This window comes from Phyllostomus hastatus, unplaced genomic scaffold (genome assembly GCF_019186645.2).
Source record: "Phyllostomus hastatus isolate PE091 unplaced genomic scaffold, TTU_PhHast_1.1 phas_scaffold_114, whole genome shotgun sequence".
NCBI classification, from domain to species: Eukaryota; Metazoa; Chordata; class Mammalia; order Chiroptera; family Phyllostomidae; genus Phyllostomus; species Phyllostomus hastatus.
This window is the reverse complement of record NW_025334006.1, coordinates 610,346-1,070,761: the sequence shown is the minus strand read 5'-3', so window position 1 is coordinate 1,070,761 and position 460,416 is coordinate 610,346. Positions and strand designations below refer to the sequence as shown.

Genomic DNA, 460,416 nt, shown 5'->3' with positions numbered 1-460,416 from the left:
TTCGTCCAGCGTTTCCGTGGCTTCGCTTCCCTCCTTTCCTCCCTTCGCCGTGCTGAGCCCGTTCTAGAACGTAGGGCCCAGGAGCAGGGTTGGCGTTCGAGCAGAAGTTGGAATCCTAGAGGGAGGACGGAGAAGCCCAAGCTACTTCTGTTATTTCTTTTGCAACGAACGTCTCTGTCATAAAAATCAGACTTGAAACCCCAAGGTTGAAACAGCCGAGTAGAATTTGGTAGAAATATATTTAGGAACAGCCAAGTTACAGAGTGATGCCTGTATCCTTTTCATGAAAGGATGTGGTCTGTTCAAGTTGGGTTTCAGGGGAAATATAAAAGTCCCCCCTCGCCATCGTTGAGGAATAAAATGTTTCAGAATATTTTCGTTTTCGTGGTTCATTCATTTAACAAATGTCAGTGAGGGGGCGCTTTCCATGTATGAGGACCTGCACAAAGCACAGAACATTCTAGAGGTTTGAAGCATCAAAACTTTGATCGTTTCTGTTTTGAAGAAAAGCATTCAAAATATTTTGAATACTTTTGCGCCTTTCATAAACAGAACATTCCAAGACATTCTCTGTGCAAAATATGCATGAAAACCATTAAGAAAGGAGAGGTAAAATCCTTTTGAGAGGCCCCAATGACGGAATGGAATTAAAGAAACCCGGGTTATTATTAAAAATACATTTTGTTTGAAAGGAAGGGAGGACTATTTCGGAGGAAGAAAACAATTTAAGGAAGGGAGAAAGAGGAGTGACAAACATAGTGGAGGTTACTGTGGGCTCCTAGACGGTAGGAATGCTCATCACCAAAGGAACCTGCACATCCAGTCACGAGAAGCCCTGAGTGGACTCTGCCTTTGTGTACTTCCATGAACGGGGACGTCACCAGCGACCTCCTTATTGTGCTGAGGACGATTCGAGAGACAGAAACCTGTCCAACTGGCCTCAGAGGCAGGATGTCTGCCTACTGATAGTCACCATGAGCCCAGGAGCTGACGCTTACTCCCGGGGTAAGTAGTTTGTGGGGACTGCTTAACTGATCAGCGTACTAATATCCCTCTACATGGAAATGTACAGAATACAACCTGTCGAGTGAGCATGGTATGCTTTGTTGGTATCATTGCACTTTCGTTTCCAAGAAGGAACGTCTCTTTGGGGAACTAAATGTAAATTAAAAGGCAGCTTGGGAAAGCAGGCTACATGAAGACGCTCGGAAGGGGTAATGTCACGGTCAGGCAGTAGTCTGAAGTGCCCCTCTTGACTGTACTTCTGAGCAGACTAAAGCAGCACCATCAGCCAGTCTCGGCGCCTTTCCCCCTCGAAGTCGTCAGAAATAGAACGGGCAGGTTTTAAAATCCTCTCACAGTCTTACTTCACTTTTTAAAATCACCCTCTGAAAATATGACATCATTGAAACACTGGCTCATAACGTTAAAAGTCCTGAGATGATTTTTTCATTGGTTACGTTTTAAAGTATAGCCTCCCTTTCCAGCAACAATCCGTAAATCATGCCTTACATGGTTATTTCTTCACAGAATGGCTGCTAACATTTATTTAATATTGCTTTTTCTTAGCTCCCATTTATTCAGCACTTTCTGACCTTGCCTTCAAATTCTGGGTATATTTTATTTGGTTTCCCTAGACGGTTCTAAAGCCCCACGGTATTCAGATAAGAAAATATAAAGAGAGCGCACAAACTTTAGAGTTCAAAGATCAGGATTTTAGTCAGCATGCCACAGTTTTGGCTATATAATCTCAAAGCAGGGAAGCTCAAATCCCTGTTCTTTGTTGTTTTAATCTCTAAAACGAGGGTGGTGGTGATACCAGTCCAGCCTACCTAAACGTATCATTGTGAGGATAAAACACGATGATAGTGTTGCCCTTTCCAAAATATAAAGTGACCCCCTCACTCAGAACTCAGTCAAGGCACAGAAGGGATGGCTTGTCCATGCTCCATGATGCCTGGGAGCTCTTCTAGGAAGACTCAATGCCCCGAGGCCGGGGAGGGGGGGGGTGTCTCAATAAATTGGCACAGCAGTCATCTGGAGGCATATTTCCACACATGTCTGGTGGTTGAAGCCGGGACCTCAGCTGGGACAGTCTGCCAGAAATACCGAAATAGGCTCTCTTCATGTGCCTTGAGCTTCCTCGTGGCGTGTTTGCCTCAGGGTGGTCAGACTTCTTGCAATTTGGCTGGGGCCTCCAAATGCTGGTATCCCTGTAAGCAAGGTAAAAACTGTATTTATTGCATTGAATGACCTGGCCTCCAAAGCCACACAGCATCACTTCTGCTGCATTTAAAGGGATACAGATTAAGTCACGAAGTCCAGCCCAAATTCAAGGAAGGGGAATTTAGATCCTACCTCTCAATGGAAGAAGTGTCCAAGAATTTATAGATATATTTAGTTTACAAACAGGTCGTGTTTAGAATCATGAACTGGCTACTTTGTAGAAATGGCTAGTTATTGTCACCTTCTCCAGAGGGGATTCCACACTCAAATTCTCCCCCTTTTATTACTGGAAATGACCGAGACATTCCAGCATGCTAATGAAGAAGCCTTTACCTTCTTTCTTTAGCTTCTGAAGCCTCACTGCATGCAGAAATAAATGCACATCCTTGACCACTGGACACACGCTAACTGCCTCCTTCTGGGCACTCCCCCTGCCCCAAGTCACAGTGCTGCTGCCTTAGGCAGGAGTGAGGTGCTGGAACCCTCGACACAAAGCAGTGGCACTGTGTTCTTGGGCCAAGCCAGTTTGTGTTCTGAGCAGAAAGAGAAAGAACACCTCCCTTTGTGTTGTAATATGTCATATGGGCACCAAAGCAGTGTTATCTTGCACTCTAAAGTCTAACAGGCATTTTAGTCACAGTTCTTTTACGTCTTGCTCACAATCCACTTTCCCCCCAAGGCATTCGTGTATTCACAGGAGGCTGGAAAACAAATCTAGGTGAGAAGCACCGTTCAGAACATTGCTCCAGCTGATGACTGAGACTCTTAAGAAGTCTTACTGGTATGTCTGCCCCAGGAGATGAGTATATTTCCAACTGGTGTTCCCATCTGGAATCCTGCATTCTAACAGACACTGGATAGTTCTACCCATCAGCCAGACTTACCCAGCCAGGTCTGATTCCCACATTAATTTGGTCAGTGACTAGAAAACAAGTAAACATGTAAGCAGACTCTGGGAAGTGTCTGCAGCTCCAACCATGTTCAATGGTGTATACCTAATAACAATTGAATATTTTATTTATGAATCAAGGTCATCACTGCAAATATCACATCCTATTTTACTTAATAGATGGCTACTCTCTCTCTTAAGAGATGGTCTACTCTTAATAGACGGCTCTTTAGGTGTGAATAGAAAATTAAATCATAGAGTTGATTCAGCACAACCTTCCTGCGGAGAGATGCTTGGAAACTCCTCCCTGGAATTCCACACTCTATCTAAATCCTTTAGTGATGGGAACTTCACTAATTCTGTACATTGAACTGTAATATTTTTTTCAGTTGAATTGAAGTCCTCTTCTTATGATATGTATATTCTGGTCTGAGTTTTGTCTTTTAGAGGAACATGGGAGGAGCTCATTCTATGTAATTGCTTTCAAATATTTGAAGGAAGTTCTGTATTCTTTAGTTCTCTCCTCAAAGCAGTTCCTCTTCTTTCTGTGTACTCTTCTCAATGTTCCTCTTAAAATGTGGCCCCATGAATTGAACACTGTTCCAGATTTGGTCCAACCAACAAAGAATAGACTCTCTGATTGCAGGGACCTAGGAACTGTGCTTTTGTTAGTATCAAAAACCATGTAGGCAACCCCACCTAATTATTGGTGCATATGAAACTTGCAGTCAACAAAAACCTTTGTTAACTTTTCAGATAAAATCCTATTACACCAAGTCTAGATTTTTAGTCTTTTCAGCATCATTGTCATCTCCTCTACTGAACTCAGTTTCCCATACTTTTTTTTTTAATCCTCACTGATGGACTCTTTTTTTCCCCATTGCTTTTAGAGTGAGAGGAAGGTAGAGAGAGAAACATCAATGCGAGAGGGAAGCATCAGTCCGTTGCCTCCTGTATGCGCCTGGACTGGGGATCATATGCATCCAGACCAGGGTTCACATGCAGCCGCACCTGCACCAGGTTTTTAACCTGCAACCTAGGTATGTGCCTCAGTCGGGAATCTAACCCACAACCTTTTGGTTATGGGATGATGATCCAACCAAGTGAGCCACACCGGCCAGGGTGTATTTCCCATACTTTTCAATTCTTGAAGGAAGACCTTGCTTTTAGATTTATGAAATTTGTTAGATATACCTCTAACATTTACCAAAAGATATTTACATCGGTATGTTATTTCTTGTAGCATCTTGCTTGTACTACCCTTGGGTGTGTTAATAAGATATAGAATTCTTTGAAATATGCTTTGTGGATTTAGCAATTTTGGGTATTAAATTTTTTTAACTTTACCTCTATTGCAAGGCGTAGTAGAATATACAGTATGCTACCTTTTTGTAAGAAACAGGGGAAACTAGTACCTGATGAAGGATGGGTAAGAATGAGGTGGAGGAGAAAAGGTAGGAGTGAGACTTTCTGAGTATATTTTTCAATATAGTTTGCTCCAGGAAACATGCAAAAAAGTAAAAAGGAAAATCTAATAAAATGAACTTAATTGCATATCAAATTGGTAACAACTACACAGAAAATAATTCATGTAGTTAATTATATAATAATGAATGTAGTTTGCTGACTACAGACTATCATAGATTTACACTGTGTCAAATTAGCTAAACGGGAACTGTTTCCCAGAATCCCCTTCCACAAGCGAAGACCTTACCCACTCCTTAAATACTTCCCCAGAGGGGGGCTAGAACAAACTCGCCACGTCTGTAAGGAATGCATTTGTGAGGGTAAGTGTTAGAGCAACAGCTCTCCTCTGTGTGCCAAAAATGACAATCACTGCTACCATTTTGATGGGATGCACGTCTAAGAGTGTGGCCTCTCCTGCAGGACCCCCAGCGTGCAGTGATGATGATGACAGCCTGGGGTAGTAAGAGTCTGACTTGAATTGCAGTCCCTTGTATCCCAGCTCCACCTTGTATCCCTGCTTGTCCCCTGTCACCTCCACCTTTTCTTCCTGACTCTCTGCCCTGAGGATGTTAGCTTCCAGCAGCAGACACCTGGCGTCACGTAGACTGCTTAACCAGCTCCACATTGCATAAGGTCAACTCCCTGTGATACATTCCTTAACATTTACATTTCCTAGTGCTTCTGATTCTGAGTAAGCACTGGCCAGAATATATTCTAACCACAAATGAAGTACAAACCAATCTCTAAATTTATTTAGAGAGCTTATGATTGGTAGTGATACTGGTTTTGTAATTCTGAAACAATTTGTATTTGTTGTGGGATAGAGCAGATGAGTATATATATTGATGTTGCAGATCAGGGTTCTCATGTGGAAAAAGTAAGAAATATGTATGGAAATCAGAAATTGAAGAAGAACCTTGTATGACATTGGATTTAAATTGGAAGTAGCAGTATTAACATTGGATTTAGGTGAAAAAAATTTTATACACACATACACATATTATATAATTTTTATAAAAATATATGCTAGTAAATATGTAGAGAAGCAGTGATAGAATTAGGAACATACAAGTAAACCAAATAAATACATGTATACATACATGTATATACACCATAGTATACATATTATATGAGGTCTGGCACAAACAACACCCCTCTTTTATTACAAAATCGTAAGCATATAATCCTGTAACATAATATCACACTCAAGCACACCATATGACATTTTAGATAAAATGTTCAAATTAAAACTAGAAATTATTCTATCCATATTATTATCCTACCAACCACATTCAAGCAGGCGTTACTTTTGCTGGATCCTGCATAGATGTGTTAAGAGAGAGTGTCTCAGATCTGCCTCGCTGAAAGGGGCGTGTAGGAGTAGAGTAAGTATACCTGATGGCTGGATTTTGATTTTGAAAATGCTCTTCTCCACTAAAAGTAACAAGGGCTCCTTTGAGAAATGGTTGATTCCAATCTGGGGCAGAAAACATATAAAATGTATAAATTGAGCTTGTACAGGATGCATCTTTGTATACTGAAGAGCAAGGACGAGACAGAATTAGAAAATCATCATTTTGCAACCACCAAGGTAATAATTGCTCCAGGTCAGGACCATTAATTGTTGCTAAAGTTATTACTGAGTAAAAGGACTGTTGGGGAGCAGGACAGACTTATGCTTTCATAATACCACCACACGGACTTCTTATTAATTACAAGTGTGGAAGGATTCATTTGCAATGGAGAGATCTGGCAGTCATTAAATTAATCAAATTGTTCCATTTAGCATCACCAGTGGGTGACAATTCAACGCTATGTAAGTCCTGGTGGCAGTGCATCATCTATGTAGTATTTGGGCCAAAACATGTTTAACCCGAATGTAACCATGAGGAGACAATCATACCAGAATGGAAGACATTACACAGGACAGTGAACTCTAACTCAAAAAGTTCCCTATGGTGAAGAACAAAGGTCAAGGGCAGAATGTCAAGGGGGCTATTCTCCATTAAAAGAAATTAAAAAGCAACCAGTGAAACACCTGAAACGTAACTGAATCCTGAATGAGAAAACAAACTATAAGGAACATTTTGGGGACAATTGGGGAAATTTAAATATGGGCTGTATATTAAGTGATAATAGAGAATTAATGTTAATTAGTTTAATATTCTTGTTTTTATAAGATGAATGGTGAAGTTTTGGGGGCTGAAATATGTCTGCAGCTTTAAAAAGTCATAAAATGGAGATAGAAAAAAGTGACAAAATATTAACAATTTAGGGATCTGGATGAAGGATTCATTTAGAAGTAATGTATTTATAACTATTCTTTTAACTTTTGTGTACATTTGAGATTTTTAAAAAATGTCGGAGGAAAATTTTCTTTAATTATATAAAAGTAATACATACTTATAGTAATAAAACATTATGATAAGTTTCCAAAGAAATGTTTTTTTTTTCAGGCAAGTAAAAACTTATTAGGCATCTATTACTATTAATATAGCATTAGTTTTTACCTTATGTTATCTGTCTAGGATCTATTCCTGATAAATCTTGTTTGATAATGCCTTTTGTTTTCTGATATTTTAGAATTAGATTATTTTTACATTATGATTTATAGATAATAGGAGCCCATGAGACAAGGTTTTTGCTGTGTCTCACTCAGGTTTCAGTAAGATCTTATATGGTATCTCTCTATGTATCAACTAGAAATTTTCTTGTATCTTAAATCCTTAGTATTATTCAAAGTATGTATTTTTTATTATAAACATTAGCTGCAAAAATCTTCCTGGTATTTTCTTGTTCCTAAGATATTTTATGATGTTTCATTTTTTCATTTCTTCATTCTTTCAACAGACATTTATTGCATACTCACTGAGTACCAGACACTGTGCTAGACTTTTATGTCATCTAAACAATAATGAGAGTCTTGGATTTTTTGTTTGTTTGTTTTAATGCCATTGCCCTGGGAGAGCCTTGATTACAGTAGACTGTGAAAGAGCAAATCTTTAACAGTACCCAACTGGAGCAGACATCAGAGCCTCTACTGCTGGATTTTGTGTGCAGTGTCTCTAATGCCTGTTTTCAAATCTGTGTTTTGCTTTTGTCTTTGATTCTTAGGTATGGAAGCCTCTCTGTGATCTTGCTTCCTACTTCACAGAGAAAGTAGAAGCTTTAAGATGTGAACACTCTTGCTTCCAGCTGTCCCAAGTACAAACCTCTGTGCATTTTTATTCATCCTTATTCTCCTTCCCTACCTCACAGTATGATGTGTCACTCCTCCTCACCTTGCATTTGATGCTCTCAGCTATTTTTCTCAAAAATGTCTCTTACCTTCGATTTCATGACTCCCCCACACTGCGGACTCTGCTCACGAAATGTCCATTCTTTTGGGGGTCAGTGGTCACCATTTGCAACGTAAGTGTCAATGAAACCCCAGGCTCTGTTCTTTGCCCATTATTTTTCTCACAGAACTTTTACCCTCTTACCCGTTCCTTTGGCTTTATTTACAATGAAAATGGCTAAATCTGCATACCTGGCCCCAACCTTGCATCTTCCCAACTACCCATTAGAAGTTTGCACCTGGGTCTGCCACAGACCCTGCAGATGCCAAAGTCCCAAACTGATCTCCGCAATCTCCACTTTCTGCTTCAACAGCTGCTCACACCTTTTCCTTCTTAAATTTCAATTGGCGGCACCACCTTTTGACCTTTTTATTTAAAGGTAAATACTAATTCCATATTCTCTGCTGCAGACATAACAAAAACCCAAAAACCTTCGAGTTAACTAATCCCTGTAATCTTTTTTTTTAATTAAACATTTTTCTTTGAGATCATTGCAGATTCACACATGGTTGTAAGAAATAACTCAGAGACATTCCATGTACCCCTCAACCAGTTTCCCTAACTGGGTACAAAACTGTAGTATGACATCACAAAGATGAAACTAACATTGATGCAATCCACTCGTGATTCAGATTTCACCACTTTTACACGTGTGTGTGTGTGTGTGTGTGTGTGTGCACACCTGTGTGTGTATTTAGTTCTATGAAATTTTATCACTTGTGTAGGGGCTGTAGGTCCAGAAATGCCCATTAGAGGTTTTGTCAGACTTGCCAAGCAAGTTATAAAGTCTGATGAAAATTGAAATGGTATATTTGGGATCAGGCTTGAGCAGGACCAGAAGGCAGGAATAGGTAGCCTGGACCCCCATGTCACCCACCACAGTTGCACAGGTACCCATACCTTCATACCTATGGCTGTGTTGTGGGGGAGGTCCAGTAGAACCAGCTAAAGGAGGAGGGAAAAGCTCAAACTTGGCTCATAGTTGTGTTAGCTAGGTACATGGGTGAAAATTGAATATGTGTATGGGTGAATTATATTCACATTTAGGGATGGCTTTGAACAATAGTGGGCAGGGGAAATCTTCCTAGTAGGCAGAGCAGTGAGTGGTACAACTGATTACACACTTGTGTGGAAGGAAAAATGGACCAAAATGAGAATACATGCAGATTCCTGGGCAGTGGTCAATGATCAGGGGTCTAGCAGGAGAAGGCTGGCAAATCAGATACAAGGAAGCCTAAGCAATTAGGCCTATTAATATCAGTCATCCTATGTCATAGGACATCCCAGGGCTGGCACAATGGGCACATGAGTGAATTGGCTCTGGTGACAGACGCTAAGGTTATGCACAGTCCCAACAGAATGGCCTCCGCCTTGCCAAGGCCTCTCTAGCTGCTGCTACCTACCTGCCAGCTACAGAGACCAACACTGAGCCCCTAATAGGACACCGTTTATTGAGAAGACCACTTGGTCACTTGGTGGCAAATTGACCTCATTGGGCATTTTGCTTTTTTCATGCGATGCCAAAAATACATGATAACCCCTCAAAGTCCACTGGTAGAGCTCTGCTTTATTTTTCTGCTATGAACAAAGCTGAAAAAGTATTTATTTATGTGCAATCCTCCCCCTTGATGCTCTTTACCCCTCTGGGATATAAAACAGGTGTGGCATTCCTTGGAGAGGTACAAGTAAGTGTAATTTGAATAGATATTGCCAATTGTTTTACACAAAGGCTCTGATACTTCCTATTTCCACCAACAGTATGTGAGAGTTTCCTTCTTCCCACGTTATTGCCAACAATAGACATTATCACCTTTTTAAATTTTTGACAAATAGGCTTAAAGTGGTATCTTATTATTACTTAATTTTTCATTTCCCTGTCTACTTGTGAATTTACTATAATATCATGTATTTATTGGTCATTAGGTACTTCTATGAATTGTCTGTTTATGTGTTTTGCCTACTTTTCTACTAGTTTTTATTCTCTTTTGCCTCAGTTTGTAAGAGTTCATTATATTATAATTATTGAATATTTATCTCTCCTTTGTATTATAAATACTGTCTCTGAATCTATTTGTCTGTTATTTAAATTATGATATATCTTCCACATGTATTAATACAAAAGTTTAAAACTTTTATAGAGTCATATGTATCTATTTTTTTTTTAATTTGTATGGTCTGGCTTTCCAATGTCCTCTACCTGTTGATTAAATATTTTCCTAAACTTTTCCTACCAAAGATTTTGTTTGTGTAATTGATTTTAAGTATTTCATCTATCCATAATTTTTTTAATATCTGGCACAAGATAGAGATCAAAGTTTATTTCTTTTAAATATATAGCTAGTTGTGCCAGCACCATTTATTAAATAATTTATCTTGCCCACAGTGATTTCAACTACACCTTTATCACATACTACTTTTTATAAATATCCTGAGACTTCTTTCTAGGTTCTTATCCCATTCCACTGATACGTCTGTCTAATCTTCTGGAGTTCTGTAATGATTTGGTAGCAGTGCCTTTTCAGTGTGTTCTAATATCTGCTACATTTCCCTTCACTCTTTATTTTACTAGTCATTTATTTTTCCATACACCTTTTAAATGTATTTTTCCAATTCTAATCTTTAACCATACCCTATTAGAATATTAATTAAAATTTTACTAAATCTATACATCATTTTGGGAAAATTGACTTTAATGTTAATGTTCTCATCCAAGAACATGAATGCTTTTCCTTTTGTTCAGAGCTTGCTTTATGATCTGAATAATTTCTTTATTTAAGTTCTGTGTTTTTCTTGTCAAATTTATCTCTAAGTAATTTAGATGTTATTCTTCTATAGTGAATGGTATATTTCACCTCATTTCCTTTTCTAAATGCTTATTATAAGAATAGGGAATAGCCATTAAATTCATATATTTATCTTCAGCCACCTTTCCAAATTCTCATTAATTCTGGTAGTATTTTTACTGGCATCTCTTGAGCTTTATCTCTTTTCCTCCTACTATGTATACCATTTTGTTCTGTCTTACTGAGTGTACTAACTGTCCAAGACAATGTTAAATATTAACAATAATGCTGATACAGCAATCCTGACTAGTTGTTGATGTAAATGAAATGGTTTTGGTATCTTGCTATTTAGAATATTTTCTGTCGGTTTTAGTAAATAGTCTATTATAGTAAGAGTTTCCTTTTATTGTAAGTAGAATTTTTATTAGAACTGGCTATTGTATTTTATCAAAAATCTTTTCAGCACCTATTGCTAAATTATATTGCATATAGCACTTGTTGGTATGATGGATTATATTGATAAAATTTCTATTATTGACCCATTTAAAAAAACTACTTGACTACATTGCTGGATTAAATGTACTTGTTTGGAATCATCTGTCTATAGTCATAAACTTGGACATGTATAGTCTTAGAAATGAGACTGGTCTATAGTTTCCTGTTTTTTTGTATTGCCTTCATTATATTTATATACAAAGTTGAGTGACTTTATAAAGTGAGTTAGTGGGCTTTCTATTTTTTTTAATTAATAGCCTGGAATAGTTTAAATCACATTGAAATTTTATGCTATTTAAAGAATAGATAAAAATTATCTAGGAATCCATCTAGCTGTGGTGCATTTTGCAATGTTATAGTTTAACACTTATCCAATTCCATCCACAGTGTTTGTTCTATTCATGTTTATCATCATCAGTTTTGGGTCAATTTCATTTATGTGGGAAATCATTCATTCACCCAAGTTTTCAAAGTTGCTGACATAAAAGTGTATTTAGGGACTGGTTGAATAGCTCAGCTGGTTCGAGTGTCATCCCAATACACCAAGGTTGCGGGTTTCATCTCTGGTCGGGGCACATACAGGAAGCAACCAATGAAAGTGTGAATTAGGTGGAACAACAAGTCTATGTTTCTGTCTGTCTGTTTCTCTCTCCTCCCCTCCTCCTTCCTTTCTCTAAGATCAGTACATTTTTTAAAAAGTATGTTTAATAGTATTCTCTTAGAATTCTTTTAATAACTCTATGTCTGGCATATCTCCTTTCTCATTCCTAATACTGTATTTTTTATCCCCTGTATGTCTCCATGATGAGACTCATGAAAGTATTAACATTATAGTCTTGACAAAGAACATGTGTTTTATGTTATTAAGAGAGAATAACTGAAGTTATAAGGCATCATACCTCTCTGAACTGTCTTTGATGATGAAGAGGGAGAGTGTATTTCCCCAGAAGAATAGCAAAGAAACTTTTTAAAAAAGATTTTATGTATTTGTTTACTTTTAGAGAGAGGGAAAAGGGAGGGAGAGAGGGAGAAACATCAATGTGTGGCTGCCCCTCATGCACCCCCACCAGGGACCTGGCCTGCAACCCAGGCATGTGCCCTGACTGGGAAACAAACCAGCAACCCTTTGGTTCTCAGACTGGCACTCAATCCACTGAGCCACACCAGCCACGGTTCAAAGAAATGTTTTTTAAAAGAAACCACAAAATAGGCAAAGCAGACAATTATATGGCAGACAGAAAATGGGAGAAAAATGAAAAATAAATATGAGTTAATTATAATCATTTTGTCATTATGAACTCAAAGTAAAAAACTTTAGCAAATGTGTGTATTCACTTAAGCATATGGGGCTTGCTAAGAGTGCTCTATTTGGTGGGAGAAGTGCAGTCAACTTAACCAAGAAAGAAAAGTTTCCTCAGTTATTGAGAGGTCTTGTCTCAGAGTATTGTGGGAGTAATGTTTGGTTCTTATTTTGTTGTCAAAAAGTGTTTTTAAATTAAAATCTTTATCATCATCACATAAGTAAATTGCATTTGTTAACACCATTGTCCTAATAAGGTTGAAAAAACATTTGTGACCAAAAAGGAGAAAGAATGTGGAGGAAATGGAAACCAGGAGTAATTCACATGTAGGCAATGGTTATTTGGTGTCTTCATTTTTTTTCATTTTCTTTGTTAATTTAAGAGTATTAAAAAGAGTTTTGCATGACAGTTCATAAAAATAATCATGTCCAGAATACTAATATTTAAAGTATCACTAATTAAAATAATGCCATTTCATTTAACTAGTTACATGACTCAGTTTTATTATAAATAATAACATAAGCTACTAGTCATTAAGGAATCTGTCAGTCTTCATTACTGCAATCTTATGAACCAGAGTTAAAAACATAAGAAAAAAGCACATACACATACAGTAAGGTAAAATTATATTTTTATGTAGAAAGCACTAATTTTATAGAGAAGGAACTAAGAGAACAGAGCTTCAAATTAATTAAATGTACCTTTTAATGTATTGCTATCACCATCCCAATTTTTGTTAATTCTGATCTTTTATTTTTCACATTATCAACAATGCAAAAAATATTATGATTAATAAGTATATTAATATAATAGATATTATAATATTATCTATTGGTTATATGATATATTATTATTAATTATTATTATAACTTATTAATGGATTACTATATGCCAGGCAGTAAAATAAATGATAATAATATAATTTAATCTTCCCAACAACCCCATATATGTGTATTATAAGTATCTTGCCCAACATCACTTTATGCCATTGGTCAGAATACTAGTGTTTCTCAGGTCCCTATAGATAAGTGGGGACATTTTGGTGTCCCTTTATATTCAAAATTATTTGTTTTTGAAAAGTAGCTTGACTATGCAACGTACCAGTGGGCTTCCCCAGTATCCCTGGTGCAGAAGAGTACATAATCCTTCCCACATATATATACATACCTGTACTACCTTCTCTAACTTTGATATATCCTCCTTGCCCCTCCCCTTTTTCTCTACTTCCTCCTCTCCTTACAACCCCAGAAGCCTTTCTCTCATCCTTGAAGTCACTTTTGTGTACCTTCTCAGTGTGAGAGTTATGTATCTTTTTTATCAACATGCAAGACACATCTAAGCACATTTCAACTTAATTATAACTATGATGACTGCTTCCATGGAGCTTGGGGTCTACGCCTGCTCTCTATGTGAATTCCCAGTAAACTCACCAAACCCCTCCAACTGGTTCCTCTCCTCTTCCAGTCTGACACATCTCAGCAAATGTAGGGTGTAATTGGGTAATCATCCATCCAGTTATTCAAGCTATAAACTTAGAAACCATACATGATTTCTCTGTTTCCCTCTCCACAGCACCACTAACCACTACCTCTATCTCCAAACCTTTATCCCCAAAACATATCCTGAAACTACTCCTCTTTGTCACTTTTACTACACTGTCTAAATGATTGTCATCTCTTACCTAGATATTAATAGCATTCTTTTTTTCAATTTCATGCTTTTACTTTTATCCTAGTCATAGCACCCAATGATTTCTGCCTCATACTATAATTATTTGTATACCAGTTATTAATAACATTCTAAAAGTCACCCTACTTTCATTCTTGCCACTTTATGCTCCAGAACTCACCTGGCAGCCAGATGATCTTCTAAAAATGTAAATTATTTTATCTCACTTTCCTCTTCAAAACTATGTAATGGCTTCCTAATGCATTTAGAATAAAAATTACATACCTTGGCCTAAAAGGTATAAATCAGACTTGCTTTTATCTCCAGTCTCATCTTTTCTTATCTTCCATCCTATTCTCTGGTGTACTTTCTCATAGTTTTTTTTCCCCATGCTTGCTTGTGCTAATATGAGTGTTAGCTTTATGATATTTGTATCACCTAATGGACCAAATCTATACATACTTCTTATTGGGGAGGAGTGAGGGGTGATGTGGAAACCAGAAGTTCTTCTTTGAACAGTTGGCCTATTAAAAGCTTAGGGGAAACCCATATATCTGTGGTCAATTGATTTTGGACAAAGGTATCAAGACTTTTCATTAGGGAAAGAATGATCTTTCCAACAAATGGTGCTGAGACAACTGGACATCTGCATCCGAAAGCATCAATGAGTACCCTACCTAACACCATATACACAAATTAACTCCAAGTGTTTCACAGACCTAAATGTAAGAACCAAAACTATAAATCTCTTAGAGTGAATCATAGGAGTAAATCTTTATGATCTTGGATTCTGCAGTAGTTTCTTAAGTATGACATCAAAAGCACAAAAAACAAAAGAAAAAAATAGATAATTGAACTTTATCAAAATTAAAAGCTTTCATATGTCAAAAGACACTACCAAAGAAGTGAAAGGATGCCCTGGCTGGCGTAGCTCAGTGGATTGAGTGCGGGCTGGGAACCAAAGTGTCCCAGGTTCGATTCCCAGCCAGGGTACATGCCTGGGTTGCAGGCCATAACCCCCAGCAACTGCACATTGATGTTTCTCTCTCTCTCTATCTCCCACCCTTCCCTCTCTAAAAAAAAAATAAATAAATAAATAAATAAAATATAAAAAAAAAGAAGTGAAAGGATAACTTAATGGGAGAAAATATTTGCAAATTATATAACTGGCAAGTGTCTAGTATACAGAGTATACAGGGTATAGTATATTTACAGTTCATATGGAAAATAATACAATAATAAATAATAATGCAAGGATAAACTGTGTTTCATGTACTCACAACTGTAAACCTACTTTCCCCCACCATGTATAAATAACTCATACAATTCAACAATAAAGGAAAAACAATCCTATTAAAAATGACTAAAGGATTTTAATAGATATTTTTCCAGAAAAGATAAACAAATGATCAATAAACATGAAAAGATGCCCAATATCTTAGCCATTAGGAGAGTACAAGTTAAAACAACAATAACATACTAAGTCATAACCACCAGGATGGCTATAATAAAAAAGAAAAGAAAAGAAAATGGTAAGAATGTAGAGAAAATGCAGCCCTCATACATTGCTGGTGGGAATGTGAAATGGTGTGGACTTTTGGGAAAACAATTTGGCCCTTCCTAAAATAGTTCAAAAGAGAGTTCCCATATGATCTAGCAATTCTACTCCTAGGTATATAGCCAAGAGAATTGAAAATATATTTTTACATGAAAATTTGTACATGAATGTTCCTAGCCATATTATTGATATTATAATAGCCAAAAGACAACACACACATTCATCAACTGATGAATAGATAAACAAAATGTTATATATTCATGCAATGGGATATTATTCAGCCATTAAAGGGAACAAGCTACTGACACATGTTACAACATGGATGGACCTAGAAAACGTTACATACACTAAGAGAGAGAAGTCCAACACAAAAGGCTACATATTGACTGATTTCACTTATGTAAAATGTCCAGAATAGACAAATACACAGAGACAGAGAGTAGATCAGTGGGTGCCAGGGATGGAGGGGAGAAGGGGATGACTGCTAACAGGCAGTATCTTTTGAGGGTGACAAAAATGTTCTGAAGTAAGGTAATGGTTATGATGGCATAACTTTCTGACAATTCTAAAAACCACTGAATTGTACATTTTAAAGTGGTCAATGTTATATTTTGTAAATTTTATTTAAAAACATTGAAAAATGTAAACGGCCTGGGGAAAATGTCAAGAATTTGTTACCTATACAAGTCCGGAGCTGAGGAAAGAGGTCACAGTAGAGATATAAATTTAACAGAGATCAGAATATTGATGGGCTCTGATCTCTTGGACGGCCTGCAAGATGGAACCAAAAGTCAAGAAGCCTAAGAAGACAACCCGGAAGTTTGGGTTGGACCTTACCCAGTAGAAGATGGAATTTCTGATTCCGCAAATTTTGAACAGTTTCTGCGGGAAAAGGTTAAAGTCAATGGAAAAACTGGAAATCTTGGGAATGTGGTTCACATTGTTGCTTCAAGAATTACATCACGGTTGTTTCTAAGAAACAGTTTTGTAAAAGATATTTGAAATATCTTACCAGGAAATACCTTAAGAAGAAGTCTTCGCAATTGGCTTCGCATGTTTGCATGGAAAAGGAGCCTTAAGAACTTCAATACTTCCAGATTAGTCAAGAGGAAGATGGATCTGAGTCTGAGGACTAGGGGGAGCCACCTTTTATACGGTTCTGCTTACTAACAAGACGTGAAATATTCAAGAGAAACATCTAGAACAACTGGACTTTTAGTTTTCTGTGAATAAAAAACAGAGCACTCTGTAAAAAGAAAAAAGAATATTGATGGGATGTTAGTGTTGAGTCTGTGTCTCTATTTACAGATAATATGATCAAATGTGAAAAATCCTATGGATTCCAGAAAGCAGCCATTAAAACTAGTAAGTGAATTTAGCATGGTGTCAGGATATAAAGTCATCTACAAAAAAAAACAATTGTATACTCATATATGACAGGAAATAGTTAGAAAATGAAATTTTTAAAAATATTCCACTTTAGCCCTGGCTGGTGTAGCTCAGTGGATTGAGCGCGGGCTGGGAACCAAAGTGTCCCAGGTTCAATTCCCAGCCAGGGTACATTCCTGGGTTGCAGGCCATAACCCCCAGCAACCGCACATTGATGTTTCTCTCTCTCTCTCTGTCTCCCTCCCTCCCTTCCCTCCCTAAAAATAAATAAATAAAATCTTTAAAAAAAATATTCCACTTTAACAATAATGTATAAAACCTCTATACTGAAAATTATAAAACATTGCTGAGAGAAATTGTATAAGATCCAAATAAATGATAAAACACACCATATTCATGGTTTGAAATAATAAGAAATATATACATGTCTTTGCCCTGGGATCCTGACAAAGGGCTCTTGAAACACTTGTAAATAGGAGTGCTAGAAGAATTTTTGTTCTAATATTTACTCTTTGACCCCAACTCCCAACAGAGCTCTTAAAACTCTTGTATTTCCCTAAGTGTTGAGAGCACTAGGAGCATGTTTGTTCTAGTAGTTGGTCTTTTGACCCTGGTTCCCCACAGGGCGCCTAAATCCCTTGGAATTTCCTGGGTGGTAGGCCTGTCTTTTGTCTTAATGAGTGACTCTGGGTGAACTCCTGGATGACTTCTGGATGGGGGCTGGTCACCAGAAGACCAAGCCCTGACAGAAGCTTGGATTTTCAGCCCCAACCCATTCTCTGGACAAAGAAGGGGACTGGAGATGGAGTTCATAGTTGATTGTACCTATGTGATGCAGCCTCCATAAAAATCCCAACAGTATGGGATTCAGAGAGCTTTTAGGTTGGTGAGCACAACCACATACTAGAAGGGTGATGCACCCCACCTCCAAGCTCCTGTGCCTGGGACTCTCTCAAACCTAACCCTAAGGTTTAATCTGGCTATTCATCTGTATCCTTTATCATATCCTTTATTATACAATAAACAGATGTATGTTTGTTTCCCCGAGTTCTGTGAGCTGTTCTAAGCAAATAATCAAACCTAACAGGGTGGAGGTCATGGGAACCTCTGATTATAGCCAAGTAATACAGAAGTTGTGGGTAACCTGAACACCTTCTACGACTGGTATCTGAGTTGGAGGGCAGGCTGATGGGACTGAACTCTTAACCTGTGGGATCTAATGTTGTCTGCTGGCAGATAGTGTCAGAATAGAGCTATCTAGCTGGTATAACAAAGAATTGCTTGGTGTGGGAAGAAACCCACCCATCTGGAGTCAGAACTGTTTTGAGTGTGGTAGTAGCATGAGAGTAAAGGAAAGACAACACAGATTGAGGACTGGGTTTTTGGTAAACACATGGATTGGCCAATTTAATATTATTAAGATATCAAATTTCCTCCAATTACATCTATAAAGTCAATGCGATCTCAATCATAATCCTACTAGGCTTTTGTTTCTTTTAATTGAATGTCTCATTTAAAAAATGCACAGAAGAAAAAGGGCTTAGAATATTTAAAGCAATTTTGTAAAAGAAAAAAAAAGTTGCAAGGCTAACATTACCTGACTTCAATATTTACTATAAATATGCAATATCCAAGGTGGCATAGTATGGGTAGAAGAATCAACAAATAAAAAACAGATAAATAGACCTGAAGAGAGATCTAGGAAACACACACACAGTTATATGATTATTTGATTTCTCGACACTGATGCCAAAGCAATCTGATGAGAAATGGAAAATCCTTTTAACAAATTATGCTAGAACAACTGAATATAAATGTGGATTTTTAAAAAATGAACCTTAACTATCTCATAAATAAAATGAACCCTTAAGAATTATTTCAACTATCTCACATTAAAAAATTTATGAACATGAAAAGATAGGAGACTATCTTTGTGACTTATTGAAAAACAAAGGTTCCTGGAATACAGGCCTATATAGTCATAAAATAATAGATCAGAAAAGGGGAGGTATTGATCAAAGAGTACAAACTTTTTTTTAAGTTTCATTTTAATCATTGTTCAAGTACAGTTTTCTCCCTTTTACTCCCATTCCAGCCCACCCACCCAACCCTCCCCACTTCCCTCCCATTACCACCCTCCCCCTAGCTTTTGTCCATGTGTCCTTTAAATTTGTTCCTGTAAACCCTTCCCATTCTCCCCTGAAATTCCCTCTTCTCTCCCCTGTGGTCACTGTCAGTCTGTCCCCTATTTCAGTGTTTTTGGTTATATTTTGCTTGTTTCTTTGTTTTGCTGTTTAGGTTCCTGTTAAAGGTGAGATCATATGGTATTTGTCTTTCACTGCTTGGCTTGTTTCGCTTAGCATAATGCTTTCCAGCTCCATCCATGCTATTGCAAAGGGTAGGAGCTCCTTCTTTCTTTCTGCTGCATACAATTCCATTGTGTAAATGTACCATAGTTTTTTGATCCATTAATTTACTGATGGGCATCTAGGTTGCTTCCAGCACCTAGCTATTGTAAATTGTGCTGCTATTAACATCGGGGTGCAAAGGTTCTTTTGTATTGGTGTTTTAGTGTTCTTAGGATATAGTCCCAGCAGTGGAATTGCAGGGTAAGGCAGATCCATTTTTAGTTTTCTGAGGAAGTTCCATACTGCTTTCCATAGTGGTTGTACCAGTCTGCAGTCCCACCAACAGTGCACTAGGGTCCCCTTTTCTCCACAACCTCTCCAACACTTGTTGTTTGTTGCTTTGTTTATGATGGCCATTCTGACTGGTGTGAAGTGGTATCTCATTGTGGTTTTAATTTGCATCTCTCTGATAGTTAGCGATATTGAACATTGTTTCATGTGAGAGTACAAACTTTTAGTTATACAATAAGATGAATGTTTGGGAGACCTAATATATAGCATGATGACTATAGTTAATAACAATGTGTTTTATACTTAAAATTCACTAAGAGAGATATCCGGTGTTCTCACCATCCACACACATGCACACACACACAAAAGTAATTATGTAAGGTGATGGATATGTTACTTAGTTTTTTGTGGTAATCATTTCACAATGTATATATATATATATATATGAAAACATCTTGTACACCATAAATATATATAATTTTTATTTGTCAGTCATATATCAATAAAGCTGGAAAAGAAAGAATAGATGGTAAATTACACTTCTCATAAAAAAAAACCTGTAAGAAAATGAATAAGCAAGCCACAGGCTGGGAGAATATGGTCACAAAATTATTTTTGGACAAAGGATTAGTACTTGGGAAATAAAGAACTATGACATCATAATAAAAAGACAATCTTCAATTACTTAAATGGGCAAAATATTTGAACAAACACTTAACAAGAATGTGATTAATAAGTATACAAAAAAAGTCTTCAAGACCTGGCTGGCGTAGCTCAGTGGATTGAGTGCAGGCTGCGAACCAAAGTGTCGCAGGTTCGATTCCCAGTAAGGGCACATGCCTGGGTTGCAGGCCACGGCCCCCAGCAACTGCACATTGATGTTTCTCCCTCTCTCTCTCTCTTTCTCCCTCCCTTCCCTCTCTAAAAATTAAAAAAAAAGTCTTCAACATCACTAGTCATCAGGGAAATGTAAATTAAGGCCACAGTGAGATACTACTATACTCCCACCAAAATTGCTTAAGTTAAAAAGAACAGCACCAACTCTCGGCAAAGATGTGAACAACCAGAACTTGAATTCTCACATGTTGTTGACTAGAGTGTAAAATGGAACAACCCTTTTGCAAAAGGGTCTGACAGTTTCTTGTAAAGTCTTGGATCTGTATGACTAAGAAGAGAGTGAAGATGGTTAAGACAAGAGAGTCAGTTTCTGAGACCTGGAGAACTTGAACTTTTAGAGGTCATGGAAATGAACAGGAGTCATGAAAGGCAGTGAGTGAGAGCAGGCAATAAAGCAGTAGAAAACTACAAGAGCATTGTGTCATGGAGGCCAAGAGAAGAAAGTCTTGTGAGACTCCTATCCTTAGTAATGCTTTTGAACTTCTATTCCTTAATATCTATTTCGTTTGATATTAACCTAGTTAGTAGTTCAGAAAAGTCACTAAACACCAAAAAACCCAATGAGCCCTTGGTAGGGGGCAGAATCTTAATTCCAGCGTTACCACATTTTATTATTTCAGTGTCCAGTTTCCAACAAGAAGTATGAGACATACAAAGAAACATGAAAGTGTGGCTCACACACAGTGAAAAGAGCACTTAAAAGAAACTCTCTCTGAGGAAGCCCAGATGTTGAACTTACTACATAAAGATTTTAAGTCAGCTAATTTAAATACGTTCAAATAACAAAAGAAAACCATGTCTAAATGCCTAAGAGAAAGAATAATGTCTCATAAAATACAGAATATCAATAAAGCAATAGAAATTATAAAAAAGAAATAGATGTGCTGAAGTTGAGAAGTATACTAACAGAAGTGAAAATTTCACTTGAAGAGCACAGCAGCCAGTTAAAACACACAGAAGAAAGAATTCGAGAAATTTAAAGATAGGCTCAGTTGAGATTAGCCAGTGTGCAAATGAGAAAGAAAAAGCAAAATGAACAGAGCGCCGGAGACCTGTAGGACATCATTAAGTATGCCAGCATATCCGTAACGGGAATTCCAGAAGGAGAAGAGTCAGAGAAAGGGCAGAAAGGTTATTCAGAAAAATAATGCCCAAAATCTTCTCATTTTATGGAGTACATGAATTCACACATCCTGGAAGCTCAAGATGCTCCAAGTGGGATAAAGTAAAAGAGAGTCAGACATAAACCCATCATAATGAAACTGTCAAAAGACAACAAAGACAATCTTGAAAGCAGCGAGAGAGAAGTGACTTAGCACATACAAGTGATCTTCAGTAAGATTATAATCTGATTTTTAATCAAAAGCCATGGAAACTAGAAGGCATTGAGATCATTTATTCAAAATGCTGAAAGGAAAACATTGTCACCCAAGAAAGTATAGAATATACGAAGTCTTTCTGGAAAAAGTCCAGCCATTGTTAATATAACAAGAATGGGTCACACAACATCAATGTAACCTGGCAGCCAAGGAGAGTGGACTGGAATGCACATATGTGAACAATGACAACTTCGCTGTACTAGTTAGTGGGCATGGTAGACACCACCGAGGGAGCTTGTGTACTGTGTGACCATCGCATTCAAAATGACTAAGTAAGTAGAGTAACAAATCTGCATCAGATTTTGCATTAAACTTGAACATTTCTTTGTGGAAACTATTTGGATGATTCAGAAGGCCACAGCTTTGGGCAATGGGTGATTGGAAGCTTCCTCGTGACACTGCACCTGTTCATGTGTCATGTCCTGTGCAGAGTTTTTTGGCAAAACATCAAATCACCCAGGTGTCTCAGCTTCCCCACAGCCCAGATTTGGCACCCTGCAACTTCTGGCTTTTCCCAAAACTAAAATCAAGCCCTGGCTGGCGTAGCTCAGTGGATTGCCCGTGGGCTGGGAACCAGTGTCGCAGGTTCGATTCCCAGCCTGGGTTGCAGGCCATGGCCCCCAGCAACCGCACATTGATGTCTCTCTCTCTCTCTTTCTCCATCCCTTCCCTCTCTAAAAAAAAAAAATAAACAAAGTCTTTTTTAAAAAAAGAAAGTATTAAAATAATAATTAAAAAAACTAAAATCACCTTTGAAAGGGAAGAGATTTCAGATTATCAGTGAAATTCAGGACAATATGATGAAGTAGCTGATGGTGGTTGGGAGAACAGTGTGAGGTCCCAAGGGGCCTACTTTGAAGGGGACAGAGGCATCATTGTCCTGTGTATAATGTTTCTTGTATCTTGTATCTTCAATAAATGTCTCTACTTTTCATATTACATGGCTGAATACATTATAGACAGACCTCATATATATATATTTTTCAAAGATGAAACAACACATCTTTAGATAAACAAAAATAGAATTTTTTGCTAGTTCACAACTGCCCCATAAGAAACACTAAAGGGAGTTCTTCAGGATGAAGTAAAAGGACATTAGACAGTAATTCAAATCCACATGAAGAAACAAAGTGCACTGGTATAGATAATTGTATAGATGAATATAAAAGACAATGTAAATGTATTTTTTGTTTGTAACTCTTTATTTCTATCTGATTTAAAAGATGGGCATAAAGCATTAATTAGAAGTGTGTTAATGCATGTATAATGTATTTTTTATACATGCATTATGACAGTGGTTCAAAGGAGCAGGAAGGGTATGGAGCTTATAAGAGCAAAGTTTTCTATTGAAATTAAGTAGGTACTAATCAAAACTAGATTGTTACAAATTAAGAAGCTAGTCATTATTAATTTTGTTGAATGAAGAATTGTATCTGAAAACTTCCCTTGGGCATGTTCATGCCTCAAGTACTTCGGGGCTCAAATAAGTTCAGCATCAAAAGGCCTTTCTTCTTTCTGATCAGGCAAATCACAGAAGGAGGCTGGGTTAATTAACTGGCAGGCAGGCAGTTGTTTGTAGCACTTAGGCAGCATTTGAAACCAATGATTGTTCTTTTCCCAATTGGTATGTTTCCATCTGATAACCTCTCTGTGCCTATTTTTCTTTTTGAGAATACCTTGCCCTTGTTCTAGTATTTGCCTTGAATATCTTTCTTTTCCTTTCTTTCTTTTTGAAACTGTGAAATACTACCAACACAGAGAAAATAATAAGTCACCAGGACATCCATGACCAAGCTTTATCAAATATTGCCATTTTACCTTTTTGTTTTCAATTTACACTGAAAAAAATAAAGGACGGGTAGAACCCACTAGTCTGTTACCCTTCCTCGTTTTTAGAGGTAATCATTATCTGGAATTCTATGTTTATTATTCTCACACATTTTTATGCTTGTATTTCATATATATAAATATCCATAACATTTATAGAATTATTTTGCAGTTTTAAAAATTTATATAAATAATATTATAATGTACTTGTTACTTTGTAACTTGCTTTTTAAGGTTAACGTTATTTTTGAGATTCACACAGGTTGATTTATGAAGCTCCAGTTTCTATATTTTAACTGTCATATGAATATAACAATATGTATCTATCCTTTTGTTGATAGGCATTTAAATGTCCCCTCTCCCTTTTTTCTTCTGTAATAAATATATTTGTCACATCTCCTTGTGCAGAAATGCAAGGGATTCTTGGAGTCCAAAGACGATACATTAAATAGAAAGGATCTAGGATTTATCATATTTTGTTGTGTATAATGCACACTTTTTTGCCCAAATTTTTGAGGGAAAAATAAGGATGTACATTATACATGGGTAGTCTCTGAAATACCTTGTATCTGTTCTTGCATTTTGTAATTATATTAACATAAAATTTCTTGTACCATAATATGTTAAAAAACAAATGTTAATATTCCTTTATAATACAAAAACAAATAAGTAATTATGAATAAATAAAAAATTGAATTAACCCTGGCTGGCATAGTTCAGTGGATTGAGCTCGGCCTGCGAACCAAAGTGTCGCAGGTTCAATTCCCAGCCAGGACACATGCCTGGGTTGCAGGCCATGGCCCCCAGCAACCGCACATTGATGTTTCTCTCTCTCTCTCTTTCTCCCTCCATTCCCTCTCTAAAAAAATTAATAAATAAAATATTTTTAAAAAATGAATTAAAATATTAAAATATTTTCTTCCTGAAAATTTGGGCCAAAAACATGGGCAGGCATTAAACATGAGCCTGCAATATACACAGCAAAATATGGGTATTTTAGAAAGAGAATTGTTATGTTTATCTTTAATTACACTAGTTTTTTCCAAGTTGCTCTCCAAAGTGGTTGTAACAATTTACCCATCATCAGCAATGTACAAACATTCTTGTATGTCCACTTCCTTGCCAATGCTTTGTATGGTCTGACATTAAAATTTCTGCCCCTCTGATGAGCATAAAAAGGTATCTCACTATTTTAATGTACATTTTCCTGGTTATTAGTGTGAAACATATAGATTTACTAAGTTTAAACATGTAGATTTATTGTTGTTGTGTTTTCATATAGCAAGTTCAAAGATAAATTATCCCGAGTGGGTACAGCTACTTAATAATGCCAATTAAGATGAAAGCTTAACTTGCCCTTTCTTTTATTTATTTATTTTTGTTTCCTTGTCTCCCTTCCTTCCCCATCTTTGCTAGCATGTTGGCTTTATATCCTTATCTTGTTGAATATGGTTGGGAGATGGCTACTCCACCTCCAGCTTCAGGTCTGGGTTCTGGTGGGGAAAAGAAAAGCAGGAAGCAGGTATCAAGAAGGTGTCCCACTAGAGTCCCCAGAATATGAAAGCAGAAAAGTTGGCATTTGTGCTGCCTGTCACTACCAGAACCGTTAAGTAGAGACAAGGATTGAATCTTTGTGGGTGCTTTATTTAGATGCTGGCAATATGAGAAGACAGCAGGTTATATACCCTCCAAAACCATCTTAGCATTTCATTTCAAGCCAACCTTTTTGTAGGGAGAGGAAAGCGTAGGTAAGGGGTCTGGTAAAAAGGTTAATCAGGATAAGAGCTGCAGTCCAGGGACGATTTTCCTAGTACTTCATCTCTTATCAACAGCTCAGATTCCATCCCCATGGCTCGCAGACCCCCTGGGCCACAAAGGTTGGATTGCTGGTCAACCTCCTGGAGTCACAGAGGTCATGCATTCCAGTTCCTGGAATAATAGCTTTCCGAATGCATTAGTCACTCAAACCTATCAACTAAGGCTAAAATCTTTAACTCTTGATTTCTCCTATCATTTTCTCAAGTTTCCAGCAGACTTCTATTATATTTCAGTCAAATCTCAGTTATACAGTGTAAGAGTTCAGAATATGTCACCCTAAATATGGCACTTGGGCATATTATTTTGAATGAAAGGTACTTGAGAAAGAGCTGGCACAAGAAGGACACTCTGACCCTTCTTTGTCTCCCTGAAACAGGAGATAAAGCTCTCACGTTAAAGTACCTTCCCTGTACCAAGAGGGTACAAGGCATCCTTATCACAGAGACAAGGCATTAGGGCCCAGAAGGTGGTATAAACGAACCTTGTTATTTTCTCACCTTTTAGTAACCCTATCTTCACCTCTTTGTTTTGTCAATTATTGACATTTTATTGTTTTTCTTTTCTAAAAGGTATAAAAGCTCTGGGCACTTCTTTGAGTCTTATAGTTGTGTGGGGCTGCCATACGTATATATAATTAAATTTACTTTTCTTGTGTTAAGCTTTTGTTGTTGTTGTTGTTGTTGTTGTTGTTGTTACAGGGAGGCTTCTAAGAGAGCCTAAAAGGATAGAGGGCAAATTATATTTCCTCCCCAACAATGGCCTCCCGTAGCATTAAGGAAGACCAGAAAGAGTTTTACAGCCTCCTTAGTACAGCAGGCAAGAGATAAGGGGGGTTAGATGTGAGAATGGGTCAGACCACCTCCCGCTGTCACCTCCCATCTTTCAGTGCACAACCTCCTTCCATTTACAGAGCGAGTCTGCCTTCCCTGAGGGAGACAGCCACAAGGTCTCATCCATGGATTGTGTCCAGTGTGACATCTTGAGCTCTAGCTGAGTACTACCCTCTCCACCAGGTTATGAACTTGGCTTCTCGTGGTCCTGCAACCCATAAGCTTAAAGACACATTTCTAGTGTCCAGGACAGCTAATATACAATGGTGGGGAAGACCAGCGTAACTGCAATAAAAATTCCCACTCAGAGAAAGTGGAGAATGGGAAATGACAGTGGTTATTGACCTTTAGAAATTATCCAGTCCTGCTAGACAATGACTGAATCCTCCTGGACAGAAACAGTGAGGGCTCCCTGCCTCCGCAGAAAATGTCCATCATAAGCCAATCCGGTTGGCCCAGAGATTGCTTCAGCATTCCATAGCCACAGGCTGTTACCATGCTTCGCAGTGTTTGTTTTTTGTTTTTGTTTTTTAGTCAATGCAGTTCTCTTTTAAACCTTGTCGTTTTTTGGATTATCAATTTAAATTGAAACAGAAATTACTTATTTTTAAATTACCATTAGTAGTTATTTAAATTTACCAACTTTAAATTAATTTTGATTCATTTCTGGGCTTTCCATTATTTATTGATTCTGTGGCTTCCCCCAAAAGTTTTCCCTTCTTTTGCTGAAGCACGCTTGTACTGATTTTTAAATTATCGTCTTTAACTCAAAGTCTGCCCTTTTCTTCTCTGCTCTGAGATGCTGGGCCCGAGACTTTGCAAACTACATTTCTCCTTTGTTAGCTGGCTCCCTGTTAGGCTTTGCCAACAAGTGACACTAGAAGTAGACTGGAAACCTGGAGACAAGAAGAGTGACTTGCCCTTTCTTCTTTGTGTGTTATTCCTGTTAGCATTGCCCCAGACTCTTCACACACTCCATTCATCCCTCGCATCTGAGGCCCAAAGAAACCACTTTTTGTTTAAAGGGATGAAGTTGGGAGGGTTGAGAGATGAAGACCTATAATCTTACTACCATGATAAAAAATTTTTTGTAAGCAGTTTTGAAAAAATAAAACAAAAGCTTTATTCAGATATGGTCCACATACCATAAAACTCACTGTTTAAAGTGTACAATTCAGTGGTTTTTTAATATATTCAGAGTCATGCAACCATCACCACAATCTAATTTTAGAACATTTTCATCACCTCCAAAAGAAACTCATACTCATTAGCATCCTGAGATAATCATTTTTAGTTTGATATTCCTTTTAGACCGTATCCAGGTATATACTTATTTTTATCCAATTATAATCGTGGTGGATCTAACATTTTGTTTAAGATGTTTTACTTTACATTGAAAGAATTGTCTGTCTCTCTAGTTTTAATCACTATTATTTAAACATTTTATGTAATATATCACTGTGTGTGCTACCATGATAACCAAGGAAGAACAATTATTTCCATCTAATGCAAGATTCCAGAATTCTGGCCCTGAACCTGGACTGAATATTTCCCTGTGGCCCTGGCTCATTTCTGGACAGTTGTATTGGTTGGTAGGCGAGCCAATGAAGACAATGCCAGACATTCCAGACCCTGTCGGTGTGCTCTCTGGCTTGGCAGTCACCCTCGGGCAGGCCACACACACGTGCTGTGGCAGCCTGTTTTCCAGGTGCTCGGGCGGACCCCGGGCAGGACGGGCGGGCCCTGCGCTGCCCAGAGAGCCTTCACAGGAGGAAGCCCAGTCCAGGTTCTTCATGTCAGGTAGAGTTTCTCACTCACAGGGCATGTAAGTTTTTTGTTGGGAAGATTAAGATCAAGAGGACTCTAAGATTATTCTCCTAAGAGACATATAAGCCTGTGTATTTCACCATGTTTTTAAAGACATGGGAAGCTTTTAAGACTTACTGATTATCCTTAAAATTAATCTAGGCAGAGCCACCGTCTTTGGCTGCAAAATTTCAGGGGCCACCATTCATAAAATCTACAGTGTGAAGGGCACAACAAGCTGGGGTGCAGAGGATAATCAGGACCAATGCCCTTAGCAGGCTGGGTCTTGGCCAGCAAATATATATAATGACAGGACAGGGGTGAAGAGGAGGATGACATTCTGTAGTGCTTTTCTGAATATAAAAGATTTAACTAGAGTGTTTCATTGAATCTATATGTTAAACCAGTGAAGTTACTGTGGCTCTCCTTCATGCTTTCCCCCCACCCCATATTTATTGAGGTATAATTGATGGATAAAAATTGTGTATATTTAAGGTTTATAGCTTGCTGATTTGATATATGTATACATTGTGAAATAATTATCATAGTCAAGCAATTAAGTTATCCATCACTTCACAGATATTCTCCTGTTCTGTTTTTGTTTTTGTGCTGAGAACTCTTAAGATTTCCCGTTTTAGCAAATTTCAAGTATACAATCCACTATTTTTAACTATATCACCTTGCTATACATTATGAGATCTCTATAACTTAGTCGTCTTTCATTACCCAAACTTTGTACCCTTGGCCCCCCATCTCCCCTTTCCCCCTCCATCTAGCCCCTGGCGACCATCATTGTATTCTCTGTTCCATGAGTTTGGCTATTTTAGATTCCGGTCTCTTCCATGCTTTTACATGGGCAGTTCCCGTTGCTGAGGCCACCTTTTCCTGCAGCTTCGCATGACCGAGCTCTGCTATTCCCACCCGACTTAGCTCAGCTGTCACCTTCCTGAGCTCCCTAGTTGGGGTGGTTGCTGTCCCTCTGGGCCCCATTGTGGTAACACCCTGCAGATGCCTCCACCCTGAGGCTTACTGATATGACAATTGGCTGTTTGCTTGTGCCTCCCCCAAAGATCTAATCGCGTCTTCTGAGCATATTCAACCATGGTCACTGAATGTATAGATGAGGTACTGAGGCGACCAGAGTGTTTTTCCCAAGATCACGTGTAGTGGAACCAGGAGAAACCTGGCCTTTGACCTCACATCTCAAGGTCTTCTCTGTTTACCGCCAATTAAGTTCCCAACTGCTGGGCATTTGTGTGTTTGTTTTGAAGCTGCTGTGTAGCATCATGTGACCAATACATTGAACAAGCAAATCTCATGGGAATGTAATCAGAGACTCAACTTTATTTTTGCCCTCACTCTCTCTCTCCTCCAGCTAAGACCATCTGGAAGGGAAAGTCTTCATCGTGTACTTCTCCCCCTCCCCTTGCTGCCAAGGCTTCTGGGTTCTCCAAGGTCGAAGGTGGTGAAAAAGGAGGAAAAGCAGAGCTGGAAAGCAGGACTGGCAGGAAGGCACTTGCCTCAGGTGCAAAGTTTAAAGGGGCTGAGTGATCAAGATAATCTTCATGCGATATTTTTAAAAGCCTCACGCAAAAACTCCAGGATGAGCAACGTGGCAAAAAATGTAAATAAAGACAGGCTGTTGTTTTTTGTTTGTTTTGTGACCTTCAGTTATTGTGCAATGGGAACAGTGTTTCTCATCAGCCTGTTCCAGGGCCACTGGGTCATCGTGTCCTTGGGTGGGTGTGTCCGTAAGGGTTTATAATGGTGTGAGAACAGATTGGGCAACCCAGGACTTCATCTGTAACCGTGTGTTTTGATTGCAGAGCCTTTATTAACTTTTCCACTTGGTCCAACACATGGGAGAATATTGTGAAAAGTATATTAGAGAGGCGTAGATTTTTCCTGTGACCTCAGGCTTCACTATGGCTGGGCATGGCACTACGGGAGTATTTTCATTTTACTGGTACAGTTGGAAGGTGGCTTTACAACTCTAGGTCTGGCAGCTGTTTAAAGCTGACTTTATTTCTCTCGGGACTCTTCTCGGGTTGTTTGGAGGTACCCGCTGGGAATGTTTGGCCACATTTCCTGTTACGTGGGAGAAGTGTTTCCCACAGCTCGGCCAGGTCTCTCCCTGGCTTCTCAGGGGTTTGCCCCACACAGACTCTGGTCTTCCGCTGTCCTTCACTCCTTCATGGGGTTCTTCCAGGGCAGGACTGAAAATGGTTTCAAGCTGGCTTTCTACTGAGAGCGCCAGAGCGGTGTTAAAAATGCCCCAGCATCTTTTGCTCTCATACACTCTGGGGCTCAGGCCCCAGGAGCAGCCGCCTCCCCTTCCCTCCCAGTCTCTCTATCTCTCTGCAGGATCTAATGCCGGTCCTGCTCTGCCTTTAGGGTTTTCCAGGTGGGGGAGCAGGCGCCAGGCCACCGTGTGTCTTCTCTCCTCACTCCATGTAAAGGGAGAAGGACCCCCACTACCCCCCCAAGGCAGCGGGAGGGAGAATTGCAGCACGGTTTTGTGCATGTAAATTTTGCCACAAATTCTTCTCTTTTTTCCAACAATTCACTCCCTTATACTCTCAATGTGGCAATGGTTTTTAAGAGCCATACTACCAGTTTTCAGATAGCTACTGAAAAATTCCTGTAGGAGGTTTATCTCAAAAGTCTTTCTTGTATCAGGTATCCATAGCCCTGGGGTCTCAGCGGACAATTCCACTGGAATGTTTTGCTGCTCTTATAATGAAGAAGGCGTCTTTTTTTTCCTTAAAGATCTGGACATGGTGAGAGAAAAGAAGTGGGGAGTTAAGATTTTCCAACTCTATTCTTAAAGGCAGGAGTCTGCATTAGGAAAAAAAACACATAATATTTAAAACTGGCACTTGTGGAATCCTTGCAAAAGGTGCAACAATAGAGTCCGTCCATACCTGGAACTACAGCTGAAGTGAGCCTTCTTATCTGAGTCATTCATGGCCAAGTCACTCATTTCAGATAGAACAGTGATTCATCAAACTTTGGTTTCTTTAAAACGTCCTACTGAGAATGGCTAAAAATCACAGGTGAAGGTCTCAAAGGTGGGTGGAAGTAACTAGTTTCATTATCAATTCAGATGTTATATGTGAAAAACCTCAAACTTGGAAGAGCTATTTAAGATGTTGTTGTATTATTAATTTTCTCTGGAAACTGAATTCTCTGTGGGCAGTATCAAGTTGCAGGTCCACCAAGTTTTTAAGGCTCAAAACTAGCAGAATTCAATTACTGCATGAGGTTTGACTGTGACCGTCTGCATGCTGCTGTGATAATATGCTATAGTATTGCTATGGAAGATTAGTAGCCAGTCTCAGGCCAGTTTATCTGTATTATCTTTCTGGTAGCATTTCTTATAAAAGTTAGCTTATTTAAGAAAACTGTAATCCTAGTATTTCTCCTTGAGTCCATTATATATTGAAGTAAAATAATGCTATAGAATAGAAAATCATTTACATGGTGTTAAATCGATCTGACATTCATCCATCAAGCTACATATTTCTTTAGAGAAGCCTTTGGAGTAGCCAGGTCCTTTAATGGAGTACCAGGTCCATGGGGGCAGAGGCCATGTGTCTCTTGCCCACTGCTGTGTCTCCACGACCTACCACAGTGCAAGCACAAAGCAGGTGCTCAGTAATCATCCCATCAGCGAATGGATTCATGTACTCAACAACATACGACAGGCCCAGTGTTTGGTATTAGAATATAAAGAGGAAAGATGGGGTCCCTGCCCTCATGGGGTGAGGCAGTTGTGAAAAGGCCAACTGGTGCTCATTCACTTCCCTCCTGGGGTTCCTTTAAAGACCCACAGCCCTATTTCCAAATAATGCTTCAGGCTGAACAGACTGTTTGCTCTGACCTGCTCTTCGCCATGCAGCCACTCCAGTCTGTCTCCCAGAGATCATATGATTGTCCTTGATGCCTGTCCTCCACCTGGCCAGGGCTCCTCGGCTCCCTTTCCCTCCTGCCCCTGCGTGAGTGTCAGCTCCTACTTGCTTGGCCGACAGTAACTGGCGTGTGGACCATCTCTGTGTCATCTCCCAGGATGTCTTCCCAGAACAGTGAGACTTCTTCACATCACTGGCGGTGATCCCCCTGTCCCCGCCCAGTGGAATTACTTGGTTGTTTTCATTTTCTTTTTTTGCATTCAAAGACAAGATCTTGATATTCATGTCTCAGTATTTTCCTTTGGGAAAAGCAACCAAGGATACCATGCTGCTTAGGCAGTGGGGCAATAACAGTGGAATCCCAGCTTGACAACCAGGTTCCAGTAAAACCAGTACCACTAATTAGCTGTATAGCCTTGGAAAAATGCTTTTCTCCTGTTTAAAACAATCACTGAACAAGTACTAGGTGCTTTCTAAGATATTGGGCAGAAACAGTATAAATTGCCTCTTTCTCTCTCTCTCTCTCCCTCACTCCCTCCCTCTCATGAGAACATTTCAGTTAAAGGAAATCGGCTTAAGAGAAACCCAGCAGTGGGTGTAAGGTTAGCATTCTCCATAAATGTTTTGATAATGGTACACTTGTAATTAAGTTCTGCTTGAGAAGATTGGTTCTCACGGTGCAGCTTGAGAACTTCCTTCATTGCTTATTCAACTCCAAAGCTGAGTGGGTCTCTCTGTTTTACTAACCACCAATTTAGTTTGCTATCCTCGGGCCCAAAGCACAAGGATACCACTCAGAAAAGGTCTCATCTACCTGACTTCTAACCAATATCTGGTGGCAATTAGTGATCTGTATTTTTTGAAGGGGGAAAAAAAGGTACAAAAATCTGTTGACATTCAGATTTCCAAGAATATCTTCTCATCGAAAGGAGAGCTAATTACACTGTTTTTTCTCCTAGGGGGTAGTTGGTTCTGAATTTCTAGTGTTGTATGTGCGTGCATATGTGCGTGTACCTGTCTCAAATAAAGTAACAATTCCAGTTAGGCAACCCCTTAATTGTGGGGTTGTTAAAAAGATTATTCTACAAGTTATTGCAGAGAGCCCAGCGCCATATAATGTCTTGTGGCAGGAACTAGGGATTTCTCAATTTACCACGTGAACACTGCAGTGAGCCCCTGTCTGGAAACATCAGCAGGGAGGACCGCCTGGAGGGTGGGTTTGTAGGGTCTTCTTAAGAAGTATTTGCTTTTGTTTTTGCAGGAGGGTGGGCAAATCACAGCTAGTTGGTTAATTCCTTACCTTTCTCTTTGGTTGGTCCCCTTCTTTTATTTCTCTCCTTTTTCTAATTGCATCCTGAGTGTAGAAAGTTTGTAAAATGCATAAAAGCATAAAGAAGTAAAAATAAAATGGATTAAAATTCCCACCTTCCAGGTACAACCCCTAAGACCTATAGAAGTGCTCCCATCCGGTCTTCTCACTCATGCATTCAGGATGTAGTTATCACCTGCTGTTCACGCTTGCAATTCTAGGACAGGCATTTTTCTTATTTGAAAAAATTATTTACAGACATCATTTTAAAAGGATACCTAGTGTTTTGTTTATGGAATTTGCCCAAACAGACCTCTATCATTAGATGTTAAGCCAAAGTCAGTTTTTCATGTGCATAAAAAAAAATGCCACATTGAGCATCTTGATATCAGAATATTTTGTGTGTATTTTGGAATATTTTGGATTACTACTTTAGTATAGGTTACTAAAAGTGGAATGACAGGGTCAGGAAATAGAGCATTTTAAAACCTCCTTAAAATGGTAAAATTGCTATTCAGAAAGGTTGCGTTAATTTTTATTTCTACCACCAGCAATACAGGAAAGAACCCATTTTACCACACTTTCATCAGTTGGGGCATTGACATGTCAATATATAGCTTTGCTAAATTGATAGGAAAGAAAAATATCATACACTTGTAGTTTTAGTTCTCAGTTATTTGGTTTCTGTGAAGTTGATCATTTTGCCAGATGTTTATCCAGTTGCATGTACATTCCCTGTTCATATTCTTTACCCATTGTCTGTGAGAACTTAGAGGGTATTTTTTTTTCATTCATTTGTATGAACTCATTTAATCCTTACTCCATAATGTTTGTTTTAGTATTTCCTTCAAATGATTGTGTTTCAAACCTGCATATATCTTTTTGATGTGTAGAAGCTGAAATATTTGATGCAGTTCAACGTTTCCATCCATTGTTTTCTTTTATTTTTAAAGCTAGAAAGTTATCTCCAGTCCAGAGATTTAATAATGTTTTTCTCTTCTCTTTTCTTTTATTGAATATGCATGGATTATTTTAAATGCAAAACACATACGCACCCCCCTCCCCACCCCCTCCCACAAGTCTGAGGATTTATTCATCAGCTCAAAGAAAGCAAGAGTAATGATTCATAAGAAGTTAAAGCTGGCCTTTATTAGGAACCAGTTGGACTGCAAACTTCAATAAGAGTATTTGAAAGGAACACCTGTGACTGCGTGAGCTGCTGCTGCTGAGCAGTGGGGGTGACTGGGGGGCTGCATTAGACGGTCCTTCTGACGGGAAAGACAGATCTTCACACTGACCTCGAGGCCTCAAGGTCTCCATTCTCTTCTTTCCCTGAGTTCCTGGAAGAAATTTGTAGCATCGCGAACTCAGGAATGATGGCTTAAGGCCTTTCCTAGGGTTAACAGATAGCTATGGGTTGCAAAATGCACAGTTCCTCATTCTCAGACGGAAATGAGAGAAACAAAAGAGTTAGAGAACTGGAGGAAAGCTGGCCCAGAGTTCTCAGGGGGGTCTCCCCATGCCTCCCCGTAAGACACAGAAGCAGGTAAATGTGAAACTGGAGTCTTAGTGCACCACAGGTGAGCCATGTGGAGATGGGAAGCACGTCAGAGGAAGTTGGAAGTTCCCCTTTTGAAAGAAATGAGGAATATCAGAGTTAGATTAGGCATTCATACAGTTTGAAATTCAGTGTGAGAAAGGCAGATGTTTGTCTTTGATAAAATTTTATCTATACTGTGGACCTGCTTATTTTTATTTCGCTATTGTGGATTATTTAAATTTTGCATTGGTTAGCAATTCAGCAGGCACATTTTTTTTTTTTAAGTTGAGATGATAATGTGTGTCCTCCTCATCATTCCCACTTGGAAAAAGCCCAAGTGACTGGTCTAACAGCTGCTAGCCAGAGTTTATTTTTTAACCTGTCTGAACTGCAAACATAGTGACTAAGAGGAACTACTTGATTTGTAAAGAACTGGCTTTGTCAACCCAGCCTTGTAAAGTGACCACAGATTTCACAAATCAACATCTGTGTCCTGTTTGAACACGTTCATCGAGCGTCCCTGTGTAACCTGGGATCTGGTTCTGTGTCTCTGAGGAACTGGGCACAACACCTGCCTCGCTTTGGACATGCCAGTTTCTTCAGCTGTAGTTTGGGGGCTCTGACTGAATCTTTACAGTTGCTCTTAGCTCTAAAACTTAGATTTTCTTTTTTAAAATCGTACAATTACGAGGAAACTAAAAGGATAGCTTTTCTTGGTGTTCTTCTTTAGCTATATGGAAAACACATTTCGGGAGAGGCATAGGAAGAAGCTTGGAACTTTCTAGCTGACTAGGAGTATTAGAGACACAAACCGACATTATTTTTAAAAGTAACTCGAATTGCCTAAGCAGTGTGACTAGGCTGTTTTTGACTTTTCTTAGTTTCTTTTTTTTTTAATTAAGTTTTTGTTTCCTTTTTAAAATTAATCTTGGTATATGTCATATCTACTATCTTAGTTAAGTTAAAGATCTTAATAAAGAATTAAAACATTGCACATAATAAAACCGTTATGTATCTCAACATACTAGAGCACCTTTCTGTTGCAAGATCCTTACTGGCCAAGTAAGTGGGCCATGACTGAGGCACTACCGTCACCTGGTGGTAGGTTGTCTAATTACAGGAAAAGTACCAAAAGAAAAGCCAGCTTTTTGAGTGGGTGAAATTTAAAAGTGACAATGAATGTTATAGGTTTTTTTTCTTTAATCTTCACCTAAGAAGATTTTAGAGACAGGGGAAGGGAGGGAGAGAGAGAGGGAAGGAACACTGATGTGAGAGAGAGACATCGATCAGTTGCCTTTCCTGCCCTCCCTGACTGGGAACCAAACCCACAACCTAGGCATGTTCCCTGACCGGGAATTGAACCTGCAGCCTTTCGGGTTATGGATGACACTCCAATCAACTGAGCCACACTGGCCACTGCAACAAATGTTACAGTTTTAAACAAGCCTCAGAACATTATATTTATGAAGGCAATCACTGCATAGGTGAAGATACTATAATCTAGGAGCCACCAGGTCAGCACCATCAAACCTAAAGTCACACAACACTGACTATTAAGTTCTGACCTCTGTGCCCTTGGGAAGGAAAAATTCACCTTTTCAAATTGCTCCAGTAGCATTTATTTATTTATTCTTTAAAAATTTTAAATTAAACTTACCATGGATGTTGATTTGTAGGAAAACTAGAAAACTCAGAGAAGAAAGAAGATCACAAAAGTCACTTAACAATGGCATCACTTGGGTATAAACACTGTTAACTTTTTGGCATATTTCCAAGATCTTACTTTTTACTACATCATTTTTATTGATGTGATAACACTATTAATAATAACAACTAAGCCCTGACTGGTGTGGCTTAGTGGATTGAGCACCGGCCTCTGAACCAAAATGTCGCTGGTTCGATTCCCAGTCAGAGCACATGCCGGGGTTGCAAGCCAGGTCCCCAGTAGGGGGCATGTGAGAAGCAGCCACACATTGATGTTTCTGTCCCTGTCTTTCTCCTTCCCCTCTGTCTAAAAATAAATAAATAAAATCCTAAAAAAAAATAATAACTAAAACATACATTGTACTTACTGTATGCCAGACACAGTAAGCCACAGTTCCAAGTGGCTTACACATATTAAATTTCATCTTCACAGCTGCCCAGCGAGGAAGGTACCCCTATTATCTTCATGTTATACACAGGAAACTGAGGCATGTAGAAGGGAAGGAAATTTCCCAATGCCCCATGTAATAATCAGTAGAGCTCGAGTTCACACCTAGGCTGCTTTCGTTCCTCAGTTTTGCTTTCTCTAAAATCAATAAACATATCCTAGGGTGAGGATTAAAGTAAATTAAAAGTTAAAACATTCAAGCAATGTAAACATGTATATGCTATAAAAGGGAAAGATTTCTTCTTTTAATTTTTTTCTCAGTGATAATCACAGTAAGCAGCAGTTGCTATGCACATACAAATGTACGTGTATGCATGTGACTGTGTGTGTGCTCCTACACACAATGTTTAAGTAGGTTTGTACTATAATAGAATGTCCTGCTGCTTGTTTTTTAATGCTGCATCATTGATATCTTTCCACGTTGGTACGTGTACATATATCTCTTCTTAAAAACTAGTTTATAACATCCAAGATATGGATGTAGTACAACTTACTTAATAACTTTTCTATTGATGGGCATGTCCTTGCTCTTGGGTCATCTGAAATTTCTTCATTTTCTGTAAAAACTGCAATGAGCCCTGGCTGGTGTGGCTCAGTGGATTTAGAGCTGGCCCACAAATCAAAGGGTCGCTGGTTCAATTCCTAGTCTAGGGCACATGCCTGGGTTGTAGGACAGGTCCCCAGTAGGGGGCACACAAGAGGCAACCACACATTGATATTTCTCTCCCTCTTTCTTCCTTCCTTCCCCTCTCTGAAAAAATAAGTAAATAAAAAAATCTTAAAAAACCTCTCCTGCAATGAACAGTTTTGTATCTGTATTTCTATGCTATGGACATATGGAATTCCTTAGTCAAAGGATATTCATATTTAACCTCTTAATAAATATTGCAAGGGCCACTTTAGAAAGCAGAAGTTCACCTAAATAGTGTCTTTCAATGATCACTGCCAGAGCCATACATTCGGAATAACTGTGAACAGTGGCTGAGACCGCTCTGTGGGCCATTTGCCTGGGTGTTATGGACCACGATTAGCGCAGAGCAGAGATAATGGCCTCTTGTATATTGCCCGTGAACATCTCAGGCTGTGTGTTATCTCATGCAGGCTGGTACATGACTACATGCAGTCTTTCAAGAGTTCATTGTTAACCTGAGAGCTTATGCCAGCTCTCTAAGTGCCCCATAATTAACTGCATGTTTTCTGGTGTGTTTGCCTTGAGAATACAGCTGTTAATTATTGTGACTCTTGGATCACACTTATCTTCTACTTTATTTTCCTCTCTACTGTTTTCTTGCCTTTTACTCTCAGTTGAATCAGTAATGTCAATGATGTATCTGTAAGAAAATATTAGAAGTATCAAAACAGGCTTAATACAAATGAATAAATACATTACTTCTTTTATTATATCACCTGCCATCTCCCCCTGGGAATATCTGCTCCACAAGCTGGCTTTTCATCAGCAACAGAAAAATAATATGTGCAAAGGAGAGGGGGAAGAAATAGTTATGTCAAAGAAATGAAGGTTTTGAGATTGTTTCCAGGCCAAGGGAAAGGTTTTTGAATCACTGCTGTAAATTAACATGTTAAAGATATAAGAATAGTTTTTATATCTTTCTATCTAAAGGATAGAAAGATACAATCCTAGGTGGCATAAGGTTTACTATTACCTGAGTCTAAAACAATGGAAGGAAAGATCAAAAGGTAGTTTTCAGCCCTGGCTGGCAAAGCTCAGTGGATTGAGCGCGGGCTGTGAACCAGACATCACAGGTTCGATTCCCAGTTAGGGCACATGCCTGGGTTGCAGGCCATGACCCCCAGCAATTGCACATTGATGTTTCTCTCCCTCCCTCCCTCTCTCTCTCTCTCTCTCTCTCTTTTTCTCTCCCTTCCCTCTCTAAAAATAAATAAATAAATCTTTTTTAAAAAAAGGTCGTTTTAGCCCTGGCTGGCATAGCTCAGTGGATTGAGCACGGGCTGGGAACCAAAGTGTCCCAGGTTCGATTCCCAGCCAGGGTACATTCCTGGGTTGCAGGCCATAACCCCCAGCAACCGCACATTGATGTGTCTCTCTCTTTCTCTCTCTCTCTATCTCCCTCCCTCCCTCCCTTCCCTCTCTAAAAATAAATAAATAAAATCTTTAAAAAAAAAAGGTAGTTTTCATGTAACATGTATAGATCTTTGTTCCAAGTCCTGGATGCTGGGGAACAAGATGAACAAGACATGCTTTTCGCCCTTCAACAATCCATATTCTTGTGGGGGACACAGACATATGAGTGTATATAAGAGAGCACGAAGACTATGATATTGGTATATACTGGATGCAGATCTAAAGTATCAAGGGAACACAGAAGAGGAAATGATTAGTTCTGACTCAGGGTATCAGGACAGTTTCAGTGGGGATGTGAACTCTGGGCTGGCCCCTGAAGGATGAATAGGAGTTCTCCAGGTTGCTCAGCCATGATGGAAAACATTTCCAGACAGAGAGAATAACGAATTGCACAAGGAAGGGCTGAATTTGGGTGCCTGGTACCACTAAGGACCCTGAAGGTTAACACAAATCTCAGCCTTTCCCCCCCGCCACTTTTACGTACATACAAACCATCTGGGATTCTTGTTAGCGTGCAGATCGGGTTCTAACACAGTAAACTGCTGTCCGCTTCAGCAGGGCCTGTGAGTTGGTGTAACCCAAGAGCAAGATGGAGAGCACAATGGTGTCTTTTGCTGTTGGCAAATTAGGAAAAGTATGAGAAGCCTCTCTTTTTGAGACTGGCATTTCAGAAAGAGATTCTGCCTTGTACCTGAACCAGCCAGGGGTGACAATTGAGGGTGACTCATCCTGGAGGTCACCTGTTCAGATGACAGGGGAGCAAGCCCAGCAGGAAAGGTGAGGGGAAGTTTTGGGCAGGCCCAATCAGTTCTGGTAGATCAGGGCCCCAGGTGGGGGTGAACTCAGTGAGGGTCTGTGGGGGAGGTGCAGAGGAGGAAATCGGAACATAGGAGACTTGCAGTTTTAAACTGACTGGGGCTTCTGCAGAATAACAACAGTTAGAAAACTGTAACCCAAATTACCATTTTGGGTTACTTTGATGGTGCTTCTCAGGTGTTTAATTTTTAGTAAGAAGGAGCTATATACACCAGTTGAGATGCTGTTTTGAATTCATGACAGTGCTCTTTCTAAAAAATAACTTAAAAAAAAATCACAGAAGTCACAGTTCTTTGCAAAATGTTGGACCATGCTTTTGTGGCCATAGTTGAGTGGATGATCTGGACTGATTTTTTTTTTCCTTCCTATTTTCCATACATCACCCAGTCGCCCTGCCCTCCTTGGGGAGCTGGCACGGGTGGGTGTCTTGGCGATGTGGAGACAGAACCGTGGAGGGGACCGCCTGTGGCACTAAAGACAGACTGTGATCTCCAAATGGGATCACGAGCTTTTCTACACTTTCATCTTCCCTGCTATTAATGCTGGTTGTGAAACGCGGTGGAGCGGCTTCCTAAGACTAATGAAGGAAGAGGAAAGATCAAGTGATTATTTTTCACCATGATTATTTTTCATAATCCTGATCCTGCCTTCCTTTCTGTGATGAAGCTTACACCCTGCACAGATGGTCTGGAGCAGACCACGTGGCTGGAGCTGAGTACCCAGGCAGGGGGATATCCTTACTACCTCTGCATCCTTGAATATGCCCCCACGGAGACCACCGCAGAGACGAGATCACGCTAGAATGATAAGCAATTTTTAATGCTAAGGACTCACTAAGAACAAAATCAGACAGACATCTAAGCTTTTGGGAGAGAATTATAAAATCAGAGGCCAAAGGAGATTGGTGATGATGACCTCACAATTAAAGTTGATTCAGGACACTTCAATATATTCCCAAGTGCAAGGTCATCTGGACACCTGCATTTTGTGGATCACTAAGTTTGTATCTTGGAGTCAGGGTTTATCTCTTTCAATTTTGCTTCCACCAGAATTGCTAAGATCTCATGTTTTTTTTTTTTTTAATTTTTAAAAAGATTTTATTTATTGACTTTTAGAGAGGGAAGGGAGAGAGAGAGAGAGAAACATCAATGTGTGCTTGCTGGGGGCCATGGCCTGCAACCCAGGCATGTGCCCTGACTGGGAATCGAACCTGTGATGCTTTGGTTCGCAGCCTGTGCTCAATCCACTGAGCTACGCCAGCCAGGGCTGATTCTGATGTTTTAGAGTGTATATTAATTACTGGGCAGGGGTGGGGATTGGGGGACATTTTGGGAATGCTAATGCCTGGGCAGCACCCCAGCCTGCTGCCTCCGGAAGCCCGGAGGGCTAAGCCCATCCTCCTAGTGGTACTGCCTGAATGGGTCACACTGATTGACAAGTGCTGGTCTTGTGCCACTGGCAAACAAAGTCTTGTTTTTCCTCCCTCTGGTCTCCCATGAAGAGCTAGAGGAAACAAAGGAAAGAGGTCCCCCCTGCCAAAAATATCCACAGAATCCACAAACCCCAAGTTTTGCATAGTAGATGTATTTCTAAAAGATTTTGTGTAAATCAAATTCGTGAGTTAATCTTGACTTTCCCTTTACTTAGACCTCAGTGTGTTATACCTACTTTTGATTTTCACGTGCTGGTGACTTTGCCACATTAACCATATTTTTTCAGCTCTACCCAGCCTTTCCAGCAGGAGTTTATCTGCTCGTGAACAGAATACGTGAGAGCACGGGAGGCCCCGGTTTGGCAGCTGCAGATCCCCAGTTCGCCTGGGGCTCCCTGCTCACACACACTGACAGCTGGTTCGGCTCCTATCCCTCAGGGTTCACATTGCTGCTGGTTTCCTGCCTCCATCTGTGAGATTTGCACTCTGTCCCCTCTAACTGGTCCCTAGCTGACCTGTCAAGTTGTGACTGGACACCCAGCGTGACCTGGCCTTTGCCTGCTCCTTCAGGATACGCCACCTGTCAGACCAGTTGCCCTGGTCCAGCTGGTCACCAGTCTGGCGTCATTGTGGGTCAGCACCACCTCCTGACCAGAGGAGCTAGGAGTTGGAGCTGAAGTTCGTGCTCATGCTTGGCAGCCAGCAATTCCTGCCCACATTTGCTACCAGAATAGGTAAAAGGTAGTCTCATACCCAAAAGACAGGAAATCGAAAAGCTTTTGTTCCCTGACAACGGTCTCTTCTGAGATGCGCAGTCTCTTCCTTGCACCCCTGCCCTCAACCCCCTCAAGTATGTCTGTTTTGTCCGTGCAGACCTCCCTGGATCTCATTCTCCAGTTTGTCACTCCACTGACACAAAATCCTGGAAGCAGTTTCCCAATTAACTAAATCATGTTGCCAATCCAAATGAACTATCATTCATTTATCTTTCTCTTCCTTTTTTTTTTACCTCCCTTCTTTTCTCTCTTTCTCTAGTTTTTTCCTTTTCTAATACAGTGACCAGCATGCACTTCACTGATTTTTCCAGTTCCAAGTGAATCAGGGTATCTAATTCAACAAAAATGCAGTGATGCTGACTACGAATTAGGTACTGATCGTACAGCAGTGAGTAAAATTCCTGTCCACACAAAGTTAGATCCGGGCAGGGGGGAGAGGGTCAATAATGAAACGCTAGCCTGCCAGGCAGTGAAAAATGCTATGCAGAAAAATAAAGCATCAAAGCGGGGGTGGCACCTTAGTGAACCACACTGGTAACTTTCAATAGGGTGGTCCGAGAAAGGCGAGAAGGTGACATGTGAACCAAGACCCCAGAAGTGAGTTCAAGTGTCAGGTGGGATGTCTGGGGAAAGCGGGTTCAGAGGCAAAGGCGCAGAGGCCCTGAGGCTGGAGTGTGCATCCCGTGCCGTGCAATCCTGTCCTGTGTATCCATTTCCTGCCTGTAGTTGCTCTCTCCTGCACTGCCCATTGTGTCATTTGCCCTTTTCTATTGTTACTTGATTTTTGTCTTCTAAAACAGCTCTCTCATAGGGCTTTTAAAACGATCCTGTTTATTTGTCTTGTTTGCCGTAATTATTTTTTTGATATCATTTTCTGAAGAACCTGTTTTAATCTGATTGCCTTTTTCCTTGGGACTTCTTTTATTACTTTGAAGTTAGAGAAGTAACCTTCTGTCCAAGTTTAGGCAATGATTTAGTTTTATTCTCTTACCGTTTCTACTTTAAAAAGTTTCCTCCTGATGTTTAATTACTGACCCATCCAAAGTTTATTCGATGTATGGTGTGATGACCCAAATTGCTGCCCCCAACTGCCAACTAATTGTCCCAACACCATTTATTAACTAATTCATGAAGCATCCATTATTATATATTAACTCTTATACATTATAGAAACTATTGCTGGGTTATCTCTTTTTTTTCCCCAGTGGTTTATTCTTGCACCAATATCAGTATTTTTTTCTCATTTTAATTTTTTAATTACTTTATTGCTGTTCAATTGCAGATGTCTGCATTTTCTCCCCCCTCACTCCCCTCCACCCAATATCAGTATTTTAAAAAACAATTTAAATAAGGTTTCAAAACCTGATATGGGCCCCCACATTATTGCTTTTCAGAATTTGTGTGTGCTATTTTTTTCTTCCTAGTGGATTTTGAACATTTGAATCATTTTGTCAAACTTAAAAAATATCTGTTGAAATTTTGATAGAAATTATACATTTTATAAATTATATGTAAACAATTAACATCTTAATAATATGTAATCTCCCCATTCATGTACATGGGATGTCTCTCCATTTGTTCAAACTTCTTTTATAATATTCAATAGTTTCATGATCTTTTTCATATTAACTAAAACTTTCTCCATATGCGTGATACCTTGTTTTTCTGCTGTCAGGTTCTAAAAATTTGCTCCTTCAGGGACAGCAAAAGGCTCCGGGGTGGCTGGGGAATTTCACTAGAGAGGTAGGGGCCATGATAATTTGCCAGCCCAAGTGACTTTAAACTAGTGGTTTTCAAAGTGTGGTTTCCAGACCAGCAGCATCGGCAACACATAGCCATTACTGCTACAAATACAAATTCCCGGGCTACACCAAGGCCTAGTGAGTAAGAGACTCTGGGGGTGGGGCCCGGCTGGTTATGCCCTTCAGGTAGTACTGCTGCGTACTAACTGAAGTTTGGGAAGTACTGCTTTAACACCACGATTCTTACCTTTGACTGCTCAGTAGAGCCACCTCGGGAGTTTTTCAAAACCACCAGTGCCTATGTTATTTCTCCTTTCTGCCCCAACTCTGGATTGCCCTCGAGTGGGACCCTGAACAGGGTCCTTCCCAAAGTGATTCTAATGCATAGCCAGAGCTGAGAACTGCAGCTCTAAACTGAAGGTCACATGTAAACTGAGGGGAATCATACCTCATAGGGCTGTTGCAGGAATTAAGTGTTACAGTTTACAGGAAAAGTTAAGTGTAGGGCCTAGCGAATGGGAAAGCATGAGACCGATGGTAGTTATTGTTGTAATCATCCTCAGACTTAGATCGGCGCTACATTGTCAGGTCACGAAAGGACACGGGGAACTCCAGGGGCCTGCATTGGTGCATTCCGGTTATGGCTCTGAGGTTGCCTGGCCGTGCCCATTACTACTGCCATGAAGTGGAGTTTCCGTTGGTGTTTGTACCTACTTGCACACGCACCTGCTCTTTGCTGTAACCCCTTCTCTCTGCTTGTGAGGACCCTTCCTGTAGCAGTGTGGTGACTGGCTGTACAGGCTTTGATGTCAGGTGACTTGCATTTAAACCTCAGTCTAGATGCTTAGAGCTCTGTGATCTTGGACAATCTAAGCCTCAGTTTCCTCATCTGTAAAATGGGGATACTTGTCATGCAAGGGTTACATAAGGCCTACAAAGCCCAATGTCCAGCATGTAGTGAGTGCTACAGAAACATTGACATTACTTACATTCATTGCTTTCACTGCCTGTGAAGTCATTTCAAACCACATCTGATGATTCAAACCACATTGATGTCTCCTATCTCTAACTCCTTAAGAATTTAACTTTTTTAGTGTTGAATGTGCTGGTCATTTCTCATACTAGATAAACTCAAGAGTTTTAGATTCAAACTGTGTCCTCTCTGAGAATTTCCATTTGTTTGGAATGCTGTTTTTACTTTAAATTTAATGGTTCAATTAGTAACTTTGTGGTTCTTTTGGTAAGATATTCTGTATTGAGCACCAATGTAGATTATCAGTGTGGAAGGGTCCCTATTTTCTACAGTACATACAGAGAGCTTTGCATAAATGAATCTATCTCTTGCCTCAGAAAATGTTTCCTTAAAGTAGAATGAAAATGGTTTTAGGATCTACACTGAACTCTAGTTTCTACTTCAATATGAACTTACTGCCAGACCTCCAATTAAGTTAGAAAATTGGGTGGTTTCTTCGGCCATTCCTCCCACTAGTTTCATGACCCCCCTGTTTTGACGCCTTTATTGTCATTTAAAAAAACATTTCCCTGTTTTTAAGCTCAGCCTAAAAGTTTTATTGGTTTTCCATTTATCTCAGTATCCAGGGTTTTACTGGTTGTTTGTTTTAGTTAAGTCTTCTGGAATACATTACTATTTGTTTTGCTAATTCTATGTCATTTAAAAAAATGCTTTCTTTGAACTCACACATGAGTAATTACGAAAAAGGGCCATGAAGACAGGCCTGGCAGGTTAAAAGAACTTTTTTTTCTCTGCTGCTCTTGAAGTTTGTTCCCACCTCTCAGTCTTTACAAGTGGGCACTTAGAAGGTTTTGGGGAAATGTGTGAAGGAAGAGGAAAAAGGTAAAAAGGGTGGAGCGTTAGATTTTGACTTACGCTTCCATGGGAGGTGCTTCATAAATAAGATTATTACACGTGTGGGTGTTGTACACACACGACCGCACAGGGGCACACCTCGTTTTATTGTGCTTCGCCTACTGCCCGTCACAGATGTGCTTTTACAGATTGAAGGCAAGACCTTTCACCAGCAGAAAGACTGACTTGCTTTATTATTATAATATATATTATAATATATATTACATATTTAATATAGTATATATTATAATAAATATAAGTAACCATATATTGCAGTGGTCTGGAATTGAACTCACAATATCTCTGAGGTATTTCTGGGTGTATACATGATGGTTTTTACTTATTAAAATTGGTTTGAAACATTGATTTCTTGTTCCACTTATTTATGCAGTCACTGGCTGTTTCCTGTTCGTGCTCTGACTGGGGATCAAACCTGGGACCTTGGTGTATGGGACAACGCTCTAATCAACTGAGATTCCTGGCCAGGACTGCATGGTGCTTTTAAAAAAATGAGTGCCTGGCACCCATGATTCTGTACATAATAAAATTAATCTCCCACCTGCTTCTTCCTGAACCTACCATGATGCATGTGAATGTAGAGAACTTTGTATTTTCAGCAGATATTTGTCAACACTGTATTGGAAAATCTGCTAGTAAGACACAGCCAATTTTTATAGTTATACAAATAACTATGTAAAAATATTGGATTAATCTCTTACAATTTAGTTTTTTTCACAAATATGTTAATATTTCATTAATCCAGAGAAGTGTATTACCATGATTTTTAAAATTTTTTTTTAAGATTTTATTTATTTATTTTTAGAGAGGGAAGGGAGGGAGAGAGCGAGAAACATCAGTGTGCGGTTGCTGGGGGTCATGGCCTGCAACCCAGGCATGTACCCTGACTGGGAATCGAACCTGCGACACTTTGGTTCGCAGCCCATGCTCAATCCACTGAGCTACACCAGCCAGGGCTATTACCATGATTTTACAGAGGCAAAAACAGGTTCAGAGAAGACAAGTGACATAGGGTCACATAGCCAGTAAGTAGAACTCTGTCACAAGTTCATGACTTTTGAATCCAAAGCCCAGCCTCTTTTTATTATGCCATTGAAATCAAGGGGAAAATCCTCCATGCACACAAAATACCACACACTAGAGGGAAAACAAATAGTTTTGGTCTTGACAAGAGAACTTCAATTAAATCTGACTAGCCTGCACCTGCAGCTAAAGGTTTTTCTCCTCCAATTGCAGTTAGTCCTCGTATTAACCCTGGGTCACTGGTCATTTGCTTCCACTGTGCCAGGAGTTAACCCTTCATTTTGTCTCCTACTCTTCACCTGCTGCAGGTTCAGTACCAGCTATACTGAGTCACACACAGTGTTTCCTCTATCAGTTGGTTTTAGGGCATAGCTCATGTGCATGTATTTTAGCTTTAGTTTCTGGCTCGTAGCAGGGTGAGTGGCACTCTGACCTACTGAGGAGCGGTCTATGAGCTTCCTGTGAAACCGCGCTCAGGCACTCTGCAGGCTCCGGCCCATCAGGGAACCACCCACCAATTCAGTTTTCTGACTCAGGTTAGCTATTGGTATCTAGTATAGTTACTCTCTTTAAAGTGACACGTTAATTCTCCTAAGTTCTGGTAATTTAGGCCTTCTCCAAAAGTTGGAGATGACGTCGACCAGAACACCCGCTGGGAGGTTCTGCACCAGCGGGCCTGTTTCTCAGCCCAGTGTCCTGGGGCAGGCATCCACCCACCGGGCTCAGATACGCTGGCCAAGAGAGCGCCTGCGCCTTCCCGAGCAGATCCCTGAGACCTTGTCAACATTTTACAACACGCACATGCTCATTCACACTATTTTACAAGAAAGTCTACTCAGCTGTGCCTTCCACAGCTAGCCTGTGAGGCACGTGGCAGGCGGTCAAGGAAGACTTACAGCGTCTCAGCCTTCTGTGGGAATTCATGTCTATCAGATACAAACCATCTAATTTTTGTAGTTTCTATTGACTATAATATAGACCCTGGCCATACCACCTGCATTATTTATCTTTCGAAAATATCATTTATCTAAACATATGTAGGGGGATTCTTATTGGTTCAGGAATTATTCACAGGAAAGTTACTGCCAATACTTCTCAAGTTGCAGGGAAGGAAACCGTAGCTGCTGTATATTCTCTTGCCTGTGCACTGTGCTTTCTTCTGAGAGGCAGAAACAGGGGTTAAATGGTTAAGATGGTAGATTTTTTTTTATCATACTTAAAAAAAGAAAAATTTACTAGAGATCTTCAGAGCAACTCTTGGGAAAACAATCAGAGAAGCTCTCACGGCCTCACCAGTTTCCTCGCTAGCACACAGTAAAACGAGCAGCCAGCTACTCAATGTACACAACGGCCATCTCGCAGAGAAGACATCTCACACACTCCGATCTCTGGGGAAGGCCAAGCTTTTTCGCAGAACTTGCAAAAGGCTCTTCATGATCTGGCCTCTATTTCCTTATGACCAACCAGTACTAGTCAGTGGTCTTTTTGCAATCCCTTGAACAGGACTTACCTTAGGTTCAAGGGTGTCCAAACTGTGGCCTGTGGGCTGCATGCAGCTCAGGATGGCTATGAATGCAGCCCAACACAAAATTGTAGATTTACTCAAAACATTATAAGGTTTTTTTTTTTCCTTTGTGATTATGTGTTGCAATGTATTTACTGTGTGGCCCAGACATCTCTTCTTCCAGGGGGGGCCCAGAGATGCCAAAACGCTGGACACACCTGCAGGTGTCTCGGTGCTTCACTTTTCCGGCCACTGTCTTCTGCCTCACTGTTATCATCATCCCACATCATCTCTTCAGGGAGGCCTTCCAACGCCCTACTGAGGTCTGGACCTCCTGTTCTCTCTCTGGGTCAATCCACCCACCCTCTCCTAGAAGTCTGGATCTCTCCTTTGTAGCACTTAATACAATGTGTTTATGTAATTAGCTGATATTAGTCTCTCCCACAGTACTGAAAGTCCTGCCAGGTAGGGACTGTCTCTCTTGCTAATCACAGTGTTAGCAGGGTCCCAGTACCTTGTGTACAGCAGATACTCAGTCCTCTCTTACCAGGTACAGCCTTTTAGCCCACATATCTTACTAGATATTCTCAAGGGAGTGGGTGGAGAGGCACATAAACTTTGTGAACTTGGTGGTGGAGACAAGTGGCTGAACAGCCAGAGATGAAAGACTTCAGGGTTATGGAGGGAAGCAAGAGGGAGCAATGAGACTACAGGGTGCTTGTTTAATGTTTCCCTTCCACTTCCCCACCATCCCACTCTCACCCCGGACAAGCAATTCAACAATAACTTATGCATTCTTTTCTTTAGAGGTAAACCTCGGATTACAAAACCAAAGCCAAAATAATTTTGCAGAATTAGAATGTGTTCAAGAAACCAGTCGCAATTTAACCAGGTCGGACTTCAGCATGGAGATGACTGTGTTCCTCCAAATACAAGCTTCCACTCCTCCCACGTGGGGGAAGACAATAAACACTTTTTCTCCTGCTCTTAGTCACCAAGGAGGAAGCTTCCTCTCTGCATTGCCCAACGCTACTTCTTTTTTGCTGTTCTTTTCCCTTCTCCTTTCTTTGGCTTCCCCTTTCCACGAAGCTTCTTCAGACGCAACTGCTCATCCTTGAAGTCCTGATGCTCATCTCTGAATGGAGAAAGAAAGAATAAGCCAGTATTTTTAAAGACTGCAAAACTACACCAATGCAGCAGTGTCTCCTACGGTGGTTCTGATAATTAATCCTTGGCTTCTACAAAGCATACACTCAGCTTGGTGAGCAGAAAGGACAGGGAGTCCCCAACATACAGTTGTACTGTGTTCCAAAGTGCATTTCTAAGTCACAGTTCTCCCTCACAGAAACAATGTCACAAATAGCAGTTAATTCCTAGGCCAGCCATGTAAACCTATGTAACTATGATACGACACTAATGATGACCCAAAATTTCCTTATAACACGAAGACAAAACTCTGAGAGGGGCAGAAACTGGGTAAAAACTTTAGTAGCTGCATGGAGACCCCCAAATCCCCAGGAAGAAGCAACTATGACAAGGGGGAACAGTGTGGCAGAAGCCTCCTTAATGGCAGCAGGTAATTCACACCAGAGAGCTGCAGGGGAAAGGCAGGTGGAAGCCAAATCAAAAGACGGGTACTCTGGGGACCAAGGCAGCCAGGACTACTGGACACTACTGGATGGGTGTAAGATGAAGCCCGCCTAGAGTGCATAAAAATGTCTGCATTCTAACATCAAATACCTAAAGAACAGTGTGGTATTTATTTCATTTTATTTTTTAAAGATTTTATTTATTTTTAGAGAGGGGAAGGGAGGGAGAAAGAGAGGGAGAGAAACATCAATGTGTGGTTGCCTGTCGAGCATCCCCTACTGGGGACCTGGGCTGCAACCCAGTCATGTGCCCTGACTGGGGATCGAACCGGTGACCCTTTGGTTTGCAGGCTGGCACTCAGTCCACTGAGCCACACCAGCCAGGGTTGATATTTAAATATGTAAGCTCTGGAACCCATTCGAACCTGGGTTCAAATCACAGCTCCACCATTTAGTAGCTGTGCGACCTTGGATAAGTGAACTTCCCTTTCTGAATCTTCATCTCTTCATCTGTAAAGTATGGACAATACTGGCATGTCCATTAAATGTGAGAGTGGGGTTTGCTGGCCAACTTTTAACTCCCTAGGCTGTTTTAAAAGAGTGGTTTTATAGGTATGCTGCTTCAGTCCACGGACATGATGGGTACAACAGACCTCGTTGGGATTAGCTATGATTGCCTCAAATAATCTGTTCTCAACAGAGTGACTAGAGTAACTCTTCCAAAATATAAGTCACATCATGTTACCCCTCTGTTGAGAACCCTACAAACGGCTCCCCATTTCACCCAGAGCAGAAGCCAGAGTCCGCCCGTGGTCCTCAGAGCCATTCATGTCTGCCCGGGGACCCACCACTGTGCTGCTCCTGGGTCACACTGGGTGTGCGTTGGCCTCAGGGCCTTTGCTGTGCTCTTGCCCCTGCCACGAAAGCTCTTCCTCAGGTCTCACTGGGCTCACTCACCACCTCAACTTCACAGTGAAGCGAGCCCTGACAGTCCTGTTTAACACTGTGACCCGTCCGCTCCCCGCCCACCAAGCGCCTGCCAGCATCCTTGATCCTGCCCAGCCTGCTCTGCTCTTTTTCTTCCCGTGGATATCCAGCTTTGTAACACACCATAAATAATTTACTTATTTACTGTGTTTCCCCCCCTCGAGCACCCTCTCTCCCTCATTTCCATCTACTTCCAGCCAGAAAGAAAGCTCCAAAGTCAGGGATCTTTGCCTCTGTTGACAAAATGGCCCAAGTACCTGCTGGACTAAATGGGCCACTGCTTTTGAGCGCCTGTGCTTCCTTCCCCTGGCAGGTCTTGGGGTAATTAATATTTTCTTCACTGGAGGTTGTCTAGTTTCATCCTGCCGGATGCCACAGCAGGCCTTGCTTTCAAGGGCCTGTTTGCCATAACCAAACACATGAAAATAATTGCTTTCCCACGGATCACTAAAGTGTTTTTTCCCCAGTCCCCAAAGATAATCATGGCTTTTTTCCCCCCAAACAAAAAGAAAGTGGCAGCAAACAGGTACATTAAAATAGCTGAATGTGATTTTGTCATGGGTTATAATTTCCTACTTAGGAGATCTGCTTTCCAGCGGTATTTTCTTTTGGGCCATAATACAGTTCATTTTTTATCTTCTGAGCCCAGACAAATGGCAAGGGAAACTGCCCCAAAAGCGATTCCAGAAACTGAAAATGTGTCATGGATTATAATCTCTAATAATATATTAACTAAGAAAACCTATTGTATGTTGTTCACTGCTGCTCCCCTGTGCCCATGTTAAGTGCCCACACATGGCAGCTACTTAAAAAATATTCGTTGGATAAATGAATGGGCAAATCTTTAGCTACCTGAGATGAACTAGTAATTTTATTATACCAGAGTGAACAGTCCCAAATTAATTTGTTTTGTTGCCCTAACAGAAGTCCAATTAAAAACATGTTAAACTTTAGAAGCAGGCACTTTAACTTTAAACAGTTATGCACTATTTGAATTCTTTTGTAATGTTCATGTATTAGATTGTTAGGCAAGACTTTTTTTTTAAAGAAAATGATCATATAACTCTTTGATCTGTTTTTTGTGCAGAGTTGTATATAGTCCTAAGCTCCTACTTCCTATACATACTCAAGCATACAATTGCAAGAGCCTACTATTCTTAGTATTACTTATTATTCTATTCTAGTATCTATTATACATTATTGTTAACAGTGAACTACAGCTTACTTAGGCCATGTCAGTATATCGAAAAGGGTACCAACTAAAAATCCAGGAGAGGGTGGAAGGCAGTAAGAATGCCAACGAAACTGCCCGCAGGAAAGAAAGGTGGCTTCCCCTTGCCGGCTGGGGGGCAAATGGGCGCCGGGCAGGGACTCTTTCCACCTGACTGTCAGGAACCTGCTCAGTGTTTAGACCGGTTTCCTCTGCGTCTGCCCAGAGTGCCCTCGCTGATTGGACATCTCTGTGCGGCTCAGTGTCTGGTCAATGGTAAGTCACATTACAGTCCTAGTTAACATGTGTCTTCCAATAACTGCATGCTTCCTTTTATCTTTGGTACGCTGATTATGGATACTCTGAAAGCTTTGACCCTCAAACTGTACCTTTTGAACTACCTGGGCACTATTAGAAGATCCACAAAACTATGAAGATAGAAAGGCTATTTTTTTTTCTTTTTCTGATCTACTACAAAGATCTCTTAAAGGTTGCTCTTTGGTTTTTTGTGGTTGTTGTTTTTTGTTTGTTTGTGTCATTACCTGTAGAGGCCATAAAAACGCAGTATCCCCATGAGTGCAAAGTAAGTGTTGTGATTTGGGTACCAGTCGTAGGTCTCCTTCCTCTTGGCCAAAGGCTGCTCACTGAACAGTTTCACCACTTTCATGGATTTGGAATCCGTAGGCCTGGCGACCTCCCCAAAGAGCCGGGCACTCAGACGAGACATGCGCAAGGCATATTCTGAGAGCGGTGACATTTCTGGGGCACCGAGGAGCAGGAGTCCCTACAGAAAAGGAGAAGACAACCAGGTTATTGTAAGAAACACCCAGGTTACCGAATGAGCACCTTAGAAAATCAAAATGCAGCAAGTTACGTGCGGACCAGTTCATGTTGCGGGCCGGATGTGCCTTGGGGTCGAGAAATATCCACAGTACAAGGGGCTGTTTCCCTTTGCATGTTTTACATTTGCAGTTTTTACATTTGGTGTGCACTATGGCTCCTTGGCTCTACTGCCCTTTCTACAATGAACTGTTCTGTGATTTCAATAGGTTATTTACTGATGGTCAGTTTACCTATTCGTAGGCTAGGTAAGGGTAGAGGAACAAGTTTTCCTACCCCAGCGTCATTATACCTTCAGAAAACACCCACCTAAGCAGTCTGCAGAATAAATATGCTGACTGCTTGCCATCTGAAGGTTTAATCACGGCAGAGAAATAATTATGCTGTTGTCTTTATTATCAGCCCTTTGAACACGGATCTCCTCAAGGGCTCCAGATGGCTGAGAACTGCTAATGAGTGATGAGGTCATTTAGCCTCTAGGTTGCTGGACTGAAATCTGCCTAGAGACTGAGAGCCATTTGGGAAAAACAAACAGAGACAGTAGTCTTATGGAAATAACATGAAGAGCTCAAAAGATTGGTCTTATTCCTGAATAGAGGGCACTTATGAATTGTGATGCTACTTGTCCTATCTTCCATCTCATATATTTTACTTTGATGCAAACTAGCTAAGATCTTATTAGCTGAAAACAGTAATTTTTCCTTCAGAGGTACAGAATGTTGAAATAGGTATACAAATGATATCTGTAATATACAGAAATTACAGCTACTATATATCAAAAACTATGTAGGTTATACATAAAAATCAAGAATGTTGTTGGTGGAATAACTATCTTATGTCATTCCAGTTAAAATGTAGGGGTAACTACTGGCAGAATATGCTAAGTTACGTGACATTTTTGTACACAGTGAGATGAGAATTTGCTAAGAGACCATCCTGGGGGGTAGTTCAGTTGAGATTAAAAAGGAGTGGATCTCCAAACAAAAAAAAGTCATAAACCTATCTTGGAAAACCAGTGGGAGAACTATACAAAAACCCCTCCTCAACAGGAATGATGCCAAGTAAATTTCAAAATAGCTCATGTAAGAAAAAAACAACAACAAATAATACATGAACTAGTGTCTTAATTAAGGAGTATTTCATGTCCATGGTAAGATGCACTCAAAGCGCAGAGGCTGGCCTCAAACCACCTTCTGAATTGTCAGTCTCAACCCACTTACCATTCTGAAACCAACCAAGCAAACTTGGGCTAATAGTGCCACCTGAAGGCCAGCAATGGGAGAAGTGTCAGATCCAAGGTCTCTGCCTTCCCCCTGCCCCCCAAACCTGGGTCTGTGCAAGTCTTGCTCTTTCTTTTTTCCTTCTCCTTTCAGTGAGCTGGGTTCCCAGATTCACTTCACTCCCAACACTTGCTCCATTATGTGGATGGGGATGGGGTACTATTTTTATCAATGAGGAACAAAGTCATTAATTGTTTAATGCAGTGATTTCCAACTGATAGGCTGCAAGAATTTTTAAAACATGCAATACTTGACTGTTTAGTCAGGGGCACTGACACATTTTCCTTTAGATTGTCAAAGAAAAAAATGACAACAGCCATCACAACAATAACCATGTGGTGTGAATGAATCAAAATTGTACCTATTTTTTGTCAGATTGGCAAAAATGTATTTTTTTTTAGTGTGCCACAGACCTTTAGTAATTAGTTTACGTGTACTGAGATAAAAAAGGTTGAAAATGGCTGGCTTAATGTATGAATAGAAAATACTTAACAAATCAGTGCTTTAAACCTCCAAAGGCCTTGCAAATGTCCAGTAGTTGCCTTCAGAGTTATAGTTTCTTTGCATGCTTTATCTTTTCTCTGCTTCCTCCCTTTAAAGCTATGCTTTTCCAAACATCAGAGGAAAAAAAAAGCTTTCTTAATCAACTTTGCTTTGCTTAATCACTGTTATGGCATCAGAATAGATTTCTGTTGCAATTGCATGCTCTTTTCACAATCAGTTCTTTGTAAGGTGGCCTAGGAACCATTAGTTAGGTTATCCTGAACCTGTTCTCTCCCAATCTGAGTTTCCTTTTAGGATAACAAAGCTCACAGGACTACTGTGAGAAATAAGGCAGTGGCACCCAGTAAATGGCATTCCTTAAAAAAAAAATCTAAATCTGTTGGTAAGTTGGTGCTTATGTTCTATCAGACAGATTTGTTTATTCCTGTCCTTAATTAATCATGCAAAAGAGAGAGAGAGACTCTATGAAGTTAGACCTGTACCTCTCTAGGATAATATCCTTACTTACAAAGACCAACAGCCAGAGGAATGGGGGAGGGGACCAGTAGCTTGGTAACATGACAGATAACAAGCAGGAAGGGACTTATTAAGACAGTGGTCACTGAAGCCATCACAGGATGCTAAGTTATGTCCATGCCCACTTTAGAATGAATGTAGCACATTACTGGGACACATAGCCTCATACATCATAAGGTCTCATTAGAACCCACTGGAACATGGTTATATCACAAAATCCAAGTCCTAAAACTTTTATGACGGAGAAAGGGAATGTAGTAGAAACAAAGAAGCACTTGATAAATAGAAGGAAACTGAAAATGCTTATAATTACCAGTTACTGCTCTGTAGTCTCCCTCCACACAGCACATGTCTGAATAAGAATGGCACAGGAGATTGATGTTCTGATGTTCTTTTTTTTTTCATACAGGCTAAAAAAGCTAATCAGTTCTGCTTTCCATAAATACTGGTTCTAAGACCGGCAAACTGCCACTTTTTTACTAACTTTAAATTTTAAAGAAAGTTCGAAAGCCTTACTTAGGACTTTTCAGGATCCTGGTAGGCCTCTTTACAGATTCTTTCAATGTTATCTTTAAAAAAAAATTATGAGGACTCTGTTAAAGGCATGAAAGTAAAAGGCAAATAATTTACATGTCAATTAGACACGTAAATTTTTTTCACATGAATCCATTCTAATGGGTAGAATTAAATCATTTTCTTTCAATGTGAACTAAAAAATCAGTATCATGAAAAAAAATGTACTGTAGTTGAAAATGCTAAGCAAAAACAAATTACTCAAACATATTAAGCACACACAAGAAAATTCCCACGTTTTGACCTTGGCATAAAAGGGCGAATTTCTTTTGATCTTTCTGATGGGTCTGAAGCACTTACAAGGTCAGGCTTACTGTTTATTTCAATATTGGCTTTAGATTAGGTTTGCTTTTTTCTTTGAAAAGTGCAAGCGTTCTTCACCTGGATATCCAGTGTGGTGAATCCCACGGAACGTTAAAAATGTACACTGAAATGTGAGTGTAGGTGTGTGTAAATCCTGCTGGGGAGAGAGCTTTCTCGGTTCTCCAAAACCAGTGGTCAGAGGGGCACACCAGCTTTGGTGCAGAAAATGTGTTTGGAATTTTGTCTCTGCTCTTTGATGGCCATGTGAGGTTTGTAGTAGTAGTAGTAGTAGTATTGTAGCCTTTGCCTTCGTTTTCTCATTTGTCCATGAGGACAGTTACACTACCTCCTGCATCTTGAGGCTGACGTGTAAAATGCCTGGCACAGTGCCTGCCCTAATAATCGCCAGGCCTCAAGGAACTCACGCACACTGTACACACGCGTTTCACAGGAAAGCAATCTAAACGCAAGGCTTGACTATTTTTAAAGCCCTGTACCGATTATTTTACCGGATGGTATAGAGGCACAAACGGCTCTGAATATAGATCTAAAGTTACTCAGTTCAACGAGAACACGCCAAACCCCTCAACTGACTGGATCGTGCCTGCCAGTGATGGAAGGATTAGGGTCAAGTCATCTGATAATGAATAGACAAGGTATTTAGATAATTTTATTTACGTTATCACTTTATTATATTTTTCTTAAACTGGAACAAAATTAATCTGCATGCCCCACACCAAGCTACGGTGCATAAAGCCCTCTGGTGAGCACAGAAACTGAGGCTTGAAAAGTTCCTAAACAGGAAGACAGTGACTGCGCGGGAGAGGGAACTACGCTACTGCCCCTCGTTTGGAAAATCCCCCAATTCACGCAGGAAAAGGTCCAGTTGATTGTATGATACCGGCGAAACCTCCAAGCTGCTTCCTAATGAAATGGACTCGTCCAGTTCTCGGCGACCCTACAAGGTCGTGCACGCCCGCAGGACATCTACGGCCACCGCCCACGCCATACCACAGACCCCCGCGAAAGACACGGACTGCCTTACCTAGTGGTGACCTCCTTCCCCCCACGCGCCCTTTTGCCGGAAGACCCGCCCCTAACCCGGCTCCAACTCACGCCTGTAACGGCGGCGGAGAGCAGTAGAGAAACGAACGCTTGGGGACTAGAGGGGCTCCCTGCTGGAAGACCCGGAAGTACTAGCGACCGCACAGTGAGGCTGGCGCCTCTGGGTGTGCGGAGGACTGAGAAGATGGTGGTTCAGGGGGAAAGACTCACTTTTGTATAAGATCCTGCAAGGTTCGCTGACTGTTATTTTGTTGGAAATGGATACACAGCTGCCCCGCAAACCTCTGAAGCAGTGGTTGTGTGTGCGTCTTGTGGAGGATAAAATGCCCTTTCTTGTTTTCTTTCTAACTCTTTCTGGGTGTTTTCTTTCTCCTTTTTATCCACCCGGGGCCTTGACGTATCCTAGGGCACTCCTAGATTCTAGGGGCTGAAGAGTGTTCTGAACCACGTTGGGTGGTTCCATACATCTTTCCTTCCGCCCATCTACATACTCATCCTCCAATAGGCGATTAGTATCATCTGCAGGAAGCCGTTCTTGATACCCCCTTGCTGGCTTAGGGGCACTGTTTGGAGCCCTACGTGTGTCCCTCTCCCCCGTCGGCCTGGATGCTTTTTCGGGAATAGGGATGGGATATTCATCTGACTCCTCAACAGTTCCCCAGCCCTAGTTGGCAGATAGTAGAAACTGGTTGAGTATTTCTTTCCATACTAAGTCTACTCTCAAGCAAGCCACCTCCGTAGACATTGTATGAAACATTTATTGAATGGGTGATAGTTTGAGGGCACTGCTTTTCTGAGTATTATTCAAGACCTTTCATAAATACTCTAAAAGGTACCCGAGAAATAAGGAAAATCGCAGTGAGCCGTATATATACGTAAAATGTATTCTATTGACACGCACTTCTCTTGTATAGAATGTTATGTTTTGACACCAATCTGTGCTATAGAATTTTCTTGAATCAAGTTAAGTTCTGACATGTTGTTATTCTATGGGGTACTATTAGCCACAGAAACTTGGGTCTGGTGTAAGAAGTTTACTACAGTTGTATTAGTACATGGTATAACGAATACCCCTCATCTTATTTTGCATTGCTCAGCCCCCAAAACTCTTCTGGGTAGAAATTTCACCTTCTCTTTTGTATTTCTGAGAGTTGGCTTGCTTTTATTTTAATGGCCACTGAATCATGTAAACAAGGAGGCTTCCTTTGTATATTGGCTGTTAGAAAGTTTAAAGCCAAATTTGCAGTGGACTCATGGCAACAACTATTATATGTATATTTGCATAAACTTTGTTGTGGGCTCTATTTTGTATATGTCTTCAGTTTTTCACCTAGTTATTATTTGTGTTAGTATGTTTGTGAATCTCTGTATACTACCATAGCACTTTTAAAAAAAGTTTTGTTTTTTTTTTAATCATAACTCTTTCTTGAAAAATAGCAAGGTATAAAGTTATAGGTGGCCATGTACTCTGGGCACTTTGCACTGTGACCTTCTTTAAGTCAAGTTAATTCGTTTTCTGAGCCTGCTGTAACCAAATACCACAAACTTTTTGGCTTGAAATAAGCTCTGGCTGGTGTGGCTTAGTGGATTCAGTGCTGGCCTGTGAACCAAAGGGTCGCCAGTTCGATTCCCAGTCAGGGCACATGCCTGGGTTGCCGGCATGGTTTCCAGTTCGGGGCCTGGGAAAGGCAACCACACATTGATGTTTCTCTCTTTTTCCCTCTCTTCCCCCTTACTAAAAATAAATAAAATCCTTTAAGGGAAGTAGCCCTGGGCCAAGGTGTTGCCAAGGTGTTGACAGGGCATGCTCCCTGCAGAGCCTCTAGGGCAGAATCAGTTGTCTGACTCCTCCAAGCTTCATTGACTTGGGGGTCACATCACTCCAATCTGGAAATTGGTCACTCACTGACCAATGGGAAAATTTGAATATTAGGGTGGGCAAAGTAACACAACAGAATAAAACTTAACGTCAACTTAATGTCCTGCGGATGTTGACTTCTAGTTGACTCCTAGACCTCAGTGGACTCACTTGCACCTCTAAGCTAAGGCTTTTCTTTCTTTCTTTTTCTTTTTTTTTTTAACCTCACCTGAGGACGTGCTCACCGATCCTAGAGAGAGGGGAAGGGAGGAAGAGAGAGAGGGAGAGAAACACTAATATGAGAGAGAATCATTGATTGGCTGCCTCTCCTACACACCCTGCTTGGGACTGAACCTGCAATCTAGGCATGTACCCTGACTGGAAATCAAACTCATGACCTTTTGGTTTACTGGGGGCCCTTCCAACCAACTGAGCCACACCAGTCAGGGCCAAGCTAAGGCTTTTTAAAGGACACTCCTTATAATTAGGGACTGCCTTACATTGTTCTATTTTCTACAGCTCATTGTTTTAAAATTGTGAGCTATGAATCATTAGTTGGTTGTGAAATGAACTTACTTGGTTGCGACCAGCATTCAAAGACATTAGAGTAGGGAATATCAGAGTGCATTACAAATAGTGAGGGTGATTACTGTTTCATGAGACTACGTATGTGTGTGTTGGACCATAATGTAAAATATACTTCTTACTTTAAGTTGCAGTAAAATAGAAAGCTTCCTCTGTAAGCAATTTCATTATTTATCATATTGTATGGCACATCCTCCTTACCATTAGATAGAGCAAGAACTGAAGCTTGCTTCAACTTCAAGTTCTTACTGTGTAGCATAGTCCAAGGGGCAAATGGATACTTACTCCTCTAAGTAAATTAATTTATGGATCCCCTGTAAGTACTCTTTCCTAGAATCAGGTAGGTTCTTGCCTTCTACATTGGCACTTACATTAATTCTTTTCTCATTTTACCAAAGAAAGGTGTATCCCTCATCCAGGGTGAAAAACAATGGGGCGGTTCAACGTGCTTCAGACTCACGGGAAGCTTCCTTAATCAGTCAAGGCACTATAAGCCCTTACACTTCCTGTCTTTTCCTGTCTTACATGCATTCCTGATAAGGGTGAAGTATGGCTGTGAGAAATGTAGTAATTGGCCCTGGCTGGCGTAGCTCAGTAGGTTGAGTGCAAGCCTGTGAATCAGAGGCTTGCAGGTTCAATTCCCAGTCTAGGGCACAAGGCTGGGTTGTGAGCCAGGTCCCCAGCATGGTGCACGTGAGAGGCAACCACACATTGATATTTTTTATCCCTCTCTTTCTCCTTCCCTTCCCCTCTCTCTAATCTTAAAAAAAAAAAAGAAAAAGAAATGCAGTAATTGGCTATTTGTTGTGATTTTCTGAAATCAGATGCACTGTGTGAGTGTGAGTGTGGGAAGAATAGTAAGTTACCTCTAATCATCACATGCCTTTCATCCTCTGTGGTTAAGAAGTGCATTGTCACTGGAGAGTCTGGTGAGAGCAGAGTAAAGCCAGCACTGAAGAAAATATTGATCCATCAATTTTTACTCATGTATTTAAATATAAGGGATTTTTTCAGCTATTTTCAAAACTTATCCATAGGATGTTTCATTGTTTGGAAAGAAAAGCAACTTTGAAGAGCTGAAGTAGTAGACGTTAGTGACAGTGATTATTTTTAATGAAAAGTGGATTAAGAGACATTTATATTTTTCACAATACAGTGGAATAATCTACAAAACAATCATGCATAGTTTTCTTTGATATGTTAGTAATAAAGGTTAAATACATATTGTGAAAATCATTGACATAACTGGCCAAATATTTTCCATTCCCCCTCTCCTGGTATAAGGTTGGAGTGCATTTTATGGCACTCTTGGGATTGGGGAAAGCCACAGGACTCTTTGGCCAGTGACTTACGAACAGAAGTGAAGTGTCATCTTCACCCACATGAAACTCTCCAGAGCTCTCTTTTCCCTCTCGCTAGGGGGCCGTTGTTCTATCGGCCTGGGCCCCTGTGTGATTATGAGGAGCAGTTTCTGTTCTGCCAGACACACAATGTGCATGGAGCTTAGGTTAGAAATGAGCCTTTGTTGTTTTAAGTCATGCAGTTTTGTTGTCTGTTATCCTGTCTGATTCTACGCCAATCAATTTTAATAACATACTTTTATTGTTCATTAAATATACAGGAAAAATTTTTATTATGATTTAAAAAAAACTGATTAAAACTATTACAGAATGTTCATGTGTTTTGTTGTTGTTTTTTTTTTTAATCCTCACCGGAGGATATTTTCATTGATTTTTAGAGAGAGAGGAAGGTGAGCAGGGAGAGAGAGAGAAACATCCATTGGTTGTCTCCCATATGCACCCTGACTTGGGATTGAACCCACAACCTTTTGGTGTACAGGACGACCCTCCAATCAGCTGAGCCACCTGGCTGGGGCTTTATATGTGATTCTTATTTAGTTATTCCTGAGAGCTGAAAACCAAACTTAAGTGCACACCTAGACATACTTAATGAAGGAACACTGTGCTTTTTATCATCCTCAAATTCATAAACAACACTTATTTAATATGTTTTGCTATTATGAATTAGGTAAGAAGAAAAATATATAGATTCATTCTTGGTTTTACAATATTATAAAAATGTATAAACTAATTCTGTTAGTTCCTGCATCATTTTAACTTGGTGGCTTTTAATAATTAAGCTTATGGGGTACATGATGTAGAAAATATACATCAAACTACAGTACATATATTAACATATTTTAAAGATATGTTTATTGATTATGCTATTACAGTTGTCCCCATTTTACCCCTTTGCCCCCCTCCACTCAGTACCCCTCTTCCCTCCAGCAATTCCTCCCATTTAGTCCATTTCCATGGGTCATGTATATAGGATCTTTGGCTTCTCTATTTCCTATACTACTCTTAACCTCCCCCTGTCTATTTTGTACCTACCAGTAATGCTTCTTATTCCCTGCACCTTTTTCCCCATTCTCCCCTCTCTTCCTCTCTGCTGATAACCCTCCAAATGATCTCCATATCTATGATCCTGTTCCTGTTCTGGTGGTTTGCTTAGTTTATTTTTGTTTTTTAGATTCAGTTTGTTGATAGTTGTGAATTTGTTGTTACTTTAATGTTCATAGTTTTGATATTTTTCTTAAGTCCCTTTAACATTTTGTGTAATAATAGCTTGGTGATGATGAACTCCTTTAGCTTTACCTTGTCTGGGAAGCCTTTTATCTGCTCTCCCATCCTAAATGACAGCCTTGCTGGGCAGAGTAATCTAGGTTGTAGGTCCTTGCTTTTCATCACTTTGAATACTTCTTGCCAGTCCCCTCTTGTCTGCAAAATTTCTTTTGAACAATCAGTTGATAGTCTTATGGGCATTCCTTTGTAGGTAACTCTCTGCCTTTCTCTTGCTGCTTTTAAGATTCTCTCTTTATCTTTAACCTTTGGCATTTTAATTATGATGTGTCTTGGTATGCTCCTCTTTGGGTCCAGCTTCTTTGGGACTCTCTGTGCTTCCTGGAGTTGTATGTCTATTTCCCTCACCATATTAGGGAAGTTTTTCTTCATTATTTTTTCAAATAAGTTTTCAATTTCTTGCTCTTCGTCTTTTCCTTCAGCGTCACTGTAATTAGGATGTTGGTACATTTGGAGGTGTCCCAGAGGCACGTAATACTATCCTCATTTTTTTGATTCTTGTTTCTTCTTGCTGTTCTGGTTGAATGTTTATTTCTTCCTAATGTTCCAAAATCGTTGATTTGAATCCTGGCTTCCTCCCCTTTACTATTGGCTCCCCGTAGATTTTTCTTTGTTTCACGTAGTGTATCTTTCATTTCTTCCTTTATGCTGTTGCTGTGCTCAGTGAGTTCTTTGAGCATCCTGATCACCAGTGTTTTGAATTCTGCCTCTGATAGGTTGGTTATCTCGGTTTTGTTTAGGTCTTTTTCTGGGGTTTTGTTCTGTTCTTTCAATTGGGCCATATTTCTTCATCTCCTCAATTTGGCAGCCTCCTTGTGTTTGTGACTGTTTATTAGGTAGAGCTGCTTTGACTCCCTGTCTTAGAAAAGACATCTTTATATTGTGTGGGGTTGAGCCTTAGGTAATTGCCAGGGCTGGGCAACCTCTTCACTGCTTTGTGGCTCTGTGTGGGGGAAGGGCTCAGAGAGGGGAAAGTGCCACTGCCTAGCTTCTGGAAGTTTGTTGGGTACTTGCCCCACTTCTAATCACTTCACCCACTCCCTGTGTGCGACTAATGCCCTTCCGGCTGTTGCCCTCGTGCTGAACCCCAGAGTGCATGGGTTTTCATACTTTCTAAGATCGTTTGGGTCCTTGAAGCGGAGTCTCCTGAAAATCCAGCAGTTTCTTTGCTGTCCCCGCCCCCACTGGTTTTTACAGTAAGAAGTAATGGAGATTTATACTCCAGGTGCTTGAACCCTGGGATGTGTGGTCTGGCCTGGGGATGGGATTGTTCATTCCCAGGGTATCCCTCTCGGATTTTTATCCACCACAGGTAAATGTGGGACCGCCCATCCCACCGCACCAGCCACTCCATGCCACACCGCGTCTCTTTGCCTCTCCACCCATCTCTGCATCTCCACCTCTCCTACCCGTCTGGATGAATGTGGCTTCTTTAAATCCTTGGTTGTCAGACTTCCAGACAGTTTGATTTTCTGACAGTTCTGGGCTTTGAGGTTTAGTTGTAATTCTTTCTATGGTTGCATGAGGAGGTGAAGCATGTCTAACTACACCTCGATCTTTCCTGAAAGTCCCCATATATTAACACATTTACTTGAAGTTGATAAATAAGGGAGAAATGAAACTTAGCAATGTAGGAAAAAACGATCTCTTTATCAAAACAATTTAAATACATTTGCCTTCAACATCAACACGTTTATATGTTATATCAAATTTCTGTGAAAGGGTTTAACAGTATGTAAGTTTCATGAAAATGCATTGACTAACATTTCTGCACATTCCTGTATCTTTTATTTTCTGTGTTTCCCCATCCCTTTCTTTTAGGCCTTAAACCATATAAATTTATTTACCCTCCACCATTTGTATTATAGTCGTCTAAGAATTACATCTACCTATGTTGAAAACCCCACCAGAGAATGTTGATTTTTTTCTCAACAGTCGCACATTTTTAAAAAATATTTTATTAATTTGTTTTCAGAGAGAGGCCGAGGGAGAGAGAGAAACATCAATGTGATTTGAAGAAACATCTATTGGATTGGGTTGGCTCTCACGTGCCCCCTACTGGGGATCTGGCCCGCAACCCAGGCATGTGCCCTGGACTGGGAATTGAATCAGCAACTTTTCAGTTCGTGGGTTGACACTCAATCCACTGAGCCACACCAGCCACGGCTTCATACATATTTTAAATAAATTATAGAAGAAAAAGAGTCTGTTATGTTTACCCAGATATTTATCATTTCTGTTGCTTTCTTCCTTCATTCCTGAAGTTCCAAGTGACTCTTTGGTATAATTGCCTTTCAGCCTGAAGACCTTTTATCACTCCTCTTTGTACAGGTCTTTTAGTGACAAATCCTTGTATTTTCCCTTCATGGGAGAACGTCTTTCTTCTACTGTCATTCCTGAAGGATATTTTCCCCAAATATGGAATTCTGGGTTGACAGTTTCTTTTTCTTTTAACTTTTATAGTTAAAAACAGACAGTGTGCTGTCTTCTGTTCTTCATGGTTTCTGAGGAGAAATCAGCAGTTATTCAAACAGTTGTTCCCCTTCATGTAACGTGTCATTTTTTTTCTGGCTGCTGTTAAGATTTAAGAGAAAGAGCTTTGGTGTTCTAACGTCTGATTTAGATGTGTCTGGCATGATTTTCTGGTAATGGATTTGAGTTTAGAATATATATTAGTTTTCTGACTTGAAAAATGGCAATAATAAGGGTATTTCACTCACAAAATCACTGTGAGCTCAAACTAGTTAATATACAAAATATGCTCAGAATAGTGTCTGTCAGATTAAATGTTCAATGAATGCTAGCTCTGTTAAAAAATGCTCATTCTTTATATTATAATGACTTGTTTACTTGTGTTCTGCACTTTAGACTCCTATAGGGTAGAGAGTGTGGGTATTCTGTTTGTTATTGTATCTTTAAGGTTGGTAGAGTCTGATCTGTAGTAAAATTTCAGCCAGAATTTACAGACTGAAGGAATATGAGTAATGAAGAAGGAATATGAGTATGAGTAATGATATTCTTGAAGCCAATCTGATTGAAAAACTGTTCTCTAGCTGTGTCTAATTTTATCAAGTGAAGTGCTCGTGTTTCTGGATCCTTAGCCAGCTTCTCTTTAGCACCACATGATCAGCATGTCACAGCTTCTTCCCAGTATTTGCTTGTTCAGTACTTTATCTTTTTTCCTTAAAATTCCACCAGTGGGGTAATTACCTCGGCTCTTTACAGTGTCCACAGTGAATCTAGTTTTCTGTCCGCTCACAGGAATTCTAGAAGCCTGTCATCGTCATGTTAATTAATCAGCATCAGCATCATCAGTCATCATGTTGTCATCATCACCATCGTCATCAGTCATCATGTTACATCAGCATCATCAGCATCATCAGCATCCTCATCCTTAAGCTATTTTTTGGAACCCCACTCGCTGCCCATCTATAACAGGAAGGCTGTCACATAGTTTAGCCTTAGCCAACCTCTTTTACTGTTCTAAAATAATCTCATTCCCAAGCTTGTGCCTTTTCTTATGTTACAGTATTTCTCATAGGGTGAGGTGGTATAGCAAAGTGGTTAAAAGCATAGGCTGTGAAGCCAGATTCCTTGGATTTAAATTTTGCCTCTACTGTTTACTAGCTGTGTGACCTTGGGCCAGTTACTTAACCTCTCTGTGCCTAAATCTCGGGAAAGTTATTTAACCTCTCTGTAACTTAATTTCCTCATCTGTCAAATTCATAGGATTGTTTTGAGAATTAAATGTAGTATTATATGTAAAGCACTTAGAATAGTGACTAACACATAAGTAGACTTAGAAAACACTGATTATTATTATTATACTGTTCCCTTTTTCTGGAATGTCCTGTTCTCTCCCTTTTATTTAACTGAACCTTCTATCTGGAAGGCTGGTATAGAAAAGTAGAATTGAGCCCTGGCTGGCATAGCTAAGTGGATTGAGTGTGGGCTGCGAACCAAAGTGTTGCAGGTTTGATTCCCAGTCAGGGTACATGCCTGGGTTGCAGGCCATGACCCCCAGCAACCACACATTGATGTTTCTTTCTCTCTCTCTCTTTCTCCCTCCCTTCCCTCTCTAAAAATAAATAAATAAAGTATTTTAAAATAAAAAAAAGTAGAATTGAATTTTACAATTTGACATTTTCCCAGTAATCCTGCTGAAATGAATACTTTTAATAATTATTTGTAGATTCTTTTGGATTTTTTGCATATGTAGTTACATTATTTGTAAATCACTTTGAATTTACATAATTTTAGTTTCTTTTTTCTAATCCTTACATTATTCTTTTCTTGCCTTACTCCACTTAGAACTCTAGCAAAATGATGAATAGAAGTGGTGTTAGTGGAATCCTCTTTTGTACCTGATCTTAAAGAGGAAACTTCCAACTTTTTACTATTGTGTATAATGCTTGCTGAGGTTTACTATACACATCATTTACAAGACTAAAGCTTTTCCCTTTTATTTCTACTAAGAGATTAAAAAAAATCTTGAGTCTATGTTGAAAGCTAGCAAATATTTTTATGCCTCTATTAATGTGATCATATTATTTTTTAGATCTTTATTCCCCCCATGAATGTGGTACATTACAGTGATTGATTTACTTTTCATTTGTGGAATAAATCCAACTTGGTTGTGATACACTCTCCTTTTTATATATCTCTATATTCAGTTTGCACAAATTTTTTTACAACTTTTGAATTTCTATTGATGAGTATGAATAGCCTATTATTTACTTTCTTTTGTATTTATCAGGTTTTGTTATCAAGGTTATGCTAGTGCATAAAACAACATAGGGGATGTTCCCTCCTCCTATGCCCTAGAAGAGTTTTGAGGTTGACCTTATTTTTTCCACAGATGTTTGGTAAAATTTTCTAGTGAAGTAATCTGTGCCTTGGGTCCTTTGTAGAAAAGTTTTAAATTACAGATCATCATTTTTTTTATCATCATTATTTTAAATTATTTTTTGAAATTTTACTCACTGCCCATATGAGACAAGAGTCTTTGCCTCTTTCTTTATTCTTATGTCAATTTTTGTAAGTTGTGTATTTTCTAGAAAGTTGTCCACGTAACCTAAATTTTACTCTTTATTGTCACGATAGACCATGGGTTATCAACTTTGAAAGAACCAATTTTTGGCTTAGATACTCTTCTCTATGGTGATTTGTCTTCTATTTTGTTTTCATCTCTCATCTTTATTATCTTCTTTCTATTTTATTTGGGCTAATTTGCTGAAAAAACTTTTTCTAACTTATTAACATGAATGCTTAGTATATTCATTTTTATCCTTTCTTCTTTTCTAACATGTGCTTTAAAGAAATGATGACTTTTGAGGAGGGCGCAAACCCTGTGGGTTGGAGTAACTAGAGAAAGAACCAGAGAGAAAATGGGATTTAAGTTTTCAGAAACAGAAAAGGAAGTGCATAGCAGACTGACAAAACATTATAAACACAAGCCTAGTAGCAAGAACACATTTAAAATATTTTTATTACAGAATATTTCAAACATGTACACAAGTAGAGAGAGTGATACAATGAACACGTAAGCACCCATCACCCTGTTCCAACCATCACCTTATCAGTTCATGATCCACCTTCTGTTTCTACAATATTATTTTGAAGCAGAAGTCATGAGTTGCAACTATCACCTGCAACTATTTCAGCATACATGTCTAAAAGACTGGAACTCTTTTTTTGTTTGTTTAAAATAAAACCAGCCTGTGGGGACCTTATAATGAGCTACTAATAAGCAGTGACATTATCATGGTCTTTTGACCTGATGATGACTCATAAATATCCAAATCTGGGCATCATGGTTTTCCTACCTCTAACCCTGAAATCAGATCTTGGAAGCTACAACTCCAAGAAAACAAAAAGTCACACTTGTCAACACCAGAAGGAGAGAATCCAAAGATGCTGATGTTATTAAAGGGGTCACTAAAAGGTGTGTCCCCATTGGTGTCCAGGAAACTTGTCATTTAGATCACGTGGGTAGGAGGCAGTGCTCCAGCAAATGGCCCAGCCCAGCTAGCCAAGGGGCCATTCAGAAGGGCTCTTGTGTAGGGGGCATGACTCCTTGTGTAAGGGACAGGCACGTACTCCTGTGTTAGCTTGGCCATCTCCTCTGCATCGACTGTATCCTTTTCTCACTCTGGCATGCAGTAGTTCACCTCTGTATCCCACAGCTGGCGTGGATTTTGAGATCCTGGGAGAGAAGCGCTCTTTTTCTGCTCTAGGGGGGCAGCGTGGTTTAAAAAAACACTTGTTTTTGGAATCAGGCAGAACTAGGTGTATATTCTATCTCCTACCAAAGAGACTTAGATATTCTTAGCTTTTCCCCTCATCCATAAAACAAATTGGTCACAACTGCTTAGTGAGGCAATTGTGAGAATTAATACAATATATGAACTACATGGTATTTGCTGCTAATCATTCCTTTCAGTTTTAGGTCAAACCTACTCATCTAGGCATTACTTGAACCTTAATGTCTCTGGGCTTGTTCAACAGAAATTCTATAAATTAAACTCCATTTTGGATATTTATTACCATTAAATCAGAGTCTTTGGGTTGTCTGCTCTTAAAATGTTTTTGTACTTCTTAATTTCTGAATCTGAAAGTTCTCTCAAACTTTCTAGTTTCCCCACTGTTCTGCCCTGGGTGGCAGGAGTTCTCCAAAATGTTAGAAATTCTCATTTAACCGAAATGTCTTTGATGCTGACAGTATTAGCATTCGTAGAACTCCACATTTATATTTTATCATGTCCTCTCTAACCCATTTTGAGTTCTTAATTGAACCATAATAATTTAGAGAGAATGTATTATTTTCTAATAGCATGATGGGGAATCAGAATTACGAGGATGAGAGGAAAGTGTTTGAAAGAGTTTGGAAACTCCAGAGGAAACACTAATTTGCTGCACAGATGAGCCTGCAGTGAGCTTTTCCAGCGACGAGACCGACGCTTCGTTGGGTCAGCAGCGTATCTCTTTAGTCCCTGTGGTTTCATTCTCTCATCTTCAAAGTGGTAGATAATAGTGTCAGTGGTTAGCATCCTCTGAATGGGTTCTGAATAAATAATCATGTGCTTTATTAATAGTAATAGCATCGTAATTCCTACCACACAGGGTCAGGGAGATAGGAGAGCATTGTGGTTAAATACAAGAGTTTTAGAGCCAATCAACCTGGGGTTGAAGCCCAGCTTTGCAACTTACTACCCATGTGACTTTGGGCAAGTTACTTAACTTAAAAAAAAGATTGTATTTATTTATTTTAGAGAGGGGGGAAGGGAGGGAGAAAGACAGGGGGAGAAATATCAGTGTGAGAGAGAAACATTTCGCACGCGCTCCCACCAGGGACCAAACCCGGAACTCAGGCATCTGCCCTGACTGGATGGTGCCCAACTGAGCCACATCAGCCAGGGCAAGTTACTTAATCTTTTAAATCTGTGCTTGCTTCATCTACAAAATGGCAATAGTAATAACAGCATCTGCTTCCTGCATTTAAGTGAAATTATTTCCCATATTTAAGTGTGCTATAAAAATCTTTTTAATGCTCATTCTCAAAAGTACTAATGGTGATGAAATTATTGAAATAAATACATGTGAAAGTCCTGGCACTCCAGGTGCTTAACATACGTGAAAATTTGATAATTATTTCTCTCTCTTTCATTGCTTCCTTCAATATCAGCTGAACAAAGATGAAAAGCAAATGGCAAAGAATTTAAGGCCAGACTCTGGAATCAGACTCTCAGGGCTCAAATCCTAAGCTTAATGATTACTAGCTGTGTAACCTGAGGCAAGTGGCTTAACTTCTCTGAGCCTCAGTGTCCTTATCTATAAAGTTAGGATAATATTGCTTCTCAGCCTTTTGGCTAAGATCAAGTGTAGTATCTGTTCTTTTTTTTTGTAATATCTGTTCTTATCAGTTTATAAAGTTAGGATAATAACAGAGCCTACCTCACAGAATTATTTATTTATTTGTGTATGTATTTATTTTTAGAGAGAGGGGAAGGGAGGGAGAAAGGTAGAGAAACATCAGTGTGTGCTTGCCTCTCCTGCACCCTGCACCGGGGTCCTGGCCTGCAACCTAGGTTATGTACCCTGACTGGGAATCTAACCAGTGACCCTTTGATTCACAGGCCAGCACTCAATCCACTGAGCCACACCAGCCAGGGCGAGTTATTATAGGGATTAAATAGATTGATATTAGTAAAGTATTTAATAACAGCTTCAACACACAGGGCTATGCACATGTGATTAAATAAAAGATATTCTATTTGTCAATTTTTAATCTTGAATTCCAGGTGCATAAGTCCTCATTATGTAAATATATATGAGGGGGCGATGATTGACATATTGAGGTTGGATGAACTGTGAATTAGCTATATTGCAGGAGTTTGAAAACCCAGGGGAGAAAACATGAAAACCAAGTATATACAGTTCTAATATTAATAATTATCCAGTACTTGCTACACATCTGCTACTGATGTAAATACTTGACATCAATTATCTTGTTTAATTCTCACACAGTTCTTTGATGTAGGAGCTGTGCTGTCTCTGTGCTAAGAATGAGAGAAATGAGGCACAGAGAGACTGTGTGACTTGCCTAAAGTCCCAGAGTAGAGCCAAGTTAACTCCAAGTCTGTGTCCATGACCCTGGCCTGTCACTTTCGCGCCCATGGCCTTCTAGGAGAGACAGGGAAACAGGTGCTCCACAGGTTTGGGCTTAGGCGGGTGGTTCTTCACACTCTGCATCATTGACCTCTTGGAGACACAAGCGGACTCGCAGGAGAAATGCACACGCCAGGGTGAGTTTTCCTGGTCGAGGCAGAGGTGCTTAAAGCACACTGTCAGTCTTCTCCATAGCCTTACAGTGCTGGTTCAAAAACGAAAAAAGATTCCCCCCTAAAATTTATTTGACTATTTATTCTAAGGTGTGTTCATAAAGCATGGGAGTGAACAGGTAATAAACCCAGGCATGCCGGGGTCTCAGTAGTAATACAAAAGGAACACTCCAGTGAATGAATGTGGAGGTGCTAAAGGATGGCCCAGTGCGGAATGTGGCTGTAGGTTCAGACACGGAATGTGGCCCGACAGCAGGGTTTCTCCGACAGTCACATTAACCATTAAATTTCTGAACAGAGAGGGGCAGTGGGCACAGAAGGAGGTAGGCTGTTTTCCTCGGGGCAGCCATGGGGCAGCCACACTTCCCCACAGTTCCTGGAACCCTAGCCTTGGCCAGAGCCCTCGGACCTCCCCTTGCTTTCCATTCGACGCTGAAACCAAAGTCGTTTAAGATCCAGCTCTCATACACAGAAGCCATAGGACACTTCATTTTTTTCTTAAACATCTGTTGGCAACTCTTACTGTTTTGGCTGCCCCTCCTACATTTGCTCCTCCTCTGGCTCAGAGCACCTGGTGCAGGTGGATTGTGGCTTGGGTGGGGCACCTTTCGTTCTCCAGAGGGGGGAACGTAGGGCCCAGACCTGACCAATCGGAAGCGGGCAGTGACCCAGGCTGGTTGAGTCAGTGCGAGTCTGAGGGCTCACGCAGGAGGTACTAGACAAGTCGCGCTCTCCTCTGCCGGAGCACAGCCTGGGAGGGCCCGCGCCCAGGTGGCTGCCAAGCGGAGAACGAGGACGACGAGGCCGACACCGAGAGGGCCAAGCCCACAGGGAGACAAACTGCGTCCCCTGTAGCGTCACTCCGGTCCCTGCGTCGGGGCAGTCCTGAATACCGTGCTGAGGCTTTTCAACAACAGACCACAGCCCTTTGCGGGTGCCAATTTCAGTTGAATTTCCATCCCTCGGAAATGGGAAGAGTCTTAACTGACAATGTATCTGACAGATTATAGAATTTTGCATTATCTGTGGTAGCTTCTTCCACTGTTTTTTAAAAATTTATTTACTTATCCTTAAAAAATCGATTTTTCTTGTTTTTAAAAATACAGTAAGGAGACTTTCACGAATCCCTAATTATTAATTATCATTGCTGCTAACAATTCCAAAACGCAGCACATTACATACGAGGGTGCACACCTCCAAGGCATCAGGGTAAGGACAGAAGAGGCTGCCGGGGAATCTGGACGCTGAGGTCAGGCGCCGGCCTCTTAGGGCATTGGATTCTGAAAATTAATGTTTTAGCAAAATTATCCGTTATTATATGATGTGGACTTTAGGATTATTGAAGAGTAGACTAAACCTTGAGTGCTAAATCACCAGTGCCAGAGGTGAACTACATTTCCCCGCTGTGTTAACTTGTCCAAATGCAGTGCATTTCCTTTCCCCCCCATTTTAGCAAGTCAGGTGTTCCCCTCCAAAAGCCTTCATGTCGAATCTATGCTCCTGAACGAATTCTGGGTCCGGGTAACATTTGGTAACCACTAGAGCAAAATGAAAATACTGGAAATGTTCCAACTCCTTCTTTATTTTAAAGCAAACATTTACTCTTTCCCTGAAGTCCACAGTTTATTGACCTTTACATTTGAGATTTTTCATACTTACTGATACAGGAAAATCAGAGACATTTAAATGAGTTTCACTTTAAGAGAAGTTGGTATTAAAGGAGGAAGATTTATGGAATGACTATTTGAGGAGGGATTATTTGTATTTTAAAAAAGGTTTTTCAGTTTAAACAAAGCTTCCTCTATGTTTTTTAAAAATTAACATTAACCCTAGTCTACTTGACTTAATATATACATTTTTACTTATAATTTCAGACTAGGAGGAAGAATGCTTGAAGATAATTTCACATTTGTAGAAGCCAAGGAAAGAGAGAAGTTAAATACTTTGCCCAGTCAGTGGTTGCTCAAATAATGGTAGTTGGGAATTTGTCACCAGCAGACCCTCCTTCTTAAAGAACTTCCTCAGAAACCCTGCCCATCCCCCCCAAAAAAAAGTTCTTTAGAGAAAAGAAAAATTATCTAGGTCAGAAAATCAGGTCTACCTAAAGAAAGGAAGATCACTAGAAAAGGAATAAATAAAGGTAAATTAAATGCTTTTCTTATTCTTAATCTAACAGATAATAGTTTGCTCAAAATAATAACAGAAATGGTATATTTGCTGATTATATCTTATAGATAAGTGAAATGAATGACAGTAATATTATAAAACAGGAGGGAGAAATGGGGGATTCTCTGTTACTATTTGCATTGCCCATGCAGCAGTATAGTGTTATTTGAAAGTGGACCTGGATTAATTGTAAATGTATATAGTAAACTCTAGGGTAACCACTAAAAAAAAGTTTAAAAAAGAAGTATAATTGATATGCTAAGAGAGTGGAGAAGGTGAAGTCATATAAAATGCTCAGTTAAAACTACAAAAGGCAGAGAAAGAGTGGAAGACTAAAAAGGAAACAAAGAATAAGAGCAATGAATAGAAAACCGTAACAAATATGTCAGTGTTGATCCAATTATATCAATAATCACTGTAAACACCACCAATTAAAAAACAGAGATTGACTGGGTGTATAACAAAGCAAGATCCAACTGTATGTTGTCCACAAGAAACCCACTTTATATGTAAGCTGGGTAGATTAAAAGTAAAGACGGACAGATTAAAAGTAGAGGGCTGGAAAAATATATACCGGATAACAGTCTAACCCCAATTAAATGAAAGCTGGTACAGGTGTATTAATTTCAGGCAAGGCAGACTTCAAAGCCAGGAAAATTATCAGGGATAAAGAGAGGCATTGTAAAATGATAAATCGGTCAATTCTCTAAGACAGCAATATTTAATGTGTATGCACCCAAAGACAGAGCATCAAAATATAAAGGCAAAAATTCATAGAACTTCAAAAAGTAACAGATGAATCCACTGCTATAGTTGGCGACTTCAACACCCCTCTATTAGTAATTGGCAGAAAATTAGTAAGCAGAAGAGTACCATCAATAAACTGGATATAGTTGACATTTATAGAAGGCTTCATCCAACCACAGCAATTCCCACTTTTTTTCTCTAGCTCACACGGGGCATTCACTAAGATAGATCACATTCTGGGTTACAGATCACATCTGAACAAATTTAAAAGAATAGACATCATATAATGTATGCTCTCAGTCCACAATGGAATTAAACTAGAAATCAATAACAGAAAGATAGCTGGAAAATCCTGAAATGCTTTGTGGTTAAACGACACACTTCTCAGTAACACATGGGTCAAAGAAAAAGCCTTCAGAGAAATTAAAACGTATTTTGAACTAAATGAAACTGAAAATATAACTTCTCAAAAAAGCAGGACTTAGGGAAATTTACAACATTGAATGCATACATTGTAAAAGAAAACTACTCTAAAATCAATAATCTAAACTTCCATTTTAGTCCCTGGCTGGTGTAGCTTAGTGAACTGAGTGTCAGCCTGTGAACCAAAGGGTTGCCAGTTCGATTCCCAGTCAGGGCACATGCCTGGGTTATAGGCCAGGTCCCCAGTTGCGGGGGTGGTGCACAAGAGGCAACTGCACATTGATATTTCTCTCCTTCCCTTTCTCCCTCCCTTCCCCTCTCTCTGGAAATAAATAAATAAAATCTTTAAAAAACCCTTCCATTTTAGGAAACTTGAAAAAATTAAGTCTAAAGTAACAGAAAAGAAATACTAAAAACTAGAGCAGAAATCAATAAAATTGACCCTGACTGGTGTGGCTCAGCGGACTGGGTGTCGTTCTGCAAAGTGAAAGGTCACCTGTTCAATTTCCACTCAGGGCACATGCCTGGGTTATGGGCCAGGTCTCCTGTTGGGGGCATGTGAGAGGCAACCGATCAATGTTTCTTTCACATGTTGATGTTTCTTTCCCTTTCTTTCTGCCTCCCTTCCCCTCTAAATATAAATTTTAAAGAAATCAATAAAATTGAAAACAGGAAATTAATAAAATCAAAAGATGGTTCTTTGAAAAGATCAATAAAATTGATAGACCTCTAGCCAAGAAAGAAAACAAAAATTACTAATATCAGAAATAAAAAAGGTGCTGATCCTATAGATATTAAGAGGAGAATAAAGGAATATTATGAACAATTCAGTCTCCATACATTTGTTAATCTTGATAAAATGGGCCATTTTTTTAAAGACACAATTTATCAAAACTCACAGGAGAAGAGATAATCTGATTTTGACTATATCTATTAAAGAAGCTGGATCATTAATTAATAACCTTGCAAAACAAAAAAGCACCAGATGGGTTCACTGGTGAATTCTACCAAACATTTCAGGAAGAACTTACACCAACTCTCTACACTTCCGGGAGGCGGGAGCAGAGGGAGCGCTTCCTAACTCATTTTATGTGGCCAGCGTTACCCTCATATCAAGACCAGACAAAGACTTACAAGAAAGGAAAACTACAGACCAATATGTCTCATAAACATTGATGCAAAAGTCCTCAACAAAATAATAACAAACTGAATCTGACAATGAATAAAATGAATTATACAGCACGGTCCAGTGGGATTTATTGTGGGTATGCATGACTGGACCAGCATTCAAAATCAATTAATGAAATTCTGCCCATCAAACAAACAGGCTAAAGAAGAAACATCATATAATCTTATCAAAAGATGCAGAGAAAGCATTTGACAAAATAGTCCATTGAGAATGATTTTTGTATACATCTATTTGTAAATATCCATTTTGGTAAATTTATCTGTCCTCTCTCTCCCATCCCCAGCGAAGTCTGTGCGACAAAATGCTGACAGACGAGTTTTATTTTCTTCTTATTGCTTCTCTGAATTTTCTAAGTTTTCTGTAAAATTTTCTAGAAAAAAGCACTAACCATGATTTAAAAAAACTTTTGTTAGTCTGACAAGGGTCCACGAACAGAAACACTTGTTAAAGGACCACGGTGAAAGGGAATAAGGAGGAGACACCAGTTTCTTTTTGAGATGGATCTCCATTAGCCTAAGCAAGTGAGTGCGTGCGAGTCAGCCACACACACGTACACACCCTTCACCACAATGCTGAAGGTTCAGAGTGCAGGTGTTTATAGTATTGACTCTGATCAATCTAGTCTTTTTCAGATTTAAAAACATGGCTATATGGTTTTGTTGAGGCCTAACTCAACTTTGTTTTCCTTTTTGTGGGCATGCCATTTATTACTTACATGACAGGGGAGTGCAGGGATGGGCGGCGAGAGAGACTGCACCCCCTCCACTATAAGGGGCCCCAGACAAAGGCAGCACGGGTCCAAGTGACACAGACCTATGTGTGGCCTGGAGCTACATTACATCAGTGTGTACGTGCAGGAGGAAAAGGTAAAAAGGCATTCACGGGACAAGAAGCCGCTCCCCAAAGGAGATGAGGAAATCACAATCCATTCCCCAAAAAGAGATAAGGAGGGAGTCACAATCCATTCCCCAAACAATACACATTTCTTCTGGCCCGGGGCCCCCCTGGCCAGCTCTCGTCACAGGTGGTGGGAGAGAGAGCCATGTACTGACCCCACACCCTCCCCCAGCGTTCCTCTTCCACCTCACATGCTTCTCATTAATGCTTCCTTAGGGGCCTGCGTGGTGACATGTTGGCACTTAGCGTCCATACATCACAGTTACCATAAAGGCTACACCCTAAGACTGAAAGTGCAATACAGAAGCCAGAGACCCAGGAGAAGGGAGCGCCACCAACAGTCTGTAGCAGTCAGGGCCATACTGTTCTTGCACAGGGCTGCTGGCATCCACCCCATGAGCTGCAGCTGCAGTCTCAGTCCCGTTTCTGTGTTCAATACGTGTGTGTACGAGCTGTCATACTGTCATGCCGTCATGCTGACAGCCACTCCACACTGTCCCAAACTGCGTGCGTGAGCTATGGCTTGGTAAAATTAGCCTTCTCTCTCATGAGGGGAAACACCTTCTCATGCGTCCGTTTGAAGAGGGGGTCAGAAGCCTTGCAGCCAGTCCCAGTGTGTCTGGGTCACAGGGTGGCCACCGTGGCAGGCCGGCAGAGGCCGGGAACTCTGTGCACACTCAACAGTCTGAGTAGTCGTGCTCAGGAGCCAGCATGACCGTCCGCTGGGGGAAGGTGGTGTTTCCGCAGAATCCAGCCAGATGACCCCCAAGAATCTGACAGAGAAACCAGGCGAACAAGGTCATAGTATGCATTTTCTCTCTTCCATTGAACAGTCTTTCATTTCCATGGGGAACCAACCCTCCTAGGCCTCCCAGCCCCGTTGCCGAGCCCTTTGGACTGCGCCTGTGCTCTCCACAGGCCACACTCGTCTGGGCAGTCCTCTTTGGCCCACACAGGTCTCCGTCCCCAGGCATTTGAGTTTTTGACCCGGTCTGGATCCCTCTCTCTGCCCCTGCCCCAGGCCTCCAAGGGATTTAATAAGTGGTCCTGTTCCCACCACTCCACCTGTCTCAGGCCTTCAGGACAAAGCCTGACCCTGGATTCCCTCAGCGCCTGACCTGCCCGTTCCCGCCGCCTCACCTCCCACTTTGTGGGAACCCTGAGTGCAAGCCAGTCTGGCCCTTTCCCTTTCCTAAGTGTCTTGAACCTCTAGCGAGCTCGCTCCACAGGAAGGGGCACACAGTCTTCCAGCACACACACCAGGTCAGATTCCTTCTTGTGTTCTCAGCACACCCTCAGTCCAGGACACTGAAATTCCTCTCCACCCCACCACCCCACAGCATCCCGCCAAACCCACCGAGGAGGCAGGACTCTCAGCTTCATTTTCCTCGCTGTTGCCCCCGCTCTGTGGTCTTGCGTTCTCAATTGACTGTTGACTTCCAATGGCCTCATCGTCATATTCTGCACAGAGGTGTCAGTCACCACATCTTTCCTCAGATTATTTTGTCATGAATAGTACAGCCACTTCTGACCCTAAGATCACCTTTCCTTCTGCGGTAGCAGAGTTGCAGTGCAAAGCACGGCATTTGGAAACAGATATTCTTTCCATAGAATACCTGATTCTAGAATCAGGTATGTCTAGATTTAAATCCTTGCCGCACTATTTACCGGCTGTATGAACTTGAGCCAGTCACTCTCTGAGGAGCTCCCTTCATCTGATAAAAGTGGATAATAACCAGTTTATAGAACTGGGACCGTTCAATGCGAAGCCCTCTCTGCACAATGCCCGGCGCAAAGCAGGCCACCAACAAATGGGGACTGGACGCTCCCAGCTCTTCTTCTGACCTGCCCTCCTTTCCAATGATCTGAGTTGATTCTAGAGGTTCTGGTTTTCCTTATGGAGTGAACTGTCCTTTGCTGGTCCAGAATCTTGCTTTTAGTCCACAGTTCCTGCTTCCTTTGCGGCTGTTTGTCCCCCTTCATTTTGTGGACGTTTTGGGTTCCCCTGGTCCTTTTCCCGTGTGTCTGGTCCTGGGTGGTGCGAGCCAGGGCTTGCTTGTTCAGGTTAGAGCTCCACCCCAATCAAGTCCCCCGAAGCCAGCCTTGTAACCTCGGCAAAATCATGCAAAGTCTTGTACCGTGCTGACGCTTCTTTAAAGCACGTGCTTGCCAGACCAGGACACAACAGGCCAGTTGAGAAAGGAGACAGCTTTTGCCTCACAAATGTCAGAAAAGGATGGAGATTTGAAGCGATGAGTAGAGACCCTGGGGAAACCATGACTTTTTTTTCTCTTGAAAAAAATCTTCACTGTTAAAAGTCTAAGGCAAAAATGCATCGTTCAGAGCACTCAGAGGCAGAATTATCTCTAAGTAGAGCACTTTTAGTTTTGGACATCAGTGACTCTTTTAGATTTTGTGCTTTCGGATGAATTTGTTTGGTTGGAATCTAGAGAAGCCTGGTGACACGGAGAATTAATCATACATGTAACAGTTTGAATATGAACACCTTTTATGTTAACATGGCTATTGTTTTTAGGCAATTAAGTAACCCATGCTCATTATATAAAATCTTTGAAATACAAAACTTTTACAGAGAAATCCAGAAATAAGCCAACATTTTAGTGTACTTCTTCGTCATTTATTTTCTTTATAAAATTTGGATCACATTTCATTCACAGTTTTATATCCTCCTCTTGAGTGTTTTTTCACATTCTTAAATATGCCTCCAAATCATTATTTTTAAGAGCTGCTTGTCATCCATTGATTGAATGTATTATAATTTATTCATATAAACCTCTTGGACATTTGTGAATCCTATTACAAATAAAACTTCAATGTAAATACTTGAACCTTCATTTTTTAATTCTTACTCAGTTATTCCCTTAAAACAGATTCATTCTGAGCACTTCACATGTCCAAGGTCCCCTGGCTGTTTGGGGAGCTCAGGCTGCTGTCCATGCCGAACCACTGAGATCAGCTGCAGTGGGGCTGAATGACCACAGATGTCCTAGGGGGAGGATCCTCTCTGGCAGGACAGTTTTTTTATTTTTTATTTTTTTATTTTTTATTTCTTTTTATTTTTAGAGAGGGAAGGGAGGGGGAGAGAGAGAGAGAGAGAGAGAGAGAGAAGCATCAATGTGCGGTTGCTGGGGGTCATGGCCTGCAACCCAGGAATGTGCCCTGACTGGGAATTGAACCTGCGACACTTTGGTTCGCAGCCCGCACTCAATCCACTGAGCTACACCAGCCAGGGCAGGACAGTTTTTTTTATTAAAGGCAGCTTGCCAGCTTGTTAGGAGTGCGTAGCTCTCTGTGCCCGTGTCCGCTCTTACAGGCCGTGGCCATGGGAGCACCCCGTGTGCAATGGCCTCGACACTACCTTCAAGTCTTGCACAGGCCTTTGCTGGCAAGTGATTTCTTCCCCTGGGTCGGGCGATGGCTAGTGAGGCCAGATCTGCAGGATGTGGTGGAGGCATGGACACTCTCACACTCAACGTAAGACTGGCCCCCACTGCCAAGCTGGAGTCGGTTTGGCTGGGTCAGCCCTGCACATGCTGTGGTTGGTGCATGTGTGAGAGGTAGGGAAATACGGCCTTCAGGCACTGACATTCTGTGGTATGCTCCAAAGAGTATACAAATTTTTCTCTTTTATGAGGTGATTCCTTTTTGTATTAGTCTGCTCAGGCTGCCGTAGTAAAACACCATAGACTGGTGGCTTAAACAACATAAATTTATTTTTTCATCGTTCTGGAGGCTGACAGTCCCAGATCAAGGTGTTGGTCAATTAGGTTTCCTGGTGAAGCCCTCTTCTGGCTTGTGGATGGCTGTAGTCTTTCTATGTCCTCAAATGACATTTCCTTTTTGTTGGAGAGGAGAAAGGAAGACAGGTAAGATAGGTAGGTAGGTAGATAGATAGATATTGATCTCTCCCGCTTCTTATAAGGCCACCAAGTCTTATTTAAACTTAGATATCTCCTAAAGACCCTGTCTGTAAACACAGTCGTACAGAGGGTTAGGGCTCCAATATACGAATTTGGGGGGACGCAAACATTCACAGCACCCTTCCACCCTGTTCTATTTTTCCCTATAGCATTTGTCATCTTTTAAAATATCAGATAATTTTTAACTAAATTGGTTATTACTTGTCTTTAACTACCAGAATATAAAAGCTCCATAAGGTCAGGGATCTTCCTTTGCTTTTCACTGATGTCTTTTCGAGAACCTAGAAGAGTGCTTGCACATGGCGATCGCAGAACAGATGAATGAAGGGAGAAAGAAGAGAGAGAGAGACTGAACACTGGTGACACACAGGAAATACTGATATCCAGAAAGGGAGATTAGGGCTTATCCTGTCCTAGAACTGGAGACACCTCGTCCAGCAACATGTAGATCACTTCACTTGACCAGGCATGATGTGGTGGAGACACTCCACATTGTGGTTCAAACTTGTGTCCCTTTGAGTTGTTATGGGGACTGTGGCGTCTTAGTCTGCTCCGGGTGCCCTAACGAAACATCATAGACGGGGTGGCTTAAACAACAGAAATTGATGTTCTCATAGTTCTGGAGATTGAAAGTCCAAGATCAGAGTGCCAGCCAGCGTGGTTGGGTTCTGATGAAAACTCTCTTCCTGACTTATAGACAGCTGTTTTCTCTCTGTGTCTTCATGTGTGTGTGTGTATGGGTGTGTGTGTGTGTTGGAGGAGAGATGGAGGGAGCAGGGGAGGGATAGAGTGGGGAGAGAGAGAGAGAGAGCGAGCACACTTTCTGGTCTAATTGTGTCCTGGGGGGCTTCCCCTTAAGACCTCATCTAAATGTTAATTATCTCCCAAAGGCCCCTTCTACAAATATCATCACATTGGGGGTTAGGGCTTCAAATTATGGATTTTTGGGTGACACAAACATTCATTCCATAGCAGATGATGTAGCAGGTAATCAAGGACTCACAGGATCCAGACCCATGAGATGTCAGGGCAGGGAATAGAACAGGAGGTCATACAGAGAGACCATGATTCCTCAGCCCAGGAGGTCAGTGCCTGGGAAACGTGAGGGCTGTGGTGAAGTGCCTCACAGGCTACCCTTACTTGTCAAAGCTTGTCTGGGAAGATGTTGTCCACTCATCATGTTTCCAGACCTTATGGAATTGTAGTCCCTAAGAAGTCTTAATTTCATGCAAATTGTGTGCTCCTTTGATTTTTAGCAAGTGATTTGATTAGGTTCCTCATTCTTTTTATTTATTAAAATTCTGGGATTTCTGGGGAGGGAATGTGAGGTCTGAGAAGTGGCTATCTCACTATTTTAAATAGTGTTGCTTTAAAAATACCTTAATGCTTATGACAGAGAAATTATTGCAAAATATCTTGAGTATTCCCACTAGTAAATTTTTAAATTAAATTAAATTAATTTTATTTTATCTCAAAAGGATGTCACAATGGTACAGGGCACTCACTTTGGTACAATCTTGTAAATGCTCAGATTGTTGGCCATCATTGTTTACACATTCTTTGTGGTCTGTTTGCTGTACTCAAGCACGCTTTGGCACAGAGTTCTTTATTGTCACCAGTAAACCTACTTTTGCCCACCCCTATATGTATAGCTATACAGATATAGCTATACATATTTTTCTTTTAAAAATTTTATTGTATATTTTTTTGCATTACCATTTAACCCCCAGAATCACCACATTGTCATCTATGTCCATGAATCCTTTTTCCTTTTTGCACATTCCCTCCACCCCTTACCCTCTGCCCCCCTACCCATAGCTGTCAGCCTACTCTCTGTCTATGAGTCTGTCTCTATTTTGCTTACTAGTTCAGTTTGTTCACTAGATTCTACATATGAGTGAAATCATGTGGTATTTGTCTTTCTCTGACTGGCTTATTTCACTCAGCATAATGGCCTCCAGGTCCATCTGTGCTGTTGCAAAGGGTGAAATTTTCTCCTTTTCTATGGCCAAGTAGTAGTATTCCATTGTATAAATATCCCATAGTTGTCTTATCTACTCATCTACTGATGAACACTTAGGCTGCTTTCATATCTTGGCTATTGTAAATAATGCTGCAATAAACATAGGGGTTCTTATGTTCTTTCAAATTAGTGTTTTGGGTTTCTTTAGATATATTCCCAGAAGTGGGATCACTGGGTTGAAAGCAGATCCATTTTTAATTTTTTGAGGTATCTCCATACTGCCTTCCACAGTGGCTGCACCAGTCTGCATTCCCATCAACAGTGCAGAAGGGTTCCCCCTTCTCCACATCCTCGACAGTGCTTGGTATTTGCTGATTATTGATGATGGCCATCCTGACAAGTGTGAGGTGTTATCTCATTGTGGTTTTGCATTTCTCTGATCATTAATGATGTTGAGCACCTTTTCATAAGTCTATTGGCTATCTGTGTGTCCTCTTTGGAGAAGTATCTGTTCAGGTTCTTTGCCCATATTTTAATTTGGTTGTTTGGTTTTTTGGTGTTGAGTTTTATGAGTTCTTTATAAAATTTGGATATTACGCCTTTACCAGATGTATCAGCAGATATGTTCCCCCATTCCATGTGTTGTCTTCTTTTTTTTTTTTTTAAGATTTTATTTATTTATTTTTAGGGAGGGAGAGAGAGAGAGAGAGAGAGAGACATCAATGTGCGGTTGCTGGGGGTTATGGCCTGCAACCCAGGCATGTGCCCTGGCTGGGAATCGAACCTGGGACACTTTGGTTCCCAGCCCGCGCTCAATCCACTGAGCTACGCCAGCCAGGGCGTGTTGTCTTCTTATTTTGTTGATGGTCTCCTTTCTCTGCAAACTACTAGTAGATTACTTTTTAGATGACCTTTAGAATTATTATCCAAGTTCTGATAAAACCTATTGAGATTTTGATTGAAACTGTATTAAACCTGTAAGTGATTATGTAAAATATGGACATTTTTATAATATTGAGGAGTTTTGTTCAGGAACATGGTAGTTTTCTCCATCTTTTTAGGTCATGTATGTCTTGATAAAATTTTACAGTTTTCTTCATATAAAGCCTTCACTTTCTTTGTACCTGTTATTCTTAAGTATATTATAGGGTTTTTGTTACTGTAAATGGGATAGATTTCCAGTATATTTTCTAGTAATTAATAGCTGTTATTTTGGAATATATTGATTCCTGTACATTGTTAAATATGAGGTCATCTTATTGAATTCTCTTATTACTATTAATAGTGTTTAGTTTATTCTTTTGAGTTTTTAAGAGGTATTATTCATGTATAGTAATAGTTTTTGCATTCTCATTTCCAATTATTGTAACTCTTATTTCTGTTGCCTGCCCTATGCTTGAGCCAAATATTAAACAGCATATTTGTCTTAATCCTAATTTTATGGTAATACCTCTAGAGTTCCACTGTGTGTCAGTCCATCCTAGCCTGTCTGCTCTCGGATTTGTTCCATCATTTTCCTTGCTCTGTTCTGCAGGGGGTTGACATTTGCATTCTGAGCCCAAGGCTCCCATGTCAGCTGGTGTCCATCTGGGTTCAGCCAATGGGAGGTCCTGGCAAGAGGTTGCTGAGCAGAGGAAAGGGAGAAGCAGGGTATTCCACCCCTATTCTCACCACAGGTAGCAAGTCCTGCAGCAGATGCCTCCATTTCACACTCCTGCTCTGGCCAGACAACTATCTCCATGGTTCCAGTTTTTGCTGGGCAAAATCTTGTACCTGGCCTCAGGTATGCTCTTTCCTCTTTTTGTTCCTCCAGCCTGAGTGCTCTTAGTCCCCAGCATAAAGGTCCCTGTCTGGACCTCATTTTTAGAGTCTTGTACCTCTCTCTCTCTCTCTCTCTCTCTCTCTCACACACACACACACACACACACATGCACACACACAGCTGCTGAATTAAAGAACTCATAGTTGTCTCTAATGTTTAGGGATCCCGCATCAGTATTGGCACAACATAGTCTGTCATTTGCTCTTTTGGTTAACACAGTGCAGACAGGAGGGAATGCTTCTCTACACCTCTTGTCCTGTGTCCTCAAAACACAAGACAATGGCATCTGAATGCCTTCAAGTTTTGCTGACATTGGAGATAGGTACCGCCTTGGAGTGCTGAGAGGATATGAGGATGGAAGCACTTGATAAAAGAAAAGATGGTATGATTAACTTGTCAAATCCTTCCTCCCAGGTAGAATGCATACAGTAGATTTTTGAACGAGGGAGTGTTTTATCCCAGTCGTGATGAGCATCCATTTTCTTGCTTCCCTTTGTGTTCCAATTCATGGTTCTGGAGTTACACATGAATTAGGGCGGTATTTTGAACAGTTGTACCCAGGAACTGAGGAATGTTTTGCAATATTATGTTCTTGCAATTCAAATTGCTCTTAAATTATATGTGTATGTCTCAACCTAACCTGAGTTTTGGACTAAAATCCAGGAGCATTCTTTATAACATGTACGGAATGTTGTTTGAATTTGTTACTAGTGATGTGGCCTCCACGGAGTCAATAATCAAGAAGTTCTTTGGAGAAATTAAAAGATTATGATATGTCTTGCATCTAGCCATAGATGAAACACATTACATTTGACCTTGTAGCTACCACTGAAGACACATGAAGGATATGTTGACTAAATGCTGTTAACGTCATTACATTTAATTTAGAAAGGTTATAAGATATTTTAGAATAGTCAAGTGAAATAATAAAAGATCTTTAAAGATAGCAAAATATCTTTTATAGAAAATGAAGTTAATTTTGGATTTGTGCTATCTACAATTTTTTGACATGAAGCATAGACAAAAGCAGATCTAAGTTTGGTAATTTCATAATTAAAAGGATTAAAATATTTTAAAAATATTTTATTTATGTATTTTTAGAGAGAGGGGAAGGGAGGGAGAAAGAGAGGGAGAAAAACATCAGTGGATGGTTGGTTGCCTCTTGCATGCCCCTTACTGGGGACCTGGCCTGCAACCCAGGCACGTGTCTTGACTGGAGAGAGATTTGAAGAAATTCAGCAATGTAGTACGATTTTTGGTTCTCTTCATTCTAGCATTGGAATATTTGAAAGAAGTTTTTAGCCCTGGCCAGGTAGCTCAGTTGGTTCGAGTGTCGTCCTGATATGTCAAGGTTACAGATTCTATCCCCATTCAGGGCATATACAAGAAACAATCAATGGGAGAATTCCAGTCAAGGTGGTGGCCAAAAACAACCAATCATAAAAAAAAAATCCCAAAACCCCAAAAAACCCTGCCCCTAGAGGTGTTGCAGATGTGGCTGCCGTGTGACAGTTGTGTCATTAAGTGGCAGAGAGGCCTGTCTATGCCCAGTGTTCTGGCGTGAGTGCCTGGATGATTGATGGTCTGACATTTGGTGATTAAAAAACAACCCCCACCACCACCACCAATCAGAACAGCAAGAAGAAAAAAGAATCCAAAAAACGAGGATCGTGTAAGGAGCCTGTGGGACAACTTCGAGTGTACCGACATTTGCATCCTAGGGGTGCCAGAAGGAAAATAGAAAGGCAAGAAATCGAAAACCTATTTGAAAATGTAATGAAAACTTCCCTAACGGGTGAAGGAAATAGGCACGTAAGGCCAGGAAGCACAGAGAGTCCCAAACAAGATGGACCCAAAGAAGTGCACTCTAAGACACATCGTAAGTAAATCACCAAGGTTAAATACAAGGAGAGAATCTTAAAAGCAGAAGAGAAAAGCAGTTAGTTACCTAACCCCCATAAGGCTATCAACTGGTTTATCAAAAGAAACTTAGCAGGCCAGAAGGGATTGGCAAGAAATATTCAAAGTCATGAAAAGCAGAGGCCTACAACCAAGATTACTCTATCCAGCAAAGCTATCATTTAGAATTGAAGGGCAGATAAAGAGCTTCCCAGACAAGAAGAAGCTAAAGGGGTTAATCATCACCAAATCAGTCTTATAAAATGTTAAAGGGTCTTTAAGAAGATCAAAAGTATGAACAATAAAATGGCAATACATACATATCTATCAGCAATTGAATCTAAAAAACAAAATGAACAAACAAATAGGACAGGAACAGAATCATAGATACAGAGAACGTTTTGATGGTTGCCAGATGGGAAAGGGTTAGGGGATGGGTGAAAAAGGTGAAGGGATTAAAAAGTACAAATTTGTAGTTACAGAATAGTCATGGGAATGCACAGCAAAAGGAATAGAGCAGCCAAAGAACGTACGTGCATGACCCACGGACATGGACAATGGTGTGGGGATTGCCTGAGGGATTGGGGGGGCTGGGTGGAGGCAGTCAAAGGGAAAAGTTGGGACAACTGTAATAGCATAAACAAGAAAATATAATAAAAATAAACAAATAGAAGGAAAAAACAACCAATGAATGCATAAATAAGTGGAACAACAGATGTCTCTCAAATCAATCAATAAAAAATAACTTTTAAATAAATAGTCTATAGATCTTGTGTAGATCATGATACTACTTTAAGAGATAGTAAAATCATGATATATGTGATAATCTTTTATATGATAAAGTAATATAATTTTTTGTATTAACAATAACTTGTCATATGTCATCATTACAGTGCTTAAATGTAACATGTAAAATTCCAAATGTAAGTATTGCTTTAGTAATTTTATTGATACTTCCACTGGAAGTGTTTCTGCCTCAGTAAAGTTCCTCCAAATTGAAATTAATAAGAAAAAACTATCTAAAAACCACAGTGAGTCAAAAACAGTTGTCAAAAACATTTGGCATGCCCATCAATAAAATATAAAGTTATGTGAAAATCTTGATTATAACAGTAGAATGATTTCTCTGAAATGAAAGTCAGGAAAAATAAGCCATATGAAATATGTATTGCAAGTTATGAATTAGGAATGTCTTTGTTTTCTTACTCATCTTCACATTGCTCATCAATACATGAGCAACAATACTGATTTTGCTTCTCTTCATTATTTTGACTTTTATTGGTACAAAAACAGAACTTTACACATATTTGAAAATTTTGTCATTATAAAGATATTTGTAAGGTAGAAGGATAGAATGTTTTTATTTAACAGTTTTTCACTTGACTTTTACCTTTTTTTTAAAAGATTTTATTTATTTATTTTTTTAGAGAGGGAAGGAAGGGAGAAAGAGAGAGAGAGAGAAACATCAATGTGTGGTTGCTGGGGGTTATGGCCTGCAACCCAGGCATGTGCCTCAACTGGGAATCGAACCTGCGATGCTTTGGTTCGCAGCCTGCACTCAATCCACTGAGCTACACCAGCCAGGGTGACTTTTACCTTTTAAACATTTAGATACATGATGTGTGGGCCTCCCTTTATACTCTTTCCCTAGACTCTTTGTTAGGGGTGAGCCTGCCTTTAGCTTCCAGGTGGTAGTGGCTTTCTGCAGTCAACATCTGGTCACTTGGCTTGGCTTCTTGGTTCTTGCGTGACCCTTTCATTATGCACAAATAAGCAGATACATGCCTATTTTTAAATGTACCTTCTTTTTAAATATAAAAGGTAGATTTATGGGTTGAATAGTGTCCCCCTCCAAAAGATATGTTTAAGTCTTAACCCTTATGACCTTAAAATGCAACCTCATTTAGAATCAATGTCACTGTACATGTGATTAGATAAAATGTGGTCGTGCTGGAGTGATGTGGGCTCCTAACTCAGTATGACTGTTGTCCTTATAAGGAGAGAGAAATCTGGAGACAGAGGGAGGCTGATGTGAGGAAAGATGGTCATGTGACGGTAGAGGCAGTGATCATAGGGAAGCATCTGTAAGCCAAGGAGTGTCAGGGAGTGCCAGCAGACACTGGCGGCCAGAGGAAGTAAGGAAGGATTCTTTCCTACCTGTTGCAGAGGGAGCACGGTCCTGCCAACACCGTGGTTTTGGACTTCTAGTGTCTAGAACGGTGCAAAAACACATTTTTGAAATTTTTAGACATGTAGTTCATGGTACCTTGTCCTAGAAGCTCTAGGAACTAATATGGGTAGCATGCTAAAGATACTCTTTGCCCTTTGTGTGTTTCTACAGGCTGGGGACTGAGAAGTACATCTTCTGGGTCATAACAAACATGTATTTTTCATCTTAACAGCTGCTCCCCATGGCCCCCCAGAGTGGCTGTCTCAGCTTGTGCTCCTATCAGCAGTGCATGAGAGTGTGTCTCCTCACGCCCAGGCCAACACTTGACATTAACACTTGACATTAACAGATAATTTTTTTCCCAGCTGATGGGTAAAAAGCAGTATTTAAAAAAAGAGATTGATTCCACGATTACTAGTGAGGTTGAGTTTTTTAATGTTAATTTTCCATTTGGATTTCTTCTGTCAATTTTTATAAACTTTGCCCATTTTTTCTGTTGTATTGTTTGTTTTCTTCCTATGAGTTTGAAATATTTCTTTATGCAGGTGATGATCTTACTCATTTTCAGCCACATTTAGTTTAGGAAGAACTGTTAAACATCAGGAATGTTTGTTGGGTTTGACTGGTTGTCTTTTCAGCTTCTAGTGAGATGATCAAAAGATATTCATTTGACCTATTGATATGAGGCACCTGTAACATAAGAACTTTAAAAAGCAGAGTAGCTAAATATTTTATGGGCGAGAGGAATGATGCCAATGTGGGGATTTTCAAAACATGTTGAGAAGACACACACAGGGTGTGTCTGAGGGCGTGTCATGGTCAGCCGTGGAAACAGGCTGAAGCCTTTGTGGGGCCTTGTGTGGGGGTAAAGGGCGGGAGCTTTACTGTACAGGCGAGATGAAACTGCTGCAGAGTTTTGAGTAAAAGGTAACTGTTGAATTTATTTATTTTAAAAAGTGATATTTATTTATTCTTAGAGAAAGGGGCAGGGAGGGAAAAAGAGAGGGAGAGAAATGTCCATTGTCTCTCACACACGCCCCAACTACAGACCAGTCCCACCATGCAGTCACGTGCCCTGACTCGGAATCAAACCCAGCAACCTTTTGCTTTGTGCAGTGATGCCCAACCAACTGAGCTATCCCAGTCAGGGCAGTAACTGTAGAATTTAATAAGATTAATATGATGATGTGGTAAAGGAGGAAGAAAATAAAAACAAAGAGAGGACTTAAGTACTCAGGGGTGAGAAGAAAATAGCCTTTTGTTTGTAACGACCCTAATAAGGAAGATAGGAAGGAAAGTAGCTCAACAAACCAATATGAATCTCTGATGAGTTGAGATTTGGAAAGAAGGGAACTTATTCAAGCATAAATACCAGTACACATGTCACAGACTGGGAGGACTGTGTCAGAGGCCTAAAGTGGAAGATGACTTTTGGGCTTCAAACAATGTCTAAGTTGTGCACAGTTCATTAGGAAAACGGGAATACAAGTACATGAGGGGTCTTTTCTCTGGGCAGGTGACGTACTGTTGACAGCCGGCAAAGAGAAAGCATCCCTCATCAGCTTTTACTTTGCTTCCAGTTCACAATGTCAAGGAGAGTGACTTTCAGATTGAAGGTGGGGTGTAGAGTAGAACAAACGTGATAGCGGGAGGCAGTTCACGATGGGCAAAAAATTATAGGAAAGCATCTATCTGCTCTGGGTGACCTGTACCCCAGGAAAATGAGAGAACTTTTAGTTACATTTCTGAACTCTACTGTTGACCTTAGAAAAAGCATGGAAAATGTAATCGTTGTTTTTCTTTAAAAAGGGTGTGTGTGTGTATGTTTGTGTGTGTGCAAAAGAAATTCCATATTTTAAAAATGCAAATTTCACAAACTGAAAATCCATGATTTTTTTTAAGATTTTATTTATTTATTTTTAGAGAGGGAAGGGAGACAGAGAGAGAGAGAGAAACATCAGTGTGCGGTTGCTAGGGGTTATAGCCTGCAACCCAGGCATGTGCCCTGGCTGGGAATCGAACCTGCGACACTTTGGTTCGCAGCCCGCGCTCAATCCACTGAGCTACACCAGCCAGGGCTGAAAATCCATGATCTTAATGTCATTTTGGGGGCAAGATCCTAGGATAGCGTTCAAAAGAGGTGACTTGTAGGCTCCTAGAAGAGAAAGTAAGGATCATTAGAACTCCATGTGGGTCTTATAAAAAAATGGCTGTCCACATGTCTTCATCGATTGGCAGGACTGTCAGATCAAGGAGCGCTGGTCAATATGAGCAAGCACCAGGAGGCAATGAGCAAGGGATGCTTAGCCCAGACAGAAGAAGGCTTAGAGGGACAATGGCTGACGTGGAGTATGAGAGGGACCATTACGGGGAAGAGGAGTCAGGTATCTGTGGGCTTCTCAAAGGCCGATGGCTAGGATTACTGGGACCTAGATTACGATTGAGTACAAGGCAGGGCTATCTGACCACTTAACAGAATCCGATAGTGGAACAGGGTGCTTGCCCAGAGAGTGATTTCCCGATCACTGCCAAGTGTGCAAGCAGAAACGGCTCACTTACTTTTTGGGAAATGTTCTAGGAGTGATTAATGCATCATTGTGTGGCCGACTCTAAAGTCCCTTCTGGTTTTGAGATTTTATGATCCTAGCACAGAGTAGGTGGAAATGGGAAGGAAAAGGTTGGCAATACAGAGATGGTGGAGCTCACAGGATGGAAGGAGCTGGAAGAAGACAGAAGAAAAGAAAGTCATGTAGTCCTATAGACTAGAAGAATTCACCATCCTTCTAGCCCCCCCACACCAGGATCATCCACAAATGGTGTAGGGCCTCACATCAACTTTCATGGGCTTTGGGGGAGGTCATCAAGGACAAAAATTTTTAATCAGAATTTTAATGATGATCAGAAAAGAGGACAGCGTGACGTTTGGGTCCTTACCCCAGCAGGGCCCCAATCACAGGACTGCTGAAGACCAGCAGCCCTGGCTGGCGTAGCTCAGTGGATTGAGCGCGGGCTGAGAACCAAAGTGTCGCAGGTTTGATTCCCAGTCAGGGTACATGCCTGGGTTGCAGGCCATGACCCCCAGCAACTGCACATTGATGTTTCTCTCTCTCTCTCTATCTCCTTCCCTCCCTCCCTTCCCTCTCTAAAAATAAATAAATAAAATCTTAAAAAAAAAAGAGCAGCACCAGGGGTGCAGGGGCAAGGCATGTGCTTGGAGGCAGGCCCAGGGCACAGGCCACAAGAACGAGAAAGGGGTGGAGTCATGTGAGAGGGAGGACAGGTACAGGAAAACTGAACAGGTATGTTGATCGCAAATGGGCAGCCGCCTGGGCTCCCAGGAGTCTCAGGGGCACCTCTTTCAGATGGTTCTCAGGGGGAGCAGAGAGTGGGGTATCAGGAGATTGAGGCTCTAAAGCTGGCTGTGCCCCAATTTCCAGAGTGACCTTGTAGATGCCATTTCACCTTTTGGCCTCCTCTCTCCTTACTGTCAAACGCGAACACCCTGTTAGCCTAAAAGCGCTCTGGCCTTCCCAGAAGAGAGCAGCTCCAGCACTGCATGGCGTGGCCTGCCTGTGCGCAGCGCGCTTGCTGCTGCTCATTTCCCTATTTTCACTGTTGCGGGGAGGGAGAACTGGTAAGAGAAGGGTAGAAAGAGGTGAGAAGACTTTGGGGCCAAAGTCCCTTGGCTCCGCCTCACCATCCTAGGGAGCTCAGGGGACCGGGACCTGGCGAAGGGCACAGGCCGACAGCCCCTCGCCCAGCAGGGCGCCCAAGATTGGAGCGGACATCCTCAGTTTCTGCTGTCCCTTCAACAAATCCCTTTTGCAGCAACGAGGGACGAAAAGCGAGGCACGCCCCTCCCCCACTAGATGGCACTGAAACGCCTCGTTGTCGGTTTTCAAAATGCTGGAAGGAGGAAAAAAAGACCAAAAAAAAAAAAAAAAAAAGAAGAGAGAAAGAAAGAAAGAAAGAAAAAAAATGGTGGAGGGGCGCTCATTTTGGCCCGCAGGCCCCATTGTGCAAAGCAGGGTGCCGGGCACTCCCCCCCCACGTACCGCCCCCCCCCCCTCCCCGGGCGCAGCTCTTTACGCGGCAGTGCGGCACCTCGACTTTGGAGTGAGGGTGAAAAGAGGGGGTGAGCGTTAGAGTGAAAGAATCTTGGGTTGCAACCTGGGAGGGAGGCTCCCAGCCTTTGCGGCGGCGCTGTCTCACGTGAGCGGGCCGGCGGGGGGAAGCGGCGCTCGCCTGCGGCCCACCCGCTCAAGGTCCCGGGTCCAGCCCTACCTCTCAGAGCCCCGGCAGGGCCTAAATTCAGCCGCCACCCAGAAGAGGGCAAATCCCGCACCCACGTTTCATTGACCCCCCCCCCCGCGAACCCCGCCCTCCTCAGAGCGCGAGGCCCCGAGCGTTTTCAAAAAAGCGGTTGAAGCAGCCCCCCTCCCCAGTTAAAATTCTCTTCCTCTTGTACTGAAAGGACCAGTTTTCTTTTTTTTTTCTTTTCCTCCTGAGGACCGAGCTGGAGGAGGGCGTGTGTCGGAGTGTCTGGCGCTGGCGCGGGGCTGCAGAAGGGCTGGCTGCGATAACCCCGCGGGCCGCGCAGCCCCGGGTGCAAACGCCTGTAGCTAGCAAGACAGCGCGGTGGCTTTCCGGGGAAAACAAACATCAGACACAACCCCAGACACCTGCGACCGAACGCGGGGACGCAGCGAACTTCCTCAGCCTCTAGGAACGCCGACTCTGCGATAAGCAGTCTTTTCTTTTAAAGAACCGAGGCCGGTTTTTACCACCACTGGTAAAAGAGAAACGGGAGATGGAGACAACATCCCTAAATGTATAATAATAATGCATGTAAACATGCTACATACCACATATATGTATATGTGCATAAATATGGATGTGGTCGGGCACATACCTATCTAGACACCATTGACTTGCCTGGTCAAAGAATAAGGCTTAGACATTCCGTGCCTGGGAAATGGTGCAGTTTATCTTTAAGGCGGCTAGAAAAATAAGAGATGAGGCTCACGTTGCACGGATGACATCACTAGCTTTTGGCCGCGCGCTCCGTGTTCTCGCCTGTGGGTTTTAGCCAAGGCTGCAGCGCCGGGCGCCCGAGAAGAGCGAGCGAGCGCGGCAGCGGCTTCCTCTGGTGCCCGCACCCGGGCCAGGCGATCTCCCGAGCCCTCCGGGCGGGCGCAGCCTCGGCTCTCGCTTCCCGGCACCGGCCGAGCCCGAAAGGCCCGGAGCCGCCGCCGCCAGAGGAGGAGGCGGGGAGGGGAAGTCGAGCCACCCAGCCTCCCTCCCCCACCCTCGCCCCATTCACCTCGGCGACCACTGCACGCCGGGAGCCTGATCGCGGGACACGGAGGCCGGGACGCGATTCTCTCCACGCGGCCGAGCGAGCCGGCATCTCGGCCCCGGGTGGGCAGCGAAGAAAATGGTGCAGACTGAGAGCGGCTGACCCCAGTCGGGCCGCGCGGACGCGGCGTTCGAGCGCCCGGGCTCTCGCGGCGGGGAAAGGGGGCGGGTTGTTTGGAAGGGCCAGGGCCAGCCGCTGTTTCACTCGGCGCCTGCAGTATTTTCTCTGCACCTGGGCAGCGCGTTCCCGGAGCTAGCCCGGAGCCACGTGAAGTGAGGCGGTGGCGTCGCGGGAGAGGCGGGTCTGGAGGAGGCCGGGTGGACACTCCAGGAAGAAGACCGCGCGGGGGAAAGCGGCATGACGACCCGGGGGCTGGCTGCCGGGCGGACGGCGCGCCGCGACCGTGCGACCTGTCCATGGTGTTGAAGGCGCCGCGCGCCCAGCTCCGCGAGCCCGGTGCAGCGCGCCCCGCCGGGTGCGCCAGCCTCGGCGCAGCCCGCTCCTTGCGCCCGCCAGCTGCCGCCCAGTTCCCGCAAAGCCCGGGCCAAGGCTCGTCCCGTACGCCGTCCGGGTGACCGCGCCGTGGGCCGGAGGGGAGGCTTGAATGGCGAGGCAAGAGTCAGACGAACCAGGAGCCCGCAGGGGAAGGTCGACTGAGACCGCGTGCCCACGGGGAGCCCGCCTCTGAGTGCGGAGTGCTGGCCAGACGGGACAAGGGACCTGCTGGTGGCCGTGCGTCGGAGATTTCTAAAAGACCCGACCCGGAGAAAAAGAACGTCTCTCTGCCTGCAGACCGGCAGAGGGAGAATTGTTGAGAGGGAGACCTAGGGCAGAGTCCGGGCAGCCGGCCCTGGCATCCAGAGGTCTCCTTCGCTGGCCGGCCGCATCGCGGGCGTTTCAGTCCGTTCCGTCATTGAGTGGTTCCTGCCGACAGCCCGTCCCCCACCCCAGGCAAGCCCTGCGTGCGGGTCCCGTCGTCACTCTGCACAGAGAAAGCCCAGCGGCCCCGCCGCAGCCTAGGGCACTCGGCGTCTAGCTCCCGGCGGGAGGGCAGCGGCGCCCGAAGCCCGGCTGTGTGCGGACTCGGCCGGTTCAGAGCAGTCGCTTCCCGCGGGGCAGCGAGGGGGCGGGAGGCGGCCTGGGTAGGCTCGCGGCCGCCGGAGGCTGCGCCTGCCCCGGAGGATGCCCAGGAGACCGCCGGAGTCTCTCCGGATCAGAACTTTGTAGGCTGTGCGCCCCACCCCCGCAGTCCCTGGGCCTTGCACCGGCAGGTGGGGGCCGAGGGGGCGCCGCTGCGAGTCTCCTCCTGTCCCCCCCCCCCCGCACCCACCTTGGCTCGGGCCCCCGTCGCTTTGTTCCGAGCGCGCGGAGGGAAGGCGAGGCTGCGGCGGATCATGCCCATGGTGTAGCCGCGAAGCGGAGGCATGGCTGCCGGAAGGTTACTGCTCTACACCGGTCTCTCGCTCGCGCTCTGCGCCCTGGGCATGCTGGCCGTGGCCATCTGCTCGGACCACTGGTACGAGACGGACGCCAGGAAGCACAGGGACAGGTGCAAGGCCTTCAACACCCGCCGGGTGGACCCCGGCTTCATTTACAACAACAACAACAACTTGCCCCTCCGCGCGAGCCGCTCGCGCCTGGACCGCTGGGAGGGCAAACTCCTCCGGGCCCGGAACCGCCGGCAGCTCTTCGCCATGAGCCCGGCTGACGAGTGCAGCCGGCAGTACAACTCCACCAACATGGGCCTTTGGAGGAAGTGCCACCGGCAGGGCTTCGACCCCGAGATCGCGGCCCTCATTCGAAAAGGTAAGCACAGCCCGTGAGGCGTGGCGCTGTGGCACGCCTGGCCCCAGCTAGGCCCGCAGCCCTCTCCTTCCTAAGCCCGGCCGAGGTCTATCAGGCCTCCCGGTTCCTGGAGGTCAGGTTACGCAGGCTCTCCAGAGCCTTGGAGCCTTGGAGAGCCTCGGAGTGGCCGAAACTTCGCCTCCCAGTAGCTGGTGACTGAGGCTTACCTCTCTCTGCCCCGCCTCTTGCCTCGCGTTTGTCTGAGATTCTCAGGGTTCAGGATTTTCATCCAGGATCCTACTTGGATCAGTCTCTGAAAGGGAAGGGGATAGAGGAAGCCCTTTAAGAGTGATGTGTTAGGTTAGATGGACTCCTAGTTTTGATTTTCATTTTGGATGTTGAACTGATTCATCAAGGCAAATTGGGGGAAACATCTCACACCAAAGTCCTTATTGGTGCCAGCAACGGTTGCTAGGTGCCTACTCTACCAGGCACGGTGCAGGCACTGGGCGTGTAAACGTCAGGAGGGCCCAGCTCCTGCCCCGTGGCAGCGCCAAGCCTGCTGACCAGTAGCGTCATACCGCAGTGCTTGATTTCTCCTTCTGAAAAAGTGGTTGACAAAAGTGACCTGTGTGTATGGCATCTTGGCAGGGTGTAACAAGCACAAAAAAGTAGTTCTTCAGATAACACCAAAGTGGGCACCGCAGAGAAAAAAAAATACTGTTTCCAGAAGACATATACAAAATACCCAGTGTAGCAAAATAGGAAAACATCTGTATTTGCTAATGATAAAAATTTACTTGATACTTTAGTATGAGCACACACATTTTTAAGTCTGCTAATATCGGATACAGTTTGTAAATCTTGTATGATATATACTTTGGGGACCCTCCTGTTCCATTAACCCACTGAAATATTGTTTGGATGTATATTGATATTGCTCTTCTGTGGTAGCTACATCCTGGTGCGAGCTTACATCTTGGTTTTCTCTCCACTATATTTCATTCTTTTCAACGATTAAGTGGTGATGGTAAGCTGAAATGACGCTGTTTATCAGCTGTCTTTGAGGCCAAGATATGAAACAGTTCCTAATGTCTCTTAATATCCACATGCGGGTTTGATGCTGTTTTAAAACATAATTTGTGAAAACAGGTGTTCTTTGATTTCTAAAAAATGTTGACGTGGATCAGAAAAAATGTTAATAAAAACGTCCGTTGTTTCCGAGTGACAAGCAGCAGGTATGGTCTTGGTGGCCATTCGGACTTGGGTGAGGTAGGTCCAGAGAGAGAGCCCGTCTTAACGCTCATTTTGTAGGTTCTGTAGAATGACTATGGATTTTTAGCTAGTGTAGTTGTGCACGTGTTAACATGGTACACATCACGTCTGCTTCACGGTTAGGCACTTACTAGAGCAGGGTGACCCAGCCGGAGCTCTGCAACTTTGTACGGGTGTGTGGGATCTTAGACAATGCCAGGTGAGAGCAACTCGGGTTTGGAGGTAGAAGTAGGGAAAGAAGAGCAGGCAGAATAGTGTTGGACCGTGTGTGACTTGATAGCGGTTTCCGGCTTCTCAGACTCATAGTGTTGCTTTATCCATCGTTTCCCGCTTTCATTGAAATGGGAATGGTAGGAAGTTAGCCGGAGTGTGAGGAAGAATTCACGTTAATAATGACTGATGCACGCTGGTAGGACTTACTGCAGGGCGTTCTTGCATTTCCTGCCTTGAGCATCTCCTGGAACAAGACAGGTACCCTTCCATCTGATATGGGTTAACCTCACTTAGAAAAAGGGGGCGGGAATTCATGGCTTCTGACAGATGTAATGAGTGCTTTGATTCCATGTTGCTCTGCTTGGCAATCTGGCTGGAAAGGTTGACTTGGTCTGTGCACCAGAGGGATTGGTTACCATGGCGACATGTTCTTCCGGTGAAGCTGGAAACACAGTGACAGGGAAAGGGATAGGGGAAGAATGTACAACATTTTGACTTTGTATTGACTAATTTTTAATTGCAGCAACAGAAAATGGACACGGCACAGCAGGGGGATTGAATGCACTGATACCTAGCGTTGGCAGGGCATTGTATTTCACTTCAACTAATGCGAATCCTGTTCCCCGTCACCCAAAATACAACAGTCACTGCCGGCTGCCGGCAACCCGCTCACCGTGGCTTCTTGTTTCTGCCCGTTTGACGTTCTTGTGAGGTATTATTGAGACAGATGCCACGCCAGCATTGCAAATCTTCAGAGACTTACGGTCACTATCTTCATTTTTAACCTCAAAACGTTTGGAAGCCAGATTTTCTTTTCTAAGCAGCAATAGACATATATTGGAAATAAGTGCATCTTCTGTTAATGGCATTCACAGGCCATTCCAATAACACACAGCATTGAATTTTTAGACTTAATCAGTATTCTTCCTAGATGGGCAGGTTTTAGAAGGTATTAAAAAAATAAAATTAATGTCCTTTTTTTCCAATTTCTAAACATATTTACTTGCATTTTTATATTGCATACTTTGAGATATTGAGTTTTATTCTAATTATTTATACTGGAATTATATGGGCCACAGGCAGCACTATCCCTATAATGAAAGGTTTAGTAATTTCAGATTCCTGATTAATTGCTTAGCATCTGATATAAATAAGAATGCTATCCATGAACCAGCAAAATCGTGGAGAGAATTGTTTGGAAGAAGCCTGGTTAATACAAGTTTCATCAATTTCAACTCCTAATAATTTAAACCAGCTTTTTTTCCTTACACAAAATAATTGAAACAATAATATTATAGAAAACTTAGCACTTTTGAAAAAACATGCTTTTTTCACACCCTTTCCTCCATCCTTAAGCAGTAAATCCCAGACGTTCCTCAGTACAAGCCCCTCAGGAATTGTGTGTCTGCAAATGTTATTTTGCACTTCTTTTTTTTTACGGCAGTTTTGCTGGGTAAAAATTTGAGGTTGATGGCTATTTTGTTGCAATATTTTAAAGATATTTTCCCACAGTCTTATCAATTCTGTAGTAGTTAGGAAGTATCTCCTGGTCCAGTTTAAAATCAATGCCCCTATATTTAGTTTGCAAGCTGCAACTCAGTCCTCTGAGCCACACCAGCCAGCGCCATTTGTTTGTCTTATTGAACTGTAAGTTCCTGGAGGGCAGGAAAGACAGTCATTTGTAAAATACAGCCGCCAGATGTATGCTACTTGGGAAATAGCTCACACAAATTACATTCGCAGAAATATATCCATCAAGTGCTGTGTCTAATTGTAGGGACACTTGTGTGGAAATCCAAATAAAGGATTAGTCAGAAGATTGTGATGAAAAAAAAACCCAAAACACTCCAGAGAACTAGTATGGCTCTCAGGGCAGGTTAATACTGTAACAGATTCTATATACTTTAACAAGGAAGAATTTTTTTTTGAGCAAAAGCTTTGTTAAGGAATAGGGGAACACAGTCCTTTTTTGGATAACCCATGTCACAGAACACACATAAATCACCCACAATCATTATTTTTCTCATTAGCTTAGGTTTCAGTTATTCCCCTGTTGGAGGCTGGGTTGGGCAGAGGGTGCACAAGGAGAGAGCGCCCTTGAATTCCCATGTGACTGGTCCATATCAGGTCCTCTGACTTCTTGCTTTTCAACCTCGTCCGGGTCTCCCTAGTAAGTCACTGCAAGCACTGAGGACAGGTCAATGACAGGATCAGTTTCTGAAATCCAAGAGACTGCCAGGCCTTCAGGAGCAGCTACAGGTAGGATTTTGTTCCAGGGAACATTGATATTCTTTGATTTGTGCTGAAATGCTATACTGACATGGACTGAAATAAGCAGACCTTCACCTGAGATTCTAAGAGTTTTAAAAACTGTTTGATAGCAGGCCTTATAAAAGAATCTGACCTATATAGTTTCCCTAATCACAGAGTGGTTATCAATAGCCTGAAACTTATTTTAACAAAACATTGCACATACCCACCAATTAATAATGTACTCAGCAAATATTTACTGTGCATGTACTATGTGAGGGGCACCCATCACTAGGATGAAGGGTTGAGTACAGCCCGGTATTTAAAATTCCCATAGCCTGTTGGCATCACAGGGAATAGTTGACAACTGCCGGATGGTGAGAGCGACAGCAAGAGACACAGAAAAACACAGAGGAGGCAGTGATAGATTGTGCCGGTGGCGGGACGGGGCAAGGCAGCAGGGGCGGGAGGCCGCTGGTCTTGGAGAAATGAAATCTGAACAAGGTTTTCCATGGAGTTTGGAGGTGGCTGGAGAGGAATGGCGTTTCAGGCAAAGAGGCCAGCCTGTGCACAGCTGTGGGTGCAGAACAGTAGTCTGGCCTTGTGAGTGTTAACTGCTGGGATGAGGGAGGCGGGTGGATTGGGAGCAGGAGGGCAGGCCGGAGCTGAGTCCAGGGGCCTGTGCACTCAAGTCCCCTGCAGCTATGCTGCCCCAGAGGGTAGCCGCCAGTCACATGTGGCTGTTTCAGTTTAAAATGATTGACATTAAATAAAATTAAAACATCATTTTCTTAGTCACATCGGCCACGTTATAAATGCTCCATAGCCACGTGCGGTCAGTGGCTCTCATATCGGACAGTGCAGATTAGAGAGCCCACCCGTCAGCACAGAAAGTTCTGTCGGACGGCGCTGCGCGGGCCCGTAGCCTCCACAAAGAACAAGCCCATACCTGGTTTCAGGTGAGGATAACTGAACGTGATAATTTGTGCTTGAATTTAAGAATACTATTCTACACTTGAAGAAACTTTGCTACTGGAATGTTTGGGGGGACAAGGTCTTCGATTTATGCTACTTCTATATTTTATTAATTTTCCATCGTTGACTCTGAGTATTTTCTCTTTTTCTGTCCTTTTCTTGTCCCAGCTTCATGACAAGTAACTTGCAAAGTTGACTTGGTGGGAAGGATTATTAATAATAATCATTGCCAATCTTGATGCCTGGTACTGTTCTGAGAATTTTACCTACATTAGTTAGTGTATTCTTCATAATAATGGTCTGAGTGGCTACTGTTATTTTTTAATCCCTATTCTATAACCGAGGGAGTGGAGGTACAGAAAGGTCAGTGAACTTTCCAGGCCTCAGGAAAAGGAAACGAAGGTGCCGGGGTGTGAATGTGGGCTGCAGGTTTGGGAACTCCCCCACTGTGTTCTACTGTCACCATAGTCTGTCGGGGCAGGAATGGGGTGCAGAACAGGCTGGCGTGTTGATCCCCCAAACTGAAATAGGAAGCAGTTTCAGAGTCCCACCAAGGCGAGACTTGCTTGAGATGTTCACCTTGGCACTGAGGGGGACACATTTTAAAGTGGCCCACTCCTTGCTTTGAGAGCTGCCGACCAAAGCTCATGCAATTTTTCTCCATGTGATTTTTGAGTATTTGCTTTGTCCTCTGAGGTAGATTTTGAGGTTACAGACGTGAAAGACATATTCACTCCACAAATATTTGAGGGCTTTGGGGTTGGGCATCGTGGAGAAGCTCGCCTTCCAGGGGGTAGAGCCAGACAGCACATAAATTTGTGTGGAATACAGATAATGTCTAATGAACCAGTCAGCCTGTAATGTAAGGTAAGGCCGTACGAGCCGTGAAGTGTCGTTGCCCTTAGGAAGCACAAAGAGCAAGTAAGCCCCAAATTAAATACTTTCACTAATTTTGCTTTATAACATAAAGAGGCATTGCCTGCCCACGGGTAAACTATATATGGACACTCACAGTCTTTTTTTACAAAATATTTAATTTATTTATTTTTAGAGAGAGGAAAGGGAGGGAGAAAGAGAGGGAGAGAAAAATCAATGTGTGGTTGCCTCTTGTGCGCCCCCACCTGGGGACCTGGCCTGCAACCCAGGCATGTGCCTTGACCTGGAGTTGAACCGGCGACCCTTTGGTTCTCAGGCCAGCATTCAGTGCACTGAGCCACACCCACCAGGGCTCACAGTCTTTATATATAGTGTGATCCCTGTGTTTACATGTTATATGCATGCCCAGATGTACAAGTCAATGCACTCTTAGTCCTTTCCCTCCTCCCCAGTCATGCTGCAAACATAACTCACCAGTGAGAGGTGACAGGTAGGGAAGGAGCCCTATGACTCCACAGACAAATGTGTGGGTGCAAGAGAGACAGGGCAGGGTAGAGAGATGTGTTTTGAGCACCTGCTTTGTGCCAAGTCCTCTGTTGGGTGTTGGAGAGGAAGAAAGAGGCATATTGTAGTTCTTGTCCTGAGGGAGCTTACCTCTAGCTCATGGTTCCCAAGTTCATTGTCAAGTGTGGTTGGAGCAGGCTCTTCCTTAGATAGGCTCTTCCATATCAACTGGATCAGGGATCAGCGTAGTCAGGCAACTCACAGGTGAGCTCTATTTATTGAGCCAACAAAGTCAAGAGCTTTATTTCTGTTTGAGAAGGTCAGCTAATTTATTCTTTTACTATGGGGCTGGTAGGGATCAATTTAGAGGATTGATTCTGTGTATATTCCACTTTGGATGGTCAGTTAAAGATATTTTCTCTTTCTCTGCTATTACTGGGTAATCCTAGCCCTTCAGGCAGAATCCTAAACACACTCTGGGTTAGTTTGACACTTTACACCGCACTCCCCCCCCACCCCCCGCACACACATACATCTAGACTTTACGCAGTAGTCACAGACGTTCGTTCAGATGCAGATACTTCTGGGACTACGCACCCCAAGCAGTGCGCACAGAGAGGGGGAACTGCACGACCTGCCGAAGGAGTAGACAGAACATTTGTTCTGACGCCCTGATTGGGCAGCTGCTGTTTTCGAGACAGTGCACACGTCCTTCTAAAGGACTTCGCGTCTTCCTGTGAGAAATGGCGGATTTGGAGGATATAATCTTCAAGCCCTTTCACGCTCTAACATTTGATGAGAGAGTCAAAGTTAAGCTACAGAAAGTAAGTAAGAAGTCAGTGGTTGAGAGACGGTGCAAAGAGAGGGAAGGGGAAGTGGGGGACGGGAGGGAGAGCCGGAGAGCCAGACGCAGAGACAGAGAAGGGAGATGTTTCTGGAGGGGGCGTCCCAGGGGCTGGGTTGTCACGGGAAGGGGTGGAGAAGAAAGCAGCTCATCCCGTAAAATATACAATCAGGTGACGAAAGCTCACCTTTTCTCTTCCCAGAGGGTTGTGGTGCCATGTTGCAGATTGCGGTTAAACACTTACAGACCGATGGGGAGAGGCGGTGACGTCTGTCCCATAGTGATGGCGGCATGAAGTGTTATGCCGCCAAACTGTACACTTGAAAATGGTTAAACCTTCATGTCATGCCTGTGTGACCACAATTCAGTAAATTAAAAAGAAAATTTAAGAACAACAGAGAAAAGAGCTGGAGTACTGGGCAGCATGTACACACTCTGTACCAAGGATCTTTATTCACTCAACACATTTATTAAGCACTTATTATGTGCTAGGCAGCAGCCCAAGTACGCTTGGGACAGAAGTCAATAAAACAGACAGAAGTCTTGCCCTCATAGGGCTTAGATTAAAACGGTGTTGAGAATTACATCTTTTTTGGTTTTTGTTTTAAAGATTTATTTATTTATTTTTAGAGAGGGATGGGAGGAAGAGAGAGAGAGAGAGAGAGAGAGAGAGAGAGAGAGAGAGAGAGAGAAACATCAATGTGTGGTTGCTGGGGGCCGTGGCCTGGAACCCAGGCATGTATGCACCCTGACTGGGAATCGAACCTGCGGCACTTTGGTTCGCAGCCCGCGCTCAATCCACTGAGCTACGCCAGCCAGGGCTGTTTGTTTTTTTATAAATGAAACTTTACAAGAATACATAAAACAAGAAATGAATACATGCCTTGGGTCTTTTGGAAATTATTATAGTGTGATGAAGAACACTTTACTGTGCTTATTGTGAAAATGTCTTTTGAACGCCAGCTGTGTTAGGCACATTACTGGGGGCTGAGGACCCTGGGTGAAATCCATAGTCCCTAGCCTCAAAAAGCTTTAAAAAAGAAAAGGAGGGAGGGTTAAAGATGACTAGCAAACACAAGCCCCAAGGTTGGTAAGTGGAGAGATTTGTGTACTGGGGGCCTGAGTAATTCTTGAGTTTTAGAGCAGTTAGGGGAGGCTTTGCAGAAACCTGGGGACATTCGCAGAGGTTACCTGGGGTTTGATAAGGTGCAAACTTAGCCTCATTTTAAATTTATTAATTAACTTTGATGAGGCAATACCTGCCCACCCGCCCTTGTCCCCCAGACTCTTAGTCCTTCTTCCACGAGGCAGGCCTCACTGCCCGATTTTTAGAGATCATATCAGAGACATTCCGTTCAGCAATATTTAAACATCACATCAAGCATAAATATAAGTCAGGCAATGAACAGGTGATTCAAGGATGAAAAACATTATTGTTTTGTGTAAATTTGTATACACAGAGATGGAGTTGAGAGGCCCGTTCCAGGAGTTTCTAGGAATCTTTTACACGCTGATGTTTCTTCTGAGTGGAAGCTGCTATTGGCTTTCAAAGAAGTTTCACAGATTTGCTGCTTTTATGAGAGACTGCAGTGGCTGAATTACTTCAATTGATTTTTTTTGGCGTCAAAGTATTTTGCCAAGAAAAGGCAATTGACTTGATATTAGGTCATCTTCATAAAATTCTATCATTTCCTGCGTTTTAAAATGCCCTGCTATTCCAGATGCCGACCTCGCCCTGCCGGACACTTTATTTGCTCTGGGGCCTCTCTCATTCAGTTGTGCCCTGAATCCCTCTTCATCTTTATAACAGTGGTTCCACTTAGGTAAACACAACTCTGATTCCCCACAGCCCTGGAGTCCTTCGCACGCCTGGGTGGAACAGGGTTGTTCTCACCTTAAAGGAGCCCTGGGCTCCTGTGCTGCTGTATGTCAGCCAACTCCACTCCGGGGTGCAGCCGGCTCCTGTGTCCTGGGGCTGGGGACAGGTGTCTCCTGCAGCCTGGAGCTTTTCCTCCTGGCCACATACACATGAAACACATCCAGGAATGTCCACGGCACCACCATGTCCACTAATAGGACACTAGGTCATGAAGTGTGGCGTATTCGTGCAATGGAAGCTCTTGCAGTGGATTTGAAATAAATATGAGAGGTCTACATGTTTCCAAAAGGAGAACCATAAAACTGGAATGAAAAAAGCAGGGTGCTGAATGAAATGGAGAATACGACGCCATTTGTACAAAGTTCAAGAACAGATTAAATATGCATCATATATTGTTTATGGAAACCTAGTTGCATTGTATTTATGAAAAGTAGGCACAGGACTGAGAAACACAAAATGAAGGGTGATGTGTACCTTTCTCAAGACAGGGGAAGACATAGAATTGAGGAGGTGCTTTAAAATCATCTGCACTATTTTATTTTCTAAAAAAAACCAAAGATCTGAAGCAAGTGGAGCATGCACATGCGTGCACACTCAAGCTGTGTGGAAGGTGGTTATAATTCTGACAAAAGAGTTAAAATGTAATTCAGACTGTACTGTTCATTGTATAGGAGACAGGTTCCTTAAGGGACTTTCTTGGAAAATTTTGTGACTGACTTTGTAAGTAGTAGCAAGAGGCATTTAGAGAAGAGGAGAGTCAGGTCACCCCTAACCATTGGTTTTCACTGACAGTGACTCATGGGAAGGGGTTAGAAGGAATAAAACTAAGTCTTATTCCCTTCTGAGATAGAAACAAGTGTACAAACCACACTCCCCCCCCCCTTTGCAAATTTCCTTGCAGCTTATGGAAAAACCAAGACTTCCAAGGGCCAGAAAATTAAACTAAAGCCATCCCTCCAATTAGCTTGATTAGATGTTGAATTTTAAATAGATAAAAGGCGAGGAGGCGGGGCGGGGGGGAGTGTGGGATGAACCAGAGGCTGAGCACAAACATCTGGGAAGGCATTTGGACCCAAGGGAAGAACTCGGGCGTGAACTAAGAAAGAAAAAGCTAAGAAGTACAAAGGAGGAGTCAGAATTGTACTTTACCTTTTCAGCAGTTTTCATATCACGTTTGAAACTGAGGAGAGAATGTTAGTCGGCAAACTTTGAGTAGTTTTATGATTGAAGAATGAGGTGAGGAGTCATTATTCTTAAAATTATGAGGGTGACTTCAGCCAAGAGCCCCACTCCTGCGATAGTGGTTATGTTCACTCTCCTCATACCAACTAGAGCTGGAGCAGAAAAGTCCCATCCGGATGTTGCACGGGTTCCATTTGCATCTCTTAATGCTTGAGGACACCCACACCGGACCCGAGGGGACTAGGGGGTCATGGAGGTCCCCAGGGATTTCAGGGCTACTCCGACAGAATAACTTCCAGGCTCATGTTCCTGAAACCACAGGGCTAATCGGATGCTCAGATGCGGCTCCTCCGGGCAGCCCTGCGTCCAAAGGTCCCAGGTGGATGAGCTGCTTTCTCTTCATCACGCTCTGCAGGGGGGCAGATTCACGTTTTTCCTGTAGGCGCAAGGCCTTCCACTTTGGGAAGGGCTGGCCTCCGTGTCTCCAGCCCTCCCTCCCCCTTCTCCCCCACTGTGTTAACACAAAGGAAGCAGAAGGTAATCTCACTTGGCCTGGGTTCTTCTCAGGTGTGGCCTTGCTTCTCTGCCTGGCCTTCACCTCCGGGTCACGTTCAGGCTACTGCCACTCACTGCCCTCCCCTGTCCCGGGGGCTGGGACTGCTCCTTCCCCTTCTCTAGCTTTGGGGGCGCCCTTCTCCCCCAGGGCTGCTCCTCCTTCATCCTTCCCCTTCTCTGTTCCTGCGCCTTTCTCAGTCCCTGGGTGTTCTCCCGGACCGGCTTCCTTCTCTCGCCCTTTGCGCTCCCCTTGATCAGTCTCGTTCGCAACTGTGACCATTTTCACCCCTCGAGGCTCACAACCCTCCATACAGAGACCCTCTTGCTCAGACCCCCACCCAAGCATCCCACCTCCTGGCTGTCATCTCCACTTGGCACCTCTTTTCTCTAACCGCTCCCCCGCCCCCAGAGTCCTCTGGCCTCCATGTTCCTCTGTCTGGGGTAAGGCCCCCCCCAGGCCTCTCTGCTTGCCCAGGCCAGAAACTCGAGCACCGTCCTCAGGGCCCTCTTCCCTCCTGCCCGACTCACGACTCACGCAAGCAGGGACCCAGTGGCTGTCGCTCCTGATACCCTTACGCGCCCTCCCCCGCGCCATTCGAATGCTGCTCTCTGGCCCCATCCCTTGCTCTCTCTGTTCCGTTTCTGCGTCCTCCAGGCTCCTCCCTCGTCAAAGCTTTCTCTTCAGAGTGGTTCTTTCTAAATGTAAATCTAGTCATGGTATCGCTTTACTCAAATTTGTCAGCAGCTCCCCACGCCCACGGGTCGGGAGAAGATCCGTCATCTTCCCCTTGGCACGCCAGTCCTCGCGGGTCCGGCAGCATTCCCCTCCGCGCCTGCATTCGCCAGTCTCACCCTTTGGCATGCTTTTCATTTTACCGGCACATTCTCCTCCAACTCCGATGAAGGACTTCGGGGGGGCCCCCAAGCAGGTTAAGCTGTCTTGTGCCTTGGGAGCCTTTACTTACGAAACTTCTTCCTTTGCCTGGAAGTGCCAGTTCCCACCCCCACCCCAAGTCTGCTCGGCCAGCACCTGCTTGTTCTTTAGGAATCAGCTCCAGGGCCTCCCCCAGCCTGCCTGGGGTTCTCTCACCCCCATCTCCGTCTCCCTGGGTGAGCTGCCTTCTTCCTCCTGAGCCCGCCGTACACCAAACACACCCCCTTCCTAGCACCGGTGACATTTTGTTTCTCCATATGTTCCCCCTCTTTCCAGACTATTTTTGAACGATTTCTTATTCATCTTTTCATCTGCAGTGTTTTGCATAATACATGGGCCATAATAGGTATTTAATACCTGTTTGTTGAATAAATGAAAGTTTACCTCAGTTAATGCAGTCAATCTAGAAATGTTATTTAACAAAGAACCGTAATTTCTTTGGACTAGGGAGACTCACTGTTAATAGAAAACCTGCTGTGAATTGTTCTGTAACACATGTGATAAACGTCAATTTATTCCTTTTGTTAGGGTTTGCATTTTCCGAAAGCACCCATGTTTCTGATTCACAAGAGGAGAATTTCGAGGGGAGACTGTCCCGTTTCTCCTGGACTGGGCCTCTTTGTTGTGCTCTTGCCCGCCCTCCCCGTCACGCCTCTCGTAGGACGGTCTTCCCACCCGTGGCCTCTTGGGTCGAGAGAAGGCTCCCTCCACTTCTTGTCCTATCGTGGACATGACCTTCCAGATGTATCTCTGGGTCTGGCATCTTTGGCCATTCCTTCAGATCTGTTTCCAGCGTCCTGATTTCTCTCGTCGGGGATGTCTCCGGGCTACCCCGGGGGAGCCTCCCTCATGACTCTGTTAAGGGCAACTTTCTCCGATCTCCTCTGGTGGTGATTTTGGTTATGACTTTCAAAAGGGGTGGCTCCATGATGATGATGCCAAAACATGGCAAGCATCTGTCTCCAGTTGTCTGGCCCATCTGGCCCCGCTGTGGCTGGGGGGCAGCACTGCCCACAGAAACATCCGTCCTCTCTAAGGGGGTGGGGGGTGGGAAGGTGTCGGGGTCAATCGACACATCTTTGCTTATGAAGACCCCCGAGTCCCAGGGCAAGAACGGACAGGAGAGATGTTCAGCCTTCGGGGTCTCACAGAGAAGTGACTTCTCTTCGAAAAGGACAGTGACTATGGCTCGGGCTGGGTCATCTCAAAGCGAAGGTTTTGGGGAATTTTCCTGTAGCCACAGGGTCTGCTAAGGGCAGAGCCTCCGGCCAGCTCATTCAATAAGCGGAGTAATTCTGTTGGTCCAGCAGACACATCCAGGCGCGGCTGCATGGCTCGGTTCTCTAAACTAGGCTGAATAAATGATTCATATCAAGGAAAGCTTTGCTACGACCGCCGTACCTCCGGGACATATATTAGTTAAGTCTATGCTCAGTTTAAGCTAGAAAACGGATTTTCGCCACCTCCTGCCCAAGTTGTATAAAGTTCTACAGATCAAAATTCAGCCTGCACGTTCAGTAGGAACCACTGGGTAGCCATCCCAACGAAACCGGCGCTTTAAAGGGCTGGCTTTTGTACAAGAAATTAGAAGAAGTACGGATGAGCTACCCAGGAATGTGAGTCTCCTGAAATGGGGGACAACCCTTGCCCTAGAAAACTGTCTCTTCTCACAGATGTTTATTTTAACGTCTGTAAGAACCCCGAGGTTTGTTTCAAACTGGAAGGTGGCATTTCATCTCTTTGGGGCAGCAGAGTTGCGCAGCGTTCAGAGAAGGACTTCTATGCCCCGGTGCCAGCGGCATGCCTGTATCAGCTTTTATTACACACATCCGTAGTGGTGCGGCGGCTGGCTGGGCGCGTGCAGATCAATAAGCTGCTAAAAAGGGAGATGCATCCGAGACCGTAATGGCTCCTGCACAGAAGACAGATCGTCTCCAGGTAGTGAAGTGCATTAGGAGCAACCGCGATGATATCCCTGCACGGAGACCCTTATTGTTTAGGAGGAAGGAGCGAGCGCTGTGTGAAGGCGGTGGTCCTACCGTGAGGACCTGAACGGGCTAAACATACACGCCAGGAGGCTTTGTGTCCTCTGTCAGAGCTGAATTCAAAACAAAAGCAGTTTGTTTTCGTGGAAGAATTCCCAGATGGAGCGATGCAGATTTAATTTCTCTGGCCTCAAACACTGCTGGATTTGTTCTTGGTTGTCCTATTAATTACAAAACAAATCTTTTCATCTGGACAATGATTTTTAAGAGACTGGGGTGGGCGGTGATCCAGCATCAGGGAGGAGCTGGGGGAGGGGGAGGTCCTGAGCACAGAGCGGTATGGGTGGGGCTGGAGGGTGGGAGAAGCTGGCAGGAGCAAGCACCAAGCTCCTCGGCTGGGGTCCTTGACCTGAAGGCTGTGGACACAGAGTCAGGGTTATCCCTGAACCGAGGGTGCTTACCCACAGGTGAGTTCCTAGGGATATCAGGGAGGGTGGTGACTTTTTCCAGTGGGGTGACAATTTCCACTCCGGGTTTCCCCTTCATGGTGCATGAGTAAATCACACAGATTGCATGTTCGTTGATTCAGCAAATATTGGGTGAATTCTTACACGTCAGGATTGGTGCCAGGGGCTGAGGGTGTAGTAGTGCATCAAATAGGCAAACCCCCCTGCCCTCGTGGAGTTTATATTCCAGTGAGACAACAGAAAGGTGAGTAAGTCAAATGTGTAACATACTAGACAGTGATCAGTGCTAAGGACAGAAGGAGTGGGGTGGGGGGATAGGAAATGTGGAGGCAGGGTTGAAATGACAAACTGGAGCGTCCAGGGAGGACCTCGCCGAGATGATGACATTGAATAAAGACCCAGTGGGCGTGGGGGAGCTGGCAATGGGGACATCTATGGAGAGAGGATTTCCAACAGCGGGAATAGCAAGGGTGGTGCCCCTGATGTGGGACAATGGCTAGCATGTTGGAGAAGTGACAGGGACAGCAGAATGGCTGGGGTGGGGAGCACATCAGGGGGCTTGTAGCAGGATATGATGTCAGAGGAGTGAAGAGCCACCTCACAGAGGGTAAGAAGGTCACAGGAAGGTGTGAGATGGGAAGCCGTCGTAGGGTTCTGAGGAGTGATCAGGTTTATGATTTAAAAGTCTCACTTGGGTTGCAGAGTGTAGTGATAGATTACAGTGGGGTGTGCATAGAAGCAGGGAGACCAGCCAGCACAGACAGTGTCTGGCAGTGGAGTGAGGGGAGAACTAGCAGCATTGGTTAATGGGTCACACGCAGGGTGGGTGAGAAAAAGATCAGTCAAAGATTGTGCCGAGGTTTTTAGCCTGTGGAGCTGGTAGATTTGCCATTAAACACAGTGGATAGGACTGCGGGAGGATCTTGATTTGGGAATCCATATTTTGGGTATGATGACCTTTGAGATGCCTTTTAAGTGCTCCAGTGGAAATGCCAATAGTTAGATATGTTGAACTGGATTCAGGGGAGACATCTCACTGGGGGTGTAAATTTAGAAATCATCAGATTATGGTATGGTATTTAAAGTCATGAGATTGCCCTGGCTGGTGTGGCTCAGTGGATTGAGCGCCAGCCTGTAAACCAAGGGTCACCAGTTCGATTCCCAGTCAGGACACATGCCTGGGTGTGGGCCAGGTCCCTGATTGGGGGCATGTGAGAGGCAACCAGTCAATGTATCTCCCACACATCGATGCTTCTCTCCCTCTCCTTCTCATCTATCCCTTCCCATCTCTCTCAAAATAAATAAATAAAATGTTTAAAAAAGAGAGAGAGGGAAAAATTGCTGGACCAATTTCTGGAGAGGATGAGGCAAAAAGGAAGATAGAGAAAAGAGTGGAGGGAAAGGAACGTGGCCCAGGAAGAAGCACATATTTTAGGTGAGCGATGAAGTAAGAATCCGAGACTTTCCTGATGCAAGTTATCAGTCATCCTGCTCCCACTGCAGGCTTGGGGGTAACCTGCGCCAAGAGCTGTAAGCTTCTTAGAGGAGAGTTTCTACAGCATGTCATCCATTGTCACTGAGCATTTAACAGGGGTTTCTCTGAAGAAAACAGGACTGGAGAGTGAACTACATTCTTCTTATGCCTTCTTCTGTTGGCTTTGCTCTCAGCTTTGAAAGAAGGAAGGAGTCAGAGTGGCCTAACTTTTCTGTGCACCAGGTGGGTAGTGTTTGGTTGGACATTCTGAGACATTTTGTCCTCAGGTGTGGGAGTGTGATATGTTGTGTCTTGAAGTATGGTGCTCTGGAAGTTTTTTAAAAAATTTATTTATTTTTAGAGAGAGGGGAAGGGAAGGAGAGAGAGATGGAGAGAAACATCGATGTATGGTTGCCCCTCGCATGCCCCCAACTGGGGACCTGGCCTGCAACTCAGGCATGTGCCCTGTCTGGGAATCGAACTGACGACCCTTTGGTTCGCAGGCTGACACTCAGTCTACTGAGCCACACCAGCTAGGGCTGAAATGTTTTTAAAAGGTTTCATTAAAAAAAATAGGACAGCCTATTCTCAAGCCTTTGTTACTAGCTGCTGTAGGGATCCTTTAACCAAGGGTTCCACAGTTTTGCATTTAATGACGTCACTCTCATCAGAATCTTAGGGTTCTCTGGCTCTGATACATTCGGGTCATTTTTGAGATAAAGCTGCTTTGTTTTCAGGCTGAATAGTCACATTTTTGCCTTGTCATCCTGAAAATGCTGCACTGTGTCTGTGTTTCAGAGCCAGTGATTAAAAGATGGAAGACCCACGGTGGTGCAGAATTAGTCTTCTTTGTTCACTAGGCTGTGAGTTTCTCTGGAAAACAAAGTCCAAGAGTTTCTGGTAACTTCTCAGGAACAAGTATTTTCTGTGTGTAGGAATTAAAGTCACCAAATCTTGCTCTCTTGGGGCAAAAAGAGTTTGGATATTGTGAAAAAATTATGAGCCACATTTATAGGCCATCACTTGTCTGCACTTTTTTTTTGAGAAGATGTGGAATTCATTAGCCTCTTTTATTTCTTCCTTGGGGATGTCAAGACTCAAAATGATAAGAAAAACTGTATAAGTTCTAGACACAAAGTAACAGGTGCAGATTAGTGGAGCAGATGATATATAATTTCACCTTTTCCTTCTACTCCAATTAAGGGGAAAGTGGTCCCAATTTGGAAATCATGTGGGAAATGTCATTTATTTGCTACTTTTAATTGCACCTAACTCTTGACTTTTTTTCTTTACCCTTCAGGTTTGTGGCTGGGAGTATGTCTAGTTCCATCTGTATTCAAATAGGTTCTATAATTTCCATAAAATGTCTTTTAAGGCGTGTGTCATGACCAATTTTATTTTTTACAAGCTCTTGGAAAATTTGTAGCTTAGGATTTTTTCCCTGCTAGGGTATTGCTACTCTCTTCCTCAACTATCACAGTGATAGGTTTATTCAACAGGTTGCTTCCCTCCCTCATTTTTCATCACTCTCTTGCTCTCTGTCTTCCAGCAGCTGTTATTCTCTCCTTCATATCCTTTCACTGGTACCTTTTTTCACCAGTTGAACTCTGAGCCACCTCATCCATAGGTGTGATCATTCCCATTCTGCATATGAGGCACCTGAGACTCCGGAAAGCTTGTCATCTCTTGCATGACTCGTAACTAGTGGAACCCTACCAGGGCTGTTGCCTTTTTCGGTGTTCTTTCAACCCCCCACGCTCCAGGATGCTGCTTCCTGGTGCTGGATGAATTGGGGATGTGCCTGTGCATCTTCCTGTGTTGTGTGCCTACCTCTCCTTCATCCTTGCACCCATGGGAATGACCAGATGGGAGAAGGGCAGTGCAAGTGCCGGGGGTGGCCCTGTATTTCTCCACTGCCACTGACAGCCTCAGACACAGTATCTAGAGGGGAGGAAACTCAAAACTCATTTCATACAACACGATTGGCCTCTTGGCACGATTTTTGCTCTGGCTTCTTATAATCAGCATTCTCCTGGGAGGGGGAAATGGTTTGATAGGGCAGTATTCTAGTTTAAATATTTTGTTGCACTCTGCTTTTAAAATGCATTAGGTTGAATGAATACCCAGTGAACAAAGGGTGGATCTCTGTGCACCAAGCTTATCTCTCTTTCTTTACGAGTGCACAGCCAGAATGTGTTCCCAGCATCCTCTGCAGCCAGGTGTGGCCATATGAGTGAGTTCTGACTAGTGATATGTGGATATGAGATGTATTTCACTTCCAGGTCTGTCCCATAAAATCCTTCTGTGTGATCCCCTACGTCCCCTCTTCTGTCTTCTGTGAGGATGTGACAGTCTGGGTGATGCTGGAAGCCAGGATTGAAGAGAGCGCAGCTGTGGAAGTCTGAGTTCCCGAATGGCTGGGAGCAGTGTTCTTCCCTGCCTTGAGGATCGATGGGACTTTAGTGAACAAAAAATAAATTTCTTAATCAAGCCATTGAGAATTTAGAGTTTATCTGGTAAAGTAGGTAGTGTTTCATTATTTAGTCATGTAAGCAATAGTTTATTTTAAAAATATTTATTGTATTTTTTCCATTACCATTTATCCCCCTTTTGCCTTCTTCCACCTCTACCCACCCATGTACTAATTTATTGCATCCCTTCCCAAGTCTGTCCCAAGTCTGACATGAAAACCGATGTTGGAGCTGCGATTAAGACACACGTAAACTGTTGACATCCAGGTTGACACGATAAATGCTAGGTCCTCCTACCAATACCAGCATTGCAATAGTGTTTCATTTATTTATATATTATCTATATGCATTTATAGTCACATTTGAAGAAATAAAGGATTATTAGTTTAGTATCTTTTCCTCCAATTTTTAAATATTGTCAAAGATTACTTAACTTGAGGGGTGGGTGGAGGTGGACAAGGGTTTGGGGGGATAAATGGTGATGAGAAAAGTGAAATAAAATTTAAAAACATCACTAATGTAACCCTGATTAATATTTCAAAATTGAAGTATCCCAACCTACCACAAGACTTTTTGGGCAATAGAGCTCCATGGGAATCTGTCCATGGTCCTGAAAATTTTTATCTTTTTTTTCCTTTTTTTTGAAATATAAGGAGTTTTAATTTTACATTACTCATCATTAATTTGACTTTATTTTTTCTGTTTTATTTTTAGTCTTTATTGTATTTTTTCCATTACCTTTTATCCCCTTATCCCCCTCTCCCCCCAGCAGTCACCACACTAGTGTCCATGTCCATGAGTCCTTTTGCTCAATCCCTCTACCCCCTCACCCCCCACTAGCTGTCATCCTGCTCTCCATCTGTGAGTCTGCCCCCATGTTCCTTGTTAGTTTAGTTTGTTCATTAGATTCCACATATGAGTGACATCATACGGTATTTGTCTTTCTCTGACTGGCTTATTTCACTTAGCATAATGTTTTCCAGGTCCATTGGTGCTATTGCGAAGGGTAAATTTCCTTCCTTTTTTATGGCCAAGTAGTATTTCATTGTTTAAATGCCCCATAGTTGTTTTATCCCCTCATCTACTGATGGATACTTGGGCTGCTTCCATATCTAGGTGATTGTAAATAATGCTGCAATGAACATAGGGGTGCTTGTGTTCTTTTGAATTAGTGTTTGGGGTTCTTTCGGATATATTCCCAGAAGTGTGACTGATGGGTCTTAAGGTAGTTCCATTTTTAATTTTTTGAGGTATCTCTGTACTGCTTTCCACAGTGGCTGCACCAGTCTGCATTCCCGCCAACAGTGCTCTTTCTTCTTTTTATTGTTTACGCTATTATAGTTGTCCCATTTTTTCCCTTTTGCCCCCCTCCACCCAGCCCATCCCTCTCTTGCTTGTTATTTCTTTTGGGCTGTATTTTCACCTTTCAGATAAAGTTTGATTTTTAAATAATCTGTCTTTGGCTCCCATCTTGCTCATCTGTATTTACAAAACCCAAACCACAACAAACAAAAAAGTTGTTATAAAATGCAAAACAAAACTTTTTGATTTTGCTAAAGCCAGCTTGACCATACAGTGCCATCTACAGCAGGGACATCTACTACTGGATCTAGGGGCATCTTGGAAGCTTGTCTTGGGAGATACCTGCCTCTCCTTTCAGAATCTTCTCCTCCTTTGGTAGAATCCCAGTTCACTTAATCGGAACATTTCCCCACCTTCCTTCTTATCATAGCCCTTCATCTCAGGAAAGTGTCTGAGCACGTCTTTTACTATCAGTTGTAAATGACCGATAAAGCTCAACACGTGGCCCTTCCTGGAGGAACTTGCTGCAGATATAGAGGCTAAGCTTTAAGCTAAAGGGATACATTTCTAAGGTGAAATTTTAGATATTAAGTGGGACGAGTATTTTGTGGTCACATTCTTTTCTAACATTATAATAAATAGTTACCCTTTTTTACTTTCTTACATGTCTGGCTCTGATTAAGGCCTTCCCCATTAATTCATTCTGAATTCAACTGTCAACTTGCTGAATGGAATGAAATATGGCTAGCCATTTATTGTCCAAGAACCATAAGCGGAGGCCTCTCAAAGAGGAATGCAGATCAGAATGGAGCTCCCACACTCAGTAATGGTCTGATTCTTTGGTTGGCCACAGAAGCTTGATTTGCACTGCTGTGGATCCATAGCAAAATCATAATTTCGTAGGTACCAACTGTATAAATGTGCTGTGGCCCTTATTGCAGCTACTGGTGACATTTGACTGAAAGATCACTGTGCCAGGTTGAGCCAAAGCATTGACTCCTACTTCCAGCTTTGTCACTTACCTGGGGCTACTGCTCTTTTGTTTTACAGCTTTTCTCTGCAAAATAAACATGGTGTCTCTTAATTCAAGCTGCACTTGTAATATTCTGGGCAGCTTAACAATATGCTGATTCTCAGACCCTCAAGCCTGTAACTTTTAACACAGTATGTTTGGTGGGCCAGGGGTTCTGTGGTAGGGCCAGATTGGGAATTACTGGATGGGCTCATTTTTAAGGTCCTTCAGATCTTTTGATTGAGTGATCATTCTTTCTCTGAAGGCTCTCACTTGGGCCTCTGTATAAGTGCAAACACTGATACACATTCCTTCGTCTTGTACAGTGTGGGAGATGCTAGAACTTTCTAGAACCAGCTTGGATTAGAGAGCAGGCTGGATCTGTGGGCAGTGGAGAAGGACTGGTCAGCCCCCCGATACTACCCACTCAGTCTGGTTCCCGGATCATCACGGGGCTGTTACTTTAGTTGCCATAAATTTACAGAAGTTCCAAAACACCTATATTCTAACATAAGCCTGCAAAAGCCTGCTCAACCAAATAGAAATTATTCTTAGACTGTTTACTCTGTGGTTCTTCTGTAGATATAACGAAGGTCGACTGTGTTTGCATGCGTGCATATATATGTATGGTAAACTGACTTTACCATGACAATAAACTGATTTTCCTGAGTGCCCCATAAACTTATTCTAAAAATTATCCCAAAAGAAGCATTCCAGAAGTGTTTTTGAGCAATGGAATAATTATGTAGACCTCAGAGGTAAGACATTAAAGTGTTTTAAGACACAGTCAACTGAATGTATACATTTTGGTATTTGTTTAAGCAAACAAATGACTTTAAATAGCCTGGCTATTTTGTAAGTAGGTAGATTCTGACTTAGGTGCCCTCAAAGCTCTTACTCCATTCCGTGGATCTTTTGAAAGGAGAAAAAAATTAATTCCCCAGGCTTGATTTGAATACTTTTCTAAGTTATTGAAATAATCCTTTTAGGTACCTTCTTGGGAATATTAAATAAGTCACCAAATTCTAAGTCCATGACCCGCAAGTCTGGGAAAAATATTTTGGCTCTTTTGAATCTAATTTGGGTTTGGCAAAAGTTACCCCAAATCTGTTGCCTGTTGTGTAACTCTTGATTAATTAACTAATGAACCACAATAAAATGTTTTGTGCAGTCTTTCTGTTTTTTTTTTCCCTCTAACCTTTGAAAACTGAAATAATAGATTTGCCCCTTTCTTTTTGTGTTTTTGCTTGTGTTCATGTGGTGGACATTGGTTTCTTCAGCTGCAGACCCCACGGCTCTTTGAAGGGTCTTCGTGGAAATGGCTGAAGTGATGAACTTGTGTTTTTCTCTGGTACAGGTGGAGGCGGGTGCCCTTGGAGGTTGGGTCACTGGGTGGATAGCTTATCCCAGATGGTCCTCGTGGCTTGGAAGCTACTGTAGCAGTAACAGGCCTGAAACAAGCTTATCTCATTATGTCTTAGCGCTTCCTTCTGCTTTGTTCGGTGACAGCAGCTGGAGAGACTGGTAACTGACAGGGAGCTACACAGAAATAAAAATATATGTGGCATATTCTGCTACAACTGACTCAATTAGTCATTAAATATTTCTGTTGTGATAGAGTTTAACTTTAATGACCATATCACTAAACATCACATTCACAGTTGCGCAGAGAGCTGAAACCCTGCCCTTCCTGAATTAGCCAGTGCAAAGGAGTCTTGTGAACATGAGGGTCTCTCCTATGACCCTGTTCTTTACCTCTATTTTCCTTCTTCTAGTTTCTGGGTAATGGATGTGGGAAGGTGTGTATTAGTGTTCGCTTACGTATATGTTTGAGTGAATTTCAGTTTTTAGTGGGTTTGGTTGGGGTTTGTGAGGTGAGAATCAGTGAAAAAGAGGGAGGGCCATTGATGAGTAATTGCTGCTGGATGGCAGGGCTAAGGCACTGTGAAGAGGTTAGCAACCCCTTTTTATTGCCTGCAATGCAGAGATTTTGTAATTAGCAGTTTCATTAGAGAGTGTGAATGACTATTAAATGGTTCAGCCAAACAAAGCATTCATTGTATCGGAAAATGTACTGTAATCAGATAGAAAAAGTACCATTTTTCGTGAATCATCTGTCAGGTTGTGGAAATAGTTTCACCATTGGGAACTCTTATTAAAAAGGGGTTTTACCCACAGGCTTTGAAACATATAGGTCAGCGTCGAGTCTGCTCGGGCTGCCACAACGATAGTGTGGTCTGGGTGGCTTACACAACAAACCTTTATTTCTCATAGGTCTGGAGGCTGGGAGGTCCAAGACCAAGGTGCCAGCGGATTCGATGGCGAGTGAGGTCCTTGAACCCCCTCCCTGGTTGGCTCCCAGTTTGTCTGATAGCGCAGGGTATATTTTATTCCACCCATAGGGGTCGCTGTGCAGCATATTCCCCGGGAGCACGGACGGTTGGGTGTGATGGTGGTGTTGCCTGTTGCAGAGGCTGTTTCGCGAGCTCTCCCACATCGCTGCTATAAGGCCAACAGAACGTGCTAGTTTCTGAGCATATGCAGGTTTCCTGGCATAGAACATGCTTATGGGGTTTGCCCACACACCAACTGTCTCTGTTTGGGAGTAGCTGTCCCTATTTTTTAACTACATTCACACTTTGTCGATCCAGAGGGGTACAGTGTATTTTAATCGGGCCCCATGGCAGCTTTGTGGCTAGGTTAATTATAACCCTCTGTTATATCTGTACAGTGTTTTTCAGGCTTAAGAGTTATCACAGCTCCTTTGGTTTTCCAAGCTCCCTGTGAGGTGGGCAGGGTGGATGATGGTATGCCCCCATTTTACAGGTGACAAAGTTGAAGCCGATGAAGTTCAATAAAATGTGTCCAGTTAAGTGGCTAGGGTTGAGGTGGGGGCAGGACTCTGGAGCCACCACCCGGAACTCTCTCCAGCATAGCCCACCGGCCTCAGCTCTCGCGAGGCCTAGGCCCCAAGGGGCATTAAATCCAGGAGCCCAAAGGTATTCAGATTAGACCGTTATTCCCTTTGTGGGTTTTCTTGACTGCTATACCCATCATTTTCCAGCTACCTAGTTTCCTTTCAATGTGGAGAGAGAAAAAAAGCTATTGCTCCCCAGATGGTACCAACTCATCTTTTCCGAGGACTTCGGAAGGCAGAGCCCAGTCTAGACTTGCTGAATCGCAGCTGTGACGTGGACTGTGAGGGCAGGAATGAGCGGCAGTTGGCATGGATGTAGACCGTCAGACTGAGTAGAGATTGCAGAGCATTAAAACCAGTGCACCCACGGGCTCACCTCTCTGATCAGAAGCTAAAATTCAAGTGCCCCCAGAATCCCGCATACGAACATCACTGTTTTCATTTCCATCTCGTCTTTCTCTCCGCCTGTAGTGTGACCTGTGCCATACTGCACTGTGATCTGTCGATTTGTCTACCTTACCTGATAATGAGTGCTTTGCAGACAGGGACTGTATCTCATTTGTCTGTTTCCATTTCCGTTGCCCTGGCCGGCACATAGTAGGTGTGCTCTAAATGCTGATTATATGATCGAGTGGATTTTTAACACTGGGCTGGAAGGAATGGAGGACTAGTGCTATGATAGAGCGCTCACAGACAAAATTTGACCTGGAAGAAACCTGAATTTGTACAGTAATGAGGTGTGTTGTTAGAATTTGTACCATGCAATATGTTGTTCCGTTTATTTAATAACAGCGTTGCTGACAGATTTTCTTCGAAGATTTATTGGCAGATTTTACTAAGACTGTATTAATGCTGGCATTATGAGTTTTTCCCTGGTAACTCCTAACCATTGCAAGAAAAGCGGGGCTGATTGGATTCAGGATCCCTTAGGGAAGCAATTCCTCTGCATAATCTTTGTTGAGAGAAAAGAGTTGTCTTCACTCAGGGCGGCTCGGTACCAAAACAGAAACTGTTTTCTTTCTTTTGCCCCCACCCACCCCTGGCACACATAACCGAGAATACACTCATGCCTTTTCAAGCTCTTGCTGCCAGTATGTCAGCCGAATCTGAATGAGGTCAGAGATGTCACCAGTTTCGAACGTACAACAAACGAGGTGCAGGAACTGTCTCTTGGGCAGTCGGCAAAGCCTCCGCCGTCCTGAAGGCTCCTAGGGAGTGGGCTGTCCTGGCTCCTGCTGTCAGGGCGAAGGGGCCTCCTTTCTCATCCCTTTTATTTCATGCACACTGACCTGTGGAAAGCTGATCTAGGCCTCCTGTGAAGCTCTGGAAAGCCTTTCCTTGCCAGCAGAAGAGGCAAACTTCCTGTCCGGGTGCAAGGATGTGCCATGGATGCAAGAGACGAACCACTGTATGGCAAGGCCAGGAGCTTTCTAGGTCTGAAACCATAATCAGGTTTCTGGAATCTTACCCTCGCCGTACCTCCTGCTCCACTTCTGCCACCCAGGCACCCTCCTCAACAACCTCCACTCTTCCTACCCTGGCGAGTTGCATCTGCTCTTTACAGAGATAGTTTGCTAGGGCTGCTGTAGCAAAGTTGCACAGGCTAGGTGTGTTTTCTCACGATTCTGGAGGCCTGAAGGCCAAGATCAAGGTGCTGGTAGAGCTGGTTTCTTCTGAGGCCTCTCTCTTTTGCTTGTAGACGGCTGTCTTCTCCTGTGGCTTCACCGGGTCTCCTCAGTGTGTGTGTGTCTGTGTCCTCATCCCCTCTTCTCATCAGGACACCAGTCAGATTGGATTCGGGCCCACTTTAATGGCCTCATTTTGAACTTATTGCCTCTGTAAAGACTCTGTCCAAATGCAGTCACATTCTGAGGTTCCACGGGTTAGGACTTCATACAAGAGAATTTTCAGGGGAACACGATTCAGCCCATAACACCACCGGCTGCAAGTGGGAAGTCTTCTTGGAGTTTCAGGACTGTTGCATCAAAAGAGAGTCAGAGTCCATCACAGCAAAGTGTTACGCCCAAGCCCAATGGGGCCCTTTGTCCAGACATTAAAGCACAAACAGAGCAGAGGGAGAAGGAAGGAGGGAAGAGAGGGGGTGGAGGGGAGGGCTCCGTGTGGGGGAAGGCATGGGCCAGCTGGCTACACCGCAGTGTCTGAGCTCGACCTCCTCCACCCCAGGAGTTGATCTAAGAGATGCAACATTTTATTTCTTTTGCTTTATTTAGCCACAGATGGATATCACTTTCATTAAAAATACTCTCAATGTCTTCCATCAGTTGTAATGAATGACTTCTTCCAAGTTAGAGCTGCCAGAGGATGTTAAAGGAAGAGCAGAACATGGGATGCACAGCTGCTCTGTAGCTCTAGGACAAAGTGTTTGGTCGTCAGAAGACTGCGAAAGCAAAGCCAGGAACGTACACAGAGTTTGTTTAATAGGACCTTAAAAAGGGGTCAGTTAGGGTCAGCCAAGGCAAAGTCGTGAAATAGGCCGGTTTGTATTTGTGCTTCCATCAGAGTTTGCATTGCTCTCGTCATTGTTCTGTAGTTCCAGAGCGTCCTGTGGTTCTCAGAGTGGGGTTCCTCTGCTCCCTGGAAACGTGTGATGTGATGTGATGCCCAGAGCCAACGTGGCCCTTCTTTGTGGTCTGTGAATTCTACTTCAAGACGATTGGGGAGATCAAGTAATTAAACTATTAGATAATTTAACTTTTTAAATATTAAAACAAATGAATGTATTACAGAGAGGAATGCAAAATGTGTATGACTTTTAAAGCTAAACCATGACACTTCAAAGAAATTGACTGTTTTGGGTGGTCCATGCCCACCCAAGCAAGAGTGGTTGATGGGTTGTAGGAATGTTCTAGAAATACTTCAACTCTCTTAAAACTGCCAGGTATCTGGAGCCCTCTTTCAGCCTCAGGCCACTTTCCAAAGTAACAACCAGGTAATCTGATAAACACATTAGTGTAAATGTGCTAATAAATGCTAACCCGTTAATGGGAGCACAGGGGTCCTTCCTGCTCACCGCCGCCTTTGCTCCTTCGGATAAACTAATTGTGGCCCAATTAGCGATGATGTCTACGCCTCTTATTTAATGTGTTCACTCAGTACATATTTATTGGGTGCTTACAGTGTTCCAGCCACTGTTCTAGGCACCTCAGATACATGAGTTAAAAATAAGCAAAATCCCTGCCCTGGCTGTGCCTACATACCTGCTAGGAGACAGTAATCAGAATAAGTAAATTATATAATGTGTTCGTAACGGATGGATATTTTGGGAAAAAAATGGAACAGGGTAAAGGGCATGGGGATTGTGGAGCAGGGGCCCTAGTTTGCAATTTCAAGTAGGCAGAACAGGGAGGGACTGAGCAGGGAGGTGACATTGAACGGTTGAGACATAGAGATTTCTGGGGAAAGCCAGGGTCGTGGAGGAAATAGCCTGTGTAAAACCTCTAAGGCTGGAGTATATCTGGCTTGTTTGAAAACAGCCAGGAGGCCAGTGGAGCGGAGTGGAGTGAGTGAGTGAGTGGCAGAGCAGGAGGTGGTGTGTTCATGCAGGCCCGTTGTAGGGTCTTTGGCTTTTACTATGAGCTGGGAAGCCAATAGGACCATTCTGGCTGCTGTATCGACAGCAAGCAGACTGTAAGGGGACGTGGCAAAACCCGGGAGATCAGTTAGAAGGTCATTTCCACAATGTAGACGAGATAATGGTGGGTTGGGCCAGCACGTTGGCAGTGGAGGTGGTGAAAAGTGGTTGGAATTCCGGAGATATTTTGAAGGTAGAGTGAAGAGGATGTACTGATGGATGGGGTGTAAGGGATAAGAAAGAGGATGTGGGGAAGCCTCCACGGTTGTTGCTCGTCCAAGGATGGAGTTGCCCTCAACCAAGTAGGGGACCACGGTGGGTAGAGCAGACTTTGGGGACTGGGGCTTTAGTTTGGGGCACATTGAGTTGCAGCTGTCTGTTAGGCATTGCAGAGCAGGCACTTGGATACATGCACCTGGAGTTCGGCAATGCAACCTTGACCGGAGACGGAAGTTCCAGAGTTGTCAGCATGGCTGGTTTTTAGAGCTATAGTTCAAGGACATCTCAAGGGAGTGGGTGAGAGAAGATGGCAGCCCCAAGGACTGAGGCTGGGGGCGCTGCCACACACAGAGGGCTAGGAGAGAGGGGACTGCGACGTGGCCAGTGATGTCTTGGAGTTTGTGGTGTTCTGGAAGCCAAGTAAAGAAAACGTTTCCAGGAGGAGAAAGTGGTCTGTGCCAAATATTGCTGGTTGGCCAAATGAAATGAGAAGTGGGTTTGGCAGTTTGGAGGTTATTGGTGGTTATGGTTGGTGAGAGAGCAGCAAAAGCCAGACTGGGCAGGCTCATGAGAGGATAGCAGGAGAGGTGTTGGAGGGAGGGAGTAATATATAAAGGTGGTAGAGAAAGGCAGAACGAGCTGGCGTGAGACGAGGGTCTAGGAGAGGGATTTTTACAGGTGGGAGAAATAACAGTATACTGAATGGTAATAGGAATGGTCCAGTGGAGAAGGGAAATTTGCCGATGCGGGAGGGGGAGACACCCTTACAGTGACCTCATTGAAAAGGCGCACAAGGAGGGGATCTAGTGCACAAGTCTGCATTAGGCAGGTGCATGAGCATTTCATCTACAGCAACGGGAGGTAAGGCAGCGCGTGTGGTAATTACCCACATGCTGCTAGGTAGACAGATGTGGTGGTGGGAGTTAGCGGAGACTGTCCGTGGCCTCAGTTCTCGGTGTTGCAAGATGCAAGATCATCATCTGAGAGTGAGGATGGGTAAGCAGGTGATGGGGAGGTGAAGAGGGGGAACGATGTGAAGCAACCGTTAGGTGCACAGGTGAGTGAGAGGACTTAGAAGTCTGGTATCCTTGCAGGCAGCGTTAAGGGATCACTTGAGGCTTGTGGTCATACATTTAACGTGAGACTAGTGTACATGGTCATGTGTTTGTCTCTAGCAGTGTTCTGCCGCATGGGCAGAAGCATGGAGAAGGCAGAGTTAGAGTTAACCAGGAGTTCTCTAGGATAGAGTATGAAGAAGAGAGAGGGGCACGGGGTCGGGAGGTCAAGGTGAAGGAGTGATACAATGACTGGCTTCAGCATCTAAGCTGGGTTGTGGGGAAAGGATAGGAGGGGTTGAGGGACAGTGGAAAGAGGTTGGGATCGATGGATTGTAAATCTTGGTGGGATCAAAGGGTTGCTAGAGGTGGGTCACTAGAGGGCATAAAAGCTGGACTCTCAAGAAGTGATGGACAAAGAATGTGACACCCGAGATTGTGATTATGGAGGAGCTGTTGTTATTGGCAATGGCAAGATACTTGAATTCTTACATAATCTCCGTTTTCAAAGGCCTGAGCTCCTTTTTTTAGTACACTTAATTCACTTAGCAATTATGCACTTATTAGTGTGATTGTTTCCTTTGCTCGAGTGTAAGCATCATAAGGGCAGGGACTGTGTCTGTTTTTTTCCACCATTATATCCCCCTGAGTCTAGGACAGTGTGCCTGGTCAGTTGTCGGAGCTTTGTCAATAACTGCTGAATGAAGTGCAAGATGCATGCCGATGGCAGTGTGTGGCCTGAGATGGGGAAGACGCTATCCACTTGGGCACTGTGGTTTTTGATGATGCCAACACAAGAATTAAACATGGACTTGTAAGCAAAAATCAAATAGGGTTTGACGTAATTTCTGATCTGTTGACTAAAAGACGGATTAAGTTTCTATGCCATTTTTGAAAGCTAATTTGTAGGAGAAAGGAGGCACGTGGCAGGAAAGATAATGTTTGGGTTTCAGGAGCTCATTTTTTAAAAACGATTTAAAAACAAGGCAAGGGCTTACAGACTCAATAACTGATTGAAGAAAGAAATTTTTTGATAAATAAGTAGTTGAAGTTCGAGAATACAATTTGGGCCCTGGCTGAGGTGGCTCAGTGGATTGAGTACCGGCCTGCGAACCAAAGGGTGGCAGATTCAGTTCCCAGTCAGGGCACGTGCCAGGGTTGCGGGCCAGGTCCCCAGCATGGGGTGTGCAAGAGGCAACCGCACATTGATGTTTCTCTCCCTCCCTCCCCTTTCTAAAAGTAAATAAGTAAAATCTTAAAAAAAAGAATACAATTTGGAATATATTTTCATCAAAACTCAGGAAGAACACATAGTCATTTCAATTGTGCTGCATCCATCCAAGGCATCCTACGTAATGTGTAGAAGCAGCATTTTGAGGGTCAGTAAACTCACTTTCAGGGGGTGTCCAACCTGTGGCCCGTGGGCCTCACTCAGCCCACGATGGCTATGAATGTGGCCCAACACAAAATCATAAATTTACTTAAAACAGCATGAGATTTTTTTGTGATTATGTGAAGTAATGTATTTAATGTGTGGCCCGAGACAACCCTTCCCCTTCCAGTGTGGCCCAGAGACACCAAAAGGTTGGACACCCCTGCGAGGTTAATATACAAAATTAAAGTTACGAAGAAGAGAGGCAGTCACTGCTAGGACATGAATGCTTGTTCGTGCTCCCCCTTCTTCCAAACACGTCTCCTTTTCCCTTTCACATCAAGAAAATTCCTGGAGCTGAATGAATATTGACTGAGTGAATAATGTACCCTAGTCCCAGAAAATAATACATTTCTCCATAGGTATTGTTATGAACTGAATGTATGTACTTTCTCCCTCCCGAAAAGTTCTATATTGAAACCTGAACCCCCAGTGTGGAGTAAGGAGATAATTATGGTTAAATGAGGTCATTGGGGTGGGGCCCTGATCCGAAGGGATGGGACTCCATGTAAGAAGAGACAAGCTCTGGCTGGTGTGACCCAGAGGATTGAGCGCTGGCCTTCAAACCAAAGAGAGACAGCAGCGGGGCTGGGTGAAAAGGTGAAGGGACTAAGCAGGGAAAAATCTCATAGACGCAGACACAGTATGGTGATAACCAGAGTGAAAGTGGTGTGGAGGGAGGTAGCAGAGGGTAAAGGAGGGGTAAATGGTGATGGAAGGAGACTTGACTTGGGGCGGTGAACACGCAATGCAATATAAAGATGATCTATTATTGAACTGTACACCTGAAACTTCTATAATTTTGTTAACCAATGTCGCCCCAATAAATTCAATAAAAATTACAAAAAAAAGAAGAAGAGACAGCAGAGAGTTCCCTCACCCCGTCCATGCCCACACACTGAGGAAAAGCTGCGTGAGGACACAGTGAGAAGCTGGCTATCTGCAAGCAGGAAGAGAGCTCTCACTAGAAACTGAACCCTGCCGGAACCTTGATCTCGGACTTCCCACCCTCCAGAACTGTGAGAAAATAAATCTCTGGTGTTGAGGCCTTCCAGCCGGTGGCATTTCGCTAGAGCTGAGTAAGAGAGCCACGTGAAACCTTTGCCTACAACTTGAAGAACATGGCATCTGCTAACCTCTATCTAGTATGTTAATTGTCCATTTCTGTTAAACAGGATTGCTTCAAAAATGGTATGTTTCCTGACAATTTTTTGGCCTGGAGGATGTCTCTTAAATCTAGCTTCCTGCCTGAGCTGTGGAGAAGCTGGCTAGCGCAGTCAGAGAAGACAAATGTTAGAAGGTTGAGGGGATTTGTTGATGTTGGTTCTGGGTTAAAAGAATAAAGAGCAGGAGGAAGGCTCAGACTGAAAGACTTTCAACCATTTCCTCGGACAGAACCCTTCCCCCTGAATCCCCCAGGGGAAAGTGCGGGGCCCACGGGTGCTGTCACAGACTGCGTTTCTCCTTACTTCTCCATTGCCAGAAAGGAGGGTTTACATGAATAGTTTCATTCTGAGTATATCCTTCAATAAATTCAAGTATGGGTACTAGTTTGTAGAAGTAGGTGAAGCTAACAATTGTGGCATTTCATGACAAAGCCAGAAACATTAATCTCTAGATTAGAAGTATTAAGGATGCATAATTTACAAAATCAATAATTAATTTTTCCTGCTCTTTACTGATACTCGATTTTTAGTTTTTTCCCCAACGTATATAAACCTAGTAGTAGGCAGCCAGGAAGAATGAACTCTCCCTCGACATTTTCATAGGCTTTTGGGTTAATTCTACTCTTATTCATTCATCTCAAAGCAGTTAATTGTCAGAAATCGCCTCACTAACTCTGTTTAATCACTGGATTCAAATGAAAATATCTACTAATAGTTGCAGGCCAAAGTATCACTAATTTCTCCCCTACCCGCTTTGCGCTCTCTACACATTTTTAGCAAGGACATCTCCCCCACAGCCCAGCCATGTGATTCTAGGGAATTTTGGGAAGGAAGCTGTGGCCAGTATCATCAAAGGTCTCTCGTTCATCAGGGAGGAGAGAACTCACCAGGACGCTCCTCAAAACCATGTGTTCAGTTCTGCAAATAGCCACTCACCCACTTGGCCAGAGTGATAAATGGCTTTTGCTGGGTGCGTAGCCAAGAAGCATGTCTCATTTATCTAACTGCTCCAGCCCCTCCTGTGGGGAAGAGGAGTAAAAGGAGGTGAAATATATTGTGACTTGGGGATTTGCTTTGCATTTTAGCCAGAGGCAGGCCATTGGCTACCAGCAAATGCTCCATCAAATATTAAGTAGATTCCCCCCGAGCTGTCTAACCATTATGAGATCTCAGGAATAGTCGTAGACCTTTTGAGAGCCACTGAAAGACGAGGGCAAGGAAACCGAGGCCCAGTGAAGGTCAGAGGCCTGTGATGTGGCCATCTGGTCTACTACCAGTTAGGTCTCTAACTTCTATACTGATGTGTTCAACTCCAAGAGTGGTTTTTACTTTTTAGGTGCATGTTTAGCAGTGGAGTTTGTTTTGTTCTAATTCAGCTACTCTGGTTGAAGTGGGAGGGAGGACCCTCAGAGCCCTGTGCTCTGTCCCATCTGTCCCATTGCTATCCATCTGTTCCCTGAGTTCCGGGGAGTCCACATGACACAGCCTGAAAACCACTGGGACAGAAAGGAGTGGGGTGGCTCAGGCGAGGGCATTGCCCAGCCACACAAGACTGCCAGGACCTTCTTTTCTTCTTCCTGTTCTCATGCCTCTTTCTGGAGCATCCTTCCAGATGGAATGACCAGGAGGAGTCCACTCCTTCAGGACGCCATTCCCAAGGTCCCCAGCAGAATGGGCGCCCCTTCCCTCTGAAGTTTTTCAGTGCATTTGTTTCTCTGGGGTTCCTCGTGTTGTCTACTCGGGTGGTGAGCTAGCTGGGCCCTCCTGGCCTGAGGGTAAGCTGCTCGAGGTCAGGGACCATGGCATGCTTTTCACATCTCTTTGGTATCTATAACAGCATGCTGCATGTAATAGGGGCTCGGCGCATGTTTGTCAAATTGAGTTGAAGAGACCCTTTTATTGGGTCACCATTTAATAACCATTTGAGCAGATAACTTTTGATCTGGGTGTGGTCATTGTGCCACCTCAGGCAGGGGGAGCAGGTTATTTAGATAATATAATTAAGGTACATAAATACTATACAAAAATCTAAAGCCATGATCGTATTGTCTTGCCATTTTCACAGTTAAGGGCATTTTAGTATGGGGAGTCAAAGATTATTTATAATTGATTTAAAGAGGCAGGCTTACGTTTTCCAGGCCTGAAATTGGGTGGCCACAGAAGATCCCTGATTAATTCGAACGGCCTCAAGGAGGAGGTGTGTGCGTTCACTCCACTAGTGATCACGGCACACCTACTAGTAAGCACAGCGCGGCGTCAGTGCTGAGCAGGACCTCTCTGTGTCCTGCCTCACATCCTCTCTGCCCGTCTTTTACTCCAGTTGTTGCTAGGCAACCAGCCTAGCACAGTTGTAACTGGACAGCATCTTACTTCAGCTGCACGGTGTCTCTCTTTCTGTCCAGGGGCCTCTAACGGGGCGGGAGGCCCTTTGGAACACACGCTCGTACCACTTGGAAGAGCAAAGGAGTCGACACCCCACAGGCCAAGCCTTGACCAGCGAGGGGTGGGAACTGGTGATTAAATGCTCCCTCTTCTGTCCTTTGGTGAATGATTCTGAGCCATATTCTACTTACCTTCAAAGGTCCCAATTTGATTGAGTCCCAATAAGCCGTACGGTGACCAGCCCATTAATGCCACTTTGTGTTGGCTTTCTCACCTTCTGTGCTTCCCTCTCCCTCAGTTCTTCACTCTTGCTCCTGGGATCCACCCCAAATAACCTACTGCCTGTACGCTGTTCACACAGACTCTGCTTTTAGTGGGGAGTTCAGGCTAAGTTGGAAGAATAAAGAATGTGGTACGATTCATTCCCTGTCCTCCAAGAGCTATGAGTCCTGTGACCAGGGAGTCTTGTAGCACATTTGGTTACTTTGGAAGGTACTGTACAGGAACAGGCCAAAGTGGGTGGGTGATGCTGGAGAAAGGAAAACAGAAAGTTGGTGTGAGTGGAGCTTGCAGACCAGGGAGGTCCTGAGAAGGAACCGGGCGGGCAGGAGGAAGGGCGGAGGAACCGCCTGTGTTACGTCTCAGCAGAAGTGAGCAGGAGAGCTGGGTCAAGGTTCTTGCAGGGAAGGAACTTTACCACACTGCGTGCCATCTTGAATGCCAGGCACGGCATGCCCCACTTTCCCTTTGTTTGGTGAAAAGTAAGAGTTGGCTGAAGGAAATTTGAAAATTTGGCGGGGCATAGTCTGGGGAAGGAAGATACAGGATTAAGAAACTGTTTAGATATCAAAGTGGGGATCAGGTGAAGGAAGGGCGAAGTTCAACGGCCCCGTTAAACCTCACTGAGCTCGTGTTAGTGGCAAGGTTCCCTGGGGGGGACAACAGAGACCTTGGGGGCATTTATATCGGAGGGAAAAGGCCTGCCTGTGAGGTGCAGAGGAGAGTTTAAAGGGAAACATTTTCATGGGCCCCCAGAGTTCACTTAAATTACTTTTATTATAATTTTATTTAAATATGTGTCAAGTAAAGCGAGGTGTAAACTTCTAGCACTTAAAGCTCTTCTGTATCCATAAAACCAAAAGATTTACACACTAAAAACAAACAAAAGGGCAAAACCCATGAAATTCAAATTAACAACCGTAATTTAATGTGATGACTGATGTTTTTCGCTAAAACCAAATTGCGGTTGGTGAGTGAGCGTGACTCTGGTTGCCTCAGCTCCAAGTTCAGGGTGTCACGCACCCTGTGACTCCATCCCCGCTGCCTCCTTCTCTGTTTGAACCTCCGAGAACCCTTTGTTTGAACAGCTGGCCGTAATTGAATGCACTGTTTACCTCTCCAGCCCGCCTGTGTTCTTTTCTCATTAGCCAGAGACAATGCCAGTGGCATCGTTTGGTGCCAGCATGGCCCCAGCACAAAGCAAAAGTGGGTGCTGATTTTTGAGTGGTAGAGGACAGGCTTGCAGGTGCTGGAAGGAAGTGGGGCGGTGGAGGGGGAGGGAGGAAGAGGGTTGGGAGAGACCCCACAGCTTCTTCCTGCAAGACCAAGAGCAGTGCCAGGGGAAGCAAATACTGAGTTCGGCTGGGGAATGGCAGTCAATTTCTTCAGCTATGAAATTCCAGTGCAGTGGGGATTCAGAGAGATTTTTCTGGATCGAGGGACCCCTCTGTAGCAGCCATGGCTGGAGTAGGACATTTGTGAAATATTACATTATTTACTATTTCCTGTACATTTCGGTGAAACTATGGTATTGCAAGAAACTACCTTAATGGAAGGGAGCCTAGTTTTGCAAAGTTGGAATGCTGGGCTTCATCAGCACCATCATTGCTTCCATCGTGCCTCAGTATTGCTCCTGCCCCCACCTCCGCCCCAGCCATTCAAGGGCTCTTCTCCTGGTGGGTTCCTGGACTGGAGGCTGCCTCTGGCACACGCCGAGCTCTGTCTGCAAGTCTGGCCTCTGCCTTCATTCTTCAGATCAGGGTCCCGAGGTAAGGTGGCCTAGGTTTCAATCTCAGCTTCCCTGTTTCCTGTGTGGCATTAGACAGTTTGTTCATCTGTACGATGGGGATAACACCCTGCCCACTGTGCAGGGTAAATGAGTGAATACACGAAAGTGCTTAGAGCACTGAGCACATAGTAAGTGGTATGTAACTGTGAATGATGGCGACGGTGACAACGTTAGTTAAATCAGTGATGTCTGATGCCCCCAAGGGAAGCTCGGGGCCTGTTTGAAGAGTCTTGCGCGGGTTCTGCACGAGGAACAAATGGCTGACAATTTTGCAGACTCTTTGCTCAAGAGGCAGCGCCAGTAAATAAAAATACATAAACCGACCCCGGGCCCTCACACTTCAGACCGTGTTAATTTGTGTGTTAATTTGTGTGGTCAGAGGGAGCTGCCTTTGCAGGAGGGAAGGGGCGGTGCAGGAAGGGAGTGACGATCCCGCAGTGCAAACAAAACTCAAAGGGCCTTCCTCTGGGGCGCTTCAGAAAACCTTACGTTCCAACAAGTTTATTCTGCCTTAAAAAACAGATGTGCTAATTATGGGTCAGTCCTATCTGTTTATTAGAGCAGGTCCCCGAGGACACTCCCTCCGCACAGTTGGCTCTGTGAGACGTTTTGCTGAGTCAGACAGGCCCTGTGATGTGGTTTGTGCCCCCCTGCAGCGCGCCCTGAGACAGTGCTGTGGGGCAGCGCCTGGAGGGGGCGGCGCAGGGCGGGTCCTGGAGCGGACTGTTGCGGGGGCAGCTGGAGCGCTGCCGGACAGTGCAGAAAACGCTGCCGGGTACTCGGGCTGCTGAGTTGGGTGCTGGGCTCTGCATACACTGATTTTCCTGGGTCATGTGTTGAGGCCTGGTGGGGTGGGGGCATGAACTGCCTGGTCTGGCACTGCCAGTCGGGCCTGGGTGGTCCCAGAGGGCTCTGGTGGCCAGAGAGCCTGTAAATGTAGAGGATCAGGTACTGGCAGGTGGAAGACTAGGATCTGCATGCGGGGGCTGAGGAGCTCTGGGGACGCCGGCCCGGCACTGAGGTCTCTCTCCAAGGTGTACGCTCTGTGTGACACCCACGCCTTCCTCTGGCACCCAGCAGACCTTTTTATTAACACGCTTCGATGTATTTTGCAGATATGCTTGCTCAGTATCCTCAGCGGGGAATCCCTGTGTGGTTCAGCCTCAGACACTGGGAGGGGCAGGGGCAGGAGGGGGGAAGGGCTGGTGAAGGGAGCCAGAGCCCTGCAGGGTGAGAGGTAGCAGCCCAGGGCCTTGGACTGGATCTGCCCTCCTTCAGGTGAACTCTCAGTGACTCAGGAGGAGGCTTCTCCCGCCGCCCCCCCGCCCCCACTCCCGGCGCAGGGCAGGGCTCTGCCGTCACCTTGGATGGCCCTGGAAGGGTGAGTGGGGCACAGTCTGCTTCAGCTCCATAGTCCAGTTGTAATGGTAAGGCGGTCAGATTTTAGACAGGGGTGGGCGGGGCAGATTGGGGTCGAGATGGATCTTGTAACTGTAGTTTGGAAGGGCAACGTCTTTCTACATGTTTGAAGGCAAAATGTGTGGGTGTTTGCCTCATGGGATGTGACTTAGAACAGAGAGGCGGCATCAGCTGCGTGCTACGGTGCACCTGGAGGCGGAAGAGACAGGTGGAGTCTCGTCTCTGTTCTTTACGAGTCTTATGACCTTGGGCAGGTTGAGACTCCGTGTCTTCAGTCTGCAGAAGGAAGGAGGTGATAACACGCCATTTACCAGGTTGCTGTGAAGATTAGAAGAGCAGATGCAGCTGTTACAAAGCACCCGTATCCTTGTTAGCTTTTTAAAAATGGCGGTATAGTTTAAATGTTTCTATTTAATAAAACGCTTTTAATAAAAGGCAACACAATACAATGGTACTATTCCCATAATTGCAGGTTTTATAAAAACTTTAATTGAGAGTATATTAATGGGACACATTTTTATAAATTTAATTTTTACTTCTATTAATTAACCTTTATTAATGTTTTTTAATCAAAGTAAAGCAGTGAGAGTAAAATACAATTAAAAGTGTTCTACAGAAAAACAACAACAAAAAAAACCCAGACAAAAACCCCAAAACCCCCAGTTCCTTGCCTCCCATTTCCCAAGACAGCTTTTCAGAGGCAGTTGGTCACTTTGGGTGTTTTTAGTTGTTTCTTCACAAAGCACCATGTTTAAAAGTTGTATAATATACTCACACTGCTGTTGCTTAGACAGTGTTAGGTATTCCATACTAACTTTCGGATGTTGTTGACGGAATGTTCGCTCGTGGACCCCCCTCTTCACCCACCCCCTCTTCATTTTCTCCATAGAACTAGATCACAGTTTGGCTAAATCCCCTGTCAGTACTTACATGATTAGGACCGTGCCACTATCATTTACTTCTGAGCCAAAGTGTGTGCTATGAGCATTCTTACTCTTTGTACATCCTTTTACTTGCCTAGGGGTAAAAACTCCCTTTAAAAAAATTTGTTCAGCGTTTTATGTATCTATTGCTAAATAATTTTCCCCAGAGATGTTAATAGCACTATCAAATATGTATCAATACTGTTTTCCAAGCACCTCAACATCAAAGATGATCCCCGAGTTCTCCCTCTCAGAGCCCTCGCTTCTCCTCCCCTGGCTGGCTCTCTTTGTGTAGGTGGCCCCGGGACCTGAGTGACCGCTCTCCTGGTTCCCTTCCCTTTTCCTCCTGTATCACTTCTTCATTTTTCCCCCATAGTTTATTTCCTCTTTTGCTATAGCATGTCCTACAATAGCTTCTTTACAAAGTGTGTAGTTTTAGTTCTTGTTTGCTTGAAAGTGCTTTTGTTATCATTTTTGGCCCGTAGTTGGACTAGGTAGCGAATTCTGATGAGTGATGTATTGCCGCTTAGATCGCATGAGACCTGCTTCCCCCCCGATGCACCTGTTGCCCAGAGTCCCGCTCCTCTCTCTCCGGGGCCCAGTGGAGGGGAATTGCTGCCTTTTTAGCATCCGCCCTTCCACTTGCTGAAGTTATAACTTGGCCCTTTCCAGTCAGATACCGTCCTCCCCCTGCTCTTCATCTTCTAAAATCGTGTTGTAATCTTGCATGTATTGTCTTCGCTTCTCTTCTTTTTCTGGAACTGTGACATTTTCTGTTTGTGTTTTGTAATTCTCTCCTTCCTTGGTGGAGTTCATGAGGACAAGAGGAAAACCACTGTATTCGATCTGCTTTGTCCAATTAGAAATCTGTTATATGAAGTAAATGAGAGCAGCCTGAAAAATTCCCCTGGAAAACTGGACCATAATGTACTCAAGGGATCTGGTTTAATAAGTAAGTAAGACTTCTGCCTGGCAAGGAAAGAGGCGGAACAGGGCGAAGGAAAAAAGAAATGGGAGAATGAAGGAGGAGGGTTCAGGAGAAAAAAAAATGTCTCGAGGAAGGATTTTCTGGTGACCTACTGAAACGGAAACAACGTTGAGGTCCAGCCCGTCCTGTCTAATGCAGGCTGGCTGCTCATCCACTGTATTTACTTATTTTTAATAGAATATTTTACTGTTGTTCTATTACAGTTGTCCCAATTTTTCTCCCGTTGCTTGCTCTTCACTGCCCCCTCCTGCCCCCACCACAGTCAGTCCCTACCCTGTTGTCCTTGACCATGGGTCATTCATACATGTTCCTTGACTAGTCCCTTCCCCTTCCCGCCTCCCCCTCCCCCCTTAGCCCCCTCCTGCCTCCCCTCTGGTCGCTGTCAGTCTGTTCCTTGTGTCCATGCCTCTGATTCTATTTTGCTCATGTGTTTGTTTTGCTCATTAGGTTCCCCTTATAGGTGAGACAGTAATGCACTTATTTATGGGCCATTATTGTAACATCTTTTTCAAGGGCCGTTGCATATAAGAGTTTTATGCCTGTTGGTCCCAGGGGGGTCCTAAGAACACAGGATTATAAAACAAGGGCATTGATTATGCAAAGCAAATTCCATCCCGTCGTAGGGAAGGGTGCCTGACCCCCGTCAGAGGCCCACCACAGCATCCTGGGAGACGAAGCGCAGGTCCCTAGGAACGCACTGTGTGGAACCTTAGACTCAGCTGTAAATGGGATTGCACGAGTGTGACAGAGCACGGTGCGGGCGGGGCGGGTAGAAAAATATGGATAAGGGCTCTTTCCTTTTTCATCCTGTCCATTATTTTTCTTCTTCCTTCACCACTTTTCTTCTTTGTGAATCTGAAGGCTCCGAATGAAAGATAACCCATAATAGCTTGTTTATGTAGCTGTAAAGAGAGCTATTACGGTTGGTTCATTTCCATAGCCAAATACAATATTTCTTACTCCTTTACACGTGGATCAAGGCCACTAGTCAGAATAACAGACACATAAAAAAAAATCTGAACTCTGGAGCTTCCAGTGTGGGTCAGCCAGGAGCCTCTGCCTAAGTTTCCATCCAGTCCTAGGCTCCGTTTTACGCCCAAATTACCATGATGCCCCTGGGTTTGTTTTCCTTTTGTTACTTTATTATCATCCCTTTGTTTTAAGGTTCTTCTGAGTGTTGCCCCACCCGTCTCCGCCTGTCTTTTCTGTCTCTTGATGCTCTATCAGAGGTACACAGAAAACCAGGAATTATGCCCCACTTGGGGGAAGAGAGATTGTTGGAATCGGATAAGGCAGGGAGAGCACAACTAAGCTTCACTGAGTGTTCAAGCGTTTAATGGGTGCTCAGGTGGGCAGGAGGCTGCCACCTTCCTTGTCTTATGACTCATGCCAGGGCTGGTGGTGTCACTGTCTGGTGCTGGGAAGATCTCCCCGGGGTGGCCCTGCTCTCTCCATCTCTCCGCAGCAGAAGTAGGAAACAGCAGGGTCAAGGCTGCTTCCCCCTCCTCATGGTTCCCCCTCTCGGTGGAGTGTGGAAGTAGCCCCTGCACAGTGCCGGGGAGAGGATGGCTGTGAGTCGGGGTACTCCTGCCACAGACCCAGGACGTGGGGCCCAGCCCCCTGATCTGCACCGGTGGCTGCGGTGAACTCAGGGAGACTCCAGTGAGCCTTGGCTTCCTTGGCTGTATATAGAGGGAGCTAGAGATCGCTGCAATTCTTTGATCTAGAACGTTCTATGACAGTAGTGCTAGATGTGTAGGCTAGAATTGTGAACTGGTTACTTTCTGAGAGTGATATTAAGCATTTCGTTGTTAAAGTGCTAAAGGAGTGCACTTCTGCCCCAGTGAACCCATTCTTGGGTATCTGTAATGGCCGTCAAACATTAGGGAGCAGCGAGATTTTCCTTTTCTCCCCTCGACCCTTTTTTCATATCGACAAGCATTGTTGGGCAGGACTCCTGTTTGTCTTATTTTGGAGACCCCTGGCCCGTTAGCTGCCCACATCACTGGGAGGGATAGCTGATCACATCTTACTAATTCTGTTTTCCCTGAACCTAGCGCAGTGCCGGCAACGTAATAAATATTTGTTGATTGCAGCCTAACATACGGTGTTCTAAGTATTGTGAATGTTCGAAATTGCGACACAAGCAAGGTAGAGATGTGAATATTGCACTTTATTTTTTCTAAGGGAAAAATATACCGTGTGAAAGAAAAGCCTTTCAAAGAAGATTACAAAGCTATTCTTTCTCATTACTCATCACTTCCTTCCTCCCTAGAATTTCAGGTCCTATTATCTCACCAAACAGAGTCATGAGAGGAAAATATAAAAAGAAAGCTTCCAAAATTACCTAGTCTACCTTCCCCCTCCCTCTCTCCCTCCCTCCTCTCTTTCTCTTCCTTTCCTTTTCCTTTCTTTTTCCTTGCCTTTTTCCTTTTTGTGCTTTGGTTTGGTGGAAGTCAACCAAGGATAAAAAAAATATCTGATGCCCCCTACCAGGATGTTAATTAGTTGTTTCTTGTCAAAGGAATTTTTAAAATGCTTCTGGGGGCACGTGTGTGTTTGATTTGGAAGAGCACCGCTCTCCTGTCTCAACCTGGGTTTTATGTGCCTTTCTCAGGGGTCTCCACTCAGCTGGAGGTGTTAAGTAAGACTTTTTAAAAAGTTCTCAAAGGAACATATATATATATATATATATATATATATATTTAGTCTACTTTAGTTTAAAACACAGATCCGCGCATCACTTCTGGAGGAAGAAGGGCTATTGTAAATCTGGCAAACAAGTAAAAAGAAGAAACTCGGCTCCCTACCTGCTTAGAAGGAAACGAAGCCCAGTGACCCAGAGCATGTGAAACCTATTGGACAATAGAGTAAATTTGCTCTTTTAATTACACTTGGCATTTGCAACTGTCCAGGTGAAGGAAGTCAGTTTGCTGGAAAGTTTCCCTTGGCATTGGAAGCTCAGGGAATTAATAATAATGAATCAAAGTTGCACTTACCTATTACGCACATCTCTGGAACTTCTCGTGGACCCTCAGGTAACTCGTAGATGCTACTGAGTGAGTGCTAAGTGGAGGCCGCCACTCGAGCTGAAGAGAGCCCCTTCCCTGAAGGGCTTTGGGCCCGTCGGGAGCAGGAAGGGAATAAGACAGTTCCTAGGAGACGATTTTGTGGAATGAGTGCTCAAATCATCAGAGAAGGGAGAGGCCGTCTTGGGTCGAAGTGGAGAAAGAAGACGTCACGGAGGAGGGGTGTCTGACAGGACCCCTGCTTTGCAGGGGAGTGGACGGGACTCGGAAGAGCATTTGAAGTGGAGGAATGGCGTGAAAACCCAAGGCTTTAAGAAAAGCCGTGTGTTGGCACACCGGAGAGACATGGGGTGGGTGCTGGTGCATGCAGGGCAGTCACGAGAGATGAGGCGGGAGTCCTGGGCAGGGACTGACGTGTGGGAAGCCTCTGGGATGTGCTCTTTGAATGTGGCATGTCTTCCGCGTGGAATGTGGACGGAGGCTGAGCCAGTCCTCTCGATCCACCCCCACCCAGTCCCCTTGTTCCGGGCGTCACGGAAAGCCATTGGGAGAACACTGCTGTAGCAATGGGCAGTCCATGGCGCTTTGGATCAGAGGAGTGACCTGTCCTGGAAGATGATTCCATAAGAACTTTTTTTAAAATTTAATTTTTAATCTTATGTCTTGTTTATGCCAGCAGACATTTGATGGACAGTGGACACGCTAAGTTGGGTTGGAGGTTGGTGTTTAATTTACACGATCAGGTGGGATCTCCATCTACAAATACCCTGGGGGGGGTTTGAGATGAAAACCATCCATCATTCCTGATGGCTGTGCTGAGAAGGGGCCCCTTTTCTCCTCTTTGTACCCCCACAAGTGTGTGAGGGGCCAGTTAATACATTTGATGACTAAAAAGTGAGGTGTATGAAGGCGTCAGGACCGAGCCGACTTCCTGGCAGATGCAGCTCTGACACTTTCAGGCCCACGACACTATTGGAGCCTCATAGGCATCAACAGTGGACGCCAGGGCAAGCCTTGCAGGCATGACCGTCACCTGTCCCCACCTCTGTGCCTGGGACACAGTGGCCACAAAATCAGGCACAGAAGAGTGTCTCTATGCCACAGGCATTTGGTTTCCTTGTACCCTCTCTCCTTCAGGGAGTCGAGTCCTTCTTCCCTCAGATTTAGCTTAGAAAGCCTTTGTGCCCTGTGAAGGATAGACTACGTGGCGAGCTCTGACTCACCTAGGCACTATTTTGTACACACCTATAGTGGACTGAATGGTGGCCCCACCAAAGTCCTAACCCCTGGAACTTATGAAGGTGCCTTATTTGGAAAAGGGGTCTTTGCAGATATAATGAAAAATTTCATGATGAGATCACCCTGGGTTGGGGCGGGCCCCAAATCCAAGGACAGGTGTCCCTGTCAGAGAGGAGAGGAGGGATGCAGAGACCCACAGGCCCACCGAGGGGAGGGCTGTGTGCAGACGGAGGTGGAGATGGGGGTGTTGGGATGCAAGGGCTGCTGGCCGACCCCCAGAAGCTGAGAGAGAGGCATGCAGCAGGTCCAGCCAGGAGGAGCCGGCCCTGCCGACACCTCAGTTCTGGACGTCTGGCTTCCGGAACTGGAAGAGAGTAAAATTCTGTTGTCTTAAGCTGCCCAGTGTGTGGTAATTCGCTCTGGCAGCCTGAAGAAACTCACACCACATCCTTAGGGCAGAGCCCTCTTAGCCTCCCCGGGCAGTTGTCTTTTTCACTTTTTCTTCTCCGTGAGGTCTTTTCCTTGCTTGTCCAAGTTCATGTTTGAGGTCCAGTGCCTTTTGCACTGTCTTTGCTCTCAGGGTCTGGTGGCCCTGGGATCTGGGATCCGAGTGGGTCCCGGATGAACCACAGGATGTTATGGGACCCTGGTTCCTTTCCCCCAAAGGCGTGTCATTGCCGTTCACCAGCTATAAGGTAGCCATATGACTGACTGTGCAAAACAGCACACCTTCGAGAGTGGTTATACATACCAATAGAGAGCTCTCTATTGGTATGTATAACAAGTGTAAACTTGGACTGTCCTAGGCCCACGAGGACATCTGGTTACCCTTCTTTTTGATCAGGTCTAGATCCCAAATACTAGCCCCTTGGGCCTCCGTTCTGGTCTTGTCAGTGTTAAAGTCTGGAAGCATTGCTCGCTTGGCCTTAGGAGGAATGAGAACTACAATAATTTTAGGGATCATCGAGAGGTGTACTTTATTCTGAGCTCTAGGGGGATCACATTTGTTTGGTCTTCAGACCCCTTCGGGAAGGCCGAGCGGCCCTGGGACGCCCACTCGTGCCCATCTTCCCCACTCAGCGTTGTACGAAGTGCTGCCCTGCAGCGAGCAAGGCGATCGGGGCTATTTTGGACATACCGTCAATTAACTTGGATCCTTTGAAATAAAACTGGAAATGTGTTGAAATATTAATTCATACCAGAGGCAAGAACAAAGAGTTTTTCATGTTTCATACATTAATATTGCATGGGGCCAGCTCCTGCACCACCTGGAGGGCAGGCTCCTGGTGCCCATGACGACGGGGGCGGTGGGCGGTTCCCGGAGGTGTTTCATGGTTTCCGCCCCACTCCGCCACTGAGAGAACAAAGGGTCGCCTGTCGGGTCCCTCTGCAGGGTGGAAGCTGGGCCACGTTCTCTGAAATTAGCCTCTTCTCCCCTGCTGTTGTCAGAAATGGGGAGCCTTCCAGGAAGATATTTGCCTCAGCACCGATGACCTAGAAATGTCAAGCGCACTTGAACACCACGACCCGAGACGTGTGGCCCCTGTTGCTCCTCAGGAGAAAGGGATGGCTCTGTGTGATGTTCCAGCTTCTGGGTGTGAATTGGGGTCTAAGGTTTCTCCTGTGGAGGCATTGAACTCCCGCAGGACCCTCTGGCCACATTTAGAGAAGCTGCCACCAGCTGTCCCCGGGTAGTAGGTCGCATGGGTGGTTGCTCATTTCAGGGATGCCTTTAAGGGTGGGGGCTGTGTTGTCATGTTCATTCATGTGTCCTGGGCACCTAGCATGGTGCCCGGCAGTTGGGGGATGCCCAGGACATGTGCACTCAGTGAATGAACTGTGTATGCTAGACGGGGCCCAGCGTTTCCGTTCACGGTACCATCAGTGGATGAAAATAACTGAGATCATCCATAAGGAATACTCGTATTTCTCAAAGTGCTTCTTTATGTAACTTAATTGCACCCCTAATCTTAATTTTTTAAATCAAGTTGTAACGGACATATAGTCAAGTGCTGGGATCTGCAGTGAACAGCCAGCTGAATTCATTTTTACGCATGTGCACACCCATGTCACCGCCACACAGATCAAGGTGAAAAACGTTTCTGACGTGCAAGGAGACGCCCTTGTGCCTCTTCCAGTCGACAGTTCCTGCCAAATGCAACCACCCTTCTGACTTTGAAGATCACAGGCTGGTTTTGCCTGTCCTTGAACTTCACATAAATGAAAGAACATAGTATGTGTTCTTTTGTGTTTGGCTTCTTTCACTCAATATTGTGTCTGTGAGATTAGATGCATCTAAGTTGTTAACTGCCATGTAGCAGCAGTTTGTTCTAAGAAGAACCACAATAAAAATTGCGGGGAAGTATTCCGTTATCCAAATGTGCCACAATCTATATATCCATCCCGCTGTTGGGGTCGTTTCCAGTTTGGGCTATTATGAGTGAAACTTATGAATATTTCTGTACATGTCTTTAATGGCACATATATTCTCAAAGTTCATGTTTTACTTATAAGAGGGAAGGGAGGAGAGGGAAACCATAATAATGATAATGATGATAACGGACACTTATTGAAAGGTTACTCTGTGCCACGAATTACAGTAAGCAATTAAGCGAAGGCTCCGTAGTCACAGCCCTGCCTGCTTTGTGCTGTGGCACCATTTTGTCTCCCAGCTTCGTATCTTAATGAGAAATAAACTTAAAAGCAAGACAACCTTTGAAGTTCAAATTGAGTATGCGATCAGTCAGCATCTGAAATGAACTCATGCACATTTCTGTGTGTTTCCTACGCCGGCATCCCATCCTTCCCTCGAATGGGGGAGCTCATCAGAGCTGGGGCCGAAGACTCAACACGCATTGCAGTGCCTGGCCCTGGTAGACCTTCAGTAAATACTTATGAGTGAACTTTTTGTTTTTTAAGAAAGATGACTTGTGAGCAAGTTGTTTTTGAACCTCAAAGGCATTTTGCCACAATTGTCTTGGGTCAGTCTAACCCAACCTCTTCCTACCCAGAGCCACCAAGACTGCATGTGGTCTTAACATGTAAGAGAGCAGCCCCTCTCCTGGGGTGTTTGCTGGTATTTCTGTGACCCTTACTGTTAACCTCATGTTAAAGCAGCCTACAAGTTAAACGCAAAACAAAACAAAACAATTGGGCTTTAATTAACCTATGATAAAATGCTCAGATCTTAAGCGTTGAAGTTCAATGTGTTGACCATTGGGTATAAATATCACCCCAAGCAAGAAGCAGAATATTTCTCTCACCCCCTTCATGTCTTCATTAATCTCCCAGCTATAGGCAACCACAGATCTGATTTTTTTTTTGTTCAAGATACATTAGTTTCTCCTGGTTTGGACTACATATAAATGGAAACATACAGTATGTACTCTCTTGTGACCTGCCTCTTTGCTTAACATAATCTTTTGAGAGTCATCCTTCTCGTGTATAGTTGTATTACTGAGTATTGTTTCGTTATATGAATATTTCACGATTCGCTTATCTACCTCCTTGTCTGTGGACCTTCGGGTAGTTTGCAGTTCGGGCCTCTAGTGAATACACCTGCTGTGAACATTTTTTGTGTGAGTCTTTGTGGACATAGACTTTCATTTCTCTTAGGCAACTAACCAGGAGTTGGAGTATTTGGTGAGTGTTTGTTTCACTTTCAAAGAAACTGGCAGTTTTTGAAAGTGATTGAACTCTTTTATACTCCCACAAACAATGTCTGAAGCTTCTGGTTGCCCTCCGTCTATACCTGCATTTGCTATTGTCATGGAGCTCCGTTTTAACAAGTTCTGATGTCCTCCAACGTTTATTTTTGTGCAATTCAACATCTCTTTCTTTTTAAAAAACTATTTTATTTATTTATTTTTAGAGATATGGGAAGGGAGGGAGAAAGAGAGGGAGAGAAACATTGATGTGTGAGAGATACATCGACTGGTTGCCTCTTGCACTCCCCCAACCAGGGACCTGGCCTGCATCCCAGGTATGTGCCCTGTCTGGGAATCGAACTGGCAACCTTTGGTTTGCAGGCTGGCACTCAGTCCACTGAGCCACACCAGCCAGGGCCCACATCTTTCTTAATATACACCTTGTTGCTCTATTCACAGCTTTTTTTTTTTTTTTTAGACTGAGGATTTCCTTAGCTCTTCCTAACCTGAACCCTTACTGCTCATTTAGAGTTCTCTGCTTAAGAAAAGGGGACTCTTAACTCATCCCAGCTTTTCTGTCCTTGACTGGTGGGTCTTAAGTTCCTACTGAACCTCTCAGGCCTGCCTACCATTTTCTCTTGGACTTTTGGCTTTAACTAGACTAAACTAGAACACAGTCTCTTCAAGAGTGAGGATATGGTCTGACTTGACCATCATTATATCCCCAACTTCCAGTTAGCTCTGGCACATGATTGCTAATGAGCACATTTTAAAACTCTGAAAATAAACATGTTATCCTTTAATCAACATTTAGCAGTTTATTTATTAGGAGTTTCTGATAGTGCCAAAGTTGTTGTTGCTATTTTTTCTTCAAAAACAAAATGGGCCCTGGCCAGTGTGGCTCAGTTGGTTGGAGCATCGTCCCATGGACCAAATGGTCACAGGTTCAATTCCCAGTTGGGGCACATACCAAAGTTGTGGGTACAACACCAGGTTGAGGTGCATTCGAGAAGACAGCCCATTGATGTTCCTCTCTCTCATCCCCTCTCTCTCTTTCTCAAAAGCAATGAAAAAAAAAAGTTCTTGGGTGAGGTTAAAAGGCAAAACAAAACAAAATGGAATATGGTTTGGTGAAAAGGCCATAGAAATAACTGAAGAAACCAGGTAGACTGGCTGGTGTAGCTCAGTGGGTTGAGCGCGGGCTGAGAACCAAAATGTCGCAGGTTCGATTCCCAGTCAGGGCACATGGCCCCCAGCAACCGCACATTGATGTTTCTCTCTCTCTCTGTCTTTCTCCCTCCCTTCCCTCTCTAAAAATGAAGAAATAAAATCTTAAAAAAAAAGAAACCAGGTGGAGTTATTAATGATAACATCACTGTCTGTGCAGACACAGAATTGGGTCATCCACTCGGTACAACCAAAGGGGGCCTCCAAACGTTTCCATTCTACAAAATCTCTCTCCTACCCCACTGGCAGAGCTCCTAAAATGTATATGAGTAAGATTCGTTTCTTGGCTTAAGGTTTTCTTAGTTTCATGAGATCTTTTTTAAAATTCAAATTTTTAAGGAAGAGTCATATGCATCCTTATTGAGAACTCATTTAACAGACCACATTGCCAGTTTCTTCACAAGGGCTGGGGAAATGGGATGCAGGAAGGGAGAAGGTGGGCCCAGGTGGTCGACCCCAGGGGTCCGCCTCCTCAGGGCGAGGGTGTGTGTGTGTTGTGGAGGGTAACGCATCTGGGTGTGCCTTGGGGTGTGAGTGTGGATTAATGCTGACCTTGGCGAGCAGGGTGCAGAAGGGGAGGCATTAAAAAAAAATAAATATGACCTTCATCAAAGCATTGTCTCCCCCCAGTCAAGCTGTTAGTGGTAAAACTCGGGTGCAGAAAGCGTTACAGCAGCTCCCCACTTTCTCTAGTCCCTGAAGTCATGACTGCAGAAGATGACTCACACGTCTTGGGGAGCGTTTTGTTGTCGGAGATCGGCAAATTAGGAATGCCCAAGTTAAACTTCACCTTTTAGGCATAGTCTTCGGTGAAGTATTCTAGATGTTAATTTTGTTCTGTTCTTCCACAGTTAATCCCCCAGTCAACTTAAAGCCGGTGACCATCCAAAGATGAGTTTAGTTCACCTTTGCAATCTGCCCGATAGCTTCCATCACTGCCCAAATATGTCTGAGACCTCCAGTTTTCATCGTCAGTATTCCTTTCCCAGGCACGTGTATAAAACGGGTGAACGTGCTTAAATATTCCCCGGCTGCGCAAACACTGCTGTGCTGGGTGAGGTGGCTGTGCTGGTGGCACCAGCTCCTCCTGTTGCTTCCCGCTGCACTGAGGGTAAGACGCGTCTCCTTACTGTAGAAGAGTCAAGGTCTTGAGTGGCCTCCTCCCTTCCTCCGCAGCCTCCCTCCCCACCTCTGTCCCTTGCGTGCGTGGCACTTGGGGCAGGCTCACACTCTCTCTGCCTCAGAGGCACCGGGCTCCTCCTTGCTGAAGGGTCTGCACATACTATTTCCTAAGCTCTCAACGTTCTTTCTCCTTTCCTCACGTGACCCGGGCCTTCAAGTGCAAGTGTAAAGTCACTCCCCAGTGAGGCATTCTCAGATCACTCTGTTTAAATTAGACTTGCCTCCCCATTTATTCATTTCTTTTAATGAACAGTCTCTGATTTATAGAATAGTTTTATTAGATTTACAGAAAAACTGAGCTAGATCGTACGGAGAATTCTTAGCCCTACTAATAATATCTTGTATTGGTTGGGCACATTTGTTTCAATTAGTGAACCAATATTCGTATTTTAATATTAACTAAAGTCCATATTTTTTTTTCATATTTCCTTAGTTTTTGCTGGATGTTCTTTTTCTGTCCCAGGGTCCTCTCGGACTTCCCCTGTTTTGGGTGACTTTGACAGTTTTGAGGCGCTCTCGTCAGGGATTGTGTAGGAGGCCCCTTTATGCGAACTTGTCTGCTCTTTATTTTCTGATTGATGGGACTGGGTAATAGGTTTGGGAGGAAAATCACACAGGTAAAGTGCCCTTTTTCAGCACATCATATTAAGGATACATCCTATCAACATGACTTATGATTGTTGACGTTGACCTTGCTCACCTGGCTGAAGTAGTTTTTGCCAGATTTCCCTCCTGAAAAGTTATTCTTTCTTCCACATTTCCATACTGTCTTTGGAAGGAAGTCCCTAGGCACTGCCCATGCCCGAGGAGTGGGGAGTCAGGGGGCCTCCCCTGAGGGTGGAGTATCTGTCAGTATGTAATTGGAATTCTTCTACATGGGCGATTTATTGGTTTTCCACTTTTCCGTATAGTTAACCATTTGCTCATATCCAGATGTACTCATGAATATGTATTTTATGCTTTGGGTTATAATCCAGTCCTGTGTTACTTATTTTATTGTTCTCATTGTTCCAGCTTCAGCTCCCGGGAGCTCTTTCAGTTGCTCCCGTGTCTCTCGGACCTCGCCCCGTCAGTGTAGATAGTTTTTTACTTTCTAGCACCTTCTTATTTTCTGGCACTTCGTGATTTTCCAGCGTCGTGTTTATTTCCTGCCCCAAACCTAGAATATGCCATTTCTCCCAGGAGCCCTGGTTCCTTGGAGAATGGCATTAGGGACCAAGATCTAGGTGCCAGGTGTGCTTGTTGGTCCTGGGGTGTTCCCCATTTATTTCGGTTAGAGTACCCTAGTTCTTTCATTTGTAGCATAAATTATACGGTATGTTATTTATCGGTTTGCTTTCTTATTTATTGTTTTTCTCCTCCCCTGTGTTGTCTGCTTCGTGAAGTCAGACACTACTTTTCCCCCACAGCTCTTGATGCATAGTTGGCCTTCAAGAAAGTTTTGTGGGAGGAAGGGATAAATGAAGAAATGCTGTCAGGAAAATAGGGCTTTCATTAGAAAGCCTAAGAGTTCATCCACTAGTTGTTTAAAGCCTAGATTTAATGAGTGAGGGTTCAGACTTTAGGAGCTCTAACATATAGGGTATTCAAGGTTAGGTTGCTTAAAGGATGAATATATGAAATTGAGAATTCCCTTAATATATATAGTACTTACAAATTCATTAATTGCATTGATGTTTATATTCTAATCTTCTAATCAACTTGTTAATGATCAGAAAAGGTGTATATGAATTCTAGCTGACTAGCTAGAATCTAGCTAGCACCTGGCTGAATTCTATCTAGTATTTAGCTAGTATCTAGCTCTGTAGGTGAGATAACTGGATAGTGAAAACTCATTTTATTTGCTGGCACATATTGTCCAATAAAGACACAGTTTTTTCTTATCTCTCCCCAGCAGCTGTGGGGAAAGAAGTACAAAGAGAGGCACCACAAGTGTGCTAATTACTTTTTCTCTATTAAAGGAACATTCTGGAACCAAGTTAGAGACAGGACATAGTGAAGCACTGAGTCTGGGAGGGCAGGCGCTGGCTGGGTGGCGGTTACACAGACCTTCTCAGTGCGAGGACTAGAGCTGGGCGGGTCCCAAGCTCCTGGTAGTCAGCACGGGAGAATGCACCCCTGGGGAACACCGTGTCCTTACTGTATATGACTCAGTCACAGATACTGCTGGGAGCCCGAGCACGCCGTGTGGGAGCCTTCAGCTCTAATGTGGGCCGACACCCCTGAGTTGTGTCCCGTCATTAACAAGCCTCAGGATCTGGGGCAGGGGAGGGTGGACACATGACCTTGGCCTTGTGGGGGAGGAAATGCTGGGCCTGACTTGGGGACCTTTGGTTAGTATTGGGCCTTGTGCTCTGACATAATTTACTATTATTAAAGAGATTATTCAAAGGTCACTTTTGGTTGCATACTGAGTCAGCCAGCAAGACTCACCCTGGCCTGCACCGTGAAGGTTGGCTCCTGTGCAACGTAAGTAAACCTTCATGCTTCTCCAGCCCCAGCAGACCAGTGGGCCACCACCCGCTCTGCTCCCGTGGGCCACGCCGTTGCCCTCCCGAGTTCCATTGCAGCTCCTCTGAGGAGAGGGTCCGCGGGGACTGTGTTCCTCACCCCTCCACGCTGGAGTCAGGGATTCTGTCCCCCAGGAGTGTTCTCCTCCGCCTCAGCCACCTCTTTCCTCCAGGGCCAGACCTGGGGAGTTAACCCTTCCCGTTCCTTGCTGTGCAGAGCTTCTCTGGCCGCTGAAATCTGGGCAAGGAAGACGCTGCGGCTTCCCCTGCAAGATGATCTGGACATCCTGGCTTAGGAGGGCCACGTCTCTCCAGTTTCAGAAACACGGCCTTTGCTTGTTTCCTGTCTCACGTAAAAGAAACCTCCAAAGCTGGCAGCGTTGCTGGTCAACCCATTCACCCCTGAGCCATGCATCTTGTTGGGGAACATGGCGTCTCTTTACTTCTAAATTCAGTGGTTCTCAAACTTGAGGGTGTATAAGAATTCAAGCAGTTATGGCCCAGGCTCTGCCCTGGGTAAGTCTGATTCTGTAGGTCTCAAGCACTCTGAAGCCTTGACTCTAAGCAGGGGCAAATTCCTATGCCTTCAGGGGCTTGGGTGACATGACTATAAGACCTACTACATGCTGAGATGCTTGTCTTGTGGCCACAATGTAGCTCCCACCCAGTTACCATGTCTTTTAAAATACTTTGCTGGGCAAACCATATATAAGCCTGGGAGCCATAATTGGTGATCATTCTGATGGTTCCGGAAAGTGTTAGGTTTAGGGAGTTGAAGAGTAATTATTTGTTGGAGCAACAAAAGGAAGGGCTTTATTTATTTTTTAGAAAAATATTTTATTTTATTTTTAGAGGGTAAGGGAAGGAGAAAGAGAAGGAGAGAAAACATCAATGTGTGGTTGCCTCTCACACGTCCCCTACTAGGGAGCTGGCCTGCAACCCAGGCATGTGCTGTTACTGGGAATCGAACCAGCAACCCTTTGGTTTGCAGGCCAGCACTCAGTCCACTGAGCCACACCAGTCAGAGAGGAAGGGATTTATTTACTGAGTGCTTACTGTATGCCAAGCATTGTACTTTGCACTTTTATATACAGTATCTCATTTAATTCTAATAACACTTGACAAAGTAGATACTAATATCTTCATTTATGGATGAGGAAACTGATGCTCAGAGAGGTTAACATGGTTGACTTGCTAAAGTTTCCACGGGTAGCGGATAGAAGAGCTATGATTTGGGTCCAGTCAGCTTGACTTCAAGGTCAGAGTCCATCCCACGAGTACTGTTATTACCTCTCCAAGCTAAGACAGCACGCAGCGCCAGCTCCAGCACGTGAGCATACTGAGTCAGCGGTGTGTGTGCCCTCATGGGCAGGCTCTTGTGGTGGGAGGTGGAGGAGAACATAGACGGGAATCTGACCACCTAGATGGGAATCCAGGTCCTGCCACTTCTTAGCAACGTGACACTGCACATGTCACTTAATTTTCCTGGACCTCATTTTATCATCTATAAGTTGAGAGTGATAACATCCACCTCATGAGATGGCTACGGGGATTTAATGAGTTAATATGAGTATAACGCTTGTGCCTGATACATAATGACCACTGTTGGAATATTAACTGCTACTGCTATTATTATTATTATTATTATTATTATTATTATTATTACCTCTGCTGACACTACCATGGACTTCTGTACCCTGCTGCTTAGCACACATTTTTGCCTGTTGTTGGGTTTTCGGGAATGGTGGTGAATGAATACATCCCAGTTGACTCTCCCATGGTCATTCCTCTTTCCTTTCACTTACCCTCTGCCTTCCACTGTCCATTCCTACCCCTCCCCTCTATGTATTGTCTCGCTTCCAAGCCACGGCAGTTACCTGCTTCCCCGGCTTTGGGTGTTTGGGTCTTCAGGCTGTGTCTGTGTGAGAGGATTTTAAGGGTTGTTATGCAAAGGCACGTGCTGTTGAACGGGCATCTGTCTCTATCTTCTGAATTTGTAGCTCTGTGGGTGGATGAATCGGCAAGGGCATGAATATTGGCATGGAATTGCATGTTGGGGTGTGAGGTTTTTGCACTTTTGGGGTATGTCTTGAGTTATGAAGTATAATTGCTGATATACATGTGCAAGTGTCTTAATATGGAGGGATTGTTTCTACTCCCCTTGATTTGAGAGTTGGCTGGATTGGGGTTTTAGGGAGGTGAATTGAGTGGAGGAAAGACCTGGAAGTGAAACCAACCTTTTCCCCCACTTCCTCCCTCCTCCCCTTTCTGTCTCCTAACAGAGGGGTGCATCTGGGGGAGTGCAGAGATGGGCGTACAGAAGACGTGAGGCTGGAGTGGTGGGGTGGGAGGCAGTCAGAGGAGCCTTGTACGTCTCACTGAGCAACGTGGCTTTTGTCTCAGAGGAATCTAGAAAGGAGGGGTGTGGTAAGATATTTGCATTTTAAAAAGAAAGAATGGAGCATGGGGGATGGATTTGAGGGGTTTCAGGAGGGAGGCCAGGAGAGCAGTTAGAAGAATATTATGAAAACCAAGGCTATGATAGAAACAATGGAGAGGAAGGGACATATTTTCAAGATCAAATAGCAGGACTTGGAGGTCAGTTGGACACTGGGGTGAAGGGAAAGGGAGAATGGAAGAGAACTGTGTTAGATTCCTATCACTGCTATAGTAAATTATCACAGACTTAGGGCTGAAAACAATTCAGACTTAGTGTCTCACAGTACTGGAGGTCAGAGGTCAGAAGTCTGCAACAGGTCTTATGAGACCAAAACCAAGGTGTTGGAGAGCTGTGGTCCTTCTGGGGGAGAATCTTTCCAGCCTCCAGAGACTGCCTGCATTTCTTGGCCCACGGCCACGTCACTCCTGTCTTTGTTTTCATCGTCATGTCTTCTTCTGACTCCGACCCTCCTGTCTCCCTTTTGTAAGGATCCTCGTGTTTCCATTAGGCCCACCTGGATATTCCAGAATAATCTCCTGATTTGCAGATCCTTAATCATATCTCCAAAGTCCCTTTTGCCCCAGATGGTTATACACACACACACACACACACACACACACACACACACACAGGTTCTAGGCATTAGGATATAGGCATCCTTGGGGAGATCATTATTCTGTCTACCACAGGAACTAAAGCAGAGCCCCAAGGTTTGCCGACATTAAAGGCACAGCCAGAGGAAGAGGAGTGTGCAAAGGAGACAGAGCAGTTACAGCAGGGAGAACTAGGAGACTCTGGCCTTGAGATCTGCGGGTGGTGGGAGGAGATGGTAGAGATTCAAGAAGAGGGAGGGACTGCGTGTCAAATGCACTAGGTTCTATAGGATAAAGATTGAAAACTGTCTTTTGGACTCAACAATCAACAATCAGTTTATTTTTTCAACAAGTACCGAGCACCTGCTTTGTGCCAGGCACTGTCCTAGGTGTGGAAAACAGCAGTGCTGGAGGCCCAGCCCCTGCTTACATCCTGCTGGTGGTGGGGAGACAGGTAGTAAATCAATGAACAAGTAAAAAAAATCACATAGTGGTAGGTACTGTGTAAGGAGGCACGTTAGGAAACGTGAAAGAGAATGGCTGACTGGGAAGACCTCTGAAGAGGTGACGTCTAACCTGTGTGTGAATGACAAGGGGAGTGACTCATTGAATGGGGGGGTGGCATTCCAGGCATGGGAAGCCGCCAGTGAAAAGGCCCTCACTTTGGGGGGCCCTAGCTTGACAGGAACAGAGAGGCACTAGGTGTGGCTGGACCACGCGGTGACGGGGGATGATGTTGGGAAAGGCCGTGCCGACCGTGGCTTTGGGCTTTGCCTGAACGTCAGGCAAGGAGTTTAGATCTTGTTCCAAGGTTTTCTTGTAGGGAGTCAAGGGCGAAACAGGGTGACTAGTAAAGAGGTGATTGCCGTGAGCCATGATGGTGACTTAGGTTGGGATTATGGTATGGGTTGAAGTATATCCCCCGCCCCCAAAGGTATTTTGAAGTCTTAACCCTCGGTACCTATGCATGTGACCTTACTTGGAAATGGGTACCTCGAAGATGCGACCAAGTTAAAATGAGACCACACTGGACTAGGGTGGGCCCTAATCTCATACAACTGGTGTCCTTATAAGAAGAGGGGAATTTGGGCACAGATACAAAGGGAGAATCCATGTGACCACAGAGACACACACTGGAGTGACGTATCTGCAAGGCAGGGAATGCCAAAGCCACCATCAGAGGCTGGGAGGAGGCAGGGGAGGAGGCTCCCCTGCCGGTCACAGAGGGACCCTGGCTCTGCCAATACTTTGATTTCAGACTTCCAGCCTCTTTAAGCCAATGTCTTTGTGGTCCTTGGTTACTGCAGCCTGAGGCAGCTGATGCGTAGTGGAGCTGAGAGTTACCACTTGGTGCTAGAGCTGAGGGGATTTACTGATGGATTGCAAGTGGGAGCTGAAGAAAAGGGAGCAACCAAGGACAAACTAGATTTGTGGCCTGAGCACCTGGGGGGCTGCTGATTCCCTTTCCTGAGGTTGGAAAGACTATGACGGAGCAAGTCTGGGGAGCGAAGTCAAGCCGTGAATATGAGTCAGGAGCTGAGCTGGAGGTGTAAACTTGAGGGTCATTAGCATAGAGACGACTTCGAAATGAGGGTGCAGGAAGTCACCCGGGAGAGGAGGTTGCAGGCAACCCCGCATGGCCTCGAAGGTTCCTAGTGTGGGAGAAATGTGCTTTCCCATGTCAGGTACTCTTGACTTCCTGGCACTCCAGTGGGGACGTGTGCTACGTGGGCTGATGGTGTGTTTCTTTCACCTGGTGTGGTTTGAAAACTTGGCCCAAATATTTTGAAGCTCCCTCTATCCAGGATGGGATCTCTTCTTCCCTCCGCACTCCCCTCCCCTGAAAATAACTGTATTCGCTCTGGGATTTGTTTTGAATCCCATGTCATGGACGTGATGTTGAGCTAGCATCAGAGCCTGGGGTCTGGAGGTCTCGAAACTTCTGACTTTGCCTCTTGGGGCCACCGGGGCTGCCGTGTCAGGAAGGCGGGGCTGCGCTGCTGCTGCTGCTGAGTCTTCCGACTTGGAACCCAGCGAGACACCAGCAGGACCGCCTAGTTGGCCCACAGAACTGGAGAAATGAAACACTGTTGTTTCAAGCCCCCGAGCTTTGGAGTGGTTGGGTACACAAGGGGTAAGAGCTTGTTTTCGCAGAGGCGGGGTGGTAAAGAGAGAAGAGAGCTGTATGCTGTTCAGGGTCATGGAAATAAATCAGGATTTAATCTAGATGCATGATTACATGGAAATTCAAAAGGTCACGGAATACCACATCACTCATGAAATGATAAAATACAGAAGGCACATTTCGGAGACCAAATGGCATTCATTAAATCATTCCTTCAACAAATATTGAAGGGTCTGCGCTCCCCAGCACGCCTGGCGGGGCGGGAGGCGGGGGGAGCAGGGGTGGAGGGGGTGGGCACTCGGTGCGGCCACTGACTTCCCGGACCTGATGACTGTGGACAACGTGGCGGCGCTGTGTGCTAGGTGTGGCCGTGGAGGCCCGAGTGGTTAATGACAGTGCTGCCGTTGGTTGACCTCTCACTAGGTCATTAGCTAAGTGAGATCTCGCTGTAACCCTGTGTGGTAGGGCTGCCACTTCTCCATTTGACATATGAAGAAGCTGGGCCTCGGAAGCCTCAGTAGCGTGGCCAGGATCACACGGCTGTCGGACTGTTGCGTTGTACTCTTGCCACCAGGTGTCTCAAGTTCCCGTTAGTCCCTTACCTGACTCAAAGGCAGGTTGTAGGGCTAGATTATAGGTGGGGCTTTGGGGTGTCCTGCAGGCAGATGAAGTTCCTGCCTGGGTTGGCAGTTGGCAGCGGGAGGACTGATGCCGAATGGTGAACACCCCTGTGCAGGTATAGCTCCTAATGCTCTCTGTGCAAGGCGAGTCAGGGCCCCGGTGGAGAAGGGAAGGCCACACGAACCTGTACCATCGCGACTTGAATCTGTGAAATCTTGGAAGGTGCCCCTTCCCTCCCCAAGTAGACTTGAACAGGGAGGGCTGCCCCCTCGGGGACATTTCCTCATCGGGCCGGACTCCTGGCCCAGTCGTGTGGCCGGGTGGGGGTGTCAGGGCTCCTCCCTCTCTGGTCCCTCCTGGCTGTGCCACCTGCATCCACTGGGCTCCACAGCTTGGACGCGGCAGCCAGTTCCACCAGCAGAACTGGTACGTGGTGTCACAACCTTTGGACAATGTGCTGAGGAGCGGTTGTCCGCTAAGAGTAAAAGACGGGTTTGTACGTCACATGGCTCTTGGGGAGAGAGGGTGTCATGGCCCGGGAGTGGTCTCGGGCTGAAAGGACTGGCCGGCGCCGTGCTGAGTCGGAGGGAGCCCGTGGCAGCTGCTGTCCTGAGAGTCGGGCTAGGAGGGCCTGGGTAGAGAAGAGGATCCATGCAGGGAGGCAAAAACCAGCATCTGAGGATGGGATTCGGGCAGACAGGCCACATCCTAGGAGGCGGGAATGACCCCCCTGGCAGCCTCCACCCTGCTCTGGGCTGCTGTCTGCAGGGGGTCCTGTCTCGGTGGCTCAGGGCTGGTGGCTGCGTGCAGGCGCCGCCTCTGGGAGAGGGGGGCTCGGGGCTCTGACAGGTCGTGCTGACTTGGCTTCTTGACTTGACAAAGTGGGGGTCACCTCGAAGACAGCTGCCTCCTTTCACTTCCTGGTACCCATGTATAGACTCTGGGTTCTGTGAGTCCTGGAACTTGAGGGCAGAGTGTGACCGTATGTCCCTTCTACACCACCAGACCAGGCTTTGTCCTTGCTGGGGTGCTTAGGAGGGTTTTGACATTAAAAACATTCTGAGGCAGTCTTGCTCTGTGCTGGCGGTAAGCCTGGTGGCTGTAGGTGCTCGAATAGTGTTGGGGGGTCGGGGTGAGAGTGGGGTAAGGGGTGGAGAGGCAGAGCCTCCAATCCAGTGGCTCGGTGGAGGACCTCCAACCAGAGGGGCCGTCTTTCCTGGGGCAGAGCTGGCCTTGAACTGGATGGGTGGCTAGGCAGGTTGTGTTAGGTCCCTTAGAGGCCAAGGCCAAACCTCAAATATGTGCTGTCTCTTTTTAAATAATAGTCACCCTTTATTTTCTCTGTGGCTGTAGCTGACGTTTACTGGACCTTGACTTAGCACTGAGAACTGCGCTAAGCAGTCACGGATGATTTTAGTTGATTTTAGATGGTTCTCACGACACTGTGATGTAAATATGATGGTAAAACAGGTATGAAGGAAGCAAATTTGTCCTAAGTCACCTGGCTAGTAAGTCACGGACCCGGGACTGAAATCAAGGCCTGAGTACTTACCTGTGCTGCCTCCAAGTGGCTAGGAAAAACCATGCGCAAGGTAGAAAATCTGCAAAGCCGAACAGGAAAACAGATCATCCGTAGACTCTGCATCCACAGATGACAGTTGTTCGTATTTTTTCTGTGCGCATAAGTATATAGTTTTTTATAGAATGGAATTACCGTAACGCCTGACTTAGACTGTTTTTTAAATTTTGCGTTATGACTTGAACATTTTCCAATGTTAAATATTTTTTCAACAATTTGATTTTTTCTTTATTTTTATTGTTGACATTATTACAGATGTCCCCATTGCCCCTGCCCCCGCACTATGCCTGCCTGTACCCAGCCCTCTCCTTCCCTCGGGCCCTTGCCACACTGCTGTCTGTGTCTGTGAATTATGCTTATATGTTCTTTGGCTGGTCCCTTCAACAGCTTGATTTTTAATGACTGCAAAGTATTTTATTATATAGAAATCTATAATTTAAGAATACCCCTATTATTGGAACTTTAGGCTGTTTATGGGGTTTGTCGTTACAAGTAATGCCATGACGAGCAACTTTGTTCATGCACCTTTGCATATTTTGCAGAACACTGCCCGCAGGGCAGTTCTTACAGGTGGCGTTCCTGCGTCAGACAGCATGTACATTTTAAAAGCTTTTGGTGTTACTGCAAAGAACACTTTTGGGAAGGTTTGCACTCACTCCCTTTCCCACCAGCAGAGTTTGGAGTGCCGCCTTCTTCTTTGCAACTCTGACGATGTTGGATGTTTCATTATTTTTAAACTTTGTATAATTTCTTAGGTGAAAATTGGAATCTTTCTCTGATTACTAATGACATTGGATATTATATATATGTTTTATTAGCCATTTGTAGGTCCATTGTGAATTACCTTTATTTTTATTAGAATATTTACCTTTTTATTGTTGATTTAATGAGCTCTTTCTCATCATAGCTTTCCCACTGAAGCTATGGCATGAACTTTTTATCATATGTATCATAGCTGTTTTTTATACATGTCATGTACATTTATATTTTATTTATAGTAGTTTTTGTGTAAAAAAGTTTTGAATTTATAGATAGTCAAATCTAATCTTTACCTTAACTGTTTTTACTTTTGGTTTGGTGTAGGATGATATAAGTATCTCCACTTTAAAAAATTGATTCTTGTTACTAATTTTTGGTCATTCTTTGACAACTATTCGAGTTGTTAAACTGTCGAGTACCTATGCTGTATCTGGCCCTTTCTGGACTTTGGGGGTGCATAAGCAGGTGGACAGGTCTCCCACTTCTAGTGGCCCTTTTCGTCCTGGAATTTATTTTCAAGCACGGTGAGAGGAGAGGTTCTAAGGAGATGTTCTTTCTTGGTGAGGGGCCTGGCGCTTGGTCGAACTCTTCGGTGGCTCTGCCTTTTAGAGGAGCAAAGTGTAAAGAGGAAAGTTCTTTGCTCAAGGCCAGAATTGGCTGGAATCAGAATGGCTTTTTTTTTGCCTTAGTGGAAGATACATTGCCAAGAGATCCGCGTCCCCTGACTCACAACATCACGCTGTACAGTCCCAGACCCCTTGCCGCAGGCCAGTGCATCCTGCACTGGGGCCTCTCGTGTTGGGCTCGGGCCCTCATCCGGAGCAGCCCCGAGGTTTTGCTGTAGCCGCTGGAGTTACTGGTTGGCATCTTCGTGCCGTCGGTCCCGCTGAGGTGTCTGGGTGCGGACGAGAAAAATTAGCTTGATCCACTGAGGGTCATGCTGATTACACAGTAGGCCTGCTTTTCAGAGTCTCGTCGCCCTTCCTTCACATGAGTTCTCCAGAGAAAACGGGATGTGTTCTCCATGGAAAGGAGGCAGGCCCGGGATCCAGAATGGCCCTGCGATAGTTTTAGTCCCGTTTCCTTGGTGGCACCCTGGAGGCCTGGGCCCCTGAGTCCCCGGAATCCAGCTAGCTGTCGGCTGTTCCAGGTCAGGTGGGAAAAGGAGAAAAGGGGTTGGTTTCCTGGCTATTGTCCCAGCCTGGTCCATCTGCGGAGAACCCAGAGGACACAGGGTAGGTCCCCAGAACTGAAGACAGGGGCGAGTGTGGGCAGCAAGGACAGGACACTGGGATTTGAGGCAGAAGACCTAGAGCCAAGTTCTTGGCGGCACAGGGACCAGCCTCCTGGGGCTTTCTGGCCCTGGCAGGGATCCGGGGGAGAGCTCTCCCATCCTTGGTGGATGATGCTGTTTTATTTTTCTTCCTTCGAGTATGCTGGTCTGTGGGGAGGGGGCTTCTCAGTCTTAGGAAAGGCCGTCTGTCCCTGTCGGAGGGATACGACTCTATGCTGTGTTGGTAAACGGCTCTCAAGCAGCATCCTTGATCTGTAGCACTTGCCAGTGGTCATGGTATAGATGGTCCCGTGATGGCTGACACTGAGCCACCGACAGCTTGACAGCCGGCTCACAAAACCTAACTCTCGGCGCTCAGACACCGGCACAAGCTGGCCCCGGCGCAGCCCTGCCGTTCCAGGGGCTCGGCGGAAGGAAGGCTGTGTCTGCTCCGGCGTCCTGGGCTCAGCCAGCTGTCTGAGGTGCCAGGCGTCTGGAAGCTTGGTGGCTCTTCAGGGAGGGTCTCAGCTTCCTCCAGACCGGGGTCATTTTCTCTTGTCGTCCAGCCCCTTCCCAGCCTCGGAGCGTGAGCCCTGGCACAGTGCGTCTTCACGAACGTTCGCTGAGGGACACATTCCCAGCGGCTCGTTCAGGCATGTGAGCTTACCGCGTGTTTCTAGCACAGGCCTGCTAACCTGACCCACGGCCCTGATCGGTCTGCCACTGGCTGGCTGCGTGGCCTCGGGAAGCTCACTTCCTCCCCTTGGGCCTCAGTGTCCGAACCTGTGAAATGATGGTGTTGGAGTGGGCGATCTCTGAGATCTCCTCCAGCCTTAGCATGCCCTGATGATGAGCGTCTCGGAACGACAGCAATATTTACAGTCGGTGATATCACTGAGGGGATGCTCAGACTGGCTTATCATCAGTGTGAAGCAGGGAAGATCATACAAGGTCATTGGGGGAAAAAGGTTATTTCTGAGTACCATATACCCTAGTAATAAAATGCAAATTCAAAAGTGGAGAAATTGGGCCACATTTTTCAGGTACAAAGGGCTGACACCTTGGGAGGTGATGGGGTTCATAGATTCCGCTCCGATACTCCCCGGGGCTCCAGCTCAAGAAGGAAGGTCCTCCTGGGAAATCAGCAGGAACCCTTGTAGACAGATCAGCTCTGAATTATGGGGGGATTATCCAGGGTAAATCTTGCTCTCGTGCATTCCCACTGCATCTATTCTGCTTAATGACTTGGTTGGCACCTCAGGTTTTCTTTATTTTCTCGAAGCCTGCAGGGCGTCCCTTGGATGAGGTTGGCGGGGAGAGTGGGAAAGCAGTGGACTGGCAATCAGGAGACCCAATTTTTAAACTCTGTTAAGATCCCAAGAAATCATTTCTCCCAATGCGTTTATTGAACAGTGAGGGATTTGGGGCAGATCTGCGATTCGCGACCAGGGAGCATTTCAGAATGTCGCTGACCCGGTCTGGCCTTGGTTCCCAGCTGCATCTGGGGCTCAGGCCGGCTCCACCGGGCTCTGGCTGTCCTGGGGCTGGTGGACTCCCCTGAGCATGTTCTCCTGTTAGCAGCGGTGAGCGGAAACACACGGTAGGTACTTCTGGAGGCCTGGGCTGAGTGGGGGTGAGCCCATCTTCCACCGGCCGAGGCAAGTCACGTGGTAAGCTGGACGTCCTCAGGGCAGGACAGACTGCACAGTCACACGGTGACTTTGGGAACAGGAGGGGATGAAGACTGGGGGCAGTGGGCAGTCTTGCAGAGCAACAGTAACCACGGCACAGGAAGAGGAGGTGCGCGGCGTCTATAGTCAGCACTGTTTCCTCAACTCCGAGCGCCTGGAGGCCAGGGTCTACGGCGGGCAGTCCTTCTCGAAAGTGCTTCAGCTGTACCGAGCCTCAGTTCCACGTCTGTGAAAAAGGGGTAGTGCCTTCAGGCTCACTCTTTCCAGGGTGCTCGTGAGGGTAGAGTTGGGGTCACAGCCGTGAAGCTTCAAGCATGAGGCTGGTCATGTGATGGGTGTGAAGACGCTGGTTCCTGCTTCTGGTCCCTCTCGGAGCCATTATCGTCTCCTCATGGCTGGTGCTTGCACTAGCCTCCCGGCACCCTGCCTCCCCCGTCCCCTCTGGCGGCTCTGCTTTGTCCTGCCGGCGGGCCTTTGATGGAGGGCCGTGCCCTGCTCGGTGCGTCCTCTCTTCCCCTGTCTGCAAAAATAGTGTCTTTCCTTTAAGCCGAGCACGAGTCCTTTTTACCCACTAACAGATATCAGCTCATTCCAGTCTCTCTCTCTCTCTCTCTCTCTCTCTCTCTCTCTGGTATTTTTATTTGATATTTAACCTTGCGTAGCCGCCTGTTACCCATTGAAGTCTCGGCTAAAAGTTCTTCAAGGGCAAAATCCATGTCTGATCCATCTCTGTGTCCCTTATCCCAGCAGATTGCAAAGAACATGGCCAGTGCTTAGTAAACAGTTGTCAAATGATTAAAAAACTAATCCCAGCCTCCCCAAAGCCGTCACCTTTATCTGTGGGATACGACCGGGGACAAGGAGACCAGCAGGAAGAACAGGAGTCATGGGGACTCTGAGATAAGAGGCCAGATCAGCGGAGAGGGTCACCCTCCGCCTGGAGCCTGGCCGTGGGTGCCTTGGTCTCAGCAGATCCTGCTGAGAGCTGGGGCTCGCTGATAAGCCGGGATGGCTGATTGGCATGCAGGCACTGCCAGCCTGCCTGCCAGTGGTCCCCTGGTGTCCGGGTGTGGAGCCGGGGTCCCCGCTGGTGTCTTCTGAGGGTGGCAGTTGCTCCCCTGCCGCACAGAGTTGATCTGGTGGGTGACCTCTGCATTAGTCATTGGCTGTTCTTCCGGAGCCGTGAGGCAGGGGAGCCTGACAGAATGAAGGTTAAATAGACATTTATGGTTGTGAAAAAAAAAAAAGGGGGGGGGAGGTGGAAAGGACAAGAGAAGGGAGGGAAGCATTTTGGCAGTGTTTTTGTACCTTTCGGGAACTGTTTGAGATATTTATATCCCTTGCTGTTCTCTGCCGTGGGAAATGATGTCACCGTGAACCCAGGGGCTCAGGCCCCAAACTCTCTGGCACCTCCTTCCACACCTTTCCCACCTGTAGTCTCTGTCACCTTCCCTCCACTTTCTGTCCCCCCTCCGGCCGTAGCTCATGCGGCCTCTGCCGGCTCACCGCCCCTCCCCGGGGCCCCCATTACGACCTTCTCGCTGCAGTTGTCTCCCTGCTGCCATTCTCGCCCCCGCAACCCATCCTCCACGGCGGCCTGAGGGCTGACTTAAAAGTCTAAGTGAAATCGTGTCGCTCTCCTACTCAAAACCCTCATGGCCTCCAGTCCCATTTACAATAAAATCCAGACTCCTCACTATGGAAAACATTACGGCAGTTCCTCAGAAAATGAAACATAGAATTATAATATGATCCAGAAATACCACTTCTGGGTATAGATGCATGGTGAAAAGATAAACGGAGGCATATTAAAAGTTGGAAGTGTTTCTCTGAGCACAAATTGTATTGGGCAGCAGTGCCGCGCTGGAAACGGTTAGGACCGTTCCACTGACAGGAGCTACAGGGAGAGACTTTTATAGAGAAGAGGTGGAAACAAAACAAGGGAATTATTTGATTGGCTGTAGCTGCAGTGGTTGTATTGTTATTGGCTGTTAGTTATTGGCTGTTAGTTATTGGCTGTTCTTAGGTTTTGATTTTTTAACCCTGAGGCCTAATAGGCTTAGGTGTTAGGTTACTTCTGAAAGCTAGGAAGGCATTAAAGCACTTCGGTCTAATGGCCTCCTTCTTTAATTAATTTACCAACCCACCAGAAGTGAAAGCAAGGTCTTGGAGAGATTTGCGTACTTGTGTTCATGGTAGCAGTGTTCACGATGGCCAAAAGGTGAAAGCAACCCAAGTGGCCACAGGCGGACGAATGGATAAACAGATGTGTCTTATACATACAACGGGAATTTATTCAGCCCTGAAAAGGGAGGAAATCTTGTCACATGCTGCAACAGGGGTGACTAGGAGAGAGATTTTGCAAAGTGAAATAAGCCAGTCACAAGAGGACAGATACTATCTGATTCCACTTATGTGAGGTTTACAGAGGAGTCAGATTCCTAGAGAAAGAAAGTAGAAAAACTGCGGTTCCCAGGGGAGGGGGGTTGGGGGCATCGTTGGTTTAAAGGGTACAGAGTTTCAGATTTGCAAAAAGAAGTTCTGGGGACGGTGGTGGTGATGGCTGCACAGCGAGGTGAGTGAACCGCCAAACTGTGCACTTGAAAATGGTTACAATGGGAAAGTTATGGTGTGTCCCACAGCCTGGGGGTCTCTGCCTGAGTCTTCAGCCTCGCCGTGCCGGCCGCCCAGGTACGCTGTCCCGGCACCTGCTTCCTGCCCTGTACTGGCCTCCTCTTCTCCTGGAAGGGCATTTACGCGGCTGGCACCTTCTTATGGGCTGGTCTCAGCTGCAACGCCACCTCCTCCTCTCTACCCTTCCCTTTCCCCCCAGTTACTCTTTGTAACCTTACTACCCACCTCCCCAAACTATTTGGTCTTTGTGTGGTACTTATTCTCTGGGACTGTGGTTTTGACTTGTCTATCCCAGGGGCTGGGAAACAGATGCTTGGTACCTGCCAGTTGCGGGATATTTTCTGACGCATGTTTTTGGCTGACGACTCAGAGGGCATGCGCTCTACACCGTTTTCCTCTTTGTGGGTCTGAGCGACTCTGAACCGGCCATGACCTGGGCCAGGCTGCTTGTGCTCAGCGGTGGAAATGGGCTGAGTGTGGGATGAACAAAATTAATTGGCCCTCGCAGCGATGAAATTATGGAGTTTGAACTCAGCACATTTTTAATTGGATTTCTTTTATGTTTAAGGCATTGGGGAAGGGGAGGAGAGTTACAAAGATGAACGAGACATAGGAGGCGTCTCAAAGAGCTTCTAGTCTGAACGGATGGAGATGTGAGTCGCTGAGGCCGTGACGGAGGGCCGGAGGTGGTGCACGGTGTGGGAGGAGGGGGTGGAGAGAAGGTTCCAGAATGGTTCCGCACAGGACTCATATCAGGGCAGGGCAGGGGAGGTGCAGGGATTCTGACAGGGGGGCGCAGGCCTGGACGGCGATGCGGGAGCCGAGCCCGGGATGTGGGTGAGGGAGGGTGGGTGATGGTGGTGCCGGCGTGACTTGGTGGGGCCAGGGGGTCGGGCCCTGCAAGCGAAGGGCCTTGAGTGCGTGTCTGTGGTGTGGCCATTGCTCTGAGGGGAACCATGGCTTCTTAGCAGGGAGCGAGGAGATCAGGCTGAGTTTATGAGGATTACCTGATGACTGGGGCAGGTTGGCCGGGGTGGGCCGAGAGGCAGGCAGCAGGGGTCTCGTTGGTCCTGGAGGATCTGCCAGTGGAGTAAGCGGGACACAGTGCGGGCCTTGGGATTAGGAGGGGGAGAAACACTTCTGAGGTGGGTCACACGGGACTTATCCCTGTGTGTGTGTGTGTGTCTCATCCCCATGAGACAGTTGTATGTGGATGAAAGTGTGTGTTGTAAGAGTGTATGAGAATTTTTTATGCGAGTGTTGTGTGTGAAAATGTATGTTGTGTGAGTTTGTGTCTGTGTGTGTTTTTGTATGAGTGTCCCATGAGAGTGTATGTTCTGTGTGATGGTATGTTGTATGAGAGTATGTTGTATATAAGTGTGAATGTGTGTGACTGAATGTTGTATGTGCCAGGGTGTATGTTGTGTGTGAGTGCATGTTGTGAGTGTGAGTATATGTTGTGAGTGTATGTTGTATGTAGGAGTGTATGTTGTGTGTAGGAGTGTATGTTGTGAGTGTGAGAGTGTATGTTGTGAGTGTGAGAGTGTACGTTGTGTTTGAGACTGTATGTTGTGAGTGTGTGATTTGTGTGAGAGGGCGGTGTTATGTGCAACACTTTGAGTTTGAGAGACAGGCCGGGAGAGTGTGGTATGTGTGAGAGACAGTGAGTTCGTGTGTGTGGGAGGTGTGTGCCTGTGTGTGAGCGAGTGTGCAGTCGTGTGTATATACATTGGTAGGCAGAAGAGGAGGAATCCCTCCCAGTGCTCAGCAGCCAGAACTCCCTTGCCAGGAGCTAATTTCCCAGACGCCCCACAGTCTGGTGCCAGAAACCGCCTCTCCCCACCTGCCGGGCTTGGCCACCTCCCTAGGATCCCCTTCCCCCAGGAACCGCGGAGCCGCCCAGAAGAGGAGCAGGAGCCGGCTCAGATCTGGAGTCTGATGCGGGAGGCCGGGTGCCCCGCGGTCCTGCTAGCTGCTGGCCTGCTTCCCTCTCCCCAGCCGCTGGCCTCTCACCTTGTTCCGCTCGTGTTTAACATCCCTGTGCTGTCCCCGGGCTGTGTGGCCGACCATCCTCCTCTGACCCCCGCCGGGCCTCCTGGCACTTGTCTGCTCTGTGGCTGGCATGTGGTCCACCCTGGGCTCTTCCGGTTCTGGTCGCTGCCCACACCCCCGTGCTGGCGCCTGAGCAGTGTTTGCACAGAGTAAGTCGCCGCTTAATGAGTATTTGCTGAATGATTAAAAAAACAAGCAAAATGGGCTCAACTAAATACATTTGCCTTTTAGCTCCTGCCTAAGGGGATAAAAAAAATTCAACCCATTATAGAATGTTGACACCTAATTTCATTTCTTACCAATGCATAGTTAAAAAAGAATTATATCATTCCCATGGTACCAATACTAGCATTTCACTTCATTAATCAAAATGGGCAGCGTTTGGTTGAATTCAGGCACTGAAAAAGATCAGGACTGGTATAAATGGTTTTTAAATCATGGTTTTAAAAGGTGGTATTATGTAGAGAGCTTGGCATTTGCATGTGCTTCTATGGAGTGGGGTGGAAAGGTCAGGAGGGTGTGCATGCGGGGGAGACAGACTTCCTTACCCATCCGTGGGCCAAGGGTTGGCTGTGAGCGTGGTGCCAAGCGGGCGTGCGAATCCATGGCTGCACAGCAAACCAAGTCCATTTCCTGCTGAGTGTTTTATGGCAAATGCGCACAGCCAGGGCTTGCCAAAAATAGGTTCCCTCCAAAGCTGAGGTTTTTAAAGCGAAGTGGAAGCTAGCTTTTGCCGTGTAACAAACAACCACAAAACCTCAGTGGCTTACGGCGCTTCAGGGGAGAGCGGGTCTATTCTGGTCTCTGCTTTGTGGTTCTGCCGGCTGGCTGGGCTCACGCATGCACCTGTAGGCTGAGGGGGTCTTGTCCAGGGCGCCTTAGCTGGGGCCGTGGGTTCGGCGCTCCTCATCCTCCAGCCAGCACCGGGGATCTAGCCTTAGCGTGTCGTTCTCACGGCATCGGACGACGTGCCATGAGGGTAAGCGGGAAGACGTACACCTTCTCCAGGCCTGGGCGTGGGGCTGGCACACCGCCACTCCCTCCATCTCACACTGGCCAGAAAGAGCAGGTGGCTGAGCCCAAATTCAAGAGGTGGAGAAGTTCAGTGGCACGTGGTTAGTTACGTGGCAGGAGGTGAGGGGGTGGGAAGGGGTGAAGAATTGAGACACTTAATGCCATCTACCACAGGTCAATATGCTCTGTTTAGTAAGTAGCACGGATTAAGCAGATTTGATGAAGAAAACAAAGGCATATATATTTGAAACGGTCATTTATGCGCAGGTAGAGAAAACCGAATGATTGTTTAGTGTTTGGGAATCACGGGGCATTAGAATCAGCAGGAAACTCAAGGTAAATCAAATCCCAGCTAAACCTCTGAAGCTGTAGATGAACAAATTTGTGTCACCCAGTTTGGGGCAGTGATTTCCTCAGGGGTTTCGCAGTCACTGACCATGTACGTTGAAACCTTATTCTTTTCTCAGCCTAATGCTCTCTGATAGGATCCGAGTACACATCTTCCTTCCGACCTCCTCCCCTGAATAAAAACCAAGGAGAGATAACAAAACAAGTTTAATATGAGAGCTTCTTGTTCACAGAACTCAATGTGAAATCCCCATCATTATAGTACAATTTGCAGATGTGTTTCTGTGTTCAGTAATTGACTCAGAAATGAAAGCTATATGAAGGTTCCCAGTAGACTCCGATAGGCAAGTCCAAGTGACAAGCTAAGCCGCGTGGTAGCATGTCACCTTAACGTTTATGTATATGATTATATAAATGTTAACACCGCAGTGCCGGTGTTTGGAATTCTCGCCAGGTGGTGAGACCCAGAGGAGGAAGTTGGGCTGGGCCAGGGCTTGGGTTTCCATGTTTACTTCGCTGCTGCTGATGGGGCCTGGGCATGTGGTCCTTCTTTGGTCCTTCTTTTACTCGTGTGAAGAATGACATGTTGGACTAGATGGACTCTAAGGCCAATTCCAAGGCTAAGGTTCTAACTTTTATATCAGTAATGGAAATTACACAGATTTTCACCACATTGCTGTTATTAATAAGGATTAGGTTCAGCTGCACTTGACAGAATATCCCCCCGGTACATGGTTTATATAAAATAGAGGTTTTCTGATTGAAAAGAAAAAGAAAAGAAAAGAGGTTTGGAGTTAGGAGTTCAGGGTTGAGAAGATAGCACTGAGTTTCATCAGGGGCCCGGGCTTCTGCCTTTCTGCCCTGCCACCCTCAGGGCATGACTTTCATCTTCAATGTGATCTCAAAGTTGCCTCATGGGTCATAATGGCTGCTGGAGCTCCAGCAATCATCATGAATTGACAGGCCACCAATAGGAAGAGATGGAGGAGGGACAAAGCACTTGCCTCTCCTTTTTGAAAAAAAAATTTATTTTGAAATAATTTTAGATTTACGGAAGAGTTGAAAAGATAGTACGTGGAGTTTCGGTGTGTCCTTCATTCAAGTTTTCTCAGCGTTGACATTGTACATAACCATGGTGCATTTATCCGAACCAGGAAATGAACACTGGTACAGTACTGTTAACTTGCCCAGTCTTTATGTGGGTTTTACCAGTTTTCACGCTAACGTCCCCTTTTGGCTTTAGGGTCCCACGCTGCACGCTACGTTGTATGTAGTCGTCACGTCTCCTTAGTCTCCTTCAATCGATGACATTGTTTTTCTGTCCTGTTTTTCACAACCTTGACACTGGTTCTTGACAACCAAGAACACAGGTCAGATATTTTGTAGGAAGTTCTTAATTTGGGTTTGTTTGAGGTCTTTCATGCTTAGAGTGCAGATGTTGGATTTGGGGAAGAATTCTGCAGAGATGACCCCTTCTCATTGCATTCTATTGGGGTATGTGACAATGTGACTTAACATGACTTAACAAGGTCACTTATCATGACTTAAAAAAGTCACATTAAACTAGATCACTTGCTGAAGATGATGTCTGACTGGCTTCTCCACCCTCAGGTCAAATGTACTCTGTTTCCATTTCTAGACTCTTGGGCTAGAAGTCAGTCTCTAAAATCAACGTATACCAAGGGCGTGGAAGTTAAGCGCCTCCTCCTTTTCAGGCACACGTCTGGAAGTCCCACCCACAGCTTCTGCGTCTGTTGGCCGGAACTTAGAGCAGGGTGATTAGTGAAGAGTTTTGGTGGGCGTCAGGCTGCCTGAATTCAACCCCTAGCTTTGGTACTCATTAACAATATGACTTGGGCAAATTACTTAGCTTTTCTGTATTTCAGTTTCCTCAGTAAAAAGGGATTAATAACAGTGTCTGCTCATAGGGTCGTTGTGAGGATTAAGTGAGTTTCTACACATAAAGGTGCTCAGAATTGGGCTTGGCTCACAGTGAGGTGCTATAATTATTAGCTATCGACATTGTTATATGGCCAATCCTAGTTATGAGCGAGGCTGGGGAATGTAGTCTTTTTCCCAGGAAGCAGCACGCCTAGCTAAATTTGGGATGCTTTTATGACGGAAGAGAAGGGAGGCTGGGTATCCAGCGACAGCCTGCAGTGTCTGCCAGAATTGCTGTGCCCAAGATCTGGACCACTAGACTTCTAGTTAGTGGGATGGTGATGACAGCATCCTTCTCATTACAAAGTCTCCCTCAGGCAGGGTCCATTGTGCTCTCAAAGTGGTCATTTGAGGCCCTAGGAGGGTGAGAAACAGAGACTGCAACCAGAAAGGGAGCCAAGAGGTCATCGGGAATTAAGAGTCCTGCTGGGTTTCCTTTCTCGTTGGGGAAGAATCAATTTGTCCTTTGCATCAGATTTCCAGCCAAGGACGCCTTGTGAATGGTTCATTCCCAGCATGAGCTGGTGGAAGCGACAGTGTGTTCATTTCAAAGCATTTGATATATTTGCTTTCTTAAAAATGTATTTCATCTTCAGAAAGGCAGAGATGGGGTGGGCTCTGAGGCTTCGCAGAGATCAGAGCCGCTGTGTCTGATATGTGGACAGAGGGGTAAGGGACGTCCCTGGGGATGTGGGGGGCTGACTCCCAAAGAGCTGTGGGCAGGACCTGGGCCCTCCTGCCCTGCCTCCGCCTTCAGGTAGCAGGTGTTTTCAGGGCACCAGGAACCCAGGTCTGGGGCACTGCCAAGTCTTGTCGTTGGGTTTTCGGGTTTGAAAGGAGAACACAGAGAAGGGCCGACAGCAGCTCTGCTCCTGCCGGATGGATCTAAGCACGTAGTTATACCCGGGGTCCGGGGTCCCCACGTGAGACCGCTGTGTCTCCCCTGAAGTTCGGGCCTGACAGGTGGCTCTGAAGAAGCATTTGTTCCCCTTTCTTGTCATTGTGTTAGGGGCTGTGGACCAGTGTCCTCCCAGTCAGACTTTAGCTCTGCCAGATTTGTGCTTTTTATATAGAGTGTGTTTAGAGGACGACAATAATGTGAAAGGTCATACCTGGAGCTTGCTGAGGCCTAGAGCTAGTCAGTTCGCCTCTCTGGGCTCCAGACTTTTTATCTGTAGAGTGAGGGTGTTGACCTCTGTGATCTAAGGTCCTTTCCAGTGAAAATTGCTCTGGGCTCCTTGCCCTGATCTGTGGGCACGTGGAACTAAACTAGCAGCCGGACGCGTTGTCCGGCGCTGCCCACACGTACTGCATCTTGTCCCTCGAAGTAGGGTTCAAGAAATCACCTCTTCGCCCATATGTCTGCTACCCGAAGCGCCCCTTAGTACCATGTGTTTCTCTGTCTCACGCCACGCTGCTCCAGCACAGGGCGCCCCAGCTTCCCCGTCGCCGCACCCAGCCCCAGGTCCGCACCCTCCAGGAATGCGTGTGTGAACCTCCTTGTTCGGCCTGCTCCTCGCTCCTCATGCGGGTGGGGTCCCATTAGGAGTGACAACACCGGAGCAGACTTGTGCCTCTGATCGCTGCGCCGTGCACACGGGCCTGGATCTGCGTCGCCGACATCCTCGCTCTTTTTCATCTCTTTGATCAGAGAGGGTGGCTGACGTGCTCTCTCTCATGATGAGCTGCCTTCCAATCCCTTAAACTGAAAAAAATTATTTTTCTTCACCCCTGTGCTGCTGCGAGTGCACAGTTAGTAGTGAATGTAGTGTAGCTGTCCTCTGGATTCTGAGGCTGCTGCCTCTTTAAGGCCCTGTGGGAGAATTCCGCCCTGGCAGGGCAATGTGCAGGGCCCCGCCACTGTGGGTGGCACGCCGGAGGCCCATTTGCTTGCAATCTTGGAGCTCCTTCCCATCATGCCCCCGGGGAAATGGTGAAATCCTGCTGCTCTGAACATAGGCCAGCATCCCACCTTATACCTGCCTCTCCATTTCTGTGAAAATTACATAGTCATTTAGTTTCTTTCCATCTCTTTGTGCACTCAAATGCTCCAACATTCACTGAGAACTCCTGTGGCCTGGCTATTATGTAGCACTTATAGTTCATACATGTAGTATTTCATGCATATTTCATAACGTGTGTGATTTTCATGTCGTCCCATGAGATGGCCAGGACAGTGACCAGGAATCTGAGTCCCAGAAGGGTTCAGTGGTTGGCTTAAGCCAGTCTTCTCTCTCTTATAATCCAGGATGTCTGCTGTTTCATGCTTTTGATTTGGTGTAATTTGATTCATTTCTGGCTTGAAGTCATTTTCCTGGTGACTTTGAATTTAATGCAGACTTCATATATCCTCCTTCCAGAGATGAGATCTGTCTTGGAGGAGGTCTTCAGGCCTTGGAGAACAAGAAGCAAAGCCACCTCTCCTTGCTCCTTGTGCCTGTGCACCTGGGGAATGACATTTGTGGAACTGGTATAAAAAAGGCACAATTTAGAAAATTTCAGTTAAGCATTCTCTTCCCCAGATTCTGCTCAGATGTCTCTCTCTCTCTCTCTCTCTCTCTCTCTTGCTCTCTCCCTCCCTCTTCCCCACCCCCTCTCTCTCTTAAATGGTTCTTCCTGGATATTTTCTTGAAGCTCTAATTCATTTAAATATCTAGACACATGGTTCTTAGGTGATTAAGGCTCTGACTGATCACATGGTTCCAGGCTCAGCAGAAAATCACTCGTGTGGTTGTTTGTAACCTTCCCTCAATATATATTGAGGTCCAGTCATTTGCAGATAACTCTGGGCATGCAAAGATGAAAAAGGCACTAATCCTGGTCTCAAAAAGCTCAGAGTTTATTGGAGCTCTTAGGGACCTTAGAGATTTTAGCACAAGTTTCCCTCATTTTATTTTTTAAACTTTTACATGGCATGCCAGTGATTTAGCTTAGCAATATTTATGCAACTCTCAGTTAAAGAAAGAAAAAAGTTGCATTCCTGATCCCACCACACCTCTCAAATCAAGCTGTTTTTAATGATTTGTGTTTCCTTTCACTTTTTGTCCCCATGAATACAAATGATTCCTTAATATTATGCAAATGTTTTCCCATTTTGCTACATGGGCTTTTTATTTACTACTCTAAGTGCAACCAAGATTTTCTTTGATCATTGGAATACTTAGGTTTCCACATTCTTGCCATTATATAGCTGCAGTATACATATTTTTTCTTTTCCAAATAACTTCACAATTCTTTTGGGTTATTTCCTTAGTCTAGGTTTCCTGCAGTGGGATTACTAGGTCAAAATTGAACATTTTCATGGTTCATGATAGATGCTGTCATATTGCTATTCACATAGTTATACTAATCGACCCTTTCATCAACAATGTGAGAGTTAATTTTCTTGCCCGGAGCTTTCGCTGGGTGGAGTCCTTTCCACCACCGTAACAAATGATTCTCGGAGTCCCTTGCAGTGAGGGTCCTATGGCTGATTGAACCTTGTTCCTTTCATTGCGGTTCTTCCCAATTGTGATGTGATAAGTGGCTGAACCCGAGTGAGTCCCTGATCGTTCATCTTTAGAGTGGGGGTCATCGATTGTTTCGGGGTTGTTCGAGGGTCAGACAATATGACTTAGGCAGTTGCTCTGTAAATGGTACAGACGGAAGCTGTTGCTGATGATGCAGTCGATAGCTTCTTGAGTCCCCCTTTATCTGCTCTAAATGGGAGGGATGGGGGACACTCAGCTCCCACCGGCTGGCAGGCACTCTGCACACTGCTTGGCTGCACCAGGGAGGAGACCGTGGGGGTGGGCAGGCATATATGCTGATGGACGAAGACCTGGAAGTGCCTGAGGTAGAGCTACTCCCAGGCGAGGCTCTGTTGGTGAGCCTTTCCTTTAACAGCTGTCCCTGCCTTCCTAGCTGTTCCCTCATAGGTGCCGTGCTGGGCCCCAACCTCCTGGGCGCGGCTCCTTTCCTGGCCCAACGCACCGGTGGGACATTGAAGGAGATGCAGCAGCAGCAGCAGCAGCAGCAGCAGCAGCAGCAGCAGCGTAGGAACGCCGGCTGCTGGGGGTGGTGAGGCCGGTGGTGTACACGTGCCAGACCACACAGGGGAGTCAGCACTCCTCTGTCAGTCAAAGTCGTACGCCCTGTTGTTTTCTAGTTCACTCTGACTGATGGGTCCACGCCATAGGAATAGTCAGTGGTTATTGCAGGTGCAGACTTCACACGCACACACCCCAAATATAAAATACACGCTTGAAGTTTAACTGCTCGTTTTTAGTCTTCTAGACTACTCTGAGCTCCTTAATATAAATCTTCGGTTCACAGGCTGGTGCTCAGCCCACTGAGCCACACCAGCCAGGGCTCCTTAATATGAATCTATTGTGTATTTAAAAGTAACAAATATTTTAGAGTTTTCACTACATGAGAGACACAGTTCTAAGTACGCTATAGGCCTTATTTTATCCCTGTGTAGGTACTAACGTTAAATCCATTTTACTGATTGAGAAATAGTCTGGGAGCTTAAATGACTTGCCTGTGTCACTTAGCTGGTGATACAGCCGGGACCAGCACTCCGGTCTTTACGTTATCCTGCTCCTGGGTGTTTCAGGGCTTGGCTTGGCCAGACCCCCACCCACGACTTCCCTGGGGTCAGGGCGGGTGCGTAACTGCACTTGCCGGCCGAGGTCTCCTTCACAATACTGTCTTCTGAGTGTTGTTTGCAAAGCCCACACAGAAGGGTTGTCAGGGAGGGGGTGGGGCAGTGACGGGGACAGGACCTCAGAAGGGGGCATGGGCGGAGGGTTAACAGTGAAACCAGCCCCGCGAACATGTGGGAGTGTGGGCCGGGGGCAGGGGTGAGGGGGTGCCTGCCTGTAGTTCTTGTTGGATCTCCGTGCCTTCCTTTTCAACAAGCATTTGCCGGGTACCTCCTAGGGGCTAGTGCCATCATGATCGCGACTCTGTTGACGTGTCACCTCCCAGCGATGGGGTATGTTCCCTGGTCTTTTACAGAGGAGGAACCCGAGGCACAGAGGGATGAAATACTTCTGTCCAGGTTACCGAGTCGGAACTGGGATTCCAACTCACAGGACAGTGAACATGAAGTTGTTTATTTCATCATTTCATTTCAACAGTCCATCCTATCCATTCATAAATGTTTACTGAGCCAGCTGCAGTGACAGGCACTGGGTTAAAGGGTGGGGGGAGGACCTTCTCTTGACTTGCCGCTACCAGGAAGGCCGTTAATAGTATTACATAGACAATTCCAGACTCCATGTCTCTGCCCATGATGAGGGGCTCCAGGGGACATTTTTCAGCTTGAACTGAAGCTAACAAGATTCTTCCGATGCTGCAGTGCAGCAGAGAGCCCGGGCCAAGCAGGCCTGGCCGGAGGGTTTTGAGCCCTGGGACAGGGAGCAGGGAAGTGGCGCCAGCCCAGCACCCAGGGGAGGAGCAGGCTTGGGGACAGAGCCTCGCGGGGAGCAGGCAGGGGGGACCCCACTATGTGGAGGACCTGCGGAGATTTACCAGGAATGGGTGAGAACAGACAGTTACAGCCACGTCAGCCGAGGGAGGAGGAATTAGCGATGATGAGACATTGAAGGCGTAGTACTTCTAGCGTGCTGTACATAATTATGTGTTAAGTTCTACCCCAAAGCAAAAATAGTCATTCTCAATTAATTCTTTTGTTCTCCTCATTAAATCCTAGTTAAAATATTCCTGGAGGTATTGGTGTAGCTGAGATCTGCGTGGATGTATTGAGGTGTGAGCGCACGTGGAGACAGCTCTTGAAGTCTAGGTTGGAAGGCCTGGAGTGGGTGGCCAGCTAAGCGTCACAAAGACTGCTGCGCGTTGCCCTGGGGCCTGGGACCCAGAGATGGTCATGACACAGCCCTTCCCCTTAAGGAGTTCAAAACAGAGGCCAAGGCTACAAGGTAGACTGTCAGCACCTTGCAGGCAAGACCCGTGTCAGATAAGAGTTTGCACCCTCAGTGCCCAGCACCATGCCCGACATGGAGTAGGCACGCAACCCGTATTTCCTGATTGAGATGAATGAGTAATATACAACGTATTATGGAAACGGAATGGAACCGGTCACTTACTGCCCGTCCCCACCCTTTCCCTTGAGTGTTTGCGGAGGCTTCGTTGTCTTCAAGCGGAGCTGTGGTCACGGTTGAGCATGTGGAGTACATCATCACATTTATGTGACAACATGTCAGTCTAACTTGAGGCCATGTAACAATGACCTAGGCCTGGAATCATTTCCTTCTGCAGGTCAACCCCAATCACTCCCCTAGGGTTGCCTGGGTGTGTGTGTGGGGGGGTCCGGAAGGCTCAGACAGATGTTGGGTTGATGGGCCATCCCTTCTTTCCCTGGCATGGGCGGGGCACTGGCGGCGTCTGTCTCCTACATCGGTCCTTCCCGTGCTATGTCTCTGGGCTCTCGTTTTGCCTCAACTCTATCTATAGGAGGAAAGCAAGTGCATGGTTAGGGACCTGTAAATGTGCTTGGTGCCAACTCATACGAGGGGAAGAGACGCTACAGGTGAGAGAAGTGGTACTCTGCCTTTTCATCAGTCAACTTCACCATCACAGAAGCATTCCCTATGACACTGAACGGGCAAATTAGACTTTGAAGAAATTCTAGCGGAGACGTTCTCTTTAAACACATGAATTCTCAGGAAGAAATTAGGCATCTGGGCAGACATAGAAGCATAGACATTCTAGCCACGTTCACTTGAATGATTCCTAATCATTTCTTCTGCAATTGTTGACATATAAACTGAACTAGAGGTTCGATTTCCAGAGTACTTAGGCCTTGTGTTAAAACTTACAGCTTTAAACAATTTTGATGAAAAGAACTATAGACTCGGTTGTAAAATTTTCTTCCTTCTTTTGTGGCTCACTCATAACAGTCATTCTCTAAGGTATTGTTGGTGATACATCGTCATCGTCACAAGGTCAAGTATATTGTATTTTGCTACAATGTGGTTGTGTCCCCGCAGGTCATTAGGCTGCTCTCCCCAGCACTGAAGGGTCCCAGGTTATTCTGGGTTTTGAGACCTTGTGTCTTCCTTTTGTGTCCCCGTGTCCTACTTGGGTGTCAGCGGACAACCTCTTGGCTACTGTCAGCGTGCCTGGCTTTTAGCAGTACTTCTTTTTGTGTTAGAATTTTCTGAATTTCTCCAGCAGTCCCGTGAGTTTGTCTCAAGGAAGCTGCAGCAGGCTCTGCATGAAGGTCCGAGGGACGTCCCTAAACATAAGGAGTGTGCGCTTTGTGTGTGTGGGTGACTGAGCTTGCCCCCAAACCTCTTTCCCCTGACTTTTGAGTTCTCGCTGGCTTTGGCTTAGTTGAGGTGTGGTGGTGCTGCAACAGACCCTCTGGCTGTATGGGCCAGCCTTCGAGGTCAGACTCAATACTCCGCTCTAGAGCGTTAAGACTGCAGACCAGAAAGTTGAGGGTCTGGATATACTTGCTAGAATTTGCTTAGCTTCTCTGTAATTTGGATGAAAATGCCCTCTTTTAGCCTAGTGCCCTCCAATTGAAAGAATTTTGCTTCTGGGATAAAGGGTTATGTCAAGATCAGCTATTATAAAAGTTAATGGCTGCTCTTAAGGGTTAAGATTAGCTTAGGCAAAGTCGTGGCAGATTTTGCCAAGTGGAAAAATTTTTGACGAAAAGGCATTTTGATTAATTAATTTATTCTTTGGAGAGACAGAGGGTGACAGAAAGTCGTCGTTTGAAAGGGTTGCATGATATTAGTCAGCCGGCAGGTCCTTCATCCTGGACACAATGTTCCACCACTGTGATATGCAATGTCACTCACTGCTAATCCCTTTATTGATTTTTTCCCCCACTCTGAACTTGCTGACAGTAAAAAATTAGGTGTAGAGAAATAGTTGCAGTTCAGGCCTGTCCGGCGGTATTTAGAATTCACAGTGACCTTTCAAAGAGAAAGGGCCGCAGGGAGCGGCCTCTGAGGGGCCAGGACAGGGCGGCGTTGAGGGCGCAGCGGAGGGAGTGCCTCTTCTGCGCCAGTGTCACGGCGGGCCGTTCCGCACATGCGTCCTCTGCCCCCAGGGCCCCGTGAGAGCCCCGGGCCACGCTGACCCTTGGCTTGGTTGCAAAGGAGATGAAGTTTGATGTCATCTCATTTAGTCTTTAATACACTTTGCTCTCCCTTCTGTACCCTTCTCCCACCAGCCCCCTCTGCCTCTCTCGGCGTCGCTCGCGTTGGCTGATGCTCCCACTGAGCGTTCCAGCTAGGCCAGTGCGCCTTCAGTGCCCCGTGTACCCGTGCCACCTCCAGCAGTCCTGCCTCTCAGCCACCTGCACAAGGAAAGCAAGCTGAGTAAACTAGCTCAGGTGTATGTGGCGGGCGGTCCTTAACTCTCCATGAAGTTAAAGCCTTTGCAATAGGACAGAGGGGTTTTTATCATCCTCTGTGCTTATCAGTATGCCGCAGTGGTAGAGGGAGAGGACTGGTGGGTGTGGTTTAAGAAATTAAGAATTTAAATAAAACAGTCCTGGCTGGTGTGGCTCAGTGGATTGAGCGCCGGCCTGTGAACTGAAAGGTCACTGGTTCGATTCCCAGTCAGGGCACGTGCCTGGGTTGTGGGCCAGGTCCCCACTTGGGGGTGTGTGAGAGGCAACCACACATTGATGTTTCTCTCTTTCTCTTTCTCCCTGCCTTCTCCTCTCTCTGAAAATAAATAAATAAAATCTTAAAGAATTTAAATAAAATACAAATATATGCAAAAGCATGACATCTATTCCAATCATGTCCTCTACTCTCCACCCTGCATCTGGTGGCCACCCTCTGTCACTGTCATAGGAACAAAATCAATGCTTTTCATTAGGTTTACTGTGTCAGATTGACCTTGTCTTAGAGTGGGTCATACTTTAGGAGTTATTGTACCATGATGTATGCAAATTCATGTGATTGAAGCATTATCTTTTATTATCTATTTAAAATATTACTAATTGTGATTTTTTAGTATCACCTGGAAGAGAACAGTGGGGTCCCCATTAGTTCCCAAACTGCATAATTACTAGTTACTAGTTGTTTGACTTGTCACCGCGATTCCTGTGGTTCTTAATTTCCTCGTCTGTGAAACGAGAAATCTGATGAAGATATCTCTGAAGCCACTTCCAGCTGTAAAATTCTAGGCTTTATTGTGCCCTGCACTCTGTTGCTTCTAAATCACATTTCAAAAGGCTCCACGTGGAGAAAATTCCACCAAAATCCTTCCCCTCCACCACTGTCCCCTTCCCCCTGCCATGTGCCAAGTATGACTGTGAAGTGCAGGGGTGAGAGAGTGAGAGTCAAAAGCCACAGAAAGTGTGATTCCTTCCCTGGGGAATTTACATTTTCATTGGAGAGGCAAAATTAGGTACATAAACTGGCCAGGAACCAGAACAAATGCAGGTTTGTGTCATCACCGCAATGTGCTCTGAAATACAGCTTCATGTATATGGTTAGATTGTAAGCTCTTTGAGGCCTTAACATGCAGTGAGTTCTTTAAACATTTTTCTTTTAATCCTCACCTGAGGATATGTTCATTGATTTTGGAGAGAGAGGAAGTGGGGGGAGGCAGAGAGAATGAGAGAGAGACATCCATGTGAGAGAGAAACATCGATCGGTTGCCCCCCATATGCGCCCTGACTGGGGATCAAACCTGCAACCTAGTCACGTGTCCTGACTGTAGACTGAGCCTGCAACCTTTTGGTGCACGGGACGATGCTCCAACTAACTGAGCCACTCAGCCAAGGCCACAGTAAATTCTTGATACATGTTTGCTGAAGCTCATGATAATGTGCGTGCAGTGGGAATATGCAATACAGGGGTGACCAGGGTAGAGAGGCTGACTGGTTTACTAGTCAGGGTTGGTGCGGACTGGCTGACTCAGCAGTGGCCCAGTGTTGACTGGTTTCCTGCAGGAGGAGGACATTTTTGAGGCCAGTGGGCTGGGTGATTGTATCCTGTGCTCTCGCTCTGGAAGGGTCCTACCCATTAACTTTGCTTTTCTGTGCACGTGAATGGGGCTGTGCCACTTCAGATCTGCCGTGACGGTTCAGATTCGCAGCCAGGAGCTGGGACCAGGAGCCACAGGCATCTGTGCCCCTCTTCCTTCCTTGGTCCTGGAGTCTGGTCCTTGAATTTCGTCATGCTTAACTGCACCCCTCATTTCTTAAAACTGTTAGCAAGCATTTCTGATGCTGAGTCTTCCCATGATCTGCCATTACCTTCCTAGAATCCTGGTGCTTCCAGCTGTCCAGCTGGGCAGCTTATCTCTACCCAAAGTGTCCTGCTTCCCGGGTTTACCTGCCAGCCCTGCCCCTTGCCTGTTAACCGGGGACATTGCTCTTCGGACTATTGGCCATTCTCCTTCAGGGCTAGACCGTGAGCTGGGTGGTTCTTATTACCCAGGCCCTCTTAGTCCCAGATGCACACTCCTCCTATTAGCTTACAAGACCTTACAAGTCCTTGTGCCTTGAAGCTGGGCCTGCAAGAATTAGGACACAAGAGAAAGTTAAGTAGTAGGAGTCTGGGGGGCCTGGGAAGTCAGGAATCCGGAACCTGGCAAGATTCCTAGGAATTTGGGGGAGACTCTTGCATTCCTGTGGGCAGCAGCCTGAGGACCCCATACTGAGAAGACCTTCATGAGTAAGGAGACATTATTTGCATCTAGGGAGCTTTTTAGACTCTGAAAAAAATTATTATTATTATTTTTATTATCCAAGGATATGTTTTTATTGACCCTGGGGCAGGGGCAGAGAACTTTGATGCAAGAGAGAAACACTCATTGGTTGCCTCCTGTACGCGCCCTGACCAGGGATGAAACCCCTGGCCTTTTGGTGCACAGGACGACGCTGCAACCAGCTGAGCCACCCGGCTAGGACTAGACCCTTTCTGCAGGGTTTAGGTCCAGTTCTAGGACCGGTCCATCTGGAATCACACAGGCGAGCGGAGTGGGTCACCTGGCTGGAAGGAGTTGGTGGGGATACCAGTGGAAGGGATGATGTGGACATTGGTGGTCAGTGGTCAGCAGGTTGAAGGGGTGTTCTTCAAGACATAGGAGTAAATCAGGGCAGCCATAGGCCCGAATGATGTCAAAGGCCTGAATTTTGTCACCTGTCAGAGTTGTTTTTTTTTTTAATTTTACTGTAGAATCACGTGGGTTTGAAGGAGCGAGTTGCAGTGTACCTTAGCTGGCTGAAACTCCTCGTTATGAAAACAGTGTTGACTCTGAGGCATGACAAATTGTAGGTCAGAGGGCCTCGGTGTACACACTGTGTCCTTGCTGCTCTCTCCTCTGACCTGCCGTCTTGCAGCACCGCGGGGCGAAAGGAGGCTGTGGGGGGGGCGGTGAGAGCAGCTCCTGACCTTTGACGGCCTCCGCACCTCACCTTGTCATCCTCCTGCTCGCTCCCAAGTTCCGGGTCCTTGATTCTGCCCTTGACTGTTGAGAACGCACATGGAATTAACTTGATAAATGGCGAAAATCTGTGCTCTCTGAGGTCAGAATTTTTCATTCTCCAAACAGGTCTGGGAGAGGAATTTTTCTTTGTTTTACCTGGGAAAAAATAGGTGGTCGAGATGTTAGAAATGTAAATAAGTATCATCTTCTGATTTCAAACAATTTAGAAGCACCTACATATATCCTAACCATTGATGTGTTAGTCACCAAATAGTTCTTCGTTTCTTAATGCAGTATTTTTGTTTTTTATTTTTTAATTTTTAGAGGGGAAGGGAGGGAGAAAGAGAGGGAAAGAAACATCAGTGTGTGGTTGCCTCTCACGTGCCTCCTACTGGGGACTTGGCCCACAACCCAGGCATATGTCCTAACTGGGAATTGAACCAGTGACCCTTTGGTTTGCAGGCCAGCGCTCAATCCAATGAGCCACACGAGCCAGGGCTTAATACAATATTTTTACACTTGATTTCCAGCTTCCATCTCCCTCTTCTTCCTGCTCCTTCCTGTCCCTCCCCAATTACATGGTCAACGAAGACTGTGTTTTAGTTTCTCACCCGCTGCCTAGTACAGTGCCTGACGCCCAATATCACAAACGATGGGTGACTGTGAGCATGTATAAGATTATGGATGTTGTTTGCTGGACAAGAGCATTTTCTGGAAGTGGCAGGTCCTGAGCAGAGGGCTGTGGGTTCGCCCGGGTGCTGGCCTGTGGCTGTTAGCCCCGGCATGCTGCCCTCCTCGGTGTGCAGAGCGGCCAAGTTCACTTCCGCAGTGGCATGTCACCCGCAGACATGATGGAGCCAGCCCCCTCTGGGGTCAGCCTCCAGCTGGTGGCTCTTCCAGCTTCTTGGAAACTTCTTTGTTCACTCGGAGGGTTTTTACCGAAGGAGAGACATTCTCTGTGGATTTCCTGGGGACTCCCCCTCACAGTGTCTGCTGCACGATGACACAGCGAGGCTCCGGAGGGCGCATTTCTATCCTCGCCGTGCCCCGTTGCTCAGTAAGCATTTGTGGACCCAATTTTACCTGGTTGCAGTGAGGTGTGCAGAGTTTTACTGTCTTGGTTTATGTTTTAAGCCTGGATTAAAACTGGATTAACATGTCCTGATTTTCAGGGTCCTTCTCCCCGCCTCGTTATTCTTTTTTTTTTAAAGATTTTTAAAAAAGATTTTATTTATTTTTAGACAGTGGGAAAGGGAGGGAGAAAGGGAGGGAGGGAAACAGCAATGTGTGGCTGCCTCTAGTGCGCCCCCTGCCAGGGACCTGGCACGCAGCCCAGGCATGTGCCCTGGCTGGGAATCGAACTGACGACCTTTTGATTCTCAGGCTGGCACTCAATTCACTGAGTCACACCAGCCAGGGCCCCCGCTGTTACTCTTTAGGGACCTGCAGATTCCTCCCAGTCCTCTGAGCTGTGACTCATGTATATTTCTAATTGTTCTTGGCTACCTGGAGGGTGCTGTCATTGCCTTCAGAATGTGCCCAGACCCTGTCCTCTCTGCCAGGGTCACCTGCCCTATGGCTTCTCCCCATGCTAAGGTCTCCTGCTGCTCCCCACGTCTGATTGGCGGGAGCCTCTGTCTCCCAGATGGCTCCAGATGCACGCTGGTCCCGCTCACTGCTGCAGCCTGGCCTCCCAGGAGGCTGCCTCTCGGTTGTCACTTCATTGGAGATGGAAGAGTCACTCCCTCTGTTTTGTGGGTTATCAACCTGTGCTGCCTTGTGTGTGGGGAATGCCTCACAGGGAGTCTTGGCAGGAGGCCCTTTCATTTATTTGGTTTCGCCTCTCTTCCCTAGGGCTCTGGCACAGTTACCTGGAGCCAGGAGCCTGGGGCTACGGAGCAGCCCATCCTGCTGCATTTGGCATTTGGCTGTCCTGTCACTCTGACCCAGTGTCTTTGGACCAAGCTTGTGCACAGTGACCCTTCTCTAGGATAAGTATTTTCCCAGCAGCCTCATTGGACCCTGGTGCAAGTAAACTTCTGGAAGGCTCGGGGGAGTGGCGGGGGGGGCATACCGGTAATCCTGAGACTAGGCTACAGTTATTCTGAATTCCAGCCAGCACGTCTCGTACACTCAGAGCTGCCTCGGCCCTGCTGGCCCCCCAGACATGTCCAGGCGTCCAAAGCCCCCGGCAGGCAGTTGCAGCTTGGGCTGGTAGGGTGGCATTCTCTGTGCTTTTCTGAGCAACTCATTTAGAGGCCTGCACAGAGCAGGGTCAGGGTTTTGGGGAGGAAATCAGAATGGATCCCAGAGGGTCCCAAGGGGCAGTGCCAGCAGCCGTGGTCCAGAGAAGGAGCTGCATTTTGGAAACTGAAAGGCCTTTTCAGGTACCAGGAATTTTCTAGTCTGGCTGACCCGACTCCGAGGAGCCCAGAAAGCTCACTCGAGTAGAGCAGTCACTGGGATGACCCAGCTGGGCTCTGAGGACCTGTGGCAGTCCTCCGTCCTGCCCTCCCCCTCGGGGCCTCCGCTCCTCCTGCCTCATCTGCTTTCCCTACCCAGCTCCCTCTCTCCCTGTCTCCCTCGTAACTCCGACCTGCATTTCGTTTTATTTTAGTTATTCTGTTCATTTTCCTCAGTACCAGCTTAACCTCACGACGCCCTTTCAGCTTCTGCTGCATTCTTCCAATGTCTCTGGTATCGCTGGAGGGAGGATCTGATCAGCCTAGTTCAGCATCTTGGGCCAGGCCCTTGTCATGGGGCTGGTGCCCACCCCTGGCCCAGTCTCAGGTTGGGGTGGAGGGTCCCGTGGTTCAATCCACGGCGGGGTACAGCGGGTGAAGCACGTTCTCTTAGAAGGGGGTTGGGTGGGACAGGCGGGATTTCTCTGGTGTCCAGGAGATGGAACGATGGGAACTGGTATGACGATGGGTCTTGTGACTCCACTGGACACTGTGAGTAGCCTCGCCGGGGGCCACTAAGAACAAGGACAGCCCTCACATCCGCTCTCTTGCCTCTGCGGTGTCCTTGAGTCAGAGTCAGCGAGGGTCTGGCCCGTGGCAGCATCCCAAGTCCACCTGGACAGCACAGAGCCCGTGTTTTCTAGAAGTACCTCTTTGACACGAAGTTTGTAAAGTGACTCTCAGCACATTAATTTATACAGCTCCTGTGTTGGGTGTAGGGGCCAAAGCCACACTTCGTGGACCTGACTAACTCATTAGGTCTTCACAACAGTCCTGTGAAATAGGTGTTGCTACTTTCACTTTACATGTGAGGAAACTGAGGCAGGCAGAAGGTGAGAGACTTGTACAATGAGTACGAGGAAGACCCCGTACGTCACGCTCCTGTATGCAGAGCATTGCGCTTCCCTAGGTGTTCCGGAGAGATAAAAAAGCAGCAAGTTTGCATTCCAGTTAGGATAAGCTGCAAACAGCATTCATCAAGGCAGTCATTTGAGAGCTGATTGCTCTGTGCGTGTGATTGTGACCTTGAAGCACTCACAAAAGAGGACACACAAAAATTACAGGCTGCTTTGAAGGTCTGGGACGCGCTGTGGATTGGAGATAAGCCTAGAGGGAATCAAGGTCATGGACTTGTCCAAGCCCAGGAAACCCTGCAAACAGCCAAAGCTACTGGTTGGTAGGTAGTACTGAGCTGGAAGGTGTCCCCAAATCCTGCCACCTGAGGGGGGCCAGGGCCACGAGGCCTGACATGGAATCAGTTGACAGGGACTCTGAAGCCCAAACCAAGGAGGCTGCTGTGTCCTGGGGGAAGACGGAGGTGGAGCCAGCGTGGCCCTGCAGGGCCACACCAGAGTGCTGTTTCACCTTCCGGCAGCTTGCCGAGGACCTCACAGGAGGTTTCCGAGCTGTTTTAACTTAGCCCAGAGTGACCGTCAAAGGACACAAGAGAACCCCGCACTACCAAATGCTAGAATCAAGCAAAGGCAAAGCTGGAAGAGCTGCTTCCAGGAGCAAAGCTCCGATGGGTCGGCCGTGAGAGGCACGGCAGTGAAGACACAGCTTTCCCAGGCAGCGGGCAGGGGCAGCCACTAACGCCAGCTATGCAGGAAGCCCTTTCAGGGCGTGCTGGGGCCAGGAACCGAGGGGCCATGCCTACCAGTGGGACATTCTGGCCGGCAGACAGGAACCCTGGGCCAGGCTACTGCTGGGCCAGTGCAGGGGAGGTGCCTCCAGGGCCAGCAATGCGGCCACCTGTCCTGGCAAGGGGAAGGGTGGGCCCTCAGCTTGGGGGTCCATTGCAGTCAGGCCCTAGCCAGGGGAGGATAAGGCAGGACTGCTGTACCGGCCCAGGGTGGTGTTAGCAGTGGGGGGGACTGTCGGGCTGGCCTCCGCCCCAACCCGAGCCTGGCCCCTGGCTGCGTTGGCGGCTCTAAAGCATCTCCGAGAAGAGCCAGCAGTGCTTTGGGGTTTGGAGAAGGGCATCCCAAGTCGTGGGGAGAGGAGAGCCCTGAGTGCCGAGCACAGGAAGGTGTCCACCGAGGACGCTGAGCGTCGTGCAGCTGTGATGTGGAAGCCTGAGGGCGCGGGGCAGAATTAAAAAAAATTTTTTTGCATCGGCCATGCATTCACATGGTTCAACATTTTAAAAGTGTAAAAGAATATATACAAGGAACATTTCTTTCCCTCTCATTCTCCTACCTCCTGATTCTCCTTCCGCAGACAGCCAATTTACTAGTTCCCTCCCAGAGATGCTTTATGCCTGTGCCAGCATCTACCTATGTATCTACATCATCTGTTCCCTCCTCACATAGATGGATAATATATATCACATGCTGTCCTGCACCTCACTTATTTTCACTTCACTTATCCTGCAAGGCTTTCTGTATCAGTTTATAAAGAGTTTCATCTTTTCCTAAAAATGCTGTATTGCCTTCCATTGGGTGGCTATACCATAAATTAGTTAACCGGTTGCTCGCTGATGGAAATTCAGGTTGCTCTTAAAAGCAAAGTGGCACTGCATAACCTTGTGCGTACGTCATTTCACACCTGTGAGACCGCATCTCTCAGATACATCACTAAAAGCGGAATTTCTGGGTCAGATTGAGCCTTTGTAATTTTGAGAGATATTGATGAATTGGCCTCCGGAGAGGTTGTAAAAATTTACAAAATGTTCACTCCTACAGGGGCCCCCAGAACTCCTTTACCCCTACGCCTCCCTGCCACGCAGCGTGTTAGTGTCTCGCTGGTGTGGATTTAATTTGGAATTCTCTTATTTTGAGCATTCCCTGAGCATCTTTTCATGTCTAAGAGACTTTTGTATTTCCATGAACTGTCTACTCATATATTTTGTTCATTTTGAAATTGGATTCTTGGTCTTGTTCTTACCCATGTGTAGGTGCTTTTTATACAGGAGGGAAATGAGTCCTTTGTCTGTGATATGAGTTGCAAGTATTTCCCTTGGTTTTTCTTTTGATTTTGCTTATGGTGGGTTTTGCTATGTGGAAGTTTTGTATTTTTATCTTGTCAAACTTATCAGTATTTTCTTTTACAGATTTCGCATCATAGTTATAAACGCTTTCTTCCCCTAAGGCTACAAAAGGGTTTTCTCGTGGTTTCTTCTAGTACTTTTATGGCTTAGCTTTTTTCCCTAAACAAATATTTGATCTATTAGGAATTTATCCTGGTTGAACATGCAAAATATGCCTTCAATTTAAGTTTTTTCCCCCAGAAGGTTACTCAGTTTTCTGAATGCCACTTATTGAGTAAGCCATTTTTTCCCTGATGATTTCAGTTGCCACTATCGACTGAATTTAGATGCTATGGACTGAATTGTGCCACCCCCAAAATCGTACGTTGAAGCCTTAATCCCCTATTTGGAGAGAGGGGGCCGTTAGGAGGGAGTGAAGGTTAAATGGAGCCATAAGGATGGGGTCCTAACGGGGTAGCACTGATGTCTTTATCAGAAAGGAAAGAGACAGCAGAGGGAAGGCCGTATGGGCAGATGGTGAAAAGGCAGCTAGGAGAGGTCTCAACAGAAGCCAGCCTAGCACCTTGATCCTGAACTTCTAGGCTCCCAATTGTGAGAAAATATCTGTTGTCTAAGCCACCCAGTATGTGGTATTGCATTCTGGTAGCCTGAGCAGACTAGTACACACTCACGGTCAGTTCCGTGTGTTTTGGGTTGACCCTGGATTTCCTGAATTTCGGCACAGTTCCAATACACTGCTTTGCCCCCACCCACTGGGCAGCGGGGAGAGTCAGGGCTCCTTAGGCTGGGGGAGACAGAGGGACATGCTGCGGAAAGGAAGTGTCAAATCGCCCATGGAAGGGGAGAGGCCTCAGCGAGGGACGGAGATCAGCTGGGACACTAGAGCAACTAGAGATGGGCTGTCAGAGCGCGTGGAGGTGACACTGCCCAGGGAAGGGAGAAACAGCAGACAGGTCCAGCAGAAGGGTCCTGGGGGCTGCTGCAGCCTGGCCCAGAGGCAGGAGAGAATGGGCACTCCAGGTAGTCGTCTTCCTTTTCAGGTGTTCGCTTCAGGGTCTGTCTCAGCAGTAGCTCAGACCTCCCTTGCTTTGGTGGCTTCATACACGTCCTCCAACCCCTGTCTCCTTAGGGTTCCTCTCTATTCCAAAACATCTCTACCCCATGCATTTTGGAGCACTAACTCTCTGGAAGTGACATCTTTCTACTTGAGATTTATTTTTATTTAAAAAATCCCTGAAACACCAATCCAAAAGAACCTGTGCACCCCAATGTTCATAGCAGCACAATTTACAATAGCCAAGTGCTGGAAGCAACCTAGGTGCCCATTAGTAAATGAGTGGATCAAAAAACTATGGTACATTTACACAATAGAATTCTGTGCAGCAGAAAGAAAGAAGGAGTTCCTACCCTTTGCAACAGCATGGATGGAGCTGGAAAGCATTATGCTAAGTGAAATAAGCCAAGCAGTGAAAGATAAATACCACATGATATCACCTTTAACAGGAACCTAAACAACAAAACAAAGAAACAAGCAAAATATAGTCAAAGACACTGAAATAGAGAATAGGCTGACAGTGACCAAAGGGGAGAGGGGAGGGAATTTCAGGGGAAAGGTGGAAGGGTTTACAGGAACAAGTATAAAGGACACATGGACAAAAACTAGGGGGGTTGGAAATGGGAGGGAGGTGGGGAGGGCTGGGTGGGTGGGCTGGGATGGGAGTAAAAGATGGAAAACTACTTGAACAACAATTAAAATAAAATTAAAAGTTTAAATAAATCTTAATGTACTGTCCTCTGTAAGCAGGAAAAATATAGTGAATGGAAACATCTCTAATATCAGCCGCCCACACCTCCTTGAGCTGTTGCATCCCTGCCCCGCCCCTGCATCCTGCCCTCATTGCCTTGGACCTGTCCTTCCTTTGGCCTCGGCCCGGGCCTTTGGAGCATTCCTGCTCTTGGCTCTGCTTTCTGGACCCCGAGGCCCTTCAGAAGGCATCCTCGCCAGGCTGGTGCTGCTCCGATTCGGTTTTATTGTAGTGAATGGAGAGGCTCCCGAGGCCTTGCAAAACTAGGTAAGAGACAGCAGTCTCTCTTATCTTGCTCTGCTTCTTTGTGCTGGCTGCCGATTTCAGCATCGACCTGGATGCAAAACATAAGGGGGCCCGGAGTAACGTCCACATCCTTTGGGGAGGAGTCGAGAAGCCTCTCTAGGAGCAGTTACTCCGTTAGGATGATGTGCACCCCTGCTCTCACTCCGTCTGGGTGCGGGGTCCCAGAGGGCACACACTCACCCCCTCTTTGCTCCTGTGCTCTGAGCTGGTTCAGCTCAGCCCCAGCAGAAGTGCCCACCCAGGGTGAGAATGATGCTCCAAGGGCCAGGGAGCCGGTGTAGACCACAGGGCTGCACAAGCCATCTCTCTGACCATTCCTCCAGCAGTGCTCAGGCCCCGCCCCCCCGCCCCTGGGACCCAGCTAGGCTAGTGCCGAGTAGTGAGGGTAGTCTGTTTCCTGTTGAGTTAGCTCGTTAGCTGCAGAACCCTCAGAGGTGCGCTGGCCCCAGGCTACCTGCCACTCCCACCACCCATATTCCATGTGGGCCTCCTTCCTCCATTAGCCTTTCCTGGCCTCCTCACCCATCCCGATCTCCCCTCCCTAACCCCCGACCCCTAACCAGCCAGCACTTAACCATACTCTGTGATCCTTCCGTTTTCCTGGGTTTCCGTCTCATTTGTCTCCCTGGGCGTCCATCTCCCAGAGGGGCAGCACCTGCATGTGCAGAGTGGGGGTGAAGGGGGGCTCACAGGTGGTTGGTCAGTGAGAAGCTCCCAGGGGGTCAGGGGGAGGTGACACAGGGCCCCCGTAGAGGTTCTCCCACCATTAAAACTTGGATAATGTGACTTTGATTTTAAGGGAGTGATGAGTGGATTTCTTCTCCAGAAGCCACTGTGTTTTTTTTTTTCTCATTGGGTCCCAAGGGACTAGATTTTGTGGGAGAAAAAAAAATGTAAAATACAGAAAAGAACAAAGATACTGAGGGTAAAACTCTAGACATATTTTGAGATCTGTCTCTGTCTCTATTAATATGTATAGTTCTAGTTCATTTATTTCAGCTATTGTATGATATTGCATTTTATTTTCCTCTCTCCTAATGGATAGGTCTTTAGGTTTTGACTATTTTTCGCAAGCAATGCTTGGACATCCTTGTACATTTCTGCTCATGCGCGTACTTGGGAGCCTGCCTTGGGGTGTATCGGTGGGACCACCGGGTATGTACGCACACACAGGGTACACACACATACCTGATTCTATCAGGTATGTGCTTGTAACAATTTACACTCCCAACAACAGTGTCTGAAAGCTGCTTGCCCCCACCTTTACCCGGATGTCATTGGACTCTGTTAGGTTTCGCTGTTTTGATTGGCTGGTGGAAAGTGGGGTGAAATTTCCAGAAAGTTAACAAATGAGAAATTCCATCATGGCTTGGACCAGTGAGTCAGCGAGGATACTCGTTCAGGTACCAGACATCATCAGGTGTCCTCAGAGGTCGAAAGTCTGTCCTAAATCACTGTTTTCCTGGGTGTGGGTGGTCACACTATACTCCGTGCTGTGCATTTCACAGTTATTTGGGTTTGGTTTTTCATGTAGCGATGCTTCTGCTGATGTGTCTGAGGGTCTTAGAGACGGTGAGGTGACATGCTAGAGAGTCTCCCTGGTGGAATCTGTGCTAACGGGGGCGGGAAATGGAGGGCGTGGCTTCAGTCCTCCAGGCAGGAGCAGGGCGATGCGATGTAGCTGGGTTGGAGCCAGGGGAAATGCCCTGAGCTTGGGGGTGGGGGAGGCTCCAGAGCCATGGCTGAAGAAGGAAGAAGACACTGTGCTGGGAAATGGTCTCCTAGGACCTCCGCTTCTTTTGCTAAACGCTTTCTGTGTGACTTGAAGGACTCACCTGGTGTCTGACACATATAATAAATCTGGTCCTGTATGGCGGGTGACATAGTGTGTTTGAAGACATAATAACAGTAATAATTATGGAGAGCCTACAATGTGTCAGGCGCTAAGTGCTTTACCTATATTTACTCATCGAATTTTCATAGCAACCTTAAGGGGGTAGATATATGTATTGTGTCTGTATTTTATTTTTTAATTATATTTCATTGATTGTGCTATTACAGTTGTCTTGATTTTCTCCCCTCTGTCCCCCTCCACCCAGTACCCCCCACTCCCTCAGGCAATCCCCTCACCATTGTTCAGGTCCATGGGTCATGAGATTTTTGGCTGCTCCATTTCCTATACTGTACTTTACAAAACGCTATGGCTATTCTGTAACTATCTATTTGTACCTCTTAATCCCCTCACCTCTTCACCCCTCCCCCACACCTCCTCCCTTCTGGCAATCATCAGCATGCTTTCTGTATCCATGATTCTGTGTTCTTGCTTAATTTGTTTTTTAGATTCAATTGTTGATAGATATTATTTTTGCCACTTTATTGTTCATAGTTTTGATCTTCCTTTTTCTTAAATAAGTCCCTTTAACATTTCATATAATAATGGTTTGGTGATGAACTCCTTTAGTTTTTTCCTGTCTGGGAAACTCTTTCTCTGCCCTTTGATTCTAAATGATAGCTTTGCTGGGTAGAGCAATCTAGGTTGTAGGTCCCTGCTTTTCATGACTTTGAATATTTCTTGCCAATCCCATCTAGCCTGCAAGGTTTCTTTTGAGAAATCAACTAACAGTCTTATGGGAACTCCCCTGTAGGGAACTGTCTGCTTTTCTCTTGCTGCTTTTAAGATTCTCTCTTTGTCTTTAACCTTTGGCATTTTAATTATGATGTGTCTTGGTGTGGGCCTCTTTGCATCCATCTTGTTTGGGATTCTCTGTGCTTCCTGGATTGCCTGTCTATTTTCTTCACCAAATTAGGGAAGTTTTCTTTAATTATTTTTAAAAAGAGATTTCCAATTTCTTTCCCCATCTCTTCTCCTTCTGGCATCCCTATGACGTATTGCATCTCTTTAAAGTGAAGAATTTAGCCAGGATCACATACTCAGAGTCTCCAAGCCCAGATCTGACCCCAGGCAAGCTGGTTCCAGAGCCCATGCCCCCAACGCCTGCGTCGTGTCCAGGCACAGTGGGGAGTTGTGAACAACTCTTTATTCATACTTTCATATCTAGTTTTGAATTTCATTTCCACTGGGGAGTCAGGGTAAGTTAACAGTTTAATATTTCTAATCTGGCTGAGGCATGTAACTTAAACAAGAAAAGAGTCCATCTCCTGAGTAGAGGCATAAAGAAAAACGTAATCTCATTGGGCTTTCTGCTTTCTTTCTGTGATCTTTAGGTTTTATTCAGTTCTAAGTGAAGACACATAACAGATTGAAGAGTAAAATAATCAGTTATTTGGGTTTGGTTTTTCATATACAACCCAAAGCTTCCCCCAATTCATTCTCTCTTTCTCTCTCTCCCCTGCTCCCTCCCTCCCCCTGCCTCTCTCCCCTCCCTTACCTCTGAATTACCTGGTAAGAAGTAAAATCAACATTATATCACTCCTTTTTCAAATGAAAACTAGAGACTCAATAATCTGGATTCTTTTTTTCCTGGCAGAAACTGAACATTCAGGCAGCTATTTGGGAACATCTGGGCAGCTCTCTGTATCCTCATTTTTACCTGGTTCAGCCTATAGGACATGAGTGGCCTTGGCCCTTATAGAGATGCACACCTGTGGGTGGAAGACCCGCAGTTGCAAATGCTACCCCAGGGGTTTGTCCGACATCCAACCTTGAACCCCATGTCCGAGTGGCAGTGACAGACCAGGACTGAACCATCTTGGGCCTGACATCTGCAATTCTGGTACCTTGTGAACGATCGTCTTACTCTTTTCCGAAGATGCAGGAAGGAAGAATTTCTGGCTGTGTTTGTCTTCATGCTGTCCCTCCCCTGCAGGACGATCGCCTCATGCCGGATCCTTGGTGTGAAGAACATGGCCCAGCCCTCTGGCCTGAGAGCTGGGGATCCTTATCACAAGCGACATTAAAAAGTGCCAGCCTGGCTTCCTCTCTCTTTCCTGCCCACCCTTCATGCCTCCTGCCTGTCTCCATCACTGTCTCCCCATCTCAAGATGTGTCTCCACTTCCTGGGCCCCTGGAGAGAAAGCATGAGCTCATTGTTTTTCAGTGAAAAACCCGATTTGGTCTCCTCCTCGCCTCGTTTGTCTGTCAGAGCCCGGAGATGGATGATCTTCCGCTGGCTGCAACGGTGCCCGGAGGAGCCCCAGACTTGTGCGCGGGGTGTCTGTGCACTGGGGCGGGAGGGGGCCGGGGGAGGGCTGTGGCAGTCGGGGGCTCTGAACTTTCCAGAAGGTCGTTAGGGGTGTGATGGGAATAAAGGAACCGGTTATTTACTACACCCCGAACGGTCATTTAAAGCCCTGCCTCACAGTGTCGTTCTTTCCCGAGCAGTCTGTTTCAAGCTGGAACGTGCAGAAGCAATTGGGGGAAATGGCGGCCGCCACCTTCCAGGGAAGATGGGCATTTTGGGGGAGCGCGGCCACACCTCGATCAGTATTGCCTTTTGTGAGGAAGTTACTAGGTGATGACATTTTAAAAATGTCTTGTTTAGAACAGGCTTAAAAAGACTCCAAAGGGGAAGAGACATTAGGAATGCAGGGGTGAGGAAATGAGTAGACAGCGTTTGTAGCTCCCACACAAGGCGAGGCGACATTTAGCACCAATGGTCGTTAGATGCTGCAATGCTGACCCAAGGAAAAGAGTCACTTCATCAAGTGACGGCAAGAACCCGGTGTGTGGATGGAGTCGGAGGAAGCGGGACCATTCACGTCGGTAGGAAGGGGGAGGTGAGCACTCATTTCAATTTCTTCATTGGAGTGTTGGCCCCGAGACGGTGTCAAAGGACAGGAAGGAGCGTGGGCAGTGGTGTGTCCGGGGGGGACTGTCCTGTTCCAGTGGGGAGACCAGCTGGTTAGAGGGAGCTGAGGCGTCTAACGTGCTGTGAGCCTGGGGGTCGGTGTGCGGAGCCCGGATTTTCCGTAGAGGAGACCGTCAGGATTCCATGGACACAGATGGCACCCTGGGAGAGGGAGCTCTGGCAGGCGGTCCCCGGGCGGATCAAACAGGTGGTGGTGAGCCGGGGGCGTGAGCAAGCAGCAGGGGAGTGATGCCCAGAGAGGGGCAGGCAGCCCCGCCGACCTCGTTCCCTCCCTGGGAACGCTTCTAGAAGGGTTGATGGGTAAGTGGAGTAGGCAGGGTCTCTCCTGATGTCCAGGTGGCTGAGATGGGTCGTGGGACTGGGGCGGTGGGTCAGGGAGCTGAATTCCCGGCAGGCTGGGGGGTCACGCCCGAGGAGCTCTCTCTCAGCGGTTTGATTTCTGATAACCAGGGGATGTGTGTGTGGTGGGGATGGGGGTGGGGGTGGGGGGCGGAGTTCTGCTCACAACGCTGCTCTGATGACTTGGAGGGGGCGGGGACGGCCTGCTCCTGGAGGGCGAGGGACCAATTGCTTATTTGTGGAATGACAGGGTCGCTTTCCAAAAAGTTCTTTTGGGGCTGGAACAGATAGGTGGTCCTGCAGGAGGCAACAAACCCAAATGCGAAAAACAACCACAAAACGTGGAAAGACCGCTGACCAAGCACGTGGTGGCTCAACAGCCTCCCTGCAGGAAAAGACGCATGCATTGTCCCCTCTGTGTGGCCAGCCCTGGGACATGGCCACCCACAGTGCCCAGGGAGCCACGGCTGCTTCAGTGGGGGCGCAGCTGCCAGACCAGGGGCTCAAGGTCCTGTGGGCTTCGCGCAGGCCGTGCCGTAGGAGTAACCAGTGGTGGTCAGTGTCACCCTGTGAGAGGCTTCAACACATGGACTGAACTTCAGGGGGTGACCGGGGTTGTGCCGAGGTTTTGGGGCTGTGACTGCAGGCCCTGGAAGTGCTCGGGTTCCTGGAAGGAAAGGAGAGGCCTGGGGGTGGGAAGGGTGCGGTGCCGTCTTGAAATATTTGTGGGCTGTCATGGGGGCTCGGGGTGCGTGCCCCGGAGACTAAGTGATGGATGATGTGCGCATTTATTGCGTGTTTACTGCGGAGCAGGTTTTGCCTGGGTTGTCTCAGTTGTTCCTCACCAGCCTTGTGAGGCGAGTGGGAAGTGGCTGGTCTCGGGGTGGGGACGGGGTGGAGCAGGGGCTCCTGGTCAGATGCGGGGGCAGTAGGCACACTTAAGCGTTCCTCCATGTCCACGAGGGGCTTTTTTTTTTTAAATCTCATTTGGGGAGCTGTGGAAGTGAAGGTGCTGTCTCCCTCTGACGAGAGCAGCAAAGTCTAGACGCTGGAAATCCCTGCCAGTGGGAAAGCTTTGCTTCATTTGTTCCCCAGAGAAGACCTCGGGTGGGGGGGGGTCTCTGTCTTGCTGAAGAGCCTGATTTCTCCTAATTTCTCTTCACACGCGGGAGTGTGCTCGGTGGGTCTGCACCCCCGCCTGTGACCCAGAATAGCTGTGTGTCCTGGGGCAGGATGGACACCTCTCCAAACCTCGTTGTTCTCATCTGTGAAACGGAGATAAAAACAGGACCTAACGTTTAGGTTTAAATGAAATAATGCCACGTGATAAGGTTCCTTGCACAGTACCTAACACTTAGAAAGCATTCACTGCACACGAGCTAGTGTCAAAATAAGTAACAATACTCAAAGCACCATTCCAGCCACTGGGTATGGAATGATGGAGAATGCAAGGTCCCCTCTCTCAGAGCTTTTACTACAGAGACATGATTAACACGCACGTCACTGTCACAACAGGAGCCAGCAGAAGGCGCTCAGGGACAGCGTGAGGGGTCAGAAAGGTGTTGGTGTGGGTGCGTGGGGGGTCGTCATTGGGAGCAGTGTTCTTGAGAATGAAGTTCCGTGTGTGTGAGTCAGGAGCATCCGAAGACTGCTCATAACAAACGTTTATGAGACGTAGGACAGAATTAAATATTTAGGATTCCGTCTATGCAGCGTGTGCAAAGCAGCGCTAAAAAGGCCGGGCTGATACCACAAGCATCAAAGCATACAAAATGGAAATCATCTGAAAACATTAAAAATAAAAACATAGGTAACACTTTTCATCAGTCTGGAAAAAAAAAAAAAGATAACACATTCCTCTGGCCAGGCTGCGGCAGCTCTAAGCCTTGCAAATCCTCTGGCTCCAAGCAGCAGTGCGGGCCGAGGCGCAGAGGAGGGGCCCTGCTGGGGAGGGGACTTGGAGTAAGCCTTTAGGAAGAGTTCCATCTTAAATAGAAACCGCTCTCGTCAACGTGGCTGGTTGGCGGAAGTGCCCAAGGTGAGCCCTCCGATTCCTGTCCCCTTCCCGTGCCACCTGGGGACAGAGGTTTGGGGGTGAGACCCTCCACCCCATCTGCCCTCCTTGAACCCCTGGAACATCCCTGGTTTCCTTCCTGAAACAGGAAGGGACATGGTTTTGCTTCTAACCTGGAACCCCCTAAACTCCTGTGCCTCTGCCCGCTGCATTGTGGCCTGCTGCAGAACTCAGCGTTCATAACGCTGATACATTCGATACATGTCTCTCCCACTTCAAGACAAGACAGTCTCCCTACTTCCCCTTGCCGCCAAGATGTAATTGCAACGTTTTTCTTTTTCTTTTTGATAAAATGCCCTTTATAGAGGAGACGAAGTCCAAGACATAAAGCTTTAACTGATTTCATCTCTTTTAATGTTGGTTTTCTTTTTTTCCCCCTATGTTCTGCTTTCTACTTAATCTTTCCATTTAGTAAGCACAGAGCGTTGGCCTCGGGCTAGAAGGATGACTAAGAGCTGTCAGCGCGGTGGGCGAGACAGACGTCAGGGTGAGCCCACCAAGGCCCACACCGAGGCCGGCAGAGGCCGGGGCAGGTCAGCGAGACAGACCCCAGGGTTCTGGGCTCTCGCGTTGGCACCGTGGGAAGAGGAGCAGCAGACGAACCATGACGTCTCTTCCTCCCCTTCGTCCTTCCTCCATCAGTAGACGTATCGAGTGCCTTCATGTACAAGGCACTGTGGCTGCTGCACGGTAGTCCGGTGCCCAGGGAGTCTCCGGTGCCTGGGCAGCTGGGCGCTGCAGCTGTGGTGTCAGAGACCACTGGCTCGCAGGGAAAGACACCGGCTTTTCTCCTCGGCAGGTCTGGGGAGGAGGGCCTTCCTTCGTCCAAACTCTCTCCATCTGCCTAACAGGGTTATTTCTCTAACACTGACCTTGTGGTAAGGATGGCGGGATAAAATACGAGTGAGTGTGCAGCACACGGCAGGCATTGGACAGGTTGTTTTTTACAGAAGGAACTCGGAGATGAAGGGAACTCGTCGACTCTCAGAAGTGGTCCGGCGGCCCGTCCCTGTGTCTCTAGGATGCTCGGACGAGCACAGAAGAAAAGGCCGCGGAGGGTGTGGGGAGGCTGAGAAAGAGAGAGGAGCCTCCTCAGCTCTCGGCGCCCACGTCGCCCTCCAGAGTGACCTCAGGGTTAGGTTGGACCCGTCTCCTTTTGCTTACTGCTGTCCGCACTGTTTTCAGACGTGTAAACCACATGCACTCCTCTCCTCGAGGGGACCCTTCCTAGATTGCCCTCCCCCCACAGACGGGGCGGTACCTGTCCCCTGAGACAGGGACTTGGGGGGCGGTATCCAGGAAGGGGGGTGTGGGGAGGAGAAACCAGTGAAGCGTGTGCAGTGTGAGCTTCAAGTCAGGTCCCAGAGGGTGGGGTCCCAGAGGTCAGGGTGCTTGTTCTCTGGGTCTCACCCCATCCGCTGGGGGCTGCCCCTGTGAGTGCTGACTCTCTGGCACTCCTGCAGCCCACCCCCCTGGCAGGATTAAGTGGGCCGCAAGGAGGGGACCTTCTGGGTGCCTGATGTGGCTGCTGTCAGACTGCCTGGGGGCAGCCCGGAGAGCTGTGGCCGGAGTCGAGGGGCGCCGAGGGCCGCTGCTCTGGCTCCGTCCGCGAAGATCCCTGACTTAATTCAGGGCACTGCACAAACACAGCCCTGGCGTGGGCGCTCCGCCCTGGGGTGGCTCGCCGGCAGCGTCATTTACCTTGCAGATCATTTGATCCAGTGACGAACCCTGCTGTTCACGCTCCGTTCATCCACACGTGTGTGCCGAGGGCCCGCCTGGCCCTGGGAGGAGAAACGCAAACAAGAGACTTGGCTTCCGATTTTGATGAACTGGCAGCCTAGCAGCAGAAAGAGCTCTGTGAATCAACCGGGATTTTGGGTCAGAGAAGCCTGGGAAGTCTGGGAAAGCTGTAACTGTCCATTCTGGGGAGTCACGATGTCTATTTGGATGGGGTCGGGGGGGGAGGAGTGGGGAGAAAATGCATGCAACTGTAACTGAACAACAATAAAATAATTAAAAAAAATAAAAAAAATAAAACTCTTAAAGCTGTACAATAAGTACACCGCTGAAATGTTGGCTAACCCGACTTTCCCTAAGTACCGTCGACCATCCCGTGACCAGCCCGCCTCACTCCGCTTGTCCCCCGGTCTAACTGAGGTTTAGGAGATTCAAAGCTGTGTTGGTTTAATACATGTGTGTGTTGCAAAGTGCTCACCGCAGTAAGTCCAGCTAACAGTTATCAGCTCACATAGTTACAGTGTTTTTTTTCTTGCGATAGAACTTTTATTAAGGTCGGCTCTCTTAGCAGCTGTCAAATATACAACGCAGTATGGTCAGCTGTAGTCGCCGCGCTGCGCACTGCCTTCCAGAACTTCCTATCCTGTCGCTCAGAGTTGGTATTTTTCGATCCTCTTTGCCCGTTTCCCACCCACAACCCCCACATCTGGTGTTCTCCATGTCTGTGAATTGAGTTTTTGAAGATTCCACATGTAAGTGAGATTAGACGGTTTTTGTCTTTCTCTGACTTAACTTCACTTAGCAGAATGCCCTCAAGGTCCATCCATATTATTGCAAATGACAAGATTTTCTCTTTTTTATGATTGAATAATATTCCATTGTGAGTATGGACCTCAAGAGATAGATAGATAGATACAGGGTCCGGCAGAAGCAAGGCCTGCTTGAGTGTGGTTGGTAGGGTAATAATATGGGCATGATAATTTATAGTTTTAATTTGAACACTTCATCTAAAATGTCATACAGTGTGCTTGAGCGTGATATTGTTACATTACAGAATTACATGCTTATGATTTTGTGGAAAAAAAAAAAGGCGGGGGGAGCCAGTCCTGGCTGGTGTAGCTCCGTGGATTGAGCGCAGACCTGAGAATCAAAGGGTCACCAGTTCAATTCCCAGGCAGGGCACATGCCTGGGTTGCAGGCCAGGTCCCCAGTAGGCAACTACATTAAAAAGGGGGTGCTGTTTGTGCTGGACCATGTGTGCGTGTGTGTATAACATTTATATATATGTAACATATACCTATAGGTGACACATATCTATAGATCATACATGGGAATGCCTATCACACGATGTATAGGCATATGTATAATCTCCCATTTTCTTTGTCCTTTCCCCCATGACGGGCACTCAGGCTGTTTCCGTGCCTTGGCTACTGTGGACAGCGCTGCAGTGAACGTGGGTGCGGGTATCGCTTCAAGACCGCGATTCCATTTCCTGTGGGTAAATACCCAGAAGTGGGACTGCGGGATGAGATGGAAGCTCTAGCCTTACTATTTTGAGGAGCTTCCATACTGTTTCCCACAGTGGCTACACCAATCACTCCACTTACAAAGTGAGAAGTGGAGGCAGTTCCGTTTCTGATTCTTCCGCAGGTCGCTCTAGCGCCCCCTGGGGGTGAGTCTCCGCGAAGCTGTGGGTTTGCCTCTGGGGCTCGCCCCGCCCCCCTTCGCGAGCTGGAACGGGCCCTCGCACCTTTCTCAGCATCTCCCTTCAGGAGGGGCCCCTCTGCTGCTCAGGGCCCTTCTGGGCTGGAGGAAGGGGGCTGTGGAAGCTCGTTCACTCCCAGGCATTAGTGACTCATGCTGCCCCTTCAGACTTATTTTAAAGAGCTTTAACCACGGGTGCCTAAGAGAACAATATCTGTCCCCCAGGAATGACTCTCTAATGGAAGCATTTCAGGTACTACGGCCCCTGTTAGGGAAGATGAGTTTTGATGGAGAGGGCGTGGCTCCCAGCGCTGCCTCTGAAGTCCCTCTGCCCGAGACCTTCCTGCTCTTACTCTCCTCCAGCCCTGGAGTAACAGACTCCTCCCCTCAGTCCTCGGGACGCCAGGCGTCGCCGACCAAGGAAGCACGTGCGGGAAAACCGCCTGCTGGTGGTACTGTGGGGTGCGGTCAGATCCGGATTTCGGGGGTGGGGGCGGTGCTCACCCCGCCCCTCCCCTCCGGGTCTCCGTGCACTCGTCTGTCCGGCATGCACCTGTACTCTTGCTCCTCTGGCCGCGGAGGGGCGTGAGCTGGGCGCCCGGGTCTGCCCCTGGGATCCAGCCCTGCCCCGCGCCTCCTCTCTGCTCCCGGAGGCTGGGCTGCCCTCTGGCTTCCAGTTGGGTTTGGCTGTCGGGGGAACAGGCAGGAGATGAAGGTGAGAGGAGTCGAAGGGTGGGTGTTTGCACCCTGTCACCTCGCCACAGGTTGGCTGCGAGCCCCAGGCTGCATCACTGCTCTGCAAGGCCACCCTCTCCAGGTTCAGGGCACAGCTTCCTTCTCTGCGCCGTCAAGTTATTTCCACTCCTGTTGGCGGCGCCAGGTCCCTGTACCACCGCCCTCTGCTGGTCTTTCTACACCCTGTGCTCAGCTTTGTAAACTTGTCCCTTTCTGAAGCTCTCCCCAGTTACCCATTTGGGTATCCTGGGACCCTGGCAGGCAGGAGGGTCACCAGCTCGGAAGGCAGAGCACGGCTGAAGGCGTGAAGTGTCCTGCACCCCCACGTCCCTCCTGCCCCCCCTAGCTGAGGCCCCCTGAGGGCGAAGCTCAGTCCCTGGGCTGGAACGCAGGCGTCTGGAAGACCAGTTTGGTCATCTTCCCGTGGTGAGGCCAGGGGCTTCGCCATTGCCTTGCAGGTGGCCCTTCTGTACCATGCTCGGCAGGGAAACCTGTTTGTGTCGGGAAGCCCACATTGCGGGCCCACAAATTTGTGCCCAGATGGTGCTTGTGTTTACGAGAGCCCAGCGCACTGACAGGACCCGCAGCCACATGGATAAACATTTTGCCTTTCTTCTCAGGCAATATTTGAGTCTTTCAAATTTAATTGCTGTCAAGGCAGGATGCTCGAATCCCGAGGCAAAGCAACTAGTGAGGCCTCCAACCGGGCTGCGTGTGGCAGGGGCGCCGGCGAGCCTCCCTGGCCGGCCCCCGAGGGGCCTGTCGGCTCCGACTTGCTCCTGCGGCATGTGCTGGGGGCTCTGGGGCTCAGGGAGCCCGCCCGGAACCTGTGGCCATGTGTTGAGTTTGTTTGGACACAGACAGGACATGAAGTTAGGAAAAAAAATAATAATGGAGTCAGGTATCTTGCTCAGGCGTTAGTGGTGGGCACGCACGTGCTGTGACTTGTGGGATTTTGTTTGGGTCTCCGAAGCTAGGTGCAGGGGGAGTGTTTGGTGTGATCTTGAAATTACTGAGCCTAGGGCAGCCGCTCGTTTGCATGAAACCTTCGTGCAAGTTAGACTGAGTCCGTCTGTCTGGCAGGGCGTGTCCCCGGACCTCGGCAGGGTCGCAGCATGGCGGCTGGATTGCAGCGCCCAGGTATCTGCGGAGGCGTCCCTGTGCAGGGCCCGGTACCTGGCCAAGGGAGTTAGTTGCCGCTGGTGTTTTTGTTAATATCCTCTATCCTTTATCTTTCTCATTTTTTCTCTTCCTTTTTGCTTTTTAAACATCACTGTTTGCCCCTTGGCTTACACTTACAAGGTGCGGGGGGAGGCTGCTCTGTGCACCTGCCGCTCCCTCTCCCGCACCGTGGCTGACAAGCCTCTCCTCGCGTTCCCCACCCAGGGAAGGAGCACTTGCTGGGGACTCCCAGAGTTCTGCACCCGCCACCTGCCTTTACCCACTGCACCAGAAATTGCCTCAATGATTTCAGTCCCCTGCATGTGATAGAAGCAGTTGGATCCTTTGCCCACTGCGGTCTTCTGGAGGGTGCCTCATATTCGTCATTTTTTTTCCAAAGTGCGTGTTACTGGTGCTCACTCCGTGCTGGGAACTGGGGAGATAAAGATGAATGGATGAGGCTAGTCCCTGCCCTTGAGAAACTCATAATCTAGTGGGGGAGCGAGGCATGTAAACAGATAAATCACCGTGCATCGGTGTGCTTGCTGCAGCAGGACGGTGGGGGGGTGGTCGGGGAGGGGCTCGGGTGACACCTACTGCCGGGTGCCGTGGATGCAAGGAAGGCCCTGCTGCGTGGCTGCCCCATGGGCCTCCTCTTAGGACGGGAGTGTCAGACTCATCTTCACTGGGGACCGCATCAGCCTCGCTGTTGCCTTCAAAGGGCCAAATGCAATTTTAGGACTGTATAAATGCAACTACTTCTTAACGAGGGGCAAGGAGCTCGGCCCTGCCACCAGGTAGAAACAAGGTGCCGGGCCGAATAAAACAAGGTGGAGGCCTGGGTTCCGCCCACGGGCCTTGTGTTTGCTACCTGTGCCTTAGGATGAGGAGACGGAGATCATGCAAGGAAAGGCAGGGAGGAGAGTACGTGCTGAGTCCTGGGCAGGCAGGGCACAGTCGGGGCAAGGTGGGGCAGGCCACCTGGCTGGAGCCCGAGGTGTGTGATGCTGGGCTGAAGGGGAGCTGGGGTGGGGACTGGGACTTACTGAGGAGTGTGGGGTGCCCCGGGTGTGAAGAAGACCATGTCTTCCCTTCTGGAATGCTCTCCAGGCAGCAGCATGGCAGGAGGCCGTGTGGAGGGAGACTCCGGTCAGACGGTTCTGGGTTCTCATCCCGGAGCTGCTGCTTCCTTGGGCAAGTCAGTGAATCTTCTCGAACCTCCATTTTCTTATTTGTAAGATTGGGGTGCTGATCCTAATAATGCTAACTTAGCTGGGTTGTATGCAGGATTGGGTAAGATAATATTTGTAACAGAGTTTCTGCTGGTGGGGTGAGTATAGGACCTGAATGGGTTTTAGGTGGATGGACGTTGGTTCCTTCAGGGCCCAGGGAGGCTGGGCAGGGTGCGGTGGCCGCGTCTGTTCATCCCAGGGCCTCACACACTTCCCCTCTGCGTGGCTGGGACTCAGGGGGAGGTGGAGACCACCAGTCCACGCGGCACTTGGTAAGGCTCTCCTACCTAGTAAGTCCTCAGTGAGCACGGCTGTTCGTTGATGTCCGTCCTGGTATTCAAAGTGCAGAGAGGGGTGGGGACAGAGGAGAGCTGGGTCCGGGGACGTTTCTGAGGGAGAACAGACAGAATTGGGTGACGGGTTGGTGTCAGGGAGGAGGAGCGCCCCTCAAGAGAGGGCAGCCTCAGGATGCCTGTGGGATTTCGGGTGTTGCAGACTGGACGGGGGGGGGGTCGTGCTAGTTATGGCGGTGGAGCGTGCGGGCTTGAAGCGTGAGCGTGAATTGAAGAAGCGGAGACCCGTCTGGTAGACTGCTTTCCCCCAGAAGTACACCACGTTGGGGGAGGAGGAAGACAGGCTAGGATGTGATCAGGGGGACTGCTGGGGTGTGAGAGAGACTTCAGAACGCTTGCAGGCTAAGGGGACAGAGGCAGAGGGGTCAAAAACCTGAAGACGAAAGGGAAAGGGCGTAACGCCTTCCCCCCAACTGTGCTTCTGTGGACAGCATCGGCCCGTCGGAGGGGTGTCTGCCGATAACTGGCAGTCGGGCTGTTGTCCAGGTGTGATTTACAATAAGGCGTCAGTTCCAGGTCTAGGCTATTGCCCTCCACCAATCGCCGGGCTCCCTGCTGACAGTGAGCCAGGGGTCAAACAATTCAATCAGGTGCCACCACTTATAAATTGAAAATCAGTGGGGTGCAAAATGGATTACCATCAAAATCCATTCAGGTGCAAAACCAAATTCTAAACCCCCTAACCTTTAAAAATCACTCTTTTCCTGGTTCTTCCTGATGCCCTGACATTGAATTGTAATATCTCTCACATAAGCAAGCATCGACAGAAATGCCTGCGGGGACTCAAAGTGTCGTGGGAAGAACTGATCGTGCCCTCCTGTTGGAATTTGCAAACATGGTGGATTTATGAATTAATACTTCGGCAATTCCACTAGCTCCTCGAAGGCAGAGGTTCTCCCACTGAAGTGTGCAGCAGAATCACCGGGAGGGCTTATTAAACTTGAGATTGCGGTCTTGACCTCCGTGTTTCTGATTCAGTAGGTCTGGGGTCGGGCCCAGGAAATTGCGTTTCTGGTCAGTTCCCAGAGGCTGCTGATGCTGGGGTCCCAGAACCACACTCCAAGAACATCTGCTGTAAGAGCTAGGAGTGTTTGGAGAAGCTGGCCCTTGAAGCAGGCATGGGCTGACAAGGACTTATCCGTGAAGGCCCCCCTACTGGACCAGGTGTCAAGTGTGTTCAGGGCTTTACTGTTGTCCGGGAAACCTGGGAAGAGACTGATTCGAGGAGACACAGCTTGGTCTGAGTGCTTTGCGTTCAGAGGTGAGGTGGGGTGGCGGGTGGAGAAAGGGGAAGACCGTGTGTGTTACAAGCACAGATGACCTCATGAAGGTTGAAGCCTGCTCTCTGTTGGTGTGGGGGGGTGCAAACTGTTAATGCCTTTTGATGCCTTGACTTGAAAGTTAGTTTTCTTAAGATTAAAAGGGCATGAGTGCTGCCTTCTTCGCACGCTATCAGCCCAAACTGTGGCTCTCCCCACCTCTGAACGATGCCAGAGCTGTGTTTTTCTGCCTAAATGGATAGTGTTTGATTTCAGTTGGACTCTCCTGCTCTTTTGGAGTCAACGTTACTGCCTTGGATAAACTGTAGGCATCACCAGGCTCCATAGAAATCCAGTCCCTTTCCCCAGAACAGAAGAGTGGATCCCCGAAACTGGGCCCCCCCCCAGTGACCGCTGCCTCCTTAACGCGTGGTTTCCTGTCTGTCTTTGCCAGGAGAAATTGAGCGGTGCACGTACATCAAATACCACTACTCCTCAGCCACCATCCCGAGGAACCTCACTTTCAACATCACGAAGACCATCCGGCAGGATGAGTGGCACGCCCTGCGTAAGTACAGCCGCGTTTCTTGCTTTGACTGTGACCTTCGGAGGGCTCGGGGATTCGGATGCCCAGCGACAGCTTGGTCTGGGCAGATGGGTGCGCCTCCTTCCAAGGCCTGTGGGCAGTCCCGGAACACGGTGGCAGTTCCTTGCCGTGTCGATGTCTGCGGGTCCGACTTGCCTCAGTTGGTTTTGACTGCATGATAGATTTGAGGAGTTTGCTTCTAAAATCCAAACAAACAAACAAACAAACAAACAACCAAAAGAAAAACAGCTGGCAGGTAGACAGTGATCCGTGGTCTTCTTTCATTACCCTGGAAGGCCTATAAGATTTCACCCACCCGACCAGACCGACTCCCGCGATTTGGTTCTAGCACGTCTCCTAGTTGCGTGGAGTATTACTGTGGCCGCCCGTGAATCCCTTGTGTCGTCCTGCGTCCCGGCTGAGATCACCGTTGGTTACAGGCTGCATGGCACTGGGGATTTGCATTTGAGTGGGGTCACCCAGGGGTCGGGTCTGGTCCTCTGCTTACAAGCTCCTGTTTCTCCAGAATGGTGGGCTTTGGGGCCCTGGTCCTCATGCACTTGCTCAGCGAAGATCACCATGTCTGCTCCTGTTGCTGGGGAGTCGCTTGGGCAGGGATTCGCAGAGACTGAAATTGTGATGGAAGGCTGACTTAACGAGCAAATGGCTATTTTTACCCGTCTGCGCCCTGGGGGGTCCCTGCTGTGTGTGTGCCCGGGACACTCTCCTTCGCTGCCGACGCCGTCCCTCAGGGGAGCGCAGCCTCACTCTTAGCAGGCTCCCTGCCGCCCCTGTCCCATTTGTCATTTCTTTCCTATTCGGGCTTCCTTCACACGTCTCAAGGTCAACGTTCCATGTACACGGGCATGTGAAGGAGGGCCTTTTATCGCTTCTTGATAAAAAGGTTGATCAACTTTGAAGAAGGCCAAAACCATCTTTCTCCCTATTGTCGCCTGGTCATCTTTCACATGCCTGGGGTCTCCCAGCTGTACATTTCCCCTCCTGGTTTGGCTTTAATCAGACAGCCGTGGTTTGGGGGAGGGGCCGAGAGAGCCAGGTAGAACGAAATGAAACAGGCCAGTCAGTCACTGGTTTCGGGAAGGAGACTGTGGCCAGGTGTCTGGATGATCGTTCCTGCATGCCACTGGCCTGAAATGACGGGACAGGTGTCAGCAGGTGGAAAGTCATTATCCAGCTGTTGCCCTTAAAGCTGTATCCTTCCTAGAGGCACTACCCAGAACGTGGGGACAGAGACCTCACGCTCAAGACCATTCCTACGTCTCAGCCACTCAGTGAGGCGCACCACACGCTTACTCAATTCTGATGTGGCATTTGCCTCAGACAGACAGTCTCCTCATCGGGGTTACCAGCTTCCGTTTTGGGAGGAAGACCTGCAAGGAGCCGACTTCATGGGTACCCGACCGCGACTGCTTACTTCTCACGTGGCATCGATTTAATGTGGTCAGTTACAGGGGCCTTAAAGGAATGTTCTAGATGCATGAGAGGCCTTGTTGAATAACCACTTAAATGTAATTTATTTAAGTTCCGGGGGTCATAATGGGATCCAGGAAAGAAGACGTTATTGACACTGCAGCTTCCATTCGGATTCGCTCAGTTCAACCCAAGTTGCTGAGTGGCTTTATGCACCGGGGCTGAGGGGAGGTCTTTGCAGGAGCGCCCATCGGGTGGTGTAGGAGGGTGGTGGGGGAAATGAGAGTCACATTCACACAGCAAATAGTTACAAGGCAACGCGATAGTTACGATAATGAAGATATAGTAAAACTGCTTCGAGCAGTGAAGACGGTTTGTGAAAGTTTTTCGGCAAGGAGAGTTGTTTTAGTGACAGTTGCACTGATGCCCTGCATGGGACACCTAGTGGAACGCTTGGCCTCCACACAGTAGTTATCTGGAATTCAAATAGGTCACTGGCCGTAGCATCACTGAAAATCCGTCCCATGGCGCTGCAAAGACGAAAGGAGAGAGGAGGCTGAGGTTAAGGTCTGTGGGATGTTCTCGAGCCCCGTGTCTCCAGGGTCCTCCTCCCCGAACTGTGGTGCGGTTGGGTTGTGCAAAAACCAGTGTTACGTGCAGATCTCTCTTTAACCGATCGAAGCCATCTCAGCCACCGATGTTTGCGAAGGTTTTGGGCACCCTGCGCTGGTGAAGTGGAGGCTGCCCTTTGGTGTGAGGTTTGCCTGCCTCTTTCCCCGCGGGGGCCTGGTGGGCTCTTACGCAGGCAGAGGACGCTTGCCATCCCTGACATCACCGGCAGCTATTTTTAGCCAGAGGGCAGGGGAGCATCTGCCTCACCTGAAGCTGGTGCTCTGTGTCTTTGGCCACGCTGGCCTAACAGGACAGCACGGCACATGTCCAGCTAATTTTCAAAGGTCAGCTACTGATGGTATTAGGTGGGAGATGGACACGTAGACCCCCTTGGAAATAAAGCAGAAACTCTCAAAGATTAGCAAACACCTGGGATCCAGCTTTGGAAATTAAAAAAAAAAAAATCAGACTCTGATTTCTGTACTTGAGAGTCCTTTATTCTTTGATATTGCCAATGGGATCAAAGAAATTCATTTGATACAAGATTGGTTATTGCTTTTATAATAAAATTATAAAATTGGTTATTACAATTTTATAATAAAATTATAAAATTGGTTATTACAATTTTATAATAAAATTATAAAATTATTTTATAATTTGCCCATAACATCTTACATTCTACAGTTTTTTTCTGCACATAATTTTTGCCAAAGGAAAGAAATTTGACTCTTTTTTTTTTTCCCCCTGAAACAACTTCTGGCAAATATTTTGAACTCCAGTTAAACTTGGGTTACACATTTTTCATCAGGAGTTTGCATGTGGTCATCAGTCATTGATGTGGGAAAAAATTCCAATAGGAAAAGCACAATTCGGTTTAAAAATTATGCTGTGGTTTTGAGCGGTCAGCCCCACCAATGGGCAGCTTAACTATTTGGCTGTGAGCGCATCACCTATGGTCACATGACCAGTAAGTGACAGGCTTATATCTCCAAGTGTAAAGAGATCATAACCACTCTGGGAAGTAAAGGCCAGATAATCAGACCCGGGTGTGCATGCATGTGTGTGTGTGTCGGGGGGCGGTCTCTGGGTATGAGGTCCGAACGCTCAGTTGTTCGGGTGACGTGCACGAGGCTCTGACTTTGGCTCAGATGGTGATTGCTGGTGACATCGTGTTTCCCTGTTTGTGCTTCCACGCTGGCTGGAGCTCCCTGGGAGAAGGCAGAGCTCCTTCTGGAGTTGAGACCGGAGCCGTCTGTCCACTCAGGTCTGGCCACCTGCCCAGGGCAGCCCTCTGGCCTTCCTACCTGCCTGCTGCCTCCCATCAGGCTGCAGTGACCGGAGCGGCATTTGTCCAGCCTGGCGGGCTCAGAGTGTGCTGCACTCCTGACCCAGACCTTCCTACACCTCCAGAGCTGGAGCAGGACAAGTGTCACCAGGGCAGAGGACAGGACAGTGGCTGCAGGAGATGAGCTCGGCTAGTGCCCCTCCCTGGGCGGGTTTTGTGGTTTAATGTTTTGCCAGGGACAGAATCAGATTGGCAGGGGCCGGGGGAAGCAGGTGGGCATGACCATGGTGCTTTAAGTGGTGCCGTCTCCTCCCACAGGCTTTTCTAGTTGAGCTTGTGGGGCTTGTTGGGAGAATTGTGTCCTGTGTCACTCAAGAGCCATTCAAAGGCTTGACCTTTGCTGTCCCTGCCACTGGTGTCCCTCTGATGTGTCCTTACAGCACAGCCAGGGGCCAGGACATGGGTCAGTGGCAGGGCCAGGGGAGTTGGGTGGGAGGGGACCCCGGTGTCCATGGTGGGGACCTTGAGGCCAGGAGTTGGGGAAGGCAGGTCTGGGTGCCGACCCTGAGAGGTGAGGGCTTCTGCAAGGAGGAGCCTGCGGGCAGTGGGGCCGGGCCTGGGGCTGCGACGGGACTCCTCAAGGAGGCCGGGAGAGGAGCGAAGCCCTCTCTCACCACCAGCTCTCCTGATATGCTTGGCAGGGTCTCTGGGCAGCTGCCACCGAGGCTCCCTCCGGGCTGGAGCCCCGAGACGCTGTGCTCAGGACCTCGGGCTTTTTCCTGCTGCTCTGCGTTTTCAAGATGGAGGTTTCTGCTCGCAGTCGATTGCCCCTGGCAGCGGAGCGGGGAGCTGGGACTCCACTTCCCTGCAATAGGATCTTCTCCGTTCTCTTTCAAGAGGCTGAGAGCCATGGAAGCTGGAGAGTTTTTTAAAGCCTCCTTCTGTCAAGACTGAGCTTTCAGCTAATTAGATTGGATGGTCACATGGCGCATTTCCAGCTGGCCAGGGAGGAAGCGAGGAGGAGAGATGGCCTCCTCCCCCCTCTCCCTGCTCCCCACCGCAGGCACCTGAGGGCATTCACCCCACCCCACCCAGGCAAACGCAGACGCACTCACGCAGTGGCCCTGGAGAGCGGAATTAGAAGAAGCAAGGCAAAGAGTTAAGCAGGGAGGGAGGAGGTAAGAGAACGGGCCTTGGGGAGAGAAGAAAGGTAGACAGACAGACAGACAGACAGAGTTGGAGACTGAGGATTTGGGGAGGAGCAAGGACATTTCGTGCACGTGTAGCTAAAAGCAAGACGTCAAGGCCAGGCTGTCTTGTCTAATGCAGACACTCGTACGACACACTTGGCTCTCTGAATCTCTTGACCACTCACAGCGGGGCCTGTAGGTCAGCTCAGCCTTGGGGGCCAGCCCCCACCCAGCTGTATGGCAAGGAGCGGCGCCTGTCCTGCTGCTCCGGTGTGGCTGTCAGTGTAGGACTCCTAACTTTGTTCTGCCTGATCAAGCCCTACCTGGTCCTTCCTCACCTGGCCTCCCTCCCCACAGCCGCTTCTGCACCCTCCCCTCCAGAGTCAGCACATCCTGCCCACCCACCCTAGTCTCCTGGTCTGTCTAGCACTCCCTCCAGCTACCCCCAGGACCTGCCCACCTCTGAGGCCCAAGGCTGCCCCTTGCCTCTCTCCATGGCCATTAATGGCCTTCTGGCCTTGGACTTAAGTTGGCTGTTGGCCCAGTGGCACTTGCCTTCTCCTTTCTTGATGGCCTGGCCTGGACTGGCTGCTGGGACAGCCTGCTCATCTGGCCTCTAGCATGTCCTCCCATGTAGCCTCCTGGTCTCCCAGCCCAGGAGTTGCCCAGGTCCCTGGTCCCTCCTTCCTCAGCCTCCCTCGGTTATGACGAGGTGGGTGCGGTGGACCACAGGGCTTGGGAAAAAAAATGTCTATAATTATAACAGAGATAACCACCTTTTTGTTCATATCAGCTGTACTGCTCTGTGGAGGGGAGCCAGGGGTTTCCTCCTAGGAGCCCAGTCCGCATTGTTCTGGCTGCTGCACAGGCCCGTAACCGAACAGGGAGGAAGAGGCCACCTACTGGTCCCATCTCGCCCTCCGAGGAGTCTGAGACCGAGGACTCCGAATGAGGTCTGAGCTCCAGCGGACTGCCTCCAGCTATTTTTTTTTCTTTCTGTTTTTGGCGGATGTTATGTAAAACAGCCTAATGAGGTAAACATCCCAGACGTGAGGAGCCTCGGTCCCCTGCAGCGCAGCCATTTTCCTTCCCCACGGCCGCAGCTGAGCCCAGCCAGTGCCTGCGCCCAGCCGGTGCGAGGCTCTCGCTGTGCGCAGTCTGCTGTGAGCTGCCTCTTGCTCGCGAGACTGGCATCCTCGGGGGTCAGCTAGCGGGAAGCCGTCCCCGGTCTTGAGGACGCTTGGTAGCACACTCAGCCAATAGAGCATCGCCATATGTCCCTGGGTGTTCTAAAGTCTTTGCTTTTCTGCAAACCATTTCACTTCTTTCCGTCCCCACCCAGCCCTTGCAGGGGATGTTGTAAACCGTTCAGGAGACCCACCGCCTGAAGCCCGTTGGCCGCCCCGTGCCTGTTCTCCCAGTGGTGTTTCTGCGGCAGGCCAGGCAGCAGACACAAACCCCTTCCCGTCGCGTTGCCCCCACTCCTGCTTTCGCAGCAGGAACTCATGCCAGACGCTCCTCACCTCTGCCAAAACTTACCTGTGCTCAGTCCCCTCCCCTCAGGGGCCTGCCAGACAACATCCTTACTACTTCGATGAGCTCGTTTGAGCTGTTAATATCATCTTGGATTCCCTTCTCTGATAGCGTTTTTATCTTTCAGAGGGCCTACCTGAAGGAACGGCAGGGAGGTGAAGAAAGCGTGTGCGGGAGATCCTGTAAACCGTAACACACAGGCAGCGGGCCATCCCACCTACTTGGATGGCCGGCCCCGCAAGGGGTCCGTGACAGAAACAGAGGGGTCTGAGGAGCAGGGACGGGAGGGAGCCTGGGGCCGAGGTGAGGTGGCGCTGGGTACAACCGTTTCTGCTCATGACATTCACGGACTGAAACAAATCTGTGGACCGCCATGCGGGCGTGACTGCCGTCTTCAAGCCGCAATTCATCTGCCTGTGCGGGTCCAATCCTGTGCTGGGAATTGGTCGGAAGTGTGGCCCAGGGGCATCTCTCGGCTCCCGCAGATTGGAAACCGCGTCTTTTCTGCTGAGCGTACAGATCAGGTCCCCACAAAGGAGAACCGGGCACAACCCCGCTGGCATCCTTCGTCCGTGTGTTCATTTACTCATTCAATATTCATCGGTTGCCTATTCTGGGAGGAGCCCCGTGGTAGGTGCTGGAGGAGATATTAAAAGGCATTCTGCTTTCCAAATTGGATAATGTATTTCCAGGTGCCAGCCAGGCAAGTGATCAAACTGCTTGTTGCTCAGGGTTTATTGACCGCCCAGAGAGTGCGGGCTCCTCCTGCCGCTGCATACCCCGCAGGTCCCGGCCTCCGTGCCGAAATCAGCAAGGAGTCGTTGCTGGGGAAAAAAAGCAAAATGTGACCTGCCACATCATAGAGGCACAGCCTGTTCTTCACAGCCAGGAAGAAGTGGGGGCGGTCCAGGATCGGCCTGGTCCTCCAGGGGGATCTGTCGCAGCTCCAGGTGCTGAAGGAGGCAGGTGATCGCCTTTGTGATCGGGAAGACAGTCCGAGCTCATTGTCCAGGCAAGCTGCAGCGGGGACGGGGTGAAACCGGGCCAGACGCTGAGTGTTCCATCGGGCAGGGAGGGACAGCTCAGCAAGAGGGCATCTGGGCTGGATGAGACACAGATGCCTGGCAGCAGACACTTGTCATCAAGGCTGTGGATCAGCAGGTGTGACCACAGCAAGTGCTCCTTTGGGGCTTTAGGGCTGCAGGCTTCAGTAGGGAGGAGGCGTGGCCAAAGGAAGGCAGGTCCCAGTCCTCCAGGAAATCTGGAGCATTAGGGAGTTAGAATAAGACAGAGAGAGTAGTGGCTATGAGACGAACCCTGTTAGAACTGGGGTAGATGGGTCAGGGTATTGTGCCCGAAACAAGATGGGAGATCTTTTAAGCCAGAGCAGCAGTTGGGAATTGTGGTCAGGATTGGTCCCAGGCAGGGGTGAGGCTGCCCTGAGGTTGGCGGCAGGCCCGTGGCCAGGCTCGGGCAGGGGAGAGGCATCTGGGGACCGGAACGACTTCACAGAAGTGGCAATCAGTTCTGCATTCTGTCGTAAGGGTCCCATCAGAATCCAGACCAGTGCTTCTCAAAGGGGCCCAGGCATCAGCAGCACCAGCAGCACCAGCAGCGTCTGGGAACTTGTCAGAAATGCAAATGCTTGGGCACAGCCCAGATCTACCCAGTCAGAGCCTTTTGAGGTGTGGCCCAGGAACCTGGGTGACTCTAAACACATTCGGTATTGAGACCTCACAATCTCAATAGGGCCAATCACAGAGGAGGGCCTCGGTGGTCAGAGAAGGCTCACAGGAGGAGAGGGCCCGGGTGGGCTTTCGATGGCACCGGCGGGGGAGTCGTACTGCGTTCAGCACAGCCTCTCCCACCGCAGCCGGACTCTTCAGCTGCGTGTGTCCTTCGTCTGTTTCTATTTGGTCATAGTGGGAACTTACTGTCCTTCCACGTTTCTTTTTGTTACTTGGGTAAAACAGCACAGGAGAGAAAAGATGTATTTCTCTCTCTCTCTTTTTTTTTTGCATTTTGTGTGTTATCTGTGACCATCCTACCAAACCCTCCAGATAGCTGGCTCGGATCTCTGCCCCAGTGTCTTCCGCGCCCTCCTTCGTTCGGACACAGCTTCGGGCTCCGTGAGGCCAGCGGGTGGGGGATTGAGCTCCGAGGCTCCGGCGCTCTCCAGGCACATGATCCTGGGCCGACTAAGTGTTTGAGCCCCGTGTACTCCTCAGTACATCGGAGGTAACATAATACCTGTCTTGAGAGTTATTATAACATTTAAATGAAATAAAATGACTCACGCTAACTCAGTCGGTGACTCTGCGGAGTGTGATACCGAGCAGCATGAGGTGCTGTTGTTATCGGAACACAGAGCTGTGCCAGACACTGAGGTCCCCGGACCCGGAGGGCAGGCTCGGAAGTGACACTCGTGGACTCGGGCGCTTTTCCGTCCGGCTCTGCGCGGCCTGGGAGGGTGAGTTCGCCTTGTGCCTGGCTGTGCGTGTCGGTGGGTCCGCTGTGGGTTTGCTGTCTGCACAGGTGTGCTGCGTGCGAGGGAGCTTCCACCAGGGGCTGACGTGTGGGAGCAGGAAGAGGCGGAGAGTACTCTTCGCCGATGGCAACGGTGTGGTGTGTTGTGAAGGAGTTTCGAGCAGACCGTCACCAGTGTCCAGGGTCCTCCGTGGGATCGCAGCCGCGGAAGCAGCCCTCTCACTTATCAGTCGTGTCCAGTAAGACTGCAGTTTCCACAATAGCATGAGCTCCACAAGATGTGCACGCCAAGAGCCTAGAAAGTCACATTCTCAGAGCTTTGCACGTGAACGCGCTCTGAGTGTTGACATTGTCGAGGGGAGCGCAGGAATGACGCCCTCCTGCGTGTGGCAGCCCAGGCCCGCCATCGGGGAAGGCTGCAGGCTCCAGGACGCCCCAGGCTCAGATCCTCTCCTGTTCCCCGAATGAAACCACGGATCCCAAAGGGGGTCCTACGGAAGAGAGTGCCGGAGGTATAGGGAGAGGGGGGCCCGGGAGCAGGATGGGAGATGCCGTTCGGGTCAAGGGGGAGGCCGTGGAGGTGACATTCCTGTTCTGGGGGAAGGTGGACTCCTCGTTGTCACCTCCGTGCCCACAGTAGGGGAAGGGGTGGCACTGGCTGTGGCCATGGGTTCGAGTCCTGTATCACCAGATAAGAAGGACCAAGAGTTGCAGGGAGATAGGCTGGCTGTGACACTGGTGAGCCATCAGTTGGGTGGGAGGGGGACTGCGGCTCTGCCTGGCCTGAGTCCCCCAGGAACTGTTCCATGGTCGTGACCACGAGGAAAAGATGGACCTTGAGTCCTGACAAGGGAGGGGTCCTAGGGAAGCGAGGAGGACCCGAAGTGCCAAGTCCATGGAGGCAAGAGCCAGAGCCAAAGTGAAGGGCAGGCACGTGGGCAGGGGCACCTGGAGAGACCAGGGAGCACTGCTGAGACTGTCCGCTCTGCCATTGCGCAGGCCGTGATGACCAGCAGTGTGGGCTGCGAAGAGGAGCCCCAGATTTCCCTGTCCCTGCGTGAGCTGAGGCAGAGCGTCTCAGGACGTTTCCCTGGCCACGGTGTCCATGGTGGAGTCTTCAGGCTGAGTACATGGGGCGCGGGGTGAGGGCCTCTTGAAATGGTCCTGGGAGCTGGCGCCCTGCCGTGCAAAGGCCTTGGGCCGACGTTCACTGCCGTCTGCACCTTCCTTATCTCTCCCCGATCGCTGACTCCGGCTTAAGCTTGGAGGTCATCGCGGGCCACGAAGCCTGCTTGGGGCTGGGCCATAAAGGACGTCGTCTCCCTGGAATTACGCCTCGCCCATGCAGAACTGGAATTCCGGGGTGGGGGTGGGAGGTAGAGCTGAGCCTTAGCCGGTAATAGCGTTACTTGTCTCGCTTCGTGTGCATCGAACGAGCCTCTCGCAGAAGGTTGGTATAGGATGCAGTGCAGACGTTCTCAGGGTCTGTGCAATTCAGCATTTCAACCAGCATCAGCCAGCGCGACTTTCTGTAACGAAGGAAATGGTGTGTGAATCTGCGTTTCCCAACATGCTGGCCGCAAGCTACGTATGACTATTGAGCTCCCGAAATAGGACCAGTGCACCCAAGAAATTGAATGTCTAATTTAATTTAAATTTAAATCCTCGTATGTGACCAGTGGCTACCATATTGGACAGAGCAGTTCCAAATAAATACTCCACAGAGGTTTTTCTTTTTTCTTTTTTTTATAGATTCTATTTCCAAATCACAAACTGCCAACTGTGAACATTTATACATTGGAAACAAAACCCCATAGGGTGTCTGTGTGCCCTGGCCATTTAGGGTCTCGTCATTACCTGGGCCTGCCCTGGGCAAGGCTATTAGAGGCCGGGCCACCTGGGAGCGACTCTGAGGCAGAGTTTGGCAGGAGGATGCTGATGAAGGAGTGCCCCTGGAACCCACACCTGTGGACAGGAAGGGAGGAAGCAGGTTTGACAGAGGGCAGTCACGCTCCGATGCAGGCCCGTGACACCCCTCAGAGAGCTCTGGTCCTCCGGTGGCCCCCCAGAGTTTCCCGGTGGGCCCGGCTGGCTGGGCTCATCCTCTCACACTGGTTACTGCTTGGAGGCGGGATGCCAGGAGACACGTGACCTTGACCTGCAGCTCTGTGTGTCTGCGCAACCCCTGTAGGGGCTGGTCCCTGATGGCCGACAGCCCTCCCAGGCCCCGGGCCTCAAGTCCTTCCATGAGGGGGGTCTGGGCAGTGCGCCAGGGTCTACCGTACAGACATTTGACTGAAGCGACCCTTCGAGGTTGCCACCGAGGTGACCGAGACTCAGAGATGGAGCCGCTCACCCAAAGCCACAGCCACTGAGGGACAGACGCTTTTGTGACAGCAGAATTCGTGCTCTCGTCGCTCGAAGGAGCCCCGCCTGTACCTTAGGAGATAATCCTGTTCACTTGCATCTCTCCCCGCTCTGCCTGTTTTTCCCAAAGATGCTATTTTTTTCATTATCCCAAAGGACGGCCCGGCTTCATCCCCCACTCCTCCCTCCCCACCATCAGCTACCCGCTCTCCATCCCATTATGGGAAGCAAACGAAGATCCCCACCCCCACCCTGCTCCGGGAGCAACGGGGCTGGCTCCCCCTCCCTCCAAGAGCTCTCCTATTATTCAAAAGAAATGAAAGAAGGCTATTTATTTTCCACTTCTCTGTTTTTCTTTTTCATTTAATTACTGGTACCACAACAGGATTTTTTTTCTCTTCTCATTGCAAATGTATAGTATTTTGTCCACATTATGAGTTAAATAGGCTTGTGCGGACTCGCCTGGAAACCCAATCACCATTTACCACAGACACGACGTCTCTGGAAATGGGTGCGGAATTCTGAGTAACCGACTTCCAAAGGAGGTTTCAGAGTGGAGCTCATTTCAAAGCGGGGGCCCTCATCTTTCAAACTTTCCAGGCCAGCGCACCTCTAAATGGCCTCGCTGCACCCCTCTTCCCTGTGTCTGTGGGTCTTCGGCTGGGTCCCCCGAATCAGACGCCCTCGGCGGGATGAAAGCCCCCGTCCCTCGTTCTCACCAGCGGCTGATACAGAATTAATTAATGCCCCACGAGGAGACCTAAATCCGAAACCCAGACAAGAGGCTTCCAGCATCCTTGGTGTGACTTATCATTCCGTCTCAGGCCCCGCCTCTCCCGTCAAGTTGGCAAAAGGAGACTAATTATGTAACAGTTCTCTGAGGCTCTCGGCTTGGTCACCTGGCACCAAATTAGAAATGAGCAATCAGAGGGGTGTGTGCGTGTGTGCGTGTGCGTGTGTGTGTGTGTGTGTGAGACCTTCTGAGGCTGAGAGGCTGCTGCACATGGGTGTGGGGTGGCACCACATGGGACCTCCATCAGCCTTTGTGGCCCACACCCAACCCCTCCACCTCACTTCTGGAGCTTCTAGATGCTGCACGGTTGCCAGGGAAACCGAGAAGAAGAATTGTACAAAAGCTACCTCCTCCCCAAGCTCCTGGGCACATCCTCCTGGGGGTGGGGGTGGAGGAGAAGGAAGGGCTGGTTCCTGCAGGCAGTGAGTGGGGGAGCAATGCCACACTGAGCCAGCACCCGCCCCCCGCCCCTCCCGCTCCAGTCTGGCTTTGTCTGAGTATCACACCGGCATCATGAGCATTGCACGTTCTGTGGCCCTTCCCCCACCCCACTTTGCCATCTGGGCCTACCTACCCCAAAGGATCTTTTCATTTCCTGGAAGTAAAAATGTCTTCTCTGCATCTCCACTCTCTAAAAGAGCAGGGGCCTCTGGTTTCTGGTTAAGGTTTGAAATCCAGTTGTTTAGCTTGGTGGAGTGACAGAAACATGCAGTTAGAAAATCACTAACTTGGCCCCATTTCCTCATTAAATTGGAAAAGAGGGACGGGGATCCTGGTTTCCAGGTCTTTGCCACGTTGAGTAACAAGGAGCTGTCTTGGGTCGCTCTCGGAATGACCCGGCAGGCCCCTCGCCCCCGGTGCTGACCGAGGGCCCGTGGTGTGCGCAGCATCGGAGGGAGGCAGCAAGAGAGGGGCCTTCAGGGGGCCTTCAGGGGGCCTTCAGGGGGCCTGTGGGCTCCCGGAGGACGCAGAGCGGTGGCAGCAGCTCAAGGCTGCAGGGCCCGAGGTTAAGGGACATGCGGAAGCAGCGTGTCATCAGCAGGGTCCAGAGGAGGAAAAGACCCTCTCAGCCCAGGGTAACGGGACAGGAATAGTGCCGTGTGAAATGGGCCTGAAATACTTCATTTATTAAGTTTATTGAGCTCCTACCCTTTACCAGGAACTGCTCTTGGGACTAGATGAAGCAAGCAGACAGCCATTCTTGCCCTCATGGGGTTTGCGTTCTGGCGTGATGATAATTTGCACGTCCCGAAGGCCTGATCTGGGCCTGTGGCTGAACTGCATGCCGGAGATGCATTATTTCTCTTCTCCCTTCACTGCCCTGTGAGGGGCATACGTATCTGCCTCACTGATGAGGAAACTGAGGCTTACAGGGGTTCAGTAACTCGTGGTAGAGCCGCACGGTGTGAGCGTTACAGCCTTATGATGCCTCAGGAGATTCGTCAGTCAGCCGTGGATGGGATGGGTGGAGATGGGTGGCGTCTGGACTCTGAGGGGCTGTCTGTGATATTCCAGGCCTGAGGTCAGTGGCCTGGCGTGACTGCTCAGCCGTGTGCACACGTGGAACTTGATGAAATCTGGAGGTGAGGCCACCTGCTAGGTGGGGGTGCATGCACTGGTGCTTTGGGGGAGGCCCGAGATTCTGGAGTGAGGGAACAGGGTCGAAGGAGCTGGTTTCTGATGCACTTGCTAGAAGGGCACAGTGGCCGTCTTTGTCTCAGAGAACAGTCCGCATGAACTATGGGCGTTGAATCTGGGGAAACACACTTTCCTTGAAGCACAGGGAAGAACTGCTATTGTTTTGTTGGGTATACGTTTTTCTTTCGGTACACAGAAATAAGGTGTATTCATTACATTCAAAAGCCAATTCAATTTAGCATCTAACGAATGCCTGAATCATATACGTCCTTGGCCTTCATTAGTTCTCAAATATGTATGTTTACTTATTTATTTTTAAACTTTTATTTATTGGTTTTAGAGAGGAAGGGAGAAGGAGAGAGAAACACTGATTGCTTGCTACACCTGTTATATGTATTTTTTGGTTGATTCTTATACGTGTCCTGACCGGGGATAACCCACAGCCTTGGTGTGTCAGGACCATGCTCTAACCAACTGAGCCACCCAGCCAAGGGCGTATTATATGTATCTAAATAAATTTAAATACACCAAGCTCTTCAAAAAAATTTTTGAAGCCCTGGCTGGCATAGCTCAGTGGATTGAGCATGGGCTGCGAACCAAAGCATCACAGGTTCGATTCCCAGTCAGGCCACATGCCTGGGTTGCAGGCCATGACCCCCAGCAACCACACATTGATGTTTCTCTCTCTCTCTCTCTCTCTGTCTCCCTCCCTTCCCTCTCTAAAAATAAATGAATAAATAAAATCTTAAAAAAATTTTTTGAGAATAGAATTGTCCATTGCAACGTGATTCACAAACTCACTAATTACTCATGAACTCAGATTTAAGAAGATAGTACATGTTCTTCTCTTTTGATTTTTAAACTGGACCCTTACCTGGGGGTCGTGATGCGGTGGGAGAAGGTAGCTCTTACTTGCTCTCGGAAGAGGGGCGCTTCTGCCGTCGCCGACTGGAGCCGTGAATAATTCAACGTGAGTCCAGGCTGCTCTTTCCTTCCTCGAGGGTGAGCTTATTAAGATTGCACGGCCCAAGGACACCGGGGAGGAAATGGCTGGCTCTCTCTGCACCGGCTGGCAGAAGCTCCCCGTCTCCTGACCACCTCAGCGCTCGCTCTGGGGACCCCGAGCTGCCGCCAGCCGGCGGTGACCAGTGGGCGAGTGCGGCGTGTCCCCAGCGTGTGCAGGACCTCCGCCGTTCCCTCGTGGCCACGCTGGTGGTGCCTGGAAATGGGATGCTGTCTCAGTGCTCACTATCGATCAACTTAGTCATCATCGTCGGCCCGGCCATTAAGTATTTATAGTTTACTGTGCTCAGGGGAAGCGTGGAGCAGACCGGGCACCCTTTTAGAGGCTTTCCAAGACTGTCTAATTCATCTCCTTCAGTGACTGGAAGGAATCTCCAGAGGAAGCATCTAAACTTAAGAGTCAATTGATTATAGCCAGTATTATGGGGTTTTTCTTGATGGGGAGGATTTGATTATACTACTGAGGATCTTTAAAAATAATTTTTGAAAAGTGCTATGGTTCCTTTGAAACATTCTTCCCTGGGTCACTGTGTAAAGTTTCTAAGATCAGCTAGGATTCCGTGGAAGCTGGAAGTGGCGGGAAGCAGCTGAGACTCCCAGCCCCGTGGACTCAGGCAATCCCAGTTTAGAGCCGTCGGGGGGGTGAGACTTAGTGTGAAAGCTGGTTGATCCTGAAAGCAGGGAGGACATCCGAGACTCACCTTGTCACCAGGTGCTGTTCTAGACAGCAGGCGTTTCCGGCCCTCTGAATCCTTACGTCTCTGGTGGACGCTTGTGGACACACCCAGGCGCATCCTGGCTCCTTTTCCGTTCCTCGTGGGACTGGCGTTTCCCCCTCCTCCCAGTTTGTCTTTGTTGATCAGCTTATTTCATTCCTTTTGATTAGCGAAATAAAACAGTGTTATGGAAACATTTGACAGAAAAGTTATAAAAGAACAGAAAAACATCGTCTAAAATTCCACCACCAAGAGACAAATGACTGTCGTGGCGTAGGTCCTTTTGCATTTCTTTCCACGGTGTAAATCACACTTTATGCATAACCCTGTTTCCTGAGTTATAATTATAATCATTAGCATTTCCCTTGGTCATCAAAGCTTTCATAAACATAATTTCAATGGTACCATTTTAAATATATATATACATCTTTGAATATAACTTACCTAATGTTTCCCCTAAAATTAAATGTTTATATTGTGCCATTTGGGACGGTTATGATAATGTTGCGATGATAATCCTTGTGTACAAATCTCTGACCGTAGGTAGTTTTGGTCATTTGCTTCAGATCAATTCCTAGCACAGGGGCCATGGTTTCAAAGGCCATGTTTTCGTTTTGTTTGTTTTTTGGTTCTTGATATATGACGCCTAATTGCTCTCCACAAAAGTTAAGCTAGTGTAGTCTCACCTAATTTTACCTACAGTGGAAATTCTGTTTTTCGCTCCACTAGGAGAAAGGCTGGGGTTGAAGAAATGGTCATTAGCCGCTGTGTTTCTCCTTGGTCAGGCTCTCCCTTCCTTTGCGCTGCCTTTCCTTTCCAGGCACCATCCTTGTCCTCAGCCCAAGTGAGTGAACCCGTGTTCAGAATGCGTGCCTCTTTGCCACTTCTCCGCGGCTGGCCTCCCTTCCCCATCCCCCCTATTTAATCCTTCGCTGCCTCTTTTATGTCCCCCTCTCAGGGCAAAAGAGGTCGACAACTCTTGGGTTAGAGGCACGACGCCCTCACTGGTGTTCAGAAAAGTGACTCTCAGTGGCTAATTGAATGGGGTCAGGAACATTCAGGATTTTATGGCTCTTGCAGTGGTTAATATCGCTCCTCGGGAAGCCCTGAGAGGAATGAGGCATTGTCTTGTTCGCGTCTGTGTCTCCGACACCTAGAACAGAGCGGGCGCGTGCAGGCAGGGCGAGGTGCTCCGTGCGTTATCTGCTGAGCGAACAGACGAAGCTCCTTCTGGGTTCCAGATCCTCTGCGAGGATTGGCTGCCCTGCCCCACAGCTACATCCCTGAGCTCATAAAAAGAACAAAAGGGCTGCCAAGAAAATTTGAAATTAATTTGCATTTTGCAATTTGTACAGAAATGTAATTAGATTCCTTCTCCAGAGGTAATCCATTAATGTAATCAATGATGGTAGTGACTCAGTGTGTATAACCTTAAAAAATTGCTGATGCCTCGTAAAAAATAAACACTGGCTCAGTCGAAGATTTCTGCACCAGGCACCAGACATCTCTCTGTTTTCCCTTTGTGGGAGGCACGGTATCGCCTCTGCAGCACCCCCATTTAGAGAGAGAAGGCAGGCCTGCTCCCCGGGGGCTGGAGGGGCCTCCCCAGTGACCACACCTGCAGGGCGGAGCAGCCTGGCCCTCACCGTCAGGCAGTTGTGCTTCAGAGGATCAACCATGTGGTCTAGCCAGCATTGCTTTTCCTGTACAACTTAACTCTTAGTTGGAACAAAGAGTGTAGGTATGAATTAAGTACTAATGAACTCATGTAAACGGAGGGAAACCACTTCTTCCTTCCATGTCCAGTAACCTCTATCCTTCTTTCTCCTGCCAGAAAGCTTCCCCTAACTCAGGGACATTTACGGGTCTCCAGCCACCCTGCCTGAAACAACAGGCGCACCCACGCCCGTCGGGGGCCCTGCTGCCCGGCCCCTAGGGGTCTCCCAGTCGGGCTCCGCGCTGGGGAGCAGGAGGCTGGTAACCGAGACGTCACGGCCTGAGCACAGCTGTGAGCTGCGCTCTCTCATAACCAGGGGGAATAGATGATGTCAGTTCCATTAGTTAGAAAGTTCTTCTGTAAGTCGGAGCAGATGGTGGGAGAGTGTATTGATTAGCACGTGGTAATCTTAGAGGAGCCCTATCAATTCTGAGATTCAGAATCAATCTCCCATCCTCCTCTCTCCAAGGGGGCTCGGGTGCCCCTCCAGTGCATGTCACTGTCAGCACTGCTTTTTATTTGGTATTAGCAATTACTTGCTTCAAGTGCTTGCCTACCCTCAGACAAGGGTCGCGTCTCATCCGTCTTTCCATCCCAGGGTCTGGTATGATACCTGGCACGTTGCAGGCACGAAAAACATTGCGCTCATGAAAAGAAGTTAAAGAGTATGAGAGTGGAGGGGTTGGGTGCAGGGTTAGCCTGAAGCATGATGGAGCTGGCTCCGGGAACGGGAGGCAGAATTTACTTCTCTCAGCGGGCGAGCTCTGTTCTGAGGGGGAATTTTCTGCCTTTTCCCTACTAACCCTGGAGATCTTTCTCCAAGGGATAGTCCTCTGCAGCACTCCACCCATGTCGGGCCGGTCCTGCTCAGGGGCTCCTGCACGTCTCAGCACAGATGTATGCGGAGAGCTGGACCGGGGGAGTTAGAGCATCCGTGCCCCCTGGGGCGTGTGTTCTGTTAGGGAGGCGTCTGCCGCGCAGATGCTCCTGGGAGCTCCATGTTTGGAAAGCCTGGGTCACTTCGCCTTGTACGTCTGCTCGTCAACAGGATGCGGGGACTCGTGTGCACCCCACCCTGCCGTGACTCACTTCTCCACCCAAAAGCACTTCTCCCGTTTGAAAGATTGGCGTCACCTAGTCCGGCTTTTCTGACTTCATCGTCTCTATTGTGTGAAATAATCCCTGGGGCACAATTTCCAAACCGTGGGCCCGGGACCACCAGCAGCAGAACTCCCTGAGTGGGCTTGCAAAGCAGCAGATCCTGGCTCTGCCAGTTCAAACGACTCAATCAAAATTGGGGAGCAGGGCCCAGGAATCTGCATTTGAGCAGACTGAGCCGATATTCCTACGTGTGTGCTAAAGCCGGATAACTCCTGCCCCTCAGGCGTGGGGAGTGGGTCTCCCTGGGAGAAGTGGCCCTAAAAGATGTCTGGTCCAGATGGCACCACGGGGTGGTGACCGCCCCCCCCGCCACGGTCTGCCTCTTGTGGGTCCGTAGTTGTATGTAAGGCCTGTGATACGCGTCCCCGAGGTTGAATCATGAATACGATGCTGCCTCTGTCCTCCATTGCTTAGAATGTAAGGTCTCTATTCATGTGTCAGCCCCTTCCACAAAGGGCATCCTGGGGCAGATCAAATGCCGTAAAAATGGGGAGGAGGTGAGGTCACCTTACTGAAGGTAGGGTAGTCTGGTGAGAGTTTCTGAGAGGAAGGACTCCACTGGGACCCTGGGGGACGGGTAGGACTTCCCAGGCAGACGTGGGAGACAGAGGCTTTCCAGGCGGATGTGGCGGCTGGAGCAGAATCCCGGAGGCGAGGAGGAGGGTGGGATGTCTGAGCAGGGGGAGGGGTCCCGTGTGTCTGGAAAGGAGGACACACCAGGCTTTAGGACGGGGGAGGAGGCGGGAGTGGGGGTAAAACTCGGGGACATCAAGACTCTCTTCTCTTTGTCCAGGGCCGCTTTGAAACTCGGTGCAGCGGGACCAGACGCACTCACATTCTCTAGGCACAAAAACCCGGTGCAGGGCTTGGCACCACCGCTCTGCTCCCCCGCACTTGGGTTGACAGAGCCCTTATCCCCTTGGGTCACCTCTCGCCCCAGGCCCTCAGATAGTCGGTGCAGCCTGCACTCTCTCTCCACGGGGCAGAGCCAAGCCTCCTTGTGGGAGAGCAGATGACCCACAGAGAAGAGAGATAATCTGGTCTGTTCTGCACTGTCCTTGCAGCTGGGACGGCCGTGGGAGGTGCGCAGGCTGGGACACCGGGTGACACCGGAGGCGTTTATGTTTGGCCTCGAGGTGCACGGCGTGATCGCTCGCGGCGTCTCCTCCCTAACGAGGCGAGCATTCGAATGAGGTGGCACTCCCCCGAACACGCACCACCGGCTCCCAAGGGCACCTAAAAGAAATCTCACCAGTTTTTATTTTACTGCGAATTATTTCCACGAGCACTAGTTAGAATGTTCTGGAATTACTGGCGTTAAGAGATCCCCGTCGCATTGGTTTCCATGGCGAACGGGCTTCCGGCTGCACATCTTCATTGGGGATTGATTTTTCGCGAAGCCGAGAGCAGCCTCCACCAATTTCAGAGTCGCCGAGTAAAGGCTCCTGATGTACCGTGGAAAGGGATGTGCCGTTGTGTTAATAACGGTTTCCTGGTGGGTGCGGAATGCGTGCCGAAGAATGGTTTCTGAGCCCACGCTGCAGTGCACACAGCAGGCTAGGAAAAGCCGTTCGTGGTTCCAGCTCCCCTTTGAACTTCGGTTTCCAGTAAAGTACAGCCACATGTAAATTACGAGATGTACTCTGGGCCCATGTGCAGGCAGCGGGGGATTTATCACCCTCAATAGAAGCATTCGTCTTGAACTTATTAATCTCATCATGGAATTTTATAGCTAGGAGGGAGGGATGTGTGAGATCATCTCATCAAACTTTTGTCATTTTAGCCATGAGGCCCAGAGGAAGTTAAGGGTCTTGAGGGTGTAGTACTGAGAGTGTGTCTGTGGGGCACAGGCTGGCTAAAGATGAAAAAAAAAAGGTGTACTGGTTACCAAAACAAAACAAAGCCCCAAACTCTCTAAGGATCAGGCTAAGTTGTTTATTGTAGTTCACTCCCCATGCTTCCAGAGTCAGTAGTGGCGACAGGGACTCCTCGCTCCTTAGCGATCGCTCACGGAGCCTAAGAAATGGCCAGGCCCCTTTGAGGTCAGGGCCCCACCTGTGAACAGTGCGGTCCCGGTCCTTTGGATCTGGCTTTCTCCCCTGGACACAGGGTGCTTTTCTGCGGGCTTCCGGCTTGCCGTGGACCCAGCCGGCCTTCCAGGTCCTCGGTGTGCCATGTTCCTTAGGCCTGCCTGCTGTTCTCTTGTCTAATAAGAGCAGACAGAAGGGCACACGAGGGAGCTTTTCTGTCTGTCCAGGCACCAGCCGGAGTCACGGGAGGAGAGGGAGAAAAGCAGACCAGAGCCACTGAGAGGCTCTGAGATCCCCAGCACTCTGGGATGCCCGCCCAGCAAACACTCCCCCTGGAGGTCCCCGGGGGTTGGGGAAGGGTGTGCATGGGGGGAGAGAGGAAATGGAAAGGTTCCCCCTGCATCCTTGACTCATCCACTCCTAAACCGTCCCGAGACGTCACACAGGTCGGGTGGAAGGGACCAGACAAAGGGAAAGGTGGGGAACGTGAGTGTGAAGTGTGGGGTGGGGGTGGGGGATGTCAGACCCCCTGGGAGGGGTCACAAGAGTCCTGAGCATTTCTCCGATCCCCCCTGTGCAGAGAGAGACAGAACACGGTGGGCGGGCAGGCACTGGGGCATCGTATTTGCGCCCTCTTCACTCCTTGGGAGAAAGTGGCAACAGAGCCCAGCCAGCTGCCTGCAGCCCGCATCTTCCCCAGATATGTCAGCTCACCGGGAAGGTGCTGTCCGGGCCCCCTCTCTGAGAACCGTGAGGGCACGTGAGGCCCGTGAGGGGCGAGGATGAACTCATCCAGAGGAAGGGAGGGCGGGGGAAAGAAACGGGTTAGAAGTGCCTTGCCAGTGGGGAGAGTCAATGGGGGAACTATTCGAGTAGAAAAACACAGGTAAATATTTATCTGATGCCCTGATGGGGACAAGGTTTTCTAAGCTTAAAGGATAGCATGAAAGAAAACACTGATACAGGTTCGTCTACATCCAGATGAAAAGCTGTGCGGACCGCACACTAATAACAAGATTAAACGGTGAAGACACTGGGAAGGCGCTGGCAATGAACATGACCGACAAAAAGGAACTTGCCTGCTGCGGCCCGAGGGCGTGCTGCGGGGTTCAGAGCCCAACAAACACATGTGTGAAAGATGCGAACAGGTTACACAGAGGAACCCTGCATTTCTGATAAACCGGAAAAGTGTTCCCTTTCACCATCTAATCTGAGATGCAAATTCATATGTTAATAACACGCCTTTCTTTTTGCCTAACAAGTTAGAGGGCACTCGTTCATGGGTGGTGTGTCGGTGGAGATGAAACCCATATAGCAGGGGTCCCCAGCCTTTCTGGCACTAGGGACCGGTTTCGTGGAAGACCACTTTTCCCCAGACCTGGTCAGGGGAGAGGGTTTCAGGGTGGTTCAAATGCATTACATTCAAGTAGTGCACATCCTGCTGTGTGGCCGGGTCCTCACAGGCCTGGGCCGGTATCAGTCTGCAGTCCAGAGATCGCGGAGCCCTGTGATGTAGGCTTACTTGAAATAAATCTGGTCGTGTGTATTGAAAGTCTTTGCATGTTCATACCTTTGGACGAGGTAATGTCATCAAAGGGCCTCTATCCTAAGGAAACATTCTGAAATACACATAGAAGTTTTATATTCAGATTGTTCATCACTAAAAATGGCTAATGATCTGAATGCTGAAAATGGAGATCAGAGGGAAATAAATTCTGGTTCGATCATGTTGTAACCATGAAATGGGATGTTGGTGCAGAATTCTTAAAGACACGAAGGCGTGTTTGCATATTGATTGGTAGCTGAAAAGAGCAGGATGCAAAAGTATACGTAGATGATCTTTCCAATTAGAATGTTACAAGGAAGTATATGCAAGGCAAAGGGCTGTGGGGAAATAAACCAACAAGTTAAGCATGGTGTTCATCTCCGGGTGGCACGATTATGGATGTTTTTTTCCCCAAGTTTCCTTTGCCTGCATGTACTCCTTGGAGTAAAATGGCGACGGCCACAAAACCACACCCTGTATTTTGAAAGGACGGGAGGATGTGACCGGATGGGACACGGGAAGAGGCAGCGCAGGAGTCGGAGATGTCCGTGGGGGCGCCTGTAGCTTGGGGGCTGAGTGAGCCGGTTGTGCAGCTGTCCCCAGGGTCGGGGCCCCGGTGGGTGGGGCAGCTTGTAGGTGGAAGTGAATTCTAATCCGAGGCCCAGGAGCTGACCTGAGACCGGATTGGAAAGGCCCCGCTTCTCTGCTCTCTGCAGTGGCAAAGGAGGCAGCTCAGTGGCGGTCAGTGTTACAACCCGCAGGGCTTGGGGCTGAGGCCACCAGGGGGCCCCTGGGAGACCCCTGCGGCTTCTCCCCTGGTCTGACTTATGGTGCAAGAAAATGCCGTACTCGTGATGTATCTTGACTGTGTGCACCCTGCACCCCAAGATTCTCTGTGCTGCAGGAAAAAATACCTGTGCTTTTGATCTGAAGTATCAGGTAGGGAGGTAGCCTTTCAAGCAAAACCAGAAACCATGTAAAGACCGGGAGCCCAGAAGAGCCACCTGTGGGAGAAAGATCCCCCCTCTTCGTGATGGAAGTGGTACGTGAACCTAGGCAGGCTGCAGGCTGCAGTGGGGAGGCGGCTGTGAGTTACCTGGCCTGGTTGCCCTGTGCCTGTCCAGGCCCGTGTTCCCACACAGCGACCCTGAGACCAGCAGAGCACGTGCTGCCCGCAGTCCGTGTGGTGAGGGGCGCAGTTTGCGGTCACACAACACAATGAAGTTAACTGGCTCCCTTGGACCAGCTGAAGCCGCATCTCTGGACTTGTAGCCTGGACCTGGTGAGAGCAAAGGGCTCTAACTAGGAGAGAGAAGCAGCCACACAGGTAGGTGAGCTCTCGGGTGTCAGGATTTCTGTTCTCTGCCCAACAAAGCAGAGACCGACACAACCACCACAACTGAGAGAGGCTGTGGAGCTGCCAGGAGCTTGGCATTTTTGTGTGGCTGACCCAAATATCTCGACTTCCTTCCTGGGCCCAGATGCATGCGGGAGTGTGTGCACGAACGTGAGTGCCTACAGTACGTTTTTGCTGTAATGTTTTATTCACGTCTGGGATGCCTAAGTTGGGTTCGCTGGGAAGCAGACTGCTTAGCAGTTCAGGGTACTGCAGCAAAAAATACCGTAGACTGGGTAGCTTGCACAGCAGGTATTTATTTTTCTCACAGTTCTGGAGGCTAGAAGTCCAAGATCAAGGCGCCTGCAAATTCATTCTGATGAGGGCTTCCCGGTGTGCAGATGGCTGTCTTCTTGCTGTGTTCTCACCTGGTGGAGGGCGGAGAGAGGAATGTAGCTTCCTCATCCCTTTTCTTACAAAGGCACTAATCTCATCATGGGAGCTCCACCCTCATGACCTAGTGACCCGCCATCGCACTGGAGAATTGAGGTTTCAGCATAGGGGTTTGGGCAGGGGGCACAAAAGTTCAGTCCAAAGCACAAACCTTGAGACCCAGCTTTGCGTGCAGGGAGCAGGGAAGCCGGACTGGGCAGAAGGAAGAGCTGACGGTGACGGGTTTGCAACACAGGCCTCAGCCAGTGGCCCAGGGAGCCCTGGCGCTGGGATAGCCCTTCAGAGAGTCCCAAGTTGAGGGACGAGGCCCAGCCTTTGCACCTCCCCGTTGACTTGTTTCTGGGTGCAGGCCACTACTGGCCAAGGGTCCATCCGTGCCAAGGACACTTCCTAGGGAGAGCCCCCGCCGGCAGCTGTCAGCATAGTCAGGGGACCGAGTGCCTCAGTGCCAAAGGGGGATCCTGGTGGTGTCCCACAGCACCCAGCGCAGGGGCAATGTGGTCTCCAAACGCCTGTATTCTAAAAACTGTTCGTCACCCTGGGCCACTGTGTGGCGGTTTCCATCAACAGACCAGCTGTCCTGATGGTCCTAGTCATCGCGTCAGGGGGCCTGGAGTGCCGCGGCCTGGAGTCACCCACAGCACTTCGGGGGTCCTGCCCCAGAGTACGAGCGGCCTCCTGCCTGTAGGCGTGAATGTGGGCCACTGGGCTCCTGCTTTAGGACGCTGAACCGGTCACTTTAGAACAGCCCTGTCCAATGGATATAGAATGTGAGTCTCATATTAAAGTAAAAAGAAACAGGTGAAATTAACTTTCATAATAGGGTTTAATCTAATGTAGTAAAAATTTTACTTCATGTAATCAATATTTTAAAAATAATTTAATAGGATGTTTTACATTTTTAATTCCTTGATAACTAGGTCTCCGAAATCCAATGAAAGTTTTATAGCCTCTGTTTGGACAAGCCAGATTTCAAAGGCCCCTGGTGGACAGCCTTACAATGCGATTTCTTCCTGCTGGAAATTCCACACCACCCATTTAAACAGTTCGAGTTTTGGGGGGCAGCCTTAGGAAGACAGTAATTCACATTCCTCATCATTATTATTTAAGAAGGTGTACAAAGCATAGAGTTGGGTCTGTTTTGTGTGGTCAGTGCTAGGAAGGCTGTTCAGATTAGTACTTACTTTCCAAAAGGTTCTGAATTTCTGCTGTAGTGTTTATTATTGACTTAGATTCTAAATTTATGTGATCAGTCTCCAGCTCAGCATCATGTGGATTTGGGGGTAGGTTTCAAGAGATGGTCTAGTTTATGATTAACTGAAAATAAACCAACAAAACCAAACCCACCGCCACCCACACGCCAGCGGCAGCCACTGGGCTGAGAAGTAGAAGACACTCCCTCTCCCGCGGGGGGCGGTACTTTCTACTTTCCTGAAGGAGATAGTTGGTGATTTTCTCTGTTTCAAATGAGGGCAAGAGTTTTCATGATTACAAATTTTACTTTGATGAATATTTTTGGGGAACACTTCCTGGTGAATTGGATCACGTTTTTGCCCCACAGAGAACACTATATAATAAGCGAGTTGGGTGTACGGGTCTGTGCCGTTGGCGAACCCCAGCGTGGATTTTCAGTGACAAGCACTTGTGCTTGACCTTGTGAAAGGTTTGCTCTTGTTTCACGTAAAGCAGGTCGCTTTCTCCCCCTCTGCTGCTCTGAGTGGTGTTCCTTTTGCTTCTCCATGTCTCTTTCTCTCCTCCTCCTGGTGCCCCGGTGCCAGCCGGCCTCTGGCAAGTTCTCTGACAGGTGGGCGCCTCTGGGGCTGCACTCTGGACTCGCTGCCCCGTGGCTCCTCGCGGCTGGAAGCCCACAGAAGCCCTCTGTGAGTTCTGACCGCACTCCCTCCCCTCGGATCCCTTTTCGATCTCAGGAAGGTTTCTCCCCCTCCTGGCTCATCTTGTTCCAGGAATCAACATGACAGATTATCTGGAATGCACCTGACTCCTCAGCTGTGCGCTCCAGCGAGATTTGGGGCGCGCGGTGAGGCTGGTCTCCATCGGAGCGCTCTCAGAGGGCTTCCTCTAGGGCCGTGCTGCCGACAGAGAGCCGTGATGCAGGCCACGGGCCTAATGGAAGCATTTCCAGCAGCCCCATTTAAAACAGTAAAAATACCAGGTGACATTAAACTTAATAATGTATGTTATCTCATATATTCAACATTTCTGAACATCTGATCCATGTAAAAAATTATCAGTGAGCTATTTTACCTTTTTAAGAAAATATTTACCAAGTCTTCAATATCTGGTGGGTATTTTCCACTTAGAACAGATGAGAATTCAAGTGCTAAATTTTCAGCGAGTATACTCGATTTGTATTTAGGGTTTGTAAAATTTACAATGGAAAATGTGGATTCCTACGTCCAAGATGTTCCAAAACACTTAAAAATGTTTTTCTGTAACAAAATCAAGTACCCCCAAAATCAGATATTAGATATATTTACATGGATATTAGAAATATTTACATCCATCTTAATAAAACTGGCTTATCATTTTTAAAAGACTCCATTTGACTTTGAAGCAAAGGGAAAACACTCCTATCAAGTAAAGTTGTGTTTAATAGGAAAAGACTTTATATTGCTTTCATTTTAAACTTCAACTTAAGTTTAGTTACAATTATGTCAAACTAAACATTTTCCATCACACTCGCCACATTTCACATATTCAGCAGCCACTTGTGGCTAATTTAGAAGATTTTAAAGCACTGTTGAATCGAAACAAACCCCCCCTCCCCGAAACATAAACAGAACTTTATAATGATTTCCCTACAATATCTCTACATAGCTACTTTTTAAAAAAAGATTTTATTTATTTATTTTTAGAGAGGGAAGGGAGGGGGAAAGAGAGAGAGAAACATCAATGTGCGGTTGCTGGGGGCTGTGGCCTGCAACCCAGGCATGTGCCCTGACTGGGAATCGAACCCTATGTAGCTAGGTTTACTTTTTAGTAAACTTCCTAGGTTTACTAGGAAACTTTTTAAGTTTCCTTTAAAACGTACATGTGCACACACACACGTCTGTCTGTCTGTCTTCATGAACTCCCCCCCACTCTGCACCTGGGGTCGTAACTGCTGTTCCCCCCCCCCCCCAATTGCCACGGACCTTGCTTCCTGCCTTCCCGATACCATTTCGCCTCACCCTCCTCCTTTCACACCGGAGTTTCTTCACGCACGAGTCACGAGGTCTGTATTTTTTAACACATAGATTTTATTTTTTAGGGCAGTTTTAGGCTCACAGCAAAACTGAGTGGAAGGTTCAGAGATTCCCCATATTATACCTGGCACACCCTGTGCCCTCCCCCCTCGCCCCCACCCCCCCCACAGCCTCCCCCTGCAGCGTGGGACTCGCGTCACCCCGGACAAACCTACACTGACACTCACAGTCACCCCGAGTCCCGGGGTTGCCTTAGGGGTCACTCTTGGTGTTGTGCATCCTCATGACACGTGTCCATCATCGCAGTGTCCCGTGGAATATAGTTTCACTGCCCTAAAAATCCTCCGTGCTCCACCTACTTATTTATTGTTCTTCCTCGTACCGAATGGTCTTCAGCTCCCAGTAATAAGAAAAGGGAGACAGATTAGATTTTTTTCACTCACTGTGAAATGAAATGTAAGCAAACCTAAACAACCAGAGCCCTGTGACCCTTGATTGATTTCCTGCTCTTGAGGGTCAGTGACCACTGAAGGGGAAAAACGTCCCTGCCACTCAGTCCCTCCCGGGTCAGCCAGTGCCCTGTGCTGGGTTCCGAGGAGGGGGCTGCGGGGATGGCGCTTGTATTGTTGGTCTGACCCTAACAATTAACTTCTGTTTTGAGATGAAAAGGAACGCAGCAGCCTCCCAGCTCTCTGTCCTTGCACGGGGTAGGGGAGGTCACCCTGCTTTGTGGGATTGTGGCTGCCATGCGATGTAATAACAAAGCATTTAGCTGAGGATGCGAGATGTTTGTGAAGCTGGGGGAGAAGACAGCTGGGGCTGGGGGCGGCGGGGAGGGAAGGGAGGGGAGGGAAGGGAGGGAGGCCCTCAGTTTAACTTGGGCCAGTGGATGTGTGACCTTGAGCAAGTCACTTCCTCCCTGGGCCTCTGCTTCCTTCCTTCCTGTCAAATTCCGCTGTAGTCCATGTGCTTCCTCCGCTGTACTGGCCCATGAGTGCAGATCTGCTTTTCAGAGGATTCTCGTTCCTACCACAGGCAGGCACCCAGTTACAGAACAGAGAAGAGCTTAAACCAGGCATTCACATGATTAAAAATGGTGGGGAGAAGAAAGGAAATAGTAGCTTGTGCATTTCCATGTTCCATTTTTACTCCCCAAACAATCCGAGCCTGTATGAATTGTTTCTGCTTGACCCACCAAGACCCGAACGTGTATCTACCAGCAAATGCCCACATGCACCCATGTTGCCAGAAAGCCCGGCCCAGCTGTGGCCCCGCCCCTGAGCTTTTCTGTCCGACGGGCAGGCGAGGCAGACTGGGGGGCTGTGGGTGTTCGGGGAGCATTTCACGTAGCTCAGTCTTACTCACTTTGCCAAATGTTGATTCCCTGTCTACTCATTTTTAAGCCTATATTTTTAGGCTCTTATCTTGTGCTGGACCCTGAAATAAGCATTTTATGAAAATCAACTCATTCACTTATATGCTAGGATAGGCAGATCCTTTTTTTTTTTTTAAGATTTTATTTATTTATTTCCAGAGAGGAAATGGAGAGAGAAAGAGAGAGAGAGAAACATCAATGTGCAGTTGCTGGGGGTCATGGCCTGCAACCCAGGCATGTACCCTGACTGGGAATCGAACCTGTGACACTTTGGTTTGCAGCCCGCGCTCAATCCACTGAGCTATGCCAGTCAGGGCTTGGCAGATCCTTTTGAGAAATCTACAAACCCCATTTCTGTCATCTGGAAGCTTATAGAATGCTTTGAGATGTATATGTCTGCAGCAAACTGCTAAGAACCCAAGGCATTGTTTTGTAAGTGCCCAGGTGACAATGTGGCTAACAAACGCTCAGACAACTAGAGAAGGGAGAGGCGAGTTAGGACGAAAATTGAGCCATGGGATATGCAGAGAGGAAGGAAGACAGTTTTCTGAGCAGGAATGACATGGGTTAAAGTCTTGGTTATGGTCGACTACGAAGGATATAGGCAGTAACACACGTAAGTCATCGTCGAATGAACAAATGAGTAGCTTCTGGCGTGGGAGCTTGGGCGGTCAGACCCAGTGAGGGGGTTAGCGAAATGAGCACAGTGACTGTGGTTTCCTTCCGAGGCGTGCAGTTCGTGATGCCGACATGTCCCGTGGAGATGCTCGTGGACACCTGGGCTGGAGGGCAGGTGAAAAGCCGAGCGAGGGACACAGATTGGAGAGTCACGGGTGAGAGGTGACAGTGAAGCCGCAGAGGGTTCGTTGCTAAACGAGGGAGGGGAGGGAGGGCCGGAGCTGGGTGAAGCACACAGAGCTTGCACTGAGGGAGAGGAAGGGTTCAGCTAAGGGACAGCTGGAGACGGGGGAGGGAAGCAGGGGAGCATGAGGTCAAGGTCACGGGGTGAGATGGTTTCCTGGTGCTGGCTGCCACCTGTGCTACCTGTACAAGGGAGGAAAGGGAGCCCCGTGGGAAGACGGAAGCAGAACCCAGGCTGCTTCCGGAGTAGGACGGAGAAGGGACTTCTGTGGACAGAGGTTTGTTTGTTATGCACCCGCAGGTAATTTTGCTCAGAGGCCTGGATGTTAAATGTTTGCCACAGACGTTGAGTCTTCTTTCAAGGACATTTTGCAAAATAGAAAAACAGTGGAAAGGTCTCTGAGCGCCTGGGTTCACGGCATGGAGAGGAATCACCGAGGCCTCAGACCTTTCCTCCCAGAAACCTCCTTGCAAAACTCTCTTGTTTCTGCAAATAATGCTCATATGATTGTTTGTTTTTTAAAATCCTCGCCCAAGGATATGTTTTTATTGAGGAAGAGAGAGACAGATATTGATTTGAGGGAGAAACATCAATCGGTTGTCTCCTGTACGTGCCCTGACCAGGGATCAAACCCACAACCTAGGCACCTGCCCTGATGAGGAATCGAACCTGCAACTTTTGGTGTATAGGACCACGCTCCAACCAACTGAGCCATCTGGACAGGGTGCAACTAATCTATGTTCTCACTTGTCCCCGGGCTCGGACGCAGTCACACTGCGCATGAGCCGGCTCCCCCGACAGAGCTCACGGTATTTGGGAGTGCGTATGGGTCATTCCACCGACTACAGAGGCGAGTGAGTCCGCCTGCTCTGTTCAGCCTGTTCTCAGGAGCTCTGCTTCCACACTTTCCCCGAGTCCACCTTCTTTTCGCTGTGTGAGTTGTCTGATGAACTTCGTTTTGGCCTGTGATAGACATGTTATCATGTGGGATCAGATGCAAATGCCCTTCCATTATGGAAACAAGCCCCATTGGGACCTCATTCCAGAGCCACCAGATTGGAAAAGTGTTTGGGGGTAGGGCTGGGAATAATACAGTTTGGGAAATTGTGGTTTTGGTTTTGTTTCTGAATTCTGAATTTAAAAAAAATTAATTTATTAGGATGACATCAGTTAGTAAGATTTTGTAGGTTCCAGGGGCGTAGCCCTGTGACCCCCATCTGTGCATTGCATGGTGTGTTCACCACCGCAAGTCAGAGCCCCTTCTGTCACCGTAGATCGCAATTCTCATTAAACCCGTAACTTGCTGGAGATTTCTGAGGAGTCACTAAGAGCCTCTCTAGCTTAGGTTTAGCACTACGTAAGTTTTGCTCAGCTTTGTTTTTAAGGAGATGATCCCGGGTAGGAGTCAGATTTCTACCAGGTCCCAGACATCTGTGGCAGAAGGGCAGCAGCTTCTGTCCGTTTGTATTGATAGTTCGTCCCCAAGGAGCCATGCTTCTTTTAGTTCGGATCCAATCCCATCATCAAATATTCATCGCTCCCTGAGTGAAATGGAATCGAAAGATACTTACAGGTTCGTGACCCAGTTCCCTACGATGACGCAAGTGGCATATTTTTCATTCATGATTTCAGCAGGTATTTGTCGGGCCCCGTACAATACAAGGCACTGTGGAGGTTACTAAAGAGTATTCGGAGTGATATCCATTCTCTAGGATCTTACTACCGAGGGGGAGGGCTAAGAATGACTGAAATGAAAGAATTTTAAAATAATGTGGCTACATATAGAAGGCAGTTGTGGCACAGCCGGTGTGCTTAGGAATTCAGAGAAAGCAAACAGTAGGAAGTGATGCAGTAAGCAGAGTCGGCTTCCTGGAGGTGGCGGACCGTGAGCTGGGTGGGTCATGCTGAACGGTAGAACTGAAGCTGGGAGGGTTAGTGGAGACTGGAAAACAGCCTGAGCATATACGAAGGGTTGGGGGCACGGTGTGGGTGGGGAGTTTGTGTTACAGAGAAATGGAGGAGGGAGTCGGGTGGACGAGCGGGGTTAGATCACAGAAGGTCCTGCAGGCAGACTTGCACATGCTGTGCTCCAGGAGGGCAGGGCCCGTGCAGGTTCCTAGTGAGAGTGTGGCCTTCAGCCCTCTTTTCCCTGTTACCAAGCAGGGTTTTCTTATAGTGCTCATCGCTGTCCGAAATGAGTACCTCTTCATCGGTTTACTTCTTGACTGGTCTTTCCTCCAGGAGAACGTGAGCACCAGGAGGTCAGGGCCCTGGTCTGATTCCCAGCGAGGCACTTCCCAGCGTCCAGAGCAGTGCCGGCACGGGAGTGTCTCTTCCTCTGGCCACCTTGGTGTCCACATTTCCCTCTGTCTCCGTCTCTACCTCTGCTCCTGCTCTGTCTGGAGAAATGCACGTTCCCGAGTTTTGTGTGAAATTTTAGGCTGGCTACCTCCCCCCCTGACCCATGACCTCAGACCCATAGGGAACCCTGAGACCAGGGTTGAGATCTCAGGTTCTACCCGAGAAGTTGGAGTTCAGCCATAGTGTCTCCCTCTATCTCGTGGGAAAGGGCTTTCTTTGGGCCTCTCATTCTTTTTCATATTTTAATCTTTGCTTGAGGATATGGTTTTATTGATTTGAGAGAGAGAGGAAGCGGGGCTGGGGAGAGAGAAACACATCGATGTGAGTGAGAAAAGAACATCAATCGGTTGCCTCTCCTATGCACCCAGACCAAGAATCGAACCTGCAATTTAGGTATGTGCTCTGACTGGGAATCGAACCTGCTACCTTTTGGTGTACGGGACAACTTCTAACCTCCTGAGCCACCCAGCCAGGGCATGGGCCTCTCATTTTTTTCCCACTGAGGAAAGGGAAGGAGGATGGGCCACGTGCTTTAGTCCTTTTTGTACCTGCTGTGGAGGATGCAGTGGGGGAGTGGAGGACAGAGGACTTTGTCAGTATCTCCAAGGAGTGGGACCAGATGATGCCAAGATGTCTCCAGGGTGTGGTTGCCAGGAAAAATATAGGGTGTTGAGTTAAATTTGAATTTCAGATAAACAATAATTTTTTTAGTGTAAGTCCAGACTTATACTAAAATAAGTATAAGGGCATTAGTACATCCCCATTGTTTCCCGAGACATACTTATACTAAAAAGCTATTTGTTATTGGTCTGAAATTCAGAGTTAGCTGGGTGTCCGGGTTTTCCCACCTAAACCTGGTCACCCTAATTAGGATCTAAGGGCTGTTGCGGGGTCCTGCGACTGACACCCTGAAGGTGCTGTCACTTCTGTTCACCCAGTCCTCGGTTAACGCATCTGTGACCTGCCTCCTCCTTCCCTTCCTTGGAGGTCCATTTCCACTGCACCCTGCAGATTACTTCTATCTATCTATCTATCTATCTATTTATTTATTTATTTTTAGAGAGGGAAGGGAGGGGGAGGGAGGGAGAGGGAGAGAGGGGGAGGGAGAGAGAGAGAAACATCAGTGTGCGGTTGCTGGGGGTCATGGCCTGCAACCCAGGCACGTACCCTGACTGGGAATCGAACCTGCGACACTTTGGTTCACAGCCCGTGCTCAATCCACTGAGCTATGCCAGCCAGGCGCAAATTACTTCTTAAATCACAAATATATTTTTGTGGGCACAGAGCCAGCATCTCTCCTACTGTGGCTTTTGACCCTCCTGCTGAGAGTTCTGAGCAGCAGGTCACGTGGGGTTCTTGGCTGTAGCGGTTCCCTCTAGAAGAGCGTGGAGAGCAGGTCTCCCTGGGAAGGCAAGAGCGGGGCTGATGGCGCGAGGACGGTCACTTAGGGTGTTGGCTGGACACTGACGCTGAATCGTGTGCGGTTGGACGTCGCGGGGGAAGAGGCGAGACAGGAGCCCCTTATGCCGCGATGTGCGGGCTGAGGGTGGGGTTGTGTGGGAAAATGGAAGGAGGTCCTGTGTAGTGTCCTGTCTCTGTCGAAAATGAGAAGTTCCTCTTTTGCCGTTCCCACAGTGGATGGTACTATGTCATCTTTTCCCTGGAGATGCCGTTCAGAAGAGCTGAATTTCAGAAACAAATTGTATGTGGTTATATTAAATCTAAAACTTGTTTCCATCTGATATCATTGTAATAATTCAAGGGCAAATTGTAGAGATTCAACACAGGTATTCCTCACTTTAAGGAAACACATCTGAAACTTGCAGAATCAAAGTAGTAGACGTTGATTCATTTAAAAGAAATAGACCTTACAAAATGAAAGATCCTCAGGGGGAAATTGGCGGTAATAGCAACTGCTATTTGCTCAGCTACTAGCTGAGCAACTACTGTGTGCCTGGCATTTTACACTGAAGTTGTGCATTGCCGCCAGTCCTCTCAAACACCCTGCCAGGTGCCTACTATTCACTGTTTTGCATGTGTGGGGACTGAGTCTCAGAGAATCACATCACCAGTGAGTGGTGCACCGGGGATTTGAACACAGAGCTCAGCAAGCTCTGTACACAGTGCTGAGAACTCTCCTAGGACGGGTGAACTCGGTTCTAGAAACTGAATGTACAGGTGAGAAACTCTAGCAGGGGAAGCATTCTTCATCTGAGTAAGGGCACGGGGTGGCAGAATGATTAGAGGGGAACGCTCAGAGTTCGGAAGGTGCTTCCGAGTTCTGAGGGTGGGTCCTCCAGAACCACCCCTGACCTCACTGACCTCAGATCGAGGGTCCCGCCCCGCCCCCCCCCCATCTCAGTCTTCTCTCCGGCGGGATCCCGGTCTGTCATCAGCGTGAAACAGGAACACAGCAAACCTGTCGGACCAGCGTTCCAGGTCCTCTTTGCTGCCTGAGATCTGAACTTTGTGTTTCCCTGAAGGGTCGGTCGGGCCCGGGTGACCTACCAACCCAGCTCAGCTTTGACATTCTTCCTTACGCATGTCACCCTGCCGGTCCCTGAGGGTGCAGCCACGGGGAGGAGGCTTCCAAGGGGCCCACAGCCTAATTTGGGTGGGAAGCCTCCATCCCCAGTGAAGATGCAGTCTCAGCCAGGAAATTCCGTGCCGGAGGCAAAGCCAAATGGGACAACACACGAGCATATTCCACCAGGACCCTGGAGATGCCTTCGAAGGTGACAGAAAAAGGGACGGGGGCAGATGTCCAGGGGAACACCAGGTGCCTCTGGGAAAGGGCCACAGGGAGCTGCTCTGCAGGGTTAGGGGAGCGTGGAGGGTGGAGAGGGGGCGGGGCGTTCACAGCTCCCAGAGTTCTGCATTAATACTTATGGACAGGACCCACCAGGTTCGTGGTGTAGAGCTCCAGGTAACTGCGCCTGCAAGGTGATCGCATAAGTAAAAATTAGTATCACATGAAGCCGTACTTACTGAGTAAATGACAGTAATGACTCTGCAGCAAACTTATAAAACAAAATTAGAATGCTTTATCACCCCAGGTGTCATTTAACTTATTTGCCCTGAATTGGACATGACTGTTGGTTCCAGTGCTTCCCAACCACAGGCTTCTGTCCAAGGCTAACAGGTTCTTTATTCTTGAGCTTATTCAGGCTTGGCCTTAAACTGACACATGACAGGCTGCTGTCCCCTACCCCCCGGGTCTTTCATCTGAGGATGCTGACCCCGCCGCTGTTTGCTGTTCCTAGGGTACAAGGGTCCCTTCTTTCTGAAATGCTGTCACCTTCATGCTTCTTTTATCATTTCATTTTTGTGTTTTCTCTAAGAGAAAGGAATCACCGCAAGCTATTTGCTTAAGGCTTAAAAAAGTAGGATTCTACTCCTTATTAGTATTCTTTTTCAAAGTGCTTTGAGATAATTTGTATAGAAGATTTGGATAGCTGTGGGATGGAAATTACCAAAAGTAACTCTCGAGACCAAGGCCAGCGGGTGAGGCCGGTCATTAGAGGGCCCAGATGTGGGCCTGTTGGCCTCTAGGCTCTGCTCCCCGCCAGGCTGGCCGCGGGGCAGGCGCCAGCCCGAGACGGGATGGACGCGGAGGGGCGGGCACCTGCCCGAGGAGAGGCTGGCCTGCAGCGATGGGCCTCCCAGTCTCTCCTCCTGTTCTGGCGCCTCAGCCTCTCGCCCTCATGCACGGCCTCAGAGGCCCCGCAGCCCAAGACGCCTCACCTCCCAACCCTGCCCAGGTGGACTCTTCCCAAAAGGAGCAAGGCAGCCGTGTGACGCGCTGAACTTTTCAATAATCCAAAGGGAAGGCGGTCAAGATGTGAGAGTTTGATCAGGTCGAGCATTGAGCGAAGAGGATTGCTTGGGCCGATATTTCCGTTCACGTGGCTTCGATCTCTCTCTGGATGTGGGAGTCCGTAAACAGACTGGCTGTTCCGTAGATCGAAGGGTGCTGGTTTAACACCTTGCGATAGCCACAAGTGCTAATGTGTTAACTGCTGATTCTTCACATCTCCTGGATACGTGCAGCTCCTGATTGACATAGCTCTGGGCTTAGAGTCCCGGGCTGTAAAAACTGAAGGAGCCTGTCTCTTAGTTTCCTTCTCAGAAGTTACAATATATTGAGGGGTGTCTGAAGTCGCAAAGCCCATAGTGGCATAGCTGGAACCCGGCATCCTGACCTCGGTCGAGGGTCGTGGCTGGTTTTGCCCTCTGCCCAAGCTTCCCTCTCCGTAGCAGGCTGGTCTCTGCAGACTGCGTTACTGGGGCCCCCTTGCTCTCGGCTTTCCGTCTGCGTTTGGCTAATGGGAGGCGCCACCTGGAAACCAGGAGGCGACAGGAGACAGGTGGCAGCCCTCCTGGGCCCCCGCCCTGCCCCTGATCCCCCAGTGCAGGGAGCCCCCTGCCCCATCTCTTGGTTTGTTGTCTGTTTTATTTGTTTTGTCGAGGAGTTTGGTTACAGGGAAAAGCAGGAGAGCAGTCACCAGAAATAGTGCTTTTCAAACCTTTGATTTCATGGGCAAACATACTTCCCCCTAAAATAGCAGCCCAGGATCCCCAGTCCTTCTTACTGTCACTTCTGCAGCAGGGAGACCTGGTGGGGTAGCAGTGGCATGGCTTCCAGAAGTGCCCATTTCACTTGAAGATTTGAAGAGTTAAGTAGGTGATAAGTAATTAAATTTTTTTTCAAATTAATAGATATAGAGTACAAAATTTACCAAAAATACTTGATATGCTTTTTTAGATAAAGCCTTGAGACATTAGAGAAATTTTCCACTTACTCTGGACACTTTGGGGTACCCCTGGGGGTATGACTTCATTCTCAGGAGTATTTTCATTAAAAAATCAGAGAATGCTGAAGAGGTGAGGCTTAAAGCAGCTGCTACAAGATAATACAGGCTGTATGGTAAGAAAGCGATCAAACTTGAAAGGAGATCATCTGTAATAATATAAATGGTAATCCACGTTTAGCCCTAGTCATTGAAGAGAGCTGTGGATTCTCAGAGCAGGTATATTCATTCCTGCTCGCGAAAAGACACCCAGATGTACTGAGCAGATGGCTCACCGTCAAAGACTGGTGGAGTGGGGCCTGACTTCTGCGTCATTGTTTTGTCTGGGGCGCAGAGTTTTTAAAAATCCCGTTTGAACGCCTCGTGGGGGAGGGGCAGGGGCAGAGGAGCTCTGTTCGGCCACAGTCTTACTTCTCCCCGTTGCCTTAAACCGGGCAGCCTCGCCAGGTGAGCTTTCGTGAGGGTCTCCCGGAAGCGCTGGTGTGTGCTGCCTTGAGTCGATCAAACTGTAGGTGAGGGCCGGGGTGAAGCAGGGGCAGACGTTAGAATCTCCGTCTGCTGGACAAGGGGGCGTTGGGGCACGGGCAGTTAAGTGTTTTTGGGTGGCTGGTGACGGGACAGACCAGCAGGAGGGCCCCAAGCTCAGGCACTGTGATCGATCATAGAGGCTTCCCCAGCTACCTACACATCGGGATGGGAAGTCGGAAACCAAGCAAGGGACTGAGAGCTGCGAGCAAAGGCGTCCATTCATCCTCGGAGCATCCAGACGCTGAGCTCCTGCTCTGCTCCGTGGAGGTGCTTTGGTCCCCCCCACAGTCTCAGGAGACAGAACAGGGACCGGGCAGTGGGGATGGCAGGCAGGCGGCTGGGGGGGTGGGGGGTGTGGGTGGGGCACACGTGCTAGGTCTGTTGCGACCATCTTTTTAAAAAATATTGTATTTTTCTTTTCTTAAAAATCTTTGAGTTCTGATTGACACTCCCAAAGCCGTATGTATTTAATATAAACAACTTGGTGGATTGGGAAATAAGAATACACCTGCGAAACCATCACCACGGTTTCCGCCAGAATCCTATTGATCACCCCCAACTGTTTCCTCCGACTTTCTTGTTCCTTATTACTGTTACTACTGTTGTTTGGTGCTGAGAACACTCACCGTACCACCTACCCTCTTGGCGAGCTCTCCGGGGTGCAGGCCGTGGCGTTAACTACGGAAGCTGCGCTGCGCGGTGGATCTGTAGGACATGCTCCCTCCTGTGAGGGGCACTTAGTGCCGTTTAACTCCTCCCTGGCTCACCCCGGGAGAGGAGACAGCGGTGCCAAAACTAGAACCAGAGCGCAAGCCACCGCCGTCCAGAGGTGCCGCACCGGGAGCCTCGGGCCGCCCTTTAAAAGGTAGCCTCCTCTGGTGAAGGTGTTTGATTTGCATCTTTCTCTTTGGCCTCAGCAAACGGGCCGCCGCTGTCCAGGCTCTGATTCCGTGTGTGGCATCTATAGAAACACCAAGCGTGGTGCTCTCTTTCGCCCCCTGCTGGCTCTCGAGGCCGATTCCCTGAGACTGACAGATATTTGGGTGCTGAAATGACTTCAGAGAAAATGGAGGCATGCATGTGGGTTGCTTTTAGAACAAGAGAGAAAGCTACAGTTTTTTTCCCCCCTCAAAGAGGCAAATCCAATCCAATGGAATCTCGATATGTAGAGATATCTCTATCATATATAGATAAATGTATATGTACGTATTATCCCCCTTCAGCTCCTGGTTTCTCTTGGCTACGCACAATGGCAAGGCAAAAATGGAAAACTTGAAAAAAGGAGTTGACAGCATTTCTGATTCAGCTGGCAATTTGCTGCGGTATCCAGGGAGACAGCTTCTCACATACATTAGCATAATGTGAAATGGCAGCTAGAACCAGAATTTACTGTCTAAGCAACTCAGGCTGAACAGCCTTTGACGACAATGCAATTTAAGGGAAATCCAAATATTAGGCCTAGGTGACTGATGCAGTCCCAAAACCTCTTCATTGCAAACCCGTGGGGCCGGGTGTGTGTCCTCATTTGTGCTCCCCGTCCTTGGGGCAGAAGAGGTGGTCGGAATTCAGGGTTAACAAAGAAAGATGTTGTGGCCAGTTGGGATCCAATATAGCGTTCGGCCCGCTTCGGCTCACTCCAGTCCCATTATCACCAAAATATATTTCCTTTCCCTCTTGATTTTTTTTTTTTTGGCTGAGATTTTTCCATTTCCATTGGTGGCCAGATGCTGACATTTCTCCTTCCCGTGTTTTCCCCAGGAGCCTTGTCGTTGAGAATGTATCTCCTTGCTCCCCAGTTATCTGAACATCACACCACCGCAGATAGCAGCAGAACCTTGAAAAGGAGCTTTGCTTCTTAGCAGGGAGGCCGGGCGAACCTGGGGAAGACATCCTGATGGGTCGTGCTTTCTGATGACTCAGAGCTTGTCCTGGACATCTTCCAGGCAGAGGAGACACGGGCACAGGTGGCAGTTCCCAGGGTCCACTCTCCCAGGTGACATCCCTTCTAATCTACCACCCACTGTGACTGTTTGTTCCAGACTTAGAAATCCCAGATGCCCCAGAGACAGGACCTCCTGCATCTCGCGAGCGGAGGTCAGAGGACAGAGAGCTGAGGGGTCCAACTGCACACATCACCTCGGGGCGAGTGGGTCCTGGAGACGCCGTAGGGACAGCCGGGTGGGTGCAGAGTAGGTAACAGTTCTAGGCTTTCAGGTGCTGGCAGGGACGGATCCAGTTCCCCAGGGACCTCCCTAGGGCACACTGGAACCTGGCTGCCCATCCGCGGGGCCTTTCCCAGCGGCCGACTGTCCTCACTTCTGACACCGATGGCAAGGTTGGGGGGGCCCCAAGATCGCCCTCATTCACTAGATTTCTCCCAGAGCATTCTGAAAGCTGGTATACTCAGTATGCTCAGGTTAGGGTTTATTGCAGTCGCGGAAGACAAAGCAGATCCGCCAAGGGCAGTGTCCAGTTCCAGCTGCCCTCTCCCCAAGGAGTCGCGGGCAGCGCTCCTGTCTTGCTTCAGTGGGTGACGGCGTGCATGGAGCCTGCCCGCCAGGGAAGCCCCCCCAGCCTAGGTGTCCTGGGTTTTTATTTGGGCTCCATCATGTAGGCGTGGTTGACTGACCACGTGGTTGGCCTCCGTCTCCAGCACCTCCCGGGGCTGAGCTGATACCACAGGACCCAAAGCCCCAACTCTGCGTCTCATTATCACACTCGCCTGAGTATCTGACCGAAGGCCGTGGGCGAACAGACAAACACTCCAATCGGGCGTTACTTTCCAAGCACTTAGAGAGTCACCTCCCAGAAGCCCAGAGTTGAAAAGCCTGACCTCCCTTCGGGCAAGGTTCATTCTTTACTATGCAGACTCTCTTGGCCTGCCAGCAGTAATCGGCTCAATTACGGCCAGGTTTCTGCAGCTGGAGGAGGCAGGTGGGCCCGGTGACAATGGAGGGGCAAGAGCCACAAAGGAGGGGCGGGGATGAGGCAGAAACTGTGGTGGGAGAGGGAGAGGGCCGCTGTGAAGTGGACCGCGATGTTATGTATGAATACAGTGGGAGACACGAAGCCCAATTGATTTGTGAAATATTGTTTTAGGCGGTGATTTATTCTTCCATTTTGTCCATCAGGGGGGTGTTGAACCAAGGATAAGTGTATCTTAACCTTCAGCACTGAAAGCTAGTTTTTCTAAAAAAGCAAGATGAATGGGGGTCCGCAGTTGGAAGCGATCTGCTCTGGAGGTGGCGGCGGCGCTGCCGTCTCCGCACAACCACACGGGCAGCAGAGAGTGCAGGGAGCGCGGGGCGACACGGGCTTGGTTCTGCACGTGTATCGACAGTGATGATTATTCTAATTATAAATAATGATGGCTGCCCTTTATAGGATGCTTCCGAACACCACGCACTGTTAAATTATTTGCCAACGGGATCACATTTAATTATTTCTGGTGATCGCTAGGGGGTGGGTATTATGACCCCAGTTTTATAAAGGTGACAGTGGGACCCTAGAGTGGCACTCAGAGCGAAGTAGTAAGCCACAAGGCTCGCAGGTGACCAGGCCCGGGTTCAAACCCAGGTCTTTCTGACCTCAGTGTCCGTACTTGGCCCGCCATGGTTAGCGTGGTCTACAGAGTGGAGGGAGACCTCTGGTTTAGTGTTTCACGTGTTTGTTTCAAAAGTCTGTGCGTCTGCTGAGACTGAGGCTGGGCCCTCCAGGACCCTCGGGTTTCGACCTGAAAGACTTCCGGAGGGCCAGGGAGGTGGGGCGAGGTGGGGGTGGGCTGAGTGTCGTGGCTGTGTGGTAACTGTGCAGACTTAACCTCAGGCAGCTCACGGGTTGCATGTTCAGGCCTGTCCGTCTGCACCGGGGGGAGGTGGTTTATATTTGCTCCTGGGAGAAGGCCTCTCGCTGTGATGGGGTTCATAGACGAAGCATGTAAAATGGCGGTGGGAGCCCCAGAGCTGGTGTGGCTGAGTTGGTTGGGCATCGTCCCACAAACTGAAAGGTCACCAGTTCGATACCCGGTCCGGGCTCATGCCTGGGTTGCAGGTTCGGTCCTTTGGGCCACGTGCGGAAGGCAACCAATCGGTGTGTGTCTCTCACATCAACGTTTCTTGCCCTCTCTTTCTCCCTCCCCCTCTGTCTAAATCAACAATAAAATAAAAAATATTTTAAAAAATTAAAGTGGTGGTAGGACTAGGCAGTGTGAGAATTCTGTCGCTCATGCCCCCTGAGGGCAGGAAGGGGGTCTCTCATATTCCCTCTCCAGCGTCTGCCACAGCGCCCGGCCCCTGCAGAAGCTCCCTGACGGTCTGGTGAACGAAGGAATGGGCAGACGTGTGGGGCGGTCAGGCAGGGGTGCGTCTCTCCTGGGACTGAGTTAGGTGAAGACCGAAGAAGCAGGGCTGGCTTTTCCGTGGCTTCGTGGCCCTTTTCAGTTTTAAGGTGCATTTGTGTGCATAATCTCATTCGATCCTCACAGCATCCCTGGAGTGCAGTTTCACTGTGTTCGCGTCACATTACTGGGTGAGGGACTTGAGGTTCCCAGAGGTTCAAGCAACTCGCCGAAGGCCACGCGACTCAAGAAGGACTAAGATCTTGTAACCCCACATCCAGTGCCCTCTTTCCAGGAACCCCAGAGACTGGTGGGTACAGGATATAAAGGTGTTAAGTCCAGCCCCACAACTTTTAAATATGGTCACGATGGCCAACAACTCTCTCTCTGTCTGCCAGTGGAGGGTGATTGATTTGGAGGTGACTCTCTGTGACAGTGGGTCTGGGTGTCCCCCAGTCAAGATTCTTTGCTGATTGGACTAAAGCTCACCTCCATGCACTGGCCCTGGGTGTGGTGCCTGGCTGGGGGGTTGGGGTCCCCCCATGCTTGTCGTGGAGCCTGAGGTTCCCCCTCCTTGAATTCCTCCTGATCCGTGACCCAGCCCATCTCGAAGCGTGAGAAAAGCTTTTGACAGTGGAGACCTCACCCAAAGAGGCTGTTTGGGCAGCACATGACACAAGACCTCTTAAAGGCTCTCTTAAGTTTCTTAAGAAAAAATATTGAAGCTTGGAACCGCCAGTGGTGCTACAGCCTGGAGCAGCTGTTCTTCTGGTAGACGTGTTTGGGGGCAAGACTCCGTATCCATGGGAGAGGACCATTTCTTCCATCTTCCCGGAATCCTCCCGGCTGCCTGGAACCCCGGTCGCCGACTGCTGTCCTCACCAGCGGGTGTGGACGCCTCACCCCAGCGCCCCGAGCGCTGAGTAGAGAAATGAGCCTCCTTTCTGGTGTCCATCAGTTCTCTGTTAATGACTCAGAGTTCTGGTTTAACTGCTTTCTCGGCAGATGCTGGACACCCAGAGTTACTAGTCCAGAGGGCGATCCCAGTAGGTCCGGCATTGTGCCCTCCCTGTCCCAGGAGATGGTAGGTGCCTGCTGGCTCTAGGTTTAGGGGAGGCTGCGTGCGTCTCTCAGTGGGCTGGGCGCCGCCTCTGGGGGTCCTGAGGACGTCTCGACACCTGCCCCCCCATCCTGCTGCTCCACGAGCCGTCTCGGCCTTTCGTCTCGGGACACCCAGGACCAGTGAGGAACTGGTGGGGGGTGAAGACATGAAGAGGTGGTTATTATTTACAGGATGTTTTCCAGAAATGCTGTGTTTTCGTTGATTGATAATCAGGAAGTTGTTAATTACATGAAAAATTTGTCTATGTAATTTTCATAGACAATTATAATCCTATAAACGGAGATTAGGGGAAGAGAACAAGACGCAAGTTGTGGGTCATCTCAGCGTTCTTGCTGCCGTTGGAGCTCACTCGATGTGTGGCTGGCCTGGACTCCTTTCTGTCCCTAAAGCTGTCCTGCCTGGCACTCCACTGAAACCAGGTGGTGCTCCCGGGGACTTCGTCCTCGGCCAGGGTGGCTGCAGCAGGACCCCAGGTGTGTCTCCTGACCTTTCTTTTGTGGGGGGGGGGTGAGCAGAGAGGAGCAGGATGTGAGTAGAGAACAGCAGAGAGAGCCCTCCGCCACAGCTGACTTAGAGCCAGAAGAGTGGCTGGCCCAGGGCAGAACAGCCCATGAGTGAAACTCGGTCACTTTTGTCGGCCCTTTTCCTTGATTCCTGGACCTTCTACTTACCTCAGATTTCTAGGCTGAAGGGTTTTGCTGTCTCTCCTAGTGAGGAATCGAATAGTTAGGGTCTGGATGGGTTATTCCTACCAAGAGTGCCATTCTTCCTTTTTAATGAAAAGAGGGGACGCTGCCTCAGTGAAAATGAGGACGAGGCAGTGGTGGGCGTGAGACCTCAGTGACCTCAGATATCTGAGGGTTCTGCTCAGTAGCCCACCCCGTGGTCACCTGCCCTCGGCCGCCGCCTCTTCCGCCTTAGGCCGGCCTTGGCTTCCAACCAGCATCCTCCAGGGCACAGCCTGCACGTGGGCATCCCTGGCTGCTGTACCGACACCAAGCGTCAGGCGGAGAACCAAGCCATGTGTGCGGACGCCAGGGTGCTCTGAGCCCAGAAACCCCGCTGGCGCCGGCCGCTGCAGAGCCCTGTTGTCCTCTGGGCCTCGCCAGCCTTCTTGCCCCAGCATCTGGGAATCTGGGACGTCCTTCTCGATAATTCATGGTGGGTCCTTCTTTGGACAGGCTTTTCTTTAAGAGCCTGTTAAGGGCCTTCCTGGCTGGTTCTCGACCTTTCATCCTGTAACTGGGGGGAAAGGAGGGGACAGGCTAGTAACCACTTCACTGTCAGAACCGAGCTGGTGCCTGCCCTTCAGCAGATGCTCAGTGAAGGTGCTTGAAGCTCACCCTGAAAGCCAGTGTCGGAGCTGAGCGGGGAGCACACGGCTTATTTCGCCCAGCTTGCAGCCCTGTGTCCCGTGCCACGCTGTTTACATAGAGCTACAGGGTTGCCTTGGGGCCCATGTCTCTCACTGGTCGCCAGTAGCAGACGCAGTGACTGTGCAGATGTTCAGATAGGACACGTTCCCCCAGGTCCTGGTATGTTTGTGTCCTTCGATTAGAGAGCTGTGGTGCTGGAAGTACTGTAAGCACCGTGTGGCTTTAGAATCTAGCAGCAGAAGTCAAGACCTTTGGGAAGTACCTGGTTCAACTTCTCATTTCTGTGTGGTCAGTCCCCAGCTCGGGGAAGCCCCTGGTTTTAGCTCAGATGCTCAGGCGGGTGGTCGATAGCTTCAGGAAGCACCTGGTTCAAGTTCACAAGCTCAGGGGAGTGGCCTACCATTCCAGGGAGCACCTGGTTCAAGTTCAGATGTTCCAGGTGGGCGGTCCACAGCTCTGGGAAGAGGACACCCCAACACAATAAGGAACTGACACTCAGGACTTTCTTTTAGTAGATTCTCTTTTGATCCTAAAATTTCATGCAGTTTAGCAATGTACACATTCCACTACATTTTAACATCATTTCTGTTTGTCAAATGTGTTCACCAAGAGTCATTTCACTACTTTCAATGATTTTTTTGGTGGCTTTTACTGTTTTTCCTCAAAGCGTCATTTCCATTTAAAATAATGGGCTTTTTTCAATAAACACTGTGTCATCCCAGTTAAAGCTCAATCAAAACAATGCAAAGAAAGATAAATTCTCTACAAGCTTCCTAAAAGTCAGAGCCATAGCTTGTGGCAGCCTTTGCTGCGGAGTGCTAGCCTGGCCTCAGTACTGCACTGTTCCGTCTTGGGTATCAGAGCAGTTGATGCCACCGCACTTCGCCACCCAGAGAGGCAGCAGAGCCCCGGTGGGGAAGGCTATGTCTATGCTCGGTGCCCTCTGACCCCCCCGGGTGCTCTCCGGCTTCCCGGTTCTCTCTGTTTCCATATGTTTCTTCTGGACCATCTTCTCCGTGGATGTTGGCTCTAGCCATCAGGAAGCCACTTTGCAGGCTTCCTCATTGCCAAGGGCTTGCGCAAAGCCAGGTACATCAGACATAGACTCCTAAAGTCTCCCCCGATTGTGTTCTCAGTTTGCCTGTTGCCCTGGTAACAGAGGAATCCCTACCCCTGCAACAGGTCCTGGGTGAGCAGACTCCCCCCAACCCCTGACCTCTGTATCTGGGTCCCAGTAAGAATCGTCCCAGCATGCCTGAGTGTCCCGAGAAGCTGGGGTGGGGAGGAGTGGGCCCCAGAGCCTCTGCGTGCCCCCACCTTCCTGCAGTGGCTTTCCGTTGTCACTGCCTTCGGTCCCCCGGGTGTCCTGGTGTCCACTGGCGCGGAATGCGGGGGGCGGGGGTGGGGTAGGGTCATAGGGCACGATCCTCAAGTGTTTCCCTGGACTGGTTTCCTTCTGACATTCCTTTAATGGGGTCTTTGTGGTGAGCATACGTGGTTTAAGGGCTGGGCGAGGTTGAGTTGGCTTCATTTCCAGTGGTTATGGCTAGGCGAGGGGAGTCTGCTGGTGAGGACCGTGACCCCTCCTCCTGCGTCACCCTCTCCCGTACATTCACTTTGTGACAGGCACCACGGTGCTCCTCGGCCCACTTCCTCTCTCTGGCTGTGAGCTGCCGGTACAGAACAGTGTCCTTCTGTCTCGATCATAGCTCCAGCACAGAGCTCCTCCCAGGGGTTGCCTGTGCTCGTCCTCAGCCAACCTGGCAAGAAGAACAGTCGTTAACATGCACTGAGGGTTTATTCTCTGTTCCAAGTGTGGTTCCGCTAAGTGCTTCCCTTGCGTTATCTCCTCTACATCTCCCCAGCAGTCCTGTGAACTAGCTGCCTCTCGTAACACCCTCTTCCAATGAGACAGCCCTGGCTCAGAGAGGTCAGGCAGCTTGCCTGAGGTCACACAGCTCGTGTCGGGATTTAAACTTGCTTTCCCACTACGCAGGACTGCCGGCATTCTGCCTCATCTTCGTGTTCTTGCACACACGGTCCCCTTGCCCAGGCCCCCTTCCCTCCACGCTTCAGCGCCCGTGGAGATCCCAGCCCCGCCGTGGACACCCCAGTCAGAAGTGAGCTCCTCCCCGGGCTCCCGTGGCTCCAGTGGCTCGGACTGCTCACCGCGTGCCCCCTTGTGTTAGTGTCCGTGTTCACGACGTGGCTGCCCAGCTGGGCGGCACGCTCTCGGAAGGCAGTTTTTAGAGCCTTTCCTCTCCTGCCGGGAGTAGCGTGCGTTCCCACGTCGTACGTGATCCACAAACCCTGGTTGTGGATGTTCCTTTGCATTTGGGCCATTACCTGTGAAGGCGTTTCGCCGAATTGATGTTGTGCGAAGCAGTTTGAGGATTTCACTAACACAAGTCACTTTTCCAGTCCCCCCTGATTTAATAGGTAACTTAGAAACAAAGAAGGAATAATATGTAGCAATTTCCATGAAGGTGTTTATTGGAAACAAGAAGAATGGTTGAAAGCTGCTAAAGTCAGATCGCTAAATAACAGTCAGTATCAGCTATCCTGCCTCACTGGGAAAAACGTAATTCCCTTTTGGAAACCTGGTTTTGGGCCTCTCTCCCAAGTGTCCTGAGGGCCTCAGGACGGGGGGTGATGTCACTAGGCATGACCTCTTTTTTCTCCCAGAGTCAGGGCTTCTGAGGACTCCCCTCTGGCCGCTCGCTAGTGGGCTCCCTGGGACACCTCCCCTGAGCAGCCCACCTGCTTGCCTTCCTAGGACAGGACTTGAAGACATGATGACAGCAGCTTGGAGTTGTTTTTTTTTGTTTTTGTTTTTGTTTTAAGCAAACAACATTGCAAACACAACTTTTGCAAACCCTTGGGGTCCCTGAGCTATAGAGAATGAGCGAGAAATTGAGGCATTTCTGTAGAGACAGACACGAAGGCACAAATAAGTTAAGAGACTGACCAATGACATAATCCCAAAACCAAGCCAAACCACAGCATTCTGCAAATAAGAGCGCAGTGAACATGAGCCATCTGAATAGATGCTGTTTCAACAGCATGACCATCCGTGATGACTGGGGAGAGCTGGGTCACCTGTTTTCATTTCCACTAAGCATGCCAGCAGGTCTGGGCTTCCCGTGCCCGGTACTGTCCCCAAAACCGTGCCAGGGCCCCGGAAGTCCCTGTCTGAGTATAATGCTTCTCCTAAGAGAGGCAGGTTGAAAGCAGTACCTGAGTAAGCGAAGACCCATGTGGCTGAAGTCTTTCCTCCTACATGCAGGGAGGCGTTTGCATTGCTTTGTTGTAACAGACGATATCGAGGAGTTCGCCATCCTGAGTTTCCAGAGGAGATGCCCCGAGGTGAGTGTCGCTGAGGAACTGTTTGTGCTTGGAAGCAGGATGAGGTAGCTGTCACCCTCGCTGCCCAGCGTAATTCCTCGCCCGACACCTGAGTAGCTCAATCAAGTTCCCTTCCAGATACAAGACTTAATGTCTTTTTTTTTTTTAAATTCCATTATACTGCCCATGGAAACGCTACGAAACACACAGCGCGCAGAGAAAACACCTCTTGTCCGCACACTTACTTGTTGACAGAATTCATTCCCACCTGGCAGGGACTGAGCGTGTCTCAAGGCCTCTGGCCGGCGTGCGCCGGAAACGGCCTTGCTGTTGAGAACAGTCTCTGGGAGGGGCCTGAGGCATCTCCCTGGGTGACAGATGCGCTGATGGGACGTCGTGAGTGAACCACAGCTGGGCACATCGAGCCATATTTCAAAGACCGAAGGCGTCTTTTATAAAAATAAGTTCCATGAGAAATCCTTTTGTAGAGAGATCCCGTTTTAAAGTAAACGAGGATTCTTCCGTTATTTCGCTTAATCCGAATGTGCTGAGACTCGCTGCAGATATTTCTCCTGTGCGATGGGCTGTCCCAGCAACGCTGAGGGTACGTACGTGGAGGCCGTGCGGGGGCCGGGGGCTGTGGCTGCTGGGAGCTTCGAGAGGCCGTGATGGCATCAAGGAGGGGCCATTGGTAGGGGGCAGTGTGGGTCTGGTGGTAGGCAGGCGGCTTTGGGTGCATCCAGCAGGTTCTGTGGGGACAAGCAGGAGCCGGAGCTGGAAAGACATGGGTATGCAGGGACAGCTGGAAGAGATCCTCAGGTGCGAACCCTTGGGACTTACCTGTGATTCATCAGAAGCTGGGAGTCCTGGGGGTTATCGGGATAAAAGCAGAGCTTAAGCCCTGGCTGGCGTAGCTCAGTGGATTGAGCGTGGGCTGCGAACCAAAGCATCGCAGGTTCGATTCCCAGTCAGGGCACATGCCTGGGTTGCAGGCCACGGCCCCCAGCTACCGCACATGGATGTTTCTCTCTCTCTCTCTTTCTCCCTCCCTTCCCTCTCTAAAAATAAATAAATAAAATCCTTGATATTAAAAAAAAAGCGGAGCTGAATGAATCAGTTCGTATTTATCAAATATCTGCTGTATCAACATGCTGGACCTTGACGCTTATTCCTTATAGTCAAGTCTGTAAGGTACCATCGGAAGGACCTCAACATCTAGTTGGAGAGAGGAGATATGGAGAGTCAGACAGATACAGGAGACACGGACTTTGCAGACTAACAATAAGGGATACAATAGGGCTGAATGTAGAAGACCTGTTCCTGCATTCTGCTGGTGGACAGGAGGAGGAGGGTGGGGGCTGGGTGAGAACGGCGAAGGGTTAAGAAGTACAAACTGGTGGTCACGGAACGGCCAGAGAGATGTAAAGTATAGCACAGGGAACCCAGTCAGTAATATTGTAGTAACCACGTAGGGGGCCAGGTGGGGACTGGACATATCGGGGGGCCCGCTCTGTAAACTACAGGATTGTCCAGCCACCGTGCTGCACACCTGAACCTAATACAGAATAGTATTGAATGTAAACTATCATTGAAAAAGAAAAAAGAGAGTTGGAATGTTAAAAAAATATCGAATGTCAACTGTAATAGAAAAATAACAAAAGAAAACAAACACACAAAAAGACCAGTTCCTGGGCTTAAAATACCGATTGAGGCATTCAGAATTGGGAGCATCTAAGAATTTTAGTCGACTCCAGCCTGGTCAGCAGTGCGAGTGGCTGCCAGAGAGCGAATACCGTCTCCAAGTTCATGGCTGAGGGCTCCGTGCCCAGGACAGGAGGGCCGAGGGGCCCGGGCTCTCTGCGCGGCGCAGCCCATCTGGTGGCGTGTGACACACGGCTCCGGGCAGGTCGGTTTCGGAGGCACATTGGAACACGGCGGTGTCTCTTGAGGGGCCATGGCCGGGAAAGGGAAGGGGCTAGACAGCATGTCGGACGAAGACGGATCATGTCGAATAATGTTCCTCTGTTCTCCGACAAACATTCTCTGCCACGTGACCGGCCCTGTGGAATGTGTCAGGGATTTAAACAGAAGCTTGCCAACCTTGAAAACAGAACAGGGACTAGTTAGTTTGGAGAAGAAAGGACTTGAGGGTGAAATTTTAAGACAACGGTGTAGAAGGAAATTTCCGAAGAAGTAAAGTAAAATCAGGGCCCAGCCCCAAATAAGGGAAATCTCGAAAACAATGGGAGCAGGGTGAGCACCTGCCTTCCTCACCCATACGGAGGGGCGAGAGCCGAGCGGATGGAGTGATAGCAGAGCACGTGTGTGACCTGCGGACTCTCTCGGAGGTGAGATGCTGCTGTTGGCGTCCAGAGGCCGCAGGCTCGTGGTGGGAGGGTCCTCGCCTTGGTTGGTCGGGACACAGGACTTACCGGTGAGTGACTCAGAAATGTCTTCTGGAGCCTGGGACTGCTCTGTGAGGCGATTTCCCGGGGTCCAAAGCAAAAAACAAACAAACAAACAAACAAAAAACAGAAACAATGAGGTAGAAGGAGGGAGAGGAGGAGGCTATGACAACATCATAAACTTCTCATTTGTTTATTCTGAGATTTTATGTCCTTTTCAGGGGTGTCCGGCTGGCGGGCCACAGGGTGGCTGTGAATGAGGCCCAACGCAAAATCATAGCTTTACTTAAAACATTGAGATTTGTTTGTGTATTTAATGTGTTTGTGTATTTAATGTGTGGCCCGAGAGAGCTCTTCTTCCAGGGTGGCCCAGAGACGCCCAAAGGTTAGACCCCTCTGTGAGACGGTTTTCATTTTTCTTTTCTCTGAGAATGTTTTTTCTTTTAGGATAGGGTAGTGTTAATAGACTGTACTGTATTTTTAAAACATTATTACTTAGCGAAATAATAAGTTAACGCCCTTTTTACGGGAGGACTTGACCAGCCTGCGAAATTTCAAAGATTGGGAAACACCGTCCAGTTCTTCCCGACGCGGAGGCTGTCACTCCTGTCACGGACCGTGACTAGTCATCGCCACATTGCTGGTGGGCACAGCAGATGTGGTTGAAATTCACAGGAGCGGGGACGGCCCCTTTCATCCCAGGCAGCAGGACAATGTCCAGTTTAGGAGCTGAGTTCCGAGGCGCACACTTCTGGCTGAAAAAAACGTGCTCGGCGTCTCTGAGGCTGGTGGGTGGGCAGGCGGTGGGTCGTGCAGCGTGCTGTGAGGGCAGGCACTGTCCCCCTCCCCGCCCCCTCCCTTCTATCCTGAGTCCGACCCCAGTGACCCAGCTTCCTGAAGAGACCGGGGTGCCTCGGGCCAAGCCGGCTGTGAGCAGGTGTCACAGCGCTTCTCAGAGGGCCGTCTCTGCGGCCAGCGGAGGCCTCCCACCGCGAACCTCCATAAACGTACAAGTTCACCGCAGATTCTGTTCTGGGACCATGGAGGTCAGAACCCCCTAGTGGGCTCCGTTTGAGCTTCAGGGACCGTGTGTCACACACAGGGTTCTTTGGAGGTCCAAAACGGTGGCAGGAACCCATGTTGGGTGACCGTAGTGTCTGCTCGCTTCCCGTGGCATGGTGGGTGGGGGACACGTGGGGCCCTGCCCGCCCATCTTCCCAGGCTCGCCCTCAAGGAGGGGCTTGGAGAGGCCTCTGCTCCGACCTGTAACTCTGAGGAAAGAGATGGCGTCGCCCATGCTCTCACAGCACACATGCTCACAGATGCGTGCTGTGCTTCTGGAAGGACGGTGAGGAGAAAGGAACCTGCAAATCGGAGGACCGGTGCTATTTCCAGAGCAAGGGGAAGATCCCGGGGTGAGCAAACACTTCGTGTTCCGTGCCCCTGGGTGGCCCCGGTCCCACGCTTGGGGGAGTTCCCTGACGGGGCTATATTAACATCGTGGACTCCCTGCCGGCTTTGGCCGGTGAGTCAAGCACGGCTTTTCTCACTAACGAGGTGAGAGAAACCGCCCCGGCCGCTGCTGATGCAGGCAGGCTGGCCGGCCGGAGGCAGGGCCGAGTCTCTGGGCACCACTCGCCAAGCTCCATTTCCGGGGGCAGCCTTCTTGAGCGTGGAGTTGCTTTCCAGCAAACAGGCGTTTCAAGTGTCCTCTCCCCTCCCCAGCAGAGATGCTGATTTCCTGCTCTGGGGCGGGGCGCGGGGTGAGCCCGTGCGCTGCGCCCCCTGGGTCTCGGGCAGCGGCCCCAGATGGCCTGCGGACCACACTCAGAGGAAGCTTTGGCCCCCCCGCCCCCACCCCGTGTTTTCTGTCCCCCTGCCCAGCATTCTGGTCTGCCCTCCAGCCTGTTAATATTTTGCAAACGAACAGTGAACCTAGGAATGAATGCTTTTGCAAAGGGAAGCACAATCCTTTGACCAGGGAGCTTCTGTCTCGTTCCTTCTCCCCCCTCCCCCCGGAAGGACATTGTGGTTTGTCAAGATGCGTGAAGGGCTTTTTTTTGGGCAGTGGGGTGGGGGAGGCGAGTCAAGGGCCGCGTTCCTGCAGGAGCCTGTGATAACTCCAGCCCTTAATATTATTTTATTTTAAGTCTCATTTTTAAAATAGCTGCAGGGCTGCACCTGGAATAAAAATGAATTAAGAAGAAAATCACTGCGTGGAATCTAAATAGCGCCTCGGGGATAAGCTTGTTCTTCTGGTGCTACCGCGGAGACCCAACAACGTTTTTTTTTTCCTTCCTGAAAGCGCCGCGGAACGCCCAGCACGTGAGAAGACACCGAGATGTTGTCAGTTTTCCTTCCTCGGTGTTTAAAAATATCATCTTGAAGGAATACTTACCTGTCTTCTTTAGTCCTTTGTCAGGTTGGGCAGCAGGCAGCTGACACGTACCACCTGCCTGCGAGGGATCAGGGACCGCAGTTCAGGGAGGGACACCCCCTTCTCCCCCCTTGCTTCCAGGAGCTTTCTGGAGACTGCGAGGGCGGAGGTGCAAATGAACCTTGGTCCTGGGAGGGTCCCATGTGCTGGGTGCCACGGGAGGGAGAGCACAGAACCCTCCACCTGGGGAGCTACCCTCAACCTGGATCTTTCACAAGGAGGCTGCCAGGGCACTTCCGGCAGAGGGAACAGCATGTGTACAAAGGGGAAGGGCAAGGCTTCGTGCAGAGGCAAGTGGAAAGCATGGAGAAATGTAAGAGAGGTGGCGGGGGGACGGCTGCCAGGGCCCATCGGTCACAAGCTTGTGTGCTGGATGGAATTGCTTGGATATTGTCCTGTAGGTGGAAAAAGAAATTAAGTAGGAGACTGATGTGATAGGATGTGCTGTTTTGAGTGAGCATTTTGTCAGTGGAGTAGAGCTCATTCTGGAGGTCATGTGTGTGTGTGTGTGTGTGTGTGTGTGTGTGTGTGGTGGGGGCGGGGGATCTGACCCTGGAGACCAGGAGCCGCTTCGGCAGTGGTCCAGGTAAGCCATGGTAAAGGTCTGGAGTAGGCCAGGCGCTGGGGATGAAGAACTGGTAGAAGAGATGCCGAGGAGGTACAATAGGGCAAAAGGTCCTCTGGATGGAGAGGCCAGAGACAGAGCTGGACTCCGGGTGACCAGGGAGGGGGAATCCCAAGGTGGGAAAGGTTGTCAGGCCTGAAAAGTGACCTTGGGCTTGGTGGTCCCGGCAGCTGCAGCGCTGGCCTTGGGGACAGCAGATTTAAAGTCATTCGGGGCAGAAGGCAGGGATGGAGGGAGAGGAACAGACCACGGTGGGAGAAGGAAGCATCGGGGCTGGTGTTCAACTGTGGGGAGTAAATCGCAGAGTTGAGCCACCTGCCTATAATCAGTGAGGCTTTTTTTTTTAAACCCCCTTTGGTCATTATTTTCACTCCGTATTCCTGAGCGTGAACGACAACCCTGAATACGCAATGCCTGATGAATCTGGAGTAGGGGAGAATAATGGGGAATTTCCTTAATTACCACTCTATTTACAGTTCCGTTTCGGAGTCCAAATGGTAGTTTATGACACCAGTTTAAGCCTCATCAGATACGAGGTATTGACATAGCATGACTCCCCGGAGAGGAGCGTTAGTGGAATTCAGACACGGCGCTGGCGAGTGTAGATTCAAACGCAGACAGCGCTGTAATCAAGGCACAGCCTATTAAGTAAATGAACACTTGCAAATGCAGGGATGGTAGAAGGGCAGGTAGTCTAAAAATGTTCTCATTGTTCGTTCTTCCTTCCCAATTGCACGGGCAATGAGAAAGGAGGAAAGGAAGGATTAATGAAGAACTCTAATAGTAGCTGTGGCGGGGGGTGGGGGGCGGGCGGGCGGTGGGCAAAAGCACTCTGATTTATTTATAAAAAGTTGTGTATTTATTCTTACATGTTTAAACTCGAGTCACCTTCAGAGCACTCTCCATTTGGTGCAGTACACCTCTCGAGAAGTTTTGTCCACTGCTCAACACAGTTTTTGAACTCGTGGATTTTGATGCCTTTTAGTGCTTCTGCCGTTTTTTTTGTTTGTTTGTTTCACCTCCTTTGCATCAGCAAAACGTTTCCCCGTGCAGACCTTTTTTATCCAGGGAAACAAAACACAGTCACTTAAGGCGAGATTAGGAGAATAGGGGGGGGGGGGTGTGAGGGTCATGCCGTTTTTGGTCAAAAAGTGCTGAACACTCAGCGCAGTGTGGGCAGGTGCACTAGTAAATCACCCATCATGAAACAGGCAAACATATTCAAAGTGTCTTCAAAAAATTTCACTGAAGCCAAACGCAGCCTCTCACAACAACACCAGCTAGTACACTGATACAGATGAGTTCTTACAACACCTAGTGGGGGAAGCCTGTACTACAAGGGGCCCACCCTCCAGAAGAAAATTCCAGGTTTTTTTGTGTCCCCCCTCCTATAACTCGTTAAATGCTTAGATGGTGCCAGGTACTGTGCTAAGTGTGGTTCATGAACCATCTCATATTAAACCATCTCACTTAATGCTTCCTACAACCAGTGAGGGAGGGCTGTCATTCCCCCTTGGCACTGAGGAACTTGGAGGTTAAGTGGTCACACAGCTGGCTGAGGGGACGTCACGATCCCTGGGCACAGCCAGACTTAACCACGTGAGAAGAGCCAGGCTCAGCTTCCGCTCTTTCCCTGATGCTCTGGGCCTGAGCTCGTTTTTCAGCAGAAGGTGGAAGTTTGCTCGAAATACTCTAAAATGCTCTGGCTCTGCAATCCAACCAAGTTCTCCCACCCTTTGTGATTGCTTTTGGCCCTGCCTCCAGCAACCTGGCCACTGTGCCATGGCCCACAGAAGGAGTGACCGGCGGGAATGGAAATAATCATACCAGCCTCCCGACTTGGGGAAGCGGAAGGCGAAACGTCTGCTTCCAGCAGCTGCCAGCCTGGCCCTGTGAGCTGCACCCGAGGGGTATGGGAGGCCCACCCGTGGTCTCCCTCTCCTCAGAGACTTCCCGTCCTCTCTTCCGCAGCCAGGTGTGCCGTTTCCCCATGGTGCGCTCGGAGCTGCTGGTAATTTTACGTGGGTCTAGAGGTCTTTTTCTTATCATTCACCTTTCAATGTTTTATCTTTCGCCTTCGGACATGTCTTACTGCAAAGACACACGGCTGAAGCATTTATGGAACTCTCTCCTGTCCCTCCCGAGGTGGCCATTCTTTGACGTTCTACTTCTCAGCACACGGCTTCCTTACCCAGTGCCGCTGGGGTGGAGGGTTGCATAGTGGTTGGTCAATGTTTATTTCTTCTTTACAAAAAGATTTCTTTCTCAGACTTCTTTCTCAGATTTCTTTCCAATGTCAAGATCGTTTTAACGATCTTGACATTGGAACACTCCTAGTGTTAGATCCTCTTTCTAAGTGTGAGAGGGCTTATCTGCAATGCCCAACCATGAAAACAAGAAAGGAGGGAAAGAAATAAGAAACCTGGGGACCTTGAGAGGTGGGAAGGAGGAACAGAGAACGGACTACGGTTTGGAGAGGTGGCAGTCGTCGTCCTGGTGAAGATGGGGTGAGGACTCAGCGGGAGAACCCCCTTATCTCTGGGAGGTACATTCTGAGACCCCTGGGGATGCTGGCACCATGGATGGAACTGAACCCCTGTCAACCGCGGCTCTGCTGGAGATGTGGCCGCAGCTTCTTCGTGGGCAGACGTAGCCTCTCCAGCGATGTTTATGTTTTTCAGTCCCAACCTGTCCCTGGATCAGTGTACCGGTCCCTTCCTCGCAGTGAATGGCCTGGCATCTCTCCTCCCAGGGGACCCCTTGCTGAAGTCTTCAGAAAGGCCCGGTGCTTCCTGGCACAACACGTTGTCATCAACCAGAACACGTCTTCTGTCCGCCTTCCACCCACAAATTTAATGTTTCTTCCATCTTAACTGAGGGCTTAATGCACATTTAATGTGGCCATAATTTTTGCAGCCTGAGGTATGACAGCAACTAGCAGAAATGTATTTTTCCTTCTTCAGAATTTCATGGATGGGTTTTTTTCCCCTACATACACCTTAGCAACCTCAGCACACCATTTTTTTCCCTTTCGTTAAGTGGAGGACATTCACTTAGAGGAAGCACTCGATGGCGTCTCTTTGGCATGTCCAAATTGCAAGCATCACTCTTCCTGTGCTTTGGGGCCGCTATTAAGTACAGCAAGGGCGACTTTAATACAAGCTCGGCAGTACTGTGATGGTCGGTCCGGCAACCGAGATGGCCACTGAGTGACCAACAGCGGGGAGCGTGTCCAGCATGGCGGTGCTGGACAAAGGGACGACTTACATCTCGGGCGGGACAGAGCAAGACTCGTGAGGTTGTTATCATGTCATTCAGAAGGGTGCTCAATTTAAAACTGATGGATTGTTTATTTCTGGAATTTTTCCATTTCGTATTTTCGGGCCACCACTGGGTGTGGGTAACCGAAAGTACGGAACGCGAAACCGTGGGTAAGATGGGGGGCTGCTGCATGAGCTGTGTCCAGCTTCGTTCAGCTGAGTCGTACGAGGGTTCTTGCCACGTGGTTGCTGCTGTTTGTTGAGGTTTGACGTGCCGGGCTCTGTGTGAAATGCACTTATGCATGAATGGTCCTGCGTACGTATCCTCACCACAGATGAACAGCCAGCACCAAGCCTGTTGGTAATGACCGTGACACATGGTGTGGGAGCTGAGCTTGTCTCCAGAGGTCAGAGGTATTCCATTTTCTCTAAATGCACTTGGGTAGATTTTCTGTGACTTTAAACCCTCCCTTTACTGCCTCTCGATGTGACCAGTTTTACTGTTATTGTTAGTGATTTCTTTCTGACTGCCCTGAATTTGTCTGCTCTGAGGTTCGAGGGGTGACGTCTCAGTCTGGCATTCCGGAATTTGGTTTGCGAGCGCATTTCCATGGTCTCGGAGACTCTGAAAGCTCTGACATCGTCTCCTCCTGACCTGTTCATTTGTCTCACAGACTCCTAATTTCCTTAATTCCTCCTTACAAAGGAGACTTTTCTGTCTTTTGAGGACTTTAGCTGCCCTTCTGTAGACGTTTTCTGATTCCATTGTGTCTGCACCCAGAATTGAAAGTGAAAGTAGTGTTTGTCATCGAAGGCCACGCTCTTCTTCCAAAGTGCCTGAGGACAGAACAATGTAGGGTGACAGAGGGGGTCGGCGAGGTTTGTGAGACGAAAGCAAGACCACCCCACACCGCCGTGTGTGCCCAGCGGGAAGACTGAATCCTGAGGACCGTTGGCCACGGGGCCGGGACTGGTCAGTGTTTTAGTCACAAAGATGCCCAGGGTGGTCAGAAACTGTAGCGATGGGGCTACGTGACTGTACAGGGGCTTCTGTCGGGAGCCAGGTGGGTAGGAGTAGTTCAGAGAGCAGAGTCCAAGGACGTCCGAGGAGCATGGGGCAGCGCGGAGGTAGGGATTCCGAGGCTCATGTTGTGGGGGGACTGGCCGTGAGAGCAAGGGTTGGGTCTGCCAGACCGGGCGGTCCTGTGTGCAACCTCTCTCCTTGGAGACACTGTGACGCCTTACCAGAGCTGTCCGAAGGTGCCGTATTTTTCAGACTGTAAGATGCTCCCAGGTTTCAGAGGAGGAAAATAGGGGAAAAAATGTGAAGCAAAAAATGTGGTAAAATATTTAATAAGATAAATGACGTAATATTTCACCAATGTTAAATATAAACAGAACTCCACAGCGGCATTAACAATCATTATTCCTCCCAAGTTTGGGGGTGAAAAGTGTGTCTTATAATCCGAAAAAATATAAGGTCATCATTGACGTGGTTGGGGCTGATACCGCGTTGTATGGAGACAGGGACACTGTTTCCCAGCTAGGGTCCTTGGTTGCCCCATGGGCCCGTCCAGCCTCGTGCTGTCTCTGGTCCTCACACACGAGCTGAGCCTGGATCTTCCCAAAGCTGTGCCCTGGACAGACCAGCACCAAGGATGTGTGACCCTGAGCTGCTGTTAGAAGAAGACTGTGGAAAGTGTTCAGCTTGTCCTAAAGTCAGTCTGTACTTAATGTTGCTTAAAATAGTCAAGCCAACATTTAGGGGCTGAGAAGGCCTTTAAAGTATCAGGACCCGCACCCGGCCCACCCACGGCGCCCCATCACAAAGGGCTGCGTCCTGCCTCTGCCTCCCGGCAGCCAGCTCGAGCCTGCCCTGGTGGCTGTTGTGCCAGCAGTTCTGCCGGGGGTCCCAGGTCTGACTGAGTCACAGCAGTGTCTCTGGAGACCCTGCTGGCAGCGAGACTGTGACGTCTTTGATGATGGAGGGAAGCTGGCAGACAGGAGTATCTCGACCCTACAAGATCAGCGAATCTTCAAGGTGTACTGCTGGCCCCAGGACCCGCCCACAGTGCTGCAGCAGCTGAATGAGCAGCGTCTATGTGGCCTCTTCTGCGGCATTGTCCTGGTGGCCAGTGAGCAGCCCGTGCCGGCCCAGCACACGCCGCTGGCCATGGGCAGTGACTGCTTCAGTCCCATGTTTACCCTGGGCATGCGTGAGGCCATCTTGAAGGAAGTGGAGCTGATTGGTGCCTCCTATATTGGCCTCAAAGCCATGATGGACTTCTTGTATGGCGTGGAGCTGGCGCTGGGCAGTGGCAATGCTTAGTGCATCCTGGAGATGGCCCAGCTGCTGCAGATCCGGACGGTGGTGGATTTCTGCTGCGGGTACCTGGAGCAGGAGGTGAGTGAGGACACCTACCTGTATATGCAAGTGCTGGCCTCCAGCTACAGCCTCAAACAGCCAGATGCCTTCATCGAGGGCTTCGTCCTGAGCCACTTTGGCACGCTGTCCTTCATGCCTGACTTCCTGCAGAACATCTCCATGCAGAAGCTGTGCGTCTACCGAGCAGCAGCGAGGTGCAGCGGGAACGTGAGCGTGACCTGCTGCAGGCTGCCCTGTAGTGGCTGACGCAGCAGCCGGAGCATGAGGCCCACACACACCAGGTGCTGGAGCACATCCACATCCCCTCTGCACCCGAAGAACGGCCTGCCGCACCGCATCAAGCCGGCTGTGTGCTCGCCGCTGCCCAGGGAGGCCCCGGCATGGGCTTCGTTGAGGAGGCTGTGCACTGCCACCACAGCCTGGTGGCCCAGCCGGTCATGCAGACCAAACGCACAGCTCTCTGCACGAACGAGGAGCCCTCGATGTGCATGGGTGGTGGTGTCTCCGAGCGGTTTCAGAAGCACAGTGACAATACCTGCTACCTGGCTGCCCAGAGCAAGCAGAGGGTCAAGGAGACACCCTGCTGGCCCCGCAGAGCCACCACGGTGTTGCTGTCCTGGGTGGGGTTCACCTTCATCGCTGGCGGTATCATCTTGGGGGATACTGGAGGGGACACAGCGTCCAATCTTCTTTATAGGTATGACCTGCACTGTAGCAATGGATCGAGGTGGCCTGCATGAACCAATGCCATGCGGATTTCGACTTTGCCTCCATTGAAGACATGCTGGTGGCCACTGGTGACTGGGATGACAATGGAGCTTTCTCTAGTAGAGACTTACAGTTAGTTCCATGACTGACTCCTGGTTCTACATGGCGGGCTTGCCAAGCTTCCTGTATGGCCATGCAACATCATCTCCAAAAACTCTGTGTACATCTTGGGGGGCCACGAATACCCTCTCAGCCCCCTCTGCAAGAGCCTGGTGTGACCACCGGAGGGACGTGTGGGAGGAGGCCAGCCCATGAGCACAGCATGGGGCTGGGACAGCACGTGCAGCCTGGAGGACCGCATCTGCTCCCTCGGGGGCAGCGATGGCGGTGGCGACAGCCGGGAGGCCATGGTGAGTATCGACATGCTGGGCGTTGAGGCCTGCAGCCCATGGTGCAACCAGTGAACCCGTGTGGCCCCGCTGCTGCGCTCCAGCGGCCAGTCGGGCGTGGCCACGTGGAAGGGCCGCATTTACGTCCTAGGCTGTGTTAAGTGGGAGAGTCCGGCTTCTGTGTCCAAGACGGCCCAAGTGTACCTAGAAGAGCAAGTGGGGTCAAGGCACCCACCTGCCCAAGGCCATCGCCAGCGGGTCTGCCTGTGTCTGCTCCCTGAAGCCACAAGCTGGAAGACAAGAAGAAGACGGGGCCAGGCCCCCGCTGCCTGCTGAGACCTTGCTCCCCACCGCCACCTCCCGGAGTGTCTGCAGACCAGCTGCAACTTCACAGAACCCCGGGACCCTTTGGTGCCACTTAGCTTTTTTTTTTGTTTTTTCACTTTTGCGATTCTTGGTATTTCTGATATCACTATAACCAAGTAAATAGTCTACACAACTTAAAAAATATACTCTAGTTTGAATTACAAACAATAATAGATCATGGAGTCAGAGAGATTCTTGGAGGTCTGTTTCACCTGCCTGCAAAAAAGGCCTTGGGATCGTTGCTGATGCCCTTTGTGAGGGATCATGGGAGAAATTTCTTTTGAGTCCAGTCTCAGGAATCACTGTCCTTTTTTTCACTTAATGTTCACAATAATCCTTTGAGGTAGGTAAAATTATTCTAGTGTTATAGCCGAATAAGCAGAAACTCAAATTGTTTAATAAATTTAGCCAAGCAAACAAAGCTATGGGCGAAGGAAGTGAGATTTAACCCAAGTCTGCCAAACTCCCAAACTCTGCTCCCTTCGAGTTTCCGACACAAAACTCTGACGTCCTTAACGAGGACGCGCAAGCGCATGGAAAGCGTGGTCCCTGCAGTCTGTCCTCCGTGACCTCTGAGTGCTTCCCTTCCTCGCTGTCATCGTGGCATCGTGTCGTGTCAACACAAGTCCCCGTTCTCCTGGGCCAGGTTATTAAGGAATTTTTTGCCCCCCGCACAGTTCTCCCTCCGGCACAGCTCGTCCCCTCCCCCTCCTCTCTCCACGAGTACGAATGAACGCTGTACTGTCGTGTGTTGTACTTCTTTATTTCTTTCAAGCTTTCTGCCTTTCCGTCCTCCGCCATCCATGCCCCTGCCCTCTCCTTTCCGACTTCTTCTCACGTCTTTTCTGCCTTTCCTCAGTGGCGCGCTGTGAGTAATCCACTGGGTTTTCTCTCTGTCTGCTGCCTGCTGGAGTTGGTGTCCGCTCTAGCCGATGGACGGAATTCACCTGAGCAAGTAAGTGGGTGTACAACACCGTGCCGCACCTTTCCACTACACGCTCCTTTACGGCTCTTTTATAAAAAGTGCCTCTCCTCTTCTTTGTTTTTCCTGTTTTCTCTTCCATATCTTTGTACCTTGTGGTGTCTCGGAAGATTTGGGGTGTCCTTCTTAGAATGGGAGAGGACATTAGGTCAATGAACAGCAGGCAGTCTAGCAGCCTCCCCCTCTCCAAGGAAGGAAATGAGATTACTTAGCACCATTTATGAACCCCGGTGCCTTCTGATAATGAACAGATTCTCTTCTAAATACTCACAAGCCACCAGCTTAATAATTAATTCTATTGGGGGGCCCAGCTTGGGGTCTTGGGGGGCTGCCCTCCTCCTTCTCCCACTGATGGGGACAGCATCGACTCCTCTCCAGCTCCCCCCACCCCCGCCCGGCATCTCTGGAAAGGTCCCCAGTGCTACACCCTCAGTTCTGGGCCTGAAGAGTTGAACTCATCCATGGCAGCCGACTGTTCTCTTTTCATCGTCTCACCCTCCAACGCTTCGCTTCTTTATGTCGTTTGCTTTCCTCCCTCACTCCCAAGGTTATTTTCCCGTGGAAAGGCAAGCAAAGCAGGAGTTCTGTCTTCTTTTGCCATCTGTGAGCGCTAAGTTATCTCCCCCAAGCAGTGGACTCATCTTTTCCGGGTTGTTTTTTCTCCCAAACATAGCTCAAGAGCTCTTTAAAAATTGCCTAGCACTTTTTTTAAAAAAAAAGATTTTATTTATTTACTTTTAGAGGCGGGGGAGGAGAGGGACAAAGAGAGGGAGAGAAACATCGATCAGCTGCCTCTTGTAAACGTGCCCCCCAGGGGCCTCAGCCTCAGCCCAGGCATGTGCCCTGGCTGGGAGTTGAACCAGCACATTTTCACTCCGCGGAACAAAGCCCGACCCACTGAGCCGCGCCGGTCAGGGCTAAAAGTCGTCTTGCTGTCTTTGAGTCCCCAGCCCTGCTGCCAGACACGCCCAGGCCCCTGCCGCAGAGCAGGCCTGCCTGGGACCTGCCGCCATACCCGCACCGACCTTGACTCTCGGTCTGTTGCAGCTCCAGTTCCACCCGCTGGCTCCTCACCTCCCCTGCCTGCACAGGTGGCAGAGCTCCCTTGTGCAGAAGAAAGAAAAAGACCTAAAATGAGAGAGAAGAGGACTTGGTCTCGCCTCTCTCCTCCAACAACTGCATTCTCCCCTCCCTCCCAAGCCCACACCCATGTTCCCGGACAGTCCTGCCTCCCCATCACTGGCTCCCCACCCACGGGTTCCTCGGTGCCTCACTGACTTTGGGCCTCGCGGTGCCTTTGAAACTAAGGGCTCCCAGGTGGTCCTGCCAAAGAGCTGTTCCCATCCAGGTGGCAGATGCCAAGCATGACATACATGTGCCATCCACACCCAGGATAACTTGGTTCCTTGGCTCGTTCTCTGTTTGTTTCCTGGCCTGTGTTTTCGGACCTCGCTGCTGACCCAGCTGCTCTCCAGTCCTTCTGTCCTTACCTCCCTGCCAGACTGACACATTCTCATCCCTCTGGCTGAGAGCCTGGCTACTCTTCCAGTTTTCTTTGTCTCTTTCCCAGCTAGGCTCCTCTCCAGCATAATGCATGTATACACTGCCCTGAAAACAAAATCCATCTCTTGCATGGGCGTGGGCATGGGCCTGACCCCAGGATCTGCTGTCCCGTGTACTGGTGCTCCTTGCACGTACCATTCCCTTCCCTAAAAACTGTCAGCTGCTCGCGTCATATAAAGGATGGAGTCCGAGGTCTTTAGTCACAGACTCTGGTTGCACGGGGAGAGCCATGGCGAGGAGAGCTCCGGGCCCAGCCAGGATGCCCGAGAGCCAGTCCTGGCCCTGTCCTTGTCCTGGCGGCTAGGGGACCTCATGCAGGTTACTCAGAGTCCATTGTCTGCCTACAGATTTATCGGGAAAACTGTGAGGTGATCAGTCAGCATCTGGCGCAGAGTAGGATGTTGGCTGCCAGCGTCATCCTGGCCTGCGGGGAGCGGTCCCAGAACCCCGGCAGCCTGGTCTGACGCAGAAGGAGAGGAGCTCCAGCCTGCCCCAGCAGGGACCGGGGCTGGGACCGAACCAGGCAGGGGGCTCATCTCTGCTTTTCTCTGCTTCCTTTTCCTGCTGCAGGCTGCCTTCCCATTGGGGTGTGTGTGTGTGTGTGTGTGTGTGTGTGTGTGTGTTTGTTTTTAACTGGTCTCCCCATAGCTCCCGAGTTTCTGCACCCATAAAGCAGCCAACCAGCAGAGACTCTAAATTCCAGGTTCCTGGGAGAAAGCATGTTTGGGTGAGCTTTCTGTGTACTGCAGCACAAACAGCTATGCTGCGATGTGGGGCGGGGGCGGGGTGTGAATGGTACTTAGAACAAATACATGATGGCAGGCGTCTACCCTGAGGGCCCAGGCCGTTCTCTGAGAATACAGATGTGGCTCATTGACACCGCAAAGGCACGCACTGCCTTCCCTGCTCAATCTCATCGCTTACTGTGTCCATATATAGGAAGCCTCCACTGGGCCAAGCTCAATGCCAAACGCGTGTATATTCACACTGTAATTGTCAAACCACTGCCCAGGCGTGGACTGTGCATTCCTCCCCCTGCCTTCACCCCCACACACTTACAGCCTTAATCTACTCCACTGCCTTCTATAAGGCGCTCGAGTCAGATTTCTGTAGCGGGTCACTTCTGACCACCTCGTCCCGCCCACAAGAGGCTCCTCCTTCCTCAGGCTTCTACGACACACCCCCTCTGCCTTGTCGTCACTGATGAAATGCCCTTGGCTGTTATCAGTCTTCTGTGTAGACTGGAAGCTTTCAGCAGGCAAGGAGCACACCTGATTTCTGTTCACAGATGCTGGCTGAGTAATGACCGTGTCCCCCGTGCACAGTGTCCCCTTCCCAAGCTAAAATAAGCCCTGAGATGAAGGGGCCACTCGGGAGATCCCTGCCACTTTCGCATTGCCCTCTGGTTCTTCCTCGGTGGCTACAGTTGTGCCAAGTAGAGTAGTTCCTCCAATTGCTTTCTCTGCCTTTTGAGAGAGCAAATGGTCATCAGGACGAGGCAGGAGTCTGCTCCGTGTTCTGCATGTTGGGAGTTCCTGCATCGTCAAGGAGATGCCAGGCTTCTTGCTGTTGTGGCTGTAGCTAGATCCTGGGAAAGGTTTATCAATTCTATTGGGGAAGGGTTGTTTATCTCCTGCAGCTGGAGGAGCGATCTGTACCCGATTACCTCAACCAGAGCAACTTCTGGCTGCCGCTCCTATTTTAGGAGACCCTCTGGGGAATCTTTTTATGATACCGAGGCTCTCTGACACCACCATGTGACAGATTTTCCTCGCCTATGAGAAGCAGCTGGAGTTAGCAGACGGCGCCTGTGGTCTGTCATCCCTAAGTGCAGGGTCTGGCACAAATGACGCCCCCTCTTTCATTATAGAATCAGAAGCGTGTGATTCTGTAACACAACACTGTCACATGGAGACACCATATGACATTTTAGGCGAAGTGTCCAAATTAGAACTATAAATGACCACACCCGTATTATTATTACCCTACCAACCACACCCAAGCAGGCCCTATTTCCGCAGGACCCTGTAGGTTAAACCGAGGTCTGTGCCCCCTGTAGGGAGACAAAGCTGGTGGTGCCACCAGCAATGAGAGTCCACAGTGGCCGCCAGGCTGCCCTGCCCACTCTGTCTGTCAGCAATCACGCCGCCTTCCTTTGCTCTGCCGACCCCGTCACCCTCCAGCAGCAGGAGCCCTGTGCCCAGAACTGTGGACAGAACTGAACCGTCTCACCTGTAGTTGGTGGGAAATTTAGGAACTTTTGGCCCAGCTTCCTCTTCTGCAGTACTAAGATTTCCATTTTATTACAATGAGGAAAAAAAATCAGCCCTGGCTGGCGTGGTTCAGTGGATTGAGTGCTGGTCTGCAAACCAAAGGGTCTGTGGTTCGATTCCCAATCAAGGCATGTGCCTGGGTTGTGGGCCAGGTCCACAGTAGGGGCACACAAGAGGCAACCACATTGATGTTTCTTTCCCTCTCTTTCTCCCTCCCTTCCCCTCTCTCTAAAAATAAGTAAATAAAATCTTTAAAAAAATCAGTCTTGTCGAGTCCACAGTGGGGTGGCCATTATTTTGACAACTTGCCCGCCACCTCGTTTTTTCTTCACTGCAATGTCCTCCCGTGGAGTTCTGCCCTCTGGTTTGTGCATTTCTTAGACAGTAACTTTTTTAAAAAATAATAAATATACTTACTGATTTTTACAGAGAGAGAGAAACATCAGTCAGCTGCCCCGCCGCATTCCTACCCTGACCAGGAATCAAACGTGCAACCTAGATACGTGCCCTGATTGGGAGTGAAACCCCCAACCTTTTGGTGTATGGGATGATGCTCCAACCAACTGAGCCACACCAGCCAGGGCGACAACAATTTTTTTTTTTTCACTATCAAAACCCTTCCTGTTCTTTTTCCTTTTATTATTGGCCCTTTGTCATTTCATTTTAGATACATATTCCAGAAAGTGAAGATTTCTGTGCTGGTGCCTCTCAGTAGGGGGCCTCTGAGAGCCTGGCTGGATCTGTGGTGTCCGCACCACCCCCGGCCCCGCCCACTGATGAGTTTCCTTGCCCCTCTGCAAGGATTTACTCAGTGCTCCTTGGCGCACAGAACACCGTTCTTATTTAGAAGATCCAGGTATGGAAAGTCCTGGCAAACTTACTGGGTTTCTCCTTGTCTTAACCTATTTTGTCATGTTCCTTGATGTTATTTTCTCTTATCTTTGGTTTTATTCTAACTCACCAGAAATATCTTTCCATTGTCATCTTGCCACCTTGTCTAGGAGCCCTTTATCGTGTCTAAGAAACCAGACTGCGAAGAATCATTTCCCTAGTGCCTTTCATGTCTGGGAGCAGAGGCGGGAGCTCACCCTTGCAGGCTCCCTCACAGGCTGGGGAACCAGAGTGCAGCCAGCCAGGCCCTGGGAACCACTCACTGGGACCCCATAGATTTCTTGTAAAGATTTTTGTTTATTTTTAGAGAGAGAGGAAGGGAGGGAGAAAGAGAGGGAGAGAAACCTCAATGTGTGCTTGCCTCTCATGCACCTCTTCCTGGGGACCTGGCCTGCAACCCAGGAATGCGCCCTGATTGGGAATCGAACCGGCGATCTTTGGGTTCGCAGGCTGGCACTCAATCCACTGAGTCATGCCAGGGCTGCTTTCAGATCTTGTTCTGGAGTTCTCTGGCCACTACTCTGGGGCAGCACTCTGCAGTACTGACATTATCAGGGTCGTGGCGAAAGGAGCCTGTGAGATAAAAATCGAACGGTGGCCTACAGGGCCCCCTCAGTCCCAGAGAGCCTTCTACTTTTGGAGAGTCCAAATCACTCTTGTCTGGAAAGAAGGGCTTGTGGGATTTGGGGGTGAGTCACACTGGAAGTGGCCTCAGAGACCTACCCTGAAGCTTACGGCCTCAGCAGGCCTGACTGTGGTCCGTCATGCCGGGGACCCCCTGGAGAGGGACCTGCCCCAGCTCTGATTTCCTGGTTCGGCCAGATGTGAGCGTCTTCCATGCGTTCACCCCTTTCCATCTCTTCCTCCTTCCCTGGGGGCCCCACGCTCACTAGGGGTTACGGTCTCCAGCGACCCTCCCACTTAGACGGGTCTGTGTTGATCTTAAAGTAAATTAAAAAACCTCTGACTGCCTTGGGTTTTTTAAATGTATTTTCCTAGCGGGGGAGGAGGGGGAAAGCCTTAGGAGATGGAAGTACTAAGGAGCGTAGGCCCAATAACTGTATCTGTGGCCTGGTTCCTAAGAGGGTGCAGTGCGCGGTGGCAGAAGTGGGGTGCAGGCGATGGAAATGAAAGGAAGAAAAGGAGGAGAGACCACGTGGAGAGACAAGAAGGTCGGCTTCCCTGGATTCCGCCTCCAGCTGAACAGTCACCGAGAACGGCTTGATGCCGTTTTGCATAATGGACCATGAAGGTTCCCTTGCAGCTCTCTAATTTGCTGTTGGGAGAGCAAAGGAGAGCGTTTTCGTTCTTCACAGCAGAGAGGTTTTGCGTGTAATGCTTGTCAAGGTTGCGTACCCGTGGCTAGCACCAGGCCTGGTGTGCCCAGAGCAAAGAGGAGGAAGTCTTTATGAATCTATAGCACTGGATAGCATCTCATTTGTTTCCGGCACACATGTCGGACATCCAAAACGGTATGAGGTTGTCAGGCTGTTACTTCTTTTTTGATCTTTTCATTTGGCAGATGGCGAAGGAGAGCACCTCCGGTTCTTCTTTGTGATGTGTCTGCCCCTGGAACTTCAGAGCTTAAAGCGGGAGGCTGCCTGGCCCTGGGAAGGGCGGAGAGTTTGCGTCAGGAGCCGGGGTCTGTGCCCTGAGTTCGCCACTTGGTAGCTGAGCGATCTTGGTGCGAGTGTGCCTCTCTGTGTCGCCTGCGGGTGATGGCTCTTGCCCTTCCCCCTTCCCCTCCCCCACCCCTGCCAGGTGCTATAAAGATAAAAGAAAATGCTAGAGACAAGAGTAATCAGGAAACCGCAGAAGTGGTTTATAAATATTACAGTAATTACCAGTGATAAAGGTATAGTTTTAGGGTCCCATCATCCCCCTCTCACCCCTGCCAGTTTCAGCTACTTGAACCCAGGAAAAAGAGCACAGACTTTCTGATGGGACAGGACTTTTATTCTGAGGCTCAAGATCTTCGACCCAAAACAAGACACAGCAGGAGACCATCCTTCTGCCTCTGACAGGCTCTGGTGCCTGTTGGCACGTGACTGTGTCTTCCGAGTGATCATTTTTAAAAAAAAAAATCATTTTCATCGTTCAATTACAGTTGACGTACCATATTATATTAGTTTCAGGTGTACAACCCAGTGGTTAGAAATTACATGACTAAGTGCGATCATCCCGAGAAATCTCGTGCCTGTCTGACGCCATACGCAGTTACTAGAATATTGTCGACTTTATTCTCAGTGCTGTTCTGTACAGAAAGAAAGAGGCGGTTGAAAGAGACCAGCCCAGGCTCAGGATGCTCACCTGTTCCTCTCCTACGGCAGCCGTGAAAGACTGTTAGCCGACCCAGGACTCCCAGTGAAACACCCTGCCGTGGCCACAATGCGCCGAGTCCCTTCTGCGTGGGCCCAGCCCCCTCAAGCCCCTGCCTGACCCAGCAGAGAGCCGCTGGGTTTTCAGGGGGCGGAGCCTTTTGTTGCCTCCCTCACTGGGGTCCCGCCCTCGAGGGGGATGTAGAGAAGACAACAGGAGAAGAGAAATCCCGAGCTGTTCTCACTTCATTCTCGTTCCTCCCCCACAGAGAAGGACAGAGAATCTCTGGTAGAAACCCCTGCCCTGTCCACCTCTCAGTTCTGAAGCCTGGTGGAATGTGCCCTTGCCGTGTGTCCCAGCGGTCACCTGAGGATTGACATCACTCACACACAGGCCCTTCAAAATCTAATACGGTTTGGTCCTGGCTGGTGTGGCTTGGTGGAAAAAGCACCGGCCTGTGAACCAAAGGGTTGCTGGTTCGATTCCCAGTCAAGGCACATGTGTTGGTTGCAGGCCAGGTCCCCAGTAGGGGGCACATGAGAGGCAACCACACACTGATGTTTCTGTCCCTCTCTTTCTTTCTCCCTTCTCCTCTTTCTAAAACTGTATGAATAAAATCTTTTTTTAAAAAAATCTAATACTGTTTGGTGGCATTCCGCTTGCTGTCGTAATTTGGCCATTCCTTTTCTCCTCACCAGAGGATATGTTGTATTCATTTGAGAGAGAGAGAGAGAGAGAAACAAACATGGATGTGAGAGAGGACCATCAGTGGCCTTCTGTGTGCGTCCCAACAAGGACTTGAATGCACGACCTAGGCGTGCGCTCTGACCGGGAGTGGAGCCTGCAGCCTTTCGGTGTGCGGGATGGCACTTCACCCGAGGCACCTGGCCAGGACTGTGCTTTGGCCATTTTAACACCACTGGAGAGAGGGACCGTCGGGGGCCTGCTGACCTGACACAGGCCTGGGTGACGTGGCGTGGAGTGTCCTTCCCCTCAGTCCCGGGCCCTGAAGGAGCTGCCTGCCTGGGAGCCGGCCTCAGATATGAGGTGTGGCCACCCTGTGCGCTGGCTCGGCCGTGAGTCATGGCAAAGAAGACATCCAGACTCCAGAAGTCTAAACACAGGGCCCGAGGGAGGAGGGTGTTGTGAGAGATCTTGGGCCTTCGTGGCGTGAGTCTTGGGCAGCGCTCCGGCAGAGTTGGGAGAAAGGAAGTCAGGTATTCAGGGCAGAAAGGTGCAGAGCAGCAAGGACAGAGGAGAGGACCTCCACAGCAGGACCGTGGGAAGAGGGCACGTCCGGCCCGGAGCCTCGGACCCAGCAGGTGCCGCGTCGTTCCCTTCTCTTGGCTTGTCTGGGCAGTACCTCTGGCCTGGCCTGCTATGCTGCGCCCTGCAGGGATATCTGGTTTTCTCATTCATGAGCACACTCAGTTCAGGGCCCGGTGGATCCCAGATGCTCCAGGATTATTATGAGGCACTAAGAAGGAGCTACCTGTCTAGTGGGGATTGGTGAGCAGGGAGTGTTTTCTTAGCAAACAGACTTGGCCTTGCCTTTGGTTTCTGCAGGAGACCAATTCCTCCGCTCATTCGCTTCATCTCATGTCAGGATGCTAATGGGGGTGGTTTGCATTCCCGTTAACCTCTGCTGGCTGGGCGTCTGCAGCTGGCAGCGGTGCACGCACCTCCTCTCACGGAGGCTTCCAAAGACACGGGGAAAAAAAGGCAGGGCAGCAAAACCCTCAGCGTTTGCACTGGAGCCAAAGGGGAAGGAGTGCTTTCAGCTGGTCTTCAGGGACAAGGGGTTTGGGAAGAGGATGAATCAATCCTTTTATGCCTCGATGTAGCATTTGGTGCAAGTTTGCAGCGTGCCAGGCACACCGCTACGCTGGGAGTGCCGAGATGAAAAGATCCCGCTCTTAGGAAGCCAGGTCCCAGCAGGCGCGCTAGAAGAGCCAGCTCGTGGATGGACCCCAGGTGCTTTTTTCTTTAAAGAGTTAATTAATTTTATTATTAGACAACGGGAAAGGGAGGGAGAAAGAGAGGGAGAGAGACACCGATTGGTCGCGTCCCTTACACACCCATGTCCAGGGACTGAGCCTTCCACCGAGGCACGTGCCCTGACTGGGAACCGAACCGGCGACCTTTCGCTTTGCAGGAGGGTGTCCAGCCAACGGAGCCACCCCATTCAGGGCCCAGATTTGTTTTAATAGAATCTTAGGGATCTGGGATTCTGGCAGTCTTTTAATTTTTTTTTTGTTTAACTTTTTATTTTGAGATACTGTTATGTCACAGAAAGGTCCCCCGATGAACCTCTTGCATCGCTCTCATACGATCTGGGAGACTTTTAAGTGTGCTTAAGCGTGTTTTCCCTGCACTGTCTCCCGCCCCCTCTTTTTTTTTTTTTTTTTTTTTAATCTTAAGCGAATCCTCCTCATCTCACCCCCACCGGCTTGTCATGCAGTGGGGTTTCTGCAGTCGTACAGCAAAGTCATTTAATCACCACGCGTTCATCTTCGGTTGGTGACTTGCAAGCTGAGGTTGTTGTTCTGAAGAGAGGAGGCTCACGATGGGAGTTCGCAGCCCGCCCCGCTCCTCCCGCTTACTGCTACATCGCAGGGCATCGTTAGGGGCACTGGGACTTTCTGGCTTAGAGGGAGTGATAGCAATGGGCACTGTTACAATGGCAGCAGCACAATGAGGCATCTGCCGTGGGCTCTGTCTGGTTTGCCGTGTCTTATGCTCTCGAGTCTCAGGGGTGGGTGCGGTGACCGTTCCTCACGGAGCTGCGAGCTTAAGTGACAAGACTGCTACGGAGCAGATCACCGACCTCTGGGCCCTGGCCCATTGCCTGCACTTTCCAGAGAAGGGAGTCGATCCCAGAGGACTTTCAGGAGCCTGGGGAATGTCGTGCGGCCCCGTCAGGGGACCGGGGACCTCCAATGCTGTCCAAAGCCCAGCGCACAGTCCCCGCCCTTTGTTCTGAGCCGAGATCTAGGGTCATCGTACGTGCAGCCTGACGTTGGGGTAGAGTTTTCTAGGAGCTTATTTTTACGCTTCTTGAATGAATAGCGTTGAGTCCCCAGTAGCTCTTCTCTCACTGATTTGGGGTCTATGGCCATCCCAGTGGAGCCTGGGGTGAAAGCAGCTCTCACGGCACTATTGGAGGGCAGGGCCCCATGAACAAGTAAATACGGGGAAGGAGAACTGAGTCCTTGGAAGCATTTGAGCAGGCTTTATTTGCAGACAGGTAATCCATGTACCAACTGAAAGAGTCTTATTTTTTTTTCCTATGAAGAAGATTAATCAGAGCGGCTGACTGGCCCGGTGGCAAGCGTACCGCTGGAGGAGACAAAGAGAGGGCACTCATTTCACAGGCCGGGCCGGGACCCTGCTCTGGGCCACCTCCAAGTCCCCCTTGCTGGCATGCGTGCCTGAGTTTCATGGTAGACACACGTGGGTGTTTGTCAGCAGGGGGCGGGACTGGGAAGCTGTTTCTGGGAGGTGGGTGAGGGAGGTGTTGCTTGGAAAAAGACCTATTTTGGGGAGAGGGGGAGCCTCCTGGTGTGGGGGGCAGGGGGCTAAGTGGTGTTTCAGAGATGGGGACTGCTTGATGGCCTCCTTCCTCCTAGAGAGCAAGCCAGTTTCTTATCTTTTACGATGCCGGGTCTTTGCTACTTCCCACTCCGTTGACGGATTCCCAGAATGTTGCTGTTTGCCACCTTCCTGCTGCCCGGGCTAACTCAGGGGTTTTGGGGTCCCCCTCCCCAGGGCTTCCCTGGGTCCTTCATTCCTAGGTTTCTGGGCTCTTTCTCTTCGATGCTCCCTAGCGTCCTATTCTAAGCAGGATGGGAAGACCCCATGTCTTCCCCCTTCAGTTCTCTGCTGATGGCAGGTGGGAAGGTGTCCTCTCTTCTGTCCCTTCTTCCTGGCCACACACGCAGGGATCTGAAATCTGGAATCCTGGGGACAGTTCTGTGTGGTCCACACAGTGGCTGCTTTTGTTTTTAACTTTATTGTCAACACTGGGCAGGTGTCACACAAAAGTCACAGACCCTAACTCCTGATGGAGCGGTGAGGGTCCAAGTGGCGGCCGCCCCTCAAGGGTGCTCTCTCTCGGTGGTCGGAATCCCACGACCTGCTCTCTGTCATTGCCGTGGTCTGCCTCACCCAACAGAAGGGCAAATGGTGCCCTTTGGTTCTGTTCGCTGCTTGTGGGCACGTCTTGAGGGGACTCGCACATCCGTGCTAGACCGCTGGCTGTCCTCGGCAAGACAGACCATCGCAGTCGCCCGAGTGCTCAGCACGGGGAGATGGATGAGAAGCAGTGAGGGAAGAAAGGCCACCACCTGGTCAGTAGGACAACTGTCCAGGTGCCTCTGAGTCCCCAGCTACCCTTCCTCTCTGACAAAATGTCAGCAGACAGTGAGAACTTTCATTGTTTCTCTCCAGGGGCCTGGACACCTCCGCCTTAGTTTCTTGGTTCTCTCATCATTTTTGGCTCATTTCATCGCCAGACACTGAACAGGGACAAGCTGGAGATGGTGGGGAAGAGCTTTTGTCTCCAACTTTCATGAGGGTCTCAGTGCTCTGTCCCTTCAAGTGTCCCCCACACCCCCCAACTTCCATCCTTTGCCACCCCCTCCTCCCGTCCTTCTTCCTTTTCCTGTCTCTGTCCGTCTTTATTACCCCCTCCTTCCTTTTATTCTTTCCCAACTCACAACTCTTAGCTTGTATTACATTGCTACATTTCCAGAAAATTCCTCAGCTGTTCCTGCCACTTCCCCTGACTACACCCCTTCCTGCGTCTCTTCGTCTCCATTCTACTTTTCTTGGCGGGGCAAGGTGCACCCCGCGTGGGGGGCAACACTTCCCTGCCCACGAAAGCTTTCCTCCAGACCATTCCGTGCCCCGCCGCACCCTCCCTGAGACCTGGAACCATTGGAGGAGACGCTCAGCAACCGGGAAGTGAACTCAGACCTGAAAGACCTGGCGGTATCTGGGGGAAACGGGGATTTAATTAGTGTTTCCTTTCGAGCCACCGTCCATATGCCTCTGCTACCTTCATGGGCCTGTGTGGGTGTCCTCCGGGAATTCAATTACATGAGGTTTCTCCTCTTGGTTAAAATCTAATAAACACACATAATATATTAATTTAAAACTGGCTCCGTTGCCAAAAGTGAGATGCTTAATTGGAACAGGGACTTACTTTTCTTCTCTTGGAGAAGATGGCCGTCTCGTGAATTCTTGTTTCACTGACGGGTGGGTGATGTTTGTAGTGTTCTTTTCTCTCACGTAGGAGGTAACAATGAGTGATCTAAACCAGCCACACTTGCTCTGACTTTGTCTGCTTTTTGTTTGGATTGGAAAGTTTGCCATGAAAACAAAGGGACTGACATGTAGACGGCTCCGGAGCACTTGGTTTTGCAGTCTCCAGCCACGAGTAGTTCCTTGCACCAAGGACAGTGAGTTGTAGGTGTGTGCGAGGGTGAGGAACAGCTCTACTCTTCATTGTTGTGTGGGACGCGTTGGCCCCTTTTCCTGTGGTGTGTGGGGCCTTGCGTGGTCCCAGCAGTTCCCCACATCCAGCTGCCACTGAGTGGGCTGCACGCCTTGCCCAGAAAGAGAGTTTGAGGGGGCAGCAGAGGGGCCCGAGCTGAATGAAGATGACCCAGTTGGTGCTCAGGTGACCCCTGCGTTGAAGGCTGTGATTACAGCGCCCGTTTTTCAGATGAAGAGGCGGAGGCTGGGGCTAGTTCGGAGTCACGGCTTGCACGCTCGCCGGGGGCTGAGGGGGCGAGGGACCGGGAGGCCACGTTTCATGGGTGCGGAGTCTCCCTTGGGAAGAGGCAGAAGCTCTGGAGATGGGTGGGGGTGACGGTGGCACAACAGTGTGAAGGCACTTAACGCCTCTGAACTGTGCGCTACGTAAAGATGGTTGAATGTTACACATACTTACCTCAATCCAAAGTTTCATAATTGCCACTCGTTAATGTGAAAACACAAAATTCAGATGAACCGATTTACAAAATGTGGTAAATACACGCAACGGAGTATTATACATTATTCAGCCTTAAAAGGGAGAAAACCCTGACACTGGCCACAACATGGATGAACCTTGAGGACATATGTCAAGTGAAATAAGCCAGTGACAAACACTGTGTGATTTCATTCATGCGAGGTGCCCAGAGCGGTCAAGTTCAAAGAGACAGACGGCAGAGTGGCGGCTGCCACAGGGGCTGGAGGGGGCGGGAAACGGAGCATTCGTGTTTAATGGGTGCAGAGTTCCAGGCGGGGAGGGTGCAACTGCTGGAGATGGGTGGGGGGGGCGGTGGTTGCCCAACAGTGTGCAGGCACTTAATGTCACTAAGCTGTCCACTTAAAAACAATTAAAATGATACACTTTATGAATCATTTACCACCACCCCTTCCCTGACACACAAGTCCTGGCAGACTGCCAGGCACAAACGGAGCTTGCCCACCGTCCCCGCCCAGTGTCCCTTCCATTTGCGCTCACTACCTCCCTGGAACCAGAAAAGAGTCTCTCTGGCCCTGGCCTGGTGGCTCAGCTGGTTGAGCATCGCCCTGTACACCAAAAGGCCGTGGGTTCAATCCCCAGTCAGGGCACGTACCTAGGTTGTGGGTTCGGTCCGCAGTCAGGGCGTGTATGGGAGGCAGCCGATCGATGTTTCTCCTTCTCTCTCCCTCCCCCTCTCTCTAACTCAATAAGCCTGTCCTTGGGTGAGGATTAAAAAATAATTCTCCTGTCCCAGCATATGCCCACTGTTCCCGCATGCCAGAGGGCAAATGGCAGCCCGGTGGAGGCCTGACCTCTGGGCACAGGAGACGCAAACACAAATGCCAGCTTGGAAAGGGATTATGGTTTAAACGGTCTGAGGGGAAGAAAGCGCTATTAGTGCTAGCTTGGCTTACCGAGAGGGGTCCATTAATTCACATAGCGGAGTTCCAGGGGGAGAAGTGTTGCCCTAATTATGTCTTGGGTAATTTGGCCATTGAAATGGCTAAACCAATTTACAAGTAGATTTTTCCTCCAGGAATTGTGTCTTTTTTCAGTGCCGATCCCCCCCTGGCCCCCTCAGGAGCCAGATGTGTGCTATGCCGTGAAGATGTTAGCTTGTCTTTGCCCATTGCTACCCCTCCTGCTCTTCGATCACGAGGCCTTGTAGCTTTTCCGAGGGATTGGAAATGTGTCTGGCTGGAATTATTGCCTGTGTGAGCAGGATCCTTGTAGCCTCCAGAAGGTACAAGGCCAAATGCCGTGTTTGTAGCGTCTTCCACGAATAGCCGTCATGGGTAAGGATCTGACAGTTGCGCTTCAGTTACATGGAGATTCAGAACCTGTCCAGGGTCCTCCTCGTGAGGCGCCTGCTGGGGGAGCTTGGGCCACACGGACAACCAGTGTCCTGCTGTCCGGGCAGGACCCAGCCCCCAGAGGTGGTCTCCCCACACTCGATGAGCTGCGTGTCTCCACCTGCCATAGGCATCACCCTGGACCCTTTGAGGGGCTCAGGAGATTCCCAGAGAAGCCCCAGGCTGCCCTTGCTAATGTTTTCCCTGGGACACAAGATGTGCAACCAGTGCTGGGTGGAGAGAGAGCCTTTGCATCGGTGATTCCTACTTTTTGCCTCCACCAATCCCCATCACCCAGTGGGGGCAAAGACCCTGAAAATCTCGGAGGTGAGAAACTGGATGTTCTCTCCAAAGCAGGGGGAAGAAAAGGAACAAAGAACATTTATTAGCACGGTCTCCTTTAATATAAATAATAAACAAAAGCCACTCCTTATGAAGTCCATGCAGTATGTTGAACTCACTGAACATGTTTCTCCCTTTAACCTCTACCCTAACCCTAACCCTAAGAGGTCTGGTACCATGGCCTCCGTTTTGCAGATGATGGAATCAAGGCCCAGCGAGGTTCGGTGACCTGACTCAGGTTGCACAGCCAGAAAGTCATAGAGACGAGGTTCCCACCAGGTTTTCAGAGTCTGGTTTGTCTGTCCTCTCGGCTGTGATTGGCGGCTGCTCAGGGATGGCTCAGGCATTCACTGCAGGAGTTATAAGGTGAAAACCACCCGTGGTGAAGGTTACCAGCGAGCTCCATTATGTGGTTGTTCACTGATCCAGTTTTTACTAAGTGCCACGTAGTTCTCCTCCTATCTTCCCACCTGTGCTGATCTTACACACTTTGCGTGTATCGGTGACTGAAGACGGCGGTGCAGGGGGTGGAAAGAGTGGGCGACGGGGTGGGTGGGCAGAATTGCCATGGGATGGACGGGCACCATCCCTCTGAAGCTGCAGGTGCCCTTTTAGGATATGGCGGTGCAGCGCCCCCCTGGCTCTGTGCTGTGCCCCCCGCCCCAGCAACCCTCCTCCCACTCCCTGCCCACCCCCGTGGACATTCCCAGAGCCAGCATCCATCGATGCTGAGCTGTCTTCTCTCCGCTCACACACTTTTTTCTCCGGGGCTCTCACTGACGACTTCACCTTCTGCCAGCACGACTTCCCCTGTCACCCCTCTCATCTCAGTGATTCTCCGTTTTGTGTCACCCGCCCAAGCTCTCCCTTCTGATCCTCACCTGCTTTTCACCTGCCTGCGGGCTGCTCCAGCATCTCGGTCCTACACGCTCCCAGTCCCCTGACCTCCCCTGCCCTCCCCGCTCCAGCACCCACACGTCTCGCCACCCCGTGTCGCCGCAGCTCTCTGGTCCCCTCCCAGTGTCCTCCACCACCTTCCTCTGTCCACATCTAACGGTTGCCGAGTCCCGTGACTGCTGCCTTGTCAATGCCTCCGGCATCCACCCCTTCCCTCTATTCATTCCACACCTCTCTACTACGCACCCTCTTAGGGCCACGCTCTTTCCCCGCCCTACTTCTCTCATCTGGTGTTCCTGAATTCTATTTCCATGCCCCTCCATTCTATACCGTTGCCCGATTACCATTCCCACAGTAAAACTCAGACCCCATCAGCCCTGTCAAAAATATTTTATGGTCTGCAGCGCCTGAGGCTTCCCAGAGCATGGGCTCACGTCACTCCCCAGTCTGGTGTTCCGCTGGCACTTCTCCACACCCAAAACAGAAGGAGCGGCCGCAGCCGCAGAAGTAATAATAGTGGGAGCAGTCAAGCCACGGCGCCAAATGGCCGTAGAGCGTTTTCTGTGTGCGGAGCACTGTGCTGAGTGCTCGATGTGGCGAACTCATTTAGTTCTCGTAGCCACCCAGTGAGCAGATGCTGTTACTCCAGTGAATGCATCGCGTGTACTGCAGAGCGTGCACTGTGCTTTAGTCTTTAGGGAGCTTGCCTCCTGCCGCTGTGCCCGACGAGGCCGTGCCTCCGTTCCACCCCTCCAGGTCTAACTGTCAGCAGTTTCTTGAGGTCATCACCGGTGCCCTGTCCTCCCAGGGGTCTCCCGTCAACCGGGCGCTTTCAGTTCCTGCTTCTCTCCAGCCGCATGCCTCCTCTCCCAACAGGTGTTGTGGATAGGTGTGCACCTGGGCTGTCCTCTCCGGTTCCTGGACGGATCCTGAGGGCCTGGACTGTCCCCTCCAAATGTGTATTCCCGGTAGCCTCCAGCAAGCACTTTACACCTAGCGGGCACTGGGTAGCTTCCGTCTGCGGGACCAGAATTAATAGGGTTGAGTTCACATTCCAGATTCCTTGGCTGTGGCCAGTCAGTGTCGTTCATGTGGTCTAGTCCTTTCTAGATCAAAGGCCAGATGAGCCCAACCGAATCAGGAAGGATGAAGATGGCAAATGTGAGTGACAGGCAGAACCCCCTCCCATTTGCTAATTAGTATTTAGTAATCACCTTTGCTCTTTCAAAGAAGGGAGTGGGAAGGACCTTCATGGTTGGGGGGGCATTGCTTGTGGGGAAGGAAGGGATGGACATTGTTTATGCTCTTAATGTGGTGGCAGGTGGGTTTTCTGATTTCACCAATGTATTTTTGAAATGATTTCAAACATCTCCCCCATTACAAAAGAGGGATATAGGTTCATTATAGACATTTGGAAAATATAGCTAAGCACTGAGAAGAAAATAAAATCACTGGTAGTCTCAGTGCCCAGAAATGACAGTTTTTAGCATTTTTGGCAAATATTCTAGTCTGTTGATTACATTACTTATGTGTAGACATTAATATGCTCATGGTTATATTAACAGTACACTTCAGCCCTGGCTGGTGTGGCTCAGTGGATTGAGCGGTGGCCTGCAGCCTGCAAACCGAAAGGTCACCAGTTCAATTCCCCGTCGGGGCACAAGCCTGGGCTGTGGGCCAGCTCCCCAGCTGGAGGCATGTGAGAGGCAACCAGTCAATGTTTCTCTTGCACATTGATGTTTCTCTCCCTCTCCTTCTCCTTCCCTCACTTCTCTCTAAAAATAAATAAGGTCTTTTTAAAAAATAAAAAAAGTAAAAATACACTTCAATATTTTCCAAGGTGATGAATTGGGGGATAGATATTAGTTTTATCATCTTTTATTACTTTATGATAAACCAAAAAACATTACTGAGTATTTATTATTTTTTGTGAATTGCCTGTCCATATCTGGTCATTTTTATAGATTTATTGTTGATTTATAAATGTTCTTTTTAGATTAAAGATACTTATCTCCCCCCTTTACATCTATGTGAAAATATTGACTGTATAATTAAAAAGTCTACACTTTATCAGTCTTCTATGGTATATTAAGTTTTCACTACTATAAATAATGTGACACTTCATATTGCACGCATATCTTATCTGCATCGTTACTTTGGGATTGATTCGGAGAAATGGGATTACTGGGTTGCTCCCCATGAGAAATATATGCAAGTACTTATTTCTCTGACTTCATAGCATAACTGAGTGTTATCTTTAAAAAGCTGTCCAATTTAATAAGCAAAAAATAGATTTTTTTAAGTTTTAAATTATTTTGCTACTAGAAAATTATTTTTTTTTCATATTTTATCATCTAGTTGTATCTGAATGCTTGTGTGTTGGTTGTTCTTTGCCCAATTGGGTTGGTATTGGTTTTCTAATTGATTTATTGGTTTATTAAATATATTGATCCAGGGTATTAATATTGCACTGTTTGCTACAAATTTGTTTCTTTGTCCTATGATTTTTTATTTTATATTTGATTTGGTTCTTGTTTGCTAGTTTAGATCATACCAGGGGGACCCCTAAAAAACCTAGAATTATCTTCTGGAGGGTGGGCCCTTGGTAGTACAAGCTTCCTGTGCTAGGTGTGTTGTAGGAACCCATCTGTATCAGTGTACCAGCTGGTGTTGTTGTGAGAGGCTGCGTTTGATTTTAGTGAATTTCTTTTTGAAGATTCAAAGTGTTTGCCCAATTTATGACGGGTGATTTACGAGTGCACCCACCCACATTGCGTGGACCGAAAATGGCATAACCCCCATGCCCCACTCTCCCTATTTACCTGATCTCGAGTAACTTTTCTTTTGTTTCCTCTGATGAAAAATGTCCTCAAAGGAAATGTTTTGCTGATGTGGAAGAGGTGAAACAAAAAATGGCAGAAGCACTAAAAGGTGTCAAAATCAATGAGTTTAAAAACTTTTGAGCAGTGGAAAAGAGTCTCAATAGCTGTATTGCATCAAATGGAGAGTACTTTGAAGGTGACTGAAATTTAAACATGTAAGAATGCACAACTTTTTTATAAATAAATTCTGTTTTGGGGGGTTTCCCCTGGTATAATCAAATCTATTTGATTCTTTGTGGCTTTCCACCCATTTGTCTTATGCCTTGAAGAGTATTTTGATTGTTTTTCTGGTGTGATTTTGCTTGTTTATATTTCACACCCACTGGCGGTACGGAAGCGGGATTTCAGATGGAGAAGAGAGGACACGCTGGTAAAGCCGTGAGCCCTCCAAGGATGTAGGCATCCGCACAGTTGGACTACAGAGGGAACCTGAGAGGGTGCGGGGTCGGGGGGGGAGAGAGAGAGAGAGAGAGAGAGAGAGAGAGAGCGCTGTGAAGAGAAGGCAGGTGCATTCCTGACAGTGGAGATGGGGTGGCTCTGGTCAGGGATCAGTAGGGCAAAAACCCACCATTGCTGTAGCCATGGTAACCAGGGACTCCCAGTTGTCAAACCTCATTTCTTTCCTTGCTTTCCTCTTCTGCAGCTTTAAAAATAATTTTTTAAAAGACTTTATTTATTTATTTTTAGAGAGAGGGGAAGGGAGGGAGAGAGGGAGGGAAGCATCAGTCGGCGTGTGCTTGCCTCTCATGTGCCCCTTTTCTGCAGCTTCTGACGTGGCGTTTCCTGTTCCTGCAAGCCCCAGGTCCCCTCAGGTGCCCTGACGCCATCTTCTCAGGAGAGGATTTCTCTGCTCTTCCGCTACCCCTGTCTCCAGGTCGAGCCCTACACCCTCTACTCTGTAAACTCTCCCTGCACCTTTGATTCCATCCACATGCGGGTAGCCTCGCCCCTTAATTTGTATCTCCAGCCTGGACCTCTCTTCTGAACTGTGGGGGAAAGGCATTCACCTAATGGTTCGATGTCTTACTGCAAATTCATCTCGGCCCAAACCAAACACATCTTGGTGCCTCCTCCCCTCCACCCCCAGCTTGTTCTTCTTGCAGGATTTTCTGAGTGAGTGGGTGCCTTCACAAGGCGCTCAGGAGCTCTGCTTCCAGAAAGGGTAGGGCTAGAAGAAATGGACTTGCATGTCAGGGGTGAACTTGGCGTGAACATGGAGCTGATGGCCCTGTGGCTGAGAATGAGAGAGGACGGGAACAGTTTCCCCAGGAAAGCGCAAGCAGGAGAGACAACGTCCTGTTCTTTGAGGTGTAAAGCGGAGCCCTCGACCCCTAGCTATCTCGAAGGCCCTGCAAGGCGCCTTGGGAGGCGAGGGTTACTGAGCACTCCTCCAGAGTCAGCGTTTTCTCCATGCCCTCCCCAGGCTTCAGCTGGCAAATTCAATCTCCAAAGGTCACGTATTCCAAAACAGCTTCTAAATTTGTCTCTGTGATTTGCATTCGTAAGAAGATGCACCTGCAGATCGCGTAGGTGACAACTAAACGGTGGCATTTAAACTCTCTGCTGGTGGTCCAGGGAGGGCCGCAAAGGCAGTGTCTAAAGTGGTTGGACACCTCTTAAAGGAAAACCTCTCAGACATCTCAGTTGAGCAGAATTATCTCTATATTTTATTTTTTTTAATTAACAAAAGACACAACAGGTTGATCAGAAGGGGGCCAGCTCTTTTTTGATAAGTGTTTTAAACTTTCAAGCAATAGCTATCCAAATTTGAGCCACTTAAATATGTGAGGAAGAAGACAACGTAAAGCAGTGCTTTTTATCGACCTGGGAATATGGGAGTCATTTTTTTTTAATCACAGCGGAAACTGTCGGGTCCCACGCTCATGCCTGAGTGAGCTGGAAAGAGCAGGTGTAGTTGTCCAGGGGTGGCAGAGGGGACCTGGCCCCGGTGTCTTCTTCCCCTGGCCTCACCATGCTCTTTCGGGCCACCCCTCAGCTCACCGGAAAGAGAAATTCACCCCTCACTGCTCTCCAGGTTGATGGGTGCTGTGGTCACTCGGGCTTCGGGCTCACCCTGGACATCAGGCTCCTTCCTGCCCATTCGCCTCCTGCCTTCCCCGGATTATCTGTCCCCTTTCACAGGAGAGACTCGAACCCTGCCGAGGACACTGCCACTCACAGCATCGTCATCGGCTGTCCTGGTAACGAATGCATCTACACCTCCCACTAAGCCGTAGAAATGAACCACAGACATTTTCTTTCGTGGAAGCCTCACAGATGTTTAGTAGAACTCATGCATCAAGAAGCAAAGGAAAGCCTGTGCCCAAAGGGCGGTTTGGGCCCTGAAGGCTGCATGACCTCAGCTGAAATGCTCTCCCTCTGTGGACCTCCGCTGACCCTCCGTAGCGAAGGATGCCGCAACCACGTTCACTCTGCGCGGTTGACGTTCTGCACGCAGAATGTACCTGCGGCTTTCAGTGGACAAAGGCCGGCATTCTGGACATAGTTTAATGCTTTCCTTCGTAAAAGTCTGCATCTGCCCTTTTGGCATTATTGACACGTGTCTCTGGAGGGAGAGTCTAATTTCAGAAAGAAGGTGCACTCGGCTTAGGAACCCCCTGGCGAGCCGGGGAAATCAGTTAAGTGCGAAAAATCGCTGATTTAAATCCGGTGGCTGATAGGGAGCAGGCAGGAGCTGAGAGAGCTTCCACTGGAGACGTCAGCGAGCTCTGAGAGCAACGAAGGGAAAGCAAACAGAGCAGAAACTTCTGGCCGCCTGTGGCGCAGCGTTTCGGCGCCGCCGCCGCCTCACTCGAGCATCACCACCACCTGACATCTCTTTTATTTCGAGATTTCAATCTGCCTAGAAACCCAGGAGATTCCTTCTCTCCTCTCTTCTCGGGAGTGTTTAACCCCTGCCGGCGGGCATCGGCGTGGCAGGGAAGGAGCGGCAGCCATATGGCTTCTGCTCTGGAGCGACGGGTTCCAGACCTCGTGCACCGTCAGTGGGGCCACGGGACAGCTTTCTGCTGCACGGCCCCGGGAGTGGGCCTTGTAAGAAAGAGAGGAGGCGGGCGCTCTGCTGCAGGGCGTCTGTACTCTCCTTAAGACAGAGCAGGGCCCCTCCTGACGGGCAGGGGCGGGACTCCCGGGTGGCTGTGTGCTGTCTGCTGCTCTCCCGCCTTGCACGTGCTGCCGTGTACTGCTCCGTCGGGCTCCCACGAACCACCACGCGGTTGGTTACTCCTGTTGGTCGTCCCCTCCCACCGAGTCCCCATTCCCGTTCCCCGGGTCTCTCCCGCCCTTGTGATCCGGCTCCTGTCCTCACCGGCTGACGGGGCCGGGATTCTCCGGGGGCCAGCTGGCTTGGGTCCTGTGTCCTTTCCGGGGCATCCTCATTCTTGCTTCTTCTTCAGCGGCGCTGAGGCTGCTCCCACGGCCTTCGGGCCATGGGCTGAGCTTGCTTTCTCGGTGCCTCTCCGGTGTCCGTCTCCGTCGGCGGCTCTCGTATCTGTCTGCTTCTCCATCGGCGGCTCTCGTATGTGTCTGCTCTGTCCAGCCGGTCAGCCTGTTCTTTGGCACTCGCCGTCCTCTCTCCAGGACCACACCCCAACAGCCAGGCTGTCTGCTCTATTCAGAGAGCCCCAGCTTTGGCCCTGGTCTCATCATGTCCCAGCAGAGTGTGGCCCAGACGCCTCCCGGCCACTTCTACCCAGCTATCACATTCTTTCCTCAGCTCTGTCTGCCTCAAACTCACAAAACCATCTTCCATCCACAGTTGAGTCCTCTTCCCAATGTCCCTCAACCAGGAAAGTGCAGGTTCGTTCCTGATGCTTGGTTCTGTTTGGGGGCTCATATCCAACCCGCTGCCGAGGCCTGCCTGCTGTTCTCCGAATGTCCCTCCACTCGGTTCCGTGCACGTGGCGCCCACCGGTGCCTCGGTCTGGGTGCTCTCTGTCCGGCTGTAGCTGGTTCTGTGCCCCTCTGCCCGACCAGCCTTCTGGAAACACTGCTCTCCTCCGTGCAGACGCTTCGCTGTTACGAAGAGCCTGAGTGTGCGGGTTTCAGGCTGTCACGAAGGAACTCCCAGGCCAGGCCAACGTGAACCCACACCTTCCGTCAGCGTCACACCCAGAACATCTCCAAGCTACCATATTTTGCCATGTATAATGCATACTTTTTTGCCCAAATTTTTGGGGAAAAAATAAGGGCATGTATTACATATCATGTGTATAATAATGGGTATAACAATCCCATGTATATACAATGCACACAAAAACGTGAGTGCACATCATACATGGCAAAATACGGTAGCCTCCTCAACTAGAATGCCTTCTCACTTCCCATTGGCCAATCTTGCCCCTTCTTCCAGGTCCAGGTCAGGGTCTGCTTATCCACGAAGCTTCCTGTAAACGTTCGAGCCTTGAGGACCCTCGTCTGCAACATCGGAACACTGATACTCGCCCTCATCTTACATGTAATCACACGCTTCTTTTTGGTTCCTTGGTTCTTCCTTTGTATTGTTCGCCTTTTATTGACAATTACATTTTATTTTGGGGTTTAAAAATATTTTGGTATTCTTCTCTGACTGTTTCATTGATCCTACACGGGACCAGCTTCGTGGAGGAACGAACTTGGCCTCTTTCCCGTGTGTCCCGCCGTCATCTGGTGCAGAACTTGGCAGGTGGGGTGTTGCCCAGCACTCGAGAGCAGGCAGTTGAAGGTTACCTGGGACTTCATTTTAATCAAGGAAATCTATTTTTAAAAATTACTGGGTTTTTTTCCTACCAAATTATTTATTAACTTATTCATCCCTCCCCTCTTTCGGTCGATGTGTAAAAATAAAATTTTCCTCATCAAAAGGGAAGCGTTTTGTTTATTGTTTGTGAGGCTGATTATGTGTGATTGACAGCTGAGACATACTAATACGATCCTTGATTTTTAAGACGTGTGGTTGGCTCATCTTCCCCAGCGAGGCCTTGTGAGTGATGCTTACTTAGGGTGGCACCTTGCTTCTTGTGGTCACATGTTTGAGCCCCAGGGAGGGAGGGAAATCTCCCAAACCTGACTCAGGCACAACTTGGCCCTGGAGGCTTTTGTATTGAAGGATTGGAGATTGATTGGCTGGTGAGTCTGGGCCTGGTTGTCAGCCCTGGCAAATCCAGAGGGTTCTTTTAATGGTTCACCACCTCTCTGAGGGTGGAAATTGATACCAGCCCAACCTAAAGCACTGGTTGTAAACTCAACATTTCAATATATGAATTTATAATTAACTTAACAATATCAGGGATCATGCTGACTGGTGTGGCTCAGTAGGTGGAAGCATTGTCCCGTAAACTGAAAGGTTGTGGGTTTGATTCCCAGTCAGGACACGTGCCTGGGTTGCAGGTTTGGTCCCTAGTCGGGGCACGTATGAGAGGCAACCAGTCGATGTTTCTTTCTCTCTCCTTCTCTCTCCCCTGCTCTCCCCCCTCTCTAAAATCAATAAGCATGTCCTTCGGTGAGGGCTGGAAAAAAGTTAGGGATTGATGTGCTAATATCCACCTTCTAGAAGGACACTGGGAAGGTATGAAGGCGTATGGGCAACCTAATCCTCAATCAGAGGGTTGACTGATGGCCGTGAAAGAGTCAGAGCGCTGGTATTTGCGGGGCGGGGGAGGGGGGATCCTGAACTCTGGGAAGGCCTGGAGAATTGCCTCTGGATCTCTCTCTCTCTCTCTCTCTGTCTCCCCCCCCCCCACGTGCCTGTGTGTTCACCTGTGCCATTGGTGAGCATTCACTGAGCACTTACTAAGTGCTTGGTGCCACGTGCTGCAGGCACAGGTGCTGTTCCTCTCCTGGAGTTCATAGCCAGGTACCTGTCCTTCGGAGCAGTGAGCAAACAGTAACAAACTCTTACTCGTCGGCTCTTTCCTTCTAACTCCCTGCAGATGACAGTTTCCTTCGTGACTTAAGAATCATTTCCGAAGCCGGTGTGTTTATTAAGCTGGGCAAGCTTATTAATTACATGTCACCTTGTTTTTGGTAGTGATGTTCTCTTTCCTGTCCCCCAGTGCTGGGTGACACTGTGCTCAGGGGGGTGGACCCATGCATGTATTGCACAAACGCCCAGGGACGGGAATGGGAAGCTGGGGGGAGGCATTCGCCACTGTTCCTCAGTCCCGCTTGGGTGCTGGTATGTCTGGAGAGTTCCCGTGGAAACTGGTTCAGAAGAGGCCTCGGGGAAGTGGTCCGCGGCCAACACAAGTGGGAGGAGTTTCAGTTCGCATCCTTGGCTGCTTTGAGAAACATCGCTGTATTTAAAAGGGGCAGCTAACAGCAAAGCTGTTACTGGGGATGCCTTTGGTGAAGGGATTTCATCTTCCCTCTAAAGGAAAGTGGGAGACTGTCATCCAAGTGGGAAAGTGAAAGAGATGACGGGGTTTCGTGCGGGAGTGGAGAGGAGCCCCACGTGGCCCTCACGGTGCTGCGCTCTGCTCTCTGCTCTGCGCACTCGCTGCGGGTGCACGTGCGGCCGGCGCAGCGGCCGGGAGGGCAGGCCTCTTCTCCCTGTGAGGAGGCGGGAGGGGCGGGTGGAGGCTGTGCCTTCAGTTGGTGGGAGTAGCTAGAGCAGGTGGCAGGAGCACCGGGACCCGAGAAAAACGTCTGGTCCCCGTGAGGCTCGGGGAGGACTTTGAATGCCAGGATGACCTTGAGCCCCAGAGCCGGAACTCCCAGCACATCTGCCAAGTTAAAGAGTCTCCGTGTGACTTAGGAAGGTGGGTTCGAGTCAGGCTTTGGGTACGGGACTCACTGGAATCTCCAGGACGATACCCTGGTCCCAGGAGTTATTTTATCCCAGGGCCTGCTTCAGGGCGAGTTGGAAAAGAGCACTGTACCTGAGTCTAGGGATAAGACCGCAGCTCGTCCGAGTCTGCGAGGAGCTCAGGATCAGCGATGAAGCGTCCCGTTGCTGCACACTGAGCAAGCAAAACGCAGCCGTCTCGACGGTCGTATAGGGCTGTCGGAACCTGCGGGGTGCGGCTCTGGCTAACGTCCGTGAGTGCGTCACGCCAGGAGCATTTCTCTCCTGCCCGATGTTTATTTTTAATTATTTTATTATTTTTGGGTTTTGAAAGGAGGGTGAGCATTTGGGAGGGAATTACAGATTCATTTTACATTTAGTTAAAACATCTCTCATTGAATAAGCTCTCTTTTCAGACCTTGTGGTTATGACTGCAGTGTACTCACAGGCTGGGGAGGTATGGGATGTCTGTCCATCCATCCACACACCCATTTGTCCATCTGTCTATTCGTCTGCCCATCCATCCTTCCACTCACCCACCATCCATTCAGTAACCACTCATCGAGCCTACAATATGGGATTTCCTGTGTAAGTAACACACAAATGTATTGAATGTTGAGTCTATAAACATAACGTATGGTGACGGCTGGCTGTCCTTTTTTACAGCTCGTTTTGAGGGTGGAAATGTGGCTGAAAAATCAATAACTGGGTGTTTCAGTACTAAAAGCTTGGGTGTCCCTCTATCCAGGTTGACTTGAATTAATTTAGTGGAGGGAAACGAAAAACAAGTGTGTCTCTGGCCAGGTAGCTCAGCTAGTTGGAGCATTGTCCCCATACGTGAAGGTTGCAGATTCGATCTCCGGTCAGAGCACATGTAAGAAGCCACCAGTGACTGTGTAAATAGGTGGAACAACAAACAGATGGTTCTCTCTCTCTCTTCCCCGGCCACCCCCCCCCCCAAAACCAGTCAATTAAATAAAATTGGGTGGATTCAGAAAACCATTTGAATTTTCCATACTCTTTATTTGAATACATGCTTTGCTGATTTTTTAAAAATTTCTGCTACGAGTCAGGCTGCCATCCTTACCACCCCAGGAGGAATAGAAATGTACCGGGAAGTGAAACATGTCTCCTTTTCTGCAAACCCGTTCCACGTTGCCGGGCTGGTTTTCAGCTAACCCTGAGGCCGCCCTGCAGAAGCCTGCACGAGGCGTCTGGAACTCTGCTGCTTTATTTTAAGTCCGTCGGCTTCACAGCTCAGCCCGGTCTCAGCTCTCCGTCACTGCGAGCGCGACGCAGCACTCCTGCCCCACGTGCTGAATAACACTGCCAAATATTGTCAGACCGCTAGGAGTCCGCTCTTGGAAGTGCGCTGAGTGAGTGTGTGTTTCTCGTGCTGCCTTAATTCAAAGAGATCTTTTTTTTTTTAAACCATATGTGCTAGAAATGCTTACCTTGGACCCAAGGTTGAATAGGAGATATTTCTGCCAAAAGAAATGAACAGTTTTTACCAAGTTTTAAGCAGTTGAGGAAAAACCAGTGACTGGGATGGCCAGAGAGAACTGTCAGCCACTGCCCAATGTGACTGTCACTGCTGTCCAGCAAGGTAACGTGACAGAGCTGAAGGCTTTTAAGTAGTGTAAAATCGAGAGATTCGGTGATCCTAGTGGACCACTGTATTTAGGACGAGAGCATAGGGGACTCTCTCTAGAAATAAATTGGCTTTTGAAGACCTGTCCCAAAAAGCAGGGGTTCACAGTAGGTTTTCTTTAGGAAGCTGAGGCCTTGCAGACAGATGGACAGCTTTGCCTCTGAAGTTCCTGGCCATGTGTGACACTGAACTTGGTCACACAGATAGACGACGCAGATGTCCCTTCCAGCCTCCAGCAGGTCATAGCAGCTTGACATTTGCAATATTTGTGTCCACCCGATCAGCCTTTCCGGTGCCCAAATTAGCACTCATTTGCTCGTATCCATGTGAGGAAAGGGGGAGGGAACCTAGGCCTTTGTTGGTGGTGAAAAACTCTAACAGAGAGGCCAGCTTCTGAAGAATGGGATGGAAGAACTGTCTTTCTGATTGTGTCAGTGAGATTCTCTTCTTCAGAACAGTGGGCTTTGGAGCAAGAACCCTGGGGTTAGGATTTCTGCATTTCCCCCTAGTAGCCGAGGCAAGTTTCTTGGTATTGCACCTTCTCAGTGTTTTCTCACCTGGGCCCTAGGGAGGTAATACACCTGACTCAGAAGGCAGGGGTGAGGATTAAAGGTGCCAAGGGGCTCAGCACGCGGTACGTGTGCATCACCTCTTGGCTGTTTCGTTGAGTAAGGGGTCTCTCTCAGGCGTGCGCACTGAGCTGGGACAGTCGAGATGGCCCCTGTGACTGGAGCGAGCTCTGGGGGGAGAGAACCATGACACTGAATTTCTGAGCCTCGTGAGAATGCTAAGCTCTGTGCCTTCCTACAGTCTCGGTGGTGGCCCGTCTCATCGTGGTTCCTCTGATTTCCGTCTTCTGCACCCCAGACACCAGGAGCTGCTGGCCCATGCTTGATCCTGAGCAAATCCTGGAACCCTTGACTTATCAGTCATTCATCCATTTTTGCATTCATTCACTCACCGCTTTGCTGCCATACCATTTGTTAAATATTTTGATTATTACCCCTTAACAAATCTATGCTAATTCTCCTTATCATCTGCATTTTACAGAAAAGGAAACCAGGGCACAGAGAAGTTAAGTAACTTGCACAAGGTCACACAGCTAGGAAGCAGCAAGGGACACAGACCTGGGTGGTGCGAGGCCAACTCCTGCTCTTAATGCCCACACTGTAGCGCCTGGATCGGCTGGAGGACTGGCCTTTCCCTGGGGGAGGGAGGGACATTTGCAGAGATTGGGCTGCTCTTCCAATTTGCTTCCTGTCCAAGCGCACCCGCATCCCCTCTGAAAAGCCCAGGCTGGGAAGATGCCTCGTCTATGTCGTTAGTGGGATCTCGTCCTGTGCACATGCTTCTGAAGAAAATGAAGCCCTTCAGAGTATGGCTCCTCTTTATAGAGAAAAATGCTTCTAGCTGTTACCTTGGCATTGACCGTGTGTGCCATTGGGTGCGTGGGGCTCAGCTCCTAGGGGCAGCCGAGACCACATGCCATGGCCCAGAGTACCTCCACCCACCAAGGAAGCACAGCTGGCCATCAGGACGGTGACTGCCGTTCTTTGGCGGTTTACCCTCCCATAAAAGAGGCCAGAGGGCCCTGGCTGTGTGGCTCAGTCAGTTGGAGAGTTGTCCCGAGCACCGAAGGGCTGCAGGTTTGGTCCCCAGTCTGGGAGCGTGCAGAAGGTAGGTGATTGATGTTTCTCTCTCCCTCTCCCTTCCTCTCTCTCTAAAAATCAATGAACATATCCTTGGGCAAGATTTAAATAGAAAGAGGCCAGATGTTGCCACAATGCTAGGGGCCTGTCTCAGAGCGGTTGGCCCTCACAGACGTGCATATCTCTGCCTGCATGTGTTGAAGGTGCCGCCCGTGTGAACAGTGCAACCTCACTGACCTCCGTGGTAAGTGACACGCCCACCCTGGGCTGGTCCCTGGGGCCCAGAGGGCTAAGTCTGGACTTCTCAAGGAAGCCACCCCAGGCAGAGGGCACAGGCGGAGGGCAGGGGTCATTACCCATGTCCTGGAGCCAGGCATCCAGTCTTACCCTTCCTCCTGTGTCCCACAGTTTCTTGAAAGTGGCATTACGGGCCTGATGGTGGTTCTGTGTGTTGGGATTGCGTTCCCCAGATAGGACTGGGCCGGAACAGGGCAGTGCGGGAGGGGCAGGGAGCCTGCTCCCCAGCTACGGGGCAGAAAGGCCTTGGGTCCAGAGCAGCGGTTCTCAGCCCTGGTCGCTGTCCGAATCACCTGGAGAGTTTTCAACAGCCCTGAGGCCCAGGCCCTGGCCTGCCCTGGAATTTCTGATTTCCTTGTCCAGGTCCTAGCTATCGGGATTAAAAAAGAAAACGAACGCTCCCTAGGTGAGTCTCGTGGGCCAACAGGGATGGAGAGGCTTGGGGCACGGCCTCGGCCCTCACTCCGGGATCCAGGGGGTGGGTTTAAGCAGATGTGGAAGCCGTTTCCCACGGACCGGAGGCAGCCTGGGCTCATCGTCCTTACTGCCAGCATCCACGGTGCCATTTCTAATTCCTATAAAGCGCTCTCTGCGTTGTGCTGGGAAACAGGGGCATCAAATTCAGATCAGAAGCGTGCACACTGGCTGCGAATGTGAAATGATGGAGGCCCCGGACCAGCCCGTCTCATTCATCTTCGGTGTCCTCACTGCCGGCCCCAGCACGGGGGCACAACCAACGTAGCGCATTATTATTTATGTCGTCATTAGTAACAATAATCACGACAACAACGCCGAGGATCACAGAGGATCACAGCCTCCACATCAGTCAGAAACGCCGCAAGAGCACAGACCTGTGGGAATCGGGGGCCAGGAAGCTTCCTGAGGAAGGGGGTTCTAGCGGGCCCAGAAGGACGGGAGCACTCGGGGCATGGCGGTGGCGGGAGCCGGGCGTGGAGGTGGGAGCGTGCAGGGGTGGCCAGCCCACTCGGCTGCCCCCGTCTGCCCGGACCGAGGCCTGCAGCTGAGGCTGGGTGCCCAGGCAAGAAAGAGACGGAGACCGGAGCGAAGCCACGGCTGAAAAAGGCAGACGGTCTGTCATGAGGACCCCCTTTCCTGCACCACCCCCCCCATCGTATTTGAGATCTGAGCTCACAAAACTCTCGTTAGTGAGCTGGACTTACCTATATTTTATCCTCTCCTTATATGTGGGTATTTGTTTGTTTGTTTGTTTGCCTTGTAAGGGGAGGAGCTAGGTCCTCCTTTGGAATCCGGAGAATCAGGCTTCTGGTGGGCCGAGCCGACACGGTTTGCTTGCTGCCGTCTGCGGGGTGGGTCGGTCAGGTCCGGCTCTCCGCAGATGTAGCCCACCCTCGGTAAATGCTAAAAGAGGAAACTCTCTTCCACAATTTCTGTTCAAAAGCTGCTCGTTGGAGAAAATCCAGTGCAGAAAGGAAACAGGAAGCCAAAATTTCCTTATACTCGTCTACCAAGATCGGTCAGTCCGTCTCTCTCCTCTCCCCGCCAGTCTGCCCACCCACGCAAACACACGCACACACAGCGGAGCTTTAGAGTAAACACGTGACGCTCACACATATAATACTCACACAGTATTTACACCGGGACAAATACGTCTGTTATTTTGTGGCTTTTTTTTCCATTCTTTTTTTATTGTCTTTTTTTCCATTACTGTTAGTCCCCTCATGCCCCCCTCCTCCCTGCAGCTTTTTAATTTAACTTAGTATGTTGTGCTGATCTCTCCATGTCAGTGAGTAAATCCTAGGTCCTTACTTTTTCAGGGCTGCGTAGTGTATCCGTCGTGTGGCCTGATCATTACTTATGTAACCAATGTTATGCTCGTAGGCATTTAGGCCACTTCTAATTTTTTTCTCATTCTGTCATTTTGTTTTTAATGTGTAATGAACAGCTGGAGTGTGGAGTGCTACGTTTTCAGTGGTTATATGTTTCGGAAGAATTTATTGAGTGCCGTGCACTGTGCTGGGCACCGTAACTGTGATTCATTCATGAACAAACGAGACGAGAATCTGAGCTCTTATGGAGCTTACATTCTCTTGTGAGGCGTCAGTGATGAACACAATAAATACATAAAGGGTAAAGTGTGCCGGGTAGGAAAGAACAACTGTGGGCAGGGGTACGAAATGTTGGGGTTGGAGTACAAATTGAGGTTTTGAGAAGGGTGGTCAGGAAAGGCCTCCGTGGGGTGGGGGGTGTGGGGGGAGGGCTTTTGGGGGGAGACGGGAGAGAGCCAGCCTTGGAAATATCGGGGGAAGAGGACCGCCCAGTGCAAGGCCCCGAGGCATCGAGGTGTGGCCACGTTTAAGAAACTCCCTGGCGGCCATGAATCTGGGGTAGAGTGAGTGAGGGAAAGCTTAGTAGGAGGTGAGCTGAGGAAATGAGGGAGGTGGCAGATCATTTGAGGCTCTGGGTTCCTGAAAGGGGAGAGTTCTGATTGGATGAGTGATGTCATGTGAACAAAACTGTGAAGCTGTATAGGAGATAGCCTGAAAGCAGGGCAAAAGTAGAGGCAGGGACAGTGGGCGGGGCTATTTAAATATTCCAGGATGCAGGTGGCAGTGGCTTGGGTTAGGATGGCGGCAGGGGAGATGGTGAGAAGCGGTCGGAGGACTGTGGATGGACTTTGACCCCACGAGATTGGCTGAGTCGTCAGATGTGGAGTGCGGAGCCAGAGCGGTGGAGTGAAGGAGATGATTTCAGGGTTCCGGTCCCGAGCAGCTCGGGAATGGAGTTGCCCCCGACGGAGGATTATCACGGGCTGAGCGCTCTGTGTGCGAGGGCAGGGTGGGTGGGGAGTCAGGAGCTGAACTTCAGACTCAATGCCATTTGAGATGCAGTGCGCCCTGGAACTAGTTCTTTCTGCAGCTGTGCCCCATTGAAGGCGCAGGCGGGCTCCCGGTTTTATGAAAGAAGTGTAACTGTTAGATTTGGGGGGATTTTCTCATCCTGGTATTGAATCCGGGCATCACATACCTTCAAAGAATCATCTGCCGCTTTTTTTTTTTTTGCTTGAGAATTTGGAAGCACACATCTTGTTTTAGCCATAAATCTTTTTTATCATAGATTATGGGGTTTTTTTTGTCATTATCTCTTGCAGAGTCTTTATAACTTTGTCCATTTGCATAAAAACAGAGCCTTCTGTTTCTGAAGCAGTGATTAGCTCTTCGCCTTGTCTCAGTTTGAAATCTTAATCCTCCCTTTGTGACAACACAGTGGTTGCTCTCCAAAACGGCTGGGGTGTGTAATTGGTTTAGGACTCCAGGTGGAGAATGCGTGGGAGGGGCGGAATGATTGTTTCCCCAGAAGGAAAGAATTCCTGCCTCCTACCCCTGCTCTCGGAGCTGAAAGAGGGAGGCCGGGAAGAGGCATGTTCTGGAAATAGAGCTGCTTCTAAGAAGTCTGCTCTCCGAAAGGTTCCGTGGGGCACCAGAAAGCCCTTTACTCTGAGTGGCGAACGACACTGATCCGCGTGCTGCGTGACGAAGGTTCAGTCCGGAAACCTGAGTGCGCGTCCTTGTGAAGCAGAGGCAGGTAAAACGCCCGAGAGAGAGCTCTCAATGGGCTTCCGTAAATCTCAGGCCAGTCCCCGCTCCTCCCGCATCATAAAAGCATCTTGGGGAAGAAAACTTCCCCAAGTTCCTGTGTTAACGCTTCATTGTGAACCACGCCTAACACAACACTATGTGTTTCCCTGTCACCCCAGGCATGGGTTGCTCCCCGGGAGGGCATCCCCTGGAGTGTCCCCCAGAGGCAAAAGGCCCCTGGACATGCCAACAGAGGCACCTGAGTCTCTGCTGGTCCTTGCAGGGGTCAGGCTTATGGTCTGAGTCCATCCAGGCGGCAGCACTCAAGCCCGGCGAGCGGACAGGGCCCACAGCAGGTCAGACAAGCCTGCGTGTCTTGGGAGGGCCACAGGGCGTCTTTTCCTGTGTGCTGGACCCACATCCTCAGACTTAAAAAGCACTGGACCCTCCCTTCCCCGTTTCTCCCAGGGGACTTTTGTCCAAGCCAGGCAGCTCTTCCGCCCAGGACGGTTCGGACTCGGATAGATGACTTTGGTTAGTCACGGAAGACTGCCCCGGAAAAAGGGTCCGCCTCTCCAGGATGGGCAGAAACCAGAAAGGCCTCTCTAGGCTCCGTCCTGGGCAAGACTGTGGGTTTCTGCACCTTTGTGGGTCACAGACACCTTTGGTGGTCCCGTGTCAGCTGTAGACCCCTGCGGAAATGCCCACGTGCACCCAGCATTAGTAATGCTGCGAGAAGTTTGCAGAAATCACGAGCCCTCCTGTTTCTGTAATACGCAATCATTTTTTATTCGACACATGTTTTTTTGAGCACCTACCCTCCATTTAGCTGTTAGAGGTACTGGGAACACGGCACTCCGCAGAGGAACCGCCTGCTCATGTTTATATGTTCACAGTGGTTAAATGTCTCCTGAGTGGAAACTCAGATAATTCCCCTTTCCTTTTTATCTTGCTTTCTCATTTTTCTAAATCAAACGTGCATTACTTGTATTAGAGAAACATAATAAAAGCGATAAAATCCACGGTTCATTTCTTGAGAATAATGCACAATGACAGATGTTCCTTTGCAAGCAGCACTGATTTTAAATGCATCTCAATTGTATCAGTCATGCTAATATAGAGGTATCCTAGCACTAAAAGGTCCAGTGACGACGTGCTGGACACACGGCTCAGTCCGTCGACAGCCACTGCTGGTGGTGCCTGTGGGTAGATAGATGCCTGGCCGTCACTTAAGACCTCCCGGGAGCTGGAAGTCCCTGGGCAAGGAATGCTTCCTGCAGACCAGGGCTTGGCGAGCTCGGCCTGCAGGCCAAATCCTGCTTTTGTACATCAGGTTCTATTGCGACACCACCCTGCCCACTTGTTTACACATTGTCTGTGGCTGCTTTGCAGCACACACAGAGGTAGCGTTGAGCAGTTAAGACAAAAACTGTCTTCTTGGCCCACAAAGCTTAAAACGTTTACTCCCAGTGAGAGCTGCCCAATCACCTTTGGCAGCGACGCAAATGCTCTGTGTCCGTGCCATCCGGGACTGTCGCCAGCAGCCACGTGCACAGAGGGACCCCTGGAAAGGTGGCCCGTATGACTGAGGAAGTGACATCTCAGTTATTTAATTTAATTAAATTCATTTACGTTTGACTTTAAATAGTCACATGTGCCTAGTGACTACCGAAATGGGCAATGTGACTCTAGACCAAACCATGAACTTGAACTTCTTTGTCCTTCTGGGTCCTGTTTGCTGTGCCCTTGTTGAACCTGGATACTTTCCTCTGGGTCCTCTCCAGACTCTCTTGACTGAACCCTTTTCTTTCTTCCTTCCTTCCTTTATATATATAATTCCAACTATTCCCACAGTGGGTAGACTGTGGTCTCTTTTTATGAGTTACAGAGTCCCTGAAGTTGCCTGTCCAGAAATATCCGATGATGGGAAAGACAGATTTTCCACTGGATAATGTTGAGCAAAGAGTGTGGAAAAACTGAAAACCCCATGCCCCCATTTTTTAAACTTTAAAAAAAATTAAAAACTTTATTTTCTACAGCAGGCTTGGGTTCACAGCATTACTGAGCTGAAAGTACTGAGAGCTCCCGCATGTGCCCAGCCCCCGCCCCACTCCACACACACCCTCCCCCGCTGCTGACACTCCTCATTACAGTGACCCGTCTGTCGCCCTCCGTGGACCCTCATGACACGTCATTATCACCCAGAGGCTGTAGTTTACACCGGGATTCCCTCTGGGTGTTGTGTGTTCTGTGCTTTCTGACAGACGTATAATAACTATACAACGTGCGTGTTCAAATCCCTCTGGGGGGTGGAGGGAAGGACAAGGCGTGGAGCCCGACCACTAGCCTTGGGTTTCTGGACAGAGCCCACGACGGCCAGCAGTGTCCTGGAGGACGGGGCAGCCCGGGGGCAGGGCAGGAAGGCAGGTGAGGATGAAGGAGGACGTGCTGAGTGGGAGGGCAGTGAAGAGAAAGGTTTGTTCACTTTACAGTTTTCATCCTTTCCCGGCCAGAGGCTGGAGGCGGGTGGACATGCGTAGATGTGGGCCGCAGACTTCAGGCGTCCGTCCTTCCTCGGCCGTGGCTTCCCGTGACCATACAGGACGGGATGCCAGGCTCCCACGTGTCTCGGGGGATCCCCAGGGCCGCCTGGCCCTGGCCCAGAGCGGTGCTGGCAAGGCGAGCGGCAGCAGCCGACTCTCCTCGGGAGACTCGTGCGCCCAGCCGCGCTCTCTCTGCCGGTCGGAGCTCGTGGAGCTCTCGTGTCCCGGCGGTCGCGTGGTCAGTGCAGCTGACTCTGCAAGGGCTGTAAGGTCTGTGGACTTCACTCTCTGAACTTGGCCTCTTCTGGTTAGTCTGTGGATCGCCCAAGGCTGAGGTAGGGTTTTCTGTTTGCCATGACACATAGATTTACAACGGCTTCAAGAAGAAATCACCATTTAGGCAACATGCTTTAATGTTTGGGTCTTTTAAAGAAAACCGTGTTTACTTTATTGAAAATCTCAGGTTTTGATGATGATCTGATACACTGTACCTGCAATTCCTCCCCCTGCTCTGATGTCTAATTGTTATGGTGGCGCACTGGAAGGGCATTTAGGGAATCTTAGCGTCTTCCAGAGGATGATGTGAAACTACACTTTGTCCCCGCCAGAGACCCTGGCCTCTGACGCGTTTGCAGGCGAAGGGAGGAACGGAGAGCCTGAGACCGGCCTGGGACCGGGAAGGCGTGGTTTGCACAGCGCAGCCTGTGTGAGGCTTGCGGGTCCTCAGTTACGGACGTAATTGGGGCAAGGTGTTGGTAGCCCATCAAAAGGCAACATTGTCTTTTTAGGGGTCACTTCTATTCAAGTGCCAGTTCAAAACAACTTCAAGACAAAACCACTCTCACAGAGCGTCTGTAATTCTGCATGATCGCTACATGAACGTGAACGACACCTCAGAGAGACACGGAGACCAAACGAACCTGCCAGGCCGCGGTGTGCATGCCAGGGCGCAGAGCCTGCGTGTGCAGCCCGCTTGGGAAGTCAAAGACTGGATTTTCCAGGGACACTCAGCTAACTTTGCCCCCTGGGGCCTCGCACGAATCACAAATGCACCGTTAAGACCTTTCATTGCACGCTCATTCCACAAGTGGAGCAGGAAGAAGTGAGGTCCGCTCCCACAGGAGAGCACGGCCGTACTCCTTCCTGGTCGTTACTTTTCTCCTGGAGGCATAGGCACCGTGACTGCACCTGTGTGGGGGTATACGCCGGTTTGGGCTTCTGCCCAGACTCCACACCAGTGGTATCCTGCATCCAGAGCCTTTCTTCTTTTTTTTTTCTAAAGGTATTTCTAGGGTTTTCTTTTTAAGATTTTATTTATTTATTTTCAGAGAGGGAAGGGAGGGAGAAAGAGAGAGAGAGAGAAACATCAATGTGCGGTTGCTGGGGGCCGTGGCCTGCAACCCAGGCATGTGCCCTGACTAGGAATCGAACCTGCGATGCTTTGGTTCACAGCCCACGCTCAATCCACTGAGCTATACCAGCCAGGCCAATGCCTTTCTTGATGCGAGGAATCGGAGAAGAACCCGGGAGGCGAGCATTTGCCCATAGGAAGAGAAACAAATGGGATTCTTCCCCACTCCCTTCCCCAAGGGCAGGGGCTGTGGGAGGGCATTTTAAGCCCATAAACGCCACCCTAATGTGGGAAGAGCTCTGGCCTGGGAGATCAGACACCTGGGCCCCCGAGTGTGTGACTGACTGTCCACTCGGGGTCCGTGGGTGTAAATCAGGAGTAATGGGAGAGATGTGTCTGCGTCCTGTGAGTCCTAACGTTCTGGCTGGTACCCTGCCACCTCCACCCTCCACCGTGTCCTGCTGCAGCACCCACCCGCTGCAGAGAAGAGGTGGGAGCTGTTGCTGTGAACCTTCTTCCACTTGGGCCAAGGAGCCTGGCCGTTGGCAGTCACCTCCAGGTCAAACAACCCAGGCCAGAGACACCTTCCGTTTTCCTTTCCTATCCCAGGTCCTGGGCTCCCTGACCTGCAGAGGCCTTGGGAGGCCAGCTAGCTTAAGATCAGCTATATTTCCAGCCCCTTCTTTCTATAGGCGAGGCTCAGAGTTTCTCTAACTAGCTCAAGGTGACTTAGGAAGTGAGTGGCTAGAATCAGGTCTCGTGTCTCACAGATCATTTTGGTGCCCTGGGCTTCCTCCCTGATTGGCCCTCTTTATATGTAAATATGTGCCCCCAATCTAGGATGCCTTAATTAGGGTGAGCGCCTCTCTGCCCGCAGAGTCAGCCTGCGAGTCTTGGAGAGGGAGGGCCCGCCAGGGCATGTGGGGCATTGACACAGGAGCTACTCAAATTACCCCCCGGGGGTATAGCGTCAGCCACTCTCCTCCAACCACTGCAGCCGTGGGTGTCTAGGGGAGGTTATGCGGAGATTTGTTAAAACGGGCCGTGGTAACATGAATGAAGGAACAGCACCCTTCAAACCATTGCCGCACCCCCACTGGGGTTCAGTGTGTAACCATGTCTGTGTGGGCCAGATCTTGGGGACCCGCCCACGGGAGGCAGCAGGAGGGGAGCTGGGGCTCCGGCCAGCCTGGCCGCCGTCGTTGCCATCCCCACTGCCAGTCCCCCCGCCCCCCAGACCGGGTTGGTCGCAGATTTCGCAGGCCAGCAAGCACACCGGCCGCCGAACCACCGCACCCAACCATCATCCTTTTGTCCTGATGTGTATCAGGTCCACAGAACTCCCTTTATTCTTGTCCCAGGAGATAAATCCATTCTGTCATTGCAATATATTAAGGTAAAATCATTTGTTTTGGGTGTGTTTGTTCCAAGGACTTGAAAAACGAGTCGTGCCAATCTGCTAGCACACTGGCCGTGCGGCAGAGCATTGCAGAGTAGCGGCTGCCGGCGTGTTGGGGGAAGGACCTCGCCCCACAGCCCGGAAACGCTCCCCGGCTCCCCGGACAGAACTCACACTGTCTGCTCTTCCCCATGAACTGAACACATATTGAATGACCTGCTGTTGCCGGGAGCTGATAAAGGGAGAGAAGATAAAATATGTGATCCCAGATCACAAAGATCTAAACACAATCTGTTATGAAGATGAAATTTACAGAAGGAGGGGAACGCTTCAGAAAGTACTCGAAGAGCGGGTTACTGACGTGGAGTGCACAGAGTCAGTGGCAGTCGCACGAGCCCAGCAAGGCCCCTGGCCGGGAGAGACGCGAGCACTGGCGCTGCCCGGCGGAGAGGGGACGGTGGAGCTCGCCGAGAAGGCCGTGGTGAGCCTGAGGAGCACCGACTGTATCCTGAGGTTGCTAGAACCCCACCAAAGCGCTTTTGGTTGGAGAGTACAATGATTCAATTTCTCATTCAGAAAGGTCACGCCTGCTGGGTGGAGAACGATGCGGGGACACGTGGGTGGTATTGGCACAGAAGGAAGCGGAGGCAGAAGTGACGTGTGGGAAAAAAAGAAACCCATGGGTTGGAGAGAAACTCTCCAGTGGGAAGCCAGTGGGAAGCCAGTTTGGGGAAGAAGGGTGCTAGGCTATGACTTAGGTTTTAGCGAGTCCCTCTGGCTTCTGGGTTGAATGTGTTCTGGAGGCGAGGAGAGGACGGGAACCGGGGACCAGCGGCTGCAGAAGTCTAGGCAAGGGATGGTGGGCTCTGACCAGGACAGCAGCAGCGGGGGTTGTGAAAGAACGTCAAATACTGTCTCGGTTTTCAGGGTTGAGACAGCAGGATCCCTGGTAGTTGAGCTGTAATGGGTGAGAGAAACAAGTTAGAGATGGTTTCGAGACTCTTTGGCCTAAACAGCTGAGGTTGAATTGCCGCTGACGGAGATGGAGAAGACAGAAGGAGCTAGGTTTATGGGGGAAGTGTCGAGTTAATGTATCCAAGTGCAGATAGTAAGTAGGCAATTGAATTACGAGTCTTGAGCTCAGTGTGAAGGAGAGACTGGAGACATAAATTTGAGAGTCTCCGGCATAGAGATGGCATTTAAAGCCCCAGACTAGATGACATCACCAAGGGCGTAAACCTAAGGATCCATAGAAAAGAGCTGGGTTGACTTCTGGGGCACGCCAACGTTGAGAGGTCGAGTTGGCGAGGAAGAGGCAGCAAAGCCGATGGAAACACCAGGGCCGGTGAGTTAGTAGGAACCCGCGATGGTGCTTGGAAGTCCTGTGAGTTATTCAAGGGCAGGAGATGACGGATGTGCTGACTGCTGTGCACGGGTCCAGAAGCAAGAGAACTGATGAGTTTCCATTGGGTTTGGCAGCACGGAGTGCAATGCTGAGCCTGATAAGAACTGTTGAGGGGAAGTGGAGGGAGCAAAGACCTGACTGGACTTGTTTCAGGAGGGAACGGAGACGAGAAATTAGATGCAATGACTACAGATGCCCGCCGAAGGGTTTCGCTGCAAAGGGAAGGAGAGGAATGGGGATGGTGAGTTGGCTGTGGGAGGGAGGTCGAGGAAGCCAGCAGTGGCTTGGATGCAGACAGCTTCAGTGGGCGATGCTGTGGGGGTGGGGGGCACCGAGTGCCTGTTTGCTCGTCCTTGGAAAACAGTGAGTGGTTTGGGCCAGCCGGTGCAGGGCGCCGGTGGCCAGCGGCAGACCTTGGCAGCTTCTTGTTGGTCCCTTTGCTTGTCGCTCTCTCTGCGTGCCTGCCCATGTCACTGGCCTGGTTCAGGGCCTTCTGCTGCTCTCTTGGGACCGTTGCTCCGTGAGGTCGTGTCTTCTGAACGGGCTCTGCTGTATTCTCAGGGTCCGCACCTGCCCCCGTGAGCAAGAAGGAGACCTTCTGGCTGTGACTGTCTGTTCATACAGTTCCAGTGGTCACATCTGCTGTTCTGAGTCATCTAACCACACTTACACTTCTGCATCGTCTCGTGTTGCTGCCTAGGATCCGAGACTCTCCCCCCCAATTTTTACACACAGGTTTGTTCGTGAATATATAATCAGGCACCCTTTATCTAGATTCACGTTACACATGTTACACAAGTCCTTCTTTTCAGAGCCTAAAGTCTACATTGCGTTGTCAGCAATGAGATTATACCCATGAGCAAAAAGAGAGAAAATCCCCTGTAAGCCCACCGCCCTCATCCAGCTGCTGTTACCATCATATGGTTCACACACACACAGAGACACACATGCAGAAACACACATGCTGTTGGCATGTTCTGATCATCAGATCAGCGTGACCACCGTGCCCTGCCCCGCCCTGTGCTTTTATTCTCTCCCATCTCTGCGCACGAGCTCCCTTTGCCCCCCTCCACCCCTTCTCGGGGAGGTGTCATCAGTTTGAAGACTCACCGGCCTGTCACGTGGATGTCCACGGGGGTTTCCAGGAATCTCTTCGAGACTCCTTCTCAGATTACAGAACACAGCAGGGCCTGTGTGTGGAGGAGGAGGGTGCAGGCAGAGTGTGTCCAGGGAAATAGAGGCGTGAAACGCATATTAACGCGTCCCCCGCTTGCAGTCCCTTTATTCCCCACAGAAAGGTCGCTCTCGCTGTCTCACCTGGAATATGCAAAGTGGGGCGGGTTCCCTGGCGCCACCTCACGCTGTCGTAAGTGGTATGGATTAACTTCCATTCTAGCCGGCCCAAGGGCTTCATCAGTCTGGGAACTGATAGCTTTTGGTGCTTTGCTGCTCATTCCTGCCCCTAGCCCCTGCTTTGGGTAACCGGTCACAGGGGTCTTTGGGGGGAGCACCAAAGAGCACGCAGCTGAAGAATCGTGCCCATCCACACTGAATCCCCCATTTTAAGGACGTTTCCACGTTTCTCTACCATCGTGTCCTCTCGACCTTGCCTCTCTGCTTGTTCCCACAGAGTCAGCGGTCCTGGGCCGGGCTGGCGTGTGCAGAATCAACACCTACTCTTTTTCAGGTCCAGTAGCATCTCAAGTCAACACTCAGCTCTCACGTCCCATGGTGCAGAGAATACCCTCGGGCAGGAACATTCACATGGCCCAGTTGCACATTAGCTGGCGGCCGTAGCCCGGCGGGGACCAGCTGTGATTTGTGCAGGTACGAGGTTTCTGCCTTGCACCCCAGCCCCAGCCCCTGGTCACAGCCAGCTACAGCTGCTTGAAGTTAATCATTCTCCTTCCGGGCTCAGCAACCTCTTATTTGGCCTTTCTGCCTATGGAACCGAATGTGCCCACACAGTCATTAGCAAGTGTGGGAATTGCTGTTAGGAGCTGAATGTGTACTGTACACCCACAAATTTCAGGTGCTATGCAGAACATGATTGCCAGGGGATGGCTTTTGTCGGAGATGCCGAAGGAAGTTAATTAGCACGTTGGGCCAGAGCCGGATGGAGGCTGGGCCCATCCACTGTGCTGGACGGAGGGTGGACCTCCTCCCAGGGCCCGTGTTTGCTGTCGCTGTCGTCGTAGTTGTGGTCAGTTCCGGGTCGGACACTGTCAGCTGTGTGTCCCCCGACACCCGAAGAACAGGGATACTTGGGCGCCAGCTGCCGCAGGCAGGGTCCTAAAGAAGATGCACCACCCGTTCCTTGGAAACGGGGGAAAAGGTTTGCCCCTGTTTGTGGACGTGAAGATCTCTTGGAGGGAGTGGAGAAGAAAGCAACGGGAAGAGAGGGAAGGAGCAACATCTTGAAATTTCCACTCGGAAAAAAAATCGCTAGCAGGGATGTCTGTGCTGCCCTTGGCCCCCAGCTGCCCCCGCGGGGGTCGCCATCCCACGACCCCCCTCTTTGCAAACCAGTGGGGGAAAGCCCTGCGCAGCGCGTCTAGTTGGCATTCCGGGCCACGCGTGCGCCGTGTCCTATAGAAGGAGAGCACTTGATCCAGGCAATTAAAAGTGTCAGCTCCTTATCCAGGAGAGGGTTCTATTAAATTATGTACAGTAAATATTTTTGCACGTTGGAGCTCTGAAGGAGACTTGCTGATCTGTGGCACGCTGCCAGGCAGCTGGTAAACCTGGGAAGGTGGCTCCCCAGCCAGGGCAGGGCCTGCGAGGGGCGGGAGCACACAGTCTGGAGGCCCTTTGTTCCAGCGTTGTCTCTGCCTCCCGTGAGGCGCGCACGCGGGTTCTCCCGGGGCTGCTGAACCCACAGAGACAAAGACACGAGCTGCTGGGTTCGTGCAGCCTCGGCCGTTCTGATAGGAGCCCTCTCAGCGCCACTGCCCGGGAGGGGCAGCCTGAAGTGGGGGCGGGGAACTCGATGGCGGGAGGCCGAGAGTCGGATCCGGCGGGAGGGGTAGGTGGCACTGGTGGGAGGGGACGGTCCTGAAAGTCCTGAATCCTCAGCGCAGCCCTGTGCTCCGGTGGCTCCCAAGAGGTCACGAGGTCCTTACTTACACCCTCTAACCACCACCTGCCAGGGTCCACACCTGCCCTCTCGCCCCTCCGCCTCAGCGCCTGGCTGTGTCCTGAGGGTGCAGGCAGGGGCTTGGCTGACCGACAACGGTGGGCAGTTGGGTCTGGAGGAAAGAGACACAGATGGGGGTGGGTGTGGCCGCAAGATCTTTCCTTGTGGTCTTGGTTCTGCACAGCTGGACGGGCACCCCGAGCCCAAGGTAACAGCCCGGAGGGCTGCCCAAATGCCCAGCCTTCCAAGAGTTCCCGCCCGCTAACCTGTCCTGACTGTGGCCTCTCTCTCCCTCTCTGCTTCCTTCGAGGCCGTGTTCCCAGTTCTTAGAACTCTTCCGGGCACGTGGTAGGTGCTCAGTAAATATGTGTCGAATGAACAAGTGAATGAATGAATGGCTTCTCCCTTCTTTGTCTTGATTTAATTATCCTGTGCGAAGTGGGGAAAGGGCTCTCCTTGGAGCTTTTAGAAACTCTGTCGACCCCATTTGCTGAGGAAGGCACCCCAAGTCCAGGTGCCTCCTGTCAGTTGACAGTTCCTGGCAGCTGGGCCGTAGGACAGAAGGGACAACTGGCAACACAGGGACAGGTGGTCAAAATGAAAAGTCAAAAGCAGGTCTGCAGGTAACACATGATGCCTCTGACCCTCCTTTCTCCAGTCCCAGCTTCTGGCCCGCAGCCCTGGTGGCTCTGGGCCTCCCGCCTTCCCTCTCTCCTGCACTCCTCTCACCTGCGGTCTTGCTCGCCCGTGGGGGCTGCACGTCGGAGGCAGGTCTGTGGGCTCTTCAGCTCCCCCTGCCTGCTGCCTGGCGTCCTGCGGCTTTGCGGTTCCGGTGCCCCTGCAGCGGTTGCGAAGGAACAGAGGAACGGAGCCCACACGCGGACGATTTTGCTGCTCCCTTGTGCCTTCTGTCGGGTGAGAGAAGCCCACGGACACAGCTGTCACACAGTGTGTGGTTTGGGACGGCTGCTGTGTCCCCCCCTTTACATGTCCCACTGTCTCACCTCGCTCCCACGATGGGAGCAGGACGGGATGGGAACTCGTCTGCGTCACAGGTGTGTCTGGAGCGGAGGCTCACCGGGGTTCCGTCGGAGCAGTCTGTCAGAGAAGGGACCAGAAGGGCGGTGCGTGCACGTGCGTGAGCCTCCGTGCTGCAGAAGCCTGTCCTTCCTTCCATGCATCCGTCCGTCCGGGGAGACCGGCTGGTTTTCCTCCCAGCGTCTGTCTGGGCGAAGAGAGCCCCCAGCCGGGGCTTGAGGTTGCCGCTCTGCGGGGAGCCATTGCCCTGGTGTTTGGAGAAAGCTTTGTGCTCTGCAGCCTCGGATCATTTCCCACGATGAAACACCTTCTCACCACGGACGGACGACTGTAATTTAAAGTGTTTGACAGTCTTTTCAGCTGACAAAGGGTAGTAATCATCACCTGCCGCAGGCAGGCTTGGAGAGTCACCGTTAACGAGCGACTGGAAGAATGCCCTCCTCCCGTCCTCCCTGGCACCTGCACCGCTTCGTTCACTCCCCTACCTCATCCTCAGGGTCCTTCCAGCCACCTCCGCTGCTGTGGCCCCCAGGTCCCCCCATCGGCACCGCCATCACTGCCATCACCGCCATCACCACCACCTCCACCACCTCCACTTCCTCCACCCCTAAGATCAGCAACGAGGGACTCTTTCATTGGGCTGACTTGCTCAGCACTGTTGGATGTTCTTTGAATTTGCCTACCCACTTAGATCTCGTAAAAACTCTAGGGTGCGCTTCAATATCATCAGCCCCGTTTTCAGTACGATTACCTGGGCGACAGAGGACGCATCCGAATCTCAGAGACAGCTCCTTGCACACGGTCGTAGAGGCAGTAGGTGCCGATGGAGCCTCTGTCCTGTGTCTGCTCTTGGCTGCACCTTTCAGGCTGTTTACGCGTGTGTTTCTGCAGCTTGTCTGTGTGTCTGTGGATGTAAGTCTGTCTGCAGAGGTCGGTGCACGCATCATCATTTTGACGATGAGGAGGCCACGGTGGCTTTTATTAAAGACTGTAAGTCGTTGCAAACAGCAGATGTGATAGCACACGATGGCCTGGTGTGCTGAATAACAAGGTGGTTTTGAAACCGTTACAGGAATTAGAGCGACAGAGGCGGCGGGAGAAAGAGGAAGGAGAGTAGCAGTTTGGCCACGATGCAGTTAAAACCTTCACTCATAACCTTATTTTGTTTAAAAGTGATTATGATCAGTGGATAACTGCTGTAAATTAGTCAATTAAATCATTGATCTTCCTCCCAACCTTCCCTTTTATTCACTCCCCACTTTATTTTCTTCCCTGGAAATCAAAGAAACATATAAAAGTTTTCTTTTGGGGTGCAGGCTTGGAGGGCACTCACCCTCCGGCCAGAAGCATCTCACTGAGATCGTTAATGACGACAACCCCAGCCCCAGAGGGCCGCCCACCCCCTGTCTGACACTGGACAGCCATGGAAGGAGGGCAAGGGGTCATGCGTGTTTTCTCTCTGCTTTGTCCAGCACAAAAGGGAAAGGGGGAGAGAAAGTCCTTGTTCCGTGATTCCAGGAGCCAGAGCCGCGTGGCCCCTGAGGTCTGGATCGCTTCGCCCGTGGGTGTGTTTGTGGCGTTTGAGCCATATGGCATCTCTGGGAGAACTGTGACCAGACTCTCACCCACGTCACCCACAGCTCCTGGCCTGGTGGCTGTGGTCTGTGCCGTACGCAGAGGGGAGGCAGCGCCTGACCCGCCGCCTTCACCTCTCCCGGCTGTCAGACCCAGTCCGGGCTGGCCGGTGGTGACGTGTCCACACCCACGAAGTCACGTTACAGTCGTCACTCATTGTGCCCCGCCTCACGGGGCACCTCACAGATGTTGTGATTTTTTTAATAAGTTGAAGGAAGACCCTCCACCAGCAAAAAGATTATGACTCGTTTTATCAGCCCCTCGCTTTATGGGGGTGTTCTGAAACCAGACCCACAATATCTCCGGGGTGTTCCTGCATAGTTTAGAAAGAAGTCCTTGGGTTTTGCCTTTCAGAAAACAGGTTTTGGGAAGCACATTGGCTTTGGGTGTGTTTCCTACGGTGGCAGGAAGCTGGAGCTACCCATTCGCATGTGAATGGTTATTTCAGAGAAATGTAGGAACTCCCAGGGCAGGCGTCTGGGAGAGAAGGTGGGGGGGGCGCAGGTTAGGGCTTCGAGGCAGAGATGTGCACTGTAAAACCCTGGGTGGGCAGTTTCTTCACACTCAGGTGGGGAAGGCGGCGGCAGCCCCCTTGGGCCCCGTCCTTCTCTTGGGCTCCTCTCACCTGGGGCGGAGAGAGCATCCTTCCCAGGAAGGGGGTCTGGAGCCCGGGAGGAGTCAATTCAGCAGGGGCAGCCTCGCACCGCCAGGACAGAAAAGGCCGCCGTCTCAGGTCAAACTCACACTCAGTGGCCGGGTCGGCAGAACAGACAGTGCACTTGCTGTGGGAGCCACGGTGACCCCATGGGGCAGCCAGAGCCCTGCGGGGGGAGGGGTGGGGGTTGGTCAGGCTCAGGACACCAGCTGCAGGAAGGACCGTGCTCTGACGTCAGACCAGGTAGGAGGGTGGGAAACCAAGACTGCACTCAGCAGCGTTAACAAAGGAGATTGTCAAAAACGAGTTCATCAGGTTGAAGGTGCAAATATCAAATCAAGCAGAAAAGCAAAGGGCATTCCTGTGCTCCAAGAAAGAAAATCTGAACATTAAAGCAAACTCTCCCCACATCCCGCCCTTCTCGGCAGACCAGTCCTGGGTGCTGAAAGTGCGGGGGTGGGGGAGGAGAGCACCTGGCTGCGTGGGGAGGGGGCGGGGGGGGGCGGGCTGCAGGCAGAAGGGCAGGAGCAGGCAGAACCTGCTGCGCCCAGACCGCCCTTGAGTGGCGGCGGCCTCCGGCTCCTGGACTCGGCCAACCTGGCTTGACGTCCAAGAGCTGGACCTGTGACTGCACAGGAGGACTCAGGGCAAGTTGCAAAAGGTGGAGTAGGACCAGGACCAAACTAGAATGGGATGGTTCTTCGTCCTGGTTTGATTGCTACAGCTGTGCTGGGGCCGACAGAATCACCGCCCCCCCCCAAAGGCCGTCCAGGTCTGCATCCCGAGGACTGGTCTGTTACTTTCCATGGCCAAAGGGGCCTTCAGGTGTGACTGAATCAAGGACCGTCAGAGGGGAAATTATTCTGGTGGCCCAACATAAGCGCAAGGGTCCTAGTCAAGGGCACTGGGGAGGAGCAGGGTTGGGGAGATGGGCAGATGCTGGACTGTGGACTTGGAGTTGGAGGAGGGGCCGTGACTGAAGTGACACAGGTGGTTTTTAGAGGCCGGAGAAGGCAGGGGAATGCGGTTGCCCCTGGAGCTTCCGGAGGGATGCAGCCCCGCCGACACCTGCTGGGAGACCCGTGAGACCCGTGTCCGACTCCCGACCCCCACAGCTATAGGATAACACATGTGCATTGTTTTAAAGCCAGTAAATGGGTGGTAATTTGTTATATCAGCAGTAGGAAACCAATACAGATTCTGATTTCTTCCGAGTGATTTATTTTTCTTAGAAGCTTACTTGGGAACTTTCATCTGTAATTCCTAGTTTATAATTTGGCATACAGAGCTGTCATTGATAACATTTCAATAAGGACGTATGTTTTTTAAAGGGAGTAAAAATCATACTCATTTCAATCTTCGTTAAAACTCATCGAAAGGTGTGCACTCCCTATAGAGGACCCTGACTGTGGCCACACCGCCACCTGTTGGTGGCACAGCCTTCCCTTGAGACAAATATCTAGAAAAACACAGAGCACTTGGGGTGCAGCATCGCACCAGAAAGACACTAACGTTGCGAAGTAAAAGCAATTACCCTGTGCCGGCGTGAAACCTGATAGATTGGTGGGTGGTTCTGCACGGCATTATTTTTGCAAGATCATTTGTAGCCCCTTAGTTTTTCCGTGTTATACACATTATGTATCTTTTGAAGCTCAGGATGAAAGTCACTGCTCCCAACCCTCCAAATGGAAAGAAAGACAAGCTCTAAAAATAAAGAGTGTGTGTGTGTGAGTGTGTGTGTGTGTGTGTGTGTGTGTGTGTGTATGTGTATCTTGCAGCCAAAAGACACTGAGGAGGTCGCACCCAGGAAGGACACACACACACACACACACACACACACACACACACACACACTTGTATACATATATATCTTGCAGCCAAAAGACACCGAGGGGGTCAGCACCCAGGAACAAGGGCGCACCTGCACAGCAAATCCACACGTCGACACTGATGAGGAGGAAATGAATCTCCTGCTTTCTGCCTCAACCCAGGGCTGGGTCTGACCCCGTCTGGAGTTCTTGGTGCACAAGCTGGAGAGAGGGAGGCAAGCTGCTTGCTGGTTGCTGTTGCTATGGAAACTGGCAGAGACAAAAGGCCAGAAAAATGAAGGAATAAGATGACATCTAAGGATTAAAAAACAAAACAACATGGGTTTTGTTCCTTCCTCTTTCCCCATTTTGCGACATGAACGTATTCAATGCTGCAGTCGGAAAGACCACAGGTGTGGGGCGGGCAGTGGCAGAAGGAAGAGGGACAGGGTTTTACCTGCTGCCTTGTGATTTATTTTAAATGCATACTCCAATTAAGGTTTTTCCCTTTAATTGCTCATCACCTCTCTTCTCCCAAAGAAAGGAATTTACCTGGAAGCCTAAAGGTAGCATGCTAATCTGTTACTTCTCAGTAAGGAAAGAGGTGAGACTAGTCCTGCTCCCAATGGGGAAGATCTTTCTAACCAGAGGCCCGGCTGCCTTCTGACTGGGTGTTGTCATCTCCAGAGACCGAGGAGCGGCTGGTGCAGGGACTGAGAGGGGCCAGGGTGACCCCCCGGGCCCTGCCCACTCTGCTGTCTAGTGAGTCAGGGATCGATCCTTCTGGTCGTTTGACTTAGGGGACATGGGGCTGAGTTACAGCTGCATCTCCTTTGTTATCTACAATGTAGATTGCATATATATTAAAATACATACACTATATATTTTGTTAGTTTTCTGTACATACTTTTTTAAAAAAGATTTTATTTATTTATTTTCAGAGAGGGAAGGGAGGGAGAAAGAGAGAGAGAGAGAAACATCAATGTGCGGTTGCTGGGGGTCATGGCCTGCAACCCAGGCATGTGCCCGGACTGGGAATTGAACCTGCGACACTTTGGTTCGCAGCCCGTGCTCAATCCACTGACCTATGCTAGCCAGGGCTTAAAATACATATAATAATTTAATTATATATACACACACACACACACACACACACACAGGGTCTGGCACTAATAACGCCCCATTTTTATTACAAAATCATAAGCATGTTATTCTGTAACATAACAATATCACACTCAGGCACACCACATGACATTTTAGGTGAAATGTTGAATTAAAACTATAAATGATCACATCCATATTATTACCCTACCAAAATAGGGTAGTCAATCAGGCGTTACTTCTGCAGGACCCTGTGTATGTGTGTATGTGTGTGTATGTGTGTAATATTATATACACAATTGCAAAGCTCCTGTCCTGAGATGCTCCAGAAATCTGCCAGTGCTTTTTCTCCACCCCATTCCACCACAATCTGGGAAATTCCCTACATTTTGGGGTTCCGGTGACCTTTTGCCACTTCAGGAACTAGTCTTGACTTTTCCAGTGTCTTCTAGTAGACATGTATGAATTGCATCAAAAAACATGGTTGTCAAACAAACAATAGTTGAATAAAAGAGGAATAACAGATTTTGTGTGTCATTGGTTCCAACTCTCCTGCTATTGGATGGGTGAATCATTGGGCCAGCATTTCTCACACTGTCATCTGAGGACCACCTAAGGCCAGATAGGTGGGGCCCTTTGTTAAAAATGCATATTCAGCCCTGGCTGCTGTGGTTCAGTGGATTGAGCGCCGGCCTGCAAACCAAAGGGTCAGTGGTTCAATTCCCGGCCAAGGCATATGCCTGGGTTGTGGGCCAGGTCCCCAGTAGGGGGTGCGTGAGAGGCAACCACATATTGATGTTTCTCTCCTTCTCTTTCTCCCTTCCTTCCCCTCTCTCTAAAAATATATAAATGAAATCTGTAAAAAGTAATGCATATTCAAAATAATTCATATTCAAGGAGTCCCTTCTCCACCTTCCAAGTGAAAATATCTTGGGAAGGACCAAATGAGTCTATTTCTTTTGTAAATGCTTATTTTATCCTTAAGATAAAAGCTCCACACTTTGAGAAGCACTTGACTGACATCGCTGGCCCAGGAAAGCCCCTTAAGGGGTCTGATTCATCCCTGTCCCACCGATACCTTGCACTGCATCTGACAAGGCCACACACGAAAAACATGCGTTATGCTGAACTGAGCGAATGAAATGAGACACCTCCGTGACCTCAGACCAGTCCTCGGGTTCGGACTCTGTGTTTCCAGAGCCAGATGCCCCGTCAGAGATGCCTGGTTGGCACTCCCCAGACCCTGTTGTCTGGCCTGTTGTGGGACACACTTGCAGCCACGGAACCGAAGGCCAGATTGGTGTGCAGGCTGCTGACCTTCCCGCAGCTGCCCGGCTCAGGATCAGGCTGGACACGGGCGCAGCTGTGACGGGCAAACTCCCTTAAGCTCCGTCCTCCTGTCCTTTGGAGACAACTGCAGGGCCAGCTGCCCGGTCCCACGGACTGTTGCTCTCCAACCCAGAGCGTCTGTGATCTTGGCCTGCAATTCCCAAACCTCCTTGGAAGCAACGTAAATCGACATATTCACACTACAGAGGACACGGTAGTTTGGATATAGATTTGAAAACACAGAGAATGTTGGCTCCTCTCTACATGCTGATCTGAAGTTCTGTTCTCTGGTGTCAGTTACGTAGTGGACGCTGCCTAATAGTGGCCCTTTAGTGGCGGCGGCGGCGGCAGCAGCAGCAGCAGCCCTGAACGCGGATTACCTCGGGCAGTCTTCCGTTTCACAGACCGGGCCCCCGAGAGTCACCGTGGTCACGGAGTTGGAGGGGCCGTGGCCCTTCCCTAGACTCCAGACGGCGTTTAAGGGACCCAAGTCACACCGAATTCCACTCTATAACGGAGCGCCAGGATGAGTTCCCAGCATATTTTGGAAATTTTTATGTTATTTTGAAAAAAATTCTAATGTGATTTTAAAGCTGTGTAAAGCCACAGATTTCCTTTCTTTTCTTTACTTTTTTTAAAGTCAAATAATTCTTAGAAGGAAGGTTAACATAAAAAAAAAAACAATAAAGACGGACCTGGAAGGCCCAGCACCCCACCCACTCACGGACGGATTTGAGAAGCACGGGAGAACGTGACGCTTTCGGAACCTGGGGACTCAGAAGGCCCGGCTCGGAGCCGTGGCTCTGCCGGGAGCCGGCCCTGAGGCCCGCGGCTCGTCAGCCGGCTCTGCAGTGGTCTCGGCTGTGAAGACGGACGAGGGTCCTGCCACGCGTCTGGTTATGACCCCGTCGCTGATGAGTAAACTTGAACTAATGGCTAACAAATCCGGTAAAGGAAAACAGGCTCTCCTTTTATGAAGAGATTAAAGCTAGCCACAATGGACACGTTGTGTACAAATGTGTGATGAAAAAGAACTTGGAAAGAACTGAGGCCCTAAAGTAGAAGGTTACAGAGGTGTTCTCATTTCTACTAGGACTTCGCTTTGGACCCTCTCGCCCCACCCGTTTCCCATTGATCGAGAGAATGCAGCTGCATTTCAACCGAGCCAGGTCCAGTTGGCACAAATTCATTATCAGTAGTACCTGCAATTACGAATAGGTGATTTATGAGAATTCCCGCATTTGCAAGTATATTTAGAGAAGCTGATAATTCTGTAATAAAAATGTTAAGTCCAAATATCGACGACTTGGGATTGATAGGAAAGCGATTCCGGGGAGGTAGGATGCCGCCTTTCGCCTTCCTTCTGTTTCCTGTCCTCACTGTTACAGTGGCTGGTCTCTTTCCTGGCCGAGACACCGTGACGAGGACACTGTCATTCACAGTGAATGACAGTCCCCTCAGCATGAGCTGTGGGGTGTGCCTGAGGGTCACGTTGTCCTGTTTATATTCAGCTATCAGGTGATGTTTGTCACCATCCTCACGAGGGGTGGTTTGGTGTGCAGATGGTCCGTGTTTCCCAGAAAATGCAAAACGAGATCTGATGTGGCCAGGAAATTGATGTTTATTTTGCAAAGAAAAGAAAAACCTTGAAGAGGTTCTGTTTAATTAATTACTAAATCGAACTATGAATGATTACTTAAAATATGCTTACTGATTGTTTTGTATTAAGCACTACTTTTAACCTTAGATGGGCACTTTTAATCTTTGAGTTGTTAACCAAAGGAGACCTGCAATTTGGGCCTCCTGCCAGCAGGGGGTGGACGATAAGAAGCTCACTTGGTTTTGTGGCATGTGGACCAGCTCTCACCTCTGAAATCTTTATTCACTTATTTTAGTGAAAAGTAACTCTTCACAAAAATAGATGATACCACAAATCATACTGTTAGGAAATCAGTTAAGGAAATACTAAAAAAGAAAGACCTAGGTATAATTTGGCACCCTTTTCAATAGTTATTAGGTGTTACCCACCTACCCTGGTTTTATCACCATACGTCCTTTTTTTCTGATTTATGTAATGTGTCACCTGGAAGATCAAGGCAGTTCCCCCCCTCCAGGGCTTGACTCACCACCAGCTTTGTGTAGGGCTCCTGGTGTCTTAGCTAATGAGGAGGGATCCCATGTCCTGATCTGTGTTTCCTCCCTGTCCTCACTCCAGCTCCCCCCCCCCCCCGCCCATGAAGGCTCTGGGTATCTCTGTGTACAACCGCCCCCCCCCCCAATAATTACATTTTTTCTATTAGGAAGTAAATTTCTATTACAAAGCATATTACTCATACAGAAGAGAGAGATGTCTCCTGCCCCAATAGGGATCTTCTAGACCAGGTTCTGCCTAGGTTTCCCATGTCCCTGGCTGGGTAGCTCAGCTGGTTGGAGCGTTGTCCTGATGCGCCAAGGTTGTGGGTTTGATCCCTGGTCAGGGCACGTGCAAGAGTCAACCAATGAATGCGTAAATACGTGGAACAAGAAGTCGATGTCTCTCTCTCTTTATGTCTGTCTCTTGCAAATCAATTAAACTTAAAAACAAGAGGAATTATTTTTTAAAAAGAACACTAAAAAATAAACAGAGACACGGAGTGGAGGAGCCCTGACAGGTGCAGACCCCGAAGCCGGGCTGTACGACGAGGCTGCCCCCGTGGACGTCCTTCCGGGCTGTCACGTTGGTGACAGCGTGCGGTTTCTCGGGTGCCCAGCAGAGTCCGATTTTCCTTCCACGTGGGAGGAGACACTGTTTGTTAGTGCAACAGCAGGTGACACAATTCGTCTGTGTTGAGGAGCCACGTGTGCAAAAATAGTTGTTTTTAAGGACCAGCAGCACGCTCCGTGCAGCACGAGGCCCGTAGCGGAGAGCCGTGGTGACGGGGGGCCTGTGGGGCCGGCAGGTTCGGGGTCCTTGTGCGGCCCACCCGCTCTCTGCTCTTTGGGTGGAGTCTGGTACGTGCACTGGGCCGACGTGTCCTCACCCTCACTGCCCATCTCTCCTTCTCTACCTCCTCCCTCTGCCCCGTTCCTGCCACCTCTCCTCGCCCCTCCTCACGGCCACCCCCCGCTGCACCACCCCTGCCGACAGCGAGTCCTGTGCATCGTGAGTGCAGCCCGGGGACAGACCGCCCCCACGGTCTTGCTGTGTCACAGGCATTGCCTAGGAAAGATGATTTCACGGACAGCCTTAAATTTGATTTCCAAAGGTCCGCATCCAGTGACCACAGAACTTTTAAAAACAGCATTCACCCTAGTTGGAGGAGCAGGGAATTTGAAAAGATCTTGCCGCATTGAGCCACAAGCTACGTATTCTGTTGCTTCCTCTTGAGACTTTTATTAACCAGGTGTTTTTATTTATTTTTCTTTTTATTTTTTTAAGATTTTATTTATTTATTTTTAGTGATGGAAGGGAGGGAGAAAGAGAGAGCGAGAGAAACATCAGTGTGCGGTTGCTGGGGGTCATGGCCTGCAACCCAGGCACATACCCTGACTGGGAATCGAACCTGCGACACTTTGGTTCGCAGCCCGCGCTCAATCTACTGAGCTACGCCAGCCAGGGCTATTTTTATTTTTTATGCTCGCTAAAATGTTGGCTTTTGCCAGAGTGGGTGTTTTTTTTCTGTTTGTTGTTGTTGTTTATTTGTTCCTAAACGGGGCCGTTGTTTTGTTTTACTCTGTGAGTACGATCACAAAGCCGATGAACCCAGGCTTCCCCTGTAGTGAAACCCGAGCTGTGTCAAAGTTTTCTGCAGTCACGTCTGAAGAAGCCAAGTACTCCATCCACGGCGTTTAAGACGTGCGTGCGATGGGCAATGGACCCGTGGTTCTTGAAGGGGCGCCGGGCTTTTCAAGAACCACATTCTGACCGAGGAGTCAAGTATTAGAAGAAAGAATGTTTTCTGGGACAAAGAGAACCTCTCTGGGCCATCTTGGCAAATTGTAATTTGGGCGAGAGCAGCCTGAAATTAGTTAATCTAATTTAGACTGTGAGAAAAAACGCAGCCATTTCAGAAAGAGCGTGGATAATTTCAGCCCGAAAGCAAATTCTAACTGACAAGACTATCTCCAGCCTTGTTAGGCTAATGAAACCTTAACTGGGTTACAAAGAAATAAGAGCAAGCGCTCGCAACGGACCTACCTGCGGAGACAGGGGGCAATTTCAGATAATGGGTCTCATTCTGGGTGGAAGGCGGGTTTTGTCTGGAAGAGAATAGCTTTAGCCTAGTTAAGAAAATGAAACCTTAACTAGGTTACAAAGCCATCGGAGCGTGAGTGAGCGGAACCCGTCAGAATCCTGTTAAGAGAATGACAGGCGGGGTTCGCGACGGGCAGGGCGCCAGGGGCAGGGCACCGCTGATTGACAGACCCTGGTGCACTCCGCTGGACTGACACGTGGGCAACGGGAACAAACAGGTCTAGGAATGGTAGTTTGAATAGATTTTGTAATTTTTTCATCAGACTCTTCTTATTCACTTTGTTTCATAGTTCCTTGACATTACTGGCTCATACATAATGAAGAATTTGGCTTTTATTGAAAACCTGTAGTGTTCTGTATTTTTTTTTAGGTATTCTGTTTCTGATTGATCTTTTTTTCTTCATATGTAGCCTGCTCAAATTTTAGATTGCCAAAAAAGGTTGCATGTTTTTAAATATAAACTACTCATGGGGCCTGTCTTACCTTCTCTTTGGCGAACCTACAGTCTCTGGATAGAACAGATGACAGATGGACCACCCTACCACAGACGTCTTACGGGAGCAGCTAGACAGGAAAGGGACTCAGGCGCAGGTTAGACTGGGCTCCAGAGACACAGAGGTGGACACAGTCACACCCAGGCATCCAACACATTCTGCTCTGAGCTCTTGCTGTGTTCCAGGCACCGTATGAGGTGTTTGGGCTCTGGCAGTGAGCACAGCAGACAAACATCCCTGCCCTGGCGGGGCTGACATCGTCGTGACAGGAGACAGAGAGGCAATGGAGGGAACAAGTGGGTTGATGACCCCGGTGGGTCAGATGGCAACTGTTGCCATGGAGCAAAGGAGAAGTGCAACAGGGTGAGGCCGTGGCAGGGCTGGTGGCAGGGGTGGGGCGGAACGTGGCGTGAGGCCCCCCTGGCGGCCCAGTCGGCATTTACTGAGCTCCTGTCAGTCCGAGAGCCCCGGGAAGGAGCTCATCTCCCCATCCTCCTGTCCGTCCACTCATCTTCCCACCTATTTGTTCAGTCCATCTTTCCACACGCCTGTCCACCTGTCCGTCCATCCACCCCCCATCCACCCATCCATCCACCTGTTTGTTTAATCCAATGATCTGCCCATCCATCCCCCATCCCTCCGTCTCCCCACCCCGCCATCCATCCACCTCCCTCTTGGTTCATCATCTCACCGTTCCACACAACCTAAATGTCTGATTTCCTTCTCAAGTCATCTTTTTTGAAAATCTGAAGAACCTCCTAAGTCCATGGCCTTGTGAGCGCCCCCTAGCTGCAGAGCCCCGAACCAGGCAGTCCCAGCGAGGAAACAAGTGATCCAGCTGGTTCGCCCCAGCTCCGCCGCGCTGCTGCGGCCGAGGGAGGCCAGGAAGGAACGTGAGGACGGCAGGATTTTTCAGAAGTTTCCGGAGCACCTCACATGTGCCGGGCTCCATACGGGACGAGAGGGAGCCAAAGATGAACAGGGCACGGCCCCTGTCCTTGAGGCACGCGCAGTCTTAGAACGACTGAGCGTTGTGTCAGGTAGCCCGCCCCCCCCCCCCCGCATTCAAATACAAAATCCTGCGGATTTTACTTTTAAATGCTCCCCGGAGGCATCCCTTCCACCACCTCCTCAATTCAGTCCTCTTCCTCTGTTGCCATGACTACAACCCAACCTTCTTGCCGGTCTCCCCGCCTTAGTTCCTCCTCCTCCTCTGCCAAACTGTTGACTACGTCCACGTTGCTGCCGGAATGTCCCTCCAGCCTGTCCGTTGGGTCACCTCGCTCCCGTGTGAGGCTCACAGCGGGAGACCTCCCCACGCTCTGCAGGACCCTGTGGGGGCCGGCATCTCCTCGCCCCACCACTTCTCCAGGCTCATCTCGCCTTTTATCCTTGAGCAAAGCCAGACCACCGGTGGCTCCTTGAGCACATCACGCCTCCCGAAACCCCTCGCCTTACGTGCGTTGTGCCCTTGGACCGGGACAGCCTCTCTCCCACTCGTCTGCCTGAAGACGTCACCGTGCTTTGAAGGCGGGCTGCTCTCGCGAAGACACCGCATTGCCCAGAGGCTGTACAGGAAGCTCACGTGTGTGCCGTGGCTGCTGGCTCCCGAGACTTCAGACTCCCGTCGCTGCTCAGTGCCCCTTCAAGTGTCAGCCCCGGGGCTCCCCTCCTTCTGCAGCCATGCCGCGTTGGCATCGTCTCTTCTCCTTAATATTATTGACGTTTCGATCATCGTCCGAAACCTCCTTTAAGACAATACTCCCTTCTCTTCGGCCTTCTTTCTCTGGCAGCTAGCACTTAACACATGTTAACTGAGTGAATAAAGTAAGACCAGAAAAAAAATGGAAAATAGTAAGTTTGTTTTAATGACACAGATGGGCAGACAGCAAGGCGGCGTGTATTGATTATTGGACTTGATGCCCGAAGAGGCTGGTTTGCTACTCACTAGCCTTTGGAGCTCGAGGAAATCTCATTCCCACTTTGGAGTCTCAGTTCCCTCATTAGCTAAACAGGAATAAACCTGCTCTTTAGCCCGTGGTGTCAGGAGGGTCAAACAAGAGGACGAAGTGTGGGCCTCTGATTATTGGCGGAGCATCTCTGAGAACCAGCTCTCACCCGTACCTCAGGCTCCAGGGAGGCTGCCGTCTCCTTCCCCTGCGCCTTGCTCCACAGCGTGAGGTCTGGAACTCACAAAGGCCCCAGGAGGCAGCAGCAGTATACATCCTTTGAGTATTAGTATATGTTATGTGTTGAGTTTAACATAACCTTTTAAATCCTGTAGTTTTTCTTTTGTTTGCTCATTTTAGAGTAAGCTATCCTCAAAGAACACGAAAGAATTGGTGCGGTGGTGGGGGTGTCACACACAGGAAGTTCTCTTCCCCTTCTCACCACAACCCCAGAACCTCAGACATGGCGGGCCACACCGTTCTGACAGAGTCATGAAGCAGCCCAGTGTTCCCAGTGCAGTCCAGTCAACTGGGATGTTCAGGAGTTGGTGCGGGGGGGGGGGAGGGGGGACGTACATGTGAGGGCATGCACGTGCGCAAACGTCCATGCTGTCCATGCTCAGGAGTTAAGTTATTTTCACCTGAGGGCAGTTTCTTCTACTCTCCACTATTGTGTTCCTCCCTGTTCATGCCCTGCTCTCCATCATTACCCTCCAGAGTAAAATCTTACTCAGCCTGGAGAGCTGCGGCAACCCAGCTCCCCACTTCACTTCCCTTTGATGGTTCCTAAGGCTCTCACTCGCGCACCCCCCCCCAGTTCCATCTCTACCACCCCCGTTTACTCCCGAGCCTTTGCCATTTGCACCCCGGCCTCCTGAGACAGTTCCCTGAGTCTCTCCCTCTCGTCTTCATCTCGTCGGGACTCCAGGTCCTCTTTCTTCTCCACCGTTCCTGTGAGCTGATTTTGACTACCCTTACAGCGCGAAGCGGTTCTAGCCACTCTCCATTTAAGTGTAATCTTTTTTTTACCCTTTGATGTGTTTCGCTTTTTGTTTTGCCTATACGAAACAAAGTTTTTCACGTCAATAAAAAGAAATTACTAAAGGCAGCCAGAGCGAGTAAACAGCTTCCTCAGCCCGACTCTCTGCTGCTGTGATGAAAGGCGTGGAGAGGATGAAGGATTGCCCCTGGGGAAGGCAGAGAGAGCGCCGGGGTGAGCGACCATCATTCCTCAGGGCCATCTCCAGCTTTACTGAAGGGAATCAAATGTTCTCACTAGTACTGCCGGGGCTTTGGCTGCTGTTCAGACTTGGTGACTAACTCGGGGAACAGAGGGAGGCAGAGGGACGGACACTCTAAGGACAAAAACAGAGCCACGGACAGACAGACAGACTTCCCTCCTGCCAGTTGGCCTCGGAGAAGCACTGGGCCCCCCAGAACCTCCAGCGCTCCTCCCCCCCCCCCACCCCCCCACCGATCGACAGTCTCTTCATCAGTCATTCACCTAAACTGAATTGAGGGAGATCCCAGACGGATGAAGATCACTGGTTTTCTTAAGAGAGAAAGGAGCAAAGAACAATGTCAAGACCTTTGACTTTTGGAGTGCGGCAAAGTGGGTGTGCGCTTGCGCTGGAAAGGGCGAGGCGGAGCGGGCAGCCCTGACGTTTCCCCGGGTTTACGCGCCTGGGGGAGGGAAGACCGCCCCGGCGGAGCTGTCCAGGGTGCTGACCTGCCTCTGCCTTCGGATGACTTCCGTTCACTCACCTTACCCTAGGTCCCTGCCTGCGAACTTGACTACTCTGAACCTCCTGCCCTTGGCACTGTGACCCCACCCCTTCCCTCCTTTCAGGTTCTTCTCCGGGCCCTAAAGTCACTCTCTGCTCGCTTCCCTGCAAATGTGGTATTTCGTGATCCATAAACTATACCTTAAAATCGACACCTGGAGCACAAGTTTTAGTGCTCAGTGCCCGTGACTGGGGGCTGCGGTGAAATACGCAGATGTAGTTACTGTGGCTTCCCATTTGTTTTAATGCCGAGAGGAGAAAAAATACTGGTTCAGAACAAGGGTGGATGCTTAAGGCAGGAGAGAAACATTGTGATATTTGTTCAGAGCCACTGTCTCCACTTTTATCTTTCCCACAAATGATTTCCTCAAATGAGGGATCTTTTGTCTTGCTAATGTCGACCTTAAAGGGTAAGTGCCTCCAGCTCTCCTGCCTCGGGAGCCTTTTATGTCTGAAATTGACAAGTTTGTTATTTCCAGCTGCTGCAATCTTCTAAAATAATGCGGTATCCATCTCTGTAAGGCTGGTTGTAAAATGGTCCTTTTTGGGTCCTAAAGTCACATTGCTCAAGTTTCTTATGCCTTTCTCTCCACCTGTCTTCATGTTTGTGAACACGTGAAAGCAGTTTGTTTGTTTTATTTGCATCATGCATGATGTGATACACATCGGTTAAATTCTTTCACAGCCCTTGCTGTGTGGCAGGGGTACTAAGTGTCAGAGTCCCAGCCCCCCAGGGGCCTGTGGGAGAAATCCGGAAAGGTCATGAACCTGAGTGGGAAAAGTTGCATGTTTTTGCTCAGGAACATCTAACTGAAATTTCATGTTTCCTTTTGTTACCAATACAAGCAATAGACATGGCAACGTTGTTATATCATGTTGTTACTGGTGCAGACATGTAGAAATATAGTGACTACTCATCACTAGTTTGCAAGTAGGGTGCTTACTAGAACTGCCATTAGACCTTGTTACTTATTACATTAGTAAGGAAGCTTATATATATAACTATATTACCTGTTTGTAAGAAATATTTTGAGGACGAGGTAGCGCCATCACTGGTTTTCTTAGTAGTAGGGTGCAGGGTGCCTCCCACGATGCACAGCACGGTCCCGAGAAGGCGTTCAGGGCTCGGTCGGCTGCTGGAAGCAACTGCACAAATGAACTGAATCCCTGGTTTATGGGTGAAAAATGCTCAGGCTGTTTGAGATTCTGTCTTCGCACAGCAGCTGGTAGACCCTGGAAACCATTTTTACTGCTCTTATCTGGGGCCTCAGTTCTATTGGATACTTCTTAAGGACAGAATTGAACGTAGCATTCAAGAAACCAAAATGTTCCAGTTTTTATAGAGGAAAGGTAATCCTTTCTGGCCCATTTCAAATGTACAGCTGAGGACGGTCAACATTTTATGGACCTTGGTCATTAGCAACACACTGACCACGCATCCTCAGGAAACCATTCTTTCTTAACTGATCCTCCATCCCACGTGGGACATTTGGGAGATTTATATTGCAATGGATGCATTACTCTGTTACCTTCGTTAAGACACATTTTATTTGTTTTGCTGGTCGCATAGGTTTGTAAGCATTTCCTGTATCTTTTTGCGATAACTTGACTCTTCTCTCCCCAGACCAGTGTGGTGTCTGTCACTGTGACACACCCCCTGTAACCTTTATCCCCAATGCTGTTTTTAAAGATGCTACATGGCTCTGGCCTGGCGCAACCAGGCTCTGGATACTTTCAGCAACCAGGCTCTGGATACTGTGTTTCTTTTCTCAGAGACATTTGTAAACACTTGTGGTTCCCTAAACAGCCCTTTCTATGTAAACCGCCAACCCTCCCCTATTTCCTCAATCCCGTGACAAAGCTCATTTAATACATTTAAAAAGCACCGAGTGGGGAAACCTGTATTAATGACCAAGAAATTCTGTTCCTCTTCATCTAGATTCCTACTTCCTTTCTCGAGAATTCTAACAAGTAGGCAGACACAAGCTTTCTCTTGTTTGAACTATGTTGCTTTCCCATTAACAGGGAGCTTTAGACTCTATAATTGTCTACTGAAATGAATATTTTAATAGATATTAGATCTCGGGGAGATGGGGTTTAGACAAATCATCAGTGGATATGGAACTGTGGTTTTCAAGAGCTCTATTAGTTGGTATAAGTCATCTCCACATGTTCAGTCTCACACACACACACACACACACACACACACCCACTCACCTCCATGCACACACCTGCACTGACACTTCATTGTCGCCGTAACCGACTCACAGCCACCTGCTCTTTTTCACAAAATAGTGGCTACATCTGGCATCAAATGGAATAGCCTCGATACATTTTATTTGGGAGACACTTTCATACGAAATCCAGGAATCTTGTACTAGTATTTGTTATTTTTATTTTTAGGTCTTATCAGTCAGTGTTTTATTGACACCTGTCTTCTTCCGTCCTGCCCAGGAAGAAACTGGTCCCAGAGGTACTTTCCAGCTCCGCCTCAGGATCCCCACCGGTGTGGCGCCCCCCTGAGGCTGTGCCCCATTAACACACTTGATAGCATATCTATCGTTGGAGGTTTGGGACTGAATTTCTCTTTACCACTTTCTTATAGTAACTGTCATGCTATTTTTTTTTAATCCAGCCTCTTAAATCCGCTCTACCCTGCATCCCATTCTCTCCTAATCCACCCATCATCATGAACTCGACGGTTACATGACTTGCACCTTGATGCCTGGACACACGGGCGTCGGTAACCTGCTCTCGCAGTCGCTCCGTCCTCTCCGTTCAGCCTCCACCAGCCGTGCCTCTAGATCGACCTTCGAGTTCTTACCAACAGGGGGCGCATTTTCAATAGTCCCATCTTTGGACCTTTAGCCATTTTCATTCGTGAATTCCTTCAGAACCCGTGGGCGCATGGCATCCGATTCTGACAGTGAACGTATTTAGTTTCGTAGGTTTAGCTTTGCGTCACACTTTGCCTGTGTGGTAGCCATAGGCCCATCCTTTCCTGCTAACGGGACCCAGCTTCTGTCCCCATAAAGGGAGGGCGGGGAAGGTCGGTTTCTCTGTCAGCCTTAGTGGACGCGTCTCGGTTGATTTGGGCTGGCCATGGCCATCCCCTTCTGCTCTGACCCAGCCTCCCTTCGCAGCTTCCCAGGCACCTAGGGCTGTCTGAGGGACTGTTATACCCGGTGGGAGGAAGGGAGATGTCTTCTGCAAAGGAATTTGATTCCAAATAAGAGGCTAGATCCTCACGAGGGCCTTTTCCCGAGTCCCTTCCTCCCTGCCCAGCATGCCGCCGTGTGCGGGTGGACGGTCGGCAGTTGCAGGCGCTGTCTCGGAAGCGTGAAGAGATGGTCAAGAGGAACACAAAATGCTGACCCCAGCGTCCTAAGCTTCCTGAGCCACCGGCCACCCTCTTTCTGTTGTCCCCGTGACACCGAGGCTGTGTGTGAGCTGAGCCTCCCTTTTGAAATGCTTTCTATTTTTAAAAAAAATCATAATAGAAACTGTCTCTCTCAGGAATCAGGAAACAAAAGAACAGAGTAGGCTGCGTGTTTCTTACACCTGGCCCACTGTGTCGGTAAAATAAGCTGCCTACCAACACCTGTCGGCCTTAGAATTTGCAAATCCAACCGTGACTGCAGCGCAGGTCGCAAGTGGAGAGTTGTCTTTGTGACACTTTCAGACTCATCCTTCTTAGAAGAGGGAAGGGTGAGGAGGTTGATTATTCTTAGAAGGCGATGCATCTTCAGTGCATTTAGTGCAAGGCGGTGGCTCAATTAATTCAGCTTTTGAGACCCCTCTGCCGCAAGACAGCCAAGTCTGACAAATGTCATTGCTAATTAGTGCGCTGCGTCGGGGGGGAGGGACCCCCTATCTGATGATCACAATTAAGGCTTTTCAGTAGGTGTCACAAATTAAGACAATGTACAGTGTCAGGCTGTCTCCGAGGGATTCCTGGGCATCTGTAGCCAGCCCTTCACTTTCCAGGGGTGGGGGCGTTCCCGCCAGGGCCACTTGCTGGGGCAGAACCCACTCAGGGCTGGTGCAAGGAAGTAAACAGGACACGGCAGTCATGCCAAAGTGGACCCTTCCGGCTTTGAAATGCGCAGACGAGGTGCCCCTCTCTCTGCCTGAGCCTCTCTCAGGCCTCAGAGTGAAATGCCGTCCCCACGACACCAATAAAACTGCTGGTTTCCTCTTTGAGTCTGTCATAAATAAGCCTGAAAGCCTGACACATGTATAATTTTTAAAGACCCGTTAATGAGCCAGGTTATTAATTTGTGCATGAAAAGAAAAGAGCTCCGTGGAGCAGGAAGGCCTGGCTAATTTTATGATCGAGGTTTACATTTAAAGAGAGCATCAGGACTCACAGACATGGGCATCTGTTTCTTAGGGTCCGGGGTCCGGGAGCACTGTCTTGGGCATTTAGGCGCTTTGAGATCAGCCTTGTCACTTTGCTGACGTTCTGGGTGAAGGACTGACTGAGGGCCTGGCTACTGGGCCTCAGGCAGTAGTTGAGAAAGCGTCTGTGAGTTCCCCACCTCTGCGGGGGTGGGATGCAACCAGTAGTTTGTAAGCCACAGGAGAAGGGGCATGTCCCACCCACTCCGTCACCGGCCCTGCTGGAGCCCCGACAGGTGCTCAGGACATTTGTTTTTTGTTTTTCTAACAGACAGCACAAGGGCTGAGAAGGCAAAAGTGAGACTGTCCTCCAGGGTCAAGACGGGCCAAGGGCTCCCATGGCAGTGGCGTTTGGAGAATGGGCTGGGCAGAAAAGTCAGAGGGGACAAATCACCACCCAAGTCTCTGGGGCCTAGAACAGAGGAGCTAATTCATTAACGCTTGAAAAAAAAAAAAAGCAGAAACAAAAAACAAAACACCAAAAACAGTGAGCTCATCTTCCCATGAGTCAGAATTCTGCGACTCGCAAATGGGGACTGGCGTGGCACCCTCGGGCCCGGCCTTTGCTGGGTGCGTCAGCCAGGGGTAATTCCTTGAGGACCTGGATGTCCAGCGCCAGTTTGTTGAGAGGAAAGCACCCTCCACATCTCTGTCCTCCCCGAGTCTATCTCCTGTGTCTTCTGGCTGGTTGGCCGCCCGAGAAGTCAAAGCTCAGCCCACCAGGTGCTTCCACGCAGGGCCTCAGAGAACCCTGCACGTCGCCCCGTGGAGTTGACAGGAGGATTTTAATCTTCAAGGGAGAGAAGCGGAACCTCGGGGAAGGGATTGGCCAAGGTCAGGCTCACTAGCAGGGGGCAGGACGTGCCCCTGGCTCTGACTGCCGCCCAGCTCCCCCTGCACAAGGCCTTGGACGACCTTCTTTACGTGTCACTAAGAACTGTCCCCTCCCAGCTCTCCTGTGCGTGACAGGTGGGAAACAGGGATTTCTGCGGAAGGTAGCTCCCTTTTAGTTGCTCATTGAAAATGAAGTGTTGTTCTGAATCCAGATACGCCCCGGGCACAGGGCGGGTCAGGGCGCTCGGCCTCTCCGGGCCCGCAAATGGCCTTGACCCCCTCTCGATGCCTGTTGCCGTGTTTATTGCCCATGAATGGATCTAGACCCGTTCGGGGTCTAGTTATAATTTTACACCTTCAGGAGGTAATAGATTTACGTGCTTTCTTTCTATAAAAACCAGGGTGACTTCTTTTGATTTGTTTTGTAATGGGCACCTTCAAATCTTACCTCGTGAGGGAGCGATCCCCCTTTCCTGCCCTAAAATAGTCCCCCAGAGGCATCTGCCCTGGCACAGTCCTTGGTGCCGACCTGGGACGTGTCCCCTTTAAGAGGAGGCATCTCTCTCAAGCAGGAGCCCATCAGCCCTGGCACGTGGGCCAGGGACCACGTACTGAAGCAGCTGCTGCCCAGGCCGGGCAGTCACCCCAAAGACTGGAGGGGGCTGGAGGTGGGAAAAGCAGCATGCACCAGAGACGTAAGACGCAGCTGTCACGTGGCGCTGTGTGGGGCGGTAGGGAGCGGTGGGGCCTGAGGTTGCACACTCTGCCACTTCTCAGCTCGAGCTCAGCGACGGTGTGTGCGCGACTGTAGGCCTGCTGTCGCTGGGTCTTCTGATGTTCTCCAGAAGAGCTAGGTGACATGTCCTGAGTTTTTGATGGCATCACTCATTAAAAAATATTTTTAAATCCTTTGTGGGCTAAACCAACCCCATCTGCGGCCCAGCGCTGGTGCCAGGGGCTGTGGTGGGGAGGCGGTAGCTTCTGCCTCAGAACCCCCATCGCTCTTCCCGTCTTCAGGGTGGACGCCTGGCATTTTCTCGGTCTCACGTAAAACCCCGCACGGCTCAGCTCCGAGAACCCTCCCTCCTTCCCACCAGGTCGCTGTCTTCAGATCCATCCTGTAGACATTCTGGTTTACACTGGCCCTCGTGATGTGGCCCTTGTGATGGATGACATTGGGGTGTGACCTTGACAAAGTTAAAGGACAGTTCCGCCGCCTGTACAGCGAGATGGTCCAGCCTTACAGGCCTCCACTGGGCCACCCTCCCCCACCCCATCTGCAGTAAGGGTGCCGGGGCCTTCTTCGCATGAAGGTTCCTGGATCCCCGTGCCGTGCTGTCCCCATGATAACTGTGTGAATCAGGGCACGTTCCTGAGGCTCATCGCCCTACCTGTAAATTGTGGATAATGAGTGGTCCTCGGTTTGTAAGGATGCTCTGGGGTTAGAGGAAGTGTATATAAAGTTCTGGGGGCAGAGTGCCCCATAAATGTCACCACCGTAAAATGTGTCTATTTTACACCAGTTTTATCGATACAATATCAGGTTTCTTTCCTCACTGACAACTGAGACCACTGCCCACAGAGATGGAATTTGTTGAGAAGAGCCAAGGGCGGGATTGGGGGGAGAGACTTTGGTGCCGGGGGACATAGCCTCGCTGAGTGATAGGGACCCCGAGAGCCGGGGAGGCGGCTTGGTGGCCTGGGGGAGCAGAGGCGAGTGTCCGAGCGGCCCAGCCAGGGCGACCGGGGTGGCGGGGCGGCTGGCGCTGAGCTAAGGGCCGTGGCAGGACATCGGGAAACGTCGGGTGTGACGTCTGGGGCCCAGGATCTCGGTCGCACCCCGCAGCTGTGCCCCAGGGACCAGAGCAGTTGCCCGGGGTCGCCAAATGCAGTCCCCCAAACCGGTGACTCGCCAGCAGTGCGAAGCCAGGGTGTCGGCAGGGCCCTGCTCGCGCCTGGCCTCTGGTGGTTCCCGCAACCCTTGGGGCTCCTGGGCTGGAAGCTGCTTCGCTCCGGCTCCGCTTCCGAGGGTGCGTGGCCGCCTTCTTCCCGTGCATCTGTGTGTCCAGGTGTGTGTGCCTGCCTGCGTCTCTCTCTGCAGAGGTGCAGGTCAGACAGGATTAAGGGCCCACCCCGCACCAGCGTGACCTCCCCTCAGCTCACGTCTTCATCACGCCGACCAAGATGCTCTCTCCTAGTTCCCAGTGAGGTCACGCCCACCGGTACGGGGGACGCGGACCACAGCACATCTTCCGGGGGACACTGCTCACCCCACACCAGTGACCGCGGGCTAACCGTGTAACACTGGGGGTGTGACGTCGGTCCGTGGTCACACACGGAGACGCGTGTGTCTCGCCCACGTCCAGAGCCGCTTGGAAGGTCAGACGCACTGACGGCGGGCGGGCAGTGGGGGGGGACCCCTCTGTCAAGCACAGAGCCCTTCCCACCGCCCGGGGTTCTGCTGCCATGCTGGAGGTGACGCGCTAAGGTCAGAGGTGGTGATCGCCGAGTGTGTGCGTTCCTTCGGGGCTGTCATAAAAACAGGAGCGTGCGGTATTCACCATTAATAACCTGCTTGCCCGATGATCCCCGGAGGCCAAGGAGCCCGCTGATGGAATCCTTTGGCGCTCTTCTCGTTTTCACTTCCGACCCCCCCTCCCTCCTGCGCACCCTGAAAGCTGGCCCAAGGGCGAAATGATGGTGTTGCTTCCCTCCCCCCGCAAAGCCCACTCCACACACAGGGATCACGGTATGTCCATCTCAAGGCACTCAGCTTCCCGAATCCGCGCTGACCCTGCCTCACCGGCCTGCCGGCCAGAGAGGTGGCCTGCCTTCCGCAGAGCCCTGGCTGTTTCCCAGGAGTCACACGCTGCCCTCTGGGGGCACTCAGAGGGGATGGGTTCTGGGGGGGTGGGGGCAGAGGTTGCTCAGACTTCAGCCCCTCCATGCTCTCGCCTGGCCTCCCTTACTTTACTGTTTGCTCTCTTTTGTTTGATTTCCCGCTGTTTCTCCTTCAGTCCGTCCCCTCTCCATGTCCCCCCCATCCCCGGCCATTTCTCCCTTCCACCCCGCCTTCCGGAACACAGCTTCCGTTCCCCACCCCCGACTCACTTCATCTTCTAATTGCCGGATGGGACGGGATCCCTGGCTAACCTCTGCTTTACTGTCAGTCTGGAGACCTCTCGGGCTGTCCAGCCCAGGATACACGCGGCCACTCTCCTGTGACACCTCATCCTCTGTTTCATGGGCCTCAACACCACTCCGTCTCCCTGCCCCGAAATGGGGTGGCAGACACTGAATCGCACACACAGGGCTTTGCGGGTGGGGCTGCTAGTCCCGTGGGGTTTGTGCCCCGGTGGTTGAGGGCCTCCCTCCCAACAGCAGCCCCCGCGTGGAGGGCAGAGCTAAGGCTCCAGCCCTGGTGAGACAGGCACCGCCTCTAACACCAGCCCCGTGGGCAGGGAGGGAGAAGGGAGGACTGGACGTGCTCTGTCCTTCCTTGAAGACTTGAACTTCCTCCACAAACCAGCGATCTGGTGATGGGATGGGAAGGCTCTCCGTTACTCAGCAGTTACCTTTTGAGCTCTCATTAGGGGCCAGGCCTCATGTTGGGTGCTGAGAGCGCACAGGTGTCCCTCTTGTCCATGGGGGATGCCTCCTAGACCCCCCAGTGGGTGCCTGAGACCACCGATCATACTGAGCCCTGTCTCGCTGACTGTATTTTTCCCTATGCAGACATACATTTCACTGCAAGGAAGCACCTTATGGCTTCCTTGAGCATATTCGAATCGCCAGCATCACTACCCTTGTGCTTTGGTGGCGTTATTAAGTGAAATAAGGGTGACTTAGGCCCTGGCTGGCGTAGCTCAGTGGATTGAGCGTGGGCTGTGAACCAAAGTGTCGCAGGTTCAATTCCCAGTCAGGGTACATGCCTGGGTTGCAGGCCATGACCCCCAGCAACCGCACATTGATGTTTCTCTCTCTCTTCCTCCCTCCCTTCCCTCTCTAAAAATAAATAAATAAAATCTAAAAAAAATTAAAAAAGAATACACAATTAAAAAAAATAATAAGGGTGACTTGAAGACAAGCACTGTGGCACTATGACAGGTGACCTGGTCATTCAGACGGCAACTCAGGGGCTATGGGCGGGGAGCGTAGGCAGTGTGGAGATGGTGGGCAAAGGGACAGTTCGAGTCCTGGGCAGGACAGAGCGGGACAGCGTGAGATTTCATCACGCTGCTCGGAATGCTGTGCAGTTTAAACTGTGAGTTGTTGATTCCTGGAATTTTTTTTTAAATATTTTTGGACCGTGGCTGAGCGTAGGTGACCGAAACCACGGACCAGGAGGACTGCTGTAAGGTGAAGCAGAGCCATCTCTGAAACCTGAAGACCCTACTGGTCGGATGATCACAGAAACACCATGTGATGTCAGGCCGTGCTGAGCACACACCTGGGGTCTAAACCAACCTGCTGTGACGGGAAGTGGAGGGAAGGCAAGAAGGGCTTTCCCCCTGTGGCAGTGACCTTGAGCTGAGACCTGAAGGGGGGAGAGGGGCTAACCAAGGGAAGAGGTGGGACTGAGGGGCGGACCAGATGGGATTCCCAGCAGAGGGAGCCGCTGATGCAGGCAGACCTTGGAGACCAGCAGGCTGGGGGTGTGGGGGGCGCCGCATGGCCCAGACCAAGTGAGCCGGGGAGGCAGCGGCCGTGTTCCTTCTGGAAATGCAGGGAAATGGGGGAAAACATGACAAGGGCAACTGGTCCAAAAGACGGCTAGCCACTCTCCTGAGTTCGTGTTGGACAATCTTTTCACACGTCAGACTCTTTGGAGGTATACGCACAGTACAGCGCATGAAGTGTAATTCAGTGTGTATCTCGCTGCATCTTTGCACAGAGACTGCCAGAAACTTGTCACTCTGCTTTTGAATGTAACTTCACCTCACACGAAACGTACGTGGTTTAAAGGATGCTGAGAGTGAGATCCATGCAGACGGGCTATCGCAGGGCCCCTCGGCAGGGACCCCTTTATCGGTGTGTCCGTTTCTCTGGTTTTCATTTGTGCCCATCCTACAGCGCACTGAGCATTGCTGTGCGTGTCAGCGGGCGCACCTGTGGCTGCCTTCGCAGCAACCCTGGAGGTACAAGGGGGAGGGACCCAGATGGGGCCCTCGAGGCATGCTGCCCCGCTGCAGAGCGATCAGTGTGTACCCCAGGGAAACCTCTGGGAGGCACAGCCCCCCTGGAGGTGGGGCCGGCCCGAGAAGCAGGTCCAGCGCTTTGCTCCTCGTCTCCCCACCTGTCGCTCTGAGACATCTTGGAGCTGCTGCTGCACCTTGGCTTCTGGATTGTTGTCCCCTTGCCTTTTCTTCCCCAGTGGGCCTGCTCGCGCCCCGCGAGCTACAGCTATTCCAGATGTGTTTGTTGGAGCCGTGAAGGGTGATGTCATTTCTTAAAGTGAAACTGTCTAGGAACTTCCTCTTTTTTTTTTTCCCTGGTGTGCATGTGTAAAAGAGAGTAAGCACCATCACACACAAGGTGAAGTTTGTTGGCCTCTCTGGCACCGACTTTCCCTCAAAGCAGCGACTCTGCTCCGGGTTCTGGGCTTCTCTGGCTGTTTGAAACGGCCGGCCTCCTGTTCTCCTCCTTGTTGCATGTCTGAGCAAAATGGGAAATTCGAAGGAAGGTGTTTCCCTCCCCCCTGCCCCCGAGTGAGAACACGGACCAGGGAAGCGGTCCCACCCGTGTTACTAATGGAGCTGGCTCTCTGCGGACTGGCCGCGCGCCCGGGCTTGCGGAAACCCACTTCAGACAGAAACATTCTGCCACTTTCTCTCTCGGGCACGGGCGTGGCACAGTCCCAGTGTGTCATCCCATCTGTCCCCTGGAGCCGGATGACTCCCTACCTCGCACCCACAGCGGCTTTTTCAGCACGCCTCTTACATGAACCATGAAATGGAAACGTGCCAGGCAGTTGGGGAAATATTCCCCCCGTTGAAAAAGGTTCGTGGAACCATGCCCCTCGGAGGAAAGCAGAGAAAACGACATAAAAGCAGAAGCAAGAAGGAAACCTCTGCTTATCTGGTTCCTTTTCCTCCCAGCACAAGGCAGACCTCGGTCACCCCTCAGACTGCGGAGTCTGTGCTGGCTCTGCGCCCCCAGGGCCGAGGGGAGCTCGGAGGCTGTGGCCCAGGGGAGCTGACGGGGTCCCCGGGTGGATTGCCGAAGCTCAGGGACAGAAGGAATGGTCGCGGGAGTGGCAACAGGAAGAAAGCACATGGAGACAGTCATGCGAAGGGCAGCGGGGCCTGGGATATCAAGAGTGTGGCCGAGGGTCCCGGGAGAACTGAGCGAGGGGCCAGGTGTGCAGCTGGCCGGCGGTTTAGAAAGCGGTGCCCCCAGTGGCGGCTGTGGAGCGGCCCCTCCCTGTGGGCCGCTGGGAGAGGCACGGGCGAGGGGGGCCCCCGACCCCGCTGGCTCACGCTCCAGAGGGCCCGCCCTGAGCTCCGAGAAATGCGAGCGAAATGGATCGCGCGTGGTTTCAGCCCTCGAGGGGCATCGCTCCAGTTAAGGAGACCGTACCCGCGACAGCTGGTTGTGGAAAACGACGTGATATGAAGTGTCTCGGGCGGGGCAGTCGAATCCACGTGCGCCCGGCGGGAGGAGGGAGTTGTTGAGCTGAAGTGGCTGAGGAGGAGTGCCTGGGGAGGGAGAGGACGCATGCGAGTCTGGGAGGTGGACGAGATTTGGACGGGAAGGCAAGCGTTGCAGACGCTGGCTCTGTGACGCGCGCTAACACTTGACGGGGCTTGTTTTTGCTGGGCCCGGGCCTCGAAGGTTGGTTGACTGCCACCTCGGCACGTGGCACACACAGAAGGGGTGCACACCCGTCTCCGGCTGTGCAAAGGGCATCTGCTGCTTGGCCACTGGACACGCTGTCACTCGTGCGGGTCGGGAGTGTGGTGTCGTCAGCATTCCGAGAGTGGACCCGTCTTGCCTGAGAGGGCGCACAGTGGGTGGCCAAGTGCAGGGGACTGAGGTCAAAACCTGCATGCACAGGTTTCTACAGATGGAGGGTTACATGGGGGTGGATACCCAGTGGCCGACTGGACCAGCTCTTGTTTCAGCCACACAGGGACATGTGTGCACAGAGTGGCACTGTGACCAACAGAAGTTACCGTGTGAGCACAGAGTATGCGGGGTGAGGAGCAAAGGGGGCACTACGGCCTCCGCGGCCCTAAGGGGAGAGCCTGTGGTATCTCCTCCAGTACCTCCTAGGGGTCCAGGGTGCCAGCCACACTGTTTGGCTAAGCACTTTTTATTAGTTTTTCAAATGTTTTATTTTTGAAATTTATCTTTATTACAGTAGAGTTGGTATATGATATTATGTGGGTAAGCACTCTTGCTTACCCACAGAGGTGGGATGACCTCTGTAGACTCACAGATACAGGTACACCAGGAGAACACCACTCCCAGCCTCGCGTCCGCACACACTCGTGTCATGCCTGTCCGTGGCCGTGTGCGTCCCAGTGGGGAGAAGGGTGCACGGGTGGGCTCGAGAAAGGCGCTGCTCCAGTGGGGAAGTGGGCTGACCGGTGGGTGCAGAGCGGGAACAGCCCAGAGGGCCCCCAGCAGAAGCCCTCACCCGCAGCCGGCCAGGTGTCTGTCCGTGCGTGGGGCTGCCGCTTTGCACGTGCGCTCACGTATTGTCGCCCCACGTGAGGGCTGCTTGAGCGCTCGTGGGCCTTCTTTTCCCAAACCGGCAACTTGTCACTTGATTCCACTCCAGCGTCTACTTGGGCAGTCCACCTCCTCCTTGCGACTAGATAGTCACCTCTGGCATTGGAACTAAATTTGGGAAGATGTAATCGGATAGACTGGATGGTGATGCGGGACCGTGCGCCCCTCGGGGCCTGTGTCTGCTGCGTGTAACGGGGCGGTGTGCCCACGGCGCTCACAAAGTCCCGGCGGGCGTAACACCTTCTGCGTCCTCGTCAGTATTCGCTTTGTGTTTGTCTTAAGATATGTGTCCCCACGTCCCGTGTCTGGGAATTGAGAGTGTGTCTTCCTGTTTCCATATGTTTCTGTCTCGTGGTTTAGCGTATCCCCCGGGTGCTGACAGATGTTTTTTCCCTTCCGGGTTTTACATATTTGATGGACAGATCACCACCTCACTTTATATACTGGATGATGGGTATTGCTGTTGGCTTTTCTCTGCTCCTTTGTACCATGTAAATGTTGCTCCATCTCCCTGTGATTTGAACAATTAGCAGGAGGAAATCGTGCCTGGAATTGTACCACCTTGATCGGTTAGGGCACAGTGGAAAGGTTTCGCCGTGGCCCAGGTTTGAAACCGGCTGCAGCCTGAAAATACTGGCCTCGTCGTTCCCGGGTCATCGGCACATGCCGTGTGGATGGCCAGCAGTGCCTCCTTCCATTGCATGCCCCCGGCTGCACCTGCGTGGAGGTTGTCGCAGTCAGAGTCCTATGTGTAAGTGAAAGAGACCAGGAGGTAACGACGGAGTGGGAACCTTCTGTGGTGCTGACTTGAGCAGACGGGACTGATGTCTGTGTTAGAAGCCACCGCATCACCTCCCGTTTCTCATTACAGCGGGTAGTGGTTATGGTCCCGGGGAAAGTATTGGGCTCCAGGGGTTCTTGCACCCTTTTCTCGGAAGGAAGCCACAAGGCAATGAGCCTTCCGTTACTCTGTCCAGTGCTTGGTTTTTTTGAGGCTGTGATTCTTGTAGTGTATTTAGAAATGGCCATGTGGACGGGTCTGTACAAATTTAATAGGTTGCCGCGTTAATTAGGAGGTTGGGGGAGGTGTCTCACTTAAAGGGAGGGCTCATTCTTGGGGAAGAGGTTGGACTCATAGACGTAAGGTGGAAATAGAGAGGGCGAGGCCTCGGGTGAGCGACAGAAGGGCGCGTCCCTCTGGGCTTCATGCCCGGAGGAGTTGGGGTGGGACCAGCCATGCAGAAGTGACCCGGGAGTCCCCAGGGCCTAAGGCAAGGGGACCCTGAGTGAGGCTGTGCCAGCCCTCCGGACACCCATCTTGAGCTTTGTAAAGCCAAGCATGTTTCTGTTTTGTATTTGTAATACTCAGTATTCAGCTCCTTTTTGTTCTCCCTTAATGCTTCGTGGAGTCTTTGAAATGCTTCAGCCAGCATTCGTCCCGTCTGTTCTGTAAGAGCTGTACTCCAGGGGGACCACTTCGACTGACATGGTCAGGGGATTCCTCCTTTACCCCAGGAAGCCAGCTAATAGTGATAGAAATTTTTAAGAAATCATTTCGTGAATCGCAAAGTAACGACTGATTCAGGCAAGCATTTTTTTGTTGGTATGAAAATCACTGGATATGTGGCTGTGAGGGAAAGTGGGTATTTGTTATACTGCCGGGATGCCACGGATAGATACTGCAGATTGCTTTCTCATCTCAAGAGGAAGGTGTAATTGTAGACTATTGGGAAAAGATAGCATCGCCCTAGTCTCTGGTAAGCGGTCATACCATCACCAGTGGCGTAACAGCTTGCTGTTACGTGCCCTTCGATGTAATTGACCCCAGTACACAACATCACTTACAGTGTTTTCTAGAAAAATTTAACATGAGTCCATCGAGCCTTTAGGTAAATGCAGGGTCTTAACAGAAGTAAGGCCTGCCTGAGTGTGGTTGGCAAGGTAGTAATACGGGTGTGATAATTTATAGTTTAACAGTTCAAACAGTTCACCTAAAATGTCATGGGGTGTGCTTGAGTGTGATGTTGTTATGTTACAAAATTATATGCTTATGATTTTATAATAGAAGATTTTATAATAAAAAGGGGGCGTTATTTGTGCCAGACCCTGTAGTTCAATTTTTAGCAAATACGGGGGCGAGAGGAACAGGTAAGCCTCACCAGGAGGATGTCATCTGTACACGCATCTAGATGCTGAGACGTTCATTCCGTAGGGCCCTTGGCCTGGCCTCTTGGCAAATCAGGGTCAGTAGGGAAAATGGCTAGGTTTAAAACTGTTTGAAGTCCATAACAATTAGATGCAGTCATCCTGGTCTGCATACTGGTTTGAAGAAGCTGTAAGGACATTTGGGGGGGAATTTGAATGTGCTAAAATTATTAGATGATATGAAAACTTGCTGAAATGGAAAGCAAGAAATCATTGTATGAAAAAAAGAAAAAAAAAAGCTGTCCCTGGCTGGTGTGGCTCAGTTGGTTGGAGCATTTCCCATAACCTGAAGGTTGTGGGTTTGATTCCCAGTCAGGGCACACACCTGGGTTGTGGGTTCGATCCCTGGTCTGGGCGTGTATGGGAGGCAACCAACTGATGCTTCTCTCTCACATCAGTGTTTCTCTTTCTCCCTTCCTCTCTCTCTAAAAGCAATGAAAAAATGTCCTCAGGTGAGAATACAAAAAATTTTTAAAAGGCTGCAGGTCAGTATGTAGTATAAAATCTTATATGGGTATATGTATATATACAGGTACGTACGTACGCACGTGTGTGTGTGTGTGTGTGTGTGTGTGTGTGTGTGTGGAGAGAGAGCCCAAGCACCAGAAAGGGAGTATGCCCTCAGATAGTAACAGTTGATTTCTAGGTGGTAGAAATGTGATATTTTGATTTATAGTTTTTACATGTGCACATTTTATAAGTTTCTTTAATGCGTGGAGGCTGTTTCTGTTATTTTCAGAAATCACCATAAAGCAAACACACCAACAAGGAATTCATATCTCATTTTGTGTTAAGATCTATTGAATTTCTTTGGACCTCCAATATTTTTAAATAAAGTGTTGTGGGTTTTTTTTTTCATTTTGGAGCATTTTTAGACATAGAGAAAAGTGGCAGAGATGGCGCCAGGGCGTCCTGGGCATCCTCCGCCCGTTTCCCCGGGGTGAACATCTTCCATTACCGCGGTTCGTTTGTCAGAGTGCGTTCACGTCGGCGCATCACTATTAGCGGGACTCCAGACTTGATCGAGACTTCTCCGCTTCTTCCAGTCTTGTCCCCTCTCTGTTCCCAGATGCCACGTGGCATGTAGTCATCGTGCCTCTTCAGCCTGTGCCAGGTGGTCTGCCTCTCCTTGCTTCTCATGACCTTGGCTGTTGTGAAGAACGTTGCTCAGGTAGTTTGGTCTCTCGTTGCTGGGTTTGTCTGATGTGGCTGTTGTAGTCAGATTGCGGTGATGGGCTTCAGGGAGGAATGCCACCCAGGTGAATGCGTCCCTTATTGTATTATCCGAGGGAGGGCCTTGATACCCGCACGGCTGATCGCTGAGGTTCACCTTGATCTCTTGGTTAAGGTAGTGTCTGAAAGGTCTCTCCGGTATTTTTGTAGTTATTATTTTTTTTAAAAGTTACTAATCTTCCCTCTCTGTATTCCATCCTCCGGAAGTGAGTCACTGAGTCCAGTCCACGTGGTCCTTCATTTGTACAGAAGGCTTCCCTGTGCCGCCTCCCACCCCCAGGATGCCCAGCGCACTGGTTATTTTCACTGAGTCAAGGGGAGCTTATTTTTGCCTACTTTTGGAAGAGCTGTGTCAGGTAGCAAACACTAGGGCCACGGCTTTGGGGGAGCTGGTGGTGCAGTGGGTGGACTCTAAAGGAGAGGTGATCTTCAGGGGCACTGAGCCAGGTCGCTCGGTCAGCCACCGCTCCTTCCCCTGGTCCTGTGGCCAGCTGGGAGCTCCTCCTTCCCACACTCAACTAGGTTTCATTTTATTGTGGTAGAGAAGTGGTCTTCCCTTACAGGGGCTACTTCTGCTCTCCTTGGTCTTTCACTGCCCTGGAGAATGGAAGGGGTGGTCCCGAGAGTGAAGAAGGATCGCCAGTTGTGCTCCACCCCCGGGGTTCCCAGGTAGACCTGCCCTCGCACTTCGGTTGTGAGAGTGAGAAGGACCGCACCCCCCTTTCCTGCACCCAGTGGAAGTCTCTCCGATGCAAAGTGGCGCTCACGTCTTCTCCATTGCGAGTGGTGTCATGAGAAATGAAGGTTTCTTGTCCAGGCTAACACTGACAAAATATCGGGGAGATTTTTACCAAAGTGGGAGATGGCTCAGGTGTATTATGACCCCACCAGAAAATTATTTTACCTCCGGAGAATTTGGAAACGGATGTAAATGCACAGAATTGCACACAGCCATCCGTTCCCACCACTCTCGACACAGACCAGTAACTGCATTTTGGACGCACGGGATCATCTCTGAAAAGAAACTGATGCCTTGCCGTCTGTCATGAAATTTCAAGCTCAGATGTACATCCAGAGGAAAGCAGACCTGTCCCTGGGTATCACAGAGGCTAGTGTGTGGCTGCCGAGCCCCTCGTGACAGATCCTTCACCGTCTCCCCACCCCAGGCCCCCTAAACCACAATCCACATCTCACCCGCACACACAGCACATTTATGTGCTTGCTTCACTGTCCACTCACGTCACAGGGAGTGCGGCCAGGTGGACAAATTCAGTGGGGCGTCACCATGACTATGACCTTCCCATGCAGTTTGCCGGCGTGCCCACTCCCACCCCTGAGTCTTGTGGTTAATTCAGCAATGGCTCCTCCTGATTCTCTCCTCGGGCTTTGCACACACTTTTTAAATAATTCTAGGTCTGTCAGCTAGATCGCCGCCAAGTCCAGCCTCCTGCCATGAATAAAGATGTTGGCTCCTGCCCTGCCGTGGTTTCCACCTGAGGAAGTAATTTCCCTGGATTTTCCTGTGCCACCCCGGTGGTCAGAGAGCTAAGTGTCAGGTGGCCTTTTCCTTCCTTAGAAGAAGCAGCTTGCATTTTTCTTATTTCTCCCTTTTCTTGCCCAAGCCTCCAATACTTCTGTCTCCAAGTCCTTATTTCAGAAGTCTACCTTTGTGCCCTTTCCTTCTTTCCAGCTACCCCTTGAACCTTGCCCGACTGAAGACGTGGTGAGTCTCAAGTCTCTTTAAGTGAATCAAGAAAATAGGGCCTTTAGTAGCCAACATTCCCAACATTTGGAAAAAAAAACAACCACCGCTTCTTTGAGGTTTTGGCTTTTTAGGGTAGGTCGACAAGTGTAGGAGGGATTTTTGCGTCTTAGGACAATTACTATGGGCTCTAGTCTCCGATTTACCTTGAACCAGTTGAGTGCCCCCAAATGCGGGCCAATGTGATTCCTCGCTTGGTCTGGTCCAGTGGCTTCTCCCTAAGGATACCTGGTGTGTTCTATCATCACTCTTCCAGTCACACCTTCTGTTCCCCAAAGCAGCCAGAGCAGCCTTCCAAAACAGACACCATATCGTGTCACCGCTCTGTGTAGGAACGTTCAGAGTCACCCTGTTGCACTCTGATCAGTACCCAGATTCCTCATTATGAACCAGTAGGCGCCACGCCCCTCGGCCACTGCCTGTCTCTCAACCTCTGGCGTGCCGGGCACCGTCCTAGGCTCCGGGATTCTGGGAAATGCCGAAGCCCGCCCTCCCAGAGCTGTCGGCCACAGGCGAGGCTCAGGGGTCAGGTCCCAAGACCTCCTCAAGTCTACCTGTTTGTGAACGTTGCTACATCATTAAAAGCTGCCCCGTGAATCACAGCGTTTGCACCGGCCAGGACACTCGTAAGTTGTATTTTCTCATCTCCCTGCAAGTGGACTTGTTTATTGCACATGTCTGATCTGCTGCCAAATTCAACATTCATTCCACTTGTTAGCTCAAACAAAATACCACTTTCTAAGACCTCTTTTCGTCCATTATCAGCATTAGCAGACGGCTTCCTTTAATGGACTATTTTTTCACAAGAAGGGCAGTTTAAAAAATAATGCCTTTACGAGTGTTCATGCATGTGTAACAACAAAGGGAAGGCACCCCCAACACATCGGTTTGGGTGTGCCAGGGAGTAGGCCAGCCTTTCTCACGAGCTGCGTGACTTGGTCCCGCGAACAAACCCCACAGCATGCACGACTGAAAGTCATGTCTCAGCAAAGCGCTGGGATCCTCCACGTCTCTGGAGTCTCACGAGAAGTGTAGACACCACAGCGCCGTCTGCCACTGGATGCACAGAAGCCACCTCACTTCCCCTCAGGGGCCTTTACCATCACGACCGCATCCTAACACCCCAGTCGCCTTGGGAACGCAGAAGCTTGGAAAGCAAACCGACCTTTCTGCCCCAGGCCGTGCCCGCGTGTGGGCCAGCGTGGCTGCGATCAGTCCGCCCTGGAGCCCTTGGTGGCCACCGAGGCCTGCGCTTGGCTTGAGTTCACGCTGGCGCTGAACTCTTGGAACTGCTTTTACTTTTAACATGTAGCGGAGACTGTTCATCAGCAGAGTTACTTGTCGTCCCATTTTTTTTTTGGTCATTTTCCCCCAGCTTAATTGACAGATGTAATTTATTGACACTTTGAAAATAATTTTTATAATAAAATTGTAAGAGCTATACAACATCATGATTCAATATGTATCTACATTGTGAAAGGATCCCCCATCAAATCCACGGACACACCCATCGCCTCACATGCGTACCTTTCGGTGTGTGTGCGAGAACGTTTCAATTCTTCTGTCTCAGCAGATTTCCGTCACACACGACACTGTTGTCATCGGCCGTCACCGTGCTGTGCGTGGAGCCTCAGACCTGTTCCCCACCTCCCCAGCCCCCAGCCCCTGGCAACCACTTTTCTACTCCCTGTTTCCGCGAGTTCCGTTTTATGTGTCGTTGCTGTTGCTTAGATTCCACATATAGGAGATGCCGTGCAGTGTTTGTCTTTGTCTGGTTGGCGTCACTTAGCATAACACCCCCCGGTTTCATCCGCGTCGTCACTAGTGACAGGTGTCCTTCTTCTTGAAAGCGGGGGAATGTTCCGTTGTAGACACACGTGTAGGTGCCGTGTCTTCCTCGTCCACTTGTCCATCCACGGATGCTGAGGTTGTTTCCACACCTCGGCTGCTGTGAGTGGTGACTTCATTGCCTTTGACCGTGTAATCAGAAGTGGAATTGCTGGGCCAACAGTAGTTCTGTTTTTAATTTTTTGAGGTATGTCCATACTGTTTTCCACAGTGGCTGCACCAGCCTGCATTCCCACCAGCAGTGCATGAGGGTTCCCTTTTCTCCACATCCTCACCAGCACTTGTTGTCTCTTGCCTTTTTGATAATAGAGACCCTAGCACGTATGAGTTGATACGTCGCTATGGTTTTGATTTGCATTTCTCTGATGATGAGTGATGTTGAACACTTTTTTATGGACCTGTTGGCCATTGGTGTGTCTTTGTCTTTTGGAGGGAAAGATGTCTAGATAGGTGCTTTGCCCATCTTTTAATTGGGCTACTTGGTTTTCTTTTTTCTGTTGAGCTGTATGTTTTGAAATATGTTCCCACCACTTTCTGTGGTCAGAGGCTCCTGGAGATCTTGCTGACAGCCCAGTGTTTTGATAATCTATGCAGTGTGGAAATCCATCAGACATAATTAGTTGTGGAGCGGCTGGGGCGCTTATTACTCTCTCCCCAAGTCTTTGTTCCCAGACGAGCCAAAGCTTCTTTCTGAGTTTGTTACGGAGCCCTGAACTCAAAATTAAACCCAGAGCATTCTTCATTCCAAGTGACTGTCCTAACTTAAATTCATATAGGTTTTCCAAAAGGTACTCCCCCACAATTTTTTTCCCACCAAAAAGAGAACCTTTTCCCTACTGTTCTCATTTTTTAATGTAACCCTTTTGATCCTGTTCCTGATGCTCCAGGGCCCTTGATTCTGCCACTTCATCAGCACATGCAATACATTCATCTCTGAAATAGAATAATACTGTGTAGCAAGATCAGCCCTTAAAGTTAAACTGGACCCCTTGATTTCTGGTTAGACCCATAAGTATAGTCCCACCCATCAGAGGGCCCCCTCTCGGGGCATCCTCCCAGGTGGGCTGACTTTGTATCAGCTCAGTTTGGGTGAGCCGAGGTCCTCCACCCATCTAGCCATGTGTGCTTTTTATAGAAACCTTTACATTAAAAAAATTAGACATATTACATATAACCTTGAACTCATTTATGAGTAACTCGTGTTTGAGAGTAAATAAGGGAAACAGACTTCCAGGTTCCCAAAGCACCGCCGTGAGCACTCGGCTGTGAGCAAACAGTGACCCTTACTGTCGTCGTCGTCGTCACAGGGCTGGCCACGCGTCGTTACCCAGCCCTCCCCGTCTGTCCTGCTCATTCTCAGCCGTGTTCCGGGGCAGACACCCTACCAACAGCATTAGAACTTGGCCGGTGATTCCTGGGCCACCGCTGGTCCCCAGGACCTCGTGGTGACCCAGGCGAGTCTGGAAACAGCCTTTATCAGTCCCTCAGCCCCCTCCCCTCTCTGCAAGAAGACAGCTCGCGGACAGGCCAGAAGCTAGCCCTTTCTCTCTTGCCGCCCTCTTCGGGGACACGCCTCCCAGTCCTCATTCAGCCTCCCCTGGACTCTGCTGCAACACAGAGACGATTGAACTCTTCTTCTGGGGCTTTTTTAAAAAAAACTCATCACCCCACATGATGATGATGGCAAGATTCTCTTTGAGTCTCTGGACTTGCCAGAACATTCCTCTACCTCTCAGCATCCATTCGTCACGGTTAGAAGCACTGGGCACCCTGGGCCCCGAGGACAGGTGGCTGCAGGGGTGCCGAGGCCCTGGGGTGGTTCTGAAATCTCGCTCCCCTCTTCTTGGCTTTGGATTGTTGTGGATATCATTAGACATCTCTGTTTCTTCCTTCAGCTCCTTTCTCTCCTGGGTGATGACTTGATTAAAAATCTTATCTGCTTATTGGTGGCATTCTAGTGCAAAGGTCGTTTGGAGACTTTGCAGGAACCCCGGCACCGCTCCCTGGACTCCACAATGTTGGGGGAGTCCAAGGCAGTGAAATCCGCTCGGAGGAACGCGGATCTCCGGTGACTCGAGTCCCGTGCTCCTTCTGTTCTCCATGGAGCCGCCTCTCTGCTTCCTTATTACCTGAAGGTCTCGTGTCTTGGGCTTCAATCATTCTGGGGGCAAGAATATGTGAAGCTGTTATGAAAACTATGGGTCTTCTTTCCAAATAATGTGATTGTACTCGTACTCCTGTGCATCGTGGGCCTGTCCTTAGTTTGCAAGCAGTGGAGGTCTACTCTGGCTAGTGTCAACCACAGAGAGGGCTGCTGGGGAGGCTCGGGGAACTGACCGGGAGGTGAGCACCTAGATAGGGTCAGGGCCGGAACCAGGGGCTCAGCAGTGTGTGTGTGTGTGTGTGTGTGTGTGTGTGTGTGTGGTGTGGGGGGTCTTCCTCCTGACTCAGTTCCATTAGCCCCAGTCTCCGTGTCTGCCCCACATTTCAAAGTCCCAGGAGAAAGAAGCTAACGGCCTAGCTTGAGTCAGAGCAGCCAGCTGTGCCAGGAGGGCGGGCTGCTCCTGAGAATCCACGCTGCGTAGCTGGGAGGCAGGTCACTGCTGGAAACGGAGGACGCGTCGTGAGCTAGGCAGGTGCGTCTCCTATGGCCTGAACTTCACGTGCAATTTCACAGTCCGCCCGCTCCGGAGGGAGCTCAGCCTAGTTCTGAGAAAATTCACAGAACCTCGGAACATTAGAGTGGAAGGAAGCTTAGATCATATTTATATCATTTAATCTAGCATGTACTGTGGGTCAGGCTAAACACATTACACGTGCCATCTCTTTGTATTTTTATAAGAACTCCAGAATTCAAGTACGCGCCGCATTATTATTCCACAGATAAGGAAACTGAAACACTTGGCTTAAGAAAAAGAGAGTTTGGAATCTCCTAAACTCCTCCTGATTTATCCCAGTTGGGAGATGGAACCCTGCTCCCGCCTCTGCGGTCCCCGGGATCCAAATTTCATTTCTAGTTACTCTAACTAGGTCAGGAGTAAATGACGGAACAGCGCGTGTCCCCACCTAAAAACAGGTTTCGGGACAGATGAACCCCTCCTCACGCCCATCTTGGCTTGTGCCGCTGTCAACCAAGGCTTGAAAGAGGCTCCGTGAAGAGAAGCTAAGTTTAGCAGACCCCCTGTTAATACAGGGAACGCTGAGCCCTCTCGTGTTCCCCCCATTTCTGTCACCCGGCGGCGTGGACTCCCCCTGCCCGCCCACCGCCTCCTGCCGCGCTTCCCTGTGGCCTGACATTTGCCTCCCGTCACCACATGGCTCGCCCACGCAGCTCTATTTTGGGGCCTCTCATCCACCCACTCGTGCTCCGGCTTCTGTCACACAGCCCAAGGCTCGTGCCATCCCCCCCCCCACTTGCCTGTGGTCACCCCGCTGGCCGCTCCTTTCTGCTGGAAGCCCATTCTTCTTCACTCTTCACCCACCTGCTGTGTCAACACCTTCTCCCACTCACCTGCAGTCCCTTGCTGCGGTGGCCAAGACACACACGCTCTTCGCGTTTCATCAGCTGAGTCTTCGGAGTGCGTGCTTTCTGGTTGCAAGGTTGGTGTCTGTTGAGGCATTTGGGTGCGTCGAGAGGACTTACAGAGGATATTTCTGCCAGCGAGCCGGTTTCCCTGACTCAGATACTCTTACTTCAGCACGGGTGTCTGTCAGGTGAGCACGGACGTTCCCAGAGAGGAGCAGGAAGCAGCTCAGGTGTAAACCTTTGGCTCCCCGCACGGTGCCTGGGACGAGGCCAGGCTCACAGTAGGTACTCAGTGAGGACCCACCTTGAGCAGCCTTCGTCGTGTTGCCCGAACAGTCGGGCTGTGCCCGGGGATGCTCACCCGGGCGGAACGGCACGCCTGTGCTTCTGCTTTAACAAGGGTATCACTAACAGATGCCTGGTGTGCTGCGAGCCTAACTGTGAACTCACTAGAGATGCAGCCAGTTCTCCCCAGGTGAAAAATACTCTCGTCGCTGGAACCGACTCGTGCGGAATCCTGAACCACAAGGCAGCGGACTCTTCCTCCTGAGGGGGTTGTGCCCCTCCCTAAGCCTCTTCCTGCCAATCAGGAGGTGGACCCTGTGTGATGCCCCAGACCTGATCCCAGAAACGGTGGGAGAGCTAGTGAAAAAGGACCAGCCTTGTAACTGGTTCAGGTTGGCATGGCCCTTCCCAACGGGCCGTGGCAGCCCGGGTGCGCGAGAGTGGTCGCGTGCCCAGCTGCGCTGTTGCGGTTTCCCAGTTTCCCAGCGCTGGAAGTTTAGGGAGGAGTCAGCTGCACTCCCACTGATTTCTGAAGATCACACAGACAGGCGTGTAAGGGGTGGAATCAAATGCCCTGGGTTCTCGGAGGTTCCGTCCAGACGTGCAGGTGTTTCCACTGGCGCGACCTTCATGGGAAACACTGCAGAGGCTCCTCGAGAATTCAGAACTAGAACTGCCTTGTGACCTAGCAATCCCACCTCTGGGCATCTCTCCGAAGGAAGTGAAATCAGTGTCCCAAAGAGCTGCCTGCACTTCCGTGCTCATTTCAGCAGTATTTACAATAGTCAGGAGATAGAAACAACCTTAACATCTGTTAAAAGACAAACAAATAAAGGAAATGCGATATGTACACATATACATTTATTTGTTACTACATAAACACAGCATCATATTTATATATTATTTATATGTATATTTCCTTTTCCAGGCTGAAGAATAGTCCACTGCGTGTGCACATACGTGTGTGTGTATATAGACATATATACATGGAGAATCTGCCTCTTGTGACTACGTGGGTGAACCTGGAGGGCGTGATGCTGGCTGAAATAAGTCAGAGACAGAAAGACAAGTACCGAGTAACTGCACTTACATGTTGAATCAAAAATAACCAAACTCATACAAACAGAGTAGAATGGTGGTTACTAGGGTCGGGGAGGGGGTCACAGGGAGATTTTGGTCAAGCGAGGTGAATTTTCGGCTGTGCAAGATAAGTGAGTTCTGGAACCCTGATGTAAACGTGCCTACAGTGAGACCGACCGTGCTGTGCATCTGAGGTTCGCGGAAAGGCAGAGCTGAGCCAGAAGCACAGGGCGAGGCGAGGTGCCGGAGGTGGCGATGCCTAGGATTACGGTAGACCTTTCACAGCGCGTCTGCCTCTCGGACCACGTGTACACCTGAAATAGATTTTACATGTTCAACTGTAACTCAGTAAAGTAGGAAAAATGTTCGTCTGAGATGATAGGTAGTGTAGCAGCCTTTGTATGTACTAATACTAATTTGTACATTGATTACTGGATATTTTATGTACATTAAATCTTTCCTGCTAATAAAAAGCCCCGGAGTTGCAGATGGCATAAACGTACCATTTCTGCGACCACACCCACGTCAGCGTCCCAGGAGGTCCAAAACCTGACTCGGGGGGGCGGTGGTGCTTTGTCCCGGCAGCAGAGAGGAATGACCGATTTTCCTGGCTCCCCCAGTCCAGCGGAACCTGGCACGATTTCCCCACGCCTTGACCCACAGGCGCCAGGACCTGGGTCTTCCTTCCCGGGTTTCTCCCCGTCTGGCAGACTGACTGACTCCTCACCCCGACCCACCATCCGTAGCAATGTGCCAGCAGGTTTATCGCTTTTCCCTGATAACACTCCTCTTCTAAGGTCCAGGAGGTATAAGTAGAAAATCCACAATAAAAAAAAATGCATCGTTCTTCTGGGCTCTCCTCTGTCAATTACACGGATAATGCATGAGGTAAAGGGAAAGCGTGTCTGCTCCTCTATTACCGGTTTGCCATGACCAGCACGTCATAGCTGCTCGCCTAACAGCCCCTCCTGGACCCATGGAGCGGTCTCTCTAGTAAATTGGTTTTGAAACTGGGTCATCCCCAGGCCTGCACTTCCATTTATACAGCCTAATGGAAAAGGAAGGAGCATCTGTACACAAGTTAATATAGCGCAGCAACGGTAGCGAGAGCTGTTCCGCATCCACCACTTCCAGCTTGGGGTTATTGGTGAGTGTGGGGGGCCTGCAAGTCCTAGGAGCTCGTCTCTGATTGGCCACTAATAACACGCGAGCACACCAATTATATCAGCTGTCGCTAGGCATCACCATGCAATCAAAGTCATCAAGAGAGGGACAATCCCCTGTCCTTTCAAAACTGCCGTTGATCAGTGTCAAAGACATTCATCTGGGGGCAATGTCTAAATGAACGTGAGTGGAGAACATCGGGTGGGGTCTACAGTTTTACTGCAAACCTCTGGGTCTGAACAGGATCTCGTTCGGAGACTTTGGGGGAAAAAGGATGTTTCCAGCAGGGTGACTCACATGAGCACCTCCGCGATCTGCTTCTGCCTGGGATCTCTAGAAGTGAGGAGAGCGTCTCTTTGCTCTTTAAAAACCACGGCTGCCGTGGGAACTGAGCAGCGTGTGACGGAAGACCGCCTTCAGGGACCGAGCGCATGCCTCGGAAACATCTTGTTCTCAGCCCAGGCAATTACTACTAAGGGACATTTTGCTTCTCGCCCAGAAATACTTCAAGCACTAAGACTCCATTTCCTTTCAAGTTAAAATTTCCCTCAAAAAAAGCAGAGAAAATCATTTAGGCCTAAAGGAGAGAGAGAACGAGCGCGTGTAAGCGTGCAGGCCAAAACCCAGTGAGAGGGTAAATCACTGCTTCTCTTTCTGTAAACTTCCTTCTTTCCTGGGTTTTGAGGCCAATACTCTCCCTTCTTTCTTCTTTTTCTTTTTTTTTAATATATATTTTTATTCTTGTTTATTCTATTACAGTTGTCCCAATTTTTCCCCCTTTGCCCTCTTCCGTCCAGGCCACCACCCGCTCCTGCCGTCAGTCCCCACCCTGTTGCCCATGTCCATGGGTACTTATACCTGTTCTTTGACTAGTCCCTTCCCCTTCTTTCCGCCGTTCCCCTCCTTCCCTCTTTCCTCTGGCAGCTGTCAGTCTGTTCCCTGTTTCCACGTCTCTGGTTCTGTTTTGCTCCTTAGTTTATTTTGTTCACTAGACTCCTCTTATAAGTGAGATCATATGGTATTTTTCACCGACTGGCTTATTTCGCTTGGCATAATAGTCTGCAGTTCCGCCCATGCCGTCTCAAAGGGTAGGAGTTCCTTCTTTCTGCTGCATAGTATTCCACTGAGTAAAATGTACCTGGGTTTTTTAATCCACTCATCTACTGATGGGCACTTGGGCTGTTTCCGGCACTTGGCTATTGTAAATAGCGCTGCTACGAACATGGGGGTGCGTATGTTCTTTTGCGTCAGGGAGTGGTTACATGTGAGGCCTGATGACACGCACTGTGGGCTTCCAAGGCCCAGCTGCACACTTTGCTGCTACGAAGAAGCTTCTATTCTCAAGTGACAAATCCTTCTTTGTTTGTGTTTTCATGTACTGTATGCTCTTCCACAAGAGTACTCTACTGTGGATTTGGAGGGATCAGCTCCTACTCAGAACTGCGTGATTTTTACTTGTTGGGGGACTCTCTCCGTCTTCAGGGGCACCACCTCATTCCCGGCTCTTACAGGGGGCTAGCGGGTATCCTAGTAGGGTTTTAAGGATACGTGTTACATTCTACGATTTGGGTTACCTTGCATTTGGGTTTTCAAAGCCAGACATTCTGAAGCTGTCTGGCCCATCCTCAGATGACATATGGTTAGAAATTTTATGTTGAGCTTGGGAATGAGAGCAGGGACCGTAATTTCCCAGCTCTGACCTTTAGCTCTCAGTCCCTTGTCACCCGTAACCTTTCTAACGGACATATTTCTTCACAGGAAAATTTATGCTCTTGCACCTCTGCAGGGACTCTCAGATGAATGATAGATACAGTGAACTCGGCCTTGGCCAGTATCTGAGCATTGATTTTGTTGGTAGGAGTAAATAAACATTTATGGAGAATGCAAGCAAAATGCAGCAGGAATCAGAAGGAAAGGATCGCTCTGGTCAGAAGAGTTGGGAAGGGTTTTGCAAACAAGACGGCATCTGAGCCTGACTCCCCCAATGGATGACATTCAACACATGGAAAAGAAGAGGGAGAAAGTTCAGTGGCAGGATTAGCAAGGGGAAAGGCATGATGAGGCTGGGCAGTATGGGGTGTGTGCAGAGCCCAGCGCTGAGCGGGGAGCACTCAGCAGAGTGGGGGGGTGACCGTGAGGCCAGGCTGAGGAAGGTTACCATTAGTGTTTCTAATTTCTCTCCTTCATTTCCCCATTATGAGACTTTTTTTTATGGTGGTGAAACATACATAACATAGAATTTGCCACGTGAGCCATTTTTCAGTGTAGAGTTGTATAGCATTCAGTACGTTGACATTGCTCTGCGACCATCCCCACCGTCCATCTCCAGAACTTTCTCAGCTTCCCCGACTGAAACTCTGCACCTAGGAGACGCAAACTCACTCCCCCAACAGCTGGTAACGAGCGGCTGTTCTACGCTCTGTTGCTGCGAACTGGCTGCTCGAGGTCCCCCATTTACGAGGAACCATACAGTATTTGCTGTTTTGTGGCCGACTCACCTAACATAATGTCCTCAAGGTTCACCTGTGGTGTAGCATGTGTCAGAATTCCCTCCATTTTTAAGGCTGAATAATACTCCATTGTATATACAGCCCACATTTGTTTATCTGTTCATCTGCCTGTGGGCACTTGGGGAGCTTCCACCTTCCGGTTCTTGGGAATAATGCTGCTGTGAGCACCGGTGTGCAAACGTCTGTGCAAGTCCCTGCTCTCACTTCTTTTGGTTCTTTATCCAGAAGTAGAATTGCTGGATCATGTGATAAGTCTGTGTTCAACTTTCCGAGGAATCTGCATACCATTTTTATTATGAAAAAATTTAAACATTCATGGAAGTTGAAAGAAGAGGGCGGTAATGCCCATATGCTCACCTCTCAGGTTGAAAACAAAGTCTCAGCCTGCCCGGCCCTGGGTCGCCGTTTGGTGAGAGACGTTCCGCACGGTTTGGGGCTGAGAGCCGGCGGTCCCCATTGCCCAGTCCTGGCCGTTAGCCCTCCCCACCCTGTCAGACACAAGCCTCCATGTCTTCTTTCCTCGAGAGAAAACCTGTAATTCTGTACTTCTGATGGATCAGGGGACATGCAGAGACCCGCAGTCCAAATTTAACACATGCTAACATTTTTGTCGTTTGTACTTCCTCTTTCTCTCCTCTCTGTCTATCAGAAACGTTCGATTTTTGGTGAGCCGCTTCAATGTTCCTTGCAGACCCCATGACCCCGAGGCATCCGTGCACTTACACATCCACATCGTTGCTGCCACACCCAGTGACGTGAGCAATAGTGTCCTGACATCACCCGGGTCTAGTTCACACCCCAGTGTCCACAGGTGTCCCCCAGATGTCTTTCGTGGTTGTATTTCTTCTTCCAAACTGGAGTCCAGCCCCCAAAGGTCATTCATGACACCATTTTGACTCATCCAGCAGATGAAAAGGAGAGGCCGAAGGTTTTGATTAGGAAAGAAAGATTCCATCTGAAATCTGGCATCACGGACAGCAGGATTTTTATGGACCCTTTGGGGCTGAAATCTAACTCTGGAGAGTGGGTTCAAGAAAGACCCTGAAGTGTGAGTTGCCTATTCCAAAGCAAACCAGAGACGGATTCTAATGGGGCTTGCCTCTGAGCGAGAGTCTTGCCAAACCCCCAACGTGTCTGAAAAAAGACTCGCAGTGACTCATTCCCAAGCTACCAGAAGCTCTGCAAATACCATCTCCGAGTCCTGTCATTTAAGGCAAGTAACTTGCCAGGCCCAGCAGTTTTCGCCTGCACGTTGGTGGTACATTTGGATGCTGGGAATTCACAATGCGGGCGGTAACTCGTTTTTCCCTTGTTTGATAAAGAGAGCTTGTTTCTGGGGATGGAGGCCATCCTAGGCGCTGCTGGGGCCTTTCTCTCCCCTGAGGCAACTCAGACTTTCTCTTCCTTTCCCCTTCCCTCTATCTTTAAGTAACCATGACGCTGAGCATTCCCACATCCTTAGTCTGTTACTGAATCAGCAGGATATTTGCTGAGTGGCAACTCGTTAGTCAGCAGTGAGGGGGAGGCAAAGGCAATGTACAGCTCTGGAAACCAGGAGAAAGAGAATTAGTAAAGGCGTAATAATTATGGAAGCAACACATTCAACCCAGAGTGCACACGGCTGAAGACGTTTGGGTCGAGGGTGCGTGAAGGAGCCAGGGGACAGATGTCCAGGATAAGACGGAAGTTGAAGGGTCTGGAAGAATCTGTGGGATGCGGTTAAGGGATCAGGAGATAGAAAATGAAATCACGTCCTCTGCATTGTGGGTTCAGAGCTTAGTTCTAACCCTGGCATAACATCTTCCTAGAAACCCCCCAGGCTCTTGACCTAAAGGAGCTACTGGCAGCTGGTACTCTGCAAAGCAAGGTCCCCCGAGATGAGAGAGTCACAAGTCTTCCACAAAGATGTCCTCACGCTCTCCGGAAGACCTTACTGTTTGCCCTGCTTGTTCTTACGCACGTGGTTGCCACAGGCCACAGACCCACTTTTCTCCTAGGGGAGCCAAGTTTGGGCTTGGAGAAGGCTAACGAGACACGTGAATTCTAGGCACGCAGCATCCTGTGTTGGGGGGATTAGAACAAAGACACTGCTTTTGCCTTCATTTAGGAAGAATATATTAGCCTTGACTTTTCTCTTTTTTTTTTTTTCCTTTTTCACTTTAGACAAAGGGATGGCTTTACTTTCGGAGTTTATCCTCTATTTCTGTAATTTATATTCTCTTACCTTCTAAACACTGGACACATTGAAGGAAACTCTTCTTTTTGTCTCCACAAATCATCGGCGAGCTCTGGCGTCTGACCTGCCCTGCACTTGCACTTGCACTTGCAGTCCCGGGGGATTTTGTTTCACGCTCGATCCTGCACAGCTCGGTCAAGGGTGTGCCCTCTAACGACCACAGAGCGCCCTCTGAGCCTCGAGGGACACCCTGTGGGACAAGAAAGGAAACGGCAGTCCAGCACCTCCTGACTGTCGCTGGCCTCAGTCCCCCATCTCCTGAGCTTTCACGACGAACACAGGCTGGGCTTTCCCCTGAGGAAGCGGGGTGTGACGGCAGGAACTTAGGCTTTGAGCTGAAGAGAGTTTGGTTTCAGGGACGTCCAACCTTTCGGCATCTCTGGGCCACGCTGGAAGACGAAGGGTTGTCTTGGGCCACATGTTAAATACATTGTGACACGTAATCACACACAAAAAATCACATAAGTAGATTTACGATTTTGTGTTGGGCCGCATTTACGGCCATCCCGAGCCACCTGCCACCTGCGGACTGCAGGTTGGACACCCCCGGTTTAGATGCTGCCCCCCCATCCTAGTCACGTGGGCCTGATGTGAAGGGGGGGCCCTCCTGTCCACTGCGGAGGCGGCCCAGTGAGGGGATTGGAAGTCACATACGGGCGTGAACCCCAGCTCTGCCATGAGCTGGCTGTGTGGCTTTGGACAAGATATCGGCGTTTGCTGACCCTCTGTTTCCTGATCGGTAATGACACCTAACTTCAGGAGCTGTTCAGGGGATTATTAATTCTAAAGTGCCTCACCCTCCATAGTGTCTGACAACAGAAGCCCCATCGCGGCCCCCGTGTGGAACCACGGTGTCCGTGGCACCTCCACCCCAGGGGTACCGTACGTCTGCGACACGGCTGTCCTCCGCCAGTGCCCGTGTTAATGTGAATTGACAGTATTTTGAACAATTTCTGTCATTTTCCATCTATGCCTGGTTTGTTTACATGCTCTCTCATTCTAAGGATCAGATGAAGCAAATTACATAAATTGTGTGTGTGTGTGTGTGTCTATATGTGTGTATTTATTCTCCTTGGCCATACCTCACCCCAGTCCTCCCCCGCCTCCCTGCTCTGAATTCCCTCCAGCGTTCTAGCCCATTTCTAGGTTCTTGTTCCATTTACACGTGTGCTCCCCACCAATTCGGGACCCGCCTGTGATACCTTTGACCTGGTGTCACTTCGGACCTCCTCTGTGTCTACCCACAGCCCCCTGCAGTGCCTGACGCCCAGCGCATCCCCCTCACTCCCTCTCCCCGTTGCCGAAGCCACCCCCAGCGCCTCCGACGTCCTGACATCCAATCATTCTGATTTCAGTTCTTCAGTTCGGTCAGGTTTCCAAAGAAACCTGGCCGCGGATATATTCGAGAAGCATCTACAGAGGCAATCACACACACACACACACACACACACACACACACACACACACTACAATTAAGCATCTAACTGCGTGTGTGCTGTATACTCTATAGCCTCGCACAACTTCCAAAGTTTCATCGTTTCGACCTTATAACGAGCTCAGAGCGCAGCAAGCAGGGCTGATGCGTTACTCCCGTCTCAGGAGGAGCAAACCGAGGCCCAGAGACAGGCAGCAGCGCCTCCGAGGCCCCGCCGTCCTTTGGTGGCGGCACCAGAGCCAGCCCTGGACTTCGGGCTCCGCACCCCCCCCCCCCCCCGGTGCGGTGCGCAGTGCGGTGCCCTCCCCGCCTCAGTGAGCAGCCGGCGCTGTGTGTTTACTCTGCTTTCTACGTGCGGGGAATGGGAGGAGAGGCTGGGGTGGGGTTGGGGCGGGCTGGAGCCAGAGCGCTATAATTAATTCTTTCTCCCACACAAGCCGCTGAAATACCGCATGGAATAAACAGCAGCACCCGCAAAATGCAAAATGCCATGATTACCCAGCACTGCTTCCTAGTGGGTTGGGGGGGCGACACTAATTAACAGGTGGAGATGCGATATTTACAATATACTATTACTGATAATGGAATTATCTTCACCCTCCTACTCATAATGGAGGTCGGGATCCTCCCAGCTCTGCGTCTGGCCCAGCCCCGGGGAATGGGGTGAGGTGAGAGGCCAGGGGCCCCTCCTGGTCATGTCAGCACCCTCCCGAAAGAGGGGGAGTGCAGAGCAAGGCAGCACGAGGGTGGAGGGAGGTCATGCCACCGCGCCAGGGCAGGGGCCGCTCCGCCCGCACCCCTTGCCCGTTCCTGATCCCGAGTTATTCCCGGTCATCTTGGGTGCCTCGTCTTCCAGGAGTTTGCCCCCCAAACTCCCGAGGAAGAGGACAGAATCTGTCTCAAGGGTCAGAAGAGGCAACTGCCCCAGCCCTTCCCCCTCACTGACCCCTCTCTCGCACCACCAGCCTCCCACCTGCTTGGGGGGTGGGGCTGCGCTCCTTTTCCAGCTGCGTCTGGCTGTGGGAGCCCTGGGCCTGCTGCCTTTGGGGGCTCAGAGGTCTTGAGAGCCAGCGCGACCTTCAGGGCTTAACTGGTCCAGGCCTCTCACGGGACAGAGCAGAGGATGGAGCCCCCGGAAGATGAAGGGGACAGGGCTGGGTTCTTAAAGGCTACCAGGGGTGTCCAGCCTTTTGGCGTCTCTGGGCCACACTGGAAGAAGAAGAAGAATTGTCTTGGGCTGCACATTGAACACACAAACACTAATGAAAACAACAACAACAGCAAAAAAAAAAAAAAATCTCAGACTGTTAGGCCGGGAGCAGAAAAGATTTGCTGAGATGGTGGGGTGGAGTGGCCTGGGCTGTGTGGAAGCCACGGGGCGCTTATGGTAACAGCCTGTGGTGTGAGCGTCCAGGGCTGCCGTCCAGCCTGCTCCCTGTGCCCAGGAGGAGCCTGAGGCCCAGGAAGGTGGACAGACTGCTCCGAGGACGCGCAGCTGGGAGGCCACGGAGGCGGGAGGATGACTCCGCGCCGTGGCATTTTGCCGCTCCTTCCCCATCTCCAGAGAAGGGGCGCGCGGGAGAGAGGCTCCAAGGGCGTCTTCATCAGCAGGCAGGCATGCCGTCTCCCCTCGTCGTCCCAAATTAGAACGCGCCAAGCTGCAATTAGTGTTCGCTGAATATGTGAACAGCACAGATTCGTACCTGTTTGCTTTTTTTTTTCCTTTCTTTTTTGCTTTTTTAATTTTGGGAAGGTTTCACATCCATGCAAATTCGAGCCAGATTCATCTCCCCAGTCCTGATGTCCCTCCCGTTTTCTTGTTTCTTATCTCCAGGTGCCTGCCACGCACCCCCAACTCAGGCTTTGCCCTTTCTATCTCAAAGTCAGTTCAGGTGTTTCTCTCCTGATCCTGGACTCTGGCTGCAGCCGCCTGCCTGGTCCCCCGCCTCTGCCTGCCCCCGACGTGGGCAGTGCTACCCTCGGGTGCCAGAGTTAGCCTTTGCGGAAGGCCGTGGGACTCACGGCCCGTGTGGTGAGTCCCATTTCGGGGTAATAGCTGATTTGCACTCAGGGTGGACTTTCACCTCTCTCTCCAGCTTCTCGTGATGAAACGTTCCCCGTACTCCCAAATGTCTTAGGGAAATAACTTGTCTTTGACAGGGTTTGCCTGACACCCCAGGGCTCTGCCCGAGTGATTAGCTCCACACACCGTTTCCAGGTCTGTGTCTTTGCCATTTCTTGGACGATGATTTGTAGGTGTTGTACTCTTGGCCTCTTTGCTTGCACCGTGGGCTACATTTTGGGGAGAATTCAGTGGCTTCCAGAAGCTAAACCATCAACACCTGCCTACATTCCTCTGGTCCCTTTCTTTCTTCTCCTGGCCCCGAGATTTTCTGTTCTGCTTTCCTTGTTAAAGTCCAGCTAGGTTCCTGTGACACCAGACCCAGGCTGTCGTCATTCATAGCACGTGGCGGAGTCTCGGGAGCCAGTGCCCCACCGGCTCCCCAGGGAACAGAGCAGCTGTCTCCCAGCCCTGCAGGTTTGTTCCTGGGCGGCTGTGCACAGCCGGGGAGGCTTGAAACCTTGAGGGAGCGGCGAGTGTCTGGCTGGACGCTCACCGACCCCACCCTCCTGCGTCCGGCCCCTTCTCGCGGGAGCAGCCTCTGCTTACAGAGGGCACCCAGGGCCGTGTGTGCTCAAGCGACCTCGTTTCTGAGAAACGGCCATTCTGAAGCAGGTTCGCCAGTGGCCGTGGTGTGGCTTTCGGTGGCCACAGGCCACGGCCTCCAGACCTGGTGCAGGAGGGGGCGAGGCACGTCCTGGGGATGGAACAGGGTGAGCTTGTTAGCAGAGTCACCTCTTGCAGGGACTGTCCCCAGGGGCTGCTCTGGCTTCTCCGCTGTGTGTCCATGCTGGGGCTGGCCGCCTGCATGGACGTCCTTCTCCCTTCCTTATCTCTGCCCCTGCTTTCACAGCATCACATCATTCCGAGGCCAGCTATGCTCAGGCCAGATGGGCTTTTCATCATTCAGCAAATATGAAGTAAGAGCATATTTTCTCCTGGGCCCAGTGCAAGACCCTGTGGGGGTGCCCAGGGGAACAGGGTCAGTTGCGGCCTTCAAGATGCGTCCCCCACACAGGGCACACAGGGCAGCATGTATGGTGACCCCAACAACATATAAGGCCAATTGTGTGAAGTGCAGTAAGCCATGCTGGGGTGTCAGAGGAAAAAGAAATCCATTCCGCCTGGGAAAGAATGGGGGAAGGCTTCATGGAGGAGGTGACATTGACTGGGTCTCGTGAGGTGAGCTAGAGTTCAGTTGCTATAGATGCCTGGTGGTGCCTCTCTATCTGAGTGAAACAGGCAGGAAAATGCAGGCGCTGGGGGGAAACAGGCGGTCTGTACACAGAAGTTGAAGGTGAGGGTGCGTAGGGGCTGGAGAACGGGCTGCTGGCGGCCTTGGAATGGGAGGGGGGTCGGGGATACGCCGTGAACAACCCCCCAGAGCGGGTAGGGTTTCCGCATGTGTTCATCGCCCTGCTCTCCCTGTTCCCGACCCTGGTGGAGGCCCTCCCTGCCCCCTTCCCCATCAGGAGGGCTGTTTTCCAGTGAATCTCAGCACCGCACACCCCTCACGGGACTTGCCGACAGTGACGCTGCCGCTGATTCGCTCTTCAGCTGTGTGACCTCGTGCAAGTCCTTGACCCCTTTGAGTCAAGGCCTCAGAGTCGGCGTCCTCATGTACAGCAGGAGAGGACCATGGCCCTGATGTGCCAGGTTCCAGGCACCTCAACCGTCTCGCCCAGGCCTGTGCTGTCCAGTGCGGTGGCCGCGAGCCGAAGGTGGCTCCTGAGCACTTGGCCCTGACTGGCCCCAGCGGAGACGTGCTGTCGAGTGCAGACACTGTGCGTTGTCTCACTGGTGTGTCTTACTCTGATCATCTGGCGCAAGGATGGCATTTCAGATACACTAAATTAAAGAAAGTATATTATTAAAATTAATTTCACCTGTTTAGTTGTAGAGTTTTATTTTGTTAAGAGGTTTTGTTTTTTTTTAATGTGGCAACTAGAAAAGGAGAAACGTCATGTGTGGCTCAGATTGTTTTTCTGTTGGACAGCGCCCGGCTAGGCAGGGCCACGGGTGGTACACCTGCACGAGAGTTTTCAGGTAGCCGCATGCCCAGGGCACGTGCAGTTCGTACCAACCACGGGGGGCGGGGGGGGTGGAAATGCCTGCGGTCCCGGGCTCGTCTCCATGTGATTACCTGAGACGGCCCCCGGCCGAGTTCTGCCACAGGTAGTAGGTTCATCTTTGTGGGGGTTAAATGAGTGACAAAAGAGAGTAAGTATCCTTGTTTCTCCTTCTGTTCTTCCTTTTGGGTATAACCCAGAGACCTGCCTGGGTCTGCAGTTGCCATGGGCACTCCGGCCGCAGAGCGCTCCGGCTGCCTCGGGCCTCCCCTTGGCACGGCTGAGCGCCTGTAAGAACAGGCCGGTTGAGGCTCCGATAATCACAGACCCAGACTGGCCAAGGTTGTGACATCTGTCTCCTCTAGTCTGTCCCTCGTAGCACACTCCACATCTGTCCACCGGTCTCCAGGCAACTGCTCATAAATCTCCTTTCCTCCCACCTTTTCACCCCTCTCTTGGTTTGGTCTTTGCACAGCCGCGCCGACGCTCTTGATCCCAGGCTGGCCGCGGCATGGCCCGTGCAGTCACGGAGCAGGGCGTTTGGTCTCTCTCCCACGACGCAGCTCCCCCACAGCAGGTGGAGTGTGGGCAGTAGGGACAGGCACGGAGAGGGGCGAGGAAAGGGATCGCCGAGGAGCCCCAGCTCCCAGCTCTGCAGAGCAGGCAAAGAAGGGAGCCCGCACCCACGCCTGCAGTCAGGCAGGCGGACACCGCGTGCCAGACAAGGGGGAAGCCAGGTTAGCCGAACCCACAGGCAGAAGGAGCTTCCTCAGGAAGCCTCCTTGCCCTTCCCCGCCACAGCAGGGCTCTCTCTCCCCAGAACTTCAATACTGTCTGTCGTGTGGGCTGCCCCTCTCTTCAGCCCTTCCTTGTAGTGCCTGGCGGGGTGGAGAAGTCCCTCCAGGGGGCAGGCCCTAAGCCTTAGCCTCCTGCTGGTGTGGCCACCGCGGGGGCGGAATACCTGGCACACCCCCTGGAGACACTAAGTGTTCCAAACAAAGGATAACAAAGAGGGAAGCTACTGTGTGGGAATTTCCGAGGCCACCTTTGCTGGTGTTAAAGAAAATAATCGTCCCAGATGTGGGCATGGAGCAAGGGGTTCTTGGGGGGAGCTCTGACCGTAGGGCGGGGACGGGGTCCAGCTGGCTGCCTGGAGTTGGCTGGCTCCGCAGGGGTGAGCACTTTGGCTGGATGTGCTGTTTATCACCGACGGGGATTTCTACAGCTCTATCAGGGCAGGTGTTAACTTTCAGAAAACCGACAGCAAAGCAATGGATTCTACCCAGACACAATGCACGCATACTGCCCCGCAGAAATACAAACAACTTCTGGCCTGGAGAAAAGAGAAGTCCTGTGCTTACTGCGGCCCATGAACCAGTGTTGTGCCTAACCCAGCAACCTTATCTTTAAAGCCAGTGCACTTTAGGTGCCGTTCCCAGGGGGACATACAAACTCCAGCTCTTGAATGGTCTTTGAACCAGCTATACCATCTTGCTGGTCCTCTCACTAATGAGGTGGATACGTTTTTGAGACATGTTCATTCTGTTTTGTATAAAAGTCATGTGCTTAACTTTTGGAAAAGCATCGCTTGGCCCCAGATAGAATCAGGAGCGGCGGGCTCACAGGCAGTCGCTGCCCTAGACGAGCAGTTAGCCACTGGAGACTGGGGCCGTGAGTGGTCACCGGCTCCCACTCTTGTTTGCCCTCATCGTACTTCCAAGAAGCTCTTTCAGGAGGAGGAGGCCACAAGGCCTCTGGAGAAGGTGTTGGAGAGTAAAGGAAGAGGAAAATAGGACATCAGGACAACTGGCCGCCGTGTAAACTCGGGGCAGAGAGGACAGGCCGAAGGCGGTGACGTGCTGCTCTGTGTCCTGCCGCACCCTGTTCTGTCCCGCCAGGCGCTCTCTGTCCTTGGGATACCTCCCCTGCACTACCAGTCACACCACAAAGCCCAGCCGGAAGCCCACTGCCTCCTGCAGCCCTCCTTGGCCACCACCCCGGACCCCCGCCAGAGAGAGTTGCCTGAGCCTTCTTTGGGAGAGTGTGAGGAGGCTCTGGCTGTACACGAGAACGTAAACACCTTTTCCCAGAATTGCGTGAGTGGCTCACCTCTATGGAAAACTGCCAGCCAGCTCCTTAAACAAGAGTATGAGACAAAGACGCTGCTCTGGGAGTGGGTAGAAAGAGTCCCAGCACAGGACGAAGAGGAAAAGAAGGGAAGTCCCAGGAAAGATGAAACTATTTTGGAAAAGGAAAGGCAAAACTGACCCAAGCGAAGGCCCCGCATCCCGCTCAGGGCGCCAGTTGAAACCGTGGGATAAAGCAGAAAAACCGCAGCTGTGTTTGAGGGAGAACAAGGCAGGGCGCAGGCTACTGGGGGCTGCGCCCCCCCCTTCGGGGGGGGGCGGGGACTGAGGAAAGGAGAGATGGCAAGGACAGAGACTTCTCTGTACTTCTGACACTCAGTAAGTGAATTTGCATATCTCTCTGTTCTTGTCACCTGGCAAACAGATACGGGACAGATGAAAAATATAAGCTGTGAACGCTACCTGGGCTGGTCTGAAACTCTTGAACCCCCAGTGTCCCAGGCTGGCCTGCTGCCAGGACAGCCGCCACCAGCGGGCGAAGGATGACCCGCCACACCCGTAATGTCAGGGCGTAACTGTCTGCAGCCAGGCCTGCTCCGCCGCGTGACCGTGGACTTCTCGGGAACAGACACCAGCTTACATTCATCACTGTGTTCCCAGAGCCCAGCACGGAGTTTGACACTTGGGAGGCTTACTGTTTTTAAGTTTCTTGGATATTTATTTTTGTTGCCTACTACGTTTTTTTTTTCCCCCAAATAGAGAATTCCTTTGCATTTGCATTCAAATACAGCAAGAAAAGAAGGGGCAAGAAAAGCCCTAAACCTGAAGTCAGACCTGGCCACATAGCGCCGCTCAGCATGGCTATGAATGCTACCCAACACAAAATCATGAATTTACTTACAACACCATGAGATTTTTTTTTGTGATTACATGTTGCACTGTTTTCATTGTGTGGCCCAAGACAATGCTGCTTCTTCCAGGGATGCTACCAGGGATGCTGAAAGGTTGGACACCCCTCACAGATGCTCGGAGTGGGTTTAGTCAGCAAGGGCGTCAGCGCATCCCGCTGCCCGTGCTGGTAGGCGCAGCCCCTGTGGGGAGGGGCCTGCTTGTCAGTCACCCTCATGGGTGGGTCTGGGGCGCAGACTCACGGGCTCGGGCTCTTGTCTCTGCCACTTGCCGTGATCTTGGGCCAGGTGCCCGCTTTCTGCGTCTGCTTTTTCATTTGTAAGGTGGGATTAGTAGCAGGACCTGGTTCACGCAGTTCTGAAAGCACTAAGTACGAGCATCTACACCAGATACCAAGTTCAGTGGCTGGAGCAGAGTCGGCTCACTCACTCTCTCTCCATGTATCCGTGGTTACTACGGAGAATCCTCCACCCCTGGGGGGCGGGGCAGGGCATGGCGAGGAGGAGTTTGTGCAGAGAGGAGTCTCTGCAGAGGGAGGGCCCAAACTCTCCCAGAAAACACGCCCCTTGCAACTGTAAAATGTCACTTGTGCTCAGGGCCGTCCTGGTAGGAAGGAAGCAGGATATGGCCATTGTCCCCACGGAGTCTCCCGGGGCTTCCATAACGACTGACCGCAGACTGAGGGGCGTAAGACAGCAGGCACTTATGGTCTCCCAGGTGTGGACGCCGGAAGTCCAAACGCCAGGTGTCGGTGCAGCCACGCTCCCTCTGAAGGCTCGGGGTGGGGGGTGGGGTGGGGTCCTTCCTTGCCTCTTCCAGCTTCCGGTGGCTGCCGGTACGCACCGACTGTGGCAGCCTCACTCCCGCCTCTGCCACACTCCACACGTGGCCTTCTTCCCCGTGTCCCCGCGTGGCACATCTGCCTCTTTTAAGGACCCCCATCATTGGGTTGAGGAGACACCCTGAATCCAGGACGATCTCTTCTTGAGATCCTTAACGTAGTTACGTCTGCGAAGATCCTGTTTCCAAATATGCTCATGTTCACAGGCACCAAGGGTTAAGATTTGGGCATTTCTTCTGGGGGCCACAATCCAACCCATGGCACCTACTTACCGACAAAGAAATCGGGGCTCCTGTCTTTTCCAGGGTTGTGTGCTGAGCGCAAGGTTGTGCTCAGCAGCAGAGCTGGGCCTGCGACCCAGGTCTTCTTTCTGTGTCTGGTGCAGTGCCGGGCCTGCCCCTCGGAGCACAGCCAGTACCTCAAGGGCAAGACCACGGGCGGAGCTCCCCTTGCAGCCTGCTGCGGGGCGGGCGGGCACTCGGTGCTTCTGCTTCAGGCCGTTCACCCCCTCCTCCCCCTCTGACGCCCGCACGGGCCTTCCCTGTGCCCTGCCCCGGGCTTCCCGCTCCCCTTACAATGGACTCAGATGTGATCCTCCCCCATCCGCTGGGTACTCGAGCACAGCCAGGTCTGGAGGCCTCGAGTCTTACCACGTGGACACAGAATTGCGGCTCCTTTGACAAACTAGCACCCTTTGGGCACCTGAGCCTTGGGGCATCTGCTTCATACCCAGGGACAGCCAGACACCCAGTGTCCACACCAGGCCAGGCTGGGGCAGTGCCGTCAACCACGTGTCCCTAGGCAACAGGAGGGACCTTGCCATCCTGGAAGCCCTTCCCCAAGCCCAGAGACAAGGTCATGATCTGTGTACACCGCTTACCTTGACCTTAGCTGACTCTGACCATGGGACCCGTGTTCCTAACTACAGAGTGAGAAAAACAGCCTCCCCATCACTCTTGCTGGCTGAGGGTCAAATGAACTAATTTGCAGGAAAGTGCTTTAATACAGTTTGAGGATTAATTATACTGTTCTCCGTCCACTTTCCCTGTACCCCACCCACAAAGCCCAAACACAGGCTCCAGAGAAACTGGGCTCCTTCTCTCCGGTGCATGCTCACGCCTCTGCCCAGGCCCTCCAGGACCCGCCCTGGGGACTGTCGTAAAGAAGAGGCCTCTTTACGACACTTCTGCCACTGCCATGGAAACCTCTGGGTCCCTTTGGAGTGGGGAGTGGGCTTCCTGGCGCCGTGAAGCAGATGTGACAGCCCCTACAGGCAGATTTCCCTTTTACTGCACGGATCAGGGCATCGGAAGGTCTGTGTTACATTCAGTCCTCCTTAACATGGGAGCCCGTCGCCAGCAGGCAGAGAGGAGGCACACTGCCTCATTTATTGTGTTTTTTTAAACTCCGTTTTCCCAAAACTGGATTGTTCAGGTTCATATGGCAGGTAAAACTGCCACCCACCTGTCTGCACCCTGTCATTTTCCAGCTCACATCTGCTCACTGCACGTCGTAGGTTAAACGCTCCGTCCCCAGCGCGTCAGAAGCCCCGAGAGGTACCCTCTGAAGCCGGGGGTGCCCGGCCTCCTGGCTGCGCGTGGGGGTCGTTTCTGCTTCCTCCTTCCTTCCTGGCCTTGGCTTCCTCTCCCTGCATTCTGGCCTCCTCTCGGTCCTGTGTCCCACAAAGCCCCTGCCTCCAGCTATTGGGACACCCCTGCCTCCCTCCATCCGTCACCTTGCCCGCTACCTCTTACCTTGACCAAGCATCCTGTCCTCTCTCCCCGGTGGCACCAGAGTTGGGTATGGAAATGAGAACTCCACCTACCGCTTCCGAATTCTAAAGACTCCCCCCAGGACAGGCCAACCCCACATCCCGTGGAGATCTGTGTCTTAAGTGCATTAAGTTTATTTATCATGGCACTGATGTTCTTACATTTGTACTGTACATATATATTGGGTCAAAGGACCATGTTTTCACCCGGGGCAGTGTGGCCCCGTTGGTTTGGGCACCGTGCTGTAACAGAAAGGCTGTGGGTTCGATTCCCAGTCAGGGCACATATCTGTGTTGCCAGTGTGATCCCTGGACCAGGCCCGTTTGGGAGGCAACCAATCGATGCTTCTCTCTTGCATCAATGTTTTCCCTCTCCTTTCCTCTATCTCTAAAAGCAATGAAAAAATGTCCTTGGGTGAGAATTAAAGGAAAAAAAACATGTTTTCATAGCTTTAATTAACTCCTAGAAAAACAGATTAATTGAAGTATATATTGTATGTTAAATTTTTTACCTAGTAAAATTCATTGTATTCCAGTTAGAAGGAGAGAGAAGCAGTGTGTGTGGGCAGACCTGGAAACAGTTTTGTTTTCTGATGCTGGACCTTCCTGCGCATGTCATTCGTTGGGATAAGAACCCTATGATGAACTTCTCATGACTCGAATCTGAAGCTGAGCTTGCTACAATTTATCCATTTCTAGAATCCACCACCTCAGGCTACCTGAACCAGCGACCAAATAGTTGATAGCTAACTTCTCGATAACCAGTTAGCAAAGAAAATGCAGTGCTTTGAACGGAGACGGGAGAAGAGGGGATCACGATTCATTCACCCCCAGTTTCTTGGGTTTCCACGACGGAGATCGCAGGCTGTGGCCCCGGGGCCGAATCCAGGTGCACTTACTGGCTTCCGTGGCGTCTGCTGCACCTTGGTGCCACAGGGACAGAATCCAGCGGCAGTGACAACAGAGGCGACGGCCCGCACAGCCCAGCATGTTCACCGTCTGGCCCCGAACAGAGGACGTAGGCTGGCCCTTGCTCTCAGCTGTCGGGCACTGTCTTGGCAGTGACGGTCCCCGAGACCTGAGACTCAAACCATTTCATAGAGACTGCCCGGCTAGGTGTCCAAATCAACCGGGTAAAACCAAACCAAACCAAAACCAAAGAAACGGGGCTCCATCGTCTGGAGCACAAAACCGTATTCAGTCTGGTGCCCCAGAGTCAGGAGATCGCAGTAGCTCCAGTTACTCTTTGTGGATTGTTTGACACCAGGCCACCCCCCCCCCTCCGCCCCGCTTTGTGCTGCTCTGCTCAGGGCTGAAGACGGGACTGCGAGCAGCGGCAGCGGTGCGAGAGTGCGAGAGCCCCCGTACTTGCTGTACGATACACTTTAATGTCTTACGTATATTCAGCGGCCTCGGCCGGGGGAGGGGGGTGGTAATGGCCCATTTTACAGAGGAGGAAGCTGCACACAAACAGGGTGAGGAGCTTCACCATGTCACGCACCTGGGAGTATCCAAGCTGGTGAGAAGCGGTCTTTCCCCTCCCCTGCGTCACGGCCCACCCCTCACGCGAGGAGCCCATCTCTTTTTTAGTGTCCGCCGAAATGGGGTTTTATCTGGATTTCACAGAATCACAGAGCTTTACCACGGAAACACTTTGGACGCTGGCACTCACCCGGCCCCAGCGCACCTCATTTTGTCGGTAGTAATGGACATTTATAGGGTACTTTAAAGTGGAAGAATCCACATATTATTCTCTTACGGTGCTTAGGCCAGCCCCGGGAGGGAGGCAGGTCGGCTCTTCCAGAGGGAAGCGGAGGAGCAAGGAGGGCCATGTGTCGCCCAGCAGGGGTCAGGGCTGGGTCCCGTCCCTGAGTTTGCTGACTCCGAGGCCCGTTATGTTTCCACGAGGCCACCTGAGCCAACCATCCATTGGTTTGCTTTGTCCCCAAGTCACCTAGCTTGTTGTCAGCTGCACCAGGGCTAGAACAGGGTTGAAGACGCAGTCGGCCTCCCACATCCATGGGAGCTGCATCTGCAGGTTCGGGCAGTTTCAGATTGAAAATATTTGGGGGAGGGGGGCGGGAATGTTAGGCCATTGCTGATGTGGTCAGGTGCTGTGTAGTCAGGCCTGCAAGGGTTGTGGTTGCAGTGAACACATACACCAGACGTTTTTACATCGTTGTTCTCTCGACAATACAGCAGAACAGCTATTCGCATGGCATTCCCATTGTAGTAAGTGTTGTAAGTAGTCTAGAGATGACTTAAAGTACACGGGAGGATGTGCCCGGGTTATATGCAAGTACGGTCCCATTTTATACGAAGGACATGAGCATCCACAGAGTTTGGTGGGGGGACCTCTGCAGGGGGCCCCGGGGCCAGTCTCCTGCAGACACCCAGGGACAGCTGCGTGGTAACCCCAGAGTCTCAGGCCAGGACAGGGAAGCTACGAGAGGCAGTCGGGTCACCGCCCCGGGAGCATGGAGTGTGAGGAGTCCGCAGGCTCTCCAGGGTCACAGGCTTCTAGTGACAGCTGCGTGTCCGTTCACGCCGCCCTCGTTGAATACGACGGTGCCAAGCACTGAACTCAAGCAGTAGTTTCCAAACTGGACGGCGCGTTAAAGCAGAGACTTCTGGGCCCCATCACTGATATTGCCATTCCGTAGGTCTGGGGGGGTGGCAAGAATTTGCATTCCTAACCAGTCCCCAGGTTGGCCAGGCTGCTGCCAGGACCATACATGGGGAACTGTTGGCTTGGAGGCTGGAGACACAGCAAGTAAATCAGAGATGGTTGTGGTTCCTGCCCCGGAACTTACACGGAGCTTACGCATGCGAGCGAGTGGGTGAGTGAACGAATGAAGAGCTGTAGCAGAGGGCGGTGCAGGTGCTGCAGGGAGCAGAGGGAAGAAGCCCGCTCTGGCTGGCTAGGCCCAGGAGGCTCTGCGGAGGAGGTGGCCTCAGGTGGGCTCTGGAGATGCAGGAGGCTTCATCCAGGCAGAAGGGCCGGTGTTTTTACACAAAAGGAGCAGCAGGCGAAAAGGCCCAGGCCCAGAAGAGTGGGAGGTTGGAGCGCCCTTGACAAGCATAGGGGCGGGAGGCCCTCACTGGTCAGTGGGAGTAGCATGAAAGAGTTGTGGGTGAGAGATGGGCGGGGGATAGCAGTGAGAGGCTGGTGAGTGCATCAGGAGCCAGGGCCCAGAGGGCCTTGCATGGCTCGTGGAAGAGCTGGGGTTTCATTTGAGTATGTCAGGGAGGAAGGTGGAATCTTTGGATTCCATTTTGCTGGGTGACCTTGAGCAAGTTCCTTAACCTCTCTGTGCTGCTGCTGCTGCTGCCGCTGCCGCCGCCACTGCCTCATCTGTGAAATGAGGATGAGAGTGGGTCGTTGGGAAGATTGCATGGGATAGTGTAGGTAAAATACCTCCAAGTGCATTGTTTTGCACCGGTTCAGCATTTTTATTAGTTTATTTTAGTTAGCATTTTCTGCTTTCCCGAGAGAGGTGCTAAGGTCGGGTATTTCTGTGTCATCTCAGGTCTGTAATTAGCCTGTTTTCTTCAAGTAAGAGAACAGCGAGAGTCTATCCAGCACACAAATGTAAGTGCTTGTCCTCTTTGACTGTCTATGTCTTTGTCTTTTTTTTTTTTTTTTAAGAAGCAATTTCATGGCCCATGCACTTGAGATTCCATCAGGAAGGAGAGCGGAGCCTCTCGGTGGGGCAGACGATCGCCCTGCTGGGCTCATCGGCAAATTGCTATTCTGTTAATTAACACCACGTGGGACTGAAGCTCCGCACTCCTTTCAAACTCTCCCTTTCTCCCTTGGGGTTCGAGTTGTGCCCGCTCCCCTCTTTTGAGCCCTGGGGACCTTTGTCTTTGTTCCCTCCTGGGCCCAGCAGCCAGAAGGACAGGGGCCGGGGCCTCCTCCGGACTGGCCTGCCTTGGGTGTCCTGACTCTGCTGCCTCCTCCTCTCCCCAGCATCCCCAGGTGCCTGCTTGTTGGAAAATTTCCTGGTTCCGCGCAGATGTAGAGGGGACAAGCGTTTCTACTGCGAGCGCTTTGCTTCGCCTTGGCGTGCCTTTGCGGTCCTCAGCGTGGCGCCTGGGTCCGTGCCATGAGCCTCTCTCTGTCTGCGTCTCGGCCGGTGGGCCCTCCTAACGCCGCTCTGCCAGTGTGGGCGCAATGGATCCTGCCAGTGAAACCCCCTGGACAGATGTCTTTCCATGTCGGGTCTCTGGTTCTCTGTGTCACTGCTTTCCTTGAGTCTGTGTCCTTGGACACTTTCTTAAAAAACAAAAAACAAACAAACAAAAAAACAAAGGTGGGCCCTGACTGGTGTGACTCAGTTGGTTGGGTGGCATCCTACAAAGCAAAAGGTTGCCGGTTCGATTCCCGGTCAGGGCACACGCCTGGGTTGTGGGTTTGGTCCCCGGTTGCTGTGCGTGCGAGAGGCAACTGATCGATGTTTCTGTCTTACACCGATGTTTAGTGTTTAATGAGTGCAGAGTTTCAGTTTGGGAAGATGAAAAAATCTTCGTGGGTGATGGGTGAGGTGATGGTTGCCTAACAATGTGAATGTGCTTAAGTCCAGTGAACTGTGCTGCAGCGATTAGAAATTGTTACAATGGTAAACCCTATGTATCAAAAAGGGAGGAACCACCTCATGGGAAGAAAGCATTGTTAAAGCACAAAATGAACATTTGGGGGAAAGCAAAAACACCAAATGAACTTTTCTGAAAGCCCCATTTATTGATTCTAAGTCATTCTCTCACCTGTGGGTTGTAAACACGTTATCACGTGCAACTCCGGCTGTTCACCAAACGATCGTGCTCGGTGGATTCAATTTAGAAGTGGAACTCAGACGACTCACCCATTCATTTAGCGCGTTTATGGAGCCTAAGTGGGAGGCACAGCACTCAGCACTGAATAAAACAATCAATGCAAACTCACTAATTGAATTTAATGCAAAATGGTCAACATTTTTCTTGCACATCGCTCCGCAAGCCTCGGAACTTCAGGAATCGGGCACCTCTGGGCTCTTGCGGGCTTGGTTGGCGAGGCCCGTTCAGGCTGCTGGGAGGAGGCAGGTCCAGATTGTATTCGATCATGAGCTTTTGCTGCAAAGACTTAAGGTGATGAAGTACGGGGGCAGCGTGTCCTTGGCTCCACAGCGTCCTCGGGTCTCAGGGCTCCGCCTGGACGGTATGGGAATGGTGACCCGGGGTTCTGTGGACGCCGGACCGCGCTTGAGTCCCCTGCCTTTGTCTATGCCCCTCCCATTCCTGCATCCCCACAGAGGATCTGATGGGGCCCGCTTTTTTTTTTTTCAGTGAGAGTGACCCCATTGGGCAGGGAGTCCCTCTGAGTAGCTCCAAAGCATAAGGTTGCTGTAACGACTAAATGAGTTAATGAGTGTAAAAGTCTTCATTAGTGCCTCATCCGGGGCATGGGAAGTGTCGAATAAATGCTTTCATTATTATGAGGCGAGGCAGGCGCAGTGTCAGACCCTAAGGATGAGAGTGAGGGGGTGCAGGGACGAGGTGTAAAGTCTGAGCAAGGTTCCACGCGCTGCGCCTGCCTCATTTCAAATGTATGAATTGTCCCACAGCCTGCTGTGCGTGTGCCCCGGGCTCTGGCATCACGGCAAGGGCAGGAGCGGCCGGGTCCTCTCCGATGTTTCCGCTTGCGCATCAGGGCCCCAAGAGATCTGCAGCATCTTGAGTGTGTTGACAACAAGATTCGTGCTATTTATTGACAAAAGAAAATTTTCACTTAACGTACGCATTTAGAGTCTGGAAAGTGTCAGGTCCCATTTGATCTACACCATTTGCTAAAGAGCATGTAGACAGATTCAGAGGGGAAATGGAGAGAACTTGCTTTGCCAACATGGCAATTCAGTTTCTCCAAGAGCTCACCTTTGTGGAGAACCTACTGTGTGCTGTACACGATCCCCTTTAACCCTCATTCTGAGGGGGGCACTGTTATTAACACCGTGGTACAGGTGGGGAAACTGAGGCTTAGAGATGACCAGCGTCGTCACGTGGCTGACGCGAGAGCCAATGCTGAAAACCCAGGCAGTCCGACCTCGGGCTCTTCTGGTTTTCAAGGTTCAACATTTTTGCTTTTAATTTAAAACCATCACTGTGATCGGTGGACTCCTGCTCTTCTTTAGGTCTTTGGAAGGGTGCTCAGCCTCAGCACCTCGCTGAGAACCCAGAGGAGCACTTTACTACCGTGTCATTGTGAGCTTTCACACTCAACAGCTGTCCCCTGGTCAACCAGGAATATTTCTGGAGCACTCTGTATGTGCCCAGCACGGCGCCCAGGTCAACGCAGTTGTCTGCTGCCCCGTCCTGCCTGACCCCCAGGATTCTATGTCTGGTGCCGTCTGCAGGGCGCATGTGCATTTTTCATTTCTGCTTGTCTATCGAAAGCAGCATTTTTCTTGCCCCAATCGCTTGTGCCCATAAATCTGCAGTTACACTGATAGACGCTCCTTACATTCTGATTCTTGACAAGAGGCCTCCTGCAAGGCTGCCTAGTGCCGAAAGGGCATAGTCGTCTCAAGAATGTAAAAGACTAAATTAATAACATAAAGACTTTTTACCAGTACGCATGGTCAAGCAGGGGCAGACATAATACAGGGAAAAGAAAAGCCACTCTGTTCTTCTGCAAGACTCGGCGTTCCCGTTGCCTGCGTTCCCGGGTCATCTCGCCTAGAAGTAAAGCCAGCGAGGTGTTTAGCACACAGCTGCTCACCTATTGGGTTCGGAGGCTGTTGAGGAGGAAGGCTGCTTTGTGATTGGGCCGTGGGAGCCAACTCCTCCCCTCCCCCCTGCAGAGGAACCGCTTCTGGGTGGGGGAGGCTGCAAGGAGCGGCTTGAACTTCCCCTGTCCCCATACGCCTCATCTGGGCTCAGTGACATTGTTTGTTCCCGTCTCTGTGTATAAATCATGCTTTGAATATTTTTCTCTTTGATTGTAAAAGCAACACATGCTTATTGTTGAGAATTTGGAAACCACAGAAAGGGATAAAGAAGAACATAAAAATCACCCATAATCGTCTTCCCCCACAATTAACCTTTCAGTATGTTTTCTTTTGGTCTTTTTTCTTGCTTATTATTATCATTAGTGTTTATCATAATAATTATTATTACATATCCAGGAGCACACAGAATACACAATTTTAATGCTTGCTGTTTCAACATCATTTAATTTCTTCAAAAACATTTTATGGCTGCATTGCAGCCCATAATGTGAGTATATCATAATTTACTTAACTATTTTCCAATTATTGGAATAGTTTAGGTTGTTTTCAGATTTCTCAGTGGGACTTTTAATGTCTGCAATGCATTTCTTACATAGAAAGTTATGTGTGGTCAGCTTATAACATTGGGAAATTAATACTTCACGAGAGAGTATTTGCAAATGACTTTTATTCCTGAAACTAATTTACTGTATAGAAATATAATCACTTCAACATAGAAAACGAATACCTTCTATTACGATCTATCTACCTTCTATTACGATCTATCCCCACACACTCACAAACGTCCTAAGCTCCTACAAATTTATATGTCTCTACTTAGTAACGACATCTCCTTAACAGAAACATTATTCAGCTTAGACAGTTGAATGATCCCTGCAGAGTGCTAAAAGTTGGGTAAATGATGTGTACATGTTATTATTTATTTTGGGTTTTGCCACAAATCATGTTAAATCGGCTACGGACGTGTCCTACGAAGGCGAGCGAATCCTCCGCCCGGGCACGAGGAGGAAGACTTGCTGGGCAGGGGCGGGCGAAGAGCGGACCAGAGCCGGACGGGGAGGAGCTGGACCCACAGAGGCGCCGCGGGTGCCTCTGTCCAGCGCCAGGTGCAGTCACAGCTGCGCAGAACCAGGAGTGCACTCGGAGAAGGGCGGCCGCTCAGGAGGCCACAGCACAGACTCCAAGAAAGAGGGAGGAGAGGGGAGGGGAGGAGAGAGATTGTGCTGGTAATGAGGGTCAGGCACGAAGGGCCGGACACCGGGCTTTCGTGTGGCCTTTCCTCTGAGAGACAGCGGGGAGCTGATCCAGGTGTTGAGCATGGAGGTGAGAGAGAGAGAGTTTTGTTTTAAAGAGTTCACATGGTGGCAGAGCATGGGGTGGGCTGGAGCGGAGAAATCCTCCAGGGGCGGGTCAGCCGGCAAGAACAGAGCCAGCTGCAGAACTGGGCTCCTTCTGCAGCCTCTCATTTGATCGCCTCTACTGAGAGACGGGGAAATTGAGGTTTGCTGAAGTCACGTGGCAGGAGAGTTGCAGAGCAGGTGTTGACTCTCACACCGAAGCTCAGGCCCACTGACTGCCCTGGGGTGGGGCCAGGCAGAGGCACTGCGGCTGGAGAGGAAGGGGTGCCTGCATTGATGACTGCGGAGGCAAAATCTGGTGAACTGGGCAGCTAGTCAGACATGAAGGGGCAAGGAAGGAGGGGGATTCCCAGTGCCACTGAATTTCGGGGCAGATGGTCACATGCATGCTGATGCTGTTGGCATGAAGAGAGGGGACACTTAGAGGGTGAAGATGAGAAACTGGGTTTTAGAGGTGCGGAATTGGAGGCCTAAGCCTCGCTGACACGTGCAGAACGTCACGAGGCACGCGGGCCAGGAGCCGAGGAGAAGGGCCTGCACTGCTGACGTCGAGTTCATAGACATCGGGTTACTGGGAACTGAGTTCTGATTGACGTGGGTTGCAAACACACGTTAAAGCAGCCGAAGCACAATGTAACGTGACAAAATAAATTTAAATTCTCAGCTCTCAGTAGAGAATGCTTTCTTTAAATTCTCTGGGGAGTCCCAAGCGCCCGGAGCCAGAAGGAGCCAGGTTTCATCTTCTTCCAGTTCCGAAGCCTTGTCTTCTTGTCTCGTGTCCTCTGGCGTTGAGGCCTCTGAGCAGGCAGGACAGCGTGCTCCTTGTTTTTAACGTCTCCAGGACCATGGAGGTGACTTGGCCAGGAGAGTGCATTCCAGCCACAGACCCGGGAGGTCCAGCCCGGGCGCACGAAGGTCCCCCAACCCCCACATTCCTGCATCTCAGTCCTGCGAGCACTGGCGGCTCTGACTCCCTCCTTTCTCCAGTGACAAGGATGGTGCCCCCCAAAGCACAAGTGACCCTTGAGGGTGAGGATGTCCTGTGCTGCCAGGAGGGGGAGGGGCACAGGAAGCATGAAGACTGATGAGCGGGTGTCAGATAAACAGCCTGGCTCCTGGGCCTTCAGAAGTCACTGGGGGTTAGAAAGGCTGGGTGTCCACAAATAAACGTGGTGCTTTCAGTATCTCATCCATCGTGCTTTAGAGAACGCCACTCGCGGTTTTCCCCCTAACTCGAAGGTAAACCAAACACACCAGTTCCTTTGGGAGAACGGAAAAATGAAGTTTTTGCCCAACATTTCCCGTTTTGTTGTGGGTTTTCACGCATGGGCCCTTGACCCTGGCCTCAGTCCTGAGAACCTTGCTGGAACAGCAGCGCCACCACTAGGCAACGTCGAGAGCAGAGGGGTGCACGGGGTCACTGGGGTGGAGTGCTGGTCTCTTACGGAGCTGGACCCAAAGGTCATGATAAGCGCTTCCTGAGCCGACACCCAGAGCCGAACACTGGCACGGTCCAAGGGACCGATGACACACGAAGCAGAGAAACGTGTCCAGTCCCCTGAGACCCTTTGAGAGCGGAGAACACACCGTACAAAGTGGCACACATTTGGAAACGTGAAAGTGAAGCCATTAGGTGCCACTTTTTAACCAACAGAAAAGGCTTTCTCACGACCGGTGTGAGTGAGCTGCGCACTGTCAACCGTGCCTGGCACTTAGGTGACTGATGAATGTCAGCCCCTCTGCCCCTTGCTAACTGATCTCCCTGAAGAGGCACCTGGGTCTCCTGAACGGAGTAGAGGTGTTCCTTCCTCCTCTGGAGGTTCAGAGCCCCTACTATGCGTTAGGTGCTGAGAGAGACACAAAGAAGAGATAACGCCGCCTTGCATCTCCAAGTGAGGGAACGACCCCACGAGACGTGACTGTGCGGCCCCGCCACCTTCTCTGGGGAAGGGCCGGCGTCCGGCGCATCTCTGTAGAGCAGCGCCTGGCTGAGAGATGGAGCTCAGCAGAGGACGATCAGGTGGGCGAGGCCGTGGATGAATGAATGAGTGCCCTGAGCGAGGGGCGTGGCCCGCAGGTGTGCCCGGGGTGGGCGCTCCCTGCAGAATGGGTGACCCTGCGTAGGGGTCCCTCCAGCGGTTTCAGGGAGGACACAGGTCAAGTGGAGTCCGGGACGTCCCCGGGTCTGTGTGGGGGTCTGACCTTTGGGTTCGGATAAAGTTCAGAGGATGTGTGTGCCAGGGCGCTGCCTCCGGTGTCTTCAGGTTCGTCCTCTCAGCGAATTCTTTCTCTTCTGCGCAGACGGAGACTCTAGTCTTACGTACTTAAAAAAAGGAGAAAAGCCCTCCTCCCTTCCTGTTTCACCCTCTGACCCCACATTTTCCTCTTCTCGACGATCGGTCCACTTGAAAGCACAGTTTTTGAGTTGACTTTTACTTCTCACCTCCAGTTCATCCCTACTACCTGAAGGAGGTTGAGTTCCCCTAGCAGAGCCTCCTCGAGGTCACGACTCCGCGTGGGAAGAGGCCAGGCCAGTTCTACGAACTGCCGTTGCTAGCGCAACGCCTGGCACACAGCTGGTGCTCAGCACATCTGCTACCTGTGTTTATGGCACTGTGTCTCCTGTCATCTCAGCAGCATCGGTTGTGCCTGAAACCCCTGCTCTGTTTCCCTGCCCTGGGCTGTGATGTCCCCTGGGCTGGGATGTCCCCTGGGCTGGGATGCCCCTGGGCTGGGATGTCCCCTGGGCTGGGATGTCCCCTGGGCTGGGATGCCCCTGGGCTGGGATGTCCCCTGGGCTGGGATGTCCCCTGAGCTGTGATGTCCCCTGGGCTGGGATGTCCCTTGGGCTGGGATGTCTCCTGGGCTGGGTATTTGCCCTTTTGTGCATCCGCTCTCATTCTTTGTTTCTCCCTCTTCTCAGCCCTTAAATGCTGGTGTTCCAATTCTGTCCCAGGCCCCCTTGCCTTCTCCCTTTTATACCCCTAGCCTCGGAGAGCAGGCGTTCAGTCCTGCGGCTTTAATGACGTGAGTCTCACATCCGCATCTCAAACACTGGTCTCTTTCCCGTGCACTGCACCTGGTCAGCCGGGGCCACGTGGGCAGCTCCACTGAGGTGTCTCTTTGGCACTTAACAAACTGAGCTTAACATCCTCTCTTCTCGTCCAAGACCTGTCCTTCCTGTCCCTCCTCCTGTCCCTTCTCCCAAAGAAGAATGGGAATAAAAACAAATCCACACGGAGAAGCAATACTCTATGCCTCTCCTTTTGTTCTGTGTCTGGGTTCATTACTGTTTTCTCGTCCTCTGAGCCAGAAACCTGGGAGTCATCGATGATGTATCTCTGTCCTTTCTCACAGTCAGTCACCGATTCCTGTCAATTCTTCTGCCTTCCGCCCCCGCCCCTGCTTAGTTTCTAAGAGAACTCAGCCACTACGTACAGCAAGTACTTCTTTGCTTCCAATGTTCTCTTTGCCTGGAAAGGCTCCCTGTCAACACGTGGGTGTCCCTGGCTTCCCTATGCGGTGTAGGTGCGTGCCTGGGCGCACCTCTGTGCCCTGCAGTGTGGGGGTTGTGCGCCTTCTTCGTCATTTCGTTTTCTATTACAAACTTTGCCCTTGTTGTTGACAGTCTTTGAAAGAGTCATTTTATGTGGCCAAATAGCACTCTGTTCCATCTCGTTTCGTGTTAAATTCCCCCCTGGGGTTTGAAGGGGCACGGACCCGAAGGGACAGAGGAAATGAACAGGGTCTGGGCAGGCTGACTGCTCCCCCAGACTGGCTGTGTGATCTCAGTCAGCTGAAGCTCCCTCGCCTCGATTTCCAGGTCTGCAAAGTGAGGAAAACCACATCTCCCTTACAGAGCCACTGGGAGGCTCAGAGGACATGTTCTACGTGATTACCCAACCCAAGGCCTGCACGAAGTAAATGCCCAATAAATGTTCATTCCTCTTTACCTTTCCCTTCTCCAGGCTTTTCCTGTTCTCTGCCATCAACCACCTCCCGGACGCCTGCGGCATTTTCTTTCTGGAAAGCACAGCACCCTCGAAGGAGCTCATGCGTTTTAAAGCTCCCATCTTCCGATTGCTTTGCGGGGACTCTCTGGGGGCACATTTGTGCCCTGCCGCCCCGATTTCTAGACTCTGTGCTCAGAGCAGCTGCCAGCGACACGCAAGACAGAGGAGGAGACGTGGGGGCTTCTCTGGCGTGGACTGCAGCGTGGACTGCAGCGTGGTGCTGGTCTAGGGCATCCCCCACAGCAGGAGGCCCCCGAGATCGAGACCCAGAGCCGGGCTGGGCCGACCCAGCTGAATCCGGCGGGCTGAGCCACGGCTCCCGTTTCGTCTTCCTCATCTGCAGCGTCTGCTGTCGGCTTAACAGTGTGGCTGCAGGGGCAGGGGAGTCATTCTTGTGGCGTGTTGGCTTGAGGTGGGGGGGGGCTCTGCCTTCTCAACTCCAGGTTCCTTCCCCTCTTCTCCTTTCCTGTCTCCAGGCTCTTGCTTTCGCTGCTGACCTCGCTCTCATCGGGCAAGCAGACATTGTGCAATCTGCCTTCCGTGGCTTTGACAATGGATGTGATTTGTACCCGGCTGCACCCCATAATGTCCCTGTTTATGGCGGCTCTCTGATCCGGAGGTGAGGCTGAGGAAGGGCAAGTGTCCAGCCCATCTTCTGACCCAGAAGTCCTTTCTTGTTTTCACCGCAGCGACCTTCACCCGTGATCTCTTCCTGGCCTGAGGGGCGGCACAGAAACACCTGTGGGGTCCGTGATCAGTGGGGTTTTCCGCATGCTCACGAAACTTCCTGGCAGGGAGCCCCCCCACATCGCATGGCCCGTGCGGTCTGGAATCCGGACCTCTGTCCGTGCTTGGTGTACGATAAAAACTACGTCGAATTTCTAAACGATAATTCGTGCTGGCTTTCACCCAGTCTTTACTTTGGAGGAGAGGGACATCGTCTCCAAGTCACGGTGACATTTGGGCCACAGGAGTGGGTTGCACCGGGGAGGTACGTCCTCAGCCTGCATCGTTGCACGGCGCACGGCGTGTTAGTCATCGTGACAGCGTGGGAGGGTGATCTCACTCAGCAGACACCTGCTCGTGTCATCGACAGGGAAACAAAGCAAGGCAGACACGACCGCGGCCCTGCGCAGCTCGCATTTACTGGCGGGAGGGAGACATCAGTAACTGCAGTCAAGGCCCGTGGCAAGTGCTGGGGGAGTGGCATCGGCCAAGTGCCACGGGAGCCCCTGGACACCGGCGCACGCTCACGTACCCGACATTGACTGGTCGGGGAAATCTCGAAGGATGCTCAGAGAAGCTTGCCAGGTGGAGCGCGTGGGCAGCCATGTTGGCAGAGAGCACCGTGCCGTGGAGCAGAGGTGGGGGAAGAGCCAGTCTTTCGGAGACGTGCACTCTGTCACGATGAGTGCCAGGGTGGGGTGGGGGGGCTTGGAGAAAGATGGAGGAAAGGACCTTTTTGGGATCAGAGCCCCAAGTCAGGCACTAGCTCATGGAAACGTCAGAATGACTTGTTTTCCCATAAAAATACTCCCTTCAACGTAACTGCATGGCAACGCCGAGCTATCTCACACTCTAGAAGAAAACTACAGCCAAACCCTCCTGTCAGCTTCTTCTCGGTTTCGTTGTCACCAGCCAGCTCCCCGAAGCCCTCCCACCAGAGTCACAGCCCCGCCCATGTCCCTTCCTCCCAGCTCGGTGCACTCCTCACCGGCAGAGCCCGGGGCTCGAACAGCCCCCGTGGCCACCGAGCCCCCATGGCCACCGGCACCTCCGCTATCCGCTGCTGCAGCCTCCAGCTGCTTCGGTCCTCCTCGGGGATAGCACACATCAGTACTTTGTGGTGGATGCACCTCAGTGTTAATAAACAGAACACTAGAGCCTTCACCTTGGCCTCTGCAGGCCCCTGAGGGGCACATGAACAGATTGCAGGAGACTGCTCCCTCCGGGCACCAAAGTCTTAATTAGGGGGCGAACCCCAACATGTTACTCAGCTCCTATGTGCTCATGGGCAGCAGATGCAAAGGATGAGGGACATGAAAAAAGAGAAGCAATTTGTGTGACTTCCACTTCTGTTCACACTCACATAGCTCAAGCTTGGTGCCAGGTGCCATTTTAAGCAGTTTACACGTGTTAACTTATTTAATCCTCATACTAGAAAATCCCCTTTGAGGTAAGTACTGTCATAACCTCCACTTACAAGGATGGCAACTGGACTGACGTGCCCACGTTCGCACAGCCGAGGATTTGAACCAGGGCAGCCTGGTTCCAACGATCTGTGCTCCCGCCCCATCTGGTGAATCGCAGCCTGGTTACCCAGAATCCACACTCCCACTCCCTTCACAGGTGGTGGCTGCACAGAAGGTCACCCCAAGGGCCTGACTAATTCCAGGGGCGCATGGCTGGCCCCCTGAGCAGCCGACGCCCTTCCGCTGGCCCCCTGATCACATCACACACGCCGCGGAAGGGAGAGCTTCCTGTGAACTAGGCTCTCCCAGAGGCGCGCATGTGGCCAGCAGGGGCGGGTCACCACGGCCTTGCTGGTCACTCCACGCTCTTGACGCTGGGGCCACTGAGACAGTGTCCTCTCTCCCTGTCTTCGGTCTCCACCACCACAAGGTCTGACCCGTACCGACCCTCACCATTTCTGTTTCGTTTTTAATTCCAATCATCATATTTTTTTGTGTGCAAGGTCTTGAAAGCGCAAATAGAAAGCTATTCAGAGCACATATGCATTTTTCTTCTCTGAGCGGTGTTTATTTAAATGCATATACCCTGGCTTCCCGCACAGAGGGGCAAGCAGTACCTTTCAATTGAAATGTTAATGGGCGTGTAAACTTCAAAATCAAGTTTTGCATGTGGGAGAAGGGCTTTTTCTGTCTCTATTCCGTGGTTTTCCTTGTCCACCCTCCCTCATTATCAACCCCCGCCTTGCCCACCCCTTTCCACCTCTCGGAACTGAATTCTTTTGCTAAAAAGTCTAGAATGCACCTTCCTTATTTCAAACATTGGCATGTTAAACGTCAGGGTCACGGGCGACAGATAATGGACTCCTGCCCAACACAATTCATGAGGCTTTATCTCAGCCTCAGCCCACAGAGTTCCCCTCTGTATTCGGGAGCTTCTCCAAGGGGATGATTCTGAGGCCGACCCTGCATGATATTTTTCCAGGGCTTCAGATAGGTTTTCAGTTTTCCCTTCTTTTTTACTTTCTAAAAAGGCAGGAAGAGGCAGGAAAAGAATTATAAGAGATGTAGGTTCCTGGAGGCAAAGCACCACTGTGCGTGCAGTGAGTGGTCACAAAGAGGAGAGACGGCAGCTTTTTCCTTCAGAAGAGACCACAGGGACACGCAGGTGGCCTTTGTTGGGGGGGGGGGCAGCAGTGGGGCCGGCTGCCCGTGGGACATCCAGTTCCAGAGGCAGAGTGAGCAGCCGCCCCCCGCCTCCTCCCCCTGCACTCGCCCACGTGCAAACAAAAAGCATCACAGATTGTAAGACAATGAAGATAATATCTAATGCCTTTGCGTTCAAATATGGCCCCTTGACTTGCCTTTCTGAGGACCTCCTGGGCTCCACTGGGTGTGGGAGTGCACGTCTGGCTTCATGTTTCTTTCCTTTTTTTTACTTTCTCTTTCCTTTGTTCCCTCGTTAATAATGTTTATCTTGTTATACTGTGTGTGGTTGGCAAGCCCCCTTTAATCTTTTTTTTGGGGGGGGGGTGTGGTGGGGGGGAACCGGATAGGACTGTTAATCCATAAACCAGAACTGAGTTTGTAACATAAATCCCAGTGATTTTGATTCTGTTATTTTAAGGAGTGATTTTTGTTCTCTAGATAGTTCTTTTCAATGGTGTCCTGTTCTTATTTTCTGGAGGCAAACTACGCTTCTTCTCTGGTCGCTCTGGGAACATCAGTAATATTTTTAAATCATTGTGTCTCCTCTCTGCACCGTGTTCCCTCAAGTTCTTTTTCTCCCAGGCAACAGGCTTCTCCCAGAAACCCAGTGATGCGGGCGGTCTGGCTGGGCCGCTGAAGCGCTGCCTGGAGGCATGAGTGGGTGCTGGCCGGGCGGCCTTCTCCTGGGGCGGCCCTGGGGGCGGCGTGCGCGGGCCTGTGCTCTTGCCCTGGTCACCACCGCAAAGGCCTCTCCCGGCCTCTGGGCTGCAGGGCCAAGCCCGGGCAGTCAGCTTCCGGGAGCCCAGTGAGGACGGCTGCGTGTAAGAGAAGGCGTTCAACATCCTGTGTGGGCATAGCCACGCAACTGCCCTGTGGGTGGCGGCCCTCAGCTGTGCTGGCCAGCCAGCCCTGGGCCTGTGGACCTTCCACACCTGAGTACTCACGCTCCTCCCCTGGGCGTGGGCAGTGGGATCGGGGGAGAGGATCTCAGGGTCCAGTTTCATCTCAAACAACCTCCACCAAATCCTCGTGTTTGTTATGTCCGTCCCCTCTGGGCACCTGGCCCAAAGGAAGCTGCCGGGGCCAGTCCCGAGCCTCCTGGGCATCCGGCAGGTTTCGGCTTCCCGGCTGCGGTTTCAGGTTGGGCTCTGAGTCCCCAAAACCAGCCACACTGTCCGTCAGCTTTGGGGTTGCTGTCGCCGTCTCCTTTCCTACGTTGTTTCCATCCTTCTACATTGCCATCTTAAAGAAGAATCTCTTAGCGAGGGAGGAAGAGACGCTAGGCAGATTTGCTCATGCTGTCAGGGTTACCCAGTAGGTCGTCAGGTACAGAATGAATTTCGTTTTCCCACATGGCTCAACCCGACTCCCTCTCCTTTCAGTTCCCGGGTTCGAGACTGCCAATTACCTAACTCCGCTGGCGCTTTGCCTTTCTCATCTGTAAGACAGGACTGTGTCCCGTCACACCTGTCTCCAGGCGGTTGCTGCAGCTGCTCTGAGCGTTGCCACCTGGGTTCCAGGCTAAAGCAAACAGCTCTGGAGGAATCAGGCTCGCAGGGCGGGGGTGAGTCTCCTCCCAGGTCAGTGCAAGTGCTCAGGCCTGACCTCCGGCTTCCATCCTTCTTTCCCGATCAACCATGCAGCGCCACCCTGCGCCTCTGTTGACTCGGCCATTTGGGAGACGGCGAGTGCACTGATGTCTGAGAGGCCAGAGCCCTCCCTGCCCAGGGCCACGGACGACTATTATCGGCGATGGAACTTTTGGAAGAGGCATTATCCTCTCCCCATTGCCCTTCCTGCCTTCTCCTCTTTTCCTTCCAAGTACAAGCACTGCGCTCCCCTCCTCCGATAACAAGAGCCTTCCCTCTTTGTCTGACCTGCGTCTCCCTCTTCCTGCCCAGCGCATCCCCCGCAGTGTGCCCAGGCCAAGTGGGCACACCTCACCTGCCACATTATCCACTAGACAGGACCTTGGCTCCCGTGGGTCTGCAGAGCCCGGGGACCAGTCAGGCCTTCTAAGGAGCAAGGCCAAGTGCAGCGGGGAGGGGCTCTGTGGCTTCCACAGGGTTGTATGTCTCTGGTGCTGATGGAGGGGCCGAGACCTCCCCTGGAAACCCTTCCTGCTCTAAGAGGGAACCTGCGGGCATGCAGGGGCCTGGGAGAGAAATTCCCCGACCTCCTTCCCAGTGAAAACACCCAGCCTCTCCTTTTCCAGTCCCACTATCCCGTTGCCCTTGACTACAGTGGGAGGTGGACGAAGCATCTGTAGCAAAGACCGAGCCATCTGCAGGTGTGAGTGCGGCTCACTGAGATGGGACGGCAGCTCTGCCCTCCTCTTGCCGCTGACAATCCCCGCTTCCCAGACAGCCCTCCTGCTGCCGGCACCCACGCTGGGCTCCGTCTGGGACGGCCACTGAAGTCTGGAGCGGGGGAGGGCCTGACCCAGGAAGCTGGGTTGGCCTGGCGTGTGGGGGGCTGAAAGGGTCTGCTCCGGGCTCAGTCTGAGAGCAGGGAGTGAGGCTGCCCCCCTGCAGCCCCCCACGCAAGGGAAGGCGGCCCTGGGGGCTGGCCTGGAGGGAAGGGAGCTGGAGCTGCCGCCTACAGCACCTCCTGGAGAGACCAGCAAACCCCGGGGAGAGAGGAGGGAACTCGCGGCAGGTGGAGCCCGACTGCCCGGCCCCTGCCCAGCTGAGAGGTGAACGGGCTGAGGCTGGGCAGACAGATCTGGGCAGGATGCCCTGACCTACCGCACACTAGGGGTATGGCGTGAAGCGAGTCACTCCATCTTCAAACAGGGATAGAGCAGTACCTGTCCCACAGGGTTGTTACAGATGCGGGTAGGCCAGCACTGCGCCCGGCACAAAGGAGGCATACAGGAAGTGACAACTATTGTGGCGGTCTCTCCCTGTATCATGTACCAAGCTGTCCCACCACGCTTTGTACGTGATGACGCAGTCACCGTGGGGGCTCTGGTCCACAAAGGAATCTCTGCGCCAGCCTGCCTGGAAGGGCTTGCTCCTTCCTGCCCCCTGCAGTGCCCTGCCTCGCCCCCTCTGCCTGGGGGCGTGGTGCACTCTGACCCCAGTGCCAGGCTCTGATGCTAACCCTTGCTCTCCCGCTTCCCCGCAGACCTGCGCAGGATGACGGCCGGCTTCATGGGCATGGCGGTGGCCATCATCCTCTTCGGCTGGATCATCGGCGTGCTGGGCTGCTGCTGGGACCGGGGCCTTATGCAGTACGTGGCGGGGCTGCTCTTCCTCATGGGAGGTAAGGCTCGGGCCTGGGGGGCTCCTGGGGGGCTCCTGGGAGGGATTCTGGGAGGATGGCTAGGTGCAGGGCTGATGAAAGCCACAACTCGGGTGGGCTCTACCTGTTTACTCATTCATTTGCTCATCAAAATGATTTTTGAATTCTTTTAAACCACTTGCCACCGCTCTAGCTGCTGCAGGTGCAGAGGCTGAGAAGATGAGTAGGTGTGGTCCTTCCCTTCAGGGGTCTGACTGCTTGGTGTGTGGGAGAGGCTGTGCGGCTATGGCATTGACGGAGGGCGGACCCTGGCATTTTATGCACATACTAGACATCAGGGTTGGAAGCAGGTGCTGTCTGGTTGCTGTCTGTTACCCCGACGGCCGTAGGACCAGTGCGGTTCTTACCAAGGGATTGTCATTGTCGGTGCAGAGGACCAGGAACAGGCCCCCGTCTGTGGGAAACGAATGTTAGTGAGCAATCTACATGTGCCTCTCTTCTCCGTGCAGAGCTAAATGGTGCTTTTTTGGCCTTCTGGTGTGATGAGTCTCAGGTCCGAGCTGAGCCAACCATGGGGCATGCCCACCCCAGTCTGCTCCCCTTGGAGAGTAGTGGGCTGGCGAAAGCGCAGAGTGGGGTGGGGGGAATCGGGAGCAGACAGAGGGATGTTTCTGAGTCCCACTGGCCACGTGCCTCCGCCCAGCCCAGGTCCCTGTTATGAGCTGCCTGGCTCTGGGTTTCCGAGCAGAGGAGGGAGCTGAGGAGCAGGTCAGCTGGGGGAAGGGGGTGGCTGTCCCTGCAGGTGCGCACAGGCCTCTGGGGGCTGGTGAGCACGGGCTTGGCAGAGGAGGAGAACGGCAAGACTGGGCCCAGGGCCGCCCCGTTGGGCCCCGCACCGGCCGGCAGGGGCGGGTGGCGGGAGGGCCTAGGGGGCTCTCTGGCAGCTCGCACAAAACCAGCCTGCTCTGACCTTTGCTGCGCCTCGGCGCCCACCCCAGGGCAACCAGGGCTAAACCCCTCGTTCGAACGTGGTTTTGGTGGCAGCTGGGTCCTTTCGGCTTCTACTCGCAGTGGATGTCTTGTGTGGCTCTGGGAATGTAACAAGAAAAGTGGGGGGCTCTGTTTATAGTGAGTGGTCTCGCTAAGACGCTTGGTTTTACAAAGACGGGCTCCAGGAACACAGGGCTTTTCTAAGGCTCCTGCGACGTCTCCCAGGAACCTGAGCAAAGCTGAGCAAACAGGCCTCGGGCTGAGCAGGAATCCAGGATGGGAGCTCTTGGAGCTGACACTCCTTCATCCCCTGCCCCTCCCAGCTCCCTGCACGCACCCCCCGCACCCCCCTCTCTCCAGGCCGGGCACGGGGCTCCCGTCTGCCCAGGTGCTAGGGCTCCAGGGCCTGTGGACTCTGACCGCTTCCTCCGGGGCTGCAGAAGTCAGCCTCCAGAGAGAATCCTAGCGTGCTTACCCGCAGCCGGGGCAGCTCAGGTGCCCAGAGCCAGGGCGAAGCCCACCGAGGAAGACACAAGCCGTGCTTGCTCCACACCTGCCCAGCAGAGGGCGCTACACTGCGAGGCTGGGGATCAACCCAGAAATGATGCCTCCACCAGGTGTGTCGGACGGAGACCCTCCAGCCCCACCCCTCCCGGAGCCTGGGCAGTCCCCGCCCTCCAAGAGCGAAACTTCTAGGTTGACCTGTTGAAGCACTCGGAGAGTCTGCTGCCGTGACAACCACCTCACGGAGGCAGCAAAGCGACCCGTCTACAAAACTACAGACCTTGATGGCAAAGTGTGACAAAACGGGCCACGGCCCCCGCCTGCTCCCAGAGTGCATTTCGGGCGCCCGTCACTGGGCGCAGACAGGTGCCCAGAGGGTGAGATGGGCGGCAGGTGAGACCAGCTGGCGGGGACCACCCGCAGCCGCACGTGGGAGCTGGGAGTGCGGGGGGCGCGGGCGGAGGAGGAGGGGCAAAGATGAATGTGGAGTCCGGGGTCTGAAGACGGAACTGAAGCTGACTTTGGGTGAAACCACGGGGGCCCGGGTGACAATGGAGGAGCTCCACTCAGCGCCTGTGCAGATTCGGAGGAAGACGGCCCACGCCGGCACTCCTCTGCTCCAGGTTTAACTATTTCCCTGGGCTGCAGAGAGGGCCCCCTCCCCCCCACACACACACCTACACACCTTGTGAAATAACTAGCAACAAATTGTTTAATTAACACTCAACCCAGAGGAGGCAATTAAGTAGGGCAGCCGCGCCGAGCCGGGAGGCTGGGGGTGGCGGGTGGGATCCAGCCTTCCTCTGGCAGGGCTGCCGGGGAGGATCGAGCCCAAACTGGCGCAGCACCACCCCGGTGCCGGCGGCTGCCAGAGACGAGTGTCCGGGTGAATCACCAGTGGCATTCAGAAGCGCAGGAATAGGATGACACAGGGGAAGACAGCCTGTTGCGGGAGCCTGTGACGGCTGCGATCACTCGTAACGCGCTCGCTGGCTGAGCCTCAGAGCCTCGTGCACACGGATCCGCCAGGTGACCCTGAACATCCGGCCCGCGCCCCTCCCCCTCCCACACACACACTCTTGGGAGACTCCACCATCCCCGCCCCCGAGGGACGGAGCCCCCTGGAGCTCCCGTGGAGGCTGCAGCCTCTTCTCTGCCCCCTGGCAATCAGCCCTGCACAGAGACATTATTAGCATGAGTGGGTTTGAAAGCCCACATTCCTTTCTCTCCTTCAGCAGCTGTCTCGGTCCGCTTGGGCCGCTGCAGCAAAACGCCCCAGGCTGGGGGGCCCATAAAGGATGGACCTTTAGCACCCGCAGCTCCGGAGGCTGTCCAGTGAGAACCTGCTTCCTGGTCATGGACGGCACCTTCTCCTGGCCCTCACCTGGTGGGAGGCACGAGGGTGCTCTCTGGGGGCTCTTTGGTCAGGACACCAATCCAGTTCCTCCCACAGGCCCCTCCCAGTACCACCCCCTGGGGTTAGGACTCCGACCCTGGACTGGTGGGGGCACACCACCATTGTCCACACACAGCAGGAGCCCCGTGTCGTCTGGCTCTGTGCGGCCCCTCTCACCCCCTTTTCCGTCCTCCCCCTACTCTCACGTGGCTGCACCCACAGCTGCCCTTGTGTCCCGGGACAGAGCGCGCTACTTCAAGGCACCTGGTGGCCGGTCCCTTTGCCCGCGGGCTTTTCCCACCCAAGCCTTGTGGCCGGCTCCTTCAAGGATTCAGAGACGGTTTCCTTGACCTTCCTGAAGTCGGTCTCGACACCTCAATTTAATTTTCCGCAGTGCATTCACTACTTTCTGAAATGTTTGTTACTGCGTTTTGGTTTTAGTTGATGTTTTTTATCAGCTTAAAACATTGATTATCTCGAAGTTCCCTTGGGTCAGAATTCCACGCACAGCTTACGTGGGTTCTCTGCTCGGAGAACAAGAATCAGGGCGTCGGCTGGGGCGGGGCGTCGAGTCTCATCACAGGCTGGGGTCCTCCCTCCCAAACTCGCCGTGGCGCCGTCAGAATCCATTTCCGTGCAGCCGCCGTGGGGCTCAGGCAGTCGGGCTCTTCAAGGCCAGCGGGAGGGAGAGTCTCCGACTTCTTTAATCTCTGCTCTTCAGATCATTTTTGTTAAGACTTTAGTTTCTGGCCTGGTTGTAGGCTTTTAGAAAAACTGAGCAGCCAGTGCAGAGTTCAAGCTTTACGCTCTGCCCCTGGGCAGGGCTTCCCCTGTTGTTAACATCTTAGATGAGTGGGGTGCGTGTGTTATGCTTCGTGAATAAATGTCAGCATCTTGTTAATAACCAATATCCATAGCTTATTCAGAGTCTTGGGTTTTAGCTGATGTTCTTCTCCTGTTCCAGGGGCCCCTGCAGGATTCCCCGTCACATTTAGTGGTCACATCCCCTCGGCCTCCTCTCACTGTGGCAATTTCTCTGGTCTTCTTTGTCTTCCAGGGCCTCGCCCGCTCTGAGGGGTGCCGGTCGTCTGTACTGCGGGGGGCTCCTCTGTCGGAGCCCGAGGCACGTTTTTCTCAGGGGTAGACCGGGGTCTGGTTTGGGAGAGGAAGATCGCATGGGTCAAAGGCCACTTCCAGCACGTCATTCCAAGGGTATCACCATGATGTGTGACAGTTGATGGTGACCTTGGTCGCCTGGTGGAAGTAGTGGGTGTGTCGGGTGTCCCCTCTGTACAGTCACTCTCCCCTCCCTGTCCCCATCCTGTTCTTTGGAGGGAAGCCACTGGGCTCAGCCCACCCCTCACAGGAGTGGGCGTGCGGCTCCCTCGCCCTGCAGATGGAACAGCTGCACCAGTTACTTGGAATTCTTCTGCACAGGACATCGGTCTCTTCTTTCCCATTTATTAATTTATTTAGCCATTTATTTGTATCAGTGTGGACTCGTGCCTATTTCTTTTATGCTTTGAGTTGTAACCCAGTACTATATGTCTTTTGTTGTTCTGGCCCTGTGTCCCTTTGACACTCTCCCCTCAATGCGGGTTTTGTTTTTGTCGTTGTGTGTTTTCGCTTTTGAACACTTTGTTTTTGGCACTAGGAGGTGCTGCCGCTCACCTTGACTACTTCCTGCCCCAGTCCTAGAATCAGCCCTTTCTCCAAGGGGCCCTGGTTCCTTCTGCGGCAGGGTGGTCCTAGAAACCGAGATCCGGGCACCAGTGTCTGCAGTGTTTTCAACATGCTGTGTCTGTCCATCGAGTAACCACCCCCAACACTGACGTGATAACTGCACGAGCCCCAGACCCGTCCGCCTCGCTCTCCGGTGGCCCCTGAGCATGGCGCAGTGTCTGCAGGCTCTGGCATCTGCCGAACACATGCACTGCAAACGTGAATTATGTGCTGGAGAGAGGAAGTATTCTGTCTCCACAGAGTGGCAGTCCTTCGAGCAAGTACCCTCTCATCTCCTGTCCCTGGTCTTCTCTGCCCCTTCATGAGTTCCTTATTCTCTTTTCACCTTGGTTTGAACAGGCCTTGGGGTCTGTGTGCTTCTGACATGATGCGTCCCAGATTCTCTCTGGCAGTAGGGATGTTAGAAATGGAAGGGACCCGGAGACCACCCAGCTTGGCCTCCTTGTGCTTCCAGACTGTCATGTTGGTTGTCCCAGGTCGCCCAGCTAGTGCAGGGGCATCACGGGAGCCCAAGCCCAGCCTGTGACTCCAGCCCGCTGCCTCTGCTTTCCGCACCCGTGTTGAAGGGCCCCACATGCCCGTGCCTCGCACACGCCTCCCACATGGCGTGGCTCCAGTTCCGTGCCGCTGAGCCGATGCCATCGTTCCTGGAACCTCTCCCCATTCCCCTTCTGTCCCTCCCTCCCTTCTCAAAGCACAGAGGGGCATCTGGTGGCCATAATTGAGGGCATGGATGGTAATGGGAAAAGGAAGTCATTAAAGGTCCTTTTTCTACCACCTGTGGTCAGTGTAACCTTTTCTACCTTCCCGGTCAGTCAGGAGGAACACAGAGAATGCCCTGAAGAAGCCCAGGCTATCAAGTCTGAGCGATTGCAGTGATTTGCAAACCACAGATGCCAAATGCCGTCCCCGGCTCACCAGGGAGCAGTCCGTCGGTGGCATGAGCCCCGGACAGCCCCCTGTGATAGACAAAGACCTTGATGAAGGTCCAGCCATTCTGAAGAGGTAGAAGCTAAAAACGAAAAGTCTCAGACAGAGGAGTCCTGCCTGGAGGACTGTTTCTTTAAGGCAGTAAAGTCATTCCAGAGGCTCTGACAAAGGAGAGCTCCACCCAGGTTCCCATCGGCCTCTCTGCTGTCATTCTTCACGCCGTGGGAACACGGCCGGGACGGTGGTTCTGTACGTCCAGGAGGCACCGTGCCTCGAACCGCATGACTCCTGGGTGGGAGAGGAGAAACCACGTGTATGAATTAGATGATCTGGGGAGGGGGGAAAAGTCAGTAAGCCAATGACTTACCGTGATGCAAAGCTAACGAGAAGCCCTCAGGAAATGGTGGCCGTCACTACTGTAGGCATTCCCGGAGTGAAGTCCATTCCAGCAGGCAGAGAAGTGTCCATGCTGCCCCACGGCCAGCCAAGGGCACAACGCTGACCTGCTTTTACCCTGCTAAACCGATCTGTCGTTTCCTGGGCAGGAGATCTCGCCAGACCATCACAGCTCTTCTCTTGACTGTTTGTCTTGTAACCTTTCTTCCAAAATCCAAGGCAGAGCTCCAGAAACTGCTTCACACCCTGGAGCATGTCTTGCCCTTTGGAAGGAATATATTTGAATATGTATTAGCATTCGATAATTACATTCCAAACAAAGACATCAGGCGGAGGAGGCACAGTGTTGGGAGGGTTGGAACATGACATTCATCACTCTTTCCTGAGGTAGGGTGAGTGGCCGGGATCTGTCCCTTCAGCGACCCAGGCAGCGGGAGAGTTTAGGTCACCTTTGAGCAGGAAAGGACCCCAGAGGGGTCCCACCCTTGCCACCCAGTGGGACCTGCCTCCACTATAGATTTGTCCTTGGGAAGAGAGTACTCGGCAGCCTGGGCCCTGTCGGCCCAGATCTGGTCAGCAAAGGCCGTGGCAGGTGCACCTGCCTGCCCACACATTCAAGGAAGAGTGTTCGCCGAGCAGGGGTGGCTCTGTCATTGAGTCCCCAGAGGGAGATGCTGGGACAGAGCAGCCCCTGGGAGGAGACGGGGAGCAGGGTGGCTGGGGAGGGCATCCAAGAGGGCTCCCTGGGAAGAAGTAACCCTCGTCTCTCGGGGTCCCTGCCCACCCCCAATGTCCTGCCATCTAGCGGGGGCGGGCGGTAAGGTCCTTGCGCACGAAGTGGAACCACCCTGTGAAGGGCGGATAATGGTTCTATCACAGAGAACCGGTAGGACCAGAGGGGACTAGCCGTGCGACATGAGAGAGTTACTGAACCACTTCTGACTCGTGGCTCCAGCCTTCTGATCTGTGCCCGGGGGTCACGATGGCGCCCGCCTGGAGATCTGACACAGGAGAAGGCCTTGGACAGCGCCTGGCACTGTTCTCAATCCATTTTTAAGTATTGGGGTTTTTTTAAGCCACGGAGATACTGCTTCTTTAAACAGCCACATCTAGAGACATTCTGCCGTGAGCGGCCCTGTGCCACCACGACAGAGACCGTGCCGTGGGGTGAGGAGGAGGAAATTGCTTGAACAGACAGTGTCTTCCTGGCAGACGACCTGCCCATTCATTCCTTCATTCATTTACCCATGCGACGTCCTATGACCTCTTGTATCAGCGCACAGTGTAGTGCTGTGTGCATTGTTTTATTGTGTTATAGGCCAGGCTCGCACTGCACAACCACTGGCCCTGCCTCTGGCACCGGGCCACGCTCACACTCCGTGATCCCAGGGCACCGCCGCCTTTGCTCCAGGAGCTCCAGGGACCTTGAGAGATCAGGTCTTTGTTCTGTGTGCAGCTCCCTTCCCCCATCTCAGGCCACGTCCGTTGTGCTTAAAATCCCCCCCTTGTTTGACGACTGAGTGATCACACAGAGCGGGTTCCCCTTCCCTTCGGTCAAAAGCTGACTCCCTGAACACGGCCCACACAGCCTGCTCGCAGGGCTGAGCCGCGTGTACCTCCTGCTGGGTGAGGGAGGGCACCTCTTTGTAGAGCTGGCGGGGCCTGGGGAAGGGGGTGGGGAAGGCCAGACGTCCCTCAGAACTGGACGTGTGGGTGCTGGATGGAGACGGGGTGAGAACACCAGTGGGAACAGCGGAACTGATCAAACCTGAGCGCGCACACACACACAGTGTCCGTAGCAGTGGATGGATCTTTTGGGAGGTGCCTGAAGTGAACAAGCAAGCCCCTTCCGTGGGCGGCACAGCCCTGGAAGGGAAGAACAGCCAAGTTAGGTTACTGTGGACTGTAAGGCGTGGTTTCGGTTCACTGTCTGGGTTGAGCGTGGGGTGGGTGACTCGGGGCGTCCCTCAGGATGAGTGACTCCTCCACACCCTGGTGCCTTCTGGACCAGCCTGCAGCCACCGACACAGACGTGCTCAGATGTGTCCGAGTTACTGAGTGACTGTCGTCCAGACTCGGGCTGGGACCCTGACAGCCTGAGGTCCCCTGCTGTCCTGAAGCAAGACTGTCTCTCGTGGGGTAGGAATACCAACGTCGCTGCACCGAGCTGGGGTCCCTTGCTTCTAGATGATGGAAGCAAGTGGGGGCTGGGGGCGGGCAGGCAGGAGCAGAGAGGGCAGGGTGGCTGGAGACCGCCTCCATTACTGGGGTGGCTGCAGGGAAAACGCATTGCTCCAGCAGCCTTTCCGGTGGAAACAGAAAGACCCAGAATGGGGTGGGGAATCCACAGTGCTTGATTGCCATGGAAACTTGGGTGTTTCTAAAGCGACTTCAAAAGCCACCCTCCCTGTGGCTCTTCTAGGATGTTCTTACACCTCCTAGGTGTGAAAGCTTCAGAGAAAGAACTTGTCAGGCAAGCTTCTGGCCCTTGAAACTAGTCATATGAGTCCAAGAAAAATGCTGGGCCCTGAAGCTAGTGGAGAGACCCCGCCTGCTGGGCTCGGGAGCTGCTCCCACAGGAAACAGGAAGGAAGGTGTGAGTGAGGAGTTTCCTTTCTCCGGTCCCGGGGGCAGGGAGAGGGGCTCTGCCCTGAAGGTCCCCTTGTCACCCCCGTGACTGGCAGTCTGAGACGCACCATGCATGTGCGGATCAGAGCCAGAAGACCAGGCACCAGGGGAAATGGCCGTGACCAGACTCGGGGCCTTAAAGACAGGCTGAGAGGGTGTCACCGGCCAGTGAGTTGGAGTTTGTACACGGGAATCAGGGGCCCCAGCTACTACCTCTGTGTACCAGAGAGGTGGCTTGGGAGAGTGGCCCAAGTCAGAGGTGCTGGGGGCAGGGGCAGGGCCAGGCAGCCCCCCAGTGTGCCGTCAGGACACCTTTGGGCCCAGGGCACATCCCTGCACCTCGCTGTTACGACACCCCCCCGTGGGTGGGGGTAGAGGGAGCCCAGTGAGCCTGAGCTGTTTGTCTGCATTGCACAGGGGGGGTGGCGATGGCCTTGAAGGGGGTGCTAACGGGAGGCGGCGTCTGGGGAGGCCTTCCGCTGGACAGGGCGTATGGAGCTGGCCCCTGGAGTGGAAAGGAATTCTGTTCTCGTGAACGTGCTTGTCACCCTCACGGAACCTGGGCCGTTGGGACAGGCGGGTCGTGACTTGCGTTTGTCCCTAAAACAAGTGGAGAAGGAGGGCCCGTGTGAAGCAGCTGTGCCTCCCTGGCGTTCCGGATGTCTCCTGACGGCACATGCTTCCTCGCTGTCAGATTGTGCCTTGTATCATGCACCTGTCTTTGGGACTTGGAAGGCACTCACCCTGTCTGCCCACAGAAGCCGCCAGCAGAGTGAAGGTGTCCGAGATGCATCTGCGAGAGGGCTGAGCCCACCCCCACTTTAGTTCGCCAACAGACCCCACCCACTGCTTACTGTTCATGACGTAAACCACCCGCCGGTGAGCACCTGCTAAGCAGGAGGGACCCTGGAGGATGGAAGAAAATAAAGCTCACTCCCGCCCCGGAGTCGCTCCCAATGTTGGAGGGCAGCAGACACTCAGGCCCATTAGCGTGATAAATGAGCTGTTCTCCTCCTAATGACTGACAGCTTCCAAGTGCAAAATATAAAAAGGATTCTGTCTTTTCAAAAGAAAAGAAGCCAGGGTATATTCAGCCTACCATTCTTTGGAAAGGAAGGTGCTGGTCACCCAGAAAGGGTGGACAGGGGTCAGTTATGGTCCAGGTCACACTGTTCAGCTCATAGGGCCCCAGAGGGTGTGAGGTCTCACTTGACCTTGACATCCCTGTAGGAGGCAGGTGGAGGAGGCAGACAGGGGCAAGGTCAGAGCTCACAGAGCATCTCAGCTGTGTCGGTGGCAAATGCCCTTCAAACCTGCTTTCCTTCACCAGCCCGGCAGCCCTTATGCTTGTCACTTGTCATCAGCACCTCATTGTGTCGATAATGAACTAGGCCGGGGAAATGCGACCAGCGTAGGGCCCTTCGATGAAGTAACTGGTGGAGCCTTACTCTGAGGTCCTCACCTCCCACTTCTCTGTTCCTGGGACCTGGAGGGGAACAGAGAAGGCCGCTGGGCAAGGCCACCTGGGACCGAGAAGTAGGCTGAGGACTTACCTGGCAGGGCAGACACAGGCTTCCCGAAGAGCAATCATTGGCATCTGTGACCCAGAGGGGTCCTCCCCGGTCCCCACCAGCCAGGGACAGGCAGGTGTGTGGGGCAGGTTGGGAGGGAAAGAGAAGGAGCAGAGGAAGTCACTTCTACTGTTGGAGTGTTAAAAATGGCATGAGGTCAGGCCTGAGTCCAAGTTCAGTAATCTCGGGCACAGTTCTCCTCCCGAGAGCTCAGTTCCAGCCTCTGCAAAATAGCGCCTGCCTGGGTGGTCGTGAGGGGGGAGGGGTTGTTGCCAGAAGGAAGGAAGTTGTGTCCCGGGCTCCGCACTGCGCCTGGCGCAGCACGGGCGCTTTCTGCGCTTTCATTCGCGGCGGTCCCCTTGTCCCTGGCTCTCGCCTTCTCTGCCCTTCCTCTTGCTCGCTCAGGCAGTTGAAGTACCTTGGCCAAGGTCACAGAGTCTCCAGACCAAGGATTCCAAAACTCAGATCTAATTGACACCGAAGGCTGGGCTTGTAACGACCATGCAGCCCTATCTCCTGGGTAGTCATGAACCTGCTGACACACGTACACTCACTCGCCCAGCAGCCCGTGAGCCGATAGGGCGAGAGACAACCCCACGCAGACACCTCACCGTGGCAGACAGGGAGGGCTTTGCTCCTGGGGCGGCGGTGGAGATGAGGCCGATTCCCTCCGAGGACTGTTTCCTGGGGAGACAGGCAAGGAACCCCTTTGGCTGAGGGCCTTACCTTTTCCCATGCTCTGAGCCAGAAGACCGAGCCTGGGACTCACGCTGCAGAAGGAAGACTCCTTACTTAATTGCTTCCAGAACTCCGCCACCAACCCATTTCGTCTCTTGACACCTGGTTGCTGCTCCCCCGTGTCACCGAAGCTGCAGTCTTGGTGACGCGCTTACCGCTGGCCCCAGCTGTCCCCTCACGCCCCACCTTCCTGACCTCACCAGGACTGCTCTTCCTCCATCTTTCCCGACACTCCCAGCTCTCCCAAGACAGCACGCTCCTGACTTCCTTTTCCCCGAGGCTTTTCTGTTTTCTTTGCTCTCTACCTTGCCTGTAAACGTGGGTGCCGGCTCTCTCTGCTCTTTCCCTGTAAACATGTCAACTGTCAACAGCACCGCCCCTCACAACGGTCACCATCTCGGCGCAGTGCAGCCTGGGCCCTGTGTGTGAGACAGTCCTTTCCGAGCTGCAGACTCATGTTTCCCACTGTGCACTAGGCCCCTGCACCCTTCTGGCACCTCACACTGGCTCTGAACTGACTTGTCCTTTACCTGCGTTACGTGGGTGCTTTATGTCTACTGCACGCGGGCTCCGCACCTGGCTTACTGGCGGCACCTGGTAAATGCCGGCTCCCCTCCGTCCCCTCTCCCCACCGAAATGAGCTGCTTTTCTCGGCTTCCTTGGCACCTCAGCCTGTCAGTCACCTCTGAGTCATTTTTCACTTCTCCGGTTTTACCCGCGCCTTTCCATCAATTGTCCGCATCTGCCAATATTTCCTCTGCAGTGTTCTCTGCGGCCCATTCATTCGCTTATTCCTATTACAGCAGTTTGACAGCCATTTAGCCCGCGGCGGATGGAAATCTTTGCCCACCACTTAGTCGCCAACCTCTGAGCCTCCTTTATCTCACCTGTAAAATTGAGATGGAGCCGCCTGCCGTGCGGGTTTGTTGTGTGGCTGGAGACAGATAACACGGGAAAACCGCCCAGCCGGGGGTGTGGATCCCACAAATGTTCGTTTCCATACTGCCCCCTAAATCCTGCCTTGACTGTCCTCTCTAAAATGCGTGGATTACCACGTCATTTCTCTGACGCAAAACATTCTGAGTCCCGTGCTGTTGACAGGACACAGGGCAGTGTCCCCAGCGTGGGGCTCAGTGTCCCCACGCTCTTGTACCCGGCTGGCCTTCAGCCCCACGTCCTGCGCTCCAGTCCAGACCACGCGCCGTTGTGGGCCTCCCCGCCCTTCTCTCCGCCCGCCCGTGGAAGCCTTGTGCTGCCTCGAGGCTCAGCTGACAGTCAGCACCTTCCAGAAACCGTCTGGACTGTGGGAGCTCACGCCCCACTCCTCCCGTGAGCCCAGACACCCTGTGTACCACCTGGGCAGCACCCAGCCCATCCTGAAGGCCTCGGGGAGCAGAAACCGAGTGCATCGCCTCTCTCTTCCCCACGTTCAAGCCTCCACAGGGGCCGGGGCTGCGTCCCTGTTGGCTACTCTAGTCGTTATTTTGTTCTTTTTCATTCTAAGCCTTAATGCGATTTCTGGTAGCTTTGACTCATTGCCCTTGGCCCTTTCTGCTCAAGTAGCATAAATTAAGGCCAGCACCACTTTCCGCCAATGGTCTTTCAAATATTCAAAGGCACCCTATTGCTCCTCCTAATCGTCTGCTTTGCAAAGTACATTCTACTCAGTGAACGTGGATCGAGTGGCCACTATGTATGTGGCGGGCATTGTGCTAGCACCCAGGACACACAAGAATGTGCGTGGCCTCTGTCCTTAAGGGCCACCCAGGCAGGCGGTGCAGGCAGAGAGCTCGGTGCCGTAGCAGAAGGGACCGTGGGCGCCCAGAGAAAGGGGACCCGTTCTGGGGCATCAGGAGCAGCCTCATGGGGAGCTAATGACGAGGGCTGGAGGGGGAGTTGAGTCCGCTCGCCCTGTCCTCATGGTCGCCCCTCAAAGGGCTCTTAACGCTCACCTGCCTGGGGAAAGGCCACCAGGCTCGGCGCTGGCCGCTCCTCAGAAGCAGCGTGCCGGGCCTTTACTCACGCATCCTCATCTAGAATCTCACGTGTCATTAATACATCGCTGTTTTCATGTAGTTCTGGGTAACTAAACTCTCGTGAATGAAGCAAAGAAGTTCTCTTTACCTATAAAAAAAGGCCTAAGCAGCTTATGTAAAGAAAAAGTATAGATGACATTCGACCCCCTGAGTTTTGGCCCTGGGTGGGATGGAATGCCGACCACTGCCTCCCTAACAAGACCTAGGAGTCTCTTCTTAAAGACTCCGCCATACACCCTGGCTACGATTTATTTAAAATAATAATTCGTTCATCAAAATCCTGTCTCTGGCTCAGCTCTTAACATTTTCAGACAAATTCCATTGAAATCACATTTCCCAGAAGCCTTTGAGTCTCGGGTTTTTAGGGCCCATGAGTGAGTACGGCCAAGTAAAACTGGGGGGCGTTTTCCCATCCCTTTAGGACAGAGTCTGCCTTTTAAGGCCCTTCTTCCTAAGGGACCAGAGATGACCGACTTCTCCGAGGGGCGGGGCTGGGAGAGGGGCCGAGCTGGGAGGGGCCCAGCACCATCTGGGTCCTCTGCCCTTGCCCAGCTCTCCAGGCGGCCAGCACCCCCACGCCAAAGCCCAAGGCCAAGGCCAGCACCGGGAGGCCCGTTTGCAGGCCCGTTTTTCTTTCTCTCTCTGGCCTGCTCGTGAGTCAACACCTCCGAGTGAGTGTACTTTCCCTGCAGACCTGAACATCCTCTCTGGCAAACCGGCCTAGGCTGTCCGCCTCCGGGTAGGTGCGGGACAGCACGGCTGTGGCCGGGACCCGAGCCCCAGCGGCCACACTGCCTGCCTCGGGAATAAAGCTGACCCTTTCCTCCCTGTCTGCCTCCTGTCTGTGGCTCTTTCCTCATTTGAGTTTGAGTTCAGAACAAGAAGAAGAGAGAGTAATTTTCATTCCCAAGACCTTCAGGAGAAAAGAGGAGCTGTGAGAGCGGCAGGCTGTAGGCTTGGGGGCGGAGCCGGCGGAGAGGCGGGCCCCTCGGTGGGCTGTAGGCGGGGCTCCGTGCTGAGCCCCTCCAAGTGCCCCGCCCCAAACCAGTAGCTCCCTCTGCCCACGGGGTTTAGTTTCTGGCCTGTCAGGAAGCTGCAGGGAGTTCTATGGAAGGACTCACTGCTCTGGCCATGATTCCTTTTCTTTCTCGAGCTCTCCGCCCTCGTAGAAAACTCACGGCCCAGCCCAGGAAGCCGGCCCCATTGCCCGTGGGACTCCTGAGAGGAGAGTCACTGTGAGGCTGAGTCCTGTCCTCAGCAGAGCTCCATGGGGACACCTGTCCCTCCCGCCACCAGATCGCAGGCCGGCCCCGGCTGCTGCCCTGTACTGTCCGAGGCTTGTTGTCCGGCTCTCCAGCTTTGCGGACGATTCTCTGAGCTTCCACCTCCTTCCAGTAAATCCTGCTGCCCCCTGCCCCCCCGTTCCCGTTTTAAAAAGAAAACTCACGTCCAATTCACATCTGACACAGGTGGAGAGTGGATTTGTATGCAGGGTGTGATACAGGTTTTCCTAGTTCTCCGAAGAAGTCAGCGGCAAGATTTCTGAGCCGAGCCCGAGTCCGGGGGCGCCCAGAACCACCTCAGGGCCACGTTCGGTCGCGATGGGGTCTCCTCCCGCCCCCCCACCCCGTCTCATCATCTGATTGATAAATCTTATTCAAACACCATGGCACGTAGGACCCTAGTGGGGAAGGAAAGAGCCCCTCTGCTCACATTGCTCGCAGTCCAGCTTGAGAGACAATGCGTGTGCTTAAGAAATGAGAGGCAACGTAACACGTGGTGAAAGCGTGGGTTTGAAGCCTGGCTCCATATTTACGAGCTGTGTGACCTTGGGCCATGTGCTTAACCTCTCTGTGCCTCGCTTCCCTCCTCCTCTGAGGTGGCTGTCTGCCTCAGAAGATGGCTGTGAGCATTATAGACTTAACATTGGCAAAGCGTTTGAAACAATGCCTGTCACGTTATCAATATTACATGTCAGTGTTTGATCCACGTAAAGCTATGTCCGTGTTCAGTGACCCAGCAGTGAGGCGACAGTGTGCAAAAGTCACTTGGGTACAGGTTCGCATCTCGAGGAAAAGCGAGGCCCAGCTGACGAATGTGCCGGGTATGTGGAAGCATAGACCAAACCAGGTGGCAGGCTGGCCTGATCGCTGGTTCCCACCCCAAGCCGCTTTCTCTGCTCATGAACATGGCGTCGGCTCGGAGCAGACAGGGCAGGAGCCAGAGAGATTTCTTCCAGGAGCCAGTTTCTTCCAGACACTGGAACAGCTGGGTCCCAGTCCTTCCACGCTTAAAATCAAGGCGATTCAGAGCCGAGCCCCAGATGCACTTCGATGTTGAATAGTGACCTCTGACGGTCTCATCGTCTGGCCCTCCTGTGCACGTCAGCAGGTGAGCAGCGGGCTCTTCTCCCCAGGTGGCTCGTGTTTGGCAAAACAAGTACGGCCAGTCCTGGAGCAATTTGGAGAGGAGGGCAGCTCCTCACGCCGATGCCCGACGTCATGGCGTCACTTCGCTGGCAGGAATTCAAGATCGGTCCTACCTCCCGTGTCTCATGGCTGCAGGGATCACAGCCCAGAGAGTTGGGGTGATGCGCCCACTTCACGGGCCGGGATGAGAGTAGAGCCCGGATTTTCTGACCCTCGGTACGGTTCTCTGTCCACTGAGCCGCATCCCCCTCGTGTGCCCCTTTCCCACCAGGAAGCTGGAGCAGGACCCCTGGGGGCACCTCTGGGCCAGGAGAGCCTCATGACTAAGACAGGAACTTGAATGTAATCACAGAGCGACGTGTACCGGGCTTCCTGCTGGTCCTGGGAAGTGATCTCTCCAAAAGCCTTGCCCTGGCCAGTGCGGCTCAGTTGGTTGGAGCACCATCCCTGTAAACCAAAAGGTGTCGTGGGTTTGATTCCCAGGCAGAGCACACGCCTGGGTTAGAGGTTTGGTCCCTGGTTGGGGTGTGTATGAGAATGCAACCCATCTATATATTCCTCTCTCTCCCTCCCTCCCTCTCTCTCTCCCCACACACACACTCCCCTCTCCCCTCCTTCCCTTCCTCTCTCTCTAAAGAGCAGTGAAAAATATCCTCAGGTGAGGATTTAAAAAAATAATAAGAAAAGCCTGGTCTGCTGCCTGGGAAGCTGTAGAGTCAGGCTGTGCAGGAGGTTTTGTGTTACTTGGAGCGCTGTCCCCAGCATGAAACCCAGGCGAGACGGCCCCCTACCCTAGAGCTCCTCAAAGTGAAGGAGTTGCCGGGGAAGAGGAGAGAGAAAGAGAGAGAAGCAGAGGCAGGAAGATGGCACACTCTAAGTGGCTGTCCTCTTGGAAGCTCTCTCTTCACAGCTTGAGAATGTTCCTCTCTGCACAGCTGCAGACGCTGCTCTCAGCTCCGCGCGGGAGCCAGCTGGATCCCGCCATCCTGCGCTCTGCACCCGGGCCCAGATGGAGGGGAGCTGCAGAGATTCGCGCTGGAAGGATGGCATGCTGCACTCCTCCTTTTTCTAATTCTCGTAGAAGTTATGGGTTTGTTCGGGCTCATATTTCTTCATGGTTCCGTTTTGTGTTTCTCGGAGCTTGTCCATTTCATCTAAGTGACCTAATTTGTTTGCATACAATTATTTATAGTACTGAATTTTTATTGAACTGATGGGGATAACTGGTTAAAACACTATATAGGTTTCAGGTGTACAAGTCTATAACCCATCACCTGTATATTGTGCTGTGTGTTTATCCCCCAAAGTCAGGTCTCCTTCCATCACCGTTGATCCCCCTTTTCCCTCTTCCACTGCCCCCACCCCGTTTCCCTCTGCTGATCACCGCACTGCTGATCACCGCACTGCTGTCCGCGTCTGTGAGCTTTTCTGACATGCTGCCCTCTGGCTCCTTTTCTTCCAGCAACTCCCTTTCCCATCCTAGTCGAATGCGCACAGCTCACCGCAGACCAGCCGCCTCAGACCTTTCCAACTCTTTACTCCGTGAAGCATGAAATGCCAAGGTTGGGGTGCAGAGGTGAAATGGGCCCCGTAGGTGCTTCCCTGCGGGGGGATGTGTTTTTAAACGGGGGCCGAGGAAGCAAGGAGAGTGGCTAGTTCTCAAATGTTTCTGCAATCAAACGGTCTGACTTTACAGCAAAATCAAATATTTGCTTGGGATTTATGCTTTGGGACCTTTAGCAAATTATTTAACTTGAGATTAATATGAGAATTATGTAGTTTATGCGCTATGCTGTATGTATGTGTATATATACACCCACACACACATAAATATACATATGTATTTATAATAATTACATACAGAATCATGTGCACATATGTAATCTCACAGCAATCTTAAGAGGTACAGAAGGGACAACAACTGAGCCAGTCACTGTGATCGCAGAATGGCTTCCCCAGGAGAAAGAATGGTGTGGTGTTTTAGTAAAAGAAGAAGGGGAAAGTAGACTAAAAATAATTTTAAAAAGCTAGCTCTCGCAGGCCATTTATACAGTAGGTGTCTACTAAATGAGTCTGGAATAACTAACTGTACCTGCCACCTCTCTGTCCCAGGGCAGGACCGGGGTCAGAACCCCTGGAGTACCCACCGACGGTCCCCATCTCGCGTAACCTAGCGATTCCCAGCGCTTCCTGTGGGCTGGTTCCGTCCATCCGTCCTGGCTGAGCCGCAAGCCTCACAGCTTCTTCTTCCCCAGCCCCTCCCCCCGCCCACCGCCCCCGGACGGTCACCTCTCTGAGACCCAAGACGATATGTGTTACCGAGGAGGGTCTGCCTCAGCAGCGTGTTCTGAGATTTCCCAATTTCTCTGGTCCCGACAAAGGGCGCGGAATGAAGAACCCTGAACAAGCGCTGTCTTTGGTGAGGGCGGTGGCTTCCTGGCACAGCCTGCACCCGGGGCCGGGGCCGGGGAGAAGGGGCGGGTGTCGGCAACGGAGGCAGCAGTCACATTTTTTTTTCCTTGTCCTCCAGAACATCCGTCGTCACCTTCACTTAAAGCTGGCAATTTCTAATATTATACCTCGCAGAGAGAAGGCAATTTTAACTTCTCGGAGCCTTTTCACGTTTATTATCATCGCTCCTCAAAATAAGCCTGCCGAGAGGGTATTATGTGGAATTCGAACCTCTATAAAAATTAAAATGCTTCCCGAAATCCGCGGGACCCACCAAAACCCAGGGAGGCGTGTCTGTGCGTGGGCGCGCCGCGGGCTCACTCACACCCCAGCTGACGACGCCTCCGCAGGCACAAAATGATTCAGGAGGAGTGAGGATGGGGAGGTGGGGCTTGTCGACCTCATTCCCCTCGAGGTGTCAAAGTCCCTATTTTCACCTCGAAGCTCCACAGCCTGGAGATCTGTCTCTCCTGGTGGTCTGGATTGTAACGCTCAGGGCTGGGTATAATGCAAAAAGAATCCCCGCCACCCTACCGGCGCTGGGGAAAGCTGCAGTCTAGCCGAGCAAGCTGAAATGAATGGTGTCCCTTCCATTACTTGTCAGGTAGCCTGCCGATGAAGGTGTTAGGGATTCGGAAAAAGCGGGGATTATCCTGTGCTGGGCACACCAGGGAAGCCTTCTTGGGAGACTGGGGATGAGGGCCGGCCCATGGCAGACACACCTTCTGGAATAGCCTCCAGGGCCTCTGCAGAGCAGGAGAGGATGGCAATGCCAGACTCCAGCCAAAGACACAGGATAAGGGCGCTTTGACCTGAGTCAACCCCCACAGTGACGTGGCCCTTTGAACACAACCCCCCCACTGCCCCCTTTCATCGCTCGGCCCTCTGAGGTTTTCACGTGTTCGCAAAGGCTCTGTCCTCGGTGTAGAGGCCTCCAAGGCCACGGCTCTCGTGACCAAATCTAAATATGCCCCTAAGAGAATACAGGGACAGATTGGCGTTAAACGGGAGTAAGCACAGATGCATCGGCGACGGGACTGGAGGAAGGAAAAGGCCCAAGAGGCCCAGCAGCTATCGCTTCAATGGCTTCAATGCCGTTCCTGTGCCCATGGCAGCAATGGGGCGGCCATGAAGTCCAAAGGCAGTCCCATTTGATCTCCTATGGAAACGTTATCTTTAAGAGGATAATTGCAATGCCAGAACAAAACACCACAGACTGAGTGGCTTAAACAGAGAGATTTGCTTGCTCCCAGCGCTGGAGGCTGGACGGCCAAGATCAAGGCGTCGGCAGGGTTGTTGCCTCGGCGGCTTGCAGGCGGGCGCCCCCTTGCCGCCTCCTCCTGCGGTCTTCCCTCTGCGCACATGGCTGTCCAGTGTCTCTGTGTGTGTCCTCATCTCTTCTTCTTGTAAGGACCGCAGTCAAATTGGATTGGGGCGACCATAATGGCCTCATTTTAACTTGATTACCTTTTCCACGGCCCTGTCTCCAAACGGTCACGTCACAGGCTCTGGCGCTAGGGGTTAGGGCTTCAGTGTGAATTTTGCAAGGGTGCAATTCAGCCCATGCCGCCTGTGTTTCCACGTTTGTGGCCACCCTGTCCATTCGTGAAAACCAGGGGCCAAGTTCTGTGATAGGAATCGGAAGTTTCCCCTTTAGAAGCAATGCCAAACTCCGTGAGTGGGCCAGGCCCCTCTGATGCTTGAGTCCGGAGGTTGCATTACTATAAGGACATAATCCCATCCAGATGCTGGACGGCCTCGCAGCCTGTAGGCACAGCCTCAGAAACACTCGTGCCACTCTCCCCAGGGGTGTGGCGACACCCACGCAGTGTCTCCGCCGGCAGCCTGTGCAGCATTTGCGGACTGACGGGTGATTCTGTGCTCACTCAGGGCCCCATCCCCTGCTGCGTGCTCTCCTGAGGCTGTCACCACCCCCTGTATGGTCCCAATGAACCCCCAAAGCACCTTGGTAGAGCCCCACGTGACCTGCCCGTGGGCTGCTGCTGCTGCTGATGCAATGGTGTACAATTCAACAGTCATTTATATTCCATGCAGGTCTGAGCAAAGCTATAAAGTGCTCTCAGGAGCTAAATGCTACCAAGGCATTTAATCTAAGCAAAAGAAGGGTTTAGTCTACATCAGCTTCCGAGGATGCAGACGCCGCTGCTGGAGGAGGAGGAATCCCTCCTCTGTTTGCTGACTTGCTGGTTTCCGGTCTCGAGGATGGGAGAGGAGCTGCGCGCGGAGAGTCTTCGGGGAGGACGTGGGCGGCTGCCTCTGCAGCGACAGCTTTGCCGCAACCTGTTGGGCTCGGGTCAGAACAGGGCCCTCTGGCCGCGCAGCAGCAGGGGCCGGGGCTACGCACACGCTGTTCCTCCTCCCCAAGAGCGGAAAATGTCACGCAGATGGATTTCCCGCCCTAGAGAGCTGCGGAAACGATGCTCCGGCAAAGACGTGGGCACAACGCGGTCACATAAGGAGTAGCTGTTGGGGCAGACGCCTGCGTACACGGTCTGCCCTGGATCCCTGCGAGAACCTTCGCGAGGGCCTCGGTTGCCTAGGTGATGGCTTCTTGAATTAGTAAGAGCATTTCTGCCACCGAGCCGGAGGCCTCGGTTCTGACGCTGTTTCCCCACGGGCCCCTGGGTGGCACAGTCCTGCCTTGGCTACTCTGAGTCCCCTCAGGGAGTGGAGACACAGGCCCACCCCCCGCCCCTTCCTGTGGGGGCTGAGGCAGCAGCAGCCACGCGGGGGAGGGTGGGAGGGAGCTGTCTTGTCCGTCTTACACACCTGCACTCGGTGCTCAGGAGTGAGCCGAACGGGGGGTTAACACGAGAACCCTCAATATCCGCTTAGACCGATCTTGGTGGTGCTGGGAGAGAGCCCTCCGTGGGTGGCTGATTGAGTGTTCCCTGGCGACATTTCAGGGTTACAGAAGAGTTAGCTGCCCCAAAGCAATGCCATTCCAGCCTGGCATTCCTTTTTTTTTTTTCCAATCCTCATCCAAGGATATTTTTTGTTACTGATTTTAGAGGGAGAGAGAGAGGGAAACAGAGAACCACCCATCAGCTGCCTCCCGTACGCACTCTGACCGGGGACTGAACTCACCACCTTGTTCTGTACAGGACGAGACTCCAGCCAACCGGGCCTCCAGGCCAGGGCCCAGCCTGGCGTTTCTTAACAGTAGCACCACCTTCCAGGGGCCCAGGGAGCACAGAAACCAGGCCCAGGTCAAGGCATCCTTACGGCTTCTCTCACTTGCAAGCAGAGGGTGAAATATGTCTCCCTCAGGGTATCGCTGACGGGCCCCAGAGCGGAGAGCAGAACTGGGAGGGAATTCGTGAGGAGGGGGGCAACCGCAGTGTTCCACTCTGCACATGACTTTCCAGTTTTAGGAGCAAAAGCCCCACAGGCCAGGGACACACCTGCCTCCCCCACCCACTCCCAGGCAGGCTGGGGTGGTTGAGCCCCCTGCAAGGGAAGCAAGACTTTGAAAGAATGAAAGGGGTCAGGGGGTCAAGGGAATCGGAGCTTATGGGGAAGCGCTGGACATCTGCGTGTGGCGGGGGAACGCCGTGAACATGCCGTGTGCCTGGGGTTGGGGACACACGGTCACAGAAGACATGACGTCACACAGCCATGACTCTGTCGTGTCCTGGTGGTCGTTCGAGTCAGAGGAGAGGGTGGAGGTTCCAGAACGAGTGTGGGGGGGGGGGGACTGTCAAGTGAGTAGAGACAAAAGGAGGCTGAGGGACCCCCACCGGAGACAGAGGGGGACACCTAGAGAGGCGGGAGCAACCTGGGACCGGGGACAGCTGGGAAACCGAGGGCAGAGACAGCCAAGCAGGAGGAAGTTGTCGAATAGCCCAGAAGCTAAAACGGGGTGGGGGGGGGGGGACTCGAATCTAATACTTGGCAGCCAGGGGACCATTAATGAGAAATGGCAGCGACGCGAGGGAGGTGGACGGGGCGGAAGCTGCATGTGGCGCGGGAACACGGCGCGGCGGCAGCCTGGGCGGGCGGGCTGTTCCCTCCGCTCGGCCCCGCCCGAGGCTCAGCTGTGCCAGGGCCGGGTGGGGGCGGGGACAGCGGGTGGGCGGCAACCCTGGGACACCGCCCCGCCCTTCCTCCTCCAGACGGGTGCTGACAGGATCCGCAGCAGGAGTGGCCAGGGTGGGGCCTTAGGTCGCAAGGTGACACCGTGGACCCAGCGTCCAGGGGGTGGGGATGGTCATCCTGGGAAGCTGGGGCTGTTTGCACACTTGGAAGGAAGCACTTCTGTTGACGTAGTTCGTCACGCCCGTCGGCCACGCCTGCTCACTCACAGATGGAGTTTGCAAACAGGGACAGGAGTCGGGTCTGGAGGGCACCGTCCGCTCGGTGGCAGAGTCTCATTATTAGCACGGCTACCTGGGGAGGGGCGGCTCTTTCACCTGGACTTCCCGAGCTCCGACTCCAGGTGGGCGAGCGGCAGGGCAGAGAGGGTGATTAGATTCATTTCTCATTCCTGCCCGCCGACACTGACCGGTGGGGGCTGGCTGCCCGGAGGGCCAGGCTGAGGAGGGGTCCAACGCCCCTTCTGGAACCAGGGGGAAGCAGCGTTGAGACCCATCAGCCCTTTCTGCCGAAAGGCGTGGACTCCTAACAAATGAGGGCCCTCGGACCTGGCTGTCAGAGCACTGTCCCCGCAAGGACACACCTTGCTTGAGGTCCTCTTGTGCATGGGCTGAGCCTGTGCTTCTCAGAAACATTGAAGTCACTGGACTCCTCTCTTCAGATAAAAGTTCACATGGGAACAGATCAGAGCGGGGCCGTGCCGGCCAGAGAGAGGGGAGAGGCTTGGCAGCCCAGTTTGGAAAGTGCTGGGAGGCACGGCTGCAGAGGGAGCAGGACAGAGTCTGTCTGCAGGGGTGGCAGTTGAATTGTGGCCTCAGAGCAGCTAGATGAAGGCCGTTCCAGGCAAGGGGACAGCAAGGACAAAGGCCCTGGGGTGGGTCCAGGTTTAGCTAGTGTCAGACCCAGCGGGTCCTCACCTGCTGCACCCCCTGCCTCCCCCACTGTTTGTCAAAGCGCGCTGTTATTTCAGTTGTCAGAATGTGCTGCTAAGTAACGATCACAACACATCATTCAGGCAGTCCAATTACTGAGGCTCCGCCGTGAGCCTACATATATCCATGCCCAATTATTGGCACACCTTTCCAGGGTGGAATTTGTAAGTGCAGGCGTAGAGGAAAACAGAAATCCTTGCTCACAACAGAAAACAGCAGCAGATGTGGAAACTAGCCCGGCCTGTCCCAGGGCTTCCTCATGGTCCTGGGAGTTTCCTTACAAGTTGCATAGATGGCCCGTCTCAAGGGCCATCGTAAGGGACAGCCCTCAAAGCTTGCTCCCCCTCTGTGGAAAACGGGGGCAAAGCTAACAAACCAAAGAAATTCTAAAAGCGTTTAAAGTTCTCAGGACTGACAGGAAGCGGAGGCAGGAAGATCCCTCAATTAACTGCATTAACATAACGACCAGATGCAAGCTGTCAGGATGTGGGGCCGTTTCCAGTGGGCGGGCAGGCCCACAGAGGACCCTTTCTCTTCCCTCCTGATTCACTGCGATACCCTGCGTGTCCTGTGCACCCGCTGGCAGACTGCACCGTTGAAGGGTGCACATCCCGCTGTGCCAGCCGCAGGCTACCCGGGAGGGTCGAAACCTGCTTGAGGTCGACCTCCCTTCCCAGGACAGGTCCCTGGGCTTACTCAGGAATAGCGTACACCTGTCCCTGAAAAGGTGTTTTTTAAACCCCCCTCTGAACACCCAGTTCATAGAAAGTCCCTGGGTGCCCTCGCTCCCATCCAGAGCTTTGATTTGTAAAAAGATGGCTCAGCCCGCCTCTCCAGCGCAGAACCTTCCATCAGACCCCAGATCCACGACCCAGGGGCCTTCGCTTCCCAGATCTGACCCAGCGAGTGCGCGCGCACACTCCCTTCCTGCCCTGCGTCTAAACTTTAGTAAATAATGTCACTCGTCGCGTGCCCAGGTTTCCAAAGGAACAGAAAGCGTTCTCGAGGCCCGAGCAGGCCAGCCCGGGTTTGTTGGAAATTGGGATTTGAAGCTGATGTCAAAATGAAGCTATGTTAGCTATCGCACTCCCGGGCAGTCCCTCTCTCTCTCTCTCTCTCTCTCTCTCTCCCTCTCTCCCTCTCTCCCTCTCTCCCTCTCTCTCTCTCTCTCTCTCTCTCTCTCTCTCTCTCTCTCTCCCTGTTCTGCTCCGCAGCTGCTCCTCCCTCTGCCCCCCTCTGCTTCCTTCCCCTCCTGGATCTGTGTGTCAGGGCTATCCGCAGGGCCTCAGCCCCAGCACTGGGGCCTCACCCGGCCGGTCAGCAGGAATCATCAAGGAACTTTTAAAAGGAAGACTCCTGCCCTCTCCCCTGCACCCCTCCCAACCCCCCCCAAGAGATTGTGATTCAGAAAGTTGGGGTGAGACCTAATCTGGCCTGGGTACCATCTGTGGAATTCTGTCTGAAGCCCAGTGCCCAGCAGGAGGGCCCTGGGGTGCTTCGTAACTCCCCCAAGTCTAGGACCACTGTTCTCCCGAGTAATGATGGTGCCCTATGTGTTTGCGCACCGCAGCTGTCCCTACACACTTGCCTGTACACAAGCGCACACACACACACGTTCATACACACCTGAGCACCACTGCACACATATGTATGTGCACACATCACACATGTATGTATGCACACCTACATTCATGCAGCCCCTCTGCCCAGGTCACCCCTGATGCCTGGCTTTCAGTGGCCTCTCCAAGCAACCATTCACTCAACAGTCATTCACCCCTGCTCTGTCCCCGCCTTGCAGCCCCTCCTCCCTACTCCCTGATGACTGCAGTGGCCTAACTGACCTCTGCACTGTCCTCTCCACCTGCCTGGAACTCAGTGGTCTTTGGTGATGCAGATCGGAGACACCAAAGTACCCCACCCCCTGCAGGCCCTGCCCGGAGAGCTCCACCCTCAGAGCCCAGAGAGCAGTGTTCGCCCCAATATCCGGGGCTCGCCCTGAGCCCTGCTCCGACAGCCACGCCTCCGACACAGCCTCGGCACCTGAACGTGCTCCGATCTGCGTCTCTGTTTCCAGGCAGGACCATTTGCTTAATCTGGAACGCGGTCACTGCGTCAGAGGAACGCGTATCTCCACAAAGACCTCCCCAGAGTCTGTGCGACAGGCCCTTTCACTGCTCCCTTACCCGCTTCGGGGCTGGTCACTCAGGAACAAAGCAAAGCAAAAATATAGATTTAGATTTTTAAAAAAACTTTGCTGGCTTGATAGATGATGGTCTATGACGATGCTTTTAATTTTAGTTCTCTGGTTGTTGGTGAAATTGAGCATTTTTCACATTTATTGCCCATTTGTGTTTCTTCCTCTGTGATCGGAACCTTGGGCCATTAAGTTTCATCTTTGCCCAATAAAACCTTCTTCCTGACCCACTGGTTCCCAAGTGCAGTCGTTGGACCAGCGGTATCTGCATCACCCAGGACCTTGTTAAAACCCTGATTCTCCAGCCACACCCAGACCCTCTGAACCCAAAACTGCGGAGGTGGGGGGCCCACCAGTCAGCCTCGACGTGCCTCTGGGACCCAGACGACCTTACCCTCGACCGAGCAATACAGAATTCATGTGGAACCCGGGGGTGCAACGGAGGGGACCCATGGCGGGTCCCACCTTGCGTGAGCCCCGTCCCGAATAGCACAGAAGAAAGACCGTCAACTCTGGAGCTGGCCTGCCTGAGTTCCCGGCCTGGCACTCCCAGTTTCCAGCCGTGTGATGTTGGGCGAGCGGTTTAAGCTCTCGGGGCCTCAAGTGCCTCAATCAGTAAAGTGGCAATAATAACATAACCTCCTTCAAAGGTTTGTCTTGAGGATGAAAGGGCCAGTACATGAGAAGCACTTAGCACAGTTCCTAGCATGCAACACTAGACAATGTTAGGTCCGATGGGTGTCGGCCCTAACTGTGGCCCTTTAAATTATCCCAAGTTCATGGGCCTGAGGGCTGGAGGCAAGAGGTCTTCCATACATGTAAACAGAGCACACCTCTCTTGTTCCTGACCCCTAAAAAATACCCTCCTCCCTCTGCCTTCCGTCAACCCAACCCAGCCTTTCCACACTGTGCACACTCCTTCAGGCCACGGCCTCCGTTAGTGGCCACTGAAGAAACACAAGGTACAGAAAATACTGAGAAAAGCTCTTGAACTCATTTTAGGCACACCACATAGCTCTACCGGTTAAAAATGGGTGTGTACCCCTGCAGCACTTTGTAACATCTGGTCTTTCACAGCAGGTTTCTCATTGGTCCGTGGGGGTGATGTGTTTGCACAGAGGAGGCCCTAATGGGAAGGGAGCCCACGGAATGCCTCGCGAGACGAGGTTGGAAGAGTCAACGTCCACACACTGGGCTGCAAACCCTCGTGGGGAGAGGTGGGGTGTAGGGGCGCCCAGAGGGCGCCGATCCCGCTGCTGCTCTGTGAAAGTGTCTCTCGTAGGGTCCCTGCGCTGGGGAACTGTCCCGCAGGAAACAGGACAGGGTTTCCCGGATGTCGACGACCTGCGGGCAGAGATGGGTCGAAGGAAACCCCAACAGTGTGTAGTAAGACATTATCTGCAGAAAGAGACGAATAAAGCTATTTTTCTCTTTGAAGAAGTAGTCAAGGGGATGCGTTCTGTGTCTCCAAAGAAAGACAGTGGATTTTTAAGTGCTTTAGGAAAATGAACCGAGGGCTCTCTGCCTCCCTCCATGCTGCGTGAAACTCTGCCGGGGCGTTTACTGGGTCTTCTCCCAAAGGAGGTGCCTCCCCAGTTTGTCGGAGACGGGCAGTCGCTGGAGAGCAAGGAAGCTTTGATCCTTTAACACATTCTCCTCTCGCTGACTGTGTCCAGGTGTTGAACTTGCGAGCCGGTTCCTCCTACCCGACCTTTTCTTTTTTCTTCTGACTCGGGAGCACTGAAACTGCGATAACCCTCACTCTTTCTTTGTCTCTTCCTCTCCTCTCCTCTCCCCTCCCTTCTCTGCCCCCCCCACCCCGTCTCTCCCCCTGCCCTTCAGGAACCTTCTGCATCATATCACTGTGCACCTGTGTGGCCGGGATCAACTTCGAGCTGTCCCGCTACCCTCGCTACCTGTATGGACTCCCCGACGACATCAGCCATGGCTACGGATGGTCCATGTTCTGCGCGTGGGGGGGCCTGGGCCTCACGCTCATCTCGGGGTTCTTCTGTACCTTGGCCCCTTCTGTCCAACCTGTCCCGAGGACCAACTGCCCCAAATCCAGACCCGAGAATGGGACAGTGTGCTAAAAAACAAACGCCCCCCCCCAACACACATATATATATATAAATATATATATAATATACATATATAAAACAAAACTCGATCCAGACGATGCTAGTGCCAAGGAGAGTGGAGTGGGCTCAGGCACCCGCATCCTGTCGGACTTCGTCTTTGTTGCCTCGTCCCCGAGATGGGGACGGCGTTCCCACCACGCGGCTCTTCCATCACTTCTTACCTTCTGGCTCCATGGTTCCCTGAAGACGCAGTGAACGCCCCGCTCACAACAGCCTCCCGGTCCCCGTCACGCACGAGGACGGGGCGGCGGGCTGGGAAGGGACCGGCCAGCGGGCTGCAGCGCACCGAGGGGGAGTCGGAAGGGCCACCCCCTGGGCCGTCACCCCGGCACCAGCCACGTGGCGGAGAAGCAGAGCTGTCATTCACCGAACGGAGTCGGGGGCGGAGCCTCCCCTCCTCGGGCTCCTCCCCTTCCGGTTTCCTTCCTGGCGCCCCAGCCGCGCGCAAGAAACGGAGGGGGAAACAAAGCGAGAAGGAAGTTTCCTCGTAGCCATCAAACTTTTGGACAAAGCTCAGGAGGTGGAGAGGGGGCGAGAACAACCTGCTGAGAGGCGAGGTCCGCGTCAATGAAAGGACGCTTCGGCGGATGCTCAGAAAACCCAGTCTTACCGTCCAGCTGCCTTACACCCAGTTAGACAAGAGGCTGCCCTCCCCTCGCCCCACCTGCACTCCCTGGGCAGACCGGAGCCTTGGAGTGATGCTGTCGTGTGTGTGTGTGTGTGTGTGTGTGTGTGTGTGTGTGTGTGTGTGTGTAACTATTTCCGGTGGCTTCCTTTTTTCCTTTTCACCTTTTAAAATGGAAACACTGCATTATGCCTGCTGTCTCTCTCCCCACCGGGGCGGTTTCAGGGCCCAGCTCCGAGGCCCTGACACCAGGAGGAATAATGAGGGGCAGGCCCACGTGGGTGCCAGTTCTGCAGCTTCTGATCCCCAGCGTGTGTGCGTGTGGCGGATGTTTCCTGAGTGTAGGTTTTACCGTTTGTGTTGCATTTTTCTGTTATTTTTAGTGCAGCTGAAATTCCCAGAGGGCAGAGCCGAGAACAAACCCGCTGGGCAGAGGACCCCGTTGGTTCTTCACAGGACAGTGCGGGGTGCAGCACGGGATTTAAACCCTCTCCTTGCAGAAGTCCTCGACGCAGCTGGGCCCACGAGCCGTGCGCGAACAGCGGGGACACGGTTCAGGAGGGGGACAGAAGTGGCCCCTGCTGTGGTCGTACGAGTCTGTGCCCCCAACGAGACCTTTTCCTCCCCATCCTGGAGGCGGCCCTTCGTCACTGGACATCCACCCCTTCCCTAGAGGCCACGTCCGTGCAGAGGAAAGAAAATGGGTCACGTGCAGAGAGCGCACCTCCGTGTCCCCTGGGCCCACGTTTGTATGATATGATGTAAATTAATGGAGAACTCTCGACGTTTCCCCTCCTCCTCCTCCTCCTCCTTCCCTCTCGATAGTCAAAGCCAGGAACCCCAAAAGAGCCGTCCCAGAGGCCAGCCCCCAGATGGAGGTGGTGCCAGTGCAGCCCTGAGCCTCCGGCTCCTTCGCGCACACCGGCACACTGCGGGCGATGGAGCTGCAGAGGCGGCCAGCGAGGCGTGGAGGCTGTAGGGGCAGGGGCAGCGGAGGGCCACCTCGGTGACCCTGCTGGGGCCGAGCCGCCCCGCAGAGGCAGGAGAGAGTCCCCGAGCTCTAGAGCCGAGAATTCAGTTGCTTCAGAAATGAATGCGCTTTGGAAACTTTGCCCACCAACCTCTCAGCAGCCTCCCCTCCCGCCGGCGCCCTGTCTTTCCTAGCTCCGCCTCCAGGGCCCACCTCCTCTTCTCACCCACTAACCGCTGGGCCTCTGCCGCTCCCTGCGCCAGGCCGTGCGTCCTGCCTGTGTCCTCCTCTGCCCTTCTGACTGCGCGCGACTCCCATGGGACAGGACACCCGGTGTGCACGGTGGGCCTGAGTGTGGGTCTCTGTGTGTGCGGACACCTCCGGTTCAGTTTGCGTGTGTTCGCCCATACGTACCTGGGCGCAGGTGTTGGGTGTCCTCTTCAAGGCTTCCTGGCCAGCGGCGCTTGCCAGCTTCTGCAGGAGGTCTCGCGTGTGAGTGCGTGCCCTGGGTACGGGCATGCGGGGTGCTGAGGGGGAGGGGTACAGGCAGGAAATGCCGCTAGCTTCCAACTTAGCTTCTAAGGATCTTTGTAAAACAGAGGCTCTAGTCTATAAGAAGGGAAGTCATTTTCAGGAACATCCAGTTTTCAATTGTACGGGGAATTGTGTTTTTAAAAAGTTAGATTTCCCTCTGAAGGCGAAGGCGGCGTACTTGGGCTTGAGGATAAGTGAGAAGTATCTCAGATGGAGAGGCCTCGTCTTCCTTGCCAGTGTCCTGAATGGGTTCCGCTGAGCAGAGAGAGGCGGGGGTCCAGGAGGGTGCTCTAGGGGCAGAGGGCTGGTGTGTGGCCGGGCCCGCATTCCAGCTGTTTTGCAGTTGCAGGAAAGTGGGGAAGGAATCCTAAATGGGGCCATTTGCTGTCAACCCTTTAAAGTTCAGTGACCGCATGTGTGAGGATCCCCCCTCGCAGACCTCTCCCTATTTACACCCTCTTGTTTCTGTGCCACGCTCGCCCTAGACGGGTCGTCCACGCTCTCCAAGTGCTAATCTGTGTGACAGGCATTGACGCAGCTTACCGCGTCCCTTCGAAACCTCCCTGAAGTTGTCAGGAGGACTCTTGGGAGAGAAGCAAACCATCAGGGGCCCAGTCACCATCCGCTGGGTAGACGCTCTGAGCCGCCTTTTCCGGGGAATGGGGCCAGACAGGTCCACGCAGGCGCATACACACACACACTCTGTGGGGTCCGGTCCTGCTTGGAGTCCAGAAAGTGCCCAGCGGCGTGACCGGGATGGAAGCCCTTATGCATGGCAAGTCCTGACCAATGGGCAACTCCCCAGGTGACCTTGATCCCTCCAGCCTGGGAGCTGGAGGTCAGATCAAAGCTTCCTGGTCCAAGCAGTTGCTAAAGGTTCGTGGTGTGAGGTGGCTGAGGAATAAGACAAGGAAGAAGGGGGGGGACCTTGACCGAAAGACTCTATAAGTTGGGTTCTGCTAACTTGACATCAGAGTAGAACCCAATCCTCTGAGGGATTTAGGGTCAGCAACTTCACCTCACTGAGGCCAGCTCGAGTTCAAATTCCTTGCAGGTGTACATGCAAGATCTGTGACCTTGTGTGTGTGTTTTGAGCTCCGTGCCTAGGGGCCCCTTGAGCTTTTGTTTCCTTCCTTGTCTGTGAGATTGAGGATTCAGGCGAGTAGGGCATCTGCCTAGAAAGAGGTCCTGTTTCTCTCTCTCCCCATTTGGGGAATTAGGGTTTCTTCTCTTTCCTTCCCATCTCTTGTCCACTTTCCTTCTGTGTCAACGTCGGTCCGTTAAAATCGTTACAGAATTTGTCTCTAGAGGCTGGTGCACTCCTTGTTTGAGAGGCAGCCCCTTCCTTGTTTGGTGTGGCCGTAGGTTTTATAAGCAGGTCTGTGGCTCCTGGGTATCAAGATATTAAAAAAAATGTGCCTGTTCCAGCTGCAACCTTTCTGCAACCCCCAGCCTTTCAGCTTCAGGGACCAGGAAGTCATGAAGGCTTGACAACTCCACCCATCCCAGACCGCACGTCCGTAACAGCACCTCGGGCCCGGTGCCGTGCTGGTGTGTGCTGTTGCTGGGGACAAGGGAAGAAGGTGTCCCGAGACCCCGAGACTGGGCCCTGCATATTAACATGTACCCACAGTCGTCACCTGTGCTTGTGCTGAGTTAGCAAGAAGACACGCCGCTTGGTCTCCGAAGAGTCAGGGCCAGAGTAACGAGATCGAGTACATCACCCAGAGACAGCTGGAGTTGCCTCTGTCTTCACCTGGCTGGTTCTGAAAGCACTCGTTCACTGGCTTTCGAGTATGTGGGGAGAAGGAATGGGAAGAAATACCCTCTGGCCATCTTCGGTAGCGTTTCCGTCGGGTGTCCGCCCGGTCCTTAGAACGGAGGTGAGGCCAGCTCTCCTCCGTCCGTGCTCCCTCTGCCCCAGAGCCCACCCGTCCCGGTGGGCGCGTGCAGCCCTTTCCAGGGAAACACAAGTCATCTCCAGAGGTGATTTCATCACAGGTAAAAACATTTGGTGCACGCCAGCCAGGCTGGCTTCTGGCCTGTCTTCCAGCTGGTATATAATGAATTAATTAGTCAGGGGACAGACATTGAAACAAACCCCCCTGAGCTGACAGACACGAGAGATTCCGGTGTCTCTTCTGAGCGGCCAGCGTGGAGGGCTGTGCTTGCCCCCTTCCTGTGGGTGCCGCCCTGGTGCAAAAATGCTTCTTTGACATTACCGTGAGTTCTTAGACTACGCTGCTATTGGCTACTTGATTTTTTTTTCCAAAATAATATAGGCTCATTATAGAGAATTGGAAAAATAAAATACAAGAATGACTAAGATCGTTCATCCTTCCATCACTCTGAGGCATCCCAGGGTCCTGGCCCCAGCGTTTCCCGGTCAGTTGTGGTCTCTGGTTTGGAAGTCGGGGCTAGGAGGGCGGCCCAGGTCGCAGAACCACAGTGACCTCTCCGTGTGGAGTTGACCTTGTCTGTGTTCTTGGCAGCAAGAGCCCGGGGCTCTGCCCTCAAAGAGAGCAAAGAGGCCGTTGAAAAAGCTCAGTGCCGAATGTAGCAGCAGTCTTGGAACAGAGCTAAAAGTTTCCTACTTTGGGCTTTTCTTTTTTTCTCTTTTCTTTCCTTTCCTTTCCTTTCCTTTCCTTTCCTTTCCTTTCCTTTCCTTTCCTTTTTTTTGCATGCCCTCTCTATCCAATTGTAGGTGCAAGAGCTCTGAAGCTGCAGCAACTCAATAATCTGGCCACCCTTGTACAACCCAGTCCCCGTAAACCTCCTTTCGCTCAGCACCACCATGATCTGCAGCTCTGGGCACTGTGTCTTCTCCGTACTTGAACTTCCTCATCCACGCAGTGAGGAGAGTGCTAACACTTTACCTCATGGTATACGAAGGGTGACAAGGAAATGGCAAAGTGATTTGCAAGCACGAAGTGCCACATAAATTGTGCACCGTTCAGATTACCCTGCCGCAGCCACGTCCCCACGGACGGCGGAGAGGCTGGCCCGGAGGGATCGGCCGGTCATCCTGGCCGCGGGTCTAGGGATGTTATCTCATCATTCAGGTCCCTCCACGAAGCTGGCTCCCTGACTGAGTCAGTCCCAGGCTTCATTCCTTTTGTCCAAAGCCAGTTTTGCGAAGGGCGCTCTTACTGCCTCTTGCTGATTCCCGCAGGTGATGGAATGAGTCAACCCTATGGGACAGATCACATACATTAGTGAGAAAAGTTGACTGTACAAACCAAGGCACGTGGTCAGTGCCTTAGTGTTTTCTTTACCGTCCTCCTAACATTACATCTCGCTGCACAGGCCCAAGTGGTGGGAGAAGATCAGATTCTGAAACATGTCCGTGGTCCATTCGGTTTAAGATGGGAACACGTTCCAAGGAACTGGGACCTTTCCTTGGTAGGTGCAGCTAATGGCGTCATCAGAAGAGTGTGGGTTCTTTTAGGAATTCCTTCCGATGGAGTATTCACGGGGACGGGTTCTGGGTGTGACCCTGCTGGGGAAGACGGACCCCTAGGGTCTACGCAAGGGAGGAATCCACTTCAGCAGGGCCTGCACACTTTCTGCTCTGCAGGCGAGCGGGCTTTGGTGTTACGGTGAGAGCTTCCCTAAGGAACAGGGGAGCAACCCCCCTGAAGGGGTGCTTGCTCACTGTGGAGGGTGAGAAACCTGGGGGTGAGCTTGGAGGCTGCGCAGCGGAAGCTCACACCCGGCCGCTCTTTGACACACGCTAACCTCAGCGATCGCAACCCCTCCTCTTGCATTTCCGGGGACTGGCTGTCCCTCCTTGGGGAGTTCTCTGTCCCTCTGTCCCTCTGTCCTCTCCTGCCTCCCATCTCTCCCTCTGGGTCAGCCTCTCCCTTCCCCCCCGGGCACCTGCAGGCCCTTTCCAGCCCGGACGTGTCGGGTGTCTGTGTGAGTGCGACGATGCCTTTCCCGGAGAGTGTTTCCACGGACTCACCCTCCGTTCCCGCCTCTGGTGTGACCGTGTTGCTGTTCCAGACTCCCTGTAAAAATGTACAAATAGAAGTGGAAACCGAACGCCAGGGGGAGGGACTTGGACTAAAGGAATGCACAGATGTGGCCCTCAGTTTTCGGAGGACTGCCCCCAGGCCTGACTGGGGGGGACCTGGGAGGACAGAAGCCATGGGCATAGGACAGTTGTCCGGTTGTTCCTCTGACAGTCACTAGTGTGTGCTTGGAGCTCTCTGTTTGCCTTTCAAGTACAATATCCTTTTCCAAAAAGCGAAAGCAAGTCATCAGAGTCCAAAAGGTACAGGTGATCGCGAAGGTCAGCGCAGAGACCTGACCCTGGGGTCGCACGGGCAGCTCTGTCACTGGCTTGCTCGCCGCCTCAGGGACGCCTTGTTACCTCACCATGCCTCCGTGTCCTCCCAGCCAAGCGGGGGCAGGGGGCTCCTTGGCCATTCTGCTGCTATTTCTAGAGCGGCTGGGAGCCCACGCTGGGGCGTGCTCACGTCCCGGAGGTGCATCGGGAGGGTCCCTCCCTGCTGGTCTCGCCCGCCTCCCTCCCGTCCTCAGAAAGCAGCCTCGAGCTCCCGGCCGGCTTGGGCGCGGAGTCCAAAGCCTTCGATCTGCCTGTCATCCTCAGATGCCTTCCCCCAGCCCCTCTTTGACGATCTCACTCCACTGTTGCTGCTGACAGGGCTGGGCTGAGCCGGGGCAGGAGAAGCACTGTCGTCACAGGGCGTGATGGCATGTGAAGCTCTCTGTGACCTATGGCTCCCCGCACAGACCCGGCAGGCGGCGCCCCGAGCGGGGAGTCTGGCTGAGGGATGTGGCCGGATCAGAGGGAAGACATCCCCGGCGGGCGGCGGGGCTGAGGCAGTGGGCGGCAGAGGTGGCATTAAGATACAGGACCCTTTTAAAGGGAAAATGCCAGGATCGCAGAGCATCCTCAGTGTGGTGACAGAGAAGGAGCCCCCAAAGGCAGGGCACCCTGAAATAAGAGGAAGTGGGAAAGAGGAGCCGAGCGGTGATCTTAGAACCTAAAGAGCGGTCTCCCCCTGGGCCTGGAAGACCAGCTGCCCCGGGAGGGGTGTTCACACTGGGCTCGGCCGGGGACCTGGCCCCTCCCCTTCCGTGGCACCTTCTTTCCAACCCTGCCTCTTCTCTGATGGTCCGCCTGGGTCATCTCTGGGGCAAGGGAAGCAATTTAAAGATCGTATTTATTTATTTTAGAGAGACGGGAAGGAAGGGAGAGAGAAAGGGTGAGAAACAGCAATGTGCAAGAGATACCTCTCGAGCGCCCCCAACTGGGGACCTGACCTGCAACCCAGCCATGTGCCCTGACGGGGAATGGAACCGGTGACCTCTCGGTTCGCAGGCTGGCACCCAGTCCACTGAGCCACACCCTTCGGAGCAAGGAAGGCAGTTTAAACCAGTGCTGTCCAACAGAGATATCACAAGAGCCACAAATGCAATTTTACATATCAGTCAAGGTAGAGATAAAAATAGGAGCCCCATTTTTCGAAGTCCAGAGAAACAGGCAAAATTCATTTTAACACAGATTTCAACCCAACATGTGAAAAGCTATTGTTATTTTAACAGGGAATCAATATAAAAAATTACCGAGTAGGATATGTTTTTTTTTTTCTTTGAAGAAAGCCTTCAAAATCCGATGCACATTTTATTCTTAGAAAATATCTCAGTTTGGATCGGCCACATTTCCAGGGCTCAATAACCCCATGTGGCTACTGGCTCTTGTATAGGACAGCGAAGGCTGGGACTCTGTCGCAAGACAGAAGGGGATTCTTCTCACCTGGGAGTCCCTCAGCTCTGACATCCAACAGAGGCTAGAGGTCAGGGTTAGCCCAGAGGAGAAGGGGTAGGAGCCGTGTCCAGGCTGCTGTCATGTCTTGCCCTACTTGCTGAGCTAGAGAAGACCAATGCTTATCAAGTACATGTCACAACCGCCCCAGAGGGGTATCAGCACTGCCCCTGGGCATAGCCCCAGTGACCTGTGGAGATCCTAGAGGCCAAAGCAGGTCACTTTCTCCTGCTACAGGAGCATGAGCTTATCCCTTATCCAGGCCCAATTGTCTTACACAAGTGATGGGTGTGTGGCCTGGGGGGCGGGGCAGGCAGGGTTTTCCTCGTCAAGAATAAAGATTGTCACCACCTTCTGTCATCTGTTCCAGTCACCCGCTAATAACATCTCACCAATATTTGGAGCTATTTGCTCAGCACTCAATTTCCTTAAATCTGTGTCTTAGAGTCAAATGCTAGAAGGGGATATGCTGGGAGGAGCAGCGGCCGCAGGCAAACTGGGTCTCCTGAGAGGTGGCAGTGACAAGCTCTGTCCTTTGCCCTGGTACTCGGTCCACCATTGCCTATCTCCTCCCTGTCTGGGACCTTCCTTACATTTAGAGAAACCTCTTTTGTTCGGGAAGAGAAAAGACAAATTGCAAGATCATAGTGCAGAGAACAGAATAAAATGCAAGCAAGCGACCCCTCATTCTCAAAGCCTTTCAAAGAGCCAATATGACAAGGTTCAACACATTTGAAATACAGTATAACATTCTGAGCCTTGTTTCTGAGTGCAAGAAAATGAGCCGATTTGGTATGTTTTATATGTGGTCATTAGACAGGGACCATAGCCGACAAAACTCTCCAACACCTGGCGTGTTTATGGTCCACCAGATTATTGCTCAGTCAATATGAATTTATTTACCTTTGATTTGCATAGTGCTTTCTGATTGGTCAAAGAGCGGCGTGTACTGCAGGATTCCAACACGCCTCTGCCCTGGGAGGTAGCAATTCCTGTGGTTATTGGTGCTACAATAAGATTAAATATTATGTTAATGTGTTCTGATACGATGTGAATAAATGTGTTGTTTAATCTTAATAAGAATGCTACATCTTATCAGATCTACTGTACTGTCTGTTCCTTCTCATAATTAATTAATTACACGAAAGGTGATCCAAACCAGATCTTGAAACTATTGTGCTATTCTGAGAGGTGAATTTCACGGGGAAGTGGGAGGGGGGATGAAAAGGGAAATTGCCAGGTTCCTGGGACTTTGAGAGGACTGAGGAAGCAGAGAGCATCTGGGGACTTCACTGACACTGACTGCATCGTGCAATTTTCTTTTTCAAATTGGCAGAAATATTGTATTTCCATCGATCGAAGAAAAAAAAGGTGTCTGGTAATTAATTAAATGACTTGTTCATGGAAAAAAAATAAAAATAAATAACCTGTCAGTTGTGGAATGTAAACTGATTAAACAATTAAATAAAGAAGATCATGTTGTGTGTTTTAAGCGATGGTGTCTGCTTGGGGAAGCGGGGGAGGCCCTGCTGTAGCTGAGAGAGGACGATGTTTCCCTCTCAGGTGTTGTATAAAAAAAAATAGAATCACTCTTACGTAGACAGCAGGCCGAAAACTCTAATCTCGAAGGGCATAGACAGTGACCATCTCAAGCACGTGTAAGCCAACGGTACATGCTTTCACAGCTGGGCGAGGAGACGATGGGGAGGCACCCAGAAAAGAAGGGAGGGACCGCTGTGTTTCTCCCGTTGCTGACAGCGATCCCCTTTTTTTAGAGACTTTAGGAGATGCTGGGATTACTGGCTACATTCTAACCCCTCAACCTGTTTCCTTGCTATCAACAAGGAGAGAAATCTCTCTCACATCTTTGCCTTCTCTGGCCCTAACTTAGAATCACAGAGTTCCTTCCCACCCACGTGCCACCTATCTATCCATCTATCTATCCATCTATCTATCCATCCATCCATCCTCAGCCGAGGATATGTTTATTAGTTTTAGAGAGGAAGGGGGAAAGAGAAACATTGATGTGAGAAAGAAACATTGATCAGTTACCCCCTGTTGACACCCTGACCAGGGATCAAACCTCAACCCAGGTATGTGCCCTGATTGGGGATCGAATCCACAGCCTTTTGGTGTATGGGATGAAGCTCCACCCAACCGAGCCACCTGGCCAAGGCCACCCACACCCCTTTGAAAAGCTTCTGGCTCAGGGCTGGGTGGGGCAGCGAGGGAGGAAGGGAGGGTGGTGGGAGGCGTGTGCTTTTCGAAGGGTGGTGTGTGTCAGCCAGCATCTGTTGTTTTAAGGAAGAGGAGCTGGCAGCTCCAAGGAAAAGCGATGTCCTGACGACACGCGGTTCCGGAAGCTCGCAGCACAGGCGAGGAGAAACGATCACCCAGGGGTTGGTCTCACACGCAGTGCAGTCTGGGCCCCGGACACTGCGCCGGCCTGGAGACCGTGTGTTGGCTCCGCGGCCGCCTTCGCCGGGATGAACCCCAGGTCCCCGCTGCTCTCCGAGTCCCAGGTGGCGCCCCGCCCAGGGGCGATGGGAAAACAGGCCGAGAGTCTTCAGCTTCTCTGCTGGGTGGTGAGCTCTGCCCGCCACCAAGTTCACAGAGCAGACAGTTCCCCAGACTTAGGAAGGGGCGTCGAGGCCGGGCAGGCAGAGGAGGAATGTCCGTGTGCGGCGGGACACCTGGGGGACAGCACGCATCCCTGAGTGAGGGGGGTGTTGCCACAGCCCTGTGGTCCCTGTAAAGAGCAGGCAAGTGGACATGTGTATGATCAGGACACCAATGTCCCCACGGCCGGGAGCCTCCCTCGAAAGACTCCTGCCGTGTCGGCCATCGATCGTACTGGAAGTCCCGCCTGGAGTTAGCCCGCAGCAGGGACACGAATACAAGCAGTAGCATTTTTTTTTTAAAGGAAGCATGCCAGAAGCAATGGAAATAAACAATAAAATGTCTTAAAAGTAAGTGCAGGTCAAAGGTAAGTGCCGTTGTAGAATGGGCGATGGAGAAGAACTTGAAGACACAGGGAAGCAGAATCCTCAGGGTCCCCTCCCCTCCTCGGTCGTGATGTCCCTGGAAAGAGAAAGACTGGGAACCCCAACTGACCTGGAGAAACGAGCACAGCCTTTCAGCAGGTGGGATGGAGACCTCCCACCCACCAGCCTGGGTGGGGGCGGGGGGGGGTGGGGGGTGCAGAGGGCGGGGGTGCGGGGTGCGGAGGGCGGGGCTGCTGCCCCCCCCAGGCCCTGTGAATGTGTGCTGCAGAGCTGGGTGTGGGGGCCAGCAGCTACCTGGGCCCCGCGCCTGCGCACCCCGTGGACAGCCGGGGCCGAGCCACAGAGAGGTGGTGGACAGGCTGGTTCTTTCCCCAACAAAACACAACTTGATGTCTGTGTCTGTGACGAATTGTGCTGTCTGCTGGCTTTAACACACCTGCCCTACCTCAGCTCGGCGCCGATGCCTCCAGACCCCAAAATCCGCACCGTGAGAGCTGGTAAACAATTGGAGGAAGGCAGCTCCAGGAACTGTGACCAAGTCCCCCGAATACTGGGGTGGCCCATGGAGGGACACCTCCTGCAGGAAGCCCTCCTAGCCTGATTGTGCATCCTGCCAAGTGCTGTTCTCCCAGCCCCATGGCGCCTGGCTGTGTCTCCCTCTTGTGGCACTTAGCACTTCCTGGGGACCACCTCAGGAACTGGGCCGTCCGGAAGGACAGGGATTGTCACTCATCTTCATCTCCCAGCAATTAGTGGTGCCTGGCGTGTAGTAGGTGCTCAATAAATACTGAAATGAACCAAACTGAGGTCTTCCCCACCCACCCCACTCACATTGGTCATCCATGGTGGTGGTAAATTCTTCTTAGAGTGTCATCGGGAGCCCTCAAGACCACCCCAGTGGCCACGGTTTGCTAGAAGGACAGACAGAACTCGGAAAAGCTGATGCGCTCAGGGGTGTGGTTTGCTACACAGAAGGGGCTCAGATCAAAACCGGCAAAGGCGGACGGCACAGAGGGCAGAGTAGATGTGTTCTCGTATGTGTGTAAATTCCAACATCCCCCCAGCCCCGCCCCACGACCACTGACTGCTGCAGAAAATGAAAGCGCTAACCCGGATGAGAGTGCCTGGCCCAGAACTGTTCCTCAGTGCCTGTCAGCCCCCCCTCGCCGCCCCCCCTCAACAGCGAGTCCCCTTTTCATTACTAAGCAGGCTCCAGACCTCACCCCTCTAGGGCGGGTTTCTGGACCAGAGCCTCCCCGATGGCGGGGTCCCCCTGGCACCGTGCTCACTCACCACACCCAAAGCTTGAGGACGGGGTGCACACTGACCGTGTAAATGCAAACTCGCATTTACTGCACTCAACTAGTGTTCAGTCAAGACGACCCCTCACTTCGGCCACCAGCCATGTAAAATACAATCGTGATTTGCAACACGACTCAGGAGAGGAGAAAACCTGGGACTGAACGTCCTTTGCCGGATGTTTCCCTCTGCCGGCGCGCTGCCTCCCCCGGGAGGGAGACGGGTGCTGCCGCTCGGGGTGTGGTCGGTCCGCGGGACAGCAGCAGCATCCGCGTCCCTGGGGGGCTCGCTGGAAATGCAGAAGCTCCAGTCCAACCCCAGGGCCACCGAATCGGAATCTGCATTTGAACGTGACCGCCGGGTGGCTTGCCTGCAGTGGTCTGGGACACCTGCTTACCCGTATTGTTTGGACTATAAGACGCACTTTGTTCTCCCCAAATTCGGGAGGAAAATGGGGGGTGTGTCTCATAGTCCGAAAGTAGCTTACCTGGCTCACTGTGGGGCGGGGGGGGGGGGGGGAGGGGGCAGCCTATGCTATTTATGTTATTGAATAGTTTATCACAGTTTTTGCTTCAAAATTGTTTTCCTATTTTCCTCCTCTGAAACCTAGGTGTGTCGTATGGTCCGGTGCATCTCACGGTCCGAAGAATTCGGTACCTGGCGACATGATTTGGAAGTTTGTTTCAACAACACCTCTGCTAATGTCTTTTATCTAGGGGAAAGGTCACAGGAGACTTTCCAAGGACAGCGAAAAAAGAAATTAGTCCCAGTCTGAGGTTTCAAAGCCACGTCGGAACAGGTATGATCTTTAACTACTGTCCCAAGAAAGACTCCTGCTTCGGGGTCTAACCTTGGTTTTGCGGGTAAGTGCCAGGAGCACAAAGCCAAGTAATTAGGTTTCGTTTCTTCTAACGAGCAGGTGTCGGGCAGCATTAATCCAGGAGCAGCTGTCTGCTAGCAGGTGTGCAGAAGACCACGTGGTTTGCAGCCACCACGGGAGAGCCGACACAGGTGGCCCTGGGGGAGGGGTTTGCTGTGTCCTCTTCCTAAGAAAGTGGGAGGTGGGGGACGGTTCTGAGTGGAAGCCCATCCCCCCCTCCATACCCCTTCTTGTGTGTCTTTGTGAGCTAGATGGCGGAGCTCTAGTCAGTGATGGCACAGCTCACTGGTTATATGCAAGGACTCTGGGTCTGACCGGTCAGATTCAAGTGTGGCCCCACCCACTCGTGGTGTGACCTTGGGCGAGACACTTAGCACGCCCAGGCCTCCCCTCCCCTCCCCTCTCAGTGACTGAGGATGGCAACAATCCTACCTGCCTCGTGGGGCAGTCGTGAGGGTGAGATCGGTTCATATTTGCCACGTGCTTAAAACAGTGCCTGGCACATGGGTGGTACTGTATGCATATTTATTATTAAATAATTCAATTTTCCAGCGGCCCGGGTGAAGAGCCACCGACGACCAGTGAGACCTGCTCAGGCGGCGCGACGCCGGGGCCGAAGCCCAGCAGCGCCTGCGGGAAGCGCGGCGGAGGAACGGGGTCTCCTGCGGAGCATGGCCGGGAGGCTGCAGGCGGTTCTAGCTGCTTGGGCACGACGGGGAGGCCTGTGTCCACGGTGGTCGGTCAGCATCGCTGGCTGTGGCGTGACCTTCCCACGCCAGGGTGTCACACCAGCGATGGGGCTGCAGCCCCGAGAGCCACCGTGTCCACGGTTCTTCCTCCTGGTCGGCGGCTGGGACTGCGGTGACCCCTCTGGGCTTTGCCGGGAGAGCTCCATCTCTCCCTGCTCAGGGGCAGGACAAAGAGCCCCGCCTCAGGACCCCTCCACTCCTGCACCAGAGGCGGAGATGACCGCCGGCAGCATTTTCCGCCCGCGTTCAGCTGGTCTTGTCCACGAGGTGGGACAGCAGGCCCACCTTGGAGGCCAGGGGTGCCCCCCGGGGCTTTTCCTCCCTGACTTCCCCACCTACTCTTTGGATTTGGGGCGTGGGCCAGGTGAGGCAAAGGAACCAATGTTTGTTTGCTTTTGAAGAATGAACTCCCTTGTTTTGGAACACTTCTCACTGCACGGAAAGATCGCGCAGACAGTGCCGAGTCCCCTCGCGCCTCACACGCGGCTCCCCTTCTCTCTGACAGGCGACAGCTGTGCGGTGTGTCGGCGGCAGGGGATGAGCCCGTGTTGTGCACGCTGTTGGCTGGAGCCCACACCTGATCCAGATTTCCTTCGCTTCAACATCATTTCACCTTTTTATTTTGCTCCGGGATCTCACCGGGACGCCACGTCACATTTAGCCGCCAGGTCTCCTCGGGCTCCCCTCGGCTCTGACGGTCCCCTCCAACGGCCCTTGGTTTCGGCGACCCGGACAGTCCGGAGGCCCACGACCCAGGTATTGCGCAGACCGCTTCTCCGTCGGGGTGTGTCTCACACTTTTCTCATGATGAGACTGGGCTTAAGGCTATTTAGGGGTCCCTTTATCTCGAGGGACATCCTGTCAGCGTGACTTATTTGTTGGCATCAACCTTGACCGTGTGGCTGAGGTTCTGTGTGCCAGGTTTCGCTGCTGGGAAGCCCTCTTGCCCTCTTTGACGGTCCTGTTCGCAGGGAAGTCACTCCAGGCAGCCCAGACTTAGCCCCGCCCCTGAGAAATCATTTTCCCCCTGGCCCCTGGCCTATGGGGGAAAAACAAAACAAAACAAAACAGGGCTACTGATCATTAAAACCAATTAATCTTACTGTTCTCCGTGTATATTCCACTCGCCTATCTTTCAAACGTCATCACTTGAAACCTCTTGAATAAAGACAGCCAGCAGAAATGGAAAATGGCCTCAGATTTGCAGATCAGCTCCCAAAGAGGCGGGGACCATTTTTCTCAGGTTCCAGCCTGTTCCAGAAGCATTCGCCGGGCACTGTTCGGAGCACGAGCTGTGTGTCGGGCACAGTCCGGCCCAGGGGGCGGGGGAGTGGACAGAACGGACCTGGTTATCCGCGCCTTCCAGGAGCTGACGGCGCAGTGCGGGCATCGGAGAGATGGGTGGTAAGGTAAGCAGCCTCCGATGTGGCGATGAGTTGTTTGGAAAACGATAAATCAGAGAGTGGGAATGCAAATGCTGGGATGCAGAGATACGGGGCCAGGGTCCCCGGATCCATCCGCAGAGAACGCCGGGTGGAGGATGAACGGAGGAAGAGGGAATTCCGTCCTAAGTTGCGTGTGCAACGCGGCCTGGCTGCACTACGCTCTGCACACAACTGTGGGGTTCAAAACAGAATGTGCGCCGCGCTGTGACGCCCACGAGCCCTTGTGCGCCCTATCTAGGCGTCGGAGCCCGACGTCTTGGTGAGGGTTGGACCTACCCAGGGAAAGGGAGGTTGCTCTGGCTCCCTCCAGCCCTGAGAACAAAGCGCCGAGATGGGCGTTCCGGGGTGGTTTTGGATGCAGTCACCCCACCTGGCACCGTGGGCCCCCGGGGTCTTCGCCGGCTGTGGGACCACATACGGCTCCCCATCTGCGGCAATGCCGTTCCACTGCCGCGTTCTTTGGGGCCATTAACCACTTAAAAGACTTGGGGACATCTCTAAAGTTGTAGTCGTCAGTTGCCTTCGGGGGGGTCTGGTTCACAAGTAAAAACTACCGCGGCCGCAGAAGAAAAGGGAATCATTTCCAAAGATGGGGAAGCAAGAGGGCTTCATCAAGACCAAGAAGCTTTGCTTGTTCCATGTGCCCCGTCCTCCCAGTGAAACCTCTGAAGCTGATTTTCTCCCGAACGGGCCCCCAATTCCTTGGGTGTTCACCGCCATAACTGGTGGTTGTAATAAGCTGATCGATGTTCTAAAACTGTGCGCTTTCAAAGGTAATTATCTCTGAGGTGCGCAGGCTAGAACAGGAATGGGTTGGGAACAAAAGAAAATAGTTTTGATAATCCTTATCTACAAGGTGAGGGGCAGAATCCCCAGCAGGTACTGTCTGCAATGTAAAATGATGTGCGTGCAAAGCAGTTCTCATTAATTCTGAACCAAATGGTCACGAAAACAAAATGGCCTTCGGAAAGTAGTCTGGCCCTCCAAGCTTGAGAATTTGGTTTCTAGCCCCTGGAGGTCTGCCTTTTCATATCCCTTTCCAGTGTTGAAGGATTGGGCTCTGTCTCCCCTAAAATTAGGACTAGGCAAAAATACGGTCTACCCACAGCTATTCTGAAGGCCGAGTGTGGATTCATCTTACCGAATGTCACGCACCCTAGCACATGCATTTTCTTTTGGAATAACCCAATTCCTCTGACACGGCACACTTTTCTGAAACTAAAATGTACAATGGCTTTTAGCCGTTGTACGTAACTGATATTTTTGATATGCTATCGTATCTGACTGAAGAACCTCCCTCCATTCAAGGAGAAGGAAGGAGAGAAAAGGAGGAGGAAGGAATCCACCCTACCCCACCCCCCAGAGAAGATAATCACCAAGTATTTTGACGTATTTCCTTTCTACCTGTTGCTTGTTGAAATCACAGTAAGCACACTGGTTATGCACCCCAAGCGATATACCAGCTTAGAAAATTCAGGCGCCTGCTCTTTCTCACACCCGCAGTTTCATCCTTTAATCCCTCATCATCTTCCTGCTTCGGCCTCAGAATTATTTGGCTGGAAGTGAGGCTAGCCTCCAGCCAGCAGCTCCAGACTCACCGGAAAGTCTGTGTCGGCGTTAAGTCCTGCACACAGCGCCTTCGAGTGCCCAGCAGCGAAGCTTTGCTTCTCGTTCTCCCCTCCTTTATCCCGTCATAATTAGCACAGTGTTTCTGCTAATGGCTTCTTCTCCATCATTCAGTAGGTTTCCTTAGTAGAACTATCAGAACTTAAATTGTTGCTTTTCCTGTTGCTTGCCTTCTATTTTTTTAAGTCCTCACTGAGGACATTTTTTTCATTGCTTTTTAGAGAGAGAGGAAGGGAGAGAGACGCATCGATGTGTGAGAGAAACATCAGTCAGTTGCCTCCTGTCCCTGCCCAGACCAGGGATCCAACCTGCCACTTAGCTATGTGCCCTGACTGGGAATAGAACCTGCAACCTTTGGGTTATGGGGCAATGCGCCAACCGACTGAGCCACACCAGGTAGGGCTCCTGCTGGTAGTCTTTTGAAGGATTATATAAAGAGTATTCTAGTTTGGCCTCTTACATCCCTCATTTATCTCCCCTTCCTTCTCTCAACTCTCTCTCTCTCCACACACACACACACACACACACACACACCCCACACACTGCCACATCCCACCAATCGATCAGAAGGAAGCCTGAATACATAGCTAGGAGATGGGGAAAAGCAGTTGCGAAGACTGGGCTTGTGGTCCTATGGTTTCTGCACATTTTGTGCAGAACAGGCCGCGTGTAAACGGCCTCCTCTCAATCTGCGCAGCGTGCAGTGGGGACAACACTCAGGGGGCGGCCCCGTGGCTGCAGGCCTGGGTGTCACGGGCACTCCTTCACAAAGGCCTTTTCCGACCACCTCCTCAGAAGTAGGTCCTTCCTCTCAGTGCTGCTTCTGCTGCGTCACCCAGGCTGTCACAGCTGCACCCCCGTGTTCACGGCAGCACGACTCGCTGCAGCGGAGACTCGGAAACAGTCCGTGTCCACTGCTGGGTGAGCGAGTGGAGAAAGGGAGGTGTATGCATGCACACAAGACGACATGACTCAGTCTTGAAGAAGAAGGGAACCCTGCCATCGGTAACAGCATGGATGGACCCCAGGGGGCATCACGTGACGTGAAGAAGCCAGTCACAGGACGACTACTGCACGATTCCACTTAGGTGAGGGAGCTAAAGCAAGCAAACTCGCAGAAGCGGACAATGCCACAGTGGTGGTTGCCAGGGGCCCAGGGTGGGGGCATGGGGAGTTGTTATGTGACAGGTACAACATTTCAGTTTTGCAAGAGAAATAAGTTCTAGACATCCGCTGGAGGACGCAGTGCCTAGAGTTAACAGTGCAGAATTGTGCACTCCAAAACACCTCTGTTAAGGGGATAGAGCTCGTGCTGAGTGTTCTTACCCCACATGCACACACACACACACACAGACATGGGGAAGCTCTCTCTGGGAGGTGGTGGGCATCTTCCTTATCTCGACTGTGGTGATGGTATCACAGGCGTCTGCCTGCGTCCACACCCACCACACACTGGGCGCGTTAAGTACATGTGGTTCCTTACATGCCAGCAATGCTTTGATGAAGCTGCTAAAAAGAACTTAGAGAAAGCTTGGTGAAGGGCACATGAGAGCTCAGCTCTTCTGCCCCAAAATATTCTAACATAAAAAGTTTAAAGGAAAACAAACCAACATGAAGTCCTTTTCTTTTAGCCTTGACCTCAGGCCCTCACTTGGGGTCCCTGGTTGATGTTCATGATTGCACTTTTATTCTAATTTGTGATGATTTTGTTTGCTGCCTGCTTGTTCGTTGGTCTATTTATTTGTTTATTTCTGCTCAGGTACATTTGGTAGACAATATCATATTAGTTTCAGGCGTGATTCTATGTTTTTATACCTCACCATGCGGTCACCTCACTGATTCCAGTAGTCGCCTGTCACTGTGCAGACCTATCTCAGTCTCATGGACTACATTCCCTGCACCGTTAGGGCAGACTCTGCCTGTGTTAACTCCGTGGCCTCAGAGCCCAGCACAGGGCCTGGCGCGCAGTGGGCACACAGTGATGTATGTGAAATGACTGAATAAAAAAGGGGGGTCAGCACCCACTGGGCAGGAACCGGAGGAGCATGGACCCCTTAGGGCGAATTTCCGTGATGGGCCGTCGGGAGAGGAGGCGGGGCAGGGGAGGGGCAGGAAGCAAAATGGGAATAAGGGGTGAAGTCTCCTGTCTCCTCCACTTTTGTTCAGTTCTCCTGGTTTCTGGGAACAACCAGCAAGTCAACAGCCTGGTATTCAGCTCTGCTGCTACCCTCCCCCTCTCCCTCTTCCCCGTGGCCCCGTCCCCTCTTCCTCTCTGCCCTGTCACCCACCGGTGGGAGGAGGTTGTTCAAACCACAACTCCCACCTGTGCTCAGAAAGCGTGCTCTCCTTCCACGCGTCTTGGATCTCTCTGTTTTCCTCATTTTCCCTCGCTTCCTCGTACACAAATAGTCTTGCGGCCTTAGAGGCATATCAAAGGGAACAGTGTGTGTGTGTGTGTGTGTGTGTGTGTGTGTGGCAGTGGGAGAGAAAGTGTAGCGGGAAGGGGATGGGGAGTCGATGGAAATTGCCAAGTAACAGCTTTGCCTGTTATCTGGTTGCCAAGGTAATTGTGAATCTGCATCTCACTGCTCTGGCCAGTGTCAGCCCGTGAGGACGTGGCTCCGCCCCTCTCTGCAGACTCCGCCCCTCTCTGCAGACTCCGCCCCTCTCTGCAGACTCCGCCCCTCTCTGCAGACTCCGCCCGGGCGTCCCAAGGCGGTCTGTGTGAGGACCCCACACCAGGTCCCCATGGGGCGTCTCTTCCTCCCCACCCTGTGCTCTAGGAATGGAGGGCTGGCTCCTTAGAGTCCCCGGTTCCTTCAGGGGAAGAAGGTGTCACATCTGCATGCGTGCGTGCCCCTTGAGTTCAGAATAAGGACAGAAACGGCGCCCTGCAGGCAGGCGGTCGAATAGCACAAATCCAGCCTCTTCAAACCCGAAGCACCACCGTTGTTTTCCAAAGGCAGAGTAGGGGCCCACCCCGCATCCTGCCCAAGCTGTTTTTCTGCAGAAAGATGCCTCTCATTGAGAAGACAGAGTGAAGGGAGCCGGACGCGGAGGGCCGTAGACTGTGAGATCCCACTGATAGGAGCAGCGCGTCCGGAACAGGCAAATCCTCGAAGACGGGAAGCAGAGCGGTGATGGCCGGGCGCTGGGGCGCTGGCGGAGGGAGGGAGCAGGAGGCACTGCTAAGGGTACAAGGTTTCCTCCTGCGGCGATCAAGATGTTTCGAAACTTGGCAGACGTGTGTGCAGCATGGTGGGTACACTGAATGATACCTTTAAAATGGTTAACTTGTGTGAATTTCACCTCAGTAAAAAAAAAAAGTACACAATTAAACAAAAGAACATACAATGAGAAATGTGTGCTTACCAAGAAGGGCCCAGTCTACCTTCCTTAGAGCTTTCAGGGCAGGGTGGGGTCACCCAGGGGCTGGGCAGCTCTCCGAGCTTCTGTCTGATGGAGGGACTGATCTTCCCTCTGCTTAGGGAGTTACATTCCCTTGTGAGTTTGGGCCACGGACCGCACAATAAAGGTGGCCGGAAAGGGGTAGCAAGGAATGTCAAGTCACAGGGAGATGCAAGCATACTTGGGGCTTTTTAAACATTTTTTAAAAATATTTTCTTTATTTATTTTTAGAGAGGGAAGGGAGGGAGAAAGAGAGAGAGAGAGAGAGAGAGAAACATCAATGTGCAGTTGCAGGGGGCCATGGCCTGCAACCCAGGCATGTACCCTGACTGGGAATCAAACCTGCGACACTTTGGTTCACAGCCCACGCTCAATCCACTGAGCTATGACAGCCAGGGCTTTTTTAAACATTTTGAGTCGTAAGTAAGAGAAGACACACCCTCCAGAAAAAATAGACATACACACACCTTTCCAGGCAGCCACGGCCCACCTGCTGGGGAAAGGTGTTCTTCACTCTGTCCTCCCCAGACCACACTGAGAAATACGGATTCCTCTTCCCTCTGTTTCCCTGGCCTCCCTGTAGACCGCCTGCCCCGCCCTGCCCCCACACAGGCACAGCAGGGAAAAGGCATTTGCCATGGTCTCTCTTAAAAGGACTTCAAATGATGTTAGCAGCAGCTCCCATTTCCTGCCAATGTCTGACTCTGTTGAGCAATCCCCCCTTCCTCCCCTTGTCACCCAGGTGTTGCAGAGAACACGGCTTTTTCTTCAGAAGAGGGATCGGGCGGCTGCTAATGGAAACCCAGTGAGAAAACACTCGGAGTGATCTCGGACCATCTGGAGGTCCTCGCCTTTCTAAAAACAATTTCATGGCACTTGATGTTTTTTTGCATGCATACATCACCTCGCTCGATAACAGTCACCCACGGCATGGCTGGGCTTCCAGAATAATTGACAAAACTATCTCCTCTCGTCCCCCTCCCCACCCTGTTCCCTGTCTCCTAACTAACACGGGGGTATTTTGAGGAGTATCTAGGGGGGTTACACAGATACTACGTTAAGACTATGTGCGTTAAAATGAAAGCAGCTCCTATATCTACTTCATTTTGAAAACCACTAATCTGCCAAGAGGGGAAGGTAAGGATCTTCTGACCCTCATGTATCTCTTTCACGGGGATGAGAGGAGACAGATTTCGTAACTTTTATTGACTTTAGCAGACATGCACTGACCTGGTCGCGATTAGGCAGAAATCAGATTTTACTCTAGTTTCAATCCTTGCAGTGGGTTTTTTGCTGGTTCTTTCCTCTCGTCGTCAGCGTGATCTGAAAGTTTTTCGGTTGATTGGCCTCTTCCGGCCTCCAAAGTCTAAGAAACAGAGGCAAGGAGGAGCCGTGAGAATCACCGGAAGTCACCCAAGGAGAGAGGGGCACATCCAGGACTTGAACTCCGCCCTCCCGGGCCTGAGTGTCTGTTCTTCTACCCGGTAAAAGTCACGTTTAAATCATCTTATGAGGCAATCAGAAATTCGAACATGGACTGAATAATTTGGTACATTCAAAAATTATTGTTCGTTATTTTAGGGTGTGAACAGCAATGTGATTTTTTTTTTTTTTTAGAAAAGCCCTTACATGTTAGAGGCAGACGCCGAAACAGTTGGGGTGCAATGCTGAGCTGCTGGGTGCGCGTCCGTGTGTAGTGTCGGGGGTGGCGTGGGTCAGGGAGGGGGAGTAAACAAGATGGGCCTGGAGTTGATCATTGAAACGGATGATCGGTTTTTTCTCTACTTCTGCATCCATCTTTGTGTATGTCAAAAGTTTAAAAATGGAATAACAAAAGCAAAAAACATGTCTCGTGCACGCGCCCTTCCCAGACAAAGAACAAGAGTGTAAGTAAGGTCCTCACATGGGGGCTTCGCAGCCACAGTTTCTGCTGGGAGCAGCCCATCCACTCTCAACCTGGGCTGTAGGGGAGATTCCGGGATGCAGCGACCGGCTGAGCTGCTCAGCCACAAATGGGTCAGCGTTGAGGGAAGCCAAGAATCCCCTGGAAAGCCAGGGAGCCTGTCCCCGAGTTGCCGAAAATAGGCCCGGTTCCGACAGATGTCCCTTCCGAGAAAAGCGCAACTGTGTTCTCGTCTTCCACGGACCCCACCCCCCGGGGCCCCCAGAATAGCGCCGACAATGCTGTGTGGGCGAGGCCAGGGACGACAAAAGACATTTTTAGTGCCTCCCCCCACGGACACGCCTGTCGTCCTCCTTTGTGTCGCCTCTTCGGAAAGAGGACTTCATGGGGGACCGTCCGCGGGCGGCCATGTCGAGGGAGGCTCTTTGGGGACAATCGAACAATGTCGGAATTGCAGAGACACAGCCGCTCTCTCTCTGGGAGTTCTCCCTGCAGTTGTGTCCGCGTGAAGGTGTTCGTACGTGGATGTTCATAGCAGCCCTGTTTGCTGTAGCAAAAATTGTAAAAAAAAAAAAAAAAAGGCCTTTAGTCTTGGGGAATGGCAGAAATGAACATGGCTACACGGTGGAACACCACACGGCCACGAAAACAATCAAGGCCAGTCTCAGTGTGTGGGGATAGAAAGATGTACCAGATAAAGTGTTAAGTGAGAAACACCAGATGCGGGGTTGGATCCTAGAGGAGACTAGAAGTTTCTGGAAGGTCTGTGGGTGTATCTTTGCATGTTTGCAGCCCAGACTCACCCTGAGCTGGGGGCGGGGAGCTGGAGGTGGTGGTATTGGACCCCAGGTCTGTCTGAGTGCAAAGCCTGAGCTCCCGAACATTCACGGCCTCTTGGTGCTGACACATTGGATCTTTTGCAATGCTGGTGGAGTGTGTGTGAGGATGAGGCCCCTCCCTGCTACACGCTCCCCTTCCACGGTCCTGTGCACCCCCACAGCTCTCGATAAATGGCCCCCAAGCTCTGGACCAGAGAGGGCGAGCGGAGACCATGCTCCTTGGAGAGAAGCAAGGACCAGCTGGTCCCAGGGTCAGCCACTGGGGACTCCGCTTTTTGAGTTTTTCCACTGCAGTTGGGACACAGGTCCTCTTACTTATTTTTTTGGGGGGGGGCTTCTTTTGGGGTGTGATGGAGAGAGCTAGCATGAGGACTTTTCCTCGTAGCCTTTGGTCCGCGAGAAACTGCTTTGTGGTCCGTACGACGTGCTTTCTCCTGTGAGTGTCTTTTTCTTTATTTTCAGGAGAGATTAAATGAAGCTGAAAATCTCTGTAGAAGGGCAGAGGAGGCACGACAGAGAAGACTTGCTTTAAAGACATCACCGCCTTTTCCCCAAACAGGCAATCATTGCAGGAGATAGGTCCAGAAGCAGATGAGTCCTGACGTCGAGTCTCCGAGGTTCACCTGTCTCTTCTGCCGCCCTCATTAGCTGGAGCCACTCAGGTGTGGAGGAGGCGAGGCTGTCAGGTGTGGGCTCCCACGGGGGTTTGCTGAAGACCGAGGGAAAGACAGCTCTCACGCATGGGCTGACAGCAAGTTCGGAAATCAGGCAGAGGCCGTAAGGCCGCTGAGGTCAGCCTGGGGTGACAGGCACAAGCCCCAGTCCGCTCAACACTTTGCTCTTGAACTCCCTGTCACCAACCTGTGGAGGTGGTAGCTTAGTAAGCGCCCTGCACAGGTAGAGAGGCCATCTGTAATCAATGAGAATTGATTATGCTAGACCTTCAGGTCTCTGCAGAGAGACAGAGCTCAGGCAGGGGATCTTAACCTTGACTGTGAAGAGAAAGGACAGAACTGGTTTCGAAAATTCTACGGTGAGAGGCCAGCAGGTGGGAGGGACATTTCTGGCTGAGGTGACTCCCCGCCCCTTCCACCCTCCCGCCTCCCACCTGCAGCAGCAATTGGGGGGAGGGGTAGGATCCGGGAAACTGTCGCCTTCGGGCTAAGTAACGATTTGCCTGTCACGGAGCTCCCTGCTCCGGGCTCTCGCGTTTCGCAGCGTGACAGGCTGGGCATCCTCTTCGATAGCTGTCTGCCTGATGCAGACTGCAGCCTCATGACCACTTCCTGGGCTGGGCGTGTCACCCTTCTATAAATACATCCCCACCCTGCCTCGGCTTTGCAGCGCTCCGGCTGCAGCACTGCGGCCTCCCTCCCTCTGCGGCCTGCTGTCACTGCCCTAGCACCCCTGGGTCACACCTGGGCCTGTTTGTCCACTCCAACGCTGTTCCCCCATAACCGGCTTCCCTGCCTCCACATCCACCACGCTCCACCCTCCCACTCTTAGGAAACGTGGCACGGTAGCAGCAGAAGCCGGAACTCTTCAAACTCTGTTCTCTTTCACGTCGTCTAGGAAGAGAAAAACACCTTCGAATCGGGAAGAGCAGACTTAAAGGGTAAGAAAGAAACTGCCAAATCCTGTGTGAAAGGCCCAGCAACATGTCACAGTGAAGGGGACCCTGGGCTGCAAAGCCCCGGTTCACGGGCCAGCTCCATTTCTGGGGACCTGTGTGACCTTGGGCACGTCATCGGCCCCCTGTGGACCTCCGTGTCCTTGCCTGTAGAAGGAGGCAATTCCACCCCTGTATCTCTGAGCTACCTTCCGAAGACCCAGACTTGAGTACTCGTCCATGAAATGAGTTCGCTCCTTTGTTCCCTTTTGTAAGCCTGTGGCTTTTTGGAGTCCCAGAGTCGGGCAGGAAAGACCAAGCCAGGCCAGGTGCTCTGCATCGTAGGACATGCCACCCATCTCCTTGTTTGACACACGATGGGAACGAGAACACAAGCGTCACCCGCCCTGTCCCAGAGCTCACGGGCTGAGCCGAGATCACAGAGGCAAACTCCTCCTGCTGGGACCTTCTCCTGTTTCCTGTGGGATCGGCCCCTCAGCTCACGGAGCGGCCGAGCTCTGGTCAGGGGCGGAGCGAGGCTGCCTGGTGACTGTCACCACTGAGTCTGACGTGTCTGTCCTCGAAGGTCTGCTATGTCCCTGGTATTTTGGGACAATCAGGTTGCCCTCTGGAAGCAGCGGGTGGCCTGCAGCCCTGTCATGGCTCAGCATCGAAAGAGCAGACAGACACCCACGTGTTACCTCTCCCTCTCCACCGGGAACGGGACTGAAATCGCCCTGCGAGGAGGGCGCACGGGCTCTCACCAGGCGGCCGTTCAGGCGTCGAGGGCGTGCCGGATGACAGTCCTGCCCCAGCGCCTCGCCCTGCAGAGTCGGGCAAAACCAGAACTAGCCAGAGTCTCTGACGGCAGGTCCCGGCCACCCCGGGGCCTGTGACAGCACCCCTGTGATCATCAGGGCCGCCCCCCCCCCCGCCCCCGACAACATGTCCTCAGGTCTGAGTGAGTTCCTCCCGGGACGCGTGAAGAACGTGTCCTGCGATCCCCTGGTCCCGGTGGGTCACTGCCGAGGAATCGTGGAAGAGATACAGGACATCGGATGTGCCACCAGAGGGGACTGCAGCCTTGTAAAGTCAGCTCAGCGTCCACGCCGGGCCATAATCCTGATTAGATTCATTTGTAAGTGGTGTCGGGAGATTTCAAAAACAGGTGCCAGCGGTACCAGGGCCGGCTGGCATAGGCCTGGTGAGGTGTATCACACAAGCTCTGCTTTAGTTATTTTCATGGAGTACTCGACCGGCAAATTTCAGGCACTGCTGTAGAGAGAGCATGTGTGAACTCTACAAAAAGGTTTTTTTTAAAGATTTTATTTATTTATTTTTAGAGAGGGAAGGGAGGGAGAAAGAGAGAAACATCAATGTGCAGTTGCTGGGGGCCATGGCCTGCAACCCAGGCATGTGCCCTGACTGGGAATCGAACCTGTGATTCTTTGGTTCACAGCCCACGCTCAATCCACTGAGCTACACCAGCCAGGGCTCTACAAAAAGTTTTTAACGTGTCGTCCATAAAGTGTGCGTGGGTGAGATGGAGAGATGAGGGGTGTCTGGCTGTGTTTTCCAGTTCATGGCCGAGGAGCCACCCGCTTCATCAGTGGTTTGGGGTCAGCATAGAAGGGGATGGTTGGCCTCAGGGCCCCTGTCCTAGTCCTGACCCCCTCTGACACCATTGTCAAAGCGGATAACAACCGAAAAGGTGAAATGTCAAATTTGCCGGTGACCCGAGGCCACGAAGAATTGCTAACGCAGTCACTGACAGCACCAAAGTTAACATGACTTTGGTTGAGTTTAACTTTGAGTTTAAACTCATACAAAGTCCCACATTTTGGGTGCAAGGTCATTGCAGGCTGCAGAAGGAGAGGGCGCAGCTTGGCAGAGACCTGTGCGAAAACATCAGTATTCCCGCTGAGCGTGGGGCGTGCATCTTTAAAAGGAAGCCAATGCAGCCTTTGTTTCTCCTCCCAGCGGTGAAATGTCTGGGCACAAAGTATCTTTTCTCCTTCTGTATTTCGCTGCTCAGAGATCTAGAGAAATGTGGCCAGTGTTTGACCTCCACAAAGTTGAGAGAGTCACTGACTTAGGCGGTGCGTAGAGAAGAGTATCCGAGGTGAGGAAATGTGATAACCATATAGACGGACAACTGTAGAGTTTCTTTTTATTGTTATTCAATCAATATTTATTGACCATTCATGATGTAGCAGGCACGGCAATAGGCCTCGGAAATGCAGAGCTGCACTGGAAGGGGAGTCGGGCAGGGAAGGAAGGGCCGCAGAGTGCTGAGCATGGCCCTGGGGGACGGGCGGGGCCGGTGCGCAGAATTTGGGTGGAGAGGATCAGGGGCAGAGTCAGGAGAGCTCAGAGGATGTGAACTTTGAGAACCATAACTTATTTTTTTTTTAACTTGTTTATTTTTAGAGAGGGGAAGGGAGGGAGAAAGAGAGGGAAACATTAATGTGTGCTTGACTCTTGTGCGCCCCCTACTGGGGGCTTTGCCTGCAACCCAGGCATGTGCCCCGACTGGGAGTTGAACTGGTGACCCTTTGGTTCACAGGCCAGCACTCAATCCCCTGAGCCATACCAGCCAGGGCGAGAACCATAACCAAAACCAGAGAACCAGAACCAGGAGAAAGCTTTTTTTTTTTTCCTGATGCTTAAACAATGAGGGGTTGGCTTCTTCTCAAAGGTCCCTTTAACTCCAAAACTGTTGGATGTGGCACACTCTCTCCTGTATCCGAGGACTGGTCCCTGCGCTACAGCCCCAGAGGTAGTGGCCGCCCAAGTGTTAGAAGCCTACGGCCACTTCCTCCTACTGAATTTCATCCAATTCTTGCCTGTGGGCCTCTTTCCCCCCAGTCACTAACCCTTATCTTCCACGAGCTCCTGCTGGAGTCCAGCTGGCCCCCGCATTTAGCAGAGCCTGACCATTCCTTTGTCCTGATCACAAAGCCTTTGACCAGAATAGATCCGCCCTCCACCCAGAGCAGGCAGCTTACCACTCGCTCTGTGCCAGGCTGCCTTCCAAGGATTCTTACCAAGGCCGGGACGGATGTGGAGAGACCTCAGGCTTGTGAGTGGAGGGAAGAATAAGCTCAGCTGGAAATTCTATTCCACCAAGAAAAGGCGGCCTAGAAGACAAAGTCAGTCGTCGTACGGATCTCAGTGAGGTGAGCGCAGATGCCTCTGACCCCAGCCGAGAACAGGGGAAGGAGAAAGGATGACAAGGTAACTCCTATGGTTTGGTGTCCTGAAGGCACCGCGTCCTGCTGTTTGCACGGCAGGATGGGGCATCCCCAGCAGCTAACGGCAGCGCTTCGAGATCAGAATTTGCACTTAGAAGGTTCCCTTTTGCCAACCAAAGTGTCGCAGGTTCGATTCCCAGTCAGAGTACATGCCTGGGTTGCAGGCCATGACCCACAGCAACCACACATTGATGTCTCTCTCTCTCTCTATCTTCCTCCCTTCCCTCTCTAAAAAATAAATAAATAAAATCTTTAAAAAGTACTCAACAAATATTAGTTAAAAAAAATAAGGTTCCCTTTCAAAGGGTCCACCCTGTGCTGAGAAGGTGCCCCCCCTTCAAGGTGGGGTTGGCCCCCGTGGCTCTTCCATGCTCTCTGTACCAGCTCGGAACCCTGTGCTCCAAAGGGCACCTCCTAGCAGGTAGAACCCCCTAGAATCCAGAGGATTCTCTCCCTGTTCCATAGCCTTCTCCTTCTCTACATCATCTCGTTTTTGCTATTGATATAAATGAGATCATGAATACTTTTTGCAATGGTTAATTAATTTGTGTGTCAACTTGGTGAGGCTATAGTACCCATATATTTGGTCAAATACCAGTCTGGGTGTTCCTGCGAAGTTTTTTTTTTTTTTTCCTCAGAAGAGATTAACATTTAGAGCAGTGGACTTCAAGAAAAGCAGATTGCCCTCCACGCTGTGGGTGGGCCTTGCCTAATCAGTTGAAGGCCTTAAGAGAAAACAGAGTGAGGTCTCCAGGAGGAAGAGAGAGTTCTGCCTTATACTGGCTTTGAAGTCGAGCTGCAACATCAACCCTTCCCTCGGTCTTCAGCCTGCAGGCCCACCCTACAGATTTTAGATATGCCCGTGTCCACAATCATGTGGGTTAATCCCTTAAAATCTCTCTCTTTGTCAATAGCGGGGATATATACACACACTATATTGGTTCTGGGTTTCTGGAGAACCCTGGCTAATATAATCTTCCTGCTAAAGAACAAATAGTTCAAGTTTTTGCCTTGACCCTAGCAATAATTTCAACCCCTTCCCACTTGACAGAGGAAAATGAGGCTCCAGACATGAACTCCCTTCTCTTTCCACCCCTACACCCCTGCACGTACCTGGGCTCGCATGTGCCCTGGCCTCCTAGCTCCAGCCTATGAAAAGAGGGCCCTTTCCCAATTCTAGGCTCGTCCCTCCACCTGTGCTCTTGATCTGAGCCTTCTCGTCTTCCCCAAACCCGGACCTTGCCCCATGCATCTCCAGCTGTCCCCAGTAATTCCAGGCCCGGACCCATCTCCTTCCGGGCTACCTAAAACCTTATGAAATCTTTTGCATGTTTTATGCAAAGAAGCAAAACGCCTCCTTGAATTTTAAGTGGCACTTTATCTCAGTCCTCGCAGCCAAGCTCCTTGATGCTGATTTTCCACAGTGGCGCCTCCCACTCACCCATCAGCCGCCACGTTCCACCTCGGCTCCTCGCCGAGTCATGGTGTTCGGTTTGCTCCACCAGAAACGCCAGCGACCCCTGGCGGCCAAGTCCAGGGGGAGCTTCCCTGTCCTGACTCAGCCCCGCCCCTCCGCCACTGCTGACACCGACCACTCCCTTCCCGGATGCTGCCGCCCTCAGATGCCATGGCACCATCTCTCTTGGTTTTCCCAAAGCAAGGGATTTGTCCCGCTGGTGGCAGAAGGGGTCATCCTGGACGGTGCGGGGCCACAGCAGAGCCGTGTGCACTGGGTCGCGTGTTCCACTCTGGATTTGAGCCCCACCTTAGCACGGAATGACGTGTGCGTTGTGTCGTGTGGATATAGATTCTCTTTTAGTTCCTTCAGTTCTTCTGATCGAACTAAGAGAAAGCCTCGGTTTGGAATTAATGTCTTCAGCACCTTTCTAATGCTTGCTAATCTTCCTTTTCTGAAAGAGAAGGGTGGGGAGGAAGGGGAGAAGAAGAAGGCGTCTCAGAGCTATCTCTGGCCACTAGTCACCAGCTGGAATGTGGAAACAGGGTTTTGTCCATTTATTTGTTTCTAGTTGTATTATTTGGGGGAGTACTTTCTGTTGGTGGCAGTGACCCTAGTTTCTCATTTATTGTAGTGGTTTCTCATTTTATTGTAGTGGTTTCCTTACAAAATAACCTCATAAAAACTAAAGTTGAGATGATGAATGGAGAAGGAGCTCCAGAACACCACAGCACAGGGGACAGAAGCCTGGCGTCCGATGCCTGAGGTCTGGGAGACGGTCCACCCCGGCAGTGCCCCTCAGGACTGGGCCTCTGGCCTCCTCTCACTGCATTCTTTGGGTGACCTCTTCTCTGAAAACGCAGATTCACTCACCGCCGACAGCATGTGGACTCCACCATCTCGTTCTGGAGCTCTCTCCCGGGCTCCTCATGCAGGTTTGACCGCTCTAGCCTGCGCTCTCCCTCACATCCCGCTGGTGGTGTGACCGAAGGGTTCAGGGAAGATGCCAGGGCTTTGAATGCGTCACAAAGCCAAGGTCAGGGTGCGGCTGGGGGAAGTCTGCAGTGAAAGGTGAAGGCAGCTGGGACACGGAGATCAGGAAGACACAAGGGGAACGCAGCCAGAGCTAGTGCAATAAAAATGGTAATAATCACTGCCATTTACTGCGCCAGGTACCAGTCCAAGGATTTACATTTAATCCTCACGGCCGTGGAAGAGGCTGAATTCATTTACTGTGCCTCTTGGACTCGCAGAGCCCGGCTCCTGGCTGGCCTCGCAGTGGGAGCATCACGGGACCGGGCTCCAGTGCTGTGGAACGTGCGTGTCTTCTAGGTCTGGTCCCAGGCGCCTCCCCTCCCCCACCCAGCCCATGCCAGGATCCTCTCTCTCTGCCCAGCCGTTGGCAGGATTGCCAAGAGGAAGGAACACGGGTCCCTAAACTTCTGTCCACTGAACTCTTCCGTGTGTGAAGTAAAGCTTTACCATGTTAGGTCACTCGGATTTGAGGGCTTACTGTTGCAGCAGCAAGAGATCCCTGCTGCCTTCCCCAAGCCCATGCCCAGCAGCGCTATTACCATCATCATTTTCTTTTGTTTTTTAAGATTTTATTTGTTTATTTTCAGAGAGAGGGGAAGGGAGGGGGAAAGAGAGGGAGAGAAACAATGTATGGTTGCTTCTCACACGCCCCCTACTGGGGACCTGGCCCACAACCCAGGCGTGTGCCCTGACTGGGAATCAAACCGTGGGCTCTCCTAGTTTGGTGACTGACACACAGTCAGCACCAAATAAACGCACCTGCTATTGTCATAGTTGTTGAGTGTCCTGGGGGCTTTGACAGACATCTGTCAATCCCTCCCTGCCACCTTCCTGCTGCCTGCCTCCCATCCTGACCCCCTCACAGCTGCTCCGTGTCTGACAACTTGCAGTGAATGTGTTTGATACATTTCTGCCCTCTTTGTGTGTGTGTGTGTGATCACCAGTGTATACTGAGGTTCTTCGTGCAAACCGGCGTGGCGCACGTGTGGGTGAGCCTGGCTGCCTTGCAGTAAAGTGAGGGCTGTGTCTGGCCCCAGGCTTTCTCACCAGCTTGAAAGAGCCTCTTTGCAGTGAGGCGAACTGAGGACCAAACAAAGTTGAGGGGATAGCTCATATGATAGATAGAAGACAAAACCAAGACTCTCAGTGTTCCCAACAGGCTGCATGGTGGGCCAAAGCCAAGAAGAGATTCAATAGTGAAAAAACAAACGGCAGAATCTTAAGAGGAAAAAGACCCGAGAGGTCGGCGTCGGGAGCCTCTGATTAAAATCTCTGACTGGAAGGGTTTCCTCCTGCCCGGCTTCTGCTTTTCCACTCACACCTGCTTCTGCCTGATTATCTCCGAGTGTGCGGAGAAATCACGTTGTCTGTTGAAAAATCTTGTTTAATCTTGGGCTAGCTTAGAGTTTTACACCCTATCTGAAGCAGGCTTGAGTCTCGTTAGGACGTGGGATCTTGGCTGCAGAAAAGGTCTCGTAGAGAGGTTTCAGCAATTGTTTGTAATTGACTGGAACAGAAGTTCTGATGGGGAAAACCCCTGTAAATCTATAGCTAACTCGTCATTTTATTTGCTTCTGTCACCTGATGAAAAGGAGCCACAAAAAGGGCAAATATGTACTTTTCTAGAAAACCAGATGGCAGGTCGTTAGAACAGATTAATTTTCCATATGAAAGAAACATTAGTAGGTTTGCTCTCCTAAAGTTGCTAAAACCCAGGGCCCTTCAAAATGTTGTAACTCTCAGTTGAAAGATTCAGGGGAAGCTAGTTTCACTCAAATGTAGGAGAAACAAAAGGTTAGAGTAAGTACGGAGTAGCCAGTAGCCAATAATTGAAACAATCGTCTCAAATTGGAGCTGCTAGGAAGGCTGATTAAAATCCGGATTCACGGCTCCTGTGCCCCGCAGGACGAGGCCCGGGAGCCTGCCTTCCCGCAGGCCCTACGGTGGTTCTTGTGCACACGGGAATCTCTGGGTTCCGACGAAAAAAGCCAGATAGTCCTGTCTCTTCATAGTAATAGGAGAGTCACCATTTGGAAAAATAATATGTTCTTCTAACACTAGTTTACGCTGATCTGGTTATATTAGGGATGTGATTTTTTTTATACTAAAAGTATAATCTAGCAGAAAAGCATGCTCTTCAATACTCTATAGAAAGCCTAGTGGTTTGGGCGATAAACCCTTGACCCCCAGCCCCGCTGCACTGGGTGTCAGGGCACCTAACAGAAAGCAACGGCACCCCCTGCTGGTGGGTGTGTGGGCCCAGCCTCCAGTCACAAGGAACATCCTGGACCGAATGACCGGTCCAATACCAAGTCTGCAACCCTCTCAACTATTTTCACGGGGCGATTCCTGTTTAGTTATGTCCTTATCTGCCCACGTGTCACCCCGGCGGGTGCAAACATGTGTGCTCGTTCTACTGAATGAGGAGGGTGCTCACTCCTCCTGTGTCCCTTTGCTCCTCGGCCCGGTTCTTGCCTTGGAGGAAATTCTGGGCAGCCCTGAGACTGTCCTGATCCTCATAATCACAGAACAGATGTCTTCTCCTGGTGCACGCGTCCAGTCCCGCACAGTAAGGATCGCCCTCTGGAGCTTGCTCCCGACTCCCAGGCCGATAGGGCGGGGCAGAGTGGCTGCTTCTGTCTCTCCTCTGCTGGGCACCCGACCCCACGCTGGCTGCCCTTCGGGGCCCTGGTCAGCGTGGGGAGAGGGGGGAGGGGAAAAATGTCCTGTTTCCCACCGAGGTGACACGAATGGCCTCTGACCCCGGCAGAACTGCCAAGCTGACTGTTCGCTCCAGGCTTTCTGCGGTGGTGTCCCTGAGAGGCCCACTCACAGGGGTGTCCCACCTTTTGGCGTCTCTGGGCCACACTGGAAGAAGAAGAGTCGTCTTGGGCTGCACACTGAATACATTGTGACACGTAATCACAAAAAAAACCCCATAGTGTTTTGAGTGAAGTTAAGATTTTGTGTTGGGCCATGTTCACAGCCATTCTGGGCAGCACGTGGCCTGCAGGCCGAGGGTTGGACGCCCCCCCCCCCCATGAGGAGCTTCAGGGCTGTTGCCGTGAGTCTGGTGACCATGGCTCCACGCAATGGCCGTGTAACCGTTGGCTCTCGCTTCATGGTGCACCCTTCTGCTGGGTCCACTCTTCCTCCCCGGCGGTGCCTGTGGGCCAGGTCCCTCTGCAGATGGCGGTGGGTCATCTCCTTCCGGCACGCCACACAGGGACCCACCGGGAAACGTCCTTGGTCTATGTTACTTGTGCCAGTGCCCGCAGTTTCCAGGGTTCTCTCTCCCTCTCTCCCTCTCTCTCTCTCTCTCTCTCTCTTTCTACCCCCTCCCTCCCTCCCTCCCTCCACCTCAAGCCTTTTGCCTTTATATTTCTCAGACACATATCATATACTGGTCCTCAATATGCCCCCAAAGCAGGCCAGGCTCTCCGAGGATTCCCTAGCAGCCCCTGCTGACTTAAGAAAAATGCATAGTATCAAATTCTTCCTGAAGGAATGTCTCCTCCACAGGCTGCAGGTGGGGGAAGGGCTAACTCCGTCAGCACCCTTTTATCTCACCAGGTGTCCTGCACCTGGTTAGGAGGCGGGGCGCTTGATGCCCGTTACCTGGGTCTCTACCTTTGGGGATTCGATGGAAACAAGGAGTCTCGGGAAGAGTGGTGTTGAACACCCCGTTATGCGTGCACATGCACAGTCGTGTCTGTCTGCACCCCGGGGCGAGGGGCTGATCAGGAGGGCGTGTCCTTTAGGAGCTGGCACCCACGAGAGCGGCCATGGAGGCCCGTGGTCGGTATAAAGTGATGAGCGCGTCTGTGCTGTTCTGGGGCATCCGCGTGGGCTCAGGCTGGCGGGGAATGGGGGGGAAGCAGAGGGTCTGAGGACACGGAGACCATGGAGGGGGAGGAGCCGAGCACCGAAGGAGTGGCGGGGAGGATAGGACGTTTCGCAAGAACAAGTGGACAGAGCGTCGAGAAATCGCCGCGTCAGGGAAACTCAGCGGAGAAGGGGAGCGCGCGTGCGCCCGGCAGGCCCGCGCCGGCGCGGCTGCTCTGCGGTTCTGCTCACCAGCCGGGCTCGCCGCCACCCCCCTGCCCGCCCGCCTGGCGCGCTGCGGACGCTCAGACTCGCGGTCTCTGTCACTGGCGCGTGTCAGCTCTGCTCACCCTCCCTCTCTCCCTTGGGAACCACTGGGCGAGGGGACCGGTAAGATCCAATCCGTCGTTCAGAGTCCGGGAGGTGCTTTATTACTTAGGGACCTCCCAGTTGTCCCACCCCGTCCACAGCCCCCTTCCGCAGTGGCTGCATCCCCACTGGAACCCGGGGTCCACGTGGGAAATGTCCCCAGTGTCTCCAGTACAGCCGAGTGACTCCACTTCTGGAGAAGGTTTATTTCCAGGGCAGACCCCGCAGCCGGGACGCGCGCCCCTGGAGCCTGCCGACGGTTGCGGGTCAGAGTGGAGGGAACGTGTAGGGCAGGTGGGGACGGCCAAGGCCGGGCCAGGAGCCCGAACAGGCAGAGCCACTAACATAAGCCGAGTCAGAGTGAAGGGCGGGCCGGGAAGCCCTGCAAGTGACGGCAGGAGGAGACGGAGTGAGAACCAAAGGGGAGGGCAGATCTGGGCGCGTGGAGCCCAGACACTACTTGGACGTGGTAGGCGTGGACAGCTCAGACAACCTATAGGCCTTGGTTTCCGAAACCTTGGAGAAAGAGGCAGGCAGGGTGGGGGCGGGGGCAACAGCAACCCCTGGTGGCCTTCCCCCAGCTCCAGGGAACCTGGCCAAGAGGATGGGAAAGGGGGTGCTGACAGGGGCACCCTGAAAGGCATCCAGCCCATGCAGAGGTGTGTGAGTTGACACAAGATGGCAGCACGACGGCCACCGTTCCGGCAGCGATGGCCTGGTGTTCCTGGTGTTCCTGTGCGGCTCGTACAGACGGCTGGATTGCCGCGACACTGCGCCGCGGAGACCAGCTGTGTCTCTCCTGGCTTTAAATGGCTGTAAAGTAAATCGTGCATTTTAACGGACAGGCTTGGCTGGGCTTGGGCGACGAGGAAGCCTGGTGGTGACAGACGCGAATTTCCCAAGGTGCCTGGAGAAAGAGGCCCTTGGGGATACCCCCTCCTTAGGGGGCCATGAGAAGTGTCAGACGGGCTCTGAACGAAGGAAAACAAAAGGAAGAGAAGAAGACACAAAATCAGAGCAGAATAGTGAACCGTCCGGGGAGGTTCCAGGCCCCGCTTGCCCAGCTGTGGGGAATCTCCCTGGAGGGGCATTTCCTCCACAACCTGCCCGCCCCACCTGTGCCTGGCCTTGATCCTGCCCCTCCCCCACCTCACGCCCCACGTGGTTCTCCCCAGCCAGCACGATCTCTGCTGCGCATGCTCTGTCTGCTGCTTGCCGCGGTCTGAAGAATGTTTGCCAAGTAAACCAGAGCTCCCAGCAGGGTACCAGACAGAGGGGCCGGTTTGATCCTTTGTGGCTGACCCCATGGCCAATGCTGCACCGCAGTCCCCCCTGAGCACTCAGAGAGGTTTCTTGTCACTGGCAACCCCACCCACCTCAGACTCCTTGTCCCCTAGCCCTGGCATCCTTGAGGAGCCACAGAACCTCCAGGAGACCAGCTGTGCACCTGCCCAGGTACACCCAGGTACAGCCAAGGACAGGTGAGGGGGTACCCATCCTCTCTTGCTGGGCAAGTGTGTTTATTCGAAACTCAGATGGAAAAGGGTGAGCTTAGAGGGTCTTCTTGGCCAGCACAGGGTGGCCTGGCGATTCTCTCCTGCAGTGGCAGCTCCACCCCTCCCTTTGTGCATCTCTGCTTTTCCCCACTGGCGTCCCTCCCGCCCCTTCAGGCCTCCCCGCTCCATCTCCCAGCTTCCCGCGTCTGGCCCCGAGGGCCCCACTACTGGCGGTCAGCGAGCCAAGAGACTGTGCTCCCTTATTAATGGTGCCGCTCCTTTCCCAGGCTGCCTCCTGAGGGTCTTCTGAACGCCTGCTTTCCCCTTTGCCTCTGCACGGCCTCCCCCACCTTCCTTTCCCTGTGTGATTCCCCACCACCCCTTTCTCTCCTGCATTGACTTGTGCCTTTAGTTTCTCTTCCGTCCTCCAGGTTACAGGTTTTTCTCTTCTCTGTTGAGCCCTTTCTCCTGCCTTCCCTTCCCTCCCTTCCCCTGTCCTTTTCTGTTTTGAATCACGTTTTCTCGGCTCCCTTCCTGGGCCCAGGTGGCCTGTGACAGGGGTGAAACCTGGCTTCCTGGGGAATTAGGAAGAGATCTAGAAATAAGGACGTGGAGGACACGGGGACGGTTACACAGAGCACAGGTCGTGTCCTTGGGCCTTTCCTGGTGACCCCAGTGGGGCAGCGCTCCCGGTGAGATGTGCTTGGAGGCGCTTCCCAGGTTGGGGGTCCGCACTTTGGGGCCGGCACGGTTTGGTTCTTCAACGTTGCAGATTCAGAAACTTGAACTTTTTGGTTCACTCGGAGCAATCGCGCATCGAGACGTAGAGGAGGACACTGTGATGCTCACCAGAGAATCAAGACAAAACCGGAACACACCGTGTGTGTTTGTTTACTGGGAGGGCTGAGCCTTTGTGTCGGACAGGGCAGGTGCCCGTCAGTCCCGTTTCCTCTCCCTGGGCAGGCGGGTTGACTGCATTACCCGGCCTCCCTAGCGCTTGGGTGGACCCATGCGTCTGCGTTCCAGCCCGTGGAATGTGGGCAGAGGCTGTGCGTGCTGCTTCCAGAGCTGGCCGTAAGACGCCCCGAGTGCTGGCCGAGAAGGGCTCTTCAGTGGAGGAGACACACAGTGGAAGGACCCCGGGTCCCCCACCGGGAGAGACACCCGATTCACAGTGGACTGGGATGCGGACCGGGGAGTAGACTTACATTGCGTGAAGACACTGAACTTGGGAGATTGTTACTTGTGAAGTTAGCATTAGCATGTGTCTCTAGGGCAAACATAACTTGTCTCCACTGTCCCAGACACTCCGGTCCCCATACCCAGGTACCTGAGAAACCCTGTCCCCAAGAGCTTGAGGGTGAGCGTGACATGGATGTCGTTTATTTAGGCTTCAGTACAACCTACCCGAGCATCTGTGCCTTCGAGGGGGAACTGGAAGGGGGCCGGTGGAAGTAGGTTGGGGGGAGGCCTTAACATGGTCTTTCTGCAGACATAAGATGCTTCCTGACCTCCTGCTCACCTTTTCATCTGGGAGTCAGGGGAGCCGGAGGGGGAGAACTGGGTAAAACAGCGGCCCTGCCCAGAAGCGTAGGGGCAGGATGCAGGGGCTCCCACAGCACGCCAGGACAAGTGTCACGCCAAGACAGAGAAGACCCCGGGCTGGCCAGGAGGGAACAGCTGGAGGTGTGGGTCAGGTCGGCTGGAGTTCAGTTCCAGATCCCACAGCACGCTGCCTAACTGCCTCCATGGAAGGCACCCCAAATAGAGCAGGCCGGAAACTCTTCCTTGAGCCCGCCCCCACTCAGGAACTGTCTATTCCGTTTTCTCCAGCCAGCAGCCACAGAGTTCGTCTTAACTCCTCTTTCTCCCCTGCCCCGCATCTAACCCACTGGCAAATTCTGCGTGCTAGTCTACCTTCAAACGTCCCGAGGAGCCAGCTGCCTCCTGCCCTCAGCCTGCTCGCCTGCCTGGCCCACCTCCCATCATCTGTCGCCTCCACCATCGCAGAGACCTCCTCATGGTCCCCTGCTTCCATCCTTGCTCCCCCCTGGGTCTGTTCTCCCCACGGCAGTCATAATATTTTTATTTAAAAAATGGAAGTTAGCTCATGTTGCTTAAACTCTCCGAATGCTTGCCATCTTGCTAGAAATAGAACCCAAAGTTTTCATCATGGCCTACCAGGCCCACAAGACCTGGGCACCCCCTCCCGCCCCCGCCTCCTCTCTGGGCTCATCTCTACCATCCCTCCACCAGCAGAAGGTCAATGCTGTAGCTGTGTCCCCAGAGGTCACCTGCAGACACTGCCCTATCCTCCAGTGGCCATCCTGCCTCTGCCTGAAGTCTTCCGTGGCCTCAGGGGCAGGTTCCAGACCCACCTTCACCAAGGGGATGGGAGCGGGACCCATGGCCAGCCTCCTGACTGCTCCTGGGGAGGTTCCAGGCACAGACGGTCCACACTTTGGTTCAGAAGTCCCCAGCAAGGTTGAGCCTCGGTTGCCTGCCGCAGTAACCCCCTCCTCAGTGTCCCACCGATTAGCTTCCCTTCTGTCCCTCCCTCACTTCCCCATTCTACCTGGTGCTTCCTAAGAGCAGCTCCAGAAGAAAAGGCTCGCATGCAAATCCCTGTCTCAGGGAGCACGCAGACCAAGATTCCGCTCATCCGCTTCAGCCACACCAGCTTCTGGTCTCCAGTACCTCAGAGCCTTTGCCCCTTCTATTCCCTCTGCCTGGAATAGCCTCTCCCTCCAGTCCTCCCAGCCTCTGCTCAAATGTTGCCTTCTCTGATACGCGTATAAAGGAGGACCCCCCACCCCTATGAATCACTGTCTTTCCCCTTTCTCTGCTTTATTTCTCTCATCATCGCCAATGGCCAACAGACCCACTGCGCGTGGATCTGTTTATTTATTGACGGTCTCCCCCAGCAGAATCTAAGCTGCATCAGAAGAGGGACGTTGTCTGTTCTGTTCTGTTCACACCTGTGCTCCCAGCCTGCATCGAAGGAGTGGGCACAGAGGCAGACAATGGGGAGAAAAGAAGGAGTGTGCGTGGGCACGTCATGCACACGCAGCTCGGCTTTGGTGACCGTTGTTGGTAATAGCTCAAAGTCCACGAGCTGGAAGTGCCACCACCGTGCGAGAAGGACGCCGGGACAGACTCAACGGCCTATTTTCCCACAAAAGAATTCGAGGCTTTCCCCACAATGAAAATGAGGAAGACAGCTAATGTCACAAATATGTCTGCTTCCCGACTTTTGGATAAAAAAAATATTTTCGATTCGAATTACAGCATGATGCACAAATTCTTTTGATTTAGAAAGTTCTATTTTTCAAAAAAAAAAAAAAATCACCGACCTGTAGCACTCCGGGGCTTAACTTGCCCCTCCCCCAAAACAGGAAACATTCAGACACGATTTCCTTCGACAGACTCCACCTTTCAGGTGGGGCTAATGAATAAGCATGACCAAAAAAAAAAAAAAGTGGAAAGTAACTCCTCCATCTGTTTGTCAGGTGTGAGGAGCCCCACCACCTCTGGTTTTCGCTGGCATAGTGCCCTCCTGGGTTTGATCTGGGTCCCTGCCTCAGTGTCCCCTCTCAGGGGAACCTTCCCTGACCACCATCGGAGGCAGGAAGCCCCTGCCTGGTGCGTCTCCCTCACCGTGTGGTTCGGCTTCTCTTCCCGGCACTTACTACCTGTAGGCACACGGTCACGTCTTGCCATTTCTTCAGTATTATGTACCATTTTATTCTTTTTTTTTAAGATTTTATTTATTTTCAGAGAGGAAATGGAGGGAGAAAGAGAGAGAAACATCAATGTGCGGTTGCTGGGGGTCATGGCCTGCAACCCAGGCATGTACCCTGACTGGGAATCGAACCTGCGATACTTTGGTTTGCAGCCTGCACTCAATCCACTGAGCTACGCCAGCCAGGGTTGTACCATTTTATTCTTATATATATTTTACTTATTTCTTTTTAGAGAGCGGGGAAGGGAGGGAGGCAAGGAGAGAAACATCCATGTGTGAGAGAAACATGGATCGGTTGCCTCTTGTAGGCGCCCCAGCTGGGGATGAAACTGCAATCCGGGCATTGGCTCTGACTGGGAATCGAACAGGCGACCTTCACTTTGCAGGGCGACACCCAAGCCGCTGAGTCACACCAGTCAGTGCTCTACCAGGTCAGAACGTGAGCTCCCCGCGGGCAGGGCTGTGTCTGTTTTGTCTCGCTGTATGGATGGGGAATGCTGGGTGCGTGATGGACACCCCCGGAGCGTTAGGGGGGGGTGCAAGAGTGAAGGGGCGCAGGGAGGAGGAGAGGAGCCCGGAGTCGAGGCCGGGTCCTCAGCTGCACCAGGACCCCAGGACCGGAGCCTCCCGACTGCCCGTCTTGAGCACCCCTCGTCCTGCCCTGCGCTTCACCAGAGCTGTGCATCACCGCCCCGACAGGCAGGGCCATCGGGGGAAGCAAAAAAGGAAAAGAAAAACGAGTCAAGGGCGGGGAGAACAGGGAATCCACGCACTCTGAGCGGCCACTATTTCTTATTTTTTGCTGGAGTATCGGCACCTTTAAAAGCCATGCCTGGGGAAGAGAAAAAGCCTTGGCCGTCCTCCCCAACCTCCCCACTCCATCACAAACCACAGTGACTAGAAAAAAAATTAAGGGGAGGAGACAAATCAATGTGCTCCATCTTCCCTGGGCTCCGTGACAGCTCCCCTCTTCTGGCCGGCCGCGGCCTGGCACTCTCAGGCCTCTCCCTGAACCTGACTCCGGGAGTGGGAGCTGCTCGTTAAAAATAGGTGCCCTCCCCTCCGTGCTGCAGCCCCTCCCCAGCCCGGGGAAGGCAGGGGAGGTGGCCTCTGGGATGAGGCTGCTCTCACAGCTCTGATCCCCCGGCCCTGGTTCTCATGGGCCTCTCACACTGTCTTCCTCCGTCCCACTCTTCCCAGCCACTGGCCCAGAAATCTCCCATTCACAGCTCACCTCCTGATCCCCTCCTCTTCGGTGCGTCGTCGGGCGGGAACACGAGGGACAGCTGTAAACTGAGTGTGAACGGTTGAGTCGAGAACAGAATCGTGTTCTGAAAGCATCGACATGACTTGTTTTTTGTTTCTCCTTGAGATCGTATCACCTTCTATTTCCTCCCCAACCCCCGCCCCAACCCCCGTCCCAAGGCTCAGCCAGGAGTTCCCTGCCCCAGGGAAGGGGAAGGGGGGCAGAACAGGCAGGCAAGCGATTACCTTTCAGGAGCGAATTGCACTGGGCCTCTGAAGCAAGAGCTTGGTCTTGGATGAAAGCTAGCGTCTGTGGGAAGGAGGAGGGACTCCTGAATTCTAGAACGCCCCCTCCAACACAGCCGGAGGGATGCCTGGTTGGATGGATGGATGGGTGAGTTTCAGAAAGGCGGGTCCATGTCAGACAGAAGACCCATCCGGTGGGTGGTAGGAGGATGGTTGAAGAGTGAGGAGGGACCGAGCTGGGGCAGGAAATCAGACAGGCTCTTGTTGCCCCCTGCTAGGGGTAGAGCCATTGTGTGTGTGTGTGTGTGTGTGTGTGTGTTTCATTCACACATTGAGCTTCAATTTTGTTTCTGTCCATAATCATCCAGTAGCCTGACTCGGGGCTGCTGCTGAAGAGCAGGCCAGTTATGGGGAACTTAAAAATCTGCATTTCGTGGCCCATCTGGGTGATGTGATGTAGCAATACGAATATTTCCGCACACGGATGTCTCTGTGGCTCCTCGAGTGGGTTCAAGGGCACGTGTGGCCGACCTGCCTTTGTGTGCCATGCTTACCAGGGATCCCTGAGATAAAGTCCCCGCCTTCAAACGCTGGCGAGTGAGTCGGGGTGCTGTCTTACACCTCCGGTAGGTTGACGATGTCCTCACGAGAGCATGTGGCCGGGTTCAGTGATAAAGGACCACGAAAGCTTTGCACAAGGCTGGCCTGGAGGGGCGGAACCCTCCTCTGTGCTGGTTGTTGAGGGGCAGCTGAGGAGACACGGTCCCAGAGGCAGGTCTTGATTCGGGTTCCCTGACTGTGGGAGCCAGGCTGGGGGCAGGTACGGGGAGACACGACTTCCCAGAATTCAGCTGGGAGGCACCCTCCGAACAGCGGCTCCAAGGAAGGCTTGCATGGCCACTGTAGGGGCTGAAAAGGACCTGGGAACCACCGGCTGCTGCACCTGAAGGAAGAGAAGGGCTCGTCTGAAGTCTTGCCGGAAAGGGGCCCGTGCTCCGGACTGGCATCTGCGGTGTGTGGGAACCTTAGCCAGCAGGAGCTCTGCCGCCCAGTTCGTTTGGGAGGGTCAGATATGACGGTCCTGGTGCACGGTCGCTGTTTTCCGTCTCCTACAACCAAGGTGCTGCTCTTTGACCGGCCAGTGTGGACCGCACACTGAATCCGTCCCTCGCACGGACTCTGTGACAGGTGACTGACGTCCTGCTCAGCACCGCACTTACGCTCCACACGGGCGGGTGCCCTGCACAGGCCAAGGCTCTCCCACAGTTCTCCGCTGATGGTCCCTCTGCTGGTGAGCTACTGCTGAGCAACAGACGCCCCCCAAAACTTGGTGATTTAGAACAGCAAACATCTATTATGTCGTGATTCCTGGGAGTCAGCGATCTGGGAGTGGCTTAGCTGGTGCCACTGGCCCAGCTTCTCTCATAGGCCACGTCACGGGGTCAGCCGACTGCAGTCTCATGGAAAGGCTCCCAGGGCCACTTCCAAGCTTGTTTTGTGGCTGTTCCAGGCCTCGGAAGACCCGCTTGCACACTCCACAGGCTGCCCCGTGGCACGAGACCACTGGGTAGAAACTATTTAATGAGGCACAGCATCACCAGTGTGTCATTTCAAAAACCTTTTCATGGAAGCAGGACACAGATATGAAAGCGCCCACATCTTACCTGTACGGCTCAACGAGTTTTCATCCAGTGAACACGCCCACGTAACCCACCGCCCAGGCCCAGAAGTGAGTGGAACAGGACCCCGGCGTACCCCCAAAGCCCCCGACCTCCTCCGAGGCAGCGCCTCTCTCCTTCCTCCCTGAATGCGGTCATGGCCTTGGCGTGTAGCACACGGTTGGCTGGTTCTCCCCCAGCCTTAGTGAAGTATAAGGGATACATGTGCCTGTTTTTCAACTTTATATAAACGGAATCCTGCCATATGTATTTATTTGTGTCTGGCTCCTGGCTTACCGTTCTGTTTGTGAGGTCCGTTTAAAAGGTAGCTTGTAGCTGGGACTCATTTCTTTTGTTGCTCTAGAGGATTCTGTCTTATGAATATAGCACAACATACAATATGTAACAGTCCAGGCTCCCACTGACGTGCGCTTGGGCTATTCCCCCTTCGGACTGGTGAAGACCACACTCACTCGACACATGCTTACACATGTGTTCTGGTGCCCACATGTGTGCATCCCAGTTGGCCGCCGTGGTGGTCAAAGGAATAACGGTCTACAGGACGTCTACGTCCCAACCCCCAGGACCTAGGAGTATGTTGCGTTGAGTGGCAAAGGGGAATTAAGGTGGCAAGTGAAGGCGAATTTGCTGATCAGCTGAACTTAAGATAGAAAGATGATTCTGGGTGATCTGGCCCAGCGTAACCTCGGGGGTCCTTAAACAGGGGCACTAGAGGAGGCCGGAGGGGCGCAGGGGGAGACTGTACTCACTGTTGCAGGCTGTGGGGCCACCTGCCAGGACGGCCAGCGGCCTCTGGAAGCTGAAGTGATCACATGACCAGCAAACAGTGCTTTCCTGACACCTGGAGTCGGCCCGGGAGACCCATTTCAGAGTCTGGGGTTGCAGCACTAAAAGATAACACAGGTGTTGTTTTAAGCCACCAAGTCTGTGGTAATTTGTTACGGCAGCAATCAAAAATTAATACAGTGAGACCCTTATCAGTAGAATCACTGGGTCTGTCCATGTTTGTCTGCTGCACATACTTCGGATACCTTTCTGATGTGGTCAGACCGGGTTTCTGCTGCCAGGAATGTGTGGGTGTTCCCCCTGCTCCGTGTCTTCCTCGAAGCCCGGTGCCCTCCGTCTTTTCATTACAGCCACTCTGTCACGGCATCTCCTTTTAGTTTCAGCGTGCGTTCCCCTGATTACCAAGGAGCCCGAGTGCCTTTTTGTATCATTATTGGCCATTTGCATCTGATTTTCCTGTAAAGTGTCTGATCCAACCTCTTCCCACGTGGTGACTCGGTGCTGTTTTGGGAAGAGAAGAACAGAATTTAGAACATAACTCCCCAGTTGTTTGTTCATGAAACCATTCGGCTTTTTCAAGTCACAAAATTAGGATTTCCTTAAATGTGTTATGAGACTTTTTTCTTTTCTTATTCTTCTTTAAAAATAAGAAAAGAAGAGGATTCCAGCCTGTAAGTCACTGTAGACCATATTTGTAGGACGACAAGACACACTGGACCATAAGATGCCCCTAGGTTTTAGAGGAGGAAAATAGGAAAAAATATTTTGAAGCCAAAAATGTGGTAAAGTATTTAATAACCTGTGACCCTGCTCCACCATTGCCTCCCCCCCACAGCAAGCCAGGTAAGCTACATTTGGACTATGAGACGTACCCCCATCCCCCTCCAAATTTGGGGGGAAGTGCACCTTATAGTCCGATAATACAGTAACTATTATAGTGAGTTCACAGCACACACAGAGTTTTAAACATATACAGTTAAAGGACAATGAAGAGAAATATGCCATCACTACTGAAGTCACCAGCAAGTATGTTGGAAAACGTCATAAATACCAACAGATTAATAGGGTTCATTACAGATTAATAACGACCACACGAGGCTAATTCACTCCGAGGCTTTGACTCGTGTCAGGACAGGCCTGGGTATTGAATGTTGGGACCGCAATGATTTTCTTCAGCAGATATAACTTCCAAAATAAATCATACAGTCAGTGACTCATGCAGTCCATTCCAGAATGCTCTGCTACTTGTTAGGCGATTTTTATTCAATTGAAGCATTTTCATTATTGTGGATTTTTATTGTGCACTGTTCGGTTCGGAGTCTCGGGCAATTGTTATAATAAGGTTACTAGTCAAGGCAGCAGATAAAGAACAGCGATTCAATAATTAAAAGGCAACTGAGAGTGCAATCTGGTGAGTAGCAGAAAAATCAGACCTGAAAGTGCATGAAGATGGGCCGAAAGCCAAAACTGTTAATGCAGAATATGATTCTTCCCCGTGGTGAACCGGTACACGTAGGGGCTCCCGCGTTACAGCGGGGGTGGGGGCAAGGCGGGGAGGGGGAGGCGCAGGGCGGGGGTTTGTAGGGTCATCAGACCAACAGCGCTGGGCAAGGCAATGCTGATTTTCACCTTCCCTGATCCTCAGAATATCTCCCCTCAGCAGCCCCTCGTTAATACTTTCAGGATTTCAGCCAACCAGGTTCTATTTCTTCATCTTCCTGTTAAGTTCTTCCCTTCTCTACCACCATCCCTACCTTCCACGTGGCTTTCCACGCTCAGAGACAGGAACTTTCTGGCAAGGACCAGTCTTTTCCTTTTCGGCCTGTTCATCTCTTTTGAAGAGGAAAACCCCAAGTGCAGTTCTGGAGATTCTTGTTTGAGATGCTTGCGAGACGTTCAAGCGGATGCGTCCAGCGGTCAGTGACGCCAGATGGAGTTAGCAGGTGGCGTGTAGGCAGGGGGATGAATAGTCTCCTCTGACCTTGGGGTTAGGTTGTCAAGTCAGCACGTGAGGCTGAAGCATAGACAATTAGAAACCACCTTTGAAAAACTCTAGTATCTCTTGCCCCTGAACTTTAGAAGCTCAACTCTAGGGTCCCCTTCTGTTTTTCTTTGCACTGTGGTCACGACTCCCATCTCTCCCTCGCCCCCGCCCCACCGCCAACAATATCTGTCTGGGTTAATGGACACCAAAGCCTGGTTGGTGGAAATGGGAAAAATGAGAAAATGGACAAAATTGTTTCCTTTGCCAAGTGGGCAGAGTTGTAATCACCACCCACATAATACAGCTTTGGCGTGTGAACCTGGGAATCACCAGCAAACAGATGGTGTTTAAATCCACAGGAGCGGGCGAGGTCACTTAGGAGGAAACCGGAGCAGAGCGAAGGCTGCGTTGGGCTCCCCAGGCTGCCTGACCCAGCACCCCGAACCCGGACCCGGGCCTTCCAACACCAGAACTGGGTCCGGAGGCGGGAAGCCGGAAACTGAGCTGACGTCAGGGCCACACCCCCTCTGAAACCCGAGGGCCGGACCCTTCTTTGCTGCTTCTAGCTCTGGTGTTCTCGAGCACTCCTGGGCATTCCTGGGCTTGTAGGAGCATCGCCCCAGACTCTGCCTCTGTGGAAACGTCCCCCCTCACACGCCTGTGTCTTCATGTGGCGCTCTCTTTCCTGTGTGTCCTTCTGTCTTCGTTGAAGGACACCAGTCCTATTGGATTAGGGGTCAGTCCTACGCCAATATGACCTCATCCTAACTAACTATAACTCTGAAGGCCCTGTGTCCACCTTAGCTCTCATTCGGAGGTATCGTGGGGTTAGGACTTCAGCACATCTTTTGGGGACACAAATGTGCAATGACATCTATCCCGTTACAGTATCATACAGACTGGTCTCACTGGCCTAAAAATCCCCCGTTCTCCAGCCACCTGTCCGTCTTTTCCCTGCTCCCAACCCCTGGCAACCACGGATTTTTTTTACTGTTTCCATAGCTTTACTTCTTCCAAGGGTCACATGGCTGGAATCCGACAGTATGTAGCCCTTCGGATTGGCTTCTGTCACTTAGTAATATGCTTTTAAAGTTTCTCCATGTCATTTCATTGATAGCTCATTTTTTCATTGTTGGGTAATATTCCGTGATAATGTGTTCCCGACAGACTATTTACTTAAAAAAATAAAACACCAAAAACTATATCACATGGAAGAGAAAGAGCTGAATTAAAAAGAAAAAGGAGTAACGGCAGCTTGATGGGGGGCGGGGGCGGGGGGGGCGGGTTGTGTAGGCAGGGAAATCACATACCCAGTCCAGGAGATGGCGTGTGTCAGAGGAGACAGGGATTGCGGGCCGGTCGTAAATATAAGAACCACAGTATTTTCCCCTCTGGTCCCTCCTGAAAACACGGCTCAGCTGCCAGCAACTCGGTCCCCTGAGTTCAGGGCCTGAGCGGTCACGCTGGTGCACAGCTTGATGCTGATAGCAGACCGAGAAAAACCAGGGCGGAAGTCCGGTGCCTCTCCACCCACATCACTCCTGGCGGTATGCCCGACACTCAGAACAGGCGATACACACGTGAATGAATGGCTGAAGAAACACAGGCCAGGCCCCAGACTGGGGACGGAGCGAAGGTGCGGGGGCGGCAGAAAGCCCCGCTCATCAATGATCTTGTGATCAGGCCCTGGAGATACTATTGCTGAACCGAAGACCCCTTGACAAGCTGCTGAGCACTGAGGAGGGACAGTCTGCATTAGATTCAAGCCAAGACATCCCCCAAGATCCCTGGCAATGAAGGAAACAAGAGCCTGGTGGCAACCGATAGACCCAGGAGAAAATGGCTTGTGCGTGTTTATTCCCAGTTCTCCCGCTACCGCCGGGTCTTCAGCGCCATCTAGTGGCGTGCGCTTCAGGCTGGCTGCGCTACCCGCGCAAGGAACCAAGGCTTCTTGCCTAGGTTTCAACCTAGAAGGATCAGAAGCTTCCTCTTTAGGTTTAAGATAAGAGACCACAGGGAAATAATGACTATATTAAGAGCATAAGAGTTAACATCAGAAATTTTAAGTCGCAGAACTTAATCTCAGCAATTACATACACAGTTAGTAGCAGGATTTAGTATTTGTGCTTACCATTTTTTGCAGTGTGGGGTAGGGAGCAATTTGGGACCAGGGGGCCGAGATCAGAAGCACAGCGGAGCACTGCGGGAAGGAGAATCTGATCCAGCCCCTGCCCGCAGGCAGAGGAAGTGTTATTTCCATTTCTCGATTACAGCAAGAAAGTCTCTGTTAACTGCCCAAGGTCAAATGTGTCCAGCGCAGGAGGCGAGAGCCTAGCTGGGTGCCGGGCTATCTTCCTTTTGCTGTGCTGCTTCGGAGCGTCCCCCTGTTTCTTTTGCTCTTTGCCTTGTTTTGCTGCAGTGACACTGGTGTCCTCCTACCAGTGGGTCAGCCATCTCTGTTCTGTACTCACCAACTGTACTGAAGGCCTTCGGTCGCTCTGTCCCTCGTGGAGGCACTAGAATTCCGGAGAATTTCAGTAATGTGGATGGCAGCTTACTGCATTTGCTATCTACATTAAGTATATATAATGTCAACTCACATCCCCTTCATCTGTTTTAAAGTTTTAGGCACATCTCTGCAGGTAACATTTTAAGTCTAATTTATACAAGTCACAATGAATGTTTTTCTTTATTTTTATTGTTGACATTATTGCAAATGTCCCATTTCCCCCCGTTTACCCCCCACCTCCCAGCCCTTGCTCCCACTTCCCTCTGGCTATCGCCACACTACAAGCTGCATTTTTTTTTAAAGGGGCACATGGTTTGGAGTTAAACAGAGAGCTTACAGGTATTTGGCACCTAGTAGGTGATTTTACATCAATAACTAATTTAATTTTCATGACTAGCCCTGTAGGTAAGTTAGAGAATTATCTGTTAATGAAGAAACAGAGATTCAGACATTTTAAACAACCACCCCCAACGACATAACAACTAAACAGAGTCTGGAAATTAAACCTGGGTTTCCTGTCTCGAAGTCTGGTAGTATTTCTGCCATGCCACTCGACTCCACAACACTTAAAGTCAAGAAGTCTAAGTTTTACTTCCAACTTAAATACATAAAACACTGTGTACTCTATTGCTCTTTTGGAAATTTGTGTGTTCATTTCTACATCAAAGGTTCTATTGAATTCTAATGCAAAGACACTTTTAGTGATTTCAACGCTCATGGAATTATTGGTTGATGGTTTTTCTCCCCCATTACTGCTGTTTGGCATGTGTGTATGTAACTATTAACTCTGCTCTGAATGACGCTTTGTAAACACACCATGAGAAATGCTGGTGGAGATGACCTGCTGGGGGGTCTGGAGAGAGAGTTGTGCACTGAATACAGATTCAATCTCTTAAAACAGTCGTTGGGTGTACTTGCCGAAAAGAGCTCAGGGCATAATTTTATTTTAAAATTATTTTTGGGAACGTCCCTCGTTCAAGACAGAATTAATGTAGGAGAGCCGGATTTCAGTGGTACAGTGATATCTCCAGGGCTCCCCACAAAAATTAAAAAGGCTCTCACTTTCTTTCTTTGCCATCTTTCACCTTTTCTTGGGTTGCTAGTCTCTCTAGTGGCCCATCTTAACCTGCCCATCTCTGCGCACCCTAGGTTTCAGAGGTACCTTTGGCACCTGTTCTGATCTAGGATCCCCTGGAAACTTGCGGCCACTGAGGGCAAGGGACTTTCATTGCCACACCACCCCAAAGACATCCTGTTGGCCAGCCCACTCCATTAGAGCCATCACAGTGAAGGACACGGTGCACTGTACCCTCCACCCAAAGAAGGGACACACGTCTGAGGTGACAGAATGACATCTGTGTGTGCTGCGGTGACCTGTTTCATGGGTGGGTCAAAAGCAGTCAGGTTTGGGTGGACTCAGAACCCTGAAGATCTAGCAGATCTGATCACACTCCTGGGGTTGGATCAGGAGGCTCCCAGCCTACAGCAAGACCCAGGAAGGAGTCACAATTTGGTTTTAGTTTCCATGCCCGTCATGCCTTGCCAAAGCCACCGCCTTGGGACTTACCATGGGCCTTATAAATGGCCATGGTATGTTATGCAGCATTGCTTCTAACCCAAGAACCCAAGTTAGGTCACAGGCTGCAGCCCATGAGAGTCGCTGCTCTCACCATACCAAAGGCACTGGCCTTGCAGAGCGGCAGAATGGTGTGTTAAAATCCACGGGTGCCTCCAGCTGGTTAAACAAGCACTTTCAGTATGGAGTGCCGCCCGTCAGACGGAGGAGAGTCTTTGAACAAGCATGATCCCAGGCAACTCTTCCTCCTTTAGCCAGAATACGTGAGTCAGGAAATCAAGTGACAGACTTGGGGATAGCACGGCTCGCAAGTACTCACAATGTTTGTTTCGCGTCCCCATTGTGTCGAACATGTAATACCCAACAAAGGGATGCTGGCACCAAAAGAATAATATTCTTGCTGAATCTGAAGTTTGGACTCTTAGCTGGGTGTTACACCCACTGAGGTCCCTGGGTAAACAGGAACTGCCGGTGCATCAGTTCCTGCCTGCTGACCCCACCTGTCTGGCAGGCTGGGTTTTGCAAGACAATATTGGGGGCTTCGCTTGATGCAATCAACATGGACCCTGCCTTTGTCCCCTTTCACTCCTACACTAAACGGGCCATTGGAAAGTGCCAGCCAGATGTCCTCAGGAGGAGTAGGTGGCAAAGGGTGACAAGAAGACCCATGAGCAAAAGAAGTCACATTCAGGAAAAGGCAGAGCCATATGGATCTCGCATGAGAATGGGCATTACGGAGGGTTCCTGCGAGCTCCATGTTATGATATGGAAGACGCTCCCTCTCCTGGGAACCCACGGCTTTCTTGAAAGGTCTCATTTACATGTTTCCAATCTGGCAGTAGTAGATGCAGTGGGTATTAAAGGTTATAATAAGGGAGAGATTTTAAGCATAAATACCCTAAGAACCCCATCTCGTATTTTTGTCTCAAAGTAAACAAAGTGGTCTAAAGAAGTATCTCTGTGCATAAAATAAGTAAATAAACCAAAATGAATGTTAAAAGAATTTGTGGGTAATTTTCTGTGGTGGAAGTTCTGCCCAGGGAGGATCTATTCCCTCAAGCAGGATTCATTTGAGATGCTACATTTAAGGCTAGTCATTGTGATATGAGTGTTATGTCACTTTTTCTGAACCTTTAACTCTGCTTTATTGTTAACAAACCTGTAGAATACGAGCAGGGCACAGGGCCAGGGAAATAGCTGGGCGATGATGTTAGGAACAAGAAAAGTTTAAGCATACCATGGATGCCATCTATTTTTACCTGCCTTTCCCCTCCCTTAAAGCCGCATCATCTTTTTAAAAACACTGTCCTCACTGTGTCCTGTACGCATCCGTAGGCTGTGGCTTGTCATTTATCTTCAGGGATGAGAAATCCCTGACTCTGATGGCTTAACAATAAGGGATTTTATTATTTCACATAATAGGACGCCTAGGGTGTGAGCAAGCTCTTGGCAGCGTAGAACCGTTTGGCTCGATGATGTCATCAAGGACTGGGATTCTTTTCATCCTCTGCGAGTTGGCTTTGCCCCAGGCTGACTCCCTTCACGGCCCAACAAAGGCCCTAGCAGTTTCAGATATCATGTACGCCTTTGATCCTATCTAAGGGAAACCGTGGGACTATCACTTTCTTTTTAAAAACTGCTTTATTGAGCTGTAAGTCTCATGCCAGACAATCTTCCCATTCAAAGTGCCCAGTTCCGTGGATTTTAGTACACTCATGGACTGGTGCAACTATCACCACAACCAATTTTAGAATATTTCACCACTCCAAATCCTGCCTACATTCCTTGATTTATGGCTCCTTCCTCAACTCCCTCCTCCCCTCCCCCCTCCCCCCCATCTCTGGTCTCTTCCTTATGAAGACCCCTCTCATTATACTGGGCCCACCTGGATAATCCAGGATAAACTTCTCAGGATCCTTGATTTGGTCACATCTGTAAGGTAGTCACAGGTTCCAGGGATTAAGAGGGGCATCCTTGGGGAAGGAGGGGTCCTTCTGTTTGGCACACGGGGTTCAGTATTCAGAATCAATGCCCGTGAAGAAGGTAGAGCAGGAGGTGAACTGGACAGAGGGCAGAGTGAGCTGTGGTGCAGCCTGTACATGCGGAGACCAGGTTGTGAGCTCTCTAAGCCTGCAACGTGAGGGGTGCTGTGTAGGAGGGCATCCTTGAACGCACTTAGCAGACGTTGTGTTGACAGAATGACGGGCAGAAGGAGGAAAGGAAGAAGCCTGGGCTGACTGGCTTGGTCTCCATGCCAACCGGGGTGGGGGTGGGGACTGAGGAGTGGAAGTGCTATTGGTTGGTCAGCATTGGCCCTGGCTTCTCTGTAGCTTTCTTGCTTCCTAGAATCTATTCACTAGACTGTGGCCAGAGAGATATTTACAAACATAAACCAAAGCCCTGGCAGCGTAGCTCAGTTGGTTAGAGCATCGCCCCAATGTGCCAAGGCTGTGGGTTTGATCCCAGGTCAGGGTGCATTCAAGAATCAACCAATGAGTGCATGAATAAGTGGAATGACAAATCAATGTTTCTCTCTCTCTATATCAAAATCAACAAAATTAAATTAAAATGTAAACCAGATCCCATTGTTCCCCAGATTGGATCCCTTCAACACCTGTCCATCCCTTTTGGTTCAATGTCCTCACTCCTCAACACCGGGGCCTGTCTGGCCCACCGCTGGGGCTTCATTCCACCCCTTACTCCTTAGCTCCCTGGGCTTCATCCGCACTGACCTCTGACCTGTCAAACTGCCTCAGGCTTTAGAGTTTTGCACTGGCTGTTCCCTCCCCTGGGCTCGCTGTTCCCCTGGATCTCTGTTTGACCTGCTCCCTCTCACCTTTTAGGCCTCAGATTAATTGCCTCTCACCCAGAGGGGCCTAACTTTGCCTCATTTAAAATAGTTCTCCCCCACTCAGCTCCTTTATATCACCCGTTTTCTTTGTGGTCCTTATCACTACCTAACATTGCCCTGTTTGAGTTATTTTTTAATTTTATTTTTTTAAATATAATCTTTAATATATATATATTATTATTATTATTATTATTTAGTCCCCTTAGGCC

At 49.8% G+C, this 460,416-nt stretch overlaps 2 protein-coding genes, 1 non-coding gene and 3 pseudogenes across 4 annotated transcripts; 5 read left to right on the top strand and 1 right to left on the bottom strand.

Annotated features, from left to right (window-relative positions):
- Nucleotides 1–16,503: 16,503 nt before the first annotated feature.
- LOC123829836 lies at nucleotides 16,504–16,861 on the top strand (annotated as a pseudogene).
- Nucleotides 16,862–49,206: 32,345 nt separating this feature from the next.
- MRPS33 (mitochondrial ribosomal protein S33) lies at nucleotides 49,207–57,432 on the bottom strand. Its single transcript, XM_045855794.1, has 3 exons — nucleotides 57,352–57,432; nucleotides 52,833–53,074; nucleotides 49,207–49,639 (listed from the first exon to the last, which is right to left on the bottom strand). Exons 2-3 carry the CDS (start codon nucleotides 53,045–53,047, stop codon nucleotides 49,534–49,536), a joined length of 321 nt encoding a protein of 106 aa, XP_045711750.1. The 5' UTR covers nucleotides 53,048–53,074; nucleotides 57,352–57,432; the 3' UTR covers nucleotides 49,207–49,533.
- Nucleotides 57,433–70,304: 12,872 nt separating this feature from the next.
- On the top strand, nucleotides 70,305–70,414 carry LOC123829861 (annotated as a pseudogene).
- Nucleotides 70,415–85,914: 15,500 nt separating this feature from the next.
- Nucleotides 85,915–86,036, top strand: LOC123829859. Its single transcript, XR_006787666.1, has one exon. It is a non-coding gene; the product is annotated as a small nucleolar RNA SNORA17 (small nucleolar RNA).
- Nucleotides 86,037–94,482: 8,446 nt separating this feature from the next.
- Nucleotides 94,483–416,883, top strand: TMEM178B (transmembrane protein 178B). 2 transcript variants are annotated; one of them, XM_045855593.1, is made up of 4 exons: nucleotides 94,483–95,678; nucleotides 200,775–200,888; nucleotides 380,157–380,294; nucleotides 408,477–416,883. In XM_045855593.1, exons 1-4 carry the CDS (start codon nucleotides 95,297–95,299, stop codon nucleotides 408,764–408,766), a joined length of 924 nt encoding a protein of 307 aa, XP_045711549.1. In that variant the 5' UTR covers nucleotides 94,483–95,296; the 3' UTR covers nucleotides 408,767–416,883. The 2 variants fall into 2 exon arrangements, with proteins under 2 accessions (XP_045711549.1, XP_045711550.1); XM_045855594.1 differs by having other exon boundaries at nucleotides 407,170–408,603.
- LOC123829817 lies at nucleotides 258,254–260,179 on the top strand (annotated as a pseudogene).
- Nucleotides 416,884–460,416: the final 43,533 nt, after the last annotated feature.

Bases quoted from the DNA above. Each gene is read 5' to 3' on its own strand.
- TMEM178B (XM_045855593.1), top strand. From the start codon at position 95,297: ATGGCTGCCGGAAGGTTACTGCTCTACACCGGTCTCTCGCTCGCGCTC. The intron at 200,889-380,156 runs GTAAGTACAGCC...GCTTCCCCGCAG, and splicing joins GGATGAGTGGCACGCCCTGC to ACCTGCGCAGGATGACGGCC. The intron at 380,295-408,476 runs GTAAGGCTCGGG...TGTTATTTTTAG, and splicing joins GCTGCTCTTCCTCATGGGAG to TGCAGCTGAAATTCCCAGAG.
- MRPS33 (XM_045855794.1), bottom strand. From the start codon at position 53,047: ATGTCACCGCTCTCAGAATATGCCTTGCGCATGTCTCGTCTGAGTGCC. The intron at 49,640-52,832 runs GTAATGACACAA...TTCTCCATTCAG, and splicing joins CGTTTTTATGGCCTCTACAG to AGATGAGCATCAGGACTTCA.